The sequence below is a fragment of the Glycine soja genome, chromosome 8 (assembly GCF_004193775.1).
Source record: "Glycine soja cultivar W05 chromosome 8, ASM419377v2, whole genome shotgun sequence".
In the NCBI taxonomy this organism is placed as follows: Eukaryota; Viridiplantae; Streptophyta; class Magnoliopsida; order Fabales; family Fabaceae; genus Glycine; species Glycine soja.
The window spans coordinates 14156078-14727061 of NC_041009.1; the positions used below are offsets into that span (position 1 = coordinate 14156078).

Below are 570984 nucleotides of genomic sequence, written 5' to 3' on the forward strand. Positions count from 1 at the left end.
AACTGAAATTAGCTGGTTCAAATGTATATAAAAAGAGGAAATAAAATACTACTAAAGTTTAAGGTTTTACCTGTGTAGTAAAAAAAAAAGGGAGAGAATGCACTTGCACGCCCTCGCAAACACGTAGGTTTGTCAGTGCTGATAAATATATAGTCAAACCAAAGATTAAGGATTGCATCATGATAATGATTGAGTCTTTGTTGAATGCATGGAATCAACAAGGACATATTTGATGAATTTTTCAATAGAAGAAATAAAAAAAAATGAGTTTTTTTATGAGTGAAAATTAAATTTTAGAAAAATTAATGCGAGATTTCTATAAATTAATTTATTCATAAATTAATTTTTATTTCATTTTTGTTTTTATTTTATTTTTTAAAAGTATTGATGGAGACATTTATTCAGTCCACAACTCTTAACTAGCTACAGTGTTGTGGAATATGGGGTCTTGATTCCATTGATACATCAACATTTGGAAACCGTTGACCCACATTTTATATCAGTAAATTAAGTTTAAAACAAGTAAATAGTTATTTTGGTCTTCAAAACTGAGATGAGCTATCGGATTAGTCTATGAACTGACGTTTATTTTTAAAAAAATCATCAAACTACATTTCATCAGTCAATTTAATCCACCATTTAGGTGACATTTATATCAGTCAATTTACTTGCATGGCATGGCATATTGATTGGACCTTATCAAATTGAGATATTTTCAGTTCAATTCATACTCATCAATTAAGAGTGGCTTCTAGGTTAAAGGAATATGTCAGATAGTTCACTGGTGGTCCAATGAAATTACCGGCTACAGGAGTAAAATATACCTTTATCCGGTAGTACCCTTTCAATAGGTCAGTTGATTTTTTAAAAAATATTAAAATTGCAAGTAAATGATTAGAAAAGGAAGACCAGATATTAAATGATGAAGCTTAATTAGTTAACTTGATGCACGGCAAGAATATCCTATAAACTAAAATTATGTTCAAAGTTGTAATCCTTTATTTAATTATTTGTAGTAAGTACAATTTGAGTCAATATATTATATTCATAAAATAAAAATACAGCAAGTAAGTAAATTTTAGATTTGATTAATTTTAACATAATTTTTCAACAAATTTCAAAAATTACATTAATAAGATTTTAGTTTCTTTATTTAAAAATATATTTCATAAACAATAATAATTTAAAATAAGGATTTCTTAAATATATGTTTTAGTTTCATATAATTTATTTAAAATAAGAATTAAGGATAATAATTAATATATGAATTATGAGTACATGTATTTATAAATTTATATATTATATTAATATGAATTTAAATTTTTATATTTTGAAATATGTTTTATAAAATAATTTGTAATTATTAAACTGATGCATATTTTAATATATTTGAATATTAATGCATTAAATTTAACAATAGTTGTTTTCAATTCACAATGAATTCTTTTTTTAGGAGAATTCACAATGAATTCTGAATACGTATCATATTAAAAGGTTTTTATGTAAAGATTAAGAAATGTAATAATTTTTTTATTATAATACAATAGTTTTGTAATTTCTTGTTTTATCCCTTTTTCTTTTCACTTCACAATAAATACAAGTGTAAATTGATTAAATATTAGGGCATAAGTAAGGGTATAATTAATAAAAAAATAATTAATGTAATTTTGAGCTTTACAAAAAACATATAAACAGATTTTTTTTAAATTGACTGCTAAAAAGGAACACAAGGAGTATAATATTAAGAAATATCAAAGTAAATTGTACATGATAGTTAATAAATAAATAAATTAATACTATATATAGAATGATTTGTATTGTTATATAAATATTATATTAATACTTACGTTTGAGTATATATATTTTTAATTTGATCACTTTAAAATAAATTTCATGATCAATAATAATTAAAAATAAAAAATGTTTAATGTATAATTAAATTGAAAATAATTAATAATAAGATTAAAGTGTAAATTAGTATATATATTATTAACATACTCTTGAATTTTCTATTTTAAAAATGTGTTTTTATAAACTATTATTTTGAGAAAAAAAATAAAAATAAAAGATCAATGTATATCTTAACACACACATGCATTAAATTTTGTAAAAAATAAATTTTATTTAATAATAGAATATTTTATGTTAGGACTTCTCTCTCTTGCTCCTTCTTTCCTTCATGATGTTAGGATCGTGGGCCACCTGTCCTTGATCAATTTTCTCAACAACAAAATCTGTTATGAGGTCATTTTGGTCCATTTGAATATTCTCATTCAGAACATAACCGAATAAAGGGGGTCAGAGTAATAAGTTTCTTATCTTTGTGAGAATGAGAAATTGGGAATATGTTATGTATGGTGAAGCTGTACAAGAAATCATGGTCGCTAATGCTGAAACGAATACAAATGGAAGCCAATTTAGAAAAGCATATTTGAATATGTAAGCAAACCACCTAGGTGTGTGGGTTCAATGGTTCTTGATTTGAGCACTCATAAAAATTAGAACACTTTGAAATTGCAACAACACATGAATACAAAAACACATATTGGGCTATTGTTGAATTAAGAGATTCTTCTGGTTGTGCAAAGAAAGGATTGTTCTGATCTCTTGAAAAATTTCTGGAATGCGATCGACCTAAAGACAACTCCTAAATGAGGAATGTGAGTGCATTTTCTGGATAATTTCGGAATTTTATTAAAGAGAAGTGTATTAGTAATAAAAAAGTGTAAATAGCAAAAACATATTTCTTCTATGCAAGTTTAAAAGCCCATATGAAATTATGTCTATGGATACTTGCGAGTTAGAAGGGCAAGTTTGAGATCCAACTATTGTATATATTAGAAAAGAATAAAGTAAGGCCCAACTAGAAATTGCCTTAATTAGCATTTATTATCTTTTAATTTATAAGCTCAGATTCTTTTTAATTATAACTGTATGATGTTCTTTTTATCCTGGTCTTGCCAAAAGTGAAAAGTTAGACTTAATCGAATTTTTAGTTCTCATACTTTATTTCATGTATTTTTTTTACATCATTTCGTGTGTGTGATTTTAGTTGTTGGAAAGAGGGAATGCAGAAAAATATGAGAAGGAATAAATTGGGTTTTATATTCCTTTAAATATTTTCAAATGAAAATGATTAAGACAAAAGTCTTCTACCAAGTAGTATTAAGCATTATGTCTTGAAAAAAAGATTTTTGAAAAAGTTTTCTTTTAAAATAACATCTCAAATCAATTTCTTAAGGAGTTATTATAGAATACAAAAATTTATACCAGTTTACCCCACGGTTACGTCTAATGCTTAACCAAAACATCAATATTTTCATGATCTCTTCATACTATTTAACTTTATGTATTTTTTTTACCCATGTATTACTTTATCAGTCTCGAGGCTAATTCACAAATATACTTTTGACATTTCTCTTCAAGATAAGATACACTACCCAACAATTGAAATATAGAAACAAACAATAGTATTATCTTAAAGTATACAATTATCAATTCTTAATGATAGATACAAACTCATAAAAGTCCCCTGTTAAGAAAAATAAGAGCTTGAACGAATGCTTTGATATGAGGTAGTACCACACTTTTAAATTCTTATTCATTGACATTTATAATTCAGATATTTTCTTTTATCTATTGGAGATGAAGTTTATTGGTCTTCAGAGGTGTCAGGTGGTTAACGTTTGAACTTAACAGCATTGCTTCTGAATTCTGATCTTCTTGCAAAAAATGTTTTGATATCTCACTGTGCTACTAAATTTTTTTTTCCTGTAACTTTTTTCGACAGAAATAGAATATGTATTCAAGAACGTGCTCATATACTTTTGGAAAGCACTTTCTTAGAACATATTAATTGCGATTCAAACACAACCATTTAAATAGCTTAGACTTCAATTTGACGCTGAAAGGTTACTAGCTAGTTTTTTCTTCTTTAATTCTTTGAGATGTCTTCATATAAATCAATCTCTAAATTTATATCTTTTTTAGTATATTTAATTGAGGAATATAACAATATACTCTTTGACGTATTTTTTTTAATACACACTTTATTTTTAAGTTTTAACTAAAATTTATTAAAAAAATTTAAAATCACAAGAGATTTATTAAATGATAAATGAGACCAATCAAAATTTATAGTTTTCAATCATTTTCAACTAATATTAAATTTATTTTAAAAAATTGTATTAGAACATGTTAATATTTCTCATTTAATTTTTACCTTTCTAGTAATAAACACTAACACTTATTTGTCAAAAAAAAAAATCAACACTAACACTAATCAACTTTAAAGTTATTCAAGCACATTTATACTCCACCACCGCATATTCTTATTAGATGAACACTACCATACATTTGGCATTGCGTTATCATAATCTCTACTCCAAAACAACAAAACTTGTTGTCGAATATATTCGATAGAAAAAAAGCATTAAAATTGACAGAAAAATGTCGACAATATCAAGCTTCTGTGTAAAAGTGAAAGAACATGCATATTGAAGGCGCTTAAATGCATTTTATTTGTACGTAGTAAGTTGCAAGGATAATATTTTCAATGAACTTTATTAAAACATTATAACCTTTTTTTTGTTTCAATCAGACGGAGGATGATTGCGGCGTTCAATTACAAGTATTTAGAAATTAGAATATAGTGAAAATTACAAAATGTCTTTGATTACATGTCAATCATATGCAGCTTTGCACACGTGACACATTATGCTCATCATCAAAGTCTGGCATATTAGTATAGATATATATACCTTAATAAAATCGATCATCTAGCATTGCTTATGTATGCACGTCTACCCTACGAGACCAAAAATATATGTTCAATGTAATTAGCTTATGTTACATGCATCTTCTCCATTCTCCAAGTTTCTGTGCATTGTTTTGGAACCCAAACAGGCACCTATGACCTACCTTCTCCTCAGATATGTTAATCTATTATATACTAGTATTCTTCAAGCTTGTTCTGTTGTTCCCACGTCACTCATTTTTATTATATTCTCATAGTTTGGTACACTGAAGCACATATTCTCACATAGCGTGACACATGGTTCTTAAACAATAATTTAGAGAGAGGGTTTCCTGCAAGGAATTTTGGACGACTTATAGGACCACACCATCACTGTTGCCACACCCCCTTCTTTTTCTTTCTTTCTTTTTTCATCATCTAAGCTTATTTTATTTATTATTTTTGTTGTTTATTATCATTATTCTCCAATATATTCGGCGGAGTCCAACAATTACGGATCCAATAAATCAGGAAACCTTACCCCTTTGGAACTTTCCTAACTAACCTTTGAAGTGTTATGAGAGCCACTGATTAATTCACATAACCAACATTTTTGCAAGCTCCATATATAAAAAATGAGTTGTGCTTGGTATAGTATATGGTAAATTTAAATTGTTGTCTACAGCTATAATTGTGACTTCAATTCGTGATTACATAGTAAGTGTTGCGTCAGCTGATTTTTTTTTTTGTTGCAATTATCTTTAAATTTTGCAATTTTGAAGTGTCACTACAATTGTAGCCACAATTTCACACCTTATTGACATGTGTAACGTTGTGCATGCTACAGACACTACTAGCAAGAACTTAACATATCTAGTCCATGGGGTTGGTGTATTTTGATGACATTTGACCATAGGATATATAGATTTAGCTAACTTTGCTGATGTTGTTATTTAACTTTGCTAGCTGTAATACAAGGGAGGTTTGTGTTGTGTGTGGTCTTTTGTGTGCAATGTGTGTGACTCGGACTTAGTTGCTCATGCTTACCTATGCACTTCTGAGGCTAGAAAACCGCGTTTCATGTCTCACCAAAATTTGTATACCTATAATAATTATGCTTGTTCTTAAATTTTGATTGCAAATGTTGTCCTTCCAAATGAAATCAAGGGAAATGTTGGGCCATGAAAATTCGGCTTCTTAATTCGTGAAGGGCTATGCACAAAAATATTTAATAAAGGGAGCAAGGAGGGGCTGAGCCTGAATTTAGCTACTAGTGTGTGTGGACTAAGTGCAGAAGTTGCGAGGTGCATGAACTTCTCCTCTCCACAAGAGGGGACGTCAATATGTACAGTGACATCAGCAGTTATCTATTTATCCTTGGGAACGTCTTGTAATTAGCTTCTGAAAGCTGCAGCTTTTTGAGCTTAATTACAATGTGGTTGCAGTCAAATTTGTTGAATCGTGTAGTATTTCAACTTGACGGTTTAGTTTTTTTAGTCAAGAGAAAAGAAATTAATTACTTCATATAAAGTGATTTTGAATTGTATGATAATTTAGAATATTATTTTATATTGTCACATGATTAAACTCGTTAGTTAAATGGTACGTATCTTATGGAAATTTTAATGAATTATTTGGATTAAGACTTTGATTTGCAAACATGATCAAATAATCAAATTCAATTTAGTTAGTGAGTTATCTAATTTTATTTTAAGGTGTTTTTTACTATCATATTGATTAAAATATTCACTAATTATTTTAATAATTATTTTTCGTTGAAGAATCTGACTAATCAGTTTTGCAATTAATACTGGTAATCGATGATCTTTGAAGTGCATAAGAGAATTAAATTAATTATTTATGATGGATTGTTTAATGCCATTTTTATTTAGAATATGTTAGACAATTGTTATAAACTTGACTTTGTTACTTTGAACAAGTATAAATAATTGAAAATAAAGCATTTATTGGACTTAGTTGTATCTAAATCGAATCTCAAGATCCCCTGATTCAAATATTCACGATGATACTTTGATAGAATTATCAGTAATTTGTAAAGTTAAAAAATACTATTATGCATGATTTAGATAATTAATAATTTAGAAAAAAAAAAGAATTCAGATGATGAATTCAAAAACATGCTTAACAAAATAAAAACTTATTAGTAAAATGCAAAGATAAAAGAGATTGTTAAATGTAACAAGAACTGAGATTGTGAATGCAAAATTTTAAAAGAAAGCAATTAGATAGAAACGAATATAAATTGTGCAATAAAACCAAAAGAACTCACAATTTAGAGAACTGAGAAAGAGAAAGAGACAGAATGCAAGGTATTTACTATTTAGTAAAGTACTCAAAAAGATAAAAGTACTTGAAATGTAAATAAGTGAGAAACTTAAATTCAAAAAAAGAAATATAAAATTTATATAAAAAACAATGTAAAAGTTGCAGGAAAAGTAAATATATAAATTCAAAAACAATTGAAATTAAAGAAAGAAGCGAAGGAAGAAATGCATATTAAAAAGTAAAGAACTTGTCAAAGTTAAAATTGCAAGAATGTAAATCAAAATGTAAGTATGGATGGAAGTGTAAAAAGAGTAGTTAGAAATAGAGTTTAATACTTATGGAGTGTATAATAATTTTAAATTATTATACAATTACAGGTCATCTTATTGTAACAGGCATGATTATTGTTACGAAGTGTGTAATAATGTAACTGTTTTTATTTTATTTTTACAGGAAGTGTATAAGGTACTGTTTCAACAGCTATACATGAAATACAAGATTCTTATTTATAGATTTTTAATATTATAACGGTCAAATAATACTATACAAACACATGCAAATACACTACGAATTTTTGATATATTATATATCTCTATCCATGTGCTGATAATAACTCTTAACTTGAATCTACCTAAAAATTGTTTTATTTGACGTTTAAGAGGTGTATTTAATTAGGATTTTAAATAATATTTTTAAAAAATTATAAATTTTTTTGAGGTATTTAATCAAGATTTTTAAATAATAAAAATAAATTTTGTGGTATTCAATCAATTTTTTTTAAAAATTTAATAAAGTCCATTAGTATTCAATTAAGATTTTTTACAACTTAAAAAAATAATTGTAGTATTTAAAAATATACAAATTTCGATAGATTTCTCCTTAGGATAAATTTTAATGAATTTTATGAGACTTTTTATGAGAAAATATATATTAAACAATCTCACTCAAACCTTTGAAATTTCATGAGACTTTTTTTCTTTCTTTTTCTATAAATTGATATATTTTTTTTTTCATCACACATAATACTCTATCTTTTTGTTGAAAGTTGTATAAATTTTTTATTCTTTTTATCAATGGTCAATATGTCCTACAACGTGTGATATAAAAGATTTTTCCAATTCTTTGAATTTTGGGACATCTTGATTACATGCTTATACATATAAATAAACATGAATATACATGAGAAACATATAGTTTTAATGAATGTGAGAAGTTGACTCATGTATAAGCAGATAAATATATAAATGAGGTTCGGAATAATTAGATATATTTTTTATTTGATGGGATCCTTATTGTGGGAATGATTACAAATATCCATACTATTGGCAGACATTATGGTATATAATTGTTATATAATTAACATGATTGATGATTGAAAGAAAATGAACCTATTGTGTTTGTAAATATGTTAGGAAAAATTGATTTATTATGTAACAGGTTTAGAGTTTTTTGTATAAGATGAGTTTTATTTAAAGTGTTAGGTGGATAAAATTCATGAATTTTTTATCAATAATTTTAAATATTTTTTAAAATTCACAAAGTCTTTAAAAATCTTAAAAATTCAAAATGATCTTTCAAATCTTACGAATTCATATTTTGTAAATCCACTAAAGAAATACAAAATCTTAATCATAAAAATGTTTTTAAAAAATCTTAAAAATTATTATATTCTTATAAAGTCTTTTAAAACTCACATAATTTCTTTAGGCTAGACTTCTTTAAAATCCTTATCCAATATATCCCTTAACTACTTTTAGGACTTTCATTTTTTTTTTTCAATTTTGATCTTGAACTTCGACTTAAAATTTCGATTATTCAAACTTCAACTACAAATCATGGCTTTTGAAAATTTGAAATGAACCAATTGAAGTATATATTTTTATCACTTAAGAAATTTTGTACATTGACCCAAGTTATAACACAATGCTAATGATGCAAAATCGGAGGCTCTTTTAGTATAATGTTTCGTATTAATTAACTAAAGTCATTCAATTGTAAACCCCCCAAAAAATTGTAATTAGTGGTGTGAAAGAAAGGATCATGTATTGAACACGTTTTGGTGCTTATTTTGTAAATTATTTTTGTGGGTAAAATTGAATATACGTGGGAACCTATTGAAGATGTTGAATGTGGGAAGAAAAAGTTTCCTTTAATTTTTAGGCATACGTATGCGACCGGTTGATAACATAGTTTTTCCATTATATATAATAGTGCTTTTAACAATTCTAATCAAATCCTCAAGCTTCTATGGTGCAGTACGTGGGAATAAAAAAACTACCAGAAACTTGTGTTACGTGATCCGATGTGACTTCCTGGAGTTTATAAATCAAGTATAATTTAGTATAATTTATCTTGAAGCTATAATTTTATTGCCTAATAGCATTTCCAGATTAGCAAACGACACAAGTTAATTCGAGTCCTCGTGCTAATTGAGGAATGTTGGACACTTTCGGAGGCTTATGAAATTCAGTTGGTACTTTTTATATATATATATAAATTTTATACACCTAAATAATAATGCTTATTAGGTAATCCAATAGATCATGTTGCTCGTCACCCTCCATTTCAAAACAAGATGAAAAGTTTCCCATTTACGTGCAATTTTAAATTCTTTTGTTGCACTTCCATTCTCTTTATCCACTGGCCACTCTGATAGAAGTTGACATTTATCTGAACCAATTATCTCGTTGCTGCCTAACATATATGGAAATCATAAACTAAACAACCAATAGGCAAAATCAACATTACATTTCTTTATATTTGTATATTCAATCCTGGGACTGCTTTTCCCTCCTTTTCAACGGGTTTTCCACATAGCTCGAAATTTAAATTCTATCTATATATGCATGACATTATCAAGGTATCGAGGTTATAAACAAATACAAAACTTTAATCAATAAAAATATGGTATAATATGGTTGAAAGATAACCTTACTGTAAGCATGTGATTAGAAATTCAATTTACAAATATTTTTGTTTATTTAAAATAATGCTTATTAAAAGAAATTAATCTCTTAAATAGATTTTAGTATATCAAATGAGTAATCTTTGAATTGAGAGATTAATCTTTAGTTTATGACTAAGAATAATATGAGTGATTCAAAAAAATTTGAGTTAGTAATCAGTATATAATGTAACATAATTAAAACATAATCTTATTCCTTAAACATGAGATCTAAGGTTTAAGATTAAATATTTAGATTTATTTATATAGGAAAATATTTTTAAAAAATAAATAAATTTTTTAAATAAATTTTAGTACATTAAAAGATTAATTTTTAATTTTGGATGAAGAAGTTAATCTTTATGACCTAGGCCTAGATCATCTAAAAAAATTTGGATTATTCATTTTATTTATTTTTTTAAAGAAAATATTAGGATGTTGTGTTCACTGTTCACGTAGCAATCAGTGGGTCAATTCCAATATTCCCCTGTGCATGTGCAGGGGAGAGAGTTAAGCTTTGAGACGTTTCTACAGTTGAAAGCGGCGTTCTCGGTTTATATAAGAAATATTAGTCAATTTCTGTCAGTGCCTCTTAGGACTTTGGAATTCATGTAGAAAGGTGGATTTAGAGGCATCGTTGGTCACAACAGATTCTTCCCACTTGTGGCTGTGAGAGCTTCACAAACGCAACATTAATATCTCACTTTTGGGTGCACATAGAGGTTGACAATGAAATCTTGGTGAAATGCGGCTTCAGTTTTCACATTCTACCATGCCTGTAAATGACACTAAATTACAGGCATGGTTGCTTCAAACTAGGATCCAAGGAAAATGACAATTTGTAAAGGTTAAATAAAGTGGAGATTAATTAAAACCTTACATATATATACGCATGTCAACAAATTTTAACAATGTACGTGATATGTTGCACTTTCTCTATAGAATTCTGTGAGGGGTGTTGGAGAGTAAGTTTTTCATTAATGGATTAGAAATTAGTAGAAGGGTATACGGAGTAATCAATACAAATAGGTAGAACTCATTAATGGAGATTGCCAATTACTGTAATTATTGTAACTTTCTGCACTTGTACAGCTTATATCAATACAAATTTTACTGATCCAAAAATAAAATAAAATACGGAGTAATCAATAAGATCATGTATTCAAAGTGTTAAAGTAATTTTGAACAAATAGGTAACTTAAACCTAAAAAAGTTCATTAATCCTCTCTCACACTCTTCGATAATGGCTCACACAAATTTTATTTTTGGTAGTAGAACTCATTTATTTTATTTAAGGGTAAATAACTATTTTTGTCTTTAAATATATAGAATGCTGACAAATTCGTGCATAAAAAATAAAAATTCAAGTTTTAATTCTCGGAAATGAAAAAACTATGACAAATCCATCATTTATTAACTTTCGTTCATCATTGTTAATGAAAGAGAATCTACGTGACATATTTATGGACGAATTTGTCAGTCCTCTATACATTTAAAGATGAAAATGACTATTTATCCAAAATATAATTTAATCTTCATTTTCTTTCCCATTTTTAACCGTTACAAGCATATGATTACAACAAAACTTAAAAAATAGGAAAATAAATATAAGTTAGAACAAACATATGCATAATAATAAGCATAATATTGATTAGTATGCATAATCTATTTATTACTTTGAAATTTCTAATGTGATAGTACTTTATCCAAAATATGAGACTCAAACAAAAATGTATGGTCATTAAGTTAATAATCCTTTAAAAAAAATGAGACTCAACTTGATTTTGTTACTACCTAATGTTGTTACAATAAAATTTTTAGAACAACGGAAAAGTTATGCTTATTAATTAATATTATGCTTATTATTATTTTTGTTCTAAATTATGTTTATTTTTCTATTTTTTTAAATACTTATTGTAATGTTATGCTTGTGACGATTAAAAAAGAGGAAAAAAATGAAGATTAAATTATGTTATGTGTAAATAGTCATTTTCATCCTTAAATGTGTAAAGCATTCGTTCATAAATGTGTCACATAAGCTATTTTATTAATGGTAACGGACAAAAGTTAACGAATTAATGGATTTGTCGCACTTTTTTATTTTTGAGAACTAAAATTTAAATTTTCATCTTTCGGGAATGAATTTATCAGCATTCTATACATCTAGAGACAAAAGTGATTATTTATATTTTATTTAATTTAATAAAAACCTTGGAGTGCTAAGGCATCACTATAATCACAATTATTTCAACTATGTCAACATCAAAAGGAATAACAATTATATGCCAAGTAGAACTCATATTTAGTTGAAGTCAAATTAAAAAAAAAGACTAAAAAAATAAAATTGACCCAAAGTCTAAAATTAAAAGATAACTGACAAGTCACAAGTGAGGCAAGGTAGTTGGACTTTCACGTTGATGACTTGGAAATAAGTCGTTAAAAGATATATAAATTGAAAAGGTAATGAATGCAAAATGTCAAAACATTTTTTTTAATAAACAAGCTACTTAAATTAAAAACTCACTAATAACTCCCTCCGGACTAAGTCACACAAATTCAATTAACGGGATGTGAATTTAACTTTTCACATAAACTAACCAAAGAAGATAATTTGGGTGAAGATGGGGGGGGGGGGGGGGATGAATATCAACATCCCCAAAAAAGTATCTTATCTTATCTTAGAAAGGGCAAGGCATATATCTTATCTAATATAATACCAATGTCAAAATCTATTAAAAGTGACTCCAAATAATTATCCTTTTGACGTGAACAAAAAATGTCTAGTATGCATCAACAACAAAAAAAAAAGAAAAAAAATGTCTGATTGGTGTAGCTAGCCAATTACATGTGGCACCTTTTAATATCCTGAATGTTACATCCTGTTATATAAGATCACCTCTGGGAATCTTGGCCTTGTAGTGCATGAAATAATGGCTACAACCTACAAATTTACAGATCTTGTAGCATTGTAGTTTGTTGTAGCATATACTTTTGTGAATATTAAATGCAGTATTCTTATGCTTCCAGTTGTTTCGAAGTTATGTAACAATTTAATATAGAAATTAATATAATTGTTTTTCTTTTTATTGGAATTTTGAAGTATCCTTTTGGTTAATTGAGCTAAACTTTTGATGGAATCTTGGCCACAAAAATTGCTCGTAACACGGCGTGCTGTTGATTGTTTGATGTAAACGTAGCTGCATACCTTATCCTAACAGAAGGTTTAGTTTATGTGGGGTTGAAATTCATTGTAGTCCTATTGGTAGTTGTCATGTGCATCAGAACAGACGCAGTTTTATACTCTACTTCTCTTAGTAGTACTTAATGATATTATATGAATGACTCATGGAAGCCTCTAGAACAAAAATAAAATAAAATTGTGGAATCTAATTTAGTTGTTTGAGTAGTCTACCTAGTTCTCTAATTTTTTTTTGGGTACATGAGTCCGATTTTTATGAATAAAAAAATTATTAGAAAAAGGTAAATACTTTGTAGAAAAAAGAAATATATATATTTTAGTTGAAACTTGAAACATTCTTAAAATACTTTTAAGATTGTTTTCTCACCCATATATTCGTATGATATATTTTTAAGAATGCTGTTTTTATTGGTATGAAATATTATAATATTTTAAATTTATAATTTATAATGTAAATACTATAACATTATAATTTTAGAAACTTATTAAATATATTGTTAGGATCCATAGAATACATGTGACATTCTAAGTGACACCTTAAGACATGTATCAACCTTCCACGTCAATCCTAGAACATGAGTACAGATGTTCAACCCTTCACAACAAACCGTCTATCTCTAACATCTTTTCATTATTCTCAAGGCTACACATGATCTGTAAGTAACAATGATATGTTAGTAATCATTTTTAAGCTACGTGTTATCTCTAACTTTATCTATAAGTTATCGACCATTATCGATCAGTTAATAATTATCTGCAAAAGTTGTAACAGTCCCTACAAATAAGGACCTGCAGCTCCATTCCACTCCTATAAATATCAGGTTCCTTCCAACCCTCTCTACACACTAAAACACCACAAAAGCACACCTGCTGTCATACTGGTCTATATACTCTCTTATTCTCTTAACTCAAGTATTTACTTCGGAGTCAAAGTCTTTTGTTTTATAAATTTTTTTGGATTTTAGTAAGTACATTACATAACTATTATAGTATTAAAATAAATTATAGTATAAATTAGTAATGTGATAAATTTTTTTAAAAAAAAATAGGAAAAGAAAATATGAAAGATAAAAGTGATTGTATAAAAAAGTATTAAATAATAAACTATATGATTTATTTATTAAATATTTTTATTTTTATATTTACGGGATAAATTTATTATTTATAAACAAGATTTAATATTAAATACGTATTTTAAAAAATAATTAACTCTTATAGTAATGTATATCTAATACGACATTTTTAATAAAACTCAGGTAAATGAATTATTTTAGACTATGTTCAATAAAATTAGTTAAAAATTAAAAAATTATATGATAATTGAAAGTTAAAAGTTGATAGCTAACAAATTTTATGCTAATTTATTAAATCTTGAGCGATAGCTAAAATTATCTATTAAAATAATTGAAAATTTTGTTCCTTTGACTCATTCGATGCCAATAGATGTTTCTATCTTACACACTCCTCATATGGAATGATCTTTGCTTCTTTTAAAGTATCTTGTGGCTGAACCCAATTTTAGAAGGCTGCCATATTGTAGTTTGGGGGAATAGTCCCGCTTGGAATAAAAAAGAGTAGTTAAAAAAATTGTAAAATGATAAAAAAATATATTTTTTATATAAATTTCTGTTGTATATTTTGAGGTATTATAATTTTAATTTTTTTAAAATTTTAAACTCTTGCAATTTTTTATTTATATATAAATTATTTTAATTACATTTTTAGTTTTAATTGTTGAAATTTTTTCATATTCTACTATATTAATCTTATAATGTATTTTAAAATATTTTTCATCAACTTTAAAATAAATTAAAACATATACTTAATTAGATATTATGCCTTTATTATGTTAATTAGCATAATAGTTAAAATAAATAATTTAATATAAAATTATTTAAAAAATAATAAAAATAAAATTTAACATTTATCATTGACAATTTTGTGAAGTATGATATTGAAATAATAAATTTAATATTATAAAGAATATAATAGTTAAAATAAATAGTGTAATGTGAAAATTGTGTAGGAGGACTAAGTGAAAATAAATAAATAGATAACAAATTCATGTTTTATTTAAAAAGTGTAGTATGAAAATTTAATAAATATTTAAAAGATAAAAAATGAATAAAATATAAAAAATCATAAACTGGTGTTTTAAAAAATATTACTTTAAATAAATTTTAAAAAACTTTAGAAACTATTAAAAAAATTATTTATCAAATAATTAAACAATTTTTTTGAAATAATAAAAAAATTAAAAATTAAATAAAATGACTTATCAAATATAATCTAATGAGTGGTTTAAGTGTTGATGGAGATAAAAGAGGACTTGGGTTCTATTTTCATTAATTATTACTATTTTAACTATATTTTTAGAATTATAAACCACTTTATCATATCACTAGTCCATATAAACAACAATCATTTGTCAACATCAGTATATGAATACATCATCATCAATTAATGATTAACTAATGGTCAATAAATAGAAAAATTAAAATTACATATTTTTTAAAAAAATTAATGCATCAAAATTGTAAATTTAAAAATAGAAAAATTAAAAATTGAGAATATGAATGTTAGGAAGACTAAAATTATAATTTATTTTTTTTTTCTACTAAGAATATACTACATTCCTTCATTTTTAATTGTTGTGTTTTTTTTTAAAAAAAAATATTTGTTGTATCCTTAGTTTTCATCTAATCTTTACTATTTCTGGAGTAGAAATGAAAAATGATAAAAATATAAAAATCTATAATTATTTTATTAGAATCAAGAAATTTTTTATATTAATTGATTTTTTACGTAGAAATCTTATCTTAAAAAATAGATAAAAAATAATGAAAAAAGTAATTTCTTTCTAAGAACAAAAGTAATGGGAATAAGTTTTGTTTCTCTATGCACATTCTCAACAATCAAACTCATATTAAATAACATGTTTAAAGAACCCAATTTTAGTTTTTTTATCAACTGTGCTAAATCTCCTTAATTTCTTCTTAATTTTAGCAACACAAATACTACACAATATCGTATGTCATACAATAAAAACACGATACTGAATCACCGTTCCACGTAGCAATCGCAACATTAAATGCCGCACAATATCTCGTTGTTTATTTTTCCCATATGAAATGGCCATTGTTATCTCCCTCTCATTGTGTGGCCAAATAGAACTCTGAGTCTGAGGTATTCGATGAAGCTGCAGTTGAACCAGACATAGAAGTTCATGATATGGGCATTGCAAAAAAGTATTGGTACGAGAATATGTAGTAGTACTAGTAGCTTGCTTGTGTGGGTTAAAAGACACATGACAAATTTTGTTGCAATCTTCTACTAACTTGGAATTAATTTCTAGCTAGTTGGTCACTATTACTGCCATATGTTTATTTTTTTATTTTCACTTGTATATTTAAGGTTAAAATGTAATTTTAGTTTTTTCTTTTAATTTTTTTAAAATTTATTATTTTAGTTTATTTTTTAATAGATACATTTTATTTTTTATTTTTTAAAAAAATTATGATTTTAGTTCTATTATTTTTTAATTAACACATTTCGTCACTTACTTTTAAAAAAATTATGATTTTAATTTTTTTTATCAATTTCTGTTGTCTGTGTATATTTTTTAATAAGTTAAGTTTGTAAGTAGTTAAATAATTAAAAAAACATTTTATGTGCATAATAAATAATTAGTTGTTAGGTCATGTTTATAGAGTATATAGAATAACGTTTAAAATTGAAAAAAAAAAATTACTGATTTTTTTTTAAAATAAAATGTATCAATTACAAAATTAGAAACTAAAAACATACATTTAAGAAAATAAAAAACAAAACTTACATTTTAATCTATATTTAATTCGGATTTGTATTTTGTGGTTCCGTGTCAGAGTGATATTGCCAGCACTAATGTGAAATTAATTTTAATTTAGGAACAATAATTTAGACTAGGGATTTCCTATTTTCTCATGTAGGGTAGATAATATAACTGTATGAAGATGATATTTGTTGACTAGAATGTGAAGGAAATCACGTAAAAATTGTAAATTATTACAAAATGGTTACTTGCCAAATTGAAAGTGTGGAACCGGAACATTTCTGCCACCTTTTTACTGCATATCTGAAATTATGCAACTTGAAAGTATATTTAACTCTTCCTTCTACCATTCTTTCGGTGGGTTTAATAATTGTTAGTAGATACCAACTTATATTAGACCACGAAATGTCGTTACTGGTCAAAGTAAAATTGTAAATCTGGAGTTTTATTCTAATGCACTTCTATAATTAGCCATTCATTTATTATTGGTCCTTTTTTAATGATAATAATGTAACTCAATTGTTTTAGGACTCTCTTTGGGCTAATATATATATATATATATGTGTGTGTTCACTGCACTTGTCCATTTTCACTTTTCTCTATATTTATTTATATAAATAGAAATCACCCAATTCCATAACCTTTGGCAATTTTCATAACGTCATAAATAAAGTTTTAAATAAAGTTTAAAGAGAAAAAATCGCGTGTAACATGTCTAAAGGCCTTGGCAAACCTTATAGTACTATTGATAAATAAGAACAAAATTATGGTAAATAATATCGTACATTTTCTCTTTTTGCAAATCACAAGCCATTTTTGCTGACTATCTACTAGCAAGAAACACGCAGCATGTTTTAAAATGCATATCCAAATCAAACATTTATATGGGAAAATAATGCAAATTGAAATGGAACGAAGTGTAAAATAACAAATTCGCTCTCTCCTTTCTAGATATTAAATTTCGAAGGTTTATCTTATTAATGATTACAAATTCACCATTTATTCCCCTTAATTTATCTTCACATCTACACGAGGGTGGGGGAAATTATTAATTCTTTCCACGTAAACATAAAATGTACAAAGAAAAGGAACATCACATTTTGTTGACTAATAAAAAGGAAAACTTACTGTGTTGAAAAAACAGAAATTAAATCTGACGGATAACTAACTTCCACATAAACAAATTGGTGGTTGCGATGTGTTGGACAAGAAATAGAAGAAATCAACTTTAATATTTATATAATGTAATATAATATGCTTGTTGGTTCCCTTTCCTTCCACAGACATATTCCATTGTATGGACCCAACACCAAAAGATTCATCAACAACGATAAACCATAAATCAACTTTGTCCTAGCTATCCTTTCTTTATGGGGGTTAGTTAGGTGACTGTGATCGAGATTTAATCATACAATTTTCTTAGAATTGAGTTCTGAGAAGAAACTAAGATCGACGATTTAATTATTCATTTGCTTCTTATATATATTTATATAATTTTTACATTTTAGTTTCTAGTTCCTGTATTCATACTTTTTAAATCTGTTTTAGTATCCATAAAGACTAAAACAGATTAAATAGTGTACGTGTAGGAAGTAAATCATAAGATAATATGTAACTATAAGATGAAATGAGAAATTAAATCAATTATGTTTTGTACATAGCCATTGTATTTTGTAGCACTCTAAGACCCTCGTGGACAGTGGACATGATGATGTTGAAGCCATGACAGGGTCTGACTGAATGCTCAAGTTGGCTTCAATTCAACATCACTGTGGGAAGCACAAATGGGCACTCCCTAATTCTCAAGATAAAAACAAAAAAAGACCATGACAAAAGCTGCACTATGAGTGAAGGAATGAAACCCCATTGCAAATTGCAGGAGCACTGAACAAACTACAAAAGACATGCGTTACATGCCGAATCACATTGGTACAAAACAACTAAGGGGAGGAATTGCCAATAATCTTATAATTACTAATTAGAGGGACTTTCATGTTACAAGTTGCTTCTTGGCATGATGAAAAGTTTCATTTTAAGATGAAAATTTTGCACCGGTTGGACCCTCCAAGCACAGCACTTTGACATGTGGAGAGCCCCTCCACAATAATGATTGAAGCTAACGAATAAAAGCATAATAATACTACTATATCGTTTGTTTTGTTTTGTCAGACCCTTTCTTTGGGCTCTATAGTTGTGTCAACTTATTTTCTCCACAATCTACCAATAAAAACCCCTCCAATTCCCTTGACTTTTTTGAAAGCTCTATTTTTCCTCTCTTTCATTTCACCAATCCAACGAGGCGATTTAACATCATAGAAATATCAAAGCTTCCTCTTAATTTTTTTTCTCTCGTTAACAATCTGCCCCGCAAGTTCCAAATTGCAAGGCTTGATGCAAAGTTGACTTGCTACCAAATATACCTGAAGATAGATAGATATTCTGGCCACGATTTGACAGTTATTTATATTGCCATGTACGTGTATCTTACTCATCGTTTCAGCTTATGGCGGGCACTAGATGCTCTCGCCCAATTGTTTGGTTCTGATTGGGTACTCACTACTACTACTACTCACGATTTTAACATGTGCTACCCAACCACCAATCTTCCCTTAGTGTGCTAGCTAGCTACCATCTTTTGCAATATCTACAAAAACTTTGAACTGATCAAGACCTATTCATGTTCCATGTATGAAATTTCCTCATTTTAATGCGATTTAACAAAAAAAGTGTAACACTAAAATTTTAGGACATGCACACATAAACAAATATTTTTACTACCGAAAGCACGTGAAAATTAAATTTTATCGTTTATAATAATCTTACTTATTTTAAGCATAATTATCCTAAAAAAATATAGATAATTTCGGAAGAAAATGAAAAACAAAATTTCAAAAGTATTTAACAGTAGTATATTAATATATTTTTCCTTTAACTGAGGCTAAATCAATTAAGTAAAAAGGCAGCTGAGCTAGTCAATGAAATGAATTCAGAGGCCACCTTTTGATATTTATTTGTTCTCTTCTCCAACAGCAGCATCATACAAATCATTAGAAAGACAATGATTTGAAGGAAACTATAGAGACAAATTATTAAAAATAGTGAAAATAAGTATCATTAATTATTCCTGATATTTACAACAACAGAAGTCTGATCGTAGTAATGATGAACAGAAGTAGTTTATAGTAAACCGTAACCACATAATATCATAGTATATCACATTCTATACTGTGATATATTATATATGTACCTTTTTTTTCATCTAATATACTTTACATGCACATCAAGCGAAAGAAAAAACAGAGACCAGCTGAGCTTCATTGCTAACTACACCCAAAAGCTACACGCTGGTCCCCAAAACCTCTCACTCAAAAGTAATTAACCCCAAATTTTAAAAAAAAAATGAAGAAAAAGTAAAAATAAAAATCTGCAACAGAAAAGAAGAGGAGTAGATTCCGGGGGCGTATCTGCAAGCATCCCGCAGTTAAATCTCTCCTCCCAAAGTGAAAAAAAAATCACATTTTTTTTTTTTTACCGTCGTCACCCAATAATTGAATTCAAGCTTGTTTCCTCAAATCCTTGGAATGAATAAAAGTACCGTGAAACCCATAAGGAACTCTGGAAGGAAGCTTAACTGAAGCCTCAAGCTTCAAAGTTTTGGCATTGACAATCTGCAGCTCCGATTTCCACTCCTTCTCATCATGCACGAATGCGAGAATATGGCCATCGTCTTCATCACCGTCGACACCATTTGGAAGAAACAGAGGCTCCCCTCCGAACCTCTCTTCGCCATACATGTACTTCTTAACCTCCCCACTGAACAAATCAACCTTGGCAAAACCCGAAACCTTAGGCCACGGCTCCGCAAGTGCTAAGTACCCGAACTTCGTCTTTCTCCCGAGCTTGTTTCTGTTGACCATCCCGGCTTCCAAGTTGACTTGTTCGGATTCCGAGATAATGGGTTTTCTCGTGGACTTGCCTGTCTTCAAATTCAGCCTTATCTCCGACAAGATGCTCTTCAAACTCTCCTCGCATTCGTTGAAAATGGAGTCCGCGGGGGTCATGCAGGAACCGATGACAACGATCTCATCATTTTCCGGCTCCTCCCAGGCGTTCCAGAGATGGAAACAGAAGCACTCGGGAGCATCGATCCATTTCATATCATTTGCATCTTTAGCATTCTTGTCGAGAATCCCGAATCTGGAAACCTTGTTCTTGTCGTAGACAACGGGGGAGCCTCCGGTGATCATTTCTGATAACTTGAAGACCACCTGCTGGTCGGGGACGACGACGAAGTTCTCGGTGATGGCGAAATCGTGCATCATGGTGGGTTCTTTCAAGGGAATTTCGACGTCGGGGGATTTGACGCCGTCTGGGGAGAAGCGGAAGTACTTGAGATATGGCTTCTGGACGACGTCGTAGGAGAGGGCGTGGAGGTTGTTGGTCACGGGGTCGAGTTTGGGGTGAGCGATCATTGTGGATTTTAACTGGCCGTTAAAGTTGTAACGGCCGACGGTGGTTAAGTCGCCGTTGGGTGTTATGCGGAGATGGTAGGGTAAGTCATCTTCGGACATGGCTAAGAGATGGTTGTTGAAGTAGACGAGGCCGGCGTTGGCGACACCCATGCCGTGGGACCCATCGACGAGGCCGAAGAGGGAGCGGGCGTAGAAGAGGAGGAGGCGGGCGATGCCGGAGTGGCCGTGGAGTTCACCGATGGCTTTGGGGAACACGTGGCGGCCGAGGCTTTTTTCTTGGGAGAGGCGTTGGGTTTCGGTGAAGCGGCAGGCGTAGCTGGCGGCGCCCGAGTGGAACTTCACGGCGTGGACCATGCCGTCGCCGTCGAAGAAGTGGTGCCCAGCGACGGGCTCGTAGAGTGGGTTCGCGCCGTTGCGGACGTAGACGCCCTCAATGCATTTGGGGATTTTTCCGGTCACCGGGAGGGACTGATGCGCCGGGTGCTCCGGCACGGGGGCGAAGTTGCCAGCGATTTGGACACGCGGGTCGGCGGTTTTGGGGAGTGGGTGTTGCCGCTCGTGGGAGACCAAGGCTGTTTCGACCATGTCTAAGGCTGAAGCTGCTGCTTTCTGGAGAAAGTTCCATTTTTGAGGTAATGGGTGTTTTGTTTCGGAGGGAGAAGTGATTACTGGTTTGGTTTCTCTTGCTGGGCTGGTGGTGGTGGTGGTGGTGGTTGTTGTTTTTGTTGTTGTGGTTGTGGAGGTTGGTTGGTACTTTTTGGGGAAGTGGAGTGTTTGAAGGGAACATGTGATGGTGTTGGAATTGGAATTGGAATTAGGATAGGAAGGAAACCTTTTATTTAAGGTTGTCGGAGAAGATGTCGGAAGAGAAGGGAGTGTGGTTTTAATCCAAGTGTTTGTTGCTGATGATGCCATGGTGAATGGTCGGTTGAAGCAATAAGTTGAAAGCTTTGTGATGAAAATTTGAAGGTATTTTGTTGTGGTAAAAGGAAGTAAGTAGTAGAAAATGGTTTGTATGGAGGTGTGTGTATTGAATTTTGAAAATGGTAAGAGAGGTGGTGGAGGTGTGTAAGGGAGTGAGTTGGGGAGAGTGGGGAGTGAGATATGGGAGTATATATAGTGGGGGGGGAGGGGGGAAGAGATGAAGGGTGAACAGAGACATGTAGGAGGAGACCACGTGTAGGATTAAGAAAATGGGGGGAGGGGACTCATAAAAGGGAGGATTGCCAATAAGTGAATGGGACAAGGTGGGACATAGCGGCGTGAAACTATGCCACGACCCCCCCTTTCTCTCTCTAGTATAGAGAGTGCTTATAATATTAAAATATGGGGGAAAGTTCCTTAAATTGAGAGCAATCACACATGACAATTGATACAAGAAAAACGGTAGAGAGAGAGAAGAATAGTGTTTTTGACTATAGTTGTTCTCTATTGGCCCATTAGTGTAGGAGGGTAATGGGCTTTTGATTCATGGATTGGGTGAGAGTAGTGGGGAAGGCATTTGTTGTTCTTTTGCACACGTCGAACCCCGCGTTGCTCCCTCAACGAGAGTGTGACTCCCCCCCTACACGTGGCCAATTTTCTCTTCTCCTTCAAATCTTTGGTCACTCCACATCCCATTTCCCCACACGCTTGCCCCACCTCACTCCCTTCTTCTTTCTTTTTTTCTTCATCTCTTGCACGTTTATGGATTACCAAGTCTAACTTCAACTTCATATCTAAACTTTGTTTCTTTCATTAGGATATCTTCAACAGAAAAACAAATACTAGTACGTACTAATAGCACTAAACAAACAGCTATACTTATTTAAACTAATTTTATTATTTTTATAGAAATTAATTTCACAATTTTGTCGATAATTTTTTAATCAATTAATATATAAAAAAATTTATATGTTAATTAACGGTATATAAAAATTAAACTTATCTTGAATTTTAATCAGCTAATTATTCGTTGTTCTTTTCTAATAAAATTAAAATATTTTAAATATTGTTTATATGCTCCCTCTCGAATTATGCATGCATCTACGTGTATAACACCATATTACTTGTTGATCATATCATATTTTAGAATATAAATATTAAAATATCATAAATTATAAAGTTGATTCGGTAACTCAGAAAAAAGTTTAAGGATCGACGAAAGAAGTAGTTTTAAGAGTATAAAATTATATATATACTCAAGACACTAATTAAGGAATAAAAATATATTTGTTAAAAATATTATTAATTTTTTTTATATTTCTAATACACCTTTTTCATTAAAAAAATATATTTATTAATTTTGTAATCAATAATGCATCTGTGCGCGTGACTTCACCAAACTTATGCTCTTTTAGTTATAATATAAATGTACACAAATTTGTAAAGAATACAATAGTTTTCATTGTATTGAAAGCTTATCCAAAAATAGTGATAAATAAAAAATTAATAATAATAGGTGTCAAGCTTTGATGAAAAAACAAAAATTATGACCATCTTTCCTTCTCCTTAACTTTTTCAAAGTCTTGGAGCTAACTATGCAAACAATATTCCTGTCCTTTGGCAGGATTAATATGTTGACAAAAATTGACTCTGTGCTACGTGTAAGGCCATATTTTGATTGAACATAGGTTACGTTGGCTAGTTCAATGGCTAGACTTCATGTAAGGAGTAACAGAAGCGATTAGATGGCATGTGATATTTTTCATCTCCATTTCAATACACAGAAATTTGCAAAAGTATATAAAACCCTTGGTAATTAATAAAAGGAATGAACAAAATGATGTAATGCATGATGCAACTAAACAATGAACCATTAGAAGAGATATTTCTTGTTTCTTTATGTCTAATGGCCAATGGGTAAATACATCATAATCACAACATACGGAACCTTGGTAGCATCTACTAGAGTGGACCAGGTTGTAATGGACGCGCGTTTTGTGTTGTCATAACTCCATTTGCAAAGAAATTAATTAGGAAGTAACTAAATGTATAGATAAATAGGCTAGAATATGAATTCAAGGGACTCAACCTTCAAAGTTATTATGGTTAATCTTCTTTTCACGTTCCACTGTTGAATGCTTAGTTTTTTTCTTTGTAAAGTTTTTTGGTTTTCTTTTAGTTTATTTTAGTACTACATAACCTTTGATTGCTACGACCTATATAGTTAGCCCTAAGCCGAACACATATATAACAAAGAAAAAAAATATTATAATAATTCACCTTGTAGAGGTTTATTTAAATGATCGATAGCAAGCTCATTAAAATGAATTAAAGTGTGGAATATATATTAATTTATTTTAGATTTAATTACTCATTTTATTCCTTTTCATCATTTGTACATTTTAGACCTTCTAGTTTTAAAGTAATTTTTTTAATTCCTATAGTTTATATTTTGATTTTCTTTTAGTCCGTGTAGTTTGAATTTTGCTTTTTTTAGTCCTTATAATTTTTATTTTTATTTTCTTTTAGTCCCTATAATTTGAAAGTGATTTTTTTAGTCTCTATACTTTATATTTTAATTTCCTTTTAGCCCTTATCATCAAAATATGAGTAATATTATCAATTACAATTAAGTATAAAAATATTATCAAGTAATTCATAACTAATTTATCATAAGATAATTTGTAATAAAAAAATAGTTGATAATTTATAAATAATTTATGGCTAATTATTTTTATATATATATATTGTTATAATAAGGACTAAAAGGTAATTAAAATATAAATTATAAGGACTAAAAAGATCATTTTCAAATTATAAGAACTAAAAGATAATTAAAATATAAACTATAAGGACTAAAAAAACTATTTTCAAACTATAAAGACCAAAAAATGCGAATCATGAAATTATAGGAATCAAATGAATAATTTAACAAATAAAAAGAGAATAATGTAATTTTTTTAATAAAAAGGGGAAGAGAATAATGTAATTCAAACATTTTTAAGGAATGAAATTGAAGTATACTTTAAAACTAAAAAATTATATATCATAGGTATAAAAACTCTTGGGTTCTTAATATTGTTTAAAATCGTGTGATCTTACAATGATTTTAGTATCAAGAATTATTATATTATCCATATAACATTTTTAATTTATATAATACTATTTTTTTTATCTTCTTTCATTATAACAATTATTTTATGTTACACTTCTCTCTTTTTTGGTTTTTTGTTTTAATTTTATCTCTGTTGTGTATATTTTTTTTTCTCTTCCTTCATGTATGATATTTTTTTAATCACCATAATATTAATATTGAGTATTTATTATTTTTATTAATAATTAATTTTTATCGAATAATCTGACTTATCACTTTTAATATAATAATTTTTCCACTCAATCATATTTTTTTATTCTCCAAGTTGAAAGATTTTATTTAAACGAACGGAGTCAAATACCATATAGGCCAACAACTTTGTTTTCTTAAATATAACCTTTGGGATGTAGTTTTACAATTGTTTATTTTCCTTTGTTCTCTCTCTCCTCTTGCTTCTTAATTTTAGAACTGATCTGTTAACATCAATTGTTGAAAACTAACGGACTGCAAGTTTGAAGATTGAAAAATTAGGTGAGAGATATAGGTAAAAAAATAGGATTCATTTGAATCGAAGATTGAAAAGTTAGTTATAGATATAGCTAGCCTAGCATGCATATATTTACTTCTGACCAGGTGAGAGATTAAGTATTAGCCACGATATACCTGCGATAAGTTTTGTAGTTTATACCTTATTTAGGAGACAAACTTTGGCTAGGTCTCCTTGTTTGGTTTTTTTAATGCGAGCGTATCTGCAGCAGAAAGATTTTCTTCTTGTCGAGTACAATATATTATTCACATTAATTATATTATTAATTAATTTGTTGTGAGAAGAGAGAGATTCTATGCATTTTTTTTCGTTCAAAGGCCTGACTGAGTTCACATTTTTTTTAGTAGTAACTTGCTTTCGGCTTATCATGGTCATGGGTGCTAAGTGCTAACAACCATATCCTCTCTATGTTTTGCCGAATAAGTTAAATATTTAAAAATAGTTTAATATATAATCTTGAATATTTGAATATAATACTCTCTTTAATGTCATGGATGACTCTAATTTTTTTAAAAAAGTTGAAATAAGATAATTTAATGCATTACAATATAGATTAAAGACTGGTTTTGATAAAGATCAAAATTTTGTATGATTTAATAATGTATAAATTAATGCAACATTCTTATGCGATTAACGTGTCGGCTGCAGCATATGTTACGCAGTCCATGATCTAATCTCCAATTTTCCAAATGATTAATGAGATTGTTGGGGCTTTCCCCCCCGAGGTTTAAAACATTTTTTTGGGTTAATGGACAAGGATCGGAAGTTTTTAGTTTAACTAACATGCGCACCATTGCAATTTCTCCACAATTTTATATTACTTTTTTATATTACAATAATATCTTTGAATTAATAGTTCGAAACTAAACTCTTTTAAGATATAAACATCATCCAAGTGAGTCTTATTCTTATATCCCTCCATAAAAGTTCTTTTTATATGTACTAGTTCAGTATAATAGCTTTAATTAACTTTATTTCACTTGCTTTCGAGCTATAGTAAACAATATCCTATAAATTAAATCTTAACCTGCATTTTCAATCAGAATTTCCTAATTAAGTTATTTTTTATTCTTATGTGTCATGTCGAAGTTTATATATAATTTTATTCTAATAATAAGAAATTCTAAAAAATTTCAAAAAAATTATATTTTTTTATTTTCATTTAATTATGATATTATTACATGTGAGATAAATATTATTTTTTATTGTTAAGAAATAATTTTTTACACGATGCAAATTTTATTTTTAAGAAATTCGTTTTGCCATATAAATTTGTTTAAATGAAGAAAAAAAATAATTTCTTCACTTAACAAAATCTTTCAATAAATAACATTGAAGATGCTCTTAGTATTATCAAATTAACTAGATATATAGTCGGCACGTTTGTTAATGATTTCAACAGAAATCCATAAATATAGATTGTCAGACATGTCATAATTAAATTTAATTAGGATTAAGTACTGTAATATCGAAAGATTAACACACTATCTCCGATCAAATCGATACACAGACTTTCATGTTTCCCTCTCTTCACGGGTTTTTATTGTTTAATTAGATAAATAAGGATATATATGTATATTTTTAAATTTTACTGACAAACTAATTAGAACCACAGTACATTTTTAAATAATTCACCCACTGGAAACTGAATATAACGTGAGTATATACGATTATTGTTGTTAATGTTACTTGTTATAGTATTATTACATAGTGATTCTTAACGGTTCTAACGCGTATGCGGCTTTCTCAAATGCTCTTCTTACGTACTCATCAAACAAACCGACCCACTTAATTCATGCATAATGCATTTTATGATCAGAATTCCACAAGAAGCGGCTCAGATATAATGAAAAACACAAAGTGGACTTCATATATTTGGGAGACATATACATATACAATCACAGTCACATCTTACAGTGCAAAATGACATGTTATACAAAGTTTTTATGTACAACAGTACAAGTACTACCACATCTAGTTGAATATGCATGAGTTATATGGATATCTTTTCTTGGAAATGAATATATATATAAAAAAAAACTAATGAGATATACCGTGCTTGCTATGTATTTATACTTTTTTTTTTAAAAATTAACTTTGTATGACTTTAGTGTAATTATTTCTTATGATTTAAATATTATTAAATAAATACTTATTTAACATACGCTGGACAAAACAATAACTTAATCAGGTGAAAAAAATAAAAAAGAATTACCTCATTTTAAAATATTTTTTTGTCATTCGGGGAATTAAAAATTTTATATTTTGGAAATATAATTGTATTTAACTAAATATATAGTTTTTTTTATATGAGTCCGAGTATTTATTTCTATCATTCCAATACATATATTTTTCTTTCATATTTATATTTAATCAAAATATTATTTTGCAATGCTTATTTTCTTATTTTATTTGTATATAAATTAAGGAAGCTTTTGTGTAGAATTAAATTAAAAAATGAGAAGCGTCACATATAATGGTATAAATCTCAATGCAACTTGCCTAAATTAAAAATAACATAATTAATATTTGGTAATTTTTAATCAAAATAAATAGTAATTTCAAAGGGTAAAAATATAAAATTTTAGAAAAAAAATTCATATGGATGGATTCGATACTACACTTATAAGCATTTAGTTAGAAGCAGATAAGACACAGAAGTTTAGCAGAAAAGAAAGAAAATGACAAAACTCCCTAAAAAAAATTCCTAATATTCATTGCTTGACTTGATTTGCAAGTTTTCCTTAGTCTCATTTTGTTTGACCTTTTGGGGGAAAAAATTGTTCCATTTTTAATGTCATTCTACAATAATCAGTGAAGCATTATATATATTTTTTATTATATACTAGTACTTAGCCATATATTATGGAGTTAAAAAATAATAAAGAAGTATAAATGAGAAATAAAATATATATTAAAAATCGCATAATAGCTATTATAAAATAAAATACCAATTACATTTATTAATTGTTGTAACAAAACCTTAAACATCAAATAAAATAGGATGGAAGAAATATGTATATTATATCTTTTTAAAAAGAATCTATTCCCTTACAAAAATTCCACGCCGATATCATTTAATTTGAGCATAATATATGCCAAGAGACACAACAGAACACATGTATGGCATTTGATTAGGAAGAAAACGAATAGGTTTAGACCCACGAGAAGGGCAATACACGTGATTGGTAACCTACATATGCCTTTGAGATATGAGTAAACCAAGCAAATTAATAAACAGATACATATTTTACTAAGTGCAAGTGTAGCATGCAATAATAATAAGGAAGAAAGAATTATAACTTATAAGTATTATTTGGTGTTGCAGCCTGCACATGAAATGCGCAGCCATTGTTTATGGAAATTAAAATTAGGGCAACAAAATAAATGCTTTCGTTGAAGAATCAAATCCATGTTTGGAAGAACTGGTGCAAACGGAAAGAGAAATCACAATGATTGATATTGAACTTCAAACGCAATTAATGTTATTATTGTATATGTCATACTAGGCATTGAATTAATAGATGGGTCAAGTGGAGTTCAACAATTAATTGTCTGATATCAGATCACATAAATTGATCGAACCCTTGTGCTGGGATTGACTTACACATGGGAGGGACCATGCATCATGAATCATTTGCCCTTAATTTATCACTATTCATAGCAGTGATCTTCCATGTGTGCACATGGTTGAACATGCTAAACACTAATTAATATAATCTTTTTTCCTTTCTTTTCGTTACGATTCATCTTTAATCATAGTCATATGGAACACGAGGAATGATAGGAAGAAAGAACAAATCAGTTTGGGCGGTAGCACTAATTGAGTAACATGTCATTTTAGTTTGACCTTGACACATTTTAGTTTGAGGTAATTCAATAATATATATATATATATATATATATATATATATATATGGGAAGTAATTTTAAACGCCAACTAATCCCAATTTAGTCAAATAAACAAAACTTTATCAGCATTTTTTTTAATTTACTGATATTTACACAAGTTAAATTTCTATTCACTTACACTAACAAACATCATTGGATGTACTTAAATGGAATTTCATCAAAATATAATTTGTGAATGAGAGAGTTAAGGTTTGATTCACGTGCATGGTTGCATTATTTACTTGTATGACAACAACCCGTCTTACTCCTTTAAGGACAATAACCGAAAATAACTAATGCAACTGGAAAGTCCCAAGTTTAAATCCTTTGATTTATGATGGAGACAGGAAAAAAAAATATCTCTGGTTCATGTAGAAGATTAAATTATTAAGAACATGTTTGATTCACTTTTGTTTTTAAATTTAAAAACTGGTTTCTAAAATTATTTGTGATACTATTCATCAATAACTTTTATTTTATCCAAAATTTTCAAGTTTTGAAAATTATTTTTAAATAAGTTTTTTAAGAAAAAGAACATATAAACAACTTTAAAATGCTTACTAACATGTGGTTAGTTCAAGTAAAACATGATTTGATAAAATTTTAAATTAAAGTTTTCTAAATTAAAAGGATGTGATCCAGAAATTTTTTTTTACTAAAGATAATCAATCAATTTTTTTTAGGAGAAATTAGTCATCAACATAATTCATTGATATTTTACACTAATATCCTAAATTATAAAATCTATTTTTCTCAAAAGAATCTTATATAATGATTTTGTCAAAATTAGTGAAATTAACTATTTTGAAATACATAATTTTTTTAATGCAGATTTTATTTTTCTTATCCCCAAGAAACACTGAAGATATTTCAAGACTTACTTATCTCTCTCCCCCTCTCTCTCTCTCTGCACCTTTCTAGAAAAAGACACATCATTATATCAATCCCTCTATTTTTTTAAAATAAAACTACAACAACGCAACCCGCACTTCATCATCCTCAAATTATGTAGAAAACAAGTATTCTTTAATTGGGTGTGGCTATGATAATTTAATTCAAAAGTAACAACTGCTTAATCCTCTCCAATTAATAATTCCATTGCGCCCTTGATGGCAAGATTAGTCTAATCCAAACATGGGTAACTGCAACGCCCCCAACCAATGTATGGCAGTTGGGATCCGCATCATGAAATATTCTTCGAACTTTGTTTTCTCCAAATTTTAAATAATTATGTCTATCTTACCTTGTTCAATCCACTGCTGCCCAACAATCATGTTACTAATTTAAAAATTAAAAAAAGATGAAGGATGCAAATGCTAGGATTACATGCATGACCACATACATATCCATGCAATTGCCTTAAAATGCTAATCCAAAATGCCTTATAACGTTAGATATCGTGGCTTCAACTTGCCATTTATTTATATTTACATGCTTAAAAGTGGATCGATAGTATGAAAGTTTTGTGTTTCCACTTGTGACGAAAATGTAACCCAAAGAAAAATAATTGGTGGATTCCTGGTCCTAGCAACGGACTACCAGAAAAAACTACTTAACTGTCCTTACCAACTAACATACTTGTGTAACACCCACTTATATTACTATAAATTCAACCAATCATGTTTGTTTCTTACACTGCATTCACATGGAAGGCTACAATCTTCAAGAAAGCAAAGCAAAGCACTTTTGCTTGATTTCGTTCATGCATTTGCACAAACTGGAATTCGGTAGTTCAGAACATCAGAAGGAATGACACGCGACCCCATTAATTAAGAGTTTAATTTTACAAAAAAAAAAGGATAATGAAACAAAAAGATAGGCTTCTTAATTAGTGAAGAAAGAAAAAGGTAGTTTCATGTAAGTTTCTATGGTTTTAGAAGAGTGTCCTAGCATCCATGGGCCATTAGATCTCGAAGGGAAGCTAGTGTTGAAGGCACATGGAGGGCACAATCAGCAGAGTTAAAAACTTAAGTGTGGGGTATACCATTTTCAAATTAGACAACCTTTAGATTATAAAATGGAATACCTAACATATCATGAAAGAAATTAGCAACAACCTTTTTGTTTATATTTGTGAAACAAATCATACCAAAACATTCTTTAATACACCGTTTTAAACATTTTTATTGTTATTTATTAAAATTTATTAAAAATTATAAAATTTTATGAATCTTATTTTTTGTTTAATGAATCTCACTTACAATATTGTAATTCTTTTTTAAAAAACTATAGTAATAATAGAAAAGAATATATTAAAAAAAGTGTGATAAAATGTATATTACTATCACTCCTCTATTTGTAAATACACATTAATTATTTATTAAGACGTGATATATATATAATTTATATAACATTAATTTTTGTGTCTTTGTGTATTCTGATAACATAATAAATGATGTGTGAAAAGAGATAAATACAAAAAAAATTATTATTATACAAACTTGTATATAAATTATTGTATAAATAATATTTCACTTATTTATTTATGATTTAATTAATCATTTGGTACATACACTTGATCCATTTTTGTCTTAGTCATTATACACAAAAGTTGTATATTTTTTTAGTCATTATACGAATATGTTTGTTATGTTATAATCCTCATACCAAGTAACTTTGTTTGCTCTAGATTCTCTAAAACCGACACAAAATTGAAATTGGAAATGTGAAATCATTATAAAATTTCTAACCGTTATGAAATTGTTTAAAAAAATTCTGACAGCTGTGAAACAACCAGAAGTATGTCTAAAACCTCCACAAAACAATGAATTTTTTAAAGTTATTTACTGTTCCAATTTCGTGAGTAAATTTGCAACAACTTTGCACCGCTTGTTTAATTTTATTATAGATTTAATTCTTTAGTTATAATTTTGTAGCCATTTTAGAGAATATAGAACTAACAGAGTTAATTGGTAACTATAATGACATATATAGACTAAAAATTATATAAAAATATTGCTTTGTAGAGACAAACATGAGTACTTTTTATCTATAAAAACTAAAAATGAAAAATTGGCATGGGTAAATGGAGGTAATGATTAATTAAACCTTTACTTATCTTTAGGATTCTTCAATTTCCAGAGTATTAGTGTAACTATGGTAGGAATTAAAAGTATGTTAGAGGAAGAAAATCAAAATGAATTTAGCCTGTGATTGATTACATGTGATGCATAGACAAAATCCTAATTAGTTTCATTCATTATTACAAAAGAAAAAATTATAACATTTATTAGTCTTTTAATTGCAAATTTGTAGTATATTTAGATCATCACATTTAAGATATTATTCATTTTAACTTACATGATATGATATGAGTTTTATAAATTTATCTTAAAAGATACATCAAATGATATGATATGAGTTTCACGAATTTATCTTAAAAGATGTTTCAATAGATTAATGAAAGATTTTGTTTATAAATTATTTTTGTCTAAGCAAAATTCCAACATATAAATTCAAGACAATATATAAATATAAATAAAAACATTTTTTTATAATTATACAAAACAAAAAAAAAGGTAAACAAAATAAAATTGGCCACCTACCAACAAGGAGCAGATTTCCTGTCAAAAAAAAAAGGAGCAGATTTTGCTGCATTTGCCTGTGGGCTAGTGATGGGTACTAGACATTAGGAATTTTTATTTTGATTCAAACTTTTTGTATATAAACTGTGGAAATGAAATGCGTAGGATTCTAGCACAAGAACATCGTGCCTATGTTTGGAAAGATTCATAGGCCCTAAGTGTATGACACGTGTCCGGTTTGAATCAGTCAGTTAAAAGGAAAAGATTGAATAATTTATCAAAGCCTGCATGATTTGAATGTGATATGAAAAAGAGATTGATTAGCAATACCAATCAGTGTATACTTTAGATACGTCATTCAAAATTCACTCTACCTAGATTGGCACTGCTATAGAATTTGGCTTAGATTGAGTTTTAGATATTAGAAGCAATATATATTTTAAGTTATGTTTAGGTTATGATTTAATTATAATCAATTTAATAAAATACTATAAACGTACTTTTTTAATTTAAATTAATATAATTTATACATTAATTTTAAAATAATTTAGTTTAAAATACCTTTTTAAAAAAATATATTTTTAAATTGATGAAATAATGATTTAATTATTATACAAAAGCTTACAGTTCAAGTTCTTAGAGTGCTAAACTGCAAAACGTATAATAATATGTAATAAAATTTATAATTGAAATTAATATATTTTATAAATCACATTGTTAACATACTATAATAAATATAATTTATTTTAAAATATATTTTACAAAGCATTTATTTTTATTTAATACTAATATTTTAGCCTACATATTATACTGGACATATATTTACTTTTATATAATAAAAAATTATATTAAATAAGTTTTTGAAACGTACATATATTTCGTAATTTAAATTCATAATAAATTCGTTTGAATATATAAATAATATTTTAGAATTATAATGAATAATTTATAGTGTGATATAAAATTATTTTAAATGTTTAATTTTTAAAATATTAAAATTTAAGTTAATGATAGCAATAGAAAATATTAGATTAAAAGACAAACGATTAAAAAAATTAAGCAAAGAGATAAAGATAAAAGGGGTAGTTCAACTTTAAGATAACTAAGATTTTTTTTTACAACTTGCAAAAATATGTGTAAAATGTACTTCAAAAGAGAGAAGAAAAGAATATTAACAATTAAATTTTAATTGAGAGAATAGACAAGATAATTAATAGTAGGTTGTTACCTTATGTTTTCTAATTTATAATACATGATAGGTTTTTTTAGTAAATTCTTATAAAAAAACACTTAACTTTTATTTCTTTTCTTATTATATTTTTTCTATTGTATCATTGATCTTTTTTTTTCTTTTAATCTCTTATCGACACCCTTTTAAAATACAACATAATTTATCATTATTCTATTTAACCCACGTTTTTTTGGATATAAGGGTGTTGTTATTTTTTCTTTTTGTGCACTGAAACGTGCAAACAGACGATTGTTGCCTCACAAAAATAACTTTGTTTAATATTCAAAGCAAAAGTTGTGTTGTTTATAATAATGACTTAAATATATTTTTTGTCTTTAATATATATTTGTTTTTGACAGTTGATTTCTAATAAAAAGAATTTAAATTAGGTCTTAATATTTTGAAAGTTTTGTTTGAAGTTTTTATCATTATTTAGGATCCATTAACTGTTTACGTGACGATTAATCAAACACGTTGATATATGATGGTGCTGCCACGTGTATTCGTTAGCTGAGTAGAATTACATGTAGGAATATTTTTTTAAAAAAATTTAAAAAGTAGAAATGACATTGTTTTTTGTTCCTCTTTTTTATTTGTTTCTCTTTTCCTCTCTCGAGTGCCTCTAACACCAGTCGCTCCGGGTCCATCGCCTCCATCGTCGCCGTTATCTTCGCCCACAGCTATGCTGACTCCTTCCGCTTCAACACCACGAACCACAACAATGTTGTTGCGTCCATCTTCCTCCACAGGGGTTTGAGCATGGCGAAGAGGTCATGGTCCGACAAAGGAGCTCTACGAGCGCGGTTTTTTATTTTGGTTTAAGAGAATCTTAGCACTCTCCAATGGCGACGGGGGTCCACCAATTCTTCGATGAACTCGAAGCGAAGAAAACCATTCTCTCCAAATGCACCAACCTCTTCACCACCCTCTCCACCCACTTTTCCTCCCTCCAACACTCTGTCACTGAGAAATCTCAATCTTTCAATTCTCTTTCCAAAGAAACCCTCAAATTTGTCCACCTCCACAAGACCTTCATCCTGAAGTGTGAATCCTCTGCTGCTGCCCACATTGAGGAGCAAAGGGAGGCCACGCTCGCATTGCAACTCACAACCCCCATCTCCATATCCTTCTTCAGATCTGGTTCACCATCACCATCTCGAAACGTTGTCGTTTTTTATTCATTTTTTTTGTTCGCGCACGTGAACAAGGGTATGGTGGCGATGTTTGCACACTATGTTTGTGCCATGGTGGTGTGTTGGCGTTGCGATTTGTGATTTGGTGGTGTGGGTCATTGTTCGATGGTGGCACTAGTGCGTGGAGAGCTTGCAGAAAAGAGGAAGAATGACATCATTTTTAATTCAAAAATAAATTTCCTACATGTGATCCCACTCGGCCAATGAGTATACGTGACAACACACGTCGCATGTCAATATATTTGACTAACGATCATGTAAGTAGTTAATAGATCCTGATTAACGACATGGACTTCGGACAAAATGTTAAAAATATTAAGAACCTCATTCGAAAGAAAAATTTATTAGAAATAGAATGACAAAAATGAATATATATATATATATATATATATATATATATAAAGAACCAAAAATATATTTAATTAAACCTATAATAATTTTATCTTACTGAAATAAAATTGTATGTCGTGAAGTCCATCGTGAAGATATTCGTGGTGGTGTAAATAAAAAGAAAAATTATCCTACTTTAATTTAGATAAAAGAAAATATAAATAAAATGATGAGATAAGTCTAACTAATCATTTGTCGGACAAACCAAACGTAACGCGTGAGGCGCATAGGGGAGCATCTGGAATGAAGCAGAGAGAGGTCAACGTGGAAACATAGCTGCAGGTGGCAATTTCTTAAAGGCCACCAAGTTCCCCTGTGCACTCCACTGAAACTCAACAACACTTCTGCCACATGCTCAAGATTCCTTCCATATGGAGATTAATGGACAAACACCATTCAACTTCAGCACCATACGTACTCTTTTTCCCTTTTGGGCACCAACCCACTTCCATATACTAGACTATATACGCATGTATGGCTTCTACATGTGAATTTAATTAGGTCATAATAATTGCTTCTTCTTTTTTCCAAGTGTTGTTTAATTAACACATACAGATGAGTTTTGATTACTATACATGCACCAGCTAGCAGAGAACATATTTTTGAATATGATCTAAACAACAGATAAATGTTAAGCGATTATTGCTTCATCTCTTCATGATTAATCTAGAGATCAATTAGTGATGTTTTGATATTATTATATTAACTTCTGAATTAAAAAAATAGTTGATGAAATGGATTAATTTGGAACAATTCACCATAATTGTTAATATATATGTTAGGGGTAGAAATTTGTTGATTATGCGATCATCCAATAGTTTCTTAAATTTAAGGTTTATTTCGCTTAGTAAGACTTATGGTATAAGTATTTTCAGCTTTAAAGAAAAGAGAGTCAATATTATGCTTGGTAGAGTAAAATGGAATGAAAAGAAATAAAATAAAATGAAATGAAAAAAAAAATACTTGAATTAAAGTAGGGTAGATGGGAAATGTATGCAATCCATTGAAATTTTTAAAATTTTCTCTTTCCTTTCCTTTATTCTCTACCAAAATCAGCATTAAGTAATTAAAATTAACTTAATTTAGTAAACTTTTTGTTAACATCCTAGGGTATCCTTTAATAAAAAATAGAGATTAATCTATCCATTAAGATATAAAGATTCAGTTAAAAGATCAACTTCTCTCGACATTTTTCCCATTTTTACAAATTATATGTATTTTTTACTAAAACCAATCATACTCAAAAGATCATTAATTATAAGCAACAAAACTATCTTTTAAAACCCTAATCAGATATTGCTAATTGTTTGTGCAACAGTTGTGGGTTGTTTACAACAATAATGCATAAATTAACGATTCTTTTTCCATACACAAATATGGGAACCCCTTGATTACATTATTAAGAGATATTATATATCTACCAATTACATCAACCACATTGGTCAATCTAGTAAATTTGATCATTAATTAAATATTTGAACTTGAATTGTATAAACTACTTAGAATGAGAATTGGGATGAAACAAATTCCAACATTTTTTTTGTTTGGCTTTTCATCATGTTTTGTTTTATAATATATTTTTTTTTACTTTGTTTTCAATAGCAATAATTATCATTTCAAACTGAAGTAAACTAGAAATAAATTAGCGAGCTGATAGTTGATGTAATTCTAATGGGAACCTTACTCACTGTTTATTGTTTCACATTTCATCATATTGCCAATTTAGCATCATATGAATGTCATTTAAAATTAATATTGAAAATCCAAATAAATAAATATGAATCGAATTGAAAAACAACTAAGAATTATAATAGCGGAATAATTATCATTTTTAAACTTCACAAACTCTATCTTCTTCAAAATCCTTCTCTCCAATAATTTTTTATTTTTATGAGAAAGTAATTCAACATAACTCTACTTGAGAGTGATTTTCTTTTTAAAAAATAATTTCAAAAATTTTAAATACAGAAATACTAGTTAAAAAAAACAAGTGTTTAATGAAAAAATAATTATTTTGTTGAAAACATAAAAATATTTAATTAATGTTTACTTTTTTAAGTAATTGAAAAACATTACTAGAATATATTAAATATTTATATTTTATTTTATTAGGGTATATTTTAGAATGACCTATAAAATATCATTAGTATATTCACAATTCCCAAACATTACAAAAAATATTTTAAATAAAATTATATATCATGATATTTTAACGTATAGAAATGATAATTTTTTATTTGTAAAAGTCATATATAATATTTCCTTATTAAATTTAAACTACAAATATTCATTGTCCTTTTAGGCCCATTCAGAATAAGAAAAACCCAACAAATATTCATTTTAATTCTTTATGAAACACAAACATAAAATTCAAATTTATAATTCAATGTTAATTGTTATTGTGTATTTAAAATGAAAATAAAATCCTGTGTTTAATTTTATTTCCAAAACTCATATGAACCCAAAAATAATTATAAACCTAAAAAAACTCCAATTAAAATAATTTACAAAGTCTTTACAAATTAAATAATATATATCACTAATTAGACTGCAATTCAATTACGATTATGTTAATTAATTATGAATAATAGCACCGATTTATTTTTTAGAATATTTTATTTACAAATTCTCAAATCTAGTATGCATCATTATTTATAAAATAATCGCAGTTAAGGTAATCTTAATCTAAACAAGTGTATTATATGAAGCACTTTTCTTTTACTCCAAAAACCTAGCATAGGTCTTATAGACGTTCCCCGCTTAGATAGAGATGACATTAGATATTAATCTTTAAATTTTAGTGCCCACTTTTTGACAGATATTTTATAGTCCAGTAAAATTTGTCCGCAACTAAGTATGACAAACGCAGACAAATGGTCTCGCCAATTAAGGAAATAAAAATACTAAAACAACTAGTAAAAATAATTAATACTTTAAGCAATTAAAGATTATTATAATGAATTTCCAATACTGCCAAACCACTTGTTTAGAAGGCCATTAAAAATTTACAATTCAGGAGTAGAGTTGAGAAGTTGACCTTACCATAGCATAATAAAAAAAACCAAAAAAAAGTTCAAAGTAAAGGGGAATTTCAATGATTTTGCTCCCACATAATTGGGGCAATATGTTTAGTATAATGGAATATTGATGAACCCAGACGGGTATATTGGAGAGGAGTAAGCACTGACGCTAGTAGTACCCAACGAAAAATAAAGGCCAAGTGGGCTTAGCTTGGGTTGGGTGGGCCCATTATCATGTTCCCTTTTTGTCTAGGGGCCCAGACTTCCTTTTACCCTGACAACAAGTTTGGCTCTTTGGGTGACCATGGTATACTTGACTTTTTTGGCTTTGGATAATTCCCATAAAGTACTCTATCGAACCAAAATTATAAGCCTTTGTCTCTCAATCAGGTTGGCTAGGAGAAAGTATTTTAGGGATTGGAAATGTTATGGTGTGGGCATAATTAAACTTTGGAAGCATGAAATTGTGAACATGTGGCTAGGTTCAACCATTGGATCCAATTTGCCTTATAATGGTTCAGTTCTGTTCATGTGTTAATGGATTGAAAGTCTAATTATAAGAGCTTCTCAAAGGGGAAAGCTTCCATTGACCCACTCCATATGCTATATTAATGCTGTCTATCTTCATGTTAAAGAGCGAAGACTTTTTTTAAAAAAAATCATTCTAGTAAAGGTGGCCAGGTATATAGACAATTAATTACATTTATCTTCTTAGGTTGGTTGTGTGCATAGACCTAAACCTAATGGGTCATTTCATCCACTTTATCGTTGTTGTGTATGTTTTTGGTTGGGGGTTCCTTTTATCTAGAAGACTAGGACTATGCTAGCTCCAGGCAGAAAAAAATCTTGCGAAGCTACAGTTTTGTATACAAAAATGTTTCTGACAGAGCAATTATTATATTTGTATAATGTTTATAAATTTAATTGATGAATATTTCAAGATATATCAAAGAATAAAAAAACAATAACAAAATTTACATCGAAGTTTGTATTATTTTAATGTTGTTTTGAATTTTTTATTAGTATATATATGTAGTACATATACGCAACCACTACACTAATAATGCAAGATTGTTCAATGGTATGAGTATTTCAGAAATATTTTTTAAAAGTCAAATTAATTACGTACGGATCATGTTTGATTATCTTTTAAAAACATGTTTGGCAGTTATTGGGAATGTCGTGGACTTCAAGAACCACCCAAACCGGGAAATTTATTAGTAAGCTTCTCTTGTGTTGGATTTAAGACTGTCACTAGACTTGGACTGGATTCAAGATTGTTGTTTTTATGTATTTGAATTATGTATTTTCTTATTTGAATCCTACATTTTTATTGTATTTTGAAAAGTTCATTTCAAAATATAATGAAAGGTACAAAATTTAAATAAGGGAGTGCAGGGAACAAACTTATTATTATTGTAATTTGATGGTTTTTTAGGGGGTTGGTTTTTCAGATCAAGAAGATAGGGGATTCACTCATTCCATGATAACTCGTTGGTGAAGATATTGGAGATCAGAAAAGAGGGTGCAACAATGAATATGCAAATGTTGTGTTGTTCGGAGATGAAAGAAAAAAAAATGAAACACTTTGCTGAAAATTGTCTCTGGCAGCGGCACATGGTGGTCCAAATTTATTATTAGATCTTATCATCAATTGTTACAATTGAAACAGATAAGTCATCTGAATTGTTTTGTTATATGGTTTACATTAAATATTATGAGAAGAAATATGTTATACGAGAGTTGGAATTATATATCAAGAAAGTTGAGATTTAATTTTAAAAGGTCATAAAAAGGTTAAATTGTAATTTTGATCTCTCAATGATTTTAAATTTGTGATTTTGATTCTCTTATCTCTAAATCAAAATATTTAATTTCCTTATTTTAAAAAATAAAATAATTTGATCCTTCCATCAGTTGATTATTAGTTTATTATCTAAAATCAAACGTTGACTTTAATGTAGTATATGGATGCTAATGTGAAACTTATGTAGGTAATTGACATGAAGTTCATGTGAAAAAAGATTAAATAAAGTAAAAAAAAAAGTATCTTAATATGAATTAAACTCATAATTCTTTATTCATAAACAAATCAATAAACCACTAAGATACTTACTTTATTTAGTTACTAACATTAACATTATTTTCTATGTATTATTAATCAAGAGTTATAAATTTTTGTTTTCAAATTATCAATATTTAATTTTACGATAATAATTATGTTAATGTGTTTGACAAAAGAAAGGAAGTATGTTAATGGTTTATTGCTTTGTCTACAAAATAAGGGTCATGAATTCAATTCCTATTAAAATATTTGTTATTTTTCATTTTATTTAATCTTTTTTCAGGTAAGTATCATGTAAGCTGTCTACATAAGTTCCACATCATCATCAATATGCTACATCGAAGTCAACATTTGACTTTGGATGGTCAACTTATGAAAATACAAAAAAAAAATATTTTTTAAAATAGGGAAATAAATGTTTTGATTTAGAAATAAGAGAACCAAATTGTGAATTTGAAATTATAGAGGGACCAAAATTGTAATTTAGATTTTAAAACTCACCTAACTTTTTAAGTGGTCTCATGATATTAAATCTTGATCGTTCATGTTTGATTATACGATCCAGATTTAATCCTCTTATCCTTATATAAAATATTTTCCTCATATGATATGTCCTCTAAAAAAGTATATGACTTCTTTAAGTGATTACATGATACTAAATCTTAACCATTTATTTATATGGTTGTATGGCACATATTTACTTCTTTTACTCTCATGTAATAAATGTCTTTTCACAATTGTGTGTGTGTGAGTGCACTTGAATCCCAATGAAAGGATTTTTTTAAGTGAGAGTGAAAAGAATGAATATTCATCAAGAGGAAAGCTTGAACCCAATTCATTCGGTAATGAATAAAAATCCAGTTAAAATTTTTGAGGTTTTTTTAAAATGAAGGGACCTTTAAAAATCAATTCCTAGGAAATCGATTTCTTATAACTCAGACAAAAAAAAAAAAAAGAATTCGATTTGAGGGAAATCGATTTCTCATCTTAAATAATATTTTGTATCATCCATATAAATAATATTTTGGATGTATTATTTAGATAAATAATTTATTTATTTATATTTTTTGGATAAAAAACTAGACTATCCTACTGTAACACTATTCGTACACCTGCATGCCCCACTTCGAGAAGTTTTTTTTAATCACAGAATTTGCTGTAATTTACAATCATTTGCACTTTCAAATAACTACTGAACCCTCTCCTCAAATAAAGTTTTCGTCCTCTCCTTGAACTCATCCCTAATATGCAGATTTCGTCCAAACTCAAACACCCAACACTATGGGAAGAAAGTTGCAAGAAAGGAGCAACAAAGAAATGGCACACGCTACCCTTTTTTCTATATAATTAATTAATATCCACAAACAGCGCACATATAGTTAATTATCCACTGCAAAAAAAGCTATCGTACCATCAACTTTCAGACATTTAGGTACAAAACTTTTGTCTCAAAGTAAAATCAAAACATGGCATGTGCATGCTTCATCTTCAAGGCCTTAGGCCTACCATTGATTAAAAAAAAAAACATTTCATTTATCATACCATGTTTAGCTAGGATACTTTAGGTTAGTCATCTATCAAGATAAAATTGTACACATGCAATTGACCCCCGATATTTTCATGTTTCTAGGGTTTAATTCCATGAACATGAAACAAGGTAGTAGGATAAGGGTTAGGAAAATAAAGAGTAGTGTACGTATGTTGGTTCCATCATGATTTCACTTCATCATCTTTCAATTCTAGGGGTCTCCAATAACCGAAAGGGGGAAGTGAGAAAGAGACAAAGTTTTGTAGCTACCCCACAGAGCTTTCAGCAAATAAGAGATGATAAAAAGAACCAAAGAATAGGAATAGGTCAATAGGAGCATATTATTGAGTGGATGTCGAAGAATATACTGTGGATGCCAATCCAATCAAGCCACAGAAGGACCCTGCAAGGCAGACGCTTGTGATTTGTGTCTTCTAGTGGCAACTTTTAGTGCAGACACACCCCAACACACACACATCTTTTCTATCCTCTGCTTTTGTGGGGACAAACCCAATGGGTCAAGGCCGTTTTATCACATCTTATTACTCTCAATCAACCGTCCTTCTCTTTTTTTTAACCTTTCTTGTTTAGCCTCGATAACAATGGCTAATCTAGTAGGTAATCTTCTTTTTGGATAGGTAATATTGTATGAGCAGAATAAGATTAGAGAAAAAGATATATTGTTGTTAATGATTTGGCAAGGGCATCAAATGTTTAAGTAATAAAACTAAAAAATTCGACAAAAATTTTGTTTTGTACTTTTATTATATAATTTTAAATTTGTAAGGGAAGGAATAAAGAATGATATAAAAGAGTAAAAGAATAAAAAAAGATAGCAGATAATGGTAGAGAAAATAATCGAAAGTAAAATAATTAGAGAATTCACTAGAATGCAAATGTTAGGACCTAACATGCCTTATTTGTTTATGATGTACAATTTTTGGATTTTTCTGTTCAATTACTTGTCCCTCATGTCTCACGATGACAAGCCTATCGTACCTACCTATCTCCCAAATGCCTTTGCAAAGATTCAATAGATAAAATGCATGAAGCCTTAATTCTAGATGTGTGCTTGAATGCATGGGCATAAAGTTATCATCCTATGTCTAGCAATGATTTCCTTATGATATCTTTTCTTTTTGTTCTATTAGAAGTTAACCTCTGTCGAGGCGTCTAACTCCTAAAACTGATACATGCATATCTTCTTTATATTTTTATAAAGAGTTACCTTCTGTCGAGCATATAACCCCTAATACAATGTAAAGATAATAATGCATGAAATATAAATAGAAAAGATAATAGGATAGAAAACACCTATTGCATTGATAAATTTGGAGTACATCATATATCTCTTTGACTTTTTAGGCTTGTCAAGTCCTAACTAGGGATTTAGTCTCTCATGGCCATTGAGGGCCTTAAACTGAAATAGGAGTATAAGAATTGGTGGAGGAGAAGGGACGGAAGAAAGGAATAGAAAAAATGATGAGAGAGAGAAGAGAATTCGTAAGGAAGAGTTCTCAGGCTTTAGGTATGTATGAGAGTGTTCTAAGATTCGGTGTGTCTTTTTCCTTTGGCTTGACTCCCTTTTTATAGTTGCTAGAGTGGACTTGGGTCTGCGTACTCGCGCTTAGCGCGCTCTGCTCGCTTAGCGCAGGTGCCTGTTTTCATGCTTAGCACAGGTACCTGCTTTTGCGTTTAGCGTACGCTGTGCGCTGAGCGCGTCTTGAGCTGGGCCTAATGCTAAAATCTTCATCTTTTTTCGTATTTTCTGCATTTTTTTGCTTTTAATCCCTCTATTTTTTATATCTGTAAGCCATAAACAAAAAAAAAACATCAATTCCTAATAATTAAGCATGGATAACTACTAAATAATTATTTTTAAAAATATTTTAACTCTACTTTTATAAAAAAAAAATCTCATTTAGCAGTTATCAATAGTTCACCAAAAAGAGAAAAAAAAATATAAGTATTAAGTGTGTAAAATAATTTTATGATATAATTTAATAAAAAATTATTATTTATATTAAGTTTATTAACTTTTATATAATTATCAAAGCTTAAGTATGTTTTTGGTCCCTGAAATATATTTGATTTTTGCATTTGATTCCTGATAAATTTTTCCTTCGAATCGGGTCTCTAATATTTTAAAATTTTTGTCCGAGATATCTGTCGTTAATCGAGATCCGTTAACTGCTTACTGACCATTAACCGAACATGTAGGCATGTCACGTATGGTATCAATTGTAATCTTTGTCTGAGTGGGATTACACGTAAGAATTTCAAAAAAAAAATTAAAAACGACGTCATTTTGGATTTAGGTACGACACCATCTTCTTCACATCTATTGTTCCATTCATCGTTACCAAGTCCTTGCTTCTGTCAAGGCTCACCATTGAACACCTGCTTCTGTCAAGGCTTAATAAATTCATTCAATTAGGGGAAATGAAGATTAATTACTAATTAATTACCTCTTTAGGTTTTTCTTATGGTTTTTTCTCCTTGGGTTTCTTCTCTTCAACCTTCTTCTTTGGTGATTTTTTCATGGCTACAACTTCTTTTTTCCCCGGAGTTGAGATGATGTCGGGTTTCTTTATTTTGTTCGACGATAAATCTGCCTTAACGGTTTCCACACCTGCATCATGTTTTTTCCATTACCTCAATTTCGAATCTCATGAACAAAAATTACTGCAATATAACCTCAACCAATGTTGAGGAAGAAGATGATGTTTGTTAAGGCTTGGAGAGAAGGAAGAGATAAAGTGCGCGGAGGCGACAGAAGTCACCGAGTGCGAGGACCACGGATCATAGTTGTTGCTCCCCGCAACCAATGTTTGCCCACTGCTTTGTGCAGATCAATTCCTAGAGCCTCACATCCTACGCCATTTTGTGCCACTGCTTATTCACGCACCTCGACATTGCCAGCGTCCATACGTCCATGTGCTTCAACACCTTAAATAGAAGGTTGTCGTTGAAATGCACCAGCCCCTCCATGTGCTCCACGTCGTCATCGTTTTCCACCGTATTTGCCTTCTTCTTCATCTTTTTGTCCTCTACATCATCATCGCTTGCTATTGGTGGTAATGGACTCTTCATCGTTGAAATCACCAAACGCGAACGCAAACACCCTTTTGTCATTTGGGTTTGGCGGTGGCAGAAAGTTAGGTGTTTGGTTTGTGACGACGTTGGTTGTTCCTATTATGGAGAAGAAGGAGAAGAACGATGTCATTTTTACTTTTTTTTTAAAAAATCCTATGTATAACTTCACTCAGATAAAGATCACACATGACACCACACGTCACATTCCGACTAACAACAGAAATCTTGGACAAAACTTTTAAAATACTAGGGACCAGATTTGAAGGAAAAAAAATTATTAGGGACCAGATACAAAAAAAAATGAATATATATCAGAGATAAAAAACATATTTAAGTCAATTATAGGTGAACTGAAGATTCTATCTCAAATGATTGAGTATGATACATAAGTTATTGTAAATTCCATTAGTATTGTTTTTTATTCCTACGGATAAAAATAATAAGTATTTATAGAAGAAAAAAAATGAAATAAACTTTTTTATAAGCTAAAATTAGCTTATGCATGAGTTAAAAATAAGATTTTGAAGAAAGTAATTTAAGAGAGTTGTTATAAATTAGTTTATGTATAAGTTAATTTTAACCAATGGATTAGATTATTTCATTTTTTCTTCTTAATTATTTTCTTCTAAAAATGTTTTAAAAAATATATTAAAAAAATGCCCGTAAGCATCTTACTTTACCGGCTCACCCTTACAATACACATGTGTTTTCTATATTTTAAAAAATCTTGGTTGAATTAACTAAAATCATTATTCATTGATTATGTTTGATAAAATTAACTAAAAAGTTAATTAATAGCTAAAAGTCAACTGAAATCTGGAAAACTGTTTTATTGAATCATAACTGTTTGATAAAATTATATGTTGAGGTAGCTGCAAAATGTAAAATTACATAAAGGATAAAAATAATTTTACCTTAAATATAAAAGATTAAAAAATCTAACAAATATTTAAAGACAAAAGGGAGTAAACATAAAAAAGTTAAAACTTAAAAGTTACAGACTAACATTTTAAAAAATATTAATTTAACTAGACATTAATTAAAAAAACTCATTTGCCTGTAAATGTATGTTTGTTTGTAAGTATTTTTTGACTTTGAAAGTTTTATCCTCCCTGAACTAATGTGTCATTTTCTCTTCCTAAATTCCTTATACCTATGTTCCTTTTTAAGTGTCCTTTCTTAAGCTTTAATTGACAAACTAAAAAAAGTATAAAATAGTTTTGAAGTTTCCTATTATTCACTTTTTCATTTTCACTTCATAATAAATATATACTAGTTATAAATTTGAGAATTAATTGAAAATTAAGTGGGAAGTAAAAGTATATAATTAACATAATTGTAAATAATATTATTATTTTTAAACTTTGAAAACTAGATATAAATAAGAACATTTTTTTTTCCAAAAAGTCGATAATTAAAAAGAAACTGAGTATTAAATTTTAAAAAATGGTTAACATACAAATTTAAATGAGAAAGAGATAAAGGCTATATTTTGGACTTGATATTGTTCTCTTGTCAAATTTCGTTCCAATTGGTGTAGAATATCATGTAGGCGAGAGAGGATGAGAGAAAACTAAAACTACTATAAAATGTTACTGTATTAATGAATTAGTTAGTTACAACAGAACTGCACAATGGTTTATATAGAGCACTCTAGCTGCAGAAGCAGTTAGATAAACTGACTTTTATGCCGAGTCAATAATGACTCAGTTGTATCTACTATATACTATTATTTCCTCCTCAAATGCAAAGTGCTCTGAAACTCAGTGAAAGAAAACGCTATGAGTTTGGACTATAAATCTAGAAAAGACTGTTTAACAAGGGACTTTGTCAACACATCAGCAAGTTGAGCATGGGCAGGAACATGACACACTAGCAAGGACTTATCCAATACTTTCTCTCTCACAAAAAAGATGTCTAACTCCATGTGTTTTGTCCTTGAGTGAAGAACTAGATTACAACTCAAATCCACAGTGCTGAGATTATCACAATAGATAATTGGAGTAGAAATTTTAATTTTGAGTTCTCTTAGTAAGGAATCGAAGTCCAAACAACCAAATGCATAATCAGTGTGTGCTTGCGGAAACGAAAAAAATTAGGATTGAATGCCATTAAAGGCTTCAGGAAGCTCTGAATACCATGTAAAATATCATGTAGGTGAGAGAGAATGAGAGAAAACTAAAACTATTATAAAAATCTGTTATTGTATTAATGGATCAGTTATTTACAACAGAATTACACAATGGTTTATATAGAGCATTCTAACTGAAGAATTAGTTAGACAAACTAAGTAATTCTTATGTTGAGTTAGCAATGACTCAGTTGTATCTATTATATACTATTAATTGGAAGCTTGATTGGTAGTAACAATATAGCCAAAATTGATGAGTAAGAGTTTAGTTTAGGAGGATACTTGTTAATATTATGTGTCTTGTTAACTAGTGTTTGATATCTTAAGGATCTTAAGGACAATGATGAATTAAAAGAAAAAAATTAATATAAAAAATTATAGAAGATCAAGTCAAAAAAAAATTATGAAAAATATAATTTTATGTATTCTAATAAAATACTTTTTTCTTTTAATTTCTTAATCTTAGGATCCTGGTTTGTATTTGTATAATTTATTTATTTTTTTCTTGGATGCATACATTACAATAGTTATAAAATAATCCTCATCGTGTCACTTTCCTTTATAGTGTAATCCTTGTTTAGAAGCATAATCAACCTGCTATAAATCACCAAACAAAACTGAACGAACATTTATGATCGTCGATCAATGTCCGTCTGATTTAGGGATGACGATAAATGCTTTGGTCATTAATCTCCCTAGATCGATCTTACACCTCGAAATCATTGTTTTCCAGGTATATAAGATCTTTGACATGCAGAAACGTAGATCATATAAAGTGCAAATCAAACGTGTATAAAATATACATAATATACCTACCATATCTAAAAAATTGGCATCTTCATCTAAAAGAAATTAGAGAAGAGAAAGAATGTTGGTTCAAATATCTACAATCGAATAACTTTTGAAGTGTTTATTATTTGTTTCATAGATGTAGACCCTATGTTTTTTTTTTACCTAACCCTCTACAATTACTTCGTCTAGAAATTTATACCGTGCCTAACACTTATATCGTCATGTGGATATAGTTTACTTAAAAACTCATCACGTAATCTGGTTTGATTCTCTTGAACATACTTTATATTATATATAAATATATAAATAAAAGAAGTTTGATGTGCTGACAAAATTTTAGAACATGTCATAATTTGGAGAAGATTAATTGAGGGAAAGAAGCATTTAACTATTATGAAATTAAGATGATAGGAACGATGCTATCATTGGACCCCGCCAAAAGATAAGTAGTGATTGTAGCACGATTGATGTTTTTTTCTTCTATATCAAACGTTCGGAAGCGAGACAATCCAATGCATTATCTTCACGCACGTGAATCTTGATTTTTAATTGGATTTCATTATTGGAGGGTATAAAGAAACAAATGGAAACAAAACTGTACATCACAAGAAGACATGCTTAAGTGCTTAACTAAATAATGTGAACATATATCATATGATCATAGACCCACGAAAAAATTTTAGGCACACTAAAAAAATCGTCATTTAACCGAAGAAAATATTAGGTATTAAGAAGCCTTCATTTGGATAATTTTTTCATAAAATTTAAATTATTAGAATAGAGATTATGGATCTATATTAACCATATGATAATCAATTGATGATAATGTTAATATAGATTAGTAATATCTATTTCACAGTTTAAATTTTATTATATTAGAGACAGAGCAGCATATTCAATACTTATAGAAGCAAATTCAGTACCCAACTATTAGTGTGTAACATTTAATTATTGAGTTAGATTAGGTAAGATGTTAGCTCAGAAACAATTATTGAGCAAAAATACCCAATATGAGGTACATTAAATAAGGTAAACCCTTTTTACCCAAAAAGAAAGAAAGGTAAACAAAGCTGTTGAACCCAAAATAAACTTAAGAGTTGATATTGATATATGGATTTGAATCAGGAAACTAGTAATTTAAATGGTGAAGCCTCTGGTTGATAAACTTGATAGCTGACAACTAATACACACATCAGTCGACAAGCTTGGTCACTGATAGTCAATCAACATATCTGTTGAGAAGTGTTTTTTTTTTTTTTTGGAGTACAATCTGTAGAGAAGTATGCATGATAAGCTGACATATATACGTTGTGATGGTTGTTAGCTAATTACTGAACATATTAATCAGTAGAGAAGCATTAATAGGATAATTAACTAATATTTGAATGATCAGATTATGATTTTAAGGATATGTACGTTTCCAAATAATCGAGCTAGACTATGAATAGGCCTTGAGGATATCATGTTGGGTTTTCAAAACTTAGTTTGCACAGTAGAAAAATGATGAAGATGGGGAACTTTTGACTAAATCAAAGAACAAGAGGCAATTATGTAATTGCCCTTAAATTTTAGGGATATCATTTGTTTGTTGTTGGATGTTGCTAGTTTCGACCCGATCGAGGACGACTTAAGGCTTGAGAATTTAAACTCCAAGCCAACAAATCACTCGGTAGGAATAGCAACTAGAACTAAATTAGGTATAGTTAGGAAAACTATTTAAAGAAAAGGTTGAATGATCATTTTCTTAAAAATAGGAGTATATGGTTAGATAGATGTACGACTTTATATGAAGTTTGGACAAAACCATGCATTTCAAAAGAGAAACAAAACAAATTTATGTATGGATAAACCATGGTTCAAAAACTATTTGATTTATAACTGGAAGAGTTTATATATATACAGAATACATGCTTACTATCTCAATCAGGGTGGTCCTAGGTTTGTTTGGAGGGGCGATAGGCTAGGACTCATGACTAGAAGGGGCTAATTTTAAAATAAATAAATATAAATATATAGTAAAAAAATTATATTATTTTCATAAATGAATTGTATTCTATGATTCATCTCCAAATAATAAGCAGGTAGTTCGATCCTTTTGATTCTTTTCTTCTCAAGAAACAGATGGGGGATGAGGAGTAATAGGTCAAATTACTATATAAAGAAGAGTCGTAAAGTATAGAACTTCTTGTTCGAATAGAAAGATCTATATATTTACTTTTTTGTTTTATATATGTATCTATTTATTTAAATTATAATATGATATGTGATTAAAAATATCATTCTTTTTGTTTTTTTTTTCTTCTTTCTTAGGGTTATATTCATAAATCATTATTAAATGAATTTTTAATTAATTGTGACACATCAACATGTAAATATGTAATAAATCTGCAATAACTGTTTACTTTTTTCTTTCTTATTAAAATCAAAATAATAACAAAAACTAAAACTCAAATTATAAAGGAATTAAAAAAATTATAATGATTAAAATGATTTCAAGCAACTCTTGTGTCTCTAATTAACTTTAAGTTCTAAGAATAATTGCGTCAAAAAAAAATCTAACTATAATAAAAAAAATTAAATTAAGTTATAATTCTTATGTTATTCCTTAGTCCCATATGACTCATCTTTTGGATGATACTAATATTTGATAGTCCTCTCTCTTTGGTACTTATTTCAAATCTACACCGTTAACGAACATAGGTTAATCTTACAGTTTATAATATCTTAATAAATATGGTAATTTTAACATATTTTATCACTATCAATTAATTAATTATAATCAATCAATTAGATTATTTGATTGATTTTTTAAACTATTTATAAAAATTATTAACAAAATAATGTTTTCTACAAATGTTTCACGTAATAAAATCTATACATTTTTTGTGCTAATTATGTACATTTTTTTTATTGTTAATACAGGTTAAAAAATACTACATAATATTTTTTCAATAAAATGCATAAAATAAAGAATAATAAAATTTATAAATATGTTTAAATTGTAATTACATTATACATTAATTTTTTTTCTACAAGTATATTTTTTTAACCAGTCAAAAATAAACTGTTGTCATGAAAATAATAAATAAAGAAAAATAAATATATACTTTATTGCAAGAAAAAAAATTATAAAAATATACTACTGTTAATAATTTTGATAAATAATTAATTTGAAAAATTAAATCAATCAAATAATCTAATTTATTAATTAAAGATAAGTAATTGGTTATCATTAAATTATATTAAAGTTTTCATATTATAAGCCATAGGATTAACATATACTAACAGTGTATATTTGGTGTAATTAGACTTATTGTAAACAAATCATATCCCACACATACATATATAGAGGAAATCATGTTGGTGACATGGTGGTCATGACGATGATCACACTGGTGATGGAAATACTGGTGACAACTATCATAGTAATGGTTGCAGTTGATGGTGATTGCGATAACAATCATGATAGTTGTGGCAAAAACGATCATGACAATTATGATAGTCATAGTGGTGATAGATTTGAGATATTTTAAGATAATATAAATTAAATCTTTAAAATATTTGATTTTCTATTTAGTATATTTTTTTGAGATTTTATAGTTAAATAAAATTTTAATTTGAATTTAAAATATTTTAATCTTAACCTTTCATTTTAATCTAATGGTTTTTCTTACATAAAATAATCACTCTCGTATGATATGTCTGATAACTGCGAAATTTGAGTTAATTTGATAGTTAACTTTGGCTAAGAATGATTACAATTTCTTCACTTCACTATTATTTTTAATGAAATAGTGAAGAAATTAATATCTTTGCAATTTTTTATCAGCAGAAGTTAAAAGAATAAAATTTCAAGTGCTTTGGAGGAGAATTGATGTAAAAATTGGAGAGAAAAAAAGCCTTAAAGAAAAATTGAAGATTGGGATAGCTCGCTTAGCGCACAAGACATGCCCAATATGTCTCATCGCTTAGCGGTCAGCTCACGCTTAGCGCGAATAAGGCCCACAAATAAGCCAAAAGGCACGCTTAGCGCGAAAGCCCACGTTAAGCACGAGGTTACATGAAAATTAAGCTACCTTAGACCTATAAGGAGTAGGAAACAAAGGAGAAAGACACACCGATACACCCAGACTCATAATTCTCTAATGAATACATCCTAAGCCTACGTATCTCAAATAGGAGAAACCCTTCTTCTATGTCCATTATCCCCTTCTCTTTCTTTATTCATTCATTCCCTTCTTTTATCCACATCAGTCTTTAAAGTGCAAAGTCTCTCATGGTAACAAGAGGCTAACCCCCATTGTTGGGAGTCTGGCAAGCCCCAATTCTTGTAATGTAACTCTTTCTTATTATCTATTTAATGCAATTCTATTTCTATTGCTCTTTTATGTGCTTATTTGTTTATTATGGTCTGATCACCCATATAGTGTTTAAGGGGTAATGCATTGAAAAATGATTATTTTCTAGAGAACTAAGAAAGGACATCTAAATGAAATTATTGCTAGAAATAGATTGATATTCGTTAATCCTATTTTCATGCATCTCTAATCTTAAGGTGATTTACTATTTTTATCTTTGCAAAGATATTTGAGAGGGAAAAATAGATAAATTAGGTTCTTCATGCAAGAAACCAAGTATAGAGTGTCATAGTAGATGTGGGTGAAAACTGAGATAACATTAGATAGAGAAAATCATTCACATTGCATTACAAGTAATTTTGACATGCTAGACCCCAATATATTTAAATTATGAATTTTTCTTTAGGCATCATTATCTTTATCTTTTACATTTCTTATCTTCTACCTTATCTATTTTATCTTCTATTTTTTTTATCTTTAAATCTTTTATCTCTTTACATTTTTATCTTATCTCCTAATCTTTTATTTTAAATTTCTTATCCTTCTTGTCTCTTACTTCCTTTAAATTTTACATTTAAATTTCTTATCTCTTACTTGTAAATTGAGTTTACATCAATTTAAGTACAAACAAAGGAGTGGTTTGGCTTCATAGACTTCCTAAGTGAGATTGAGAGAAAACTTCTACCATTATTAGATAGTCCACTTTTAAATTAATTTTATTATGATAGAAGTCAGTTTTGATTTAAATATCATAAATATGAATTATAATTTTTTATTAGCTTTCCAACAACATCAATAACACATAATTTAAATAAATATAATTAAAGAAATCACTTCATTTTTCCATATTCCTTGCATAAAAAATGGACTCATTAACCTTATTTCTCTTCAAAAGTTCTTCCTTTTTTCTCCACTTTATATTTCAAATAAGCTTACTTGTATTTGTTGCCCCCAAAATTTGACTTTGCCGTGCATTTTGCTTCTATTTATTTATTTACATATTTTGTTCCCAAAGTTTAGATGATTGCACGAGTCTAGTTGATGAGAGATTTAAAAACACCATTTATGGTCTAAAAGTGTTCAATCATACTTTGTATGTCCTCATTTTCATCCATAGTAAACATCTCATACTTATGAGTAAAGAGACTCAATTTGTTTCTTTTTACTTTAGTGGAACTCTCATATGTTATAATAAGAATGTCTCACATTTCTTTAGTGCTTTCAAAGCAGAGGACTTTTGTGTTCTTTTTCAGATAGGACACACATTATGGAGTTTCTTACTTTGGAGTTCAACATGAATATTTATTTTTGTTCATCAGTCCATCTTTCACTTGGAAGCTCATTAAGGTTGTCATCATAGGGAATGTAGTTTCCAACCTCTACTACATCTAGCATGTCAATATGATAGGATTCAAAAAAATGCAATCATTCTTTATTTTAAATAGTCATATCTTTACACCCTTGAAGAGTGGTGGTATGTTGAATGCTTGTCCTTCATTTTCCATCTTTCACGGGATCTTTGTTCTTTTGCCCTATCAGGAGCTCAACCTAAGAGGTCAAGCTCTGATACCAATTGAAATAACAAATATCACACTAGAATGGGAGGTTAAATAGTGTGTTAGGTAAACTTAAAAACTCTTTTGAAAGATATAAGGTTTTATAAAAGAATTTTATCACAAGTTTGAAGAGAATGCTCTTAATAAGAGCATCCAATTGTTAAAAACATATTTTCATAAAGAGATTTTATATAAAAACTTGTGCGTCCAAAGATAAGACTGAACCAATTGAAAATAAACAAGTTATGATAGAAGTTAGAATAAAAACATAATGTTTATATTTGTTCACTTAACCCAAGTTACATTTAGTTCTACTTTACAAAACTATAAAGAATTCCACTAATCACAACTGATTACAAATGAGTTTTTACTTTGTCACTCTTGTTTAAAACAAACATTCTTTATGCCACTTTTGGCTTACCCTTAATCTTCCCCTGAGATTAAAAATGTCCAAGTATTATTTGATCACTAAGTCACTTCTAATTTTTTAAACAATAGTTTGATTGAATATAATATTCAAATCTCTCAAGGAGAGAATATACAATTAAGTTTGAAAACACTAAATAGCTTTGCTAAGCAAATGATAAGACTTTTTGAGTTCTATTTGTGAGCGTCCAAAGCTTTTGACAGAGTTTCAGCACTTAAATTATTAAAACAAATCTCTTGCTTGTGTTGATCTTTGAGGTTGCTTTTATAGGCTTCAATAAACTATCCATTGTGGGATATTTGTCTTCCTCAAATAATTATGTTATCAACAACAACTTGTTAGAGAGAGAGAAGATAAAAGTACAATGCTTTTGTGGTTCTTTGCTCCATTACTTGTACGATTGATTATGTCGCTGATTCATTTGTCTTTGCCTTTGTAGACTTGAAATTCAAATGTTAGAATAATTTCACAACATATATCAAGAGGGAAAATACAAATTTAAGAATGTTCTATTGAGTGAATCATCCTCGAGATGTTTTCATGTGTAGGCAAAACAATTTGGATGTTAACCAACTGAATATAAATCATTGTGAAGTTAGTTATGTCCTTTTGGACGCGTAAAGACACTTAGTACATAAGTATTTGTTTTCACATGCAAATCATTGGACACTTCTATAATAACAATGCATTGAACGTTGAATAACACTGTTAACCAAACAAGTTTCATTAGCCTTTCCACGATAACTTATAAAAGCATAAATATGGGGATTTTTATCGTATGAGCTTATATCAAATATGTCATGTTTCACTTTATATAAACCATTAGTCCATCAATAATTTGCATCTTTATTATCATCAAAATTATCGGTATTTTGAAGTGTCCGGATATAGTATATTGGACTATCAAGATCTAACAACGAGTATTCTTTGAAAAAACCTCTAAGACTCTTCATACTTCTTTCATGTATTCTTTCTAAAAGACTCTTTAGGTTTCATTCTCATTAGTCTCTACAGGCTCTACTCAAGTATTCTTTCAAAAAATCTCTTGAGGCTTTACTCCTTTTGTAGTTATTACTACTAGACTCATACAACACTTTTTGTGTTCACACTTAACTTCAAAAGCAATAATCCTAATGATTTTTATGAGTATTTTCCCTCGAACCTACTCTGCTGAGTATTTTTTGTGGTTGGGTGCCCCCCTCTCATCCCAGTCTAGGTCCATCGTGTAGGTATCTCATGCAAGACATTGATTATTCCAGATAAAAATAAAATTAATATTTTGTTAACATATTCATATTATCTTGATAATAAAAAAAATGAAATCCTTCATCATATTGTATAAAATACAGGAAAAAATTATATTTTTGGTCGGGTAACAAGAAGATATTTGCTCCAACTCATGTCTTGATCGAAGCCAATTACCCGAACTGTACAACAGTTAAATATCCACTACACGAACCATCGAAGAAGAAACATGATAAAGACCAATCCCTTTCAACTTTTTTTTCTTCTTCATTGGATTTTGTCACTCATTACGTGTCGTAGGTGTAATTATAGCTGAATCAAAAAAAAAAAAAAAAGACATGTGGAGGCATTATAGGAAAATTGCACGTCAAGAAATGTCATCGTACATGTGTCTAAAGTATATATAATTTGGGGCAATGCAGACACAAAACAGGTTTTTGAGTCAAAACAATTCGTTGCAAACCGACGGCTTCGCAATGTTAGAAAGTGAAAACTGCCGTCAAAGACCGTGAAAGCCGTTATGTTCACGACACGTTGCCACACCAAAATTATCCTTGTTAAACCGTGTCGTGAGATTTTGTCACCACCCATTTGGCAAGCACCACGTGTCCCCCAACAACATTGTCACCGACAACATGACCTGCCGTCAAAAGGTTGAGTAACCCGACTTTTAGTTCTCTCTTGACGAAGCGACAGCTCAGGTTTCAGGAACTATGAGAAAGATACGTGAATGTTATATTCATTTTCATCATGTGATTTAATATTTTGTTTGTTACCAATTAATAAATTTTAGTTTAGTTGATAAAATTCAGATTCATATATCTTATAAAAATATGAGTTTGAATTTTATGTTTAATGTAATAATTTTATTGATGGATAAGATATAAATATTTTGATATTTTAAGATATGTCTTAATTTAAGTGAATTCTTATTATTCAATTCACTTATAATTTTTTAGTATAAAAAGTTTTTTTTTTGGGCTATGGCTTTTACCTACCAAATTTGACTCATCTTTTCAATGCCACCACCACAGAAAGACGTTCATTCCCGCATGCTTAACGACTGTGGAAATTTGCAAGACACGACACATAAAATCCGAATTAAAATTGTAATTATAAATTTTCTTAATTAAGGAAAATTCACGACTTGACATTTGTTCCTTGGTTGCTATTATAAATTAGAAGTGGTATCTTGTAAAGTTCAATGGATGTTGACACACTAGTCATTTCATATGCACCATTGCATGCACCTATATGTTTCAACTAATATTGCTTTCTGAAAGTAACTCCTAACCCGATTTTTTTTATAACATGGTTGACTTGACATGTACATAATAATATTTCATGGGTGCAATGTAACTTAATCATGACAGCTTTTACTTTTAACTCCTAATTTGTTAGGCAGTAAATTATTCAAAATTGTAATTATTTAATCAAAAGTTTATAATTGTACTGTAGTTTTTTTTCTTTATTGTCAGAATAGTTGCTTAATATTTCATGGAGAAGAGAATAAATTAAGATACAAATATATTTTTAAAAAACTAATGTTAGGTTAATTACTTTTGAAAAGGTTAGAATGTTTGGTTGTTTGTATTGGATGCAGCATTGGCAGAAAGAGATGTTTGCCCAAATCGATCACTGCTTCAAAATATCATGATCTTTTTATATATAGGTCAAGATTTCTTATGATTAGTTCTATGCATGCTCTAGTTTGACCCTAGAATCTCTATGCACAAATTAAAGGTGGCATTTTCCCCTCATTAGTAAAATATTATGTTTGATTATATAACATACATATATAAAAATATATAAAAAATGGAATCTAATCGCTCTATAGACATATGTGACATTTAATTTGCTCTGCCTGGTAAAATGTTTTTTGGTTTGTGTGGTGGTAAGATATTATGTTTGATATAGTCTACGTATATACAATAATAATAATAATTTGCAGACAAAGTTAGCTAAAAGCTTATAAGCTAATTGATTTAATAATTGAAATGTTTGATAAAACTAACCAACCATCACGTTTCCTTCACATCCCTCCACATTGAGGCCTTTTTCTTTGCCACCGGCAGCGCCAACCTTGATCCCATGACCCTTGTCTCCAGCTTCTTCAGCTTCGACAACCCCAACCCCATGACCCTCCACCAAGGCCTTCTTCTCCGTTGATTTTTGTTTGCACTACCTTCATTTTCATATCTATTTTGTAATTTCTTCAAAAAAGCCTCTTGGATCTGATTTTCGTATTTAGTTTTAAATTTCTTCAATTTTTGGTTTTTCAATTTCTATGATTTTGTTGTTCTTGATTTCTTAGATATGTTTTGTAATTTGTTCTAAGAAAACTCTTGGATTTAATTGTTGTTGATGTTTGAATGTGGGAAGAGTGGTGGTTATTGGGAGGTGTGGAGGGGATCGGAGAGGAGAAGTAGAAAGAGAGAGAGGAGCAAATTGGGAAAAAAAGAAAAAAAAAAAAGGATATTTGATTTCTGAATCTATAGACATGTGGTTGCTTTCATAGTCAGCGCCTCCACTGTTGTTGTTCGCGATGAAGAAAAAAGGGAAGAACAAGAGCAAAAGAGAAGGAGGAAGTTGAAGAAAGAAAAATAAATCCTTATATTTTGTGATGATTTTTAGCTGTGAATATTTTTATTTTATTGATAGTGTTAACTTTAATTTAGATGGAAGATAAGATCATTTTAAACTAATTTAAACAGATAAAGGATGAAAATAAATTTTTTAAAAGATAAAATCAAATTGAATAAAAAAATAACATAAATGATCAAATATATCATTTGGCCTATTTCTAATATTTGAATTTATTTGTAATAACTTATCATTTTAAAAAATAGGACACTAATTTTATATTATAAAAGAATAGTAAAGATTTGATGATTTTATTCATATTGTTTTAAATCATTCTTTTAATAAACTAATATTGTTTTAAATCAATTTTTCCTTTTTTAAAAGTATAATTAAATTAAATAAACTTATATTGATTAAAATTAATTTTTTAATATTTAATTTTTATTAATAGCATTATTTTAAAAAAAATATTTTTCCTTTTATAATTTTTATTTTTATTAACTTTTTTTAGTGATCAAATATTTTAAATAAAAAAATGTATTAATTCATTACAATCAATAGTTGAACATTAAAAATAATAATAAGAAAGTAAATTTCCAAGTTTGATTCCTTGTATAAAAATAATCTAATATATATATAATCTACATATAAGAATTTATATACAACAAATGGTATGAAAATAAGATTTGTCACAACTAAAAAAAACAACTGCCTTGGTCTAGTGGTAAAGTGCATGTAGGTAAACGAGGGAGTAAGGGTTTTATTCCTTGCTGCAGTCCATATTTCACTTTTATGTTTGCATTTTCACCTTTTAATGTCAAATGTTAAAGTTAACCTGCACTAAAAATAGATTAGTTCTGAAAGTGAAAATTTTCATGATTATATACACTAATGTAACTTTATTTTGGTGTTGGATGTTTTTTTTTTAAATTTTTTATATATTTTCTATGCAAGATCTTTTTGTCTTGTACATTGTCAAGTTCAAGTACTCAAACACTCTTCATCATGCATATGAGCTTTAAAGATCTTCAGAGACTTTTACCCTTGACAATAATTCTGAGATAACATTTTTAAACTTCATCCTGAGCAGATCAAAAAGCATGCACATAACTAATTCTTAAGAATGTTTAACATTGGAGCATTTAAGCAACATATTAGTCATCGTCTAATCTCATCATCCTTACAATTTAAATTATTAATGATTTGTTATAATTAAAATCAAATTATTAATGGTTTGTTATTATTAAAATCAGGATGTAGTTTCAACAAAAGTAACATTAATTCTTTGGTAAGAGAAGAAAGTAGACAAATCACTCATACTAAAGTGGACTATACATATCAGGTCAAAGAACCCCTTTGATAATGAAACCTATAACATTAAATGAGAATGTGTGAAAGTTATGCGCTATCCGAAGGGGTATGGAAATGGGACTTTGGCTTATAGAAATGTTATTTAAGCCCTAGTTGGGTAAGTATAAAAAGATACTACAAAATCGATTATGTATTGATTATAACTATAATTCATATGCAAAAATTTTAGAAAATGATTTTTTAGATCATTTTGTTACTAACGTAATGGTGAAATGAACAAAAAAAAAATTAAAAGTTAAATGATAAAATTTGTGAAAAAAAACTTGAGTAATAAAATTCGTGAAATTATGAATATTTGGTAGTAAAATGTGTGAAAAATAAAATTTATATGATAAAATTTACAAAATAATAAAAGTTTGATGATAACATTTGCAATTAAATCTAAATAAATATAACTTAATTTAGAACCTTAGATTCTGCTCAGGTTTGGTTGTGTCCTTCGTCAAACACGTTTTTCTTTTAAACTTATTACATGGGCAAAAAAAAAATAGCTTGAATTGGCCGAGTAGAATTTGTCCTGCAAAAAGTAGGGATCCTTCTTAAGTCTTTTTCGTTTTAGGCCCCACTTCTACCGTCTTTGTCAAGTGAATTTTCCGTGTGGTATATAATTTTTATGGAACATTAATTATATGTAGAAATTTCAAAACAAAACTAAAAATAAGGAATCAATATATATTAGAGGTGGGTATATGGGTCCGATCCGTTTAAAGTCCCACTCACATAAGATTTTTTAAAGATTTATATCTAATTCATAAAAGCTTTCAAATAAGTCACTCCCTGAGCTCAAATAGTAATCTAAAAAAAGTATATTAGAGTTTTTTTATAGAAAAAGATGAAATGTATAAAATTAGAAGAAGAAAAATTGATTTCATTTTTTAAACTAAAATATATGACACGGTGAAGTTTAATATACTAATACAAATTAAAGAAAACAATAAAATTATGTAAGAGAATATTTTAAACTTAACTACATTTTAAACATAATAATCTATCTCACTAAAATTTCATTTTATGGCTTTCAAACAAACAAAAAAGAATATTCATTTCATGACACAAAACAGAGAATGGAATTGATCGTTTCGCAAATTATTCTTTAGATCAAATCACAAATCAAATTTTACAGTTGCTTTTTGGGTCCAAAGATTTTTTTTTCCTTTAATCAGAGCAGACAAAAATTCTAAACGACACCAGGCCCATGACCAGTAAACAACAATGCCAAGAAATAAGAGAGTTTCTATTTGCACCTCCTTGCTTTACTTTTCACATCACCTTTCCCATTCTCTTAATAAATTTAATATAAATACCCTTATTAACATTGATCACGTAATAACTTGAGAATTTCTTAGTGCGTGTTTAGTTTAACGTTACAGAATTGATTTTGAGTTCATAATTGATTTTGAATAGTTTTTCACACTTTTGGTTTCACAGGATAAAAATTCAGAATTGATTGTAGGTTTGTAATTGTTTACGAGCTGAAGCAACTTTAAGTAGTTTTTGTGATGGATTAAAAAAATTTAGCTTAAATATGTTTATAGTCCTTCAAATTTAGATAATTGTTTTTTGTCCTTGAAAAAATAATTTTTGTTAGTCCCTCCAATTTTTGAAAAATTACTTTTAGTCGCTCTTTGTTCGTTGTGTTTTAAGTTTTACACTTTGTGGTGATTTTCAACCACCAAAATTTATTTAAAAAATTATTTTTGATGTTTTTAAACCGCCAAAATATTTTACTTATAGTTTGATGACCGGTTTTTACATATTCTATCAATTTTAAAAAAGGAAAATAAAAACATGAGTGTGTTATGATTTTTTATATATTATGGTAGTTTTAAAATATCACAAATCATTTTAAAGAAATTAAATTAAAAAATATTTTTGATGGTGTAAAACCATCATAAATTATGATACATTAATGCAAAAAGACTAAAAGTAGTTTTTCAAAAATGTGAGGTATTAATAAAAAAGAATTTTTTAAGAAATAAAAAAATAATTATCCAAATTTAAATGACTAAAATCGTATTAAGTAAAAAAAATTATATTAAACTTTACTTCAAAATCAATTCTGATTAAAATCACCATAAATCACAACTTTAAAATCAATTCAAACCAAAATCAATTCTATTAACACACATTTAACCAACCTTCCATCCTTTTTCTAGAAATAATTGCTTCAACATGTTGAGTATTACACTAAGTACTATTTAATACCTCTCAAAATGTGAATACTCTGAATTTTTTCAGGACATAAGCATATATCCACATGTAAATTCAACTACGTGTTACGGGAAGTGTATGTTTATTTTGTTTACAGTTTTTATTCAGCGATCACAATTGTATAGTTTTTATCTTCACAAGCTCTTCGTAGTCTCTCAAGCAAGTTCCCAAATAATACTTTCACATCACTATTTTTTTTTAATGGTTCAAGTGATATTGATTCGACCTTTAGTCTACATATTCAAGTATCATCGGTGAATCTTTTCAAGAAAAAATATTTACGAGAATTATTATGAACAGCAATGGCTTTTTCAGCAGCAAATGTTTCGGTGAAGAAACTAATATATTTCGAACGTGGTGGACTGAAAATTCAGGGGAAAATATTAGACAAGCCCAAAATTTAAGGAACAAAATTATGGGCCATGTTAAACGCACCCCTCCCCTATTGCACTCCCCCCATCTGCACCCATCCACTCTCCTCTCATTTTTATCTTTTTTTTTTTTTTCCTTTCTACAAAACCATCTTTGGTCATCTCTATCTTACATTCTCACTTTTCGACTGTGTTCGTCATCTTTGATGAGCATCAATTCTTTTTTGCTTTTTCTGAACCTTGTGAAAACTAATTTTTGTAATATATTCTAATATTTCAGAAACTAGATTTTGTAATATATTTTTACATACTTGCGGAAATTAGTTTCCAAAGGCCTCAAGTAGATTCCTTAAAATTATAGAAACTAGCTTCCCTGATATTATTCTTATCATTACGGAATTAGTTTCCATAAAAAACAACTACACTACAAAAACCAATTTTCAAAATGTATAAAAAAGTAAAATTATGTATTTTTTTTTTATCATAGTATTGGTACGAAAAAGCTCCCACTTTGAGTATTGATACGAAGTAGCCCGCACTAGAAGCGATAATTAATCTTTGTCGGGAACTGTGAGCGCACACAAGGTGAATATTTCTCTCCTAACACGATTTATTCCATATTTAAAGATCAATCAAGATTCGAATCCTAAACCACTTAGTTAAGGGATAAAAGCCAATACCACTTATGTCAACTATTGTTGATTAAAAAAACAATTATATTACAAAAAAAGTTTCTAGAATGTTTTAATGTATAACAAAAATCTATTTTTGGAGTGTCAATGTATTGCATGGTCACAACTTTTCAAAAATATGTTTCAAAAATTAATTTTTCAGAAAAGATATTTTTTGTTGAAAAAAAAAATACAAAACAAATGGACAGATAGTACAGATATAAAAAGTCAAGGATATAGTTCAGTTGATTGAGCAAAATGTGTAAATTATTGTAATTTTCTAATACTATCTTTGATCCCCACAAATAAAAAAAGAGTACAAAGAAAAAAAAAAGGTAATATAAATAGAATCCCGCAAACATATTATCCAAGTTAAACCAAAAGACTATCCAACGAATTATGATGACCAAGTCCACAATAAACTCGGATGAAACCAACAACAACAAATGTAACCCTTTTGGGGAACATGTTTGGTCCATATTTCATGAACCTCACAAGCTATGGGTTCATATTTTTATTGATAAATGTTTGTCAAGGGGTAACTTACTCTAGGCCACTATTGAAAAGGGTTGTTCGTATAATTCGAGCTCTCTCAAGCCAACTTTTAGATATCGTGAGGACAAAGGTGACATTTTGTTATTTTATGCACATTGGCTTGATGATGGACCTATTTGTGAACAATTAGATTATGTTCACAATAATGACACATGATTGTGTGTTAAAGATGTTTTGTTGGAGTTGGAATTAGGATCTTATTTACTCAAATATTACCAACTACATCAAACAACAAAATGACGAGTTTGGTTCTTCATGAACAGATCAAGGATTTGATTATTTGGGCCTCATCTCATTCAGGAACTTACATGATAAAAAATTTCTATCACAGGTTAATTCTCTAGCATGCCATTCACTTAGCCTTTATAATGAGCTACAACTGGGTCTGAAAGCTTAATCTTCCAAAAAGTATAAAGCACTTCCTATGGCTTATTCTTTAAAAGAGTCATCTTGCTAATGTTTTCTGCTTCAAGCGGCATACTTCTTTTGACCCTTTTTGTTGCAGGTATGGCTTGGAGGAGGAGAATGTCATTCTTTTGCTCAAAGATTCTCCCCATGCCAAACAAATTTAGTCATCTCTCGGCATAGACAATTCACCAGATTTCTATACAATGGTAACAGATAAATGGTTCTACAATCAACGTCAATAGCAACTTGGTGTTCTATTTGTGTGTGCTTGCTGACACATTTGGAAAGCAAGAAATGTGGAATTTTTTTAGGGCAAAATTTGGACAATATTGTAGTATTCTACTATCCAAATCAAGTTAACGCATGAAATTTTGTGTTCTACCCATACATCAAGTGCAGGTCCAGTTCAGAGATTTATTGTTTGGAATCCATCGAATGAAGATCATGTGAAGCTAAATGTAGACAACAATAGTATTGGAAACCAAGTATATTTGGTTTTGGTGGACTTATACGAGATGCTTTGTGGAAAATGGTTATTGTACTATTTCTGGAAATTATGCCTTTACCACCTATATGCAAGTTGAGTTCTTGACAATCCTCAATGGGTTATGTATAGCTTAGGACAACGATTTTAGGAAAATTATTTGTAAAACTAACATGTTAATGTCTTATAGTCTTCTCATAAATGGTTGTCCTCCTTAGCATACACATAGTATAGTCATCAACAAATATCAAGTCGCTTGCGTATTGCTCAACCATGGCAGGTTACGTTTCATCATATTTTAAAGGAAGCAAATCAACCTACATATTGGCTAGCAAACCAATGATCGTCTTCTTTTGCTACTTTTAATATGGGAGGCTTGTCTCCCTCAGTTAAGTCCACTTATTCTGGTTGATGCCATGGGTGTGACTGTTGTTAGATCTTAGTTTGCTTTGTATCTTTTTCACTGATAAAAAAATCGATAACAACAATTAAATTTAGCTAATACAATGGATCATAATTTTTAAAATCGAATCAACCAATTCGACTAAATTACAAGGAATCAATCTAATAAGTGGTTGATTAAGTAAAAAAAGTTAATTGTTTTAATTAGAACCGGTGTGAACCAGTAAAAAAATAGTGTAGTCAAGTGGTTTCTATTTATATATTTAGAAAATTTTATAAGATTTTATTTTCAATTTTAAATTTAATCAAAAATATTTTTTAAATAAATAAAAATACGCATTTAATAAGGATTTCAAACAGGTATAAATTATTTTATCAATTGTTATTAATTTTTCTTATAAAATATATAATTTCAATTTTTATGTTGGATCTAACTTTGTTCAATCAAAATCACGTAAGGAAAATCCCCTTCAATGGAACTAGAATTGAGGTTTCTCAAGGACGCAATATTTGGAGAAAGAATCACTTCTTTCACCAAACCCAAACCCTTTTTTGGTTATTGCTCTATTACTACTCATTTAGAAGGTTAAGACATAATTATTTTTTGTAATTTGATGAAAAAAGGAGTCCCGGTGGACCATATGTTTGGTTTTAACGGGGTTAAACTTAGTTGGTCATTTCATCGGTATAGATTATTCTAAGCACAAGTGGTTGGCTTATTTGCATCAGTTGGTAGAATAACTTATTTGTACATTTAAATTATAGAATATTGTATGTTTTTTGGAGTGTTTTTTTTTTTTTGTTAAAAAGCCAACTTGGATGTACATAGTATGATTTTTTGTATAATTTATATAAAATGGTCACAATATCATATAAAAAAGAATGTGCATATAAAACTTGAATGTTGGATTATACTTTATTCGATGATTATAAGTTGGAGTAGCTGAAAAGATACCATGTTGGGTTAATGTATTCTTAATTTTTTATTCTAAAATAAACATGAAAAATTAAAATAAGTGACCATACATAAAGATAAAAACCACCAAATACGTGAATCAACTAGCGTAAGGTTATTTCAGCTTAACTTGAGGTTTTAAGTTGAAGTCTTGAATATACATTTATGTTGAATACTTGAAAAATACTTGTGATCTAGACAAAAAAAATAAAATACATAAAGGTAAAAAATATTAAAAATCAATATATATACATCAAGCTATATACTTGAGATCCTTTGTTTAGAGCTTTTTTTGTTCTATTGAATTGAAGCTCAACTTAACCTTTTATTCATTTATGTCTCCTTAAACCAATTTTATGTTTGAATCCCTTTGGTTGTTTAACACCATCACTCACAAATGCGGGATTACCATTGTCAGTTTGGCTTAATTGGTGTGCATTAGTCTTTAACACAAAAAAATGGACTAAAAAACTATTTTTTTTAAATTGTTTTGCATTATCAATATATAAACATTAAATTCATAAAATTTATATAATTGTCCTTTAATTTTTGTACTGGACTAAATAAAAGATGAATGATTTCATTGAAATATTGAGGGAGTTGCTCTACCTTGAATCCGTCCTTATTTATAAACTACCACTGCCCTTGAATCTTAAATAAAGTGAGATATTTTGGTATAACTAAATAATATTGTTAGATATGAACTTGAAATTGTTTGGTTCGAACTATAATTAAGTGGATGTAGTGATGAATTCAAACTTAATAGGTTAAACATTTTAAGTGGTTGTTGACTTGACCAAAGTAAAAATTGGCTTGTTTGAATTCTTTAATTTTGAACGAGCTTCAATATATTTGCCACACTTAAGTAAAAGAGATGATTGCAACACTTAAGTAAGAGAGATAAATACATGTAAAAGATACTTTAACAGTTATAAATATTTCATTAAAATAATATTATGCAATAAAGACGTACTTTATTTAATGGTGTTAGTTGCATTTAAAGAAGTATAAAATGAACTGGGTATCAATGTGGAATTTTTGGTGGGGTAGAACAAATCAGTTACAAACAAGAAAAAATTATAAATTTTAAAAATAATAAATATGATAAACACGTGAGTTGCTTTTTTCTTTTAGAACTTCAATATGTACACATGCTGACTTACATATATTATCACGAATAACTGCATTTGATGTAATTTTTGTATATAAGTATTGAAAAAATTAAAAGGTTATGTAATTAATTTAAAAAATAATATATAAATTTATAGTATTGAAATTTGGAAAACTTATATAAAATTAACTAGAAAAATAACTTGGTTATGTCGCGAATATATATATATATATATTTAAAAAGTATTTGTAATGTTAAGGAGAAAAAAATAATGATTGACCTTGTGAGCAAACCAAAAGTACACGGGTTTTAATTTAAATTAAATATATTGATGGTGACGAAATAAACATGTGCACTTAAAACTACACATAAAGACGACAAACCCTTACCCCACGTAGCCCCACAATTGCCATGTTTATATGCCTCGCATAAAAAAGGAAAGGGTGCAAAACCTTTTTTTTTCAACCATGCTAATTAAGATATTTAGTTTTTTTTGGGAGTCTAAAATATTTTATAAATTTTGATTCATTAGATTGATTATGGGATTTAAACTTTTTTTAAAAATATATTCTATGAGATCAAATTTAAGAATTCTTTCTCACAAACGGTGTATTACTAATGGAACTAAACTCATTAGATAGGGTGTTAAACTTTTATACACCTGCATTTAATTAAAATAAAGTTATATTATGGGATTTACAAAATAAAAAAAGTAAAAGTGCAACAATTATGGAAGTGAAAATTAAAAAACCTTCTCTTAAATCGGGTACAAAAGATAGGGGAGAAAATTGAATACTAATAAAGAGAGGAAAAAAAAGAAAAAGAGGATAAACTGAAATTGAGAATCCCAATAAACTAAAAGCCATTATGCTCAAGGTGTAGTTAGGGGTGACGTATCCAATCAATGGAACACAAAATCAGAGAAGGAACAATGAGCCCTCGGTTGTTTTTTTAATTAATTAAACATTAGCTTCCTCTCTTTTCACACACACCTTCCCTCTCGATTTTCTCTCACAGACACACACACAGATATATATACTCTCACTTTTTTCTTTCACTTATATTCTACCCCTAATTCCCTCAGTTTTTTTTTTTTTTTTTTTGTAAATTGTGTGAGACGAAAAATAATAATAATGTAATATGAAAATATTTTTTTTATCTCTTTCTCTAATACTTTTATTATTTCCATTTATTATACGAAACAGTAAATATTATTTTGTTTTTTATTTAAGTTATAAATATAATTTTTTTAGTATTATTTTGATAAAATATTAAAAGAACTAATAAACATTGCTAACGTGTAACGAATATGTAAAAAAAAGTAAAGTATACATTATTAATTTAAAAAACTAATTTAAATTGTAAGATATTTTAATTTAAAAGTTTGACCAGTATAACTTTTTTGGTGATCTATAAAAATTTTACATTGTGAATTAATAAAAAATATCTTAAATATGCCTTTATGTAATTATTAAAAAATTATTAATTTTAGGATACAAGTTTTTTTTAATGAATCCAAAGTATCTCCTAACCAAAATTTAAAGATGAATTTCTTTAAAAAAATCTAATCACATATTTAAAAGATATAATTATTGCCAAATCATATCAGATAATTAATCTTACATATATGGTAATTTACAATTAAATCATAAGTATTTTTTTTACAATATATATGTATATTCTGATTAATTTTTTAATTTAATTTAATAAAATTAACTAATAAGATAGCTGAAAGTTTATAAATTGTATGTTAAGAACTAAAAAACTAAAAACTTATAAGTTAGTTAATTTAATTGAAAGTATTTGATAAAAGTAACTAATGAACTGGTTGATAAGTGTTAGATAAGAATAATAAATACTTGATGATTTTTTTTGAATAATTATGATATTGGTTTGTAATATCAACAACTTTGTTGATGATTAATTTTTTTTCAAAAAATCTAATTGATCACTTTTAGGGAGATCTATCATTCTAATTAGAATTTTTTTACCAAGTCTCCAATTTGAGATCTATCATTCTAATTAGAGTTTTTTTACCAAGTTTCGAATTTGAGATCTCAGTTATGAAGATGGAGTCAAATATCACTCAAATCAATGATTTATTGATAAAAATTTGATGATTTTACTCATTGATAAATGTATTCTTACTTTTTTACTTTATATATTTTCTATTACTAACTTTAGAATAACCAAAAGTTTATTTTTATTTTCTTATAAAAAAAATAGTAGAACAAACACGGACTCCTAACAGTGTTTTACTTGTTAAGATTATTACCAAAAACCCACTCATAATTTCCACACCTATCTAAGAATTTAATTTTAATATTAATTGTTTTATATAATTAACAAATTAGAAATAACTATATAACTTTTAGATTTTAAAGTGTGTTTGAGAAGACATTTTAATTAATTTTTAGTAATTGAAAAATTTGTTTCATTGTAATTATATGCATCTTATACAAATGAATGTTGTTTACTTATTGAAGTATCTTTTTAATTAATAACTTTTGATGTTTTTTTAAACACTAATTAAAGTATCTCTTTAAAAATACTGATTATAGTTTTTTATATTTATTCCCCTTTTATTCTTAAATATTATTAGATTTCTTTTTTAATTTTTTATATTTAAAGTAAAACAAAGATAACTTTAGCAAAAATTTGATTTATTAACATAACTTTTTGTTTTCAAGCTCTGTGAGCCAGTTTTTCAACTATAGTTATAGTGAAGAATCTTATCTTAGCATTTATAACAATCAAATATAAAGTTCAAGAAATAAAAAAAAATATTAAAAATATTTATACAATTTATACACTCTAATTAAATTTAATAACGAAATCCAAAGACTTGTACTTTCAAAATTACAAAAAAGAATAGAAAGAAAAAAACCACACAACGCAGGCAAAGGCCAAGACAGTAGTAGCTAAAGCCAAAGCCTATGCTATTCCAAACACCACCTCTCTCTCTCTCCGCAGCTGTGTCATGATTCATTTCTAAACCCTAATTCTCCTTGTTTCCATTTTGCTTCATTGTTTTTTAAGCAATTCCCGAGCATTGATCAAATGGGTTTTTGTTCATTTCCAATTTTCTGAAATAGCGTGCCCTCAAAAAAATATTATCTGATCACATTTTCTGCTTCTGCAAATTCTGCATTTTTTTCTTTCTTTCTTTCTTTCTTTCTGGGGTCTCTGCAGAACAAGGGAATCTCGCAGATTCCTTGTGTTTCTCTTCGGTTTTCGGTCTCAAAATTTAAGCTTTTGGACTTTTAGTGTTGCAAATTGTTGAGGGTTTTTGTGGGGTGGTGGCTTTGATTTTCCATGGCTGCGGTTGCTGAGATTCCCGCTGATGCCAACAAAATGGACTCAAAACCTAAGGCTGAATCTGAATTCAGTGTGCAGAAGCTGGTTGACATGTTCACAAAGTTGAATCCTTTGGCGAAGGAGTTTTTCCCTTCATCATATTCTCCCAATCATGATCATGGCTTTCAGGGCTTTAATCAGCTCTCACCAACCCAATTTCTGGTCAGCACTAAGCCCTCTGCTAATGAGAATTTCCTGAACAGTCGAAGGGTAGGATTGTTCTGCTTTTGATCTCGCATTTTTCGGTTTTAGTGAGGGTTTTCGCAGGGCTGTGCCATGAATTTTGTGTATGCAAATTTGTTACTTAATCAAAATTTTCCTGTGACAGTGTTTTTGGCTGCTAAAGACAGAATTTAATCAATTTAGTGAAAGATAGTGTGAGGTAAACCCAGAAAGGAAAAATTAAAAAAATCACAAAGGAAATTCCAATTGCACCACCTAAGAGAAAGGGCACCATTGTATAATGTCAATATTGCTTTGAAACAGAAAATCAAGTATTCGAAGAAGTGACAATTTTTTTGTGTGGCTATAATTTCTAAATTGGGATGAATTGAATTGAGTCTCGGGTATTTGATTGTAGTTATATGCATCCTATACAAATGGATGTTGTTTTTTCCTTGTTATATTTGCACGTTTTGTGTGTATTATAGTCATGGTTGTAAATTATGGTTGGCAACTACAATTGTGACTGCAATATGGCAGTTTGGAAGGTTTTACAAACTGCATTGTGACAACAATTGTGGCTGCATTTGCCTGCAACCTTCTACAATTTCTGTAATCACAACACAGCTGGACAAATGTGTGTTTTTCTCTTCAATTTACATCTTAGTTTCGGATGTTTTTCAGATTTGTGTTGCTACCTACAAATTTTGTCATGTCTGTTATCTGTCCTCTTGTTGTACGATTAACTCCAAGTTGATTATATGACATGTATCATACTATGATGGGCATATAACATTTTATTTATGTGAAGATTCCAGTTTCTGTTGAAATGATTTGGATGATATCATTGATATGGCATTTTCTGTGCAAATTAATCCCGATGACAATCAAGTTTAATGAAATTTACACTTTTGTCATCTCTTGCAGAGAAGAAATAGTTTTAACCAAGGAAGGAGAAGGGTGAGTGGAAGATCTCTAAAGGCTCAGAGAGAAGATAGCATTAGAAGAACAGTATATGTTTCTGAGATTGATCAGCATGTAAGTGAACTGAGAATGGCATGAATAAAATTTTATCTTGATTTGATTTGTTTAGTATTCCATTTCCATATAAGGTATATCAATGAGTTTTACGTTGTCTGTTGAGGGTCTAACACAACCCTCCTCCTTTATCTGTGCTTGGGACTTACTATGATTTGGTCTTTAACCAAGTTGAATGGCATCATGTGAATTGTAATCCATATAGCCGATCTCACCTTGTGTGATTTGGTCTTTTGTTGTTGTTGTAGTTTGTTTAGTGTTCTGTTCCAATCATGGATAACAGAATTATTTGAACAGTCTTTTTTCCTGGTGTAGGTTACTGATGAGCGGCTTGCTGCCTTATTCAGCAGCTGTGGACAAGTAAGTTATGAGCCTTGATTGATAGCTTGATTACTCTTTCTTAGTTTACAATTAGGTGCAAATATTACATAGGTTAATAAATTTAAAGTAGGGTATTTGTTTGCAGTATTTTAACTTTTTCTGTGCAATTATGTTTTGTGATTGTCATTTGTTAGCTTTATTTTTTCTCTGTTTCTCACCTAGCTTTATTTGTCATTTATTTTCAGACTCTGCAAATCCTAGGTTGCTGGAATTTCTTTTTCCCTTACATTGTGCCATATGCTAAGCATTGCAAACATTTCCCTATTCATCTTGATACTTTCTTTTGTGAGATTTTAGCTCTGTCTACTTTCCACACAGTTGGCTGAACTATGCTTCCTAATGCAGCATGGATCAGACCTGTTACATGAATGAACTCTTCACTCCATTTAATGCATGATTTTTGCTGTCATTTTCTTCGGTCAGCTATCCAAAGCATTTCTTTCTCTTTCTCTTGTTTCAATTTACAGCTACGGTTATTCTTAACTATGCTAATCTGGGTTAGTTATGAGGTTTTGGATGCTGTTATTTTTTTCATTTAAACCCATTCAATTTGTTTGGACCTGATATAACAAGATCATAGAACTGATATGAATTTTTTGCCTTTAAAAAAAAGCCTCTGGCTTGTTTGGGAATAATTTCATTGGGTGAAATTGTAATCTAGAAATAAATCTCTTTTGCAAAATCAGCTGTTGTAAATGGTACATATATACATTCGCTGAAAATTTATATAACTAGGTTATGATATTAGTTACAATTCTCAAATCCTTACAAAAAAGGAAGTTGGTAATCTGTTCATCTGAAAGGAATCTTAATTATTTCTTGCTTTCTTTGACCTTCTCAATCTGAACATGCTTCCTTATTTCCTTTTGAGTTTGTGTTCATATATTTATCTTTATTTAGTTGTGTAGAATTAAGAATTTCAGCACATGGAGGGTAGTTTTATTAAAATAGGTAGAGGAAGACAGAAGAAAACTTTGGTCTTTGATAGAGCCCAATGGTTTTGTTAATCCATGACAGAGTAGTTAATAGTGCACTATAGCAGTGCTATTGTTGCATCACCTGGCTTGGGCTTGATGAAAAGTAGCATTGCATTCCATTTTTTGCGCAGTGGCAATATTAGCCGGAATGGCGAGCAGGTAGTGGACTAATTGCGACCGTCACTACTGTTAGCAGACCATTAAATCCCTGTTTTAATATCATTTGTTCAACTACCCCTGATTGTTAAGGTGAATTTTGAATCATCACATGTTTCCCCCCAACAGAATTAATATTGGGTTCAACACTCTAAAATCTTTGAAGCTCTGTTCCTTTTCACTACCCATCTCTGGAAGTTGCTACATTTTCTGGCAAATCCCTTGCTTCGCCAGTGTTGCCCTAACATGCTTTCTGGATGCCATTTAACCTCTGTTGAGTCTTCTCCTTCTTGACCCTAGCCATAATAGTTCATGCTCACATCCTTTGTTTTTGGCTGCAACTTCTTCCATGTTTCCAACCTGTGTTTCTTTTTCGCTGAGACAAATTCTCTGTCTATCATCTATTTTGTTTCTTTTTGCTGTCGACTGTCAATTCTGTCCTCTGGTGCAGCCATGGCATTGCTAGTCACAACTAGTCCAACAGAGCACCTCAGCCTCAGCTTTAGTTTCTTCCCTTCCCCATTGTTATTGACTTCTTAATTATGACTCTAGTTTGATGATCATTGTTTCTACACTATGACTGTTGGTTATTAAATTATTAATGATGACATGTCTTTAAAATTTTTTGGACCATTCATATAAGTTGTATAAATTTCACACTTTTTCCCATTGTCTTCAGTATAGCTTCCATCCTACAATCCGCTATCCCAACAGTGTTATTGGGTTGGCCATTCCATGCTGCAATCCGGGATTGACTATGTATTACCCCACCCCATGGGATAAGGCTTGGTTACTGTTGTAATTAGGTAGATTTCACTTTAGTCACCAGTGAAATGGCTTCCATCTTTCGTGTATATTGACTAGCACACAGCCTGCTAATTTTTAATTTTAAATGGTCCTTTTTATTTGACATATCAAGATCTTCCTGACCTTTCTATCTGATGCATGTTGTGGTACAGTAATATCTCTCCTCTAGCTGAATATCTAGGATTTAAATTTGTAAGATAAGTCTTTCATTATGACTATTACCCTACTTAGGTAGTAATGATATTTACTGATTTGAATTGAAGGTAATTGATTGCCGAATTTGTGGTGATCCACATTCAGTTCTCCGTTTTGCTTTTGTTGAGTTTGCAGATGAGTGTAAGTCTTGTCCTGCAAATCCTACTCACTTCAAATTCTCCTTAACACACACACAGAGACTTAATTTTTTTTCAACCCATTTCATGCAATTTTCATGGAGTTTGTGTTTACAGATGGTGCAAGGACTGCTCTAAATCTTGGGGGTACCGTGCTTGGATACTATCCGGTCAGGGTTCTTCCTTCAAAAACTGCCATTCTTCCGGTGAATCCTACATTCCTCCCTAGGGTATGAATACTTTCGGATCCTTTTTATACAGTGTTTAGATGTAGTTTTGCCCTTTTGCTGTGTGATAATAGAGAGTTATTTGACTGATTTAGACATAGATATGATGCATACAGTTGTTCAGTATTGTAGAAAGATTTCATGTTTACCATCGATTTTTGTTTTGGGGCATGATTTCTATTTTCTCCTAGTCTCTCCTTTATGTTTTATTTTCCTCTTTCCAATGGAAGTTTTCTTAAAATTTGAAACAGGTTGTAATCTACTGATAACTATAGTTTCATTGTGTATTGTATGTGCTACTTTGATAAGTAAGTGATGGTTCAAAATCTCTGGTCTATTAAATTGTTCTTTCTTTTGTAACATGCAGTCGGATGATGAGCGTGAAATGTGTGCCCGGACTATCTATTGTACAAATATTGATAAAAAGGTATATTTACTTCTTGAGAAATTACAGAACAAATATTTTTGGTAAAACTATTTTTAATTTAGGAATGGTATTGAGTATTGACTTAATTTGCTGTCTTTAATATGTTTACTAGGATAATTATAATACATGCATCTATGATTTTATTGATTTGCAATGATGAATTATCGGAGTTAACTCTAATGATGCTTTATCACATTTCTCTCAAATATGAGTGCAGGTTTCTCAAGCTGAAGTGAAGAATTTTTTTGAATCAGCTTGTGGCGAGGTTAGACCAGAAAATAATTGTTTCATGCTATATGCTGGAACATATTTATGTCAGAAATTTTCATTGACATTTCCATTCTATTTTACAGGTTATGCGCCTTAGGCTTTTAGGGGACCAAGTGCATTCAACTCGAATTGCTTTTGTGGAATTTGCAATGGTAAGTCTTGACTATACTAGTTGCCATTAATTGGCTGCACTACACTTTCATAGTTTATGAGAATAACTGCATCATGAACAACTTATTCAACCTATGGTGATTATTTTATGGATTCTATGTGGTTCCATTTACTTTTGTTCTTGGTAACTGTAACTCTTCTATAATTTTTATCTTATGCATTTTGAGCCCCATGTCTTTCCCAATGGATAATTTCTTCCAAGCTATGCACTAGTATTTGTGTTAGGGAGAGAGGGAGACCTAGGAGGACATTAAAGGAAACTTTTATGAGAGATCTCATGGTGAATAATATCCTTGAGAATTTGGTCTTTAACTGAGCCCAATTGCATCGTGTTATCCTTGTAACCAACCTCACCAAGTGGGATAAAGTTTTATGTATATCTGTATTATTTGTTGTATAGACATTAACTGATTCAGTGATTTGTTAATTTATCGCTCACTCCCCCCTGCACAGGTAAAAGGGTAGTTTATATTCAACAAACATGTGGTCATGAATCTACCAAACTTTCATTTTCATGTTTATGATTTGTAATATGTGAAAGAGTAAAATATTCAAGGAATTAGTCTCTTTTAAAAGAATCAGCTATTACTAAGAATTTAGTTTTTACCTTACAAAATATTGTTTATTGTTTTACTTTTATAATACCTCATGGGTATGAGTGAGTTAGATTTCATTGAGCTCCTGACATGTTCTTGTCTTCTTGAAGCATAGTTGTTAACTAGTTGGGGACTTCACAAAAATGGTCTTCCTTGGTATAAGTATGCATGAATTAATTTTTTTCTAAATAGATGAAAATTTTGGTGATCTACTAAATCATCAAAATTTTCTCCCCTATTTTGTAAAACATGTCACATGAACGTTTACAAATGCATCATTAAAGAATTTAATGATTTCTTTTGTGATGTGCTGTTAGTGGCATTTACCATGTTAACTTGCACAAGAGGAACCATTCATTATCTTGACTTTTTTTTTTTTTTTTGAGCAGGCTGAAAGTGCCATTATTGCACTAAACTGTAGTGGGATGCTCTTGGGGACCCAGCCTATAAGGTTTGGTGCCTTTACTGAAGCATAGTTTTTGTTATGCAAGTTTCAACTAAAGTTAGTTGATTCATATTTGATTTTCATTCTCATTCTGTAGGGTGAGTCCTTCAAAGACTCCAGTGAGGCCAAGGGTCCCTCGTCCGGCATCTCATTAACCGATCAACATCATCCAACAAGACTTGAGAGAGAGGATATTTGGTCAACTTTCCAGTTGAGACTTGTGTAGAAAGGGTGGTGAAACTTCCCTTTGTTTCAGTATTTCCATCTTTTTTTCTGTTAACAGCAGTTACTTTTTTTGTTGCCAGAGCTTATAACTATTATGCACTAGTTAAACTTTCTAGCATCCAGTCCTTGATCGTGAAGTATTATACCGTATCTACATTGAAATGGTCTAGTTTCAGTTTTTTTTTGTTACTTGGAGCTAGTACTAATCGTACTTTAATTTAGCCTGAATCTTTTGCACTATTTACAGTCGTAAATATTTGTGAGTTCTGTATGTTTAGCATCTAATTAGGGCAAACGTTCAAATAATAAAGATTTGTAACTGTGAAGATGTGATTTTGAGTTCCCTCGAATTGTAAAGCTAGATGCACATTAAAACATGAAAAGTATAATATGACAATGGTTTGTAATTATAGAATGAGTTAAATTTTTATACACCATCAATATAAAGATTTTTACATGGGTCAATTAATTAGAAATATGACTTTTAAAGTAGTCATTACAATTTTTTTTATGGTAATCTATGATCTGATAATACTGTTGTAAGTGTATTTTCTTTATACACAATCAATATAAAGATTTTTTCATGGGTCAATCAATTAAAAATTATGACTTTTATAGTAGCCATTTTTTTTATTATGGTAATCTATCTGATAATACTGTCAAAAAATACTTATTTTAAGTGTATTTTTTATACACCATCCAATATATAGATTTTTACATAGCTTACTCAATTAGAAGTTATGACTTTTAAAGTAATCATTACACTTCTTCTTATTATGGTAATCCATATGATCTGATAATACTGTAAAAAAATACTTATAATTGTAAGTGTATATTTCATACACCATCAATATAAAGATTTTTGCATGGGCCAATCAATTAGAAATTATAATTTTTAAAGTAGTCATTACAATATTTTTTTTTATTATGGTAATTTATGATCTGATAATACTTTAAATAATACTTATATTGCAAGTGTATTTTAAATAAATTAAATTCTAATAGATCATGATTGTGGTGCCGCGTATGTAGTACGCCACTTTATAGAATTAGTTTACTTGCTTTTAGCTTTTCTTTCATAAATTATTTCAACTAGTTTATAAAACTAAATAAATTACTGTATTTTGTCTCTTTCAATAAAATCTTTTTCATATACAAGAGCAGGAAATCAAACCCCTTTCAATATGCTTAATGAACGTAATCATCTATCAATTGTGTTGGATTTTGTTGGTTAAATACTTTTAATTTAATCAATTAGCTTATAACTTTTTAACTTTTATTTTTTTTACTAAATATATCCTTTTAGCTTTACAACTCTTTCCTTTTCCTTGGGCTTATAATATTAAATTCTGTGGCATTGGTTCATGCGGTTGTTCTTTGTTCTGAAACAAATTGGAATTATCATTGCTTAATGTACTTTATTTGGGGAAACCTGTACCTCAACATTAATCATGATTAGGCAGGATCTCCACTTATTTTTTGAGAATATAGGTACATATGCAGGTTTGGTTGGACCAGTGAAAACACTTGTTATAAGAACTATAATGTTTGTGAGCAGAAAGGAAAGGTCCCCTACAGAACATGCATAAATATCTGATTCTGAACATAACACCTTTTTATCAATTTTTTTAATGTAAGATGCATAGCATCAATCCCTGTGTGATATCTGCAGTGCTGTGTTGTTCCTTTTGGCAGGGTCCTCCATCTTTGATTCCCACTAAAGCTGGAATTGATTCTAATATCTAAATGCTTTTTGGGAAGCGTCACTATGCTAATGGATAAATGAGCAGTATCAATTAAAAATTGTAAATATAGAAAACATGCTATGATAAAAGTTGTTATAGGGACACTATTTGATTATTGTCGAATGTATTCAATTAATTTGCTGGGCAAAGTCAAAATGCAAATTTTTTAACGATGTTGTTAGAGGGTAAACATGAAGTCCTTTTATACTTTACTTATTATTTTTGTTAATAATTAATATTTGTCCAAGACTTTGACATATTATTTTAGTGAGATTTTCTTTTTTAAGGATTTTTTTTATTCACAAAATTCAGACTTTAGACCTTAATAAATTTGAACTTAATGTTACTTGGATCAACAATATAGTGCACGTTTTGATTTGTAGTTAAAAATGTTGGGATTCACATTCTAATGTAAATCCAATGAATAATAGAAAAAATGAAAGCAAAAGTAAATAGCTTGATTCACTGATAAAATTATTTTTGTTTTAAACATAATTTTGCAATGGATTCTCGAATATGTTCATATTGGTTGTGTAATAGTTGGTATTGATTTACTTAAGAGTTGACTGTAAGAACAATTGTGGGTTTATATAACGTGATAAAACCGTGGTAATCGTTAATGAAAAAAGAAAAATTAAGAAATGTACTTATTAAGCTCGTGATGAATATTTGTATTTAATACAATATTTCTATTGTACGGTTACTGTTTGCATTACTTGCTGCCAGTTTTACTTTACTTGAATATTTAATGATGGATATGGTTTATACGATAGTCGATTAGTTTATTTCGCAAAAAATAAGTTGTAAGAAGTATATTTGGTTAGTTGAGAACTCTTATTCAATAAGTTAGTAGGAGCGCGCACACACACACACAAAAAAAAAAAGTTAACAGGAACAACATGCAACTTATAATTTTTTTATTATGTAAGAGTCAATCTTAAAGAAATTTTCAATAACTTATAATATTGTTCAATTAATTGAATTAGATATTATTGACTTAAATTATATGTTGAAAAAAATTCTTCCACACACAACAATAAAGATAAAAAATAAACAATAAAGATAAGGAAAAATAAAACACACATAGATAATTTTAAATAAAAATTGTGAAAAACAAAAGTGTGGAATGTCAAAATGAATTGAAACCAATGGATCACCCACTTAATCTATCAAAATGGGTTGGGTTGTGGAAAACTGATTCAACCTTGAACCCGCCAACCAAATAGGTCAAGGGGCAAGTTGGGTTAGGTTTATCCATTGAGTTGTTGTTCTTTTAGATTTTATTGGATTATTGTTTTATGAAGTAGAAGAAAGCTAGGATGGACAACTATGCACCACGATTATTAGCCCTTAGATAAATCTATCTAAGGTGCACATTTTTATCAGAGACCCTCTCCATCAGAACATCCCTCCTACCATTGTTCATTGCTTCCAGAAGCGATTTCTCAGTTTATGTCTAATGTTTCTCAACCTCTTCTCCGTGTTAAATTGTTGAATTGATGGGATTCTTTTGGGTTTTGTGTTGTTGGGATTGGGATAAAGAAACATTATGTTTGATGAGAAGCTAAATTTATGATTATAGAGGGTGGTGGTGGATTTCTAAGTGAGAATTTATCTGGTAGCTTTGAAAGTGGATTATATGCTGGTGTCAGCAAAGGCTTGGGTGAAGCTGGTGACGAAAGAAGAAAAACAATTGTAAGGGGATTGGAGGATTAGAACGGAATGACACCAGTGTGGTTGCCCAAAAATGAAGATTCTATGCTATTTTGAGAAGAAGAAAAAAACAAAACAAACATCCTTTCAAAACTAAACCAACATTTTAATTGTGAAATTGGAAAGGATTTTTTTTTCTTTCTAAAATCAAGTAGCTATTTATATTAAAGAGATAAAGGTTATTTTAAATTAAATCTTTATTTTCAAAAAACTTGAATTCATATTTCTTAATCATTATAAATATGAACTTTTACTTAAGAGAAAAGTGCATTAAACACAAACTAGAATATTCAAATAGAGTTGAGAGTCTAAGTCTATAATAATTAGAGAAGTTAGGTGCCTACACAACATGGATCATTGATGTGTGTGTAAGTTGAGAAAGATAGAATAATAGAGTTTTAATTGATTTGTTATTCCCACTATTGAGAGTCATTGTTAGCAAAGATATTGTTGAAGGCTTGTAGCCTTAAGGTTTATATATGAGAAAAATGGAGTGTCTTTGTTAGGTTGTCATAGGTGATGGCATAACTAGCTCAGTGTTTCTTTGTCAGATTAAGTAAAATGTGTGATCTCTTAGGACTAATAAGTTTAGGGAGGGAAAAATTTTAGGACTACTTAATATTATTTATATGTATACATATGCACGAACTTCAATCCTAGGGATGACAACTGGGTAGAGCCAACACGAATAGTATATCCTCGCTGCCCGCTATATACCCGCTTAGAAAATTACTACATGTATTCATGGATATTTTGTAAAAAAATAAAATATTTTTTTAACTATTTTATAATTATTCCATCATTTTAATATCCAGTGCAAGAGTGATGAGTCTTTAGAATCAAAATGAAATTAACCTATTTAATATTCAGCTGTAGGAATTACAAGTTAAAGTCCAAAATTGATTCAGATAACATGATGAGTCTATAGTATTAGAAAACACAGACGTGATATGATGACATATAAAAAAAGAAGACTTAAATGCAACTTTAAAATTAGTCAATTAATGAACTTTTGATGCATCAGTATAATCCTAGAAATTTGTATAAATTCATTGTTATGGGAAAACAAATTTTTGCCCAAATTTCTACTAACTATGCAATCAAAGTTGATATGATATTACAAATTAAGTTCAAAATAGAGTTGAGAGCCTAATACTATTTTAAAAAAAATTGAACAAATTTACTCATTTGCAGGTAATGGATATTTACGGATATGGATAGTGTGATATCCGTTAATTAACAATCTGGTAAAAAAAAACCATTTAAATTATTCACAAATACCCATTTAACTACCTGTTTGGGATTCATATATGACATATTTTACCTGCAGGTATCCATATATACGGATTTTTGCCATTCTTATTCAATCCCCTATCCTAGATAGGTTTCCATTACCTCTTCACCTTTTAACCTAGCATTGTTGACATAATCTAACACAAAAATACCGAAAGGGATAAGAAAATGATTCACGTGACACGTATATTTGAAAGTCTGATTTTTTAAATATAATTTTAAAACATTGGTTTTATGGATCATACAAAAAAGTATTTAATAAAATATATAATATTTAATACATTAAAATTTTTGAAAACTTCAATTTTTTTAAATATAATCTAACACATTACTTTTAAATTCTCAATTTCCTTAAGAAAAAATAATCTCAATGTATCAGTAAAAGTACTCGAAAGTGTTTGTCTTTAATACTTGTAATATTAGTTGCATCTAACTTTTGTTTCGTTTCTCTTACATCAATATGAAGTGACATAATCATTATAATATATATATATATATATATATATATATATATATAAATCATGCATAATAAAAAAGTTTAATTTTAATTTATTATTAATGTAAATATTTTTATACTAACAATCAATTAAAAATTATGTGGATATTATTTTTAAATTAGTTATTACAAAAATCAATAAATTTCAATTATGTGACAATTTACAATTGAATGAAATTGTGCCCTTGTAAAGTCTTTATAATGTTAGTATGTTTCAATTAAATTTATATAAAATCTATATAAATGAACAGTAATATACGTATAAATAGTGTTATTCATCTAAAATAAGAGGTTATTTCAGTACTTTCTATAAAAAAATATCGTATTGATTTTTTTAAAGTTATATATTGAGTAATTAAATAATACAAAGTCTGTAACTTTAATTATTTAATTTGTAATGTTTATTACTTAATTTATACTAGCATTTAACAAAATTTATAACTGCTTATGAATTTAACACGATACTAGCTAGTTAAGAAGAGTGTCCTAGGGTAACCCTAAGAGAAAGAGATCGAGTGTCATATATCTCATTAAGCTAATGACATGAACTTGCTGAGAAGGAGTATTACTTGTCACGCAGGCCATAATGTTCCAAACCTTACGCGTCATTGGTTCCAAAGAGTTTTTTTTTTCTTTTGTATTGTTTTTCTTCTTATTATTATTATCATTTATTGGGTATGTATCTCATTTAACATTTTTTTTTCTTTCCTCTCTTTAATTTCTCTCTTTCTTCCGGTTGTCATTAAAGGGACGTGAGAAACATTATTGATATCGACTTTACTTATGGTTAGTAAAAATTTTTATAGCGTTTAAGGTCTTTATGGAATTTTATATTTTATATATTTCTTACGAAATTTGTCAAACACGTGTATACGCCTGAACATCCCTTTCTGTTAGTTATTGCAAAAAGACAGACAGATCAACTTGAACCTCCTGTTGACAAAATCGAAATAAATCGCATTACCTGCATCTTTTAGGTCACTAAATACTCTTATTTTATTAAAGGTATTCTGGAATTCAGCTTCTGGATACTCTTACCAAATATTATTTGTTGATTAAGATTTTATGGTGGTAAAGGAAAACTAATTAAAATTTCAAGACTTGTTTCTGGAAGACTTTATGATCCTGTCTCATACGCATGTTTTTCTTTAAAGCGCTAGAATACATGCATGCAAAATAGTCGTCTTCTTTGTTTAAAAAAGCGCACTTACATTCAACTACTGCATCGTTTAAATAATTATGGAAAACCCATGACTCATAATCTCTGCCTTTTATCATGAATTAATTAACCACTGTGATGTCATGCAAAAGAAATTAAATACTGAAATCAGTGTGTCAGCAACAACTTGTCTTCTTGTGTGTTCTAGATTAATTGACTGCTCCCATGAAGAATGAAAAGACAGATCCAGAAAATTATCAGCGTGATAAGCATAGTATTTCTTTTAGTATTTTTCCTAGCCTTCTTCCTCTTTCATGCCATTAATTATACGTAATTTTGTAAAAATGAGTAACCTTATCACATGCGGTACTTAATGCATAAGTTTAAATTTTTCTGTCTCGTAAGTATAGAGCAAGTATGTTTTTTATCTCCTAAATTAAAATATAAATATAATTTTCATTCTTGAAAAATTTAGAAACAAATTCTTTTAGTCACTCGTCGTCTAGACAGTGGCGGATCCAGGTATGTAGTTAGTGAGGGTAAATTATTATTTTTAAATAATATTTACCATCAAACATATGAATAAAATATAAAATAAAATCAAATGTCCAACCAATTATAATATAAAAGGAACAAAATATAAAATAAAAAATTAATCATTAAAAGATAAAAATTAGCAATAAGTAAAAAAACTGAAAGTAGTGAGGTCAAATTATAAAAACAAGGGTGAAAAAATAACAACACATGTACACTAGTATACTCCACCACGTGGACAATGCTAATTCTTTGGATAAATCCATAAATCTATTAAAGAGGCTAATTTTTTTTTCCTCCTTTATCATTTTTTAAATGCCTAACTTCTAATAAATAATAAAATTTAAAATTTATTTACTATTTTTACACATAGAATTAAAACTAATTTTTATCTAAAATGATAATAGCATGAACTGAACTGTTATCATAACAACAAACACAACTAATTATACATTAACTAACTTAATAATATACATGAAAAATTTCAAGGGAAGGGGGCAGGGGGCTAGGTCCGCTCTAGACACACACATCTTAAGAAAGAAAGAGGATGATGAGTAAATTGATCAATTTATTAAAAAAATAATTTTTGTAGAATTATTTTTCATTCTGACCATTTATTTTCTTAAAATTTAATATAATTAATATTAAATTTTAAGAAAATAAATGATAAAGACAACAATCTCATATAATTTTCAAATTTTCAATAGCCCTTGGCTATAATTTATAACATTCAATTATAAGCTAGTTTTGGCAAAGACCCTAAGCATGAATTATATTACATGCCATATATATGCCTTTTGTTAAGGCCTAATCTCATATTTTTATAAGTTTGATTAAAGTGAAATATTATTTAAAAAATTGTTTTTGAATAAACTAATAAATCTAAACGATCTATTAGGGTCAGTCTAACAGTAGTAAATTTAAATAGTTTAAATGAGGTTTTATATTCAAATATCATTTTTTGTCATAATACAACAAAAAAAAACTAATAAATCTAAGCATTTTTATAGTATAATGAATATATAATAATTTCAAGGTACTATAATAAAAAATTATAACTTACGTATAACCATATTTCACTATATTATACTATTCATATTTAGTTAAATAAGATGGATGGCATATTAAGTATAAAAGACTAAGAATTATTCAAAACACGACCCTTTTAATTGAATAATTTTTAAAATTTATTAATCTAATTTATTTAATAAATAAATATTATAACTTCGGCCGGTTGAAACCAAATCAATGTTCTTAGTGAGTGCCAATAATTTCAATATTAAGTCAAAATCACTTCACCTTAATAATACTATAGTATATATTTTTTATTTTTGTTGCTGAAAGAATGAGGGAACACCCCAAACCAACTAGATTAAAAGGGAATGCGGTTGAAGAAACATCGGCAAATTTACGCAAATGGGTCATATTTAAAAACTATTTACGCAAAGAGGTCTGTTTTGTAAATATTTACGCAGGGGGTTACTTTTTGCATGGAACCCACGGTAATGGTGAGAAAGCATGAACCGCCATTACCAACAACGATACAGTGCTGACGTGGGATCCTGGCTGGAGGGTATCGCCAGTCGTACTAGCGATACTGGCTACATGGAGGGAGCCGCTTTTTCCATTGGCGACATATAGGGTCTCGCCTCTCCCATTGGCGAGACACCTTCAATTCCAAATTAAAAAAAAGTGGACCACACGCGTGAGATTATTTTGTGGCGGGGAAGCAGCAACACAAAGAAAGTGAAGAAAAAAAAATCACAGAATTTGGACAGTGACAACATCGATCGGATTCAGGAGTGCACGTGCGTGTAACATGAAATTAAAAAAAAATCATTCTAAGACATCGTTTCACTGTTAATTTCTTTTTTTAAAAAATTCACTTGTAAGACATTCTTTTATTTAAATTTATTATCGTTCGGGTTCTATTAAAAAAATTAAGTATTCTGTTTACATTAATTAAAAAAAAACAATAACAAATAATAATTGACAATATTAGGAAAAAAAACAATTCACCACTTTTTAAAATAAATTAAAAATAGCATTATAATTTTTTTAAAACAAAATATATTTTAAAAATATTTTAAAAAAATGAAACCACCCTACAATAAAAATACGTGAACAAAAATAATTAAAAAAAAAAAACAAAGAAGTCATGGATGAAGTCACAACTTCCTTTTACAATTAATAAAAAAAACTGAAATCGCAAGAGTTTTATGACTTTGTTGTTGTCATATAAAAAAACTTAAGTAATAAATGTTTAAAAGACTTCTTAAAAAAATAGTTGACATTAGATAAAAGCTATAAAGATATTTGTGATATCTTTAAACACAAATTATTTGGCATCATCAGGATTCAGGAGTGCACGTGCGCTTTGGACGCGTGTCGTAATCTAGTAGCCACTAAGGTCAACCATTTCAGCGGATCAACGGCCAAGATTCGTTTAGAAAATTACGTATGTTTAGCCATCACCATTAACCACCGGATACAAGAGTCTCGCTCATTCTCCCAGGCTTTCCATGCATTCTTCCCACTCCAACCCCCCGGAGATTCTCGTCGGAGCGCGACGGCGAGAATTTCGGCGTTCGCCGGGATCTGAACCGAACCGGATCACGCTCGTTCCCGCCGATCGTGCCTCACGAAGAAGAATTCCTCTCCGACGCCGCTCCGCGCAAGCTCGGAATCCGGCCGGAGGATCTACGATTCGGAGGTGGAGACGGCGGCGATAACGGTGGAAGGAATCTCACCGGCGGAAATGGCCGCGAATGGATTAAAATCGGCGCATACCGCCAGTCATCATCAATGGTAAGACCATAACCAGCAAGACAATCTGCTACTTGATTGTCTACCCTCAAAGTATGGGACCAAATGAATACTAGTATATTAATAGTTCATCTTCTGGAGACTATGGCCCAGTTGCTTCGCTGTTTTATTCTCTCTTAACTTGTCATTAAAATTTGGTAAACATAAAATTTTAAATCAACTATCTTTTACACAATGTTCCTTAGCCTAAACTAGTTATATTAATTTTGTAAGCATAGCTATCATAGTATAAAAGTACCATTAATGAACACCAATTAATATTGTAAATATACTGAATCACAATTCAAATTATTAAAGCAATGAATACAGGGTCACAATCTCAGTTTGCGTATATACACCCCCTCCAACAATAACCAAAAATATTGAATCAAATCAATTAATCGGATACAACAAAGAATACATACACCATACGCGCGCGCGCGCTGGCGGTGGTTAAAGTCGTTTAATCAGCCCAAAGGTCGTTTAGCGGTGGCATCTCGCTGAGCAACCTATCGAACTCCTTAAACGACACGTCTCTCATTAAAAACGACCTCCCCTCAACCCCACTTTTATGATCATGCCTCTTCCTCTGAACCTTTGCATCTAAATTGTCAGAATCTTTACCCGTAAGCTTCTGCACCACGGATTTGAAGCTCGTGGCATCGGTTTCGACGTATTGGGTATTGATGATCACAATCTTCACGGGTGCCCTGCTGCATCCACCACTAGACATCATGTCGATTTTGTTGAATTGAGTTAGATTCAAATTCAAATTCTATGATTAAGCGAATGACTATAAGAAGTTGATTTTGTTAGAAAAGGGCTTAATTTGGCAATAGGAAAAAAGATGTTGCTATTTGGGTCTAAGAAGGGGTCTAGTGGGTTAATTTATATGTATTGTGTGGTTTAATGGGTTAGCCTATGCCATTATTTATATGTATATGATATATAATATGGGTGGGTTGGGTTTGACGACTGAGAAAGGTGAACGTTTTGTGTAGATGAAATGAGTTGACCGTTGCTGCTTGGGCGAAATGAGGGGGAAGGAGTGTACAGTTGAAGTGGGAGATATGGTCAATTTACGCAATTTGATTTTGATAGCTAATAAGGAAGGAAGCTAGCAAGGTCATGTACCTTATAATGTCCTATGTTGAGGATGGATAAAGTCAGAATGGGTGGCACGGGTTGCTTTTGTTTGTTTTGATTATTAAGCCTGAAAAAAGTTACACATGTGGTAATTGTTGAAGAAATTCTTGGTAATGAAATTGCCTGTCGATTATGGGTTGTAGAAAGTGTTGAAGTAAATAATTGTTGTCTGGTTAAGCTTTCAAATTAAAGTAAAAGGGCCTGTCGGCTATGGATGGTACTAGTTGTTAATTAAAGATGGTAATATAGTAAAAACTCTAAGGTTCGTAGAAAGTATTGAAGTAAATAATACTAGTAGTTGTTTGATTAAGCTTTCAAAGTGAAAGGGCATGTCAGTAATGGGTGGTAATAATTGTTAATTAAAGACAGTAATAGTGAAAACTTTAAGGTTAATATGCATGCGGGAATAAATCCATATGTAGGCAGGAATTTACCATCAAGAACTTGGTCAAATTCTGAATGTCAACAGCAATGAACATTCACTTGCTTTTTTTGTGCATTATTCTGTGTGATGTGTTTATCTTTGATAAATCAGATTTGTAATTCTACGTATAGGTAGCTAGAGTATAATATAATTCACTGTAAAAGAAAGAGTAAAATATAATCAGTTAATTATGAATTCATGAAATAAAATAGAGTTGTGGGACTGTCCAATTATGAATGTTGGACTGAAGCATGAAGCATGTTGCGTTCCATTCCATCAATCGTTCCTCTCTTAAACGGAAGAAGAGTTGTTTCAACCATTTTCTTAAGTTAATGCATTTAAAATGTTTAATTTAATGCAGATGAAACGAAAGAGTCAAAATCTTGATTGCACTCCGTATACGAACGTTGATGAATAAATTAAATAATCAGACAGTCATATTGTTAGTTAATCGAATATGACGTTCCCTTTATGGGAACTATATTAAAACTATATAATACAACAACAATCGTAAGTTGTAAATTGTAAATTTAAGGTTCTCGATCAAAATTTGCTTCTAGATATGAAAACAGGATTAGGATAAGCACCGGAATAATTAAACTTGTGGCATAAGACATCATCGAAAGAAATGTCATATGTCAAAGTTTCCGTCTACTCTAACTAAGAACCGAACAAAAGAAATTAAAAAGGGAATAAGTGAAGAGAGAAGCAGTCTCTTCACTCTTCATAGTTCATATTGATCGATTCCGAATACAAAAAAGATTTGTTCATATATACACTTACCACCGAAAGAAAAACTTGCGGGTGCCTTGACTTCATCACTTGGCATATTTTGTATTTATTGAAACATAACGTTATTTTTAGATCTTGGCCCCGGGCAACATTGACTTATAATTTAATTATTTGTGGTGTAGTGACTTGCAACGTTAGCCTTGGAACATTACGTGCTTCTCAATCTTTATTTAGTTAAGATTAAAGAATACAAATTAAGAGAAAGTGTCAATTATAACAATTAAGTCTAACAAATAATATATTAAAAAGTGAGAAGTTGTTGATCATTAAACAATATAATTGTAGAATAAAGACTAAAGAGTAATTAAAACTAAGTTAAATACATGGGGAGAGAGAAAGAGAGATTTATCTGTCATTGTAATCCTATTCCGCTGGAATATGATCGTTTTCATTAAAAAAGACCCGTAATGTATATAAAAAAAGAGTAATTAAAAATATATATTTTGCTAAATATTTTCTTAAATAATGCCCTGTTTTGAGTTTCAAACTGGTATTGATGTAAAAAGAACTACCTAGACCCTTTGGTGGTACTATAGATTTCAAAGGGAACTTGTCCCACTCCATTTAAAGTTATCTACAGTTTTTAGTAATTTTCCTACCCAAATAGGTTCGATGAGACAAAGTGGGGGACAATTTTGATGTTTTCAACTTTATGTATGTAACTATAACTCGGAACGCATGAGATTCTTACGTGTTTCCTCTCTCCTATAATGGCTTAGAAGTGTTTAGTTACATATGGAAATGGGTACCAAGTCATGCTTTCTTTTTTTGGTCGGCGGTACCAAGTCATGCTTAAGTGTGTGTAAAGTGAATGAGCAAAGTTTATAGATACATGTTGTGATTATTTACCTTCTAAGCTTATGCCCTATGTTACTTATAATGCCTGGAACCAACTGTGTTGAATTAGCTCAGACTTGTTGGTGGGCTGGAACTATCTGTATTAAAGGAAAAAACTTAATAATTGAATCATGCATCATATCATTGGCTTAAGGCATATTTATTTGGTATAAGGCTCATTTTCTTGGAACAATGCCCGTTAATTTGACGTAAGTCATGTTTAACTGGTATAAGGCCTGTTTACTTGGCTTAAGGCCCATTTCCATGGCGCCATATAGATTGGGTACTCACATGCATCATGCATTAAGTGAATTATGTATGCATGACATGTTGATCTATAAATTCTTAGCCTAGAAAGAATGTAAGTTATCCTAGGATGAGCAATATATTATTGTTGATTTGTGATTTGTGGTTCTAAGATTGTAATGGCACATGTGGCCATGCTTGTCACTAAGCAAAGGATGGTCAGAGAATGCCACTTGAGGCTTGGAGAGCAAGAAGACAGAGCTAACTACTGAAGCATCTTTTCTGGTAGAGTTACCTTTTGGTATAGGACTATAGTTAGCGACGATCCTAGGTTCTCTTCATCAAACACTCCCCCTTATGTCTACATTTTCTTAGGTTGTTGGTTCCTTGAGGACACCATTGAGTTTGCAGTCTAGATGGTAGTGATAGTCATGAGAAATCTTCTAGTGACTCCCCCTGACAAGAGTGATCCTATCCTAGTATATCTTATCATCTATGTTCAGGTCCATATATATACCTCCTAGCTAACAGGGGTTAGTGATAGAGGATATCAACGATGTAGCTTGTTGAGTATGTATTGTTAGTTTGTTGGATGAATTTAACTAAGGCTTAGCGGGTACTTATTTACTAGTTTTGTAAACCTTGGATCTTTATTTATTATTTTAAATTATGTATGGAACCTTTTATGTTTTGATGAATGTACAATTATTCTTCCCATATACAACTATTACTTATCAAGTTATGGCAAACAAAAGGTTTTAATTATATTTTTTACTGATTTACATTGGGAAGCTTCATTTATTCTTAATTGTATAATATGAACTGTTTATTAGGTACTTACAAACGAAGCCATTTATATTGCCATTTCTTTTATGATTTCATATTTCTAATGAAATCATATATACAGATTGATAATGTAACATGTTCCAAATTATTTTAGAAGTACTTCCTTAATCATGAAATGCACATACTCCTATTTTATTTCAAAAATTTGCAAATACAGCATCCAAAAGTTTACATAATTGCAAAAAATTTACTCATATTTTTATCAACTACAAACTATAGTTATAAAAAACGAACTAAATCAGCTGATCACCCAATTCAATAAGGCTATAAAACCACCTTTCGATTAAACCGGTATTCAACTATTGGAATTGGTGATGAACCGCTACATCCAGTGTTTCATAGGCTGATTAGCTTGTTCCCAAAAAAGTTGAAAAACTAATTGTACAGGTATCATGTTTGACATGTCAGTAGAATTAGTTTTTACGTAAATAACTAGGGTAAAGATAATTTGTATATTAAAATCAATTTTAAAAAATAATATATATACGTGATAATTTATAAAATTTAATTATAAATTGATAAAATAAAAATAAAAATATGTAAATTATTTAAAATAAAATTAAAATATTTATATATTAAATATTTTTTAATTTATATATTTTGATAATTTGAAGAAAAAAATTAATAACTCTTGGCCAATAACACCTAAAAAATAATATTTTTAATGTAGTTATCTAAATAAATTAAGTGTGATAATGATTTATTGTCTTTTTTATAAATAAAAGATCATAAGTTTAATGCTTATGAATATATTTTTTATTTTCTGTGAACACAAGGACCAAAATTATTTATTTAAGACTAAAGTGATTTTTAATAGTTAAAGATAAAATTGATCAAAAGAAAGATAACACCAAATAAAATTATTTTCTTTATAATAGTTATATATATTGACAATTTCCATCAATCATTCCTATTTATTTTAGTCTTTAGGGAGGGGGTCACACCAAGAACCAGTCACGCACGTTTATACGGGGAGATTGAGAGATAAGATGCCTATTTTTGAACGTAGAACATGATTTTAAATTTGGATGCCTATTTATTTGATCTTCCTCCAACTGTTTTAATTATTTAAAATAAAATTAAAATATTTTAACATTAGGTGATTTGTCACATTCTTTACTCGGGAGGAGAATAACTGATTTTTAGGATCCAACGTTTAACATTAGGTGACCGCGGATTTGTTGTATCTTTGAAACAAGGTTAAAATCACTGCTAAACGTAATGCGTGTTTAAATGTGTATTTGTTGAATAATCAACGTGTATAAAAATGATTTTTGGGCCAGTTTGTAACCTATTAAAAAATATTCTGATGTAACATAATCTAGTGACTTCTAACCTATTAAGAAAAGCAGAAGCTAATTTATCATTGTTTTACGATTATAAAAATCATTGTTTTTTTTCTTCTAAAAATAGCAGTTGATTTTTATCAGAAGTTATATTATATTCACAATAGTTTCTGACTTCAATCGAGTTTTAGATTTTTTTTTTCAACTTCTAAGATCTAATTTTATTCCCAACTCAAAATAAAAATAAATTGTTATTGCTGTCAACTAGTACTTGCACTTCCTCTAAAAAAAAAAAAGCACTTCTACTACACCAGGACCACCACAATCAAAACAGCAACAAATTAAGCAATCACGGATTTTCCTCGCATTTGTAGAGTTGTAACTAAAATACAATTCACTGTTGAATTGAGTGGCATCTGCATCCCAATTGAAGCATTTCCTTGTGTTAAGGAATATATACAAGGGTAAAACATGGGAAATTTCGAACAACAGGTCATTCACAAATAACATAACTAATAATAATTATTAATAATTTTTTAAGTGGTTGATGAATTAGAAAAAAAAAATGCTTAAGTTACAAAAATTAAAAACGAGCTAGTGGTGTATAATGATGAGAGATACTTGTTAAGATGCGTAAAATGTTGCATAAAAATAAAATAAAAAAGTGTAAAAAACTTAGATGGAAATGCTCTGAGTAGGCAGACAATTTTTATTGGGTCTATAAAAGGAACGATATAATCAACACAAGAAATTACTCCCCCCTCTCAGGTATTGAATCACAATTGCATTAACTTGATACTAGCTATTGAATATATTGATATAACACCTACATCACAGGTTCAATAAATTAAACCTTGTGCGATATATTCTTTTTACTTTATTGTTATTATTTTTGTCTCTATTGAGTCTGGGACTGTGACTGACAACATATTATAACTCCCACTTATTGAAATAAAAAAAATGATAATATAACATCTGAGAACTAGTATATATGTATGAATAACGCTCATACAATACATTTGCAACCTTAGTGATCCTTTGGTGGACGGCTATTAAAAGCCGCAAATATGCATCCCAACTGAAGCAATTCCTTGCTTGTATCATCTTTGTGTACAATCACTTCAATGAAGCATAGGCTATTCTTTTTGCTTTCCATTGCTGTCTCTATTGCCTCGGTTAACTCCTCCTCACAATGCACCTTCAAGTACATGGGATTAACTTAACTCTATTAGTTTATAAATGTGACCACATTATTAAAATCTTAACTTTGTACTCAGTTGATTGAAATCTAATTAATTTCTGTTGAGCTAGAATTTTATACAAGTTTCTGAATTCCAAGTGTTTAAAATTGCTGTCTCACCTTGGCAGTCCAGCATTTGCCTTCACCATTATCTATTCTTTCCACAAGTCCAGCATAGTCCCAATTTTTTATGACATTGTAAGGTCCATCATGAATTTCTACCTCTGTAGTGTATCCACCATTGTTAATTAGAAAGATGATGCCATTCTGCTCACACCGTAACATTGTTGACACTTCCTGTACTGTCATCTGCAAGACAGAATTTGAAACGTAGCAGTGTGTTAATCACGTGTATATATATATATATATATATATATATATATATATATATATATATATTAACAATTTGAAACGTAGTTATTCATCAGTCTCACAACATCAAAGAGTGTTGGTAGTTGATTAGATGATAGTTGATAGTTTTAGAAAAAAAGCTATGTCATTAATTTCTTGAATGATCAATTACAACATACCAATTGCCTATTTATAGGCTCAAGTCACCAACCTCTCAATATTAGTGAATGTTTCTACATTACTTTAGGTTTTTCTAGAGTTTTCATGATAGATTAGTATCATGATAGTTCTAAATTTTTTTATCTTATACATACACTTATAGTTTTAGATTGTTCTACCATATTCATACACATTATAGTTCTAGATTATTCTACCATATTCATACACACTATAGTTCTAGGATATTCTACTATTTTCATACATATTATATTTAAGAATATTCTAGAAATTTGTAGTAATTTCAACACTCCTCCTTGATGCAAATTTCTGTGACTCCGAGCATAGCTCGTAATTCTTTAAATCTTGATCTCGGCTACGTCTTTGTGAATATGTCTGCAATTTGATCTTCTATTCCGCAGTAGTCGAGTTTGATCCCTTTAGTTGCTTCAGCTTCTCTGATAAAGCGATACTTGATTGCTATGTGTTTTGTTTTGTTGTGATGAACTGGATTCTTCGTCATTGCAATTGTTGATTTGTTGTCGCAATTGATTTTAGTAGGCTCATCTTGTTTTTCTCCCATGTCTTCAAGTATCCTACGAAGTCATATAGCTTGACTCGTTGCTTCAGCGACTGCCACATACTCTGCTTCTGTTGTTGATTGTGCTACTGTAGCTTGCTTCTTCGACGCCCAAGAGAACATTCCTGATCCTAGTGAGAAAGCATAGCCAGAGATACTCTTCATGTCATCTGTCGAACCTACCCAATCACTGTGGGTGTAGCCAAGAAATTCTGAGTTGGTTTCAATAGTATACCATATTCTGAACTCTTTTGTTCCTTGTAGATACCTCAAAATTCTTTTTCCTGCTCTAGAGTGTATTTGACTTGGGCTTTGCATGAATCTTGATAGAAGACTTGTAGCATACATTATGTCAGGCCGTGTAGCTGTCAAATATAGGAGGCTTCCAATTAGACTTCGGTATTTGGATGCATCAGCTTCTAGTGCTCCATCATTCTTCTGTAGTTTCTCATTTGTTATGAGTGGAGTAGCAACAGGTTTGCAACCATACATCTTGAATTTCTTAAGTAAGTCTTCTATGTATTTCTTTTGCGAGATGAATATCCTTTCATTTCTCTAACTTACCTCTATGCCGAGGAAGTAACTCATCAAACCAAGGTCGATCATCTCAAAGGTCTTCATCATGTCTTCTTTAAACTCCATCATCATCTTAGTATTATTTCCCGTGTAGATAAGATCATCTACATATAGAGTGAGTAAGAGAGTGTTCTGACCTTGAGACTTGATGTAAAGTGTAGGCTCACTCTTGCTCCTCTTGAATCCTCGATTCATGAAATACTGATCGATTCTGCTATACCATGCTCGAGGTGCTTGCTTTAAATCGTAGAGTGCTTTTCTTAGTCTTAACACTTTGCTTTCTTTGCCTTCAGACACGAATCCTTGTGGCTACTCCACATAGATCTCTTCTTCAAGTACGTCGTTAAGGAAGGCGGATTTGACATCTAGTTGATGGATACTCCATCCTTTTTGTGATGCAAGAGCTATTAGAGCTCTTATGGTATCAAGACGAGCTACTGGTGCAAATGTCTCATTGTAGTCAATTCCGGGTTGCTGTGAGTAACCCTTAGCTACTAGCCTCGCCTTGTGTTTTTGTATGGTGCCATCAGGGTTGAACTTTGTCTTATAGACCCACTTAACCCCAATAATATCTTTTAACACGCCAGAAATCATAATTTTCACCATTGAAGATAAGGACAAAATAGTTGACGATTGAGTAGTGTTATCCATAGCTTAGAAAAAAATATTATTGGAGTGAGTTAATAGTACAAAGGAAATTTTTGAAGTAGTTGGGAGGATTTTGGAATGGTAGGTAGGTAATATAATTACGCCCAATGTATGACCGAACGTAGCTCTGATACCATTGTTGATAGTTTTAGAAAATTGTTTTAGAAAGAAGACTATGTCATTGATTTCTTGGATGATCAATTACAACATACCAATTGCCTATTTATAGACTCAAGTCACCGACCTCTCAATGGTGGTGAATGTTTCTACATTACTTTAGGTCTTTCTAGAGTTTTCATGATAGATTAGTATCATGATAGTTCTAGATTCTTCTATCTTATAAATACACTTATAATTTTAGATTGTTCTACCAAATTCATACACATTATAGTTCTAGATTGTTCTATCATATTCATACACATAATAGTTCTAGGATATTCTACTATTTTCATACATATTATATTTAAGAAAATTCTAGAAATTTATAGCAATTTCAATAAAGAGGTTAGAGTAGATAATATGAATTTCTAAGGTCTTTATTCTTCAGGAAAAGAATGAGGTAATGTCATGAGTTATACGCAATAAATTTATATGATAAATGCAAGCAGTGAATTTGAATGAATGACCTGGAAGCTACCATCGCCAATACAAGCAATCACTCTCTTATGGGGAGCAGCCTGTGCATAACCAAGAGTTGCACCAACCGACCAACCTATTGATCCATACTGCATTTGAAATTCATACCTGTAAACCCAATATATTTAGTTAGTCTCACTCTTGATTAAGTTATTAACTTGATATACAAATAGCTATTTAAACACCTCACAGTGTAAAGAGATTTAACTCAATTGATTAAATAGTTACATGAGTTAGTGTAAACTTCTAATATTATCTTTGATTCCTATATAAAAAAATACAAATAACTAATTAATTACCCGCAGCCTTGTGGCAATTTGAGCTTCTGGCAAGTAAACCAAGTGTCTCCAGTTTCAGCAATCACAGTGGTGTGACTGGACAACATGTTCTGTATGTGTCTGAATAAAACATTGACCCTTAACGCCTCATTTGGATTAGGGTGAATGGGAAGCCCATCAGGGACGTGTATCCTTTGGTAGTTGTCAAAAGCAGTTGTGTTGCGTTTAAGGCGTTTTGCAAGTGCTTCAAAGAAGCTCTTCATTGAAACACACCCAATGTTGGGTCCATTTCCAATCATTACTCGATTAGGCAGCACCATAATTGCCTTGTCCTTTTTAATGGGTAGTGTGAACCCGAAAGAGACAATATCGTTAAATATTGGACCGGCAAAGAGGTAGGCATCAGCAGACTCCACAATTTCTGCACAAAAGGGAGTGCTTGCTGGTCCCCAGTAAGTGCCAAGGAAGTTGGGGTGGCTTTCTTCCACCATCCCTTTTGCTGTAGGTAACATTGCAAAGGCATAACCTGAAGCATCTACCATCTCCATGAAAGCATCACTAGCCTTTGCCATTCGCAACCTTGGCCCACCCACCATCACTGGTTTCACTGCCTTATTTAAAAACTCTGATGTTATTTCCACCGCAATTTCCAAACACCTTTCACTAGTTAACCTGTCCAAGAAATAATAATTTTTTTTATAAAAAGAAAGAAAAAAAAAAAAAAGAATCAACAAGAAACACATACACGACATGAATTAAATGAGTTAATTAATTTGGTAAGAAAATCAGATATTAATAATTACTTGGGAGTCAAATAAAATGGGAGAGGCTGATCAATGAAGGAATGGTGAGGGATGGCAGACAAGTTACAGGCTATGCTGATATAGACAGGCTTGCTTTCTCTCAAAGCAGTTGCAATGGCCGTGTCAATCCGTTCGTGTGCATCATCTAAGTTGTTAACCACAACCTGATGAAATTACAGTAACACATAACCCGTATTAGAATCTTAATAACTTTTGATTTCTGCATTAAAGTTTCGTGCTTTTATTTGAACAAGCAAGTATATAATAATTTGAGTAAAATAAATAAATAAAACATAAAGAAAAATTTCAAAGTTATAGGATAACTGTGATAAATAATGATAATAATAATAATTAGAAAATGAAGAGGTGTAATTTAATGTTAAAAGATGAGGGAGTATGAGTTAATAAGCATATTAAGAGAAAATATTCGTACGTAACAAATAAGAATTAGAAAGATTATTATCATTTTGTTTATTAAATGTTTTTTTTTTACTTGCTCAGTAAGTGTGTTAATGAAAAAGGTATGTAATGAACAGGGATTGCTCTACTATAATCCATGTAACTTATGTGTCAAGTGTGCCAAATTGAGTAAAATCTCTTCTGTTCTCTCTAGTTTCCTCTTCTTTATTTTTCTAATTAACAAACTGTGCATATATAATTAATTTAAATAGATAAGTAAAAATATATAAATAGTTTAGATTTACGGAGAAAATAATACATTTTAAAAGAAATTAATAAGATTGAAGAGTTTAATTTGATGGAAACAAAATATAAAAATGCTGTGATGGAAGATGTATAGTCTTTGGCAAAAGGCTACCTGGTGACAAGTTACAGGCTGAAAGCAACAAAGTTCTTGGGTATAATCGGGTAAGCCAATGGAGTGGTGGAGAATCTTGTTGCTGCCATAATCATTTGAATTGGGTCCCCCAACAATGCAAATGATAGGAAGATCCTCACAGTAAGCACCCGCAATGGCGTTGAGAATGCTAAGGCCACCAACATTGTAGGTAACAACACAAGCACCAACACCTTTATATCTAGCATACCCATCAGCAGCATAACCAGCATTCAACTCATTGCAGCAACCTATGAGGTTAAGCTCAGGTTCCGCTACTAAGTAATCAAGAAGGATAAGGTTGAAATCTCCAGGGACGGTGAATACGTCTTTGATACCGATTTCAACTAGACGCCGTGCAACGTGGTGGCCAAGGGTGGTCTTATTGGCACCCAACAAAGAAGGTTTATGGATACCGTTATTAGCTGCATCAGTTGGAAAACCAACATTATTGTTGGCAACAAGTTCGCATGTGTCGTCCATGTTTATCATGTTGCAATTGGCTTCCATGGAGGAGAACAAAAAAGTGGAGAATGTTTTCTAAGGAATACAATATGTTACCAGCAGTAACAATGAATAATGAGGGTTGCCTACAAATACTTGATTGATTAAAGTGGCAATGGTTCATTAATTGTCTTCCACATGCTAAGAGTACATATAGACTTTTTTTTTCCAGAAAAGGGTGGTCTTAATAATTGCACCCAACAAACAAATTAGCTCCATCAACGTGGTTGGCATTGGCAACAAGGTCTAAGAATTAATAATTTATATATGAACTAATAAATAAATAATTAAAAACTAAAAATTAAATTATAATTAAATTAAATTCAAAAAATTTATAGAAATAATTATTATTTGATAGAAGTATTGATTTAAAAGGGAATTAATTTTATTAACATAAAACAAAATCTCCTTCATGATAAAAAATGTTCTCTCAAAATTTATAATCATCACGAATCAGAAGAGATGAAAAATAGTAAAGAAAAAAAATCTTGTTTTCTTTATCTTTTTAAGAAAATCAAGATACATCACAAATTTGATAAAAATCTCAGGATAAACAAATATATGTCTTACTCTATTGATTGTGTGAGAATCATAAATGTTAAGATTTTATTAATTTTTTATAATAATTAATATCAACAACCAGATTTAAGATTCATTATGAAAGTGTAACTTTGAGCTACAACAATCGTTTGATGAGATACTAGATTTATGATTACATGTAAATAGCCCGTGCTAATATTGTTGCATTGTCTTTGAAGTGCTCATGAAATATTTACTAAATAGGATAAATTATTACATAATATAGAATTAAATGGTTCTGACTAATCTACATGCAATACTAATAATTTATAAGAAAAAAACATTAGTTAATGTTAATTAAGGAAAGTAATTAATATTGCTTAATTTTAAAAAATTTAATTTAATTCCGAGTAATTATTAGATAGAGACGTAACTAACCCATCAAATTTAGTCGCATCCAATTAAAAGTTTACACGTCATTAAAAATAATAATAAAATTCACTCAAACAATAATAATATTAATAAAAATTATTTCTAGCTCTCCAATTTATCCCGTTCCTCTTGGCTTTTTCAGTTTGGTACCCACACATCCAATTCCAACACCAACGACGGATTACTGATTCAATTGAGAAGATAGCTAAAAGCAATTGATCTTTCCCATATAATTTGTTCTGATGTTTTGTATTGTTCTTATGGCTCCTTTGACAAATTATATTTCTTCGTTCTCCTGTATTTATGCACTTATGTTTGGTGGGGATATATATAATTCAAATGTTAAAAAGAGTTTGTGATTGGAGATCAGAATTGAAGACACTACGAGCATGTTGTGGCTTGTTCTAAACGAGAAAATACCAGAGGAAGAAAGAGGTGAGCCGAGAATATGTGCGAGAGAGACAAGATGAACAGAAGAGAAAAATAAATTCTGTTTTTATGTTATTTTTATTTTTTAATTTTAATAATGTGTAAATTTTTAATTAAATGTGTTTAAATTTAACATGTATTCTTTGGTAGCTGTCAAAAACAGATGTGTTGCGTTTAATTTTTAAAATGTTTTCTAAGGAATACAATATGTTACCAGCAATAACAATGAATAATGAGAAACTTGATCGATTACAAGTGGCAATGGTGCACTATCTACCCACGCTTGCCACGTTTAAGGCTGCCCTAAGGTGGAAGTAGGGCTGTGTGTTAATCGAGAAATTATTGTACCATCACCTTTGAATGGTCTTAGTCAATTTCTATATTACATGTAGCTGAGTTTTAGTAATTTTTCCAAAAATAGAAAAATTTGGATGCACATTAATTATATAAAATTGGCTGAGACGTGTTCATGCTAATTCGTTACGTTTACACTTTACAATTCTGTGAATGTCATTTCAAAAGATGAAACCTTATCTCACAAAATAAACATTTTCTTTAGTGATTGACAATTTGGTTTTTCATCTTTCAATTCATCTCTTTTGACATCCAACGATAAACACACTTATGACTTTTATCATTTGCTTTAACTTTGACCAGAATCGATTATATTGAATAAAGATAAGAGGCATATTGAGTCCTGCGAGCGTGAGGCCCGTGCATCTCGCGCGTGTGCCTCGTGTTCTTATTCCGCACCCAGCAAAAACTGAATCGTTTAATCTTTCGCCGGTAAAATCGGTTCTAATTAGCTCCGTACAATTTGGTAGAGACTAGAGAGAGAAGACGCAAGCTATAGCTAAGGTGGATGGTGGTCCAGTATAAGATGTAGTGCCTTTTTAAGAAAAAAAAATATTTGAACAAGTAGATATGTGGAGGGAGATAAGAAAAAAAATAATTAATAAAATTGATGAAATGATGTGAAAAAAATTTTAAAAAAAAATTAAATTTTTAATGTTTAAATATCATCAATTTTCTTTCAAGGATGCATAATTATTATTCATTTGCTAAAGAATAGATCATAAGCAACAGATAATTTTAAATTTTAAAAATTAGCTAAAACATCTAAGTATGCAGCTATTGTAGGCTATGTTTCAACAGATCTCCTCTTTGCCTCAATGGTTGCACATACCTAGTTTATTTCTTAAAGCTTCAAATCTAGCTTTTGGAAGAGCTTTTGTTAAGACGTCTGCACTTTGATCTTCAGTTCTACAGTAAATTAGTTTGACTTCACCTTCTCTCTGTGCTCCCCTTAAAAAAAAAAAAACTTGATCTTGAAATGCTTAGTCCTGCCATGAAAAACAGGATTGTTTGAAATGGAAATAGTTGTTTGATTATCAACAAGAATTTGTGTAGGCTCCTTTTGTTCCATATGTAAATCAGCAAGTATACGCCTTAGCCAAATAGCTTGATTCACACTTGCCACATATTCTGCCTCAGTTGTGCTTTGAGCCCGTATATCTTGTTTGTTTGAACTCCAAGAAAACATACCCGAACCAAAGTTGAAACAATAACTTGTTGTATTTTTTATATCATCAATGAAATCACCCCAATCACTGTCAGAATAACCATGCACTACAAGAAATATGCCCATTTGCCAGGGATTTTTGACAGGGACATTAACCCCTGGCAAATTTCCCAGGGACTAAGCCAAGGAAACCCCTGGCAAAATGACATTTGAGAAGGCTGGGACCACTTACATTTACACAGGGGTTTGTCCCTCGCAAAAATACAAAAGCCTTGGCAAAAAAAAGAGCGGGAAATGAATTTTAAAACAGCATGTTGTTTTCACACGGCCAAACACACGGGTATGCCCTCGTTTTCTGTAAAGCTGACGGAATCTTCCCATAAGTCAACACGACATGACCATGCACTGCAAAAAGCTGTGCGGCCCAGACGTGACAGGGGTGTTACCCCTCGGAAATGGCTTGCAGCCCCTGGCAAAAAGGAATCCCTGCTTTCCTAGCTGCACCGTTCTACTCATATAGCTGAAGCTAGGAGGTTAGCCTTTGACTCTGTTGTTTTGCGAGGGGCATTCCGTGAGTTATTCCCTGGGTTTTTTTACACTATATAGCCAAACCGCGTGTTTATCCTCATGCTCAGTGTTGTGTTTTTGAAACTTAGAAAAAATTTCGGTTTCCATTTCCATCCTCACCAGTTCATTTTCAGTCCATTATCATTCAGTTCATACACTTGTTCTATAATTTGGTAACACTCTTTTCACTTATTATATTTTTCTGTTTTTATTTGTTACTACTTATTAACATAAATATTTTTTATTGTATCAGTGTCCAAATTTGCCTCCTCCTGCTGCTCCTTGCTCTCTGAATTTGTTCTCTCAAGCTTCAACAAGTTAGTAATTTTTCTACTTATAATTTTAGATATATGATGTTATAATTTTGCATGATCTGTCAAAGAAAATATGATGTTTCTACTTGCATGATGTGTTATAATATATGATGTTTATATATATTTCGAATTTTGTTGTTAATAAAACTGTTTAATTAGAAACTGTATAATTTTTTTGTTTAATAAAACTGTTTAATTTTGCATGATCCGTTTCACAGGGGTTTGCCCCTGGCAAAACCCCTGGCACTGTATGATTTGACTTGTGTCAGTACAGCAGCGCGTCAGAAAAGTGTGCAGATGCGTCAGTGAGAAGACAAGGGCTAAGACAGGGATTTTGACAGGGATTTTGCCAGGGCCAGCCCCTCGTTTTTTTGCCAGGGGTGAAATCCCTGGCAAACTGATTTGCGATGGGCGTTTTTCCCAGGGATTCAGCCCCTAGCAAAATCCCTGGCAAACGTCCATTTCCCAGGGCTTTTTGTTCTTTTCCCAGGGAATCCGCCCCTGGCAAACGAGCTTGTTTCTTGTAGTGATGTAACTGAAAATTCTGAGAGTGAGTGTACTTGACACCATAGTCTATAATCCCCTTGACATATCTTACAATCCGTTTGACAGCTTGAAGGTGCACTTCACTAGCACAATGCATAAATCTTGAAAGCACACTTATTGCAAACATGATGTTGGGCCTGGTTGTAGTAAGATACATCAAACAACCAAAAATTTTCAGATTCTGCAAATCTGGTTTGTAACCAAACTAGCCTTCAGATGGGGTTTTTTTATTCAGCACTCTGGATGGAAACCTATTAAGCAAAAATACTACAATGCTTGCAGCCTCTGCCCACAACTTCTTTGGCAACTCCTTTTCATAAAACATACACTTTGTCATCTCTATGATATTTCTATTTTTTCTCTCACTTACACCATTCGTGGGGTGTACAATATAGTGAGTTGGTGCTTTATGTCAACTTTTTCACAAAATTTATGAAAAGTGTCATTTGCATATTCCTTCTCATTATCTGATCTTATTGTGCGTAACCTGTAACCACTTTGATTCTCTACCAATGCTTTATGTTTCCAGAATATGTTAGTTACCTCAGTCTTGGATTTAAAGAAATAAATCCAACAAAATCTAGAATAATCATTAATAAATGTAATATAACAACTATTACCATTCAAAGACGTTGTTCTCTAAGGTCCTCCGACATTTGTATGTACTAACTACAATTTTTGTGTTGCTCTCCACGCTATTTGGAAAAATGGTAATCTAATTTGCTTGCCAATTTTTGTTAGATTTTTTATTTAAAAAATTGTAATATTATCGCACTCCGTTCCATTCATTCCTATCTATCCATGATGATGAAAAATTAAGCATATCATATCTATCATATCTGAGATAAGAAGTTTCAATAAGCATAATGAAAATGAATTTTAAACATATTTTTTATACCAAAACCAATTATTTGATCCTAAAAGTTAAGGATGCATTAATATTTACTCGATTCAGGTCAATCAATTTATGTAATTAATGATCAACCGTATTTGATTTTTTAAAATTTAAAAATATATTATATATTACATATAATAATAATAATAATTTAATATAAATTAACATGTTAACATGTTGAATCAACAAGTTTAAATATTAAAATTAGTGATCCAACTCAAATTATTTCAATTAATTTTAATCAATTAAGATTCACGCAGGACCCAAACTCTGGTTCATATGCTTGAGTAAAACACAAAAAAAAAAACATATTTTCCTTAAATAAAAAATTTAATGTTAATTTTGATTTATTATACTTTCCCATTATTTCACTAAGTTTAAAAATTTCACTCTGGATCTTTTAAGTTTTTAAAATATCTCATTTTGATATTATTTTTTATCATTTGCGTAAGCAATTTTAGTGATTTTGTTACCTTCATAATTTTAAATTAATTAATTTAAAATAATCATGACTAAAAATCTGGTAGTGGTGGTTGTTCTTTGTAGTTTGTCAGATCTGTTGTAAAATTTTCTCTGTAGGTATTCAGATCTGGTAGTGGCGGTTGAGGGGAAGTGGCATGGACGGACTGAGCCAGATCTGGGTTTGCGACAGAGGATCCACTACTTGCGATATTGGTGGCGAAATTGTTCTTCCTATGCAGATTGCTGAACGACTCCAGGGTCTGAAGCTTGGTTGATTAGAAAAATGGCTCTATGTTGGTGTTTGGGGGAAGGAGAAAGGTGAGAGACTACGATGTTGTATAATTTTTAGGTTTAATTATTCAATTAGTTTTATAATTTGAAAGTCATTTTTTTATAATTTTAATTTTAATTTTTTTATAGGCAATATAATTTAAAGATAATTTTTTTAATTTTTATGATTTATATTTTTAATAATATTATTAATCATAATTAACTATAAAATAATTATGAATAATTTTTAAAAATTTATTTATTTTAAGATAATTTGTAATAAAAAAATAATTGGTATTTTATAATTAATTTGTAAATTATATATATATATATATATATATATATATTAACAAGAACTAAAAATAATTAAAATACAAATTATAAAAATTAAAATACAACTAAAAAAATTATTTTTAAATTATAAAAATTAAAATATAAATTATAAAAAAAATTCTTTCAAATTATAAAGATAAAAAAATACAAATCATAAAATTATAGAAACTAAATTAATAATTAAATTTAATTTTTAAAATTTAAATTAATCATTTCAAATTTTAAAATGAACAAGATACTAATGATTCTGATGGAAATCGAAAAAAATATCAAAATAACACTTTAAAAACTTAAAGAATAAGAATAAAATTTTTAAAATTTAATATATCAAAATAAAATAACTCTAAAACAGAGAATTAAAAAGTGACATTAAATCTAAATAAAAATAATAATTGAGGAATAAAAGTTCCGGCAAAAAGATAACAGTAAAAGTTGGAAAATATTCAATTTAACAACTAGTTCTAGAAGAATGAAAATGCAAAACACATCCAAATTTTTAGGAAGAAATATAAAAATACCAGCAGCAATATAACTACAAAATCAGAAAAAGGCGAAATTAAAGGTTCTCACAACATCAAAGATGCTGCTAGCCAAGGGCACCATAAAAATGAAAAAGCTAGAAGCAATGATGAAATCTTGTACATCCACAAAAGCATTGCATGACATCCATTCGCTCAGCATATTTATTCATTCCAGGTGAATTAGCAAATTGCGAGTAAAATATATTTTCCCTTCCGAAGGTTGCAAAATTGATCTCAAATCTATATATATTCTATATTACATTCATGCTCGGAGAACTCCTAGTTAATCACTTCCAAGACTGAGGTTCTTCTCAATGAGAATCATATTCAAGTTGTTGGCTATTTCAGCCAAGCCCATGTCCCTAAAAGCAACCATAATCTTTTTACAGGCAAGCATATCAAAATCCGTGGTCGTTGATTGCTTCCATTGATCAATAACTTCACCCACTTCTTTGGTATGACCAAGCATCAGATAGGAAGAAATGATGCAGATGTAATTCCTGCTAATCATTTTCTGTTTGGTCATTCTTAAGGAATTCCATATCTGATCAAGTTTATCCTTACTTCCCAACCCACCGTATAGAATGATTAAGAAGTCATAAGTTATCCATTGCCTTTGGGTGATCCTTTTCTCAGTCTCAACAAGTGTGTTGGAACTTGCGTTATCAAGATGACCTACACTAATATATATATTGGCCAGGTTCAAATATCTTATCCAACTTTCATTAGAACCAGCACCATGACTCATTTCATCAAGAATCCTCCTAACTTCATCAATATTAAGAATGGCGGCACAGGAACTTATCCATAGATTGTAAGTAAAGATATCAGGGGAAACCTTTTGTTGTTTCAGTTCTTCAACAACCGATGGGACCTTTTCAAACTGCCCCACTGACATGTAAAGAGTCATCATTTCGTTGTAAGTAACGGCATCAAAGGAAAGGTTTGAATCCTTTATCCTTTGATAAAGTTCCTCAGCCTTTTTAGTCAATTTTGCTCCTGCGTAAGAATGGAGGAGTGCTGTGTATGTTTCAGCAGTCTTTGTAGCAAGAGGTAGACCCTCAAAGTAGCGCTCTGCAGCATCAATGCCAAAAACTTTGGTAGTCAAATCTATGCGGGCTGCATAATCAGAGTCTGATAACTCGTATTCCTCATGGCTAACCATCCACTCAGATATCTGCAATTATCAATAATCACAAATTGCAAAAGCTATAGATCCAACTGAAAAAGAGAGCAGTATTCATAAATCATAATAAATTGTTCCAAGTTAGATGCAATCTTATCACTAGAAAATAAACAAAACTTTTATATAGACGAGGAGCCATTGGAAGTATTTCAGATTGATATAAACCATACAGAATATATTCAAATATCCGAATAACATTATTCAAATATATTCACTTCGGGAAACTTCTGTAGTGTTGTGTGATGGCCTCATTTGCCAAAGGCCTAACTCAGTACTGAACAACATCAAAGAACCCTCATTCCAACAGTTATAGGCGCTACAAAAATAAGTAAACCGAACTACCTTAAGATCTTTCTTTCTTCTTCTGAACCTTAAAAAAACTACTAATAACAAAGCAAATTTCACTCACATCCCTTGCAATTTCTTCGAAAGTCACACGAAACCTTTTCCTTTTTAAGTTTTAACTCAACAAAAAAAAAAAAACTTAACATGAGAACACAGTGTAATGTGTTTCTGAAGTAACAGGGATATCAAGGTAATGTATTTCAATTTTCAAACAATTAAGAGGGTTATTGTCCAAAAAAATACAACGGTATCAGTGTGAATTTCGAAGAATCCACAGGGATGTCAGTATAATTTACTCTTAATCAGGATAATAACCAATCGTGGAAATTCAGTAACATGCTCTAATTTGCTAAAACAGAAAAAAGATTCAAAAGCTTGCATTTGCATGATCTGCTGGGTGGCCTTCAACAGATTTTTTCTTTCTTCTACTTTATCTTAACCATTTGCGAAAATTATCCCCTTTCAAGGTTTTAAAAACTGTGATTTTGGCCACTTCAAGGTTTTTTAAACTGTACCGTGACCGCAATTGGGACCGCATAGGTTGCAATTGTCTGCAATTTGACACGATATCAACAATTGTCCGCAATTTGATGCGATATCAACAAACGAACCACAGCTGATATTTAAAACCTTGACTATCCCAAATCCAGCATCACAGAACTAAAATAAACTTTGCAGAAGTCGTGGAGCAAAAAAGTTGTTTAAACTCCAATCATGTGTTATACTCTAATTCAGCAATGGAAAGAAGGTATGAATGAGAAAGGAAAGGGTGAAAGTGAAACCTCCAAAGCGTGTTTGTAACGTTGAGATCTTCGAAGCTCTTTGGATATATCCCGAAGCTGAGAGAGCGTAACAGGATTCCCTTGGAGGACCCATTTCTGAAGAACGTTGGTGGCGCTTCGCTTGGGGAGCCTAAGCCTGAAGATTCTGCTCCTTAGGTCATCATCAACACCTTCCACACTCTCTTCCACCAAATCACTGCTCACAGCACCCGAAGACACGAATCTTGTTCGGTTCAGGAGACAAGCCAAACCGCTATTCCTGCAGAATGAGAAGATGCAATTTTGAGATCAACTAGCGATACCCAAAAATTCAAATATGATTGGTTGCCGAGAAAGTGTGGAACTTGGTTATGATCCGATTGTGGGGGGGTTTGAAAGCTCGATTAAGATGCGGAATCATCAAAATTGCAATTTTTGTGTTGTATTTTTCTCGGCAACCAAACAGAGAATATGAAAAAGTGAGCTTACCGTCTGAGAGAGAGGAAAAGTGAGCGATGCGCCATTGGCGGCGTTTCTCAGAAGTTCTCACTTACTCCCTTCACCTTCTAAGTACTGGATCATTTCATACAATATGCTTAGACAACACCAATTAACTAAATATTTGTTTTATTGTTGTAAACAAATTTTTTGGGATAAACTGAAATTTGTTGTTTCTTTTTTTACAAAATGAAGTTTGTGAATCATTATATTTATCTTAAAATTTGTGTATCGCATCTTAAACGTCTCTAATTTATAAAAAAAAATTAAGAAATATAATTTATATATATATATATATATATATATATATATAAATTCTTCCTCTAAAGAAAACTATAAATTCAATTTCTATTATAAAATATAAAATATACATTATAATTGTTATAAGACTCGCGATTTTAAATAGAATTATAGAGATTCCATAAACTCAATCTATAGAATCGAATAATAAACTCGTAAGAATTTACTCAAATAAAAATATATATATTAATATTTCTATATATGAAATCATAAGTAAATATTTCAACTCTAAAATAAATAAAAATAATAAACTTTAACAATAATTCAATAAACTGATATAGTCCACGATCTATACTCAGTCTAACATAAATTCATACAATACAAGACATAAATTCTTAAAATAAAATATTTAAAAAACATAGAAATAATCAATTCTCTAATAAAATCATCTCCAATATCATCATTGGTGTCAACCAATTCACGGACTAAATAGATGTTTTCCTTCTAGTTCCACATTTAAGTAATAAATGTCATCACTGACCCACCTTCTTATCTTTGGAAATGTTGCCTGTTAAATTAGAATCCCAATTTTTTCCTAGAAGTTTATTCCCCACCCCACCCATATTCCCATATACAAGCCAATTACAATGAGCATTTTTAATTTAGATTCTCGGTTTAGTTTAACCTACACAAGAGGTAATGGAAGCTAGCTAATACAGTTTTCAAATGACATTGGATACATATAGAATTGATCTGTGTCGATGTCATATTAAGCTACAACAGTCAATGGTTGTGTTGTATTTCATCTTCTAGATCATATCTAAAACACCAAATAAATATCTAAACCAAAAGGCAATATTGCATGCTTGATCTAGTCGACATTTAACCATTTCGCAGTAATAATAGTGATGTATACCATAAACATCATTATGGAATATGGACACCATAAAAAATATCTAAGTAAACAAAATAAACCTTCCAGTAGTCGACAATAGCACCCATGTATGCTATCCTCAATTGTCGGAATGTACTCTTTTTTTCTGAAATTTTGAGCTAAAAGAGCATTACTGCAAATCCAACGCAAAAGAAAAAAGGTTAAATTAAAAGAATTGGGTCCCCACACTTTACATCATTTCTTGTTTGCATCCCTACATGAATAAACTTCACATTCTGGTCACTATATTGAAAAATCTCACTAAATGTGTCTAGTGTAACTATGCAAGCCGTAAGGACCAAAAAATATTTTTTTCCATGTAAAGACCAAAATCTGCACATTACAGAGGACAAATTTTAATCGTTACTTGTGGTTCATGAGCAGAGTCTCAACAATACTGCCATTGGAGTGAGCTTTATCAATGGAAAGGGAAAAGCACTTGACATTTGACCAAAATCAAAAAGGGGGGAAAAATGAAAAACACTTCACCCACCGTGTCGCACAATCATACTCTGGCACCAAACGTTTCCCTTCACCGTCGCACCCCACCATCGCACTTTGGCACCGACCACGTTGTAGCAAGAATCCAAGAAGCACGAATCAAATAAGTAGCTACAGTCTGCAGAACTCGAACAAGGCAGACAGAGAAAATGAAACGCGAGTCTATCGAATAAGCAGCACGACGCCGTTTCGGAATTTTTGTAAACTCGCAGACTCTGACAGACTCGCAAGTCTACCCAAATTTGTCCAAGTTTGTGTTAACTCATACGAGTCTACTCCATTTTCAACTTTGCTTCTGATTTAACTCACTCAGGTTTAGTGGAATAGTAAAATCATGCGACTCTACAATATAAAACATGAGTTTGACAACCATGATCATTGCTTATAGATTTCTGATACCAATTGAATTTAAAAAAACACGAATCATTAGACCTTCAATGTCTTTTGGATGTTAATTTAGCTTTTACCTGATGATTGTTTTATATTATAAAATATAAATAAATTATAAGTTAATAGATTAATATCCGAAGTATTAGAGGAATAGTTTGAGTATTTGTTTATAAATAAAAATAAGGAATTTGATTTTCATATAAGATTAATCATGAAAACAATTATATTTTATGAAATAAATATAAAACTATAAAAAAAAATATTTTTTTAATGTAAATTAACCCATATACGAATTAGTTATATGTATATGTTATTATATCTTTAACCCTAATTTCATTGTCTTAACCCTCATGCTTAATATAATAGTACAATTCACATCTACTTTGAGGTTGATTTTTAAGCTTTATTTTAAAGATTCTCTTAACTCAAGTGACATCTATATTAAGGCATGTTATTATAATTAGGGGTGTTTGTTGTGCCGTTTTGTGTAATTTTGACTTAAAATTAGTTTAAACCAAACAAAAAAATTAAGTGCAGTGCAATTTGGTTCAATTTAGATTACTTATGAAATACAAATCAAACCAATCTTTTGGAGTTTTTGGTTTGATTTTTGCTATTTGAAAATTCTATTAGTGAGTATTATAAAAATGCTTAAAAAGTTTGTTATAATTGAACAAAACTTAATGTTTCAACTTTAATATACTTGAATAATAATCATTCAACTTAAATAATAAACCATTAAACTTAAAAGTAAAAATAATTCGTAATACTTGCTTTCAAGTTCTAACAACTAATTTTTTTTTAAAAAAAAGTAAGTGTTGTCGTCAGAGGGAGTCACTGTCACTGTCACAAACACAGAGAGAGCCGCGTGGAGTGAAAGATTGAGTGTTAAGTGTTTTGGCCTTAAATATAGACGGAATGTAAGTGTTGTCATTTCATATAAGCTTAAAGTTACACTTTTGTATACGTATATGACTAATATGAGCCCTATATTAAACTAATGAGTGTGGTTCGATTCAGTTTGATTTGGTTCAATTTTCGTGTGTCAAACCGAAAATTGAATCGAAAAGCATGGTTTTAAAAAAAAAAAAAAACCAAACCAATGCCTTTCTTTTGCAGTTTGCATTTTTTTTTTTTTGTCAATTTTCAGTTTAACGCTCAATTTGGTTTGGTTCTGAATACCCCTAATTATAGTATACACAAAAAATATATTATATTTTAAAGAATAACATTCCAAAGAATAATACAAACATGAATGTTGTTCATGCATAATTTTTAAAATATATTTTTGTTTGATTTTAATATTTTAGGAAATATAATTTCAATATTCAAATAACATTGTTAATAGTATAAAGTACTTTTATATTTCCGTCCAATGATAAATCACTGTTAATATGAATTTTAAAGTAATTATGATAAAAGTAAAAAAATTTACCATACATAATGAATTGCGATTGGATGATGGTGTAAAACTTTTTAATTGATAAAAGTATTTTTCAAAGCAAGTAACAAATATGTAAATCTCATCTTTATAAGTTTTTGGGTAAATAACCATTTTCATCATTGAAAGTGTATAGTGCTAACAAATTCATCTCTGAAAGATGAAAAAAATAAAATTTAGTCCTCAGAAGTGTAAAAAGTCAAACAAATTTGTTTCGTCGTTAACTTTCATCTCTTAACATTAGAGAACTCGTGTACATGACATGTAGGGACAAAAAGGTCATAAAATTGATGCTCACGTGGACATAATGACTAAAGTTATTGATGAATACATCCCTAAATTCAGCAACTTATTGATATTTTCATCTTTAAAAAATACAATTTAGTGACAAATATATCAACGAAATATATAAACCTAATTAGTTGATATCAGCAACAAGATAGATGCATCAACAACACATTAGACTTAGAAATTTCTAATTTTGTTATTGCAAATATTTTATTATAATGTATTAAAATTATAATTATATTTATAATATCAACTGATCACAGAGAAATTAAGACTCGAGAAGAGACAAGGTAAAGATAAGTCTCAAATAAAAATCAACTTGTCAAACTTAAATGATTCCACAAGTAAAAAAAAAAAAACATAAGAGGTTTAATAACCAAAACTACAATATTTTTATAGATTTTTCAAGTTCATTTAATGACCACTTATATAATTATAATGCATTATAACTATAATTATAATATATTATAGTTTCTCTAAGCTCAATTTGTAAATATTTATTATAATTATAATGTATTATAACTTCCCAAACTCGTTAGTCACCACCCATATAATACATTATAATTATATAAATGACCATTACTGAAAAACTATAAAAGTACTGAAATTCTGATTGTTAGACTTCTCATGTTTATTTTTTTTTTCTACTTGTAGATGATCCATTAAAGATTTGACAAACTATTTTTTTATTTGAAAGCCTACCTCTGCCTTACATCCTCTTGAGTTTTGATTTTTCTATGATAAATTGACATTATAAATATAATTTTAATATATTATAATAAATATTTACAATAACAAAATTAGAAATTTCAAAATCTAATGTATTGTTGATAAATATATCTTGTCATTGATGGCAACTAATTATTTTTATATATTTTGTGAATATATTTGTCAGTTAGTTATGTTTTTTTAAGGATGAAAATGTTAACAAGGTGTTAAATTTAGGGATGTATATGTCAATAGCTTTAATCACTATGTCCACCTAAACATCAATGACAAATTTTCTAATGCTAACAGATGAAAGTTAACATGAAATAGATATGTTTCATTTTTTTATATTTTTTGGGACTAAATTTTATTTTTTTTTCTCTTTCACAGACAAATTTGTTAATGTCACATATTTTCAAAAATAAAAATGAGTATTTACCGTAAGTATTTTTTTCCTCCGTCAAAAAATAAAAATAAAAATAAATGAAGTCAACAAGTTTAGCCCATCCCATGGCAAGTCAGTCTGTCTCGGGCTACTAAAAATTCAGGCTGAACTGGATCAGACTAAAATAAGTTAAAGCTTAAATTTTATGTTTTTAACAACCGAACATAAGTCATACATTCGGCTAATCGAGCCAAGTCACTGACCCCATTTTGAGAACCCTACAAATACTATGCAGACCTTTGAAATAAAACACACTGTTGGTTGTCCAGCCTTGCCTTCATAGCATAGCGTGTTTAGAAACATGTAATTTATTGCCATAAAAATTCTGTTTTAACTTTTACGGCAAGCGTGAAAAAATCACAGGTTAAGAGTAGTATAATATTGCATTGTATTGAAAATTTGTAATGTCTCAAATAACAAAGGCAAACCATTGAAGCCGTTAAAGCAAAGTAAAGAGGAACAGATGACCAAAAATGAGAAAGAACAACATTTTTCAGTCACTTCTGCCCTTTTTCTTTTCTCATTTTACAGGGCAAGAATATGAGAGTTCTAGTTTCTAGGCTTACGGAGAAGGACATGAGCTTTTTGTCATAATTATTCAACAATTTTTTTGTAAAAAATAAATAAAATAAGAACAGTGTGTATTTTCAATTTACTAAATCACAAATTTAGAAATCACCACTTCATCATTGAGGCCCCTTTCCGCTTTTGTTCTCATGCTTCAAAGAGGTGAACATAAAATTCCCTGAATATAGTGCTTCTTTATCTGCCAATTCAATAAAACCAGGAATTAAAAAAAATGAAAAATAATATTTCCATGAGATCTGCTAGAATTCCATCATTAACATAGCTTTCAAAGTTTCATGTATTCTACGGGTAAAACAACTAAGATGCATCATGGATTATTCAAGTTCAAAATAACTTTTCATTTTTCTTAGGGAAGTCATAACTGATAAGTGAAATGATCATTGGAGAGCGTTATGTAAATATTTAATGACTTAGTAGAAATTCTATGTTTTCAAACTAGATGATCATCAGAGACACCAATGAAATAACAGTTCGTGTTGAAAATGGTCTGGTTAAAAGAGGGATTGCAGTCCGAGATAGTAGTAAAGCAGGAAATTCAGAAATATTGAGATAAGTAGCATATGGCTATCAACTACAGAAAAACTAAAAAAAACACATGTATGAAACTTGACAAATTGATCAAAATATTCTATTGGAATTAAAGCTGAGTTCCTTGCAGATAATACTGTCCTACTATCTATAGCCTTGAAACCCTTTTTCAGGGCAAGTTTTCAAATGAAACGCTTGTGGTGTGATAAGGAGCTCACCAGCTCACTTTACCACCAAGGATAAAGCAACAGGGCAACAGGCATTGACCCATCGATTTTCATCCAGTTCATGATCAATAATGTAATACACGTACAAACAATTCTCTCAGACAAGTACAAAACAGACAGTGTTTACCTGTTAAGGTCATGCAACTTACTTCACGGCGAGCATATCTGGCCATCGCCTATATAAAATATTAGTTCAGTATGAATGTGTGGGTACTAAATATAAATGAGGAAAATAATGAAGGATTGTGGAAACAACTTAAAGCATTGGGCATTTAACTAAAATGAGAATGGCAAAGCATAGGAAACAAAGAAACAAAATGATGATGGCTATCCTCATTGGAAACAATTCTAGGCAAAGTTGTAAATTGGTAATCAATACAGATTCAGGATAGAAGGCCCCTCACTCAGTTGTATCTACTTCAATAAAGGTGATCACTATCCTCCCCTAGTTTGGCAAAGAAACTCCAGTATAATGGTAATATGTCAAAAAAATTGATCAACTATAAAAGGATGAATAATTGAAAAGTTAAGTCATGCCAAAATATTAACCCAGAGTGGAGGCAACTGGTGAATGACGGCAGGTTACGAAGTAACTTCAATGGTGAATGGTTAACAACTTAATATGAATAAGTTGTATCACTTAATTTACAAGTTGCCCCTGCATGTTTTGGCTTAGCTTGAATTACCAGGGAATAGTCCCATCCCAAAAGTCTACAATAGAAAAATCACACTATATTTTCCACAGATATAATGAAAAATGTTACATCATATAGACATACCTTTACTGATTGAGATGCAGCAGAATCTGGTGTTGAAGAACCATCTTCAGAGAATATATTCCTGAAACCCCGAAAATGAAAAGCAAAACAGATGAGAATAAGCTACGGATATAAAGAAAGTAGGTACTACTAGACTACTAGGTGGGAGGACTGAGTCTTCACTGATTCAATATCCAAAACAGAGAGAAGCGGAGAAAGAATTGATCTAAAGTTTCCTACTTTCAACAGGTGCAGGGTTAAATTCAGATTAGTACCTACCTCCATATAACATTAGAAAAATCACCCGGTTTAGCTTCTGGAAGTATGGCAGTATCATAAGCAACAATGTTCCCATAAAAAATCTTCTCGAGCTCTTTCATCCACTTAGTCAGTAGTAGGTTAACCTGCCATTTCAAATTGAATGATCACAATTTCACCAATATAGAGGTCAGTCCCCAAACTAGTTTGGAAAAATTGCAAAGAAGGAATTTATGGTAAAATATTTCCAGTTAACTATTAATGGATAATGATGTCAAAATAGATAATTACTTAATTGTTTCTAATATATTATGGAAAATTTCCACAATGTACATTGCTGGTGAAAATATATCTACTTATAAATGAGTACTTACTCCAGCTTTAGAGACTCTTAGCTCCACATCATGATTGTAAATCTCATAAAGGTACTGGCCAAATTCAACACCCTCATTTCCCTCTTGCTTCAAGCGACGCAAACATAACCACATATGAAGTACAAGTAAAGAGAATGTTGTTTTGAATGTTTTCTCCAAGTTAAACACTGCAAGCAGCAGGAAGAAGTTTAGAATGCTAAAAGATCAAACACTAGTTTGATGAGCACTAATACAAATTAAACTCCTCCCACGCCATGATTACTCAATTCTAATTGTGGAAGTGTATATCTAATCACTGAGACACAGTGGCATTAACAAAGTGAAACTTTCCCTATCAAGCATAAAACAGCTACCTTTCTTTAAATTCAAAAGCAGATAAAAAGTGTCAACACGAGGAAATATCATCTTTATAATTCAATCATAAAATAGCCACAAAAATATAGTTTTTAGTTTATTAAAATTCTTCCATCGGAAAATATGTTGTCTAAAACCCCACAAGAAAATATAGAACAAAAAGAAAAAGAAACATTACAACCAAAGTACTACAAAAATAGACACTCTGACAACATAGTTTTTAAATCTCTATATATTCACAAGGGAACTTAAAATAAACATAAGCTAAAGAAAGAGCAGAGGGAAGTGAAGTGAACAGTTTTGTCCCATAACACACACAGAGGATGAATTTATCTTTAAAGTTCCATTCACAAATCCAGGAAACCTTGTCTTCATCTTCTACCAAGTACAAGTCAGCAAGAATTTAAAACATAGTAAAAATGGCTACAAGTCTCCAATATACCAGAGACTCACAACACACATATGTCTGATACATGGTTTTGAATTGCAGTCCGCAACGTCAAGGTATTTTGACTCTCCGCAACCAGATGGCAACTGCAATTGTGACCAAATCAGCTGCATTTTCCCGCAATTGCTGGCAATATAAAGGTTTTTTGGTTCACCGCAATGCAACCGCAACAGCAGATGCAATTTAAAACCATGGTCTGGTGTTTTATATTGTGCAAAGATCATCGTTTGTTAAATTATGCAACCTAAAAACCAGCCTAGAAGACTGAAATGGTGAGATATAGGAGAATAGGCACGCAAGTAAGCCGTGGTGTGTGCATAAATGCATCTGGGCTACACTACAACCATAATTTATATTGCTATGAGGAGAATGGACCTTCATAAATGGGAGGTTTATCAATTTGAGAAACAATTCTTCGGTACACAACATTAGCGCCTCGAATTGACTTGCTCTGCTTACTATAAAACAGCATGAGCTTGAGCATGAAACGCTTGATGCCCTGATAATCAGGTTCTTCAGCTTTGAGGGGTGAGTCCCGGGGCAGGGCCAGCGAACAGGGCTTAGACCAAAACATTTTGTCAAGTTTAACCTGCAAAGTAGAGATTTTTCTGTTAGCAACACCGAATCAAGAGTAGTTCATTTCCATTTTTGTTTTGCGTAGTTCAAGTTACTGTTGAAAATATAAGGTTGGTTGAGGGATTAAGAAAGAAGGAAAGGAAACTAACAATATTAACAAGTAATATTTGTCATAAAAAAAAAAATGGTTGAAAAGCGTAGGAAAGTAAAGTTTGCATACCACGGGGGGTTGAGGTTTATCCTCTATCGTTGTTGGCGCGGGTGCAACCCCGGCGTAGCTTTGGCGCGTGACGTCCTTCACGAAATTCAAATGACTCTGCTGCGATCCAAATTTGGAGATTGGAGTAACTGCTTTGCTCCATCTTCGCAACATTCTGATTCTGAATCAGAATCACAGCTTCTTAATTGATTGTGTTATGCACACAACCTACAGAACACAACGAATATAGTGATATACGCAAGTGAAAAACTACTGAAAAAAAAGGTTTCAATTTGAAACCTTACTCTCAAGTCTCAACACAGACTAAGGCAACACCAGCGGCGAACAGAAACCCAACTTAAATGGACTTGGTATTAACTGGGACTATGATGGACCAGGTGGACGTGACCCACTGGCCTGTTAATAGGTAAGGTTAGTTTTTTTTTTAACATTAAATGGTCAAATTCGTAAGGTAAGAAATACAAATTTAGAATTTGAGTATACAGAAAGTACAATAAATTAATTTTGTTGTTAAACTTATGAGATTATTTTATCATTAAATTATAATATTTAAAGACTAATTTAATAATAAAATATATTTATCGAGAATTAATTTAACTTTAAATTACAGGATTTAAAGATTTAATTGTTATTAAATTATCTGCCGGGTTAATTTATCGTGTTTTTGTCTATTCACTAATTAAATTTAAATTTTTCATCTTTCAAGAACTAATTTATTAATATTTCACACTTTTAATAATGGATTTGACTATTTTTTTTTTAATTATGATCTAGTCCCTTTGCTATGATTTGGTTGTGTGGAATCAAATAAAAGAGAAAAGAATTAGAGAAAAATGAATTAAAGTACTGTAATAAAAGTATGGGATTCATATGAAATTTTAAAACCAAATGCTAATTCTTCTCTATTTGAACACAACCAAATCATAGCTTTATTTTTTTTATTTGCATGTGTCAAATATTATGAAAATTTTGCCATATAGTACTATCACACCTTTTTTATTTGTTAAAAAAAAATTGAATATTTATTGGGTGTTTACACCTTGGGAGAAATAAAAAATAAAAGACAAAAAAATAAGTGATTAATTTAATTGATGATCTAATGTAATTAGAAAAGTGGTCCAAACATGTTATCAAGTAAATATTTAAACTAGCACTAATAATCAGAGACAAATGTTTCTGTTTTTGAAGAAGATTTTAAGTGACTATATGAAATAGGTGCAGGCTATGGTTGGAAAGTGAATTTCTTTGTGTTTGGTGGACCGGTTGTATAGTGTTAGATTCATTTAGGTTTCACAGGTAAATTTTGCATCCACCTTATTCGATTATTCCTCCCCCAACCCACTTCTTTATGAATTTCACAAGCCAATCAGCAACTTTAATCGATCCAAAAATCAATTTTGCGAATCGAAATTTGTAAATAAAAAGGTAGATGAGGTTGAGATGGCAAGGAGGGTTGTCTCTTCTCCCTCTCACTCCAACTCTCTTCTTCTCCGATTCACAACCTTAACTTCCTACTGCATTCCGGGAAAGATGATGAATTTTCTTCTACTTCTACCATTTCCAATTATCTCGTGAACTCTCAAAATCACCATTTTTCTTCTTAATGCACCCATGTTTGGTTAGTTGCACTTGTTCAGCTAGTGGGTATGAGTTTGTTTTCTTGCTTGTGCTTAGTACAACTAGTTACGGAAAATCTGCATCCCTGAATGATTAGTTTTCTTTGCTTTTTTTTTTTTATGATTTTACTTTTTGGTTTTTACTTTTTTGGTTTTAGGTTCTGTCTTTTGGCTGAGTTTTTAACAACACAGACGATGGGGGTAGCAGGTAGCGACGGTAGAGAAAAGGAAGGGAAGGAAGTGGTTTCGAGGAAAGTAATCCAATGTGGTGGACTTCGAATATAGTTGTAGAACCTAGATGAATCAAACGTTCGATAAAACTTGTCCAACAAACACAAAGAAATTTACTTCCCCACTATAGCTTGGGCCATGAAAATACATATGTTGTTACTCGTCAACAACTAAAACTACTTTTCTGTACATAACTAAAACTTCTCTAGAAAATGTGATATATATATTCGAAAATATTCAAACAATGTCTAAGTAAAGTAATTAATAAAAGAAGTATATTTATATATAAAAAACAGAAAACAACGCGACCCCATCCCCATTCACCACCGTGCTTCCATTGAGAAGGGTAATTTTGGAATAACATCAAAAGATAGCATGTGGGTAGTGTGAATAGCAAGTAGCTCTGGTTGGATTGGACTATGAGTGGACACGTGGCATGTTGCAACAAGGCAGCCCAGCCCATGGAGTGCGTGCGTCCCTTAATTAAAACCCTTGTTCGGTTTGATAGGCTCCAATTGCCTCAGCCCTAAAACCCAAGGCTGCTGAGTGTTGCAGAGGCATGTCTGAGTCGGACACGAAGAAGAAGAAGCAGCAGCAGCGCAGCGGCGGAAAGCATGAAGGAGAAGAAGGGTTGATGATCAAGCCCCAGAGCTTCACTCCCCCCATCGACACCTCCCAATGGCCCATTCTCCTCAAAAACTACGAGCGCCTCAACGTCCGCACCGGCCACTACACCCCCATTCCCTCCGGCTACTCCCCCCTGAAGCGCCCCCTCTCCGAGTACCTCAAATACGGCGTTCTCAACCTCGACAAGCCCGCCAACCCTTCCTCCCACGAGGTCGTGGCCTGGATCAAGCGCCTCCTCCGCGTCGAAAAAACCGGCCACTCCGGTACCCTCGACCCCAAGGTCACCGGTAACCTCATCGTCTGCATCGACCGCGCCACCCGCCTCGTCAAGTCCCAGCAGGGCGCCGGTAAAGAATACGTCTGCATCGCCCGCCTCCACTCCGCCGTCCCCGACATCTCCAAGGTCTCCCGCGCCCTCGAAACCCTTACCGGCGCCGTCTTCCAGCGTCCCCCCTTGATCTCCGCCGTCAAGCGCCAGCTCCGGATTCGGACCATCTACGAAAGTAAGCTCCTTGAGTATGACCCTGATAGGCACTTGGTTGTTTTCTGGATTTCCTGTGAGGCTGGTACCTATGTTAGGACCATGTGTGTTCACTTAGGGTTGCTTCTTGGTGTGGGTAGCCACATGCAGGAGCTTAGGAGGGTTAGGTCCGGGATCATGGGGGAGAAGGATAACATGGTCAGCATGCATGATGTCATGGATGCTCAGTGGGTTTATGATAATTATAGGGATGAGACTTATTTGAGGAGGGTTGTTATGCCCTTGGAGATTCTCTTGACTAGCTATAAGAGGCTTGTTGTTAAGGACTCTGCTGTCAATGCTATTTGTTATGGTGCTAAGTTCATGATTCCTGGGTTGCTTAGGTTTGAGAATGATATTGATGTTGGGGAGGAGGTTGTACTTATGACTACTAAGGGTGAGGCTATTGCTCTTGGGATTGCTGAGATGACTACTGCTGTTATGGCCACTTGTGATCATGGGGTTGTGGCCAAGATCAAGAGGGTGGTCATGGATAGGGATACTTATCCAAGGAAGTGGGGTTTGGGACCCAGGGCTTCCATGAAGAAGAGGCTTATTAGTGAAGGGAAGCTCGATAAGCATGGGAAGCCCAATGAGAAGACTCCACAGGAGTGGCTTAGGAATCTGGTTTTGCCAACTGGTGGGGATAGCATGATTGCTGGCTTGGCTGCTGCACCGGAACCTGAGGACGACAAACTTCAGAAGAAGGAGGAGGGAGATGGGGAAGGGAAGAAGAGAAAGAAGCATGAAAGCACAGATAGCCTGGTTGCTGTTCCTGCTAAGAAGGCGAAAGTGGTAGATGAAGTGGAAGAGCTTGAAAAGCTAGAAAAGGTGAAGGTGAAGAAGGTAGATGAAGAGACTGTGGAGGTTGAAGTTGAGAAGAAAGAGAAGAAGAAGAAGAAGAAGAAGGATAAGGAGAACAGCGAGGTGGCCTCTTCGGATGAGGAGAAAACTGAGAAGAAGAAGAAGAATAAGGTTGAAGATGGTTCGCCGGAGTTAGACAAGTCTGAGAAGAAAAAGAAAAAGAAGAAAGACAAAGCTGCTGCCGCTGCTGCTGAAATTAGCAATGGAAAGGTGGATGACAGTAAAGCTGATAAGAGTGAAAAGAAGAAGAATTAAGAAAAAGAAAAACAAAGATGCTGAGGAAGAATAGAGGAAGGCATATGTTTGTGTTTGTTGGTTAAGTGGACTCGTTATGTATTATGCCTATTTCTTGATCATTTAATGTTTCGCTTTGTTTACTTTGTTGTTGTTATTTTTTTTTAACATTTTGGTAGTTTTTCTGATGCTTTTTTGTCTTTAGTTTCCCCCCAACAACTATGCTTCTGAAAACGTGTAGCATCTTTTTGGCGTTTAATAGATCTCCTACAAATGACATGTCTCTAGCACCTGTAATGGCATTGCTTCATGACATGTCTCCGGCCCCTTGTATTTTTATTGCTTCATTGTGTTTGTCTCTGCTCAGATGCGTAACTTTTCCGCTTACATATGCTGAGACGAATTTGTTTAGGATTGCCCTGTTTCTCAGCTGGAACATGGCAACAGTATGGATGAGCATTTTAGGTTCTTTTTGTAAAACCTCTTCTGTGCTTCTGCTACTTCAAAGATATTTTTGGAATTGGGGGTTGCAATTTGTCTCAAATCATTGCCCACAGCTGCATGTTAAGGCATCGAGTTGCATTGTTTTGAATGTTTTTCTCCTAGTTAAGCACGGCAAGCACACAAGGAACAAAACGAGTTTGAATGCTACAAGATCTAACACTTGTTTGACGAGCACTAATACAAGTCAAACTCAAGGATAGAATGCTACAAGATCTAACGCCATGATTACTCAATTATAAATGCAAACGATTAATTTGTGGAATTGTATATCTAATCACCGAGACATTGGCAATATCAAAGTGAAACTTTAAAAGTATAAAGTAGTTGCTTTTCCTTAAATGGCGGGAACTTTAAAAGCACAGAGTAAAGTGTCAACAGGAGGAAATATCATCTTTATAAATTATAATTCAATCATAAAATGTCCACAAATTAAGAAATTAAGAGATGCACTGACTTAAGATTTTAAAAGATTATTTTGACATATAAAATTTTGTAGATTTTAAAAGATTTTTATTATTAAAATTTTATAGTTTTAGTTTCAGTGAATTTATAAAATATGAATTTAAAAGATTTAAAAGAATATTATAAATTTTTAAGATGTTAAAGGAGTTCGTGAATTTTTAAAAATTATTTAAAATTATCAATAAAGATCCATTTAAATAAAATTCATCATCCAATATAAAAAATTTTAAACCTAGTACATAATAAATTAATTTTTTCTAATATATTTACAATAATCATACCAAACAAAAAACATGTTCAACAATTATTTCAAACCTCATTTATATATTTATTCATTTATATATGAGTGACTTCTCACATTCATTAAAATTATATATTTCTCATGTTCATATATATTTACTTTCATTTATATGTATAAGCATATAATCAAGATACATCAATTGTAAATTCAAAGAATTAGAAAGATATTTTATATCACATGCTCTAGGGCATGTTGTCCATTAATCGAAAGAGTAAAAAAAATATGAATGTTTATTGTTTTCAACAAAGAGACAAGAGATTATATTTGATGGAAAAGAAAAATATGTCAATTGATAAGAAAAGAAAAGAAGAAAATCTCATGAAATCTCAATAGTTGTGTGAAATTCTTTGATATATATCTTCTATTAAAAAGTTTCATGAATTATATTAAAATTCATCATAGGAAATAATTCATCGAAATTTATATATTTTTTAATATTGAAGATTTTTTTAAGTTGTAAAAAATTTTAATTGAACACCAACAAACTTTATTGAATTTTTTTTAAAATCTTAATAGTCTTGATTGAATTCTACATGACTCATTTCTATCATTTTAAATCTTGAATGAATACTTCAAGTTTTTTTTTTTTACAGAAAAAAATCTTTTTATTTTTTTTAAATCCTAATTAAATACGACCACTAAAATTTCTTTCATAAAAAAATATATTCTCTAAAACCGCACAAGAAAACATAAAACAAAAACAAAAAGAAACATTTCTGATGTTTTGCATTGTGAGAAAATCATTGATTGCCAAATTACACAACCCCAAGCCCCTGGAATACTGAAATGCTGGGATACAGGAGCATAGGCAGTATGTAATCCTTTGTGTGTGCATAGTCATAAGTGCTTAAATGCCCTTTCAAAAAAAAAAAAGTGCATAAAGCATCAGAACTATAGTCTTACTTTATACTTTATATTGCTATGAGGAGTACGGAGCTTCATAAATGGGAGGTTTATCAACTTGAGAAATGACAATATGGATGAGCATTTTAGGTTATTTGGTAAAATCTCCTCTCTTCTTTTGTTACTTAAAGAGCCTTAGGAATTGGCTGGTTGCAATTTGTCAAAATGAATGTTTAGATGAGCACTCATAAAAGTGAAAGTAATGTGATTTATATTTTAATGTTTTTATTATAAAATTAACTTAAAAGTAAAATTTAATATAAATTTTTTTATTCAACACAAAAAATTATTCAAAATTACTTCAAATCAAAATCAATTCTATAATCTTTTTCAATATAAAATCAAACATGTAAAAAAATTAGCTAATATCAATTCTGAACTTGAAATTAATTTTTTGATATAAAACCAAATACGCATTACAAATCATTGTCCAGATCTATGTTGTCAAAACATCAATTAGGATTTATTGCGGAATAAGCTCGATTATTGGTTCACTTTTGTCTTTCACCTTATGAAATTCACTTACAGAATATTCTTAGTTGTCTGATAGAAAGATGTTGAGTCAGAAGTTACTAATGATCTGTTTAGTAGAAGCAAAAACAAGGTGGAAAATGAGTGAAAGTAAAATTTCATGGGACTCATGCTTTTACTTTCTACTTTAATTCAAAAAATTTATTGTTTTCCACTTTTATCTCTTTTCTTTCCATTCTACCAAACATACACTTAAGTGTCCGTTTTGACTTTTGATTATGTAATTAGAACGTGAGACCATAAATTTTATATTAGAACAAATGGCACGTTATGAAGTACGAAATTAACTTGGGTTGTTTTCCAAACACACTCTTAATTTGCACCTAGGCAGTCATCTTTTGTAATGCACATCTTCTGATTCCGTAAAACTGTTATCAGCTGCAACACCTCCTATGAGTTGTGGAGTGCCATTTGCCAGTTATATTCATCCTTTTGTAACGATTTGAGGCTGGATTCCATTGTTCTGTTATCTTTTTTATTCTATTTTTCTGGTTGATTATGGACTCTAGAAAACCACAATTTCATGTAAAGACATCATACATGGAACTATCTGAGCAAAAGTTCAACAATATTTTGCAACTTACAGATTTACTATTATACACTTGAGCATCATCACATAAGTTGCTTCATGCAGAAATTAAAATTTGAAGCTATCACCTTGTTGAGAGTTACATATACATTTTAGCATGCAAGTTAGCATAAGCTAGTAGGAAAACATTATCAAAAGCTTCTCAGAGGAGCATTTGGCTTCTTCTGACTGCGGCCATACCGGGATAGAAGGTATTTCCCATTGAAGGACTGTGACCGTTTCACTGAAGAACTAGGAATACCCTGCTGCAGATATCTTGTTAACCTGAAAGAGGAGCTACCTTTGGAAGAAGTTGCCAAATCGTTTCCAATAACCCCCTTTGAAGCAGTAGGATCATCAATATCATCCACACCTCCCTGCACTCTTTTTGAGTTGCCATAAGATTCTGCTGTTGCAAGAGCAAGATTGAAATTTGCAACAGAAAAAGAATCCAGAGAAAAAGATCTTCTAGGACGAATGCTTGCGGCCACATCTTCAACCGGGGTTTCAGTTTCACAAACCCTCACTCCATCATCATCAACAACTTCTTCCAATTGGCCTACTTCCTCTACCCTATTATTATTCATCAATTCAGAACCACCAGGAGCACTATTCTCCAAAACTTCCATATGGCTATTTTCCAAGGAATTTGAATCAACAAAACTAGAAGACTCAATCTCAGCAACAATTGGAGCCCGGCACATGGGACAATTGGTATGAGACCTAAGCCAGGTATCAATACAAGGAAGATGAAAAGCATGCTGACATTTTGGCAAAAGTCTGAGATTCTCATCCTCTTGGAACTCACTCAAGCAAACAGCACAATCCGTTCCTTCAATCAAACCTTCTCCTTTCTTATACTTACAAACTGTGATGGCATTGATAATTGATTGCTGAAGGCCAAGGGTGCGGATATACCATATGGGGTGGTCAACCATACGGCCATGATGCTCTTCATCATCAACAAAATCATCATCATCATGGTGTGTTTGGGTTTGGCGCCTTGATGTTGATGGTGATGATACCCTCCTCCTTGAGCTAAACCTGGTATAGATGGCACGACAAGAAACGACAAAGAAAGCAGCAGTTAGAAGAGCAAGTGCAAGGAACAAATAGGTGGAGATTTTGTGGTTGTATGCTTGATCTGCGCCATCAACAACATCATCATATGATTGAAAAGGAGGAACTTGTGGTGGTGGAGGAGAATAATAAAAAGAAGGATATTGGGGATTGGTTAGACAGATCTTAAGGCAAACTTTGCAATCTGAGGAACAAGGCTCGGACTTCTTCACATGACAAATTAACCCGCAGATTTTTTCTGGCAATGGCATCAACTTTCTGTGATGATGATGATGCAGACCCATTTCAGAGAAGGGGTGAAGGGGAAGAGAGAAAGACCTCAAATCAACATCACAATTCAGAGCGAGTCATGGGTGAAGGTAGATAGATGATGACGACAACAACGACGACTTGAGGTCTCAAACTATGACTTCCAACGATAGCTCCGAATTTTGTTGTCTTTAAATATGTTCACATCGTACTGGTAGTAGTTGTATAAAATTATCATTTTTTTAACTTCTTTTAAAAGCTATTTTGACTCGAGGTAAGTGTGTGCTTAGTTTTTTTCCTTAATTAGAATTTTAACCTCCTCAATGATACTCCAAAACAAATTTAATTATACTTAAGTTAATAATTCCTTATCAAAAGTATATTATGCAAATTAAACATAAATTCTTCTTTTTTCAATTAAACTAAATTTATTGGGGGTACATTTAGATTTTAGTTAGAACTTATAACAGCTCAAAAATATTTTTTTATTATTTTGGTAATAATAACTTCTTTTTTCTTTATTTTGTGTATTAAAAATTAGAACTATGCGTTGAAATTTGTAAGAAATACTATTTAAACTTCTATTTAAACATAACTTAATTCATTAAAGGGTTAAAATGGTTTAGTCAATTGGTACCCAAAGTCATGATGTTAGTTAACAAAATTAAATAATTCACTTTACCACCCATAGAACCAATTAACATTGGTAAACTATATTAAATCTTATAGCCTAATTTAATAATTTTTGTTCTTAAGGTCATTTAATTTTGTACTAGTAAATAATTCATTTAATAAAATTGAATATATTAAATATTAGGGTGACGCATATAGTGTTCGAACTTCGAATGCCCACCACTCGTGGGTGAGTCGGCAAAAATTTAACTTTCAAAGGATGGATTGCTTTTATAAATACTAAAATGGAAACCAGAAGTCAAACTTTAACTTTTTAAAGCAAAATATTAAATGCTAAAGCTTATGGTTGAATGTAGTCCTCTAAATTTACCTCTTTGAAAAGAAAAAAAATTTAAACAAAAACCACCATACTTCATTGATGGTCTTGAATCCGAATTCTAAATGCCTAACTACATTACTAAATACTAAGAAAATTAAATTCATCGTGATACAAATCTTATACTATTGAAACAAAATTATTTCCATTAGAATGTCATTTTTGGTGAATACAAATTTATTTTGGGTAAGATATTTCACTTAATTTTTAATTATTTTTGTTAACTAAAAAATTTGTTTGACAGTTGAATAATTTATCACTTCTAGTGTTCTCAAAATGTTATTTAAAACAGTTTTTTTAAAACACTAAAACTTTTTTAATTATTTTTTACTTTTATCCTTAATATATTTATTTATTTTCCTCATTATTTAAATTTATTATTTTTATGCCATTTTATACTTTTCAGTTACTTTAGTAATTTTTTTCTTTAAATACTTATAATTTAATAAACTAATTTTTCAACAAATTTTATTAAACATAACCTAAAAAAGGTAGCAAACAAAAATATTTTCGGAAGAAGATCCTGTCTAGGTAATGTATACCAAAAACAAAATCACGGCTATGCTTGTGCATGTTTGATTTTCAAGGCAAAATAAACTTTTGAAACAAAATTAATTTTACCATAAAATGAGAATCTTTACTTTTATTTTTATTTTACTTTTATCTATTGTATTTATATCTCCCAACATTTACAATTTCAAAATATAAACATGTACTTAGTTCATTTTTCAGTTTTTCGGGACACAGTTGGATTTCATTTTCATGTATGTCGATTGGTGTCAGTTGTCTTGGGCTTTCTTTATCCCATCCCAATCTAGTTTATTAGAACCACCAAATTGGTTACACGCTTCGTTATTGAAAACAACATTTTGAAGTTTTTAGAACACCTATGGTATAATGTTAGTATTTGTACACGTGTGAGATGTATGAAATAAATCATATTCTTCAATTTAATATTTTAATACAATCAAATTTAAATAAATATATATAATTGTTTTTTTAATTTTAAAACCAATAATATAATAGATTAATGATATTATGTTAATGTATATATTTTCTCCTATTTATAAATATGTAATCAAATTCGTTTTTATGATTCATTAAAAATTAATTTACTTTACATTAATATTTATCTTACTGGTATAAAAACTATATAAAAAATCTGAAAATGTTAAAAGTATTTGGTAATGTATATTTGTTGAAAATATTATTAATTAACACACACACACACATTATTTTTCTCCATTTATGATCAATATAAGTAATGATATATTTTTTAAAAAAAATATAAATGAATGTTCTTTTAGTTTCTATTTATTTTTTAAATCTATAAAAAATATTTGAAAATTTAAAATTAAAAGATAATGAATGTTTTTTCTATATTTGGGATTAGCATATGTAATAAAAATGTGTTTATTTTATAATTTACTAGGAATAATATGACTTTTTCTTCTTGTTTAAAATGATTATAAAAATTTGAAAGGTCAACAAAAAAGAAAGTTAAAAAATTATATTAATATTTTTAATAGAATCAAAATAAATAAGCAATAATTTTAAAACTAAAAATTTATTGAACGAATAATATTTTTCTTAATAAAATAAATTAAAAGTAATAAAATTTGAGTGTAAAAATCTTTACCTACAATGCTTGCACTCTCGAAAATATGTTAAATTTTTTTATGTTAATACTGATTAGATATATACATCAATTTTTAAATCAAAACAATACATCAATTATATATAATAATTATTGTAATATCTTCATTTTAAGAAAAATGACAACTTAAATAATGTACAGGTACAAAGGATTCAGTAATAAAATACTCATATATACTTGTATTTGTTCCTATAAGTTTTTAGAACTAAATACTATATCCATATCCATTTTGATGACTTTGGTAACTGACTTCTCGGTTTTCATGGCCACTATGGTGTGACAAGAAGATCCTGATGTTCTTACAAAATCAGGATCTGCATCTTCTACACCGTGCCTTGTTCTCCAAAACTTATTGCTTCCACTGCAACAGTTATTAGGAGATTGTTTCTTTTTCTGGTTTTGTTGAGGAACTAGAACATGTAAAGAGGTGACTTTTCTTTCTCTCCCTATTAATAAGCGGTGAATTTTCTAAGGAGGAAAAGAAAGACATGGTCATTGTCTCTTTGATTGGTGGAATTGGAAGAAGCATTCAAGTAACAGTCTTTCCCTGTCATTAAATTTTTCGGCTGAGAATTCCTGTTAGTCTCATTTGGAGTGGAAATAATATGAATTATTGAATTCTTTTATTGATGGTCATTTAAGTACATATATTGTGATGGTCCAACCATCCAAATACTACACATATTTGAATTTAGGCCTACTTGATGTCCAAAAAAAAATGATTTATGCCTATCAGAAACAATTCTGCTTTGAAATAGTTTAAATATATAATAGGCTTTATGCACACACCAATAATATTGTAGTTAAATGGTCCATATTTTATTCAAAATTTAGGTTAGACACTTTCACATTTTAATTCCCTTGCTATGTAGCTAGTTAATTATGTTCATTGTTCAATAACACATTGTTGAATAAGATTGGTTAATTTACCCGATTTAATTAGAATTCGTTATTTAACTCGCTAGTCTAGAAAACTTAAAAAATTAATTGAGTAAATAATCAGTTAAAAACTAGTCAAGTCAGAAAAAATAGTTAAAAATTGGAAAAGAAAATCTATTTAACCCGAATTTTAAAGAAAAAAATATATTTTTTCCTGTAAAAAAATATGTTTTTTTAAAAATAAATGAGGACTTTTTCTTCAAAAAAATAAAATAAAGATTCATACATAAGTTTTATATATGGATGCTGTTATTTAGCTATTTATTACGGTGTTTTTATGTTCTAAAACGTGTATTATGATTATTTTATCTTATTTCGAAATTTTGTTTCACTTTATTTTCTTATATAATTTTATATTAATTCATTATTTAATATATGTATTTAATTATTACTGTTAGAATTCCTGGATTTTTTCACATTTTTTTAATAGAAAAAACATCTTAAAGGATATTCTTAAAATGGTTTTGATTAGCCAAAGGAATAATTTCCATTCCATAGAATTGGTTGAGTTGTCTCCCTAAAAAGTATAGAGGTATTATAGGGAAATCAACGAATTCTTATAATAATAATAAAAAACTAACAAACTATTAAATAATTTACTGCATAACGAAAATTGAAAAATAATTTTGTGATCCCTACAGCTAAATGCCTAAATGATTAACAATATGACAAATTAAAATAAAATTGAGAGTTTAAAAGCATTGAGTTTTGAATTAATTGATATTAAATCCTATTAAAGCCCGATTTAGGTTTAGCTCATAAAAATTCTTAAAAGCCAAAAAAAAAAGTAATTTTCTTGGACCTAGGACTTTTTTTCTTTCTCTTTTACGGTCACTTGGACTTTATTTTGAAATCTCTAATTCAACTAAAACTTTCATCCATTATTGTTTTTTGTTATGCCCCTATTGCATTTCAGATTGAGTTTTCTGAAATGCAATGGGATCTAGGCATCTAGCAGCAAGCAATAGTGATACACTAATTTTTTACACTTTCACTATTACAAGCTTTACTTTTTATTACATTATGAACAACTCATTCTAAAACATAAATTGCTTTTTGAAATGTAATAGAAAATACAAGATAACAATAAAAGTGCATGATATAATAGCCCAATAAATAATAAGATCGAGTGCAGGAATCAACATCCTAATTGAATTAAGACTTTTATTTTTGTCAGGCTTGCTTTTAGTCCACAATCTGTATTGGGTCGGCTTGCATCAACTTGGGTAGCACATTTTGGCACCACTAAATTAACTATTAATATAATTAAATTTATTAAATTAAAGAATTTTGTATTATTTTAACCGTGCATAATGGTAAAGTCCTTTTTTTCCTTTTGGTGAAGAAATTTGTGGCAATTGTTTGACTATAACGAGATACTAAAAAAAACGAACTTTTGCATGAATGAAGGGGTAAAGGTTAATTAGCTAGTAAAGGTTTTGCTGTGGCATTAACCATGGAGTATAAGAAAATGAGATTTGAATGAAAAGAAAATCTTAATGTAAAAAATAAAATGTTAAAGTTAATTGAATTGATATTTTGGAGGTAGAAAAAATAAATCTCAACATAAAAGGAAAAAATTGAAAATAATTGATAATTTAAGAATTTAAGGAAATACAAAAGTATTTAATAAACGATGAGAAAAGTATTTGTTAAAAGAACGTATAGAATGAGAAAAAGAGAAGAAAGATGGTGCACTAAAAATTGTAAATTTTTTTACATATTTATCCATCACAACCTATTATACATTATAGGATAAATTTATTTAAATCATTAGTACATAAATATTAATTTTTTTTTAAAAAAAAACCTCTCTCATCCAAGAATGAAAATTCACTTGTACACGCACGTTCAATTATATTTAGGTAGCAAAACAATTTTAAAAAATAAAAAATTATGGGAACAATTCTGTCACATTCAGGTTAATCAATCGTGTGTCTTCTTCCCTAAAACCTATCATGGTTTGCTCTGCTCTTCTTCTTCTTCCATATAAACTCACTTTAGAATGGTATCAATTAGCTTATGATGGCCTTTCCAGCAAAATATTATTTGTGGACCAATATTCTATAATCTAGATGGCATTTACCATGCGTAGTCCACAATATATGCATTCAACAAAAATAAAAATGCTGTCAAACAATATTAATTGAAATTGAAATAAAATGAAGAAAACTTGGGAGCCATACCAATAAACACATTTGGCACCTGTTATAATTCCTTCACTGTATTCCTGAAATTGAAATAAGCCATTTGTAACGAGTTTATGACAATGTGGAAATGTGATTTGTACCTATGGAAAGTTTGGGATGGTCGTAGAATACAACAAATGTGATGCAGCGCAACAAAACTTTAAATTGAAATTAAATTTCAATTCACAGTGTATGAAAGTGTGGAAAATACAATTTTTACCAAATCAATCATTAAGGAGTTTATGGAGGAAGAAGAGTAGAGCAAACCGTATTAAATTTAGGGAACAAGACACACGCACGATTGATTGTCTTGAATGTGACGAAATTATTCCTGTAATTTTAGATTTTTTGCTTAAATTATTTTGCTAATATGACTAATAGCCTAAATATAATTGGATGTATGTGTAAAGTGAATTTACAACTGATAGTGTATACTAATTAATCTCAAACTTAAATTTATAAATATAAAATTAATTTCATCTAATAAAAATATCCCCGCACAAGTTAAATGCAAGTGTATCTGAAGTGGTGTATGATGTCATACCAAAACAAGGTAGTGTATGACTTGATTTTTTTGTAATTTTTCTTTAAAAATAGAATTATAAGTTTTGTTTAATAAAAGATTTTTTTCATTACTATTTTTGTAAATTATGTTTAAATTGATTTTTTAAACAAAAAATGAAGTAAATACCAATTTAATATATTGTGAGTGATCTCATGATTCATGAAAATAGATATCAGTATTTTCTTCCAGCAAATAAAAAATGATATTAGTATCATCTTTCAATTAGTTGTTGATAAAATCAATGATATTAATTATTTTTTTTTAGTTTAGGATATTTTTTGAATTTAAGATATTTCTGATTAGAATTTTTTGAGATAATGAGGTACTGAAATTCATTTAAGGAATTAAGCTCTCTCATAAATATTTTTTTATATTGACAAATTTAGGATTGAACCCCTAATAAATAAAATAATATATTAAAAAAAGAATAACATTAATATGTTATTTAATATCTTGTTTTCAACACTTATTTTCATGTTGATCATATTAAATAACCTAAACTTAGTCATTACTTTTTTTGTTTGTTAAATTAACCTTTAATCCTCTAATTTATCTAATTTATTTTCAATGTTTAATTAGATCCTCTAATTATTAAGTAGTTCATTAAGTCCTTTAATTATTTAAAATGATTCATGACAAAAAGATCCAATTGAATCATTTTAAATAATTAAAGAATTAAATTGAATCATTTAATAATTAAAGGACTTAATTAAACATTAAAAATAAATTAGAGGACTAAAAAATAATTTAACCCTTTTTTTTCTGGATAACATAGTCATCACAAGTGAAACTAACAAAAAAATGCTTTAAAAAATAAAATAGGTTCAATTTTAGCGCGCTAATTGATTTAACAGTTTAACTTATTAATTTAATCCCTAAATCCTAATACAACAAATTCAATAACTTTATGTGAAATATAAATTTTATTAAATCTTTTTTTTAATTGTCTTGGCAAAGAGCCTAAGACACCAATGAATAAACTCATAAAGGGATTTTACATCTTCCAAAATAAAGTTTACAGCCAACTCAGAAATAATACTAAAAAAAATAAGAATCATAAGTTAAAAATAAACCATATTTTAGAAAGGAATAAGCCAAAACATCATCCACGATCGGATTCAACAATAAAATTTATTAAAGCTGATAAATCATGTCATATTATTCTAATGATTCCACATATCAAATTTTAAATTATTTAACAATAAAAAAATACTTGTACTTTCGGAAAAACACAAGGTGTGAAATTTTTCAATACTTTTAACAAAAACTATAATATTACAAACGAAATTAAGAGAAAAAGGGATCATATTATTTTGAAGACACGGCAAGACCATGTGCACGTGTTTAAGAAAGAAGATATTTGTATAGTATAGCATACTCCTCAATCCATATTGTATTCTCCGTATTTAAAACATAAAAGCTACTTGAACCCACACACATGATTCTCATGTTATTACAAACAAATTGAAAACAATTTTTCCACAATAAAGAAATGCATTGTTGCCATTTTACAATTTTTCTTTTAAAAAACAATTCCATGAACGATTTTCCTTCTCTATTCTCAAACTCAATATATTTTCGTTCTCTATTTTTAATCGTTAAAGTCCTTTTCCTATCTATCATTTTAGCTCAGAGCAGTAGCGTAGGAATCTTCAATCAAACAACAACAATAACAACAAAAAATAAGGAACAAATAATCACAAATCTCTCTCACAAATAATAATAATAATAAATAACGAAAGATTACACGGAGATTGTTTTCACTGAACAAACAGGCAAATAGCGAATACCATTACGAATTCAATGTAAAAGTAATAAGGTGAATTAAATAATAAATTTATTAGGCGAATAAAAGTAGAGCTAAAATGATATACTACTAAGCGTCTTATACAAACTTTAAATGAAAAAATAAATAATAACTATAACAAACTCAAAAGTAAGGAGAATAATTTATTAGGAGATAATAAATTTTCTATATAAGCCTATGCGGCGGTTCACATGATCAATGAGGCGGCGGCGACGAGACCGACTACGACAGATCCGGCGGCGGCGAATCCATTCGAGACGGCGGCATTCTCGGACGGTGCGGGAGCATCGGACGGAGGGGAAGAGATCGATGACGGAGAAGACGCCGGTACTGAAGAAGGAGGAGATGGCGGAGAGATTCCGCCGGAAGGTGAAGGTGTCGGAGAAACAGCGGGTGGAGACTTGGACGAAGAAGGCGAGGGAGTGGCGGCTTTCGGTGGAGTAGCAGGGGACTCAGGAGACGAAGCCGGAGATTGTGCGACGGCGGAGAAGACGAAAATCGCCGCGAGCAGAAGAACGAGTGCGGAAGAGGAAGAAGTCATTCTCAGAGGTTCAGAAAGTATACTACAGTGAAAGTGCTGAAAAGGAAGCTATTGAGTACGAATTAGTGTGTGAGAAGAATGAGGTGACAGAGAGACACTGAAATTTATAGAAATAGAAACGCGCTTTTGGTTTAATCCAGAGCGTACACGTGGAACCAGGAATTGAGAGAAGAGGGACGAGTGCCGTTGATGAAATGGGTGCCTGAATTGTAACGGTCAAAGAAATTGGAAAGTGTTAACTTTGTGGGGATCCACAACGGTATGCATGCGGGGTACGAGAGGGAACTCTCTACTCTGGTCTTCCTTCGACAATTTTATTATTATTAGGATAAATAGTTAAATTTAGGGATTATTTTTTTTATTAGATTGTTTGTATAATTAATTTATCGTATTTTTTTGTATATTTTAACATTAAATTTATTTTTTTTATTATTTTTATTAACTAATTTATTAGTATTTCATACTTTCATATATGAATTTAACAATTTATTCTTATTGTTATTATTATTTATTCATTTCTTTTTTTTAAGAAAATATCCTAAACTCTCATTTAAATTTAATATTTTTTTTCTAAATTTTAATTATTTTTAAATTTCAACGTAAATAGTAGAATAATTAAGGTTGATTTTCATAAAATATTTATAGTCAAAACTAATATTATTTCTTATTGATATTTGTATAAAAAAGGAATACTATCTTGTGAAAAGGACTAAATTACTTGACGTGGTAGGCACAATTATAAATTGGAATAAGATTATGTTTGAATAAGTTTTCTATAAATAATTATAGAAGAAAATGAGATCGTGATTGTTGATTGACGCGCTAATTACGGTACAGCTATGTGATTGTTAACCCGCGTTTTTTTTATTAAAGCTACATAGTACATACATTAGACAACTTTCTCTTTTTTACCATTCTTATTTTGGGGAGTATGACTACTATTTTGGAAAATCCAAAAAGGAAGATGGAAATGAGAATATTGAGGAAGATTTGATTCATCTTCCATGGTGGCCCTCATGTTCATCAAGAGATCTTGTCCATCTCAAGACAAATTACACTCTGACGGTTCTGTTTATTAGTAATAATTCATTGTATTCTATTCTCTGTTTTCTATATATAGTGGTAACTGGTAAGGCATTTTTATTTCTCCCAATGATCCTATCCTTTTTATAAAAAAAGGGAAAATATCAGTTTTTTAACATAAAAGTAATTAAAATTATAAATGGTTGAAATTTTTTATCTAGTGTGGGTTAATATTATAAGACAATTATATTAGTTATTTGACAATTAAATTTAATGATAAGGACTTAAATTAAGAGAAGTTAGTGTTGATTTATTAGGGGATAAGGAAAATCCTATTAGGTTAAAAAAGACTATATTCTCAATTTACTTATTTGTCACACGTGATTTTTCTTCTCCCATCTAAAGAATTATTGATATGCTATTGAGGAATAAAGATGTTTCGGTCAAAGGAAAAATCATGAAATCATCCGTTAGGTTGTTAGTGGGTTATTCATTGTCTCTATAATATTTTGTAACAGATCATAAGAATAATACATAAATTAGAAATCACGTACAAATTTAGATATTTCTATTGCGTTTATTTGATCAATCACTATGAATCTAGATATTTTTAAAACTTTTCTTGATAATCCAACGTAACGTGTTCTTGATGATTATATCGATATTTTATAAGAATCTCCTAAAATTTTAACATAAATATGATTAGAGACCATGATAATGGTATTCATCATTTCATCTTAGATAGATTGGAATAGAAATACGAAAAACATAGAAAAAAAGAAGATAAAAGATTAAGAAAGTAATAAATATAAATGATACACTAAAAAAAGAGAGATAGTTTAAAAGAAATTAATATGATATAAAATTGAAAGTAGGGAATTATTTGTAATTTTTCATATTATGTTATTTTAGATTTCAATTTTCAACCTTTGTCATGTTTTGAAATTAAAGTTGACTTATTATCATGAATGATTCTTTTGATACTGCAGTATGTACTATTATTTAGCTGAAAAATTATTATATCATTAATAAAAAAATTACTAGAAAATATTTTTATCAATTCATTCAAAACAAGATGTTCAATATAATCAATGGCATGATAACAGGTATAGAAACAAGGTAAAGATGGTGTCATCCTTACAAACTTATGGGCAACACACTTGCCTCTTAATATATCCAATGGTATAAGACGGATTGCTAACTAACAAATTCCTGCACTTTTGAATCAAATGAATAAATTCAGAATTATCAATAACTTTGCTCTTGATCTTGTCCACGTACTATAGTCTTTCAGTCAACTTCAAAAGAAAATTTTTGATGCCCCAAATTAGCTACGAACATCATAGCTACCTCAAGCGCCCAAGTTTTATTGTTATTGATGGATTTTTAAACGATTTAAATCTTATATATAAAAGTTTTTAGGTGATTACTGAAATTCTATTCATAGGATACTTTTGAAATAAATGAGTTGCGCTAAAACTAAAATTGGGGAACAGTTTAATTGGTTATATTAAATTGTAAATAGTCGTGAAATTTAAAAGTTGTTTTTTTACGGATGAAATGAAACTGAAAAGTTATAAAGGTTAAACGTTGTTTAGTCCATTTTATTCTTAGGGTAATAGGGAGAGACATAATGTTGAGTTGGTAAGTTGAGAAGAGGGGTTGAAGGAAAAAGGAAAGAGAGATTGGTAGTTTGAATTGAATAAATACAAAAAATGTTCTCTATTAATTTTAAACAACACATAAGGTTCTCATTTGTCTAATAACAACTAAGCATATTACAAGTTAAAATAAAAATTGGGGTGAAGTTTAAGAAAAATTCTTGGGTGACACAAACGCAACACCTCATCCTTACGCACAACCAATCAAACATTTACAACTAATAAATAAATAAATAAATCCAACCTATAAAATAAATAAACTAACATTTAAAAAAACAAATAAAATCCACATTTTCTCTCCACTATTTTAGTGTAATCCGTCCTCCTTCCATCTGTTTTTATATCAAAATCTTTGTCACATAATAAATTTGAAGTTTGTCCAATCAAATTTGACATTTAAAACAAATAGATAAACAGAATGTGACATTTAAAATTTAGGTGACTTTGCCATGTTAAAAATGTTAACCATTTTTTTTTAGATCAGCTTATGAGTTATGATGGCAAATGAAATATCTATGCTATAAGCTATTTTTTTAATTACAAAGTTATTTTGTAAAAAAAAATATTATCTTAATATGACAAAAAATATTTAGTCCTCGAAATTATGAATAAATACTAAATAGATGAATATATATATATATATATATATATATATATATATATCTTTTAAGATATAATAATCATATGTATTGCTTTTATTTTTATTATAATATTCATGTGTTTTTTTTATTTTATTTTATATGTGTGTTAGTGCGTATTGTACCAAAAAGTAAAAGAGAAAAAAATAGTCTCCATTGAAGGTAAAATATTACGGTGTTAGTCTTTAGAAAATAAAGAAATACATGACATGACAGAGGTTTTGATATATAGAGAAATAAAAGGAAAGAGATAGGATTAATGAAAAATATTAGAGAGAAAATTGGGGATTTGAATATTTGTTTTAAATATTTGTTTTTTATTTTACATGTTGGATTTATTTGATTTTATTTATTAGTTGTCAACTTTTTATTGATTGTGTGTGAGGATGTTTTAAATATTAGTTTTTGACTTTGTAACGAAAGGCCAAAATCAGCAATTAATTAATCAAATAACAAATGCTAATGAATTGATAATTGAATCAAGAGATTATTATTATATATGTGTATGCATCAATCATATGAATAATAATTGAATATACAAAATAATCAAATAAATGAATCCTCCTCAACGACACCAGACCAACCAGGAAGAAAAAAGTACTGGAGTTCAAAACAATAGAATGAATAAAGATGATAATGTAAGAAAAAATGTTTTATATGAGTATAGCCGCAGCGAAAATGAGAAGCAGAGCAGATCCGGAAACTCTGTTGAAAACGGCACCGTTTGCAGCTGGTCCTTCAGATGGCGGAGTCGAGATGGTCGAGGGAGAGATGTTGGGAGTAGCAGCTGATGGAAGTGGCGATTCCGAAGGAGAAGAAGTAGGTGGTGCCGGAGGAGAATTTCCGGTGGCGGGTGAAGCCGCTGGTGACACAGACGACGGAGACGGCGACAACGCCCTCCTAGGTGGAGTGGCCACCGGCGTGTGGGTGGGGGACAAAGCCGGCGACGAAGCTGGAGATTGAGCCATGGTGGAGCTCAACAACAATGCAGCAACCATCATAAGAACATAGGTACGACCCATTTTTGAGAAAGAAAACACAGCAAAGGAGAGAAGGAAGTAGTTTTTGTCTTTGTTGTTGTTGTTGTTGTTGTTGTGATGTGTTAGAAGAAAGAGGGAGAGTAAGAGGGTATTTATAGAGGAGAAAAAAGAAGAAGGGTGGTGTGGTAAGTAAAGTAACCGCGTGAAGAAGGAGACGAGGTTGGGTTAAATGGATCTGGGCCGAGTGAAGGTCACGCGGCACAGCTGTCTCCGAATCTGAAACGTACGCGTGGTCATCAAAATAAATGTTACCGTTGGATATAGGGAATCTTCTGGTAGCGGTCGAAAACGGAAACTAATAGATAACTGAGTTGACTGCGTAAACATCTTGTTTGTTTCTTTTGACTACTACAGTTGTTGTTGTACAGGAGAAGAACTAGCCGTTGTTGAACCCAACAAGTAACAACTCGTTTAAGAAAAGAAGAAACAAATTCTGAGTTGTTCACCAACTCATGTTGTTGCTCTTGTACGTGTTCCACACTTGAATAGGGCATCAATGTTCAATGACAATAAGCGCGTTTAACCCATAATTTACGCAAATTAATGCATATACATTAATTAATGGCTTAGTCACGGAGAAAAAAGTTACGTGAGTTACTAAAGTTTGTGTACCTGCACTAGATATTTTTTTTAGACTTAATTATTTATTTGGTCATTACATTATTTTAAAAAATTTAATTTGATTCTTAAGTTTCTAAAAAGTTAAATTTAGTCACTAAATTTTTAAAAATCCTCCAATTTGGTCTTGTAGAGAGGAGACCTAGCCTAAAAACATTCAAATATGAAAGTGTAATTTATTTCACTTTTTAGGTCTAGTATGAGTTATATAGTAATGTTGTATTTGGATCGGATAATCCAACATTTGACTAGAGAGGTACACAACCTCTTAATCTCGAGTGCATGAGCATGAAGAGACTTGAAGTAGTAAAGTTGATCGACATTCAACCAAAGAGATAAACAATTCTTCAGCTTCAATTGTATAAGTGCATAAACACAAAGAGACTTAAAATAATATACACAAATATAATATAAAATTGGCTAAGTTAAGATAACAATTGTTTACTTGTAGGTATGTCCATCCAACATGGATAGAATATAAAATTGGCTAAGTTAAAATCATAGGTAATAACTCCTCTGATTATTCGTCAAAAGGAATGTAAAAATTGATTAAGTTAAAATCATATACAATCACTCGTCACAAAGGTATGAAACTTACTAGACAAATGAATTCTTGAATGAACATTCTATTAATTTCCAAGCTTAGACAAATATGATAAGCTTCGACAAATATAAGTTAAGTCTGATCAAATCAAATTATACTTTCATACATTCCCTATTGGAAGAAACACAATTTGTTTAAAATTCCCCAAGTTGTAAGTTCATTGTTAATTCAATAACCGATCATTGCTCAAAAGTAATATTTGTATCATGGATGAATTTAATTGTGTCAAGATCGACTATGTGTACTTTCAGCATCGTGTTGACCATATCGATTTCGACTATATGTACTCTCCGTGCCATGGAGAGTTTTAGTCTCTCAATCATGTTGATAATGTAAATTCTAACTATGTGTAGTCTTGGTACCATGGGTAGTTTTAGTTGTGTTGATTGTGTCAATTCCAATCATGTGTACTCTCGATATCATGAACAATTTTATTCGTGTTGATATCGACTGTGTCTATGTCGATCATGTGTAATCTGAGTACCATGAATAATTTTAATCATGATAATTGTGTGGATGTTGACCATATGTACTCTCGGTAGCATGAAGAAACTCTAAATCGTGTTGCTTTTAAGTTGGAACCAATAAGTCTTCTGTCTCAGTGCTTGTTATTATCTGTTACAAAAATGAAGCAAATAAAGATATAACACAATAATAGGCTTGATTGATCATTGTTTAACCATATTTTAGTTCACAATCCATAAAATATTATATAATTTGTTGATAAACAAGAGTAAAAGGATGACAAAGAAATGTATATATATTTTTGGTCTAGTAGATAAATAACTAACAAATAGAATGAAAAAGTACAATAATAATGGTAACCACCGAACAAATTGATTAAAATTTTGAAAATGCTAATATGAAAGAAGATGTTAAAAATATTCAAAAACTTATTTTAAAGTTGAAAATACCAGTTTAGTTTAATTTGAATTATTTTAAGATAATTATTTTAAAAGTCAATAAATTTATCATACATGATGGTATAATTTACACTGTTTTTTTTTAATACATAGTTATATTTTCAAGTTTTTGATTAATATTTATTTTTAAAAAACAATAACCGCTCATATATGCATTCGTGTGTTTCGTGCAAAATAGCATTGTTCTTAAAAAAAATCTATCGATTAAATATTTATTTTATTTCGAACGAAAATCTAAATTGCAACAGATTTTGATAGTTAGGAAAAAAAGTAAAATATTTTAAAACTTATCCAATATTTCATTATGAGAAAAAACTAATCAATAAAGGTTAAGAAAATAAAAAGAAATCATTAAAAATCAACCGTTTAATATTAATTGATTCGATTACAAATTTTATCATTCTAGCATCAAATACATAAATAAAGAATAGAATAAATGATTAAAATTATAATAAGAAATCACTAATTACAATAAGGAAACTGAAACAATTAATTAAAGAAATTTCAATCAAATAATATATCCTTTTAAAAATGTAAATTATAAAATTACCCAGTACAATAATCAATAAATTGATAAAAACCTACAATTTAATCAATGATAACCGATATCAGAGGTGCCACAATGAGTCATACAGTCTTTTTGTGATCAAACATAAACATCCCCACAAATCAGCCCACAATTCAAGATTGCAAAGAGAAAAAAAAATGGTTATAACTTATTTACGAGAACAAAAGCACATAAATTGCCTGATATTATCTTTAATTCCTATTAATCAAAATAATATATATATATATATATATATATATATTATTTTATGTTATTTTATGTTGTATAACAATATAGTATTATATATCATCTGATAACAAAAACTTGAATTTCATTGCAAGATAAAAAGTTACACCGCAAACAAGAAAAGGATAATTATTTGATTGATAATATTCATTGGTTGAATTTCTACTCAAAATAACATTGTTATTGAAAAGAAAAGAAAATAAGTATTGTTACAAGGACAAAAGCAAAATATTTCTACTCATTTTTTTAATGGAATTTCTACTCATTTATCATTTTTTTTACCTATCAAAGAACTTTAATTCAAATATTTTTTTTTCTATTTTCACTATATTTCTCTTCAACAAAACATTTATTTTCATCATATTTCTCCTTTTATTTTCTTATCTACCCTACTTTTCCTCACTCTACTTCTTCTCCTTTTTTTATCAAACAGAGCGTAAAGAAAATGACACATACTCCAAGACTACTAAAAAAAATTGGCCCGTAGTGATCATTAACTACATGAGAAAAAATAACCGTCAAGCCACCAATATTCACCATTAGCTATGACAAGGTACAAAAGGAATTTATTTATTATAAATTGTGGAGCTACAAATCATATAACTTTTCTATCATGCATTATTGAGGCAACTGTGATGCATGGGTAATTGGATAAAAAAGAATGAAGAAACTAGGTTTAAATCGGCTAATGATTTCCAGAGTCTAGAAATGATGAACCTCTAAAAGGCACCAAAGAAAAAATAACCCTGAAATAGCAATGCCCTTGTCATGGCACTATGTTTCAATAATCAAGATGAATGGTGTTCGGTAGAGCCTATAGTTTAGTAGAGCTGAAGTTTATCAGACAAATGAATAAGAAAAATGGTTTCTATAACTTTATAACTTTATGTATTCATCTGCACCATGGAAATCTAGTTCTTCCATATTATCTAGTTAAAAAAAGGATGTTTATAAGCCAGTAACAGCATTAGAGTCCTCAATCCTGGTGGCATTACCATTACCACTGTCATGAGTGCTCAATCGGCCGTTAAATTCCGTGCCATATATGTGACCCATTTTCACACGTTTGGTCTCTAAATATCTCTTGTTCTCCGAAGTGATAAGAGTTAACAATGGGATCCTACCCGAAACTGTCAAACCATAACCTTTGAGCCCAATATATTTTGCCGGATTGTTTGTCATCAGCTTCATAGATCGTACACCCAAGTCCCTCAACATCTGCGAGTAGAGAATTCAAATACAAAAATCATTCCAGTTAACTTCCATAACCATAGTGGAGATATAAGGTGAGTATGATGGTTAAGGGAGAAGTAAAGGAAAAAGGTAGTGGGTTCAACCCCCCTACTAACAAAAAACTAACAATTAACAACTAACATTTACCGATAAAAAAAAACTTCCATAAGCATAGTAAATCACCATCTATTAATGAAAAGCCAAATACTATGTGAGCACCAGTGATATAATTAATACCTGTGCACCAATGCCATACTCCCTGGAGTCAACTGGCAATCCCAATTCCTCATTGGCTTCAACAGTATCTCGTCCATCATCCTGTAGGTTATAAGCACGAAGCTTGTGGCCCAATCCAATACCCCTTCCTTCGTGTCCACGGAGATATACCAGCACACCCCTACCAGCAGCCTCAATCTGTTGCATTGCAAGTGCAAGCTGATTTCCGCAGTCACATCTGGCAGATCCAAATATGTCTCCTGTCAGACACTCTGAGTGTACTCTCACAAGAACATCTTGTCCATCTCCAATGTCACCCTGTTGAATAAAAAAAATGTCAGAACCACAAAATGGTTTGAAGTTTACAATTGTACCAATCAATCAAAATAAGAAAGCTTCAAGACAATTGGAAAAGCTTGCCAAGGCCCAATTTTGAAAGCCTATTGTCAGGTTTACTCACTTACTATTTACTAATGAACCCATTCTTGAAGGTAAACTAAGAAACAGATAAGGGATTGAGGAATGGATGCAAGGTTTAAAAAACACACATTACATCCTGTCTCTTATATAACAGCCTTAAAGAAAATGGATAATATCAGCCTCCCCTTCTAAACAGAAAAAGTAGTGAGATGCAAGAATAGTGAAATAGGTTATGATGCTAGTTGTATATGATAATGCAGAAGAAATTGCCCGTCAACAAAAATGTTAAATCATATTGATCTACCACATTAACATATCATGCTCAAGCATTTCTTGTCTGCTTAGTTAAAAGCATTCATCCAGCAACAATTTAGTGTTTGTTTGTTTTACTTAAGCCACACTTTCCAATGTACGTTCAACTGAATCCTACACTCACAATGGATTGATGTTCAACTTAATATAATGCTGATTCATGCACACCTTTAGCAGTTAATTCCCTCATTGATTAATCAATAGGAAAAACCAGGCTTCTTGACAATAACTCGGATAATTATAAGGAACTGGTACTTTATGATGTTTCAAATTGGTGAGGCCAAATGGCCATCTATGTCAATGCTAATTAAAACAACACTTGATGTGAAACAATATGGAAACAGGCCATCCTAAAGCAAGTAGAGAAATGGAACCTCAACTTTTTAAAAGCAAACAGAATAGTGTATTAAATGTCAGATAACAGCATTTTTTTTAAATAAGGTAAATTGTTTTCAACTTCCCAAAGCCTTGCCTGCTTTCTCAATTATTTTCTAACAGAGTAGATAAACTGACATTTATATACTCAGGTTACTATCTTCCTCCCTCCCTCTCTGTCTTTTTCACATACAACTTCTAGCTCTTCATCAGATTTGTGACAGTGAGAAAGATTAAGTGTATTCAACTCTTAACAAATTGGCTTTTGTCAAATCATTCAAAATTAGATTTTAATTCTAAGAAGAGTGGCATGGAACTATATTAATGTGAATTACATCTGCTATGAGTTTTCTATGCTGTTCTTTAAAAGCAGAAGCATAAATGTTAGCCGTGCTTTGGTCTGACAGTGGCACTTTCATGAAGCCAAGATTTGTCTATAAATAATAGACTAAACAGTGTAACCCAGGAGAGATGATATGATATTGAACCATGCCCATTTTGCCAGTACCACATTGCAGAAATCAAATGTAAGCTAAAACCTAGGTAAATAAGGTGTGATTTACTCTAAATGTAGCATATTTTACGTATTTCCACTATAACAAATGTTCACAAGTGTTGACAGTGTTGTAACATATATAACCACAAGCACTGCTCACCTTAACCATTGCAATATGCTCAATCCCGTCTAAAAGTGATCTGTAACAGTAAGCTGTGAATGGTCCCCACATTGTAGGTATCTGTGCAGCAGAAGAGCGATCCACTAACTTATCCCTTTTTCTTCTATATCTGCAATAACAATAAGTGTTAATCTCCTTGCTACATATAATTAAATAAGCAACAAGTTACCTAAGTAACCATGAGAAAAATAATGCATCAGAATTAAATAAGCACTTAGAATTTAACTTATCAAATGGAAGAATTTTCAAAATAAAAAAGCTTTCCATTTTAATAATGTACAAATTTATATAATCAGTAAAAGGTTCAGCAAAAAAATACTTAAAACAAAAAATCATTATGTCTGACTGATTCAAACGACAAAAAGCACAGCACCACAGAATCCAAGTTAGTTCTATAATGTATTAAGGATTCAGGCTTATAAATTACTCCAATATCAGACTCATTTGATATATTTAACATTACTTAAACAGAAAAAAAGTATAGTATCTGCACTACAAAGCGGAATCTAAACATAAATATGCATGCAATGAATTTTATTACATGGTTCATGAATTGTAACTACATACCTTATTAAGTCAGCAATAGATACAATTTTCAAATTTTCATGCTCTGCAAACTGGCGAAGCTTTGGCAGTCTAGCCATGGAACCATCATCATCTACAATCTCACACAGAACTGCCACTGGATCCAAACCAGCAAGTACAGCAAGATCAACAGAAGCTTCTGTATGTCCGGCTCTCTTCAAGACACCACCTTCCCTGTATTTTAGTGGGAAAATATGGCCCGGGCGATTGAAATCGCCTGGAGTAGAATCTCTAGACGCAAGGGCCAAGACTGTTGTTGCCCTATCGTGAGCTGACACCCCAGTGGTTGTACCATGTTTAGCATCCTACACATGTATCAAGTTGTTGGCAACACAGGTCTATCTGAGTATACAGATGCTTTAAGATGATAAAAAAAGTGGAACTAAAAGTGTTCCTCCCTTGTGTGACTTCAAATAGACGCTAAATGAAGATGAAAACCAAGAAATAAAAGAGATAACAGGGTGGAATTTTCACAAGGAAAACACCTAAATAGGAGAAGGAAAAACTGCAATACTTAATCCAAAAAAATATTCTCCACTATTTAGTTGGATAACAGAACAAAGTTGTCTTTCAAACGATGTTTATCATCGGAGGTATCTCTTTTTCTTTTCTCTCTTTTGAGAATTACAATTATTTGATCTTTATAAAACTGCGTTTGCACCTTTCCAGGGGACAGTCAGTTCCCTTTGATTTTAGCAAAAGTTGGTCTAGACCTAGAGAACCCCAATTATACAAATGCATATTGATAACAATGGAAGACCTTCAGAAGGATATTGCACTAACTCCACATGTAATGATTCATGGAAGAAAAGTAGTACATACCACTGTCACAGTGAATGCCGTACAAAGTTTCTCATCATTGTCCTTACTGTTCACCATCAAAGGAAGTTCCAATCTATCCAGATCTTCCTCTTTCATGCTTACACAAACTATACCAGTTCCATGCTTTACAATAAAAGCCATTGCCTCGGGTGTTGCCAACTGTGCTGCCATTATCAAGTCTCCTTCATTTTCTCGATCTTCATCGTCCACAACCACTACCATCTGCATCATTAATATTAATATCAGTTAATAGCAGTAATATACCATGTAATCATGATACTGAAAAACAAAAGAAGAACTTTCAGCACTACACACATCTCAAATGCTAATTAAAAAATAGGGGGAAAAACAATTTTACTGAGAGAGTAGCTACCTTTCCCTGGCGAATGTCTTCAATTGCCTCAGGAATGGAAGCAAAACCTGCTGAGGGGCTGTCCGAATCAAATTCATTGTTGTCCATAGAGAAAACATTGCTTGTTAGCCCTGTGTCATCTGCCAGTGTTCCATTAGGCTGTACCTCAATTTGAACAGATTCATCTCCAACCAGATTTGTACCTATCACAATGTCATTGCCATTTGGATGGGAAAGTAGTTCACCCCCTCCAGAGATCAACATAGCTTTGATTCTCCCAAAAGCATTATCACTTGAGGGAAATTTAGAATTCATTCGGACAAAAGGCACATCATTGAAGAATTTGAAGTGTTTGCTTGCCCTGCATTGTATATAAGAACAGAACAGAGGTTAACTTAACAATAGTGACATGACACCCAAAGACAAATACCAAAGAGGGAGAATAAACTGAATTCCAAAGTTTAGCATTGGGACATTAAGAGCAGCTCTATGGTCTATGCAGCTAACATGTTTTTTTTAGGCAAATGTAAATTGTTAGTTTTTTGTTAGCAGGAGGGATTGAATCCACGACCTTTCTCTCCTTCTCTTTTTTTTTAATCATCCAACCAATCTTATATCTCCGGCCAAACATGTTTCAGCATAAAAGTTAGAATGATATGAAAGATAAAAAAACACTTTGATACAAGAATGCAAGACAAAATGCACAAGCAAATTAAAGTGGTAGTCCAGAATTTGACTGGGACTGAATCAGAATCAAACAAGAAAAGAGCTGAGAAACAATCCCTAACATATTTTACAGTGAAAATAAATTCAAAGCATCATTTCAAACAAGAAGAAAATATCCATTAATTTTGAGAATCACGGAAAAAGGTTCTGTCAGCTGCACGGTTTCATGAAGGGACCCACGTGTCCCATATAAAAATGAACGGGAAAAAAGAGGGATCTTGCATCAAATCGTGGATCAGTAAAACATCGTACATCCAAAAGAAAGAAAGAAAAAAAAAAAAAGAGCAACAAGAAGAAGGTGTGAGGAAAAGAGACTGACCGGGGACGTGAGAGGGCTGGTGAGGAAGAATAAGAGAGATTGAAAGAAGCCATTGTTTTGTTTTGTCAATGAATGAATGGTTTTCAGCTAAGAATAAGATGGTGTCTTGAATTGAATTCAACTTATTTATTGAGAAAGAAATGCAGCAAGGAACCAACGTCGAAGTTGACTCTGAACAACACACCCTTATGCCTCCCATTCTTCTCGTATTTATTTATCTTACATGCCCATGCTCTCTTCTATTTTCCATAACATAATAATAATAATATAACCTTTTTTTTTTTATTTTATTCTCAATCAATTATTTCATTTATCTTTTTACATTTTTTAATAACGATTATGATATTATTTACTAATCTACTACAAAAAATTATTTTTTAATATTTTTTTACTTAACAATATATTTTTTATATAATATATATTAAGTTATATCAATTTTTTACAGAATAAGAATAAATTTATCTTTTATATCATGTAATTAAAAATTATGAAAATAAAATATAAAAAAATTAACTTCGTGAATCATATTTAAACATTGATAAAAATATGTTAAAAAAATATTTGAAGTTTCAATAATAATATTCATCATTTAAAATAAGTTCTTACATCAAAATAATTTTTCCTTGTTTATTTAGAGAAGATTTTATATTTTAAATTAACTTATTTAATTAAGGTGAAACTTCTTCCATTACCAATATATAAATTTATTAATATAAAATAAAATTTACGGGAATACATTCTTGTATGAAGTATGAAATTTTATAAAAAAAAAAAAACACAATTAGAGAAGATTTTAGTATGATTTTTATAATATTTAACATTTTATTCTGTATTGATGTCGTTAATTATTATACATATATAATTACGTTTGGAAATGTAATGAGTTGACATTGGCAAGTAGCAAAGAACAAAATGAAAATGATGTGCAGCAAGACAAGTAATATTGTAGGAAGGAATATTATATTAAAAAGTCAGAGACGGGAATTGATTCTGTCTTTATACATTGAATAAAGGCGGCGGTACTTTATTTATGCACCTAATCTTACTTTGACAACAAATAATTAGATGTTCTGGAATTACCGTATTATTCACAATTTTAATTAATAATTATATAATAAGTGAACAATTAAAAACATATTCATTGATTATTCCTTGTATAATTCTTTAATTTAAGAAATTCACATGTTAAATAATTATTAGTCAAAATCATAAATAAGATGTATTCATTAAATTAAAGATACTGTAATATTACCCAACAAAAATGATTTGTGCTATTGTTTTGCTTAAGGAATTTTAATTAAGTTAAAAAACTAAATTATTTATCTATCAGATGATTATTAATCAAAATCATAAATGATATGATCTTAACCATCTAATATTCTTCTCAACTTTGACCGTTTGATCCATTACTATTCCTCTGATCAACGGCTTATCTGTCACCTTTTTTATTTTTTAACTAACGGATTAACGGTTAAGGAGAGAGAAGAAAATGGATACAAGAAAAGAAAAAAGTGATGGATTATTTTAGCGATCTTATGAATACGACTGCAGATAATAGTGGTGGCTAATAAGTTGATGAATTGAATGTTATCTTTAGTAAAAGTAAATATATAAACTAGCGAAAAGCTTAAAAGTTAAAAAATTAAAAATTAATTAATTAAAATGAAAGTATTTATAAGATAAATTAATAAATGTTAAATGATATAGAAATATATATTTAATATTTTTTATATTTGAATTTATTTATGATAACTTATATTCTTGAAAAGTAGGATAATATTTTTAAAATTTTATATATGTTTAAATTCAAAATTTTCAATTTTCTGAAAAAGTAAAATTAAATGAAAATAAATTTATTAAAATTATATTGTTTAAAATATTTTCTTGATATTTAAATAATTTATTAATAATATTACTTTAAAACCAAAAATAAAAAGTATTTTTGCTCTAAAATTTTCTTAAACATTTAAATTATGCATATAATTAAAAATAAAAATAATTCAATAAATAATTATAAAGTTTATAATTCAAATAATTTCTAACCTTAAAGAATAATATGATGATAACAATTGACAAGTTGAGGATCATGTACATGTAAAAAATGATAAATGATAAATTAGATAAGATGGATGTTCCAAATAGTAAAAAAAAAAAGAGAATTTTAAATTGAATAAAATGGTAAAACAAACTTTTATTAAGGATCAAATTGAGAAAAAAAAATTAATAACTTTTAAGCTGCTAATTTATTTTTCATATACTTAAGATAATTTATGAAAAAATAAGTTTGAAACAAACTTATTTTAATCAAAATAGCTTAGTCAAAAGAATTTATAAACTCCTTAAAAGTCTTATCAAATATTTCCTTAAGTTGACTTAAATAATAATTTGGTCCCTATAAAATATTTTACATTTATTTATTTATTTATTTTATTCCTTTAAAACAACTCCTTTTATTGGTATTAGTCTCTGAGATTTTTTTTTGTTTTAATCCATATTATCCCGTAACAATAATATTAACTTATCACATTATTAAAGAGTCTAATAGGTAATTATGTGTATTTTTTTCCTAAATTATATTCTTAAAATCTTATTTGTTGAACTAATGGTGTGTCAAACTAGTTAATTATGAATTAAAATATAATTTACTACAAAACTATCCGTCATACTCCTTCATTATGTGACAAAGTAATGAATCATTAATGTCATTCTTACATTATCTATTAATACTATTACTTCACAATAGAAATTAAAAAAAAATCTAAATTTCCCATAATTAAAATAAAAAATAAGGTATTTTACTATTTTATATAGTATACCAAATTGTTATTAAAGTCTTTTAAATTCTTGATTTTGAATGATAAAATACTCTATGATCATATTGTTGATTTTTTTAAAACGACTTCGCTGAGATCCAAACAAAGACAGATTCTAAATTCTTTCTTAAATACATATAAAAAAACACATTAAACATATTGTACTGTACGCATAAAAGGAATACAATGCTTTTTACGCATAAAAGGAGGATTTACTTTTATTTATTAAAAGTTCCATTGGAAGGAATCAATATCTTATAAAGTAATTAATCACAATTCAAATTTCTAATAAGCAAGACTCACATTTGATACTTAACTGTGTCTCGAGTGCAATTATTCTTACTAGAGTTTTGAATCTCGATATCTATCTCAATTAAATTTATTTATTACGGGAGATATATGTTAAAAAAATTAATTAACATGAATGGTATTTATAAGCTTATATCTTTGGTTATACAAACACTATAGAGAGTCAACCAAGCAGTAACGTTAATTAATACATCCTTGGTTTTGATGAAACTATCATCGCTGAACAACATAAACCCACAGATTGCATCAACAATACTCAATTCTCCTGTTTTTTTTATAATATACAAGGATGAACAACAAAAACAGTAGTACATGACACTAGAGATGAGAAACAGATTCACTCATCTGATGAAATTGACAGTTTACCAAATTTCAGCTAGGTAAAACGAGGGGCAGAAAGATTAAAGAAAGTGATCCCCAAACGATTTATAAAATAAGCAAAAAAGGACATTGTATAAAAGGGAAGACGAGAGTCCCACAGAATACAAATACAATAATAAGAGGTAAAAGGTTAACGAGTGGGAGTGTCCTTCCTACGATTTCCCACCTCACATATAACAAATTAATTCATATATGACTTATAAAGTTTTCTTATTTCCAAAGTTGACATATAAGACATTGGTCCTTCTCACTCCACAGTCCACTAAATCTCTAGGCGACAGGAGTCACACAGAAACACAAACCTGAGCATCGCTCGTTGGTTGAGATTGGTGTGGCTTCCAATGGAGAGCTATGCACTCCACTCTCTCTCAACCTCTTTCTCTCGCTTTTCTCAACTCCATCACCCTCCTCCCCCTGTCATCTCCAGATCCCAATTCAACCAATCTCAATCTCTCTCTCTCCGATCACCCATCACAATCTCCCAACGTTTCTCCTTCCCCTCCTCCACCTTCAAATTCAACCCTTTCTCAAAACCCCATTACCCTATTCAAGCTTCTCCTTCATCACCACCACCACCACCACCACCAACACCTATACAGGGTGCAAAGCCCATTCCTTTTATCATCTCCATATCCATCGGCCTCATTGTTCGCTTTTTGGTTCCCAAACCCGTCCAAGTCACCCCCGAGGCCTGGCAGCTCCTCTCCATATTCCTCTCCACCATCGCGGGCCTTGTGCTGAGCCCGTTGCCGGTCGGGGCGTGGGCCTTTCTGGGCCTCACGGCCTCCGTTGTGACCAAAACTCTCACCTTTACAGAGGCCTTCGGCGCCTTCACGAACGAGGTGATTTGGCTGATTGTGATTTCGTTCTTCTTTGCTCGCGGATTCGTGAAGACCGGGCTCGGGGATAGAATCGCTACTTTCTTCGTGAAGTGGATGGGAAAGAGCACTCTGGGTCTGTCTTATGGGCTCACGTTCAGTGAAGTGCTGATTGCGCCGGCAATGCCTAGCACCACCGCGAGGGCTGGTGGTGTGTTCTTGCCGATTATTAAGTCACTCTCACTCTCTGCTGGCAGTGAACCCGCCAGTCCCACTTCTAAGAAACTCGGGGCTTACCTCATTCAGAACCAATTTCAGGTTTTTCTTTTTTTTTTAATCACCACCATCCATCTTTTTTTCTTTTGAAAGGTTAACTACGATCCTTAGAATATTGAATAAAGAACTATATTTTTTTATTTATTGAGATGTGTTACAGGTGAATTTTTTTTACACTTTTCTATGATTTCTACATTTAGTTTCTTAATTAATATCACATGCTAGCAAGACTTTTTTTATGCACTTGTAATAATTACAAATGCTAACCGGTGCTCTTATTCCATTAATTAAAAAAACTAAAAAGGAAAAAAATTTATTGGGATACATAAATTACGTTGTCTTTTTTTTTTTTTTTTTTTTTACATTCTCCTATAATTTTCACAATAAATATTTTTTTAGTTACATAACTAATGCCTTAAGGCCACCGGTTAGAGACCCCTCCTTGTAACTATTACAAGTCCGAAGAAAGGCATGATGGTGTGATAAGTATGGTCTTGTATTTATTGCTTTCCCTGTTTAAAGGAATTTTGGCCTCAAAGCTAGTGTTATGTAAATTAGAAGGAAAAAAAAATGCATAGAGAGGTGCTTAAAGAGGTAGCAGCATTTGATTTTCCTAGATGAGTGTATCAATTGTATTCTGGGAGGTTCTATGATAGGAAAAAAAAGGGATAATAATTGATTACTTATGGCCTGCAGAGACAATTTTAGATTTAATCAATTAATCATAGATTTTATAAGATTTACAGGGTATTTTCAAATTTATGTTTTGTGAAGCAATAGCAACTTGAAATCTATCTTGGATATTGCCAGCTTGGTCTATCTTTCTTGGTTTTGTTTTGTTTTTATGAGACATGGTGGCACTATTATGATTGTGTGCGTATATTCTGATGTTGCTGAATTTTCTTCTATGTGTTCTGTTCTCTTGTTTGCAAATTACTATATCATATAATAATGAAGTGACTTGTGCATTGCCTCTGTGACCTATGACAGTCTGCTGGTAACTCTAGTGCTCTTTTCCTAACTGCTGCAGCTCAAAATCTGCTGTGTCTCAAATTAGCAGAGGAGCTTGGGGTGATAGTTCCAAACCCATGGGTTACTTGGTTTAAAGCAGCTAGTTTACCTGCCATTGTTTGTCTTCTTCTTACGCCATTGATTTTGTACAAGCTCTATCCCCCTGTAATCAAAGACACACCAGAGGCTCCTGCCCTGGCTGCCAAGAAACTGGAAAGTATGGGCCCTGTCACTAAAAATGAATGGATTATGGTCGGCACAATGCTTCTTGCAGTGTCTTTGTGGATCTTTGGGTATGTCTTCTGCCGTCTATTATATCTACATCTATGGATGAATGTTTTTTTGGACTGATTTCTAAGTTTGTTGACTTTTTGGGTGGAGAACTTGATCCTTGTGGAGATGCTGAAAATATAGAATTTTGAAGGAAGAATGTTTATTTAATTAATACTTTCTAATTTTTATCTATGTTCTGTCCGCCTACTTCATGCTCTTTGGTTTATTATGGATGCTATTTTAGGAACTCTTCCATATGTATATGAACTTATGAAAATAAAGTAATGTCATTAGTGATAAATAGTAAATTTAATTTCATGTCTTCCAACGGACCCAAACTATTCTTATGCAAGTCGTTTCACCTTCTGTTGATGACTATGGAGAATTATACCTGTCTGTTGAGCAGTGTAGATTGTTGTTTTTTCTTACAATTTCTCTTGGTTGAATTCTGTACTATCTGTGTTTTTTGGTTCTGCAGAGACACTATTGGCATAGCAAGTGCTGTAGCTGCAATGATTGGTTTATCAATACTACTCCTATTAGGAGTCCTTGACTGGAATGACTGTTTGAATGAAAAATCAGCATGGGATACCTTAGCTTGGTTTGCCATTCTGGTAGGCATGGCAAGCCAGTTGACAAACCTTGGAATTGTGAGCTGGATGTCTGATTGTGTGGCCGACAACCTTCGGTCATTCTCTTTGAGCTGGCCGGCCTCATTGGCTGTTCTTCAGGCAGCTTATTTCTTCATCCACTACCTTTTTGCAAGTCAGACTGGACACGTGGGGGCTTTATACTCTGCATTTCTTGCCATGCATAGGGCAGCTGGTGTTCCTGGTATTCTGGCAGCCCTTGCTTTAGGTTATAATACAAATCTTTTTGGTGCAATAACACACTATAGTAGCGGCCAGGCTGCTGTATACTATGGAGGTTTGTCCCTCTCTATAACGTCAGTCATTCAATTTGTGTTATTTCTCTTTCCAGCTTAGCTACCTAATTTATTTGGCATGTGTTTGTTCAGTAACTTTGTTCAATTGCCTAAGTTTGCAATGGATAAACATATATCCTTCTCTTAAACTATAGTACATGTCAATTGTATTTGGTTCTAACACTTCATTTCTGTCTTCTCAATCTTGAGATTTCTGTTTGTTTTTATTCTTGTTCTGCTAATTCTAGTTGCAATTTCTGATAAAAAAAATAATTCAAAATGCTTATTTCTGTTAAGTCAAACCTATTCTTTATTCTTGTCCCTTTTTCTTATGAATTTAAGCTATGTTCAAGCTTAACATGGTGGCTGATATGATTTCGATTCTTGTGTTTCAACAGCTGGTTATGTAGACCTTCCGGATATCTTCAAAATGGGCTTCATCATGGCTTTTATTAATGCTATCATCTGGGGAGGTGTTGGTTCTGTCTGGTGGAAATTTTTGGGATTGTATTGACATCTCATTTCCTTGTAAGTAAATAGCACATTTCCCAGTTTCAGTAGGCCTTTCTTTTTCCCGGCCGAAAGAAAAAGGTCCTTCAATTGAGGACAGTTGAGCTCAGTCATCATTTTGAGATGAAAATTTTCTTTCTGCTTCTGGCTTTGTAGTTTTAGACTTTTAGCAATATTGTTGCCCTTTTTATTTCTCTCTTTAGTTTACATACACTCATTAATAATATATATTTATAAAGGTTTCTGAGGAAACCTTTTTTATTTGATACATGCATGATCTTCTTCTGTGAAGGTTTAGTTTAGCATGGTTGATTCCATTATATTTATGACCTCTCAATTTCGGATCTACCTTGGTGTGCATTGGTGTAATGTATCTATTCTATTCTGTTGTCACTCCTATTTAAATAATTTTTATTAAAAATGTCCTTGTTTATTAATCAAACCAATGATATAAGGTCTTATTGTATTTACATGAGTGAGAACTTTAGGAGGAGAATCATATTTGATTTTTATCATATGTAAAATTTTTTTTAGACTAATGACATACATACATTACAAGCTGGATTAATCTCTAATCTAGGATAAAAAAAATTAATAATTTAAGAAAAATATAAGTAAAATTTATATATAAAAAGGAGTGGAAATAGACACTCCCACATGCCATAGGGGTGTGGTTTGTTTTTAACATGCATGCTTCATTGAATAGCTAGTTAGCTTTATAATTAATTAATCTTTAATTAAATAAACAAATAGGGGTGGATAAGCGGGCCGGCCCGTCTCGCGTAAGGCCTGTCTGCATTGGCAGCAAGCCGGGTCAGTCCGTCCCGCATTCTTACACGGATCAAATAAATTGGTCCGCCTCCGCCCCGCGGACCACGTGGGTCAAAGGGGCCGGTCCGCGGGCCTAGTTTTAAAAGAATTTTAATTTCAATAAAAATACAACACAATCAAATTAAGTTCAATATAAATGCAAATAAAATTTTAACAATTAATCAATTACATCAATAAAATAAATAATGTCTTAACAAAAGAAAATTCAAGCAATAAATTTAAAATATGAAACTTAAACATTTTCAACAACAAATGATTTCATATTTAAAATAATAAAATCCTAATGCGGGCAACCCACGGACCAAACACCCATAGTCTGCGGATTAAGCGAAACGGACTAAAAAATATATCATAATCATGAACTGTTTAAAAAAATTGATTCATTATACCACGGGTTAGTCCATCAACTTAGGTCGATTTACCCACCCCTAACCACAAACGTCGTGTTGCGCATGTCCTTGCTCTTGCTGATGCGGATCTGATCAGAAAAATCACAATGTACTTTCCAAATGTGTGGTACATGTTAATATTAGTATATGAAAGAGAGAATAAGTAACAACTACTTTTGGCTTGAGTTGGGTTCTGCATAATGTCAGTGTTGATGAGAGACCCACTCGTTACGCAACTTCACAATAAATAAATGAAGACTAATTTATGCATAGAATTTTAAAATAAAAATTGAAAAGGTTAAATTTAAGTTTTAATTTTAATCCATTTTTGTTGTATATTGTTGAATTATTAAAATAAAATATTTTAATATGCATATTAATTATTAGGCTATTTTAATAATGGGCACTTACAGTTAATATCTAATTTAATTGTATCGGTAATTAATGAGTATTGTAATATTATTCTTCTCACAAGCAGATCATAGGATGAAAATTTGATTCATATTTAATGGATACTTGAAAAAGTAATATTAATGGTGGGAAGAAAAAATTAACGTGGGTATAAATTTTAGTATCCAACACATCATCTTAATTTATAAGACACTATTTTAAAATAAAATAAAAAATTGAAGAATTTTTTTAAAATAAGTATTTTTCCTAAAGTAAGTAAATAATAATGAATAGCAAATAAAACCTTGGTATATATGAATGTCCGTTATGCAGAAAGCAGAAGAGAAAAAAAATTGTTAAAAAAAAGAAAAAAATTAATATAAAAGTGACACATACCATACATTAGCTTGACAAGTTAATTATTTTGCATAGAATAGCCATCATATTTCCCCTAAAAAAAAATTTTGACAGAATATTTCCCCTAAACTTAGACAATATCATATTCTAATTTGCACAAACTTATAAAAGAAGGAAAACAGTAAGTGAACAACCGCATTTTTTTGTCCTACTTTTACTCTAGTCACAAGACATAATATCCGCAAACAAGTTAATTATGTCGATCCCCTCCATGATCCTGAGATATTTTGGGTACCAAAGTATAAGACTATCTCCAACCAACAAACTCCTAAAAAAATTTCTTCTATTTTTTAAATAATATTTCAGATTTCTCTATAATATTACATCACATTTCTTACTTTAAACAATCCAATCAAATTTTTACTCCAACCAAAAAACTCACTAGAATTTTTCAAATGGACCACAAATATTGAGTGAAAAATATACTGCACTGATTTTTTTTTTTTTTTAAAGCCATGTCTCTTCATTTATTTAATAAAATATAATACAAAAACTCTCTTTTGAAATAAAACTTATCAAGTTACTCTCCAATGGAAAGAGAAACTTCACCAATTCTATTACTTTACCCGTCAGAAAGAGAACTTCTTCTATTTGAGTTGCTCTAATTAAACATCCAACCACCCTCTAATTATATGTTGAAAAAGTATAGGTAATAAACACCTTAATTTGTACACAGTCACAACTTCATACTCCTAGCCTCTGCATTTGTCCATGAAACGAAAGGAGGTAATTCTACGCTTAAGATGTACAAAAAGATATAGCTTGGAAGAAAAGAACTTCCTGACCTTTAGAGTTATCAAAATGATTTATTCTGCAATAGTCTTCAACCATGACAGGAACCAAGAAATAAGAAAAAGAAAATTTATGATGCTATATATGGTTATAACTTTTAACTTTTACGATAGGCACTCCTTGATTTTCAAACCAATGGCATGCTATTAAAGCATGGATCTATGGCTTATAAAATATGTATGTAGATGACAAGTTCAATTGAAACCTGAACAGCAGCTCCCATAATCTGAATGTGCTACATACTGTAGTGTACAGTATCTTATTAAAGCTACTATGTCTTTTTCTCTAACAGATTTAGACAGTAACGAATGTACATTACATGAGTGGAAAAGGTAACACGAATCATACCTATTATCTATTGTAATATACATATGATATGATGTACATATATCACTTTATTTAAACAAAAAACTGGATTAGCACACGTCTTTGTCACCCCGCTAGCTCCTTAAAATGTTGAACTTTGACCAAAGGATATCAGAAACTTTTTAAGTGTTGGATTTGGCTCTCTCCACTGGGGCTTGGAGGTAATTTAGATAAAAGACATCCTTTTTTGTCAATTCCGTCAGACAGGTAACTAAAGGGTGGCATTTTAATATATCTCCCAGTACCATGAGCAACCTTCAGTTCATTATTTTCCCAAACAACTCTTCCTCCTGCAATAGTCACTTCGACTTTCCCCTGAAAAAAAATTTGAATATTGATATTACACGACAAGGCTTCAATTATTGATTTTTTCTTTTTTTATCAGCAAAATGTTAATTGTTAGTTTCTGTTAGCAAGTGGGATCAAACCCATGACCTTTCCCTCAATAATTGAATTATATACAAACATGAACATGTTGAATGGACTCTTAAGGCATTAACAAGGCAAAAATAACACAGCATGGTCTAATGCTATCCATTAACTGAACTGTTGTACCACATGCAAAACCAAAGTGCCTTGCCTAATTCAAACTCAAACTCAAACTCAATAGAGCAACATAAATAAAGTGCCTTTAATTGAATAAAACTATACCTCCCAAATCTTACTTTTTTTATACACTACTTGTAACTAACTATCTATATAAACATTCAGTCTTGATACTGGGGAAAAATTAATTCCAAAAAAATAATAAACAAACACCTTAAGCAAAAGATTGTGTCAAAAGTCTAGAGAAATTAAGAGATATGGGTGAAAAATCCATATTAAACCAAAACGTGCAGTACTCATGCTGTAACTAAGCAGTTAATCAATTTAAATCCTTAGATGGACCAGATTATAGTTAAATCAGTACCTTTCCTCTCCTTCCCTCCTAGACATTTGTGTCCAGTTTGGAGTGGTGGGACTTTGCAGTTATCTCAAAGCTTGAATTTGGGTTGAGGATGATAATATCTGCATCAGATCCTGGAAGAATAGCTCCTTTCCTTGGACATATATTGAAGATTCTAGCACTAAAATGATTGTAGAAATAAAAATAAAAAAATCAGTAATACTTTTGGCATCCTTACCGAAGAGCTTCATCAAATAAAAATAATTAAATACTCTGAATTCTCTTTATTGGCATAAGAACTGGATGCTAATTTTTACTTTGATTAACAGAAAATATACCATTAGTGCTTGTCAACCGGACATAATCAGTGACAGATATTTGGACAGATTCCTGTGAGATATATAGAAATAGATTCTAGTTAAAATGTTGGAAAAGCCGCTTTAATTGCGGACACCCCTTGCCCACCTTAGTTGCGGCCTCTTTGGGGGTTCCCTGAAGTGCAACCTCGAGTTCATCCCAATCTTAAAAGAAATGAAAAGCTAAGCTGATAATTGATTATCTTACCACCATGATATCCCATACCAAATGCATCCTTTCTTCAATACCTATAGATATCAGGTCGCAAAGCACATTAGTAAGGAAATATTTCAAAATCAACTAGAATGCATTTAGGCTGGAAATATCTAGGACCATCCATCATGTGATTACCATTGACACCATTAGGAATTTTCTGGAAGTCATCAATTCCAAGAGCTTTCTGGGTGGAATTAAAGGCACACCGATCAGTTCCTACCAGCTGCAAAGTTGTAAAAGGTACCCTTGGTCAAATAATCAGTCTTAGTAAAAAGAATTAATTGAGCACAGGGCATTAGTCATTACTCATTAGATAATACATAGTTCAGAAATAATGAAGAGTGCTAGGAATAGGATGCATTTCATGCCTGAGACTATCCTAATTACTTCCTCAAACTCGAACCCTTAATGATTATTGAACCTAAGCCTAAATCATAGTGAAACCTACAAAACTCCTGTTGAAAGGGAAGCTTGAAGGGCCTTATCATGTCCTCGTTTCCTAATAGGGGGACTCATGACTTGCCTGAAACATGAGAATGAACATGGCTTATATTCTTAAAACTGAAGAAAATAAAAGAATAACAACAAAAAACAATGACACAAGTGAGGGCACTAACTTTGCAGCAGTCTCAAAGTCAGGATGCCAAAGCCAAGATTCATCAAGGGCTAACCCAGAGGCAACTGGCTCTCCAATTACCCTTTGTCCTGCAGCATGAAAGCAATTAGTTATTAGTGGAACATTTGATATATTTGTGCAAAATTTTTGGTTTTTCTGCAGAAGAATCTTTTAATTTTGTGTTGTAACTGTCTACTCTCTCTTGAATGAATGCATGCACTGTTACTGTGGAACACATTAATGAAAATCAATAAAAACTCTAAAAGGATTAAAATTGAGAACCTGATTTCCTGGCCTTTGCAATTTCTTCCATTGCATCAATGCTCATTACATGAACCACATATAAAGGAGTGTTCACAAAATCAGCTAAATGAATAGCACGAGCAGTTGCCTCTCCTTCCAACTACATAGGTATACATAACCAAAGTCAAATAGGGAAATCTTCTATAAATCAGAGACAGATTTTTCATATTTAGACTTTACAAGAATCACACAACATAAGAAATCATAACAAGTGTTTAATATGATAACATACCTACTTGGTGTGGTTCATAAAAACAGATGAAACTGAACACAACAAATTTCAAACTAGGGTGGTCACAAGTAAGCAAATTTTGACAATAGCAGATAAAAACAGTTAATTTGGCTCAAGAACACGTGCTATGCAGGAAGCCTACTAAGATGAAAAGGGAAATTTTAAGTATGAGTGAAAATCACGTTTACATATTGAATACTTGTTAAGAAGATGAAACAAAACTGGAAGTGTCCAATATTTTCATTCCATTATTCTGTAAATTCTTTATGAAAGAACAAATATGAGAATTTACCACTGCAGGCCATGAAAGAGCTTGCCCCTCAGGACCAGTTATTCCAAGTTCTATAATTTTTTTTCTGACCTTCGTCCACAGCATCTCCATTTTCTGCATGGACCATAGCTAAGGCACCAAGAGACTTGCACTTTTTAAATCCTTCCAGAAGAAACTCATCATTGATCATAAGAGCTCCTTTATATGCCATGAAAAACTTAAAAGAGTTGGTACCTGCAATTACAAAAACATAGATGCACTAGATGAAATAAATTCCCCATAAACTCAACCAAAGGGTTATTTCCACATAATTAGCTAAATTATCAAGGAAATAAATTATGACCTTTCTCCTTGACCATGAGCTCCATTTCTCTCGACATGGTTTCATCCCATTTGGTAATAGCAATATGGAAACCATAATCCATGCAAGACTTCCTTGCCTTCTTTTCATAGGCTTCAATACCAGCCGTTAAACTTCCTTTACGTGGTATAACAAAGTCAATGTGCATTGTTGTCCCACCAGCTAATGCTGCAGCCTGACCACCGAAGAAGCCATCTACAGTTTCTGTACCCATAAATTCAAACTCTAGGTGGGTGTGAGGATCGGTGCCCCCTGTCAGTTAACAAAAAGATGCATTCCAGGAATCTGTCAGGTAAAAGATAATAATAATAACAACCACAACAATAGTGAATGACATGAGTAGGAATTCCACCAGTTTGGAATACATTATAGAAGGTTATTTGTTTGGGGGGTAATAGAGGTCACTAGCATGCACTCAATTCCCACTTCCTATTGTGTAGGGGTGTATCAGAACCATCCAATGGTGCATCAGGTGCCTAACTAAGGACGATTTTTTGTGGTTTTATACAAGACTTTGAAGATGTTAAAATATTTGTTGTGGACTAGTATTAATCAATAATTATTATATTATCTTTTAGTATCATCAATCGACAATATGAGATAGTATAATTATCATATGTATATTATGGATATTTTGGATGGAATTAAGAAAAGATTGACCCTGTGATGGGTTGGATCAATCATTAGTATATAACCCATTTGAGAGGTTCCTACCTGCTGCTAGGGGATTATAAATTTGTTATTCCATTAAGCAAATTTTCACTCTAGGACAGTCTCTTTGACACTCAGGTTCTCTTAAACAGTCCCCTAGAAAATGGGCAGAAATCCTCTCATGAGTAATTAAGGTTTTCTATCGGTCATATCGTCAAGTCACGCTCATGGAGATGAATGAAAATTGAGGCTAGTGTTTTATAACTTTTTAAGTTTTATCGCTATACTAACATACTATAATTTGTACCTATATGCTTGATTTTATAATTTTCCATGAGAAGATGCAAGAAGAAAGATGTGCACAGATCCGTCATCTACGACATTCATTCTAGCAGGACCTGATTCATCTTCTTTAATTTAGTGTAGACATTAACTTGTGGTGAATGTTAGATTGAAAAGATTAAGGGGTAACCTGGCATGACAAACTTGCCAGTGGCATCTATGACAGTCACCTCATCTCCAACCTGCCAAATGCGATGAAAATGAATTACAAATTAGAAAGCAGAAAGTAACAGAAAGAGAAGGTGGTAGCAGAGGAGAAAACATACCATAATAGTGGATTTGATGGAAACAATGATACCATCTTCGACATAAACATCGGCAACCTGTTGGTGGTGAGCATTGACAACGGTGCCTCCCTTGATCAACAGCTTGGATGAAGTTCCAGCGTCACAAAACTGAATCCAATGAAAATCTTGATCGGTTAAGTACTATAGTACTAATAATGACGATTGCGTAAGTAATTGAGTTTGTATATGTTGGAAAAAGGAGAAGGAGAAGAGTGAATGAAAGTCAACTGAGAGAGAGACCTGGTTAGATCGTGAAAGTGAAGAGGCAAGAAGAAGGAGTTGTGACATCAATCCCATGGCCATAGCTCAGCTCAATATTCAATTCAGCGCTGAAATGAAATGCTTTTGGGTCCCTCATGACTGTAATAAACGGATAAATCGGTTATGAAATTTAATTTTTTTAGTGTGTAATACAAATAAATTAGTTTTGATAATTTAACTAAAAATTAATTTTTAAATTTTATAATTTATTTATTTTTCACTAATTTGGTTTCTAAATTAGTTATTATATTAAATTTATTAATTATTAATATTATTATTCTAAAATTATTCTTATTTTTTTATGTTTATTTATTTATTTTTTATTAATGTTTAGAGAAAAAATAATTAAATAATATATATATAATTAATATATCTATAAATTAAAAAAATCTCATAAAAAACCATAACCAAATTTAAAAAAAAATATTATAATTAGGGACGGATTTTTCATTACATTATATTGTCAAGAAGGAATTTGGTTATTTATAGCCCATGCTCTTCTTCATTCGACAACTCAACTGCGGCTTTGCCTGTGTCAGCCAGCAAACCGCAACGTGGGTTACTGCTTAACTGCCGCGTGGTTAAAATTGAATTCGATAACCTCGTACTCGTAGAACCGTCAAAATGGTTCCACCCGTCTCATGTGTCACGTGAGCCAGGGCCAAAAGGATGAAATGAAATAAAGGACAGAATATTTTTTATTTTATTTATTTATTTATTTTTTACAGAAAGGAGAGCACAAGCTTGTAAAATGGCAGAGTACTATTTAACTAATTTTAATTTGATTTGATGATGATGTTTGGTAAAAATGTCAGAACTATTACCGATATTTCTGTAAGAAATTTCTACAGTCTAATTAGTGTTAGAATATTCAATATATAATCAAGGAAAGAAGCTATTCTTCTAGGATCTGGATCTGATTGGACCATCTAAGGATTGAAGTTGATTAATTCATTTAATTGCTTACTGACATGTACAACACAAATCTCCTTGTTTTGGTTTAGTATGTATTTTTCACCCATATCTCGTAAGTTCTCTTTGGACTTTTGACACGTTATAAGTGTTTTTCACTTCAAGTGTTTTATTTTTTTGGTCTTAGTATCAAGCTCGAATATTATAAAGTAAGATTTGGGAGATATAACTCTATTCAATTAAAGGTACCTCTTTATTTTGTTATGTTGAGTTTTAATTAGGTAAGGCACTTTGATTTTGCATGTGGTACAACCATTCAGTTAATGGGTGACATTAGGCAGATAGAACTCATTACTTGATTTGTTCATGTGTTCTTTTTGCCTTGTTAGTGTCCTACGGGTCCATTCAACATATTCTTGTTTGTATCTAGATCAATTGTCATGTAATATCAATACTCAGTATTTTTTCTGGGAGAAAGTTCAAGTGAATGTCGCAAGAGGAAAAGTTGTTTGGGAAATTAATGAACTGAAGGTTGCTGTTGATACTATAGAGTTATAAAAATGTCACCCTTTAGTTATCTGTTTGATGGAATGGACAAAAAGGATTTTTTTTTAATCTAAATTCCCTTCAATCCACATTGGAGAGAGTCAAATCCAGCATTTGAAAGTTTTCTGATACCCTTTTAATCAAATTTCAAAGTTTTACTAGGGAGAGGAATACAGAGCATGTTAATCTAGTTTTTTTTTTTTTTTTTATCAAATAAAGTGACATGTATATAAACATCATATTATATCATATGTACATTACAATAGACAATAGATATGCTTCATGTTAACTTTTTCCACTCATGTAATGCACATTGCTTATTGTCTAAAGCTCTTAGCGAAAAAGAGACAATAATAAGATACTGTACAATATGTAGCACACTTAGATTACAGAAGTTGTTGGTCAGGTAGCTATTGAACTTGTCTCGTCTGCATACATATTTTACAAGTCATAAATCCCCCGAGCTTTAACAGCATGCCATTGATTTGAAAATCAATGAGTGACTGTGGTAGTATCAATGTTTATTAACACATCACGGCCTAATACAACAATTTACGTAGGTTAGGATATTCTTTTTCCCCTGCATGATGATAACCAATAAATGAAATAGAAATTGTATTCCCTAATAACACGCTCGTGTAATTTTTCTTGTCCCTCTCTGTGCGAAATGCGAGTTATATAATAGAAACACTATAGGGAGTGTAGCCTATGTATGCCAAGCATAAATTGGAAAATGCACATTTAAAAACAGAATGATATAAAAGTCGAAATAAACTTGTATTAATAGTTTGTACATCTCTCCCCTTCTAATCATTCTCTAGGTTGCACGTTGCATTTGACAATACTCTACCTAGTCATTGATCCATGTGTGAGTGATCAGGGGTGCATGGACCAAAGCTGGGGGAAAGTGGTTGGTTGAAAGGGAAAAAAAAGTAAACTTTTGTGGGAACTTGAAACTCCTACCATGAAAAAATTTGATGACTTCTTCTTTTCCTCTCTTCTCCCTTCTTCCTTCCTTTTTTAATAAACAGAGCCTAAAAGCCTTTTTGGTCCCACCCTCCAAACTGAGGCACAGACATCATAGCAGGTCTTTGCTGCACAAGGACAACAAATTAGTTAGTACTTAGTATCTTCATTCATATTAATATATGTTTGGATTGAAGTTAAAAATGTTAGGCACATTTCAATGTTAATTCAACGGATAAAAATAAAATAAAAACAAAAATAAGGATCTAGTTTTTTTCATAAAATTATTTTTATCTCAAAAATATTTTTTTACTTGATTTTCAAACATGCTTGCTCATTCTTCGACTTGTAAAATGCTGGTTTAAAGGGAGAATTTAGAACTTCCATCCCGAACATATATTGGTTAATACACCATGACTAACGCACATTAACAATTTCAAAATATGAATTATAAATAATCATTACGATTTCATTAAATTGACAAACGCCCAAATGGGCATTAAACAATTTGGAGGAACCTTTGAATTGTCAACTTGAAAAAATGTTGTTTATTGACAAGCATCATGATTTTTCTCTTCTTATTCCATATGCTTCGTTCGTTCTTGGTTCCTCCCATGGTTGAAGATTATTGCAGAATAAATCGTTTTTATAGCTCTTAAGGATAGGAAGATCTTTTCTTTCCTAACTGTATCTTTTATGAAGATTTCAAACTTATAATTATCTGCTTTTGTTCCATGGCAAAATGGAGAAGCGAAGGACCTTGGGAATTGAGCTACGACTATGATACAAATTAAGGTTTTTACACTACTACTTTTTCAAGATATAATTAGAGGGTGTCTAGATGTTGTAATGATGGGATATTTTAACTATGAGAACAAGGATAAAATTAAACATTCTGTTTTGCTTAGTATTCAGAATATCTTAGCTTCAAGGAGGGGATCAATGGAATTAACGTGTTTGTAGACACCGAGTCTATGTGATTAGAGTAAAAGCAGGACACAAAATTATGGATGTCCACCTGCTTCTTTCCTTCTGTTACGAGTTTGTGAAAATTAAAACACGATATTGTCTAATTTTAGGAGAAATATATGATGGTTATTCTATGCCAGATAAAAAAAAATATTTACTAAGTTTTTCACCAAAGAAAAGTTCACAACAAATAAAATGCAAAAAAGCTAACTTGCCAATCTAATTTCTGGTATGTGCCACTTTTAAGTATGCCAATATTTTTCTCTGGCTTTTTACATAATGGACGTTCATATATACCAAGGTTCTGTTTACTATTTATTCTAACTTATTTACTTAAGAAAAGATATGTTTTTAAGATGTTGTTTATTATTTTATTTTTATTTTAAAATATTGTGTCCCATAAGTTACATTGATTTGTGTTGGATTCTCAATTGATTGGTTGTGGTTTGTGATTGAGTTAGATGGTAAAACTATTTAAAAATATTGTGTCCCATAATCTGTTTTTTCTAAAAAAAAATATTTCTCCCAAACTTTCCTCTCTCCCAATTTTCCTCTGTTTTTGTTGTGGCTCTCCCCAAACACAAATTTCCCTCTTCTCTGTTTTTAGATTTTTTTTTTTATAGCATGACTTTTGCAGTTTTGCATGCTTAGTTTCTTCATTATTGTTCTCATACCATTTTTGAAAAAAAAATGGTAAATAACCCAAGTATTAGGATTTCACACTGGAGGTCAGAGTTTCAAGAAAGTCATTATCTTTCTTCTTTGTCTGCATGGCTTGTTGGAATTCTCAGTAAAGTTCCTTCTGTGGCAGCAAATATGCCAAAAAGAGTTTTGCTTGAACTTCTTTGTAGATGCCTTCTAACATCACAACTCTGCAACAAGCAGCTTGTGGATTCAACACTTCAGCTTGCAGAACTGATAGATGAAAGATACTTGGTGGACAAAGTTCAAAAGTTCTTTATTGACTTCAAAGAACATTTTCCAAGTTGAGGAATCCATACTTGAAGCAGCTAAAAAGCTAGAGTTTAGTTATACAACAGATAAGGAAAAATAAAAAACCAATGGCAATGGATTGTGACACTAAAAAAATCACAGACATGGATGGACTTTGGCAAAATCATGGACTTTGTTGTAATTGTTTTAAGGTATGGTACCTATTAGATACAGGTGCCTGGCCTGAAAATATGCAATTCCATAAACATAAGGCAATCATGTAGCTTAATTACCTGGAGATACAGGGTGTGTTTGATAGAGTGAATGGAAATGGAATAAAATAGAAATCAGAAAAAATATCTAAATTAAAGTAGTGTGGTGAAGGTGTGTAACCCACACTAAATTTTGAAACTTTCCCTTCATTTCCACTCCATTTCAATATTAACAAACACAGGGAATAAGGTTAGCTTGGTGGGTGGGAATGGGGGCTAAAGGATGAAGGGAGAAGGAGGGAGGAAGAGGGAGTTCAAATCTTTCTATGGACATTTTTAATAAAACTAACAAACTAATATTTGTTAATTTTAAAAAAAAATGTAGCTTAATTACCGAATCACATTCATGCAATTGGAATCACACTCCTTGCTCCATTTTCATTTGTGGCGAGTGCATCCCCAATCAGTTGGTAGAGAATAGTCCAGCAGGGGCGACCTGAGAACACATGAGCTGAGAACACGAGACAAGAAGCAAATATGGCTGCTTATATTCTACTTCATGTGATCTCAGGACGACCCTGTAGAATCCCTCTACCTACACATGTCTTTGCCTGAAGTGGAACATTGAACCTTTGAATTGTGTTTCATCAATGTAATGATTTTATCCAGCTTGATTCAGTGCATAATATATAGCCTCAAGCGAACTTGGTACTTGCTAGGTTTAGATGTACATGTAGTACACCGCAGTACTCATCATAGAAATGATGGGGTCTGTTTGTTCCGTTAAGAGTACAACTTTGTACTACTGATAACCCAAATCTAAGACGCTAAGCTATCTACTAGTACTACAACTTCCCGTTGCCAGCACGTCAATGCAAACTACAAACATTGTTGGACTTCGTCAATATTCAATATATAAAAAGTATAACTTTAAAAGAAAAAATAATAATTTTGTTGCCTTTATTTTTCAAAATTCATAATTTTGATCCATTATTTTAAAATATAAATATTTAATCCCCTATTTTTTTAAAAAAATCTATGATTTTAATCTTTTATTTTTTAATAGAGATTTTAGTCTCTTATTTCTGTATAATTTGTAATATTGATCATTTTTCCAACTTAAAAGTATTCAGGGTTAAGATGTTAACATTAATTATGATAGAGATATTTAGTCTCATATTTAATCCCCTACTTTTGTACAATATGTAATTTTGGCAATTTTTCCAAATTGAAAGTATTATATGACATAGATTAAACAAACTATCTCATATCACAACACTAAATTTAGGCGCATCAAGTTAATTTCTTACCTATTAACCTTTTTTGAATTTGATGGAAGGATCAAAATTACGGATTTACAAATTGAATGACTAAATGTTTCTATTTTAAAATAAGGGAATTAAAATTATGGAATTTAAAAATAGAAGAACTAAATGTCTCTATTTTAAAATTAAGGAACCAAAATTGTATATATTTAAAAATAGGAAGATTAAAATTGTATTTAATAAGCCAAAAAAATATTTAAAATTGTAAACAATGGCTATGCTTGACAAAACTGGTTGAGAGTTGAAAATATAACTTATTAAATTACAAGTATTTTGTAAAATTAACTGTTGAAGTAGGTGAACAATGTAAAATGACAGAAAAATAATAAAATCATTATTTATTTTAAAAAGGTAATAAGAAAAATGAACAAATATATTGAGAATAAAAATAGAAGAAAATATAAAAAATTAGAAGTTAGTATTTTTAAAAATGATACTTCAAGTAACATTTCAAAAAAATACTAGAAATTACTTAAAAAAATTTGTTTACCGAACAATCAAACAAACTTTTGAAATAATAAAAAGAATTAGAAGTTAACTGAAATATCTTGTTGAATATAGTCTCTACATATACATAATTAATTTAGGTAGAATATAAAAAAAATTAAACTTATAATGAGACATGTATAATTAATTTGATAAAAGAATAGTTTTATCGTGTCTTTTTAATTTAAGAGTGGAGCAGCTTAGATTTGAGAAAGTAAATTTTAATGTAAAAAAATATAAAAAATTAATTTGAGAATATAAGTAGTTAAAATTCGGGGAAAGAAAAAGAAGTTTAATGTAAAATTCTTCTCTCGTGAAGTTATGCAGCTCTGAAAATTGAAATATGTACCTTATCTACTCAAATGACAAAAGGTTCACTTATAATAATTATAATTATGCAGTATATAAAATACATTATTCCCATATGATTAATGAAAAGAAGGAGCTACGACTTCTATATGTCTAGGTCACGGATGTGCTTTGGATTGTACAAAAATGAATAAAGGTCAGAATGTTCTACCGGGAAAACTATATACGTACAAAAATGCATGAAAATTAATCTCTTAAAACATTAAATGCTATATTTTTAATTACAAACACAATAATTAATAAAAAATAAATAAGTATCGTTATATATTCTTCACATGAACATGGAAAGGAACATTTTCTTCTTGGAATCGACCTGAAATTCTCAAGTTCATTCCACATGGTCTTCAGTTGGGTAAAATATTCAAAGATTCCAAGACTAATTTTGGAATCTTAGTTATCCTGAAGATGTGTCTCCCTGAGAAGCAACCTTGCAGGTTCATTCATGCCTCTGATGCACGGAGGATGGACTTAACTATGGATTCTGAAATTGAATGCATGAAAGAACCATGGTGTTGCATTGAACCTAGGCTTTGAATAAATTATTCTTCTTGAAAGTGAATATACGTTAGCAAACCCATTAATTTGATTTAATTTATTTCATTTGTAAACTTTTTAAATACAGTAAAGCAGCATTTTGAATTACGATATTGTAGGTACTATTTCTTTTAATTAAATTATAAAAAAAATGTAATAAATTATATAAGGTGGTGGAAAACGCTCGGCCCACTATTACCATTTGGTACAAAAAATGAAATGAGTCGAATTAAACCAAAATATGGACATACATCAATGTTATTCATAGGCAATACACAAACATAGCATTGGAATCATTCATATAACTTGTACAACAATAGGAAGAGTATATATAGCTTCGTTTGTTTTTATTTTATTTTTAATTTTCCTATACTAGTAGTGCAGCCAAACAAAGATAACAACTGCCCCATATAGATAACTAGTGATGGAAGCGATTTCTGTTCATCATCGTGATGAACTCCTCTGCACTAACTTCTCGATCATCTGCACATTTTAAGGCCAAAAAACAGAAATAACATCTCACAATCATGGGAAGCAGTTACAGTAAAAAATGGAAAAGCAAATGATAATGAACTTTTAAGCCTTTTATAATTGAACTATCATCCCACTGTTAATGATTAAACATCTATTCTAGCAAGCATTAAACTGCATTCCACAAGAGGTGTAATGTTTTATTCCTTTTGCATTCAATACCTCAGGCTGTGTTATTTTCAATTCTTTCCTTCTTTGGTGGTATGAATCCTAAACCAACAGGTGATACATAAAATGTCTAACAAATAAACAAGTCAGGATCGATCACTAGATCTACAGTTAAAAAATAATGGCAAATATCGTGTTCCTTTACCATTTATTTAATACATTTCTCATCCAACGGACAAGAGAGTAAAATAAATCGACAACCTCCTCTCCCTGGATCTATGAATCCAATGCAAATACCCCACCTACTTACAGAAACTATGTTGGAAAACATTAAATTTTCATTGCATGATATTCCCAATTAGCTTTTCCGAAGATATATATATATATATATATATATATATATATATATATATATATATATATATATATATATATATATCTCACTTTGTATCATTTTTGGTAAACCTTGAGGAGATTAGTGTATGAGGTAAATGACAAACTACTACTCATTTTTTCAGTAAATCTTGTATACGAGTTAGAGACCACTTATCATCAGGAATTTGTTATGCCTCTGTATTTCCAAAGTGATGATAATATTTTTTCATATACACATAATGTTATGTTAGCATAATCTAAAGCTCATGTATTCATGCCCAGTTAACCATATAATACAATCCACAATATGAGAAGTAAAAGTTTTCTTGTAATTAGAAAGTTCACAAGGAAATGGTTGGAATAACTTACTATCTTGGTCTGCTTCATCAACCATCTCCTGAATCTCTCTGTCGGTGAAATTTTGTCCTAGCTCTTTTGCAATGCGCTTGATGTCTAATGCAGATATCTTTCCCTGAATAGGCCACAAGTAATGAGAAACAAGAAGTATAAATGATGTATAGCAGTGAAGAACTTTACATTTTTATCATGATCAATAATATTGAAAGCTTTCATGAGCTCCTCTTTAGTGTCCCTTTCTCCTATTTTGGCTGTCATCATGTACTCAAATTCATCATAATCAATTGCTCCACTTCCATCCTTGTCCACATCTTCTATCATTTTATTAATTTGCTGAAATGACACGGCAGGTTATCTATCTATTAGAAATGCAACAGAACTCTAACAAAAGGCACAACAAACATAAGCCACCAATGCAACGCTAAATTTTATTTTGGATTTCATGACAAGAAATTGACTCCCTAAAGCTGAATAAGAAGAAGAATAACCACACGCCACAGGTAAATGTAAAATAAAACAATAAAAGAGGAGGGCCAGGGGAAAGTTAGCTTTAGCTATCATGGACATGGAGAGACACGGATGGCTCCCTTCCTCACAACAACGATCGGAAATCATCGTCGGAAATTGTAAGTTGCAAAATTCAATTAAGTCAGAAGAAAACTGAATGCATGTACTGGTATATGGATAATACCTCTTCTGTCATCTCAAATCCAAGGGCCCTGTCAAGATAAGATGGCTGTAAAAAAAAAAAACAACACAGCCAAACAATATGACAAACATTTTAAGACTATGAACAACAATACCTCATGGCAACATTCAGCTCTTTGGCATCAATAGTTCCTAGAAATCATCAAAGGCAATAACATTAATAAATAAAAATAGAAAACTATACGACCAGAGTAGTGTTAGTTTGATGCTAAAGTGTATATACAAAACCTGAGCCATCAGTATCAAATAACTCAAAGGCTTCCTTAATCTCCTGCTTCTTCTGCGTTGTCAAATTATGACGTCCTCTTGGTTTATTGTTGTACCTCCTGGATTCTCCTCTATATAAAGATGACTGATATGGGAATAGCACAAGTTAATTCTTTTATTTTTTTTGTTCTAAACCCTAGATTTGATTTGATACATAAAATAAAGGGAAACCAAACCACTAGATTAGGCATATGATGATTATACATCTGAAAAGAAGAAGTAAATAATAGCAAACAAAATGATCTGTTGGTTCCATTGAGTGACTGTAAAGAGGGGGATCGTACCATCGTCGTTTGAGATCGGGCACCGACACGACCACAATTGAAACAACGTCAAAGTCCCAGAATCCAATCTTCCTTTCCCCGCTTTTGAGGATTTTAAATACACACGCGGTTAGGGTCCGAAATTTCTTTCCGTTTAAAATGAAATGGAATGGGTTTTGGTGTTCTTCGCTTATCTTTCAGAAATTATTCGGTGATTCAATATTATTATATTTTCTATTAATTTTTATATAATATGCAATTAATTTTTTTTTTATAAATTGAAAAATATGAGTATGTGTCACTGATTGGTCAGAAGTATTAACACATAATAATCTCACACAACCTAATAATTTTATCAAATATTTTCTTTAAAGATGCTTCCTCAATGAGTTTTCAAAAATCATTATTTATTTGTCTTTTTCAAGTAAATGGCATAATGGTCACCCTCGAGTTAAGTTGTATCATTAAAAGAAGGTTAAGACTTTACTAAAATTGTTGTTTTGTAAAATGTTAAATATTATATGTTTGTTGTTTAACTTTGTAACATAACTTTATATTACTATTTTCAATGTATTGTTTTCTTTACATCTGTGGATTTTCTTTTCAAACTTAAAGAATGTCATAGGCGTTGTGATCAAAGCTAGAAGATCCTTTTCAGTATTTTTTCTTCATTTCTTCCATTATTATAGTTTTGATGAAACAAATGAAATGAAATGAAAATGTATCACATATAATGGAAAGTATCATTTATTTTTTCAAAAGCATGATATGAAAGAAATGGAGAGAATCTTTTTCCTTCAAAAGGACTTGTATTTAGGTGAGCATTAGCATCAATTTTAAATAAAATTAATTTGATTAAAATTAATTTTAAAATGATGTAATTTATGTTTAAATGTTTTTTTTTTCTTTTCTGGGTTGGGCAAAAGGCCCATGTTTAATTTCTTTTCCTGCAGGATTCTTTTCACTATTGTAAGTATCCAAGAATTTCTTACAAAGCCATCAATATTAAACTTAAAAGACGTTCAGAAATAAACCAGATCTATCTAATTTTGAACCATATTCCTACAGGCCAAAAGAAACTCAATGGAGATTGAATTTTGCACAGAACTAAGGTCACGACATCCCATTGCAGGCCAAGGCCGCTCACCGCAATAGTGCACTATTAACTACTATGCCTAAAATTATGAGCAGTTTCAAAATGCCAACATAATCATGGAGCAATGGGGTCCATAATCAAGTTAGAGAAGATAAAGTAAATTTAGATTCTAGATTCTTAATTTGCTGTCAGCTTAAGATGATCAAGAGAAAGGCATCTAAAAGAGTATAACACTGAAGCAAGACAGACTCAAACATCCTTTCCTTTTCTAAACTTTATGATCTGCAAACAGTGTTATTCATGGCCATTAGCCTCATACCTTACCTCTTGAGTGTAGGAAGTGGCCATCTGTTTAACAGATCTTCATCATTGGTGGTTCTATCCAGTTCTTCCTGGATATTAGTTTTTATACAAATATTATAATCTTAACCACAGGAAGCTGTATGCATTGTACAGGGATAAAGATTACCCCAAAAAGAATATGAGATAAAACTACTGCATCCCAATCAGGATTTTTTGTATCCAAGAGAACAAGGACAATATCAAACCTGCTTAATAAAGGACCAGAGACTGTTGTATTGACGGACAGTGCTACCTTGGGTTAAGTCTGACAAGTATAGGACTGAAGCAATAGTAATTGAACTGAAGTCATAGTAAACTACTTCAGACATAATCTAGAAGCGAGAGGAAAGAGCTCAATGCCCTTGAAATTGAACATCAAGAATAACAGGAACTGTAGTTCGACAACAATCTTAAATAGTATAAACTAATACATATTGACGTAAGTGATACGTTGATCAGGATCATACTGTCCTTTGGGATTTGTGGCGCCAAATACAGTTCTAGTGCTTAGTGTTGTTACAAGACCAGCCTGAATAAAGCAAGAAAGTAAATCAGTAGCCACACTTTTTTGCCACAAACCTATCAGCACCAGTTTTTACTTGTGTTCCAAAGAAAGCTGAAGTAAATTCAAATTTTGCATAATGTATTCAAACATTCTACCTTGGCAACACTTATTTTCTGCTGCTCCCCATGGCTTCATGTATTGTTGCTCTATCATGTTTCCTCATGCTGCCAAAATAATGTTTAGTTATATACTCAATGCCAGGATGCAAAATAAAAATATGAAGTACTGCCAGAATTTCCACTAAATATGAACTGTCAAGTTTCATGAAAGCATCTAGTGAAACTTCCACAACCAACTTAAGGGTATCCAAGCTGTCAGGTATTGCAAAAGTATAAACAATCAAATGTAGAACTAATCCAGGTCTTCCAAGTTACAAATGGAAGAAACTTGGCTTAGTGCAGTTAAAAGTTAAAGCTCAATTCCGATACTGGATAAAGTACTCGGTTAGGCCGAGAGAACACCATACACATCCAAACCGAGTATCCTCTTCGGTCACGTATTCACATGTTTCATATAAAACGTCTCGACCCTCAACATATACTGACAACAGAAATCACTCGATTGTGACTATCACCAATAAACCTACTTAAGAGTAATTACTTGATTAGAAGTGTCTAAACATGATTAGAAGGTGTATTACACATCTAATAATCATGACGTATAGACCCATAGACCCTAGGTCCAATAAGATCAATATAAAAAGGGATGAACCCCTAGGTAAGAGAACTGATTCATTCTCAAATATTCACTATATATCATTAACAGCTCTGAGCCGAACTCTTACTTGAGCATTGGAGTGTCTTTTGCAGGTACTCCCTCACTCTTTCGAACACTTGCGCACCCAAGACTTCGACAAGGAACTACAAGCAGAAGACCTTTCGGCGGAAGGACATGTAACCGGTCCATTTGTGATAGGAACATTTTGACGGCCTCCGTAAGACTGTGTAAGATATATCCCGACCCCAAGAGTTCATGGCAATAACAAAAACAGGTACAAGCACAGTAGCGATGGAGCAACCAGCTAATCACCATAACAAAGACACTTATGTAGAAGATCAAACCGATCTGTCTTTAGTAGTTAGGAGACTACAGGCTCAAGTCTCCAAGATGTAGAAAAATCATGTTTAGAAAATCGTTGCCCTTTGATGCGAGAACGCTCACCTCCTGGAGGCACATAGGTTGCGGCAACCCAAGGCTAACCCAAAAAAATATTCATGTTCATAAGCGGGAACACAACTTACATTATGACAAGAAAGGGTAGGTCATAATGTAAGTGTTTAAATTAACCTTTTATTGTGTCTCGCAATCACATACTTTTGAGTCTTCTCTCTACTCCGAAAAACCTCTAACTTGCTCCCATGGTCGTTTGATTCATGCCAATTAAAAGACTCCACACCCAAGTTTGCAAGAATCATCCTTGACCCCTTGTTCTTTCATTCTTTATTTCCCCTTTTCCTTTTTTTTCCTTTATCTCATGATCGATCCATGTTTTCCTTCTCCTATCTAATAATCAATCCTCTTTGTTGTGATGGTTATCTTTTATTTAATAATCAATACTCTTTACTCTACTAATCAAATCTCTTTCCATAAGTAAGAACCATTTTTAAGGTTGGAATATTGATTATGTGTGTAATAGGAATAATACAATCTTGTTATCTTTAGGTGAAAATGACATATTTGATCTTTTATTTTATTTTTTTTAGTTTAATCATTTTTTTTTAAAGTTTATTTTAATTTCTTATCTTTTTAAATTAATTCAAAATAATATTTCCGTTTGTTTGAAGTTAACAATGTTATTAATGTTCAAGTACCAGCATCTAAGAAATGTCACAAAAGGGAAAAAAACACACTTTGCTAATTCAAGTTAACAAAAACCTTCTCAGCACTATCCATGCCCCCAATTTTCGCATACATATATCAAGCAACGAGTTACATTCTTTTGGTTGATAAAAAAACAAAAAACCATCCCTTTCCCCTTTAACACAGACACCCAATATGCTGGACAAGGACACAAAATCAACATGAATCCCTTTTCTCTACGAGTCTAAACAATTCTGTAGCTAACTTGACTTGATTTGTCTATGCTAATCCACCCATCGTGATAGCAAAAGTAACCTCATCAGGCCCAGGAATGTCCCCACACTTAGCATACATGAACAAAAGACCAACCTTCACCACAACCCCATGATTTCTCCTGCCACGGTCCGCATCCAACAAAGTAGGTTATGTGAGAGGGTTTAACTCCATCCAGCATCATTGAATCGTAGGTATAATTTCGCTTTGCGACAAGAAATTAGATGTTGTGATTTACAATTTGGGAAAAAGGAGATTAGGGTTCACGAAGGATGAAACATTGTGTCAGGAGCAACATTGATATTGCACTGCTGTTTTTTTTTTTTTTTTCTATATTTGATTTTGTGTCAGCTTTTAACCGTTCCTATTTGAATATTATTAATACTATAATAACCAAAGGATCATTTTAAATCAATTAAAAAAGATAAAAATTAAAATAATTTTTTAATAAATAAAAGATTAAATTAAATAAAATAAATAAGATAAAAGATTAAATAAATTATTTAACTTTATCTTTAATGTCATTTCTCTCATTAGTCATCTCTTCCCATAATAAATCAAACAATGTCAAGAAAAATTCCAATAATTTTTTTTATTTTTAATTTTATATCTTCACATTTTTCCTCCCTAATTCTATTTATCGTATTTCTTTCCCTTATACAAAACAAAGAATACGAGTTTCTCCTTTAAGTCTTTTTCATTATTTTGAGACATAAACACTTCATGAACAAAACAAATGAGAAACTATATGGGATACAATTACAAATACTTGTTTCTTTTTCGAGGAATACAAAGATTCAATTATAAATTTAAAAATTAAAAGATTACTTGAAAAAACTATAATATTTAGAGAGAAAAATAAAATGTTTGATTGCAAGGGGGAATTAGGCCAACCGGTACATGAATTACCCAATATCGTTTGTTATATGATTCGGAAACAACCTTAAAAAAGTATGAAGCAGCAATATCAAGTGCATACTATTGTCGTGAGAAAGAAACTACGCATTATCAACTATCAGCAATTCAGCACACACTTAAATTTGACTGCATATTTTCTCAAATGTGTTTACATTCAAATTTGATCCAAGATCCAATCATTTCTTCAACAGGATGCCTGACATGTACATTTTGAATCTCTTCCATATTTCAGTTACATTTTTCGCCCCAACATATTAGACAATTTTTGAAAGAATGGTCACAGAACTCTACATTAGAAATATTAGTTCTGAAGTAAAAATGGTCAAACTCATGTACGAGTTGGATCATCATGATTGAAACAAGAAATCACATTCTGTTACATGATCTCACTATGACAGCAAAATTATAGGAGATAGACCTAGGAAATTTCTGCTTCTGTTGAATGGATGTCGCGATTGAAAAATCATTCAAGGTTCAGTGAAAAGATACAGAAGTAAGGGAGCAACAACTGCTATGCTTAAACTGTTTCCTAGTAACGCATATCTGTATAGGAAAGAAGATTAGTAGTATAATAAAACACAAGCAATAAATGCACGAAAGCATATAACTCAAAAATCTCATATTCAGAATTAACAAGAAGTCAACAATTAAACACCACTAACAATTAAAATAAGGTGTTCCTATGTAGGAATGCAAAAAATATTGTTTAAACCAATAAAATGCCATACCGTTGCTTGAGACTAATGTGCTCTGGAAATTCAAATTCTTCAGGAGAAGAATGTAGGTTTGCAACCTAGGTACATGATGACAAATACCATATAGATTAGTAATTAGTAATATGCACTGAAATCAAGACAAGAGAATTTTACAGACACAGAGACACACATTCATTTGCAAGCAGTCTTGCATACATAACATTGACTCAAAAGAATTTGACATTCTTGAGAATAAAGAAAATCCACCAAACTCTCTTGGTGTAAAATATCTAAGGCATTGTTCCTTCAGTGATGTTTTGTCCCTCTTCACTGGCTGCACATTCAAATGTTGAGTTCAGGAGGAAAGCAAAGAGCGAAACCAGTTTCAAGGACAAGGGAATTGCTACCATATAGTTACCCAACAACACCCCCCCGCCCCAAAAAAAAGTGCTGGGTTTGTTAAGTTTATGTTCTCATTTGTTTCAAGATCAATTTTGAGAAAATAGCTTTATACTCTTTATCTGGATATAGTTTTCTTGAAAAGAAAAAAAAAATGAATGTCAAGAAACATAGACAATATAATATTGTTATCTCAATTAATATTCAAAACTAACAGGATATGTTATGTCAATCAGCAAGAAACTATTCACACCCACAAGGATGGCCATTCTAAGTTTGTCATTAATTTAGCCCTTCAAAGTCACAACAACAAAAAGCTACCACCAAACATAAGATGGCAGGGGTGATCATAAAGTATAGTGTAGCATCAGAGTGCTTCAGAAAGAAGAAACATATTTTAGTGTTACGTAAATACATTAAACAATATGGCCAAGAAAGACTTGTACTAAATAGAATTCCTACCTGGACAGTTTTGCCAAAAGGGAACCAGTTCCCTTCACATATCTGTAATAACTTTTTGTAAAACAGCAGCAGCGCTTTGAATCACGATAGACCATATCTGTCAGACCCCAAAAGTGGGATAGCGGATGGTGGGATGACCCGTTATTCTAATGTTTTTTTTATATATGTTAAATAATTAATAATGTATGTATTTTTGAAAATAAAAATATAAATATATATATATATATGTTTTTAATATTATAAAATTATGATATTATTATATTTATTTAATATTATTTCTATATTATTTAATTATAAACATTATTATTATATATTAATATTGTTTGGCTACCATTTAACTAGATATGTTAAACTTTAAAACAAAAATATAAATATATATATACATAAGTTTTTAATATTATAAAATTATGATATTATTATATTTATTTAATATTATTTCTATATTATTTAATTATTAACATTATTATTATATATTAATATTGTTTGGCTACAATTTAATAAGATATGTTAAACTTTAAAACAAATATATATATATATATATAAGTTTTTAATATTATAAAATTATGATATTATTATATTTATTTAATATTATTTCTATATTATTTAATTATTAACATTATTATTATATATTAATATTGTTTGCCTCTACGTAAGCCAACCCTAGTGGTATATATGTTTTTTTCCTGAATTAAAACTGCGCACTCCCTCTCTCTTCCCTCCTCTTTCTCTATGGAAGAACAAAGCAGTCGAAGCAACACAGAACAGAACCTCTAGTGCTTCGAAGTAACGGCGCGAAAAACAGCTCCGCAACCGCGCTCCACACGTGTCCGTCGCGGATGGGTGCCGCTCCGCTCCGCCCCGCCGCTATAGCAGCAACTACGGTCGCTATTGACAACTATGGGATAGACAACATCTAAGCTCTTTTAAGGAATGGGAAGGGAAATACATAGTGGACACATTGGAACATGGTGAATTGAATATGCTGTAACCAATTACTAAGGCAAGGATACCCATTGCACTTCCCCACCGCTCTATCAAGCTTGGGTGAACGTAATACTGGTCCAAAGATTCATATTCATGACCATTATTTTCCCCCAAAGTTCTAGGGGCATCATTAGATAAATCAGTCCTTAAAGCTTCAGATTCAACAGCTATATCATTGCTAAGGTTCTTCAATTCAATAAATTTCTCAATAGGCTGACATGACTGCAACAAGTTTTGCCTGTCCTCTTTTGATGAATTGTCATCATCAGCCACTGTATCAAAATGCCCAAATAATGGCGGTGAAGATTGAATCAGCAGGTTGTTCAGACATTCATTAACAAAAGATGAAGGTTTTCTCTTAGCCTGAAAAAATTAAACACATGCCAGTCAAGTCAACAATTGCAAAAATGTTTAAGCTAGAAGTTTACACTTCAAATAGTAAGAATCCTAGTTGAAGATATTAGTATAACTAAATTTATTTCTGCCCCCACCATCTGTGAAATGTGAAATAGCCCACACATTTGCAAATCAAGTTATTAACAAGAATTTTCAGTGAGGTCGAAGTGCAATAGAAACACCAGCAGTAACGTTATCAGCACTGACAAACTCAATATGACTACCTTTACTAGAAATTTTACTCCAATAATCTCTTGGAAGTATTCAATCCAATTCAAAATGAATGGAAAAAATGTTTTTAACCAATATTTATCTTTATTTAATATTCTCACATGGCTATAAATTAATATATGATCTGAATAAACACCCAAATACCAACGGCTATGCTGCCCAAAAAATCTATCAGACTACTTTATAAACAAGTGTCTTCTTTTTTCTGTTTTTCAAGTTGCAACTCTAAATATGATATTTCATTTGAAAAAAAAAAAAGTTACAGTAGGTTGATGACACATTGAAGACATCACTAAATCATAGAGGTCCATACTCCCAACTCCCAAGTAATTCAAAAAGTTATATTAGATATTTGGATGACAAACTTAAATACATAGGTGAACTTAATTTAAGTCAACAAGACTTTCATTAGAAACCCTCGCAATAGTTGTGTTAAAGGCCACAACAATGTTTCATTTCCTTTTGGATAAACAGAGGCTATAAAACTTCAATTTCAATTTCTAAAACATTAAAAAAGTAAGCACAATTGTAAAAGATTACAGATGATCATACCCCAAAGCATATTTGCCTATTGCCAGTTGATTCCTCAATGATATAAAGTGCATCCAAAAATCTTTTGAAACACCCATTTACATTTCAGATGAAAAGAATACACCAAGGATAAAGAAAACCTACCAGGCAAAAATAACGAGGCCTGGAATATGGGATTCCAAACTGTAAAGGGGTCAGAATGAACTCCTGTGTGATAAAATTTGTTTTTTCCAATATTTCAATCAGTTTTGCATGTGTATCAGATGTCTGCAACCAAGGAAGTAATCAGGAAAAAAGAAGGAATGAATAGAAGAAATCATTAATGAAATTACTTTGGAGTCATAACCAATGAGTTGAATCAAACAAGACAAACCTCAAATCCAACAACATTTTCCACAAATAACATACTTGGAGGCCGCAATAAAAATGGCATGAGCTCAAGAATCTGAAGAAAAGAAAATGCTCGAGCATCACCAGTGTCCTTCTGGAGACCTAGCACAAGATTATTGAGTAACTTTTTGCCGAAGAAAAAGAAAAACTCACCTTGTCGCGTGTAAGGTTGGCAAGGAGGAGAAAGAAGCCATGCATCCGCACCATACTTGTCCAGATCAGCAGCAGTCAGACATTTAATATTTTCCTAAGTCAACCAACACATGTAAATCACGCTAAGCCTGATCATCTCATACTTTATCTGTATGTCTCAGTAACCTAAAGCCCAGATTCATCTAGTTTGATTTTGACAGTGATGGCAAAGCCAAAGTGCCAAGCTCGAAAAAAAACCTAGACTTCCTTTTTGTGTACAACAATGGCTGAAACAAGGCTTGATCCTAAAGACCTTTTGCAAACTACTCAAACCTCTCACCACTAGGCCAACCCTAGCGGGTTCAAAAAGAACCTAGGCTCACAAGAAGATAAAATGAAAAATAGGGTTTGTTTTAGCATAGCTGATCAGCTCCAAGTTTATGAGTAAAGCTCATTTGTTCTAAAGAAAAAAGAATGAAATACCCTTAATCCGCAAGCCTTTTAAGTTGATCAATAGAAGACTTACGGATCAAGTTGATTCGCAAGTCTTTTACATATCAACTTGATCTGTATAAGTCTTATGGATCAACTTGATCTATAAGCTTAATATCAACATACGGATCCGTAATCCGTACGATTTACGTATCACCCGTACGCACACCCAGCATAAATGCGAAGAAAGCATAGGGACAGTTTTAACATTTTTTAAAAATGCTGGGTGCACCAACAATAATGCTGGGTGCACCTAACATTAGCCCCATAATTAGTACTTTAGCTTCCAATTCGAGAGCTCGAGGTATCCCCTAGACTTCGGTCCTTTGAGACCACTATTAGACTAATCCTCCTTGTAAAACTTAGTCACACTTAAAAAACTCATTTGATTTAAGTCTCTATATTTTTAAGTTGTTGAAATTAGATTTGAAGTTTTTGAAAGTATGTGATTTTACTTCTTTCCCTCTCAAACTCAAGATTAGTCAAAGTCCTTTTATTTGATAAACTAGACTTGTTAAGAAAAAAAATCATCTAATATATGATTTTTTGTCATTAACAAATTAGTGGAGAGAAACAAAATCACATATTTTCAAAAGTTAAATAATTATTTTCATTAATTCAAAAGTAGGTTAAATTAGTTTTTTTATCTTCCAGTTTATTTTTTAATTTATTTTGATCCCTTAATTTATAAAATCGATTCAATTTGATATTATAGTCTAAATTAAATTGATGTTATTAAAAATATATATTTTATAACAGTTTAAAACCACTTAAAGAACCAACTTAAAAAAAAAATGACTATATTGAATCTAAATACTAACTTAAAGGGAAAAAAACTAAAATCTTAAAATTGTGTATGGACATATACTAAAACCACTTTTTATATATATATTATCAACTAATTAAAAACTAATTTTAGATATAATTTTTGGAAGTAGTTTTTTTATCATAAAAGAAAACAAGATAAGAAAATGATGAATAATAAAGGGGAAATGAAAAATTAGAAGGTTGAGTGGTCTAGGGCCCAAGTAGCTTAACCCAACCAACCCCTCACAGGTTGAAGGGAGGGACCAGCCAAGCCAAGGGAAAGGAAAGGGATAGACATCATTCATACACTCAACGAACGCTCAGCTCAGTCCGGTGCCGCCGGCATTCCTCTTTCACGGACTCATGGAAAACGACGACGTCGACATGCACGCTGCCGACACCAACGAGGTACTAATGCTTTCCCTTTTTTTTTCTCTCTCTTAATTTTTAATTTCAAAATTCTCTGCATTCGCCTTATTTCGTTGGATCAAACTTGTTTGGCGCTGCTGCCGTTCAATCCCTAACCCTAATTTGTGTTCCTTTAACAATGTCTATTGAATTGGGTGCAGGAATTGGATGACATGAAGAAGCGCTTGAAGGAGATGGAAGATGAAGCTGCTGCTTTGCGAGAGATGCAGGCCAAGGTCGAGAAGGAAATGGGATCCGTGCAAGGTGACTACTTTTTCTTCTCTCTCTAAAATATGTATTTTTAAAACCACTTTTCTTTTTGGAATTTGGAAAATTACCTTTTTGGGGAGAAAAAAATACTTGAGTTTGCAGTGAGTTGGGTTGGATTGGACATCTTCAAAATTGGAATTAGCTCTTTTTTTTTGTAGTTTGGGGTTCTACATTATGATATGAGTCCATTAGTGAACTAGTTTTAGATTCTTACCTGGTGGTAATTAATGGGAAAGACTTTCTAATTTTGTTATAACTTATAAATCATAAACTGCATCCTTGTACTCATTTGAGATCAATGTTTTAAATCCCGAATTAGGCTATATATGAATATTTTGAAATTTATTATATAGTCTATTAAATATAATTTCTCAAAAATGATAAAAAAAAAAACTCATAGTTGATGATGTTCATAATTAACAATAAAAAGTTGTAGGTGTCATGAACAAAACATACAAGTAAATACCTACAAAATTTAAATACGTTTCCTAGATAGAATCATCAGTCATCAATCATCGTCTTTTAATTTCAAGTCTTTGTCATTTTCACTACTATTACTGCTGTAGATTTCAATTTTGGAAATTGAAATCAGAAATCCCAAAATCATCCCCCCCCCCCCCCCCCCTTCCCCACAATAACAACATAAAAAAAAAACAGCCCTAGTGTCTTTGTTGATTAAAAAGGCTCTTTTTTGGAATCAGCTCATAGCACCGATCCGACCGCTATTTGGTTCACTACACTAAACTGCTCTGCTATAGCAGCCCCTGTAGGCTGTAGCAGGCAGGGGCCACTCAACAACTATAGTGCCTTTTCAAAACCCTGTTTGAGATGTTCATGTTATGAACTGATTCAAGCTAATTTGGTTAACTGTTGTTTGAAAATTCGGAAGAGCTCTTGCTTTAAAGCTTAAGTTACAAATTTTATTTCTGTTATTTCCTACTTGTGTGTTTTTCTTTTAATTGTTCTTTTCCTTGTTCTTCTGTGTGGTGTGGCCACTGTTTTTTTTAATGCTTAACATATTAGTAATGTATAATTGGACTCCAATCTCTGTTATTGATTCTTATTTCCAAATAGATCCTGCAAATGCTTCTGCGAGTCAGGCCAATAAAGAGGAAATAGATTCTCGATCAGTCTTTGTAGGCAATGTGAGCTCTCTCTTACCCTGCTTATATGAGAACATTCTATCGCGGTTGTTTGTCTTTTGTCATCATTCATGGTATGGGCCAAGGGTCTGTAGTGTCTGATTGAATTATGAGCCAAAGTGTATTGGACAATAAATAAGTTGGACTTCATCATATCTTGAAAGTTGATGAATGTGCTTTCTGCTGTTTTGAAGTTTCAGTATATTTCCAAGCAGTGACATCCTGCTTTGACGTAATGTTTTGACTACAATTGCAGGTCATGCTTCCATCTACAAGTTTTCTGGTTTTGTAATGCTGCAGTTGAAAGTATATAACATATAATTGAAGGAGAAAAAATATTAGTAATGTATGAAATTAATAAAAGGAGTGGAGAAACAAAATATACAACACCGAAGAAACATTGAGGGATAGAGAGGACAAAAGTTTTAAAGAATTACTTGTTGAGGAAAGTGATGTTCATGAGTGAATTTGCATATTTTTCTTGTGGAATGAGGAAAGGAAATAAACAGATAATAAAGAAAAGAAAATAGAATATGAAGCTGTCTACTATCAAAGGTGAAAAGGAAAAGTCTTTAACTAGAATTTTTTTTCTTTTTTTATTAGTATACATTGCAAGTTTTTGCAGTGGGGTGGGATTGACAGGAAATCAATTATGGGTTAGATTGGAGATCAAGAATCTGTATTCCTACTGGTGAGAAGAGGATACGCTTTATCGGTACAAGTACAATACTATGCATGAATATCTGTCATTTGATTTAAAATCCAAAGGAAACTTTCTGTGGTGCTTAGTGCACAAGTAATATGTAGGCTTTTTTTCTCATGGTGAGAGATTGTTGTCATTTGCTTTTTCTACTTTGGGATATCTTTTAGAATATTGACTTTTTTCGTTTTCTGACCACAAAAACTAAAGGAAAATTGAAAAAATAAACAGTGATGAAAAAGGGAGGTGGTGCACTTCAGTGAGTAGGGTTCTCAAAATCCTAGGTCCTCCCTAGGATTGGACAAGGGAGGTAGAAATGTAAAAATTATATTGCTTTTACATAACTTAAGACGTAAAACTATTAAGGAATAATAACAATAATAATAATAAAATTACAATCACAAGTAGCATTTAAATATCTTCAAATCCAAAATACATTATAGATTTGAGTTTGTAAGGTTATTTACTAGCCTTATTGAAAAACTGACTTCTTTATGACATTTTTAATGAGAAAAAAACTGAACCTAAGTGGTAGAAGCAGGGAATGCATAGGCATCACCCATAGACCAGCAAAGCTCTGAAACTTTGCACATGCACTAAAATATTACCCACAAATCAGTTGAGAATGGAAATGGAGGATAGTTGCAGGTGCAGAAGCCAGCCCATATACCATTCACTCAGAAACAGTGGCTTCCAAATCACGCAAGGCAGCACATCCCAGTACCCATCTAGTTGCTCAAGATTGCAGCAAAGCTTCAAATGACACAGCAGCAGCAACGGGTTGAAGAACCCACTGAATAATATTTGGATTTACAAAATTCCACTTCCTAGATTTAGTTTTCTTTTTTCATTTGTCTGCTGGCTCTCTATTCTGTGACCTACCTTGCATTTTAGAGGATGAATCATGCAACCACATGGGCAAAACCTATATTGGCATAGTTGTTTGCATTTTGCAAGAAGGGTGTTGTAGTGCCTGTTTGTGTGCTGCATGAGACCGAGTTTGGAGGGTATATCATGATATCTGAGACGCTTAACAGAGTTTTATAATAGCAAAAGTAATTTGCTTTCAGCCAAAGAAGGTTGCAAACGTAGAAACAATCAGAGCCTAGTTGTTCTGCCAAAGAAGGTTGCAAACGTAGAAACAATCAGAGCCTAGTTGTTCTGCCAAAGAAGGTTGATCTTCATTTTGGTCCTGAGTTAGTGATTTGACAGCCATCACAGAAAAGTTCTATTGTATGCATATATTACTATATTACTATTACTACTAGTATATCTACTTCGGATGGTTTTGTTGACAAGGCTTGTTGAATTATTGAACACCTACTTTTTCCATTAAATGTTGCGTTGATATTTTAGAGACAGTAACTATATATGGTTGTACTAGTAGGCTAGGAACTGGTAAGTTTCATCTATTAACCTTAAAATTTGTTGTTAACAGATACTTGAAAACATAGTATCATGTGGTGAATGCTTTGGCTTTACTTGTTGCATTGCTCTCACATAATCTTGTGGATTTGATATTCTCCACAGGTGGACTATTCATGCACTCCTGAGGAAGTGCAACAGCATTTTCAGTCTTGTGGAACAGTAAACAGAATCACCATTCGAACTGATAAGTTTGGCCAACCCAAGGGTTATGCGTATGTTGAGTTCCTTGAGGTGGAGGCTGTTCAGGAGGCCCTTTTGCTGAATGAATCTGAACTTCATGGGCGCCAATTAAAGGTTAGAGCTAGAGGCTCCTGCTGTTGAAAAATAGTGTGCTTCCTCTTTTCTTAATTATCTCTGCTTATTTGGACATTTTCCAGGTAACGGCTAAAAGGACCAACATACCAGGGATGAAACAGTATCGTCCCCGACGGTCCACCAATCCTTACATGGGGGGGTTGCGAGGCAGAACCCCATATGCAGCTCCTTTTATCTACTCTCCATATGGATATGGGTACATTACACTCTATTCTTCACTTTCTAATGTGTTTTCTATTTACCCTTTGACAGCAAATTAATAGCATCTGTCTGTTAATTGCAGAAAGGTTCCAAGGTTCAGAATGGCAATGCGCCACAGCCCCTACTATTGACAGTCCAATTCTGGTAGGATGGACTGAATGACACCTTTCTCCCCCCTAGTAGTAAGTATATCATGGTCGGAGTTGCGACCATTGAATATGAGGGAGGGAAAATCCAACCAGTTCTGTGAGGATTAAGCATTGACTTATCAGCAAACCTTGTAAAATTGTGGTGTTTGCCCCTGCTTTGCTTAAGTATCGGTATATTAAATTAAGTTGTACAAGTATCCTTCGTAAGTGTGGTTAATACATGGGTTTTGGTTTTATCTATTTTTTGTTATTCTTGCTCACTTTATAAACCCTGAACAGCTGAGCCGAGCACTATGCATAGGACTGTCTTCCACAGTTCCACCTATCATTATCAAACCTACTACAGTATGAATTGGATACTAGCATGTGTGTGATGTAATTTCGTTATAAAAACATTAATTGATTCGTTGGATTAAAGGCGCATAAGGGCACAACCATAGAATGTGATTACAAATCTGAATTCTGGGTTCCAGGCCAAGGCCATGATATTGATAGATACCAAGTAGTTCAGCTTTAAGATTGGTGGTTATGCCAAAAGAATTCATTGACCATGATGGATGCCAGGAATTCGGCAAATTTGTTGGCAAAGGTCGATTTCTTGGCAGATGATTTGCAGTCACCAGAATTGGAGAATCAAAATAACACAATTTATGAAAGATCCAAGATAAAATTCAATCAAAAGGTAAATATTTAAGCATTTTTTTTTTATTTAAATCGAGTATGGTACGTACATATTAAATGTCAAATCCTACGGGATGCATATCGCAGATCATTCCGCGACAGATTCTGTGTAGGATACTTTTTATTTTTTTATTTTTTTATTTTTTATTTTTTTATCTTCATAATAAATATTATAAAAAAGGAATAAATATTTTATTAAAAATATAGAAGAGATAAATAAAACTTAAATGTCATTATCTCTATCATTAGTTTTATAAAATAATTATTAAAGTTATTTTAACATTAACAATACATATATAAACTTCAAAAATTTAGGGGAGGCCAAGGCTCCATGCCCCCACTACTCTCTCTCTCTCTCTATATATATATATAAGAAGAAGAAGTATTAAGACTATTTTAGAGAAAAAATGTATTTTGGATTCTTGAATATTTTTTATGTTTTATGATGTCACTATAAAATATAAATTTGTTGTTATTTTTTATTTTAGGGGTAACATCTAATTTGCAATTTTGGATTTTTAGATTTTATTCAAAAATAATAAATTTTTCTTTTTTTTCAAATGACATTAAAAATAATATTTTAAAAAAATAATTCTTAAAAATGATTATTTAAACCCTCAAAACGAACAACTCTTAATCAAAAATAATAATACATGTACAGGTCAAACATTCTTGTTCTCAAAAGTTATAAATAAAAGTAATAATATTCTATTTCCACAATTTATTGATATCAATATGCTAAAACATTGACTATGTAGAAAACAAGAATTTACACGTTGACCCAAGTCTTTTGTTTACACCTGCGTCTTGCATGCGGAGGTCTGTGGGTCCCACATGGCCGGCAAGAGGTACTTCCTTCCGTTCCCGGCGCCGTACGAATTGTAGCTCGCCCCCGTCGTCTTGTCCACCAGAACCCGACCCGGATAACCTGGATATGCCCCGCTCCCGAAAATCCCCGTGCAGGCCGAAACAGCCTCCAACGGCGCCGTGGGAGGACCCTGATAGAACCCCTCGTTGAACGGGTTCGTCACGGTTCCCGCCAAAAGCGTGGCTACGTTTATAACCATCCCGTCAAGCCCGACGTCGCCGTTAGGCGCAATTAACGGCGGTGCCTGTGGGCCGTAAGCGGGCTGGTGGAAGGGCCACGCGCATTGCCCCGGACACTGGGCCTCGGAGTTCCCAACCCAAACATACGGTATACGGGCCTTCTGCCCGTTAGTAATGGACCCGTGGGTCCCACATCGGCTCCTGCAGAAGCCGTCGACCCCTACGTCGCTAGATGTGAGAACGACGTTGATGGCGTTGAGGTGGTCGAAGCGTGAGGAGAGAGAGACTAGTTGTGTTCCGTTGAGGTAGTTTCCGAGGGAATAAGTTTGTTCTAGGATTTGTTTCCCTAGGACGATTGTAGTGGATCCCCCCCTGTACTTGTACGTGGTCTTCCACCACGATGCTACGGAGGGAAGTGGGGCCCCCGCGGTGGAACTTAACGAGTTAATGAAGTCGAGGATTATGGAGCGTTGGATTGGGGTGAAGCTGCCGTACCATAAGAGGTTAACGGTAATGGTTCCTTTGAGGAGGGCGCCGTTATGGTAGGGTAGCATGAGGTTCTGCGCTCCCAGGGTGGTGTGTGGGTTGAGCAGCAGTAGCAGAAGAAGAGAGGCAAGATAGTAATGAGAAACCATTGTGAGATGAGGGAGAATTGTGACTTGTGAGCGTATTTATAGTGGAAGAGGAGGACAAGTGATTCTGATTCTCTCATGCAACAACTTGTATTCTTTATTGGATGTGCTATTCCTGTCAGAGTTCAGTAGTGGATCATGACGTCACTTCCATGCTTCTTTTTAATTTAATATTATAATTAATTCATCAAAAATTATAATTATAAGTTTAGTTATTAAATGTTTTTAAAATGTAATAAATTATTTTTCGTTTTAATTTATTAAATTATGATATTTAACAACTATATTTTTTATAATCAAGTTGATATTAAATTCTAAAATTTAAGAATTAATTTATTATTAAATTATTTATATAATTAATTTATCATACTTTTTATTATTCAAAGGTTAAATTTTAACTTTTCATTTTTTGGATCTATTTTTCTGCCTCTCGTTTTCAGGAATGAATATTTATTCTTTAATACTAATATGATGGTGCTAGTCCTAGAGTAGACTCAGGAGTCAGAATAGAGTAAATTAAACGCACGCAGCTAGCTAGTGCCTGGGTTTCTGAGGCTATTCTGTGGAAGGAACCAGGTTCCTTAACTTAATCCTAAATAATTCAGCCTATTAGTAACATTTTACTGCTAAAATAATTAAGAGAACTTATTAAACAAACATAAAAAGGTGGCAAACTCCAAACCAGATGATGGGCATGTCAATTGCCATGTCCACGGGTCCTCCCAATGTGCAGATTGATCCGAATTCAATTTTTTATCTTATGCACTCCATCAGAGATTAACTTATTTTGCTTTTCGCCTTTTCTTTTCTTTTCTTTTCTTTTCTTTTCTTCATTCGCTTTTTTTTTTTTTTGTGTCCAATTCCAATATTTTGAATTTCTCGAATAACATATTATTTTGATGCCGACTCTATGGATTGATGCCTACTAAAATCACATTATTATTTTGATGGAGCAACCCGTGAATGTGTTTTGGTGGTGGCTACGTACAATTTGTTTTATATATGTTCTCAACCTGCACCTCCATAACACGGCTTACTCTGGTCACACTTATTCTTTATTAACATATACTACTAAGTGATCATTAGCTTTCACTTAATTTATCTGCTCTACTTCCAGGTCATTATATATTATAACTGTTAGGTATGTTCTCTTCTGTTTAAGCTTAACGTAGGAATATTTAAATACAGTCACCCATCTCCATGACAAAGTTGCTGATGAACTTCCATTGACACCTGTAAGTTTGATTCTCTACGTTCTTGAAGAATATATACACATAGTTCTATGTGGGCCTTTGGTCATGAATTGATTTGCTTTCCAGAATTATTCATACATAATTATACTTTGTTTGCCGCAATAAAAAGGCGCTAGAGCTTACATAATCGTATTGTTAATTAATATCAGTGAAATGAAGATAGTTTCAGATTCTTTTTTTTTTTGGGGGGTGGGAGGGGGCATGAAATAGTTTCAGATTAATTAGAAATAGATTAAGAAATAACACTAATTTAAAGTTAACACCATGAAAGCTCGGTTAAATAATTGGAAAAAAAGGAGAAGAATTCGTTTGACACTTTGACCCGCTATCCCGAAATAGCCACGTTTTTTTTATTCGGTTTTGGCCTAAAGAGCAAAAGGTTAATAAGAATGTAATGTAATGTAAAATTGTTCAAATGAAGCTTTCTTCATCCCATCCTTGATTTAATTGTGTCTTTTCATGCAGTAAAGAAATGAAAATAAACTTTTTTCCAAAAAGGGATTGTTGTATATATAAAAAGGAGGGGACAAGCTAGGCTAGTGATGAGTGAGATAAAAGGGTCACGTGTGAGAAACAAACGAGAGTGGGTGGAGTTGGGGTAGGGAGGACTGCATGAAGCAGCAATTATTTTAATTTGATAAGAAGTTTTGAATTTAAGTTTTAAATATATAATTATATTTAATATTTAGAAGGAAAATTTTATTATTTATAATTATCCTATTATGTTTGATAAAAAATACAAGTGGTCTAAACCTAAATTATTATTAAAATTTACATAATTATGAATGAGAATTGTTTATTAAAAAGTTAAATTTACACGATTTCATGAATTTAACAAATTTTAGAATACTAATAAAATGTGTGTTAAACAAATTGTGTTAGATTTTTTTTTCATTCGCTCAAATTGTGTCAGATAAAATGTTAATAACGTTTATTTTGAGAAAGTGCAAACAATATTTGGTAGTCAAATTTTAACCCGATAGGCCAGCCTTTTAAGCTAAAAAGCACATGTGAGTTGTTTTTTATTTTGAATGAAATAAGGAAAGAATTATGAAGAAAATTGATAGAAAAAAAAAAAGACAGAGGTGAAAAATTTTCCTCGTATTTGTTCGGAAGGAAAACACAGAGAAAATAAACAAATTATGCAAACAAATATTTTCATACCAATTACGCAGAAATTATTGTTTTACCCTATTATTTTTTAACAAAAATGTATTTATTATTTATTTTAAATTATAAAAAATAATTTATTTTGTAAATATATTTTTCCTCTTTTTACTGTTCAGATACCCAGTAGGGTTTAAAAGCAAAGCTAGCTAGACCAGTCTATGTCCGACCATTTATGACCCTTGTCTAGATTTGATTCAGTCCACTTTTTACGATTGACGATACACGACACGAGTCTCGCATTGCAGTACTGTGTGTGGATAATGTTCAACCAAAAGACGTTTCAGATTTTTTGGAGTAATAATTTTCATAACATTGAATAAAAAAAGAGAAGAGAGAAAAATATTAAATAAAATAAACGACGTGACAGAGAATTAAAATAATTGTGAAAAACTGTTATAAAAAAGTTATATGGAAAATTAATACTGTTCGATTTATTTTTTCATCGTTATATATCATAAAGCAAATATGATTGATTATTTTGGATTAAGCACTTTGGTGTGTGTGCGTGTACGAAAAATTAATAATATTCTATTTTTTCATCGTTATATATCATAAAGAAAATAGGATTGATTATTTTGGATTAAGCACTTTTGTGTCGGGGCATGAATACATATATAATTAGTTTTTTCTTTCTTTCTTAAACCATAATTTTATGTAGAAAAAGTGACAATAAAAAAAAATTTGAAGGTATGAAAAAGGAAAAACACTTGTAAGAAGTAAGAACCCTATCAACAAAAAGAAAGAAGAAAGAAAGAAGTAATAGCAACAAAAGTTACTTCTATTCCTCTAAGGTTGTGAGTTGGAATCTTACTATTAATATGATTAAAATTTTATTAGTGAGCGATTTGTAACTTGTAAAGTTTGAAGTATCTTAGTGAGGCCTTTGTATCAAATTCATACAAACTTTTTAATAAAAAAAATAAATAGAGTAAGAAGAGAAGAAAATATAGGTGATGTTTTAGGTTATTTGAATTATAAAAGAAAAAAAAAGTTAAGTTTATCTTCACGTACTTGGTTAAATAAAACACTTGAATTAAAAATATAATCGTTTTAAATAATATTTAAATATAATAAAATGATATTAAATGAAATAAGGTAAATGCGTGATTGTATATTTGTTTTCTACACGCTCAACTAATTTTTTTAAGAGATATGTATACAGTTTTTTTGTCTTCTCATTTTCCCTTAATCCAAACGCGTGAAAAATTATCAGAATTTGTGTTTTTCCTCTGATCATATTCTATTGCTGAATCTTTGTGCAGACCAAATGTATCCTCGGTGAAAATCTCTTTTTGAAGGAGCTTCTCCATCCTACTAGAAAAATGAGGTTTAATCTTATCACATAATTAACAAGTTTAAATTGGTGGACTCAAAGACAGTGAGATAAATACTAGTATTTTTTTAGTATATTTATATCTATATTTAATTATTTATTATAAGAAAGAAATAAAGCTATTATACTATCTATACATGTCAAACATTGGTAGGAGGTGACCCAGGTGGGAACATTAAAGAAACCAAACCCCACTAGGATACAATTTAAAATCTTTTTAAAATACTATTCAAGATATTAATAATAACTTTATTAAAAGTAACAGTACTGTAATATTTCTTATGAAAAATATCTAAGTTAATTTTTAGTTTTTTTTTAAACTGGCTCATTAATTTGATTGTTTAGTACATATTTTTTTTAAAACACTAGTTAAAGTAATATTTTTAAAAATGATAGTTTCTAATTTTTTATATTTTTTATTTTTATCATTAATATATTTTTTAAATTTACTGTTTATCCTTTTTAAATAAATTATGAGTTATTATTTTTTAATCATTTTATATTTTTTTAGCTACTTCAATGACTAGTTTTAGTAAATATTTATAATTTAATAATTTAGTTTTTTTAATTTTGAGCTACTTTTCAGTTTTAGTGAATATTTATAATTTAATAAATTAGTTTTTTAACTTTGAGCTATTTTTCAGTTTCAGGTAGCTTTTCGGTTAATTTTTTCAAACATAAGAAAAAAAATAATAATGCTATAATATTTTTAATGAAAAAATTCACTGCTAGTTTTGATAGATTAACTTGAAGGCATTGGTTATTGGTTAATAGTTGCTAAAAGAAATGGAGTGAAACGACAAAGCAAAGCTCATTAATGCAGTGTAGAATGAGGCATCTACACAGACTACAACAGCTGTCTTAGAATTTGGTGCATTTTGGTGTACATTTTTTCTTCCCTTTCGGTGGTTATAGATTCACATTTGACCCGTGTTATAAATGTAACTTGGGTCTTTGGGACAGTGGCATTGCCACTTCTTTGGAAAAAAAAGAAGGTGGATGAAACCAAAATGTTTGGACGACACCTGCCTAAATCATTTCAATGTGTTGCTTTCTTCATTTGTCCACTCTTCAAAGTTGTTTGGATGGTAGCATTAGTACGTAGGAGGCCAAAACAGCTTGCAAAATGGGGGGAAAACAAAAAGTACGTGGTCTTCATGATTTTAAAGACTTGTTCTCCGTTAATTACTAGCTATATTTTCCTGGTCTTGCTCTTTTTTGTTTTTGCCTTCCTTTTTCTTTTTTTCCCCATAAAATAACCCATTAATCCCTTATATAAACAGAAATAGAACAATCAAGACATTGCCATTATATACTGATTTATTGAAGTTTTTAATACAAACTAGTAGACTTTATCAAACATTCTAGCTAGCTTGAAAAAAGTGGGACTACTATTTAACCTTAACTAATTCCTCCATAAACTTTAGTATATCACCAATTTGAGTGAATTGAAATTCAAATGACAAATTTATTGTTCCCTATAACTTCGTCATTCACTTCTATGGTTTGATAAATTACAGTTCAGTTGTTGATCGGATTAATTTCAGCTGTAATTAGCTGGAGTTGATTCATTTAGATTTTAGTTGAAGAAAAATGGGAAGGGGAATTAATATTGTTGTCTTACATTTGTTTGAGAAGTTTTAATGCGCTTCTGGCTTTTGTTTAAGAAAATAATAATAATGTGTTCCAGACTTTAAGCACACCTCTGGATATACCACTATGTCAAGTTGTATTGGGCATTTTTTGTCAAGTTTTTTTTTCTAGGATAATATTTATCATCAATATGAAATTCTTTTTCTCTCACTTTTTAACAATTTGAAAGCAACTTTTTCTTCAATATTTGTTGGTCGCTATTATTGTAAAAAATAATTTGGTTACTAATATAATTTATTCTAACTTGGTATTTTTTTAAAAAAATACAAGTAATGGGATATTTGGAAATTTAGGTCTTAAAAAGTAATATTAGTTTTATTTTTGTAAATATATTTTTAGTTGAATATTTTTGCAGCCACACTAAAGAATTTATTTAATTTCTTTCGGATTTAATTCTTTTGAAATATAGAATGCAATTTAAATGATAAAAAATAATTATTAGAATAACAAGATTTTCCAAAAAAAAAACAAGAATAATAAGTTGTTGATTTAAATGATACTAAATTTGATTCTTTAAATAAGATATTGAATTTGAATTTTATAAATAAAAAAAATATAATTTAAAATTTAAATTTTTAAAAAAAATAAATGATCAATAAAATTCATGGATCCTACACACCTATGTTATAGGAACAAATGCTATATATATTACCTTCTCTCTCTAATCATTCTATTTAAATAGAGTAATAAGCTTAATTAATTATAACTATTTATTCAAGAACTAAGATTATGAAGTATGAACCGAACATACATGTACTGGATAAGGAATATGAAAGGTACTTCATATTTGATTACCTAATAACATCATAATAAATTTCTCTTGGACCCTCACCCTTTTAGGATAATAAAATTTAGGAGAGAAATCGAACCGCATATAATATATATGCCACGATTATTTCTCAACTAATATTCCAATGCATTATTAATTGTGGCTTAAGATTCTTGAACAATGATGTATGCATTTGCACATTAAAACCTTTCCTTTTTATCTAAACTGTAGGATAGCCAGTAGCTGTCTGTCCAAGTTCGTCCTAGTGCATGTATTAGGAGAAAGTCAGCATGTAATACCTAAATTAAGTATATAATGTATATTTTCTATCAATGTCTTTCTCAATGAACTGGTGATTAGTAGTGAATATTGTGTAGACGTTGAAACATATACATTGTATTCAATGGATATGGATCCTCTAGGGTTAAAAAATAAACCTTACCCGGAGTACTTTTGATTACATGGTACTCCCGGAGTACTGATTAATAACACATAGTTATTTGTAACTTTTTTATAATACACATTTATTGTCTTAATGTAAAGATCTCACTGTTTAGAAAAACTATAAAAGATGATAGACATCCAATGTTATTTCACATCTTAAGAGAAAGAGAGAAAAATACAAGGTATCATAAGTCTTGTAATTTAATAAGAAAAAAGAGATAAAAAAGAATAAAAACCAATCAGATATTTGTAATATATAGGTGCTTATATATTATTATCTTTTAAAAAGTAATCGTTGAGAATTTAAATTCGTATCCGTGTGGGATGTACGATTTTTTTTTACATGTATCTTTTTTTTAAGTGTTTGACATGTATCTATATTTATGTTATAAGGGCATATATCTGGTAAGAATACCTTGTTTACATAAAATTATAAATATATTATTTTATATATGATCATATAATTATAAATTTATTTAATAATATTGATTGTTTAGTATATATTATTTTTACATAATTCATGTGACTTGACCGTTGATGAAAAATACATGAAAGAAACTAAATCTATACTAATAATAAACAAAATAGTCATGTAATTATATGACCATTGTTTAATAAATTGTGTTTACTATTCATTTCGAACATTGCTTGTGGTGAAGGACATGTAATCTTTACATAAATAATGATTCTAATTTATAATGTAAAACATAAAGTAGAAATACGTACAATTTCTTTTTTAAATGTGGCTGTGGCGAAGTATTCATTGATAATTTGCATAGAAAAAATTAATTATTTTTTTGTGACATCTCTTTTGATCAATTTTTTCTATCCATGATGTGGTTTAATATTATGTACTAATGTTTTTTTCATATAGTTTTATATGTTTTGTTTATATTTGAGAACAAACTAAAATAAAAATAAATTAAAGTGATATATTACTAATAATAATGCATATTTAATTTTAGATAAAATAAGTTAAAAATTAAAACTTTTAAAATTAAGGATAACACTAAAAACATATCAACAGATCGTTGTTGATACAAGTAAAATTAATTAAGCTCAATTCCCTAAACATTATGCAATGCATCATGCATGCCACGGTGATCATAATCCAAAAATTATAAAAATATATTATTTAAACAAGACATCATAAATTGCATGGAAATAGATTAAATAAATTGTTAGTATGAATTGCTAAAATTTAAAATATATTAAATAAATTATATTACTCTTAAAATCCACTCTTGCTTTTTAAAAATATATTTTCAATTTAATAAAGTACACCAAAGCTCAAACTTAAATTGAAATTGAATTTAAGTAATAATGTTTGAAATAGAAAATATTATATAAATAAAATAATACTCATTATAAAAATATACTCTTGTTAATAAATGAAAAATTCAAATTATAAAATATAAGTGAGTGCTTATAAAAATCCACTAGATTTCTAGGCAGATATTACACTTCTTTTCAACTTTCTTAATTACATGGCATAGGTGAGAATGATATTTTAGATGACTTTGCCTCAATCAAAATCAGGAATATTATAATTAGTAGATGTGGGTATTCCATCATGTAATCATGTTGATGTATGTAATTATGCAATGAAAGCCACAGAACAAAACATTTGAAAGGCCATGGAGATGCTGCCACTGTACGTAAACAGTACTGATCAGTACGTGGAGATGGTTTAGGATAAGTTTATGTTTGTTTCAAATTGATATGAATTTTTTATAGGATTATTCATTTAAATCGGAATTCAACTTCATTAAAATCCAACCAGACAAGATTTTAATTAATTTTATTTATTAACGTAATATATCAATTTTCCAATTATGTATAGTTAAATAATTAATTAATAGAATAAAAATAGAGTAAAATAATTATAAAACACAGATTAAAGGCATATTTTATTATATTTTTTTAAAAAATGCATCAATTATATTAATATAAATATATGTTATCGTTAGTTTCTTTACTAGCTAAAATAATTATTTGTTTGTTGGATAAACAAACTTTTTTAAATAATTTTTAATATTTTTTTAAATTATACTTAAAGTAAAGATTTTTAAAATGTTAACTTATAATTTTTTATATTTTATTATCTTTTCATTCTTAAAATATTTATTTAATTTTCTTATTATTCTTTTTAAATATATTATTTTATATTTTTTTAATTATTTAAACGATTAATTTTATCAAATATTTATGATTTAATAAACTAGTATAAAAACTTTCAACAACCAACTAATTTTTCAATTTTCAATTAATTTTTTTCAAACATAACCATAAGATCATATTTAATAAAATATTATTTACTTAATAAAAAATTATTATTAATATATAAATATTAAAGAATTACACTTTTAAAAATATAACATTAAGCTAGGTTAAAACATCTCAAAATATAACCCAAGTCTATTATAAAATTAATACTTAAATACATCAGGTTCAAGGTTCAATTACTATATATGTAACCAAAAAAAGTTACTATATGTCTATAACCAAATCCATCAAAACTTTAGCGAATCAAACCAAACTAATGAGACGAGAGAAATTATATGCACTCCGAAATACTAGTGTATATGTATACAATATGCTAAAAAAGTCACTTATATTTTGACACGATGTTAAGTTCTCAACAATCAGCAATTCAACGTACATTGACGACCGACAATATAATTGTGAGCTTCTTGAAAAAGAAAAATTCGTCCACGCAACTCCAAATTATGAAATAGAGCACTCCAATTAATGTCATTTCTGGCCTATCCATTTGTTTGGACAGAGAATTTCCAAAAAAATACCAAAAATTTGAAATGTAAGTAATTCAATTGAAAATAATTAAATTTCATTTAATTATAAAATAACTTGTTTGAATTATTAGTTTTGAGTCTATTTTTACATAAATTCAAAATTATTATTAATTAGAGATTTTAAATAAGTTTTTTTTCTCTCTTCTCATTTTCTGTCTGACCCACAGTACATTCAAATATTGTTGTAATGTGGTACCAACATCACTATATTACAAAAAAAATCCATCATGGTAATTTCTGGTCAGTGGTGGTGTTTAAGCTCAAGAAGATGATAAAGGAATTTTTATTGGTAATCTTCTCTCTTTGTTGGTCATTTGGTTCAATTCTTTTTGTGGATGATTTGACTTCCATGGAGAAGAGTGTGAAAATAATTATTGACGGACTGGTACTACAGCGGAAATGATCATTGGTAGGTTGGAATTACAATGAGAAAGGTTCTTCGGACAAAAATAATAATGGATGAACGATTGAATAAAATAGGAAAGAAAATACACATATAAGAGAAAAACATCAATAAATTTCAAACACTCATGTTTACAAATGAGAAATTTTAGAAATTCCACCTCTTCTGATGAAATTTCAAATTCCCAAGTTAAAATTAAAATTCTAGAAAATTCTTTAAATTCTTAATTTGAGTATCAGAGCATTTCATTGAACTATAATTAAAAATAGCTTGTATAATGACTTTACCCGCTTGAAATGCCATATCCAAATACACGGTTAATCTTTTTCTTTTACTGGAATTTCTGGCCTACATCTATGACTAGTTTTATTGCGTATGAATTTGGTTGAGTAGGAAAAAATTTGATGTATTCATAACGATACATCATTTGTTCATTTTTTTTTTCTTTTTGAAGGAATCATTTGTTCATTAATAGCGTGAAAATTTTCATACTTAAAAGGTGAAAATTTTAAGAAGTCAAATGGACCTATATTTTCTCTTGCAACCCCCTCTTTTTAGCCTCTATGGAGTAACATATTATAAATACATTATTGGTTTTTATAACCCTTAGATGTAAATCATACTGTGAATACCTCACTTCTTAATTTCCATTCTGTCATTTTAATTATAGATTAATATATATTGTAAAAGTTATATCTAAAGTGATTTTTAAATAACTGAATGTAAAAAAATTATATTGATAACGTATTAAAAAATTCAAATTATTTGATTGAAATGTATTGATATTTTTACGGTCGTAAAATAAAAAAATTCAAATTATATTAATAATGTATTATTAATTTTCTTTATAAGCACTTATTAAAATTAGAAAATAAGAAGAAAAATTAAATATGCTTATCTCATAAATTAAAAGCTTAATTGTATATTTTACCATCCAATTTTTATTATTATTTTTTTAATTTTATCCCTCAAATTTTTAATTTTTGTGCAATTTTGATTTGTCGACAAAATTAAATCAAGATTGAGATTGAAACTTAAAAGGAAAAGTTTCGGGACAAAAATAATAAATTCAACCAACTTTTTGTTGTGTATTTTGTGATTCGATAATTTGAAATAATCCGCTGTAGTTTTGACGGAAAAAAAAAAAAAAGACTAATTGAGTTTGAATTGCTCAACTTCAATCAGTGTCAAACATGAAACACGTCTTAGTTAAGCTGCATAACAGCAAGAAAATATTGATTATACATCAACAACAAGAAGCTGCAATTGAAAGGGGTCAAGTTTAATTAATTAAGCAAATATTGAAATGATAGTGCAGTGTAAACCACCAATTAGCTTGATCATTATCCACTCGCCTTCCCTCAAATCCATTGTACTGTATCAATGAAATTATTTATTAATTAAACCTTTGTCTTGATAATTAATGTTGAAGAAGCCAAATTTGACGTACCACCAGCTTCCATTATATAAACCATAAACCATCGATCACTCCGATTCTGATTTGATGGCAACTAGAAATTCCCCTGCACGGTCCAAAGCAAACATTAGCACTAATTAATCATACTATTTAATTAAATTTTATTTTTAATCTAAATTATGATTTTTTTTTAATTGACAAATGTTAATTGTTACGATAATTTATTATTTTTTATTAAAAAAAATGATTTGTAATTTTTTTAATGACTTAATCAACCTTATATTTCTTTAATCTGAATCATAATGGTCTTTCAACAACAAAATTCCCAAGTTAGATATTCATTACGAGACAATATCCGAAGACCGTGAATAAGAGCAATAGATACTTTCTAGGAAGCAGGTTTCAGAATCTGGCCGTAACCAAAAAGAAATTTGAACATTAGAAAATTGAGGATAAGTTCAAACTGAACTCAATTATTCAGGACCCCATTTGACTTCGAATTTGGCTTCTTCTCGCCACAATTTAAACCAAAGTCTTCAAAAGAAGGCACTTTTATCTGATTGCAGAAAAAAGCCATAGACATTTCGTTCGAAGATCATTCTCAGGAGGACAAGAAGTGAAGGATTAACATCCAACGTAGACTATGTAATATCTCAGTTGCACGCATCACATCAGCAATGTCTGAAATTTTAAGCACCACAATACTGTACAAGTATGTATCGAATAGTAGTGTACAAGTACAAACAAAACTAGTTTTTTTTTTTTCAATAAGAACTTTTTTTTAGGGTAAGCTTAACTGAATTATTTAAAATTGCATGCATGATAGTCCGTGATTCACTTCGTAGTTCGAACAATATTCTAAGTTTAATGTCAAATTGGATAATGATTTATTTAAAATATGGCAAGGAGCTAGTGGTGGATCTACCCCCTGACTTCTTAATTTATTTATTTTAATTATTTTTTGTTATAGCTACTTCTTCATCTGTTCGTTTCTTTCCTCCTAAACTTTGATTCCCTAGTATATATTTAGTATTTACCTTTTTGTTCTTCAATTTCTTTAACCTCTTGGCTCATACCTAAAACTATCCTTTAGTATTCTCCATACTCACTTTTATCGTTTAACTATAAACTATCCATTACCCTTTTATCTGTTATAAATAATTACACACTCCTTCCCATTTTTATTTATATTTGTTTAATCTGCACTGTTTAATTTGTTTTATTTTATTTTATTTTTATTTTTAAAAATTATAGAGACACGAATTGAGGAGTGATCGAGTGAGAAAGGGAATGAACCCACCACTGTGCGTAAGAGCCCTAAATGGTTAAATACTTTTTAACAATTAATGTTAACTTACTATTGGTAATTTAAAATGTCTACTGAAAAATCATTCAAATTATGAATGAGCCATAGGCTCAGTTTAGAGTAAGACTATAATATGAGTAAGAGAAATAGTTTGTTTTCTTCATTCGATTTTTAAGAACACATTGAATTATTGATCATGTTATCAAATCCTTTGTTTACTCAAACTAAAATTTCAAGGGTTGATTGATCCTTCCTTCCGTCGAATAGTATTATCCAAACTGATTAGAGGACTGGGCCAACTCTCAATTAAGAAATTAGGGCCCAACCGAAAAAGATAGGGCCTTGGCCCAGAGTAATGATTCATTTGGAATATGTGGGAAAAAAAAATTCTAAAACTTTTCAATACATGAAAAAAATACTTTCGGACAACTTTCAACTTACCTCGGTTTATTTTTTAAGATTGAATCTTGGTAAGCAAGAACGAAAAAGACAGCAATATGCCTCTTCAGAAGTACCATTGACTAGTACTGCATACAGATGCAAACTGTTGTTGTTGGCAACTGAAATTAGAGGCACTGGTTGTACTTAAGCTCATAATTTGAAGACCAAGAAGCAACATATTGTGTGCTTAGGATCCTCTATAAAAAATTGAGTATCATTCCATGGCTACTATCATGCGGGAGCTTAAGTGGGTGAAGGATATTATTTCAAAGATTTGGTATCATTCATTCCATGCCCATGTAATTTTATTGTGATAGTTAGGTTACTTTTCATATTTCGAAGAATCCTAGATTTAATGAACTTGAAGAACCCTAAATTCAATGAACATACTAAGCACAATGAAGTAGACTACCCACTTGTTTGAAATGAAATCAATCAAGGCAATCTTCAACTTTCTTACGCTTTTACTGATACACAGCTCTCAAAACTTTTTATCAAGTCGTTGGAATGTGCTATTTCCATATTTTACATGGCAAGTTAGGCATTCAACATCTTCATGCACCAAGAAAGACTCTGCTTGTATCTTAATTTAATTGTATATTTATTATTTTGTTCTCGAGATGGCTAACCATATTTAGGGATGCTCATTGGTTTGGTTCAACCCTTTGTTCTTTTATCAATCCTCTATTAAATATTTAACAGATTTTACTAAAATAAATCTTGTTGAAAAACTTTAGTGAGTTTTTGGATTGGAGTAAAAATTTTGATTGAATTTTTTAAAATAAGAAATGTGATGTCACATTATAAAAAAATATGAAATATTATTAAAAAGTAAAAAAAGAAATTTTGATAAAGAACTTAGTTGGAGGTGCTCTTAAATCACGTTAAATCAAATTAGCATATGTGTTATGTAAAATGTTAGCTGCCACATCATTAACATGAGATTATCTAATCCTATGTCAGCAAAATATTAAATATTTAACGAAAGATTAACATCTACTAAAATTGGATAATTAACCAGAAATCAAAATCACATCATTACAATGCTTGAAGGAGCAAAAGTGCATTTCAGTTTTTTTTTTTTTTAAATCAGGAAGAAATGTTCCAACCTCTATTCTTCATTACCTACAAAAGTTCCAAATAATGAGTTGGGCCTTTTGCACAACTCAACCTTGTTATTGACTGCAATATTCCATTCGTCTAAACTTAGTATAGGATGTGATTGAGTTTCATTTGACTTACGCTTCTTTAAGATAAGATTTCTTCTATTTTTTCTTCTTCAAAGAAGTGTCAATTAGAGGACGTTATTATAATCATTTTGGTCTTTATTCTACGAGAAATAAAAAAATAATTAGTTTATATGAATTTAATTTCAATCTAATTTTTGTATAAAATAAAATTAAATTAAAAGTTAAAATTGGCCACAATCAGAATTGAATACACGACATAAAATTACCACTAAACCAAAGTCAATTATTTAATATACCTATAACAAATGTATTATATATACTACGCTTCCAATAGAAATTTAAAAAATTGATATATAACGGTTCATGTGGTTTGATAAACAATTCACTAATTCAACTACTATGATTGGAACACAGCTTCAACCACTTTTCTTCATTACCTGTATAAGTTCCAAATAATAATGAGTGGGCCTTTTGACCACTCGACTTTGTCATTGACTACCATATTTCATTTCTCTATACGTAGTATTGAATGTGATTGAGTTTCATTTGATTCTCTTCTTTAAGGTAAGATTTCCTTTTTCTTTTTGATAAATACTTCAAAGAAATGTCAATTAGAGGGAGTTATTAGAATCATTTTGGTCTATTGTATGAGGAATAAAAGGAATAATTAATTTTAACGAAATAAAAATTCCAATCTAATTTATTGTGTAAAACGAAACAAAATTATAATATAAACTTGTTAGAATGAAATAAAATTAGTTTAAATCTCACATATTTAAAATTTAAATATTTGAATGGAAGCAATTACACAGGCTAACTGAGTTTGTTGCTGTAAATTTTTAAAGAAATTATGACACTCCTACATCATATGCTCTTTTGTTTAAGTGCGGTATCATATGCTTGATAAAATAAAAACTTAAATATGTTTTCTTTTTTCTTTTGGAAGATTGTAATTTTTTTAAATTTTAGTCTATAAGTTTTTTTTTTAATTTTCATCTTTAGAAAATATTTTATTTACAAGTTTATGTTTTTTTAAATTTTGATCCATGTGTGAACTTACGATGATTATAATATAGAGATTAAAATTAAAAAAAATAAACTCATAGAATAATAATAAAAAACACTAACTTAAGTAGAAAAAATATTTAAACTTAAAAATAAATTAATTTGAACAATGCCAAGTCAAAAAAGTTCAACTATGATACTTGTCACGGGCTTCTACAGAACAACAACGTACGACGTGTTCGCTTACGTTTGAGTTGATGGAGACTAGCGAAGATGCATAGAGAAGGCACGTGTTTTTGTTGTTGGTGTTGTAGTGTATAAAGCCTCACGCAAGCAGGGTCCCTTGTCAGATCCACCACTAATTAATTGTTAAAGGAAGCGGAAGAAAGATTGATCAAATTATCGCAGAGGAATTGAAGATGGGTTGGAGAGGGATACTGGGTTTTGAATATGGTATAGTTCAGGCCCCATTAGGCCCTGATATCTCTGCTCCCCCACTTGTTGCTGCAGTTGCCAATGCTGGTGCTCTTGGACTTCTTAGGGCCCCTGATTGGGTAATGCTAATGCTTCACTATTACATTTTATTTTTTTTATCAATGGTTAGTTTGCTAGTTTTTGTTAGGAGGGATTGAATCCGTCACCTTTTCTTTCTTAACCAACCCTATGAATCTTATATCTCCTAATGTTTCACTACTTATGTTGCTTATCATTGCCTTTGCCTGCCTTGTGTTCTTCATTTCATTTTCTTCTGACAGGAATCGCCGGATTACTTGAGGGAACTCATAAAGACGACTAGGACCTTAACTGATAAACCCTTCGGGGTTGGCGTCGTTCTAGCTTTTCCTTTTGAGGAGAATTTGAATGTCATTTTGGAAGAAAAAGTTGCAGTCTTGCAAGTTTATTGGGGTGATTGTACAAGGGAATTGGTGAATAAGGCTCATTCCGCTGGGATCAAAGTTGTTCCTCAAGTGAGTTTTCTGCCCATTTATTTATTTTATTAATAGTTCTAGGTTACTAACTATACGCAAATTCAACAACCGAGGGATTTAACTCAATTGGTTGAGTATGTTGCGTGAGTATTGTAAACTTCCCGGTAGTGTCTTCGATTCTTACAGATAAAAAAAATACACAAATTCAACGAGACATTAATATTTGAATTTTGGTGTTCCTTTTGTTTGCTCTGCATATTAATGATTCCGTTTTCATATTAGTCTGATGTATAGTCAAAACTAGATTTAGCCTGTCTTACTTTCAAATTAATGATTATTAAAGACGAAATTTGTTCCAAGATACTCTTTTTTCTTGATATACTAAGTTCAGATCAAAAGTCTATCATTGCAGACTTCGGAATTCATGGTCCTTCTTCCTTATTAAAGTTGCTTTCAAAATAGCAGTTGGATGATTCTAGTGGGTAGGTAGTTTGACTTAAGTGTGATACGCTGGCCCTTTGATGATGCATCTTGAAAGCTAATTGTAGGTTACTGTTGCATACGGATATGTTATTTTCATTTTACTGTGTCATTGGTATCTAACCTGTTACTTGTATTTGTAATCCTATTACAGGTTGGGAATATTGAAGGTGCGAAGCAGGCAATTGAAGCAGGTGCCGATGGAATAATTGTACAAGGACTTGAAGCCGGTGGTCATGTCATTGGTCAGGTGTGCATGTTTCTCATAATTTTGATGTGTATGTATATATGTAGCGTGTGTGTCTTGGTGTGATAAGTAAGAATAATTGTTAATTTTCTGTTCAGGCATAAGATGGTAGAAAAGAAAGCTGATAAAGTTTATTACTTTCCAACTGCTCTTACAATTTTTAGCGTGAGTAAAGTGGCTAATGCCATACACATGGCCTACAGTCACAATTGACTACAAAATTGGTGTCTCAGTGTCTGCCATATCTGTGTTTGATATGCAAAATTCAAGTGGGACAAGTTTTACATAGTATATGTTTGGATTGAAGTTAGAAATGTTGTACGTGCCTTCCAATGCAAATCCAATGGATAAAAGCAAAAGCAAGGGTCCTTATCCTTTTGTAAAATTACTTTTATCTCAAAAGTACTTTTTCTCCTAAAAACCAAACATGCACTTAAATATAGGGCATGTTTGGATTTCAGTTCAAAATGCGGTGCACAAATTCCGAAGTAAATCTAATGGTATACAAATTCAATTTTGTAAAACAAAGGGTCCGGATGCTTTTGCAAATTTCATTTTGCTCCAAATGTTTGTTTGCAACTGAAAAACAAACATGCGCATAGTCATATAGAGCCTATGCAGTTGTAGGTGTTAAATAAGAAGGCAATACATTGTTTTTTCCCTGAGACACTTTTCCACAAAACCTTCACAATCTGTTTAGTATCCTGCCTCTTAGGTTCAATCTTATTATACCTGGCGATTTTTGGGTCATTATGCTTGTGTTTTGTACTGTATAAAAATCAGGAAAGGCCTTAATCTGAGAAAGTGATGATTAAAAAGCAAAATTTCACCATTAATGCTTTTCTCTGAGAAATTATGAGTGTATAATTCCAAATATTTTTGAAATGAGGCTGGTTCGGTCTTTTCAGTATTTACTGCTTCATGTCCTTGGTTGTTGTCAGGGGAAGACCGTCACTTATATATGTAATGTTCTCACAACCTTTGAAGAAGATCATCTTTTTATTATTTATCATTGCTTTGTTGATCTTTAGCAGTTGATGCGAATGATAGCTAATCATATTTTTTTCGATTGTGCATTACAGACTACTTTCCATTTTGCCACTCAGATATTGCTTTCCCTGCATTTATTTGCAGGATGGTCTAATTACATTGGTGCCCAGAGTGGTTGATCTTGTTGGTGACCGAGAGATACCAGTTATTGCAGCTGGAGGAATTGTGGATGCTCGGGGTTATGTTGCTGCTCTAGCACTTGGTGCTCAAGGCGTCTGTCTAGGCACTAGGTTTTGAAATATTACTTTTACATTAATCATATTTGAGGAAATTGTTCTCATATTGTTGCAGTAATTTCTTAGCATATGCAGTTTTTGTGTTCAACTTAAGAATAGTTGTTGCCTCCGTAGAAGCCTCTCATCAGGCTAATAAATTGCACAGTTTATTCCTCACGAGACTATAATTGTATTCACTTGGTTGTGAACAGATGTACACAGTTCCCCCAACATCATCACCATGTCCAACCTAATAATCTCAATTTATATTCGACATTTTTTCTGGAACTATTACACCTTTTCGTATATGTTTTTCATGCCAAGATTCTTGTTTGCAGGTTTTTGGCTACTGAGGAAAGCAATGCTCATCCTACATACAAAAGGAAGTTACTTGAACTTGATGAAACTGCGTACACGGATGTATTTGGGAGGGCAAGATGGCCTGGCGCCCCTCAACGTGTCTTGCAGACACCTTTCTATAAGGAATGGAGATCCCTTCCGCCACATGAAAGTGAAGCCAACAAGCCTGTCATTGGCCATTCAACAATTAATGGCGTGGTATGGTTTCAGTAACAATGTCTAGCATCCTTATATATATATATATATGCAAATGTAATGTACTCTACAACCTTTGAGTTTAACTATACTTTTGGCATGCAACAGGATAAAGAGATACGGCGTTTTGCAGGTACCGTCCCAAACAAGACAACTACTGGAGATCTTGAGAGCATGGTGATGTATGCTGGCCAAGGTGTTGGTCTCATCAAGGAAATTCTGCCTGCTGGTGAAGTGGTAAAGAGGCTAGTTGAAGGGGCACAGCTTATAATGCAGCAAAACTTTAAATAGATTGTCAAATCTCAATAGCAGGCTTACATTCACTAGATTTCTAGTGGCCTGAAATAACAAGAGTGCCAGCTTCAAATCAAAATTCATTTGGAGAAATATGTAATATTCACAGTGCTACAGGAAAAAAATAATCAAATCTTCTTGAAACATTGCTTCACCAATCACCATTATACATAATTGAAAATAAAATAAACCAAGTTAATATATTTTTAGCAGCCCCTCCTTAATCACTTAGTCCAAGTTGATGCATGAAGAACTACGAAGTCTTCTTTTTTCATTGCAATGATTGTTTGTCTCATGTTATTTTCTCTCTCCCCCATCATCAATTCATGGACTTGCTTGTCCACCTCGATGCTCTCTGCACATCAGTATCAATGCCCCATTCAATGGACAAATGACGTGAATAATATTAGTTTCATTATTTACCCATGGTTTGATTGCCAAGAAAATATTAGTACTATTCAAGGAGAAATTTTTTGTTTCCATACCTCCACAACACTACTTTAACTTAATATTTTCCTTCAATTCTCTTTCATTCTTTTCTCTTCCACACATCCAAACTTACCCTTAAACATAAAAACATTAACGCCATATTTGATATTGAAATGTCCAAATTCAAGTCATACTTTAAATCAAAGTAAAGTAAGTTACTTCTTAAGTTGAGCTAGAAGCATCTACAGCTAAAATTATCTATATCAATCGATATTATTTTCTCTCCCTCTCACGTATGAAATTATATTCTGTCTCTCCCTTTCACTAATGATGATCTCGTTTTTTCTATTTTCTTATGACAGTGAGGGGCCTATACCCCAACACAATTTTTTTTTAATAACCACAAGGGTCGAAAACAGAAGATACATCACCCAAAAGGACAAACTAATAAAAGGAGAGACTGATCTAAAAATAGAATTACTAGAGCCAGAGGACACAACAAATTTAGCTAAGCCATCGACCACTTGATTAGCTTCACAAAGAATGTGGACAATCTTCACATAATTAAACTATAATAACCATGCCTTACATATATCAGTTTATACTAGTTGATTCTAATAAAATAATCTGTACCTCATGAATCATGTCAATAAAATAGCACAGTCCCAGCACATGGGCGAGGAAGAGAAGTCAAATCATTTAAATTTGTAATTTCAAATTTTTAGGATATTTTTAGATTTAAAAGAAAATATTTTTTTATTTTTAAGATATTCTTTAAAATAAAAGATATCTTTAATAAATTAAAATTTATTTTTTCTTTTAAGATTTTAATATTAGGTCTATATATAGATTATTAAGATGAAAATAATTATAAGTCTCAAAAGGAATTTATTACCTTAGGTAAGAGAAGAGTGATGTTGAGAAAAAATTTATAAATTTATTGAATTTCTAAGATGGTTTGGGATGTAAGAATAATAATCCAAATCACATTAAATAAATTAAAGTTAAAATTGTAAATATAAGAATAAAAATTTATGTTAAATAAATTTGTGATATTTTTTATTTTATTTATGATATTACCTTTTATTCTTGATGTAATTTTTGAATAATAAACACATGCATGTTTTTTTCTCGACCTTAATTTATTTTGAATCTCCAATCTACCATCTACATTTCTATTTATTATTGTTCAACCAGGCTTCAGATCCAAAGTTGCCTTATTTGGAAAATGAGTCAACCCGATTTTCAAATTTTCTATATCTGTACAGTAACTCAATCTCCGATTTGACTTTTGGAAAGATGACGGTGAGAGACTTTTATTTGACAATAATAATATTAAAAAAAGCTATTTACCAAAAGAGTGTAAATTCAAAATAATTTATATGCAGGGGTTATTTTCTATATAACCAATGTAGAAGATATTTTTTTACATTGATTATATTTAAAAAATTGTTGGGATAGGCACAAAATATTTGTAGATGTGTCTCGATACAAGAAGGCAATGACAATTTTGTCTTTCTCTCTCACTTATGATGATCTAATCCTCACCCAAATAAAGAAACCTTAATAGTATGTTTGGATAGAGAATTTTAAATGAGGAAAGTAATTTATCAAGAGAATTTGAATTTCTGTAATTTATAATTCATTATTTGGATGCTTTTTATGAAAAATTTAAAATTTTAGAATTTTAAAACAGAATTTTAAACAACTAAAAATCTGGAATTTCAATATCCTTCTAAAAAATGAAAAATTGAAATTATTTTTTTACCGTCTTCTTCAAGAAATACCGTCTAAACTCCTAGAATATCGATCGAGTGTGAGCATAGAAGAACACGTATAACTAACATACCAATTATATCTTCTCTTTTTTTTTCATTCATTTTTTTCATCCTCATAATTTTAATTTTTTTTATTCAAACACAAAATTTTAAAAATAAAAGAATTTCAATTGAAACAAAATTCTTAGAATTTAAAATTTCTCATAATTTTAAATTTCTCAATCTAAACACACTCTAAGGGAGATTATAGATGCTTACTTTTTCACCCAGATTCCCAAGCTGCAATGGTTAGTGAATTTTGCGGGTTTTTTTTTTCAAATTTGTGACTTCTAAATTTAAACTTAATTGTACTTTTTGAACCCTAAGTTTCACAATATCATGAAACCCTAAGTGTTTTGAACCCTTCTTCTTATCATCTCATTTATGATATTTCTTTAGGTGTCTTCTGGCTTAACATCATGCACTAATTTTTGTGATATGACAAATAATATGGTCCAGGGTAGGTGTCTTTTGGCTTAATATCACGCAATAAATTTTGTGATATGACAAATAATATGGTCCAGGGTCGATCTACACGTTTCTGGCCAGATGCCTAATTGTTTCTTGGACATAGCAGCAACTTGTCTTAGCCTATATGGTCCAGGTTCTAAACATTTTTGTTCTTGCTTTATGCTTATTAGTATGCTTGCAGAGCATATAGCATTGTAGGCCATTGTTACGGTGGACCAAGGTGGTCCATTATGCACTATTATTTTCAGCCCTCAGATCAATCAAGGTGTAAAGTTTTATTATACACTCTCTCCCTTCTTCTCTGTAACCCCCTCCCTCTCCTGTAACTTTCATGGTCCTTACACCCCATTACGGTGCATAATATTTTTTTCTTTCCTCTTTTAATTTCTTTTCATCTCCTTCAGATTCTTCACTTCACTTCACATTTCTGGCTCAAGATCACTTTAGATTCATTTACAAAACATGCATGAAATTAGGCTCTTAGCCTTCAACCACTCGAAACTGCTCTGTTGACAATGATATTAGCGACAGCATCGACACCATCATCTTCACAGCTTGCAACGAGATCCCAATAATAGCCGCTCTTGGCCACCGGCGTTTCCGAAACGGCACCACCAGCGACAGTGGTGACGACGACAAGTGAGTTATTGGCAACAACACCGGCATGTAAAAAATCAAAACGTTTTCAACAATTTTTTTTGTGTGCTCATAAAAATAAAACCTTTTTGTTTGGGTGGAAGTTTTTTTGTGTGCTCTTACTGGAAAAAGCGCGTTGCCATGTCCGCCTGCCGCTCCTCCCCCTCCAGCCTCTCCGTCCTCGGCCTCGATAAGGATATAACGGAAAAGAAGAAAGAAAAATCAAAAACAAGAAAAAAAAATGGCAAACCAATCTCATCCATACATTTTTTAATTCATAAATCTCTCACACGGACAAAAAAAGTTTGTCTTTCGCACCATAGATTCCGTTCACCTATGAAGATAAAGGTGGTTCATCTTAGCAACAACCAACATTGTAGCATCATGGTTACTTTGTAGTGACATTTGGGCACAACTTGTGCTTGAGTTGTTCATTAATAACTATATATTGATCCCTTAGCTTTTTAAAAAAAATGTTTCTTTCATTTGAAACTTTATTATTAAGATGATTCTACTTATATTTTGAGATGGCAATTTAACTACATTAAAATAAAAGTAGAAAGTCTTAAATAATTATGCTTCTTATTCTATTAATCTTTATCTGACAAATAATTAAATATTATTAACTAAATATTAATTATTTATATTAACCTTGTACCGGTGACAAATTCATGAGCTGGGCTTTGTGTTGCTTTCCGTCTTAGTTGCTGCTGTTTCTATTGTTTCTTTCTTTTTTATAATGCGCACCGTTGCCTTCCAAGTTAATGACGGGAAATAATCAAAGTTTGAAATATCAAGACTAAGATATTACATACCACAATAAACAAAACACAAAGTGGCACTTCCAGGGCACCATTTCTACAATGCAGAAAATTCTAGAGAAGATCAATGAACTATCATGATAAATTAAAGCATTAAGAAAAAGAAAAAAAGAAAACCCTTCAATCCAACAGTGTCTAATTAAGCAACACCTCCTTAATTACTTTGTCCAAGTTCATGTATGAACAACCACCAGGCTTGGTGACCTCCTCTGCCTTCCTCTTTAACTCCATGACCTTTTCTCTCATCTTCTTTCCCTTCTCTCCCACCATCAATTCATTCACTAGCTTCTCCACCTCCTCTCTCTTCGCACTGGTATCAATTTCCATCCCAATTTCCCACTCATTGCAAATGTATCTACAGTTTGTTGGCTGTTCTGCAAAAAATGGCCAACACAACATTGGCACTCCAGCACAAACACTTTCAGTAGTTGAGTTCCATCCACAATGAGTCAAGAATACACCAATTGAAGGATGGTTTAGCACTTGTTCCTGTGGACACCAACTTGCTATTAGGCTTCTGTCTCTTGTTTCACTGACAAACTCAGACGACAAAATCACGGATCCACCAATGACAAGGTCAGGCCTAATGATCCACAAAAAGGGTTTCTTGCTATTGGCCAAACCCCAAGCAAACTCCAAGAGTTGTTCTGCAGACATAACAGTGATGCTGCCAAAATTCACATAAACAACGGATCGAGATTCCTTAGATTCTAGCCATTCAAGACACTCTAGATCTTCATTCCAAAGATTGGAACCTAAAGATGTCAAGTGGCTTTGTGGACTTTGATTTAAAAGTAAAGGGAAAGGACCAATGGGATAAAGAGAAGGGAACATAGAGGATAGAGCATTCATTACATCACTCTCAAGTCCATCAAAAGTGTTGAAAAGAATAGTAGTGTTTCTTTGAATTCTATTTGCAACTTCAATGAAAAATTGCAACATCACATCATTTAGATCCGTTGTCCTTATGAAGTCAGGTATGTCCTTCAGCCGGAAGTTCTTCATTCCAGGAATCCAGTCCACTTTGGAGTCCAAATACCCATTTGTCAGATAACTCTCATCTGCATATATATCATAAACACAAAAGCCAAATAGCTTATATTAAAGTTCCATGTATGAATTAATGTTAATACATAAATATACGCATAAATATCTAACTTCTCTAAAAGTTTAACTGTATAAGTTGATTTTATCTTATAGGAAAAACTCAGCTTGTTTGGTTCCCTTCTCAGTTTTTTATTTTAAAAACAATTCTACTTTACTTATCAATCAGTTTGTCATCCAAAGTCTATTAAATTTTAAAAACTGTTTTAGAAAACGTGTTTTATAAAACTAAAAAAGAGAGACAGCTAGAAGATGTTTTCCTTTGACTTTTCAATGGCACCACAGTTAAAATATATACTAGATTTGAGTGAGGCTCCATTCTACAGCAGCAAGCAAGGCTCACTGATATCATATGAGAGGAACAAATATCTACGTACAAAATGAAAGTCTTAGATTCCTTTTAACTTGTTATTTTTTTTTTCTCCTATAAATGTCTATGGATTATTATGGAACTTAAACTTTTACAAAGAAAGAACGTGATTAGGTTGATACCTTTGAGTGGTGTAAGACCTTTCTCAACCAGAGTGGGAAAGTTGATGATAGACAAGAAAGCACAGGCACTAGCAGGCCAAAAGATAAAGTTAGGGAGTCCAAGCTCTTGAGCAGCTTGTATAGTAAAAGGCATGCAACCGTCAGAGACCAAACAAGTAACTGGGGGTATGAGACCCTCAGTGGCAGAAGAGTGGTTAAGTCTATGAACAAGTTTGCAAAAGGGTTTGAGGAAGTTTTTTCTGATAGAGTCACAGAGAGAGGGAACGTGCTGAGTAACATTATCATCATCCAATGGAGGAAGACCATCTGGGATGCTCTCAAATCTAAAATCTGGTAGGCCATCAAGGGCATTAGGACCCCTTGACTTGAGCAAACGCTTGTAGTTGTACTCAGTGTGAACAAAGGTTATGTGAAAGCCTCTGAGATGAAGCAGCTTCGCTAGTTTTAACAAAGGGTTCACATGTCCTTGAGCTGGATATGGAGTAACCACAGCGTGCGGTTTTCTCTCCTCATTCAACAAGCTCATCTTCGGTTTTTCTTTTCTACAGTTAAGAGTGAAGATGAAGAGGAGAGACACCAGATAAGCCTCTGCTTCACGTCAATAAATACTTTTTTTTTCTGACCATGGTACAAACTTGTCCGTTCAAAAACACCGAAAAATCCTCATCTCTGTAAGCGCAGTATAAAGTACATATTTCCATCCTAATATGATTAGTTAACAAACAATTATTGTGGGTGCTAATCATTGGTAAATATATTTTATGGATAATTTTTTAGTCTCGCAAATGTTATTCCTAAAAATAAATTACAAGACTGTTATTTTTGGATATTTAATAATAAAAAAATATGTTTGTTTAATTATAAAATTAGTTGAGAATATTTTTTATATTCTTAGAAATAATTGAGATATATGTTTGGTTAAATTATTTTTTTCTAGGAATATATATTATAATTACTAAAATATCTTTATTATTATGTTAAAGATTTATCAAACAAACAACTTTATTATAAGAATAAGACCAACAAATTACAAGTAAATTATATTCAAAGTATTATATATCTCATGTTCTCGTGATAAAAAAAAATTCATTATTCCTCTAAAATTCATGAAATTTGTAAATAAAATTAAACAAATGAAAGAAAATTTTAAAAATGAAAAAAATTAAAGAACATAAATAAATGGATCATTAGGGAAGTGTGATAGTAGATGGAAAGAAAATATATGTGTATTTTTTCTCACGAATTTTTTTATCACATGAAAATAAATATTAATTAGAAATGAGATTATCACTTATCAAATAAAAAATATATCTAAAATTAATTAATTTATTATTTCATAATAAATACATAATTAATATTTTTTTCTCCTATATTTTCGGAACTGAAAAAGTTCTCATAAAACAAAGGCATCCATCCATAGAGAATGAAAAATTTATTCTCAAAAGTAATTTTCTCACATCACAGTCACTCAGTCTAACACGGACCCGGATATAAGAGAGGACAAGAATTGACCCGTCTGGAGATCTTAAATTCTTCTCAAAAGTGACGATTGAGAAAAAATAATTACTATTCATTTTGTTTCCTGTTTAGTCCTCCTCTTCATCATGAGTGTTTTTCATTTGCAAGGGTAGAATGTTATTTTTATAAAAAAAAATTACTTTTATTTTTTTCTTACAAACTTATTTTAATTTAAATAATTTTCTTTTTTCTATTTTATTTCATCTTAATTAAATAATGTTAACTTTCATTCTATTTTTACTCATTTGTTCTCACCTATTATCTTTTATTTTTTTCATTTTTTCTCTTTACAACCAAACACAACTAAATGCTTGGTGTACTGAGAAAAAAAAAAAAAGGTGAAAGAAGTGAGATCACAAACTATTCCATTATTTGGAATTATGTTTATGGAGTATGGTTCCATCAATCTCTACGTATATAAAGAATCTCTATTTTTTAAAAATTAAAAAAATTATTTACATATTTTATATAAGGATAGATCAAAATCATATATATATATATATATATATATATATATATATATATATATATATATATATATTACAAAATAAATATAAAGAAATAATATTAATATATAATGATTACATTGTGTGGGTGTAAAAAAAAGGATTTAAAATATTTTTAAGAAAAAATATTAATAGTTAGATGTCAAAAAGTATAAAGATGTCATTATTTATTTCTTTTGGAACTTTATTATTATGATACTTCTACTTAAATTTTATTACATTAAAATAAAAAGTAAATGATTTATGTGTTTAACAAAATAAAATTTTGGATTAGTATAACGCACTCTCTTTAAAATAAGGTCAGTTTCTTAATTTCTGTAGAGTAAAACTAATGTTAAAATATAAAGTGTGTTTGGTTGGGTGAAAAGAAAATGAAGAGATAAAAAAACATAGATAACAATATTGTTTTCTTATATTTTGTTGAAGATAAAAAAATAAAAAAATAAAAAATTTGACTTTTGAAAACAAAAAAAAAATTGTTTGTTTTTGTTTTTACTTTTTCTTCAATTTTTTCTCTCTCGTTTTCTTTCCACCCATTATAAATTTATGATGCACAATGCAATTGATGTGAGGTAAATATTTAGAAAAACTAAATAAATAGTTTAATATTTTTTTAAAAAATACATAACAGTATGAATAATATAAACTTAATTATTGTCATAATTAAAATCATTAAATAAATAAAAAGGCAATTCTTTTAATAATATTAACTTAAATAATGTGTAATAATTGATATAATTAAAATAATCAATATTAAATAAATAAAAAATCATAATGCTACATTGCACGTATCCATTTTCTCGTGTACTAAAGGTTTACTTAAAAAATGATAGGTTTTAAGTGATTTAAAAAAAGTAAGTTTAATAGATCGATCAACCTATATATTTAATTAAATATAATAGCAATAATAATACCAATATATATATTTATAATTATATTATTATTATTATTATTATTATTATTTTATACAGTAATATTTAAAATTATATGAATTTTCTATCTAAATACTTAAACTCATTCACCCCATATATGTTTAAAGTCACATATATAAATTACAAAGACTTTTTGAACCTGTTTATATAATATTATAAACTTTTAAGTCAAGCCAGTGTTTTTGAAAAGTTCGAGTTAAGTGTTGTAAAATGACATATATCAAGGATCTTAAAATTTAGGAGCTGTGTCAAAATAAAACTTTGCCATGCTTATCCAATTCAAACTATTTTCACCCACATTTAAATGATTGAATTTAACGTACCTTGAACTTGTTTAATTATATAATATTATAAAATTTTAAGACAAGTCATTACTTTTAAAAAGTTCGAGTTAAGCGTTGTAAAATGACCTATATTAAAGATCTTAAAATCCAGGAATCTGTCAAAATGAAGATTTATCATTCTTATCTAACTCAATCTATTTTCACCCATAGTTAAATGATTAAATTTAACCTTTTACTATCTTGTAAACTTATATACAACTAGAACACAAATTTAACAAAAAAAATGTTAAAAAATACACCGACAAGCACAACTGTTAATTATTTTAAATTATTTTTTAATTAACATAAATTAGTTATTTAAAAATATTTATACTTGATTAATAAAATAAATTACGAAAATTATTTTAATTATAATAATACTTATCCAAATTATAAAATTGTGATGAGTTTTTAAATAAACAATACACAATGGATAATTAAGTATTCACTTTTAACCCTTAATTCATGTTATATATACGATCTTTACAAACAAATTAATATGTATTTTGTGTGGAGTGTGGTATAGCGCAATTAGGTTATTCTCTTGCAAAAGTTCCAATAAAAAATTGTAATTAAACCTAATTCAATTGATGCTTCCTTTGAATATACGAAAAGAAAATTGGAGAAAAATATGAAAAAATATATAAATAGAGATATATCGTCTTTTTTTCTTGTATAGGAAGAAAAAAAAAAGAAAATATAATTATATAAAATAACATATAGAAGGCTGGGAGAGAGACGAAGAATGAAGTAACTCTGAGTTTTTTTTAGTAAAGTTTTTCTTAAGAGAATTTTTTTAGTAAAGTGACTTTTAAATATATATATATATATATATATATATATATATATATATATATATATATATATATATATATATATATATATATATATATATATAACACTAAAACTAATTATGAACTTGGTTTGTAAGAAAAAAACTATTTATAATCTTAATTGTTACTGATATTTTAATCAATGATTGTAAGTGTATTACATTTAATCTAAAGTATATTTTTATTTTATTTTAAAGGAGCCAAATTATTTTAAAGGTGTCTATATTTAATACTAACTGAAATTTTTTTTAAATAGGATTGTATTCAGAAAAGGATATTAAATATATAATAATAGATTATGGAAAAAGTACTCTATTAATTGTTTTTAGGGATTATTAGTTGCATTGAATAATAACGCTACAATCAATTAGTATTCAATATGAACATTCACTAAAAACATGCAGAGTGTTTTTAAAATTTTGATAAAATTAATTTTAAACAATCAAGTATATATGATTAAAATGAATGTTTAAATTAATTTTAATGTAAAATATATGCCACAATATAAACAAAATATATAATTTTAATAAATCAACAGTCGATCTCTAATTGTTTAACTTACATAATCGGTTGTCATATTTGTAGTACAATTTGAAGTGATTGATTATTGTCATATTTTCCTATGGGTGTAAATGTTGAGCGTTACGTGTTTCTTTGTTATTTGACTTGGATTTATGCTAAAAAATCAACAAATTCTTGAGGCGAAGTTATGAACAGCGCATCACTCGAAAATGCTGAGTAAACGTAACTCATAATCACTTTATATTGTTTCCACAGATTGACACTGACTAATTTGAATATTGGGAGAGATATGCATGATGTAAACTTTCAATTAAGTTTCAAGCTACCGAACTTTGCTGGAAAAAAATAAAGGTTCAAGCTTGCTACCTAGCTTCCTGACCTCAGTAAAGTATATTATATGTGCATATGTGATATAGGTAAACTGAATTGACCTTGTAATAATTTGTAACAGTATGGTAGTTGTTCGGATCTGAAGAATAATGAATGGGTGTGTCAGTGAAGTGAAGTGATGTGATAATGGGCCTTGCAGTCTTGCCTGTCATTAATTTTGGTTGTTGCTGCTTTTATTGTTTCTTTAACTATCACAACTGCACTCATGGATCAGTTCCAGTAGCAACTGGCAACATTGACAACACCTTACCAGCGTAGCTATATGAATTAGAAAGTAAAAACATTTTATGCATGTTGGAGCTACACTCCCACATACCCTTGCCATTAAAAGTTTTATATATTGACAAACTTTCTCACATTCACATAAAGCTCAACCTCTTCTTACACCATAGAAGAAGGTATTACCATATATGTCAAAACTAACTCATTAAAACAATATTGATACATATATTGTAATAGAAGAGACTAAAAAATTTATAATTAATTAAAATTATATTTAATGTTAGCAAAACTCACAAGTGTGTTCTTACCCACATTAATCTTTTTTATGAGATCTCTAATTATAAAGATTAAATTACCATCACTTGTTTATTTTTTGGTGGCTTAATAAAATCTCACATCTCTCGATGTTTTAAATAATAATTTTTACTGTAGGGGTTCTAGTCATTGGATCAGTTGAATTTATTATTGATCCCACGTAATAAATATCTATCTTTTAATCTATTGTTTTATTATATTATTTTTTGATTTATATTCCAAAGAAATATTTACTTAAAGTGATATTTCAACGGATAAGCATCATAACCAACCATCTCGTGAGTAATAAATTTTAACTTAATACTTATTTGGTTGATCTCTAAGTAACACATCACAACTAAATGTAATAACATAACTTATAGTAAATTTTATCTCATAAGAATAAGAGATTCATTTAACATACACCATGTAAATACCATGATCTATGGTATTTTTTTCTTAAGGAAATCAACTGTGCCTCTTAAGTATCTCATTATGCAAATTTTGTAATAAAAAAGACCAACACTTGTCACTACAACCAAGTAAAATTAATTACTCGATTGCTTACTGTTCACAAAGTCTCCCATGTCTAATTATGTCACAAAAGATAGTTAATTTCAAGAGAAGAAAATAGATAACTCACATATCAAATATAAAATCACTATTTAATTTTATTTATTAATATTTAAATTTATTATTAATTAAAAACTAAAATATGTTTTTTCCTATAAATATGTCAAAGTCAATTTTTTTTGTAAACTTTTCATCCCAATAAAATTAGAATATACTATTTTTTTTTTGGACGAGTCTAAATCGTCTAATGACCCAGCATACAAAAACTTTAGTATATTCATAACAACTGAAACCATATTTTTAGCTTCTATTTAAATTACGAGTTGAGTATTGTGCTGCATGCGTTTTTCTACTACTCGAGAAACAAAATTGACTACGCTGCCTGTGTTAGATGTAGCACTATTAAGTGGAGGGTGCTACTTTTATAGCAGTTGTAAAAAAAAATCCAGGCAATAGAGGAACCAACACAATGTCACGTGTGAGCATGTTGTTCGCTGATTGGCATTTGTTTCGGCTGTATTACCATATTCTTTTCGGGGGCGTTACAACGTTCAATTACCCGGAATGCTATGCCTAAGAATATTATTCTAGGATAGATAATTATTTTTATTGTTAAACGTAGAGTCCTCATAAATTTTAAAACATCAAAATTTAAATTTAAAATTTTAAAAGTAAAAAGAATATGATAAATTTATTCCTCCTTAACTTTCTCTTGTTAATAAAAGGATATGTGACACATCTAAAAATGAATTTATTAGTATTTTACATGTTCAGAAAATAATTATTTATCTAAAATATATTTTAATATTTATTTTTTCTTATTTTTAGTTGTTTCAAGCATAACATTACAATAAATACTCTAAAAAAATAAAAAAATAAACATAAGTTAAAACAAATATAATAATAAGTATAAGCATAATATTAATTAATAAGTATTGCTATAAAATTTCTAATGTGATAGTACTTTATCCAAAATATAAGACTCAAATAAAAATGCATAATTATTAAGTGTGTAAAGAAGTGACGAATTCATCCATGAATATGTCATGTAAACTTTCATTAACTGTAATAGATGAAAGTTAACGAATAAATAAATTTGTCAAACTTTTTTCACATTTAAAAACTAAAATTTAAATTTTCATCTTATGAAGAAGAATTTATCAGCACTTTACTACTTACCCTATTATTCTATGGACACATTAAATTTTAATTAGATAATTTCAGAATAAAATAAAATTTATTTAATTAAAAACAATAAAAAATAAAAAGAATTAAAGAAGAAATGTGGAAGAACTAAGAAGAGTGTGAATACCTTCCCATAAAAAATGACTGTGACTAAATAATTATTTTAGAGAGTAACTTTTATTTTTACGAGAATATAAACAATTAACTAGTTATTATTTTTCCCCCTTCTTTTATTATAACTAGGAGAAGACAGACCTTCCGTTTTTCTCTAAAATTTTAAAATAATAATAAAAGAAAAAAAGAAGATAGTCAGAAGTTAAATATAATTAATAAAAAAAGTGATAGAATACAAAAATTAATAATATAAAATTAGTGAAAATTAAGTTACTATAAGTTAAAAGAAAAATTTTAAAAATTTAAAAATAAAATTGTCTAATAAAATATCAATACCAAATAAAAATATTTTCTTTATTATTAATACATATATAGCATGTAGTCACAGGAAATTAATGTATATTTTAAATTATTACATATTTATGATCATAATTAATTTCTACGTATTACATGATTAAATATTTTAATTTTTTTGGTGGGAGAATATTTTAATTTATAAAAGAAAAATATAAAATTTGATTATGTCTTTTATAAAAATTAATCAAAACCATAAACAAACTATAATTTTACACCATAGAATAATCTCTTGTAAGATTTGACTCTTCTAAAGTGAGAATTATATACTATAAAAAGTAAAATATAATAATAATAATAATAATAATAATTAAAAATTAAATATTGCAATAATAATTAATTTTAGGTTTTACTAAATATGTATTTAATTTTATCACAATTTTAACGATTAATTCTTTGATAAAAAAAATTATATGTGCATTTTATCTTCTAAAAAAGGAGCTATATAAATCCATTTCTAGTCACTTGTTTCTGTTTCTCTCAGTACTCTCGGGATGGTTTCCACCAAACATTTTAGGGTGTTGCTTTGGACACCCAATAGTTTTGTTGGGCACCCAACAACGTGGGTGAAAGGACTAAAATGTCCTTCACCTCTTTCTTATAAAAGACAATAGTGACTCATCCGTACAAATCACTATTCATTCTCCTCTCCTGTGCCCTTTCTTCTTCTTAGGAACTACTTCTTCTTCCTCTTTTCTTTGGTGCTTCTTCTTCCTTTGTTCTCTAGCGTTAGTGGCTGTTGTTCCTCTTTTCTTCGGCAGTGCTTCTTGTTCCTGTTTTCGTGGTGGTCCGTGGTTGCTGTTGTGGTGCTTTTGTCTTATTTGGCCGTTGTTCCTTTGGTCTTCTTGATCGCCTTCGAGGTTACTGAATCCTTCTCCACATGTTTTTGTATTGTATTGTTGTATTTTGGTTTGCATTGGTTGTGCGCCTTTGTGGTTGTTGATTCTCCTATGCCCCTACTTCTTTGTTTTTGTTCTCCGTTGTCCATGGTTTTTTTTAAAAACCTATACGGATTGGTAATTCATATGGTTCATACGGATTTGCAATCATGAGTTGTTACATTTAGGTGTTACTTTTTCTTATGGAAGAACAGTAAGTATGTCTGATATTGTAAATTTGTTTGATTGTTGTATAACTATTGTCATTGTGCTCCTTCAACGTCAACAAAATTTTTCTTGGCTTCACCATGGATTTCGTCATATCAGTAACAACAATCTTCTCATCCTTTGTAAGTCGACTCGCATATGGATGCCCAACTAATGACTTTACCATTTTTGTGATTATGAACCCCACAAATTAACTTCATCATCCATCTTTCTCCTTCCAAAACTGGTTTCGCACGCAACTTAAATGGACATCCACATTTTCTATTGCCAGTGCATGTTCGTACCAAATTATGTTTCTTAGGCCTATACTCACCACTCATTTCACAAGCTATCAACAAAAATGAGGCTCTTCCTCGAATACTAGTATTGGTGTTTGACCTCATTATAATGACAACAAATCCAATGTCATGAGCCAACAATCGAACCCATTGTAAAACTTTATCACGACTAGCAAACAACTATGTCATATAATTATTGTACTAACAACAACAATAAACATCAATAAACATCTATGTCATATAATTATTGTACTAACAACAACAAATTACACAAATACCTGAGAAGTATTAAAGGCATCGGAGCAATCAACGTGTTTTACTTTAACGCCAACATCTTTCTCATTTTCAACATTTATATCAACTTCTCCAGACATCATACTATCATACATCCACTGTTCTTCGTCCATCTTAATAAAACATTTAACAAATTCAATTCAATAACAAAAAATTATACAATCACTTCATTTGTTATCGACACAAATATAGTTGTTTACAAAAAAAATTTGTAAACATTTTCATTAAAATGCCATATAAATCTAATAAATATATCATTCAATAAAATACATAATTAAGTTAAACATGTAAATACACAATCATTGTCATATAGAATTGTTTAATTATTAATCATTGGTATATTAATTTTTAAGCAATATAATGTTAGTTAATTATTAATCATTAACATTTTTTTTACCATTCTAATTACTGAGTACATTTTTTTGTATCACTATAAAATAATATCACGAAATCAAATTTTCTAAAATTACTAATAATATTTAAATTAACAATATTTAAATTGTAATTTAATAAATAAATAAAAAACAAAGCAATCTGTATGAATCATACGGATTGATAATCCGTAGGTTCGTAAAATTTTTTTCGCTTACCTCTTCTTCTCCAACGATGAAAACCGACCAAACTTCACCGTATACTCCTGAACAACGCTCGTACACCACCAGAGATCAAATACGCTTCGAAACCGACCTTAAAGAAAACAACTTACACTAAGTGACCGAGATTTTGCGGAAAAAATGGCACTGCAAAAATGAAAAATTGTTCCTGCTATTTATAAACAAAAATACACATAAGGATATTTTTGACATTTATGAAAATTGTTCTAGAAAAAATGATGAGTGCCCCAAATAAGTCCCAACATTTTAAGATAGACGGGTCACAATTTCTAGTACTCTAAGTACTAAGTACTAGTCGTCACCCTCCATTTAATTTCTTGTAAATTTAGTTTTTTTATTTATTTTAGATTTTGAATTTAGTTTTTTTTTTATAATTTAATTTATGAATGAGTTTCCAATTTTTTTTACAATTTGTTAATTTTAATCCTTAATCTTAAATTTAAACGTTGACCGTTAATTATATTTATGTTGATTATTACGTGTCGTGAATTAATTTTGTGTACTTAGATGTCAACATTAGGAAACAACCATAAATTAAACTATGGAGAAACCAAATTCAAAATCTGAAATAAATAGGAATAATAAATTTACAATTAAGCCTAATTTTAACAAAATATGTCTTGGCGTGAGACAGAGGCTTATTACTGTCTCTTCACAGAAAAGAAGAAGAAAATCGAAGATGAGTTACATGGCCAACAGAAAGTCGCACGCTGTGTTGACTCCATATCCACTTCAAGGACATATTAATCCATTGTTCAAACTAGCAAAGCTGCTTCACCTGAGAGGCTTTCTCATAACCTTTGTCCACACTGAGTACAACCACAAACGCTTCCTCAAATCAAGGGGTTTCAATGCCCTTCATGGCTCACCAGATTTTCGCTTTGAAACCATCCCAGATGGCCTTCCACCACCCTTGGATGCTGATGCTGATGGTGATGTTAGTCAAGACGTACCCTCTCTTTGTGACTCTATCAGAAAAAACTTCCTCCAACCTTTTCGTGACCTTCTTGCTAGACTTAACCACTCTGCCACTGATGGTCTCATTCCCTCAGTTACTTGCTTAGTTTCTGACGGTAGCATGGCCTCCTTTACTGTACGAGCTGCTCAAGAACTTGCAGTCCCTAATGTTATCTGTTGGCCTGCCAGTGCCTGTTCATTCTTGTCTCTCATCAACATTCCCGCTCTCGTTGAAAAAGGTCTCATACCACTCAAAGGTACAGTATACTATATCAACTATCGACTTAATTGGAGATATACAAGGCTGACCAAGTGATTAATGATTTGAGAAAGAGAGACATATCACCAGTTCAAATCTTTCAATTGATATTTATAATAAAATTAACAAATTATTAATATTGTTCTTTCTTCATGATGTTTAGTACTAATATATATATATATATATATATATATATATATATATATATATATATATATTTCAGTTGGAGTGCATTAACAAAGAATACCAAAAATATTATACCAAAACAGTGGTGTTCATTTTTAATGCATTCCCGCTGAAAATAGAGTGAGTGTGCATTAGCAATCCCCATTTATATATGGATTTATGGAGCTTCAAGCTTTTGTGTTTATGATATATATGCAGATGAGAGTTATCTGACAAATGGGTATTTGGACTCAAAAGTGGAGTGGATTCCTGGAATGCAGAACTTCCGGCTGAAGGACATACCTGACTCAAAAGTGGAAGGAAGATCAAAAGTGTCTTGAGTGGCTTGAATCCCAGGAACTCGGATCTGTTGTTTATGTGAATTTTGGCAGCTTTACTGTTATGTCTGCAGAGTAAATGATGGAGTTTGCTTGGGGTTTGGCCAACAGCAAGAAACCCTTTTTGTGGATCATTAGGCCTGATCTAGTCATTGGAGGTTCAATGATTTTGTCATCTGAGTTTGTGAATGAAACAAGAGATAGAAGCTTAATAGCAAGTTGGGTTTGGCCAAACTATTATATAAGGAAATTTGACACTACACTTTAATCCAAAATCTTAAGGCTCAAATTTATGATTCTTCTCCTCACTTATATGGTGTTTAACTTTTTCAGTTTTATCTAATATAGAATTTCACCTCAAACTTGTAATCCAACAAAGAGGAGATCCAACAAAGAGGAGATGTGGAGAAGCTGGAGAATGAGTTGATGGTGGGACAGAAGATGAGACAAACAAAAGACCATGGAGTTGAAGAAGAAGGCGGAAGAGGAAACCAGGCCCGGTGGTGGTTCATACATGAACTTGGACAAATTAATTAAGGAGGTGTTGCTCAAACAAAATTAAATTGTGTTTTTCTTTCTGTTGATATTCTTTTCTTGAATATCTAGCATTGCTAAGGACAAAGGATATGAAATGTATTGTATAGGTTCCAAGTTACTACTTACAAGTGTGGTAGTATATGTGATCGATCTCCTCGTCGTCGTGGCATCTGAGACTTGAGTTTGAAAGGACAAATATTGGATGAATTGAATTACATCTCCGCGACTTATATACTTAATTAAGGGTCCTTCTCGCATAACTTGTTTAAGAACGAGGAAGTTGATTTCATTGCTTATAAGAACGATAATATCCTCTAATATTTCTCTCTCTTTCTTATTAGTAATTTTTTAATATATTTTTCTACAGCTAGACCTGAAGGAATTCGAGTTTGTTGTTCACATATATTTTATTTCAAAAACAAAAAGACTAAAATGATAAATTTAAAAAATTATGAAAATGAAAATTTAGTCTCATATAAAAAAAAACATTTACATTATAAGTGCATGCAATTTTTATAGTTTATATTGTATTTATTAAACTTAATAAATGCATAATATTTAATACTATTTTACCAATTTATTTATATTTAACATAAATACTAGTACATACTACATTAATAACATTAAATACTATCTTAATATTTATGTTAATTTTATTTTATATAAATAGATAGATTGATACATTAATTTTTTTATTTACAAATCTTAAAAAATTTATAATAACTTATTTATTATGTTTAATCAATTGAATCAGATCTGATGGATACTTATGTTGTATATTTTATTTTTACTTTATTATAATTATAATAAAAATAAAAAAATTTACAAATCTAATTGTGAAATAAGAAGTACAACAAGTATATATAACGAATGAGGTAGAAAGTAGGTAATTACTACTCAGTAAACTCAATACTAATAAAATGCATTTATAAGTTCCTTTTACTATATATATATATATATATTGTTAAGGTCATTAAACAAGTGTAGTGTAATAAAACCCGTGGAGTGTGAAAAATAGAAGACGCAGAGAGAGAAGACCATTGACAAAAATAGAAAAATTTTGCAGACAGCAGTGAAACCGAAAGGAAGAAAAGAGAGAGGTAGGTTGTTCTTGATTGTGCAAAAATGGAAGCAGAAGCAGCACCGTTGAAGTTGGAGTCCCTTGTGTGCATAGACTCCACCACTCTCTCTCATTCCGAGCTCCTCGCTCTTTCTCTCTCATCTCTCTCCACATTCGACCTCCGCTCCACCCATGACCTCGTCACTCCCAAGATCGACCCTTCCCTCTTCAACGAGAGCACCGGCTCCCACCGCCAAACCTACTCCCGCCCCCAGCAGTCCTCCCCCACCGGCCGCCGCCGCCGCCTCGCCGGCCTCCTCCCCAACAACCTCCCTCCCCTCCCCGAAAACCGCCTCATCATCGACTACCTCAAACAACTCATCAGAGACGACCCCAAGTTCGACCAAGTCCAACTCACTCCCCCTTCCCCTTCTCCTTCTCCTTCTCTCCCCCAACTCAAGAGGAAGCGTGGCAGAAAGCCCAAAGTCAAACTCCACTTGGACCCCTGCTACCGCGGTATCGACATAATTGTCAATCCAAACGGCGTCGCTGTGGATCTCCACCAACTCGCCAACTCCCAAGACCCCTTCGCTGAGGAACTCAAGAGACGCACCGAGGGTTTGCACAACGAAGAGGAGCTGCTAGGGTTTCTGAGAGACTTGCCCGGACAGTGGGGGAGCCGGAGGAAGAAGCGGAGGATCGTCGACGCCGCGGATTTCGGCGGCGACGTCTTGCCTCTTAGCTGGAAGATTCTTCTCGGTTTGAAGAGAAAGGATGGCCGTGCATGGATCTATTGCCGCAGATACATTAGGTTTCTTCTTCCTCTATCACTCTGTGCTTTTTCTTTTCTTGCTGTTTTTGTTCCTTAATTAGGGCTATTGTGTATTCCGCAGCCCCAGTGGACAGCATTTTGTGTCTTGCAAAGAGGTTTCTTCCTATCTGCAGTCTCTTTTGGATAATAATGGTGATGCACAGTTGCAAATTATGAGGACTGAAAATGTAGTGCAGGAACACAATGTGCCTGCTGAAAATGTAAGTACACGTTTTGTCTATTTGTAAAGGATTTGCAAACTATGAAGCACTGACAGTGACATGGACACCAGACACTTCGACACTGCTAATGTATATAGGACATGAGGACATCGTATATACACATAAAGAGAGAGATTCTAATTTAATGAAATATGAGTAACATATAACAAAATATCTAAATTGATGGTATATTCATCTTTTTAAACTAACCTTTTATGTTTTTTCATGTGTACTAGTTGTGTAAAGGTGACAACTTAAGTGTTGAAGCCAACTAAAAGTAATTTTTGAATTAGACACCTAATAAGAAATGTCAGACAAGTGTAGACAAGTGTCAAACAAGTGTGTTGGTGTCGAAAAAATATCCGACATGGTGACACTTCGAACAAGAGAGGTGTTTGTGCTTCATAGTTTGCAAATCTTAACCGTTGATTTTCTAATTAATGATTGTTATTATTGCATTTTATCCTCTCTGAAGTGTGTATCCTCACTTTAGAGGAGGCAAATCTGTTTGTTAAATGTTATTGTGGAGATTTATGGGCTATGTGTGTGCTTGTGCTGCAGTCTGCAGGTGTTGCCCAGGAGCATCAAGATGAGAGGCAGATTGTTGCTGTGAACTCGGATGTGTCTGCTGCTAATGAACGAGAGAAGGAGGTTGCCTTGTTGGGGATTGAAAATCTCGCGGATGTGCAGATTCACGACCTGTTTGAATGTCGCAAGTGCAACATGAGTTTTGATGCGAAGGATTTGTACTTGCAGCACCTGTTGTCATTTCACCAGAGGACGACGAGGCGGTATCGACTTGGTTCATCAGTTGGAGATGGAGTTATAATTAAGGATGGGAAGTTTGAGTGCCAGTTCTGCCATAAGGTGTTTCTTGAAAGGCGTCGCTACAATGGTCATGTGGGGATCCATGTTAGGAATTATGTGAGGAAAGTTGAAGATTTGCCGGGTCAGGCAAATGTCCAGGGGACAGATGACAAGTCTCCTGTCAGGGGGCAGGATGTGCCTTTAAGGATATCAAAGATGGATGCCCTCATTGAAATTGCTCAAAACTCTATTATGGAGGATTCTGTCACTGAACCCCATAGTTCAGCTAAACTGAATAGGATTCCTGCTTCAGATATTGCTGTTGGTTACATAGATCAAGACAGAAACTCCGAGTCTCCTATCAGTGAACAGAAAATGGAAGATAGCATGACTGGAAATAATGTGGATCATGATTTGGATGAAGAATTAGTAGAGGAAATTGATGATGATAACCATGTGATTAATGTAAAGATGGTTACTTTTCTGGATAACGTGGGTTTGTTATCTGTAAATAAGCAGGATGTTAATGTACCTGAGACTTCTAAGGTAAAAGATGATGTGCCATTGACTATTGAGGAACTGGATCAGTCTGGGATGGATTTGGATGAGGATTCTCACAACTGTTTACTTCCTTTATCTGAACATCACATAATACCAGAATCTGAAAAGAGTGAAAATTCAGGATGTGCTAATACTAAGGGTCTATTTATACTTGATGAAGACATCAGTAACAAGACTGAGTTGGAATTTGGTTTAAATGGCTTGAAGGATGTGCCTGTTACTGTGAGCACTAATGTCCAAGAGATGGTAAGGCCAGCTTCTCAAGAAAATGTGGCACACTCTAGGGTTTTTAACTCCTCCATATCCACAGAACAATCTTTGGATTGTTTACCTGCATTCAGCTCTGATAAGGTATAAGGCATAACCTATGGATGCCTTTATTTTCAGGGTTCCATATATGTTGAAAAACTGAGGGAATAGCCTACACATATTATATCAAGGTCCTCTTAGAAAGTGATTAATTTGAGGTCTTCTGTATGTGCATGCACATGCATGGGATGTGGACTACTGTGCTTATTTTCATCTGTGTCTCTGAATGTATTCTGGTTTTATTTTGTATTCAACCATTGCTGTAATTTTTCATTATTTACAAAGCTCTTGGCACACATTCCTGATTTCAACAACACATGTGGTTTTGTAAACCAGTTTTGTTGTCTGAGCAGTTATTGTTCCATAGTGATCCTTTAGTGTGGTATTCACTCAATTGTTATTGCTTCTGTGCTACACTGAGTATATATTTTTTTTCATCCATAACTATCTCACTTGAACCTGCTATATTGCTACTCAATACAACTGCCTTAGTCATTTGCTCTTTCAGCATCTGTGTCCTCTAAATGAATACATGAACTACAGAAGCACACTTCCTTTGTTTATTAATTGTAGGTTGAGTAACAAGTCCATTGTTTCTGAATCTGATGCTGGCTTTCCGTGTGGTTTTTAATATATTATTCTTTCTCATCATATCGTAGCATATCATGTATCTTGGAAAGAGAAAAATAACAAATTTCTTTATTTGGGTAGTTGAAGGAATTGTAGGTCTAACCTGCCTTTTATTCTTGCTGAGATTAAAATGCCTGCATATCTTACATGCCCTGTTAATTAACAACCCTGCCATGTCTTGTGCTTTTCTTAAATTTGATGTGTACGGGAGATTTGAGGAGTTCTAATTGCTAGGTGATAACCATGTGCTTGTGCACTTGAAACAACCTTTGTCTAGTACATTTCTTGTTTTTTGCTCTTTCTTTAGTTGAACTCTTGCTAAAAGCTAATTATTGGAATCTAGCATCATTAAATTCAAATTCTCTTGTGAGAAATTAGCTACTACCCAGCCATGATGCGTCTCAACTGGTTGGTAGTGCTGAACTTTACCTTGAAAAATTGTTGTTGTTGCTCATTGACAGGGAGAAGAACAGTTTTGTAGTGTTGACCATGAACATGATAATGTGAAGGGGTTCCAGGAATTGAGATTTGATGAAATAGATACTGCTGAGTGTGATTTTGCAAGGGTTCAAGTTTCTCCTTCTCTTCCTGATGTACCAACTGAATTGACAAATAACACAGTGGTGGAAGGGACGTGTGCATCCCCAGTTCAGTTTGAATCACAAGAAGTTATGCTAAATATTGGTGGCAGAAATCAGCTTACAACTGTGTGTGTATGGTGTGGAATAGAGTTTAACCATGATGCTGTTAATTCTGAAATACAACCAGATTCTGTTGGATTCATGTGTCCAGCTTGTAAGGCAAAAATCTCTGGTCAAGTCAATGTGTTATTGGACTGTGGATCGCCAAATGCTGGCTGTCTATAGACTGGTAATTGCTGATTCTCCGTAGATAAATGGTTTGATTAGAATGGTTTCTGTTATTTTGTCTCCTAATTATGATCTTCTCTTACCAACTGAGGGGAGAGCAGTATTCTAATATTTCAAACTTCCTAATTTGGTTTTATATTGTTACTCAAGAACCAAGTGATAAGAAAAAAAAAGCAGTCATACTTCATAGACCAAAAGAGTTTAATGTTTATGCACTGATAGTTTTACCTTTTACGTTGTCATCCAATTACAAATTACTGTTCGAATTACCTTAATATAATTATTTACACTTGTTATCCTCGTACTTGTCAGAACTGCAGTGGCAGGCAACCCCATATCATATTTCGTGTGAACTTCAAGCAGAGATTTTAGCTTTGGCAGCTGCATGATATTCCAAAGACAGTAGAAGGAGATGATCTAGAAGAAAAAAGCCAGGATTTGGAGGTTGATGGAATACTCAATTATAGATTGTATATTGGTTTTTATTAATTTCACCTCGTATGTTGTTTTGTCGTACATTGCCCCGTTCATTCGTATAGAAACCAATATTTAGTACTTTATTCTGCTGTAATAGTGTGCATAGGGCTTTCAATTTGAACTCCGTACATAACTAATGAGTGTATTCACAATTACACCAAATAAAATATGAATAACATACAGAAATGAGTTCTATGGAATTGTTATATTGTATTTCTTTGTGGTCAGTTTGTATAACATTTGAACTCTAATGTATTTATATAAATTAAACTCTATAATGAAAATTTACGAAGATTGAGAAAATAGTTAGAAATTAACGAGTCTAAACGTTATGGAAATTGGTAGGAATAAAAGGAAACGTTATGGAAATTGGTAGTTATTAAGATCGATGAAAATAAAGAGAAAAGTGTATAAAAAATTGTCTTTGTAAACCCGTAATCTAGTGTAGAATATGAAAGTAATAATTAATTAATTAATGCAAAAAATTAGAGTATCTAACTAAGTTATGCTTTATTAATTATACTTAACAAATAGTACAAATAATAACCTAGTATTGAATGAATGAAATATCATAAATAAGTCAAATGTTTAATCTTTTGCATGCATGCGTAAAAAAAAAACTTTTGCATGCCAAACAGTATTGGGTGTATGCAAAACGTGAGTTTTTGTTTTTCAGGTACATACAAAATGTGAGTTGATAATTGAAATATTAAAGGACAACTGATTTCTTCTTCATCGGAGTGATAGAAAAAGGGAATTACTAATTATACTTGCATTGAAGGTTTGTGCAAAACAAAACCTTGAATCAAAGTATAAAAAGAATATGGACAGACAGGAAAGTAGATACAGATTTGGGCAGCTTAAAAAACAGTTAGGAGAATCTGGTTCTTGACTATGTAGCGATACTGTAGAATAATGGGTAAAAGTTTATGTTGGACGCAAAAGAGACGTGCCACTAATAAAAGGTAGAGGGATAATTTTTCTATGATACTTTCATCTAAAACACTAATTTTTCTGTCTTTCTTAAGAACACCATTAGGATTTAATAGTCAAATTCGTTTTTAAAAGTGTGATGCAGTAACACATTGATTCTTGAAAGATGAAAAATATAAATTTAATCCAAAATGTGTAAAATCTAAAAAGTGAAATAAATTAGTCTTGTTCTTAAATTTGTGAAACCATTTTGTCCATGAAAGATGAATAATATTAAATTGTTGCACTTTTTACATATTCATAGACTAAATTTAAATTTTTTATTTCTTATGAATTAATTTGTTAATGTCTCACTTTTTCAAGGACCAATTTGATTATTTTTCAAGGACCAATTTGACTATTTACTCATACTAGTAATGTCTCATTTCCAAAAGATCATTTTCAACTTTTGGATTTGCAAGAGTTGTCTTGGCTTCAACTGAGACCAGAGAAGAAAAGGTCAGCATTTTCCACAGACACAGGGAATGAATTCCTCATTTAATTTGGTTTTTCTTATCAATCGTCAACACATCAATGGAAACGCATGCACATAGGTGAAAACTAGTCTCCTTTATATATCCTTCTTGAGTTGTTGTTGGTTACAGGTTTTGGCCTATAGAGAAAAAAAAGAAAAAACTAATTTTCAAACAGTGAACGGTGAACATAAAACTTGAACATGGAGAAAGAGTGTTCCTTTTCCGGCAAACACTGGTACAACTCGTTGCCTTGTTTCATCAAAGATGAATAGTTCAAAGCGTGCCGGGGAAGCAAGACTCACCTGCAGCGGTTGCCAATTCAAGTTTCTAGTACCTACAATCACAAATCCATACCGTTGCTATAAATGTAACAGTCTCACCAATTCAATTTCAGGTTCTGAGGAGCAATCAAGGAAAGACAGTGGAGTCTTCAAACATGATCATCAACTGAATAATAATCCTAATACCAATGGAGCTTTGCTGCCAAGATTATCATCTCCTTCAGCAAGTTCTTCCTTGTGATTATCCATGATGGGTAACAAGCGTGCAGTTATATGTGGAGTTACATAATGATGTTAATAACATGAAAAATCTACTTCTTGATAACTTTAAATTCCCAATTGGGTGCATATGTGTCCTCACAGGTATCTCCTTCTGTCCTTTTCTAATTGGTATGTGGATTTTATATGATTCATTTCAATTTCATTTATTTATTTTTATGTTTTCTGTTTGTTTGAATGAATAACAAAATAAAATCCAAAGCTCCATATGAACAACAATTTGATACTTCTTATTATCACTAGAATGCATATGTACCTGACTATCTTCGACTATATCATCGCAGATGATAAATATCTGTATTGAAAGTCTTTAGTATTATGCTATTGCTTAAGATTTTGGTTGAACCAATTTTGCCAAAAATATAGGCAGGTCCTTTTTTTTCCTTGACTAGTAATATCTCATAGTCATATATACTTTCATCAGATCTTGAACGGCTGTTTTACAAAACAGGTGTATTTTGCTTTTAAGTTTCGAAAATTGTATGTCTAATTTTTTTTTTACATGAAAGGTATAAATCCATGTTGTGAAAGTTGAATCTATTACTGTGAAACCAATTTCTAGCAGTTTTGCCGGTTTTAGAAGGCCACATATTTTCTAGCAGCCAAAATTGGTTTCACAAAATCAAAAACAACTTTTACAATGTTGACTTACACCATGCAAGTAAATTTTTTGTTAAACTATGATATTTTGGAAATTTTAAAAGCAAAATACACCTGCTTTGTAAAAAAGTGGATTGCTCTGAACTTTCCCAATGTATGAATGTTAAGCATGCATAGAAATTGCAAACTTTAGTAGTGATAATGAAAGATACAGATTAATTTCATTCCAAAACTTGTAAATTGCAGAAGAACAGAAGGACCCCAATTTAATTCCAACAAGGAAGAACATACTGGAATCATCAAATTGACTTGTGAAGGACTGCAAGTCAGAGGACTCATCAGTCTTCTACTTCTCAGGACATGGTTTGCAACAACCAGAAGATCACAAAAGAGATGAAATTGACGGACTTGATGAAACTATTTGCCCTGTTGATTTTTCGAGAGAATGAATGATCACTGACAATGAAATAAACTCTTTCATTGTTCAACCACTCAAGCAAGGTGTCACACTTCATGCTATTATTGATGCTTGTCATAGTGGAACAACACTTGATTTATGTATCTTTGCAAAAAGGAAAAGTAAGTACATATGTAATGCTCTGTTTCATTTGGTTTTATGCTTCTATTCCAAACTCACTCTTGCCACTTTAAAGCCAACTAATTAGTCTCTTTTGCATGCTTGCAGATGCAGTTGGAGTTGGAAGGATAACAAACTTTTATAAATTATTTCAATTGGTCTCTTTCACAGGTATCTCCTTGAGTCCTTTTTTCTAATTGGTGTGTGAATTTTATAAATTATTACAATTTTATTGATTTTTTGTGTTTCCTGTTTGTTGGAGTGCATAGCAAAATAAAATTGAAAGCTCCTTCTGGACAATAATTTGATACTTCTTATGACTAGAGTGTGTATATATATGTATATGACTATCTCCGACTATATATTATAGTAGATGATCAATATCTGTATTGAAAGTATATACAGTATTGTGCTGTTGCTTGCGATTTTAGTTGAACCTAGTTTTCCAATAAATCAACAGGTCTCAGTCATCTCCTTTCATCAGATGTTGAAGTTTCCCTGTGTATGAGTGTTAAGAATGCATAGAAAGTTCAACTGCCAGGTTTAGTAGTTTTATTATGTGTTTTATGCAGATTAATTTTATTATGTGTTTTATGCCTGTGTAAATTACAGAAGAAGAGAAGGATCCCAATTTAATGCAGATTAATTTTATTATGTGTTTTATGCCTAAAATTACATCATCTATGACTATGATATATTAAAGGATCTAAATATTATCTCTTTGAAGCAGCATCAATAATTTGTATCAACTTTTCTTTTATCCGACACATCCAAAATCCATTGTAAATCATAATTGAGCAGTTCCTGAATGTATTTTAACGATCAAATTGGATTCTTTGCTTCGCTGCATTGCAGGACCCTCATTTATCATCGTCAGAGAAATTTGATATTGCTACAAGAATATTTAAATTGTGAGCATGTACGTTGTAAAAGACAATTCTCTCATTTGTTAATTGGTTGGTAAGGTCAGGACAAAATATTATTGGTTATTCATCATAGCTATCTCATGACAGAAGTAATTCATGATTAAATTGGATTTTTCTGATCATAAAAGCGCAGGACTTTAGGCTTGTGTATAGTAAGCTTTAGATATGTTTCACTCTACCAATTTCTAAGTAAATTGAATTGAAGGTGTAACAGTGAATCCTTTATAGGAAATAAGAGAGTTTTACTTTTTTTTTTGTGAAGAAATAGAGTAATACTTCTAATATATAAATAGATAGATAGAGATTCGAGAGATACACAGTTACACACGAGCAGAAAAATTAAAATTAATGATGCAACTCAGTGATGAAACATATTCTCTCATCGATAGTGATGACCTTTGTGACGGACTGTAGGATTTTGTGTCCAACGATTTTATACTTTGTAACGGAAATAGAGATGGACTGTCTCCGCCTCAAAATCCGTAACTAAATAAATAAATGTGACGGTTTGTGATAAATTTGTCCTTCTCAAAGTTATCCGTCACAAATTCGGTAACTGAATAAATAAAAAAAGTTGTGAAGATTTTCGTGAAGGAGTTCTTTCCCTCTCAAAGTTATCCGTCTCAAAATTCATCACAAAATAAATATTAAACGTTTAGATAGTGATTTTGTGACAGATTCCTATGCTCTCAGTTTCCCTCGCAAATCCATCACAGAAAATCCAAATTACGTTATTTATGGATTTTGTGTTGAATTATTTTTTTTTCTCATATGTATCATCTTTTAGAAGCACAATTTTACACTACATATAGACACATCTTCAAACAAGGATCCAAACCTTGGTTCATATCTTTCCAATTGTGGAGGACTAACTCTTGCCAATTGACCCAATTGGGATGAATGAGTTTGTTTAAAATTTTGTCCCAATTTTAATTAAATCATCGACAAATTAATATCTTTGAATAATTGTTTTAGAAAATCATTTTAAAATTAATAAGAAAGTATGAAATTTCTAAGTTACCAATTTTCATATTTCTATATCAAAATATAAAATTTACATTTTAGCATAACTCAACCTCAAGAATTTTCTTGAAAAAAAATCCAAAATTTAATTCGATGAGGATTATCTTTTACTTATATATTTTATTTTGATTGTATTTCTAATGGGTGTGGAATTTAATTTTTCTCGATAAACTTTTATATTTAATGACATTAATGTCATATTTCAACCATCCTCATTACTCCTTTCAAGTTGTATTAAGGTTGTTTTAAATGATTTTATCACCTGTTTTAAATATATTAATTAATGATTGTTTCGAGTCAACTAACATTAGTATACCAATTTTATTTTCAAATTATAAAAGTGGTGCTCTTTCTCTAGTCAGTGCATATTTACTTTTTTCAAAATAATAAAACTTTTTAATATGCTTTTGGGAATTGGGATTGTGAAGTTTTTAACGAAATTTGAAACGGAACATGTTCGGATTCCAATCACAACATGGAGAGCATCCCTAGGATCACCACTACATCCTTTGAAGCATTGATTATGGCATCATATATGCTATATCAAGTGGTATTTATACACACTGACCGTTGCTTGTATACATGCATCCACAGATTTGTTTTAATAAAGGGTGCGTTTTGATATTTAGATAGATAGATTCGCCGTCCCATAATAGAAAAGGCAAATAGAATGTGATTCCATAAACCACATTGACACGTCCCAAAAGTATCCACCACAAACCATTATGGACACCTCAAATTCAAGTTCATCAATCAACTAATCATTCATTCCTAACCTCCGAAGCATGGCAACTCGAAGAGTAAGATGCATGCAGTGCGGAAGGCCCCTGCTAGTGCCAATTGAAGTTGCCTATAGCATTCCTTTGATGTGTTATGGATGCCAAGCTAGCAGACCCAATTATCATTTTGCAAACAATGTTACACCTCCATTTGTTAATTATCACCCTGCTCCTGGCTATGCACATAGGATACGACGTAACCAATTCAATTATCCTCGGCCATTGCCACTGACGCCGCCACCAACTCCATTGAACCCTCCTTCTTCCTATGGCAACAAGAGGGCTGTCTTAGTTGGCATTAGTTATTGCAATCAGATTAACAACCTTAAAGGTTCTGTCAATGACGCTCAGAGCATGAAATACTTTCTCATTAACAAGATGGGTTTCCCTAGTGACTCCATTCGCGTCCTCACAGGTACTAGTACTACCTCTTTAACTATATAATATCATGCCATGATTACTTGTGTCACAAACTTTTTATTATGATAGAAAAAATAAAATGAATTAATCAACTTATCTATTTCAACTTTTGAAGAAATCCGACGAGAGAGATTTTATAAAAATTAGAATGTATAAATTGATTTTAATTTATTAGAAAAGTTTAATTAAGGTTGAACTTGTTTGATAAAGAGCTTAATTAAGTTCTTCGTTGAATAAGAGTACTTATTATATAAACGTTTATGCATAACTTGTTTTTACCGTTAAAGGGGAAAATAGGGTCAAACTGTTTTTGCATAGATTATAAACTGTTTTTTATAATTGATAACAAAATAATTGAAGTCCACAAATTAATTTTTATGAAAAGTTTAATTAAGGCTGAAACTTGTTTGGACAAAGAGCTTAATTAAGATGTATCTGAATAAATACTTACTCCTCCATCTCAAAATAATAATCATTTAAGGTAGATTTACACGTATAAAAAAAAGTAATAAGTTGGTAAAAAAAATTACTAATTTTATAAAATTAATCTTATATTATTATTAATTTATTTTTAGATTTTGTAGTTCATCATTAATATATAAGGAATAAGAGTGAAAAAAGATAATTAATGTTATATTGAAAAGTTAAAATGATAATTATATTGAAAAGTTAAGATGATAATTATATTGAAAAAAAAATTCTTACACAACAATGATAATGAACGAAAGAAGTATTATATAAACATTTATGTATAAGTTGTTTTTACAATTAAAGGGTCAAACTGTTTTTGTATAAACTAACTGTTTTTATAGGTTATCCGAGAGAGTTTATTGAAATAAGTAAAGAACATTTTATAGACATACCATAAGTTATTTTCAGGGGTTCTGCCAAACATGTATAAGTTTAAATCGTTGTACATAAGCTTTTCCAGACTATTTTCTTATTTATATATATATATATATGATAGACGTTTCATATTTTATAGACTTGCGTATCTTGTTATAATTTAGACGCTAATGTCCTACGCAATGATAATTAAGGCTTAACTATCAAATATTAGAAGGCCACAACCAGTAGCCACCAACGATCTGATTTCTTTCATTCTTGATCTGTCTATATTATAACACTCATAAACGATGTGCAGATGATCCAGAGGAGAAAAACCCAATGAGAATTCCAACAAAATATAACATGCGAATGGCAATGAGGTGGTTGGTCGAGGGTTGTCGATCAGGGGACTCGTTGGTGTTTCACTTCTCTGGACATGGTTCACAGGAAGAAGACACCAACATGGATGAGGTTGATGGATATGATGAAGCAATATGCCCCGTTGATTATGAGCATGAGGGGAAGATACTTGACGATGAAATCAACGCCACAATTGTTAGGCCTCTCCCTCGTGGTGCCAAACTTCATGCCCTTGTTGATACTTGCTTTAGTGGGACAATTCTTGATTTACCATTTATGTGCAGGATGAACCGGTAAGTTAAACAAGTGATTTTGCAGTTTTTGATAAATTTTAACCAGTAATCAAAAGTATGTTTAAAAAGAATGTGTCAAAGGAAGTATTACTGGTGTTAATAATTAGTTTCTTTTTTCTTGAGTTCAAACAGAAAAGGTTATTATGGATGGGAAGATCAGAGAAACCCAAGAGCTGGTTACAAAGGCACAAGAGGAGGGTTAGCAGTTTGCATTTCAGCTTGTGATGACGATGGAAATGCAGCAGACACATCGGTTAGTTATGCATGCATGCATCTTTTTGTCACTTTCTCTGACACCCCCTCAAAAATTCTCTCCATGATTGGTTAGAATTAATAGGATATCATCAATTTTGATAGGTTTTTTCTCATTTAACATTTCTCAAAAATTATTTATAGAACAGACTTTATCATAATCTCCGTGGCTTTGTTTGGTTGGTTAGGCCTTGAGCGGTGAGGAAAGCTCTGGTGCCTTGACTTTCAGTTTCATCCAAGCCATGCAAAATGAATCTAATTTGACTTATGGCCACTTGCTTAATTCCATGCGCTCCACAATTCGTGGGGCTAAAGAAAAAGCCTTTGGCCAAAACGATCAAGACTTTACCATGAACACTCGCCAGCAGTATACTCATGTATTACATCAATTGCTCTACATCTTTCTTTCCTTTCTCTGATATTATTGATAATAACATATCATAGTCAATATGAAGTTGATTCTAATTGGGTTTTTTGTTTGCAGGAGCCACAACTGTCTTCTTCTGAGAAGTTTGATATTTATTCAAAGTCGATTGAAATGTGATACATAACTGATATTACACTGAAAAAAGAAAAAAGAAACCAAGAGGAAAGGTGAGGTTATGTTATGGTGTTTAGTTACGCATTATTTGATATGGTTTCTTGTGATACATGTAAAGCTATCAGGTATAGTTTCCAAACACACACAGTTAGTGTTGTTGGCAGAAAATGAATAATGTCAAGTTAGACCGAGACAAATAAAGGGATACAGAAGAAGATTGGCTCCAAACAGGGGAAGTACTGCTTCACTCATAAAAATAAGAAGAAAAGTGCTGAAAAACAATTTGCAATTAGAAAAAATAATCGCCTCTCTCTCACTCTGCGCCTTATAATGAAAATGTTTGATGTGGTTACTTGTTATTTTGTTTTATTTACTAAATTAATGAATATGTATAGGTTTAATTAGTCTATTTTATCTTCTAATCTATTTTTTTAAATTCAATTTGATCTTTATTTTTTACTTTGATTCTCTAATTTTTAAAGTAGAATTAATTTGATTCTACCATCTCAATTGGATCAATTGTTTTAAAAACATACTTTGTGACGATATAGTGTGGCTAACTAATTTCAAATTATCACAAAATGTACATTTTCTCACATTGTTTGTTTAATTTATAAACGACATGATCAAATTCAATCAGTCTTAATAATTAGAGGGCTAAATTGAAGAAAAAAAATAGAACACCAAATCAAACCTAAATAATAAATTAGAGAAAAAAAACTAACTTAAGAAGGAGAGAGGACCTATCATATGAGATCTTACCTCAGAATGAGAATGATCAATCTCAACTGTTGGATTAAAATAAAAGGTTGAGATTAAAACATTTTAAATTCAAATTAAAATTTTATTTAATTGTAAAATTTCTAAAAATTTACCAAACAAGAAATCAAATATCTTAAAGATTTAATTTGTCTTTTATATATAAAAAAATAATTTATGTCAAGATCATCATCATAACAACCACCACCACCGTGATTGTTGTCACGACTACCATCAGCGACAATCACGATTGTGGTGGTGGAAGTAACAATGACAACAACCATGGTGGTGGTGACGGTTAACGATAGTTGCGATGATGACCATAGTAGTTGTGGCAAAAACGATCATGACGGTGGTGGTGATAATTTTGAGATATCTTAGAATGATATAAATTAAATCTTTAAGATATTTAATTTTTTATTTAGTAAATATTTTAAAAATTTTAATAAAACTTTAATTTGAATTTAAAATGTTTTAATCTTAACCTTTTATTTTAATCTAACAGTTGAAATTAATCATCCTCATTTTCACGTAAAATTATTATTGTCATGTGATTATTGTCATTCTATACCTTTCAATTGAATAATATTTTCTTAAAATTCACCGTTGGATCAAAAGTTTCTTTCACATATACAAAATTTCATATTAATTCAAATTCAAAATCATTTGTTACCTCATTCATATAATAATATAAACATTTTAAAATATTGATCATTTGATTATCTTCTTATTGTTGTTTAATTTTGACAAAATTTAACATAAATGATCTTGTTAATATATAGATATAATTCAACGGTCAGATCAATAAAAATAACATTTTATATAAAGTTATAAAATAATGTAATAATCAAGTTGCACCCGTAAAATTTGATTTTTCTTCTACACACAAGCAGTCCTGCTATCTGTGCAGCAGCATTTGATGAGCAATGGTTAATAATTGACCACCACACCATGCCAAAACAACCCAGGCTGACCAATTCTCAAACGCAGAGCAAAATAAAGTAATATATGTATATGTATATATTGAGATTTCTTGAGTCAATTGTACATGTTCTGAAAAACAAAAGTACATAAACAACAGAGAACCTCCTCCTGCTCGTCCAACTGGGACAAAATATGGAAGAAACTAGCACACTAAGCCTTTGTTTGCATTAAATCAACAAAATAAAAAATAATAATCCCCCCTTCCCCCCACCATAAAAAAGGAAAAAGAGTAAATTCCCCCAGAATATGTCGAAAATTGGATCTGCAGGAAGCTGAAATCACCCCAGCAGAATGTCAAAAACGAAAGTTCTGCCTAGAAGAAAGTGGTGAGGTTGGACATGACTTTGTAGTATTAGAATCTATAAGGAATGCTTTCAAGTGCTTGCCAAACTCTTTGGCCTTTTCTAGGTTCACTGCATGCCCTGCATTCTTGATGACTGCCATTTGAGCATTTTCCCCTATATGCCTGCTCCAAAGAGACATCCAGACTTATCCAGTTTCAGATTATGTTTGAATGCAACGACACGAACTTCCACTGAATTGAAATCTCACCTTTTTAATCTGTGTCCTAACTCCAGAGGGAATATCTGATCTTGCTCTCCCCATAAAATTAGAGTGGGCTGCTCCAATGTAAACCCACAATAGTGTGAATATTCAAAAGAATGTGAGGCAAATAAGCTAATTGCTTGGTATTTTTCTATGAGAGATAATTACAAATCAATGCATCGGAAAATTAGAAGATGACAATTATTTGGGAAGTAGTGAGGTTTGTTTAATAACTCTTGTTGTAACAGGTGGATAGGCATTTTCAGTGTTGAAAGATATCCCCCTCCTCCTTCCTCTCTTTTATTTGTACAGAGTTGGATGGATTCTAGTACTCAAAAATAGATGATAAAAAAAAAAAAAACATTAACAAGCTGCAAAACCCTTGTTGTGTTTGATCAAGGAAAAAAGGTTAAAAACACACCACAGTACACTGTAATACTGTATTATAAAATCTAAAAGTATTAACAACAATGACAACCGAGCCAAATCTCACTAGGTTTGGAAAACTAAAGTCATAATTTAGAGACTATATAAGATTGACTTGGTGGTAAAGAGTGAAGAGATGGAGGAATAGATGGTGGGTTCGAATTCTCTCACTAACAAACTAATGACTAACATTTGTCAATAAAAAAATAAGTCATAATTTAGAAATAAATAAAGAATGACTATACCTGTTGGATTTTAGGAAGATCGGAAAGATGCCGACCTTTTAGTATTGCCTCAAGCAATTCTCTCTTCTGTTCAATGTAGTCTGTACACATCACCTGTACAAAGTAATAAACACGAACATGATAAAAATTAGAGGTGTAACGTTCAAAATTAGTGAATCTTGATACCCAGATGAGCCTTGAATAAAAACTGATTGCTTCAAATGACAAAGAGAGAGTACAGTATTAAGGTCATGCCATAAGGACTAGTACAAGACAATCAATCAAACTTCATAGCCAAGGCCAATTTTCAAGCAAATTTCGATATACATAAAACTGATAAAAGAATGTAAGCTACAAATTAAAAGAGATTGTATACAACAACCCAGAGTTGAATGCTAATGCAGGATTCACATTTTTATGGTGTCCATAGATCAACACTTGTGTCAAAATGTCTCCAGCTTTGTAGGCAACGAAGCATTAATTAACAAAAATCAAATATTCTAAATCTTTAATCCTCTCTAATCTCTTTTCTAGCATATATCTTTAATCCTTGATGTTGTAAGAAATTGCAAACAAATGCATTTGATGCAGCCACAATACATTATTGCAGTCAGCATCACGGTAACAAAGACATCAAGAATCGGTCACAAACACATAAAAAAACTTGGCATTGCGGTCATAATCATGATCGGTAGACCGTTTTTAAAACGGTGGATATATCAAATCAAAAGCCTTCATCTCAAATGTCCTAATTAGTGATAATCTATTTTCCATTGAACACAACGCAAACATCTGGAAATATAAAATTAACTTGGTGATAAAAAAAGAAATCGTAGGTTCGAATCCTATCATTTGCCCATAAAACAAAAAAAACAAAGCAAACATCTCGAATATGGCAACCCTGAAGCCAAAAATCTTGACGTTGCAGTCAAAATCAAAATCATGATCCGCAGACCATTTTTTAAAACGGTAAAACAATATGATCTCAAATAGTGTCCTAACTAGTGATCATCTATTTTCCATTGAACACAAAGCAAACATCTGGAGATACAAGGAAGAAGAGAAGGAAAGAGAGGTAGCGGGTTCTAACAAAAACTAATTGGCGATTAAAAAAATAAAAGAAAAGAAAAAACAAAGCAAACATGTCCAATATTATGACAACCCAAAAGAGAAAAATAAATTAAATGACATATATACTTGAATGAAATCTTGAAGGAACCAAGTAGGAACACCCCTGGCAGGCCTGACAAAGGACAACTTCATCAATTCCCTGAGCTTGTCCGGTGTCTGTGGCAACAAAATGCTGGAAGCCTCATCCAAATTTGAAACCCTAAACAACCCATTTTCCATGTCAACCTCCTCCAAGCAAACCCCAGCACAACAAAGAACAATCTTCTCCACCACGTCAGGGAAGTGAGCAGCCACACGGTACCCTACAAACCCACCATAGCTGATCCCCACCAAGCTCATTTTGTGAACCCCATGAGCCTCCATCATCTTCACCATGCACTCAGCCTGAAAGTACTCGCTCCTCTCAGCCCTTAACGTGAAGGACTCGCCGAAGAACACGAGGTCCGGCACGTACACGTTGAAGTGCCCCATGAAGAGACGAATGTGTTCCCCGTATTGCCACATGGCGTTGGCGCCGAAACCGTGAATGAGTACGAGGCTTGGCTTGCATGGCTTGTGCATTTTGGGTACCCAGCAATGCACGATGGTTCCTTCGCCGAGGTCGGTGGCCACCGAGCGGAGCCCCGCGGCGGCGAACAAATGACGGTACAGCCAGTCCCGCGAAGCGGTGAAGCTGATGCATTTTGAGAGTTTCGGCAACATGACGTTGATTAATTAATTAATTAATTAATTAATGATAAAAATGGAAACTTGGTGAAGAAAAGCATGCATGTACATGTTTTGTTATTTCTGGGGCGTGGTTGATTTGCATTAATCATGGGAAAGTGAAGAAGATGAGTTGAGTGCGGAGAAAACGAGGTAAGGCCAGGCCAACACGACACGAACTGAAACTACGATGCAAGAAACGCGGACTGCCATTTCATATGACACACACATGCGACAGAAGCAAAAGAAAAAAATGACACGGCCCTATCTTTTGTATTTTAAAATTGAATTAAACAATTCACAAGAAAACAATGCTAAATAGTGAATATTATGGTGGGTATGCGTACTTGTGTTAAACAGGTGGAGAGAGACTTTTACCATGCATGATGGTTGTTACTCTCAAATAAGATTGTCTCTAATAAATAATAGTTGCAAAAATTGAAATTGGAATTACCTGTAAAAAAAAAGTTTGTTACCCTTTTCTCAATTGCTTGGATAATTTTTAAAGAGTAAATTTTAAAACAAGATGTCTTTTGATTTTGATTTTTATTAGTACTTGAACAATTAAGATAACTATAATATTTATCTTAATAGTTTTGGACTTGATTTTTGTGATTCTTAATAATTTTGATAAGAATTAAAAAAAAATGGGTTTCTACGATGATAGTTTACTACAACAAATCTGAGTTTAGTGCTCACACCCTATAGTTACTGTTTATTGGAACAAAGAGATAATACAGTCTATCACTGAAATTTAGTCTTATAGTTACTGAATGCTAAAATCAAGAAATAATGTGTTGTATGTATACATAATAAAATGAAGGTTCATGAAATTTTTTCTATTTTTATTACAATTTAGTTTTATTCCTAATGAGATCTCAAGGGATTAAATCTTAGTTTTCAATTTAAATATTTCATTTTTTTACACTTTTTTTATTTCAACCAAACAACTTTATTTTATCTCTTTTTATTCATCACATTTTTATTCCTTTTCTTACCTTTCTACCAAACGCAATATTAAGTTTTTTTTATTATAAAATTTCATGCTATGTTTTCTTTTTACTTCTTGTCCACTTTTTTTATTATGCTCACACTATTTCTGTGACTAACCCTATCTTTTCCTTTTCCCCTCAGTTTTACTACCCAGGAATTTGTTCATCAATTTGATAAACCTCCATTGCATACGATGGAAAGTATTTTGAAATTCCAGTAATGCACCTATAAGAATAAAGATGGAGATAGGAAAAACCTCTTTATTTTGAGTTGTAGGTGATCCTGGTATATGAATATGATAGCTATACAATTATGATGTTTTGAAAAGTTACAATAATTACTATGTATAATCTACATAATTTCTGGTTGAAGTATTTTGGATGTATTTATGTTAAGGGCCTATGTTATGATTCATGGTTCTGACACTTGAGAATGAAAAAGAAACTAATTTCCTTTCTGCACAATCAAATTTTAGAGGAAAACTTCAAATATACACGAGGCTGTTAGACCAAACTCTTATGCAGACAAAACTTTAACACGCACGCACAATTGTGTGTGTGGGGTGGGGGGTGGTTTGACAGCATATACCTTGGGTCCAATCTTATATGCATTATTGAATAATAGTATTTTTAACAACATAATTCCCTAACATACCAAAATAATGGAGCATCCCACCAACACAGATTAGTTTGCCCCTTGTCTTCGACTTACCTTCACAATCACATCCAAGGTATAAAGTGCAAGAAAGGAGCCGAAATCATATTTCCACAGCCATTAACATTCTCCAGGAGGAGAAGGAAGGTCAGTAGTGTTGAAAGAACAGCTTGTATCAACTCGTTGATTTTCTGAGTCTTTTCTCTGCAAGACTAGCAGTCTTGTTCTGTGGTTCAAGAACGAGAGCATGCTGGAAATCTGCATAGCATGAGAAAATGACAGGAAAGGGAACAGCATTAAGAATAAAAGAGGTAGACAGTCCAGAAAAACTATTAAATAAACCCAGTTAAATCTGATATAAGTGGATGGTAACGGTCAGACAACAAGCCAAGAATCGGCAGTTAAAATACAGCAAAAAAGGGCTAATAGGAAACACAACAAACAACTCGTCCTACACAGTTGCAAAATTCGAGTACAACTAAGATGTTCCAATATCCTTGTAATGGCTGTTCTATGATACATGTTCTTGTCAAGAATAATTGAATTCAAATGACATGCAAGACCATTTTTTTAAAATTGCCACACCTTTTAGAGCCTCCTTATAACAAAGTAGTACTTCTCTAGCAGTTCCACGTCTCAGATATGCCTTCACATTCTGCAGTAAAATAACAATAACAAATTAGCAATACACAACAATCCTGAATAACATCCATATGTGCTGTAAATATTTGTACAGATTCAGATGTCAAAATCTAAAGGACTGCAAGATATAGAGATCTAGTAAACGTACATTGCTAAAATCAATGATAATTAGCACACTATTAAGCTTCTAGGACGTATAGCCATCAGATTAGATGATGCAACCAGCATTTTGAGGTATTAGAAGATAAACATTTAGCATAATATTAGGAATACCCTACCTATGACTTATAGTTATTAAAGTTCATTAATTATTATTATACATGGCAGGTTTAGAATACAAGTTTTCCATGATCTTGTCAGTCACATGCTGACATGCCCATCTTCTCACCTTCTTATCATGTAATATGGCCATATTGCAGTCCTCTTCAGCTTCCTGAAAGCTGCATAGTTGCACAGGGTATACACCAATTACACACAAACGAAAGTACCAATTGTAAAAACAGGAGAAACCTCATACCATCCTAACTCTAGGTAAGCAGCAGCCCGGTTGCTGTAGTAAGTCGCATTTGTCCCATTCAAGTTAATAGCCTCGGTGTAGTAATCAACTGCCTTATTCCACAGCCTTCCTTTAAAGGCCGTATTTCCCTGAAGAAATGCCTTTTAGTGATCCATGCCACATCCTGAAAACCTACCACCAATCCAACACTTCTCCCCATATATAAATATTGACCCTTCTTGAGAAGCTTTTATACATTTAGATTCAATTATCCACCCAAGGTTTTAAATAAAAGTTGTTCTTAAAATACACTAATGCAAGCACACATATACTGAAAAATAACAAAATAATTTATGGGTTCCTCAAGGAAGAAAATTTCAAAAAAGAAAATATTATGAATCCCTTCAAAATTCAAGAAAAAGTTTCATAAATAATAAAATTGATTTCCACATACAAATGACAGAATAATACCACCAACTTAAAAACCTTTAACTTTCACTAAAAAGTTAAAAAGAAACCTGACCATGATACTACTAATGAGCAGCAGAAAACTTACCCTTGATAATATTTTCATATTACTACACGACAGATTGTATGCATAAAACATCTTGAAACACGGTAAGGATTTGTTATGTAGTTTTTAGTTTAATTAATTCAAATAATTTATAAATGTTTTAAAACTTTTAAATATAAAATTTACAAAAGTAAATTTTGGTTTAATATGTTTTTAGTTCATATAAAATCTTATTATTTTGGTTTCAATCCTTCAAAAAGATGCTGGTTTTAATCCTTTTAAGTTTTAAGAGTTTTGAATAAGGTCCCTGTCGCCATTTATTGATGATGTAGCATGCATCTACACATAACACATGTCGCATCACATGTCATCGCTCACGAGGCATATCTAGATAAATGTCACATCACTAAATGGTTATATGGACCATTTTGGAAAGAAATAAAATGAGGACCAAAAGCAATGTAATATTTTTCGAAAGACTAAAAACAGAAGTCATAAATCATAATTTATAGGAACTACAAACATATTTAACAATTTAGTTATTTATTACAATTATAGGTTAGTAGAAATATAACAAAAAGTAAATATTTATTATTTAATTGAGCAGCCCATAAACAAGGTATCATTGAGCTCTAGCTTGGCTTTAATAGTTGTAGAACCCAACATTCAAGTTCACACTCATTATTAAACAAGTGATCAAGTCTTGTGGTGTTTTGCAAGATGACTTTATTTACAAAAGAATTTTTATAAGGAATCCTAACAAACAAAATGCTGAAATAGAACTAACCTTCTCCTTCAAAAGCTCAGAAGTTTCCATACTACCATTTGTATCCAGCAGTGGCAAAGCATAAGCAACACTAACTTGCTCCTGAAGAGTTGAATACATATCCAAAACCGTATTAAGAAGAAATTTATCAACTCCATGTGCTGAGATGAGTGAAATAGAAGCACAACAATCATTGTGGCATCCTAATGGAATTGCAACCTGTAAATGATGCATCAGAAAATATATAAATCAACCAAAGTTTCAGCAAAATAAATAAAAATTGAGAAGAGGCAAAATATATTCATTCTTCAGAGCCTTAAAGATATCAAGTTACCTGACAACATCCAGAAATACTAGCAATGCTAGATAATGCAAAAGCTCTGTCATGAAACTCAGAAGAAAACCCCTTCTCTGTATTAAGCTTTAATGGATAATCTGCAACAGTGGGAATAACTAGTATTCCATCATCCTGTGGGAGAATCAAAACAGAGGTAATCACTGGTAAGTGCATAGCATGGACAGATACAGTAAACTTAACAAAAATTATGTCATTTCATAATACGAATCAGATATCTTGATTGTCTTCTGAGGTAACGAAATTCTATGATAAAAGTTTTAAGACATACCACTTTTTTCAAACATTATATGAAAATGCTATATTGGACTATTAATTTGTTCTCCATTTTTCATTATCATACAATATATTCTGCTTCATACATTAATATTTTATTTATTTAATTACTTTTTAATTTATATTTAACATGAATAGTTTTTAAAAAAAAAAAAAACTTCACTTATAAATAAAATAATTTGATGATAAATTAAATCATGGATATTTAAATTTTTTTTTAGATTTACAGTTTTTTAATAAAAAAAATATACTTGTTTTTTATGTTTAAATTATACGTAATTTGACTCTATGCATTGCACAGGTCACCATGCTAGTTTTAACATCATTTGAAACTTGATAACATTACACTAGAGCATTAGTGACAAAATTACTGCAGTTATTACAGTACCTTTAACAAATGTTGAAACGCACCCCGCATTTCAGTTCTTACTTTATACAAGGTTTTTATATTATCATGTGTAGCATTCATGGCTGCATTAACACGCTCAGACACACCCCGCCCTAACCTGGGTTTGACAGATTTAACCCATTCTTCATGATTGGTTTTGAATTCATATCTGAAGAGCAGATGCAAAATTGCAATTACAGGGTTATATAAACAAAATCTAAAATGCAACATATATATATATATATATATATATATATATATATATTAAAAAAGGATATGATAATTCATCAACCATATGAAAACATAAAGTATAACATAGCATAAATCCAATGATAAAATATAAAAGGATATATTAGAATACCCTTGTAAAGAAAACATAACCGAAGTGAGAGCTTTCAATATAGATAATCCATTTTGTTGCTGTGTTAATTTCTCATGAAACCCCTTTAGACTGGGCACATTAGAAGCAATATACTGGCAAAGATTCATATGCTGCAGAGACTGATCTGCAAAACCAATAGGACCAAAAGACTTCATTGTTCATAAAACACAAATTTCCTTTTCATCTGATCAAGACATTCAGAGTCTTTTCACCCACTGTATCAACAACCAACCTTACAACAACAACAAAAGCCTTATTCCTCTAGGTATTAACAATCAAGTTAATCAACCATAAAAAATAAATTAATAAAGGAATCACAAATTGGTCTTCAAAGTTCTGGAAACTTACAACCAGACAAATTTTCAATAGCTTTGCCAATAATATATGCTGTCTTCTGTGAAGGAGCTTTAGATAATTGAAAAAGATCATCAGCAAAAATAATACGCCTTGTTCTTTTGAGCTCCACCGAAGTCAATGGAAGTAAAACAAGTCCTACTCGATGTAGGACAGAAGGATCCCGAGCAAACCATCCTACAATGCAATTATGCAATGAGGGATGGACAATTAAAGAAGAGAATATTAAAATATTTTGCAAACAAAAAAAAAAGCAACAGTGGAGTCCCAATTCAACACACTGAGCAGTAATTTCTAATTAAGGTAGTCATACATTACACTGGGATGGGAGACCAAGACTTTGAGCATATGTACAAGACACATCACTGTAGAAACTAGAAAGCACTGCCAAGTGCCAACCATATTTTGTTATATAGGATTCTTCTGTAAATTTATTGACCTATTTACCTATGTATCTAATTTCTCAATTTTCTCCACATAATACTAGTCACATGGAAAAATGATACAGAATTCAATTATTTGAAAGAGATTAAAGGTATATGTGGATAGTTCTATGAAATAAAACTTCATAATACATGACAATATTTAAAGCATAGTCACAAAGTCCCATAATTCTGTATCATACCAACAGTGTCCAAGCTTTGTGCATTTGGAAGAACTCCAATGGTGGATATAACCCCATGAGATGGTCGAAAGCCAAGAATACCACAGAATGCTGCTGGAATTCTCACACATCCCGTAGTATCAGTACCTACAGAAAATCTCTCCACATTTACATACTTGAGAGAGAAAATTCTAGCAAATGATTTTTATAAGCACAATACAATTGCAATTTGTAAGTGTCCATTAACCCTAATATGGATCAGAAAGAGACAGACTATGCATGGCAAGCCATGCTGCAATAATACACAAACAAGATCACAATAATAAACAAAAAGCTGCAATAATACACAAACAAGATCACAATAATAAACAAAAAGCTGCAATCCTGAAATTTATGCATGCAACCATCAAAATAAAATGGGTAGATCACCACAAGTCACAACCATGGAGCTGAAGTTTCAGCAAATTAAAACTGATTTTACCCCTGAAGAAGACCAAATAATACACACACACAAACAAACAAAAACAAAAAGACACTTTCCACTTTCCAGGTTTAAACACAAGCAATCTCAATGCCCCAAACAAAATAGAGGAGTTGATTGTTGATTACATTGAATAGGCAGGCTAATATGTGAGAATATATATCGAGAAAATTAGCATTTTTGAATGAATGATAACTTGGTAAGCAAGTAAACTAAACTCACCAATAGCAAAGTCGACCAGTCGAGCAGCAACAGCAACAGCTGAACCACTGGAGGAACCTCCAGGGATAGAAGATGGCATTTGAGGATTGGTTGGTGTTCCATAAAACTTGTTCTCACCAGAAATCCTGCAATACAACCACCCACAATGAGTAAAGTAAATGAGTTCAGAATCAAAAGGCTAAAATCTTAATGAAAATGAAGATGATTAAACACTTAGAGCATGTTTGGATTTTCCTTGCAAAAGCAATTTTGCCAATGGATCATGATCCTTACTTTTGTTTTTATTTTGTTTTTATCTATTGGATTAGCATTGGAAGATGTGTCACAATATTTCCAACTGCAAATCAAACATGCACTTTTAGGATGTGTTTGGTAAGAAGGAGAGAAATAATATACCAAATAAAATTTTGTAATTTATGCTGTGGAACCCACACCTCCTATACTATACACTAATTCAAAAAAAAAAAAATCTTCTATTTTTCTCCTATAAATCAAACACGTTACACGTATTGCATACCCAAAAGAGAATTCATCCATAACAGTCTTGCCAACACAAGTGGCACCGTCGCTGAGGAGAGCGGTGATGACAATCGCAGTCTTCCCGGCCTCGCCGTGCGTCTTCTTCCACTGAGGGTTTCCGAACCCCGTCACATACCCTTTCACATCGAATCTGCCGCAAACAAATAGAATATTACAACTCATCTAAAATTTGAAGCAGAGGGAAATAGAATAAGGAAATGAAGGGAGGAAGAAACGAACATGTCTTTGATGGCGAAGGTAAGAGCAGAGAGCGTTTGCGTTTGGTTGGGCTGAGGAATGGGGAGAAGTTCGATACGCTCAACGAATGCACCGAAGTCCTCTTTGGGGAGGTTCCGGTGTCGCCGCCGCCGGGTCTCGGCCACAACAACGACCGCGCCAGCGAGTCCTATTCCGATGAGGAGCCAGAGTTTAGGGTTGGAGGCATTGACCTTCTTCAACATTTTAGACATGATCGTGATTGTGAATGTGATCCAACACAACAGAGGAAAACAAAAACAAAAAAAAGAAAGGGTTTTGGAGCAAACGACGGAGGGAATGTCACTGCTATCATGCGCTGCTCCAAAATGAATGAATTTTCAACTAGTTTAAGCTCAAGTAAACGTAGATTCTCTTGTTTTTCTTTTTCTTTAACTCCCTCAATCTCATAATAATTCTCAAAAAAATTGTTACAAAATAATTATCATTCATATTAGTTTAAATTAATTTTTTTCATTATAACTATTAATGATATAGGTTATAAAAATAAAAATAAATTAATAATGATAAAATCAATTTTGTAAAACTACAATTTATATATGTAACGAAGGAAATTCTAAATAAGTTAAGATGATAGTTATAATAAGAAGGAGAAAATAAATAGTAAAACTACAATTATTACATATCAGTATGTTAATTAATTAGTTACATATCAGTTTGTTAGTAATATATAAAATCTCAGTATTTATATTAACTTTTTTTTGTATAAAATTTTATTCATTTCAATTATACCATTTTCATATTTCTCACAAATTCCATTGTCCGGTAATATTTACGGATTTTCTGGTATATAATGTCGCAACTCTTTCGATTTTTTTTTAATATTTAAATGGCCGAATGTGTCTTTTTGTTTCACTGTTCTTTCACGGCATCTTGAGCCTTGAGGCGTGATTATTTAATGTTTAGTCAGACACTTTGATATTCTCATTTTAGGCTAATTAAATTATATTTTACTAGTATTATTTAACCGTAGACTTTGATATATGATAAGATTGTAATTTTTGAAAATATTATTGATTTTTTTAATAAAGAGACGTAGCAAGTAAGAAGTGTATTTAAATAAAAAATTAAAACTTACAGCTAAAAAATACCTAAAATTGGCTCTTGGTAATTAAATTGTTGTTGTAGTTGTCCATCAGTAAGAACCAGTGAACTACCAATCCATCACAAACTCAAATATTCACAAATAAAATTAGCCTAAAACATGATTTTACACTACCATCGAGTACTTATCCGTGTTATATATAAATTCTTCAAGATTTAGCATGTTCATCCAAACAATAGTTGAAGCAAAACTATCAAGATTTATTTTAATGTGAACCCAAAATCTCACATACGAAATTGGAGGAAGAGAAAAATATGGGAGTCAATCTTAGAAAAATCTTTGAAGTTTGAAGTATAAATATTTATAATGAAAATAGTGTTAAGTATGTTTACAGATATGTTGAGACCAAGTCAAAGATGACAAAGTCAAATATTTATATTTTGGATCAACACTTAATTAATTTAATTATTTAAAAATATTTTCTAAATTAATTAATTAGAAATGTTAACCTTTTAAAATATCAAATAAAATATTCAACATTCCCAACATATTTCCGAAGGTTAAAAAAATGTTTTAAAAATAATAAAATCTTGTGTTCTTATTTGAATAAACTCAATGTAACAAGTTATATAATAAGACATGACACACAATATAAGTATAGCAAGTTAAATAAATCAAAAATATTTTGCATATGTTAGAGGTTTATTGATTACATTATATCCTAACATTTTTTTATTGTTATCGGTTATATGCGCATTTAATATTCATTAATCATTAGTATTCTAGAGATTTTAATAAGATCTCATGCAAGAGACCTTCGACTTATTTATCAAAAGGGGTACAATGTTTCAAGTAATTATCAAAATTGATAGATTTTGAATAAATTATCGAAATGGGTAACTCATCTTTTAAAAACCTACCCATTTCAGTAATTATTACTTAAAAAATAGCATTCATCGATATATACATTATTAAAATTGTCCAACAAATTACCACGCAAAGCTCAGGTTTCTTAGCTAGTTTGATAAATAAGTCAAGAGATCTCACTTGACACTCAAAGGTGCATGTGTCAAATCATATATCACCCATAAATAGGACCTATGACGATTTTCAGAGACAAATTAACATTTTAATGACTTTTAAGTGTAGGAGTCATGGATTGACTTAATTGTATAATTTCCAAAGAAGTTTTAAATTTAAAATCCTAAACAAAAGAATGCATGTTCAGATTTTATTTACATTATAAAAAAAAATACACCAAATAAAACTTCATTTGCATTCAGTTCAAGTAGCTAAATGATTTTTTTTTACTCATAAGCAGTTAAATATAAACGGAAAACAAGATAAAAATAAATTTCAAATATACACCATCCAAAATAATAATAATCAAAGACTATGTTACAAGATATGAAAGTCAATGACTAAAACTAATATTCAACAAAAGTATATAATAATTTATGATTGAATAACGATGTAAAATTAAACTCATAATAATAACTCGGACAGTTGCTCACTGTGTCACTTGAATTGTAGCAGTGGAAAATTAGGCATTCGGGGTAGGACATTTCAAGTAATTCGTAAATTGTGTTTGTAACAAACGCATAACTCATTCAAATGTAAAAGCTATGTCTATGTCCATCTTCACACTGCTCCATGTAATAATGCAAATTACAAAGAAAAATGATGGTAATAATCTACACAAAACAAATCTTGAGATACTAAAATGGCACCATCTAATTTGAAGAACTTCAATTTTACAGAGGAATGAGCAAAACCTATGTTGTAGAAAATGGATTTCACGAGATCTCCAAACAAATGGGAGGGCATATTGATAAAATATATACCAAGAAAATGTAGGGAGTAGTTGTGTTGTGTTGGTTTCCCTTGTTCATCCCTTGAAACGAACTACAATGCACGAAATATCATCCTTACTCTCTCTGTTCAATGACTCGGCAACTAGTTGTTTAGCTGCCTTTTGTGGATCTTTTATCCTTCGTGCAATATCAACTGCCTCTTGGTTTGCCATTACCTGCAATGAATAATCATAATTTAGACTTTAATTTTTATGCAATAAATTCAATCAGAAAAGTTCTATACACTGCAATTGTTTTTTTGATAATTATGTTATTGGTCTAGAGTATTCATCGACTTTGTCGATAACTAATCTTTGTTAGAAAACTCAACTGATCATCTTTAGTAGGATTCTTCCCTCTTAACTACGTTTTTTCCATCCACAAGACTCGAACCCGAAACCTTACTTAAGGAAACCGAGTCCAGTACCACGAGAACTAACGACTTGTTGGTTTTACATTACAATTGTAAAATGCAATAAACTAACCTTACATGATAGTTTGTAATTAGATGACAATATAAAAATTCTTTACATTATCGGTGTCTAGATTATTTAATCAATATTTTAAGAGCACGCATAAATAATTTTAAGAAATAATGGACAAAGAGGATATTAGATTGGTGGATAACCTTCCAAAGACCATCACTGGCAAGTATCAAAAGCTCAGCATCTGGGTCAATATCAACATGTCGTATATCAGGATCAGATCGTAAGTGTGATTTTAAATTTTTGTCTCCAAATGCTCGAGAAACTGCAAGCTGCCCATTTACTCTTGCAACGTCTCCTGAAATAACCCCCCCAAAAATGAGCAAATTAGTCCAAATTACACAACACAAACAAAAAGGACTCATTAATGTTGCAAATAATATACTTCTATACTAACATGCCAAAACTTTGGTTTGATTGATGCCTGGTCTTTAACAACTATAAACCCTCCTAAGGGTAGAGTTTCAGTTAGTGAAATTGTTACTTCTAAAACTATCCTAATCTTACTATAAACCTAGAAGTATTTAACACTTTAATTCTTCACATGTAGATGATCTCAAGCAAGGTTTTACAGTCAAGTAGCCTGAAGTTTTAGTGCTAAACTAGATATCACACAACTTATTAAACTTGTGAATTTAAGTTCAGCATTCTGATCGAGCATAGGACACAAAAGTGGGAAGAAACTTGTTCTTGCAGAGAACAAGCAAAAAGCCTTTTGGAAGAGCACAAAGCGCAAGGCTTACAGTCTTGCTTAATCAAGTATCCTAGTCATCAGCACTTTCTTGCACTGAGGGGCAATCTCAACGTCATCAACCAAGTTTAGTTTTTTTTGGTTTCTCACAAGTATTCGAGACATGACACTAAACATAGGCACCTGTCTTAACGAGGATTCTAACATTGATTCACCAACATAGATATTAGCACTTGAAATTGCATTTGTATCTATTATTATGGGTGATGTAGGCATGTAGCTAACAGATATGAACAGTTGCAGTAAAGTCAAAGTCAATGACCTCATGGAAATACATTCATTGTGAAAATTCATAAAAGTGGGACTTTTTTAATCAGAAAAATATATATTATTTTACACCCAAAGTTATAACAGAGATTCAATAATTGACTAGTATTACAAGTTTCCATTAGTATGATTTTATATTTCAATAGTTGCCACTTACCAGAAAAAAGAATGAGATGTGACTAAAATCTTACAATTAGATGTCTAGAGTCTAAAATGTACATTGTTTGCAATTTAGACCATGATTTAAAATATATCACAAACAGTCATTAAATTATTATAACTCATTTCATGCCACTACTTTTGCTATCTATAGTGGGAAATTATTATAAGTCATTTCATGCCACTCATTTTGCTATCTATAGAGGGAAATAATTTAAGCGATATCTCACAGATATTAACTCATTAAGGTTTATTAAAGAACCTGGCATGTTTGAGACAAAGCCGCCTTTGTTCTCAATGATGCCCCTCTCAGTATTGGGCTCATGATCAATAGTCATCTGTTCGGCCACCCCTTTTCTCGACAAAACTGCTCGTGAGTCTCCAACATTTGCTACCCATAACTTCTGATTATCAATAAGAATTGCAGTCACTGCAGTTGATCCTCCTCGCCCCAAATCAGAACTATCAGAAAGAATGGCCTGATCTGTTGTCTCATAGGCTTTAATGATGGAACTGGCTGGATCAGTCCAGAAGTCCTCCTGGAATAACTCATCATATTTAAGAGTACAATTAGTAATTCAAAAATAAAATTATGCCAAGAGGCATTACAAAGATTCAAAAAGAAAATTAGGCCAAATTTCAAGTTTTTCTGACAAGAAAGAGGTTTTACAAATTTCATCAAGACATCAAGCTCAACCAGATTATATTTCATATTGTTAATATTGATCATAAAATAAGAGTATGGGAAGCCAGAAGAAAAAGGGGAAAACTTTGTCCCTTTGTCCAAGGAATCAAATGTGATTAAGGTAATAACCAATACACGATGCTTTCTAGTTTGGTTCAATAACTCACCTCCTTCAAGATATTAGAAAAGAGATGCTTTTGTAAATAGGCAGGCACACTGTCTCCCAAGTGTCCGTCATATATAGCAAAAAGTCCTAACTCTTGCCCTCCAAGCTTGACAATTTTTGCTACATGATAGTCCTCCATTGGGTGGTTTGCTTTCCCTTTAACTAGGCTAAAGCCATACTTAACTGAGCCCTGATGGCTCTTGCCCTTGCCAGAGCCACATGAAGTGCGTCCTCCAACCACCTAAAACTATTAGAGTTAAAATACAATAACAAAAGAATCTACTGTTTAACATAACATAAATGCAATGCAATGCAAGGAACATGGTTGAAATTAAAAAGAAATTTACAAGGACAAAGGCACATGGCTGATTATCAAAGGGAACATAGCATGAATGGCTAAAATGCAAAGCAAGGAAATAGGAAGTTGACAATAAACACAACATTCAGAAATATAACAGAGAAACACACTCTGTACTAGATAATTCCATCTTGTTAAGAAGTGTCAAACTTAAAATGGCACAACCCCAGAATATTAACTACAGTATTTATCAGCACTAACAACCAAAGAAGATAGAAATAAAACATAGTCGATGCTCAAGGTTTTAAAGAATGGTCCACAACTGCAGTTTCAGCTGCATCGTCAAGGTTTTTTTGCTCTCCATGACCCCAATTGTGGCTGTAACAGTTGCATTTCTCTGCAATTCCCCCACAAGATCAAGAATTGTGATGAAAACTGCAACCGTGAGTCCATGACTGTGACATCAATTTAAAACCTTGCTCATAAGTAGACCAAAAACCACTCATGAAGCAACCAAGGGTCAAAAGCAGATTAATCAGACAGCTTTGGTGTTTACAGCAACCATTTGAAATGAACCTTATCTCACAAAATTAGCTTACTGCAAAGTCCAATGCTGAATGCTCAAACAACCTCCAGCACAGTTAAGTACCAAACTCACGATAAGACTCAAGAAACAAGCCAGTATTAGGTTTGTCATTTATATATTTCAGGCCACAGATGAAGTAAAGAACCCCATAGAATAGATGATCATATTAATAAAGCTTCCTTGAAACACCAAACGTATATCATATGCTAAAATCTAGTTATTATCCACGTATGCTCATATCCATGTTACCCCCTATCAGTGTCTGCTACTTTTCTGAGGTTACAGATAAACTTAAAAGTACAGAAACAATCCTTATGTTTCAATTTTCATTATCAATTAAGAAACTGTATATGAAGGTTGATTTCCAAAGACAAAAGTTATATATATATATATATATATATATATATATATATATATATATATAAAGAGGCCAGAAATCCTCACCTGATTGTTGAAGCAGCAGAAACAATCCATGTAAACAATTCAGCCACACGTCAGTCACTTTCCCCCTCTATCACTCAGCATGTAACTCTTGGGCAAATCTTTTCAAAACCGAAAATTTCCACAAAAAACTTGACGTCAGAGAAACCCCAAAACTCTCTTTAAGAACTGTGAATTTATCTGCAAAACATTCCGATCACGGAAGCAAGCAATTCTAACAACCCTCCCCGAAAAGGTGGGGGGCAAAAAAAGGAAATTTCCACCACCCAGATGATCAACAGGCTCAAAAAATTGACAAGCAATCCAAAAATAAGAACTTTTTGGAGGAAAAAGAGAGAAGAGATCGGTATGAAGTGGGTGAATGAAGAGAAGACTAAAAAGGTTATAGCAAAAGCGTCCCTTGTGATAAAGAAAGAGGTTATTAATAAGAAGAGAAGATGGATTTTGTTGAGAAAGTCAGGTCTGCAATGGGTGGCAAAAGGCAGAGGTTGTTGCCCTTATTGACTTTGTAGTTTTGTATTTGTTAGTTTAATTGCATTGCTATGCTGACAGACACGCTTTGTTTGATTTGATTATTACATACAGCTGTTTTGAGGTTTCATAGTTCTTATAAACTCGGGTGGGGTGGGGACTTGTCAGAGACTTCAAAAGTCAGCAAAACTTTATAGCCTCATAAACTCTCTCTCGTGAAGCCCTCTTAGCGGTTAGTGCTAAGGATGCCAATCAAACGGGTCGGATTCCTACAAAAACACACTCTGGGTACGGGTTTGGATATTAATAGGCTGAGTTTTAAATTTTAATATTTTTTTTTATCTTTACATTTTTATCAACTATACTCATACACTCTTTTCTATTATTTTAATTTACTTATATATTTTTAAATAAATTATATATTAGGTTTTAATTTAAATAATATATAAAAATCACAAAAAAACTAAAAATTCAATTATATTTTTAGTTAAATATTTTTCTTTTGAGTTTATTATTTAGTTATTTAACTATTAAGCTAATTGATTCATATTTTAAAAGTTATATCACATGAAACTATAACCTGGTCAATTAATATTATTACAGGCATCTAAATCATCTTGGATATCATTGAGAAGTGGCTCACATGATGATGATAGGTGAAGGAAGATTTTTCCTATCATCAAAAGTTATCGATTAGTTGTAAAAATTTTAAAACTATGTATTGTTAGCAAGTTACTTGGTGAAAAAAATGATATTTCATCTTTTTGTAATTTTATCGTTTAACCTTATCAATTACTGCTTTGTATGTCATTACTTTTTCCCTTCCTGGTTCTAATTCCTTTTGTTTGGTAAAGATGCAAAAAGATGAGGAAATTTAATAAGAAGTTTGATCAGAAAAGCAACTAAGGACATCAATTATTCAGAAAGATGAAGGGATTTGATGACTTTAATTTGAGTTCCATTCACAAAAGGTATTAAAAGTTAAGGGTACAAACAATGTTTAGAGGACATATATTAGCACAAGCTCTCAAATGTTCTAAACAAAAATTAAAAGTGAACATAAAGTGTGATGATAATGAATCCCTTGATAAAATAATTGATTTGAAACTATTTCACGTGCAAAAAATAAAGAATAAATTAAACAAGATTGATATAAGTAGTGCATAATTTTCATTTTAATATTTTTTAAGTGTATCCTTGTAAAAAATTTCAATTTTGATTTTTCATTTTTATTAAATCATTAATTAAAATATTAAATTTTACCTCAAATTAAAAAAAATCATAATCTTCATTTGGGTGTTTGCGGGTATGTAGCACTTGATTTGTTTAATATTAGGAAAATTTAAACAATGAATTTGATTTATAAATGACAATTTGTGACTTTTTAAAAATTTTGAATGGGATCAAAGCACAAAAAAGGTCAAGTGCTGAAAAAGAAACTATCAAACAATTGTTTTTGGAGGGTGAAACTAGTATCTCATGTCTATAAATAATTGAAAAAGAACAAAAGAAAATTTTAAAATAAAACAAAAATTATCATTAAAAATTCAGCATGATGAAATAAAGAAAAAAATTAATAGAATAGTGGTATAATAGTTATTTTTTTACTATCTCGGACCATAATGTACTAAATATTCATTCTGTATAATAAATATAAAATATCTATAAAGTATGCAATAATAAAATAATTAGGATTTTTAATAATATTGTCTTCTTTAAGTTAATAAAAAAATAATAAAAATAATAATATATGAAAAAAAACATGTAATAATATATTTATATTAAAAAAGGGTAACACTTATCAATAATGTTTTATGGATAACTAATATTTATATTAATTAAATGATAAAATATAAAATTTGGATCATATAATAATATTTTTAGAATAAAAATTATTTATAAATCAATTATAGACTAATAAATTTCAAATATAACAAGTAATGAAATAAAAATTAAAAATAATTATATTAATAATTAATAAAAGAATCCCATAACATTGATAGATAATATTCAATTTAAGTCATAATAAGGTTAACTAATTCAAAACTTCAACAATATCACATAATTTAAATTAATATTTTTAAAATTATTAAATATCATTTAAAAATAAAATTTTAATTTCTGCATTAAATCATTTTAAATATATTAATTATCAACACACAAAATTCAATTACATATAAACATAGTATTCATGATAACAAAATGGATACTTAAATTTAAATATTTATAAATTTATATTTGTTATATTTGTTTAGTTATACATTTCATATAAATATTACATCACTACTATTAATTGGAAAAAAAATTAATTTCATTAGGCTTAAAAAATTTTAGACAACAACTCCTCAATTAAAAATATAATTAGTTATCTTTCTCAATTTTAGTATAATTATATTTAATATGGTATTAAATATTTTTAAAAAATGAATTTTATTAATGTACATATTTTATATAAATATTATATACGAACTTAAAAATATATAATTTAATCAAATTCGCATCGTAAAAGTTTAAAATCTAGTTTTTTGTATGTCCCAATTGTTATTTAATGACTCTCTTTTGATGTCTTAGTTTTCAATAAATTTTAATTAATGAAAGAATATGTGTTAGGAGGAGTGTAATAGAGTATATTGTTAGAATTTTTCTTAAAACAAAGACATTTAGTCATCTAGTTTAGTAAAATCCATAATTTTGATCATTTCATCAAATTCAAAAAAATTATGTGTTGATCGATAATAAATTAACTTAATATGACTCAAATTTAATGATATGACACAATATAATCTATTTTAAAATGGATGACTAAAATTACAATTTTTTTAAAATAAGGGAACTAAATATCTCTAGTTTAAAATAGGAGATTAAAATTATGAATTTTTTAAAAATAGAGAAACAAAAATTACATTTAAAACAAAAAATATAATGGTAGCGAATACAAGTATGGATGATATTCATCCTCATTTCCATCCCCGCTTAAAAAACTTGAGTAATATCTATACATGTATCCATATCCGATCAAAGCGGATATTTTTCATCAAAGTCGAGACGGGTTTGGGATGATACCCGTGAGTACGTGATTGTTTGTCATGCCTAATTGGTTTTCATTCTAAAAAAAATCTCTTTTTCTATCTTCCTATTCATTCTCTCAATTTTTCCTTTAAGGATAAAGAGCTATTATACCAAAAGATTAACAAACATAAATTTATTTTATAAAACCCTTTAATTTTTTAAACTCGATTAAGCAAGCAATATAAGATTAGTAATATGATTATGTTCGAAAAATTAACTAAAAAGCTAGCAAGAAGCTGAAAACTGAAAAGATAGTTGATAACTGAAAGTCAAAAAGCTATCTTATTAAATTATAAGTGTTCGGTGAGACTAGATGTTGAAAAGTGTAAAATAACAGAAAAATAATAAAATCATAATTTTTTAAAAAAAGATAACAAGGAAAATGAATAAATATAATGAGGATAAAAGTGAAAGAAAAATATAAAAGCCAAATGAAATATCTTATCGAACATGATCTATATCTATTGATTCGGTAAGCTACTTAACTTTGATGAGATTTAATTTTTATGCAATGTAAAGAGTTTGTAAACTACCAAACAAATGTTGGCACAAGTAATAGCGACTTATTTCTCTTAACCAAGTGGTTTAAAGTTTTAATTTTGGTTGGTCCTTTGAGTATGAAATAAATCACATTGAAAGAAAAATATTTATCTTAGCTTCTAGTGAAAGTTACTTCGTACCAATATCATTTTTAGAAAAAAAAAGTTTGTAAATTGTCGATCTATTAAAAAAATATAATAAATATGATTTTTGAAGTGATTTTAATAAATGTAAAAAAATTTATTGTATTTGACGATTTTTTTGAATAAATGTCAAAAAAATTTATATTATTAGTATATGTAGATTATTTTCTATTTTTATAATAATTAACTTAAAAACTATATTAATGATAATTTTTTATTAGTTAAAAGTGTAAAATATTTTTTACTGAAAATTAACGTACACAAAATTTAAATTCACATGAAATAGCGTGATTTTGATACTTAAATTTGTTAGTATTTTCTTATATGGTAAGTATATAATGTACTAGCCGAAAAAAAAATATGGTAAGTACAGTAATATAATAAGACTTTTTTCGTTTGGAGAGAAAGAGAAGGAAAATGAAATGAAATGAATAATAAAATGAGGTTGAACTCATACTTTTACATTTTACTTTAATTTAAAATTTTTATTTTCTTTATTTTTTATTGATAAATATTAATTATCAATTTGTTAATTTTTATTGGGAAAAAAATCAAACTCATCACCTATTTCTTTTTTCCTTTAACTTTTTACCACCCAGCCAATTTTATTTTTTCTACCAATAAAGGAGAATTGGATCTGCATTAAATAAGTCAACCCCGCAGGTTAGATTTTTCAGCCAAGACATAAACTTAGAGCATAGAAACGTACAATGAGCAATTGAAGACAAAAAAGGGTCATGGGTTTAATCTTAAGAAATTTTTTGAAACAAGACATTAAATGCCAAATGTAAGAGTGAAGAACTCAGAAGTTGCTACTATACTAATACACTACTTTGAAGACAAGGAATCTCGTGGGACTGAGCTCAGGTTTAATTTTAGATCAAGTTAAGAAAGTTAGGGCGGATCATAGCATAATAGACAAATAAATGTCTCAGAAAGTCAGAAACAATCCTGCTCAATTTTTTTTGTTTTTTGTTCTAAAATTACACTGCTGGTCCACCCGTAGTAAAAGCTGAATGGTCAAATTACAATAGCAGAGTTGTTTGTTTGGTCTATCATGTGGCCCTGCTGCAGCAGCATGTCCTCCTAGGTCACTCTCACCCAAAATTGTGGGATTTCACTTTGAATTTAAACTTCAAACCAGAAAAAAAATAAATTAAAATCAGTTCAAGAGAAAAAATTGAAAAAAATAATATTTGAATTAAAGTAGAGAAAAAAGTACGAAATTTACATTATTTTTTAAAAATTATTCAAGAATAGTAATTCCTTCCCCACGATCAAATAAGCACTTAATTGCTTTACTAAATTCATTGTTAAAATTTGAGTTATTCTGTGTTTGCAATAAAAAAAAATAGTGTACAATAGTCACATAGAAAATAAAACTTATGACTTGATATAGAATATTCAAGTTTTCTATTACAAAGTAGACATTAGTGGGTTTTTTCTCTCACACATATTTTTTTTAAAGGAAACTTTATTTGAAATACAATGGAACACTAGTCCATCATGTTATAATAAGAAATAAAAATAATTTTATGCAATAATACAATAAGAATTGTGATAAAATTGTTGATTTAGCAATTGCCTTGAAAGTAATATATAATAAGTTTGTTAAAATTTTTTTAACTAAATTAATTAAGTAGAGTGCATAAAAAATTATAAATCTTTTGATATTTGTCTTTCATTTCTACATATAAAAAAATTTATTAACTATAATCATAATTAACTTAAAAAGTCATATTTACATAATATTTTATCAGTTGGCAATATAAAAAGTTTTATGTGTATAAAAATTAAATTTTATTCTTTTCTTGTTAACATAATGTTTGATATTTTTTCTTTTTATTTCATTTAAGTAGTAATAGATTTTGTCCCTTTAAATTATATATATATATATATATATATATATATATATATATATATATATATATATATATATATATGAAGAAAATCTTGTTAGAAGAAAACAATTCATCTTCGAGTATCTTTTAATCTATCAAAAGAGATTAGTATCAATAAAATGTTTGGAAGTTTCTTTGTAATCTTATATTAAGGATATAGTTTCTTAATAAATTGTGCGGTCCATTAGATTAAAGAGTTAATCTATAACTATTGACAAACCAAATAATCTTATGGTGTCATTTTTCTTTCGGATATTTTTATCCCTAATTATTATAAACAACTATAACATTTTATTTTAACTTCCAATAATAATAATATTTTTTTGAACAAATTACATTTAACTACATATATAAATAACTTTAAGTCTAAACACGGATTACACTTTATAATATATATATATATTTAACAAGCATGCACGGGACACACAAAATTTGCCAATAAAAAAGGATATTCAACATCTCACCAGAGACACTGTTGTAAACTTGAAATTACTTGATGAAGGTTAACAATAAACAATTGAAAAATGGATAAGGAAAAAGACCTTCAGTTGGAAAAGAAAAAAGAAAAAGCAAGTAGTATATGATAGTGGATGTGCTTATTATTACAAACTTGAAAGGGTCAACTCCCCTGAAGTGCCACTGCATGCATTCGTCTGTGCAGTGTTTGGTGGAAGGAATAGCATAAATCCAGCCAAGTCAAATCCCATTCCATTCAGATTTGATAGCACAAAAGAAAAGGAAAAAGAAAAGCTGTCCTTACTAATTTTTTTTTAACGTTGGCATCGTCACCATCTATGAAGCACGGACACCCCAGTCCTTTATCATGTCTGGTGTTCGACACGTGCCCGTGTCAGCGTACGACACCGACACGATACCCGCACTACGTTCTATATTTTGGACATTACATGTATCCATGTGTCCGTATTCGTATCGTATCCGATGTTCGTGTCGGTGTCGGTACTTTATAGGTCACCATGAGAACCAACATCCCACGAATTCACAGCGTGCTAACAAACAGTCACCTAGGTGTACGAGGTGGGTTTTTGCCACGTGTACACCCCTGTGCTAATGTCCCCTTAGTCCTTCTTCCTCCCCTGTTTCTGTTGCTCTGTTACTCAAGAACAGAGCAACTTCCCCTGCTTCTGCATGAATGAGTGGACAACGGTAAAAATCTTCCACTTGATGGATTTTGTTGTCAATTAGCCTAAGCCTCACATGGATGCTGAAACCACATTAGAAGTGAAGCTTCTTTGTTACGATCATGATCTTTGATATTATGGACACCTTCTAATACATTCCTTCGAAACACATGCTACTTTGGAATTGGTTTAAATTTATGAAAAATTATAAAGTCAAAAGAAAAAAAAACAATAAATATGATATAAGATTTACTAAATTTTATCATTTTTGATAAATTTCAACCGATAAAAAAATGTTGTAGAATATATATTAAAAAGTGTGTTCTTAATATTTCTTATATTATAATTAAAATTACAGAAAAGACTCTTTTCTTAATTTATAACTATTATAAAGAAAATAATTTTATTTGATGTTATTTTTCTTTTTGACATTGTTATTCTATATTATTATAATTCACCACAACAATTTATTTTTAACTTTCAAAACAAGTTACATCTAATTACATGTATGGATAACTTTCAAGCCCAAGAGTAAAGTGTCTTTTTTTTTTTTCCAGTTAAAATAAAGTCGATTATGTATTTAATCAAAATACACTCATAGAATAGCATCATAAAACGGCTTCGTTTTTCCTTTTTATCCGAAGACTTCTTTCTTCTTTTTTGCATTTTCAGCACATCTCTCCCATGCAGATGGTTATAGAGAACTAAGTCTCAATTCAATCTAAGAAGTAAAGTTATACTTATGATTCAACTTTTCAATTCGTGCTATAAATTCTCCATCGATAACTATAATTTTTTTAATACCTAATTTGTCCCTGGCAAATTAGTTTGCCCATGAAACAAGTCGTCCAAGAAGTACTCGTATGTTTTAATTGGATTTGAATTATACCCAATTTGTAACGGTATGTCAAGCATGGGCTGCTTAACCACTTTAGGCTTCTTTTGTAAACTATTTAATAAAAGGAGGTTATTTTCAAACTATTTACTAAGGGATTAAATATACCTTCTTCATCTTAGATATATCATCGATATCTTTCTCCTCATCCTACGAGTTCTCAACATATGAATTAAATATCATATAATCATCATGATCAAAATCTTCATCTAAATTTGTTGTAAATCTTTGAACTTTTGATTCATTGACAGCTATATTATTCCCACATGATAATAGCGAATTTGTCACATTCAATGCAGGAGCACTGGTAACTACAAGTGTAGCAACCCATTGCGTAAAGTTGGTTAAGTACACACGTTGGCAAAAATCTGATCAAAAGTGGTTACGCCATTGTAAGTGTAGCAACCCATTGCACAAAGCTATGCCACATGTCATCTTTCCGTTGAATTGCGCTTTGGTGCAATGTAAATAAAAATAGACCTCCCGGTAAATAATTTGAAAACAACCCCTTTTAGTAAATAGTTTGCAAAAGAAGCCTCCAGTGATGCGTTTGCCGTCAAGCATGTGCATTAATCAAATAGCCTCAATCTGACTTCAAGGCTGAATTTCACCATTGAAATGTACAAATTGACCCTCTTTAGATTTCACAATAATTCTCTCTCACGACCATTAATTTGCTATAGATTACGTGTCTTATATTTTAAGCAACAAGTGCATTGGCACGTAAAGTTAGACTCGCTTGCTTTAATCACGAATGGATTTATTTACTTCATTTAGACAAGGATACAAATAAATCACAAAAAAAAAAAAATACTTTTTTAAAAAAATTATCAAGTAAAAAGTACTTCTTGTTTTCAAAATGTGCAAACAAATGTGCCTTCTCACATGAATTCCAAACTGGAGAAAAATAAATTCACTGGTCAAGCAACATAAAATGCCGTTTTCTCTTGTGTTTTCCTTCTAGAGTCGCATCAGCAGTCGGGAACAATGCATGTTGCATGTGTTAAGAACACTTGACGAATATATAAGATTGACTCTATAATTTAAGAAAGGATAAAGGAAGAGAAAAGAGATACCAGGTTACCGATAAAAAAAAAACTTTGACAAGACTCAATCAAGTCATTGGATCAAATTTGGATGCTTTGTATTTGGCTGACTAGAAAAAACTGCATCGTTCCTAAATCCAAATTCAACTGGTCACTGTTAAAACTATATTGAATTAGTAGTTTATTTTTTTTTTTTTAAAAATTACACCATTTCAAAAACGTTTTGCAAAAACATTTTAAAAGCTTTATTATTTTTCATAATTATTAATCGGTTACCAAACAGCAACTAAATATGCTGAAATCTAAACTGGTTATTATCATTCATTCATTACGATTCACTTCATTTCAAAATCAAGCAAAGAAAAATAACCAAACAAAATTACATTAAGTGAAAACTTTTAAATCTTCCGTCTTCCTATTAATCCTTTTATTTATTAAATAAATAAAATGTTTATATTTTTAAAAAATATTAAATATATTTTTTACTTTTTATGTTTTATTTATAAAATATTGAGAAGATTAATCATCAACTTTTATAGCATTGCTCTTAGTTAAACTTATAAAATTTATTTCAAGATGTTACGCAGCATCAAATATAGCAGTATTCATTTGTAAGCTCATGATTTCACATCCACTTCTTGAACAGCCCTAACACACGATTGATTTATAGAAGTTGAAGCAAAAATGGTTTCTTTTAGGAATTGTTTGGGTAAGCTTCTTTGAACAACATCTACATAGGCTAAAATAAGAAACATGAATTTCTCATTAGCTAACTTATAAAAACTCTCTTATAATTTTTCTAAAATATAAGAGAACATCTACAAAATAACTAATAGTTAGTGAAGAATTCATTATAATTTATGAAAAAACTCATCTCATTAATTCTTCTTATTTTCTTCTCCTAGAAGAGCTTCTAAAGAAGCTTAGCTTACCCAAACAGATCCTAATTCTTTTGAGTTGAAGCTGTGCTGCTAAACTCTCCAATTTATATGATGATAACATACATGAGATAATGAAATATAATGTTGGTTGCGGGATTAAGGACCCAGAGGAGGAAAAGATCACAAATTTGATCTCTCTCATTAACAAAAACTAACGATTAACATTTGTCAAGAAAAAAAAAATGTGATGATAACAAACAAAAACTCAATACATTTCAAACCATGAAGTGATAAGAATGAAGAAGATAACCAGAAGCAAACCACACCTATATCATCTACAATGCAGAGTGGAAATCCTTTTAAGAAAAATGGGGATGCTATAACTAAAAAGACAAGTTGCAGAAGTAGAACTAACTGATAAAAAAAGGAATTTAAATGCAAACGATAAAACAAGCTTGATATCATAATTAGCACTTAGTATATAGTTTCTCTCGCCACAGTCGACTTTTGTACAACTTGCAGTTTAATACTTTAGCAAGTTACATCATTATGTTATAACCCCCAACCGTCTGCCTATCAAAACAAAAAAAACAATCATCTATAAACAGTCATACTAAAATAATCATAAATAAAATCAAACCATGTTGCATTAGACTACAATACCTGAACTGTCAAATCAGAGTGCATTCTAGCTATCATAATCTATTTATATGCAGCCTTGGATCCAAGTAATTTTGATTAGAAATATATACTACATCAAGATGATGTTAGGACTCCCCAATACCAAATAAAGCCAAAAACAGGCCATGTATTTACAGTGGGGACGATGAGAGTAGCCATTGCAGGATCAATCAAATGCTATAGGAATGAAATTATCATCGTCTAAAAGCATATCAATATCAATCAAATCCTCCATACCATCAACTGTCTCTTCAGAATTGATCAAACCCTCGTTAGATGCCTGCCAGATATCAAACAACTATGAGCATATCATTAAGCCAAACATTAAAGTGTTTAGACACCTGCCAGATGTTAACAAATACCTTGGTTTGACGGAAGTCCTCAACAACATTTAGCAGACGCCGGTATTGAGCACGTGCCTCTGGATACTGAGCCATGGACTTCACCCTTGATAGGGCCTTTTGGATCTTTTCTTCCTTTTGTTTCCGTCCCTCCTTGAGATAATCATAATCATCCTCTTTCAGAGAATTATTTTGTTGATCGGGGACTTCATTAATGACATTTGGTCGAAATCCACGTAAACCACTACCCTTGCGCCTCCAACGTAATATGATCTTCTCCAGGATTCCCACAGACCAGATGATTGGTTTATACTGTTTCCTTACTTGGTGACCTCTTACATGGGCCTTGACACCACAGATTTCAACAGTCAGTGGAAGCATGTGCCAAGTGCATAGGGACACAAAAAAAAAATGAAAGATAGGAAAAAAAACCAAAAAAAAAAGCAGGAAAATCTCTGAAGTAGTCATATTTTCTTTTTGGGAAAGGGAGCCAGGTGGAGGTTACATTGGAGGTACAAGTAGCAAAGTAGGGGAAGGGTAAAGTTGCTTGGCAAACATCAACTTCACACTTAAGTCTTAAAAGACTCAGGCCAGAGATAATTGAACTTAAAGCTTTGGGAAGTCACTGTATCTTTTCTGGTAGCTTCCTAAATCTTTTTTTCTTAATTTTTTGTGAATATAAGTTGTGTCCTCAAATTGAATTTTCTACTTTACAGGTCGTGGCAGGAGGATAAGGAAGGACTTTTAGGCAACAAGTGCTATATATGATATCTTTTGGTGTACTTTCTTGGGAGTTAAATGCTTTTAAGGCCCACTAGGTGCGCAAGCTCATGATATGATGAATGTTAACACAACACCAAATCACTAAGTAAATGCATGGAATGATGGAAGGAAGAACCCAATATAAAGAACATTTTACTGCATGCTTTCCTCACATTCTGGATTGTTTTCTCCAGTTTTTGTTTTTGACAATCCCAATGTGTGATCCACATGTATACACTAGTTATAGTAGGAGCAAAGAGATGCAAAAGTTTAAGAAGCATTTTTCCATTCTTATCCAGAGTTTTTATCAATCAAAATCTTCAATGCAATCAATTCTCCACCTTTAATTTCCAAAATAGCAGAATAATTAGTAAGATGATTTGATGAAAAATTAAGACCATCTAACAATATACATGTTTACTTAAAAAAAAGTCCAGAATAATAAAAATGAAAAATCAAGTAAAAAGAACAGATCAATGAACCTGGATTTTAACAACTCTTTGACGAATCATCAAGAATTCTTTTCTCTTCTTCCAACCACGAAACTTTTTCTGTATCTGTACTGCAGCAGCATTGGCTAAACCATCTCCTTGTCCAGATTTGCATGCTCTGGAAGCTAGAAGGGAAAGTGCTTGCTGATCTGACAATCCAAGCTCATCACTTTCATACTGAGTTAACTGCTTCCTCTGGAATGACTGCATTCTGTATACTTGATGTATACGATCAGCAGCTTGTGTTGCATTACGCACAGCAGTAAGCGAATCCTTGAGGCAGAGATCTGGCATATCACCAAAGTGCACGGGTGTTGCAGATCGTTCTGAAACTGTCTGCACCGCTTTCATTCCTGAAATTTCTTGCCGACCACCTTTTTGATCATCCATTGTGAGGGTTTCGAGGTGGTGAGTTAATGAAGACTCGGCAAGAAAACCAGAAATTCCTTTGTGCCCATAGCTAGAGGCAAGATCTGCAGCTGTTCTACCTGCTGGAGATGAGGGAGATGGATCTGTCAATGCTCCACAATCTGCACCCATGGAGACAAGGACAGCAACTGTGCGCTCTCTGATAAAAGGACAAAGAATAACAAGAAAAAAAATCATGTTATGCTGAACATAATATATTTGAGAAAGTCAATGCTGAAAGCAGATTGTGATTTGCCTTTGACTAACCAAAGCAATTGCTCTAGGGATAACTCTAAGTTAGCTAATTTACTATTTTACACACACAATAAAAACTGAAGCAACGTTTAGAACTAAAACAATCTAAATATTAGGGGAGGGAGAGGAGGGGAACAAGTCCATTCATCTAAAACACTGGATATTTCTTAACCACACTTTAAAGAAAGAAACTTAGATTTGTTTCATATGTTGCGGTAAATGAAGGTTCAACAAGATTAACAGACATAACTTATGTTCAACAAACTGTACTCAATAAAGAGGAAAAAAATCTCAAGGAACCTTACCTGCCACAGGATGCAGCCCAATGAAGAGCTGTCCATCCATTCACATCTCGGAAGTTGATATTAACTCCAGCAGATATAATTGGATTTATGGCCCAATCATAGCCAAGAAAAGCTGCTAAATGTAGCACACCTTGCCCATCCTCATCTAATACATTTGGCCCTTTACCACTCTCAGTTACTTTGTGAAGAAGCCATGAGTACAGCTTCTCTTTAAACTGCTTGTGAAACAGATGCTCCTTCACCATGTGTTGGGATATATCCAATTCTGTAGTCACTTCATCCTTAATTGAATATTCCTCCACCTCTCTCAGTGAAATGAGCTGAAAAATCAAGTTTCTTTTCTCCATATCACCCTCAAAAGAATGATTTGAAGGGTCCACTGGCTTTAAAGAAAGAAAATCCTCTAGTCGCAAATGAAGCAGAATTTCAGAACTGTTATAAAAATCTGCAAAATCTACATTTCTGGCAAAGCCCTCTCTGAAATCGAATTCCCGCACTTCACTACAAGCTAACCTATTGGAACATGTCACATAGAAAGGGACCCGTCCAACCTTATGACGCGGAGCTTGACAGCACAAAATTCCATCAGCTAAGACCTTGGCGGGAATCTCAACTTCCCCAAACATACAGGACCAGTTGCAGGTTGTCACCTCTGGTTGACTCTTCAAAAATGATCCAATAATCAACACCTGTATAGTTTTGAACAGGATAAGATGTCAATCAAACTACATCCTATTCTTCTTCATTTTATCTTGCAATAGACTCAATCTCAACTAGAAAAAGAAGTAAAACCATTAATCATATATAACATACAAAAGGAGAGGGGGAAAAGAAGGAAGAGTGTCAGATGTGTTATGAAATACCAAGATGCAGAAGAAATACAAAAATAAATACAAAATGGAGGGCATTACAAATTAAAAAATTAAGAGCAAAAACTGCAAATATCTGACTAGGACAAGCATTTGATATTTGAGGAGAAAAGAAAAAGTTCTTATGGTCAATGAAAATGACATGTATACATATTAAGTACTTATTCATATAATAACTAATAGGAAGGGAGAAAAGGAGACCACAGAACCAGTAAACAGTTGGCAGAAAAAAATTATTTTTTCGATTGTAATGGAATCTGACATTTTTTAACAACAACAATAATAATAATATAGATTTTCCACAAGATCAGTACCTCAATTTCGGACTCAGCATAAGCCCATTTAGGTGAAAAATCATTTATACTAAACAGTTGATCTTGAGAGAGAGATGGGCTCAATGAGGTATCATCTATCACATGCTGGCATTCATCTGTACTCCATGAAATACCAGGTGAGGACTGCATATTCAAATCAGCCACCTCTCCAAGTTCCTTAGTAATCCACCGAGAGAAGCTATCAACCTTCTTCAGGCTCTCGTCTTTGTCCAATAATGTGCGCTTCACTGTTAAGCCATAGTTGATAGTTTCTTCATCAGGAACTTTATTTGCAGAATTGGATTTTAGTGCATGTTGAGATTGTCCATCTTCAAGCTCTTGTAGATAGTTTTGCTGCATAGGCTGCTCTTTTGGTTCACCATTAAAACTGTACAGGATCGCAGCACTTTCAGAACATGCATTACGAGTTTCATTCCCTAGTAAACCGGTGCCATAATCAGATCTAAATTGCAGACCAAATGTCTGGGTTTGGGTTAACATTGGCATGCCTCCTGAATTGTCTTCAAAAGGAATCTGAGTCAAATTAAATAAAAAAATAAATAGTTATATTTTTCAGCAAAATCTCATTAGTAGTAGTAGTTTGAAATTACATATAAGAGAAACCAAAGTTAAAAGTATCAGTTTCAAATTAAGCAATCAAAAAATACAATTGACACCAAGCCAACCCCCAGTCATTTTTTTAAAGCCAACAAATTAAAATATATTATGAAAACCAACACCCAGTCATGGTTACCCAACAAGTTATTTACGAAGAGTTCAAGCAAATAAATACCTATCTCAACAAAAAGATTGGATACGGATACATCTGGAGAAAGTTCGAGTTACTAAAAAAATTGTAATCTGGAATTATGGCTCTTAGAATTTGGGTTTGGTTTTAACTCAACCCTACAAAATCGGCTTATAAGGTGAGAGTTACCCCCCACTTATATACTCTATCTTGACACTATCTCTATGCCGGACTTGGGTTTTTCCCAACAATAGCATTTCTAGACTTTCAGAAACAATTCAAAACCTTTTAATATGACAAATGCAGCCCGACACCAGATAGTTAATATATTCATCATTAAGTTAAACTAAAATTATTAATGAAAATAGCAGTTCAAGTGTGCACAAGCTTTAGTCCCATAAAACTGTCAAATTATGTCTTTTCCATCCTCAAAAATAATAGCCGTATATGTGAGATAATTCTACTGATAGATATACTATGCGGTAACAGTATGTACCTGCCAATTTGATTGGAGAGACTGAGAGCTCTCTGCTACCTCAGTGAGACCACTTTTGCTCATTAAAAGGTCACTAAAAATGGTATGTTCTTGTTCAAGGACATCTCCCATTGAACTAGATGGAATGGAAGGAGATGATGCAAGAGAAGGATCATTATGCAATTTGGCAGTGCTTTGCAAGACAGTGCTCCATGTTGCCACGTCATGTGTTTTCTGACCATCAATATAAGCAGTATCATTTCCTCTAAATTTATCCCCATGAACAACAGGGATATAATCCGTTCCAGAAATTGATGACTGTTCATAATCACCTAAAAATATTTTAAGATATATATATATATATATATATATATATATATATGGGGGAAACACATGTCAAAGGTTGCCTAATAGAAGTTATAATATACATGTGAGACAACAAAATTGAAGAAAAAGGAGGGAAGGTAACCTGAAAAGGGATGAATAAGATATGAACTGTTCGAACCAGCACCAATCTTTTCCGTCAATGGACCATTCCCACTATGTTGTGACTCATATAATGGGCGCAACCCAGAACTTGCTTGGTGGATATCCTCTGGAAAGAATTATGATTAAATCATTTAAGAGTGATCAAATGGGCCAAATGCCAAACTATTACACAAATATTTGTTGTAACAGTACACCAAGATAGTTAAAGACTTGGGGCATGTTCCAATAAACTTCTCCATAAACACTTATAGGAGAAGAAAAATGAAATAAGTTTCTCCATAAGCTTAAATTAGCTTATGCATAAGTTAAAAATCATCTTTTAGAGAAACTAATATGAGAGAGCTTCTACAAATTAACTTATACATAATCTAATTTTAGCTTATGGAAAAGCTCGTTTCATTTTTCCTTCTTATTTTCTTCTCCTAAAATTGTTTATGGAGAAACTAATCCAAACAGGCCCTTAGCATATAATTCACTTCACAGACCATAAAAATTTTGAACCCTTGTGAAATAAATTTAAGCAGAATTACCAGAATCAGCATCTTCACGTAAAGACATCAAACTGGTTGTTGGGCTCACGGAATCTGTACTCAGAGAAGGAACACTGCTATGATGTGTGGGAAGGCTAGACGATGAAGAAGTTACCTTTTGGGAATCTGATGGGATCTCATCACCTTCAGTATTTACTACAATATTTTTGTTACCCTGAGAAATAAAAAGCCAGAAGAAATATATGAATAAGTCACCCATGCACTCAAGTCAATCAAGATCAGAACTACAAAACACATATTCTTCTACATTGAACAGCTTCAAATTCTTTATGCTTGATCGCAACAAGAATATGATAGAAATAGATTTCAAGATCTTTTAAAAAAGGATGGTATGATATGACCAAGAGTGCTTTTATCACCATGCCAAAAGCTTAAGATGTTGGCAGAGGTGCAACTCTTGACTCATAACACTGCAGAAATAAAGTTATAACTTGTAATTGATAAAAACACAACCATTGGTAATAACAAGAAAGTGTAATAACAGCAAAAATATAAACAAATGAGCAAAATACCTTAACTTCCAAGTAATGGACAAATACTATGTGCATCATATCCCTGCAATAAAAGAAAACCATATTCTGATTAATTGTAAGAAGACAAAAAATATTTAAGTAGATGTACATTGAAAACTCAAATTAGCTAAGATGCAGCAAAATATTTGCAACCCAATAACATTAAAAACTGTTATAACTTATTAGATAAAAAGGAAATTATATTAGGGAGAAATAAGTGGATTAGTGGGTAACAACTACGGATAGGATAAGAAATCTTTCAAAAACATTAAAAACAAAGGAGAACAGGGAAGAAGAATGCAGTAGAGCTTCTCAATCGACATGCAAACACCAAAGAAAAGCCAAAAATGTAGCTCTATTCACTAAGTTTGAGGGTAAAGAACAACCTTAAAAACTTGTATATGTACATTTACATGAGATATGACAGCAAATGCACCAATGCAGTACTTGCTAAGAAACTTACAAAGCAACAAACACATGAAATATGAATGTACTTTAATTTCCAAGGCATATTACACAATCTTGTATGTAAATTCATACTCACGGTTCAAGCATCCAGTAGCTTCGCCTTTGAAAATTTTCATTTTCTTCTCCATGGGCATAGTAGCAGTGCAACACATCAACACTTCCAATCTAAATTTGCTTAAATGATGTTACAACTCCAGTGAATAATTGCATAATGGTATAAAGACTTGCTTTCCAATTGGAAAAAAAATATCCAATCATCCTATATATATGCTAGTCTTACAAAAATTTGATTAACTACAAACTCAAAACTGAAGCAAATTATAAGCTTACCTTCAACTTTTCATGAGCTTCTTTCACAGTTTTTCCATCCTTTTTCTTTCTCCAATTATGCCCATCCTTTCTAAAGTATCTCAAAACTTTTCGATCAAAAAGAAAAAGTGAACCACCTGAAATCATGAAATACAAGTCATTAAGTGAGGTCTTAGTAAGCATGAAGTAATGATAGGAATACAATTAGGAGCTAAAAGATGGATTGAAGTTAACAACAACACAAGATTTTAGCAAAACAACAAAATACTATTAATAATATCATTAAAACTACTGAATTGCAAAGTTAATTCAATAGGCATATCAGGAGCTTTTTTGCTACCAAACTTCATGAAAAAATATTTACTGAATTACCCAATGTGCATGTATTCCTTGAACTGAATATATAGGATCTATTGGAACATGAATACCTTAAGTTCAGATAAAGCAAAATTAAAATGCTTGATACATCTTTAAAAGGAATTAAATTCAGCTAAGTGAACCCAAGGAGGGCAATACTCCCATGTTGAAACACATTGTTAGGCACCTAGAAAGATGTTAATAGTTTCGGCCAAAAAGTTCATTTATACCAAGTTGCAACAAACACATCATTGAAAATCAGTATTGGTGTAAGCTTCTTGAACAATTCATCCAATGCATACATGTAAAAAATTATATAATAGTATATACAGGTGCCAATTAATTTATCAGTAACATGCAGTAACCATACTTGGTGGCCTGTTATGAGGCTCTGATGTGATATGAAACATCCGATAATTACGAAGAATTTCACAAATTTCTGCAGGTCGCAACCATCGATGCTGGGCTTCAAATTGTAATTGCTGAATATCTGCACATTGATATAAGGCATTCAGTTAAATATTTGATTTTTGAATTATATCACATACACAAATACGCAATTATTCAAGCAAGCTTAAATAATCAAATCATGGCCACAAAAGTCACATGCATCAATAAGAATATTTTTGTTATAGAATCAAAAAGAGAAAGATAAACTGACATGAAAAGAACACCCACATTGTCAATCATGAGTCCAATATTGAGGTCAAAGTATCCAGTACATAAACTTAGCAGCCTATTAGTCCCCTCAAAAATCAATTTATCTACTAAATATACTCCTTTCAACAGAATCAGTTTGATTTTAGTCTTTTTATGTGATTATGTGGAAGAGCTTGTGTTAAAATTAGTTTAAAATCAAAATGTTGTGGAGTTTTTGTCTGAAAAGTTGTTTTGAGCAATGTTGTCAAAATCAAGATCTTACACGAGATCAGGAGGGGGATGAAAGATCATAAATCGAAAGATCCTACCAAAAGAGGCAAAATTATATATGAAGATATACATGTGATAAAAAGGATGGATAAGGAAAATATCTTGTAAATGATATCTTTGAACTAAACTTAAACTGAAAATATATATTCATAGATTTATATAGATAGCTTCCCTTATGTTCATATTAACCTACATAATGTACGTGTTATGTACACAGGATAACTTGACAAATACTGATTTTGTTAAGGGTGATCTATAGATACCCTGTTATTATAAGTTAAAATAAATACTGCACAGTCAAAGTGACTACAATTTTAGGGATTCTTGATAACTATATTAATTGTATACAGAGAATGAGAGAGGCAGAACCGCAGAAGAATATGCTTGTAATCAACACAGAGGTAAGACACAAGACGCAAGGCACAGCAGAAGAAGGCAAGAAGAAGAAGAACACCAGCGTAATATGGCAGTGACAAAGCAAACAAGAGCAAGACTGAGATGAGGTGAAGCAAGCAAGAGTCTGAGAGTGTGAGAGACTGAAAATCAGAGAGCAATAAGAGAGGGCATCTGAAATGCGTCAGGTCCAGTAAATGGGATTCATTTCAAAACCTGATCCAGAGGAAGATGGAGATGCCACAGATTGTGGAATCTTGGACCAGGAAAATTGCAATTCAAAAGTATCTTGCAGTAAAACAACCCTGCAACCAATCATGCACGCATGAAAATCATAGGATCATGCAATCCTGCAATCTTTAACGCAATTTTGACAAATTTGGTTTTGAGTAAAACTAATGAAATACAAGCAGACACTACATGATAAGCATCCAAACACTTAGAGAACCCACGCTTCAAAGCTAGCAACCAAGGGGGGGGGGGGGGGGAGAACCAAGGCACTTAAGTCCTTCACTGAGCATCTTATACTACTCAATGTAGAAATTAGGCGCCCCATAATACCCAAATCACTACATCCTCTTCTCTGATCCAGCTAATGATTGTTTGCAGGTATGGCCAGAACCCGCCAACCATTTTCTATCTAACTCAAAAAAATAATATGTCAATCATCTGTATGATAAATATGTACAACCTCAAGAAAACACCAACAAGTTAAGGTGTAACATCATATCCTGAAAGGAGGTATTGGCTTGCTTCAAAAAATTAAATCACATGTCAGCTACAAACCTTCAGTTTAACTTTCACTTTTGATGGCTATGTGTAAGTTTGAAGTAAATACAAGGCTAGAGGTTCATGATAGCAACTCACCATTTAAGAGAGAACAAATGAAAATCTACTCCACTATTTTTGTCTGAATGAAAATTGTTGATTCCACTGGGCTCTTCTTTTAGCCATCAGATCTCTTTATTTATAGAACTAATTTACCGACATGGCCACTATCTATGTTATAATTTGAAGCAATGTATCCTTAAATTCATTTTTTCTTTCCCCAATGAATCTTCATTTAAAGTTCAAACTTCTTTGCATACCATAAAAGGAAGCAAGAACAGTTGAAACAGCAGCCTTACCTTACCATACCAGGGCTCAACATACATTCATGTCAGACATTATCAAATACCACTTATCTGAATCAAACTTTTTCTTTTACATTTTGCACCAATAAGAATAGGATTCATAAAAAATTTGAAAAATGATATCCTTTAATTTTGTCTCCATGAATAAATCTAACTTTCTAAAAATTGATGCTTCTTTCAGTTTTTCTCTGCAAGGAAAATCCCTCAAATGCATGGTGCTTTCTACATCCAACTAAATCGTTTTGAAATTGTTACAAATTTGACAATACTAGCTTTAGTTCCTTTGGGGGGATTGGAGCTGCATCTTAGTTAGTTTCACCACAAAGAGGAAGTTATAAGGTTGGTTTGGTGGTAAAAGGAGAAGGGAGGGAAAGGTTGTGGGTTTGATTCCCTCAACTAACAAAAAACCAACAATTAACAATTTTGCCGATAAAAAAAAAAAAGTTTCACCACTCAGAACCCGAACAAGTGGAAAACTGATGCAGTGAAGCAGTACCTATCAATGGTTCATGTCGTTCAAACCTAGTGCCAAAGACACTTTAAACATAATTGGACTAAAAAATATCCCTAAATAGTTATTTCCCCCAAATCAATTGGGCACAATTTTTGTCAACCTCAGTAAGGACCGAACGTTAGGTCCATTCATTAGCGAAGTCATCATTAGTAACTGAAACTAAGTCCCAACAGCAGGAACCCACTAAACGAAGGAAACAGAATTCAATAGCTGAAGCACCATGACAAGAAATCGCGTCGAAAAAAAACAATTAAATTCGCAGGATCGAAGCATTGAATGAGAAATTATGAAGCAAAAGAAAAAAAATAATTAGAAAATGACCTAATGAACGACGCAATCCGTAAGAAGCACCCTCCGCCATGGCGAAGACTGAATCTGAGATCAACGCGAACGACGAAGGACGACAGAGACTTTTCTTTTTATCCTTTTTTTTCTCTCCTGGACTGTTTCTCAAGTCTCAACTGACGCGATAAAGTGAAAAACTGATAGAATGAACTTTTTTCTTTTTGTTTAAATGTTGAAGCTTTTGTTATTATAACTTTATATCATTATTTAAATTATTTATTATAAATTTAAAATATAATTAGAGAGCTTAACTAGCTTAATCCAACATATAAAAAAAAGTTTAAAGATTATTTTAACTTAATTAATGATTTTAGATATATTTTTTTACCTGTAAAAATAAAAAATAATATTAAATTTATAATAATTTATGTATGATATGATGTTCAACTAATTAAGTTAAATTTTTTTATCTTAAATTTAATCTTAACTATCTAATTGCATCAAATATTCATAAATTTTTATCATTTATATTTTTTTTTCCTAACTCGTGTAAATTTACTTTTTTTTAAGATACTTTTTTGGGTGTTAATGAGACAACTGTGTCATAGAGAAAATTTATTTAAAGATATTTATAATATGTAAAAAACTAAAATATAAATTATATATTCAATATTATAATAACATTTATTATAATTTAATTATGTTTAAAATTATTTCTTTATTATAAATTTAATTATAAAAAATAAATATTTCTATTGAATAAATATATATTAGTTAATATTCCACTTTAAACCTATGAAATTTATTCATGAATAAGTAACCCCAAATAACAAAAATAACAGATGGATTTTCAGATCAAGGTCATCAGAAAATCCGATCCGATTATTTATTTGTCTATTAAAAAACGTCACTTAACCGGATTTAAATTCTCTCTATTTTTTTCCTTGCATTTTTTCATTACTAAACTTTTGACAAAATAAATGTTACTCTTCATAAAATAAAATGTGTGTCATCTTCAATTAATTTATATTCCAAAAAGTTTATAAAACGAAAGAAACAGAGGAAATGAAAGAAAAAGAAAATGAAGAGGTTCATTTTCCATTCAACTATTGGTCTCAAAAGTCAAAGTCAAACTACATCTAACAATCTTTTTAATATTTTTTTTCTTCTTTTACTTTTTCTTCGCATAATTTATTTTACTAAACAGTCTTTTTCTGCTCGCTTTTTATATCTCTCCGTTAATAATTGTAAAATATTTATGGAGAAGTATTTTTACTCTTTGGAAAATAACAAAGCGTTCACCATTTTTAAAAAAACGTTGTTTCTCCTCACTTTATTTCAATAACTTTATATTCTGGAAAATTTATAAGAATGAACGTCTAAATAATATATATATATATATATATATATATATATATATATATATATTATAAAAAGTTATTGAAATTTAATTTAAAGAAAAATAAAAAAAGCATATTGAAAAAATATAATGAAACTTTTTAGACGATTAAATATATAGATAATAAAAAAATGGTTTGACATTGAGTGATAAATTATTTAATAGGTCTATATTCATTTTATTAGTTGCTTCCTCTCATTAACGTAGTCTGGTGTGGAGTGCACGATTTTCATTCCAGGATTGGATCCATTGGGATGATCACGGGTTAGGTTAATTCAGGGCTTGGAAGACATTTTAATCTAAACTAATTAATAATTAATATTAATTGGATGGGATTGATTTGTTTTTATCAACAAAAAAAAAAAAACGATAACTCGAACCCAACCAGCTTGATTATATTCGGGTTGGTTTGGACAGAAACATTAAAAATAATATATATAAATTAAAGAAAATCACAATATTATTTTTATATGTGGCAATAAAAAAACATTTATCAATTAAGTTAAATCTTTTGGTAAAAATCATAATAAAATAAAAGAAAACTAATAAATAATATTAAAAGTAAGAATTATAAAATTACACAATCTAAAGAATTATGAGATTAAAAAAAAATTATATATATATATATATATATATATATATATATGGGATGTTTATGAGTTAGATTGACTTGAGTTGCATTAATTAAATTTAAATATTTAAAATTTATTTTACATTTTGTAAAAATTAAATTTTTAATAATAATTTGTTTTTACTTATACTTTTTGTAAGTATATAATGACTAAATACACTCAAAAGAAATTAAATTGTAATAATATGTTACTAATATAATTAATAATTTGAATGCTTATACGATATTTTTATTTTAGATTGAAATAAAAGTATTGTATTAGCATGAGAAAACATAAACAAATTCAATATAGAAATATAAACAACTTTAAAAAGAAAAAAAAATCATGGATGGTTTAATTTAATAATTTAATGAACTATGTGAGCTAAAAATTAATATGTTTTGTATTTAATAATTAACTTATATATAAAAAAAATAATTGTATGATTTGAGTTTGATCGGATTGAAAAAAAATAGAACTCATTATCCAACTCATATATGATTGGATCTTAATCAGGTTGGGTTGGATTCAACCTAAACACGTAGAAGACCCAACCTAATATAATTGGGTTATGTTGGGCCACCAAGTTGACTTGAACTTGTGAACACCTCATATATACATATATATATATATAAGTTTGAGTTAGCTCGAATTTTGCAGGACTCAAATATTATATTTGAACAGAAGTCACCGAGTTTGTAATTTTTAAATCCAAACTAAACTGATAGTTCAAACCAATCGAATATTTTGTCTTTGATTTTTTTTTTCGGATTTATCTTGTCATTAGTTTGGATTGGACTTATAGTCATGACCCATACAACTGACACAAGATCTAAAATATATGTCTATGACCAAAATAATCTAACCGTATTAATTGTTTGGCTGAAGGTCTACAAGACACAAATAATTTAACATCAACAAATTTATAACTTTTTTTCTTTGGTTTAGTTTGGATTTATTGAATCATTGGTTTGGATTGGATCCATAGTCACTCCTAAGATCCATACAACTAACACAAGACCTAAAAGTATATCTATGTCCAAAATAATCTAACCCTATTAATTGTTTGGCCCAAGATTTACAAGAACTAAATAATTTAGCATCAACAAATTTATATTATTTTTTAAAAAAAATGATAGTGGAATTTTAAGTTATTTTGTCTAAATATATGTTAAGTAACAATGGAGTATCTTTATTTATTTTTAAAGGTTAGATGACTTATTTGATCATTTATTTTATTTATTTGGTTTAGTTTGATTTTTTTATCTCTTAGAAAGTTTAATTTGGTCATATATATTTTTGAAAATGACCAAAATGATTATTCCGTCAGTGGAAACTTAACATCATTAATGAAATTAAGATATTAGCGATTTTTAGTCGTCATTATTATACCATTTACAAATTTGAAAAACACAACCATCTTCCCACATTCAAGATTGTTCTCCTCTCATCTATGCCTTTCAACAACTTTCTCACACTATAAATCATAAACGAAGATCTCAAAAACCTAGGTCAAAGTAATAATCCTTCTTAATGTTGGCCTCCAAGTCAACCCAAGCTCAAACGCATGACTTCATCGAATTGAAATTGTCGAATGTGCCTCTTTCAACAAATGATTCGTGCTTTCCCTTCTTCCTCTTATTCTTCTCTCTTTCTTCCATCTCTCATTCGATTTGAAAGATTCTAGAATCTCATTCTAAGAAGGGAGGAGATTCTCTTGAGTGCGATTTTCCTCTTTCTTATTGTCGTTTGGTGGCGACAACTATGTCGTTTTATGGTTGAGTTGGGAATTGACGACGTCATTTATGATGGAGATGCTAGTGGTGAAGCTGGTGGTGCTGAGCCATTGAGAGGTGATGGTAGTTTGGAGAGAGGAAGAGCCTTTACGATTACTGTTGTGTCACGAAGGAGGTTTGCAACAACAAACTCGAATGCAAGATCATGTGCTTGAGGTACTCCTTGCAAATGTCGAGGAGTGCGAGGATGTCGTGCTGCATAGGGAGTTGGCCCTTGTTGACAATGGAGGTAGGAGCAGAGAATGAGGTAAAAAATTAGATTGAACCCTGATTGAGAAATTAAGGAGTTGTTTTGAGTTAACTTTCCATCATTTTGAGACCATTCATTCTTGTTTTTGGAACTATACATTCTTGTTTTGGATTGTGAGTATGGTTGGTATTCTTGATTTGAAGATTTTTCTTGTACGTTGTTGAGTTGGAGATGAATGGCGAAAGATGAAGGAGGAGGAAGGAAAAAGAAGAATAAGAATAAGATGAATGGAAGAAAAAAACTTATATTTTCTGGTGGTTTTTAACTGTTATTATCTTATTTTCAATAATGGTGTTAAGTTTACATTGACAAAGGATCATTTTGTTTTTTTTTTTAACATAGAAGACCAAATTGAAAAAAATAAGATGTATGACCAAATAGGTCATTTGGCTTTTTTATAATCACAATATTATCTTTTATATGAAATTATTCATTTAAAACATCATATTATGTATTAATAATATAAAGTAATTTTACATTATCATCCAATCATAATCCATAATATATGATAAATTTGTTGTCTTTTATAATATTTTAAAATTTATAATAACAATAATTTATTATTAGATAATAATATAAAATTACTTTAGACGGTCAATTCATGAGCATTAAACTCTTTAAACATTATGTTAGGATTATTTTTTTCAATTAAAATTTGTGTTTGTTACAACAATTAAAATGTTTTATAAATAAGTCTCGAAATATTATTTTTTATCCGCATAAGACCTAAAATTATAATATTACTTTCATCGAGTCACATACAATTACTATTTGATGAGGAAAGAAAAAAAAATGAAAGACTTGACAAATATTTTTACTAACAAAATTTAACAACTAACATGTTTATAAGAAAAAATATAATTACTTAAATAAATTAAAAACTAAGAGTGAGTTTTAATAATGAATTTTCCAGCGTGCATTTTTATTATACGTATTAAAAATTTATTATTCATTTGAATTATTTTGATAAACGATAAATTTTTAAACTAGTAATAACTATTGTAGCTTTTTATTCAGTTTGTTCAACCTTATTTATTAAAAAAATGCTTATTTTAATTAAATATTTTTTTTTAAAATTTTAATATATTTCATTTAAATTATTTTTGCTTAAAAAAATAACTTTCTATTTATTTTAATAAGTAAATTCTATTTACTTATTAAAAAAAACACTTATTTTAAACTGACTTTTATTTCTATATTTTACGGATGTATCATAGACGATAACAAAAGAGTTGAGTAATTGGTCTTCCCTGGTTGAGGTTGTGAGAGGTGCTTCGTGTCCGTGCTAATAATGTCTTCTTCTCTTTCAATTCCGATTCCATTTCCGATCGCAATGGATTCTGCGTCGTCTTTGACGGTGACACAGATAGCGCTTTTCAAACCTCTGAAGCAGAAGCATCATTTCGTCAGAGGCAGAGTCAGTGTTATTAGACCACTTCATCGCCGCCTCAACTCCGTTTCGCCTCCGCGGTGCTCTTCCGCCGGTGACGACGCCGTCATTACTCTCCATGTTGGGGTTTGTTTCACCTCTTCTATTTCCATTTTTCTGGAACGGAATCAAATCAAATTATAGAAATTAAAATTCACTTCTCACTCTTTCTAGGGAATGATGTGCGAGGGATGTACAAATAGCGTCAAAAAAATTCTAGAAAGCCGAGTAAGTAATAGATATAGTTACAGTTTTATTTATCTAGTTTCAATTTCAATCCATTACAGTTTCTTATGCTATACTCCCTCCTTATGCTATACTCCTTCGCGTATAAAAGAAATATTTCACACTTATTAAGGAATTTGTTATCTTTATTAAAAGTAAAAGTATGTGAGTCTCATTTAAAAAATAAACATTTTTACTAAAGTCTTTTAACTTATTAGATGAATGATATTTTGATTTTTGAAAATAGTCTCATTAAATAAGACATGAGTAGTTGAGATTAATTTATATTTGAAAAAAAAAAATACTTTTGTTGCTTATATTCGAGAGGGAGTATCTTTGAATATAACCTAAGTTTATGTTTGATGATTAATGGAGTGGACTGTGGACAGCCGCAAGTGTTATCTGCTCATGTAAATTTGACATCCGAGACAGCAACCGTTTCCCTTGTGCCTGAACAAAAAACTGCACCAGATGGTCTAAAGCAATTGGGGGAGGAACTTGCACAGCATTTAACTACATGTGGTTTTACTTCTACCCTTCGAGGTATGGTATTTTTTTTTTTTTTTTTTGTGGTTGTCCAATGTTGCAAATGTCACTGTATTTGGTTTTTATGAAGTTTTATGCAATATAGAGAGAAGTGCCAAATGGGTGTTTTTGTAAAAATAGGATATCCATATATCTGTTTTTCTCCTCAACAAAACAAATGAAGGATGTTGGAAAAGGTGCGTGAATATTGAGGGGATTTTGTAGTCATTTGATTCCTTTTCATGTGCAATGTTTGCATTATTTTCTCCTCAATCTGCCACTTAATAATCTCCTTTATTGATACTTGGAACATTAATAAATGAGAATTTGAAAATCCTTCTATGTTTTGTGGCTGGTCTAATTTTCATAAAATTGCGTGCTTCATTGGTTTTTCTTCGTTTCAATATTTTACTCCTCAGACCATCCCATTTTAACAGAACTGATAGTAAGGATTCATTATAACGTCGTTGCAATATCCGTTACCTCTTAATATTACTAATTAAAATGTTAGAGAACAGTTTGAGACTTTGAGTTTCTATATATCTGTCTTAAAACTCAACTTTTCATCACTAGTAGAATTGCTAACTAAATGCTATGTTGTTGCTCATAGTTATACCTTTGAACTGCTAGATACATGCACTTAAAATACATAAACATGAAATGTACCAAAAGAAAAGAACTTAAATATGATGATGGACATTTTCTTCCCTTAGTATGCTTGTTGTTCACTTAGCAATCATTATGCATTTTCGATACTATTATTTGATTTACATGACCCTTGGTGGGTTAAGTGACAGATCAAGAAGATAGCAGCTGAAGGAGTTCTTATTACATCATATAAAGGCAAAAGAGTGGTTATCTGGAGTCCATGGTATGTCCTTTAACGGATTAAACTGTTATAAAATCTTATATACTCGTATATAAGATAGGTTTTAAAACAATTATTGATGTTATAAGTTATCCCTTCTCGTCAATAGGTGAGTTTCTGCAGCCCCTTAGGCCTTAATGGTGAATATTGGAGAGCCATGTCTGTGCGTGCCTGGTGGCCCTGCATGTTGTAGAATTTGCCCATAAACTAATGTAATACTATTAGCGATCTCTATTCATAAGAGAGCACTGTTTTTGTCAAGAATTTCGCGGACTCAATTCATGCGGAGTTTTGTTGGGATTTATGTCTATGATGCGTATGACATTTTGTGGGTGATTTCCATTTTTCATGACAAATGATTTCTTCTAGATGTCGATAATAAACGAGTCAATATGAAGATGTTCACAGCATACTTGAGAATTAAAATCAAAGTATCAATGCCCTGGATGAATGATACATTCTTTGGCTAACTTAAAGTGAGAATGATGATTTGAATAGAGCATTGCTATCCTTAAACAAAACTTGTATAACAAATTGATACTTTTTAAAATTTGAGTCAATTTATAATAACTATAATTATATTAAGGACTAAGGTCAGTTTATTAATACTAACAACTAATGTGATTATAATATTGAAGGTTGTTGTATATTATTTTATAAATGTGTTGTTAAACAGAGATACTCGATTATTTTGTTGTAAAATTAATATTTAGTTTTTTTTCAAATTTTTATGTAACCAAAATATTAAAAAATAAATAAAACTGGCAGTGGAAGCAAGTGAAAAATGGTTATTAAAAAAAACAAGAAATTAATATGATTTCTATGAATCAAAAACAGTAGAGTAATATTGTGAATTAATCTAATGCCTAATAAGAGCATTGTTTTTCTTTTAAAAAAAAGTAGAAAATTTTCACAGAAAAATCTTTGAATGACTTTTATGTCCTTTATAATTTGGTTGAGAGAAATGAAGATAGAGAGATAAAAAAATGTAGATAATGATGCATTTTCTTTCATTTGATTGTAAAGAAAGTAGGAGAGGAAAAAGAGAGAGAAGTTTACTTCTAGAGATATTTTTTCATTCTATTTTTCTAACTATTTAAATTTCAATTTTTTTCACCCATTTCTGTTTCCACTATTTCAATGCAAGTCTACATAAAGTTGTGATCACTTCTGCAGTGCTTTCTCAAAAAGGTGTAAAAATACTAAAATAGTTTATAATTAGCTTCGTAAACCCTGAGTCCTTCCTTGGCCTTATACCTTTTTTTTTTTTTTTGACAAATCCTTGGCCTTATGCCTGTTGACAAAAATAAAACAAAAAGACGTTTTTATTAAGAGGGTAAAATACATTACTATTTCACTAAATTATCCCCTTAATGAGGTGCTAAGTAGTCAATTCCTCTAAATTATTTCGCTTAAAAAAAGTAGTCAATTGCAAGTTTGCGACGGCACGTTAATATATATATATATATACACTGTAACAAAAAAAACGTAAAAAACCTCATTTTTTTTTTCACATAAAAAGGACCTCTTTTTCCTAATCCAATGCAATTTCCACACAACATAATTCTTTTGGTACAGCTTGAGATCTTCGAATCGGTTCTGTTTAATATTTTTTTGACACATCACGTGCCTTCACCAACAGTATGACCTAGACACACGGTGATTCACGTGTCATAACCACTTTAAGTACATTCACACAAACCCAACTTTGGTAGGGTTATTAACCTTTTTCTTATGGTCATGTAACACAACATCTAAACCTAGCTACAAACTGCAAACCTTTCACTTCGCCGCCGCACCAAATAGAAACAATTCCTATCTCTCAATGTAGCCATAAACTTCTTCAACAGACGTATCCTTCATCCTTTTGTCCCATTTTAATTTCTTCTTCGTCCATTCATCTATCATCGTACACTCCACTTTTTTTTTTTTTACCTAATTTCTGTTGGTTACCATCTTTCAATCTCCTGTCCAAGCTTGTCATGCGGTCTCCTCCACCTGTATCCTTCACCCAACAAACAGGTGCACAGTTTAGCTGTAAATTGTTGAAGATCTCATCTTATGAGGATCATTGAATAGATTGTCTGTGTTTCTTTTTCCATTGTCGTCGTCGGCCATGTGCATCAATCTCTTCCCAAAGTGGATCATGCTGATGAATCTTTCAACAACCATGATTTCCTTGATTAATTATATAATAAAGTCTCTGTCTTAATGGTGACATGACTTTATTTTATTTTATATTTTTTATATTATATTTATCTTAATTAGAAAAAAAATTTGTAAAAAAAATATTTATAAGAATGATGAATGTATATTCAAAAATTTATTTTTATGATTTTTTTATGATTGAAGTATATGTTTTTGTGAAAATTTTATTTTCATAATTAAAATTATGTGCTTTTATTATTGTACAAACATGGTATCATAATGTATACAAGAATTTCTCTTATACCTGTCTATAAAATTTGTATGTATAGATCAATGCAATGCATGTCAAGAATTTATTTTCATGATTTTTTATGATTGAAGTATGTGTTTTATACAAATTTTATTAGATTTTAATTATATGGATTCAGGCGTGTGAAAAATATTATATTTGGGATGTGGATCAAATTAATGTTTTTTTAAAAAATAAAAAACAGATATAAAAAAAGCAAAAATGCTAATTAGTATTCTAAGATCACTAATTAGGGAATAAAAAAATGAATTGATTATTTTTGGAATTAATTAGACTTAATTGTATATTTTATTTTAATTTTTGGTGAATTTTATCTTAATATTTTTTAATTGATACATTTTTTTCAACTTTTAATAAATTTGTAAATTTTACCCCGATTTTTTTCATTAATAAGTATAAAAGTTGGGATAAAATTTGCAAAAAATGAAAAATTGAATGTAAAATTTGTCAAAAAAGTAATATATTTGAGATAAAAGTATAATTATGTTAGGAAAAAAATAATAGAAAGTAAAACTTGTAAATTTCTTATAAATTAGAGGTGAAGTACACTAGATTAATTTGTTGGGTTAAATTTTTTTTAAAATTAAAAAATTGAGAGTAAAAAACAATGAAGCCGATTAATTAATATGTTCAGGTATAGGTATTGTTAATTGATAGAAGGTATTGTTAATTTTTTAAACATATATAAATTTAATAAGAAAATAGACAATTATTAAGAGGCCAAGCTCTCTAATTAGCCCACCGTAAACTCCATTATAAACAATCCTACTTTATAACAGATGGCTTTTCTTTTTAGATAAGCTTATTATTGATGGCTTTTATCTCACCATAAATTTAAAATTGCGCTATTTTTACTCACAGATTATTGAGGGCCTTTCCCTCAATATTATTGTTGAGGTCAAAATTATCAATGAAAAAGTCCATTGTCAATTGTATAAAAAAATTAATACTTTCACCCACTTATTACTGGTTAATTGTAGAGCATTTAGCGCACTAACCCGACCCGGTCGTACAATAGTAAAAAATAAAAAATATTAATATTATTAATAATAATATAATAAAATTTAAAAAATAAAAATCTTAACTCTTTTTATGCAACAAATTTACATACTCAAATGTAATTATATTGGACATTTTAAAGAAAATCATTTTAAAAAATCTGTTATAAAAATTTTAATTTTTAAATTTCATAACTCAATTAAGCTAACTCAATCCAATCGATCGAATTAGATTAGGTTGAGTTTGGCAATAAAATTATTAGAACCCGACTTAATGTAATTTGATATTTTTTAATTAGACTGAGTCTGACAGCAAAATTATTATAACCTGATTTAATTCAATCTGAGATTTTTTAATTTGGTTGAATTTGATAGTAAAATCACTATACTTCGATTGTTTTCGTGTGACTTTCAACATTCATGATGAGATCATCTTTGTTTCATGGTGGCTTCGAACATTTCATCCTTAAAGATTCGTAAATTTGTATAGTACTCTACACGCGTTCTCTTGAGGCAAAAGCGTTTGTTATTTTTCATATTACATCTCTTAGCAGGTCCGATGGTTAATTCGAAAACTTCGATGCATTTGAATTCTGATTCCTTTTTTTAACTATAATATGTGAATCAGAGAAAGGACACAATTCACGAATCGGTGAAAGCTTCAGACCTACCAGTTAGTGTTTTTATCCCAACTCGTGAATTTAGTGCTATATTAAAGACCAAAAAGGGTAACATACATATACATAATGAAAATTTTCAAATAAAAAAAAAGATATGATCTCATTTGTGTTTCAATCAAGAAAATGCCTAGTCAGAGTTGGGAAGGTAAACAACAAATAAAGGTGATAGAATAAGAAAACTAAGGGCAATGGCATGCCACTGTACAATACTCGATGTCCATGGTTCTTGCGTTTAAGTTGAATTTGACACATTCGCAAATGTGCATTGTATGCATAGGGAGGGATGTTAGTTTTTAACATTTTCTCTTTGTTATCAGCCTTTTTCTAATCCCATATATGCAGATGGTGAATCCACAACGACAACAAACATCAGGACTACTTCCGGATTCTCGCGCTGGAAGGACAATAAACAATTTGGAGATCCAAAATGGCTAGAAAGGATCGAACATTTCAGATTGAGCAATCCAAAATAAGACCTTTCCAGGGACCCTTCATTGCTATCAAACTGTAGCTTTCAAGAGAATTGCCACTCGTTTTATTTGGGCTGCAAAATTGATTGATTTTCAAACCATGTATGTCATGCTAACTTGCATCAAATGTGAGTGTGGTACACTTAAAGTTGTGATCCCCCTTCTGCAGTTCTTTCTCAAAAAGGCATAAAAATAGTTTATAACTAACTTCTTGATAAACCACGACTCCTTCCTTGCTCTTATATCCCCATGACCAAGAAGATACACAACACCAGATTCTTTAGCCTTATGAATAAAAGATAACTCACTCTCAAGGCTCTGCTCAGCATCAAACACCAGGGGATCAGTGGATACCGGGCTTATCACGTCTAATGTGCTTTCTTCTAAAACGGGGTTGCTTGTATCCTTAAAACCAGCAAGAAGAGGAACACCAAGTGAGTAAACGCTCCCATTGGGAGCTATGAGAACCCTAGAATTAGGGTACTCATCCTCTGAACCAGTATCACCATCCCCATCACTCTCCAGTGACCTCTCCTGAGCCTCACGACGTATAAACTTCTCTAGGCTCTCAATCAGCAGCTGCTCAAAAGTCTGGTGATTTTCTTTCCGAACATCTTTGTAACCATACCTGTTGATATAAAAATTCAGACAAAAAGACATTTTTATTAAGAGGATAAAATACATATTCACTAAATTATCCCTTAATGAGATGCTCAGTTTCACATGAACCTATTGCACTAGCACATTTTTATTAAGAGGATACAATACATCATTCACTAAAGTAATATATAGGACCTCATTTTCACAATCCATTCAACTTTTCCTTAGACCACTTAGAACGAATGTAAAGGTTTGAATCACCACTGATCTAATACTACACACATAGCAGGTGTGAAGAAACACATGTGAGAATACCTGGCAATACAACGAAATATATGGTAGCTTTTGGGGCAGACTCGCCGAAAAAGGAACCTTTCACTTTGTGGCACCATAGGAACAGGAACATACTTGATACTCACAAATATAATCATGGAGTGTATTGCAGGAAGTGTGGTCAGAAAATGGCCAAAAATTGCCGGTATTCCTTTGACCAACTCATTATAAAGCAAACCAATCCCAGGAGCCCGGATTGTCCCTAGATTACAACCTAATTCTTGCATCAAATCCGTCGACAGCCTTTGCTTGACTTCAGTTTCGTACTTGAGATTGCTTCCATAATTCCATACATACATTATAAGAAACATTATTATAGCAAAGACCAATATAATCCAACTTCCATCAGTCACACTCCACAGGACAGATGAAAAAAAAGTTAATTCCAATCCCAAGAAGACTACCACAAAACTCAGCACAATGATGATGTGTATCTGCCATATAAGAAGCATGACAAGGGTTGCTAAAATAGTGGTCATCATCATCACCCCAAGCTCAGCAATGCCTGAAAGGGGATAAGGAACAAGCCGAATATGAATACATTATCATAAGTGCCTAAAAGCTAAAGAAAGGTAAACTATCCACCTGTCTACATCCCCCTATCTAGCTTGCCAAATCAAGTTATTATCAATCAGGATCAATTCAATTTTTATAAACTTGAATAAGTTTCCTCAATGTGACATTGTGAGCCACAGCCATTCGTAATAAAATGACAATCACCACTTCTTACAAGTCTTGATGATGGAAACATATATACACAAAATGTTATCATTCAAAGTTTACAGCCAGCATATAAAAAGCAGTGCAATGATGGGGTTTTAGGTCTCAGTGTGCATGGATTCTTCTAACTTCTATGCAAATTGGGTCCTCTTATACAAGGCTCCAGTTGTATTATTATTTCTCAACTATAACTGAGGACATGCAAAGGAAATATTAAGATTACAAATAAAAAGGAAATACTAGGAGAGCAGTTTAATGCCTTTCCAAATAATTACAGTAATACAAGCTACTGATGCAAACTGTTTTATTGTGATAGTATATAATAAAAATGTGATATTAACATTATCACCAAGTTTCAATTTGACTATCTTACGTAAACATGGCTGATAAGTTTTATGCAGGAATAAAAATAAATTGATATGTTCATTACCATAGGCATTTCCAATCTCGTCAATGCTAGATATAGTGCAGACAAGCACCAGGGAAAGAGCCAAGAGGAACCAGTTTATCACAGGGATATAGATCTGGCCCATAAATTTCCGAGAAGTATGAATGATTTTAAGACGAGGGAAACAACCAAGTGCAGTTGATTGCTTTATACATGAAAATGTTGCTGTTGTCATAGCCCGACTCGCAATAAGTGCCGCAATGTTAGCAATAAGGAAAGTTGGCCAGAATGCACCACCTGCAGACAGAGAATATCATTACTTGAAGATCCTGTAAATTGCAAAAACCAGCACACTGTAAAGAGTGATAATATTGACACTCACTTGGAACAGAAGAAAAAAAGGCTTGACCAGCATCAGCATGGTTTTCCATAAGGTATGCAGCTTGACCCAAATAACCCAATAGTAGGCACGGCAAAACAAGAAAGACAAATGAAAGCTGCAAATTAGCATCATCAGTTTCACCAGCATATTTGTTCACGAGCACACAGGAAATAAAAGAAATGAAAGCATGACAGTCAAATAAATATGACAAACACAAAATCTACTACCTGAACTGAACGTACAGAAAAGTAGCAAAGATCTGCAAACATGGCCTCAGAACCTGCAATATGAAACAGTCAGTATTTATGTCAATTAATAGTTGAATAGGTTGTGCATATTCCATCAATAGTTACATTTGTATTGCAATTTTATCACATTAAAATATCAACTATCAAGTTATCGCGATTCGCAAGCTGATAAGGATTACAGTGACAGAATAGTTTATCAATAAACCTCAAAAATATTCTGACTATTTCTCCTCAGATAGCATCAAACACTAAATGAAAACCTGTACAATGATATTTATAATTGCTTGCAATGCATTGTTTTTAAAACAAATAAAAACAGACTAGTAGAACCAAATTTACATAAATGATAGGACAAAATGGATAGTATTATTGCATTCTCAGTATCAAGATCTTGCATGTATGTGTTTACCAGTTGCACTCAGAAGGCAACCACCTAGAGAATACCATGCTTTAGTTGAGTTCCTCTTGAAGAAATAGTAGATGTGAATCGGATTAAATGCCCTCAAGACACTACTGTCATATTTGACAAGATTATATATCCCGATGCCCGCAAGAGAACAAAACCATAAGAACAAAGCAGGTCCTACTGCAAGTCCCATTTTACTTGTTCCATACTTTTGTACACTGAACAAAATGATAAGGCAGGCAACTGAAATCATCACCACTTCATCTGCAGAGTCAAAAAGCGAAGAAAAGATTCAAGCAACCATACAAATGATCACAACATAAGGATATAAATCAGCTTAATAATATACCCACCTCACAACCCATCTAAAAAAACCCAGATTTTTTATTGAAAAAAGGCTTTTTATTCTCTCGAACCAAGTCAATAGATAGAAGCAGTGATATTACATTAAGCTTAGATGATTTATTTTAGCCAAAGAAGACAGAAAAAATAAAGGGTCTAAACTGAAATTCTTTGGATGTGTCCGTGGATATCTGACATTCAATCTAGGTATTAATAACTATTACAGATAATAGAGTTCATTAATAGGTTACATAATACCTTTCTTGATTGCATCTACCCCAACTTTTAAACCACCAACAGATGACAGTACTGCAGCAAAGCAACAATAGAAAGAAAATTATTGTAAAGAACTAAACAGAAGAAAGAGTTAATGAAAACAATAGCTGGTCATCAATACAAGCAACAACATATCATTATATCAATATGCAAATGGTATTAACATCATCCTGAACACAGTGACCAAAGCAAGTCTGAAGAAATTACAGGTATACATGAAGTAGCATCAGTATATAACCTGACATCGCTGGTGTAACAACACCATTAGCAATAACCATAGAAGTACCAGCAAGAACGAAAAATAGTAGAGTCTTCTTCAGAGTCAGAGAATTCTCAAGTCTTTCCTTGATTTTTAATGACCTTTCAAGCTCAGGGGATGGCACCTTCAGCCTAAAGCTTGATATACGGGCATCGGATGGTAACTGATTGGGGAGAAGACTCACCTTAGCATGACGACAGATCAAGGAGTACAAGGCAAAAGTACCACCTGCAGTGGTTTTAGAACAAGTATGATTTTGAGGACATAACTGAGAGAAGCTTTATTCAAGAACAATTTAATTTAATATACCTTCACCGTCATCATTGGCCCACAGAACCACCAGGACGTACTTCACTAAAGGAATCAAGATTAAAGTGTACAAGACAAGTGATAAAGCTCCAAGAATGTCTTCATTTCCATTAATAGGGGCCTTTCTAAACATAACACTGAACGTATATAATGGACTTGTTCCCACATCACCAAAGACAACACCAAGTGTCTGAAAAGCCAATACAATTTTCTTACCCACACTGATGTCCTGCGATGAAATATAATGAAGACAACAAGCAGATAATAGTATTAATACATTAGATGTTGATGTTCCACTACAGTAACAAGCTATATAATCTCATGATGACCAGTAAGACACTTTACGGGGTGGACAGCAGACACAAGACCACGAACAATTAGAAAATACATCAGTGATTTACAGACTAAAATTCATATAATCCAGAAACTCAACAAAAGTAACAACACTAAATTGTTGCAAAATAGCTTGAATTGTAAGATCATCATTAAGGTTGCAATGCTGCTTGGTTTAATTTTGACTGTCAACAGTAAACTTTCACTCTGTTTTGGCCGCCGCGAACGTAGACTGCAGGTTGAACCATGTTAAATTCCATACCTAATTTTCTTCACCTTATTTTCCATTTGTAGACCATGTCATAAAACTAAACTAACAATCACAATTCACAAGGCCCCACATATAGAAAAAACTTTTAGATTGATTTAAATATTCTTTCATCAGAAATTTCAACCTAACCGAATCTGAAAGAGAAAAAGGAAAGAGAGACCTCATAGTCAGTTCTATGAGCAGCACCGGGAACTTCAAGAGCCTCGACGTCGAAGGAATCGATGCGAGGACCAGTGCGAATGAGTCTCTGTTCCGCGTTATCATCTTCGTCCTCGGAATCCACCACGCCAGCGTGGCGTCTAAATCTCAAATCAGCGTCGAAGTTCTCCAAATCCGACGCGTCCTCGTCCTCGTCCTGGATAACCCACCGCGATTCGGTGGAGTCCATGGACGTTCCGCCATTGATCTCCTCGGCCATGTGTTACGCTCGCTAGATGCGGAAAATCGTGGTCTTTAGTTAGGCTTTCACATAGAGAAATCGCTGAATCTCAGGAATTGGCGTTTGCCATGGATTGGATTGGACAGTGCTTGCATTCCACAAGGTGGTGATCACGTTGGTTCACGCGACACCAACGCCAAACGGTATCTGTTTATCACATAAAAACTTTGGAAATAAGGTTCATTTTATTTTTTTTATTTCCTCTCGAACGAACCTACCTTAGCGTGCCTAACAGGGTGGTGCTTGAATTTCTCAAAACATGTTAATTAATGCATTTATTTTTTTAAAACTTATAAACAAATTATAAGTTTAGTTGAATCTATAATTATTAAAAAGTTTAATAAGATTTTTCAATTATTTAATAATATTTTAATTGAAAACCTTAATTATTAAATTTTTTACCTAATTACTCTAATGGTTTAAAAATATTATAATCGTATCATTTTGTTAATATTTATTAGTTTAATTAGGTCATTTAATTCTTTAACAATATTATTATCAAACTAAAGAAGTTGACGGATATAATATTTTTAAATAATCAAAGGATGTGATCGAATTTTTAATAATAATAAAATTTAAATGTTTTTAAATAATTATTAGAAAATTTGATTGAATTTTTTATTAAGTGAAAGATTATAATTAAGAAATTAATTCTATAATTAAATATTCATAGATGACAAAACAAAATTTTATTTCTTTTGTCTCTAATAATAATGTGATAAGATAATTTTAATTTTCTCGATCCTACGAAGCCAGCCATAATTCAGAGCATCTGGCGCAAAATTAGTTTCGTTGCTTCGGTCGCATTCTCTGTAACGCTTTAAGACGGCGCAATCCGAAAAATGTGGTGCTTTTTAATGTGAACATGGGACACAGTGGCATGGCTTTTATTTTGAACATTATCAAGCATTCTTTTTACACTTCTGTTTCAATAAATAAAAGAAGAAAAAATGGAATATAAATGAAAAGGAATAAAATAACATTTATCTATTCTATATAATATTCCTTTTTTTTTTATAATTTTGAGGTATGAGATGAAATTATTTTTCATTCATAAAATAAAATATTCATACAATGGCATAAACATCCTTAAGGTTTATATCTAACCAATCAATATAAAGGTGATTTTCACTCAAGATAGCCTTGGATCTTCGTAAAGACAAGTGTATAAAACTAATAAAAGTAGAGAATATTGAATAATTGCAGTAAAAAATATTTTATAATTGTAGTGAAATTATTTTGGTACGATGACTATAATTGGTGGTTCATGCTAGTAATAATTGAAAGATTGAGAATTACGTTTATCTTTATTTATAAGCTATAATATAATGGTGGAATCATGAATAACATTTTTATTTTACATTGGGGGAATGCATATAGTTGCTTTAATGTGTTTTTGATCAATTTTATTTAATTCAAATTTATAATTTTTTCTAATTTATTACTTTAATCAATAAAATAATAAGTTTTGAAATAAAACTACCTATATTGGGTTGAAGGGGAACTTTTTATATGGGCTAAAAAGTTAAGTTGCCTATTATATTAGTGACCTATATGGCAAAAAAACTCTTTGGAGATCATCATCGGATCTTCTAAGCTATGGTGAAATACTGTTCATATATAGCCAGATGATTATCTTCTGATGGATATTGGCATGTTTTATAATGATCTGTTACTCATTCTTGAAGTTTTTTATTTTTTTAATTTTGTTTAGCATATATAATTTTTTTTGTCAGCTCATTAATAGTATTAGCTTGATGAGAGAAGCTGTGCCTATATCAAGAAGGTTCCTATTTTGACATTATTCTGTTTATTAGTAATGATAAATTCAAAAGAATCTTGTCTGTTAATAAAATTTAATTTAATTGACGCGACACGACTGAATGAAAATCCAACTTTGCGATTAAAGAAATTGACGGTTAACTACCACTACTTATTGCTGCAAATGTATGTAAAGTATGCATATTGCGAAAGGCTTTTGAAGTGTGAAATTGTGAGGATTAAGTAACGCAAAATTAGGTAAAAAAAGTTAGTTTAAGGTTGTAAACATTGTATAGCTCCTAACTTCAAGGGATCATTCTAAGTAATTTTTACACGCGAAAAATTTAAGCTACTATAAAATAGGAACCTTGAAGAGATAAAAGCATAACTATTTGCAGTAGCACCTAAGAAGAAAGTCCCTCATAACGTACAAAAAGATCAAGAGTGCTTCGGTCTGTACATGATGAGCCACTGATAGACAGTGATTGTGGCTATGCTAAATAGCCTATTCTCCCCCTTAAATCAGTCACTCAGCTCACATTGGATGCAACCTCGTGAACTTCTTCATATGTGCTAGTCTCCTCATTAAAGGAGTACCTGTGTTTAAACAGAAAGAAACATCCCCAGTGAGCTATGAACATGATTTGCAATAAGGCAAACAACGAACAGTGATTGTGAACTATATGGCTACTATTGCAAGGTCCATCCCACATGGCATCCCCCACAAATTGTAAGAAATTTATAGATAGACAAAAACCGACCCCCTCTTTCTTTTTAGGTTCTTTTTGTTCCTTGAATAATAGAAGTGTACCGATCACCAAGCATGTTTTTTTGCTCCAAGATCAAGATTAAGTACAAGTATCACGTCTCTTGATATAGTTGCCAACAAGAATTGTCTATTAGTCAAGAATAAAATTTAAACAAAAGAGCAAAGAAGCCATATCCAAAGCCATGTAGTTTGGGACACTTGCAAATAAATAGAGGCCAAAAGCAATCAAAATGAAAATTCACACCACACAAACTAAAATGAATCATGAATCATGAATGTGCTATACCATTGCCCCGATGCTGCTGAGTAATAGAGCCTTGTATTTGGATCATAATAATAGCCCAAATTGCTGCTGTAATAGTACCTGGACCATCAAATAAATTGATGTCAGATCAAGCTTATAACAACTTTTTTGACAAAAGAATTCATTAACTAATGTCACATATCTATCAGATTATTTCCAAAATGTTAGATGGAAGAGAAGAGTCATACCCAGAAGATTCATCATACACGTAATCGCTTTGAGATGCTCCACCTGGAAAGGGAAGTAGAACCATGTTAAGTAAAATTCTTATCAGTAACAAAAAAATCCATTTCAGAAGCCAATTTTAGAGAGGCAATGTATTTACCCTCAGGACCAGAATTTATGGCATCTGAAGAAGATTGACTAACTGCATTATTTTCATCCGTAGATGGCTTACTGGTATCATGCTCGTCATCATCAGCAAACATATCATAATTTGCCTGGGCTAACTTCTCATATCCTTCTGAAAAAGGGAGATTACAGAAGGCATAAGCATTGAGCAATTAGTAGTAGTACTATGAAACAGGTATCCTTCATTGCTTCTTATCATCATTGAAAGAAGAGCCAAGAAAAAATGGAGATTAAATATACTGCCCCAAAATCTAAAGCTTAATATGGATGTCCAAAAACTAGTTTTCTCAAACACCAAGAATTAACCAACACTATGTATGATATTGATAATTGGGCAGTAAGTTCTATGTCATATCACATCATGACCATCATAAAAACATAGTTGAACAGAAACATATTAGTAAAAAACAAATAATTAAATCCAACTAAGTTAGAAAATCAAACAGCATATAATGTAACTCTAATGACAAACCATGAACTAAAAGATGTGAACAAAACAATAAAATATAATATAAATAGAATAAAGCATTGTGTATAACACTGACCTGCTTCACGATCAAAAACCTCTTGCTTTTCATGATAAACATCTGGAAAAAAATGTAAAAGAACCAAAATTAAGCATCATGTAGAAATATGCAACTTTAAAAAAAATGAAGCAAAACAAGTTGCAATACATAAAGGGTCTCATCAGGCTATCTAAATGATTACGTGTTTGAACCATGCCTAATATCTACAAAGCCCAGTGAGAATAACTTAACTGTATTCACCATTCTCCATCAGCTTCATAGCATCCTCAGTTAGCTGGTCAAATACAATCTTAGTCTCAGCAGACATTTTTGCTTTTCTGTCACTGTTACCTTTTAACCTTCTCAAGGCTTGCAAGACCTATTGGAAGAATTATCTGTTAGTAAAGCCCAGCAAATGATCCTCAAACACCCCTTAACAAAGTAGATGATGCATTATATATAGATAAATTGCATCCTACTAAAGTATAATGACTTAGAATTACAAAGATATAAAGAGATCAAGTAATTGAACATGATATAAAATTAATAATGGCAGTTAGTTACATGCCAAATATAATTTTTTATAACAATAAATTTCATTTTTATTTTTACGAACACCATTATCCCTTTAGTTTAGTAAATTGAGAATCATCAGGTTTTTCTCTGCTAACAATGAGAGAGAGAGAGAGAGAGGGAGAGTACCAAATCAAGTTAAAGTAAAATAGCATAGGTAACTAAGGAGTTAGCGGCAAATTTTACTTCTCTTATTTTCTGCATTAACTTGTTCCAACTTAAAAATCACAACATCAAAATTACTTATTCTTTACACATAAAGAGTATAAACTTTTAACAACTATATATTATAAGGATATAAAGTTCCTCAGCAAGAAATGTCCCAACTGCTAAGCCATAAAGAAAATAAATGTTTGCCTCAATAAATAGATGATCTACTGCTTCTACTCTGGAGTGAGCTGGCAAATACATATATTGTATTTTACAATGATGCTTCAGTAGAACAAAGACATCAAAATCAGAAAATTAAGAATGACAAAATATAGGCTTACTGTTTCCCCAGGTTCAAGAACATTTGCAATGCGCCTCTTCATGATTCCAATATCTTTAGAGGAAAGGTCTGGGGGCCCCTCATCTTCGTCATCTGTTGCTACAGAGCTTAATGCAGCATATTTTGGATCAACTTCAACATTATCAAGCCATGCATCCTGTAAGGCTCCTTAATTTATTAATAGAACTTAAATGAAATAGTCACAAATAAAAAATGAAAAACAATATAAATCCCTCACCTTAATCTCGTTCTCTCTTATATATTCAACAAAATTTCCTGCAGCATCAAAATAACCTTCTTCCCTTTCTTTCTCTAGGTTGAAAGGCTCAATTTGAATCCCATCATCAACAAAATTCTCATTATCCTGCCACAAGATATCACCTATCACTGCCTGCCTATCCTTTATGTAGACCCAATAACAGATCACTGCGCCAATACCTTTACTATAAAAATTGCTGCCGATTTAGGAATGAATCACGCTACAAAAATACATTCGAACAACAGCCAACATACGACAAGATTTACCAGGCATACAATTGACGCTACTAGAATCCATAAAAAAAAAAAAAAAAGCATTCAACAGAAATGGTAAAGATTAATTCAGATAAAAAGTTCATCCGGGTCCATAAGTTAAGGAAAAACTTCAAAACAAACCTCATATGTCACTTCAGCAGCCGATAAATCGTTTGTGATACCTCCAGCACTCTCCCTAAGGAGTTCAGCAGTAATTTGATTTCTGAGTTTTGCCCGCTCTTTGGCAGCCGCAATTTTAGGATTCATCAAGTCAACTTCACCCTCCTCAACATTTGCTTTGTCCACCACTACTTCATCTCCTGGCTTCACTTTCTTTCCCTTTAGAAACCTTCTGAGTTTTTCCCGCTCTTTGGCAGCATTGGTAGCAGTTTTAGCATTCACCAAGTCAACTTCTTCACCCTCCTCAACATTTGCTTTGTCCACCACCACTTCATCTCCTGGCTTCACTTTCTTTCCCTTTGGAAACCTAACCCTTTTTGCTCTGTATGAATTTATAAATTCAATGCAAGCATATCAAAATTTAGTTCCACAAACTCATCAGAACAATAATCTCAAAAAGCTAAAACGAGCAAAAGGGGACACACACAAACGCAACATATTACCGCTAGTGGGATGAATTAATAAAAAAACACAAAACATATTACAAAGCATTCAGTATTCATACACAAGCATAATGAATTTAAAGTAAACTAGCTTCGAAGAAGGCCAAATTTTGGGGCCAGAAATTTGAACTTGATAGGCGTTGGAGGTGATCCACAAGATAATAATCCCCGAATAAAAATAACACAGAAGCAAATATGCAATAACCTAAGTCTGAAAATCAATTCTAGCGATTACCGGAATTTTCTCAATAAGAATGAATGAAATTAGGGCTTGTGAGCGGGAAGAAGGGGAAAAGAAATTACGGTGGCTTTTTGGAGAATTCGTCGTCGTCTTCTTCCATAAAGGGGCGTTTAGCGCTACTGCGAGATGATTCTGCCGCCATTGAAGAAGAAGAAGCAGTTTAACGCTTTGAGCTTCTTCACAGAGACATAGAACAAAAGAGATTTCCCCCTTCTCTTTCAACCTCTTCTTGGCTTTATTCACTTTAGATAATTGATTAATTAATTAAAAACATTATATTACAATTTTAATTATAAATCCATAATATAATCTTAATATTAAAAAATATTTATTTATTATTAATTTTAATTATATAAAAAAAACAACTAGTTTATATTGTACTCAAACTAAAATACTAATTTTCTAATATAGAAAAAAAAACAATATTTTTTTGAAGGTTGATAAAAAATATTTAACATTTTTTTTATTTAAAAATAAACTACATTGAACTTTTTCATAAAATAGAAAACTGATTAAATACGATTGTCAATATTTATGAGTATGTTTGATAAATCATTTTAATTAATCTACAACTTATTCGATAAGGTTATAAACTTGTTTAATTAAAATTGAGATGCTTAATATGCAAATTTATTATACAGTGTTTTTCAAATGCTAATTAAGATAATATTTTTTTATCAATAAATATTGAAGACATTATCGGAATTTATAACGTACACACACTAAAAAATTAAGAACTGCACCTGTTTGGTACTTAAAATAATATTTGAACTTGCAACTTAAATTTTATTATTATTTTTTGCTTTTGTACTCTTAATACTTTAATAAATTCCCTTGTTACCACTTCATTTACAATTACAATATTTATGAAAATTATCTAATAATAAAAAATAATGTAAATCATTTTTTTTATTTTTTGCGTTATCCGAGCTTTACTAGTTCGGATGAATGCAATTAACTAAAGATTTGTCTGGATAATGCAAGACTTTTTTTTTCCAATAAATTGTCTGTTAGATAATGTGAAGTTGGAAGCTATCCACGTTCCAAATTGACATGAGATTCCATAAAACAACTTTCTTTTGGCGATCAGAAACTCCATAGATGCGTGATGTCATTTGGGATTGGTGTGAAGAAAACATAGCCCTACAAGTTTATCTTTCTAAGTTATCTTTAAATATAAAAAGAAAAAACAACGCAAAAAATACAGATACTATTATAGTCTAGGATCACCATATGTCTATAATTTAAATTAATTTCCATGTGACACTTATTAGATTTTCAATCTACAAGAAAAAAAATTAATAAAACTCAATTTAAAGCCATTTTTTTTCCTTATGAGTATTCTATGTAGGTAGCAATGGTATTCAAGACAATATCGGACGGACATTAAATGTAAACGCTCTATGGTGTTAAATGTAGACATATCTCATGTTGGGGGAGACTAACTCTTTCAAGATACTCAACCCATGATGACATTTTTTTTTTTAACTAATTCATTTGTGTTGATTGAGTATACATTCTTTCATCCTTAATTCTATAAACTAAAATACACCCCATTTTTCATAATTGCCAAAAGATGCAGAAAATTGAGACAATGACTGTAAACTGCTCTATAAAACCTAAAGAAACAACACCTCCATGGAAAATGCACAGAGGAAATGATGCCACAAAGATATGTTTGAGAGGGAAGACAGGGTAGCAGAAATGAACAAAGAGAGACAAAATGATCGAGAAGCAACAATTGAAATGAGAGTAAATCCAATGAGACAGAGAGACTTACAGTGTATTATACATATAGCAGTTGGAAGATACATCAAAATGAAGAATGTCTTGGGTTTTGGGTTTGGAGGTCATTTGAGTTGAGCATCTTGTTAAGCACTGTTTTAAGAATACTGATTAAAGACTTAAATATAAAAAAGTATTTATTGCGAAAATTTTAAGCAAACACAAAAAATATTATAAATAGCATTATTTTTATCTTTCAATAAAAATATTTATACTTTAAATTCTTTAATTATACCTTACATTTACAAGACAACAATTAACATTTGTGTTGAGTTAATAATATAGTAAGTACCAAGGCATATGGTTTGAGGGGGCAGAAGCACATTGAGCTTTAGAATATGCGGCTCAAGAGACTAGGCTTTAGAATTAGATCTACTCAAAGCAATGAGCACATGAGAATTTGAAATGATTGACTTTGACTGGTCTAACTCGGCTTTTGATTGAGGCCCCCTTTGACCGAGATTTTATCCACATTGAGGAAATGAATGAAATGGATAAAGAGAAGTCATCTTGGTTTTGATGCCATATGATCTTGAACATCTAACACACATAATCTATGTTTAATTTATTAATTAATACATTAAACTTAATGAATTTTTATTCATGAGAATTTAAAATAATATAAGAAGATTTATAATAAATCATCCATCTTACTCAACCAATTAAATTAAATCCTTAAACGATTGACCAAGCTTTAACAACACATTTAGATATCTTATTTAATCAATTAAATTAGATCTTTAAACTGTTGACCAACCTTTAACAACACATTTAGATGATGAAAAATTAAGTTAAATGAAACATAATACCTTCTAGAAGTTACTAACAAGTTGTTTAAAGAGTGAAGATTGAGGAGCAATTCAACACCGTATGCATTGCATTTACATGAAGAGGCTAGCTAGGCTAAAAGCAAAGTAAAGTTGAGGATCTTGAATCTCTTACTTTTTTGGTGAATTGGATTGGATCAATCCTTTACTCTTTGATCTCAATTTCTTTAAAGAAATCAAGTTTACGTTTTGTCCAGTTACTGTCAATTTTTGAAGTCTTTAATATATTCAGAGTTGGATCTCTTCGGAGTTATAGGAATTGTGATGTCAACATAATTGGGATGTAAATCTCTACTTCCCTTGGATCCATCTCCCCTTTTTGCTGAAAACAAAAGGTACTATCACTTTTACAAAATTATTGTGCTTCAAATATATATCCTTCCTGCTATGAGGATAAAAATCCCAACATTGCTATGTTATGGCAAGATATGTAATTAGTGTATACCTATATTTTGCATGCTACACTATTTTCGGTGTTATTTTATAACTATTGCATTATTTTTTTCCTCTTACGGTTAGAAAATTAACAATGAAGTGCATATGTAGAGTATGGACACGACACTACTACTCTTTACGTGTGATCTAGCATATGCTACTTTGCATTTTTGTTGTGGAGCAAACTTAATAGAACAGGAAGAAAAAAAAAAGAGAAACAGAAAGAAAGAGAATAGAAGAGGGTAATATGTAGAAAACAAGAAGAATAACAGCATGAAATAGAGCAAGCAAAAAACATGGCATAATTGGTTATACACCTTTGCCTAGCTCATACAGATGCATCCTCTCTCACACAACTTCATTCGTTGGTCCAAACACGTCACATTAGATGATCTTAAGCTATGTAATTGAATAAGACATATCACACATGCCATCCCATCTGTTACCATTCAAAATAAAAAAAGAAAATGATGCTTCCAATTGAAGTCAGAGAATGGGATGGAAAATGTCACAACTCACAACCCAACCCAATCCAACATCAACGTCTACATTGTGGCCCATCATAAATGATTATGGGCAATTGTTTCCTGCACCTTTAAATTTGCTTCTTGCATTCTACATTGCGGCCCATCTCTCGAATGTAAAAATTTGCATTCTGGATTACATTCGAGAGAGAGAAGCTAATCCATAATATAAAATTACATTCTGGATAAGATTTTTTCAGAAGGTTAAAAGGGTGCAAGAAGCAATTATGGAGGTGCAAGAAGGTTAAAATTGGCCTTCCCTCCAACATAAATAGATTATCCCGAGAAGGAAGCGAATGTCGTCATCTCCATCTCGCCGCCTTCGTCGCCATAGTACCACGCCATGGCAGAGCTGAGGAGAATCTGAACCAGCATGTCGCTGAACTTCTCAAGAATCAAACTCATTAAATTCATAGATATTGTGTCCATTCTTCAAGTGCTCCTCGCACCCTCCCTTCCTCACAAAAACCAACTTTTCTTTGTGAGAGTTTTTTTGCACTTTCGTAAAAAGATATTAATCAACTATGCGCCAATGAGCAATGAGAGAGTGTCACATATGTTAGGAAATCAACCCAGCCAAAAAAATAATAAATCTTAATTTTATGAGAAAAAAATTACTCAATTTTACTAGGACTAAATCTAAATATTTTGATGAGAAATATTAATGATATTCTCTTTCACCCTTTCTTTCGAATATTATTTTCATATTAAAAGAAAAACATATTTAAACATAAAATATAATAGTATTTGTTATGCAAATACAAATAATTGCTTTAAAGACATAGTAAAAAGTTATCGAAAAGGAGATCCATTTGATTAGACCACAAAATTAAAACCCTAGTCCTAGAGTAGAGCTATAAACCTAGGCAGAACTAGAGATGATCGCTTTCATCTGGTACATAATATGACACGTGTCATTTTTTCATAGGAGGAGCTCCACAACATATGTGGACCAATTCTGAAAATAAGGTGCAGGCAGCACATGTGGGTCCAAACGGTTTCTCGCTTTCCCACTGGGGAACCGAATCAAACCATCTTTGCCACTTTCTCATGCAATGCCTATTAAACTTTCATTTCCTCAAAATTTTGGCCTTTGGAAATCCCAAAATGCCAACAATGTCCTTTCCTTTGAGACAAAGCCACCTCCTCCCTGGATGGTACCATGTCGACAATTGTCCACGTTTAGCCTCCACCATTTTCCATCTAAATAATAAATAGGCAAATGGTTTGGTTTTTTGAATTTAATTGTTCGCTTCTCTTTTTCTTTTTGGTCACTAATCACTTTAGTTTATGGTTGAAGCAATGAAGAGGTTGAGTATGGTGAAAACTCTGCAAGAGGAAGCCTCCTCTCAAATCAACAATTAGAACTATTAGAATATGCATTAAGGTGTAGGTCTCATTCCAACATCACCAAAATTAAAAGTTAAAACTTAGAAACGTGTTTTAGTACCAATCCCTCGTGCAATTTTCCAAAAATAGCATGTCCATTTTGTTTTGTATCCTGCCCCTTCGTAACAAATTCTACCAAAATAAACCCCTTTTAAAAGGTTGGTTTTATTCGTGTGACCCTCTTTTATGATCAAACGTACACTTGAATGACCAATACTTGATTCTCACCGCGCTTGTATTCACGTTCTTATTGAAAATAATTTATATTTATATGAATAATAACTAAATTGTTTTTCCTTTTAAGAAAACTAAATTATTTTTCTCGTTTAAAAAATTAAATTTCTAATTAAAAATATAATAAGCATATGATTCAAACATGAATAAGGTGAAGTACTACAATATCTATAATATTTTTCACCAACCAATCAACCAAACATATTTAAGCCAATGAATAATCCTATCTTTCTAATATAAGATCAATTTGGCAAACTTCTTTGAGAAGAAAATTACAAACTTTCTCATATAACTTTTTTAAAAGATAAGAAAATATATACAAATAAAATTAATGAAAAAATCATTTTAATTTATAAAAAAAATATTTTATTTTTTTTTATTTTTTTCTCCTAAAATTACTTGTAGAGAATCTTTGCAAACAAACTCATAGATTTTGCTCCTGGACTTTAGTTTTTTTTTTTTTTTAATGTGCCCTTTTTAGTTCTAAGGCTGATTCTGGGTTAGAGCCTAAGAAAAATGCTATATTTCAGCATACATCTATTATTATTTTACAAACAATTTGCCTTAGTTAATTTGTCGCCGTTTAAACTTGTATTTTTATGTTGATCTAACAAACCAAATTACCATTCAAATGTTTTCTTTTCAGCCATTGTTTTCTATACTTGTCTCTTTCAATAAATTTATATTGTTTTTTTTTATAAAAAAAAAAACAGTGTTCGATCGTATTGCATTATCCAAATACCATATAAGATTTAACTAAGCTAAATTTTATCTGAAAACTTATAATATAAAAACAAATGCATCTTTCTCCATTCCTTTTGCAGACGTGTATTTGGAATTGATCTCGCAAGAAATTAAAAATAAAGAAGATAGGGGGGTTTATAATGTAAAATTAATAACTATTACAAATTACATCTCCTCTTTTTAAGGTAGCTCTTTCTTTTTTATTTGGGGATAAAAATGATAAAAACAAAGGTTACAAACCCAAAATGTTGCAACAATATATATATATATATATATATATATATATGCATATATATTCAATTAAACTAGCACAAAATAAATTATATTTCAGTTGTATACGATTGAGGCTTTTTTTTTTCTTTTAAAACAATAAAGTTTTGAAGACTTATTTTCTTAATAAACGAATTTTTTTTAATAAAAAATTCTTTAGCTTATGTAATGTACATATGTTTCATTTTATAAGAGGTACACATATAAATCATTATTTTCATTTATAAAATATTTTTACTTAAATTTACACAATCTAATTTAAAGTTTAAAATTTTGATAGTTGACGCATTTTTTTTGAATGGGTAGTGGACACATTATATCAATCAAATTAATAAACATAAAAAATAAAAACAATATGCTGTAATTCAAACGACATATTTTTATAATATTATTTTCAATTTTAAAAGTATATATTTTTTAATTTATTATTGTATAATAAAAAAATAGAAATCTCATTATTAATAATTTAAAATATCTTTTATATAGTACTTTGTTCTTAAGATATGTAAATTTGTCGCTATCTAAGTATTTATAATATTTTCACAACGAACTTAATTATTAAACTTATTGGTTGCACTACCATACTAGTTAGGTGGAGTATGATGGGTATGAGATTACGAAAAACAAATATAGACATGCAACGGAGAAAACAAATATAGAAAGGGGTAATATAGACATTACATGCAACGGAGAAAACAAATATAGAAAAGGGTAATATAGACATTTCGCAAAAATCCTACTTAACAAATCTTGTAGGCGAGAGAATTTGGAGAATTGTCTTGTTGCAATCCGTGCACAGAAAATTCTTCTAAAGATTTTATTTTAAATTTTCTCATTATCTTTTATCACTAACAAACCACAGCAATCTATTTCCACGCGCCGCACCCGCATCAAAACTCCACGATAAAGTACTCATTATGCCACTGGACCCATTCTCACAGAAGAGCGTGCATAACACGCATCACAAAGGACTATCACCTTCACACCAGAAAATATTATTATTTTCATTCCAGAAAATAGTAATTAATAATTAATAATGGTGAGCCAAACTCATTCCCAAAATGTGATGGGTGATAAATTATTCTGAAAGAAGAAAAATTACAAAATTTAGAGAATAATTGATTATTAAGTTGGTTGTATGACTAATTTATCCTATTTTTTAATATTAAGAGAATAAATTTATATTTTTTCATTTTTTAAAATTAATTTATTAATATCTCACACTTTTGAGAATAAAATTAATTATTTATCTTAATAAAAAAAGAACAAGTAAAAAACTAAAAATTAAAAAATAAAATCCAGTGGCAGAAAGACTTGCACAGCACAGTAGTAGTATTTTGTTTTTGTTCATAATATATAAATAGTGAGAGAGAGAAATTTGAAGGGAAAATAGAAAGTTTAGAGCGACTCTTCTTGTTCTGCAAGTTTAATGGCGTGAGAGAGTGTGTAGAGTACACCTACGGTTCGGTTCGGTTCGGTTCCCAGAAACCGTATGAGAATGTTGAATCTTTGCATGCTTCACCAACTCCTCTCAAATTAAAACCCAATAACCCAGATAGATAGATAGATGTATGTGATCTTGTTGTTTTTTCTTTTTCAAATGCTAATGCGATTGTGAGTCCCTTCATTTGATTGTTCAACAAAGTCCTCCACTACCCTACCCACACGACGTCGTCTCGTTCTTAATGGGTTAATTTTCTTTTTCCGTTCTGATTCTTCTGGGGCTCCACTGAGTGAGTGTGTTAGTTTTGTTTTTGTTTTGAAAAAATGGCGAGAGAGACGATAGACAAAGTGAGAGACCATGGGGAACTGGAGGAGGAGCTAGAATTGTTGCTGGATGAGATCCCTCACGCCACATCACACAATCTCCTTCGCCACCATCATCATCATCATCATCATCATCATGGTGATGACGACGATGCCGTTTTCGTAACGAAACAGACACACCATGGTCACGCTCATGCTCATGGTATGTATTACGATGATGACTTCAAATCCCCTATGAGTGGGTTTTCTCTGCAATCTGACGGTTCTTCTTCGAGTTTGTTCTCGTCATCGCCTCCGCCTTTCGAGGACCTCAAATCCACCGTGGCTTCTAGAAGCTTCGATTCTAAGATCCCTGATTTCACTGTGAAGAAGCTCAATGAGTCTGAGAGGTTGGTTCATGAACTAGGCCTCTGCGCCGATTTCACTAAAATGCACATTGCTGATAATAACAATAATAATAATAATAATAGACGCCATAATCAGAATGTGCTTCCGTTTCGTGATTTTGTCAATCATGTTGGCGGTGGCGGCGGTGGTGGGGACTGTAACGGTTTTGAGAAAGGGTTTAGTGATTCTGTGGGGTTTCATTCCCCTTTAACTACTAGGACAAGGAGTTCTATCACTCATGCTGCTGAAATTAACACAGCATTGCCAGGATTGACTCAGGACTATAAAATGCCTAATTTATTTGGATCGTCGCAGCAGCCGTGTGCCAGATGGTGTGAACGTGACGGTATGGTGGTCTCTCGATTGAATGGATTCAGTGCTGGTTCAGTGGTTTCTCCTAGGCACCGCCTGATGAACGACTACCATTGTAGGGGAGGAACCATGGTGCCGGAGCTTGTTGGTTCCTTGAGCTGGAATCCAGCGTTTGATGCTTCGCTTTATGCGCAGAAATATGGAATGAGTTTATTCGAAGAAAGGGGGGTGTCAAGATTGCCTAGCAATTCTTCTTTTTGTACTAATTTTAAGCCTTGTATGAGTGTTCAGGAGTTGCTGCAGTATGGCCTTTCTCAGCCTAATAATCCTAATGCAAGAAGTGTGCCACTTTCGAATGCTAGGACTAGGATCCCCCAAGGAAATCTAGATGCTATTACAAGTGAGGGGAGTTTCATTATACAAGGGGAAGGTTTAAATTATTTAGGGGTTAGTAGGGGTTCGGATCCTCTAAGGTGTCAGCGTGATGTGCAGCACAAAAGTGGCTTTGCTAAGCAGCAGCTACACAGGTCAGAGCTAGACATCCGACACCAGGTTTTAGGATATGAAAATCCTAGGAGTCCAAGGAACGCTTGCTCATTCCCTTTGCTACCCAAGTATAATTCCCTAGCAGAAGCTCGAGGGTTGATATATTTAATAGCCAAAGATCAGCATGGCTGTAGATTCCTGCAAAGAATATTTGACGAGGGTACACCGGAGGATGTTCAAGTGATATTTAATGAGATAATTGATCATGTTGCGGAACTTATGATGAATCCTTTTGGCAATTACCTAATGCAGAAGTTGTTGGATGTCTGTGATGAAAAACAGAGAATGCAGATCATACTCATGGTGACCGAGGAGCCAGGGCAGCTTGTCAGAATTTCGTTAAACATTCACGGGTAATCATGCGACTTATGCTAGTCTTGAAATATTATATCGAGTGTCTGAAGTTGAATTTGACATCATTGTTTTTATTTTCTGTCAGCACTCGTGTGGTACAGAAGCTGATTGAGACTCTCAAAACTAGGCAGCAAATTTCATTAGTTGTAGCAGCTCTTGAACCAGGATTCTTGGCCCTCATCAAAGATCTTAATGGAAATCATGTGGTTCAGCACTGTTTACAATGCCTAAGCAATGAAGATAACAAAGTATGACTTTTATTTTTAAGTATTTATTGGTTTGGATAAATCTTGTACATGATGTAGTAATAAGTGAACAGAAATTGATCTGGTTAAATCATTGGTAGCTATGTGTTTTTGAGCTTTTGGATCAGTCCATGATAACTGATCATCTAGTGTGAAAAAACACTTTATTGTTTCCCCCGTTTCATTCTGTTCTCAAAAGTTTATCTTGCGTATTGCTTGATATGCAATGCTATATAATGATGTTCTTATGATTGAAATTTCAATTTTATCGCTCCTATGGTTAAATTGAATAAAATTCCAAAGTGTTTTTTTTCTTCTTCTTTGGGTATGTTACAAACTTCTTAGTCCTTTTTGAAAGGAAAGGCATCACAGGAAGCATTATGGTCATATGCTGTTCTGCTTGACTGGTAAATAGAACAGCTTGGCCATATTGTTCAAACTTTTTTTTTTCGTTTGCCTGATCACTAGCTTGTTTTTATTTTTCCTAAACATCTCTAATTATTCGATGAAACTTTTTTTATTCATCTTTCAATTATGGTCTTGTATGTAGACTATTATGTTTTTAACAGAAGGACTTTGACTTTATAGCCACATAGTAATACCAACTTCATTGTCACAGGTGGCTATTTTTGATAATTGATATTGTGAATAGACATCATGTTATCAAAGCATTTGAAATGATTTATTTATGATCACATAGTTTACGCTCTCCTCTTGGGCACAGAAAAGCCCGAGCTTATAAAATTAAATAATACATTGTACATTACCATGTCATGTAGACCGAATATTTTCTAGACTAATAGAGTAATGGTTAGTTTCATCAATTTGTATTTTGTGGTGATAAAATGTTAATGCTTGTTAGTTATGTCTGTCTATATTTTATTCTTGCAGAATCCAAATGCAGTGATGTAATTGCTCTTTCCGTGGTTTGCTCTTATTGTTCTATTTTCTACATAGCTTTTTTAACCTTTCTTATAGCTGGAAATTCAATGTAGTGGCAGGGTTATATTATTATTATTATTATCTTCCAAAATATTGAATCATTATTCATTGATGAATAAACCGTAGGATACTTTCAAGAGCTTATTTAAAATAATGATTTTGTGAAACTGCTCCCAACTACTAATGGCTATGTCATCTGAAATATAGTTTGTTATAGGCTAAAATTCAATACTTTAAGAATCCTAATACAATTTTCTATTGCTTTGTTTAAAAACTTGATCCATGCAACCTTTACTTGCATTGTAAAATTAATGCATTTAGGATTATTAAACTGCATCAACATTCTCAAGAGAGTCTTGAGACCATTAAACCAATAAATAATTAATCTGTGATGGTCTATATTGTGTAGGGTAAAGGGCTTATGAACTATGGTTGAAGTGGAGTTTGTTCTGGTGTGTATTGCTAAGTTTAAGGCTACGTATATTTTGAAGAATGAAAATGTTGCATGAAATAAATGACAAAGATCTGATTTACTAATAGAAATGTTATTATAGGACATCTCTTTTGCTTGTCTAAAACACTCTTTTAGTATACTGTATGGATATAAGTTTTTTACATGCCCTTAGTTTAGTTGTTAACCATGCTAATTGATTCAGGCAGATCACTTTGTCGCAGATGTAATTTCTTCACTGATAAAGATAGGAATTTGATGAAATTACATAAAAATATGTGTGCAAATATTGATATTTTGTTGCAGAAAAGTTACATTTCCCATTCTTTGTGTTGAGCAGTTCATATTTGTTGCTGCTGCAAAGTATTGTGTTGACATTGCAACTCATCAACATGGATGTTGTGTTCTGCAAAGATGCATTGGTCATTCTAGAGGGGAGCACAGAGAAAAACTGGTTGAAGAAATATCTGCTAATGCACTTCTGCTAGCTCAAGATCAATTTGGGTAATTATTTGAAGCATACTACTTGAAGTATTAAGTACACTAAACCTTGCACTGATATTTTTTGCATTAAGCATGTATACCTTTTTGTTTATAGATATGTTTTTTTTTCCTGGGACAAAGAATCTTAGCTGTAGCAAGTTTTCTCTTGTAATTGGTAAAGGCATTCTTAACTCATGCCACTGGACAACCGGACTTTGTGGGGATTAGGTGTGGCAATCATGAAACATTATTTTGTTGACACCTTTTGCATAAGACCATTCCAATGATTCCACCTACTAGATTGATGATGGCAAGGTGTGGTGCAATTATGGAAGAACGAATGCCAAATAATGTGGCCAAGGGGACAAAATTTTAACAACTATCATATTGAGATTCGAAACAGAAATCCGTATATAGTTATCACCTTTTTTAATTCAGCTATTTTTGTTCCTGTACTTTTTTCTTTTTTCCATTTCTCTGCTTTCTCCTATGCTTGGGATTTGTTGTTAACAAATCAATCTTTAATGGAGGGTTATCTACATATACGTTTTTGGTCATATTTAGAAGTAATATTGTATTTCGAAACTGAGATAAATTTGCTTCTCTCTTGATTTTTTCACTCTACAATCTATTCATTCTATTTGTCTTCTGCAGAAATTATGTTGTTCAATTTATCTTGGACTTGAGGATTCCTTCGGCCACTGCAACTTTAAGCTTGCAATTTGAGCGTAAATATGTGCACCTGTCAATGCAGAAGTTCGGCAGCCATGTTGTTGAAAAATGTCTTGCAGTATTCAATGATGAGAATCAATCTAGAGTCATTCATGAACTGCTCTCTGCTCCTCACTTCGAACAGTTGCTTCAAGATCCACATGCAAATTATGTTATTCAATCAGCTCTTCGACATTCTGAGGTCTGTAACATGACCACTTTATACTCCTTTCACTTTGGTTGCTGCTTCCTCCTATATTCATAAAAACTGCTTAAAATTTTCATAGTCGTGTCTAAGCTTTTTGGGGCTTTGTCAATGAACATCTTGATTCCTCTGATCTGCTTGCTTGGTATTTCTTTTCTCACGTTCTGCTTTTTCCTTCTAAACTAGGGCCATGTGCATAATTTACTAGTCGAAGCCATTGAGTCCCACAAAGCAATTTCACGGAATAGCCCATATTCCAAGAAGATTTTCTCGCAGAAGCTTTTGAAGAAATGATGTATAATATTCGCTCCTTAGCAAGAACTGTTATTGTTCTGCATTAAAAATCATTTTGGAGTTTACTACTGAACAAATGCGTTGCGTGGTTATTTAACTGTAAGTTGGGATGCTAATAACCATACAAAGGAGTCAATCTGTTTAGACTTGTTTATCCTTCTGCTCAGCTAATATTTAAAAAAAAAAAAAAAGAAAAGTAGGGAAAAAGAAAGAGCAGACAATTTTGCTCACATTTAAAATTTACTTTTGAATGTACTATTATGTTGTCTTGTATCTCAACTTCATGATATTATTATCATCCTGTTAATTATGGCATTCTCACTGGCTGAGAATGTACAGTGTATATTGTTTAGGACGATTTGGTGTTACTGTAAAATACTACGAGGAATCTCTCAGAATAAGTTTCCTTTGTCTTGTGCAAGGGAATGAATGACGCCAGTTGTTTAATTGTATTTACAATTATTATATTATAAATTCCCTGTTATTAATTTTAGAACCTCATTTCCTGTTATTCTTCTTCCTCCACTATGGAAGTGTAGATTTTCTACAACTTTCTTAGCTACTGGATAAGTTGGGTTTTCCTAGGGAAAACAAAGATGAAGCAGAAAATACCTGGTTTGCTTAATTTTTTGTTTTTAGTTGGGGTGATCATGGTTTGGATTGGTTTAATTTTTCATAAAAAAAAATCACTCGAGAACCAAACTCATAAAACATATATGTGATTTGATTTAATTTTTATTTAAAATAAAATCTAAATTTAACCAAACTAATATTTTGTGATTGGATTCTCTTATTTTTTTTATTTTTACTAAAATATTATTTCATTGAAATTATATATTTTCTTTGCATTTTTTAAATTAAATTATATTAAAAAAAATACTAATAACAATCGAAGATATTTATTAATATGTTAAACTTTTTACAATAAAAACTTTTGTTCGATTTTTGGTTTTTTTAGTGATTTTTAATTTTTATTTTGATCGGTTTGAATTTTAACATTCCTAATTTCTAGTATTAAAAAAAAACAATTATGTGATACTCGACTTACTCTTTGGTTGAAAAAGAATGGACTTTTTGGCTGTAGGGAAGAAAAACAGAGGGGTTAAGATCATTTTCTTCCACTACTTGCCTTTTCTCCCAATATTCTTTTTGGGGGTAACAAACCCTTATTCCTTAAAATTGTTGGTCACTTGGTACTTAATTTTACAAAATGTTTATTTTAGTTTCTAACTTTAGAAAACGTTATTCTCCTTTTTTATGCAAAACAATAGAGAAAAAGGATTAAAAGGAGTTTTTTTGGGCAAAATAAAAAACCAAAGTAAGTTTTGTAAAATAATATACTAAAATAAGAAACTTTTATAACGTAACTATTTTCTTTCCTTTTATCCTTTTGAACGAAATATAACATAAAATACGGATTTTTCACAGGATTTTTAATAATAATGCTTCTTGAATCGTAAGAAAAAAATACACTAAAATGGGATGTTTCGAAACATAATTTTAAAATGAAAAAAATGTTTTAGTCTCACACAGATGACAAAAAAATTCTACGGTGGAGGTTCCAAAGTGGGGGAAGGAAAGACAAGTGGCGATTATTATATATATATTTTTGATGCGTTGGCGATTATTATATTCACGAAAAACAAGCCAAAAATATTGAATCAGAATTGTTTCGTTTTGGAGGATGGGCACGTGCCTATGCCACTCTGAGTGGGTACCCGGCACGTGTCGCGGTGGTGGCGAAACCGTCGTGGACCAATAGAAACGCAGTAACTGATCGGATCTTAAGCAGCCACCTTCCATCCACGAACCTTATTTCATATCCCATCTCATTGCCACGTGTCGGTTTTTCCGTGATACCTTTTTCCCAAATTATAAAATAATTTATTTTTTTAAAGAAGAAAATTCTGCGGGCAAGTTCAAGTTGGAGGATAGTAAAGAAGAGAAGGGTCTGGAAAGGAATCCCCACACAACGAAACCAACGCTTCCCACACTCCAATTTCCTATTCTCAATCTCTGTGATTTCACTCCAAATTTCACCCTCAGGTCAGTTTCAATTTTGTGTTTGCTTAGTTACTTAGTTTGTTTCTTCACGCTGATTTCTCGTTTAGGTAACTTTTCCCCCCTTTCTTCTTTGGTCTTTGCATGGTGTAGTATATTTTTAGTTTTTTTTCTTCTTCTTAATCCTCCACTTCATTAGGGGAAGCACCCTAACTAATCCCGAGTTTGGTCGAATGGAAAGCTAAGTAAAGTCTAAGTCTGGCAAAAAATTGTTTTCGCCTCTGTAAATGATTCAATCTTAATTTTAGTATATTAATCACTTGTGCTCAGTAGACTTTTAGTTGATTGACGAATAAGAAAACTAAGCCTGAAAAAGAAAGACCTTCTTCACGTTTTTCTTCTCTTCTAGAAGGTTTAGTTTATGACTTAAATTAGGCTGAAGAGCTTCTAAATCATTCTTTTATATCCTAATTTTGAATTCCTTATGATTATAATAATAATAATAATTATTATTATCGTTATTTTTCCGCAACAAGCTACTTGCTATCATCAGTGCATGACTTATAATTGCTGTGATTTTTTAATTAATTTAATTTAATTTTAATTGTGATTTTTGGTCGTTAGGCGTTTTTGATTTTAGCATAACATAGCAATCCGGTTGGTGCGTGCGATGTTTAGGAAGTAAGAAAATGGCGAAAATGATTTTTCGATTTTCTGGATCTTAAAATTTTGCTCCTTTTTTTTTTCTTTTCAGAAAGCAAATTTATTCTGGTGTATTTTACTGTATAAATTTTGTAGTAAGGTACTTAGTATGATGGAAGTTTTGGCCATGCTCTGCTCTACTTTAACATAAAAAAAGAAAAATGTTCGTAGAGCTGTTAAAACTTGAAACAGGAACTGTTGGGATCCTGTTTTATAATTTTAAGAACAAGTACGTACAGTTGTAGCTGTAGTGCCCGCTTTGTATTTCTTGAACCAAAGACAATAGTAGATTTATCTAAACTATTTTACAAATTATTTCTATATTCGAAATTTCCAAATTTGGTATGATTATACACGTAGTCAACAGAGATAAGGGGGTTGGTATTGGCAATTTTGCCGGATATAGACGTTCATGTACTGCTTATAATATGATGTTGGTGATACTAGTGCCAGTTAGCTATCTTAAGACTCACAACATGCTTGCTATTGTGTTATGCTTTCTTGAGTTACCTATTGATTCTGCTCTTATATAGTTGTCAATCTTCTCCCTGAGTTCAAGCATGAAAACATTTATCCCTAACTTGTTAAGATAGTTAAAAACTGTCTCTAACCCAAAAACGGTGTAGCCCTATTAATCTCACAGTATAAGATAGAAGCTAACTTCTCTTATCATTTACCATGTTATTACTTTGTTTCACCGTTTAAGTTTCCCATTTAGGTATTCATTTCTCATTTAAAAATGATGGTGCAATGTCTTTACTGAGCATGAGTTCCTTTTTTTGCATGGACCAAAAGATTATTTCTGATGATATCTCTATTTGGACTCTCCATTAGATGCTTTCATTGCAGTACTAATGTTATTTCTGATTGAATGTCACTTTTATACGCACATGAACTTTTGGTCTGTAGCATAATCTTATTAGCAGGCTGTTGTGCAATCCGATCTCAAAAGAGCTAGAGGTGAAGAAGTAGTGGCTTGGTAGTTATTAATAAGACTCCTGAAACACTACCCTTGAAAAGCTAATTGTGGATTGGTGGTGGGGGTAGCTGATGTTACAGTTAATTTGAAGTGTACAGTACTTGTTAATGGTAAATTTGAAACCTATATTTGTGTAACTTTCCTTCTACTCTTTGCCTGCATCAGCTCCACTTTTTTCCATATTTGCATAGCCTGGTTCTTAAAATACCCCCATGTTAACTGATCAGGCCTGAGTTAAGCTTCCTTGAGTTTCAGTTTGAATCTTGGATGACATGGTTCATATTTTGTAAGGTGATTTTTTTATCGTATGGTTATTCCAAAACTCTTCTTGCAGGGTAAAGTCCTTTTTATAAATAATGGAAAAACTATTGGGATGTATGGTTGTTTCTTGTTTCCTTTTTCCTGCTAATACCAGCAGAGTGGTAGGGCTTGTATTTGTATGAGCTTTAATAAAATTATGAGTCTGATGCTTGCTATTTCTCTCTTTGTCAGGTTTGACACCATATGTTTATCAGTTTGTTACACTATGTGATGCCAGGTTATTCAAGTTATATTCTTATTATGTGCCTTTGTGCTACAGCTTGAAGATAACGTGTGAGATGGATTTGGTGAAAATGATGATCATATAGTGCCCCATGCCAGTGACAAACATAATAATCAGTTTGTAATACAAGAAGATAGCTGTAAGAAATCACGTCATGAATTACATGGTATCAGAAATAGTGATTATGTGAATAGCTATGGTACTCAGGGTAAAGAGGAATTGTACTTAGAAAATATGACCCAAAAAGAAAGAATGCAGGAAAAGGATTCATGGCCTCACACACCTGAAGATGTGTTTTCTTCATGTGGTAGTGACTCAAGCAAAGAAGCCAAAAGGCTAACATCAGACAACACAGGCATGTCTGATCACTGCTTCAAGAGCAGCAATTTCGATTCTGGTGGTTGTGAACTCTGTGAAGATGATACTATCTTGGGAGACAAGTGTGTGGTGGAAAATGATAGTGCCTGTCAATATCCAACCAATCACATATCCCAAGCTGACAATGAACTCAGTTTTCTTGATAATGATGGTTGGCTGGATATAGGAGACTTTGAAGATGTTGACAGGATGTTGTAAGAATTTCTCCTATTTGACAGAAATTTCCTTATCTTTCCCTTTGTTTGAAATGCTAATCAATTCATTGCAATCATCATATAAATATCTGAATATCACTTTTCACATTGCAGAAGTTGCGATTTAACGTTTGGAACGGGAAGTCTCAATAATGAAGAGGAGTTTTGCTGGCTCTCATCTTGTCATGGTGCTGAAGGTTCTGATGATGCATTTAAGTCTGACTTCAAGTTTTCATATGCAGAAATGAGTCCATTGAAAAATATATCAGATTATAATATGGATTCCAAGGAAAGTATTGTAGGTCTTCCAATCAATGATTCCAACAAAAGATCATCTCCTGTTGATGAAAAAATCAGGTCTCAAATGGATGTTATTGATGATTGTGTCCCTGCTCCATTATCAATGTTCAGTGAGAGTGATTCAGACATGAAATCCGTTAATATAGATGACTTGCTGCCCAAAGAAAAGGTTGTTTACCCTTTCATTTTATTTCATTATATTTTTTTCTGTTTTACAACTTGGTAAAAAAATTTAATTAGCTGGTAAAAATTATTGATTGAAATATGTCTTTGACCTGGTAAAAATTGTTAATGCCACTGAATTGAGTTATTTAATATGGCAATACAAGTATGTCATGAGCTGCTATAGAACTGATTATGTTTGACATTTCAAGGATAATAATGTTGGAATTCATATATTTTAGATAAGATTCAGTTGATTTATGAATATAATCATACATTCACCCATTTAAAAGAGTTTTATAATTTATGAAATCAAGCAAAATTCTATCATTATTGATTCTTAAATCTTTTAAGATATAGAACTGATTATGTTTGACATTTCAAGGATAATAATGTTGGAATTCATATATTTTAGATAAGATTCAGATGATTTCTGAATATAATCACACAATCAGCCATTTAAAAGAGTTTTATAATTTATTTTATCAAGCAAAATTCTATCCTTATTCATTCCTAAAATATTTATGATATAGAACTTGAAACCTTTTTAGTATACAGTTTTCATAAGATGATTTTATGGCATATTCATGACCTATAAACTTTTATCTTAATTAGAATAGTATCTAATGAGAATGCATTAAGGGCAATCTAGTAATTACCTCTATTTGATATAAATTATGTTTTTCCATGTTTCACTAGTTTTGTTTTGTTGATGGACATTTGGGCTTAAGTCCTTTATGTAATACTCAAAAAGTCAAGATCTATTGTTTCATTTTCGCTTTCAGGGTAATTTGTTAGATTTACTTGGTTTCCAATGTAGGTTTAATAGCAAGGTTGGACTATTCTGAATTCGTTATATTAGGGTGAACTTATAAACGTAACTAAATTGACTCTTAATTAGTACATAACCAACAATTTCTGATTTACAGCTGCAGAGGAAGCTACCAAAGCCATCAGTGGGAAGGCGAAAAAACGGTTACCTACAAAATGGTGGTTCTGTTCATCCTTATGCTGCTCCAGAGCAATATGCAGATACAAAGCAATCCTTTGGATCCTCTTCCAGTGGGGTTACTTCTCTTGATAGCATCCAGAAACATAAGCTGAACATAGATTCTGATTCTTTAGTCTGTATACAGACACAAATTCCTATGACACGCCCAGACTATAGTCATGCTCCAAATCACACTCCCCTCTTTCCGACTTTGTCTGGATCAAGATCTGAGCATGATGGACATCTGTCTCCTCTTAAAGAATCATCTTATGCATCAAACATGGAGAGTTCTAATGGTCATTCTTTGGAGCCTGCGGCCTTGAAAACAAATGAGAATAGAGAAAAGTTGTATCATTGCTGTGATGGAACCCTGTTAAGTAGTAATTTCAAAAATGAAAATATGCCAAATCAAATGCCATTTCACAGTCTGGGCTCAGCTCAGCAAGTAGGTCATCAGTTTGAAAATGAAAATGAAGGTCATAGTGAAGTTCAAGGAGTTGGCCTAGGCTTTTCACCAGAAATAGATTCATCAACAGTGCAGGAAAGCTCATCCATGGGCTCTGCTTTGGACCAAGCCTCACCTGAAGCAAATAGCTTTTGCCACCTGCAACAGATCATGGATCAGGTATTGGAATCCCGAATGATGTTCAAGTTTGATTCTGGTTGTTCTTATATATTTTTATCTTAAGAGGAAAGAATATATTATATTTTATCACCTCAATATTGCACTCTAAACCTGTTACTTTAAGGTTAGCTTTGATTTTGATCACTTATGCTTAGTTCTGTAGAGGAAATAACATGTAAATTTATAGCTAATCAGTTGGTAGTGTTTTATGTGAAAATCAAGAAGTAAAAGTTTCTCCTCCCTGGTGGATCCCTCCTTTTCCTGGGTGGAGTTATTTTCCAAGTCTAGTGACTGTTAAAGTTTTGCTTTGCCATCCAATTCTTTAAAACAATCTTGTACGTAAAATTTGTTATTTACCTGCATGTGACTTATTGCTGAAAATCTTTACCTCATTGATTATAATTTACTTTGTCACACCAAAAATTTTCTTGACTGCAGTTGGATATTAAAACCAAAATGTGCATTAGGGACAGTCTATACCGCTTGGCTAAGAGTGCTGAGCAAAGACATAATAATTCAAATGCAAATGGTTGCATTGGAGATGATGAAACATGCAAAGCAATGATGGCGCAGGATGCAAACAGGTATTGCTTACTTTCTTCGCTTCAGATTTATATTTTTCTTGACTACAAGGTAGCCAATATAAAAACCCATCAGAATAGTGTATAGCATGATTTTGAGTGTTAGTAGTTCTGCGTTCTACTTATATGGCATTTGTGGTGTTTCCAAAGATGTAATATTCTTTTATTTATATTCTCATGCTGACACATAACAATGCTCTTTGGATTTATCTCGTGTTTATGAATTAATCTTTTTGATAACACTTAGTTTCATTCAGGTGTGCCGGATTAATGGATATGGAAACTGACACAAACCCCATTGATCGGTCTGTAGCACACTTACTGTTTCACAGGCCCTCAGATCCATCGGTGTTGCTTCCTAACGAAACTTTACCTTTCAAATCCAGTGCCACGGTATGCTTTCATGAATTTTTGACATTTTTTCGATGAAGTAGAATTGTAGAAAGAGTACTCATTGGTTTAATTGACAGATGCATAATGGATCAGTGATCAATCCACCAGTAAAGACTGAGAAACAGGTCTGTCAGGAAGATTCTACTGGAGTGGAAAAAAAGGTTTTACAGGGTAACACCTCATGAAAGTGAAACCAGCGTTGGCGCATTTCGTCGTACAATTTATACTTTTTCGGTCATCGTCGTATATGATGATATATAATTATTTCGGGCTTACTCGGATGCCTTTGTTAATTTGTGAATCATTTTTGCATCGGATGCCATGAAACTAATGTAAATTTGTGCTAATCAAATCATCATAAGGTAATGATTTAGTGTAATGCTACTACGCTCGCAACTATTTTCACAAGAAAGATCACAATTATCCCGCGCAGCCCATGATCACTCATCAAATTAATATTTTTTTGGTACCAACTCATCAAGTTATTTGTTTTTTTGGTACAAACTTATCAGATTAATTTGAAACTAGCGTCACTTGATTGTACCATTTGTTTTCTGGAATGAATCCTTTCTCATGAAGTGATAAGATTATGAGAAGAGAGGTAGATGCAAAGCCCTTAAATAGTAACTTGAAACTTTTGTTTATAAGGTCAACTTATTTAAGATTGCCTTAGTTGGATGTTTCTTTATTCCCTTGAAAAATATGATGTAAAAATTCACGAAAATCAATGCACTGTACCTTAATGTTAAAACAATAATCCAAGGTCTCATAATCTATCTTTCACCTCCAATGATAGAAGTACTGGTTGAAAGGGAATCAACAGTACCTATCGACAGATGCATCATCTTGAGAGATCAAGTTGGGTGCCTGGTGTATTTTCTCCACTTCCCTCATCACCTCTCAATGCAACGCATTGCAATCTGCAACAGCATCAGCATCCCAGCAAGTGCACTCTTTTGGCCACAAATCTCTTTGTCAAATATCTCAGCAGTCCATTCTTCCCTCACTGCTCCCTTGTGGAGCTGAGCACACAGACACTTTCCCAGTTAGAAGCTCTATCAGAAGCGAACCGTAGCTCCAAACATTCGGGTGACTTGTAAACAACCATGTGCTGAGCTGCAATCGGTTGTGCTATCAAGGAGGCTAGGCCGAAGTCTGAAACAAGAACTGTGTCGTCTTCGTTGGAAGACCGCAAGTTGCCGTGTGGGACGATGTTGTTGTGGTTGAGCTGCAGGTACACCAATGCTCGTGCCACTCCTCTTGCAACTCACAATCTTGAGTTCCAACTGAATGGAACTCGGTTTCCACCTCTACCATCTGAAATTATTAATGTTCACTTTTCGGGGCTGCATAGTTTGGTTAATTGCTTGCCAATTCATTATTATGAAGTCGTGATCAGACAAAATCACTTTATAACTGTATATATATTTTGCTAAATACATTTTTCTTTCTTACAATTTATTTTTTTTTCATTTTTTTATAATATTTTTTTCGTTTTAGTTCTTTCAAAAAAAGTTATTTACTGTTTAAAGCAATATCTAAATATTTTAAGGACAAAAAATAAAATAAAACACATTTTATAAAGACTGAAATAATTTTTTTTACAAGAACGAAAATAAAAATAAATTAAATTACAGAAAAAAATGTATTTAAGTTTTTTTATAAACAAATGTTAATTTTTGTTTGATTCTTCTTCTTCCATTCTCTTTTCACCCTTTTCCATGTCATTGGAAAAAAAAATTAACAGAACATTTTTTTGTCATTTAATTTTCACTTAAAAATAAAAATAGATACACGGGAGTTGGAGGTTTTGTAAAACTTGATTTTTTTTGTCATTTAATCCCTTTCCCAAGTTGTGATTGTCAACAATTGTCTTTTCAGCTATGTATGACATTTTTGTATGTACATGTCAAAGGTTTGGTCAGTGGATTAATTTCCAGAACTAATTAAAGCCATAAAAAATATTTGTCAAAAGGTTTAAGACGAAACCTTGAAGGTGATTATTTATATTTTAACCAAACGGGGACCAGAGTTAGAAAACATTCTGCACCCATCATTCAATTTTGGAATCCTTACCCTTAACCTTTTTTCCTTTTGTTCTTTTTTTAAAATAGGAATAATGATTTGCACTGTTTAATTATGAAGGAAAATTATATAGTATAAAATGTTTCTAATGCAGTAATGCTGACTAAGTTGTTGTATTCATTATCTGTTTTCTAATTAAAGTTCACTAATGTACACAAGAATAACAACAAAATCTTATCGCACCAGATCGGTTACATAGATAACATGATTCTTAGTATGATAAAAAGGAAAAGAGAAAAACTGAAAGTCTCATTGGAGGAGATTATTAAAAAAGATCTTTAGATTCAATGATATTGCTGAAATTTTAATTTTTATTCGTGCCGAATGGAATGATAAATTACAAAAACGTAGCAATTAAGTTGATGTAAATTACCATGAAGCCGGGAGAAAAGATTTCCATTCTCTGCATATCTGTAGAGCATGAGCTTCTCGTCTCTAGAATGATAATAAGCAAGCAATGACAACAAATTTGGGTGCTTCATATCAGCAATCACGTTTAGTATCTTTGCAAATTCCTCCTTAGAGAGTGGTTTTAAGTCCCTTAGCCTCTTTACTACAATGGTAGATCCATCATTCAGCATAGCCTTATAACTATTTCCCAAGATTCCATGACCCAGTGCCTCCGCAGAAGCTCTAAGAAGTTCACCCATTTGAAACTTTGCCTTATCATCAAAGAATACGAGTTCCTTTCTCTATTCATCTGTCACCATCTTTGTCCCCTCTCCTATTTCCATCTTCTTGTCAACACTGATCTCAACATCATCACTCTCTTTTTCTTGGACCGTGGTGGGAATCTGCCCTAGCTAGCTTCACTATTTTGTTGAGCTTTTTGGTTGTGTTGTAGTAAAGCAGCAATAACAATATAATTGCAGGTAGAAGAAACACATTGAGAAAAATTGAAATATTCATTTGCTGAATTAAGGTGTATGAGAGGGGAAGCTATAGATGCAATGCTTATTGAGATTGAAAGAAGTGTAGTTGCAGCTATGGCATGAGGATTTTATAGACACATTACATTTCTCCAATGGATGAAACTAGGAATTGTAAAGGTGAAGTACCTAAACAATTCCTTGTTGTTGCAGACAATAACAAGGGCATCTAATTATTGAAATTGTCCTTGAGAATTCTAAGATTCTGATTTAGATAGTTTAACTCCATATATCTGATGTTTTCAGTTAGCGCAAACGAAGTGATGATTTGTGAGAGAAAAAAGTTGTGAGTAATTTCATCTGTTAACAAAATAGTAACAATTAATAACTAATATTTTTCTATGATAAAAAAATGATGATTTGTGTGCATATGAAGTTTATAACTTAGGACCTATATATCAAGTAAATTGGAATGTTGTATATGACCAAGGCCTTGAAAAAAGGTAGTTCTTCTTGTAACTCTCAAAGTCAGGACGGCCAACATTGTCCCTAGTGTGAGGTAAATTGTGAGCTGGTGCAAATTAACGTGAGAGCTACGCAAATTTCTAGCTATGTGTGGGGAATTATGTATATTGATAGTATCATCATATTAGCTTAAAAAAATTGGAGCTATGGTACTGAAATATCGTGTTGTGGTTACAATTGACCACAATTGGCACACATGATATATGATGTTAGAAGTCTCTTGAGAAAGAAGATAATAATGTTGTGGCGTTACATAAATTTAAATGATAGCCGTGTATGATAATTATATTCATTGTGAGTGCACTTGTCACAAATTCTAGCCATGCATGTACTAATATTTAGTATTTGATTATCTTTGGATATAATTCTATGCTAACCCCACTGATGAAAAGTAAACCCAAATTATTTAAGTGTGTTTTTGGAAAATTTTATTTGATAATGATCAATAATAAAATAATGCGGTGATAACATTCTCTAGGAAAATGGAGTATTCTTTTTTAAAAAGAAAAGGGAAATGGAGTATTCATATTAGTGGAACATTTAATTAAACTTGATTTATTATTTAGTTTATATATTTTGAAATTCGTAGTTATTTTTTCTATGCATATATTTTACATTTAATATCTTATAAATTTTAAGAGTTGTATTTTTCAAAGTATGTCTATATTATTGTACCAAGATATACATGCCCTACTCCTATGCATCTATATATAAATATCTATGTATCTATACTAGTCCATGCTTTATAATAAATCTAAAATATAATTCATATATTTAAAAATATTTGTTTCTTATTATTTTCATTATTATATAGTTTGTATATTTTAAAATATTTATTAAACATTATTAGCGAAACCATTACAACATTGCCAATTGTCAAGCAAGGAAAGCAAAGCAAAAAGTGAGTCATGCGTGCAAACATGATTAGTTTTCCCATTAAATACGTCTTGTTATTTTCGTTTAGACTTTTGGGTTAGCTGTCCCATATATGTCGTTATGAAATACAGTGAAATACTATATCCCTAAGAGTTCAATAAACTTGTAATGTATGTAGATGTAGCTAGATAAGATCAAACGAAAAGGGATCACCGACTCACTATTTGCACGTTAATATATCTTGTCAAGTGCCAATCCGGATATCCGTTTTAATTAATAGCCGAAAACCGAAAAGTATTGTTAATTTGGTTTCTCATGCACACAGCCATTTGGAGACTTAATTAATTACACTCGTGTAAATAACTATTTTTTTTTCTCAAAAAGAATCGTCGAAATCTCAAAAATTAATTTGTCTTAGACTTGCTCTTAGAAGTGATCAATGTTATCACAATATTTTTTAAATAAATATTTTAATTTTTCGTAATGAATTTTTATTATATTAAATAAGGATAAACTAAATTAAGAAATAAAATTTTGAAACTAAGAAATAAGTTATGTAAATAAATCATTATAATCAAGCATGTTTATTTATATATGAAGTGTCAAAATTTAAAAATTGAATTTAAACCAAAATTAAGATTATACTACTATTATTAAAATTCAGGATAACTAAAATCTAGAAAGACATGCTTAGAATTTAAATAAAATGGGATGAACTGATTTGCCAAACCGTATATATTTTTGCCTAAACCATGAAATTGAAGGAGAACATTGCAAGTTGCCTTTGATGACCAGTCTCTGAGCATATCCTTATTAGTCATTAATATGGGAAGGTGGATACACTGAATTCGTTCTGAAATCTTTGATAATCTTCATTAATTTGTATTCAGGCATAAAAAAAAAAGAAGAGGGTGTGCTAGTTTTCAACATCATTGTGACATCATGCATGCAGCAGTTTATGGAAAAATAGTTTCATAGCAGCGCCAGAGAAAATGTTTGTATATTTTGAGGGAAGCATGTGCCATATCTTCCCATTCAATTCTCTACTTCGTTGATCGTGTCATGCACAACCGCAATTAATTATGGTTGCAACATAAAGAAAATTTGATTCACCGCAACTCTGTATCATAACCACAGTTACATCTTCTCACAATTGCCCAAACTAGTAAAAAATCGCGACAAAATTAACTACAATCGCAATTAACTATGATTTAGAGTATCGGCCATAACTCTGAGGCTCTAGAGGAATGCTGTAAAATTAATTAGGCTATATATACGACTAATAATGCAATCAATACGTGCAAATAACCATTGTGAAGTACACCAAGAGAATTGCATCATCAATCATCTACAATGAGGTTTTAACCCTAATTTTACTTGGGATAGATTAGACAACTCTAAGAATTAAATACAAGATTTCTGTTATCATATTTTTTTTATTGGTAAATGTTTGTTTGCTAGTTTTTATTACAAATGTCAGTTGAAAAATTTAAACCTGTGATTTCTCTCTCTCTCTTCTCTTTTTCTCAATCAATATATTAACTTTATATCTTCTTGTACCATACTATGGAATGTATTGTCATTTGATCTGTCCAGGTATAAATAAATTGCACACTGGTGCCAATGCTAGATTTAGATGGTCCTTGAACTGTCTGTGCTGACCAAATCCAATATAGTCCTTTTCATTTTCGCAAAGATGAACTTCACCAAAGAAGATTCGACTGCTGCTAAAAAATATCTTGCTTCCCAGGAGAACATTTCTCTGCGCCATTTCCACGCCCAATTATCAAACTACTAAAACCAAACATCTAAGTTAATTAATAACTTTGACTACTTCAAACAAGATAATAATTAATTGAAAGTCAGATCAATCACCATAACTTAATTAATTCGTATATATAATATCTTTTGATAAACAATGAACTGAGATTAATAATTTTTTCCTTTACTAGCTAAATCCAACTCCCCTTACACATGGAACAATTCTCACCTATATATATGCCCCGCAGAAAACTCAAGAAGACTTATGGTCAAAAGATTCGTATAATTAAGAGAATAACACTAGTGATCCCAACGCTCATAGGCCCTAGCTTGCGCTTGCGCCCTATATATTATCCATAATAATGACGCAAGTCATACTTTTCAATTCATGTATGCATGGCAATTAATATGTAGCAGTTGGCTTTGCTTACTCATTCTCCCAATAATGACGAAACCCCTATAAATACATACACTCTTGAAACTCTCAGCCACACCCTCCCCTTTCAAAAGCAAAGTGAAAGCACTTTTTCAGAAAACTTGCACTTCAATTCAATCTAGTATTCTATACTGCTGCTACTGTATAATTAGCAGCTAGTATCTATATATAATTAAATAAGTTTATACTAATTCCCTTATTATTATAAAATGGAGGGTGGTTTGTGGAAGAAAGAGTTGGTTCTAAGGTTTGTTGTGCTTGCTGTGGCTGTTGTGAACACAGTGCAATGGAATGGAGAAGGCACGCGTGTAGGGTTCTATTCGAGCACATGTCCACGTGCCGAGTCCATTGTCAGGTCCACAGTGGAATCCCACCTTAGGTCAGACCCTACTTTAGCTGGTCCAATACTTAGGATGCACTTCCATGATTGCTTTGTGCGAGGTTGTGACGCTTCTGTTCTCATAGCCGGTGCTGGCACTGAGAGAACAGCGGGGCCAAACCTTAGTTTGAGAGGATTTGATGTCATTGACGATGCTAAGGCTAAGATCGAGGCTCTGTGCCCTGGTGTTGTCTCTTGTGCTGATATCCTTAGCCTTGCTGCTCGTGATTCTGTAGTTCTGGTAATTTTGCTCTTGATATTTATTGAGAAATTTATATATAGATGATAAGGAATAATATTGTACTAGTTAGTGATCGAGTTATACATATGGGTTGCATGCATGCAGAGTGGTGGACTAAGTTGGCAAGTGCCCACAGGACGCAAAGATGGAAGGGTTTCAATTGGATCAGAAGCCTTAACTTTGCCTGGTCCTAATGATACCGTCGCAACCCAGAAGGATAAGTTTTCAAACAAGGGCCTTAACACCGAAGACCTCGTCATTCTTGCTGGTACTCATACTATTCAATTAAACTCCAATAATTTGTTACAATTTTCTATTTTTTTATAATTAATTATCAATAATTAGTTTTAAAATAAATTAATCTAAAACACGCAGAAAATCGCTTTCTTGTGTAGGAGCTGGTTAGGTTAGGTGCAAATCGACATCCTCATTTATGTTGCACGATTTGAGGCGTTTATAACAAAATATAATACTTCATTATTTCATTATAATTATTGTCCTACATTATTTTATACAAATAAATAAAATTTAATAATTAAATAAATAATAATAATTTTATAAAATTAATCTTATTATTATTAATTTATTTTTTAATTTTTTGTTATTTTTATTATTAATATTATAAGAGATATAAGTAAAAAAGCTAATTAATATTATACTGAAAAGTTTAAATTATAATTATTTTGAGATAAATTTTTTATTCTTATACAAAGATTATTATGAAACGTCTATATATTGAGGGAGTAAAAAATTTGAAGCGCACACACAAAAGAATTAAACGATGCTGCCTATTGACCACAACTTCCTACAAAATTCAGTAGAAATTTTGTATTTATAATACAATAAACGAAAAGAAATTCGCCACAACTTGACCTTATAATTAATTAATGAATAATGACATGTACATATGACTCATGAGAAACCCTAGTAACACACTTTTTTAGTAACACGTGTTTTTAAATATATTAGTATTTTTTTATTAAATGCTACTACAAAATTATGAGAAAAAAGCCATTAAATAAATAATAAGACTTACAAAATTTTGTTATTTTCATCAAGTACGTGTTACATGACTGATACATTAATTTCTGTAATGTGAATACATACATATAGGTGGGCATACGATAGGTACAAGTGCTTGCCGATCTTTCGCAGACAGAATATACAACCCCAATGGCACTGATCCTTCCATCGACCCTTCATTTCTTCCATTTCTGCGACAAATTTGCCCACAAACACAACCAACGAAGCGAGTGGCACTAGACACAGGAAGCCAATTCAAATTCGACACGTCCTACTTCGCTCACCTAGTTAGAGGCCGTGGAATTCTCCGTTCTGATCAGGTTCTTTGGACTGATGCTTCCACAAGAGGCTTTGTTCAGAAATACTTAGCCACAGGTCCCTTCAAGGTCCAATTCGGAAAGTCTATGATCAAGATGAGCAACATTGGTGTCAAGACCGGTTCTCAGGGTGAAATTCGCAAGATATGTTCTGCTATTAATTAATTAAGGCAAATATTAATCAGTATCCTTATAATATTGATTAAGGAATTAAAAAAATATTTAAAATTATATTAATCATCACTTAAGGATACTGGTTAATAAGACTAATTAATTAATTGCATACTTTTCTGAGAGGTGCCAAGATTAAACTTCTATACACCTCCTTAATTAAATCTATGCCAGAAAAACTTTGCTTTATAAGTGAATAAAGCAATAATTAAAAATATTGTGGACAATGATATAAAAAGAAATAAAAATCATTTAAGATCTGTTAATCGCAGAATTCGACTATGACCGCAGAAAAGCTTGTGAAATAAAATTATTATATTTTTGTTAGCTATCCATCATTTTTTTTTTTAAATTCCCCGGCCTCTCCAAAGGTATTTGGTAGTAGTTAGACATTTCATGATATATAACTTCAAATTTCTTACTAAATACGATTTCTAATGTTCTTATTAACCTACTTTTTTTAGTTTTTTTAGTTAAACATGCTATATGTGGTAATATATTTTGGTGAAGCCGAAACCAATGATCAGTGCTCCAGAAAATATATACACACGGGCAGCGTGGATTTAAAGCAATTATATTAGGCTGATTATATATATAAAATATAATATATATAATAAAACAGCGGAGGTTTCTTCACTTGTGCCCACTTATATCTTATTGTTTAATGGCTGCTATAAAAAAAAAACGCACAAAGAAATGACTTTGCTTTTTTTTTTTTGAGTGGTATGCTATACATATACGTCTATTTGTTGGTGGATTATTTTGGTTCCCTTTCTAAGTGGATTAAAAGTTTAAATGATAAGATCTACATGTCTCACTTATTTAAGTGCAGAAAGATCAGATTAAAGAGTGAGATATAGTTATAAGGACTCATTTGAGAGGGAAAAATAATTGCAAATCATTGAGAAAGAAAGAGATAGAAAATCATTGTGATTTTGCATATCCACTGGAGAGTGTTTTTCAAATTGCAACTGCAGATTCATTCACTATTGGATCGGACTGATTTTCGGACAGTAGATTTTATACGCATGATACTTCAAATTGTTTGATTGGATCGAGAAAAAGATATATGGAGAGAGATAAGTGTTTCGCATTATCTACTCTATATTTTGAGATTTTATCTTCTTGTCTCTATTGTACCAATTGTGGATTTGTTTTGGTTTGACTGTTTGTAGCACGTTTTAGTACACTTGTTGGAAGTTTTCTTGTATCTTCATTGATTATAGTGAAGTTATTTCTTTGGTCTGGACGACCTGTGTTTTTTTACCCTTACATTGAGGGGTTTTCTATGTTAAATAAATTGTGTCTCTATTTTCTTTAATTTCTATTTTGCTCTCTATACTTTATTGGTGTTCCTCACAGATTCTTGCAAGTTTAGAGGAATTTATTTCCGCTGTCTATTATTCTGTTATAGAGTTTGTTATTGTGTTGACCTATTTCCCCATCAGAGTGGTATCAGAGCTCTTTGGTTAAGAGACTTTTTTCTACTTGCTTGAATGATGGAGGCACATATGAAGGATGATAGAGACAAGAGCAGAAGCAAGTCCAGGTCTCGGTACAAAAATGTTGATTGTCATTATTGTCACAGAACGGGGCATATCCAGAGAAATTATTTTCTATGGAAGAAGGAGAATAAAGACAAGAAGGGTAAGCAAAAACAGAAGGATAATGATGATGATTGTGTGACTATTGTTACCAGTGATGATCTTGTATTCTCCATGACCCTGATTCACTTAATCTTGTATTTGATGAGAGCATGTGGATAATTGATAATAGTGTTACACTGCATGTTACAGTCAGGAATGAGTTCTTCACATCTTACACTCTAGGTGGTTTTGGAGTCTTAAAGATGGGTAATGATGGCATGTCCAGGGTAATTGGTGTTGGCGATGTTTGTTTGCAAACCAACATGGGAAAGCAGTTGCTACTTAGAGGAGTGAAACATGCTCCAGATGTCCACTTTAATTTGATCTCTGTGCAGGTACTTGATGATGCTGGTTATGATTAACCACTTTGGTTCTGGAAAGTGGAAACTCACCAAGGGTAACCTGGTTGTGACCAAGGGAAAGAAAATTTTTTCAAAGTTGTATTGGACAAAAGCTTTGGTTGTTAGAGACAATGTGAATGCTATGGATATGGAGACATCTTTGTGGCACTGAAGGCTTAATCATATCAGTGAGAAGGGATTAAATTGTTTAGTCAAGAAGGATATGCTTCTAGGATTGAAGAATGCAAGTTTGGAGAAATGTTCTCATTGCATAGTTGGTAAGCAAACCAGAGTATCCTTTAAGAAGCATCCTCCCTCCAAAAAAGCTAAGTTGCTTGAATTGGTGCATTTAGATGTTTGTGGCCCTTTGAAGGTGAAATCCTTTAATGGTGCTGATACGATGACTAAGACATCACTAAGAGGGAAGTTTGAAGTTTGTTGTGACATCGCTGGTTTGGCGGTCACTTCCACATAATTGTGAGGATGAGATTTGTTGGATTTTTTGGGCTCCCTTCCTATGTGAAGTAATGACCAAAATGAGAAGATCCGTATGTCTCACTTATTATTTAAGTGGAAAGGGTTCAGATTAGAGAGTGAGATACAGTGAGAGAAACTCATTTGAAAGGAAAAAATAGTTACAAATCATTGAGAGCAAGGTTATCAATATCGAGAGTCTACGCAGACTCGTGAGAGTTTCTACGAGTGAACTCGTAGAGTCGACTCATAGACTCGTAAGAGTCTACTTCGTAAAAAAAAATATAGATAATAAGTAAATATATTCAAAATGCACCAATTTGTAAACAAATGACAATAAGCTCATAGTTCATACTTCATATTAGTCTATTACAAAACACTACAACTAACTATACAATGTTGGAGTTGGATCAATCTTGTTACTGAAATTCAACAGAATTATACTTTTCATATGTGAGGAGATGGAAAATGAAAAAGAGAAGATAAAATGAAACTTTAATAACACCAAGAAAAGGTATAATTTCTTAACTTTCTCAGATTTAAAATTTGCTTGTGTATTATTTTAAGTTTTAACTATTTCTAATATAGTATATTTGATATCTATTTTAAGCTTTTGATCTAGATAATTTAATTTTCGTGGAACCTAATGATGATGCACAATCTAAGGAAGACCTTGATGATGATGATGGAGATGGAGATGGTGATGATATTCATGGAGATGATCCTATTAGAGGATTGGACATGCTTCTTTGAAAACATTTGTGCTTTTTTTAATTATTTAAATGCTTTAATTTTGAACACTTATACATGGTTGTCAAACTCTAGAGTCAACTCGTAGACTCTTACGAGTTTACACGAGTCCACTCCGAGTCCACAAGTCTGCTAAAAAACGAGTTTGCTTCCGAGTCAACTCGCGGGACTAAAGTAAACTCTTAAACTCATAAGAGTCTACGAGTTGACTCTAGAGTTTGGCAACCATAATTGAGAGAGAAAGAAAAGAGGGAAAATCATTGTAATTTTCGCATACCCACTAGAGAGCGTTTTTCAAATTGTAACTGCAGATTTGTTCATCGTTGGATCAGACTAATTTTTGGACAATAGATTTTATGCTCGTGATATTTCAAATTATCTAGTTGGATTAGGAAAAAGATATTTAGAGAGAGAAATAAGTGTTTCACATTATCTTCAGGAAATTTATTTCTGCTGCCTATTACTAATTTGTTATTATGTTGGCCTATTTCCCCGAGAGAGTCTATTAACATTGAGTCTTTGTTTTGTATTTTATTGATTATTATTTATATTTATTTGAATATCTAATCTCTTCAGCTTGGACCTTCTTGCCGACGTTTACCTGCGTTAGGCTTTTGGGCTGTGTCTTAACTTCCATTGCACTTTAATTAATTCGATTGGGAGATTGACAGGTATATATCTCGCATCATAAATTCAATCACAGCTGCTCATATTGACAGATATGCATCTTCAAATTATATATCAGGACCATCACAGTTCAACGTCACTTCATGCACCACACTAGCTAGGAACCCATCTCATGGTCTGGTTCCGCGAGTTCAACGAGTTAAAGACAGACACACGATCTTGGATATTGGAGACCACTTTGTACGCACCCTCCAATTTCTTCATTCTCAGCAAAACTTCCTTCGTGTTCCAGGCATATACATATGGTTGCGGAACCCACGAGCATTCCGACGCTGCCACAATAAGTCTAGCACCGATATCCAAACTTCCGTTAGAGGTTATCACATATATATACTCAGCTTAGTATACGAGAGATACATAGTTTTTAGTGGTACATAGCATTAAGGTTATAGGTTTGCGTTTCTATTATTTTCCTAAATACATATCAAAACATGATATTAATTATAATATATGACTTACAAGAAATAAGATCTAATTAAAAATTAAAACTAATTGACCGCAGTTAGGCATATATTAGAACTTACAGAAGAAACTAGTATTCTGCAACTTGAAAAATTAAAGTTCAAATATTTGATATCTTTGTTCGCATTTACAGTCTCACTATCTTCAACACAGTGATTATTATCTCGTATTATTAAAGCGAAAAAGTTTTACAAATAATTTTTTTCATCCTTTTTATATGCAAATTATTCTAATAAATTCATGTAACATATTGATATTATTATTAAAACAATCTGTATTTATTATTAAAAAGTGTACATACTAGTATTTATAACTTAATGTACATATAAATATGATTAATGCCATAATTAACTCAATAGATTTTAATATAACAAGTTAGTAACCATTAATTACTTATACATTCAAGTATTTATTTAAAGTTATATTGCACTTTTAATTCTTAATATTTGTAGTTTATTATATATCCTGAGGGTAAAAAAAATGTACCAATATAATTTAGGAATAAAAAATATACAAATTCATAAATTTCAATTCTTTAGACATCATAATTTGAGAAGAATGGACAGTGATTTTAAAAAATGGTCACACGGATAACCCGGCTAATTACTACTAAAAGAGAATACTTGAGAAAAACAATAGAACCTAAAATAGTATAATATATTAATCTACGACCAAAATATATTTAAGGAGTGAAGATGTTAACGTGTCATATATACCATGGATGGAAGGTTGATGAAAATGGATAACTTTACGATTTGCCAAACGGGACCCACCTGTTACCCCTACCTAATTAGTAATAATTACAAGGGGAAAATCCATAGTCGGTCACACATATGCAAATTAATTTCACGTGCATGTATCATGTAATGATGCATGTGGAGATATAACATGGCACACTTATTTCCAAAATAATTGTCGTTTCTGATATAATATTAAATTACTTGTATTTTCTTAGTATCCCATTTTATGTACTAAAAAAAATTACACTTTTAACTATTTTATTATGAATTTAATGTTTTATAAAATTATTTTACATTATTATTCAATTATAAATTACTGTTTAAATTATTTTAAAATAATTATTTAAAAAGTTAACAAATTTATTATATATAATGAATTATAATTAAATAAGTATATAAAACTTTTTACAATTTCGACACAACGATGGATCATGAAACTTGGTATAGGGGGACTAAATTTTTTTTAATAATAAATATTAAATAAGCATTGAATTATAATAATTAAATACATATCTAAGTGTTGGTGTCATTCTTTTTTATCATCAAATTTATCTATCATAAAATATGTATCAAATTCAATTATATATATATATATATATATATTTATTTATTTTAAAGAATATTTTAATTAAATATAACTCCAGTCTCAAATATAAAAAAAATCATTGTATTTTAGTCTCAAATATAAATAAATCTTAATTATTTTTAAAATATCTTTTATTTAATAGAGTATTTATGTTTGATATCAAATTCTAATAAAAATTAATTTTAAAAAATTATTTTTAATTGAGATTCATATAATTTAATAAGCATAACTAATTTTCTCAATAAAAGTAAAATTATTATTATTTTTCCTTATAAATGTGATCGAAGAAAATATGCATTTTATAGTAATTTTCATAATTATTAATTATCTCAACATATTGCATTGGTTGTATATTGTGCCAATATAATGTGGTTTAACTATAAATTAATGTTTATGTATTAAATAATTTTACATTATTATTTAATTATAAATAATTATTTGAATTATTTTAATATAATTATTTTAAAAGTAAACATAGGTTGTGATTGAATGATTCTGTGAAACATCTTTTACTATTAGTGTATAATCATTTTACTTTTAAATATATTTAAATATTCTTCTAATAAAAAATCTATATTTAAATATTTTTGCTAATTTCTTCCGTTTTGGGTAGCATTGTTTGCTTACGTAAGGGATAAAAAAGCATGAGAGGATATGATTTTTTTTTCCTTTTTACCATGTATTAAAGATGAAAACTTTTTGAGAATTTGAAGGAAATTTTTCGAGAGCTTATTACTTTTATAAACTCTATCAATTAAATAAATTATTATATTAATACTTTGTAAAAGTTTTTTTAATTAAAATAATTGTTAATTATTGAAAGTAATAATTAAAGAATTGATAAATATTTTTTTATTAGAAATAAAAAATTTAATTTTATCAGTACACACTAGTTACTTTAATTTTATTTTATTAATTTTTCAACCGTTGCCCTGTTGGTTAGCAAAACTATAGCTACAGAGAATAAAGTATAATAATAAATGTCTTCGTTATTAATAATTAAAATTTTATTTTATTCGCTTGAAATATATTAAAAAGATAAAGTTTTCAGAGTTAAAGAGGAACATAGAAACATGATTTATTTATTAATTAATTTAATATAGCAAGAAAAAATTAAAAATCAAATTCAAATTGAAATTAACTAAAATTACAATAATTCTAAAATATGGTTTATTTAATATATAGAATCAACATCTTTATGGTGTTTCAAGAATTAAAATTTAAATTTTGTGAATATCCATTAACTTTATTGATTTTGATTGGTGAATTTTGTTGACTATCATTTTTGTGGTCTCTTCTTTGGATAATATTTTCATCCATAAAACTTGAACATAAAATAATATAATTAAAAATTTTGAGTTGAGTTTTACTTAGACTAACGACGTATGTTCGGTTTAAATTAGGTTAACTAAATTAAGTTATAAAAAGCGTTTCAGAGAAAGAATAAATAAATAAGTTAAAAACAATTCTTAAAAGTAAAAAAAAAAAGTCTTGGGCATTAATGAAAATAAAAATAATTTTGTTTATGCATATTGAATAAAAACACTCCTCTCCCCCCAATTATAGGTGAAAAAGTTATACTTCAAAATTTTAATGTAAACGGATTCCCAAAGGACCCATTTATTAATTTTTAATCATATATATATATATATATATATATATATATATATATATATATATATTAAGGTTCTTTTACTTTGTTGGATCCATGAATATTATTAAGAAACTTGAATATTATTAATCAAATATACATTTTTAAAATTTTTAAATCATTATTTTATAATAAAAATATATTATTATATTCCAAATGTTTAATATTATATCATAAACATATGTTTAATGTGACAATATCATAACTAATTAATCATTTTGTCTTAGGTTTAACTTTCTGAGACTACTCACTTTAAATCCAACTATTATATATGAGTCAAAATCGAATCATCTCGACCACTTAAAGCAATAAATCTAGCTCACTTTAGTACTTTTTTGTTTTTGCTTCACAATACTCAAACCAGCAATGTTATTTAAAGAGAAAGAAAGCCCTTACCTCTTACCTCAATAGAAACTGATCATAATTGATTTTCAAATTCTACATCTAATTTGAACCAAAATAATTAATATTCTATATTTATTCCATTCAGACCACAAATTCGGAATTAAATTTAGAATTCTAATTTTATGAAACATAATTCCTAAAAAAGAACATAATATTTATGATAACGAATCATCTTTATTTCTGATAAAACTAAATTAAAATCTTAATATATAATTTTAACCTCATCACAATCGAAAAGTGCCATCCACAAAAATAAAAATATTTTTTAAAAAAGAAATTAAGTGCGGTAGGCCAGAAACATGACTCACGTTGAGATTCGTTCCCACCCGAAAAGAGAGAGTGAGACAGGAAAAATGATAATATAGAAACATTCATTATCTTATTCAAAATCTAAAAATAGGAAAAAAATTATTAAAAATAATAAAATATTTGTGTATTATTATTTATGATTTGTGAGTGTGAGGGAGAAACTTTCTCATGATAGAGAAGTTCTTTGGTACTGTGTGTTCGCGGCAACATCCAACTTCGTCGCCAACGAACGTGACAAGCCAAGCGCAATAGCATTTCTTAGAAAGATTGGCCACTTATTGCAAGTGGAAGTGGAATAATGAAAAAGTAAACACCACCCGTTTGACAAAAGGCACCCATTACGCGTAATCATTTGCATTATCACTGCATCCCAGCAGACAAAAGACGTGACCTCTTCATTTACCCTTATTATTATATATTTCTACAAGCCGATTTTGCTTACTCATTCTCCAATAGTTTACCAAACCACCCTTATAAATACCTCCTCCTCATCACATTATATTCATATTCAGCACTAATTAAATCATCTATTTCATATAACATTGCATTTCACTTCATCACTTGGCTAGGGTGGTGCATTTGCAGCTCTTAATTTCCTCACAAATATGGAGGCGCGTAGTTTGTACTCACTAGTGTTTCTTGTGCTTGCTTTGGCTATTGTGAACACAGTGCATGGCCAAGGGACGCGTGTAGGGTTCTATTCGAGTGCATGTCCACTTGCTGAGTCCATTGTTAAGTCCACAGTTACAACCCACGTTAACTCTGATAGTACTTTGGCTGCTGGGTTGCTTCGGATGCACTTCCATGATTGCTTTGTGCAAGGTTGTGACGCTTCTGTTCTCATTGCTGGTTCTGGCACTGAGAGAACAGCATTTGCAAACCTTGGTTTACGAGGATTTGAGGTTATTGATGATGCTAAGACGCAGCTCGAGGCTACATGCCCCGGTGTTGTGTCTTGTGCTGATATCCTTGCTCTTGCTGCTCGTGATTCCGTTGTTCACGTAATTAATCAACTCAAATTCTATCCATTTTTTATTTATGTAGCTAGTGCAAATAATTAATGTTAAAATCATACTTGGAGAATTTTATTAATTAGTTGAATCAATTTGCAGGTTGGCGAGTTTAATATATATGTATATATAGAGATAGGGGGATTAGTGTCTATGCACTAATAATTTAAAATAATTTTATCATGTCATTCAAATAACTCAAATTTTGAATTATTTTAGTATAATTTATAATCATTTTAAATATTAATAAATTTATTATATATAATAAGATTATGATTAAATAATTGTGTAAAAAAATTTACACGGTGATATATAGTTTTTTCTCATATGTATATTTATTTATATTTGTATGTCATGCTTATAATATATAATGAGTTTATAATTAATTAAAATTTGGCATTTTTGCATGGCAGAGTGGTGGACTGAGTTATCAAGTGCCTACTGGACGCAGAGATGGACGCATATCACAGGCTTCAGATGTCAGTAACTTGCCTGCTCCTTTTGACTCTGTTGAAGTTCAAACACAAAAGTTCACAGCAAAGGGACTCAACACTCAAGACCTCGTCACCCTTGTTGGTAATTACGCTTACACACATATAAGTTTGTTTACACACTTCAAGTCAATGAATTGATCATATATAATTACAATATCACATCGAACTTATACTGTCACATACTAGTACTATATATCACGGTTGCTTTGTGACAGCTCAGTTCTAACTATAGGTAGTGGCAAAATGCAAATAGAATGACTTCACGTTAACTTTAATTTGTTGACTTTTTCAGTTTTTTTATTACACTTTCTTATGTAACGCGCATTAGAAAAACATCTTTTTCCTGCTTATTTTTCTATCATTGTCTAGTGATATGGCATTTTTTAAAAGGGTGTTTGATAAAAATTGAACGCTGCTTTTCAATGGATATTAAAAAGAAAGTACAAACAAAAGTGCCAAGGAAAAATCAACAATCAAATTAACTGTATTCAACAGTATCTTTTATATATGAAAACAAAAGTATATACTATATGAAATTAAGATACAAGTTGACAATACAAATTTGAATTAATGGATTTTATTTTTGTGAATGTATATATAGGTGCACATACCATTGGTACTACAGCTTGCCAGTTCTTCAGTAACAGATTGTACAACTTCACCGCAAATGGTCCTGACCCTTCCATCGACCCTTCATTTCTTCCTCAACTACAATCACTATGCCCTCAAAACGGTGACGGTTCAAAACGAGTAGCGCTAGATACGGGTAGTCAAACTAAATTTGATTTATCTTACTATAGTAATTTGAGGAATTCGCGTGGAATTCTGCAATCTGATCAAGCACTTTGGAGTGATGCTTCCACAAAGACAACTGTTCAGAGGTATTTGGGCTTGATAAAAGGCTTGCTTGGATTAACATTTAACGTGGAATTTGGAAAGTCTATGATAAAGATGGGCAACATTGAGTTGAAGACTGGTACTGATGGTGAAATTCGCAAGATATGTTCTGCCATCAACTAGATTGCCACTTCAAACAATGAATAATTAAATTGCTTGTAGAATTGGCTTTATTTGTATCTGTTGGCATTTGCCATTGAAGTGTATCATGTACATTTTGCTTCTTTTTTGTGGCCAGACGAAATATTTTCATCTTGAAAGTGTATAAGTTACAGAAAATGTAATAGAATTAATTAATAAATATATTTTTCTTGTTTTCGGCAATGATCGGCTCACTTGTGGGTTTAGAGTCTATTCAACATAATTAATAACCCTTATCTAAATAACATCAAATCAATTTAATTATTGATTAAATTAAATATTAATCATTTTTAGAGAAATAAATAAGTTTTAATTATTAATTGAATTACCCATATATTTTTTTTTCAGGTTACAGAAAATGAATAGATGATCAAATAATCTGCAAAATATGGTGAAAAAAAAAGATAATTTATTTTGATATTGTGATTGACAATTTTGTAAATTTAAAATATTTACTAATGCTGTGGATCGGAGGATGTATAATATGAGTAGTGTATATTGCATCTGCATAATCGAGTTTTAATATTTTTGTAAACTACCGGGTTCAAATCCTAATCCGTAAAAATGTGGGGGATGAGAATTCAGATTAGCGAAAACTAATAAATATCAAGGATCGGAATTGCTGATAAAATCATGTTAAAACAAATTCACTGCATACGTTGAAACCTTAATATATTGATATCTAAATTAATGAAACATGTTTTTACTGCTTTTTAAATAATCACTTTTTTCAATAGTATTTACAAAAAAAAGTGTTTAATTAAAAAAAAACTTCAAAAGATACTAATTATTCGAACACATTGAGCGCCTTCATTTTATTTTTCTCATTTTAAAAGTCTTTTCCCTGCTAATCTTCAATATAGATATTTTGGCTTTTATTAAGATGGAAGTTATCTGTTGGCTGTAACCATTGATGTTATATTATATTCGATGAGCCAATTCCACTAACGATAGCAGATTCTGTCATTGAATTTGTCTACAATATAAATTGAAAGCTAGCTGTAATATGTGTGATGTCGATATTAAAGCTACAGAATTACACAACTTGTCCATAGTTTTCTTTGGCGGTTTTCTCAAACAACATTTGCATTAATTACAATTTTTTTTTTTTATCTGTAGGAAAGCATTAATTATAACTAATAGTATTATAGAATGAGAAATTTCCATATTGACCCATCTAAAATATAACGAGTTTGATATTTTCATCGTGGGGCAATAAATACAAGTTGTTGATATGATAATTACCTGATTGATGAGAATAAGCACGAAACGGAAATAATAGATGAAAAACGACAACTGCTTAGAAGTTTCAATCTTAGGCAATGTCATATGTGTATATGGGAATGCAATACTAATTATATTATTTTATGTTATTTTTATAAATATATTGAACTTATTATATATCATTTATCATGACTCATTATAAGATAATTACTTATAACATAAACTATTATCTATTATTTAATTCAAAAAAATATTTTCCTTTTTAATATTACACGCAATTTGTTAATTATCATTGTTATATAACTCATATGATTTTGCTTGTATGACTTGTATTCAATCATATGATTTTGCTTGTATGACTTGTATTCAATCATATGATTTACATTGCATGCTTGTATCCAATTATTAATAAAACATTTAAATATTAAAAATTGATTTTAAAGAATATAAATTTATTTAATTTAATCCTACTTTAAAAAAAATTAATTTATTGAAAAAATATTTTAAATAATGTGAGTAAAATTATCAATTTTTATAATGCAAAATTTTAAAATTTTGTCCTTTACTTTCAATCACATTTCACCACAAATTTAGGCAAATTACATGTTTAAATGCTTTTAATAGTTTGGGAACTCATTCCTTAAAAATAATTTTTTTATTGATAGGAATAAAAAATTATACAAAAAATTTATAACAGTTAGACTTCTTGTTTAAAAAATAGTTTGGAAACTCATATCTAGTCAATGAAATAAACCCCATTTCTTAGTGTAACTATATTATCAGTTATAAGTAAAGAAATTTTGGGCAGGCCCATAGAAATTCTAAAGGTTGCAAACAAATTATTTTATTATATTATATATATTTTTCTTCTTTTCTTTATCTCTTTGAGTCTACTAGAGTTTATCGTGGACAAATTATGTTCAGCAAAGGATTGAGCTTTCCCCCCATAAGGCTTCCACTTTTTGGAAGTGGTGTGCAGTGGTGTGGCGGTCACCAAAATGGGAAACTTTGACTAAATGCATTCTCAAGCCGTATCATTTGTATTTGCACTGCATCACAGTCACAATAGACCGTGCTCGGCACAAGACAAAACCCGTGAACCCAGTTTCATACACCCTTAGCCATATCATTTCAATTCACTTGCATTATTGCATTTTCCAAAAGTTGACTTTTGTTTTGTTTTGTTGAGATATCGAAAAGTTTACTAAACCCCACTTATATAAGTTATAAATACCTATTCCTCATCACATTATTCCAGACACTGTCCTACTGAATAACTAAACAAATATTATTCATTTGCAACTTTAATTTAATTTCCTAACGAAAATGGAGGGACGTAGTTCACTGGTGTTTATTTTACTTGCTTTGGCCATTGTGAACACAGTACATGGGACGCGTGTAGGGTTCTATTCGAGTGCATGCCCACGCGCAGAGTTCATTGTTAGGTCCACAGTTCAATCCCACGTTAGGTCTCTGATCCTACCATGGCTGCCGGGTTGCTTCGTATTCACTTCGATGATTGCTTTGTGCAAGGTTGCGACGCTTCTGTTCTCATTGCCGGTGATGCCACTGAGAGAACAGCATTTGCAAACCTTGGTTTGAGAGGATACGAGGTTATTGATGATGCAAAGACACAGCTCGAGGCTGCGTGCCCCGGTGTTGTGTCATGTGCTGATATTCTTGCTCTTGCAGCTCGTGATTCCGTTTCTCTGGTAGTACATAACTCCAAACTATCAAATATCAATGTTTGAATTTATTATCTATTAACTCTGCCCGCAAAACAGTGGCGGTTCAAATCGGGTGGTCAAAACAGATTTGACATATCTTACTTGGCTAATTTGAGGATTGGCCATGGAATTCTGCAGTCTGATCAAGCGCTTTGGAATGATCCTTCCACAAAGTCATTTGTACAAAGGTACCTGCAGGACGGCTTCAAAGGTTTGCTTTTCAACGTGGAATTTGCAAAGTCTATGTTCTGCCATCAACTAGCTATAGTGCATGTTAAAATAAATTTGTACATGGCTTAGAAAAGTGGTTTTATTTGTTTTTGTTGAAGTGTATGATATGCATTTGTAGCTAGTCTGGTTTTTCTTTTTCTTCCTTTTTGCTGGTGAGACTAAATGTTTCCCAAGTATAAAAGTTTACAGAAAATGTTATAGAATAAATAGTATCCTTTTTTTTCTTAAATGTATCTGTGGCCTTCTTATTTTAAACTTTGTGTAACTTTACATAGTCCTCATATTTTTAATTGAGCAATTATATTCTTTGAATTTGATCAAATATTGTTAAATTAAAATTGAATATCTTTTGTTAATTAGTGAAACATCTAAATTATAATAAATTTGATATTAACTATCTCTTACTTAATTATATTGATAAGTGACACAAGAAAAAAAAACATTTCTTTCTCCACGAAACTATTCTGATAATTATGGGCGGACAAATATTCAAAAAATTCTCACTCCATATAATTTTAAACTACTCTCATTTTATTTTTATCTATGCACTAAATCTTCATTATTGTCCATTTCTTTCAATCTACCCTTGTTAATCTCTATATCTAAATTGAATTTAAATAGATTTTTTAAAAGAAAATTTAATAGTTAACTTTATATCATAATTTGTTTTTTACAGGATATATAATAAATTTTTTTATTCATTATAGATCTAAAATATATTTTATATATTCAAAGACATTTGTTTATTATGAAATTTAATTATATATAAATAAATATTTATAATATAGAATTTCAATCTAAAATACCAATATTTTATTGAATTTTTTTTTTCTGTCCTCTGATTTCTCTTAATATTTGTATAAAGAAGGAAAAAGTGAGGATAAAGATACTCCAATTCTGTCCATTTTCTTTTTAAATATTTTCAAATTTTTTCTCTTCGATACCCTTCCATTTAAACACTATCTAAACCCTGATTACTGACATATATTATAGGTTATTATAATTATAAAGTTTTTTTTAAAAGAATCGCGGGAGGCATATACATATTAGATATCATGAATTCCATAATATTTAACTTGGTTCAACCCGCAAGAAAAGAGGGTTTAAATCAAGCCTCAGCTATATACTTGGGTTAATAGTTTTTTTCCCTGGTAATCTTCTACAGATATTTGGGCTAATTCATTTACTGAGCTGTAAGCTAGCTAGCTATTGGTTGTAATCATTGGTGTTATATTTTCGATACATTGTTTAATTAGAAAATTGACAAGTGACAACTACAGTATATATAGCAGCTTCTTCCGTTGAATTTGTCCACAATAAAATGAAAGCTAGCTGTGTAATATTTACATGTATGATGTGGAGAAGCTAAGAATCAATATCAATACACAACTTGTCCGTAGTTATTTTTTTGGAAGCTTTCTCAATCAACAATATTTTTTTTAATTATAACTTATATTATAGAACGAGATATTTCCAATTGGACCGCCTAATTAAATATGATGAGTTTGATCCTTTCATTGTTAGACAATGTCCCTTATCAGCAGGTTGGTGAGAATAAGTACGAAGCCTAAATTATGGATGAAAATAGACAATTGCTTAGAGGTTCAATCTAAGACAATAATGTCATGTGTGTGTGCCATGCCATATGGGAATGCAATACTAATTATTCATTCGCTGATAGGTGATTTTCAAAAGGGAGACAACATGATGTTGACTTTTGTAACAAACATATCAAGGCTAAAATCTTTTCGTTGTATTTATTCATGGATTTTTTTTAGAATGAACAATATGTGTATTCATAGTCATTTTATCCAAATTAGTATGCATAATAATTTTTTAATTTTTTTTATAAATTTGATTCATAAATCAAATAAGTTGAACTTAAGTTAAAAGTTGAACTCATTAAATAAATGAGTCAAATTTAAGCAATATATAGTTTGATTTGATTGATTCGTTCGATTTATATTTATCTATCTATATATTAAATATTTTATATTATTAAATTTGTATAATTATTTTTATTTATTTTTATTTTTGCATAAAATAAATAAATAAAATATGTAAAATTATTATAATTTTTAATTGAGTCAAGTTAATGAATTGAACCGAGTTGTTATGAGCTTGAATTGTGTCGAGTTTGAGTTAAACATAAATGTTCACATCAAACTCGAGTTGAGCTTCTGAGATAAGCCAATTATTATTGAGTTGAGTTGAGCTGAACCGAGCTTGACTTATTTTCAACCCTAATTATAGGGGTGAGAACAATATTCAAAGGGTGGGGATATAAATAAGGGTAATATTGTCATTTCAGAAATTATAAAAAAAATGGGGTATGAACTTGGAGAAAAAAGGGGTTGAGAATAACATAGGGACAAAGAAAGGCGTAACATATTGAGTGGTGGGCCTAGAACAGATCCAATAGAGATTGGGTTAAGAAGATGGTGGACTGGACTGGACCAATTGCAATAGTAACTAACTAACATTGACAGGCACAGTGAGTGTGTTGTACCTTTTATGGTCCAACAATGGAACAGACAACAACATGGGAGGCTCCGCCCTAACTGAAACTCAAAAGGTAGCATAAGCGTTAGCATTGCTTTCCAACTTGCACTTTTGCAGCCTTTATTAACTTCAACTTCATTGTTTCTGTCGCCTTCCTTCGCTTTGCTTTTAACGTTAACTTGCAATTGCATAAACTTTCGATAACTACGTGCTCACGCTTCAATTCCAAGCTGTGGTGTGGTTTTTCACTTCACGCTTCAAACCCAATGGCAGCCTCAGCTCTCTCCAACAGATTGGTTTCACCCATTTCTCTTCCATCCAAACCCAAACCCAAAGCCATTTCCTTGCAACCCAAATTTTCACTTGTCAAATTCCCCAACACCAGATTCCATCCCTTGTCGAGGAAAACGACGTCGCTCACCACGTTTTGTTCCTCCGATGCTCCTCAGCATGACACCCCAATTGAATTAAGTATGAATTTCATTTTTGTTTCTCCCTTTTTGGTTCCAATTTCTTTCTTCTTCTTCTTCTTTTTTTTTTTTTTTTTTGTGAAGCAATAGCGCGCATTTTGCAGGGTATCCAGCATTCCCAACCGTCATGGACATCAACCAGATTCGTGACATTTTGCCTCACAGGTACTATCAACGTTTCTCATTTTCTAAATTGTTTTGTCAACATTGGTGAGATTCACATTCACCTTTCTTTTTTTGTCAGGTTTCCTTTTCTTCTGGTGGATAGAGTGATTGAATACAATCCTGGAGTTTCTGCAGTGGCTATAAAGAATGTGACAATAAATGACAACTTCTTTCCTGGACATTTTCCAGAAAGGCCCATCATGCCTGGTGTTCTAATGGTTGAGGTACTAAAATATGCACTATGCTCCTACCTTTGTTGTATCTCTTATTTATTTTGTCCTTGCCTTGTCTCTAAACATGTCATGATAAAATGGAATCAATTTGTTACAATGTCTATACTTGAATTTAATTGTGACTCGTTTGAAACTATAAGAAGGAACAACCTCTTCTAAACTTAACTTTGCATCTGCAAAAGGATGTATCCATTTGTTTGAACTATGAAGTGTAGTGGTTGCAATTATCCTAGAGTCTTTGTGTTTGTGAAATTTTTTTATTTGCAGCTAGAGTGGAACTTCTTTAATATAAATTTTAAAAGATTCTAGTCATAATTGTATCAGGCAACTGAATAGATTACCTTTGTTCTTACTTCTTAGTAAACCTCTCTTAAATTGATATATGCTGGTGTGATTGCTTGCATTGACAATTTTCCACAATAAAAATGCACTGTCTGTTAAAGAGGTCTGACTGTATTAACAAGTGAGAAAACCTATGAATTTGACTAAGCATGACCAATAAAAATAATTAATGTAGATGCTTGTCAACATTGAATACATTCTTGCTTGCTGTATGAAGAAGTAAATCTGACTGTTTTCTTTTACAAAATGAATCAGTATTTTTATTGTAATCTCACTCTTTTCCGTGTATGTCTCCTTACTAGTGTACTCACGTATATAGTAGTGGATATGGTAAATGTAAAATTTTGCCTATATTTATCTATTTCCTTATTTTATATTTTGGATGGATTCTAAGGTAGACCACTATCATAGGTGGTCCATCATGCACCATTATTAAGAGTCGTTAGATTAATCTAAGGTATACAATCTTATTATATATCCTCCACATCAGAACGTTACCCTCCCGACTCTCCCTCCCTCTTTGCCGCCTCCAGCGAATCCTTCACTGCCTTTGACTGCCCTGTCACCACCCACTACTGCCACAAACATCAACATTACCAACCAACCCTCATCCACACTCCCATTGTCACCTCACACAATGAGCACTCCACTGCTTACAAGCAGGCCCTCCACCTTGGTGTTGTCCACAAATTCTTGAGCAATAAACAAAAACACACTATCAAAACAAATTAACAAGCACACGAGAGAACAAACAAACAAACAAGGGAAGGGGTGAAACAATTTTGAGTGCGTTCATCTGCTTCTTTCTGGAGTCAGGGAAGACAGTAATGTTTCTTGGCGAGAGTTTCAATGGAAGAAGCTGGAGCATGGGTGAGACCTAGGCTCAACACAATGTTGTCATTGGGTGAATACTTTCTTCGCCAAGGATGCCATCACGCACGTGCTGTTGATAGTGGTGTTGTCGTTCAGATGCTCGGGAAGAGGAGGGTTGCTGTTGTTGAAATGGAATTGGGTAGTACTTGTGGCCATAGATGGGCCTCATACCCTTCAACAACAACTCTTCAATGATGGCCCTCACCACCTATCGATTCTCTTTCTAGAACGACAACTCTCTTTGTTCTGAGCCTTTCAACAACAACAATGACAATGGCACATGCAAGCCAGTATCCTCGGAGTCCTCAAAGAAAAAGAAGGGTTGGCCCAGAAAGTACTTGCCCGATGGCAACATTGTGTTGGTCCTAGCCTTAGAATCTATCTAATATCTTGTCATAAATTAAAAATGCACTAAAAGAATGAATTAGTCTATTATAGGATAATAAAAAAGGGCTTGAATTAGAGGACAAATATTTTTAGTCACATGAATTGTGGATAGGCATTTATGTAAAAAAGTAACACATTCTCATATTCTTTACTTTGTTTGGACACTCATTTTAAGCATTGAAATTAATTTGGTTTTTGGCAGTCCTGCAAAAAGAGAGTGGCACTGTGGGTGAGACATTTTCAGGACTTTGAAAAAGTTTTTAGAAGTATGTTAACAAGCGACACCTTTGGGTTTGGTAATATTTTAACAAATTTAAGTTTTAGCTTGCTAGAACTAAAAAATAAATATTAGTATATTTTTTAGAAGGAGTATTTTTTCAAAACAACCTCTGGGAGTATTTGATAAGCACCCAAGCACTTGGGAAACTCACCCTTAAAAGCTAGTTGTTAAGGGGAGAGAATCAATTACTTAAATACTCCACCTAGTATCCCATTCCCATATCAGTATTTTAACAATGTTATGGTATAGCTTGCTAAGACATTCCTTCTAAAAAACGAGAGTGTATTAACAAATCCTATGTGTGTGTATTGGAAATATACAAGGTTGTTGGTCTTGGCATCTTCTTGAGTTCCCTTACTTTTGCAGGTCTGTGTTTCATAAAATGAATGACATAAATTTTACTAATTAATTAATTTTCAAATTAAGTTTCTTGAAACCAATGTAAAATTTGAAGATCGAAATTTGAGATTGCCTAACTATACAAGGTTGTTGGTCTTGGCATCTACTTGTGACTGACTAACGTCGTGTTCATATATTTCACCCATGATTTTGGATATGATATTTATGTAGGTGACGTTCTTTCTTTCTGTGTCAATTTTCTTTAATGTCTCATTTATGACATCTGTGGTTCATACTCATAGGAAATAAAATTTAACTTTAGTTTGCATTCATTTTTCTGGATGGAGTGCATTATACTCAAATGACAGGTTGGCCCTTTGTGTCTACTGTCTAGTTTATATTTGTTTACCTTTTAGCATTTTAAATGAGATAAGAACTTCAGCAAGAGCCCAATATCGAGTCTCTGAAACTGGTTTTTGTATCTTCATATTGATTGGACCATCATACAATAACTTACGACTACTTGTTAGATGGTAAAATTTATTTATATTCAATGTATTATACTTCTTAGGCTCCAACTTCTGAAAGACTTTGAGATGATCAACTAGTCTTTGTGAGTTTCTAAATTCGCTGTAAGTTTTAGAATTGCATGCAAAAAAACGATGTAAAAATTCCATTTGATCAGGAACTATCTCAACCTGGAATGCATGAAAGTAGGGGCGGGATCTTGTATGATTTCTCTGTTGTAATAATCTGCTTTAAAAGCGGACATGAACAAGAGGTCTTTTGCTGCAGGCAATGGCACAAGTTGGTGGTTTGGTCATGTTGCAACCTGAAGTGGGAGGCTCTCGTGAAAACTTCTTCTTTGCTGGAATAGACAAAGTGCGGTTTCGTAAGCCTGTGATTGCTGGGGACACCTTAGTTATGAGAATGACACTTACTAAGCTGCAAAAGCGATTTGGAATAGCAAAGATGGAAGGGAAGGCATATGTTGGAGGCGAAGTTGTGTGTGAGGGTGAATTTTTGATGGCGATGGGGAGCGAATAAGTAGACATGCTCCTTCCAATTGGAAGAGTTTATTTTCTTACATCTTTAATTAAATTATTCTGCTTTTTAATGCAGAACATTGTGAACATTTAATTTAATGTATGCATTTTCAATGAAATTTATCTGAACATTCTGTTCTATTTCTTTATGGCTTTGCTTTGGCTATTTAGTGCGAAATTATCTTTGATGGATGAACACTTTGGCTTTTGACCTTGTGTTGTTGTATTCCCATTTGTTTTCAAAGTATTTTGTTTATGGCAATCCAATCCATGTATACATTTTTTTTTACCCTATTGCCTATGACTGAGATACTTAAAACTCCACGAATTGGCACACAGATAATAATATTTTTCAAGTCTACCATATGACTTCAACTACTCCTGGTTTGGGAAAGAAAAGTAAAAATGCAAGTATTTATACGATGGCTACATTAGAGTACAGACATAAAGTGAATGCATCCAATAATAGAGCATAGAATTTGAATTTGTCATGAAGTAACACAAACGGGACAAAGGTTGATTTGCAACTGTCTAGCCTCTCAATTCAATTATCTACATGAAATGTTTAGTTTACAAGCCGAGAGCACCAAGGGGGGTCTTCCCTTGACCAGCCTCAAAGTAGAAAATCAGCATGGCCAACATAGCAATCCTGGCATGCTTTATCTCAGCCAATTTCAATCTTTCGAGCTTCTCGGTATCCGGAATGTAAACTCCATCCTTGATAGTGCCGGCCAAGCTCAAAGGGTCAAAGAATTTGCCTCCTGGGTAGCCTTGCTCACCAGTGGCATTGGCAAAGTTCTCAGATGTTCTTGACCATGGAGTGGCCCATTCCACTGACTGTGAGTCTGGGTTGAAGAAGTCCACCCATCTCTTGCTTTCAACCCACCCCATGAGAATCAACTGGGTTCCCAGAAGAGTACCAAAGGAGAAAGGAGCAATTGCATTTGGGTCAGCTCCAGCTTCAAACCATGGAACTCCACTCCATGCCTGGCCCACAAAGATTCCTAGAACTGCAGCCATTGCCCATCTCCCATGAATCAGCTCAGCTTCTCTGTACCATTTGAGGAATGCTGGGTCCTTCCCAAGGCCTAGTGGGTCAAAGCCATAGTCACCTGGTAGCCTGCAATTCAGAAACATAATAAATCAAATTCTGAAGAGAAATGTGGTGGGCGGGTTCGAATATCTCCCACTAATATTCTAACGAAAAATAACAACTAATATTTGCCTGCAGAGAAACTTAGATGGAAAAGTGAAGAGGGGAGAAAATTAGGAAAATTGTTTAGTTTTCAAAATATACAAAATACACCAATTTCATGCCTCAATTCACCACAATCAACATCACTTCAAATGATTCACACCCTAAAGTTGGGACCACATTCAACACCATTTCAGATGACTCACCCTTAAGCTAAAGACCACAAAACAGAAGAAGAGAATGCCAAAACATCTCTCAACCGTTTCTATTCTAAAACACTTAGTTCAGAAACAATCTTCAGAGGATGAAAAACTGATTGCTGAATAGGCATGGAGAGTAATGCTAGGGACACTCTACACTCTCCCTCAAAGATTATCTCTATGATTTGTTAGAATTTATTGAAAATTATTAATTTTGATAGGTTTTGCTTCTCATTTAATATAAATGAGAAGAAGAATCATTAAATGAGAAACAAAATCTACCAAAAATGATAATTTTCAATAAATTCTAACTAATCATAGAGAGAGTTTTTGGAAAGAAAATGTCGGAGAGTGTCCCTAGCTAGCGTTCCTCTTGGCATGAAATTATTATAGAAAACACATTTTGAAACCAAAGAGTGGGAAGGAGGAATAAGGGTGGACTCACGATCCATCAAGCCATTCTGGGTCGACGAGGTTGCCACCACCTCTGACACCAGGGAGCCATGACTTCTTTGGTGCAGCAGCAGCTACCACAATGAGTCTTCTAGGACTAACAGTAACAGCAGCAGCACCAACTTTGCCTCCAATAGCAGTGGCCAGAAGGGTTTGGCTCCTGTTTCCTCCACTCAAGAAGGAAGATCCCAACCCATTTAACACAGCACCAGATGTTGCAGCTGCCATCTCTCTCTATACAGTTCTCTGGAGAGACAAGACAGTGAGAAAAATATTAGAGACTGATTTTGAGGTTCAATTCGCAAATGCAGCACTTGGAGAGATTTTATGTGTGAGTGGCTGTGAAGTGGGAGATAATCTAAGAGGCTCTGATAGAAGGCCAAGTAGGACAATGAAATCTGTAGAAGAAATCTTAAGCTATCGTGGATAGATTTCGGACCAATAGAAACTAGATGTCCATCCTCATCCCATGTTGCTTCCTGCCACGTGGAAAACTCAACCACCTATTCCACCCCACTTACTTACGTTGTTCTTTGATTTTGATTCTATCTTTTCCTGTTGTCCATGTTTAGGAAGATAATTTGCAAAAGGAGAAGCACTTCCCAACAAAACCATTTTAATTAATGAAGCTAGACTAGATGTGGATGAGCATAGACGCGCTTCTTCACCTCACAAAATAGATGGTATCAAAGTTCACGGGCAATATCAAACGTTAGCAAAGAAATGAATATGATTTTGTTTGAATAAGATATTGATGAGAGTACTTACTAATTTTATTAATTGTTAATACTTGTCTAGAGTTTAATTAAATATTTTTAGTAGGATTTTTTTAATCATATTTTTTTATTTATAAAACTCAAATTCAAAATTTAACTTAAAAAAATCGAAATCAACAATTTATTAGTAATATAATTCATAAGACAAGAAAAAATTTAAAAATTTAGAATATAAGGAGTGAGAATAGAGAGAAATTTTAACAACCAAACATTTTTTTTTATTAAATGAGTTATTACAAGGAAGATGAATGATACATACTAAACTCCTTTTAACACATTTTCTATTATTATTAGGTATATTATTACAAGTTACAAAATCTTTAGTGTATTTATTAAAATTTTATATTTTTTTTAATAAATTTCAGTTAATAACAAAAAAAAATATTTAAAAGAGAGTGTTAAATAATACTAGATTTGTTAGTGTTTCTCTTGGAAGGAATATCAACTAGATTTATACTCAGTTCATGATAAGAGGAAATATATCTACTTTTTTTTTTCTTCTAAATAACACCCAGCTAAACCAAACGCTCACAATGATCTGTTCCTCTCACCCTCACAAGTCAATGACACAACCCCTAGCATCCTCTCTCATTCACAACAAACAATCACACGCTAATTATTCACTCTTCCATTCTCTCAAATTTTTACCCACTTAGAAACAATGAATCAACTCCCCTTTGAGCCACCATGAGCAGTTAAAAAGAGGTGGAGGCCTGGCCAGTTTCTTTCCCTTTTGATAGTAAAAACGATTTTATCATATTATATATCTTTCTTACTCTACTTTTCGTTTACATCCATTATTTCTATTTATTTAACTCTTATTTCTTTTCTCACTATTTCAGCTCAATTTTACGTAGTAATAAAATCTAGATTTAATTAATTTTTTTCTTCTAATTTATTCTTAAATTCAATTTGATCATTTCATTATCTGAAGGTTTTATGAAGTCCTCTGTTTTTTTTAAAAAAAAGTTATTTAATTAGGTCTTTTATTTTTAAAGGTTTAATTGATTTCCTTTTTTTTTTACAAAAAATGAGTTCAATTTGGTTCAATTTAAAATCAATTTTGGACTTTATTATATAAAAAAATTCAGAGTAGATGGAAGAAAATGGGATAAGTTGAATCCATTTTTTAAAAAAACCTAATTGAACCTTTAAATAATAAGAGGACTAAATTAAACTTAAAAAATAAATTAATGGATAAAAAAAGTAATTAAACCTAAAATATATTAAGAATGTTTTCTAATTTATGTATCGGTAGTATAATTTTTTTTATTAACCAATAAAATGTCAGTGAGGTATAAAAAGTAGTTATTATAAATGATAGAGAAATATTGAAAAACCACTATTTAAAACACATTTTTTATTGACTGAAATTTAATCACAAAATTGTGTGGTTATTATTTCTTATTTATTTAATAAATTTTAACTAATAAAAAAATACACTAACAAATACATATAACTAATAATAAAAAACACACAAACAAATATATTATTATTATTATTATTATTATTATTATTATCATTATTATTATTATTATTATTATTATTATTATTATTATTATTATTATTCAAACCGTAATCGTTTTTACTATCTTATTCATCTACATATTGATTTTTGAGGTATCAATCTAACGTGTCCAAACATAAAAAAGTGTTGGTGTAATATTTTTAAATTTAAAATTTAAAAAGGGAGATTAATGTAAAAAAAAAATAAAAAATGGTGTGATTATCTATAATTTAATAAGAGCTCATGAGTATTGTTATAATTTGAGAGAATATTCTTGTTTGCATTCTTTTATTATTATTATTATATAAAAAGAATACATTCTAATTAAACTGGTTATACTTTAATACATTAGCAAGCACGTGGTTGTTTTATCTTATAGTTAGTTGTTCTACTTCATAAATTTAAGGGAGGGATGGAATTGAGAACCTTTCTCTCATTTTCTTGTCTCCTAATCATCAAAATCATCTATGTATCCGGATAAAAACAAAGTAATGTAAAATGATTCATCATTTCTCTACGAGACCACCACGTACCTGTTAATTAGGTGTGTAAGAACTAGACCAAATACCAATAGTTGAAATGTTGTACGGGCCGTTTGCTCTCCCATGGTCATGAACCACATGGATTTAAGTAGAGTAATATAGCAGCAAATTTATAAATATACATTTACTTTTCTCTTTTGTCTCATTTCTATCATTTTTCTTGAGAAATTTAAAGAACATATTTGATTAGATGATTGACTAACATACTTCTCAACTAGTAATTAAACTTGAAAAATAAACTTGCATCAATGTGATCCAGATTTCAGTCACAAAGATAAAGATGTTAGAGAAAAACAGTATGAATATATAGGCCTCTTGTTTTTAACACGAAAAGATTAAGTTATTAAAGTGAAATTTGTGACTTGGGATAATAAATTTAAGCACATGTAAGTTAATTAGTTCGTACTCATCTCTATAATTTTTTTATTGATAAATAACTAATTCTGAATCTAAATCCATTTAGTGGATGATTATTCTTCTCATCAATAGTGATTTTTTTAACAAATAACAACTAAATTCGTGTCTACTTTTCATCCTATGGTCTCCTTCCCTTGTCGTCCTGCTTCGTGGGGTCGCAAAATATAAAAGACCATTCTTTCATTTGAAAACAAAAAGGATTTTCTTAAATGTATAACTTTCTAGCTTTTAATTAACTTTGTCGTGGTTTGCCGCTTGCAATGGATTGGAAGTTCAACATATAAATGATTGGATGCCCCCGTTGGGTTCATTGCCTTTGATCGTGCGTGTTTGAGGTGACGGTATAGTGGATCATAATCATGGTCAAAACTACGGTGATGCTTCTGATTCTTTGGTATTTCATCTATCATGATTTTGAACTTCCACCGTGTACCCTACATGCTCTAAATAAAATGAACCATTTGACTCTGCCGGCGGACTATATAACAAACACATCAGTTGTATCAATCAAAACTCAAAAAGTGTAGCCATATGCCATTTAGAGTTTATTTATTGCTTCTTTTTCCTTTTCTTGTTTAAAGAGAGGACAAGGGTGATAAAATAATGGGTTAATTGGTTTCGTTCTGTTATTGACCCGCAAACAAATAGAATGAGATGCATTGACTTGCACACAAGAGAGGTCGCGGCTGCAAAGAAATTAAGTGGGTTAGGGACCCTAACGCACCTAAAAATTATGTTAAAATAGGTTAGTCTGACATATGAAACACGTTTTGTCACCGATTAATTTATCCGTTTTTTTATACTTAAGTATGTGACTTAAAAAGAATATTCATTAAATTTAGGTTGAAGATCATTTCTCCTTCCATTTGGAGTAGTTCATGATAATTATGGCCAAGATGTTCAATTAACTGTCAATATCAATATCATTGTGTGTGAAAGTTGTTAAAAATCGCTGCTAGCTAGAGAGATAAGGATGAGAACACACAAAAAAAGATAAGGTTATTTTTTTCCAAACATGGCGGGTTTTTTTTCTTAAAAAATATGATCTCTAATTCTCTGCAGGAAGAATACATAGGATGAGTTGGAATAAGCTTATCTTTTTTATTCCTGAATGGAATAAGCTTATCTTAATCTTTAGTGAAGTGAAATTTTGAATCAGTCATTTATTTGAATCTAAATGCAAATTGATTAACACATCCAATAAGGTCAAGTCTAAATTTGTTGAAATAATATATCAAATGATAATTTTATGCATAAATAAACTATAAAGTATAAATTAAAAAATATAAAGCTGAATTTGTGGTGTATTTTATAGTACATATTTTAAAAAATAATATTAATTATAAATATAATACTATGCTATGTAAAATGTTATTCATTAAAATTCATTATTAATATATCATAAATGTTCAAAAAGTACCGACATTGAGTCAAAATTTATTGATATTTTGATGAGATAAATAATGCATGTTTGTCTGCCTGTCGCTTACGTGTTTTCTGTTATCTTTTTTTTTCCATGATCAATCTAAAATTTACGCTCAAGTTAGAAAGAGTTGCTTCCATCAGACACGACTAATGACATCATAAAATTTAATCCAAACTTGCAGTTATATAGAAAGATTTCAATTTTTATTGTGTGGTTACACTTAGTCTAATCCAAAAAACCACAACGAAAACGTGTAAGTGGATAATGATTAAAAAAACCGTGTTGGTGGATTTCGATGCGACGTAATCATTTTGTTGAAAATTTTACCGTTCTTTCCCTTCATTATTAAAATTATTAGAATAACATTTCAGTAATAGATTCCTAGAAATGTCCGAGCACCTTGTTATATATATATATATATATAGATCCCACATGCATTCTAAAATGTAGATAGACAAAAAACAAACAATTAGATTTGGAGCAATAATGGATGCTTTAACCTTAAGCTCAAGTGTGAACATTTCCAAACCATTTCATATCCTTGCACTCTCAAAGAAGCAGCAAAGAGAAAGACATCCTCGTACGCAGTTTGGTGTTTCATGCAGAGGCAGAAAAGAGCTTGGAGGTGGTGTGGAGGACAACTTGTACAAGGTACTAAGCTTGAGTCCCAAAAGTGCAACCACGGATGACATAAAGAAAGCATACAGATCAATGGCGCTTCGGTACCACCCTGATGTGTGCCAGGATTGTTCCAAGAAGGAGGAATCAACGAGGATGTTTGTGCAACTCAACGCAGCTTACCAGACCTTATCGAATCCTAGGCTTCGAGCAGAGTATGACTGTGAATTGGGTTTGAGAAGTGAAAAGATCAGTGTTGGTGATGAGACTTGGAGATATATATGGCAGAATCAACTTGCTGAGTTGAAGAGAAGGTCTCACATACGTATGGCACAAAACCAAGGATCATGGGGCAGTAGAATCAGACCGCAAAACATCAATTGAAATCAAACACTGCTGGAAAATTGTGGAGTGACCGAAATAAATATCACAACTTTTATTTCTCTCCTAATGATTCTATGGAATATTAATTGTTTTATTTTTTATCACTAATGATGCAAACACCTCATCATTTTAAACATCATTTCAATATTTTTCATTTTTTTATCTTTCTTTTATCATAACTTTATTATATTTATATTTTTTTTCTCATTTTTATTCTTTCGTCTAAGTGTTAAATAACACAATAGATATTCATCTAGCATTTTTCATTTTCATGCAACATTCTTGATTGAATGATGGGTGAAGAATCAGAATAAACCGAACTTGTATTGTAGCACCGCCTTTTTTCAAAAAATAATTATTTAATTAAAATATAATTTTTTTTTATTAAATTGAGTTAGAATTTTAAAATTCTGACGGCATAGTTGTGTCTGGAACGTTAAAAAACCTAGAAAAAATAATTTTAGGGAACTAGGAAAAATAATTATAAAAATGACAACTTTATCCTTAACTGAAATAAGTAAAACTATAATAAATTAAAAATAATAATTTTAAGCTTAAAATATCTTTAGAATGATAAAACTAATATCAGGAACTTTTATAGATTTTTTCAAAATTTTAGTATTGAAAGACGAAAATAGTCCTAAAAGACTGTAAATACTTACAGTTACTAAATGACCAACCCAAATTCTAGAAAAATTATCTAAATAATAATTTAAGATAAGTAATAATAAAATTTATTTATTTAATAATTTTATAATAAATTAAATAATCAATATATTATTTCAATAAAATAACAAATAAATAAAAATGAGTTAATAAAGTTTAAAGATTTGTTTTGGAGAACACAACTATATGGGCTGGACGCAGGTAGTTGCTATTGGCAGTAGCATAATTTCTATTGGCACTACCAAGGTGAGTTCCTTTTAGTAGTGTTCTGAAATTGCGCTTTTGGCAGAAACACAATCAAATCACATTTCCGCTTACCCTCCCTTCAACAAACTCCCTCTCCTTCACAACCATGAAGAACCGATCCCCAGTGGCATCACCACACCTACGCGAACTGCCTCCGCGACCCAAACAACACTGACAGATTTGCGCTTTGCGCCGCCACCACCACACCAACAGATATTCGACCCAAACAACACCCCACTCCAACAGATTTGCGCGAAAGCTCTGCAGCATCACCCCATCACCGGCACGCCTCCACTAGCACCACCGCCCCACTGTGCGCAAGCCATCCCACTGAGACCACACCCAGATTCGCCCCCATATCCCGTCTTCAACCACAACAACCAGGTCAGATATGCACGACCCCAACCACGTCACCATGGCACGCGCGCGACGCCGACACCACCCCATCTTCACAATTTGGCGATGAGGGCTGATGGTTGAAGGAGAGGGGTTGGTGCATTTTCGATGTGGGGAAGGAGAGGGAGTGAGAACAATCAAGTCACATAATCTAGTGTCGATAGCAAAGTTGGTAGTGGGAATAACAACTCCCCTCGACTTATGATTGTAGCCCAAAAACACTAACATAAAGCCAAGTCCTATTAAGTGAACAAAAAAATCAAAATCAAAGAGATAAAATTATAAGACTTTTTTTTAAGGGCGTAAGTGGGCGTGAGTCTCTCCTGAACCTGGCATAATCCAAATCATCTAAAACAATTTTGGTTGGATAATTTTTGTATTTGAGTCGAAGTCGAATCAAATTAATCAAACTCGTTGAGTTTTAGGTTAGATCACGAGTTTTAATATCTAAACTCGTTTACCCGTTAATTTGTATTGAATCATTATTATTATATGTCATATATAATATATTTTTAAACTTTTAAAAAATCAAATACTATTAACTATTGACTATATAAATTTATTGACCTAAATTGAGTAAGTTGTAAGCATCAACACATCTTTAACCTTCAGAATCAAAGTAACATGGATTTTATTAATTGAAGTCACTTCAGATGGACTTCTAAAAATATTTCAAATTTATTTACAAATAATAGACCTTGTAATGTCCCATTGGTTTTGGTAGAAAAGAAGTGTTTGAAACTCATCATCACTATACTTATTGAAACTCCTTATCTCGAATATGATATGTTTAATTTTTCATCCATCATGGATAGATAGATAGAAGTCAAGGAAATGGAGTGGGGTGTGGTGACATCCCAAAATTTTATTTTTAATAAAAAAAAATCTAACAAGAAACAGTTATGTCTAATTTATTTAATAAAATTTTTAACTTATAAAAAATATCACATTTTAAAAAAGAATAGACAAAATTAAATATTTTGACTTATTAACTCAATCCAACCCAAACCGTTTACAACCCTACTTATTTTTACCATAGCATTTACCACGTGGTCATAATAAGACTTTCTACCTAACTTCCTAATTTTTCTACTATTTATTAAAATTTATTGTAAATCATTAATTTTGATGGATTTCAGTTCAAAATAAAAAAAATAGTTAAATAAAAAGTGACAATGTTCATAAAAGATTTAAAATGTCTCCCTTTCTCTTTGCCTTTAATGCCTTATAAAATTAAGGATAAATCATATTTTTTTCTTTTATAATTTTACATCTCTGTAGGTTATTTTCTTCCTTTTTTCCCACCAATTTTCCTTACACTTTCTTTTATTATATTTCGATTCAGATGAGAAATAAGGATGATTGGTCAACACTTAGGTGTAGTTGATAACAATTTGGACTTTGGAGCGATGAGCTTGGTGAGTTGTTTCTGTGGTAGATGATGGAGAAGAGTGTCACAATCTATAGTGTATGGTTTTGTGAAAGGATGGCCAAAGTTCAGTTTAGTTTAGTTTTTGTTTCAAATTAAATTGAACTCTATAAACAGTTCTAAATAACTAAACTGAACTATTCATCGTAGGAAAATAGTTTAATTCAGTTTTTAAAAACAGTTTAGTTACAACTTTTAATTTTTTTTTAAAAAAGTTTGAACTGAATTGTAAACAGTTTCATGTAAACACCAAAAATGCAAGTTATAAAATTCCATAGGTTTAGTAGAAATGCAAGTAAAATTCCATAATCTTACTTGGACAGAAGCTGAACTAAAAAAACTAACAAGACACAAAAAGTTTGAAACAAATTTGATCTTATCGATTAGCAAATTAGGTCCTAAAATTGTTGGTGATAAGGCAATGCTTCTGGAATTACAGTCTTTAACTTCCTTAAACTTTTTCTGCTTCAAAATCTTATTATCGTGAAATATACATGGGTTGCAATCAACTTCACAATACAAGACAACAACATTACCAATCTGATAAACAAGGTACATACAAAATGGTAATTACACTCAATTAATGTTCCTTCACCTAATGTTCATTCAATCATCAAGATTAATAGTGGTGGTCAATGAAGTTCCTTCATGTGGAGACAACATATCTTCAAATAGAAAAATACTTCATTAATTTCTAAAATTTATTATAAAAGCATAACAAAAAATATGTAGAACATTGATATTAACTTACCTTGCTCAAATTTCTCGAGCTCTTTAAAGTTCTCATCAGCAAACATTGAAAAAGATGTTCCTTTCAACCAATCTTGCATGCAAATCAATACTTCCACCATTCTAGGAGTAAGGGAACTTCGATAAGGATAAAAAATTCTTCCTCCAACACCGAATGAAGATTCTGATACTACATTAGAAATGGGAATCGCTAACACCTCTTGAGCCATACTTCCCAGGATAGGAAATCTGGTTGAGTTTACATTCCACCAATTTAAAATATCAAAATTAACTAACTTAAGGAAGGCTCACAATCTTCATTCAGATATTTATCCAACTCAATTTTTGTATCAATTTTATGCCGCTTGTTTGTAGATAGACACTCATAGCATGAATATCATTATCATCTTCTTCATCCAACTATACTACTTCTTGATTAATTTGAGAGCCCTCCTTAACACCTTAGTACTGCTGACAAAGGGGTTTTAAATTAGAATACAACTTCAACTTCAATTCATCTGCCTAGTCTTCATTAAATAAGTACTTAACAAAGTGGTTAACATATTTCACCTTACACTTAGGATCAGGGACAACGACAATCAATGGCAAAATGTTGATTATGTTAGGCGTTCCCCAATTTTTGTCATATTTAATTCTCATTTGAGTAACCATTGAACTTATGCAAACACCATTATGATTTTCACACTTGCAGATCTTTTTACCAATTACAAATACTTCCTATATATATATATATATATATATATATATATATATATATATATATATATATATATATATATATATATATATATATATATATATATATAGTGACATAGTAAGAACCAGAAAGTCATAGTGTTGCATTATAAAAAAATCTTCAAAAAATGAGAGAGTGAACGAGCTTCATTCTAATCAAATTCTGAAGGTACACCATGCCTCCTTTATAGATCATCAACATACTTTCTATCTTTCATTTCAAGCCTGTCAAATGCTTTTTGATACTTGATAGCTGCCTTCAACATTAAGTAAGTTGAATTTCACCTAGTTTTCACATCTAAGCAAATGAGACCCTTGTAGAGAATTTGCTCCTGTTCAGCATAACCCTTGAATTGAGCCAATCTAGATGGTGAGAATTTGATATACTTGACTGCAAGACAAATTCTTAAAACAAACTCTTTTACTTGTTTCAGGCCATGCTTCACAATCAAGCATAAAAATATGTGCACAAAACCGCATATGGATATAATCCCCCTTCAAAAGTACATTGTACTGAAACAGGAACCTCTTTTTTAAGTGTTGAATCCTGATGTCATTAGATGAAACATTGTCCATAGTTACACTAAAGATCTAATTCAACTCCCATTCATTCAAGCATATTTCAACATTTTTTGCCATATTCTCTCCAAAATGTCATGTGATTTGACGAAAGTTCAAAATTTTCTTTTGTAACTTCCAATTATTATCAATGAAGTGAGGAGTCAAACTCATGTAAGTGAAATTCTGGATTGATTTCCATGTATTTGTGGTAAGACAAACCCTCTCTCCCACAATGCTTGGAAATAAATTTCTTCAACTTTTATTTCTCCTCATCAAAGAGTATAAAAATGTCATGTGTTAATGTAGCACATGATGGGGCACTAAATCGTGGTTGCAAGACAAATAGAAACTTGATGAATGCTTTATTCTTCATAAACCAAAAATGGCAGCTCGACAATCACAAACATCTTCACAAGTTCCTTTCGACACAACTCTTAGTCAAATTTAAAACAACTTGGTGAAAAGCGAACACCAGCACCCACTTGTCCCTATACAATTTGTGAAGAGAAAGCATTTGATCTTTGCACTTTTTGTCCTTTATCTGGATTATCAGGGCATCTCAATAAATGATTCTTCATAGTAGTTGGTCCACCCTTAAACTTAATTAAGGTACCATAATGATTGCATGCTGCCTTATAGTCTTCATTGAATCTTCTTTAAATGGTCCCACGCTAATGATTGAGTTTTATGTTGTGATGATGTTTTTGAATGATGTGGTAATGGAACTTTAGTGGTATAGGCATCTGAGGTATTAACAATTGAATGTCCTGCTGTCTCTGATAATGAAGAATTCATTTGATTTTAGCTATAAGAAAAGCAAGAATAAGGACAAAGAGAAACCAACAATAGCAAACTATGCTTTTCTAAATTCCACAACATCTATCACTCAATAAAAAGTGAAGTTTATACTTGACTACATAGTAAGCTTGCATGTCATCATTTAAATCAAACTCAAAGACTAATCCTAGTAGTATTGAACAACAAAAGAGTCTTCTACACAGAGACCAAAAAGGGTCAAGGAAAAATCACTACACTGGGAAAAAGAAGGAAGAACAAGTTAAAAGAAATAATTAGACAAATGGTATAGGGATGGGTATAAAAAAATTCACACATCACACACAACAATATCTAAAACATTAGGAAAAATCATGTTTTAGCCACAACTCTTAAATCATATATATAATATAGAAAAATATATAATATGCAATCTAATTAGCAATATATTGGTATAAATCACAAACCGATATATGATAACTCTCCAAAGTAATAAGTTTCTGGTTTTCCATGCTTGTCCAAAAGTGTCAGTAGTAATTGTTCCAATGACTAAGGTACGTAAATAACAAAATTATATCTAAGCAACCAATGACTAGCCAAGTAAACATCCAATCTAAAAAAGAAACAATTAAAATCCAAAGAGTAATATAACCAAAGTTTCTAGGACAAATACATTGTATCTCTACCATTATGATAAACATCAGAGATTAGAAGTAAGATATTGAATCCGACTACAAGTAATAACAATATAATAGCAATAACATAGATAGTATTAGTAACTACTCACTTTTAAATATAATAGCAATAACATATATAGTATTAGTAAATAATAAAAAAGAAATATAAATGGATGGAGCTTGAAGAACATAAGCACAAAGCAACAACACAACCATGGAAGTCTCATCAGGTCAACCCACAACCCCACATCCTAAAAAAATATCCAATCCCATCACTCATCGAAAGACTCTCAACACAAGCAGTCATAATCGAATTCCAAGAAACAACAATTCTCTCAAGCATTTCATGGAACACCTTCCTCGCATCCATAACTTCTTACAACACCCGTAAAAATGAATCAAATTATTAACCCATAAACTAAGTGGATGTTTGTATAAGCGCAATGGTTCAATCAAAATCAAATAACCCATAAATGAATTTGGGATTTAGGGTCTTACCTCCATGAGAGTGAGAACTAAAACTTGAGCCAAAGTGCGAGACGCGGGTAAGTGTAAACCTTGAGCTGCAAAGGTTGAGTCGGAGTGAATGACTAGCATGCCTTACTGCATCGTTGAGTTGAGTGAGAGTACGTCATTGTGTCGTTGAGTGAGAGTGTGTCATTGCGTCGTGCCTTCCTGTCTCGTGTAGTCATGTAAATGCTTGAGTTAGAGTATTAAGTTAACAATTAACTGTTAAATTTTTTAAAAAATAAAATGCACTAAAATTATTTTTAATAATAGTTCATTTTTTTTTAAAATAGAATAAAAAATTACGTGTACCTAAAGGTAAAACGCACATAGTGTAGCATAATAGGAGAAAAGAAACACAGATTAAAATTTATTTATATCAACAACAGTTTGCTCATAAATAAACTCTAACCTCCAAGGAAAATTACCCTTCCCTTCCTTGTACCTTTTAAGTATAGGCTATTAGATCAATCTTCACTTAAGTGTTTTTTAATAGGTATCTTTATATTTTACTGTATTTAAAAGGCACTCTATATTTTTTTTGGTGAATTCTAAAGGCACTCTATATGAAATACGTATTTCTTTTATATAGATATATTTTCTTATAAATTATAATTTTATCTAAAATTAAAAATATAAATATAATGCTCGGATTACATGTTAATTTTTAATATACTTAAGTATATGTTTAATTTCTAAAATTTAGGATGTGTGATTTTGATGATCCTCCAAATTAAATTTAAAAGATCGCCCCTTCTATAAACAATAATATAAGTAATTTAGTTACAATAACAATTCCAATCCTTATTATATATTTAAATGAATTTAGCTAAAAGTAGAAATATGATTACTAATATTATGTTGGTTTGAATAAAATTAGGCCCACTCATGTTTGGGACATACAGATGAATTTTGATAAATAAGAGTTTGTTTGAAACAGTTGCAAAAAATCTTATGAACAGAATGTGAAAAATCTAATCTTTTTGTTTTCTTCTAATTATTTCAAAAGCCTCTGCCCTCTAGAAACCTTATATAGTTTATATTAAATAAAAGTTTCAAAAATAGTCGTCGACAAAAACTTACACGAGAATTGAGAAAAATGCTACGGACAAAGACAATCCCTATTCTCTTTACCATCATGCATTACGCAAACGAATGGTCAAATGAACTAGAAACAATTAGGTATGGCAAAAAAATCCGATATCTACGGATAAAATTTTCTATGGGTAAATGATGAATATTTTAAATGGGTATTTGTTACTTATGGATATGAATAACTTTTTACTAATTCTTTAATGGATAAAGTATAGATATTATAGTGCATGTATACGTACCTGGGAATACCCACTATCTATAAAATTATAAAAAAAAAATCCATATATATATATATATATATATATATATATATATATATATATATATTACGTATTTTTAATTTATTGGGATTTTATGTTTTTCTTTAAACTTAGGCTTTCAGATATTATAACTTTATTTGTAATTTAGATTTATGTTTATTTATATTTATGAGATATTTATTTCATGTTTAATTTTATTATATTAATATTTTTTATTCTTAATTTTTAATTAATTGGTTTTACTTGATGTTAAAAATTACCTATTTTTAATATTTATTTTTTATAGTTTGAAGTATCCATGGATACCACGGATATTAGAAAATCTGTAAATAATAATTAGTCTCTGTAGATACCCAACCCTAATCATTGTCATTCACAGAAACAATGACTCATTTCATTTTTCTTTTTATATTTCAACATAAAAAATGAATTATTAAAGTAAAATTAGTAACTTGTAATGATAAAGTTTTGTACATACAGGTTAGTATATTAAAGATTTAAATATATTTTTATTCCTTAATAAATTTTTTTAATTTTATTCTAGATCCTAATGATTTTTTCTTAACTCTTCATCCCTAATGAAAAAATTACACTGTTTTTAGTCTCAAATCACTTTGCTTTACTTTATAAAATGTACGTTGTTTATACAAATTTAAGAACAACTAAATGAAAAAAAAAAAAAGAGTGAGAACTTTTATTGCAAACATTAACATGGATGAATCGCCTGCTTTTCTTATATCTCTTTGATTTTTAATATAAGATATCGTCTAAAAAATTAATAATCCTTTTTATAAGATATTTTTTTATCATTTTTACGAAGATTTTTTTCATTATTTCTCTTTACTAAATATTCTAAATATTTATACTTTTTATTAATATTAATAGTGGTACATAATATTCTTAAAATTTGATATTTTTATATCACGTATAACAAGTTAATAATTATTAACAAGAATATAGTTGATATATTAACAATATTTTTTAATAAAATTAATTAATTTATCGATTTGTAGTGATTATCTGACAAGTACTTTAAAAAGAGAAAGTAGGACAAAGAAGAAGAAAAAACTAAGAGAAGAGTGAGAACTTTTTTGCAAACATTGACGCGTGCCTACTAGAACCTTTCTCTTTCTCGTAGACAGAATTCTGACGTGTAAGAAGCAGTATTTGACTCTACTGACGACTGCTTGACTAATGACAACTGCACCTGCACGCGGGGAAGAAAAAATGAAGTAAAAAATATGTACCTGAATGACTTGTTCATGTTAACAATCCACACAAGTCGAAGACGTGCACCAACTGCTTTACAAAATAATTAATGTCACACTAGTATTTTAATTTTTTATTTCTAAATCATTTTCTTATTTTTCATAATACATAATTTTAATTTAAAGATATTTAAATAGGAATTAAACTAATAATTTTTTATTTATAGAGAAAACAATAAATTATTAATTAAGATACTTGTTTTTATTTATTTGATTATATTAGTATTATTTTTTATGTTTCATTAGTCAAATATTATTATTTTTTTTTTCAAATTATCAAAATTTATAAATTAAAAATATTTTTTTTTAATTTTACTTAAATAATTAGATTAAAAATAATCTATATATTAAAATTATTTATAAAAAATTATGTAAATTATTTATATGTTAATTTATGAAATTTAATTATAAATTGATATGATAAAAATAAAAATATGTAAATTATTCAAGATAAAAACATATAAATTTTTAATTTATAAATTTGAATAATTTGAAGAAAAAAATAATTCTTGACTAATGATACTAAAAAAATAATATTAATATTATTAATTAAATAAATAAGTATTATAGTAATTTATTATTTTATTTATTAATAAAGAATCATGATTTTAATTTTTATTAATGTATTTTTTTCACTTAATTTAATATCTATCATTGTTTCTGTTGTGTAGTTTTTCTTTTTTTTGGGTTTGCTTTTATTTTGTACGCACTGCGTAGTTTAGTTCAGTTCTAGATTGATTCGGTGTTGTATCAGTCAAAAAAGGCTGCCCATTCCCTCTAGATTAATTTTATGACGCTTGTTTGGTTTATGCACTACTAAACATATGGTTGTCCCAAAACATCTTCTCATATTTTGAAATAATTACATGATTAATTACTGTCTTGATTTTGCGTTTATTTTCTTGCTTTAAGAGAGGAAAATCGGTTTTTTTCTTCATACTTATGTAACCAAAATAGAAGATTCGACTTAGATTGAAGACCATGTCTATTTGAAGTTCTCGATAATTTTGCCCAAGAATTTTCAACTTTGAAGCAATGACACAATACACGTATTCGATGTGATACTCATCTAATACGTTGACATCATTATTCTGGAAATATATAGGACAATACGTGTAATATATTTATATAATTATGCATAAATATTCCTAAAACATAATAAATATAGAATTACAATTTTGAAATCTTAAATTAAGAATATACTTCTTGGATATTACTAAAAACAAAAAAATTATAAATCATTTTCTATTGTCCACAAAATAGGAATGATGTTAATCTTTTTCCTTTCTTGAAATCATATCTATAGAGGAAATTTTCTATTTTTTGTTCATCAACATATAATGCTTTTTTTTGTTTCTATATCATACATGATTATATGTTTCTATTGTAATTGTATTGGACATTCATAATTTGTTTTTTCAAAAGCTTATATATGTATCGGTGAATTGTATGAGAATATCAGTAATAAATATGAATATGTGAAACAAATTAAAGTATCAGTATTTTGTAGTTTTGAATAGTCAATATCATCAATACTATTGTGGCCTAAAACTTGTTAAAAATTGTTGGTACAAAGATAAGGAAAAGAACATGTAAAATACTATTGTTACAATTTAATTAGTAGTATATAGTTCAAGATTTGTTGCATTAAATATTCATAACAAATTTTTTGTCGATTTGTTATAAATTTATCTAACTTGAGTAAGATTGTATTTCATAGAGAATATACTTGTGATTTCATATCAGAGTATGTTTTAATTATAAAAAAAAACTTATTTAAAATCGAAATCTACCAAATTGAGTTAGTCGAAGGTTAAATATCTCCTTACTATATTACTAGATTGCTTTAGTTTTTTTTTTTAAAAAAAAAATTGTTCCTGGCTAAACACAACGAAAACGCGGAGAAGGCTTTGAAAAATTTAATAAGAAATCATTTTCTTTTCCTTAATTAAGATTATTAAGTGTAAGATTTCAATGGAAGTTCTAGAAATGTCTATGCTCTTTCTTCGCATATATATACCCCACTTGCTAAAAAGTAGAGACACAATGATTTGGAGCAATGGATGCATTAACCTTAAGCTCAAGTGTGAACATTTCCAAACCATTTCATTTCCTTACACTCTCAAAGAAACAGCAAAGAGAAAGACATCCTCGTACGCAGTTTGGTGTTTCATGCAGAGGCAGAAAAGAGCTTGGAGGAGGTGTGGAGGACAACTTGTACAAGGTACTAAGTTTGAGTCCCAAAAGTGCAACCACGGATGACATAAAGAAAGCATACAGATCAATGGCGCTTCGGTACCACCCTGATGTGTGCCAGGATTGTTCCAAGAAGGAGGAATCAACGAGGATGTTTGTGCAACTCAACGCAGCTTACCAGACCTTATCGAATCCTAGGCTTCGAGCAGAGTATGACTGTGAATTGGGTTTGAGAAGTGAAAAGATCGGTGTTGGTGATGAGACTTGGAGATATATATGGCAGAATCAACTTGCTGAGTTGAAGAGAAGGTCTCACATACGTATGGCACAAAACCAAGGATCATGGGGCAGTAGAATCAGACCGCAAAACATCAATTGAAATTAGATATTTATCCCAATTACTTTTCTTTCCGTATCGGATCATTACCTGTTAATATGTTATGTAATATATATGTTGTTGAGTTTTTTAATTTACAAAAAAAAATGATATGAGATGCTGGTGATATTTTATTTTTTGGGGTCAGCCAATGAAATGAAGGGTACCAGTGGTACCAAATCAGTAAAAAGAAATCAAGTTACAGATAAAGGAAGGACCCTAAGCACAATCCTTTCTGAAGATAACTCGATACTGGTACTGGCGTACTGCTAAGTAGTATCAGTTTACATAGCCCTTTGATCCCACACACCACACCACATTTCCCTTTCTTTCTATTAAGACACAGAACCCATGAGCCAACAACATGTAAAAGTTTTACTGGGATACAAGTGTAAATGTAAACGTAAGGTAAAGTTTCCCAATGAATAAAAGTTAGAAAGTTAAATCTCATATTTTATTTTTTTGTCAACAATTAAGTATCATATAAATGAAAAAAATTTATAAATTTAAATTTTAAAATTTTGGATTAAAAATATGATATATATTTAATTATGTGATTGTTTATGATATATTAATAAATATTTCTAGTGTTTATCGGTTTAGTATGCTCGACAAGTGCTCACGTGATAGTATCAATGTGCCAAAAATATACAAGTGCCCACTGCCCACGTTATTGTAACCTTCCAAAACCAACTGATATAGAGAGGCAGAGAGTGACGGTTATAACGCCATAAACTCAGCAACAAAAAACAGGAGACTTTGAGACAATTAATTCCCATACCTTGCCTGCGTCCAGCCCAAATAATTCTACTCGAGTGATGTCATACAATTTGTTAGTTGTATTAAAAATATTTGATCTCTCATACTTCTTTTCATCTTTCCAACCATCAAACTGGATCAATGTGCTGAATCCTCTCTAGACCCAACCATTTGTAACATCTATTCCACATATCAATAGCAAAAGGACAGGTAAAGAACAAATGAGATGCTTATCACTCTTCACAAAAAGAGCACAAAGAAAGAATCACTATCCCGCAGCTGAACTCCTATTCTAGTAAGGTCGCCTTTTGCTTGCAATCCATCAATCATAAGGCCCCAAACAAATGGCTAAACTCCTCATGGTGATCTCTTGATCATGCAATAATTATTTTTGCAAGTTACATTCTTGAAATTCGTCAACTTTTTAGAAGAAATTGTAAGATTTTGAAATTCGTCAACTTCCACCCCTATTCTTAGTTAAACCCATTCTCCACCTTTCAGTGCGTCTCAACAAAATCTTATTGAGATCCACAGTAGAAATAGGAATACATTTTCATTTTTATCTTGAATAATTTTTTTGAAATACACAATAAAAATGTATTTTCGTCAAGAGTACTTTTGTTAATTTTTTTCTTATTTTGAAATTTTTGGGTGAACTTAACAAAATTTGAAGTTAAAATAACAATTCCAACTCGTTAAACTTTCGAGCCCAATACACATCAAACCTAAACGGACCAAGCTGTCCATATTTCTAACTCTTAGCTTTTGTTTTATTAGGCTAATACATTCGTATTATAAAACTTACGATGTGAATGGTGACGGATTTGATATGGCTTGACAAGGAATTACTTATATAAGAATACTTAATTACTATGAAGAATGAAAATAATCAATATTAACGATTGAATTTTATTTAGAGGATTACATGCTTAAATACAAATATATATATTAAAATAATTGTATGATCAATAATTAAATTTTAAATTTAATCATTCATTATATAATTAAGATTTATTTTTCTTATATATTTAAAATAAAAATTGTTTTCATTATTATATACATACGTCCCCTGATTAACTTAAATATACTATTAAAATACCTTTCGTAAACAATTATTTGCGACAAAATCACTAGATGAGGTCATTTGTTAAGGAGAAAGTGAAGGAAACAACATGGTTGTGAAGACCGGTTTTTTCTTCAATCTTCATAAACTGGAATCTAACAGAACTGCTGATGACAAATCTATGAGACTCTGCTCTTCAGCTTTCAAATTTCTAATTAATGAGCTCCTTGAACAGCTTCCCACCTTATACAGTTATACAGCATCTTTGTCTTAACGGTTGAATTGAAACAGTTACTTTCTTAATATACTACTCCTTTATACTTTGGAACAAAAGTTGAAACAACATCTAGAAGCAGAATATTGCTATGATACCATATTAAATTTTGTAGTGTAACAAAGGCATCTGAAAGATCCCCTTAAAAATCGGTTCATGGGAGTGGTCTACCCAGCTATATAAGCATTTATTATGTTCATAAATTACCGGACGTGAGACTATTCTTAACAGCATCAGCCATTGAATGTCATTATAATTATTTATTACACCTTCTTTTGCACAATCACCACCACTACCACCAATACCACTACCACCAATAATAATATTAATGATATTGCTACCAAGTCATTTGATAAACTAATTGACTTAATTAAACTATATATTTGCCCAGCCATTACAATACAGGTCATGGATTTAGGAATTCCTTAACATTTGTGGCAAATTTTCCAGTAGTTTGATCTGTAACTAGAGATTTTCCAGTAGAATTCCTATAGTAATTAGAAATGACTAATGATGTAAAAAAAAATCTGTGATTATTTGTTTATTTCGCAGATAAAGAAAAAGGTATAATCAAACCAGAACACATTTTTCTTTCCCTTTTTGTTTTTGTACATCAACTGGGACTATATAAACCGAAGAGAATGAACCAACAAACATACATAACTACTGATGCCAAAGTTACATAAAGCAATGCTCAAATAAGCTTTCTAATGAGCTCCTTGAACAGCCTCTCACTCTTTCCTGCATCTTTGACTTCAACGGTTGAAATTGAAGCAGTTATTTAATTAATAATTAAATTTCTTCATACTACTGCTTCACCCTTTGGACCAAAAGTAGAAACTGCATCAGCCACTGTTAGAAATATTTTATCTTCCCCAATTAAGTCTGCTAACTTTGATGCGTGGAGCTTCTCCATTACAATTGGCCCGGGGTTTGCCAAGATAAGCTGTCAAAAGACCAAAGAGATGAACATCATCACAATTATTTAGTACATGTTGTTTTCTACTGCATAATAATAATACTATCATTATTGATGATATTGTTTGCACGCAAGCAAGTCATTTAATTAATTAATTAATTAACTTAAACTATATATCTTTACCAAGCAAATATAATATAAGAGATGAATTGAGGAATTCCTTAACATTTTTGGCAAAATTTAAGATCATAGGACAAATTACAAAATTTGAGAAGATATAAGTTTGATTTGGTAGTAAAAAGAGAAGGAAAAGAAGAAGACATTGCACATTCAAATCTTCTGCTAACAAAAATTTACAATACTAATAATTAATGTTTATCGGAAATTTTTTTACAAAACTTGATCTGTAACTAGAGACTTTTTGCAGAAGAATTTTTACAGTAATTAGAAGTGACTAATGACTTAGAAAAAGTAAAAATTTTATGATTGTTTATCAATTTATTACCTGTATTTTTCTTTTCTGAAGGGTCTTGTATAACTCTTCAAAAGCATGGATGCCACTAGTGTCAATATCAGTAACAGCTGCAAGAATATGGTTGGGTGAATAACTTTATTCATCAAAATTAATCATGAAAAACAGAATGAAAAGGATTTCGTAGAAAGCCTTACGTGACATTTCAACAATGGCATACTCTATTCTTGACGATCCATTTGTCCTTTGGGCGGCTTCATCGGCCAGCCATCTCAAAATTCTGCAAATTGTGATGGAATTATTCATCAAGCTAAATTTAATCAAGAGAACCAAATATCTAGACTTTCTTAACCTTCAACCGGGAGTGTCCACAAAACTTAAAATAATGTTATACCTCAACGGTCATGGTTTAATTTTCGATACAATTTTTACTAATTAACAGTAAGACTTAGTTCCAGTAGACAACACAAGGTTCTTAAATTGTCATATTAGCCACTTGTACGTAGTACCATTTTAAATTATGGAGTGTACAATTAATTCACCATGCAAGAGCACATTTATTAGGAATAATAGTTAAGTTATATGATTGACTTGAATAAGCCGCAAACAAAAAAAAACTAATAATTGACAATTAATATATACCAATAAAAAAAAATAGGAATAACAGTTATAATTACCTCTCCTTGATATAGTTGGAGTTTGAGAAGTAGATTGCAGAGTCAACCCTTATAATCAGCATGCCATTAATTTGGGTTGCTTTGGGGTATTGCAGGATGTTCCTATAAACAGTAGTCCCTGGAAGTTTTCCTAGTACTGCAGTTCTTGGCCTTGTCACTTGTAAGAGGATTTTGGCAAAAGATATAGCCACCTACATAAAGAAGGTTAAGTAAGTACTATTAAATACTGTGGGTTGGCCAAATTGAATAAACAAAAAAAAATGACAGATATGTATCTTTTCTGTAATTGGTTTTCTCATTACCGCGATTAGAAGGCCAATCTCAACACTTATGAAGATCACGCCAAAGAAGGCTCCCATGCAAGCAACAAAATCGAATTTGTCAATCTTCCACAGCAGAATAACTGCTTCAATGTTCACAAGGCCAAGCACCGCTGCTATTATAATAGATGCAAGAACCGCATTTGGAGTGTACTTAAAGAGTGGAGTAATGAGTAGCAGTGTTAATAACACAACAATGGACATAACTATGTTTGATACAGCAGTTTTACAACCAGCCATGTAGTTCACTGCTGAGCGAGAAAAAGATCCTACATAAAGATCAGAAACAAAACAACGCTTATTAATATGACAGTGATATGATAATAGGTAAAAGATATTTGTATAAGTTAAGAGCTGAATCCACTTTTGTAATTGTACCTGTAGCCACATAACAAGATGTTAGTGAACCAATAATGTTCATTGTTCCCATTGCCATCATTTCTTTGTTACCATCCAGTGAATAGTCTTTCATGGCAGCAAATGTTCTCCCAATTGCTACAGCTTCCTGAAAGTTTAACGAATTTGGTCATCTCAGAAAAAGGAAAGAAAATGGAATTTGGCTCCTCTAAAGTGGGTAAGGATAACGTGAGTACTCATCGTTTGGTTATTTAAATAACTACGATCATAACTAATGAGAAAATCAACAATTGATATTGCAACACATCCATGATTTGTTATGTATGTGCATGTAATATCAACTAAAATTGCTCACTTTATCCAGGAAAAGAAATGAGGAATCATCTGCGAAATTTGCTTACCGTGAGTGCTACCATACCAGCTACCACACCAACCCGAATACCAGGGCCTAGATATTTTCCACTGAAAAAAATCTCACTAGCAGATGATGGATTCACACCCTTCTTAACATGTCTCACCTGAAACACCATACTTTTTAAGTTTCACAGTGCTTAATTTTGCTTCAACTTTCAATCAATTTCATGCTACTTACAATTGCCACGCCTTTCTTGTCTGCCCTGGTAATGTAGACAAAAAAGGTAGACACTATAACAGAGATCATAGGAGAAATTGCAGCCACCCAAAAGAGTTTCTTATTCTTTTTAGCCTGTCCATTACAACAGAAAAAAGTTATGATAATGAAAGTTCCAAGGAAAGGGGCAGAAAAGAAGGAAAGTTGTTGTTGGCATTCTTACAATATACTTGGTTATAAGAAGGAAAACCAAGAATGCTACTCCAATGACTATTGTTTCCCAATTCCACTGCAAGCCAAGATTAAAGCAAATGAATATGATCCCCATTTCAAAGTGAGTTTCTAAACAAAAATGAAACCTTACCCCGTGGTGTGCTTCATTGAAAACCGAGCGCAGGACAGAAACAATATCAGTTTTCTTGGTGAACGCTTTTATGCCAAGAAAACCCTTAAGCTGTTGCAGTGCAATAGTAATCGCAGCTCCAGCCATGAATCCCACAATGGCAGCATGAGACAAAAAGTCAATCAAGAAACCAAGCCTGCAAAAGTTCACGTTTAGATTGTAACACAAGAAGAATTTGGGCAAATCTAAAATAATAATGCATGAAAAGAGTATCATTGCCAACAGTAGTGTATTTTTATTTTTTTTGGTCTGGGTCAGAGGTTACTGGTGTCCTTCAACCCTCTGGTCAGAGGTTAATTCCGCTCATGGTGCATGATTGTTGTTCGCGCATGGAAATTTTACATATGATAAAAATTAAATACGGATTCTCTCACTAAATTAATTGTTCTTACTTATGTGAACACATTGGGGCTTAAACCACTGCACTAGCCTTTTGGTTTGCCAAAAGTTGTATATATACTATACCTGAGAACACCAAGTGCCATTTGAGTGACTCCTGCGAAGAAGGTAGCAGTAAATGCAAGACGCAGGTATTCATGACTTTTGAAGTCACTGATCTCATCGGTTAGCATAGTCCCAAGCAAGAGGGACACCACAGCTACGGGCCCGATGGCAATATCTCTTGAGCTTCCCATGAAAGCATACACAAGAGGACACACAAAGCTGGTGTCTGCACAGAGTGAAGGAAAGCCAAGTCAAAACACAACTGAAGAACTAATATATCCAAGTTTTGCTTTCTTAAAATAAATTAAGATGCTCACATAGTGCATATTGGGGTTCCAAATTTGCAAGCTTTGCGTATGCAATGTCCTGCCATGCATTCATATGTTAGAAGGTGATCTTCCAAAAACACATAACAAATAATCTGCAGAATCAGCACATTTTCTAATACACTATTTTTAACATATTATTATTATTTTTAGTTGAAATTCATGTAGGTCTCACTAGTTTGGAATGACACCCCAGATGAGAAATATGATCTACATATTTAATGTGGTACTGGTACACATGAATTTCATTGATAAGAAAATGTCGAAAAAGAGTGCTATAGAGTATATTCTAAAATTTTTTTCATTTCAATATTTTTGCTAAAAATACATGTTTGATTCCTCATCTTATTTTTTCTCTTTTTAGTTTCAGTTTAATTCTTAAGTCTAAAACATTTTACTTTATTCCCTTAGAAGTATCTTTGTAAAACCAAAGTTATTTGGTGCTGAATATTCGTCATTTTTGCTGAGAATTAATTTTCATGGACGAATTAATTGATTATTTTTAGTGATATTTTTCTTTTTCAATTATGTATTTTTCATCCAAGGGACACCCGAACTCAAAATCTTACTTAAGAGAATCAATCACGGTATCACTCCCACTAACAATTTATATAAGATGATCTATGAAAAATATATTTAGTCCAGATAAATAAATATCCTAATAATATATCATCGAGAAGTGACTACTTACCTGAGGGATACATAGACTTGCAATGGTGAGTCCAGAAATGAAATCACCTCTGAATTTTTTAAGATTGTAATCTCTTCCCCATTCAAAAAGGGGGAAGAGAGATTGCAGGCCTAAGAGAAACTTTCTACCGCCGGTTTGGTCCTTAAATTGTTCAAAGGGTTTGTCTGGGAAGAAAGTGTCTACCACAGAATGTTTGATCTCTTGGAAAAGTGTCTGCTTTGGAGGAGTTCCCACCTTGTGAATATGTGGCAAAGTATCTCCATGCCTACGTGAAGAAGGCCCACTTCTTATTTCCCCCATGTCCTTTGCCACAACCTCGTCACTAACATGCTGACTCATTTAGTATATCACCTGCAAAGTAAAGTAGCTAATTGTGTTAGTAGAGCATTCTATTTCTGAGAGTCAAGTGCTTGAAATGCTTCACGCATGGTCACATTTTGTCATGTGAAGTTTCTTATATATATGACTATAATGATTAATAGACGACATGATATATGAGTTACTAACCAAATGATGTTACAAGATCTGATGATACCCCACGAAACTTGATGTCTTTGTGATGAGGCCAATGTTATATTTATAGAATCAGAAATGAGAAATTATGGGAAATGTCAACTGTATCTGATGTAATGTGTGAGGCTCAACTTTCAATTAAACAAAATATAATTTTATTTATTAATGCAAGTCAACCACACCAATTTGGTACTTAGGATTTCGTAGACAAACGGTTCTTCAATTTCTATATAGTTTGAGTGGGAGGGCGAAAAGGTTGAATGACAACATAAATTAAAAGGGGTTATGAATTTATGATAGAACACTTCAAAACGAATTCTCGTATGAACTAAAGTTTTTTTTTTTTTTTATTCTGACAAATGACACCTAGATAAGCTTAATTATTACCATTGACCATGATTATCGATTAATTAGTTTACACAATGGGTGGGAGTGTGCTCGTTTCCTTTCTCCTAGAATGTTACATGTTGGCCATTCTATCATTCATTGAATGTTGTAGACCTACGGTTCTACAGGAAACAAGTCACAAAGCAACGTGCAAGAAAATGACTGAACCAAAGAACAAATTAAGAAGAGTTTCATCACTTGGTTTTCCTTAATAATTCTAACTAGATGTATATATAGACCTACCAGTTCTACAGGAAATTAAATCAAATTATTATAAATTTCAATTCATTAGAAAGAAAACTTGATTTTTATACATTTTAGATTTTATAACATACATTTTAGATTGTTAAAGAATATATAAAATGAATGATTTTATGCCTAATTCTGGTTAATTAATTAAGGTAATTATATTTATATTATATATTTAGAGTTTAATAGTCATATATTATTAGTGTTGATAAGAATTTTGAAATATTTATCTTAAAAGTTAATAATCTTATCATACATAATGAATTATAATGAAATAATAATATAAAATTTTTATATTTTCATTGTATAATCCTTTTTCTCATATATTTGTATATAAATTATTTGATAATTTTTCACAATAAAGTATATTATTAATTTTTACAGTTCAATAGATGAATCACTTATTATATTTTACTTTTTGCTTACTTGCTTTTAACATTTTTCAATATTCTTTTAATGATTTTGTAGTGGATGCAAAAGCTTCTTACATCAATCACATGTCACTTTGCAATTAAAAGGCCCAGGAACATGTTATAATAATTCATTGTATTTATCATATTAAAATATTTTTTAAAATCATTCTTTCAAAAAAAAAACATTGACTTGATTACACTTATAATTTTGTTTAGAACAACAACTTACATATATAATTGATCACACCATGATTTTTACAAATTAAAAAAAAATAAAATTAAATCCTAAGCATATTTTTCCGTCTATATATGCAAAATAAACATCTCATTCTCAACAGGAAAAAGAAATTAGGCATTAATAAACATATATCAATGTAATTTTTTTTTACAGGATTCTGTTGTAATTCATTTTTTCCCCTTGAGTAAACGAAACTAAATTCTTCCCATCCTCTCACATATCACATCAAATTTTACGATAATGAATACATATAAATCATGAATAAACAAATTACATAATTCAAAGTTGAAACATATTAAAATACCAAGAGCTATATTTCAAACATAACCTCGAACAAATTGGAAAACACACAACACCAGTAAAGGATGAGTTAGTAAGTGGAAAATATTTATTGTGATAGTTGATAGTGTTACACTAGTTCATTATTTTAGCTAGTTACACACAAAAAGATGTAATTAAATTAATCTCACAAACAATCAGATAACTTAAATAAAGTATAACTAAATAATGAAACTTTTAAAAATCTCTATCAAATACACGAAATATTTGGTAAGGTGACAGGAAAAAAAAGAAGAAATTTAAAGAGAAGCTAATAAAATAGCAATATTTATGATACGAGGGAAAAAAATTGATGTTACTACATATTTCAATCACACAACCAGTACTTCAGTTTGTAAATGTAAATAAGTGAATATATGTCTGAAAGCAGAAAGGAGGATTGTAATAAGTAGTAATAATTAAGATAAAAAGAGAAATATTTTCAGTTCTTGGAAATTTACATAAATTGCAAATTCGGATTTTATTTGGTTAATGTAATTAACTACATACTATATATTTTTATTTGGTTAGTGTAGTTAACTACGTACAATTTTTATCTGGTGAACAAGGTAATCCATATACTCTCTGATTACCTTATTAAATATTTGAAATAAGTTGTTATTAAATTTTTATTTAGAGAATTTATAATACGCAAAGGCGCTGTATGAATGGGGCCTATATTGGGTCCAAGTTCATGAAAAATTGAATGGAGTGTATAGCCGTTGCTGCTAATATTTAATTAATAATGGGATTGCAGCACACATGAAAGGGAAACAGGGCTACTTGCCTACTTGCTGTCTGATTATGCTACAGAAAATAACGTTGACTCTTAAGAGAGTTGGGTCATGCGTGTAGCTTTAGAGGGAGGGAGATACTAATATATATATATATATATATATATATATATATATATATATATATATATATATATATATATATATATATATATATATATATATGACATTTTTTAGGACGAGAACCAATATAATTAAATATGATACTACAGCAAATATTATTTAGATAACAACTCAAACACTAATTTATACTACTATAATAGTATTTTTTTTGTCTTTTTTATTATATTATTAATTACCACATGTTTTTTTAAAATCTTTTATATAAATGACATTTCTCATTAAATATTAATTTGTACCAACAAAAAATTCTTTAATGCATTTTTTAATATCGTAGTAATAAGTTTATTGAAATTTATTAAACTATGAATGAAACTCGTTAAATAAAAAATGAGTTGACTTATAAAAAAACATTTTTAATATTTTTTAATCAATAATACAGAATATGTTCAAAAAATATTATAAGCAATTCAATACTAGTATTTTTCTTCAATATGTATGGCTTTTATTATAAAATAAATATTAAAAAAAATTAATTATATCGAATGAATGAATAAATAATAAAATATTTAACCACGCACACTCATGATTTCAAATGGCCATTAAAAATTCTGTACCAAAAAATAGTCATTAAAAATTGGGTAACAGAATCTCCAACTCCAATTATGAAAAGGGTAAAGTTAGAGAAAATTATTGCTTATTCATATGTTATTATGCTTGATTATTGCACATCTTGTCATCATCTTAGAATATCTAATGATGTAAGAACTCCTTAACTCAAAGGTTATGGTTAGTTCTTTTAAGAAAAAGCTTAAATTATAAAGCTGAAATTGTTTCTTTAAAAAATTCGTTCAGCTGAATTATTATTCACGCTGTCATACGTTCGATGTTTCCTAGGCAAAAGTCTGACAAAAAAAATAAAACAAGTAGATTTATTTTATGATTTCATTACTTCGTAAGCTAAGCATATAATCTTCGAAAGACTTTATTATCAATCTTGTATCTTGTGAAGTAATAAAACTAAGGTCACCGAATCGCATATAGTTTATATTACTCCATATATGCTGGTTACTTATGGATAATGACTGTCTTCCATTTTTATAATTTGCATTTTACTTACATCCTGCAAATTAAATAAAATACAAACTAATAATAAGATATTTGATGAATAAAAGGGGGGAATAGAAATAGGAGTGTGTAACAATCACTCCCTTTTTATTTAGTAAATTATCATTTTGATAGACTAAATTGTAATGCCATGTCAATTAAGTTAGTACCTAGAGTTAAAAAAACTAAAAACAAAAATCCTTGAATATAATTCTTCCTAATCGAGTTAGCCTCTAACATCTGCCTCGTAACTTAGTGTTGTTGCAATGCTAATTTAACAGATTAAATAATGCGCATGCATCCGCATGTTTTCCTATGGTATGCGTAGTCAAGCACTATATATAGTGAAATCAACAAGGAACTTTTATATATATATATATATATATATATCACTCTTTTAAACATAATATTTATTCTTGGTTAAAATTGATTGAAAATCATAAAAAATTATGATTCTCATATGAATCACACCTGTAATTTTTAATAAATTTTAAATAATAAAAACTATGTGTTCAAAGAAGCCTGTATTATTAGCATTTCTCAATAATAATAAAAAATATTCAATGATTCTTGTCCTTACCCTTGTCACCCCTCTTTCTCCGCCTTCCCCTGATTCTTAACGGTGTGTGTTGCAGTGCGAAAAGTGAACACCTATAATTAGGTTTGTTGGTGCCTAAGCCTTTCAATATGGCAATGGAAGAAAGAAATGGCGGAAAAAACGTTGATTATATAAGTACTTTTTAATTCATCATGCAATTCGAGTAGATTATAGAAGTGTTTTTTATTCCTTTGTGTGTTATTTGATTTATTTATTTTTATTCATGCTGCATAGTTCGTCTTTTTAATTATGGAGAAGAACAAGAGTAATTTAAAAGAGTATTTTTATTTTAATTATTGAGTTTTCAAAATTTAATGGTTAAAATTAATTAATTAATAATTATTATATTTTAAGAAAATGAATGATAAGGATGAACAATAATTTTTAAGATGAGTTGATCTCTCATTTTTTAATTATTTCACAATGTCTTATACATTTTTTCTTTTCTTTATTTTTGATGTTAATATTTATTTCATTATTGTTCAATTCTTATTTTAATGGATTATATATATATATATATATTAAACTGTTGTATTTTATGATCCATATTATTTAGAAAAATTACATTTTAAGGAAGATGCAAGGGAAACAATTTCTACAATACAAAGACTAATAAAAGAAAAAAGAAAGGATAGGCCAACCCTATATTTGATAATATATATAGATCAATCATTCACCGAGTCCATTCATTATGATATCTACCAACACTTTTGATGTTTAGCATTCATAGTTGCATAATATATGAGCTTCATTCTCAACCTAGCTAACTTTGTCTTGATACGACAAATGCAGATCCAACGAAAGTGTTAAATTAAAGAATATTGAAATGTATTCACGTGCGTTTGATTCAATTTTATTTTATAAATAATTATTTCTTACCAATATTTGAGATTTCACAAAAATAAATAAGTAACTATTTTTTTAAAGAAAAAGTTAAGTTAAACTAAACAAGTTAGAAAATAGTTTAGTTTTATTTTTTACGGACTTCTGTAATTTTAGGAACAAAGTTCAAAGCAAATTCAAAAGAAAAATGGGATACTTCAACTATAACTTTAAAAGTACGTGTTTCTCCTCTGTTTTTTTTTTCTCGATTTAATCATTTTTATTTTATTTTATGGATTTAAATGTATTTCATTTCTAAATTGAAGCAAGGGAGCGTTTTACAAATTTTCATAATTTTTTGGTTAGTTATATATAGTCGTAGGTAAGCTAATCATCAAGTCCCTCGTTATCTTATAAGAGAGTCTAAATTTTATACCCGTCAATATGTTTATGATTTGATTCCAAATATTCATCATCTTTTTTTTTTGGGAATTGTATTCATCATCTTATTATTAGTGAAATGATATGAGTATTTTGCACTAAGAAAGAATAGATATGTAAAGATTTTTTAAAATTAGATAACTAACCTTAACTTGTTGAGTGAGCTAATAAATAGAATGTTATTTATTAAGAAAAAAAAGAACATTTTTTATCTTAATTATAAGAAACATAAGACCACTCTTAGAGACTTACACTTGTTTTCCATAAAAGTTGATTCATTTTATTGAGCTTTTACCAAAATAAAATATACTCATTGGTTGAAAAAAAAAATCCTTTGAAATCACTTAAACCATTTAATGTTATAGATAATTCTGAAATAAAAGTATGATATTAGTAATTAAAATTAACCAATTTCATTATTTTTATTGATCTTAATCAATTAGATATATTTTTTCTTAAATATATATATATATATATATATATATATATATATATATATAATTATATATATATATATATAATTATAAGTAATACTTTTATAAAATTTTACGATGATTGAGAAAATTGATTGAAATTATTTAATTTTATTAATTTCAAGTAAAATTTAAAATTATTTCTAAAATATTATTCATTAAAAATTTGATATCATAAATAAAATAAAATTCTTAAAAATAAAATTAGAATTAAATAAAAGATATTTTAGGATATATATCAACTTTTTAGTTATATATGAGTTTAGAGAAATAGTATTTAAGATTTGAATTTGATATATCATTGATTAAATTGAAATAATTTTATTTCAGTTAATCTATACACTTGATAATTAACTCATTTCTTTAGATATATAAAAATTGTATAACTTTTTAACTTATATTTTCTCTTTTCCTTTTAAAAATATATAAAATATATAATATAATTCATATAGTACGTATTACATTTTGAAATCTTTTAACATATAACGTATTTAAAAGATGTAATGATTATTTAAAAAAATTATGGATCCTTCTTTTGACAGAATAATAATAATAATTATGGATTTTTTTTTTTACAGTATGGATCCTACTATCCCTAAATCAGAGATATTCAAATGATAATATGGACCGTATATTCGTCACCATTTCTCAAATAGTCAAATCTCAACAACCCACTACTTCTTCTTTTGTTTTAAACTTATTATAGTCCCTAGACAATGCAACTTCAGCGCAAAGAAAAAGCTAGCCCATCATCAACATTAAAACTCAGGATTTTACTTCAAAGATTTATTTTAATACAACATAACTATAGAAATTTTTATATTATTATCAAAAATATATATTATTAGATTAATAAAAATAATTCACTATCAGGTTATTTAAGAAACCTTGTTTCTTAATTGATGTGTTAACATATCATTAAATAATAAGTTTAAAAACTTCATACTGTAACAATGCGTAGTTATATCATTAAACTTAGTTAGCATCAATAAAAAATGTTTGTTTTCACAGTTAGCATCAATAAAAATCTTTTTAATGTACTAACACAGTAATACGTATGTAGTTATATCATTAAACTTACCAACATTTACACGCTGATATAGCAAGATGTAAAAAGTAACCTCGTGTCATAAAGTTATGGTTTTCTTTATATCAAGCATTTCACCTGATTTTTGGTTTGGCTTCACTTTCTGTGTTTCTGATTGTCACCGTTCGTTGAACTTTACAATAGTTGCATCGTGCGTGATTTCTCCGGCCGATACAGAATAGGTGTAAAACTATAAATTTTATGAGTTTAATTTTAATAGTATTTTACTACAAGTGAAAAGTATTTATTAATTATTTATTTCCGCTAATACGTTTGATAAACTTGACTATCATAGTCTGTTTAAGGTTTGTAAAATAATTTTATATGGAAAAAAATCTTAAATTATTGTTTCATTCACGCCACAATTTTATTTTATTTTATTTTTTTAATTAAATCTTGCATATGTTTGGGATTCTTGATAGTAGTAAAGTTCAAAGGTTTGGAAGCTTTCTTTTAAAATCGTAATAATACAATTTTCATTGGTCTGTAATAATAATTAGTTTACACTGATTTCAAATTAAAATAAAATAACTCAAATTATCTGAATATAATTCACTAGTATATTATAAATTTAAGTTGCTATGCTATTTTTGAGAGTGAGATAATCTCTGCCGATCCACTGCTCACATTCATATTATCATTATGTGACACGTTGCTGAGCTTTCACATGAATCAGTATTTCTCTCTCTTCTTTATTCAGTTATTATTCTATTGAAATTTGTGAATTAGATAAAATTTAATTTAGAATTTTTTTTAAATTATAATATTTTGAATGCATGTTTTTTTTTAAAAAAAATTGTATAAAAAATAATAATATTTTGTTAAGTAAATTAACATTATTTTAATTTTTTATTTATATTTTAAGCATTATATATATTTAAATAACCGTGTAATTCACAGAATATTTGCTAATTATTATATACTAATTTTAAGGATTGAAAAATTATTTTAACCTTCATTTTAAGGGTGAATAATATGTATGTCTACATCCATTATTTTTTAATGAAAACAATGTCTACATTCACTGGCAACTACTAGTTCGTTGCGCATGCACTTTGTCTCTCTTCGTCTATGATTAATTGACATTTGGAGTATTTTATTTATAAATCACTGAGTTTTTTTAATGATCCACTTCCGCGTGTCATTTTATATGAAATTTGCGTAAGCACATACTCCAAATGTTCATTTTAGTAGTAGTAATATTTTATGCTAATGGTGCCTTTGACAAATTAAAAGAGAGCAAAAAGATAAAACAATAAATTGAGTTTAGGACTTTTAAGTTTTACCTTGTGAAAATGAAGAAAAAAAGAGGATAAAATGGAGTTAAAAAAAGTGCTATTCAGTAGACAAACAAAAATATTCATTTACTAGTCTCGATTTGGACGAGGAGAGAAAATTGACGGAAAAATAATAAAATAAATACAATATTTCATTTTCTCCTTATATTGGACAGAGAAAAATATATAGAGTAATTAACATTAATATTTTGTTTGATTAATTAAATAAAAAAGTAAAATGAATTAACCGCGCATAATCCTCATGATATGGTGTGTACATTTGATGAAGGTGCACACGAAATAATATGAATTAAATGATATAGACTTAAAAGAAGGGGAAAAAAAAAAGAAATTCCGAAAAGCAGAAGTAAATTTCAATCTTACCGTCAAGTTTGGAGCTTCGTTTAATTCCTCCCATCCTAATGACCTCAACAATATGAATTATTTTGCTGAATTTGGAGCTAGAGAAGTTTCAATCTTCAGCTTCGTTTTGGCATATCTCTCTCTATTACAAAACGGCAGAACATAAATTGAAGTTTGGAGATGAGGATATAGGGTTCAAGATATATATGCGTGCTCACTTATGGACTTCGAAACCTCCTATAACAACAAAAACAGTATTGATAGAAAATTATCAAAATTATCATTTTCAGTTGAAAGAAAACAAAAGTAAAACCTCTGTCAATTGGAAGCGGAATACAAATATATCTAGTGTAAATTCCATATACTACGGAATATTTAAAACTCTAATGTGGGTGCTTTCTGGTGAGAATTAGTTAATAAAATATGACGTTGCCTTGTTACAAATGAACTAGCTAGCTGGGTGCCAATATAGCAAACTTCATCAGATTCTGATTCTTAATTTAGACATGAATGGAATATTAAAAGTAGGCTTTTGGAAATATGTTGTTGATTATTTCTGCAAGGTCTCTTTTAATTCATTCATAATGTAATAATAATAATAATAATAATAATAATAATAATAATAATAATAATAATAATAAGATGCAATTTTAAATGTTGGATTCTACAATATTGATGGAAAGAGGCAAAGAAAATATTAGGGAATGGTGTCAATAGGAATCTTGTATTGTGTCTCTCAGCTTATTCCTATGCCATACCGGCCAGTTTCTGACTTCTGCATGTGAGCTGAGAGACTTGTACACAATCACAATGCCCCCCTTTTTTTTTTCTTCATGCGCCCTCTTTTTTGCTTACTGTACTTCCAGAAAAATGGACAAAAGTATCCCTCACTAGGCATCCCCTATTCTGGGATGAACACCCCAAGAGTATCCTATTCTAGAATATACAAATTATATTCTGAATGTATTACAAAATAAGTTTCCAAATTATTTATTCCTATTCCAGAATAGGTATTCTAGAATATATAGTTTAAGTTTTCATTGTGTTTTATGTTACTTTTGTTGGAAGACAAACAAAGTTTTAAGCCTTGGAGAGTTTAATAACTGCTTAAAATACTTATTTATTGAGTGATTTTTTTCGGCGATTATCTTGCTTTTCTCTTTATTTGGGGTATTGTTAATTTGACTCATTTAGTTGTAGATTTTTAAGAATTTAGTTTTCAGTCTAATTAACTTACTTTGTTGGTTACATCTTAACATTTTGCCTACATTTTTTTTACTAGAAAGGGAGATTGGAGATGTAAGGGGTATTTGGATTAGGATTTTAAAGGATTTTTTTTATAAAAAAAAGTCTTGTGATATTCAATTAGAATTTTTAAATAGTATAAATAAGTCTCATGATATTTAATTAAGATTTTTTAAGGAAAGTAACAAAATCCAATGACATTCAATTATGATTTCTTATAACTTATAAAAAATCTTTTGATATTAAAAATATACAAATTTTAATGGATTTGATCAGATTTTTTAGTATAAAATATTTATCAAACAATCTTACTCAAATCCTTAAGTTTTGTTGGACTTTTTATTGCTTTTTTTGATTGGTCATCGGATTTTCTTTCCTCTCATTACACATACACTCTTCTCTATTTAATATTTTTCAAGATAAATATGTCATATATATTTCTCATATTCTCTTGGAATAAAAAAAAATTTAAATATATTTCTCCCCTTTGTAGTTTTTCTTTTGTGTTCTAAATTAAATTAATATTTGTCTTATGTGTTAAGATTAATCATGTTTTTCTTATATTGATTATGTCCATTACCTATTCGATGCAATGTTTTCATAATTATTACCCTTAATTTCGTCATCCACATAACTCAGTAATTCTCCTACCAATTTTTCACTCTCATCCCGTCTAGTGTATATGCTTATTATTACATCTCATTTAAACATGTTATTAGATTTATTATGAAATAATTGTAGTAATTAAAAAAAATCAAAAAATCAATATATAATTTTAAATATATTATTCAAATCCAAAAGTGAGAATGAGAAGATGTTATTGTAAGAAAGATTAATATAGGAGAACATAAAACTAGAATCAATGTAGCTATCAAAAGATTAAAAAAATTATATTAGTTTTACTTTTTTTTTATTGAAACCTTATAATTTCTTATTACTTTTTTCACCAATTCTTGTAATTTTGAATGTGTTTTTAAAAATTCATAGAATTTTTTCAAATCTTATAAATCTATAAAATCAATTCAAATCCTTTAAATTCTTATGATATAAATTCATTAAAAATCAAATGATAAAAAAAGTCTTGTAAATAAATATGATAAGTAATAATATTTCTATGTAATTGTAAAATTCACAAAATTTTTTTATGTTAAAATAATCTTTTAAAATTCTAATCCAATAGACTTCCTAAATCACATTTTGTAAAAAATGAGACTTTGATAATAATCATCCTAGAAGTCAATTCATAATTAATTTTTAATTGGATATGATAGTATAAAAAAATTTATATTAATGATTTATATCTATTAAACCTTATTATTATTATTTTAAGAAAAACAGTGTTCACTTTATTTAAAAGAAAGGGATATAAATTAAAAGCATGCACACTCAATTTTTTTTCTTTCAAAATTTATATGTAAATCAATTTTAGATATACATGCCTTGGTGCATGTTAATGACATAATTAAACTTAAAACTATATCATATTCATCCAATAAACAAAATTAATTGTCGTGGTGAATCAATATAACATACGTTTACTTTTAGATATTTTTCCGTTGATAATTACTTTCAATGGAAAAGAAAATTAAAAGACAATATGCGATGATCTTACAAGTTAAGAAATGACATAAAAAGAAATTGCGAAATAGAAATGAGAGGCTAGATATCGTTAAATTGTCTATGAATTCAATAATCACATGTTTTTGAATCACCTAATTAACATGAATGCAAACACACACATCATAATATAAAGTTCTAGAGGAGGCAAAGGCAAAGACAAATTTCCAACATGTTTAGTCTAGCTGTGCATCTCCACTGCTGCTAACAATCAAGGTACTATTAGGTGCTTTAACAATTCCAGAACTCAGCCCTCTTCACCTTTGAAATGCTCTCAAGGACTCCCACCGGAGAAATGTGTCCCTTTACTGTCACCCTCTTGGACTCTACATCTACACTGAATGATGTAACTCCTGAGATTGTATGTTAGAAAAACATGTTAATTACGAGTTGATCAGATTATCATTTGATCCTATACAGAAATTATTTTATCTCAGATTATGAAAATATATAATATGTTACACGAATGTATGGTATTGAATTATTGATGCTGAGATTACCTTCCATCTTAGACAGATGCCTTTTCACTTTACTCGCGCATCCTTGACAATGAATAGCAACCCGCATCACAACCACCTTCAAAATTAGAAAATTGAAATGCAAAAATAAGATAGAGTTATTAACAAATAGTGGTGTCCTAACTCCTAACCAATGTATTTGATCTTACAACGGGTAATCAGTGAAGCGAAAGAGGGAAAGTCTTTTTTATTTTTTACCATACTGGCCAAACAACTCTGACATGTAAACATAAACAATGACCAAAGTCAAAAGCCATTTGCATTTCGACATTTCGTATATAGAGGCTTTACTTCATAGTCTTCTATCTTTTAATTTGGACTCGTAATTTAAAAAACAATATTTTTAGAAAAGAAAAAATCATACCATATTTTTTTTTCAAATTTAATGCTAAAAGACTCAATTTGTGTAGTGAAGTGAAAAATAAAAACAGAACAGGAATAGAAAAGGATGGTTTATAAAATGTGTAAGAGAAACGGTATACAAAAACAAAAATGATAAATGGACACTAGCAAGCTATTTGATATCTAGTGAGAAAAAAAGAAAGAGAATGATATATATGATGAGAAAGAAAAAGAGACTGGAAAATTATAAGTATTAATTTGGTGTAGAAAGATGTCTACAAATCATTATTTTATATATATATATATATATATATAACAATGTCCTTTGTATTGCATCTTACTTAGTGTATGAGAAAGTGCAAGTAATCTAACCTGGAAGACATAATCTGTTGGCTTTTTCTGAAGTTCCCTTGATTCATTCTCTTGATGCTTGATGTTTGGTACAGAGACAGAGTCACCTTTCTTGTGAGCTGAATTGAACAACCTGCTGCTAGTGCTAGAGTCAACAAGTTTGGAGTACTTGGCATATTTGATCAACCTTGTATCATCAAGAGAAACACTTCTTTGATGCCTCCTACTCCTAGTCCTAGGCACAACCACAGACCCAGTAATAGTATCGCAGCTTCTCATGCACACTGTTGTTGATGCCTCAGAGTGGCACATGAAACCATTCCTCATTCTCCTCCTCTTGCTGCTTTTCAGTGAAAGAATTTTGAGGGGGATAGAAGGGGGTTAATATGATTTTAAATAGCGTTCCACAACCGCAATTGCAGTCACATTAGCCGTATTTTCCCCGTGACCACAATTTAATTAAAACCATCATTACAATATTTATCAACCAAGATGTTTTGAAGATCCAATGTTCTAATGCTAATGCTGGTTTTGGAAGTGGGAGACAGTGACTGTAGAATAAAAGAGACGTACTGCCATTATCACTTGGCTAACAAAATAACAATGAGTTCACTGGCAGTATGGAATCTTTTTGGCATTTTATCTATTATGCATGTGTCTATGATATTAAAACAGTAACACTCCAAAACCCTGTCCTTTTCAGCTCTTAATGCTGAGAAATTGACATTAGCCCTTTTTGCTATTATGAATTAAAATGGCATGTTCGAGAAAATCATATTAAAACAAGAAGAACATGGAGTATCTTGTTTTATTTTATTTTTTTCTCTTACCAAAATATTTATTTTATTTTTATTTCTGGGGTCCTTGGATGAGGGTTGGGCTGTGTGTGGATATTAAAACTAGAAATTAAGGCTTTTCTTAACCACTATTTAAGCATGGGCGTTTGGCAGCACATAGTGGGGAAAAGGCTGAAAATGTAGTTGGACAGCTATGCATGATGCATCAAAAATCAAAAGTATTTGGTTGATGTACAAAAGGGGCTAAATTCAATGAGGAGATGCAGAGCAGTGTTACAAGTGTCTGAGTCTTACGTTACAGTTTTAGTAGAAACTAATGCTCTTACAACGTTCAGCAAAGAATCAAAGTTATATAATATACTCTCTAAAATATTCCTTATAATAAATATACTTTTTAATGTTTGCTAATAAATTATTGGAATCTACCAGATCATGGATGAGTTTATTAAATTAAAAGTAAAACTCACGAAATTTAATGATTTCTAATAAATTTGAGCTAATATTAATAAAAAGTATGTTAAAAAATTGTGTTGCTTATATTTTTCATAAACTATAGATAGTGGAGAAGAACTACGTCTTGCTAGCAATAATAGCATTGTATTTTGATTTGGCAGGATGGCATTAGTATGTAGCATTGCATGTAGTTTACAGTTAGGAGATAATTAATTACCAAGGCATGTAGTTTCCAGTGTCATGCATAGCACCAAACTATAGAAGAATCAAATTACTAAATCTACTCTAGACTATGAATCCATGATTATGAAATAAAATGAAAAATGAAGCTATATTCTTATGTACTCTTAACAGTTTTTCCATGATCGAACAGCTAGCAACCGATCTTCACTCACAATATAGATTCATTCAAGAAAATATGGAAGGATTAATGTGCTTCATGAAGTAGTGGGTAGAAATTAAATTAAATGTAACGATTAGAATGTCAGCGAAGCAGGCAGACATGACTCATGGAAACTTAGCAAATGATGATTGCATGCACCCACACTGCTTTGACTGAGGGATGCCATGTGACATTATTTAAGTGGGTTCACAGTCTTTTAATTCGTTCCTCTGTTCCATCCTGCTTTCAGCAACAAAATATTGACATCCAAGGACCACCACTAAGTAGTAAGTGTAGCGCTTCTGCAAGTTCTACAAAACCTTAGCAATTGGCTGTAACTGATGAGTTTAACCCTTCAATTCAAACTAGTTTTTTTTTTCTTCCAACCAAAACACGTTTCATTTATGGATTGAGTTTGCACCCCATTTAAACAATGAAAATGCATTTTCATTGTGTAAATAAAAAAACATAAATATATTTCCATTTTGTAATTAATTCTAGATGCAAATTACTTTTATAACATAATCAAATCAATAGTGATATAGATTATATTTTTTTAAAAATTTAAATTAAATTAATTAAAATATAATTTACCCTTTTTTTTAATAGTATTAGTTGAATTAAGTATCATATAGATTACCTTTTTAATTGAATTGGAATAAATTACCACAGAAGTTATCATTTATAATAGTAACCAAATTAATTAGTAGTATAGAAATCACCCTTTTTAATAGCTCTTGAATTGATTATGATACAGATTTGTCTTATAATAGTAATCAAATTAATTATAAATTTGTCTTGAATTGATTATAATAGTAATCAAATTAATTAGTCTTATATTTTTTAATTGAAACCTGTTTCCGTTTTACTTGTGATATAAATTATATTTTTCGAATTGAAATTAAACTAGTTATGATATAATTTACCTTTTTTAGTTTTAGCAGAATTAAGTATATTACGAATTACATTTTTTAAATTGAATTTGGATTAATTAAGATAGAAGTTACCATCTATAATAGTAACCAAATTAATTTTTTAATATTAAATGAAAACCTCAAATCAAATAATTAAAATAAAAAAAAAATAAAAAGATGTATAAGGAAATCGCAATTGCATTAGGTATCTGGATTTACTTTAGACACATAATAACATAATCATAATTATGTTGTGTGGGAATATATAACAAACACAATTTTTGTTGAATCTAAAAGTTATAAATATTAAATAAATAAATAAAAAGAGAAAAAAAAAACTCAGTGAGAAAGGGAGGGAAGGGGTGTAGGAAATTGGTATAGAAATAAGGGTGACTTTTCACTCTTTTTTATATAAAAAAAAGTATGAAAAAAGAAAAGAAAAGAAAGTAGATGGGAATAGCAAGGCCCAGAAAAGAAAAGTGTAAGAGACTGAGCCCAAAGGACACTAGCTCCACTAAATAATAGGAAAATGAAGGCTGTGGTTAGGGGCCATGCCTAGAACTTGTCGGGTGTTGCTAGGTGCACCCTGCATTATTGCTGGTGTACCCAATACTTAAGATGAAATAACGAAAATATCCTTAATTCGTAAGCCTTTTAACTTGATCTATAAAAGGCTTACGGATCAAGTTGATCCGTATACTTAATATCAACATACGGATCAACTTGATCCATATCAACCTTATGGATCAACTTGATCCGTACGATTTACGGACCACCCTCACGCACACCCATCACAAATGTGAAAAAAACGCAGGGACAATTTTAGTATTTTAAGAAAATGTTGGGTGTACCAGCAATAATGCTAGGTGCACCTAGCAACACCCGAAGTTGTCGATTTCAGGCTTGGGGAGAAGTCAACAGACTTATGTCCAACAATATAAATTCGAAAAAGTGTTTACTATTCACACAACCCACCTCCTGTTTTACTCTACACACCCCTGTCAGTTTTAGTAATTTTTTTGACAAAATTTCTTTATACGAAAAATCTATATTCACTTGATTGGGAAAGCAGTTGCAAGTTGTAACAGAAATATGTAACTATCCATGATTTCACCGATCCAAAATCTCCTTATTTTTTAGCTAAACTTGGAAAGATTCAAGTAATTACTAAATTCAAGTAATTATGAGATAGTTAGCCTCTAAAGCCTAAGTTTCTTATGGTTCTGATTTCAGATCATTATGTCTATGTGGAATATCATGTGCAAGATTGAGTTCCAGATATTAATTGCACTACGAAGATGTAATACATTACAAGTATAGTTCGCACGGGAATCCTCTTATAACTAGATAGAAGACTCAGATTTGCCATTAATTTTGCTTTATTTTATCTATGCATAGATTTATAAAACTGACGGAAGTAGAGAGCATTAGTTTTGCTCCTGATAGATAAGGTATTTGAGTCTTTTTGAGGCTTCAATGATGGAATCTCTCTGGCCAAAAGCACTAATTCTTATATATTCTTCACCACCTGGTCCAAAACCACTACCCGGGACTGTAATTATGTGAGTCTTCTCAAGAATTTCAGCAAAAACATTCCAAGATTTTGAGCCAGGAAAATGGACCCAAACATAGGGTGCATTTTTACCACCATACACTGTCAGACCAAGAGAAGTCAAAGCATCAACCAGTATCCTTGCATTCTCCATATAGTAGTCAACAAGGGTCTGCATGGCCTGAAATTTTCCACAACATTATTTGCCATAGTCACACCAATTGCACAAGAGTTTCATAATAAAAGTCATAGTATGCAATATTTTCTTTTGTCCTAGGTCAGAGACACAAGTGTTTTCCAACTCACTAGGTCAAAGATTAATTCTACTTGCGTTGTATAACTGTCATTAGTCCAAAGGAATTTGGCACATGGTGAAAATTGTTAAATAAATCATTTTTACTCATGTGAACACAACTAAGCCTTACACTACTGGTCAACACTTTGGATTATTTTGATTTAAATTTAGGAACAACTAGAGTTTAAATGAAACATAATAGCAAGAATTTTGACTAGTTATACACATTCTTAGGAACTAGAATTTTACCCTTAAACCCTCTGGGGAAAGGCATGCTAGTCCACCAGCTTGAGCTATGTTGGATGCTCCATTAAAACATGTGCACATTATACGGTTGAAATCATGCACAACAGGAAAGCCATTTGAATACAAGAGTTCTTCAGGGACCACTGTCCAACCAAGGCGGACACCTGTGAAGCCAGCAAATTTCGAGAAGGATGACACTTCAATTGCAACCTGAAAGAATAACAAGGAAAAAAAGAGAGGTTAAGCCTGCCATTATGGAAAATAGTACATGCTAGATACGAAAAAAGATGTCATACAAAAATAATGTTGCATTTGTCACTTGGAAAAAGATTTTCAACTTTCCCATTATTTAGAACAGCTATGAAAAATTGAAAAACTGTTTAGTGTGCTACGGGTTTAAATTGTAAGTGACAAATAAGAAATAAATATGGGATTGGAAGGTGAAACTAAATTATTTATATAACATTTTGATGGACCAATCATGTGTCGAGATTGAAAGAACAGGTTTACAAGATGCTAGTGAAAACAACACAAAACAGAATGGGACTTGACTAGATCAATGAACATGCATGGCAATACCTCTCTGGCTCCAGGAATTTCGTAGATTGATTTAGGACTATCATCAGTGATATATGCTGAATATGCAGAGTCAAAGATAATGATTGATCCATTCACTTTGGCAAAATCCACAAGTTGTTCTAATTGCTTCCTTGTTGCTGCATGACCAGTGGGATTGTTTGGAGAATTGAAGAAAATAAGTTCAGTCCTTGAAATGGTAGGAAGATCAGGAAAGAAGTCACTTTGAGGTCCACATGTCATGTATTCTATGTTTTTGTACTTCCCAGCTTTATCTACAAACTTGCCAGCCTGACCAATTATGACACTCGAATCTATGTAGGCCTGCCTTAGAAGAATTTGCCATGATTAAAAACACTTTCTGATTGGTGACATGATGCATGCATTCAGTCTAAGAGGACATTTCAACAAGTTGCTCATTATAGTGAAACGATAGAATAAGCAAGATGGAAGACTTTATAGTTTATACAATTCAAATGCAATCAAGCAATTAATTGGAACAATATTATCAACAAATACTAAAATCTAGGCCTTGTTTGTTTACTGTTTTGAAAAACAGTTTTCTGTTTTCTAAAACTTGTTTGTCCTTTGAGCACATTTGGAAGTTGCTGATTGCTAACATCTAGATAATATTAGACCATATTCATTAGATAGTAATTACAATACCGGAAAGGATGGATCCTGCACAGCTATCTTCAGATTGGGACCCATAAGCAGCTACACACGTTGAGACAAATCAAATTCAGTACTTCATAGTATTAAATTCATTTGAGATAGTAGACTATGTGTAGTGGGTAGGTAAAAAGTTACCAATACAAGGGAAGAAAAATAAATTAGAACACAACAAACAAATATAAAGGAATACCTGAAGACGAGTAATATCACACTGTGCACCATCTGAAACAAAAACCTCAGAAGGTTTTATCCCCAGATCTTTGTAGAATGTAACAGAAATTGCTTTCCTCAAGGCCTGCAATGTTGTTTTCGCAGGATATATACATTTTATTACTTGAATGGCATATATTATATATAGTGATCTATAATAATAACACAAAAAAATGTAGATAAAGATAAGTTGCTAGACTCAAATGTTAATAGAATGTACTTCTAAAACAGAAGCACTTTAAACTCCAGCACAAAAAGAAAGTATAGTTTCTATTTTATATGAGAATTTCATTTTGTGGTCTGTACGAATGAGAAAAAAATGATATAATTGCTCAAACAAACTCCAAGATACCTTTTCACCTTGCTCTGGTCCATATCCTTTATAGCCTGTTGCTGTTGAAAGGCCATGCACAAACTGCAAAACACCATATGAGTGCAACCAGATCAGGGGATATTTCTCTTCCAGACCAATATTCCTTCTGGTTATTAATTAGCTATCTCAATTCAAGAATATATAACCGCAATCGTTTCTCTTCAAATCTTAGGCGAAAGAGAATGGTTCAAATAGCATATCAGATACTTTATTGTTGATATATCATATAATTAGCATATGACTTGCATGGCTTATAGATTATATAACATATAACTATTAGCAAGAAAAGTCAGCACACATACTTAGAGTCACAGATGCGGTCACGTGCTCATTAATCAGTGGATTATTTTAACCAAGACTTTGAATTTTCCTAACAAATACTGGTAGATGCATTTTATAAATATGCAACCTGCTTATAATAAATTGTTCTGATTGATGAACGAAATATTCATAATTATCCTCCCTTGTTAATCAACTTTACATGAGACACTAGCAGGTTTCGTGATGAATCAAATATTCAACTTCAAGTTATCTTTTTCCTTCGACTTTGCATGCTTGAGACACTAGCCGGTTAACTCATGATGGATGAAATATTCATGGGCCTCATTTATACACACTCTCATTCATTGAGTTTATACATGGGGTTTGATGGGGCTTAATTTCCCTACCAGGTAACATATTTATTCTCAAAGTCACTTATTACATATATATACATGCATTATCTTCTGCCAATTCAGCATAAATAACTTAATAATAACCTTCAAAACTTACATCAACCATGCTAGATGTTACAATTGTTGGTAAGGGTTGTGTCGTATCACCAATTCCGAGGTCTATTACATTTGCATGTGGATACATCTCTAAGTGCATAAGCTCGTGTCTTTCAATCTGATACAATCAGGATAGTTATGACTTATAAGTCTTTAGCACATGAATCATAAGATTTTACATGTCATATGACAGTGAATATCCGAGTAAAAAATCTTGGACTAGTAATCTATATATATTGTTATTGTTTTTTTTTTTTTTATCACGTTCTTTCTTATATCTACCAAGTTCTCTCTCTTCCTTTATTTTTCTCTCTTATCTTTCTTTTTCTTTTCCCCACTTGTACACTCCAAAAATGAGATATACAAGTACAATTAAAATTTTCGTATGTAAAACTGTTTTGCTCTAGGTTTTGCCACATCAATACAACAATATTTTTTTAAAAAATAGAACAATATTAATATAACATTATCGGTAGTACAAATATAAATAAGACTAATATCACACTTTTTTGAGGAGATATCACACTTTAATATAATAAAATAATTATTATAATTACAATAGTTTAAAATGATAAAAAAAATAATTAGCTGATGTTATAATTGGATAAAATCAGAAAGAATAAATAAAATAATACTATAAAAATAGTATAGAAATGAAATAATATAAAATAAATTAATTTTACAATATATAGTTAAAAAATATAACTCTAAAATAATATTAGAAAATAACTAATATAAATTTCAACCATATAAGTTGTTAAAAACATTATAAATGATAGCATATAATAAATAAATTATAAAACAACGAGAAGTAGCATTATATTAATGAAAACCCTAAAACATAATCATATAATAAAATTTAAATTGAAATTTAAAATATTCAATTTTCGGTACAAATATATATTTTCTAAAATTTAAAAAACATAATACGAATAAATTCTTTTAAGGAATAGACAAATGCATTTTCTTTTGTTAATTTTATATATTTTGTATTATGTAATTATTATCATGCTTTATTATTTGTAGTTATTATTATTATCATGTTTTATTATCATAAAAATAAACATATGCATATGTGTACAAATGACAATCTAATTCAAAATTTAAATTCCCTAAGTCCACCTAGGGGACTCTTAATAGGAATTTATATGTGTTAATTGGCTTCAGAAAGTCCAACTATGTTTGATTAATAGGAAAAAATGGAGGAAATAGAGAGACATAACAAAATTAAATTTCCATTCTATTATTTGGATATATTATTATGACAAATTATTCATCTTAATTAAATTGAGAAAAAAGAAGAAAAAATGAATGTCAATGAAATAGGTTGGAATATATTCCATCAGTTTTCTTGATATTTTACCATTCCAGACAATAGAATAAAATACCAATTATATTATATTCCCCTTCATTTTCACCATTTTCCACAATCCAAATATATTTTCAATGTCATTTGACCAAGCAAGATTAAATTTTAATATTATTGCAAAAAAAAAAAAGCTCTCAGATTTTATTTTCCCTCTTAGCTTTGTAAATGGTTAAAAAGAAAGTAAATGCACAATATGTTCATACTGGAGGGTAAAAATAAATTTGAAACCAGTATTTGGACGAAAATATAGCAAGATTAATTCAGGTGAACAATAATCATGATGAAAACGGAAAATTGTGGAAAAGCACCTCAGGAAATAAATAACCATGTTGCAGTTTCTCCATGTTTACATTCCTGGGCACCTTTGTGCAGTGTCCTGCGCATGATAGTCATGATGATACGTACGTCTAAATAATTAATTAAGGAAAACAAAGATAACAAATAAATAAAAAATTGAACCAAACAAACATGAATTTATATGCATACCGATTCTCACGTTTTGATGAGTCTTCAATGTGCATGACAGCCTGTGAATTATCATTTGGATACATTAACTATTTGGTAGAGAGGGGACCTAATGTTGAAATGCAAGAGAAATTAAACACAAAATGAAAAGATGACTAAAGGTTGTTGGTATATAAGTTAACATTTTCCAGTTCTTTTTTTACCTCGCAATTACCATCCTAGGCTGCAAAATATTAGTACTAAACATAAAACTGCAAATTGATGAGTTGTACATTTAGGCCTGATTTTCTCCTCTGCTATTCTCCAACCAGAAACTCCTCCTCTAAGGCTCTGGTTTATTTCAGACGACTAGTTCTAGCACTTATGCCAGTTATATCCATAATGACATATTTATAAATAATAACCGGGTCAATCAACACAAACTGTGCTGTCTATTAAAGAATATATGGCCGTCTATACTTTCTCAAGCCGACACAAGCGAGAAACTGAGTTCCCCTATGTCAATTTCATCAATTTCATTTTCCACACACCTAATTTTATATTAATTAACCACCGAGCAAACCAAATAAGTGATACCGATACTTGTGCTCCAACGTATGACAATATGCAACGATTTTTTTTGTTGTTGTTGCTTATGGCAATGGTAAAAAACGGTTGCATAAAATTATCAAAGAAGGCATGAAGTCATTGACTTTAGAGAATGGTTTTGATACTTCAAATTGTTCTATATGATTATTCTTTTTAGAAAAATTTAAAATCAATTAAATATTATTTATCAATTATTCTATTAATTACTATGGCAATTTTTTTATCTGACATTAAGATAATTAATTTACTCACTTAAATCTAACAATTTTTTCAATTACAAAATAATATGGTATGACCAACTTTATATCATCAAAACCAAAAGGCATTTCATTAATCATCCATAACCACCAAAGTTACATTGTGACTCAATACGAAAACTGATGATGCTAATAAAATATCAAAGTTTGGTTTCATATTCTTCTTCTTCTTCAAGTTTGGCTTAATAAAATATCCTCATCTATCTGATCATGAAATATCTACAAAATTAAAATACCAAAAACAAAGTGGTCGCCATTTACTGAAGACACCAAGAAAGTGTGGCAAGGTCATTGATTAACATAAATGGAGGAAACAAAATACGTTGCCTGGCTATGATCCAACAATGAGTGATTGTTAAGAGATACAACCAACATGCTTAAGAATTAGGATGTGTTCATATTTTTTTACTGTAAACTTGAAAATAAGCTGGAGGAAGGACTTGTAAAGGTGTGGACTAATGAGGGGAAAAATGGAAATTGCAAGGCCTCCAATGAGGATTTGTATGAGAAGATGGTGATATGTTGCCCTTGCAACACACAAGACAAAGGGAGTATTTTTACAGCCTAAGGTGATGGTTTGAGTGTTTTTTATGATAGTGTTGTCTTAGATGAGAGTTCAAAAGATGATGAAAAACCTATGTCAAGTTAAGTTGAGGTTAATGAGGATATTCCTTAGGATATTGTATTTAGGCTTACAACTCAGGTTGCAAATAAGGGGTGAGAGGGATGACTTGATTTACACACTTAAAGATGGTGGTGAGATGTCATTTGAGATAGTTTCCATTTTGGAGTTTGAGACACAAATTGATTTGGTTGATAACTATGAGGTGTCAAGCAAAAAGTTACAAAAAAGTCAGCCTTAACAAATGGGAAAAGACTTCAAATTTTAACTTAGAATGGAGTTTGATTCAATTGGATAGTTCAAGCTAGGATACTATAAAGGAATGTGCTTTACTTAATTGTTGGGGTTGAAATTCAAGAAGAATGACTTCGTTAGATATAGGGTGTTTTGTCAAGAAGAGTATGAGATAAGCAAGTATATAATATGAAGAAGTATTACGGTGGTGTTATCCTAAGAGACTTAAAGTTGTATCATGTAAAGCCACATACGAAGTAAATAATAAGAAAAAATGGTTACATTCAAACATATGTCTAATTTGCTTAATCTTCCTACCAATATGACTTGATGTGATATGCTAATTTGGTTAAGTAATGATTAGTATGCGCCTACTAATTGATTGATGCAGGCATGTAAGGAAACACATGATTGGTTAATACAAAAGGACTCAAGATTTTGGCCAAAGGCACACATGACAGAGTATGTTAGGTGTGACAAGATTTTGAACAACATATCAGAGGCTTTCAATGGAAGAATTTGGGAAGCTAAGGACTAATAAATAATATCAGTGTTTGAATGTACAAGAATTTACAAAATGAACATATTTGCAAAAAAAAAAGATTGATTGAGAAACAAAAGGCAAGGGGTGATAAAGAATGTCTAAGGCCAATGGGGAGGCTACAAAAAGAAGTCATGAAGTATTCAAAGTGGGTTGTGGTTAAGGGTAGAGGTAATTAACAAATATGAGATTCAAAACTACCCTTTTGCCTTCAATGTTTATTTGGATGGGAGGAGTTGTTAGCTCATGCAGGTTTTGGGGTTTGATTGGTCTTCCTTGTAGTATGATTTATAATCTATACAATTGAGTTATCTAATAACTTATTTGTAGTGATATTGTGATATGTGGTAATGAGTTTATAGTGTGATAATCTGATGTGCTAATTTGATATTTGTTATTGATGAGTTTAATGTGCCTGATATTGCATGATTCTAATATTATTTTTTATGTGTGTACAATTCTTTTTTACTATATAATATGATATATGCATACTTTTTATATATGGCTAATCTACTTGACTTATGTGATATGCTCATGTTCTAACAATGGTTTGGTATGTGTCTAGTATGACTAATCTACATATGTGTACTTATACAAGTTATAGCTAATATAATTCATAATTCAATGATGTATTTGAGCATGGTTCTAAGTTGTACATAATTTGTTTAATTAAGCATGTACATAAGCATAGTTCTAAGTTATACCTAATCTGATTTAAGCTTGCACCTAATCTAATATGTGCATATGTACCTAAATTATACCTAATATGATTTAAGCATATAATTAAGTTGTTCCTAATTTGATTTAAGCATGTACTTGATCTGGTATGTACCTAATATACTAATATAGGAAAGGTTGTAAGCATGTCTCATCTTATATGTGCATTGTGAAATGTATTGATATAAGTAGGTGTTAAAAGCTAGAGCAAGTGATGTGAAATGTGCCTAATATGCATATGAGCATGTATTTATCTAGGTCACTGTTGGGATTTTGGCAAAGAGAACCAAATTGCTCAAGTAATAAAGTGATAATTGATAAGTAAAGTATTGTCTCCACTAGGACTTTGCAATATTTGGGTACTTGCAATAAATTAACTAGACTATGATGATTAAAGTGTTGAATGTAAAAACAAGTGTGGAAATTAAAAGAGCTTAAGGTAAGAAAACTAGTTGAGTAAATTCGTCAATCACTTGACAGACACAAAAAATAGGTTGTCACAGTTGGATGAGATCATCAGGGTTTAACTTCATTAGACTAATCTAACATGCATTACCAATTATCCTTATTCAATCGAAACTATGTTTATCAACTCACAATTTTGTTGAATCCACATATCTAGTTTTAATTATGACAAATCATTAGATAAGAAAATCGATAGGATGATGGGTTTGTGTGATTACTAATATTATGTTCAAGTGTTTCAATGATATATTTATTAAGGAACATATATGTGTTCATTATGAGGTACCCAAAATGATGCTAAAAAAGGTTTGCTCATATATAACAATTATCAGTAAGTTGTGAACTTGAAATTTCTTGAAGTTCATCAACATGATGAGGAAAAATTTTCTCTGAGTACTCATTCATGACACTATATAGAACAACAAAGTCTTGAAATAAGAAGATTACATGTAGAGCATCAAGCATCAAAATGAAGCTATCATAGAGTCTTCGTAAGAATAATGAATAGCATGACTCTAAAGACTGGACTTCAAAATGGAGTTCAAAATTACCATCTAATAATGGTTTTCAAGGAACAACATCAAGTCTTTCAAATGATGACACACATGTAGAGGGCACTTCAAAAGATTGAGGTTGACCAAAACTTCACTTTCCACATGTTGCCACACACACAGAGGGCACATCAGAAAGTGAATGTTAACTACATTAGAAAATGCAAACTTGTTGAAAGTTGAATCTGTCTATGAGAAGCATCAAAATATCTGACCTTGGACAAAACATTAGCACACTAGCAACTAAACCTTCACTTAGTGTTTATGAAGTAATCTACTTCAAAATACTTGGAGTTGTGAACAAGTGTTAAGTTTGATGAAGTTATGTTAATTCAGAAAGACATATCAGTTTGAACTTCATCAACAAAATCTATTACAAATATGCATTCTGACTCAACAAACATCAAAATGGTTATTATGATGATACTTAAGAATTCTTATTAGAAAGATTCCTGAGAATGATTCTGCATGCAATCATTTCATGATACTTGCTTCAAAAGCCCATCAATTGAGTGGAGCCTACCTTAATGGTCTTCTTATGAGCTTTATGAGGTCTTTTCGAAGAGCATCTTGAACCAAGTTGAAGCATTCCAAACAAGAACAACTTAAGCAAAATCCTTGTGTGAAAAATCTGCATTTTTCTTTTTTAACCATCTTTGTTTAAAGTGACTCACTTCTGTATTGTGATTATAATCTGTAATAAATACTAGATAGGAGTGAAAGATTATATTCTATAGTGGAATCCCTCTCTGAGAAGAAAGGTTTGTGTCTATGCAGTGAAAAATGCAGAAACTCTTTACTATTATAAGCTCAAAAGTGGTTGGAAAAGTTGAAATCCGATGGTGTTGCTAGTCTAGTTGATAGTAGGTTTGAAATACAGTGAGAGTACTAACAAGTTGTTGAAATCCAGTGGTTGGTTGTGTTAGTGAAATCTCATCTTGAAGGATGAGGACTAGACATAACTCAATGTTGGAGTGAACCAATATAAAAATCATTATGCACTCTTCTTCTTCCCTCACTTGGCTTTATTTTTAACAAGATTTGTTAATTTTTGTTTCCAGATTTAAAATAAATAATCTTTTCAAAAGTACAATTAAAACCATACTTGTTTTTATCAAAGTCTTGTCAGATGAATAATTCTCTTTTAAACCATAACTCATATATGTGCAAGAATCTTTTTCCAGAACTGTTTGTAGTTTCATTTTCTATTTTCACCCACATTTACTAAGACACTCTATCTTTGGTTTCCCACATGAAAAACCTAATTTATTTATTCTTTTCTCTCAAATTTCTTTGTAAAGATAAAAACAATAAATCACATTAAGATTAGAGATGCATGAAATAGGCTAAACAAATATCAATCTATTTCTAGCAATGATTTTATTTAGATACCTTTCCCCTGTTCTTTAGAAAATAAATATTTTTCAATGCATTATTCCCTACACACTATATGGATGGCCAGATCATAATAAATAATTAAGCACAAAAAAGAGCAATACATACAAGATTGTATTAAATAGATAATGAGAAAGAGTTACATTAAAAGAGTTGGCATGCGAGGCTTTCAACAATGGGATTTTAGTCTTTCATTGTCGTGAGAGGCTTTAAACTTTAGAGGTTGATGTAGATAGAAGAAGAGGGATGAATAGAGGAGGAAAATGGGATAATGGACATAGAAAGAGAGTTTCCCCTATTAGAGATACTCAGGCTTAGGATGTATTCATTATAGAGCTCTGAGTCTCGGGGGTGGTGTCTTTTCCTTTTGCTTCCTACTCCTTTTATATGCCTAAGGTAGCTTACTTTCCACGCTGATTTCGTGTTGAGCGTGGGCTTTCACGCTAAGTGCACCTTTGGGCTTTCTCGTGGGCCTTCTTCGCGTTAAGCCTGAGTTTTCCCGCTTAGCGAGGGTGCACGCTAAGCTTGGATTACGTGCTAAGCGAGCTATCTAATTCTTCCAATTTTTCTTCAAGGTTTTTTCTTTCAATTTTTGTATTAATTTTCCTCAAAAACACTTGAAATTTTTTCTTTTAATTTCTGCTAATAAAAAACTGTAAATATATTAATTTCTTTATCATTTCATTAAAAATAACAGTAAAGTAAAGAAATTACAATCATTCTTAGCCAAAATTGACTATTAAATTAATTCAAATTTCACAGATATCAGTGTGTAGCCAAACGACTTGTATTAAGAAAATGAGTTTGAGCAATGACCAATCATCTATACTCTATCCCTAGGTATAAAGATTAATGGTTGCCTTCTTCAATTTACAATATAAAATAGATTTTTCCAAATACAATTGAACGTAATGGAACAAATAATTAAGTGATCAATCTAAAAATAAACAATAAGTATAGAAGAAGAACAATAACAATTGATTTATTGAATAAAAAAATGATAATTACATAAAGGTAATCTAACTACATTAAACTCCAAAGAATGATGAATTAGCTACTCAGCCATGAAAACCATAGAAGAAGCAATCAGTTGAGTAGAGCCCTTAACCATAGACCACATTGCGAGAGGCTTTCTCTTACCTTTGAAATGCTCCTTTTGTATCTTGGAATTTGTGCCCTCTCCCTGTGTCATGGGCATTTTATATCAACAACAACAACAAATGAGTATGTTTGGTAAGCTCACTTAAGTCCGCACAACAAACATTCTAGACTTTTAAGAGTTAGCTTGCTTAAGCTAGCCAACATGGCTTGCATAGCACAACAAGGTTCTAGGGCTTCAATAATCAGCTTGATTAAGCTAGTCAATTGTGGCTTGCTTAAGCTATCTTAATGGCTTAAAAAAATCTTCAAAATTCATATGCTCTAGTGATAGCTCTTCAACAAAGTGCCCTTCAAAGTGATTCTTTCAAAACAAAACAAAAATAAGCAAAGATCAAATGGAACAAGCATAAAAACCAAATTTTTAACTTACAAATAAAGTATTGATTCTTAAATAAACCAAATTAAGAACAAACAAGTTCAAAAGCATAAGAGATACTATAATTGTATTAAAACACGGCTAAAAAGCGAGTGTGAGTGACAAATATCAGTCACTTTAGTAATTGCCTAATTTGTAAGTACTCATATAAGTTCATGCTAATTTGATATTTATTGATATAAAATTATTTGGAACTGAAACGTGTAATTTCTATGCACGTGGACCAAATCGTAAAAATAGATCGAATAAGTGTAGAAACTAAATGAATGCAGCTTAACTCTTCATTTTTATCCATTATGTCTATTACATTATGACCATCCTAGTAACATTTAAAATGTTCGAAAATTGGATTGGGGGGTTTTCATTTTTACCTTTTTATAGTATCCTCCAAATTCAAAATATGCAGTTCCATTGTAGCCTCATTATTCTACATGTGGCACATTAATTTCCAGCGGAGAGGAATTTTCCATGCATTCAGAGATACATCACCATCTATATTTGTAACATGTGCATTCTAGATATATAAGAAAAATTATGCTTTAGGACTTATGTCATGCTATATATCTCACTCCATAAGATTCAAATTCCACAATGCATCGCCATCCAAAAATGTGTATCAAAGTCGATCGGTATCCAAAGTCTAAACAATTAAATGCCACAATTAATGGACTTCAAAGGAATTGCAGATGAAAAGAATGATAATAACTATATATGTACTAGATTTGTTTAAATTCGAATCTTCTTCGAAGTACACGACGTACCCGCGCCAGACATTAGATTAAGCAATCCTATATATATATATATATATATATATATATATATATATATTATTACTTGAATATTCTCATTATTCCTTTGAAAAGTCAAGCTTTCTTGTGTCAAAAAGAATAGGTCATTATGTAATATCTATACTATAAAGGACGGGATGAGTGGAGTTTAGATTAGGCTAGGCAATCAGAATCACTATATGGAAAAGGAAGAAAATATGCAAACAAGCATGCATTAAAAAAATGTCAGTCAATGTAAAACACTGAATCTTGCCAGACATTTTTGCATGCAATATCTACACATAAACCATTCCAAACATCAGTGGAAAATCTTAACCTACTTTTGACTATTGATATTAGTGTACAAACTCTACATGGAAAATAAGAGATACTAGAAACTACATGGAAAATGACTTCCTAGCTTCCACATAAAAAGCAGTGATACAAAGCTACGTGGAAAATTTCAACTAATAAAGTGACATTTCAATTGAAAGAACCATATTGTGTAATTAAACAGAAGAAGATGACTGGAGAGGTTGTTTACTTCAGCAATTAAATTCCCTACAATGTTCCATAATTTGAACTGATTGAAACTGAGTTTCCATATAAAAAAATAAACCTCCCTACCACTTGGGTACCTCTAAAAGCCATTAAATAAATAAATACGGGTGGACTATATATTGGAAGTCAAAAGCAAAACCAGAGAATATGAGTCCAGAATTCTCTTAGTTTTATTTTCTTCAATGGTTTTAATTTGTTTAAGATATAACTTTTTATGAAACAAAACCAGTCTACAGAAATATAGCGGTCAACTGAAAAATACAAAAACAATATCAAGTTATTAACCTCATTATTTATTTGCAAGAATGTGAACTAATCAAATGATCGATGGCAATGGCCAAAGGACCTGTATGCAGTCCATAAATTCTTTGAATAATAATAGTCAAATATGTTTAGATTCTGCAATTAATTCCTTAAATTGTTTGGTACAGAGGCCAGTGATGAATGAAGAAAAAATATGCGCGGGAGCATCAAAGCCATCTCAATAATTCACAAAAAACGACAAAGGTGGGGGTTAAGTTCTCACTTCCTATTTCCTACGCAAATACTCATTTGCAGGCCTTTCAAAAGAGAGAAAATAATATAAAACAAAAAGAGGCGTTCTTGACTTTAACAAATATGGCTGTAATCTTTGCTAATTTTTAAAAGAATTTTTTATAATTTATATTGGCATTGATATTCATAATTTATTCATGTCCATATTGTTAATATTAATATTGGTATTGATATTCATAATTTATATTGGCAATCGTTTGGAATTCAAAATTCAAGATGAAAATAAGGTTCTGTTTTGTATTTTGAATTAATAGTTTAATAAACAAGTACATATTTTTCTTATGAATTGATCTCATCGTCAGGGGTATTTTTTGGGTGTGATAGCAATTTGAATTTCCCATATTTAGGGCCGCATTAAAGAGAAGCCCAATTGTAGGGAGGCGTGCTAACAAGCTATGTGGTAGTAGGGGTGGGTAAGCAGGCCGGCCGGTCCGCCCCACATAATGTCCGTCCACATAAGTCCATATTGATAATGGACCAGGCTAATTTGTCCCACTTTTTATACGGACCAAATAAATTGGTCTGTCCCCGCCCCACATGTCAAACGGACCGGTTCGCGTGTCTAATTTTAAAAGAATTTTAATTTTAATAAAAATATAATACAATCAAATTAAATTCAATATAAATGTAAATAAAATCTCAATAATTAGTCAATTACATCAATAAAATAAATAATGTCTTAACAAAAGAAAATCCAAGCAATAAATCTAAAATATGAAATTTAAATATCTCCAACAACAAATGATTTTGTATTTGAAGTAGTTTGAGTCTTCTTCATCTTCATATCTTCATCTTCTTTTCCTAAAACTCGAAATAATAATAAATATTTGAATAAAGTCAAGTTAAGTGATTAAAAGACAATAATTATTATATATTTTTTAGTATATATCAAGGCTTGTATGTTGTCAACAAGAACTCTAGTTGAATATTTGTTAAGCACACGTGAAGAGAAAAAATGTTCTTAGCCTATTACAACTTCTAAATATGATACGAGAGAAAAAGATCGAGAAAATATCAAAAAAAGAAGATTTTTAGCATGTTATCACTTATCTTTTTTATCTTAATCTTTTATTTTTCTTATCTTATCTTTTTATCTTTATCATCTTTTAATTTAAATATTTTATTTTTATCTTCATATCTTTATCTTATCTTATCTAATGTATTTTGTTATTTTAAAATAAAAGTTTAAAGTGAAAAAGAGAAAATCAAACCTAATATATAATTGGGTCAGAATCACACAAATTAAATCTAATGCAGACTGTGAGGGTTATGTCATATTTTTGGGTCCGCCCCGAACTCCGCAGGCCAAACCCGCATAGTCTGTGGGTTAAACGGGACGGACTCAAAAATGACATAAGTATGTAACGTTCAAAAAAATTGGTTTGCGGGATCAGTCCATGGACTTGAGCTCGTTTGGCCCCTACATGATAGAAATATTTAATACCTACACCTCCCCCTCACCCGCGCAATACCCTTTACTTTCTCACTCAAGTGAAGGCCCAAACCAACTCCCTCCAAACTACAAACAGTGTCCGTGCGTCTCTCTTTATTTTCTCTGAGAAAATTCAGCAAGAAAAATTTGCAAATGTCGAATTTCCTGAGCAACACTAATCCGAACCCTAACAAGTCCTTTGAGGTACCTGAATCTCAATCTCAATGTTCCTTTTTATGAGGGTTTTTGTTTTGATGCTTCAATTTTTGCTTTTGCAGGTGAATCAGCCTCCCACTGATTCCGTGTCCAGTCTCAGCTTCAGTCCCAAAGCCAACTTCCTCGTCGCCACTTCTTGGGACAATCAGGTGTGTCTTTCTTTCTTTCTTTCACTCTTTACTTCGATAGATAGATAGGCTTGTGAGCAACTTTTCCTTTTCCAGGTTCGTTGTTGGGAGGTAGCACAGAATGGAGTTAATGTTGCCACTGTTCCCAAGGCTTCTATAACGCACGATCATCCGGTAAACTCTTTTATTTTACTTTCATTTTTATCACCACTTCATTACTACTATCTATGTATTATCAATGCATGCATTTTCATCCGTTACTATTCTAGTATATGCAATGCAAGGTGGTTTAAATTGGGATTCATAACTCCTAAGTAGAAGAATCAGGGTGTTTTCTGTGGCAAAGACATAGATGAATGACAATGATTCTGTTTAAAATGAAGTAGATAGTTGCATGTGCAATTTTTGTTTGGTTACGATGTAGGGCGGTTGTCATGTGATTCCTCACATTTAATTGCCCTTGTGCTGTTTATTTTTTTGGGATATTAAGATGTGGTTCTTGCTAACCACTGCAGCTCTAAGGGTAATAGTCTAGGAATCAATAAGTGGAAAGTATTTGTTGGAAATCACATTGGAGGTGCACTGGGAATCAATGTGGGAGTGCATTAATTAGTAATAACAGTTTTTAATAAGAACTTTCCATTTTTATATTTCTTAACCAGGGTCCTAAGTGCACCAATTAGCATTTTCCTTAAGGATATTCATATGTCGTTATGCGTGAGATTTATGAGCCTCAAGGGAGGATTTTAGAGGTGGACATTTTAGTTTTAGTGTTCTTTGTACTCGAAGTTTTCGGCGGGTCAATGGCCTGATGCAGCCAATGAATAATGTTATGCATTGACCATTGAGCTGATTATTAGGTTGATAAATCAATAGTACTATTGAATCTTAGACTGTTGGATTTCGTGATCTTGCCAATCTACCTTGTACCAAAACAGTGAACTTTTAATAGTTTATATGCCATAAATTCATAAATGTATATTTCTTTGCATAGGTTTTGTGCTCTACATGGAAGGATGATGGCACAACTGTCTTCTCTGGTGGATGTGACAAGCAAGTGAAGATGTGGCCTCTGTTATCTGGAGGCCAACCAATGACTGTTGCCATGCATGACGCACCCATCAAAGAAGTTGCTTGGATTCCTGAAATGAACCTTTTAGTCACAGGGAGCTGGGACAAGACTTTGAAGTACTGCGCTAGCATTTTGCTGCCTTTACAGCAATTTGTTTTTAAATTATACCTTTAGAAATTAGAATATAAGAAAAATATCTAAATATCAATATTATATCTTTTAGAATATCTTCGGTGATATTGGAGGATTAGTTTCCACAGCTCGTTATAGTTTCATGAATTGTTTTATTTAATTTGAATTTAGAATTTACTGTGAGTATAGATAGGGATTTGTGTTTTGTCTTTTATATCACTTTCATCATGTCATTTAACCGAAGGAAATATTATTAAGAGTCTGTATTTTCTCTTTTCTTCTTTCCATACCTAAATCCCTATAATTTGAACACAGTACCAGAGTGTTGACTTTGTGGTCTGTCTTGCCACTATTCTGCTGCCGAGTTCCTTTTCCTTGGCAGTATCATACACCAACCTTACTTTCAAATTATTTTGGTTCTCCTAAGTTCTTTTGTAGCTTGAAGCAGATATGATTCTTGATTAATTTGGAGAAGAAGTTGTAGTTCTTTCTGAATATATTTTGCTTGCCCGGAAATTTCCACTAATGATCATTACAATGTAATCTCTTCTTCCTTGTTTATGTGACAGTCCAATAAGCCCTTCAGTTTAGGCTGATTTTTGTTCCATGCATCAAGTGTTTCCTATTACCTTTGCACATTATAGGATTAGTATTTTCTGATGCTGATATGCAATTGTATCCTTCTGGTTAAATATGGTATGAAGCTTACAATTTTGCCTGATGTGATACTTCTGTCCTCTCCGCATGACTCTTTCTGGCTGCTTTTAGATACTGGGACACAAGGCAGTCAAATCCAGTGCACACACAGCAACTCCCAGAGCGCTGCTATGCTATGACAGTGAGACATCCTCTGATGGTTGTTGGCACTGCTGATAGAAATCTTATTGTTTACAACTTGCAAAATCCTCAGGTAATACTTTTATTCTAATTTAGTTAATCTCAAATTAATTGTATTTTCCATTATTTGTATTACCTTTCGGTCATGTATTCACTTATGATATCATGGCTATTTTAAACCAAGTTTGTTGGCCATTTGCCTTTTATCTCATATTCCGCTGTGTTCATTTTATATTATGAGTAATTAGATCTATGTGTTCATACATTAATAAACAATATTCATTCTGTTGATTTTTCTTTTCTTTTCATTTCTGTATTTGCTAGTGTCTCCTACCTTTGACCATTGTTCATTTGCTACAGGTTGAATTCAAGAGAATTGTTTCACCATTAAAGTATCAAACAAGGTGCCTTGCTGCATTCCCTGATCAACAAGGTTTCTTGGTATGCATCTTTCCTATCTTTATTTTATCAGTGAAAAGTAATATTCAATTGTTTCCCAACAGTGGGTTCCTATTTTGTATCTAGAAGGACTTATTTTCTGTAACCAATTTTTCAGTTGATTTTATTTATCTATTTTTCATCAAAACATAAGTCCAACGGTAATCATGAAAAGACAAAAAAATGTTTTTCTCTATATTTATCCAGCTAAGAAGGGGAAGTATGCTCTACTTTCTGTCCTTTTTCTTTAACTTTTGACACCAACTAATGTTTGTTTCCCTAACTTATCCTACATTTATGATTTATAGGAATAATATACAAAATATCTGTCTTCCAGATTCTTATTTCAGTGTAATTATCAAATTGTAAGTTGTAAGTCTAGATTGATTAATTTTGAGCTGTTGAAACTGATGATATACTTTTTGTAGGTCGGATCAATAGAAGGAAGGGTTGGGGTGCATCATTTGGATGATAGTCAGCAGGGTAAAAACTTCACTTTTAAATGCCATAGAGAGGGCAATGAAATATACTCAGTCAACTCTTTAAACTTCCATCCTGTAAGATTTATGTCCCATCTGTGCCTTAATATTCTGATTTAATTTGGTTTACTTAAAATTGTTGAAGTTGCACCACTACCTTTGAATTTTAGTAGGATCATTTCACTTTTTTGTTTTTTGAATGAATGGTTACTGTTAAAATTTAAATTACTCCTGGTTGGAACTTGCTTATTTTGGTTGTTTATTGTTCTTGTTCTTGTTTGAATTTAACAGATACTTGTATGCTCAATTCTATTTTTACAAATGCACTGCTGACTTCTGTTTATCTATTATTTATCAGTCTCCCTAAAATTTTGTAGTTAGTACGGAAATTCTTTTTGGTGCTATTTTTCACATTTTTATCCACAATTGTTTACCTATAAATCCAAGGGACATCAGAAATCATTGACAAAGTATTTCCACTTTATAATCTATTATTGTTTCTCAGATTTTTTTTTCTACGATTTTTAGGTACACCACACATTTGCAACTTCTGGTTCTGATGGTGCTTTCAATTTTTGGGATAAGGATAGTAAACAGCGGCTCAAGGTTATTCCATTTTTATTAAACACTTCCATTCAATTCCTAACCAACACATATTGTAGTGATATTTTTGGCATAATCACATGCTTATCTAATGCAAACGTGTCTTGTTTCAGGCCATGTTGAGATGCAGCCTACCTATTCCTTGCAGTACCTTCAACAATGATGGTTCAATATTTGCTTACTCAGTATGCTCACCTTACTATTATGCTTTTTCAGTCTTGCACATATAGCTTTTTCCATTTTGTCCTGGTGTAAATTCACCTTGCAATGCTTCTTTTGTCACACAAATGCATAGAATGTTTGTTAAGTTTCTTCACTTTTGTGATATCCTGTATTGGAAATTTATGTATTATATTACTTTCTATTGGCCAATTCCTTTCTCGATATAAAGGATTTGGAATTCAAAAAATTAGGTATTCAAGCTGGTCTTGTATTGGTTACCTCGATGGAATTATTTCTGTTATTTTTATGATTCAAACATGTCGAATTGATATATTGACATCCTGCTCGTAGGTCTGCTATGACTGGAGTAAAGGGGCAGAAAATTCTAATCCTGCAACAGCAAAGACCTACATTTTCCTGCACTTGCCTCAGGTATTGGTTTGGCTGTTCACCTCTAAAAAGAATATCCTTTAATCATCTGATAATGATATGCAAAACTATATTCCTATGAAATGTAGGAATCTGAGGTCAGGGGCAAACCACGCATTGGTGCTACTGGGAGAAAGTAGAGATGATCCTGCTCTGGGAAACTGTTCTATTATGTATATAGTTGGCTAGTACTTGTATAAAGGTATAAGTTGATATCAAAATATAGAGGTTGAATGGGCTGGTCGTTCTTGAAAGATTTTTGTTTTTTGTACGCTGTACTTGAAAGAAATTATCAACTGATTCTTGGTGAAAAATTCTATGTCCAATGTATATATGTATATAAAGCATATGGTGTACTATTATAAAAAATAAAAAGTATATGATGTATGTACGCATGGTTTGTATTTTCCTGTTATAAGATTGACGATGGTTGGCTTATACAGTGAAGCATCTGAAAGTAGGTTCCATCATGGCTCTGCAAGACATTGGAGGGTTGTAGGCTGGTAGCATATGACTTTAGCCTTTAGGGATAAATCTCGGTTTTAGATGTCAGATAATGAAGTGTAGGATTTAGAAAATAGCTATTAAAACAATGTTTTTGGCCGTTTTCAGTAAAATTTCATTTGAACCTTTGATAATAGTCGAATAAAGATTTTAATTTTAGAATGGTCAGTTGATTTAATTTAGTTATATAAGCTTTACTTAAATATTTTGAGTCAAAATCTTTAATTTTACATTAATAACTAATTTTCTTAAATAAATAAAAAAAAGTAACCCATGATATGATTCAATGTGATTTTAACATTAAAGGAGAATTATTAATTTTTAAAAGTTAATCTTTTGTATATATATATATATATATTATAAAAGATAATAACGATCGAATGTCTTTTCATTTATTATTTTTATTTAATAGGAGAAAATATAACTGCTTCAATATAGTATTTGTTTTCACTTTTTGATTGGAAATGTTTTATCACTCATTTCTTTGGACGACAATAATAATAATAATATGTGATTTTAATTGTACTAAAAGTGTTCAATTTATGGTGCAATTGAAATCTTTAATAATATAGCATAATTAAAATTCATATCTTTAAAATCATTATAAATTATTTTAAGATAATTAATAACTATATTTATTTAATAAAAATTATACTATTTCAATAAATTTAAAATAAATTTTAATTTTGATAATAAATGCATTTCAAAATTACTAACACATCAACATTATATCAACAATAAATAAAATAAACAAGCCTTAATAATTATATAGTATTATATATTTATATTTATTATTTTTATATTCATTTTTAATTTATATTTTCCATATAAGAAAAATAAACTTGAAAATGAAAAATAAATGTTTGATCATATTCTATTTTCTTCTTCACATTGACATATTGGTGATGTGAGTGAGAAATTATAAAAGTATGAAATTATTCACATTGTTATTGTGATTTTTTTCATGATCACTTAACATAATTATATGTTATAAGATTAGACGCGTATCTTTAACGATTTTAGAGTTAAGTTAATCATTTTATATTATTCTTTTTCATCTTATTTAAATGTTAATCAATATAGACTATATAGTTTATAAGTAAATATTTGATAAGTTATTCTAATCAATTATAACATCTTGTATTAAGATTTAGTTAAGCTATGGTTGAACAATCATTGACTAGATATGGAAGGCGATGACGTGACAATGAGATGTTCATGATCCGACATATACTTCGTTGGAAAAAAATTAATGTTAAATAGTAATCGAAAAACAACCTATGTTCCACTTATGAAAAACTTAATTAAGTGTTTATTTCATAGTGATAACCTTATGAAAATTTGACTATGCTTAATTAAAAAATACACATAATACTTACCATTTTCATTTACAATTTACAAATAAGATTGTTATCAATTTATAACTTATATTTTAAATATTCTATGATGCAGATGTTGAGTAAATTTATATTTATTATTTTTCGTTTGAACTTATATATTTCATAAAGGTATTACGTATTACATTACTATTATTATTTGGAACAGTGACAAATTTAGGACACTAGGTCACAAGGATAATTTATTAAAAAAAATTACTATATAATATCAAGAAAGAAGTAAAAGAGCATGGATTAACATTCAACCGGCAGACTAGATTTGCTTTTTTTTAAGATATTTCAATTAGCTAAAAATACATTTTTTTTATGTAATTAGCTAAAATAACTTAGATACCAACTTCAAACACAATTTAAACTAGATAGTCAAATTTATCGAATCAACTAGAAAACTTAAATATCGAATTGATACACAATTAGATACTAAAAAATGCCCCAGTATAAAAGAATTGCTTAAAATTCGTTTTAAGTTAGAATTTATTTTCATTGCAACCAACTAGTGTGTTTTGTAGATAACTTAGAAACTAAAAATGAAAAAAAGAAAATAATTAGATAGGGTTGTTCATTTTCTTTGGTAGCCTTCAATAAATAATAAAATAAACATTCAAAGTTGATTTATTGATATGGAGATGTGTTAATCTACATTTACTTGTATTAAAAAAAATACCAAACTATACTTAAGAGCATTAAAAAAAATCAAAGTTATGATCGATTAAAATTCTCTTCCTTAAAAACGAGTTATTTTGTTAGTGTCAACTCACCTTTAAGACCATTTTTTAGTAGAAATATTTTAGAAATGTACAATCAAACCTGCTAAATCATTCTTCTAAAAGCAAAAATGAATGTAAGTTAATAAATTTCGTTTACAAATACTTAATCACCAACTATTATTTGCAAGGAAATTATTGGACATCATGCTATAAGGGTAGGTTCTAGCATTCCAGCTTGATGGAATAATGTACACTTAACATGATTTGCACTTCCAGACTCTAAACCAAGCAGACTATTAGTAGTTGGAGCAACATCCATAATTGGCTAATAACAGATTCCAAGATTGAAAAAAATCGATTGCATGATCATTTAGACATATTTCCACAAGTAATAAATTCGATGCCTACCATTGCATGACTCAAATAGTATTGATTTCCAAACCTCCAGAAATAACTACAAAAGTCAATATAATACAATCGACAATAGAATTGTATTTATTTCCATAAAGCTCTATTCTAATTTTTCATACCTACAATGACAAAAGTTGCTAGTAAGTTGTAACATACACTTGATCCTGCAACTTGACAACCCAAAAGAAATTACAATTTTCTTTCTTTAATAATCACAACTGACCAATGGGCATGGAATCTGCGCACAAGGATGAAAACAAGAGAAAAGGTAGAGGGGGCGAAAATCATATGCACAAATCAGAAGTATATCTCTTTCCAACAGAAAGCCGGCAGTATTGTGTATTCACCTGTCCTTAGAATGTTATCATCTAGGACCTGATAGTTCATCTGCCTGAATATGGGAAGTTGAATCTACTATCCAATTTGCATTAGGGTGATGTATGTTGCTGTTAAAGTCTTGCCGGAACGTCTCGTCTTTCTGCCATTGCTCCCATTTCTCAGCCAAACCATCACCTTCTAGCATTCTTACCACCTCAGACATCTTAGGTCTTTCCACAGGAGATCCTTGTGTGCATAGTAAGGCCACTTGGATTAACTGCTCTACCTCCTCATCATTGTAGTTACCATGTAAATCTGCATCTACTAGTGTTTCCAATTTCCTGTCTTTGAGAAGTCCTTTAACCTGGACTCAAAAACAATGTCAATTGCCAGCAATGATTAGTGATTCATTGGTGGTAATGTTAAATATAACATTAAAACACACTGACCCTAAGGACGGTCAGGAAAAAGAGATTCAAAGAATTTGTGACAGAAAATAGAAATACCAAAATCAATTTATTGCACTATATAACTTTAAAGGAATGTTACAAGAACTCCCTAAGCTGAAATGAAATGAGATTATCAGTTACACCTTTAACAGAATAATACTGTCTCCTTTAAGAATATAATTTTCTCCCTTCGTTCTTCTTCAACTTTTGTAAATCTTACCAGAAAGAAAAGTAAGACTGTTAATTGAATTTGAATTCTTAACTTAGCATAAGGCAAAGTTTCCAGGGTTGAAGAAGGGACTTCAGAAAACATGAATTAAAACAAATCAGCAAGGGATACTATAAGCTAAAATAACTTCTTAGGCATAAGGAACCATGTGAAGAGATTAATAAATAGCGTAAGTTATTCACGGTTCACGTATTAATGACATTTAGAGTAAACTGAATACCTACCCAATCAAGCAACATGACATCATCATCATTGGCAAGTCGAGCTAGATCAAAAGCCCTTTGTCCAGTTATTAGTTCAAGAAGCATCACACCATATCCAAAAACATCAGTCTTCTCTGAAGACTTTCCAGTTGAGAGGTATTCTGGTGCTATATGTCCAATTGTTCCACGTACAGCAGTAGTAACATGAGTATCTTTATAATCCATAAGTTTAGCTAAACCAAAATCTCCAACAACTGCTTCAAATTCCTCGTCCAACAATATATTAGCTGCTTTGACATCACGGTGAATAATCTTAGGGTCACAATGATCATGCAAATAAGCAAGCCCCCTTGCAGATCCCAATGCAATACGCTTCCGTTCTGGCCAGCCAAGTGGCGGTTGGGATTCTTGACGTTCTACAACAACACAATCAATATACATAAAAACAGTTTTTGTATAAAGTCGAAATTCCACGGAAAGAGCATTTATCTGTATTTAAAATTTTGAACTATTAAGAAATTTTCTTATTTATTGTGTTTAAGTTGCTGTCAGAGAACATCTGGAAAATCCATAATTCTTATTTTTTCAATAATAGATCAAAATACACCAGAAATAACTTTTACATTGAACACTAACACTAACATTTCTACTAGGAAAGGATACATGAGAAAAGTTTTATATATGAGAAAGACAAGTATATTACGAAAAAAAGCAATCCAAATACAGCATTAATAGGGATACCTCGTAAACATGATGCTACACTTCCGTTAGCCATGTAAGGATACACAAGCAACCGTTCAGTAGGTGTCATACAAAAACCACGAAGCCGAAGCAAATTACGATGTACAGCCATGCTGATCATTTCCACTTCGGTTTGAAACTGCAGCTCCCCACCCTGCGTGCGTTCCTCTTTAAGTCTTTTTACTGCTACAAGAGATCCATCAGCTAAGCGTCCTTTATAAACCTTTCCAAATCCACCTCTACCCAGAATGTGTTTGTTACTAAAGTTATCTGTTGCAACTTGCAGCTCACGCAAAGAAAACCTTTTAAGCTGACCAAGGTGAACTTCAGGATCCTCCTCAGCTGTCAGTAAGACAGAAAAAATTTCAGTAAATCAGTTATAGCTATCATATACAGCATTTATCAGCATGTATGTCTTGTTTTCTGTTATTCAACTAACCAGGAACATCAAAGAAATGATCCTGAGGTTTCCTTCTTCGCCAATAAGCAAGTGCAATTGCAGGGGCTGCAAACAACAGAGCAGCACCAGCAGCAACTCCTCCAGCAATAGCTCCAGTATTACTGTTACCTGAAAAAAGGATAAATGGTTTAAAGAAGAAATTATAACAAAACTCCTATAAGAATTCCACAATTAGATTCAACCATGAGACACCAACCTCAAGAAGCGACACATTTAAACATGACACATAAAGCAACTGACCTAAAGAAGCTAAAAGCTTAAGCTAAATTTGTCTTCAGGAGATCACTGTTAAAAAAATATTCCATCCTTTTCCATAACTACAGAATAAACATCTAGAAAAAAGCTTCTTAGCATGTACCAATCAATTATCAACTCTTACATTTCTCCTCATCCTTTAGAGGGAAAATGGTAAATGTAATATCAGTAGGTAAGGGAAAGATTGGAGGCAGTTTATAAAAGAAACAAAGGTAAAGTACAAGAAAAATAGCTGCTCTCCATAGCATTAATGGAGTTATTAAATTAAAATTCTTGGCGTTTGCTTAGAAGCATAAAATTTTAGGCCAAGTTGTTATTTAACAGTGTATCAAGATGTAGTTGACCTAATAGTTTGGATTTGGAGTTTGGTTTCTTCATCCCCAGGTCTTAAAACAAAGTTGAGTTCGGTTTCAATTCAAGATAGCTGTGAGCATGCTAGAGTTATATTTTGAATTGAAGCTGTCACCTCAAGTTATTATCAAACAATTTTTAATGTGAATGATAAACAAACATTAACAAACCTGAAGAAGCTGCTGGTGGTGTTGGAGAAACAGGAGATGGAGTGTTTTTTGGTTGTATCAAGTCAGGATTGTTTTGATAACTGTAAAGTGGAACATGGGATTCGCAAAATTTTCAGGTCGTCCCTCAGCAGTAACTATAGATAAGAACTTTATTATTTGTACTAACCTGATGGGGGTAAATAAAGAAAATGAACCATTCACTGGGACTTCCCCTTTTAGCTTGTTATTTGAGAGATCACTATATTCCAAAATGACAGTTATGTCAGATTACACTTATGAAAATACATGACACTGGTATAAATAGGAATGTATTCTGGCATTAACTCATGGAAAATGTACATATATGAGTAACACTCACAGAACTTGCAGTGAAGAAACATTTGTCAAAGACATGGGTATGCCTCCTGTCAAGCTATTGTTGTTGAGACGCCTATTTTGGAGAGCAAAATTAATCAGTTTGCAGTAATAAGTTACCGATAGAGTAGAGTAATAAGACATGGCAGCAAACAATTTTCAAATACTCAAATAGAGAATGAGTTATTGGCACCATGGTATATAACAAAAATCTACTTTGTAAAGTGAATTGATGAAAACCGAAGAGTATGTCTAACTCCTGGAACAACTGATATATCATAATTTAACTCCTAATTCCAAGTACATGAGTGAATTAGATGATCATGATAAGATATTTTACAGACAAGGTAGTACAAAATTTCCTCATCCCACCATCAACAGACATACACAGTAAAATTCCCTTTTGCATAAATAAATTTGCAGGGAAAAGACCGTGAGAATAATGGGGCTTTAACCTTCAAAATACTGTCAGGTTCATAGCCTTGATTGTTTAAAATATGGGATGAGAGAACATGCATAAAAGAAAAGCAATTTCAGTTGTGGTTATAGTAAATAAAGCTACATTAATCATGGTCGAACTCTGACAACCTGTTCAATAGCCTTAGCCCTTAAGTCTTTACTTTCAAGGTTTAATTGCGTTTTTCTCTCTTGTTTCGACTGTACGATTCTGGTCCCCAAGTTTCTTTTTTGAGTTAATTGAATCCCTTTTTGAAAAAAATTAAGTAAATTTGATTCCCCACCAGTATCATGTAATAATAACAATAGCAATAGCTGAAACAGTAAAAATAGGATTGGTACTTATCTATAGGCATCTGTGCATGTCTATAAAAGGCATTATTGAAAATTAAATGGGCATGTAGTAGGCTACAAAATCTACCACCATTGCATGGGAAAGTGAAAAAAAAAGGATGGAAAGCTGAAGGAAGAAACAAAATGGAACCAAGTTAAATAAATTTAGCACATCAAAGACATGAGAATAAGGAAAGTATGCCGTACAGGAAACGTAGTTTTGCAAGGTTGCCCAAAGTAGTCGGTATGGGACCATCCAAAGTGTTCAAGTAAAGATCCAAGCTCACCAAATTTGTTAAGTTCCCAAGCTCTTCTGGAATTTTTCCAGTTATATTATTGCTATAAAGTTCCCTGTCATTAAAAGGGGAAATAAAATTAGATTTGTGCAGGTAAAATCATCCAACAACTAATTAAAACAAAATGTTAACATAATTTGAGAGTTGAACCGAACAAACAGATATTGGTGGTTATGTAAAATATAACTTTCCTAATCTTGGATTCAGCAATGTATACAACTATCTATGAAACCAAATTGATGTAAAGTTGGTCATATGAAAATGCCAGAAGTTAATAAAAGGTATGGGAGTAGGACAGGCATTACTTATAAGGCCTTTGAATTTTTATACTGAGATTGAGAAAGCAAACAAAAGCAAAATCCGATTATGAAAAGTTTTGTCTCAATACCATAAATAAATAATGTATAACATAGGTATATTAAGGTTTCAATTGCAATATGCCACCCTGATTTATCAATTGCTTTCTCTTATTCCTATAATTTACAAAATTAAGTGCATGTCCCTCTGATTCAAATAACTTTCTGTCATGTCCAGCTGGTCTTCCAAATGAGGGTTTAATTCTCACAATTTTGAGAAGCAGGTACACAATAGGTATTTTTTATGTTTGGGAAATAAAAAGTTATCCAAATACATTTCTTAGATCCTATAAACCCCTTTCCTATACAATGATTAACGAATAACAGCCCAAATTTTTTGCCATGAACAAGAGCTTAGTCTAAAAATAAAAGAACAAAATGTTGCACTAATCTACCACATTTTGGGGAATAGGGGAATGAGGAAGAATGTGCACGCTCTAAAAGAAGTGCAACTTATCTATTTTGGGGCATATTGGAATGAGGAAGGGTGTGCACGCTCTAAAAGAAGAGCAACTTATCTATTTTGGGGGATAGGGATGAGGAAGGGTGTGTTTGCACACGCACAAGGGTGTGGCAATTAACAAAAAAATGGATTTGATGCCTGGCCATTCAATGTAGAGATACTGCTTATAAGAACATTTAATAAAGAAACAACAAAGGAAATACAAGAGTATCAATCAAGAAATAAGGCTAAGCATGATCGACAAGAAAGAGTCAAGTTTACTCAACAATATCATATATGATTCATAACTTACAAGTACTGTAAATTTGTAAGTTGACCAAGTTCTGGAACCAGTTGACCAGAAAGATCTGCATTTCCAAGATCACTGACCAAACACAAATAAATAATTCACCATGTAGACAAACAGTTGTAAAACTATAGGTAAAAAAATCACATATGAACTTACACACGGGTCACACTGTTATCACTGTTGCATGTAACATGAAACCACGTGCAGGGATTGACAAGGGTAGCATCCCAGCTTTGAAGAACATTGTTAGGATCTTGCAAGTTGCTCTTTAATGCATTCAGGGCATCGCCTGTTATAGAAAGAAGCAATATTCAGGTGCAATCATCCCCAACATTAAATTGTAAGGAGAAGGAGATCAAATACATGTTTGACATATCAAGGGCACAATGTTAAGATTCAGGAATCAGAAACATGAAGCCCAACTTCCACTAGTCGGCCTTAGTAGCATACTCCTTAAATACTATGCCAACTATGGAAAATGGAAAAAACATTTTGACAAGCCATTCTAAGATAATGAAGTCCTATAAACTGTCTCACCCAAGCCATTGTCGTTAGATTTCAGCTTAAAAACAATTAACAATAAGTGAAGTCATCCGACAGATATATAAACTGCACCCCGAGAATTGAAGCAAGCGATGTGGTATTTCCTAACACCCCCTACATAGATGCCTGTTAGAACAGGCAAACCTACTACAATAGGCGAGAACCAAGATGGGCTATAGGCTTTGATATCATATTAGATTTGAACTTAAAGCCAAATGGGATCAAGTGAAGTTGTCCAACAAACATATAAGTTGCATCCTGAAAGTTGAGCAAGGTGATGTGGAACTTTCTAACAATTGTTATCTCGCAAAGTATTACAGTAAAAATTCCGGTGAACTCCCTAAGCTTAGGATTAAATAATTATATGATCATATTCTGCTTGCTAACATTACAGCTACGGAAGATTAGAAACTGAAATATCACAAAAAACTATTCCAACTCTAACATTAACTTCTTCTGCAGTTCTATCTGGCAATTAAACACACGAACTAGTAATAATTAAGCTGAAGGGCAACCTTAATCTATTCCAGATCAAAAAGGGGTGAAATAATAAAAACACAATTGAGCGAATTTTCCGAATCCTGGTCATTTAAGGAACCTGTTTATCGGGAAGAGACGTTTACGGAACAACTAAAACCTCAAAGAGTTAGGTAAGCACCCACCTTCCTGATTGCCAGAAGCCTTAAGTACCAAATCAAGCACCAAAATTGCCCAAACAAAAAAGGAACCCATAAAAGACGAAGTCACTCTATCCATGCTTCTTCAACTTCATAAACAAATTGCTTCCCCAATCCACACACGCACCCCTCTTGATCTACATGATACCCATCAAGCTCAGAAACATCTTGACCTTGTTGACCAACCCAAAAATCGAACTCTGGGTAGCACTTAGTTCTCTTCTTTCTCCTCTTACCTCGGAATCTGAAGCTAAAATCTCAGTTGGGTGTGCTCAGGTTTAGCTGAAAATGCAGAGAAACGATTTTGAGAGAGAAGAGAAGAGAAGAGAGAGCCCAAGTCAACGAATGCTGCATCCTTTGTTGATAAATCTCTCCCTCTATTCTGATTATTCTTTTCTTCTTTTTGTAATTTTTAAAAAATTATTATACTCCACTACTGTTCTGGTTTTATTTGGTTTATTTATATATGAATATGAATAGTATGAATTATGAAACTGTGATTAGAAAGTAAAATTCAGACGAAAATGATAAGAAGAGAGAGAGAGTGTGTTTGGTATTTGGAACGGTAATAAATAAGAAAGTTGGGTCAAACACACACGCTTGCACGCCTGTGACTGTCCCCACACCGTTCCCCAAGAAGCTTTCAATGTTCAAACTTCAAACTTAGAACGAACAAACAAAACACGTTTTTGTCAAAACTAGTAATGAATAATTTGTGAAAACTATCGAATAAACTGCGTTTGTTACGCAATATGATACAAGAAAAAAAAAAACAATACAGGATAAATATATTTAAGTTATAAGATAATTTTTTTATCATGTGTATCATTTGATTAATAATTGAGAATACAAGCATAATAATATAAATTTATTAAAATACAATTTTTAATATTAATTATCTTCATATAATTTTCAATATTATTATATTTTATGAGAATAATATGAAATATATATAAATAAGTTAAATAATGTAAATTCAAAATAAATAATGTGATAAGATTATTAATAGATAATCTAAATTTGAAACATATTATATGATAAGATTACTTTTGTAACTAGTAGATAACATGTAAGGAATTGTTGTAACTAATACATAATGTGTGATTTCAAAATACATTACTAATAACGTAATAAGTTATTATAACTAAAGGATAATGGATGAGACATAAGAAAAATGTGAAAATATATATCTCTTTAAATTTTGTATCTGAAACAAAAGTTATTCGATTTTTAAATAACAAGAAAGTAAGCTTTTGCCATGTTCTACTATGATTAATTTATGTTGTCTCATAAAATTTTTCAAATCAAATATAAAATAAAATTATTTATCCTATCTTTAGCAAATCAAAGAGTCCAAAGGAGTAAATAGTAATAATGTAAGTAGATAACTTGATTTTTTAAAAATGAAAAAATAATCAAATTTAATTTCTAACTATATAAAATGTGACAAAAATAATTTTACATACAATTTTAATAATAAGTTGATCATTAAATTTGTAACTTAATGACAAATTAATCCTAAAAAATATAATTTAATGATAAATTAATTCTTTAACATTTTTAACTTAACAATAAAATTTAACAAACTATTTTGTCAACGCACTCTTTTAAAGATGAATATAATTTTTTACCTAAAAACACAATTACTACCCAGTAATTTATCCTGTGAAAATTTTCTATGGGAGTTTTAGAATTCGGCTTAATCATTTTTAATTAAATATTTTAGTTAACTAATTTTTGTTATTTTTTCCTGCTCTTTTTTCTTTCTTTCCTGGTTTACATAGCTAACTGTTTCAAGCTAGTCTCTCAAATCTTAACTTTGAATAATATTCATCAGCATGTGACAAGCATGTTATTTTTCAGATTTCCTTTCTTATATATTTTCTCTAAGAAGATATAAAATTGATTTAGTAATTAAAAAAGAAAAAATTTCACAATCATTTTACTTGCTAATAAAAAAATTAATAAATTAGCAATTAACACTTTCATTAAAAAAATCCCTTCTCTCGATTAGTTCACCACATCAATTAGTTAGTAAATTTGTAAATTTGTCTTAGGTCTATAAATGTTAAGTGTGTCGAGTTTTCTTTTACTCGTGAGATTTCTTTTGTTAGTAACTCTCGTAAATTTCTATTCGATACCTTGTGATATCGATGCCTTATATTTCTTTCATGTACTTATGAATTTATGTAAGACATGGGATATCAATATGATTCATTGTGTTGTAAAAGATAAGCTTTTTTTTTTCTTGATTTAAGATACTAGTAGCAAGCAAAGATAGATACTATTATAGTAGTACATTGTTATAGTATTCTTTTATCCTAAAAAGTATGTTGACATTCACAAATCTTATATCAAAACCCTTTGAAGTTACCATTTTTAATGTTACCTAACGATACATATTTTATAATATTAAATACAGTTTAATTCGTATTTTTAAAATTGTTATCCAAAATCGAAGGTACCCCTAAGCGTAATGGTTTCTTAGTACAAATTAACAATCAATGGTTAAATTATATATAATAAATTCGAGTAAGTTTATCTATAGTGGCAGGCATTAGCTAGTTGAAATACTAAATAATTAAATAATGTTTCACGGACTATTTTTTTATTGAGGAAAGTACAAAATAATTAAATATCAAAATTTGAGTATAAGAGTAACACTAATAGAGGGTTTTTAGTTATCACCTAAAACTCATCAGTGCTGCCGCAACCTGACCTCCCAGATAAGCAATATCGTTTCTTCTATATTGCACCATATCTTGTTTTTTATTTTTATATAAAAAAAAGGAGCTCAACTGTATTGTAAATTTACGAAATACAGCAACCAACAATTTTAAAAAATAGTTCAAATGTTAAGTTAAAATAAAATTGATAATTAAAGATTTTATATAACATATAAGGTTTATTTAGTATTTTTTTTAGAATTATACATTTATATTGTTAGAAAGGAAAATTACTTTAATTGTATATAGTAAAAAGAAATAATATATCATGGCGAGATCCTTAAAAAAATAGAAAAAAAAAAACTAAAAATATATGCAGGATTGTACCAAAATCCACTCTAAAATGGAGTAATAAACCATTAGAGCAAGTAATTAATTTATACGTAGATTAATCTTCTAGAGGATTATTAAACTGACCAAATCATTCGTGTGCGTAATACATTGTTGACCGACAGCATGAGTCAGCAAAGCATACAGAAAGTCAGAAACCAACTACTCCATTTATGTCATATACTATATATACTAGCTTGAAGCTTGAAATATATACACTAGTAATCGAACATTAACACAAAATCTAGCTTTCTGTTTTGAGTCCAAACTTGCATGCCCTAAACGAACCCATGATGCTACATTTTCCCCTGCTTCTAGAATTCAAACCTACATATATACTAGCATCTTTTCCAAAATCTGTTTTCCTCTTAAGCATTATTATTCAATACGTACCACCTCTCTCACTATGAATGTCACCGCAAGTACACATTATTTTCATTTGTCTCGTTTGGTCATTTACACCATCGTAAAAGGGAAATATTCCAACCCACAAACACCTTGGTATGACTTATGAGACTGAATCTCCATACGTGCATCTTGGACAAAGGTTTTAGAGCACAATAATATGTATCCAATTATAAATAAATGATAAAAATTAAGGTGTTATACCATATCCGCGTATCCTTAAGCCTCTAGATCTATTAAAGAGTATTAAATATACTTTTAAATTATCTTGCATTAAAAATAATTATACTTTTATATCTTTAATGCATACTCTAAAAATACTCATCTACATGCATTATCATAGAAGTTATAGAAAGGTATGTAAAATAATCTTATTTAAATGACAAAAAATAGTTAATATACTATATTTAACATTAATTATACTTTATTGTCGCTATTAATTATTTATGTTTAACACTATATGATATATATAATACTTTTTTAATCAAAAGAAAGAACAAAAGCTGTTACATTTTTATTGTAAAGCAATAATTTCCAACGTAAAGTTATAAGTTATAAATGTTTGTGAATAACATTATTCAACTCATATACGGTTTGTATTGCTCGATCAACAATGAATTTATGAAGTCCGGAGATAAAAAAATAAAATAAAATAGGTTGGATGGTTAAAGAATTAGGAAAGGGTAAAAGATCTCAATTTTGTTTCCTTTGTTATAAAAAATAATAAACTAACAACTAACCTTTGATAAAAAAAAAAAAATTATCAAACCTAAGTTTGCTTAAAATTTACTTAATGTCCTCTTGTAATTTGACTGGATGGCTAAAGAAAGTGTTGAGAGAGGTTACTAATTTTGTAATTTGTAGTCCTAGACACTGGCCCAATCGAATTTTCCAACAAAATAGAAGAATTTTTTAAACAAAATACCATTTTGGGTGGGTCTCAAAACAATTTTTCTATCATGGATGATTTTGATCACTTAGGATTTGGGTGGTGCCAAACAAAAAAAATACTTTCGCGCTAACTTTTGTCCTCTTGTGGGAAATGTCACTTTGAAGGTTTTCATCTTCTCAGGTGGACCTGTTAGACAAACACTGTGGATTATCTCATGTGTTTTGTTGTCCAAGATAACAAAACATGAGACGTCATTTTGTTCTTTGACATCATGCATAAGTGAATTTTTTATTAAAAAATTATTTTTTAATATATTTACCGTTAGATATAATAATTGTCTAAATTTTTTTAGGTTGAAACAATCATAGCTTTAGTTAATTTTTTAGTTAGATATTTTTTTATATAATTTTTTTCACTACCAACTTTTACTATTTTTCAATAATTTGTTCTATTTCCATGTTTTTTAATATATTTAAAATTAGATATTTAAATATCTAAAAAGAAAAAATGTTAAAAAAACAGGGAAATAGAATAAATTATTGAAAAATAGTAAAAATTAGTAGTAAAAAAGTTATATAAAAAGTTAACTAAAAAACATCTAACCAAAAAATTAACTAAATAAAGACTATGACTGTTAAAAAAATTATTAAAAAATTCAGAAAACTATATCTAACTGTAAATATATAAAAAAAAAATCATTTGTTAATATCTAAGAACAAGATTGGACCTCCTGTTTTGTTATCTTGGAGAATAAAACACAAGACAAACCACAAGGTGACGCCTCTTGAAGGAGCTAGGCAGGGTAACACCACCTTGTCTAATAGATCCACTTGAGAAGGTGGAAGCCTTTTGACTTTTGAGTGTTGTCTTCCACAAAAGTTGACCTGAAAGTGTTTTTTTGACTGGTGTCACCCAAATCCTATACGACCAGAATCACCTATGACAGGTAAACTGTTTTGAAATCCACCCAAAATGGTATTTTTTTATGAAAAAACCCTGACCCAGCTAGTCTTAAACCTAAGGAGTTTTGTTCGATTCCCAAGGCACTGATTGTTTTTTCTGTTTTCTGAGTTGGTAAGCATCAACAATCCTACTTACTGCTAGATGGAATGAGTGTTTTTTCTGCATTTCCAGAATTACTTTTTGCACTTTCGAAATTGCTTCCTGAATGATTATTCCGGGAGTAATATTAGAAGTGCAAGGAAGCAATTGCATGCTTCAATTGCACAGCTTGAGCAATTTTTATGGCCTGGCCTGTGGGCCGAGCTACATTTGGGTCATAATTCATCCGAAATATTTTGGAAAAATACTTTTTCTACCTTATTCTTTTTCTAAATACACTTCCTGTAGTTTTTTCTTTTAAAATCACCATTGTAGGCATGGGGATTCAGCATTCTAGAAGTATGCAAAAATGTTAATACTTCTGAATTTAATTCCCTGAAATATGTAAGTATGTTTAAAAAGTTAAATTCTTGAAGTATTAACATTTATTTTCTGAAATGTAAGTTCAATTTGGAGAGATGTCCTTAAATAGAAAGATGTTCTGAAAATATCTCTATTCTTTGTGGGTTGCATATACCATCTAACATACGCCAATTTATGAATCCTCCTGTCTCCAACAATATTTCTCTATTTTCAAGTCACATTCCATCTTTAATGGTGCTTTTCAAGCAGTTATTTATTTATTTATGTTTTTAATCTCTATAAACATGTCCTTATTTGATTTATGTATGTAATGTTAACTGATAACATTGAATTATTTTTAAAATATTTAAATTTTATGAAAATAAAAAATATTTAGCTTCTTTTTTTTTCATAGCTCAAACAGAGTTGTCAATAGTTAACACAGTAAATGACCCAAACTACAGAAGATAGGCTTTCAGATCTTGGGCCTACAAATTTTGGTGGAAAAGTTGGATTGTACGGATAGTATTGTGCTTCGCCCTTTCCCTGTTATTACCATTGAAAGATGTATTATAAGAATTATTTTTTTAAAAAAATATAACTAATATTCTAATTTTATGAAAAATGTTATCGAAGTAACTAAGTTATCTTAAAATGTACCTTATTCATTATTAAGGATGAAAATGAATGAAATATTTAATTGTCCATCGATATTAGTGTAAAAGAACAATAAAAATTACTGGAAAAATAAAACGAAATTACTGAAACGTCAATAAAAAAAGGAAATAAAAGGAGTAAATAATAATAATCTGTTAGCTTACACACATTGCTTTATTGCTGGGAATGGCATGTGATCCCTTTTGTTACCGACTACCGGCATTTTTTTGCTCGCTGTTTCGAAGTGCAGTGAGTTGTACCATGGATCTGAGAGAGAAAGAAACCTCTGCTGTTAGACCAAAAAAAAAAACAAGAGGCTTATGTTTGATCCAAAGTTAACAATGTAAAAATATTAATAAATAAAAAAGTTTAATGGTGTCAGTGTGTACAAAAAATCTAAATTATCAAATAATCATAAATCATTAGTAATACAACTTTATGATAATAATTATATATTATAATAAAGGATTGTAAAGTTTATTTAATGTGAAGAGAGGAAAAAAACATATTGAGTTCTAATCTCTCACTATGATACAAATGAGTTAATGTAAGCTAAAATTTTAAGTAGAAGTGAAACTAAAGTAAGGATTTTATATAACATTTAATAAAAGAAAGGTTTTAATATTATTAAAAAGATAACATGAAATAAAAAAATTAAATTTCATAGAAGAAAATAAAATGAATAAATAAATAAAAAAAATATGTTTTCATATTTTACGTGTCCACGTCCATTTAAGAGGATGTGGCATTTGGAGATGATTAAGAAGAGTCAACCTCTATGGAATATTTGACAAGAACTATGCACAACTTTACAAACATTAAACCTTTTGACATAAATGTTAATAAGTAGGTTATTTTTTGGGAAAAGTCTCTCAGTACATGCACAATTCTCGAAACATTAAACCTTGTGAACTAAATATTTATGTCAATTGATCATTAAAATGTACAATTAAAAAAAATATTTTTTAAATTTATTTAAGAGTATGTTTGGATAGATAATTTTAACTGAGAAAAATAATTTATCAGAGAATTTGAATTTTTGTAATCTAAAATTCATTGTTTGGATGTTTTTTTTGTGAAAAATTTAAAATTTTGAAATTTTAAAATAAAATTTTAAACAACTAAAAATCTGAAATTTTAATTTTCTTTTAAAATGTGAGAAATTGAAATTCTCTTCTTGCAGTCTTCTTCAAAAAATACCAGATGAGATTGTGGAATATCGATCAGGTCTAAGTGTAGAGGAACATGTATAACTAGCAAACCAATCATATTTTTTCTTTTTTTTTATTCATTTTATTTTTCACCCTCATAATTTTAACTTTTTTTATCCAAACACAAAATTTTGAAAATAAAAGAATTTTAATTAAAATATTTAAAATTCTTAAAAATTAAAATTTTTCAAAATTTTAAATTCTTTCATCCAAACATACTCTAAAGTTGTGTTTTGAAAAGGTAATTTAAGGAATAAATAAAGTATTGTAAACTAAAGGTTCACCACCCGGCCATGTGCCCAAGTCAGGCAGGCAACCACGACCCCGTCTTATCTTCCAAGCCAAAAATAACCAATTATTGTCTCGCCTAACTAAATCAATATCATTATCATTCTTTGATCTTTCCACATTTTCATCCTTTGGGTTGGGTTCTTCGCATGCCACGGTTCTCTCTATTTGAACCCTCTGCAGTAGAACCTTGTAAAATCGACTCCCCTTACCTGCCTCATAAAGTTAATCAATAATGTTAACCCTCACCCTTCTAAATATATTTAATCGAAATGTATTTTTTTACATGATTAATTGAATTGCTGTCAAAATTCAGGAAAAAATTGAAGAGAAGAAATTCATGAAATTGAAAAAAATAGGGGACAAAAAGTGTAACTAAGTATCATTTAAAATAATCTAATATTTTTTTACTTGAAACATATATTAATTAAATTTTTTACTGACATCTTACCTAAATGTTAATTATATTTTATTACTCAGTTTATTTTTATTAACAAGTGTGCTGATAGAAAAAGAAGACTACGTTGTCATAATAAATATTGCCATTAATGATTTTCTTAAAAGGTATAAATGATAAATATATTTTTTTAGTACAACAAATGATAATGATAATATTAACATGTTGTTGTTCCCAGTGAGTGATACTGGATTAGGTTCTTTTAAATAAGGTTTTAGTTTTGAATATTGCGCATAAAAAAACAGTGATTAAAAAAGAATAACTCAATCAAGTTTTCCAAACGAATGTTAATAATTAATAAAATCGATTAATTCTTTGTATTAATCTCATGATTAAAAAATTGATAATGATAAATAATTTTAAAGAAATGAAGTAATTAATTAATGCATGCAGACGTGCAGTTATCTTGAGTTTCGGATAGAATTTCTATAGGGTCAAACATGAAGGTGACTCTCCAACTTACAACAGCACCATCTTGCTGCAATGATGTTTTGGTCTCTGTTTCTGTCTATACGGTTAGAGAATAATATGGAGAAAGGGAAGCAAGTAAACCCCTGTGACGAGTCTTCTGCCTTCTTGTCACAAACATCGTTAATCTTTAGGTTACGAGTCAATTAGTGAAAAGTGATACAATGAGATTTTAATTTGTTTTACTTTTTAATTAGTATTTTAAAATCAGAAAGGAATGAAATATATATTCTATATTTAAGCAATAAAAGAGTACTTTTATTTCAATTCATTTCATTCAATTGGTATTATGTGTTCAAACATATTCCAAATCATGTGTAAAAAATTATTAGTTTAATACACTTTTGTGGTTTAGAAGGTTAGTTCAATTAAATTTCCTTCACTGTTATTATATAATATATTCTTCTACTATTCTTCGCCTTATTCATTGTGATCCTAGTATTTTCTTGTTACCTATTTTCCCTTTACTAACTTGTTCTAGACGCACTTACTATATTTCTTGTCCTTCTTTATCTATAAAAAAAAAAAAATCTTGTCTTCTATTTTGGCAAAATAAACACACACACACACAGATATCGAATTCAACGAGTCATCGAGAAATGGTGTTTTTGTAAGGAAAATCTGGGAGAGATATGTTATTTACCAAATAGCCGCTTTATTCTTTGGAGGTATAATTTGCTGATAAATATATTTAAAAGATAAAAATATAAAATTTAGTCTCTAAAAGTATGAAAAGTATAACAAATATATTTCGTCGTTAACTTCTGTCCATCACGTAAATAAAATAATCTACGTGACACAAATAGATGAATTTTTCATTGAAATTATTGTCAATATGATCATCTCTAGTTGTTAACATAGAAACATATTTGTCATATAATATTTTTTTGACTTTTTGTCTTCCCACTCTTTCAGAATATGAATGGATAAATAATTATGTTTGTAATGTGTAATTCATTGACAAATGAGTCTTTGAAAGATGAAAATATAAAATTTAATCCATGAAAATATAAAATGTGCAACAAATATATCCGACCGATAATTTTTATCCTTCACCGTTAATAAAATAGTCAAGTTTCAAAGAAGTGAAATATAGAATATATTTATCTTTTAAGGTGATTTGGAAAAAATTGTAATGATTGATACATTGTTACAATATTTTATTTTAGTAAACTGATACAATGTTTATTTTAGATAATTTTCGTTGTGACAAATAAATTATGGTTGATAATCAATATATTATCATTATTATTATGTTTGTTTTAAATTATGTTTGTCAACATATTTTCTTAAGTAATTATTGTAATGTTATGCTTGTAATGATAAAAAATGACAAAAAATTATCATAAAATTATATTTTAATGAAAGAAATTTTGGGTCTAACAAATTAATCCAATAGAAACATACTAACATTTAGGTCTAATAAAAAAATTAACATTTTTGTCCAATAATGACAACTTGTTAACATTTTTTGTCCAACGGAACGTACTAATATTTAGGTAAAAAAAATTACTCATATTTTTATTCAATAAAAATATTAACATTTTTGTTCAACAGAAAATTACTGACATTTACATCTGAAAATTGTATCTTACTAACATTTTTGTCTAATTCAGCCAGTATGGCTATATTGACAATCATTTTAGTGATAAATTTATCTTTTTATACTATGTAAATTATTTTATTAACAGTAACGGATGAAAGTTAACGGTCGAATATATTTGACACACTTTTTATACTTTTGTGGACTAAATTTTATATTTTTATCTTTCAGAAACGTATTTGTCAACGAATTACATAATCATGGACAAAAATAATTATTTGTCCTTTTTTTCTATCATATTACACGTTTAAATACAATTTGATTTTAGGAAAGTATGCTATTTAATACTAACTTTAGTCTTATATATAAGCAATGATATTTTTTTTTTCTAATTATAAGTAATAATGACTAGTTTTTAAACTTATTTAAAATTAAATATATTGTATACCTTTAATTTATTATTAACTCTATTTACTAGACATTAACATTAAATGAGACCATTATTCATAATATTTAAAGTTACTTTTAAAATAAATTTAAATTTATGATAATATTAAATATGATATTTATCTTGATAATTTGTATTATATTATTTATATATAATACGGAAGGTAATAGTAACTAAGTTAGGCTACCGAAAAAAATAATCGGCATTCCCCCAGTTTTTGAGTATTCATACTAATAAATCAAAGCTCAAGTATTGTGATACCTAACCTACAGTATATTTGATTTCTCGGTGTAAAATAATGGATGAAATATGTGTTGAATCATTATTTATTAAAAAATATATTTGATAAACATTTAATATGCTATTCAATACCTAAAAAGAGTAAAAAAAGAAGAAAAGAAAATCATATATATGATAGAAAGAAAAAAAATATAAAAAAACGAGAAATATTAATGGAATGTTTAAAATTAAAGATAATTTCTATATCATTGTTGTAAAAAAAAAGGTGTTATTATCATCTAAGATATAGCTCATTCTTTTTCTTATTCCTTTATTAGATTTTGTATGATTTGAAAGTGATTCCATTAGTTAAAAATCTCACTCATGCATTTAGTTTGAATGAAAATTTCCATGATTATAAAACAAAGAAAAAAAGGATAAAAATGAGATGAAAAAAAGTGTATGTATAATAAATAATATAAACAGGTTCCTTTACTTAACAATGGTCGTTTCAGCAAAATGATTACATTACTTGAATTATATATATATATATATATATATATATTACATTACCTCTATCAATACCGTGCAAGAACCTTTGGATATTTGGATGAAATTTAGTCCATCAAATGCATTAATTCTATACTAAAGAGAAAATTCCCATAATATAAGAATAAAACAGAGCTTAGCTTTTATAAGGTGTTATGTTAGTGTAACCTTTTTATTTCAATTTTGATATTTTGACTGTAAAAAAACATATTATCATTCAATAATGTATTTTTAATTAATGAACTTGGTTAGTCATGAAATGATGAAACAATTAACATATTGACAATGTTTTCTTTAACTTCTCATAATAAGTGTTATGTTAAAAAAAAAGTTTAGTTCATTCTATCTGAACTATCCATTGTCAAATGATAAGTCTAAAAAAGTGAGTTTAATTTTTAATGAATATTAATTACTTTTTTCTGTTTATACTTCTAATAATATTAATTGTGGATATTAGAGACTATAAATGAATTGATGATTTAATAATTTTAAGTTTACTTTTGTAAATTTGTTTCACTCTTTCATTTATTTTTTATTTTTTATAAGTCACACTTTCATCTATTTACTGGTTTTTCTTTGTTTGAGTAAACAAAAGCTAGGACAATATTTTGGCATATAATATAAAGGAATAAAAATTAAAAATAGTAGTAAATTATGAACTCTTTTTTAGCTGCTTCTAGACAAGAAAACATTTTCCATCAGTGTAATCTATATTGTGAACCAATAAATTTTAAAAAAAAGTTATAGTAGTTATTCAATTAAATTTTAATTTTAATATCTCATGTACTTAACGAATTTAATTACATTAAAAATTACATAAATGTAAATCGTGCATTGATAATAGAAGTAAATAGAATGGGCAAAAGAGAGAAATATTTAGAAACTTGTTATTTTCTGAATCTTACATCCTATTTAACATGTTTTACTTATAATTTGATAATTTTTAACTAATTTTTGTCAATAGTAATGTTCTGGTAGCCATGAAATTCTACATGGTTTAAAAATCAAAACATCAAATTGTTTATAAACATTCGTTTTCCTCAATCCATTAAGATAATTTTTACAAAAATAAAATTGTGATAATTGATCAAGTATTTAAACAAATAATACGTACGAATTTGAGGTCGAAATAAGTAGTATATAATATTATAGGACGAGTGTATTGAGAAGTAAGGTGGGAGCTATCATTGTTGGTAAATAAACATGGAGTCGTGATACATTATTGCGTCAAAGTTTCCTACCAGGTACCAACACATTCACAGCCTCAGAAGGTGTCGTATCAGGAAAAGTGAAACCTTTCCTATTTTTAGTACTTAACGTTGTGTGACAAAAAGGAATTTGATGCCTTGCATTGAAAAACATCTCTTCTTCCTTGTCCCATTAGGCCACTCCCACCACACAAAGAATGAACCATTCATTCAATATTAATATTCCCCATTCTAGAAGTGCATTGAACTATATATCAAAGTAAAATCTTATTGGCCTAAGTTTTATGAGAATATTGATTATACTACTATATATAATTAAGCACCACAACCACCCGACAGGTTAGACTCCTTTCTATAGATATGTCACCCTGCCGTCCACGCTCAAATAATGGAAAATTAAGGCATTTACATACCTTCTTAGTGGTCACGACCAAATTACATGCCTCATTATCAATCATAGTCCTCCTTTTAATTAGCACCTTAGTGATTGGAAGAATCAGATACAATAGTTCCATAACTTGTAGGTTAAACCAAAAAAGCCATAATCATGCTTGATTCCCTTTCACGGTATGTAATTGTGAGACATCATGCCAAACTCTATATAATTGAATCCACATTAAAATAAGATTAATCCAAATTTTGAGACCAATGACAAGCTTAAAAAATAGGATATGGTAGTTTCACCAACACTTTATTGAGAATTGGTAGTTATCATCTTATTATTGAATCTAAGAACCAATCAAACACAGCCAATGGTGCTTTGCCAAAGAAATGATGGGATGAAATTGAAGGGTACGTACCATATGTGAAGTCCATTTCTACATTAAAGGCCCAACATGTATTTAATGTTGGTTGAACCATGATCATGCAACACACTATAGAAGCTTTTCTGGTATGTCTGTTGTCGCTTGTGATAAGGTCAAGGGTACTTACTATTCACGGCAGTTAAAGGGAACTTGTAAAGAATTAAAAAAAAAAGTATTTAATAAGATAATAATTTTTAAGGCAAGATTAAAACTTGGTTTTCTACTTCTTTTTGTTTTTGTTTTTCATTTTAATATATTTTTTTAAAATCGATCCTGTTTGTCAAATGTGACGATAAAAAAATGTTATAATTGAAACAAAAGAGATAAAATTCAAAACAAACAAAAGTTAAATTACCAAACTGAAATAAAATGAAATTAAAGGACAACGTAGATCACAAAAAAATTCAACTTTTAGTATATTAAAAACTCAAAAGTTTTATTTCATTTTGGATTTTTTAAAATGCTTAACAGATTATATTAAAGATTTTCATTAGCTTTCGCATCATGTATTCATAAATTATAACTTATTGGTTCACATAATAGATTACATTGTGAAAAGTTTAAACCTCTTTAGAATCATTATACAAATAATAAAAAGTTTAATTATACAAAAATAAATATTTATTTTTTCCAAATGCACAAATTAACTAAAGTAGTATAATTTATTAATCGGTAAGAATCAAGGACAATAATTAAATAATTAAAGAATAGCCGTATTCGGTAGTATCCGCGTGATACTTTCCATTTCAATGTCCCGCTCTTATGTTTATACGATGGGTCTTAGACCTTAAATTAAAACACTCGAATCATATTACCTCATCAACTAAGAATAAAGATAAACAAAAGGGAAAGTGCGTGGAAGGATATAGTTACAAATTTATAGTCAGGCATACTCTTTGAAGAATATTTCATTGAATATTATTGAGAAATCTTGCAGCAAATATCACCAAATTAACCTGAATTATTGTATTAAAACGAAAATTAATGCAATAAAGGATACAACGTGCTTTATTTCTACGATATTATTATTATTATTATTATTATTATCATTATTATTATATCATCGTCGTCCTCTAAATTTAAAGAAATCGAAGAAATCGAGGTGGGTGAAAGGGAAATACACAATGGGAGAAATTAAAAGACACAACTTTTGTTAGAAAGATGTCCATTCACTTATTCATCCCCATTGTGAACGATAACCATTCGCTTCCCCTTTATTTAAAAGTCAAAAGTATGCCCTTTACATTTTTTTTTTCTTCTCTTCGAATTATAATTTGGCAGACTCACTAATTAAACATGGGAGAAAACTGTGTTTGCCAATTGATGAAAGAGACAATAACTTCACAGTCAAGTCACATGCATTTCGAGGAATTAAGTTGTAGGAAAAGCAAACTATAACATATATTTGCACAATACTTTCACTCTTTTCACCTAATTTTTTTCCCTCTAATTTTTTCTTCTTACTTAACATCAATTAAAACATTTTTTATTTTCTTTCTTTTATTTTTATTTTTTCTTTCCACTGACATCCCACAAATAAGGTGTGCAAATTGACATAATGAATTTTCTAATCAATATAAAGAAAAAGACTTGAAAGAATGTTTATCTGTGAACTTGGGTGTGTTAGATATTATAAAGTGGTGTTTTAGAAGTCACACGATAAAAACAAGTATTGTTGTAATAAATCTAAATCATCTATCGTATTCCTTGTTAGCACCTTTTCTTTTATATAGATAAATTGATAGGCATATGTTTAGTGAAAGATAGAAAGAAAAAAGAAAGAAATGAAAGATATCATAAGTAATGTGATAAGAAAAAATAGATGAAAAAAAGTTAATTTCTAGATTTTCTGTTGTCACAAAAGTGACTGCATGAAATTTTGATCATACAAAATAATCATTATATATGAAATAATAAATATAAATTTGAATGGTACAGTTGGATGAAAATTGTAGGGTTTTGCTGCATTTGAAATGTTGAAAAATTTGGTCCCTATAGATGAGAAAAACATGTAAAATGCAAATATTTTTCTGGTTAAGGCTACATCTATATCTTTCACAAGAAATAATTTTATTCAAATAGGATAAAATTATTATGAATAATAATTTTTTTTCTAATATGTAATGCAAAGCATACTTAATTAATACTAAAATTTAATATCACTAGTTAGCATAGAACAATTGTATACCATTGATTTATGTATCAATGGTATAGTGTGCAAGTATATTGTTAACTCATTGATAAGTGCATCAAATTGTATCAAGTAATAAAGTTAAAATGGAAGTCCGAGTATCAATCCACATAAACTTTATTTGTACTTAAGTAGGTAAATATATAATTTTTAAGCAATAATTAATTTGGTGTGAAAGGTTGTGAAGAAAACAATAAATTTAATTGGTAGAGAATTATATTAAAATAAATAAGGGAAAAAATTAAACATGCATTTAAATTAATTAATTAAAAACATAAAAGATGAGAAAAACCAATATTATAGAAGTTAAATTCAAAAGATGAGAATGTTTGAAACTTAACCTATCAAAACTGCTTTTTGATGTAATATTAATGAATTTTCTCTATTTATAATTATTCTAATTTACATTTGCATCTACTTATATACTCTAACCAATATCCCTCAAGTGAAAGAAGCTAATTTATCTATTTTCTTTCCCAAATCCCTTTGTAGAGATAAAACAAAATAGAAATGTATAACAGACTAAACAAAATCAACTTATCCCTAGCGATAACTTTATTTAGATATCATTTCCCAATTCTATTAAAAAATAATATTTCCCAACGATATCCCTAAAACTTACTATGCAAGTGGGTGATCAAGTCATAAACAATAACATTAAGTACAAGAAAGGATAATGCAAAAGGTAATAATATTAAATAGATAAGAAGAGAAATTACATAAAAAAATAATTGACTATCAAGTTTCCAACAAAGGGAGTTTGGGCTCTCATTGTCATATGAGGCCTTATAATTGCAAAATGATTATGATTATAAAAAGGAATAAATAAGAAAGGGAATAAAGGAAAGAAATGACTCATAATAATTGTTTCTTCTTCTTCTAACCTTTGTCTTCTATAAGAAAATATTCTCTTCAAATCTCTGTGTGTTTTTTCCTTCTTCCCTCTCATTCTTTTATAGGTGCACTTCAGCTTAATTTTCACGCAACCTTCGCACTAAGTGCATTGCCATGGTTAGTGAGTATGGTGGTAATCTCACACTTAGCGCGTGACTGGCGCTAAGTGCACCTCTTTTCTGAATTAGTCCAGTGTGACCCACGTTAAGCGCACCTCTTTCTTAAATTAGTATGTTTTTCTGAATTAGTCTTGCTTCCTGCCACTAAGCGTGTTGTGCCCGCTAAGTGTTTTATTCACGCTAAGCGCCTAGGACAAGCTTAGCATGTATCTTTAGATCACCAATTTGTTCTTTTGGGCTTTACTTTATTTGTCTGCTTCAATTATTCATTAAGCATCATAAATTTATCAACTTTTAATATTTAATCCCAAAATAAGATAAAAAAATTATTATTTCTTATATAATTTAATCCCAAAATATACTTATACATAATAATTATCTCACACACACATATCGATGATGTGACACAACCAAAGAGGATAATGAATGCAACAAAAATTCAATTTTAAGTCCTTACAATTGAATATCCAAAGAATTTAGGCTTAAACATATTTTTATGTCTAATAATTAATGCTTAATTTTTTCATTTATTCTCTAATCAAATTTTATTTTACTTTGAGTTCCTAATAAAATAATAATTTATTTATAGTCCTTTTAATATTTTATTTTAGTTCCTGATAAATTGACAAATTTTGTGTTTATTTTTTCATAAATTAGCAAATTTTGTTTTAATTTCCATTAATTATAGATGAAATATTTTTATCAGGAAATAAATAGAAAATTCATTAATTTATCAGAAAATTAAAAAAACATCAAAGATGAAAACAAAATTGTTATTTTATTAAGGACTCTACCAAAAGAATATATTAGAGAATAAACACAAAAATAAAAAATTTATTAGGAATTAAAAACATATTTAAGTCAAGAATTTATCCATGTTTTGAGTTATTTATTTATTTTAGAAAAAAATGAATAACATTGTAATGTAGACCTTTCCCAAGTAAACTACTTCATTTGAATGATTTGGTTAAGAGTATTTTACTAACATGTTTTCTTAAAAAAAAGGACACAAGTCTCAGTTTCCTGATGCCTTTGGCTACATTGCCTATATGCACTAGCAATAGAAGAGTTTGACTTTAGCTAGCTGGTCGAACTTTCAATTTATTGCCATGGGTAGGTTTCTATAAGATTGACAGCACCAGCTGGTGCAGATCTAATTTAGGGTTTCTATAAGTTGGAGTATATCACTACTTTGACAAATTTAGGTAATGCTCCCCCTTTAAACTATTGACAATCATCCCGCAAGACAATCCGTATAGGTTGCAGAGTTTTCATCTAGAAATCATAAATCAAACATGGAAGCATCCTTGATGTTCACAAGGGTATCTACTTACTGGCAGGCAGAATAAGATCGGGTAGCTTTCGGAATCACCGAAAAAAAATAGTCTTTGATTTGTTTTGGTTCATTTGACTTGTGTAGCATCTAGCATGGAATTATCACATCACTGATCACACGTAAGGAGAGAGAAATGGACGAAGCTGTATTAAAGTAATCAATTAACCAGCTAATTATAAAGAGTTGGTTCACCTAATAAATAGAACTCCAAATGGGATACTTCTAAGTCTACAGTAGAGGTCTCATAAGTACAAGTACAATTTCCTAAGTTGTAATGATACTTATTTACTCCCTGTGAAACTTTTAATAAGAGGTAATATGTTAATAGATTGAAAAGTAAATTAATTTTGTGATAACTAATAAAATATTTGAAAGTTCAAGTGTCAAATTTACACAAATTTTGATTGTATTTAGATTGATGCAAATTCAATTTAAAAGTAAGAGATAAGAAAATAATAGATAAGAGATAAGGTAAAGATTTAAAAGAAAAGATAAATATTTAAAGATAAAAATCAAATATAGAAAAGATAAAATATTTGAATTAAAAGATGATAAAGACAAAAAAAGATAGAAGATAAAGAAAGATAAAATAAGAAAAGTAAAAGATAAGATGAATTCTAAGAATGTGAAAATGTTGGGACCTAGTCTGCCTTATTTATCTAAGATGTATTATTTTAGATTTTTCTTTATTAATTTAGTGAATTTTTTCTATCCACATCTATTAATATGCTCAACTCGCATGCTCACGATGAAGAGTTTAATTTATGTATTCTGTCTCCCAACTTCCTTCCCTTTATTGCAAAGATGAAATCATAAACAACACTAAGTATAAAGATGTATGCAGAGACATAATAAAGTAACTTTATCCCTAGAAAATGCAATGTTGAGAGATCATTTCCCACTTCTATTAAGGATTATCGTCTCCCAAGCGACTAACCTCTAAAACTAATGCATGTAAGACATTTCTTGTATTTTTATTAAAGATTACCATCTCCCGAGCAATTAACCCCTAAAGATGATACAATAATGAATGATACATGAAATTAAAATAATAAAGGATAATAAGAAAGAAAACACCTGATTGCATTGATAGATATGAAACATTACAATACATCTGTTGGTTTTTTAGGTCTGTCAAGCCCTAACTAATGAGGGTTTTAACCTCTCATTGTCATGGAAAACTTTTACACTCTAGGGGGTTGAGGTGGATGGAAGAAAATGATGGATGAATAAAGAGAGAGGATTTCTCTTAAGGGATAGACTCGATGTGTGGGTTTCTGAGACTTCGTGTCTTTCTTCCTTGACTTTGACTCCCTTTTTATCGCTGTTGGAGTGGACTTGAGCTTGATGTAAAAAATCTTTCTCATTTGTATTTTTTGATATTTTCTAGATTTTTTTTATTTTAATCCTTCATTTTCATTTCATATCTACAAGCCATAAATAAAAAAAATATCAATTCATATCATTTAAGTCAAAAATAACTATTAAATAAATATTTTTAATATATTTTTATTATCAAAATAACTTATATTTAATAGTTATCAATGATTACATGACCATTGATCAGTATGCCTAGTGATAACCCTTTCCCCCTTATAAATAAGAACTAGTATATATATACACTTAAGAGTATGGCTTAAGCAGTTTGATTTGTCTTGTCTAGTAAGGTAAATATAAATAATATTGATTTATCCTTTTAAAGGAAATACCACACATATGGATGGATGGGTCCAATTTTCAGTCACATAGTAGTTCCTTCACAAGTGTTTAGCGGGAAAGTAGGGGCATGAATAATTTTGTCAAGAATTGCTGGCATACCATTGGGCCATTTTACACCAAAGAAAAAGCAAGGGGTATATGCAGAGCGTACAACTTATAGTTCTCCACTACTTTTGCAATTTTACAGTTTCAATAAAAGTTTACCTTACAAATCCTCAAATAATTCTCATTCTGAAATACTATTATTTATGATAGAGAGATATAAAATTGGTTTAATAAAAAAAAATAATGAAAGTAAAACGAATGAGAAATTATGAGTTTGAATCCCCAATTAATGATATTTCTAACAATTTTTTTATCAAACTATTTATCAATAAAAAACAACAACTATTATTCATGACAGTAAATTCTTTGGTGCACAACACAATATTGCTTTTTTCATGAACTTAAAATTCAATTTTGATGCAACTTGTGTTGTGGGTGCTTTACGGTGAGGATCTATCTTAGCAATGCTACCGGTTAATGAGTCAAATTGGACCCCCACACACTCTCGTCCTTGAAGATTGTTGTGCATGTGAGTGGGTCCCACTGATCCAAACTTTAAGTTAGTTTTATGATTGGACCCTGAGACTGGTTTACCTGTGCTCGGGTCCACCGTAGAGGAGAGTAATTCCACCAATCGCTGTCCTACTTCGTTTCATCACCTCTACTTTAGTTGACCAGCTTCATCGGCTTCAATTCATTCTTCACCCACATCGTTCTGACGCAATGTGCGTACGTTTAAACAAGTGACAGCATTTCTTGTTACTAGTAAATGAAAATGCAAGCATTTAGTATATTTAACTTTAAACAATACTACAATTCCCATATATATCTTTTTCAATTTGAACATATACATTTTTTTTATAGAAAAATGTTGTAAATTTTATTTTTATTCTAATTTAGGGTAGGGTCTATAAAAGTAGCTTGTTGATTCGATTTGAATTTTGAAATTAAAGAAAAATAAAATCAAGTAGGAATATCATAAACCTTCCCTTTTATCCAATTAAATGTTGCAACCCACATTTTGATTAGATGTAGCTTTTGCCAAAAGTCTTAACTAACACAATGTCAATTAAATGTGCCAAAACATATACATAAAATGTTGTAAATTTTATTTTTCATTCTAATTTGTGGTAGGATCTTTATAAACATAGCTTGTTGATTCGATTTGAATTTTGAAATTAAAAAAAATAAAATAAAGTGGGAATATTATAAACCTTCCCTTTTATCCAATTAAATGTTACAACCCACATTTTGATTGTGCAGCTTTTGTCAAAAGTGTTAACTAATACAATGGCAATTAAATGTAAACACCCAGTTTGGTTTATATAAAAAATTATTGCACTGAATATAATTTTTTGAAAATAATCATTAAATAATTCCTTAATATTACAGACATGATATGTTTTAATACTTTAACTATTTTTTATATTGTTAATTCCTATAAAAGCAAATACGTACTAATTTAGTCTTTTAAAAATCATTAATAATTCAAATTGAGTCTTTAAAATAAATGCCAAAAGGATCTAGTTTGTTAAGTTGGTTAAGTAGGTTGAATGAGTTATTATAAATTTTTGACATTGTATTTGATTTTTACAGATAAAAAGTGATTTTTTAGTAATGAAATTAGGTATTATTACTAAAAAAGATCGATCCTGAGATGCATTGAAACTTTGAGAACACTCTCTCATGCATGATACATGAGCAAACAATGCATCTTATGACTAACTAAACATAGAGCACAAAAAATCTCAAACGATTCACCCATAACCTCATACTGTATAATTATTTGCTTCATTATCATATCCATGGCAATTGGCTTCGCCCACGAAAATGACAAGCCAAATCATTTATTTTGATCCAGCCTAAAACCCTCGCAGGTCCAAGTTGGGAGCTACACAGGAATTGGATCCCATCGCAGCTAAGTTTCACAAGATTCACTTCCCTCCATCGCAATTAATTCGTATATAATATATAGTGTATTATATTAATAGAGGACAACCCTTTCCCTTGCAATTATTAGTATCAATATCAGTAATGTTACGTATCAAAATTTCCGTAACTTTAGATTCGCTGTCTTTAGTGCAAATTGGCAAATTGCAGTCTCATCTTCTAAATACTATATTTAATATGATAAGTATATTTTTTTATCCATAAATATTAATTATTAATTTCTATTAGTAAGAAAGATTGAATATGTAATTTTTTAAATCTTTTTTAATTATTTAACCAATCTTATATCTTCAATATAAGAAGTATATATGTTTTTGATCTTTATAAATACATTAACGTTTATTTTTTTCTATAAAAACAACAAATTGTTTTAGTTCTTTATTTATGAAAATGTATCATATGTAGTTTGTAATTATTTTATTTAACTGGGAAATATAATGAGCCATTTTTATGTGATTAATTAATGTGTCCTAGTCATCTTTTTCAATTCTCATAAGAAAATAATGAAGTTATCTTGCATTTACTGTAAAATAATTAAAATCATATTAGTCAAAAAAATAATTCATACAAGAGAGTTTTATAAAAAAATATTTTTTTTAAAATGTATTATAAATAAAAAAGAAGGGAGTATGAATTAAACAAATACCTCTGGTCCTTTTTAAGACCCAATTAACTAAGTTGTTAAGATTTAAAAAATTAATTAATTTTTTAATAACAGTAAATTTATCCTAAATTCATAAGTTTTTTCTAAAATTACGCTGGACACTAATAAAGTATACTTTCAGTCTTTTGTAAATATTTTTATTAATTTTAATTCTTTAATTCTCTTTCACCATTAAAATATTTATTTGTTTTAATTTTTTTTTGCTATGTATGTGAATAGTGAAAATAAATTCTCAAAATCTGTTTGTATGATAAAATTAACCGATCCCTCCAAACAGAGCCAAATAAGTATACTTTCACTCCGTACAATTTGGTTTAACCGATCCCTCCAAACAGAGCCAAATGCCAAAGGCATCATCTAGCCGCCAAAGGCCATACACCGCCTCACGTGATTTTACCGTAGCAGGCAATGCTGCTTTTTTGTTTTTTGGTAATTATGGTATATTATTATTTTAATTTTTATTCAATTCAATTTATATTTTTTATTTTTTTTAAAAAAAGAAAAGAAAGTGTACCCACCACGGCACTATGCAGTAGAGGCGCCAATATATACACCCATGCCAAGTTGTGCTTCCAAACAAATCTCTTTAACTGGGATGAGTTATTGATCATTTTTGTATATACACATTTTATTCTCTCAGTTGTTCCTTTGGCTCTCCGCCAAAAGCAACAACTGCATTCAAAGGGAGAGGGCTAAAAAACAATGTGCCATCATTAACATGGTTTCACTTCCATTTTCAATCTTCTCCATACTCAGAAATCATAGTACATAGATTAGATAGCTCCTTTTATTCTTCATAAACTCACTGTCACCCTTTCGGTTTGTTTATCCCTTTGTTTTGAGTTTCGGAGGTCACAATAACATGGCCTGCACCGAAAACAGACAACCGAAGGTTCCTGTTTTCCTCTGTTTCTTCTCATTTATGTTTGTTGCCACCGTTTTGTTGAATTGCGACCGGGTTTCGGGGCAGACATCCTCTGTTTTTGCCTGCGATGTTGCGAAGAACCCGGCTTTGGCAGGTTATGGATTCTGTGACAAGTCACTCTCGCTGGAGGACAGGGTCGCTGACCTGGTGAAGAGGCTCACATTGCAAGAGAAAATCGGAAGCTTGGTGAATTCCGCGACCAGTGTGAGTAGACTCGGCATTCCCAAGTACGAATGGTGGTCTGAGGCACTTCATGGAGTCTCCAACGTTGGACCTGGGACCCACTTCTCAAGTCTGGTTCCTGGAGCCACTAGTTTTCCTATGCCCATTCTCACTGCGGCATCATTCAACGCTTCTCTCTTTGAGGCCATTGGAAGGGTGAGTCAGATTTTAACTCTTTAAGTTCATTAATTTCTCTCTGTCATGTCTTAAAGTCAGTCTTTGCCTTTTTCTTTCTTGGGGGTGGATCACAACACAAGAGGTTCCTCGCAAAATTGGAAAAGCTGGTTTCTTTCCCTTTTTAATGAACCAGGAGGAAATGAGAGAAATAAGGTTGGTTAGATACTTAAGAAAGAAAAGAAAGAAAGATAAATTGGAATGATTTCTAGTATTAACAAAAATTAATAAATTAATATTTGCCGATAAAAAATATAAATGAGGAAGACCTCAGAAGTCGTTAATTTTAGTCACTCAAGTTGATGGTTTTTTCTCAAAATTTTAGGGAGTTTGGTGAGGTTCTGATTTCTGAATGTGAAATTGATATGCCATTGTACGGGTACTTTTCTTTAAAATTAAGTCATTGTGGGGGACTTTCCTACTATTTCTTTCGCAAATAATGGTGTATGATCTACATTACTGATTCAACGAATTAGAGGGAAGAGAAAATTAAAGCACTAGAAAAAAAAATATCGGGTGTTCTTAAATTAGTAGGTTTGAATATGGACTTATTTACAGGTGGTTTTAGCAGTGAGGTTGAAGATATTCTTTTGTTGAATAAAAGAAGTAAATGGGTGGGTGGGGTAGTTACAAAGTTTTTTTTTTTTCACTCTCTCGACTTTTAGGTAAAAATGCCTGATTAAGCAATACAATAATAAATGAGACAAAAGTTTAGGGTGAGTTCTCAGGTGTGAACCTGCAGAATTTGGATTTAGATATTTATGGGGTTTTCCCCATTTCTTTTCCAGCTTTCATATTGAAACTAAGGTGAATGACAGAGAGGGTTTGATGCCGATTGCTTGCCAGTGATGTAGTTTCAAAATGGATCAGTCTCTCTGTTATCAATTTTTGATAGTAGATTTAAATGGGAAATAACCAAATTGCTTTAAATAATCAAAATGAATAGTTAGTGATATTTTGCTGCAGAGTCATCTATTTTTGTGATTTATCACAATTCAGACAGTTACTGTCTGCACTGAACTTAAAAAAAATGAGTTTCAAGTGGTGTTTAGGATTAATTTGTGGTCATTTCAGGTGGTTTCAACAGAAGCCCGAGCAATGTACAATGTGGGGTTGGCTGGTTTGACATATTGGTCACCAAACATAAACATATTCAGAGATCCCAGATGGGGAAGAGGACAAGAGACACCAGGGGAAGACCCTTTGCTAAGTAGCAAATACGCAACGGGATACGTGAAAGGTCTTCAACAAACTGATGATGGAGACTCCAACAAGCTCAAGGTTGCTGCTTGTTGCAAACACTATACAGCCTATGATTTGGATAACTGGAAAGGCATTCAGCGTTACACCTTCAATGCTGTGGTAATCTAATCTACCACATACATTGATTGAAAACTCAACAAGTTTTTATGTGATGTGAATGCAGAAAAATAATTTTGTCAGCCCTTCTTATCTCTGGTTGAATTTGTTAGGTGACACAACAAGATATGGATGATACATTCCAACCACCGTTTAAGAGCTGCGTGATTGACGGGAATGTTGCCAGTGTCATGTGTTCCTACAACCAGGTTAATGGTAAACCAACCTGCGCAGATCCTGACCTCCTTAAGGGGGTTATCCGAGGCGAATGGAAATTAAATGGGTATCTTAGAACTCTCCTTGAATCCTAAATCTTGTAAACTTAGGTAGGGATAATTAGATCATGTTTGTTAATGTACTGGTTTTTACAATGATATGAATGTGTGGGATATGCAGATATATAGTTTCTGACTGTGACTCAGTAGAAGTGCTTTTCAAAGATCAGCACTACACCAAGACTCCTGAAGAAGCTGCAGCCGAAACCATTCTGGCAGGTAAGAAAATATGAAAAGACTATATACTTCCATATTCATTTGGTAATTTCTGGATTCTCAATAAATTGCAATCCTCATTTGCACAAGCCTTGGTTGGCACAAATTATGCAAGATAGCTGTTTACTTATCTTCTTTATATGTAATGTTTGATTGCACAGGGTTGGATTTGAACTGTGGAAATTATCTTGGCCAATACACAGAAGGGGCAGTGAAGCAAGGGCTATTGGATGAAGCATCCATTAACAATGCTGTCTCAAACAATTTTGCCACATTGATGCGTCTTGGTTTCTTTGATGGCGATCCAAGCAAGCAAACTTATGGTAACCTTGGTCCAAATGATGTATGCACTTCAGAGAACCGGGAGCTCGCCCGTGAAGCAGCAAGACAAGGGATTGTGTTGCTTAAAAATAGTCTGGGATCATTGCCTCTCAATGCCAAAGCCATTAAATCATTGGCAGTTATAGGGCCCAATGCTAATGCTACCAGGGTCATGATTGGAAACTACGAAGGTATCAAATTTTCCTACTCCTGTACTAGGCCTCATAGATATAAAGTTGGGAACTATATCGAATTTGATAAATGATTGAACGTATCAATTATTTCTCTGGGGAAGCACCAAACTTTTATAACTGCAGGGAAAATTTATCAAATGGTTTGTTACTATAGTTAAACACTTTATTATCTCTACCTTGTGCTTAACATCACATATTTGACCAGTTCCTAAAATTTTGCAGGCATTCCTTGCAACTATATATCACCCTTGCAAGCACTAACAGCCTTAGTTCCTACGAGCTATGCTGCCGGCTGCCCCAATGTGCAATGTGCGAATGCAGAGTTAGATGATGCCACACAGATAGCAGCATCTGCAGATGCAACAGTGATTGTAGTTGGTGCAAGTCTAGCTATAGAGGCAGAAAGTCTTGACAGAATTAACATTCTTCTTCCAGGACAACAGCAACTTCTAGTGAGTGAAGTTGCTAATGCATCCAAGGGACCTGTGATTCTTGTCATAATGTCTGGTGGGGGCATGGATGTGTCCTTTGCTAAATCTAATGATAAAATCACAAGCATCCTATGGGTTGGCTACCCTGGCGAAGCTGGTGGAGCTGCCATAGCTGATGTGATTTTTGGGTTTTATAATCCAAGTAAGTCCTTCACAGTCTCCCTTATATATAAAAGAAAATTCAATCCTATAATGATACAAATTTGACACTGATGGATGATTTCCTGATGCAGGTGGAAGGCTACCCATGACATGGTATCCACAATCATATGTAAACAAGGTGCCAATGACAAACATGAACATGAGGGCAGATCCTGCGACAGGTTACCCTGGTAGAACATACAGATTTTATAAAGGGGAAACTGTTTTCTCTTTTGGAGATGGAATAAGCTTCTCAAATATTGAGCACAAAATAGTTAAAGCACCTCAATTGGTGTCTGTTCCTCTAGCAGAAGATCATGAATGCCGTTCCTCAGAATGCATGTCACTTGATGTTGCTGATGAGCATTGCCAAAACTTGGCCTTCGATATTCACCTTGGGGTTAAGAACATGGGGAAAATGAGCAGTAGCCATGTAGTGTTATTGTTCTTTACTCCTCCTGACGTGCATAATGCTCCTCAGAAACACTTGTTGGGTTTTGAGAAAGTGCACTTGCCAGGAAAATCAGAAGCACAGGTTAGGTTCAAGGTAGATATTTGCAAGGATTTGAGTGTGGTTGATGAACTTGGCAATAGGAAAGTTCCACTGGGACAACATCTGCTTCATGTCGGAAACTTGAAGCATCAATTAAGTGTGAGTGTTTGAAACAAGTCTTCAAATCATCTTCACTATTTTTTTTTTCCTTTTTTCCTCCCTGGTTTCCTTAAAAGAATTCTTCTAGGGAACCAGAAATAAGTCGGAGGAAACTGTAACAAAATTCTCTGATTTGTATTATCATATTCAAATCACAAATTTGGAAACAAAATCAAATTTTGATTAGAGCCCACATTATATGATTTGACAACGTAAAACTGAGTTTTTGTTCTATAATTCGTCGGCATTAAGTATATCTATTTAAAAGTTCTATTTTGTAAAATAAATAATCGTGCAGAAGAGAATTACAGGCCATGCTTGTCTCCGTGAAGAGCTTCAAAATAGGACCAATTATAAGAACAATATATTCAAGGAATGCAATCCCAAAGGCCAAAATCTATAAATTGAACTATTCCGCTATATAATTGAGCAATTTATTAGTAATATCTTTGTAAAACGTGAGTCACTTTCCAATTCCTAATACACATATTGGAGTCCAATCAAGAATACATGCAAAAATGTAATACACTTAAAACTCTATAAATTAATAATTTCAAGACCGGATAAATTTATTAATTTAGAGAGTTATTAATTTATCAATAAATTAATAATTATTAATTTAAAGAGTTTTTAAGTAATTATATTATACATACCAAACAAAAAGACAAATTAGTCTATGACTCTTAGAATTACGTTGCAGCGAATCTTGAGACTCAACGTAAATTACTAACTATTGTGTTCATATGCATTGGAAATCAATAATGACTTTTGAAGTACAGTAAATGTAAACAAGAGGAACAAATGTGATCAATATATTTTTAAGTAAGTTTGACATATATAAATTACATGAATGTGTTAGAGTATTCAAACCATATCTCACAAGATGACTTTTCTTCTAAAATGTGTTGCAAAATTAACTATGTCAGATCAAATATGTAAGGAGTTGTGTAAGTACAAGAGAGATAATCCTGCAAGCACACAAAAAGACTTGTAGAGATGACTTGAGGGAAAATTTGAGTTGAAAGTTAGTCAAGGAACAATATCAAATACACTTAAGCGGTCAGATGACTATCTATTTGCTGAAATAGAAAAGGGAAGAGCAGAGATCAAAAGACACAAACCAACAAAATATCCTGACATGGAGAAGGTTGTTTATGAGTGGTTTCTCCAGCATCAAGAACGTGTGAATATCACAAGAGAATTAATTTTGCAGAAGGCAAGAGATACAATGAAACTCGTATACCCTCGTGATGATTCAGATTTTAACTTCTTTATAGGATGGCTTGGGAAATTCAAGCACCGACATGACATAAAGTCATTTCGTCGTTTTGGCGAGAGTGGGTCTGTTGATGTATAAGACATGGAGCAGAAATTGGTATCGATTCAAGAGAAAATTGATCAGTTCCCTATGAAAAATGTTTTCAATATGGATGAAACTGGGTTGTTTTATAGGCTACAAGCTTATCATTCACTGGCAACAAAACAACTTGAAGAAAGAAAACAAGATAAAGAAAGGTTGATGGTAGTTATTTGTTGCAATGAAGATGGCTCTGAAAAAATCCCTCTATGGATTATTGGAAAATATGCAAAGCCCCGTTGCTTCAAGAATGTCAACATGAATAGCTTGGATTGTCAGTATCGAGCTAACAAAAAAACATGGATGACTAGTGTGTTTTTTGATGAATATGTTCGTTCATTTGACCAAATGATGCATGGTAGAAGAGTTCTACTTGTGGTAGATAATTGTCCAGCACATCCAAGAAATATTGAAGGGCTAAGAAACGTTGAGTTGTTCTTCTTGCCACCCAACATGACATCAAAGATTCAATCTTGCGATGTTGGGATAATAAGAGCTTTCAAGATGCATTACCGTAGAAGGTTTTACCGTAAAATATTGGAAGGTTATGAGGTGGGACAATCTGATCTAGGGAAGATAAATGTCCTTGATGCTATCAATTTGGCAATCCCAGCTTAGACGATAGATGTTCGAAAAGAAACAATAACGAATTGTTTTTTACACTATAAAATTCGTTTAGCTAGTGACGTTGTAAGAAATTTGGATGAATCCACTTTTGATGAAGAAACTCAAGACCTTGAGACTATGATCAATCAATGTGGCTATCGTAATAAGATGAATATCGACAATCTAATGAACTACCCAGGTGAAAATGAAGCATGTTCGGAGGTTCAGAGTTTAGAAGATATTGTGGGTACTATCATTGAGAACAATGCAGAGGATGACGCCAAAGATGATACAGTGTCTTCGGAGCCTGTTATGCGAAAGGAAACACTTATGGCGTCAAACATTCTTCACAACTTTATGATACAATACAAAAATACAACACCTGAGTTATTAGATGCAATAAGAAAAGTTAGAGATGGGCTCCAAATAGACTTGAACTTTAAAGAAAAACAGACAACTATTGAATCATATTTCAATAGAGTGTAATATATTTTTTTCAATTTTTATGAATTATTAATTTATGATTTTCTTAGGACCGAAAATTATAAAGGGATCTCACGAAAAATTATTATCTTATTATTTTATCGAGTTTTTTAATTTTTTACATTGATTCAAGTCGGGACCGGATAAATTTATTATTTTAGAGAGTTTATTAATTTAAATAGTTTATAGTGTAGTGTTAAACCAAAGTAAAAACAAAATTATATATAAGAATTATTCCAAAAATATTTAAAGAGTAAAAACTAAAATACAGAGAGAAACAAGAACAAACCTTAACTTGACATTCCAACTAAAATCGCGGTTGCTAATTATTTTTTAAAATCAGGGTTGAAATAACCTTGTTTATTACAGGATAAAAAAGCACGCTAATGAAGAAGGGGAAAAATGGAAAGCATGAATCCTGCTTAGCTAGCGGAAGGAATCCTATACTTCTGAAGCGCATCAATGAAATCTTGAATATACTTATTATGAAGTTCTTCGGAACTGAAAACCTTGCCCATCTCCTTGGCATTCTCTCTTAGAGCACTCCCTTCCTCATCCACAATCGCAAATCTCAATGTCTTAGCCACATCGACCCTAGTAAAAGACCCATCTTTCTCGCTCCTTGGAACCTCAACAGCCACTTGCTTTTCCTCCAGCACCCTCGAAAACAGACATTGGTCAAGCAAATAAGGCAGAGTCACAAGCACGTGCCCAAAATGAACCTTCTCAATCACAGAGCCAGAGCCACAGTGACTCATGCACCCTCCAATTGCTCCATGAGCCAAGATCTTAAGCTGGGGTGCCCAAGTCTTCCAAACAATGCCACGTTCCTTGGTTCTTTCTTCAAACCCTTCTGGCAACTCAAGCACACCTTCTTTCAGGTTCTTCAATGCCCAAAAGAAAGGCAAATTTGAAAGCTCAATGCCATGTGCCAACTCAGTGAGGTCCTCCTGACTCAGCTTCAACTCGCTCCCAAACCCAATATAAACCACGGATGACGACTCTTGTGTGTCTAACCAATCCTTGATTCTGACCCAATCAGGGTTATTGTCTTCCTCTTCAACGTCCCTTATCTGCATGGATGGTGGAAGCAACCCAACTGGAACCACAGGAACCTTGTAATTACCAGCAAGATAATCCAACCAGTCTCCTTCAAGCTCTCTGGAGGTTCTTAGAAGAAAAAGGTCACAGCTTGAATATGCCTTGTTGAGATCAAAAGAAGCCCTTTCACCTGTCTCCTCGTCTTTGGTACCTTCGTATGCTCTCAAAAACTCGTAAGGCCTGATATGGATCGTTGTGGTGAAAGGAAGCCACGTGGGAGGACCACATATGCTTGCGAGCGAGTAATCCTTCATTTTGTCCTTTGGTGGATCGAAAAAGACTTTGTTGAAAGCTGGGGTAATGTTGTAGTGAGCACAAGGAATGTTGTAGCTCTTGGCTATTGGTATGACCCAAGCAGCTGCGAAGTCATACAAAACCCAGTCAGGGTTTGACGTTTTCAGCAACTTGGAAACGGCGTATTGTAGGCCCTCGTAAGCTTTCTTGAGGAAACAGTTTTTTTTGGACGGAATGTCCATTGTGCTCTCTGCGCCTTCTGGGAGATGCTCTATTTTTGGCAAGGGTAGCTTCACGAGTTTGATGAATGGTTCTAAGTGTTTCGGGGTTTTGGGCATGCGGTCAATGTTTTTGGGGCTGTTTATGAAGGTAACAAAGTGACCCTTTTGAGCAAGAATCTTGGCGACTTCGAAGTAAGGGTATATGTGACCCATGGCCAGCCATGGGAGCATGGCAACGTGAAGAGGCTTATCATTGCTTTTGCCATTTAATGCAACTGAATCCATGATGATGAGTGTTTTTCGTTTCACTTGGATTCGGGTGTTATGTCAATCGACCTGCCTAGGTTCTGACTTATTTCTTCTCCTCGGTCACAGGCTCACAGCTATATATAGATACTCTGTGGGCACTAGAAAGAGCCCAGTGATACTGCAATTTTTTTTAAGGTTAAATTAATTTTTTAAATTTATTATTTAAGTTGAATTTGTTCTTTTATTTTTTTTTTACTTTAATATTCTAATTTTTAAAATCAATAAAATTTTTAAGAGAAAATGCATATTGTGGTGGTTTAAATTTTTTTTAGTGACGGTGGTGTTGAATTGTTAATTTTGATCATTTAGATGGAATGATCAAATTAGAGGATCAAATTAAAAAATAAAAATAAAAAATCAAATTAAATTTAAAAATTAAAAAATTAATTTTTTTTATTTAGTATGATGTATTTAGTAACTTAGGTTCTACTTGGTATCCAAAGTATTTCACAAGATTCGATAAAATTGCGGATATGAAACTAATTTTTTCTTGGCATTCGGTAACATTTAAATTTCTTTCGTCTTCAAATGTGTATTCTGTATGTAAGTAATCCTCTCACCTCAGCACCATTCTCCTCGTGCACCTCGCACCTATTATTTTATATGAAATAAGAAGCGTGCCACCTAATCAAACCACGCGGCTATTATTTTATATGCCATCGTTGATCTTTTTATTAACAGCTATGAGTACTTTGTTTTTATTGCACAACGAACAAAACAAAATTTGAACTTAAAATTACATATAAAACGATTGTTCTTTCGACAACTAGGTTATGTTAAGTATTCAGAAAATTTAATTGAATATCAAATAACATAATTGAAAAATAACGAAAATGTGCTAAAGGTGTTAGCACAATCCAACTATTGAAAACGATTCTCCACAACAGAAATTTTGGCTACTTTTAACAAACTAGTAATCAAAATAGAAGAAGACATGTATCATGCATAACATATTTCAGATCATCATTAGTTTTGTCATATTTGCGTTGTAATTGTATTTTTTTAATATGTTTCATTATTTTTTACTATCATCTCAGTTATTGCACTTTAAAATTTTATGTCTATTGCGTAAGATTGATGTATCAATTATTTTTTCACTGTGTTTTTTAATTCATTTTAATACTACTAACTAATTTTCTTATCTTTTAATTAACGAACATAACAAAAAAATATCAACAGTACATAAATTTAACTACAAAATTACATACAACGTAACTAAAAAATTGTACTATAGTTTTATCCAATTTTTTTATTTTTCTTTAAAAAAATAAAATTATAAAATTTAATTTAATAAATAAGTAATTTTAAAATCAATTAAAATAATTATATAATATAATTTTATAATATTTTAAATTAAAAAAAACAAAAAAGAAAAAGAGTGTATTCACGTTTATTTGAGTTTGCAACTATCGGATCTCTTTAGTCACGTTCATTTGCAAAGTGTGAATCAAAGCACAAAGTATAAAATAGTGTAGATTGAGAATTAAATTACAAAAGTGGTGTATATTAGGAAAAAAACAAGAGAGAGGGTGTATTCAAGAAAGAAAAAAAACCACGTGAGAATGGGTAAGTGGTCGTTTTTTTTTTAATATTACATACTTTCTCTTTTTAAAATCCTTAAACTACACATCTTTCATGACTAATTCTCAAAATATACCTGATTTTTAAGGCTATGAGAATCAATGATCATTTTTTTAATTATGGTATTTTTAAAAATAAATTTTAAATATTTTTAGTTAATATTTAAATTATTTATTAATAATATTTTTACATTAATAAAAAAAATTGGTTAACATTTTAATTATTTTAAAATATTTTTTAATATTATTTTTGCATTAATAAAAAAATTAAATATTTTAATAGTATTAATTTAATGAATATGATTTTTTAATAATGACATTTAATTTTAAAGAAAATGATGTTGTTCTTAAATATAATTTTTTTGCATATATTATTTAAGTTTTAAATGTTGATAATATGTTTGGATTGATAATAATTAATTTATACAAGACTTTCGATCTTTTTAATTTTTTTAAATATGTATTATAAAGAACACAATGAATATATAGTTATGACATGCTAGTTATATTTTATGAAAAAATTAAAATTCTCAACTAACAAAAAATAATAGCAATAATAATTGAAAATAGTAAAATAAAATTGAAACATAATAAAACGAAAATAACGGAATATACTAACAATAATAATTCAAACATGAAAATGACAAAACTAATCACAGTTTGGAAGGTGTTGCACAACATAAATGTCTTATTCCAATAGTTAGATTATTGGATTGTCAAAAATAGGTAAAAATTTCTATTGGACAAAAATGCTTCAGTAGTTGGGTCCTATTAATACATTTAACACGTTTTCATTGGTTTTTAACTCTATTATTTGATACTCGATTAATTTTTTTAAATATTTTGTATGGTCTGTCTGTCGAAAGAACAATTGTCTGATCAATTGTGATTCGTGAATTTCATCGGAGGGAACCCCTATAGGCGCAACTTGTTTGATGATATCCTTGATTTTTTTCGATGCTACATCCCAAAGGAATTTGAAATCTTATTGGGTTTGTTCCAGTGAAGAAGTAACCCAAAAAATCGTCTTGTCGTGGTATCTTTCACTTGTCGTTGTAATACAACATTGCATCATGAGTAGAGTGATGGTGAATCGATGTAGGTTGAGTATACCATCAGTTGTTTTGCTGATGGTACATAATAATTCTATAAAATCAACACATGAGTATTGCTCATTACACATTAACGTTGTGCAAACATCATCATCATTTTTTCAATTGCAGATAATGAAAAAAAGATTGTTGAGCTTCATTTATGGATGGTTCCAATAGTAGATTTCATCCACAAATTGGTCATTGGTTAGCCGAACGGTGTTGTGAATTGTATTGTTAAGTGGCTCAAAAGAACAATTTTCAGGAACTCACATTGGTATTGGAGTAAGACATTGAAAATAAACACCAATTTGGTTGTGAATGATTGATCCATTTAGGAAAATGAATGTTAATCTCAAGTTAGGAATGGTCTGATGTTTGTTTCTCTTAAAAATGTCATAGTATTGAGATTGAATATGGTTTGTGAAAGTATGTTGTGTGGAAGTGTGTGGCTATATTAAGGGTGTTTGATGTTATTCATAGTTGTTTGAAGTTTCACCCCGTTGATGTTTATTGACACATGTCATTATTGTAAGTTTGCTTTTATCGATATAGTGCATAGTGTTTGTGAATTTTCGACTGTGATTTTACCTTACTACTTGGTGCACCAAAGCATCCATTATTTCTTTGAGACTTGAATGCAAAATGTCAGTTGTCGAATCAATGTCAGTTTTGTTAGTGAATCATCTATTATTTTTTTAGAAACTTTGGTAAATTGCAAAGTGTTGTTAATTTCGACTACGATTTTACCCTACTACTTGGCGCACCAGATTGTCCATTATCACTTTGAGACTTGAATGTAAACTGTGAACTGTCAAATCAATGTCAATTTTGTTGGTGAAACATCTATTGTTTTTTCATAGACTTGGATAAATTGTAAAGTGTTGTCAATTTTGACTTTGATTTTACCTTACAATTTGGTGGACCAGACCGTCCATTATCACTTTGAGACTTGAATGTAAATTGAGTTATCAAATCAATGTCAATTTTGTTGGTAAAACATCTATTATTTTTTCAAAGACTTGGGTAAATTATAAAGTGTTGTCAATTTCGACTGGGTTTTACCCTACTACCTGGTGAATCAAACGTTCATTATCATTACTTTCATACTTAAATTTAAACTCTAAGTTGATAATTCAATGTCAGTTGTGCTAGTGAAGCATATATTATTTTTTTAGAGACTTGAATAAATTGTAAAGTGTTGTCAATTTTGATTGTGATTTTACCTTGTTGCTTGGTGCACGAGACATTTATTATTATTAATTTCATACTTAAATTTAAATTGTGAGTTGACAATTCAATGTCAATTTTGCTGGTGAAACATATATTATTTTTTCAGAGACGTGTGTAAATTTTAAAGTTGTCAATTTTGAATTTGATTTTACTCTGCTAAGTTGTGCACCAAACGTCTATTATTATTATTTCAAACTTAAATTTAAATTTTGAGTTGTCAATTCAATGTCAGTTTTTTGTAAATAATAGAGAGTTGATTAATTTGTACAGACTTATAAAAAACAAGTGTATGGGTTTTAGTGAGTTGTAATTTTTTTTACCAAATTGTCAACATAAATTGAAACAAATGATTTATTTCATTACTTAAATTAAGAACTACAAATAACAAATACGAAACGAAGTAGGCAATGCAAACTTACAATGACTTAATGTTAAAGCACTGAACACCAACATGACACACCACTAGATAACCTGAAAGCAGAAACAACACACGTATCATCCCTAAATTACCAACTTCGTTTGAATATTGGTTCATGGGAAGGAGATAAGTTGCATCCTTCCGGCCCGGAAGAGGAGTCACTATCACTACCATGATCTTTGACCCAACAACTCTTGTATTGAAATAATAGGTTATTAACATTGGAGGTTGAGTCATATTGGTTGTTTGATAGGTTATTGTTGTCACAAATTATGGCAAATAACTCCATTAATGGTAGTGTTGGGTTGTTGTAAAAAATGTTGAACATTTGTTGAACGTCAACATCATCTCCCAGAATAAAACATGTGTACATATATGATTGTCCTGGCTCAAATATAGGGCATCGAAAACAAAGTTCTTGGATAAGTTGGTGTGATTCAATGTTTATTTTTTGGAGAACAAGTTCAAGCAATTGCGTAAGGGTTATGACCTTGTTGATCATGAAATTTTTTGTGTTGTTACTAATGAAGGTGGTGCCCTCATTAGTGATGCAGATTTCACCGTTGTAGTAAACACAAATATATGCAATTAGGGGACACATTGTTGTAGGGGTTGAGATAAATATTTGAAAGTTCCACGAATGTCTTCAACTCATAGTGATATTTATAGAAATTTTTTATTGCAAGCAAGTGCTCACTGTTTAGTCACATTTACTGGTAAATGGCATGTGAGTATGTCCAACACATACTTTTTATTTTTATTTTTTACTCTTAATTTGAGGTATTTTTTATAAAACTGTTACATGATATTTTTTTATTTATTCTTTGACGTGAGGACTATGAAATAAACTTCCGAGTGATACTTTTAATGTATTAGACATAAATTTTGAAAATTGCATAAGATGACTACTTAAAAATTGTTTTAAAAGTGGGAAACATACTTTTTTTATTTTTTACTCTTAATTTAAGATTTTTTTATGAAACCGTTACGCAATATTTTTTTTTTATTCTTTGACGTGAGAACTATGACAAATTTCCCACGGATATTTTTAATACATTGGACATAAATTTTAAAAATTGCATAAGATGACCAGTTAAATAATGTTTTAAGGGTGATAAACATATTTTTTTTTAATTTTTTACTCTTAATTTGAGGTCTTTTTTTATGAAACTGTTACACGATATATTTTTTTGGACTCTTTGACATGAGGACTATGAAATAAACTTTCCACAAATATTTTTAATGTATTGGACATAAATTTAAAAAATCGAATAAGATAATCACTTAAACATTGTTTTTAAGGGTGGGAAACATAGTTGATCCCATTATGACAACATTTTATACTTCAACGATAAAGACGATAACCAGTCCCACTAGGTGGTGAACATCGATTACATATCAGATTTCTTCTCTCTTGTATGACTGGTTCTCCCTTATGATGATGTTGTTGGTCTGTGTCAATGTATTTAGTATGGGCCGATCCATGGACCTGAGCCCATTTACCTACCCTTAAAATGACAAATACACCCTCATTTGTTATTGAATTATTTTCATTCGCAAATATCGTTAAAATGGCAAAATCTTGATAAAGATTTTAGAAGTTTTTTTTTATTTTTATTTTATGAGAAATAAGAATATTCATTTAACTTAGAGAAGCGGCTTGAGGCCTTACATCACAAGAAACACCAATCAAAAGTTGGAGAGAGACATCCTCTATCCAATATCTTTCTATACAATCAAAACCTAAATGAGCTAATATGTCAGCCGCTCTATTTGCATATCTATATATGAGTATTTAAATAAAAAAGAGTCTATTATCTTCACAGAGAGTATTAGGAAGTTTGAAAAGCTCATGACATATATATATATATATATATATATATATATATATATATATATATATATATATATATGTTGAAATCGCCCGAACCACTGATTTGAAAAGCATTTTGGCTTCCAGACCCTATCTCTAGACTTGCAACTTGGACCTCCCCACAAGGGCTATGATCACTCACTGCCTTTATGTTGAACAGCCTTGCTAGCTCATCAGCTCTGAGAGTGGCCACATTTCTGCTGAAAGTGATCTCAGTCTTGGAGAGCTTCATTCTCTCTCATAGAGATTAATGATATTGAGAAGTTCGTTTCCCAATATTTAGAATCTTTGGCGTTTGAGGGAAATCATGGTGGATGGGTGATATCGAGATTCGTCTATTCATGCTAGGAGGGAGAATGAAGATTTCAAAAAGTGTGACACTGTTATGTCTCAAAATGAATAATTAATTTTTGGTTTAATTGCATTTTTATACTAATTTTATTAATTTTTATATAAATTTTACCTTTTAATTTTACAAATTAATTTAACACATTTTATTTTTAACTTTTACAAAAACTTGCAAATTTATCTCCTATTATTAAACTGATGTAACATGCTAACACAAATATAAAATTTGAGGGTAAAATTTATAATAAAATTAAAAAGTTGATGGTAAATTTTATTTAAAAAATTGAGACAAAATTTAAGGTATAATTATATCATCATGCCATTTTAGCTCATAAACAGAAGGTAAAGTTTTCAACTTTTTTTAAAAAAAATTGGGATAAATAAGATCAAATTAACTTGTTAGAGCTAAAAATTTCAAAAAAAATAAAAAATCAAGAGTAAAAATTACGATTAAGTCTTAATCTTTATGTGACAAATAGTTTAATATTTTTAATTATTACAAAGAATTAATACATTCCAGTATAGACGGTCTAAAAATTAGTCAAAATTATGATAATTCAAGATTATATAATAATTTCTGTAATACTTAACGAAACAAAGAGAACTCTATCATAAGTGCGCCGCCCCCCCTCCCCAATATTTTTTGTTAATATGTGCTAATATGCATTCCAGCCCAAGACCAAAAGCAAAAAAGCTCACTTATGGTTTAAGGGCACTCATTCGTAATATTATTCGATTTCATTAGTTTACCCCCATATCGATTTGAATAATCCGTAAGTTTTTTTAATTTTTTTTTTCAAAAAATATGTGTTACAAATTAGTGGTGTAAACAAGAATTAAACTTATAACTTTTAAGTTATTAGCATAACACTCTAACCAACTGAACTAATAAGTTAATTATATTATAAAATAAATAATGTTACTATACATAACACTAAAATTTCTAATGTATATTTAATGACCATGTAAATTTAAATAATAAATTTTATGGTAATTAATTTTGATATAACTCATACAAATTATTTAATTTGTATATTTTTTTAAAAAAATATTTACTATTTAAAAAATTAATTTATTATTAAATTAGAAAAACATATTTTTGAATTTTTTTTAAAAAAATACTTACAGATCACATAATCTGTATGAGTCATACGAATTAACTCATACAAATTATGTAATCTGTATGACTCATACAGATTATGTAATTCATATGACTCGTACGGATTACTTGATCTCTATGAATTAATTCGTATGATTCATACGGATCACATAATCCGTATGAGTTTTACGTGATCCGTAAGTGTTTTTTTAATTTTTTAAAATGTTTTTTTTAATTTATTAATATATTAAATTTTTTGATAATAAATATTTTTTATTTATAAAAAATATACGGATTAAATAATTCGTATGAGTTATATCAAAATTAATTGTCAACAAATTTATTATTTGAATTTACATGCGCATTAAATATATATTAAAAATTTTAATGCTATATATAACAATATTATTTATTTTATAATATAATTGATCTATTAGCTCACTTGATTATAACATTGAAGCTACTAATTAACAACTGGCTAATAGCAATTGGAGCGTGCTCTATGAGGGAAAATCTTTCATTGTTGTTAGCTCATGTCTTGGGCTCTTGGCCATGAAGTCCGCCACAGGCCACTTTATTGACCTCTCTGAAAGAATACATTAAAAAGGTCTGTCAGGTTGTTGAGAAAACCTCTCATTAACAATATGATTTTTTATATATAAGATGAATTGGAGGATAAAAATCTTGAATTTAATTTTTTTTATTAATAAAAATTAACATTTCACTAATTAATATTTGTCGATAAAAAATAATAAAAAAAGAATGTAACTTTATTTTCTATTGATGTGCCAACAAACATGTTGAGGGGCTTTATGCATGTTGTTGTTAGCCCAAAAATCTTCCAAGAAAAAAAAGATAAAGTGATAATTAATCTTGGTTAGGATGGTGTGATAATGAAAATTGAGAAGTTGGTCATTGAAAATGTGAGAAATCATAAGCTTCCAAATTTTCCAAATGGACGCAAGAAAAAAAGAGGAGCTCCATACTTGGATATATATACTATCTTTTATCCATTGAATTGGATCAGTACTAAAAAAGAATACGCGATCACTGATTCCCAGCTTAGTCCAAATGATGCTAGACTTCGGACAATCTCTCAAGCAATGTAGGTTACTTTCAATGTCCAAATTACACCTTTGGAATATATCAGATGGGCCAATATTCCTATGATGCAGAAGTGCCCTTGTAGGAATGGAACTGTGAGCAATGAGCCATATAAAATGCTTCATTTTAATCCTTTTAGTTCCTACAATCAAATTTTAAAAAAATAAAAAATAATATGTATAAAATCTAAAATGGGATATTTTTAATATAAAAACTAAAAGAAAAAGTTTTTTTAATTATAAGGAACTAATTAAACTTTTTTTTTAATTCTAATAGTTATATTGTATACTCATTTTTATATTAATTAGAAGAAGTATCCGTGTGATGGAAGCAATAATTGTTCTTTAAAAGACGGGACAATCTTAAAAATTATTAGAGAACTTTTTAATGTAATAATTTATGAAATAAGAATGAAATAATTATATAATTAATTAAATATGAAAATTACTATAGGGTTTATGTTCTAAAAAACTTGTATTTGATACTATTTTTGGTGTTTATTATAAGATTCAATTAAATAATTCATCATAATTAAAATAATTAATTTAGTTAAGAACATTAAAATAACTAAAGTTCAAACTTTAGAGATCACCAAGAAAAAAATATTTGTTATTAATTTTTATAAAACAAAAAAAATCACATTTTAAAAAACAATATATATTAGTGAACATGTTAAATATATAACTCGTTTATTTAAAGAATTTTTTTCTGTTAAAATTTCTTTTTTGTCTCATTTATAGTTAGATTGGTCCCGAGCTTAGTTTATTTAAGATGGAAGGCGTTAGAAAAACATTTTTCTTGTTAGTTAAAATTTATTGAAAATTCTAAAATTCAAAGAGAGGAACGTTAAATAAGATGAAAATTTATTTTATAATTTTCAATAAATTTTAACAAAAATGATATAGTATAAATTGTTGTGTATTTGTATCACTTCTCATAAAAATGAATAAATAAAAGAAATGGAGAAAAAGTTTGTTTGTTTATTTAGTTGCGTGATAGAGAGAATGAGAAACAATTGTATGAAAAATTGCCTCCCTTATATCTCTCATCAAAGAGATTATAAACTTTTATTATTTTTTTTATCGTATCTTCTTTTTCTCCATTTGTTTCTTCTATTTATACTCTCACAAATTCAGGATAAATGATAGTTCTTCTTACTTGAAAGAATGATATAAATTTGTTTTAAAATTTTAATTATATGATTTTTAGTTGTTATTTAAGGATTTTATCAAATTTTAAATTATTTTATTATTTTTTTGTTACAAGAGAAAAAATAATTTTTATTCTAGTACAAAATATAACCATCTTATTAAAATATTTTATCAAACTGAGTCTATAAATGTGGATTTTATTAAGATTAAGCTTTAGATTGATTTTAATCAATTAAAAGTAAAAAATAGTAAAAAGAAAGCAAAAAATTTAATATTTCATTTTTTTTATAGAGAAATATAAGTAATATAAGTATATATAATATAAAGTACAAACACTACTGCCATAGTGTATACACCAGATTTTACAAGAAAAAAAAATTCTTAAAGAAAAGTTAAAGATTGGGACATGTTAGAATACAAGATAGATTTATAGTGTTTTCTTGTTTAGATGTCATGCTAAATTCCCACATATTTTAAATTTTAAATTTATCTTTTTATCACGATTTTCATCTTTTACTTTTCTTATCTTATTTATTTTATCTTCTATTTTTTATTTTTATCATCTTTTATTTTAAATTTTTATCTTATCTCCTATCTCTCTTTATCTTCTATTTTAAATTTTTATCCTTCTTATTTCTTACTTCTTTAAATTTTACATTTAAATTTCTTATGTTTTACTTATAAATTGAGTGTTTGTATTAGTTTAAATATAAATAAAGTCTTTATGATTTTGATACTCAGACTTCTAAATATTTTACTACTTAAAACAATTTAGTGCAGTTATCAATGAATTATCATCTATCAACACTCTAGAATCTTGTTATATACAAGATTATTACTTTGCATATAAAAAGATACGAGAGAAATTAATTTTTTTAGAAGATGTTGTCCGGGAATAAGGATTAACTAATTAACTAACTATTGTGCTGTCTTGTCCAATGTTAGTGAAGTACTCCACGATCAATTTCTCAATGCAACAAGCTAGCAGCTACTAGCCACAGTAAATAATTGGTAGATAACATTCCTTATATTTCTTTCTTCTCCTATCCTCTGCTGTCGACCAAGGCCAACAAAAAGAAAAAGGATAAAGGGATAAAATCGTCAGAAAGCCAAATTTGCCTAACTTAGACCCACCACTCAATTATCATAAACCATCCTCATAGTCAGCTAAAACTAGCATACTCATACCATTTGGACCATTATAATGCTCTTTTGATATACTTTGGATTCTAATTGAAACTGAACATATATTATTATATCAGATAAAGGGAGACAAGAGATGAAATGAAAAGTTTACTATAATTGAGATTATTTAGATGCTTAAATTATCTTCGAAGTCACCAAATAATTATTTCAAGATATGGCAGGTACATGGAAATATACCAAACTGTGCGTACAACATGGGTCTGAAGTGAAACTTGTGAGTGCTCCAACAATGTGTGTGTCATTAAAAATAAGTCATCTCATGTTTCTATATAATACACTTTTGTGTGTGTGTGTGTGTGTGTGTGATAGGTGGTAGAACATAATTACATGACAATTGGAGCTGAGCATCTAAGATTTTCTCAATGAGTCTAGCAAGTAGCAACCAATCTGTAGTTTTCTTTACAAAGGGCACCATTGCAGAAGAGGCAGAGGAATGGTATTTGTTTTCCATTCCCTGTTCTTGTTTAATTGTACAAGTCTTTTCCTCACTATAACCCCACCACAGAAAATGCAGTCTATATATGATAATTTCCTCTTGAAATTAACTTGAGATATTTCCCCTAAAGAAAAAGATAATAACCCCACAACTTTTTTGTCAATGGCATGTTAGATAGTACAAAATTAGAATTGTGACACATTGTGACTTCAAAGTCATTTCACTAGTACTTCTTTTCTCTGTCCCCGTAGAAGGAAAAGTTAAAACAACAATTAAGGGTGTGCATGAGCAATTTCTTTGTGGAACAAGCACTGATCAACAACCAATAAGATGGACTAGGGTGAATGTCAAGGAAATGAGGATGAAGAAAGAACTATGTTTATAATTATAGGAATGTTGCTCGCTGGGCCTTATATGGATGGAATTCAATTCACCTTTTAAGTGGAAAGATTTTCCTCAACTCTTGGTCCACTACAGCCCAGAAATGGGGCATAGCTAGCAGAAAAGATGCAGTATGATAGTGCTTCCACTTCCACATATGTGTAATATGTTCTTCCCAACACACTGATCTTTTTTGTGTGTGTGTGTCATAAACCTTATCCAAAATTGGTACAAGTACTGTTTGAATCTAAAATACCAAAGCCTTGAGAATAATATTAATGGTATCATGATATGGTACACGAATTTGAAGCGAGAAATAGTAAAAGAATTTGAATGGTGACTAAATTGTTTTGGTTGTTGATGACTAGTTTGGTTAAGTTTCTGTTGGCACCAACCTTATAGGGCATATGTCTACTTCGGTGCCAGTGCAGGAAGAAAGGTACTTAGGTAACCTTCCATGGCTTTCATCATCATCATCATCTCTTCCTATCTAATGAAGCACAATTGTGCAGTTAACAGTGAGATAACGACTTGTAAGAAAGACACCGTACAATCTTGTACTATAAATAGTAAATCTCTTTCGGATTTAACTCTCAATAAATATGGTTTTTATTGGACTAGGATGGTACTATAAAAAAGTTAAAAAAGATTAGTCCTCAACAACAAAATAATGATGTCTACTTTAAGGGAATAAATATTACTGCCGAGTGCCGACCTTCTAAATCAGAAAAAATATCAATATCAATAAACAGCAAAATATAATTAATGTTTGGATAAGTTATAAGTAAGGTGGTTCATGGTTAGTGTAGTTTACGTACTCTGTTTCTTTTTTTAATAATTGATTGATCATCATATAAATAATATGGAAGTTTCCTTGGCTCCACCAATTGACTAAGTAAATAAATTATCAACGATTTTATCCTACATCTCTCTTTTTTCTCTTTCTATGTTTTTTCTTTGTTGTGTAAATAGAATTTCTGAGTTAGTTAAATTCCCCCTTCCAAAGAAATAATTGATTGCTTTGTTTCATGTGGGATGTATGTGCAGTTTCCACTGACGTGCTACTCCTACTAATAATTCATTGATTACAAAGCTACGCAGAAGCATATGGGTTGAGAGTGAAACAAAAAGTTCTTAGCTATATATATATATATAGATACACTCCAAAAGACTATAATTGCTGATAATAATGAATCATATATAGATACACTCCAAAAGGTGGGTCACCCTAGTTGAATGCCTGAGACCAAACCCATCTTAATGTGTGCCACATGGACAACCGCAGGTGGATGATGTCAGCATGAAGTGTGATGATGACCCATGCCATCAAAGTCTTTCATTTAATAAAAAAAGAATCTGTTGCCACGCAACACTCTGTCCCTCCAACACATGGATTTCATGCTATAGGAATTTGACGCAATCACGCAGTCCGTTAATGATGATCGTCTGATCTGATGAAGATTAAATGGATTATATTTTAACTTAAAAAATAAATAATCAAAATATGAATCATCTAATCTTCATTGATCCAAATTTACGACATGCAACAAATCCAATTCTTTCCTAACATAGTTGACGTAGATCCCGCTTCTTGAGCAAGTATTATATATTTATATGTTCCGTTATCTGCCGCCTTGTTTGCTTGGAGTTGAGTGCTGTCGTGCCAAAAATAAAATTATCAATTATTTGATGAAATGTATCTGCTTTGTACGTGATAAACGCCATCTTGAGTTTCACGTCAGACCCTGATCTCTATATATCAATTTATATTTATATATCTATTCATTAATTCCTACCTTCTCTCTTTGCACTTTAAATACCATCATCCTTTCCAAACCCACCTTCATCCTCCCCTGTCTCTTATTATTTGCTTCAATGGGTGATAACAATGTCAACCTTCCACCCGGGTTTCGATTTTATCCCACAGATGAAGAGCTTGTAGTCCATTTCCTTCACAGAAAGGCATCTCTTTTACCTTGCCACCCAGATGCCATCCCTGATCTTGAAGTCTACCCATATGATCCATGGGAACTTGATGGTACCATTCCTTGCTTTGGTTTCAACTTTCATTATATTACACCTTTTTGTTCCATGCCATTTTGAACTTTGGAGAAATTATTATATCGATTAATTTTTACTTGACACGTATCAAAGAGTTTATAAAACTCAGTTACGTGTCATGTGTCATGTAAAGATTAATTGAAATTATATGATCTCAAACCATACATTAATTTCTCATGCTTCAGAATATATGCATGTTAATTAATTTTCATCTGTGTACACTGTACAGGTAGAGCTTTGGCAGAGGGAAACCAATGGTACTACTACAGCAGAAGGACACAAAATAGGGTCACTGGCAATGGGTATTGGAAACCAACGGGAATGGAAGAACCAGTGGTTTCAAGCACAAGCAACAAAAGGGTTGGCATGAAGAAATATTTTGTGTTCCATGTGGGAGAAGCCCCTACTGCTGGTATCAAAACCAATTGGATAATGCAAGAATATCGTCTATCAGATTCTGCTTCCTCTACCAGATCATCCAAAAGAAAACCACAACCAAAAATAGTTAGTATATACATATTTTCATACACACATGTAGATATATAAATACATATATAGTCAGGAAGCACATCAAACATGTACTACTCTTATGGCAAGAAATAAGAAAGAAATATAAATATAAACTATTAGCTAATAATACATAATATATTGATTAAAATTAAAAAAATACATATAACTTTTTTTAAATAGTCGTGTGAACAGTTATCACTTACGTATATATGTTCAAGTTGAAAAACTATTGTGCAACACATTGATTTGATTGCTGATTTTTAATTTTTTTTTCCTGTTCTGTTTGATTCAGGAATACAATAAATGGGTGATATGTCGTGTTTATGAGCGCAATGGAGACGATGATAATGGAACAGAGCTCTCATGCTTGGATGAAGTATTCTTGTCATTGGATGATGATCTTGATGAAATAAGCTTACCAAATTAATTAGCTGATAATGCAAGTGATCTAGCTTGCTATATAGCCGCAGTATATCCATCTGGATAATTAATTAAAATAATTGTTGCTTGTTATCGCTTCATATGTTATTTACGGGCCATAGTTAAACTTAAATCCAGTGTAGATGGCATTGTAATGATCAATGAAATGGGTTTTCATAGCAGCCCTTCAAGTGGGGCACTAAGCAAAAAATTCATGGCCAAACAATATGTACGTAGTATGACGTTATGGTTTTATAGATCCCACTCACTAGTTATCCCCCTCAAATTTCTTTTCCCTTTCTTCGGTATATAAGGACACGTGGATAATTACCAGCATATTCATTCTCAGCCATTAATATGGCTCAATAAACCTGCAAATCCGGATAATAATGAGGAAAAAACAAAAGAGAGAGCGAGATTTTAACAAGAGAAAAAAATGCTAATAACATTCTTTTTTTATTAAAATTATTAGACAAAATTACTTATTAGTTTTACAAATTAAAAATCGAGTTATTAAACAAAAAATCACCTGAGATTTCCACTTAGTAACAAAAAAAATATGTATAAATTAATATTAAAGACACGAAAAAATATAAAGAGATAGTAGGCGAGAAGTGTAATTGTAATATGTGATAAGAGATGAATAGAGTCATAGAGAGGAGTAATGAATATCAATGAGATGTTTACATTGTTGAAGTGTCTAAAAAATATTACTCTAATTAAAAACATTCGAAATGTGGCATTCCTTCGGTATTAGGAGTCTCACGTGTAGGCATCGTTGAGAGAACAAGGAATATATTATTAATTCATGAAACGTGAGAAGAGGAAGAGGAGTGTGGAGCCCATTAAGCACTGTAAGGGACACTTGCAACTGAGCATTGAAAAATAAAGGAATTGAATTTGCTGCATTCACACATTCATGAATCTGGATTCATATTTTAATTGTTTATTTTAAATTTGATCTGAGTTAAAAATTGATCAGTCTAATTTTATCAAATTATGGTTACCATCAACTGATTTAGTGAATGTGTTCAAATTTCGACTTGAGAGAATTCGTATCCGGGCAATAAACTATTGAGTTTCGTAGCTTTTGTCTACTTTAATGGTATAATTGGTAGCTATTTGTCTTAATTGGGTCACAATGCTAAGGAACGATTTCCTTTTTGTTGTTGTTTTGCTTTTCTTGCATTTGCATATATGGGTGGCTGCTTAGGGAAGCATCAAGTCATGCGTGATGCAAGCACTCAAGTCATGCTTTCAGACCCCAAGCACGGGATATATATATATATATATTGGACAAAATTCAAGTTCTTTAAGAAAAAATCAATATAAAATATATAAGTTGAAACAATTTTTATCCAATAAGCTAATTTTTTAGATTAAATTAAGCTTAAACTAATATTTTAAAATAATGTCAGAGTTTTTTTACAATCTACTAAATAAGTCATCTATCATATTATCCATACATTAAATTTAAAAGTGTTGAAGATAAAGAGATATACAAATAAAAACTCAAATATTACATTTATTAGAAATAAGATTAATATTGAGTATACAAGATAAGAGATAATTCTCACTAATTTAACTTTTCATGTTGAATTAAGCTGAAATTCACCTTAATATATATATTGAGTGGCAGATTATTCATGAAGTGAATAGATAATTATGAGGAGATGCATGGTAATTTAATGACAAAGCTGCGCGTTAAGAATGGATAAAAAACAGATGAGTCCAAGAAATGGTTGGTTATCTTTATCATAAACGTCTAATCTAATATCTAATGCTGGTATATCAAATACAAAGGCATCAATCTAATATTATAATTGACATGATATGACACCATTATTTGAAGCTAGCAAAATTTTGGGCCAAACAAAATACTGTTTTATAAAATTGTACTAATTTTTTATTATCTAGAGATCGAAACTAAAGCATTATTTAATTGCTGGGATCATCCTTAAAACATTAATACATTTCAAACATAATAAATAAAAAGAAGGAATGGGAAGTAATTGAGTCTGAGTTCAGAATTTATATATATAGTTGCTTATATAAGTGGGAAGATGTACTTTAAGTATACTCATTCATAATTATTGATTAAAAATTTAAAGGTTTAAAATTGTAATATATATATATATATATATATATATATATATATATATATATATATATATATATATATTAATTATAATCTCAATTGTTGATTTTGTAATTAATAATCATTATTATATTTTATTCTTTAAAATGCACTTTCTTCACTTAAACTAAAGATGTCAATACTGAAAAAAAAAAAAAAAACCAAAGACGTCAAATCTCTTGCTATAACATTTTCTCTGCTTTCATGTATTTATATTTAATTAATATGCCATCAAAGTAAATAATTTAATTTACTTCACTGTTAAATGTTAATATGAAACTGTATATTTATATTTAATGATATATTGCTAAGTTATTTAAAAAGTTTGGTATTTCATATATTTTTTAACATAATTACAGATAACATAAAATACAAATTTTGCTAATAATGTAAAAATAATTACATTAATGATGCATCAAACTGAACTCTAATAAGCTCTATATTAAGAATTACTCTCATAATTAATCCAAAGGATCAAAATTGGTAAAAATATTTGAGGTTCTCATGAAAAAGTCAAATATCTTAATTATATATATAAAAAAAAAAACACTATAGTGGTATTGTCTCATCCAATAAGCAGCATGCTGCGTTTCGACGTTTGTGTTGTTTCCACGAGTCCATGTCTATCACAATTCACGAAAGAACTCGCTCCCACCCTTGTTTCTTTTAATTTATAATAGCGTATAACTATTTCATTGCTTAATCAGATCATAACCACTGAGCCTCCTAATCATCTCACCCGTGCTTGCATGTTAGCTTGCCCATGCAACTTTTAGAGAGAGAAAAAGAAGTGCATGTGGTTTTGGCTACTTCAAAGAGCCGAAACAAACACCATTACTCAAACTACATATATAATTAGACTCGCATTATATTCTCAATATCCCACATAAACTATATGCTCCCGACTGTACGTGGAAAGTTGAAAATGCCAAATCAAAATTGGACGTTATAATGATTGCCCAAGTCACGAAACCTTCCCAATGGGCCTAATTTTCAACTTGTTCATAAAGCTTTGGTTGATCGCAACAAAATTTATGTATATTATATAAAGCCATAAAGGGGAAGGCAGGTGTTTGACATGTACCCATCTAGCCATCCCGATCTTGGCATTTGGCTTGCTTGTTTTCTTGGTATGATGATGATGATGATGATTTTTTTTTAAAAAAAAAACATTGGCATGAGAGGGCAACTAGTGAGAATGATTGTAAGGCCAATACCTATGTAGCTTTCGAATGAAGTTAAATTACAACAATCGATCCATGCAACCATCAAAAGTCAACAAAAAGGTAAAATAAGTCAACCCCACACAAAATGAATCGAAAGGGAAAAGGCAAACAAAATTGAAAATGCTCTCGGTCTGGCTGTGCCAAAGGAAGAGAACTTGTCGCCTAAGATATCAAATCTCAGCACATGAGGAAAATAATAAGAGGAAAAAACTGTCTTGTGCTATGTGAGTTCAGGAACTAACCCACCCAATTGAGGGCCATAGAAAAAGGATTAATATATGATAAAATGTATGAAGTTCCCAACGTTAAAATATTACTTTATTTGTTTCTGGCCATACTGCACCGGAGTAATCATACATGCACCATAAAAAATTTGGTTGATATAAAAATTTCTTCGAGGGTAGCAAAAGCTCAACTATCATTATAACTTTTTTAAGCGCAATATGACAATATGAAGACTAGTGGATGGCGTAAGAGTGACCACACAATTCACAAAAACCAATTGCTTTTTTACATTTAAAATCAATACAAGATAAATGGGATAGTATGTATCTGAGTTGGGAATAAAAGAGTAAAATCAATGCAGGGAGGAATAAAGAAACTGAATCTGTTCTGAATCTTCTGACTATGAGTTTAGGTTAAATTTATATTTGTTTAAAATGATTACAATTTGAAATCCCCTTGATAAAGTGATTATTTCCTTTTTTTAATGGTTAATTTAGAGCAGATACAAATTATCTTTTTAAATTATCCCTCTCTTTTTTTTTTTTTATCTCGCTTACCATTTCTATATAATTGGACTAGTTATGTTTTTTCTATGAAAATATCTATATTTATATCTTTATTCATCTATTAATTACGTTTCTAGGAATTATTATTACTCCCTTATATTTATTATTATTTTATTTTCTAAATTGAATTTTAATTAATATTTTTTTAAAGAAAATCTCAAATGGGTAAATATAATCTTGTATTACAATATAGTTATTTATTATGAATTTAAAATATAATTTATATATTGATAACCTTGTATTATAATATAATTTATATGGTTACATATAATTTTTTATATAAATGAGAATAATTTTCTCAGCTGTGAAAAGCTACTCTCCCTTTTCCCTCATTGTGAAAGTATTTATCAGTCTTTTTTCTTGGCAGTTTTAGCTCTTTGTTACCCCCACTCTGATTTTTTAGAAGAATAACTCTTGGTGATCTATTCAAACAAAACTCTCAATGAGGACCTTTGGAATCATTGTTTTTCTCTTTCGTTGTTCCGACTATAGATAACTCTCTAATCTCTAAATCTACAAAGATCATATTATTATCTTTATCTTTTCTCTTACCCGAGGATAACTCTCCAATTTCTTCTGTTTCAAAACTCGGAGATTCCAAACGGTGGGATAACAAACTTTTGTGATAATGGTTTATCATTATCTTTCACTTGCCGTGGGGATAATATATAAATGAGTATTCCTCTATTTAAGGTCTTTTCTTAATTTCTTTTTTTAAAAAGCATTTTAATTTTCAAAAACTAATTAAAAATCCTATTTGTTTGGTTATTTTTGTAAAACTGTTTTCTAATTTTAATTTTTAAAACTAAAAAATAAAAATAATTTTGAGATATTTTCCTTTTTTAATTTCTCATTTCTCTTTTAAAGGGAGGTGAAAATAGCATTTTCCTAACAATTACTAAAATATTAAACTTTTTAAGCCTATGTTTGATTAAAATAGTGAGAAAAGGATTTAGTCTCTAAAATTATACTACATTCGTTCTAAAATAAGTGTAATATTTGAGAAAAAATGTCCCAAAATAAATATAAAATTTATTTTTTTAATATAATATTAATTATTTTTTCCATTAATATCTCTAATAAATATTATTTTAATTTTTTAATATAATTGGAATATTACCTATTGCTCTTTTTCAGTCATACTCCTTATTGGTCATTTAGGTTTTCGACAGTCATAGTTTAGTTCCCTGGAAGCCACAAAATAGATGGATCAATGGCATAACTAAAATTAGTTCCTTTAGATTCAAAGCTACCCACATTTATAGGAAAGAAACCATTGTCCAAATTTACTTGTTAACTTTGCGATTTCTAATTGCAACTCTTTTAGGTGGGACGCAGCCACCTCTTTTTGTTCTCATTACTATGCCCGAGAATTTAATGGGTTGCCTCAGTGTATGTTTTGTTGACACGGGTCTTGTCTTTGTCTCTCCATGATGTTTTGTTCATCTTTCTCTTTATTCAATCAAATTTGGCTTGACTTGTTGGATGTGCGATTTGTGGGGTGGAGGGTTGGGTGTGAACATAATTGAAATCTTTCCCTTACTCCAATGCCTAGTTTGTTTTTTTTTTTTTTTTTTTATAAACTTCTATTTATTTAATAAGGTTAATTTTGTAAAAAAAATTATAAAAATTAATAATTTGAAATTCAATTTTAATTGAGATTTAAACTAAACATTGATTGATGTTTTTTCAAAAATTAGAATAATTAAATTATTATTTTCTTTTATTTATTTACTATTATTTTTGTTTGTATAAAATAATCTAGATCGACATATATTTTAAGACGGAGGAATATCTCATTTTTTCATATATTAGTTGATTTCTGCGATTAAAGAAAACTTAAATAATACATCATTCAATTTTTTTAAGATTCCATTTAAATCCCTAAAATCAACCCATTTTTTTGTCCTTATGTTAATATTATTACTTAAATAGCTGAATTAGGGACAAAATGAAAAAAAAAAGTTCAGACAATCGGAATTACCATTATAAAGTTTAAACACTTCAAAACATCAGACAATTAAGGAGTAGAAATTAGACAAACTGCTTGTTTGGAGTATGGGCTAACACATATAATGACGAGTAAGGTAAAAAAAATTTCGAAAGAACTATTAAAGGTCAGACTTTTAAGTTATTAAAAAAAATCTTTTAGCCTTAATAAATCGATTATTCAAGTAAATATATTTAATAATAATATCCTATTTGACCAGAGGCAAAAAAGTATATAGAATGGAGTGAATAAAGGTTCAAGAAATACAGGAAGGAACAGATTTGTGGTCACGAATGTTTTGAAGTTAAGATACACTAGAAGATGAGAGGTCATTATCGGGGTGGAACTTATCCAAATTTTTTCTTCAGATATGTCCTGTTCTTTATCATGGTTGAGAAATAAGAAGGAAATGCTCACTATTATCAATTATTGATTTAAGAATATCATCATTCGGTATTATTTGGATTCTTTGCATGGTTAAAAGATCGAGGTCAACCTTCCATCAAGGATATATTGAAATAGTAGGTGTTTGTTGTTTTATGTACGTAATTTTTTTTGGTGAATTTATTTATGTTGTAATAATATTGAAAGTACTTACTTATACCGGCTTTATTCCATTATTGGTGAAAGCTTTGCAATTTTATCATGGTACCAGAGAAGCAAGGCTGTCGAAATCCAAATTAAATATAATGAATTGGACATAGGTATATGTTTATGAAAGCTTCGAATTAATAATTATTAAAATATATGGTTTATAGATAATATTTTTCTTTAAGCATGAGATAAAAAATTTGATCTTTGATCTATGCGTATGAAAAATAATATATTGAAAAAAATCAATCTTTTAAATAAATTTTCAGGTTTAAATTTTCATACCTGAATGGATTACTCATTATTCTTGTCGACAGATACTCTCTGAATTAAAAAAAGAACTTTAAATAATTAATTAATTACAAAAATGTATCATTAATTTAATAAATTTTATTCTTTTTTATAGCATCCTCCAAACTAACAAAATAAATTATGGCTACCATGCCATGAGATTCATAAAAAAAAAATTATTTTACAAAACCTAAATAAGATTCTAATAGGGTGTATGTAATAATATATTACCATTGAGTCGTGATTTTGAAATTTCAATGTTACGTACTCAACTCTGAGTTGATTTATTTTTTATGTTTTACGTCTTGATACTTCTCTGGCTACAAATGCATTGCTTGTTAATATTTCTTATGTTTTAATTATTTTTTACATTTTCCAAATTTAATAGTAATATTTAATTTTTTAAAAAGAGAAGTTTTTATAAAAAATATATTATGCATTCTCCTTATTAAAATCATATACTATTCTTTTTTTTAATCGCTTCTTTTAAATTAAAAATGTTAATTTTTATGAGAACCTATGTCAAAACCTTCAATGCAACTAATTTTCCTTGGTTGCAACATCAACCTAAATATTTATGAATATAATTAAAGTAGTTATTAGATTGGTAAGAAATAAAAGTTACAACTCAGAAAAAAAAAGAAATAAAAGTTACAGAACAAATACAAAACTATCCATATATTCTTTTTTTAATATAAAATTTTCTTTAGTATTAAAATGTTTTTAAGAAAACATTATATATAATTATATGATTCTTAAATCAAAATAAAATAATATGTATTACAAAATTTCATCTTATGCAAACATTTTCTTCTAGCTCTGAACATACATGCATATCAAACTTGAATAACCAAATAGCCTATGCATTTGTTACAAAAAAAAAAAAATATAGCCTATGCATCAAATGAAGAAAAATTAATTCGGCAAGATCGGTTTCAAATATACAGAGTAATGTCATGGAAATGACTGTATTTTCAAAAATACAAAAAAATAAATGTTTACTCAAATAATACATGTGAAAAGATGTTTACATGGATTATAAAAACAATATGTACAAGATGAGAAATCGGTTTCTCTAAGTCGATTTTTCACTTACACAATTTTATTTTAGTTAAAAATACACTTTTGAAATCAAATTTTCAAGAATCGATTCCTAAAGTGTGTGTGTGTTTTTTTCTTAGTTTAAAAGTTGGTTTTCCATAAAGCAATTTCTAAACTAGATTTTAAAAAAATCAGTTCATAAAACAAATTGAGTTTTTTTATGGTTTTTTTATTTTTTTTATTTCTTTTAGTTTTTTTAAATTGTTTTTTCTTTTTGATTATCAATATGCTGGTATAGAAAAAAAAAACTCTAAATAAGTTATTAAATGAAATTTTGTATAAACTTTTTTGTTAACATTACATTGTTATTTTATTACCTTGAATAATTTAAATCACTTTTTTTTTATTTTACTACATTGTAATTATTCATTATATATGAAATTTAATTAGTTCTCTTTTTGTTTGATTTATTTTGATCTTTTTATTACTTTTAGATTTGCTTAATTTTAATATGATATATATATATATATAGAGGCACACAAGATCAATAGAAATAAAAATAAAAGTTAAAATAATATGGTTCACTAAGTTTCTTTAAGGAAAAAAGCGCAAGATTTATGAATTAAAAATATTAATTTTATTGTTATATTTATTCTATATAAAATAATGTGACTAAAGTTATAATGTACCCATTATACTAACAAAATATTTTTATATAATTAATTAAATATAAAATAAAATCCACACACAATCTTTTTATATATAATTAAATATAAATAAATTATGATTATTTATTTTAAATATTAATTAAGGAGATAAAACAACAGATAAATTATTAGGAATATTCACGTACATTTCTGTTGAACACATCCTCTTATATATTTTATTTTAAAATATTTTATTAAAATAGAATAAAGTTGATTTAAAAATTATTTAGTTAAAAATAACAATATTTAGTATTCAATTAATTTTATTTTTTAAAAAATAAAAATGATTAGACAACAACTCACCCTAATATACATTTCAATTCCTTTGTATTTTTATTTTATTTGATTATTAAAATACATATTTAAATTATTTTAGAAAAAAAACATATGCAACCAACAAGTTAAATTAAACATGTTTTATTTATTTAATTTGTTTAGGAAAAATAGTTAGATGACTTAAATCTCTCTCTCTCTCTGTATATATATATTATAAATATTTTACTAAATTATATTTATATTGAGTATTTAAATATATGTATTTTCTTAAATGCTATTCTAGATAAGATATGCATTTTTTTTATAAATACTTAACTAAATTATATTTATATTGAATATTTAAATATATGCATTTTTCTTAAATAATATTCTAGATAAGTTATATTTTTATAAACTAATATATATATAATAGTTAAATAAAAATTAAAATAAAAAGTAAGTTAATTTTTTTAAAAAATTATAAGAAAAAAATAGAAAACAATTTTTAAGAAACTAAAAGAAATAAAAAAAAACTCAATTTGTTTTTCAACTCGGTTTTTTTTAACTAGCTTATAAATCAGTTTTCCAGAAACCGATTCTTAACTTAGAAAAAAAAACACTTTAAAAATTGATTCTTAGAGAATTGATATTTGAAGTGTGAAAAATCAATTTAGGGGAATTGTTTTCTCACTTTGCACAGTATTTTTTATTATTTATATAAATATTTTTTCATATGTATTATTTGGATAAATATTTTTATTTTTTATTTTTGAGGCAAGAAATTCAGAAATTACTTCGCCATCGGACAATGGAACAACTTGCTTGTGGGTGTGTGTTTGTTTTTTTATTTTTTTATTTATTTTACAGATTGCTGGTGTTAATAAACTTTCATATGTATTATTTGGATAAATATTTTTATTTTTTATTTTTGAGGCGAGAAATTCAGAAATTACTTCGCCATCGGGCAATGGAACAACTTGCTTGTGGTGTGTGTTTGTTTTTTTTATTTTCTTACAGATTGCTGGTGTTAATAAACCATAAATATAAAAATATGTAGAATTAATTGAATTCTGCATCACACGATTTCAAAATCTAATTTATAAAAAAAATACTCATTTTGAACTTTTTTTTTAAAAAAATCAAATAAATTTTATTAAAATAAATTACAAAAAGTATGATTTTTTTCTTTCATAATCACAAGTATGATATGAAGCACAAGTTATGCCCAATCCTATACCATCAAAATTACAAGAATATGCGCATGACCACAACGACAATAATGTGCAGTAAGTAGCCTCCTATTAACATCTGACGAAAGACCACCTTTTGAACTCAATTATAAGAAGAAATAAAAAACAGTTTTGTTGACTTAAATATATATATTTTTAACTACTTTTATCCATCAATGGTATCATCTCAACAATTATCATTTAATTAATTGATATTTTTATTCTTCACATCAAATGCCATATGAGACTTTAAGAAAATAATTATTTTTAAATGCAACTAATAAAATTATATGACATTAACTAAATATTTTAACAACACAAAGATCAATTAATTTTTGTTTATATATATATATATATATATATATATATATATATATATATATATATATATATATATATATATTAAAGTTATTCTTCATTTTCAATGTTCATTCTCTTATAATTCTACGAATAAGATTAGTAATTTATTATAACCTTTGAATTTTAGAAAAATAATGATAAAAATGAAAAATAATTTTAAAAATCTAAAAGAGTTAATCTTAATATAAGTTGATTATCTTGTATGTATATTTGAGAAATGCTAAAAATACATTTTTTTAACACACTTTTCACATGCTTACTTTTTCATTGACTAGAATTTATTAAAAATAATAAAAATTAATAGATTTTATATTATATTTAATGATTATCTTTTTAATTTTACCACTTTTAATAAATTTTAATGAATTAAAAAATATATATATTTAAAGGAATATACTAAAGAATATATTGTTACCGTTTCTAAAAACAACCCACAGCCAAGATCAATTAACTGAAAAAGAAGACATACAACTCAAGTCTCCCATAAAGGGCGCAGACACAAAGTGAGGAAAAAGCATAAAAACTTTACAAGGATCAAACATTCCTAGCCCGAATTTTGCAAAGCATCAGCCAGCCAACTCTATTTGGGTGGCATGTATGAAAACCTGAATTTTGTGGAGAGAGAAAAAAAATGTCTATTGAGAAAACCTAAAATTTTGTTTATATTTAAAGTCCACGGTAGTAATTAATATCTTATGAAAAATTTGAAACATTAAGGAATAAAAACTAAATAGAAGAGAAAGTAGAAAGGAACATTATATGAAAATAATATCTGAAACGATTGAATTGGGTTTGCTTACGTGGAGTGCACTGAGGGAAAAGGCGACTTTCAATCGTGTATTGAGTTGATGGTTGAATAGTTGTGAATCCCTGAATGGTGATGCTGACCAAGCAAGCCTCAAGCCTTAACCTTACTATACTCTACACTGCAATTAATTAATCAACCATTTTATCATCCAATTCGCCATCGCCATCGCCATCGCCATCGCCATCGCCATGGGTCACGAACACTCCAAGTTGTCAGAAGGAAAAGGATCGCGTCGTGCCCGCTTCAAAGAGCGTCTGCGTCTTCACTTTCGCCGCCGCAGAAGCGGCAATGGCTCTTCCGATCACAAGCTCCTCCACGCCGATAACTTCGCCGGAATCGCTCTCCTCGCCCTCCTTCGCGTAAACACGCACATTACTATTTTTTTTTTCCATTTTTTTTAAATTAGCTGATTCTTCTACTTCTCTTTGTTGTAGGCGGAGATGAAGTTCAAGGATAAATGGATTGCGTGCCTTTCCCTCGGAGAACAGACTTTCCGTACCAACACCTCTGACCAGTTAAGCTCTTCTTCATCTTACCTCTGCAATACGCTTCATTCATTCTGTTGTGCTGATTTTGTGTTATTGATGATGGTGCAGCACAGACAAACCTCTTTGGAACTCTGTGAGTACTACTTTTAACCGTCACTATGTTTTCCTTTCATTGTTAGTTATTAAGTGACTCAAGGGGAGGTTTGGAAGACGTGCACCGTACGAACTTGAGTAATTATAACTAGAACAGTGTTTCTTCTATGCAACTCATACTTTCTTCTACAGGAAAAGAAACTTCTTTTGGAACAGAATGGGGCTCATGTTGCAAGAATTTCTGTCTTCGAGGTATGCTATAACAATTAGTCTTCTCTTTCAATACGAGGGAAATGGATTCTCTGCATTCACGCATTCGTGAATTTGAACCTTTGTATGAATATTGATAGTTTGAATTAAATTTACGGAGATAAATTATGAGTGGTATGATCTATATTTAACAGTTGCGATCAACTGAATGTGGGAATTTTCCGACTGCAGGGAATCCAATATGACTTACCCTCAAACATTTTTTTTTTGGGGGGGTGTCATGTCACTTTAAATGAATGTTGCTTGTTTTGGATATTTTTCTGCTGCATTTCAAGAGCATTTTTTTTTTTCAATCTCTATGTACTAGAAGGAAAAAAATATGATCACGGTTGAATCCTGATTCTTATGTATAGAGAAAATCAGGTTGAGAGGGGCAACCCGCCTTTGAGTACCTTCAGATCCCCGAAGGTGATTAGTCACCCCTCCCCCCCTCCCCACCAAAAAGAAAGAAGGAAAAATAAATTTTTAAACTGTCTTCATTCTGCATCCCCTGTCCCCTATTTTTTGTGCAATTGGTTTTAACTTTAATACTGCATCTGAGTTTAATATTTTCTCTCTTGTAGACCAACCGAATGTCCAGCAATACTCTTGTTGGATACTGTGAGGTTGATCTACTTGAATTTCTGACCAAGGTGAGGGAATTAGAAAACATCAGTGCATCACTGATTTTAGAATTGTTCATTTATTGGTTTGTTCCGTGCTGTTTCAGCATTATTATTTTTACACACTTTTTTTGTGAATGATATGATTATGCAGGATTCTGATTCTGACGTCGAGGTATTCAACCTTTTAGATCCATCAGTGCCTGGAAAAGTGGTTGGCAACATTTCCATTTCATGCACTGTAGAGGTAAATGCCCTATGATATAAATTCTATTGCTGTTTATGATAGGGATTTCTAACAATAATAAGTACGAACTATCAGGATCCGATTGAAACGGAGAAAGGCTTCGTTAGACGCATTTTATCTATAGTGGTAAGTTTGATCTTCCTCTGTTTTCTAATAGCCCGCGCCTATTGTGGGCTTAAATAAAAGACATGAGGGTAACACATGAAGTGATGATGTATAATTTCATTCCTTTACATGAGGGTACTGATATAGTGGTATGAAACCATTTTGGTGGCAATGATTGTTACTGAGTCCTTGTTCCAATATTAGCACACATTTTTAACATGTTGTACAAATTGCTATTGCTGGTTGAATACATATAATTCATTGTTATCTAGATAATTTAACTATACTAAGCTCATGTAGCATCCTCTAATATTTAATATCAACCCGAGAAGTGATGTTTTATGCAGGACTACAATGAAGATGGGATGCTTTCACTTTCTGAATTTTCTGACCTGATTGATGCTTTTGGCAATCAAGTTGCAACCAGCAAGGTTCCTACCTAATTAGCTATTTTGCACTTCATGTGTTTCGATTACTTTTTATTTTTGAATTATTTGCTTTCTAAAATATCTTTAATTTGTTTGTGTACCTGGATTTGGACTTTGATTCATATTGTCAGATTTTATGGTTTATACTTTCTATAAACTAACATCATCTTGAATGTTAGAACTTAGAACCTTGAATTTGGTTATATCAAAGTCCAAATATTCACTAGAATCTGTTGTGGGATTCATGGTTGAAATAGTGAATCTTTACCCTGTGAATCTTGAAATGAAGTTACAATATAATATCTAGTTTTATATATATACATGTTTTACTCTGTCGTCAATACATTATTTTTCAACAGAAAGAAGAGCTGTTCAAAGCAGCTGACAAAAATGGAGATGGTGTTGTGAGCATGGACGAGTTGGCTTCCCTTCTTACTTTTCATCAAGAACGGTAATGACCCATCTACATTACAAGATATAAAAGTTTTAATTTTGTATGCCTATTGTTGTCTTTTGCTCGAAGTGCTACTGTGTTTAGTAATTTAACTGGTATCTCTATATAATTTTTTATGATTTGATGATTTATAATTATAATGTTTGACTTACTGTGAAGTTTGTTCTATTCTTATTTGCTTAGCTTCTGGTGTTGCAGGGAACCATTATTGAATTGCTGTCCTGTGTGTGGTGAGGTTCTTCAGATTTCTGACCAGTTGAACAGCATGATCCACTTAACTCTTTGTTTTGATGAAGGGACTGGTAACCAGGTGATGGCTGGAGGATTCTTGACAGATAAGCAGGCTTCATACGGGTAAATTTCTGCTAATTTAGGCATTGAGAGACTGGGCATGAGAGAGAGTATAAGCTTTATTGACCTAATGGATTATACCCCCGTTTTATGAACTATAGTTATGTAATTTGTATCATAAGAGAAAATAAAAATAACTTTTTTTTTTGTTTGTATAGGTGGTTTTTCAAACTGAGCGAATGGGCACATTTCTCATCTTACGATGTTGGTATTCGATCTGGATCAAGTGCATCCCATATTCTGGTATAGGATATTTTCCACCAATTTCCATTTCTTTTATTTAACAATCCAATGATATTTATACATCAGACATGAATGTATGTTTCAAGTTATTTCAGGATGTACAGGACCTCTTGAAATTCCTTCTTTTTGTTGCTAATTACTGAGTTTGCCCATTCACATCCATCATAATTAGAAGAAAGGCTTCCAGGCTTATTTACTAACATCTATCCATCCTGGCAGCCTTTTCATGCTATTACCAAATATCAAAATTTGTCTTGCATAACATTTTTAAAGTCTTGAGAATTTGAATTGTATCGACTTAACATCTCATCAAGGCAGAGAAATAGAGATATCCGTAGGGTATGCTTGGATGTGGAATTGGAGTTATAGTATAGAATTTTAATTTCAATAGCAATGGAAGTAAGGGCAGTGGTTGGGATATTGTCAGTGAGGGCAGCAGTAGCAGAAATAGGGAGGATCATCGCTCATTGTGGGAGTGAGGAATTGACAATTTTTAGGGTGTTGGTTTATTGGAAATGACTCAAGGTAGTTACTATGTAATTCCACGGAATTGTAATGCAATTAGGATTTAAGCTTCTAATTCTAAAAGAAATTCCAACATAGAAATTAGAAAATACGATCAAATTCCAATTCCAATCTCCAATTCTGTGGCTCAATTCTGGTAGCTTTAATCCTGTATTTGTACCTCCTCACCCTTTCAATTTGTTATTTAATATTTATTTATTTGACATTAGGTATATGATCGGAAGTCTCAAAGGCTTGTTGAAGAAATAATTGACAAAAAAATTGTATTGTCCATGAGAGCCATTTATCAGTCAAAAATAGGTCTTGGCCTAATGGACATAGGTATGTTTTTTTTATTAATATTTGTTCTTTTTTTGTTATTATTATTATTATCATTGAAATAAGCTCTTGGCTACTGTTATATTTAGCTTTACCAGTCACCACTCCCTATTGTGGGCCTTGTGGCAATTGCTGAGGTGTTGTTGTTAGTAGAATTAATGCTATAAAAATATTGCTTGCTAAAAAATGCTGTACAGATATGTTAGATCTAGCTGACATTTCTTTAAGCTCATTTGGTGCATTATAAGTAGATTACAAATGATGAAAAGTCCAATTAGTTATTAGAAAAATATTTATCAAAACGCACCCTTCTGGCATTTGGATCACACTTGAAACCTGGGTTTTGTAGCCAATATGAGATTCAAAATGGATTTGAAATTTTTTTTCCTTCTTTATTGAGTTTGTTTATGTGTTTACATTAGTAAATCTATCTTATGCAGGGGTGAAGGAGCTCTTGCAAAGCATTTCTGAAAAGCAAGGAGCACGAATGGATTCACCTGAATCGTCTGCAGATATACCAAAATTTATTGAATCTTTTAAGGTGTAACAATGCTTATTTTATTTCTTTGTGAATTACATACTTTGATTTTGACATATGTAAGTTTGTAGTTCTGTAGTGTGTCTTGATTCTATGTTTCAACCACAGCATTGTTTTTTTTTTTGGGATTTACTCTTTCTGTTTTTTACTTTAGTTCTTGGTGCTGCACTTGCACCCTTCTTATAAAAGATGTAACTATTGTGTTGTAGGATCAAATCAATTTGGCTGAAGTCAAGTATCCACTGGAACACTTTAAGGTTGGTCAAACTTTGTAATGAGTTTAAGTTGATATGTTATTGATGCATAATTGCTCCTGAACACACTTTGACCCTGTTAGTTATGTAGGATGCTTTGCCTGTTCATTTTGATTATGCTGAACCTAATGGTTATTCATCATATGCATACAGTCTTATGTCTTAATTTTAATAAAATTAAACATTATATGCTGCCAATTTTTTTCAACAAACATTATTGTTTCTCCTTTGTTTGCTTAAGCTATAGCCATGCCTTGCATCTTGCATCATATCACTCAGTGTCTATTTTTTAAAATAACCTGATGATTTTCATCTCTGTGACCTCCAAACATTTTTGTGGTTAATTTTTTTTTTGGAAAGCATTACTGTGGTTAATGGCTTTTATTCCGGATATAATGTTTGACAATTACACTGAATATAACATTGTGTATTATCTTCTTATTTCTTTAGTTATTTTTGAAATCTTCTGTTTACCATTATCCATATGCTTTTGTGGGTTGCATTTTTCATTGATTGCTTATGTGTATTAACTTGTTTAATTTTGGATTTTCCCTGCCAGTCATGAAACCAACAATTTGAATACTTTTTTTAGTTTTCATACATATGCATGCATTTTATTATATGTATATCAAACTTCCCTCCACCCTGACCATTGAAGTTACTTCTTGGTTTCAGTTAGATTGTTGTAGAATCCCTACTGCTTTCTAGTTGAATATATCTTCTCTATTGATCCCAGCATAACTTGGTCTAAGGGGGAACTGAAAGAATTTGTTTTCCATTTAACTAACAACTTGCATTTTTGGTTGTACAATCAATTGGAGTGAACAGTGGAGAATGAAATTTCAGGGCAATGCCTGTGTCGAAAAGAATGTATGACTTTATGATGGTAGTGATTATCTTGTTACATAACACCTATCTTTATGTTCTGGGCAGACGTTCAACGAATTTTTCATACGTGAGTTAAAGCCTGGTTCAAGACCAATTGCTTCTGCTGAACGTGATGATGTTGCTGTATGTGCTGCAGATTGCCGTCTTACGGCATTTAAATCAGTTGATGATAGTACAAGATTCTGGATCAAGGTATTTTTTTTCTTTCTTACAATTCAATTGAATATGGAAGGCTTCTAATCTAAAAAAAACAGTTTTTTAAAATATTTTATAATCAAATTTTGAAATCTGCATTTAAGACATCAATCAGTCAGAAGCTGGAAACTGTTTCTGATTTTCAGGTTGGACTTGAATAAAAATGATACAATTATAACTTTACTCATTGAACTTGGGCCTGTTTGACTCACCGTACTTTAGGACAGAGGTGTGGGGGGAGGAAATGGTTTTGCAATTATGAGAGTACGATCTGGGGTTTGTTTTTGTGATGTTGCTGTTTTGCATGAGATCAAGCTTGATTGGTAACATATGAAACAATTTAGATGCTTAAACAATTTCTTTTTTGGGCAAGCCGGTTGAACAATTCATAATGATGAAATGATCATACTGTTTGTGGTAACTAGTAGCTACTACAATGTTCACTGCTTTTTTTTATGATCTTTTTCTGTTTAATGTTTTTTTTATTTCCAAGAGGTTATAAATTATAACTTACAATATAATATTAAGCTAAGCCCATTGACAGAATTATTGCCAAGCTAGAGGCAAGGAAAATTAGATTCCCTAAAATATGGGATATATCTCATTCTCTTCTCCTTTAATCTTTTCAACTTTATGTATGCCAACTGAAGTGCTTTTGGGATTATTTGTTGTTACTTTTAGGGTCGAAAGTTTTCAGTTCAAGGTCTTTTGGGGAAAGAAATGTGTTCCAGTGCTTTTGTTGATGGACCAATGGTGATTTTCCGTTTGGCACCACAGGTGAATGGTGCTTTCTTTAATTGTCATTTTAATTTTGTATATAATTTGATTTCAATTTTTCATTTTAACATATATTTGTTGCAGGATTATCACCGTTTCCATTTTCCAGTATCAGGAATTATTGAGCAATCTGTAGATATCCCTGGATGCTTGTATACTGTATGTGTAATAATAACTTGAGAAAAATGATAAGTCATATATATATATATATATATATTTGTCTATTTTCTTTCTGTTAATTCTCATTTGTGTTTTCCCCCTATTGTGTTCTACTCCTCAGGTCAATCCCATTGCTGTAAATAGCAAGTACTGCAATGTCTTCACGGAGAACAAGAGAGTTGTTTCAATAGTTTCAACTGTAGATTTTGGAAAGGTTGGTCATTGCAATTAATTTCTTTGTCTGAATTGTTGAGTTCATGACTATATCCTGCTGAAATTTATACCATAAGTTTGTGAATTATTATCTGAGTTACCTATAATCTACTGCCTCTACTTTCATTTTTGCTTATAGTTGCAGACCTTTATTGACCAGTATCTTATAATTTTATTCAGGTGGCATTTGTTGCAATTGGAGCTACAATGGTTGGTAGCATTACTTTTACAAAGAAAAAGGGCGACTATGTTAAGAAGGGAGATGAGGTTTGGCAAGTTACCGTTGATTACCGTTTTTCCTATCTTATATGTTGTCTTTGTTTCTAAGTGACGTTTATTTGTTTAATTTACAGTTTGGATATTTCTCATTCGGTGGAAGCACTGTAATTTGCGTTTTTGAAGAGGTTGGTATTTTAATTGGTTATACTGCTTATCTTTATTTTTTAAAATTAATTATTTAGTCTTATTGTTAGAATGTTCGAAATTTAATTAGTTGGATATTGTCCTGGTTCCTGATATTGCTGACCTTGATTCATATGTTTGGTATGATCTTTCTACGGGGCATCTTTAACTGATGTCAAAATGCCAAATCACAAAACTAATACCTTTTAAAATCGTAAAAAATATCTCTTCTTTAAATCATTGTATATACTTTTAAGTAAAATAGTTCTATTTATTTCCATTTTAAAAACTTCATCTTTAGTGAGGTTTTAGCTTTCAATTGAGATTTTGGAATATATGAACGCCGTGACATCTTTTTTCTTTCTTTCTTTCTTTTTTTTTGCTATGCAGAATTCAATTGCAATTGATGAAGACCTTTTAGCAAATAGCGCCAGATCACTGGAGACCTTGGTTTCTGTAGGGATGAGATTGGGTGTCTCCACGAGGAAATTGTCTTGATATATAGGAAATGTTGAAATTGAACTCTGATTTCTTTTAATCATGACATCATAGGATAATCATGGGAGATGTTTTCCCAACTTGTAAAGTGAACCTTTTTCAACATTATTGTATGGTATTTACTCTTGCTGACTCTATGTTAGAACTTGGAATTCTCCGGTTTGATCTATTTAAAAAAATCTTGGATATGTTTAAGCTCTATAGAAATCCAATCTTCATATAAGGAGTAATGATGCCTGAGCAAACTTACAACCTCCCCACCCCCCTCGCATATTTCCACCAAGTAGTGTAGTGATGCATGAACATATGTACATGTCATTGCATAACCTCATTATAACTTGTTTAATGATTTATATAAAAAAAAAATACTTGTTTAATGATATATAATTTTAGATTGAATATATCATCCACATGGGTGACATAAATAGGAGTAATTTGCATCTTGGCATTTTTGCTTAGTTTTTGGTGATTATTCTGTAGGTCATACCATTTCTTTTACTTCCTAAAGTAGTTGAGAATCTGAAATCTTCAAAGAAACGACTTGTGTTTGTCAATTATACTAGTCCGTGAGGTCAACATATCATTGCAGTGTAAATTTAACCATTTTCAAATTTAATTTGCTTATCCATTTCAAACTTTCTCTTAATTTCTATTTTTTCCCCTTCTAAAACCATTTTTATTTGTCATTTTTATTGGACCTAAATTTATTGGACATTACATTATATAGTCTCAATTAATTTAGTTAACCTAATTTATCTGTACTTGTGTTATTTCATTTTGTTTTTCATGCAAATTCTGAAAGTAATTATTTATGAACTCATGCAAAAATTATTAAAAAAACACTTGAACAGAAAATAAGCATTCTCCCAATGAAAAAAACATTAAGAATGTTAATGTGTATTATTAATGAGATAAAATCAAATATAAATCAGATAAAGCATATTTGGATTTATGAAAAATAACTTTATAGTAGGAAATTATGTATGAATTTAAGTAGAATGCATAGACAGTATAAAATTTATACTGTCATTCAATAAAAATTATGTATGTTACTTTTGTTGTTTTTTATAAAAAAAAATGTTAGATTAAATTTTTAGTCCTTTAACTTTTTTAGATTTTAATTTTTAGTTCTTCAAAAGTTTTTAAACAAATGTTAGTCCTCCCTTAATTTTTTGTCAATATTTTTGGTCCTCAAATTCTTTTCCAATTTTAAGTCTCATTTATTTTTATTGCTCAAATTTAGTCTTTGTTCTATTCATTTTTAGTCCCTCATTTTTTTTTATATATTTTGAACAACAAAATAAATGAAGACTAAAAATAGGTAAAAATAAAAAAGAGGGACTAAAAATGTTCACCAAAAACTAATGGAGGACTAAAAGTTGTCAAATAAAATTTGAGATATTAAAAATTAGAATCCAAAGAAGTTAAAAGATTAAAAACTTAATTAACTCTAAAAAAATATTTGTCATGATTTTTTATTAGTTGATGGTGTAAAAAAAAGATCCTAACAATGGATAATATTAAACTCAGGAAAAAATATATACAAGGTCTACAATAACATTTCATAGAAAAGCTAATACATCTATTTAATATGAACTTTTTTAGGATTTAAAAGAAAATTAGCAAGGTTCTATTGTTAACTAGAGTGGATAATAAGGGCGTTGGATAAATTTGGGCCCTTTTTTGGAATAAAAGAAAGCCCAGTCCAGCCCAGCCTCGTTTGCCTCCGTGTAACCCTAATTCCCAAAGCCATTAAAACGCGTTGCTTGTCTTTCATTGCCTCATTTTCGCGGCGCAAAGCTGAAGTGTCTGCTTCTTCCGATTCCGGCACGCCCCCATCACCATGGTAACATTCTCTTCCACTGTTATTCATCAGCAATCGAAAACACTGCTATCACCATTTCATCTACCCTAGGCTTTGTGTTTTTGGAGTTCAATTGAATTTTGCTGAAGCCCTAGTTAGCTAGCTAAGTGAATTAGATTTGAAATTGCGGAATTGGTTATTAGGTCGTGTTTGGTAGTACGCTGCAAAAATGTTAAAATGCTTTTCCTTTTGTTTGTTGTGAACAGGTGAACGTTCCGAAAACAAAGAAGACATACTGCAAGAGTAAGGAGTGCAGGAAGCACACCCTGCACAAGGTTACCCAATACAAGAAGGGTAAAGATAGCATTGCTGCCCAAGGAAAACGCCGTTACGATCGCAAACAATCTGGTTATGGCGGACAAACTAAGCCCGTCTTCCACAAGAAGGTAACCTCTCGTTAACCTAAGTGCATAGGAATTAGGAGTTTTTTTCCTGACAAAAACATTTTTATTTTTAATTGATTAGGCTAAGACCACCAAGAAGATTGTTCTGAGGTTGCAATGCCAGGGTTGCAAGCATGTCTCCCAACACGCTATTAAGGTTAGTATATGGTAAACAAAACAATGGTTTAAAGTGGTTGTTTGGCATGTGCTGTGTGGCTAATGGTTTGTTCCTGTCTATGTTGTTGTGCAGAGGTGCAAGCACTTTGAGATTGGTGGTGACAAGAAGGGCAAGGGAACATCTCTGTTCTAGTTTGCGAATTAGGATTCGCAGCTTTTTATGTTTCAGCAATGTTGGAATCTTTTAGTTTCTCTCTGGATTTTTCTGCCCAGTTATATTTTATTATTTTGCAATACCCTCGTGATTGAGAAATTAAAACTATTTTTGCTAATTTCAACGATTGCAATCTTAATCTATTTTTATGCTTTGATACTATTCTATTGCTTGGGGCAGTATCAGCTGCCACATAAAAATTCCTTTCGTGTGTAGATTTTTATAATGGCTAATAATGTTATACTACAATTAAATAGAAATATTTATCATTTTAGGATATAAGTGTTATCCGTTTGGTGTAGTTTGAACTTGTGAAGAAAACATTTTAAGTATACTTCTCCTCATTTGATGTTGCAATTCTCATGGATATGGAGATTGCCATTTTTCCTCTTTGCTTTCATATAAAGATGTTTTCTTTACTTGCAAATTTAGGGACACTCGTGGATTGTTAGTATTTTCTTTTTCTGTTTCACTCTAGTGAATATTGTAAAACAATTCTCCTCATTACCTCAATTCTTATCATAAATAATCGAAAGGTTCTTATTTTTAACTCGTAATAGTTATTCCTTCATATTCTAAAGTATTAACAATTCTAAAATATTGTTATTTTAATAAATTTTGTTAATGTGTCTCACAATTTTCATAGCTCCTGCAACTGTCGTCTGTAGAACAGATCTTAGCAAGGAACCGAAGAAGGTCCTTATTAAATGTAATATACATGTTAAATTAATGCGGTGAAGATTTTTTTAGAATAACTAAAATGTTGACATTATTAAATTAGATACATGGATCAATTCTTGTATTTAGAGAAATTTTCTAAAATTAAACTAATCTAATTGAAATTTGGTTTCATTAAGGCAAATCAATCAAAAGAATATCCTTATTATTTTGATAAAAAAAGGAGCTCTCATTAGTATTTTCTTTCTTAGGAAGTAATAGTAATTTAGTTTTAGTATAGAGGGAAAAGTAAAGATGTAGTTTCTTTCGATTTGTGCACACGGGAAGATACTGCGAATAAATCATTAGCGACTACTTGCTTTCTGAAGTGGGCAAAGAAAGACAACAATACCATTAGTTTAGACTTTAATGTCATTTTTCCCTCATACTCATACTCTAATAATAAAGATTGAAAACAAGTGTTTCTAATGGGGCGGGTAAGCCCCTCAAAATAAGGAAAAATAGTGAGACGCTAGTTAACGATAATAGTTGCCGTAGTTTTGTGGATACCCTCCAGTGTAAGAATTGTTATTGTTGTTGTTAGAGTGTAATTTTGCTAGTGCTGCTTGTCCTTGCATGCCTTCCTTTGCATATTGCTGCCACATCATCTGTTCTTCAAGCAAAAGCCTTTGCTTCTTCTCCATCTCTGACATTTGCACGTAAGAAGGAGGTGCCACAGCCAATGAAGCTGCAAATGGGTCAGAATTGTTAGAATCACTCCCACTCCATGATGTTGGTGGTGCTGGCAATGCAAGCATTGCAGGCCTTCCAGCTGAACCAAGTGCCACACTACTAGCACTTCCACTCACCCCGTACCCTTGCCCTTGCATGGCTGCATTCATTTCTCCTTGTTTATACATGCCATCCAACAACAATGTATCAAATCCACCACCATATGTTGGCTTTTGGTTTCCCAAGTTGGTTGCTGATTGCACCAGTGCTGTTTCCCAATCTCCCCCTTCATCAAATGCATGCCATGGAAGTGCTTGTGTGGCACCTCCTGCAGCTGCTGGTGCTGCTCCATCAAACAAAGCCAAGGCTAGTTTCTCTCCATGTGCTTCACTTGTCATCATGTCATCTCCTAAATTCAACAAATCTCCCTCTGTCTGCACAACTTTTTCTTCCTTCGGCTCTTCCTTCACTTCTTCAACCGGTTCCTCGATGATTTCCTCTGGTGGTGGTGGTAGCGCCTTCGTTGCATTAACATCCTCTTCCGGTTCCGATTCGTAAGCTTCTTTTTCTTCTTCTTGGTGCTTATATTCTATTGCTTCAGGTATGTTGCTTTGTGCTAAGGCAGACTTGTCCTTGATAAACTCTTCCATGACCTCTAGCTTCTTGAGTGTGACCCTTTCAATCTCAGGGTACTCAGAAGAGCGTGCAATTCCAATGCTCTTGGACCATCCAAAAAAGAGGTCTAGCTCATCAAACTGCTTTCCAACGCGGCAAAAAATGTCATATACCTTAACACAGTCTGACACATCCATGTCAGGGAAGCGATCGATTAAGATACCAAGTATTTCTGATATATCATAATATATCTGAAAACTCTCCTTCACAATCGGGTAGAGAGCCACTATCACAATTCGATGGTTCTTTGCACCTCCTGTTGCATTGAAATAAATAACCATGAGATTGACTTTTATATTATGCATGTAAAACAATAATTGGAAAAATTGTGATTATTCATCATAGTGAAACAAGGATGTGAGCTGATTGATTTACATATACATGAATGAAGATATTCGATTAAATAAACATGTTTAATCAAGATGAAAGATAATAAATGATGCATTTTGACTGATGATTAAGATAGGACAAACTAAAATATTAATGCAATTCCTTAGATGCTTTCAGTGGTGTTCTCTGATCAAAATTAGAGTTTCATTTCAGTAATACGTGTAGTAAAAGTTTGTATTAAAGATAACATAGATTAGTTAGATGAAATTCAAAGAATCTAAAGAATTGCATGTAAGTTTTGTCCTATAAATATTTTGGGGAGAACATTTTGTTGTCTAATAATAATTACAAATACAAACCTGTGGGACGGCAAGCTAAAAAGCGCTCAAGCAGCAACTGCAAATGCTGCATTTTGGAAAAGATTTGCTCTAACTTCATGTCACGCACCGGTGTGGACCTTACAATGATTTCCTTTTCTTTTTCTCTTTCCCTTTCCTCCTCATCTTCATCAAAACTATACATGCTGCGTTTTCCACGCCGGCTTTGCATCTTGTACTCAAGCCTTTCGTCTAGATACAACGCATAAGTGCGAACAAATGCAGAGAAGTCCCACGAACCAGATTTTAAGCTGTCACGAAAATCAGACATGTTGAGAAGCCGAGTCCCTCGACGAGTTGAAAAGAAAATTTCCTGCTCGTAGGCAGGATCACCTTCTAATAGCAGCCTTTGAATCAAAATGAGTGTTTTCAATGCCACTGTCCAGCTCTTTGTCTTGTTGAGACGCCTTGCCAGGGTATTAACACATGCACTGATGAATGCTCGAGAGTAACATGTTAGGCTCAAAATTTCCCTTATGTGCTTCTCTTCTGCAGGGTATTCATCATGCCTTGTTGCCTTCACAATGGCCACATCAAGGTCAGCAAGTGAGGTGCTGCTTCCCACCTTGGCTAGGCTTATGCTTGTTTGATCCTTCACTGCCCCAAGGGCTCTTCTGAATTTAGAGCTTGGAGGCATGCTTTTATTTTAGCTCCTAGATTTTTGTTTTTATTTTCCTCAGGATTTAGAGGACCTAAATGTTCTCAACTTGGTTCAATATAATGACCTGATCAAATATGTTCAAAATTACTAGACCTGCAAATTTATTAAATTAGTTTGTCAAGTGTCATAGCATTAACATAGTATTTCAAACATGATAAGTTTTGATTCCTGGATATGAAAATATTTATGAGAAGAAAAATGTTAACCTGTATCTTTGGGGCATTGATTAAAAGATTAGAAGAAGAATCATTTTATTGAATGCACAAAATTGTGACTTTTTTATATTTTCATGTGATTTTCATAATAAATATTTTCTTCTTTTAATTTTTTAATTAATATCCTTAAGAAAACTGGTTATCAACAACTTATTAGAAACATAAAATAATTATGAATGGTAAAGTGTTATATAAGGGTGATGGGAAATTGGGGGACCCTACCTGCTTGAAGAGGACCAGAGGGCAGTAATTAAGATTTCTGAACTTATAATTATTGTGGCAGAATCACAAATGCATTTTATGTTTAGAAGGAAATGAGAAAAAAGAAGGACGAGGAAGGAAAAGAGAGATAGTTGATTCTATCTGTCCTTTGATTCCTCTCCCCTTTCTTCTGTTCCTGTCTCGGGCAAGCATTACAACCTTAGGTCAAATTGGCTATGCACTACCCGTTTTCGTCGCCTAAAAATGTGGGAACCAAAGGAGATTAAATGATAGTAATGCATGCATTACCCATTAGAAAGCATTTTGGCTCTAATGATGACAATCTTGGTTTTGCCATATTTGGTAGGAGAAATGTTTAGATTGGATTTTCTCATCACCCTTTGACTTTGACCTTTTCAAAGGCAACGTGACCAGCAAAACTTTTCTAACCACGAGTGAATGCTAAAACTTCCCACTTTTTAATTAAGATTTTTCACAATCCAATTGTTTAATCACGTTAAAATATCAACGTGATCAACATAATTAAGTTTTTTAATCACGAGTGCAAAAGGCAATTTCTCACATCATATATTCATATTCAACCGACTTTGGCCAGCTTAATTTGTCACTATTGCGAGGGAGATCAACCAAAAGAAATGAGCAAGTCAGAAAAGTTATCGTCGCACCCAAATGTGGTCGAACTTTCTAATGATACAATCTTTAATTCCACAATTATCTCAATTTTTTAAAAATTCTTTAGAAAATTACTTATACAAAGATGCTCCAAAAATAAAATTGCATAACTAATTCTTGAATTTAAGAATTTCATAAATAATTTCCATGGAACATGCTCTAACAGACTCAAAACCGAACATATAATGAGAATTGACGACATTTTGCCCAAACCAAACAAGCGAGAGGTGTGGGACTTTGCACATATGAAGTGCACATTACCGAGTTGAATTACACAATAACAATAGATATAATGAAGTGCAGAAGCCTTCCACTCAAAAAATAACTTAGCTAGAAGCCATACATTATTTTTATTATGACCAATTGATCATTAATTGCATGCGTATTTACTTCAATTAAAAGCTGAACACACGCGCCTAACCTCTCCAAGGAAACCTGTCTTGACACCAATTTGGCCCATTTTCACAATTGACTCAACAAAATCAGCTTCAAAAGAAGGTCCAAACATTGGACTGAAGGGAGAAAAATAGGAGTCAATGATATTCTTGGTGGCTATGTCATCATTGAGTCTGGCATCAGATTCTAGCACAGCAAAACCTTCCCTTATGTTCTTCAAAATGTTTATGTCAAACTTCTGCTCACTCCATGCATCAATAGCTAGACGAACATTAACATCTCCATTCTTAGGGCACCTTGCCTTTAGCTGAGGGAGGAAGTTTTGGCTAATTGCTGGGTCTGACCCCTCACCACTTGGGAAAAAGTTGTACAGTCTTCTGGTCATAAAGAAACACGCTGTGGTTCCAATTGTATGCGCACCTAAAATTATTTTAAAAATGAATAAAATATTACCATATTACAAACAAGTAAATAATCCTAAACTTTCATAATCATCATCACCACTTTAGTCTAATAGTATACTTCACGTGACACATTAAGTGGGTTGTCACGTAGATCATGATATAATTGACAAGTCATGTGAGACATTGCTAACAAAAAATAAAATTAACTCTATAGTTATTTAAAGTTGATGAATAATTTTTTCCTTCTTATAATATTAAGTAAAGACTAATTTATTAGTATTGTCAATTTGAGAAACCAAATTATTGTTTCTCGGTTTTTTTTTAATAGTACTTGTATCCTTTGTTAGAGATATCATATTTAAATGATATAAAATTATTATGATTAATATAATTATATTTCTAAGACTTGAATTTAAAATATTTAATTAAATTTAAATAATCTCACGTTAATTGATTTCATGTTTTGGAGTTTGTCTCACTCTATGTGTTAATAACATTAACTATATTTTCTTTGCTTACCAGAAAAAGAGTCCGTTTTCTTTACTTGCTCATATTACTCTAGCTTATATTTGCCACTGTCGTGAGCATCACCCAGCTATTTCCCCAGAAATCCAGTAAATAGGTTCTCAAGTAATCAGAAAGTATAAAATAGTAAATATAAGAGAAAAAGACAACAAGCAAAGATCTCTATCAATATCAATTAATATGGATTACAACTGTAACGTTGCATGTGCACCATGTGTAATATTAGAACTGCCATCTGCCACGATTTTGCGTTCGGTTTGATACGAAACTTTAGGCAGATGAATTAGGTAAAACCAAACCAATGAAACGAAAGCTAGCTCTAGCTAGCACACAGAGAAATACAGCTCAAAGGGCAGCCTATTGTTACAATTACAATATTTTATTAGTAAAATTAAATGCTCCACTTATTTTTTTAGCAACCGTATTCTTTCATTATTAGTAAACAACATACAACTAATCGAATTTGATAGAAAGACATGAATTAAATCAAAGTTCTCTCACACGCATCATTAAATTAATAATTAATATACACATCTATGAGATGGATCCTTTTAGCTAACATTATCCTAAATGGATAAATGGAACATACGGCACAGTTCAGAATCCTAGGTACTAAGACCCCTATTGCTTTATAATTTTATTAATAAAAAAAAAGGTAGTTGTTATGTCAACGTTTATTGAATCCGGAAATATTGTCAAAAGCGGAAGAGATATTGTTAAAGTTTGATGATCTCATTCATATATCATATCATATATTTAAACAAAAGATATCGATCATATTCATAAAACAAATTCATACAATAATTTATTTATTTATTTTTCTGTCTTTTTCAATACACTTATCCTATCTACACGTTATCTTTCTTCTTTTCTTACTTCTGTCTTATTTGTATAAAAAGTAATATAAATTTATTGTATAATCAGAATTTCTCGAATAATTCTCAGGACTTCACCATCAATTTCCCAAATTGGGTACAGAACTCCTTCACTTGCTTTCATTGTATTTTAAAGCGGAGTGTAGAAGTTATATGCATATGTTTGGTAATTTAGCTATTGCATGTCTAAAGTCAAATAATATTCTTTGCTTTTGGCCAAGGTTCATATTACCTTTCCTTCTCAACAACCATGATCTCACCTATTCAGCATGACAAAGATGTATGTGCTTTTGTTTGTGTACGGTGTGTGTGAGAGAGAGAGAGAGTACCACTAAGAAGAACAAGGTCTTTCACGGAGAGACCCTTGTTGAGAAACTTGGTCTTGAGTAGCTCAATTGAATCACTAACATCTGGCATGTCATCTGCAAGCGAAAGATTGGAAACCAACCCATCTCTCCTCCCTGTTGGAACTTGATATGCCGGCCCATTTGCCTGCATGCATGTACATAAAATAAAATATATCATCCAACCATGGTTTTAAAAGGCAGTTCGCATGCAATCATAATTATGATCACAACATCAAGATATTTTGATATTTTCTGATGCACATATTTTGATATTTAAAACCATGCATTCAACACTTTTTCAAACATATAAACATATATATATTTGTGTAGGCATCTTACATAACTCTTTTTTTGTTTTAAAGATGTATAGAAATATGAGCAAGAAGAGAAAAAGCATGAATTAACTAATAATGAAGTTAGTTAGGTAAGGACCATGACTACAGCGTCTCTGGCTGCCAAAGCCACTATGTCTGCACAAGAAACCAAGCCGGGGCAAGAGCCTTCCAATTTTGTCTTGGCTCTTTCTATCACTTCAAACCCTCTAACCCCTTGATGTCCAAATGCATGTCTCTCCGATTGTGGACCATTCTCAATCAGAATTGAACCATCACATCCCTGAAATGAAATAATATTGATCCAATACATATACATCATATCACCGAATAAAAACCAAAATTAAGGATGAAAAGGAAACATCAACGTATACACATACCCATGTATATATATAAAAACACAATAAATATTATTAAAATATATAGAGAGAGAGAGAGATAGACCTCAATTACCTGAACAAAGCAATCGTGAAAATGAAGTCTGAGTAAGACAGCAGCCATGTTGGGGTCAGAGAGAACAGCGTCTCTAACAACGGCACCGACAATTGAGTCTACTTGAGGACATGTGTTGGAGTAGAAACCTACTTCAAGCTGACCCTCGGAACTCATCCCCATTAAGAATGAGAAGAATAAGAGAGACAAAACAAAGAGCGCCATTACTACCAGGCCACTAAGCAAGTGCAACGGTGCTATATATGAAATAACTCTACAAGCTAGGACACCACACCATTGAGCACAATATAACACACACACAAACACACACACACACACATATATATATATATATACACACATATATATATTTTGTTAATCGGTGTTCAGTGTTCTTAAATAAAGAATAAAAAAATATTTACCTTTTGAAAGTTTTAGAAAAATGTAAAAAAAAAAAATTATAAATGGTATAATTTTATATTTTTCAATATTTTTTTAATTATTTTCTTAACTAATATACTAAAGAGATAAAAAAAATCTATAATATACTAATACTAAAGAGATAATTTAAAAATGATGCTAGTGTGAGAGGAAGAAAAGGTGGATGAATAATACTTATCAAGTTGGTGGGGGTAAAAATTAGAAATGACAACGAGATAGAACGGGATAGGTTTAGTCTTTTGGCCCCCGACTCCCAAGTCTTTCCCTGATTCTTGTTGGGATCTTAGACTCATCTTTGCTGCTGTTTTGGGGATCGAGTTTTCCTATCTCGTCCCCGATTCTATTTTGTTTTTTATTCATAAAAATAGAAAAAATATGACAATTTTTTTTAATTTGATTGAATCTATCATTCTAAATTGAAATTTCAAATAAAAATTATTCGATTTCATTTATTTTTGGATAATTTAAAAAAATAGTGATCATGACATCTTGTTTATCAAGATTAAAATTCCAAGTGTTTAACAACAAATTAACTAAAAGTTATTTATTCTGATTTATTTTTTGATTTTAATATGAAATTAAGTAAAAATTATACATAATTATAAGTAAAACAATAATTTCATACATAAAACAAGTATTAATTTATTAAAATTATAAAGTTATAATAATAATTTAAAATATTTATTATATCAAAATAATAGTGAAATGAAGGCGAGAACCATCATACCCGACCTATCCCGGAACTGACTTTCTCAATTAAAAAAAAAATTAAATTCAATCTCGATTAAATTGATTTTTCTCCATCAAAATCGAAAAGAATGCATATCATTAATCCCCACTTAAACCAATACTTCATGCCTAATTGAAATAAATACACATAGTACTAATTCAGATTGCATACGGCAACTGGCCAATTTAGTTGCCACCTGTCAATCATGAGTGCATGACACTACTTGTGATTTTCTTCTTTTCCTTTTCATCTCTTTCTTAAGTCAATTATGCATCTTCTTCTTTACTCTTTTTTTAGAATAAATTATAATTTTGCTTCCACTAAATTTTTTTAATATCCTTTAATTTTTAGTTATAACATTTAATTCATCTAGTTTTATAATTTGATGATTTTAGTCTACTAATAGATGGTTAATTAATGATTGTAATTAATAGAATTATGAAGTTAAATATAAATAATTAAAAATTATTAATTATTAAAAACTTTAATAAAATATTGTTAATAATTAAATTTTTTAATAAAATCTATGAATTATTAAAAACTTTATTAAATTGTGATTAAAGATTATTAATTTTTATTTAAGTTTTTAATAATTTTATTAATCACATTATTAATTAATATTCTAAGGAGCCAAAATCGTCAATTTTTAAAATTAAGAGAATTAAATGTTAGAATTAATCATTAATTTATAAAATTATGAATTTAAGAAAATAAAAAAATCAAAATTATAATTTAACCTTTTTTATTTAGAATTGCATGAGTCAGCTGCACGCACTTCAACCTCTATAAACCAATTACAATATTTTTTTGGGGAAATTAGGTGTAATAATTTAGATATTTTTAAATTAAAATTAGTAAAGTTTTTCTTCAACAATCAGCGTAATAAAAGTCAAAATTAAACTTTAATAAGTATTAGTTTACTACTTTCTATTTTATTTTCTTAAAATACATGTAAGCAGAGTTTCTAATTTATGACATGTAAATTAATGTCATTTATGAGAAGTGGAAAATATTACGAGGAGGATAAGTGTCAATATATATAACAAACGTTAACCAATGTTATTAGAGCATTTGTGTTAAAGAACTAAAAGAAAAAATATATTTCTACTGAAATATATAAAATTGTGTTGTTTGTAATTTTTTCTTACGTTCTTTTATAATATTTACAATAAATGTTATATAATTTTAATTTCTTAATCAATATCCTAAAAACAGTTATTAACAACATCCTATATGCATAGACACCCATCTTTATGCCCCTTCAATTAATGTCATGGAGTCTTGGTAAGTGCCACTTTCCTCTAAAATTTGAATAGTACGTCTTAGTTGCTCGATTCTAATTACTGGATATAGAGAAGAGTGCATGATATATTGATACAGCCATCCTTGTCCCTTTAATCACACCAAGATCAGGGAATGAGTATTTTTATCTTAGACTTTCTGGTGGCCAAGTAGTTTTGTCCAGCACTTGCATGCGCGTTATTTTGTGGCCTATCTTATACCCTCGATTGGTTTTGTATCATGGTTAAGAACTTGCATGTGTTAGAGTTGCCTCTTCAAAGTATTATTTCCTCACACACGACATAACGGTACAGGCTACATAAATCATAATATTATGGGTTTAATTAAGTACTAGTCTTTTGGCAATTACAATTACAATTTTTTTGGAAAAAATAGGTCTAATAATTTAGATATTTTTAATATTATTTTTTAATTGAAATTAATCAAGTTTTTCTTCAACAATCCGCCTAATAAGAGTCAAAATAAAATTTCAATAAACATAGTAATTAGTACTAGTACATGGAAGCATAGTTTCTAATTTAAGACATGTAAATTAATGTCATTTATGAGAAGCTGAAAATATTTCACTCACACGTGGTTGAAGTCATTTGTTGTGTCATAATTTCTATAATGCTAACAAAATTGTGATTTTTTTGTGTTATAAACATTGTAGGTGAGGAAGAGTAAGTGTTAATATGGAAGAAAAGGAGACACGATATTTTGATATTTGTGCATTGATGTTAGGAGACAAAAGCAATTTTAGAGGGACTAATATCAATTCTTTTAGGAGGCGTTTGGTAGACAAATTTTTTTATATACATGAGAATTATGATTCAATTTTTTTATATACATGAGATATTTTCTTGAAAATAAAGACTTCACATTTGGTTATATTATAACTTTCTTGAGTATATAAGAATTTTTACAAATATAGCCTTCATTAAAAAAAATGCATCCTAATTATGGGAATCATCTCCTCAACAACTTTGATATCTTTTTTGGCTTTGTATTCATAGAATCACATTATGGATTGACCGGTATCATCAAAATTGGTATGACAATAGAAAAATAAATACAAGTAATCTATATCACATAATGCCTAATAAGAACAATGTTAAATATAAAAACTTTAGATAAATAAGAAACATCTGAAAATGTAGAAATATAAAAATTAAAATATATCATAAATACTACTTTAATGAATAAATCTTAATTAATGATAAAAGCCAACATAATAATCATAAACATTATATCCTAAAAAATACACAAAAAAAGAATGTATGTTGAAGATATGAATCTTAACAACTTTGCAAGCAAAAATAATGTTCTCATAAAGAATTTTCAGCTATTGTATTGGTGGTTTCTAATTTGTAATTATAAAAAAAAGATAATATAATTATTTTGAGTAATTAAAATTTTCTTTGAAGAAACTTGGATTCTCGTCCTCTTTTTTGGGAAAATGAGTTAAAATTAATTCCCATGATTCCTTTCAAATCTTATTTTATTAATTACATCATAATTTTTCAATATAAAATTTATGAGAAAGTAAAAAAAATTCAGCTTGCAAACGCCACCACAGAGAAATCTCCCTCGCTCATCCACTCCACTTTCAGGGATTTGCTTGCTGGATGGTTCACCATGTCATGCACTTATGCTTTTATCAAACTAGCATACACTCCTGTGCATTTCTTACTTTACCAACTACATCAGATGACTCGGCTCACTGCTTTATTATGCTTTTTAATCTTCTTTTCTTTATTTCCTTCCCTAAAATTGTCATACATTCACCATGGTTGTTTTGTTGTTGTATCAAGTATGGTGGTGTTGGAGGTTGAAAAAAATTGTGAATTAATAATTCATATTTATCGATTAAAAAAAAGTATGATATTGGAGGGTATGACAGAAAAACGTTAACGTTTCTCACTGCTTTCTTTATTTTGCTTTTATCCTTCGTCTCTAATAACAATCAATCTTAGCTTATCTTTTTTTTTCGATAAACATTAATCTTACTTATTAACCTAGAATTTGTCAATCCTCTGAAAATGAATTTTACTTTCTACTTAATCAGTTCTAAGTAAATTTAAATGAACAACTATTTTTCTGTTATTGAATTAAAGGGGCAAAACCCAATGAAATACGATATGATATTATAATTCTTAAATCATGTTGACTTGAATGGAAACAAGATAATAAATAATGTTCAATAAATGAATTAGAATGAAATTAAATGTTTAAAATGATTATTTTATTTTACTTTTACACTAAGTATGTTATAAGTCACCATACCGTGAGGAAGAACCAACATATGCGACAACCGACCAATACAGGATAGATAAGAGAAGCATTCCGTTGCAATCAGAATGAAAACTTTCTCAAATTTAAAACTGAAGCATTCCCATCTAGCGTAAAGCTACTCAATCAAAATGATATAATTTTTAGAATATTGCATTCATCTTAAGTCTTATCCATCTAAAATCCTACCTGAACATCTTATAAGGTTGCCCAGAATGCAATTACAGGGTAAAGTCTGCAATATATCCCAAAGCATTAAAACAAGTAAAAAGATGAGTAAACGACTAGACAGATCATACAACCAAACTTCAATAGGACAGATAAAATCAAGAGAAATATCTGTAATGCCTGTAAAACTGTGAACAGGTGAACATGAAATAATACCTCCAGGCTTCCAGCAATATAGAAAGCACTGTATAGCTTATCATTTCTATATTTCATCAATGAAATTAGTAGCAACACTTTCTTATTAATATTCCTTTTTCCACTCTACAGAACTGAAGTTTAATTTTCTTAAACAAAATCTTTATTCATTTTTCCAAAGTTCAAACTGGACAGCAGAAAAGCGAATACAATGTCAGAAATGATAATGGGCATACCAAATAACAAAGGCCTTCAGTTTTAAGTTTTAACCAAAACAAGAATCAGAAACCTGTTTATACCCGTTCTTTTCTAGGATGGCTTCCAAAATATCCACTTTCACAAACAAGCATTAAATGATTGATATGGGACCCCAACATTCGATTCCTAAATCCTAACTCATTCTAACAGATAACTATCTAAATTTGATTTAAACTACGACTTCTCCTACTATACTTGAAGAAATAGTGATCTGGTTGGCCATTGCATCTCCTACTATACTTGAAGAAATAGCGATCTGGTTGCCCATTGCATCGTTCTTCTGTATGCAATGCAGAATCTGGTTGGCCATTGCATCTCCTACTATACTTGAACAAATAGCGATCTGGTTGCCCATTGCATTGTTCTTCCCCATGCAATGCAGAATCTGCTTGCTTGTGATCAAGTTCCATGCCACTATCTTCACTGAAGTTTATCAGCCGATCAGAACAGCTTCCCTCCCCTTCCTTCAACAGCTCTTCTTCCCCTATCCCTTCACTGTCAAATTCAGCTGTGCCTAAACCAGTTTCCATGCCACTTGTGCCCATGTAGAGAAGATTGAGATCAGTTAAGGAACCACTATCCAAGGCTGCTCCTACAGAATTGTTGGATACTACTTCATGCTTATCACGATCACTAGCATTCCTAGATTTTGATATCTTGCACGACAAATCAACACTAGAGGTCCACCGCTTTGAAGTATCAAAGTAACTTGCATTCAATAAGCAGCAACTCTTTGAAATCCTGGGCAAGCCCCTATCGAAACATGGATGCAACTCAAAAGTAAACTCAGAACCATCAAGAACTTTAACAGCATCATCCACCTTGGGAGGCAGATTCAGACAACTACTCTCCTCCCTATTTTTTGCTACTAAACTCAAAGCATTGTTAGCAATCTCGACAGAACTTCTAGCCACCAAAGCCTTCTTCATTGCCTCCTCTCTAGCCCTTGAAGCAGCCTCAACCTTCACCTCCACCGTGCGTTTTGCATCCTCAACCAAATCCTCCATTGACCTCACCAAATTCCCACCCCCAAAAACCCTAGAACTGCCCTTATCAGGTATAACCCTAACATGTTTCCCATTCTTAACTCCTATTTTATTCCTTCTTCTAGAAATTGCCAAGTGTTTAGGAATCCAACAATCCACACATACAGAAAATTCAGAGCCCAAACAAGCATAGGACCAGGGAGCAGCGTTTCTGTACTTTAAGAAACAAGATTTGTGCACAGAATGCAGACATTGATTGCAACGAAATGATTCAGGAGACGCTCCGGAAAAACAATAGGAGCAAATTTGGGAAGATTCGACGGAAGAAAAACATTTCTTACAGAGAAGAACCACACGCCATTCGCTATAGAGGGTTCGGAGTCTGTTCTTACCTGTGCAGACGTCAACCTTGAAGCCACACACGTGGCATTCGGTCATGTTAAGCAAATCCCTAGTTTTCTTGTGCGGTGGACCGGTGTCTGAAGGGTTTTCCGATGACTCTGGCCATGCCTCGGCTCTTTTCTTCGATTCGAGGAGCTTCATCGCCGGATTTATTAAATTGAAGCTTTTAGGAGATGAAATGTTTAGGTTTAGGGTTTCCACATTTTAGGGATTTGGGCGTCGTCGTTGCATTGGGCATCAAAGTTTCGCTCGCATGATGAAATGCTCAATCAGATGGTACGCGCTATCAATGCGAGTAGCATATTTGAGTTTTTCCTTTCCCCTCTTCACTTTCGAAAAGATTAAAAAAAACCAAAAAAAAAAAAACTCTATATTAGTATATTGCTTCCATGTGGTAAAATAAGAAAACTAAAAATGCAGTAAATTAACCACCACTCAAGTTCTTAGATGTAATAAGTACTTTCAATTTAGTTACTGAATTAATTAAATGAAACAATAATTTCTATATGAGTAAAACGTCTTTTATATTAGTCTTTTTTATTAGGTTGTCTATTTCAAATTTATCAGTTAAGTCCTTTCAAAAAAAAAATCAATTAAGTCGTTATGTGTCAATGTGATGCTGATCTGGGTGTAACATTTGGAACAAGTGATCAGAGACCAAAATAACATAAACAAAGACTGAATTAAAAGTGTAAAATGTGATTATGGTTGTTATCTTTGCCCTTTAAACACTGAACACAAGGTGCAGATCCATTGCTTTGGTCAACTCTATTTTATCTTCTTCCATTTCTACTTTTTTCTTTCTGTTGTGAAAGAGGATAACAGTTTAGTAATTGAAAATCTATTGGACAATTGAGATGGGTGGTAGAGTGGAATGTTTGTGACACTCTTAAAGAAAAAAAAGAACGAGAGAATTAAAGTTTATGCAGATAGAAAATTACTGTTGTTGTGATGGTTGGTCTAACTTGAGTTTTAAATTCTAAAATAGTATTGTAGTGGTTGAATTATAAATAGGTAAATGCGTTCATGAGACATTGATTAAAAAATTAAAAAATATATTTTTATTAGAATATGTAAAATTTCATAATTTTTTCTGCTTTCTCTTATAATCTTTACATTAAATATTTTTTTCTTTTTAATTCTTTAACTAACTCTATAAGAATACTTAATTACCGAAGATTGTTATAAATAAACCACACTTTAAATTAAACAAAACCAATACAAAAATATAAGCTCAATATAACCAAATAAAAGGTCGAACAATAACATATTCAATCCAATTTATGGCCAAAATAGTCTATAACATAATTTATTCGTACTCTCATTACTCTGCGTGGTAATGGATAGTGATAATAGCTACAGTAACAAGTGTCATGGCTTGTTCAGGATACTCTATAAATTGCTTAATGATATGTCTCAGTGTGCTATTCTTTATTGCTCATTCAAAGAACATTTGTCAGAGTCGACTTTTTAAGGTATTTGTGTGTAAAATTCAATTTTATTACTCTTTTTATAACAGACAACAACACTGCGACAGTTATTAAAGGCCTTTAGAGTCTTTGGCAATAGTCCATTTAATAAATAAATTGTGCTACATAGAATCTAAGGTTGGCTTTTTCTGCTCAATGTAATTGTAAGTTTTCCTGAATGATTATTCCCACAAAATAATCTTAAAACCCAAGAGGTGACTCAGTCAAAAAAAATTCAAATCAAACACACTTAATCATAGAATTTTTAAGTGATAATTTATCAAAAAGTAAATATATTTGATTAATTGATATTAATAATTTAAAGTTATTTTCAATTGTACAATTGTACATTAATACAACTTTTAAATTCCTTTCATTTCAATATTAATTTAATTTATTTACCTGTCTCTCTAGTTAGAAACTTATTAATTAAGATGTTAAACAAAATGTAAAAGATGAGAATGAATATGAGTGGTTTTGGAGAAAGCCAAGGCATGTGTGTGCAACCTTTGGTGAAGAAGGAGCATGTCAAAACATTCACCTTTTAGGGATTAGATTAAGTGGCACAACAATTTTTTTTCAAATAAGTGACAACCACAAATGACAAACGAGATTAATCTCTAATCTAATAGGTTAAATGAGACCTTTGATTTATGATCCAGTAAGTTAAAAAATACCATTTATCAATTCTAGAATTTTTATACTATCCAACGATATTCAGTTGTTGATGAAATATATTTCAGTTTGTCAAAAAAAAGTGTGGATAGTTTGGAAAAAAAAATTTATTTTTTAAAAAACTAGGTGAAAAAGTAGTTGTAGATAACAATAACCAACTGTCAATCCTATTTTCTTCATGTTGGTTCAACCTGCCTTAACTTTTTTTTTTCTTTTTATCGATAGCCACGTTCATATGTTAATCTATGTTGTTATTCTTACTTACAGTCTCTTCACTTTCTCAATTATATCATTCTCAACATATTTCTTTTTCTCTTATTTAAATGTGTATTTCATACACTACTTTTCAACTCATAACTACCCAAAGCATTTCTCTCTCTCAATTATATCAAATTTTTTTCTTTTATCTTTACATGTATACTTAATATTATTTACTATTTATCACTTGCATTTTTTCAATTTTATCTATATATTTAAATTGAATTCAATACAACTATTGAATTATTCATTACTATGAATTCAAATCATAATTTAAATATTTAAAATATTTATGTGTTATAAATTTTCCTTATAATATAACTTATATATTAAACATTAATCATTATTAGGAACTTTAATAATATAAAAAAATATTTAAAAAATAATAATACAAAAATAAATATTTATTATATATAATCCACAAACTAAAATACTAATTTAAATTAAATCCAAAACCAAAATACATGTAAGTTTTTTTAATTTTTCATTATTTATAATGTTATTACTTTTTACATTCTCACATCTTCTTTCCTCACACCTCTAAAAATTAGTTATTCTTAAAAATAATATTATAAAATGATTTTTAAAATCTAAAAAGTAAAAAAAATACTTCATCTCCTCGGATCTCAAGTACAAGAAAAAAAACACATCATATTAACTAGGAAATTTTTTTTCTAGGGAACTAAGAAAGTTTATTAATGATATTTAACTATATCAATTTTGATTAAAAAATATTTTTTTCAACTAACATTTCAATTAAATGAAAAATATTTTAAAAATAATAATATTTAATAAATAAAATTAGTTATAATTTTTTTATATTTGAGATTTTTTTATATTTGACACCTATAAATGAACACTTTACCCTTATTTTATTGCAGTAGTATTATTTTTAAAAGAGAAAAAATAAAATAAAAAGACAAGAGATTCTAGCACACAATTTTATAGATTCTTGAAATCTTTGTGGGGACTGCGGCGGAGCATCGTTGGACCTCACATATTGACATGTGTCAGTTGAAGCGCGTTAGTGACGGAATCTGATGGACACACCTTTAAAAGGAGGCAAGTTGAGTCCCGTCACCCTCTTTGCCCCGCTTTATTGCATCTCAGAGGCCAATTCTTTCGCCGCTTCTTCTCTCTTTCCAACGCTTCCCCCTGTGGTTCGTTAGCCTCTCTTCTTCCTATTCTTTCAGATCTATCATCTTTTCGTAATTCGTGATTTTAATGCATCTCATTGCTTAGGTCGCAGTTCTCTGAATTTGTATATTTTATATGCATGTGATTGATATATGATGTAGTGATTCTGTGAATGCATAACATATTGCAAAAACGCGTTGATGTTTTTCAATGTGCTTGAGAAATACTCACTGCTCTGGTTTTGGTTTTAGAGATTATTGCTTTATCTTCTGGAAGTTGAGTATTTTAAGTTTGATCTTTCTTCTGTTTCCGGTGGCTGAGTTCCCTATAATGGCCTATATAATTTTTTTTCTTTTAAAATATGGATTTGAAGGAAAATTAAATAGATCTGTGTATGAAGTGTTGTTTCCGGTCAAGGCGCTGTTTCCTTTTGCGCAGTCTTTCTTGCACGCCAAGTATTTGATTTAAAGTGGAAAAGAATTTCTTATGCATTTTTATATGTTTTGCTCCTTAAATTTACCAGGAAAGGAATTGGTAGGGTGGCTGGGTTTCATTTCTTTTTTTTTATAATTTACTCTTGCTATCACATTTATGTCAGGTGTTCTCGTGTTGCTGGTAACAATATGGTTGTTGACGCTTTGAATGAGGATTTGAGAATCAACGGAGCAGTTGAACCGTTGCCTGAGGACTTTGATGCAACAGCTGTAATCATAGATCCCGTGCCTTTGGCAGTTGTAGACAATGGCATTGTCAAGGAGGAGGCGCAGATCATTAAAGGAAAAGAGAAAAGAGAAATAGTACTGGGAAGAAATATTCATACCTCGTGTCTAGAAGTCACAGAGCCCGAGGCAGATGATGAGGTCACTGGGGACCGGGAAGCTCATATGGCAAGTGTGTTGGCCAGATACAAAAGAGCTTTGACTGAAAGGACAAAGCATCATTTAGGTTTGACAATATTTGCCATTTTGATCTTATTCCTTTCTTCACTACATTTATGTTGCATTCTAGTATTTGGAAAATCAACAAAATTATTCAGAATAATTCTGCTTTTATTTTTTCCCCTTGGGATTTTGCTTAATTCATGAGAGGTTTGGCACTGTGATTTACGACTGGACAATTGATATACGGCAAAGTCAGTTAGCTCCATTGGTTGTGTCAACTTAACCCAGCACCAACATTCACCAATTGGCACTGCATTTGTACTTCATTGAGTTCATTCTTGCTCACCTAATTCCCTGTCATCCTCTGTTTGGCTTATGTTCCTCTTTTATCTCTAGTGGAAATCCCAGCAAGTTTTGCTCATAACTTTGTGGGATGCATTTAACCTACCTGTATGATTCAGGGTCTCAAATATTTCACAAATCTAATATAAAAAACATTAAAAATATCTATCTATCTATATATATATAATAAACAATACGGTATGGGATTCTGTTTTCACCCATTAAAATATGCTACAACTCACAGTATGCTAGTCCATAAAAAATAAATTTTGTACTACAATTTTAGTGGTAATTGGCATAACCATGAAAAGGACCACCTTAGAATTAGAATCATCTCTACCAAACGCCTAATGTGTGTCCTGAAATCTGGACTTACCTGATGATTCCTAACTTTGACATTCCAAAACCTCTGATGGTCGTCATGAACTTGCATCCCTTCAAATTTGAATTGAAATAAAATCTTAGGATAAATCAATGCAATGTAGGAGCTTTCTATGCATGGACTTAAATTCAAATCCTGGTTTTTCAAATTGTGAGATACATGGATATACGATTCTCAGTGTTTCAAGGTTCATGGATGCATATCAATTTAGTTGGATGGTCATTCACTCACATATTTTTATTTCCCACATCATTTTATACTGGGGAGGATAATCTATGATTTCCAAGTTTTAGGAAGGAAGCTTCATTGTGTCTGCATGAAATTGCAGTGTCTGATACTTTGACAATCTGTGCCTTCATTACTAACTAATCTAGGTTCTTCTGAAGCTGAATAGCACCTGATTTTGAAGTCTCCATGTTGACACCAAGAAAAGCATTCAACTCTTTTAATTGACTCTTTCCTTGTTTATTATTTCTTATCTTCTGCTCAGAATGAATTTATAACTTCCTCTATGATATTTCCAGATTGTCTTGGATATTGCCTTGGTGCACTGAGCACACAAAAGGATACGTTAATGAAATAATTTTGTCAGGATTTTGCATAACTTTTGATGCCAACATACTTCTTCAACTAACCTCGGGGATTAAGTCTACCTGGTACTTAATTTATGAAAAATTTATTCCAGGGTACCCCTATAATTTGGATTTCGATTATGGTGCGCTCACGCAACTTCAGCACTTTTCCATAAACAACCTTGGAGATCCATTTATTGAAAGCAACTATGGTGTCCACTCCCGGCAGTTTGAAGTTGGTGTTTTGGATTGGTTTGCCCGATTGTGGGAACTGGAGAAAAATGAGTACTGGGGCTATATAACAAACTGTGGTACAGAAGGCAATCTCCATGGCATCCTAGTTGGGTTAGTTTCAGCTAGTCCTATCTAGTTCAACTTCTAATTTTGTTAAGCTTGTAAAGAACATCTAATATGGTTTTGTGACTTGTGCAGGAGAGAGGTCTTTCCAGATGGGATTTTGTATGCTTCACGGGAGTCACATTATTCTGTGTTTAAAGCTGCTCGAATGTACAGAATGGAATGTGAGAAGGTTGATACTCTTTGGTCTGGGGAAATTGATTGTGATGATTTCAAGGCCAAGCTTCTTAGTCACCAGGATAAGCCAGCAATTATAAATGTGAACATAGGCAAGTTTCTTCATCATTGTTTCTCTCTCTCGCATCCCATGTCTCCCCTCCTCTTCATTTTGTTGATTCTAGCTCATCCAACTGAAACAATTGCAGGTACAACTGTGAAAGGGGCTGTGGATGATCTTGATCTGGTCATAAAAAAACTTGAAGAAGCTGGATTTTCGCATGACAGATTCTACATCCATTGTGATGGGGCTTTGTTTGGTCTCATGATGCCTTTCGTGAAACGAGTATGTGCAAATGTTACTATAAATTGTTTAACTTGTATAAGATATAATGATGAAATTTTCATCTGCTATCTTCATTTGTTCTATTAGAAAACTTTGATGTGCTATTAAATTATTTTACTTTTGTTCTGGTTGTGTAAATTTCGTATTAGCGAACATCATTTTGGTTCTTCCATGCATAACATGTCTATTTTATTGCGGATCATTTTGTCATATTTTTGCGCTCCTGGTATAAAGTCATAATTTTAAAATGATAGTAGAAACATGTATGTTTTAATGCTTGTTGATCAACCCACTTTAAATAAAGTATAAATGTGACTATCATTGATTATTTACAATTTTACATGCTCATGAAACTGCACTGTTTTTTTCTTCTTTCATTTTTGGTCTGGGAATGTTCATTTTGTTCTAAACTGGTTATATTTAAAAATGGACAAGATTAAAATTTCATGCTTTCTTGGCCAACCCATCTTATGTTGGACGATTTATAGGAGCAGTTGCTAAAACAAGAAATTGAGAGCTATTCCTGTAGTTATGTGAACCTCACCGTATTCTATATTATTTTGTATTTGCTTTCAGGCTCCAAAAGTTACTTTTAAGAAGCCTGTTGGCAGTGTTAGTGTTTCTGGCCACAAATTTGTAGGGTGTCCCATGCCTTGTGGTGTGCAGATAACAAGATTGGAATATGTAAATGCTCTTGCCAGGGATGTGGAATACCTTGCTTCTAGGGATGCCACAATCATGGGTAGTCGGAATGGCCATGCTCCCATATTCCTCTGGTATACCTTGAATCGGAAAGGATATAGAGGTTTTCAGAAAGAAGTACAGAAATGCTTGCGAAATGCACACTACTTCAAAGGCCGCCTTGTTGAGGCTGGGATTGGTGCAATGCTTAATGAACTGAGCAGCACGGTTGTGTTTGAGAGGCCACATGATGAGGAATTTATACGCAAGTGGCAGTTAGCATGCAAGGGGAATATCGCACATGTGGTGGTGATGCCAAACATCACTATTGAGAAGCTTGATGATTTTCTGAACGAGCTTCTGGAGAAGCGTGCTACCTGGTTTCAAGATGGCAAGGATCAACCCTACTGTATATCATCAGACGTAGGTGAAAAGAATTGCCTTTGTGCTTTGCACAAGTAATTGCAGCATCCCATCTAGTGTTTATTGCTGTAGTTGGTTTTTGGAGTGTTTATCCAGTGTACGTCACTATGTTCTATCAGGACTTTGATGCAATTAATAACATTTAGAATCTTCTTTGCTGTCAATATTCACTTGCCTTTATTGTTATTATTGTTTTTGTCCATTAATTGGCCTGTTATTAACATACTGTTTGGTTTTTCCCCCATTGAAAGTAATTGTAACCAAAGTAAAGCTAAAACAAAAGGATGAAAATTTGCAAAAAGAAGGCTTGCCTAGGAGATGCTCTGATTTATTTCGTTTTCTTAGTTTTAAGTCAAAGATAAGACCATTACTTTGGTGGATCAGTATTTTAAATGATCCAAAATAGACTCTAAGTCGTTAGATTAATCTTATTCGGTCAAATTCACATCTACATCAGATAATAACTCCCACAAATCTCTTTCTGACTTCCTAGCAACCACTATCGGCTGCCATCGGGAATTGACGACATTTCATAAACTTCATTCCTCTGCCAATATCTTTCTCTACTTCATATGGTTTCATCATTTTTTTTTTCTCGTTTTCCCTTTCACAACCGATTTTTTCTCTACCTCCAAATGAACTTTTATTTTGAAGCCATAACGAAAAGTGAATCACATAGATTGTGAAAAGGTTTCGGAAACCTGGAGTGGAACGCGAACTGGGGTGCGGTGTAGTAAGATAAAAGGGGGTTGGATGGATTTGTTGAGAATCTTATAACTTTTTTCACAATTTCTTCGCTACAGCAGGAATTGGATTTGAGTTAAATCAGAAAATAAGAAAGAAAAAAAAACATTTGATTGTGAATGGATTTGGAATTTAATTAGTGTGAAAATTTGTTAATTGTTCTGTGAGAAGCATTGAATTGAATTTTACTAGAGTTATGGAGAATGGGTGATGTTGATGTTCCTTTGCCTCCTTCGAAAGTATCTTATTGTTGGATTGAAGAAACAAATTTAAGATAGTGATGTTGCTGCATCTTTGGTTGTTGTGGTAGAGCAAAGGGGAAAAAAATCTGGCCCAGAAATTGCCATTGGCAGTGGTGAACGGTGGTTGGAGGTTGTGGGTAAGTAATTGGAAAGGGAAAGAGGAATGTTATGATGGAGAGGGTCTATGGTAAAATATACACCACAGATCAATCCGACGGCTGGTAATTGGGTTCAAAATGGACCATTTTTATAGGTGGTCCACTCTAGAATTGACCCAAAGATAAAGCAAATATAGAGATGAGAAAATCTTGATTAGAACTTGTGATCATATATTTGTCTCATAACCCAGAGGCACTTCATTCTACAACTTATATGTGCAGTGGTATTATTGAGATATTGAAACATTTTTACCACGGTTTTAAAATTCAACAAATGTTAATAAGCGTTCTCCAACCAAAGTTATTCTTATGAAGGCATCAGACTTATAAGAGTGCTTATTATTTCATAATTTTCTTTTGGAAAATACATTTTGAAATCAGAAGTATGCTGTTTTGGAAGGGGTCTTGTTGGGCTAACCATGAAAAATATTTTCGTGTTTTGTTTTAGTGAATTTTTTTCTCTGAAAAAAGGGAAATCGATAGAAAATTTTAATTGACAATTATATAATCTTTTATTTAAAATTAGGATGGAAATGTATTAGAAATCATGAGATCACTTCTTCGACCCGCAGCCCTCCAAATGTAGGTTGGGATATTTTTGGGAACTGTTATTCCCACATCAGAAAATTGATATCCCCACAATCCCAACCTAATTTATTTGAAATTTCATAAATACCCGACATCTGTGTAGCAAAATACCCAACATAAATGCATTTGCATTGTTTTAAGTGATTTGTTTGACGAAGACTAGACTGAGAAAGGTAAACTCTTTTCCCACATTGTTGGAAACAAAAATATGGTGTAATATAGTGTGTTAGATGCAATAACGGTTAAAATAAACATGAATTATGATGGACATGTTTACACTGAAGTAAAAAAACATAATGTGTTGATCCTCCCTCTCCATCATCGTTACATGTTGGATCTGGAAACGTACTCGGGCGTCAAATCTAGAAACACACTTCATGCTTTATATCTGAAAATGGACTCGCACCTCAGATCCATGGCCTCGCAGACAACAGATTTGGAATCTATGACCTTGTTTTCACCTTCTCCTCCCTCACGCACTCCTCCGTCACTGTCTTGCCACATGTCTGTTATGTCAATTCATCGTCAGCACATCAGAATCTGACCTTTTTAATCGTCATCTGGTGACGCAACAGTTGGAAATATAATGTTACAGGTTCGAAAGAAAGAGTAGAAAACGTGAGATAAAGAACAAAAAAATAATATTAGTTTAAAATTTAATCTAGTGTAGGCACTTCTACCATAATCCTTACTTATCTTAATTGTTGATTATATCTAACCACCATATTTCACTACATTTTCCTTTCCTATGGAAAACAGGTTTATCTTTCTCACCAAGTCTTTGTCTTAAAATGAATACACACTGTAGGATATAGATTTTTTTTTAGATATGTGTAAGACTACCGTAGACATTGGAAACACTAGAGTAAATTAAAAAAAAAATACTAAAAAAGTAGTCTGTGATAATCCTATTGTAGAGCACCACCGTTGAAAACTTGAAATAGTTGGTGTGAGTCCATATTTGATGCCTTCTAATTCCAGTAAACATTATTGTGATGAAAAAACTCTTCTACACCCATTTTAGTATCCAGAACCTTTTGTAATTTTTATGATTTATGAACAATTAAATTATGAGCAATTAAAATTATCATTTACATTGTCCTTTCACAAAAAAAAAAATCTAGAAGACAATATGAAGGTTGTTAATGTCAACACCGCGCGTGAAGGATGAAGAGGGAGCACGGCGGTGCAAGAGCTAAATGATCTGTGACTGACGGTGTTGTTGCATGGAGAGGGAGAGCACAAGAGATGAGAGAAAGAAGAGAAGAGAGAAGAAGGGATGGCGGTTTCCGCCGCCGAGCCACCACAGGTCGAGAGAGAAGGGGGAGAAAAGGACAGAAAAAAAGGATAATTGCTGGAAATCTCTCCAACGGCAAGACACGACGGAGTTCCACGGTCGACGGCGGTGGTGCTATATTTTTTTCTTTACTTCCATTAGTTATGTTCCTTTCCTTTTATGTTTTGATTTTTATTTTGACCTTTGATCTTCTGTTGCAAATGGTGGTTTGGTCCGGAAGAAGGAAGGAAGGGTCACCGAAAACTTTCAACGATGATAGTCTATAATAGCTACAGGCTACTTTTTTTACTATTTTTAATTTATTCTGGTGTGGGCAAGCCTATGTTAGTCTTATACATATCTCGAAAAAGGCTTATATCCTATGGACCAGTTTTGTTTCCCATTATGGAAGATATGAGAGGCTTTCCCATTCTAGCCTGTGCCCCTATTCATCTTGCCTTTTAGATGATCCCTTTGGAAGAACAAGATTATGATAATCTGTGTTTTTTTTAATTACTTCATTCTCCCTATCTATTTAATAGAATCTTTAGAAAAAGAATAAAATTTCTATGGAGCTAAAAAAATTAGATGTATTTAGGGGTGTCAATTTGAATCCCCACAGGAATTTATGTGGGGTCTCGTAAATAAAAATTACGCACATGTATGAATAAGAATGAATATAAATATTTTCGCGTGTGCACAATGGGGATCACACTCCATCCGGTAGGGTTTCCACCCAAAAAAATTACATAATTATCATTATATTAATTGTTATTTTATATTTTGTAAACATTATGTTTGTTTTATTTCAAATTGAACTTCTTGTCTATATTTGTTTAGTTGAGTTTGACCGGATATGAATTGTTTGAGTTTGAATATTATGTTTGGTGAGATTTTTTAAGTATTTTTAAAATTTACTTGTATTAAAATTTAAAATTCAGGTTTTTTTTATTTCTGACTCGACGGGGATCGAAACAACAAAAAAAATAAAATCTCCCACTACAAAACATGGACGGGTTGGTTGGGGGCAGATATGGAGAGTATCCCCATCCCTACTCTAGTCGACATCCCTATATGTGTCTAGTAAACTAAAATAATCATTTGTTTTCTTTCTATATTTTGCTCCTTGGATAATTCCTTAAATTTTTTAGGTTTCATTTTAGTTACTAAAATTAATCATTTTTTCTATTTTAGTCCATAAACATTTTATTATTACGACCAAGTCCCTCCTGGAATAGAGACCAAAATAAAAAATAAAAAATTATTTAGGAACTTCAATAAAATCGTAAAATATTTGATGTGATAACAAAATACAATTTCAATGACCAAATTGGCCATTTTCTGAAACAATAATAACAATTAATGGGGCACTTAAGAATCTCTGAAATGCCAACTACAGTTTGATTCGATTAGATGTAATCGGAGGACTATTTTTTGGTGCAGGGCTACGTTTTTAGCCAGCCAAGTAAACAGAAAATACAAAAATCCACACTTCAGAACTTATTTCAAAACTCAATAACAACGTTGGATCCATCCAAAATACATCCTTCCAAATCTCGGAAGTAAAAATTTGGCATAATGTTCTTATTAATCATACTCTAAGGTCTCCACAGGCTCAAAACTTCACGGTAAACACAAGAATAACCATATAGGGCATATAGTTTGGATATTATAACATCGAATGTTTAGACGAAGTTATTTGGGAATGAAAACAGAACAGAATGCAATGATAGCCATCAAATCCTTCCCGATTTACTTCAGTTTGGTGAATAGCTTCGGTGCAACCTGCGGTACAGGATTATGATGTTATAAGAGAATACACAAGCAAACCAAATGACTCAATGCTTATTTACTAACCAAACAATAATACTTACACATTTGTCAATACAAGACCAATAATCAAAATATTGTCCAGTGCAGTGTTTCTGCCCAGATTCATCACCATGTATCCTTTTAATGCACGCCTGTAGCAATTTAAACAATTACTTTTCTCGGCCAAGCAAGAACTTAATTTGAAGAAATAAAAATAAATAAGGCAGAACAAAAATTTGGCAATTTATCACTCACTCAGGACATCAACTATCTATTCAACTAACAAGTCATAATCTAAGGTGCCACAAATGATATATGAGCATAAGTTCTCTACTACAAAGAGGAAAGGGGGTGTAAGGAAGCCCACTCGTGTAATCTTTTTCTTTTTTCAATAAAAAATTGAGCCTAAAGATCTTCAACCAAACTCCAAGTCCTCAAAACTGTAACTTTGAGACCTTGCTTCTTATTAAGTTCCTTTTGTAGTTGTGTCAACTCTCCAAAATTATGTGACAAATACTTAAGGTTCGTTTAGAAGAAGCTTATTTACAGCTTATTTAGACTTATCTGGTGACAAGCTATTGTGCAAGAGATGACAAGAGGATTTAGGATGCATGCCAAAACCACGGCACCTATACCAGTTGCAATAGCAGGCAGAGTCATGATCACAGATCCAAGGAATTCTGCAATGCAATGGCGCTACAGTGGTTATTTATAGGGGTGTAAGCGGGTCGGTTTGAGTTGGGTTTGATCAAACCCATTACCCAATACAATCAAATTTGAATGGATTGGTTTGGATCGGTTTTATAAGAAAAAAAAAATTGAAACCCAACTCAAACCAACCCGTTTGTAAATGGTTTGGATTTGATTGGATCAACGAATCAACATTTAATTTTGTCCAATCTTTTTTAAAATGTAATATTTTTTATAAGCTTAAAATTTTATCAAAGGAATCGGACACAATTGTTTCTTGTTAGAATTCTTATTAAAAAGAAAATTTTGTGATGCTACCATACCCCATTCCACTCCTCTGACTCTTATCTATCTATCCATGAGGGATGGAAAATTAAGCATACCACATCCAAGATAAGAAGTTTCACTAAGCATAGTGAGAAAGGGTTTCAAACACTTTTTTTTACCAAAACTAATGGGATATTACGACGCCTGCTCTTTGTAAATAGATTTGAAATATTTTTAGAAGCCCATCTGAAGAGGCTTCAATCAATGAAACTCATGTCGCTTTGATCCTGAAGTTTAAGGATGCATTGATGCTTATTCAATTTAGGTTGATGAGTCTATGTAATCAATGATCAATAGTATTTGATTTTTTTTATATTTAAAAGTATATATTATATATTACATATATTAATAATAATAATTATTATTATATAAAAATAATGGGTCAATGGGCCAGGTCAACGGATTTAGATATTAAAACTTTTGACTCAACCCAAAATTCAACGAGTTTGATTGATTCGGTTTGGGTCTGACCCAAACACAAAAATTATCCAACCCAAACTGATTGGGTTAGTTTGGGTCAATTCGAATTCGCAGGTGACCCGCACCCGCTAACACCCCTACCTATTTAACAACATTGTTTGGGAGAGCTAATGAAAATAGATTATATTATGTCCATAAGCTGTTTTCAGCTAATTTGAATAAGCTCCCCAGCATAGATTATGAAAACAATATAACCCAATTTCCTCTTCAATTGTAGAAACAAGTTACACATAAGTACTTAAAAGATAAGCACTGATTCAATAAGCTCTTAATTAAGTTGTTTACCCAAACTGACCCTTACTCACATGCTAGTAATCCATCTACCAGAACTTCTGTACAAACTTTCTTTACTTGGAGCAGAAAATCCCCCCCCCCCCCCCCCTTCCCCACACGAACACTGAAGAACACAGCAAAGTGTTGCATTTGCCATAGAGTATGAGAGAATAGCAAAATGCATCAGAATAAGGCAAAATTAGCCGAGTTATCACTGTGTAGCTTAACATAATAATCCAGTTTCATCACTATCTGACCCATTCATTAGCTATAAAACATTCAGATAATAAGATCATATACCCTAAGCCAAAGACACCAGAAAACTCCAATATTCTCTTCACTACATTGTATTTCTTTGTTCTCTTCACTTCTTGACCCTTGGTAGTACTCTCTTCATTTTTTTTCTTTTACACACCCCACTATAGAATTCTTGAGTTATATATTTTAGTAGGCCTTGTCATAAATTTTACTAATCCAAAAGGGACAAATATAATTAACCAATAACTTTAAAATTCAATTACAGTGACAGTCTATTGTTGATTTTAAACAAGAAAATAAAAGAATCTTGTATTTAAATTAAGAATAAATCTCATCTTCAAATTATCCAGCTTATACTTCCACACTTCAAAAAAGCACACCTGGTATTCTAGTAATGGTTTTACACATTTTGGTTTGCAAGACTCTTCAAGATATCTCTTCTGATCAACAGGTTCCTCGTCGGCCCTAGAATCATGACAAAATCCAAACAAATGAAATGCAATAAATAGGAGAGAATGCCATAAAAAAGAAAAGTAAAATAACACAAGCAGAAGAACACAGCAGTCGGCGGAAGCTATTGATGGTGACACCACAATTACATTGAAGTACCAAAATTAAACCAACCAAATTCCAATAGATGCCAAACTTTTCATATGCAGACAAGCTAATTAGAGACACCTTAATTATTAATGTGGCAAATTTAAATAGGCACTAGCAAAACATGAATACAAAGGAAAAGAAAAAAACTCAAAGCTTTCGCAACCAAGTGAAGGGAACCAGATATATGAAACTGATAAAAGAAAACTTAAAAATGAGAAGGGGTCAAGTCAGACATATTTGTCTGGGTCCTAAGAGATTATGTTTATTAAATCGAGCACCCGACCATCAAAAAACTCATTCAAAGCATCATTTTCTAAGGAATTTATCACACACACAAAAACATATCATAAAGTAAATCAAAACACAAGCAATCATTTTCAACACAAACATCGATTTATCACTAACTAGGTAGCAACAAACAACATCAGTTAGTGGAAAACAGCTAACAAACACCCCTAAGAAAATTCTAGCATTGGATATGATCCCAATCTCCAAAGGGGTCACACCTAAAATGCTTGAAATCAACAAACCCCCAACTTGAATTCGCAGAATATCTATAAAAAAAATTAACTTTTCAATCAAATTCAAAGAGAACCCCCAAATGACGTTTCGATCCACACAAAATCTGTGGCAATCAAGCGTGCGCTAAACAGCCAATTATCGCAATCGGTTAAAAACAGAAAGGCCTAAATAAAAAAATTAAAAAAATTGCTGCGAAATTTGGAAACCCTAGATTTGAAAAGTGAGGACATATATAATGGAAGAAAAAGAATAGATCTAGCAGATGAGAAACGAAAGAAAGAGAGAAGCTTGGAGGCTTACATTGCACAGTGGTGGAGTTGTGCAGTACGGTTGTTGTTTGGGTTTTGAAGAGCTTTGTATTTCGTATCAAATAATAATACTCCCCTTCCCTGCTTGCTTGGATTCAATTAGGGTTGCATCCGATTTGCCAGTTTTGGTCAAATAACACAATTACATTTTTGTGCCTCTTTCATTTTTAATTTTACTTTTAATTCATTGCAATATCTTTTATGGTCATTAAATATAATATATATATATATATATATATATATATATATATAATTAAAATGTAAAGGGAAAAAAAGGGGGAATGCATCATTGTATTTATATATATCAAGGGGAAATGCGTCTCACTTATCTTTTCCTTAAAAAAAACACTATAATATTTGTCTAATTCAGATTTAAGGTGTGTGTTTTACATTATTTTTTTGTTAATTTAGTAAGGAGTTAAGTGGTGTGGATTAGGTTATAATTAGTCTAATTTTTTTATCAATGAATTAGGTTGGGTCATAGGATTGAGTAATTAATAAAAATATTGTCACCTTTTTAACTTTAAACAAAATAAAACTCCTCAAAATCAATAATTCAATATTGCTTTTTAATTCTTATAAACTATTCATTTTGGTTTTAAATATAAGATAAAAAAATATATTTTTGGTTTTAAATATATAAAAAATTTAACCGATATTATTATCTTTAAAATATCCTTAATTATTTGAAATTCTAGTTTTAATAACTTTTTTATTGATATTAAGTTTCAATCAATATTAAGTTGAAAAAAAATATTTTTTAATTAATGTGTCATATTTTTTTTTATATTTAACACCAAAGGAAGTAATAGTTAGTATTCATTGCTTGAATATTTTACAACACATTTAGTTGGTGTGGCTTGTGAGTGACGAGGGTGAGAACACAAGATTTTTATTTATTTATTTTACTATTCACATTCTTTCACATACAACATATAAAAATAATTAGACAAATATTATTTTTTATTTGTTATGCATTTCTTACCAAATATGAGTTAAACTTTACTTGATCAAGTCTAGATTTAAAAGTTATTAAGCATTATTTAGTCCAATTCTAATTGGATGGTCTAAGTAAAACACAATCAGTCAATCCAACTTACAAAAGTGTAATTGGGTTGAGTGGGATTGGGGTTTGTACGTTTATATGTGTGTGTCTTTTTTAAAAAACACTTTAGTCTTTTGTAAGTTTTTTTTTTCATTTTTAATTCTTATAAATTTATATTTTTTTAATTTTAGTTTTTTTTAGATTTCATTTTTTACTCATTGTAAGTTAGCATTATTGGAAATAAATTTGAAAAATACAAACTTATAACATTTAAAATGAAAAAAAAAACTTACGGATTTTTAGCTTATTTTTAATCCATGTTAATAACTAATGTGATTATATAGTATGTGTGTTTAGTTTTTAACTTCTCATAACTAGTGTAATTTTTTAGGGTATCATTCACTTAACATAATTTATTTCATATTTAAGAATTAATTAAGATTTAAATTCTGAATCACTTGATTAAAAAATAAAAATCTTTACCACTTGTGTAACCATTGTAATGCCAGCCAATACCACTTGCTTATAATTCACATTTAAGTTATGTGTATGTGAAATTGCTTCTAAGGTGGGAAAGTTGCATGGGTCTCCCACCGTGGGAATTTTTTGTGTCTTACGATATATGGGTTTGTTAATGAATGGCTGAGATTCTTTGCATTCCACTATGGGATAAGTTGTATGTGAGTGTGCAAATTTTAAAAAAATAATTCCATGTTTTTCATTTGTCTCATCGTTCCATCTTCCAAACCACCACAAAAATCTTTATTATAAGAATATTTATTAATATTTTCACTTTTAAATTTCTTTAAATAAAAAATACTCAGAATTTTTTTTATCCTCTAGGATTCTATTCAATTCAAGCAATAAAGATTTGTAACTTTATATATAAAAAATATATGATTTGTAACTTTTTATCTAGTTGGAAAAGAGTTGTTAAACTTATTTTAAAGTATTTATAATGAAAATAATTTATAATTTATATTTTTTATGCATAGTATTTTCATCTTTTTTCATTAGTAAATATATAGTATTCTCATCTTAAATAAACATAAATATTTTCACAAATTATTATATTGTTTTAAAGTTAACACTATCTCATAAATTAAATACTAACTCCATGTCTCATAATATTCATTCTCTTAGATTTTTTTACACATAAAAAGTTAATAAATAAATGAAAAAGATTATCATGTTTACAAGATTTATAACCTTATTACCATTAATACATTTAAAGATTTTGCTGTTTATTATTAATATTATAAGAGATATAAGTGAAAATAATATTTAATCCTACATTTAAGTTGAAATGATAATTATTTTTTTCACATGATAATTATTTGGGATAAAGATTTAGTTTGACAAAGCATTTTAGTTAAATTCTAGATTTTTTTATTAGTTAAAAATGTTTTTGGTTATTCAATAAACAAATTTTTTAATAACTTCTCAATAGCTTCTAATATTTTTTTAAAAAAGTAATATTTTTTAAAAACTAGTTTATAGTTTTTTATATTTATTTTACTTTTATCCTTAATATATATATATATAGCTTGTTATCTTTTTTTAATAAATTATGATATTATTATTTTTTTGTCATTTTATATTTTTTAACTAATTTAACAATTTGTTTTACTGAATATTTCTAATTTGATAAGTTAATATTTCAATTTATTTTCAATTATATACCACCTAACTTTTTAACTTTCAACTATTTTTTAAGTTAATTTTACCTAACATACTCATGAATAATACTTTATCGAATCCTTTGTATAAGAACTATTTCGAACTGTTATTAAAATTGTTTAATATTTGTTAAATGTTTAAATCAATCAATTTTTATATTAGTAGTTCTGAAGTGTTAGAAAAAGAACGGTAAAATGTGATTCTCTTAAAAATATTGACCGAGAATAGTTTAGAGATTAAGATGAGTTAAAATTTTGATTAAGAAGAAAAAGTAAAAATTTAAAAAGTTTAAAGACAAAACATATTTAATCTAAAATAAATAAAAAAGTTATGCAAAGCGTACAATAAATTTATATAATCATTGGATCTCTGTTTAATAAGTTTGTTAATTTTTATAATAATTATTTTAAAATTTATTCAAATAATAATTTAATTAAATAATAATATAAAACTATTACTCACGTTAGATTAGATTCTCCAAATATACTTATATAATATATATATATATATATATATATATATATATGATTGTTGTTTATGCCACCATCCAATTGTATATATTCTGATGGACTTGGGTATGCAAATCAATATCTTATTTGCTATTTTGTATAATAAAATACACGATGACTTAAGGATTTCGTATGGAGAACATATTTTATTTTTTACTGGTAAATATTTATTTGTTAATTTTTGTTACTGATATCGATGGAGTATGCAACTCTACTATTTTTTTGTTAAGCTCCTCTTATTATTTATTAACTACTACTCTTATTATTTATTAACTACTAGATCGATTTTATATTTCTATTTCATTTTGTTATTGAAATAACATTCTTTTGTTGTAGTTTCTATTATTTTCAAATTCCTCATTATCTTAGTCTGAAACCACAATTTAATACTGGTATTTACCATTTGAATTTTTACATATACATATAGTTGGTCATACTTATAGAACAGGACATGCGATTAATCTCCATTATTAGCCTGGATCAAAAAGAAATATCCGTTACTAGACGTGGACTTATGCCTGAAGTCCTAAACTCAACCATACTTGTTGGATTCTTTTTTCAACGTCAGTTACTAAAATTAAAGCCGTAGGTTTGAGTTCATTCAATTTAGGTTATAGTATTTGTATTAAAAATTGGAAAGTATTTTTTATGAATTTTAATATACAATAAGAATTTCAATTATGTAAACGAAGAAGAAAATATTGTTACGTTCTAGAATAAAAAACATTTTTAAACTCCTCTAACTTTATTCAAACATATACTTAATTAATTGTAAAGACCGATTAATCTGCTATTTATGCCGCGTTTATTATCAATTATGGATATTAGGAAATAGAAACAAAATTTAAGACTCTTTTTTTGATAATTAATATATCATTCCACTACGACAGTTTAATTAAGATCGAGTTGAAACAAGTTTTATTAATATAAACGTGTACGTGTATAGCCTATACAGGTTGTAGCCGAATGATGAAGAAAAAAAGCGATTGTTCAGCAGTTTTATAAGTAGTAGCTACCTTTAAAGTTAGCACTACTTTTCAAAAAAATGAGGAAAAAAAGAAAAAACACTAAAAATGACTTTATTGTGGGCTCCCATGTTATTTAATTATTTTTTGAAAGGCATTACTTATCCTTCGGGCATGCTCCATCTCCAAAGAAGAATTAACATGTTTACAAGGCAATTATAGAAAACTTTATAGTATTAGCTTTTCAATATTTTTTCATTAATTTTACCCTATTCCTTGATAAAAACAAGAAATCACTTATCAGTTCACTTATATATAACCTCTTTTTTTTTGGAGTACATAACAATTGAGAAGTAAAGAGCTTATGAAACTAATCAACCATACATAAATGAAAAAAAAAACAGTGAAAAGTTTCACTGGTTATTGAAATAACACTATTAATTTTCTCTAAAGATCAATTGGTTTACCTAAAGTTAAAGTAAATAATATGATATTTAAATAACTTCCGTAATATTAAAAATGGAAATATTAAAGGGGTTAACTTAACTTCACTTCCGTGTTGGGACAGAATATGTAATATTAAGAAAAACTTTTTACTAATAAGAAAAACTTTTTACTAAAATGTTGAGGATAAATTAAAAATAGAAACATAATAAATCATAAGCTGGTTAGGTATTATTTCTAGTAGTATTCGGAAAGACATTATAATATAAGTTTTTTTTGGTGAATACATTATAATATAAGTTGTTACTTAAAATCACACACAAAGTATTGAAATGAGAACAAACAAAAAACACTACACTATGGAATAAAAAAGTATAGAATTTAGATGATGTGACATCACTTGTCAATGCACACAGTAACACTTGAACAAAAAATATTCTTCATTTTTTCAAAATAAATTAAAAGTTTTTTATAGACAAAATTAAAAAATCTTCCTCAAATTCATTGATATATCACCTTATTACAAACCCATGCCTAAATTACTCAAGACTCAAGAATTACCACAAATGATAACATTTTTCTTTCATAAGACATGCTCTTAGCCTCTTACATCTCTTCTACCTGGACACATCATTGTCTTCATCATGGTGTCTCTTGGTTTTATAATGGCATATATCTATTTTATAGTGGTGGTGACTGGTGAATGACTTTTAACAAACTTAGCTTTTTTGGATAAGCAGGAGTTTAGACCCAATTCTTTACCTTGACTTAAGAATGTGCATGCACGAAGTACATTATATATATTTGTAAATTCTGGATTTAAGGTATTTAGCTACGCAACATTTTTTAAACTATAACCTTATTTCATTTGTATGACTGAATATATTTTTTATTTTTTGATCTCTCTCTCATCCCAAAAAAAAAAAAGTTATATATTTCTTTTAATCGATGATGTACGTATATACCTTATATATTTTATAACAAAGGAATGAGTAAAGATATCAATCTATTAATTTCGAGATTCGTCTTAGAATATATATTAGGTGTATATTTAGTAAAAAAAAATTAAAAAATAATTACTTACTTTTTAATTTTGTAATAAATTAAAAATATTTATTTTAAAATAAGTGAAATCAAATAATTATAAATGCAGTAATAAAAGAATACAGATCGAGCAATTTTTTTATAAAAGTTTGACTGGGACAGTAATAATTAATGTTTTTCAAAAGTATTTTGTAATCCAATGATATTATTTTACATAAATCAACAGCACCGAGAAAATTATGTATAAAATCAGTCGTGTGAGTTATTTATTATTGTCAAGAGATATATTGGGATCACACCCGTCACACTAGGAGATTATTCTATGGGTGATTCGGTTTTAATTGACGGTTCTCGAAACTAATATCATATTTCTTTTTTGTGCCACTAACCTTTCTCTTTATCCAATCATGTCTAACTTTAAAGTGTGCTTCTCTGTTTGAAAAAATAAAATAAAAAGTGTTTGGAATCAATTTTGTGACTTCATATCAAATACAAGAGTGAAATTTTTTTATCTAGCTAGAAATAACTTCCTAAAGAAAAATTTCGTATTATACGTGTGTTTCTCCAACAGGAATGGACTGCCTGCCATTGCTTATTATCGCACTCATATTTTCATCCATCTTCTTCTCTATTTTATTTTTCTTTTCATCTCTCCCTTTCTTTCTCATTACCTGATATAATACATCTTTTACTTTCTTATCTCTCTCTTTTCTATCTACCCCAAAATTAATTAGGGTGGATGTTCAACTCTTTGCAGTAATTCCATATATATCTTTTAATCTTTATCACTTCTTGTATGCTTGAAATCATTATCATATTTACGTACTCATTTCGAATCCTGCTGTTTAGTGCCAAAAAACACCACACGAATAAAGTGCATACATTTCCTTCATATTATCGAAAAGAAAATTCATTATATTATCCTTATATTATAGTGAGCTAAGCTTTCTATATTACAAAGGACTTTTTCAAGACTATCGATAAAATTTCCTGACAGAGGTTTTACAAAAAAAAACTTTTAGTTCAATGTAAGTCATCGGTTTACCACCGTAGGTTTTCGAAGCCCACTATTATAATAGCGAATATTCTTATAGTTAAGAAAAATAAAAAATTAGTCTGTTTGGCAGTAAATCACAATAAATATATAATTCGTATATTTTTCATACCAAACAGTATTATTCATTTCATAAAACATACATATGTAACAAAAGAAAGTAAAAAAAAAAAAAAAAAAACATCTAACAAATGAAACCAGATCTATCTAGCTAGGCAGAGGCATATAGAAAAGAAAAAAGGTAAATGGAAATCAGCATATATATATATATGTGTGTGTGTGTGTGTGGATCAAGCTACTCCAAGTCCAAGATGATCTACAAGCTTTGTTAAACCAAAAGTAATAGCCATGGCCAACCACCCCCCAATCAAAACCCTGAGAGTGGACTTAACCCTGGGTGCTTTCCCTAAAAAGGCCCCCAAATCTCCAAAGACGATCAAAGCAAGGGTGACAACAGCCGCCACCACCCCTAACCTTGCCTTATAGCTATTGACAAAGGCAGCACCAAGTAGTGGCACCCCTGCCCCAATAGCAAACGCAAGGGCAGAGGCAAAAGCAGCATAATAGGGGTTCGGCAACTTATCCTTCTTCTCATCCATGTTTCCCTCTCTTTTCATCTGAGCCAACTCAATATCATACTGTGAGTATACAGAAACAAACTCTCCAATGGCCATGCTGCATGCTCCAGCCACCAGCCCTGCAACCCCAGTCAGCATCATACTCTTAACATCTTTCCTCACAGCTCCAACTCCCATCATGAGGGATGCTGTTGAGAGCAAACCATCATTGGCACCCAAAACAGCAGCTCTAAGCCACTGTGCCCTCTTTGCATAGTCAAAACCCTCTCTCTGTCCTTCCACGTCCAAGTTTAACATCTTTGAAGGGTTGTTGGCTTCTCTAGGATCAAGGTCGTCATGGCATGGTTGAATATTGTTGTTTGCCATGGCTAGCTGCTGCAAGAGAAATATATGATAAACAATGTACAGTTGTATGAGATGGGAAATGGAGTGTGGAGGACACACGCCTTGGGATAAAGAAATTTATAGAAGGAGAGCCAAGTGGGAAATAGAATACGGTAGTGGAAGACAGGTAGGACACTGAGTAATTTTGGAATCTAATACGGTTCATACTTGGAAGGAAGGTATTATAATTTTAGAATGTGAGATTTAACTTAACCCTATAAATTAATTTAAGGGGTGAGAATTATTCCTCACTCATATATTATACACTCATATATTATAATTTGATTTTTTAATTAATATGAGATTTATATTTTTTCCAACAGAATAAATAATAAATCTTCTAGTAATATTATTTAAATAAGATTTTATCATAAATTTTACCAATTAAAAAAACATAATTAAGAGAATTTTTTTTACTAAAAATAATTAATTAGATGTGATAATCAAAATTAAGTCTCCATGCAAATAACCTAACAAAAAAACAAGAAAAATTTATAATCTCAATGCATTATATGATATAATAAAAAAATAAAGATGTCAGAGAGTCCAGATTCTCATGTTCTCTTCACTCATAGTTAGCTTTAGCATCTCACGGCTCTCACATTGTGTTGTCAAAAGTTTAAGGTGTTGGAATTGTTTAAACCGTGTGTTGTGCACCATGAATCATATAAAAAAAAATATTCACAATTTAAACCTCTATTATTGTCCTATATATAAAAACTTAAGTCTTTGTCAAAGCGTCATTTATAAAATATAATGTTAATATATCTTGCATGTAAAGGAAATGAAGGAAAATTTGATGTTGTTTCACAGTAGTCCACACTTTTTTTTTTGAATCACAATTCACACTTGTACTATTATTGTTTCGTGTAAGGTACGTGTGCGTTAACATTAAAAATTACAGTTGTTATTATAAAAATCTCAAATATACACTCATACTTTAGTAGAAGTCAGACAACTCAAAAAAAATATTCCGGTAGAAGTAACAACATCTGCCAAATTGCCAAAAATGGAATTATTATAAACATGAAACCCAAAAAATGGTAAAGTAAAATAAATATTCTTCTATAATTGCAAATGTTTAACAGATACATTAACCTTCCCATCAACAATTCAACAATCTAATTATCGAGCTAGACACTTAGCATCAAGGTTTAAATATATCTTCCATTTGCAACAGGATAAACAGTGCCATTAATATCAATATATCTTCCATTTTTAAATTCTGAAATAATTATTTCCTTTAAAAAACTTATAAAGGATTTAAATAATTTATATTTTATTCTTGAGGAATATTCACTACTAAAAAAATAACATTCTACTTAAATTTGATTGCAGTGATATTTTTGTAATATAAATGACTTCAACAAAGATAGTTTTACAAAAATCTGATTACAAACCTGTGTTCTGGATTTTAGTAAAACCGTCCTATTTTCATTTCTCTTCTGGCAATTAAAAATCTAAAGGTTCGCGCACGTCTAGTTCAGTTACACTCACTCATAGCAGAGAGGAACTCTAAAATCCTGCCGCCACGATGGACATGCATCCATGACGACGTCGATCTCGACTCGACCAAACGGACCAACGATCTATTCTTCTTCAGATCTGATCGAAGAAAGAAATGGAGGAAGCACTGGAACTATGACGCGCGAAGGACACCAAGAAGATGATGGCGGGCGTGGAGTGCCTCACCAACTTCTAGAAGCTTCCAGAAAGAGGCTATCCTCTTCTGAAACTTCCAGATGACTTTTGCCCTCTGCTGAAGCTGAAAATGGCGAGAAGCAGCAGATCCCATACAAGAGTGTTTGACGCTAATGTTACAAAAGAAAAGAAAAAGTCTAAAGAAGGTGATAATGTTGTTGAAGAAGCTCTTGCAGATATACCATCTCTACCAGAGTTGAAGCGGATCTACTATGAACTAATGATTCGGTAACTGATTCCCTACTTGTTGTCTTATTTTGCTTGTTCAATTTGCTGCCTGGTAGGGGGTGTTAAAATGTGGATGTTGTTCTGTTACATAGTTGTCAGTAGCAGCGAATAGCACCACTGCTGCAATAGAAACCCAATGAACCCACTAGTTCGTGCACTTTAAAAGACCAACTTACTTTAGAAGAACTTTTTCCATCTGGCTCGTTCAACTTTTCAGTTTTGCTTCCACATATTTGGAATAAGTGGTTTTTAATCTTTCTTTATCAATCTTTTTAACTAGATCTAGGGAACTTAATTCATTGGTTGATCTAGGGAATGGGGATCTGGATTCTGTATTATTTATAAAAAAACAAATTAGAATCTCAGGCTTTCTTTGCTTTTGCCAAGTGTTTATTTCTTTGTTGTACTTTGCTGAAGCGTTGAACAGTGCCTCTCTCTAGATATCCCACTGTGGACTTTGGAGGGTACAGAGTAGATTTAAAGCTTCTCACTTTCCAAGGACACTAAATGTTTGGACCAGTTTTGGGGCTTCTCTTTTCCTAAACGTTATGTTTGTTTGTGTGTAAATAGACTGGAAGGATATGGAGAAGAGGAAGATAGGATAGAAATACCAAATTTCCACTATTTGTTTGAGAGGAGAAATAAAAACGAAGGATTTTTTTTTGTGACTACCACGTATAAAATCTCTCATCAAATGAGCCAACTTACCAACCAATGTTTATGGAATGTTATCTGTCTGTCCTAACAGTCCTGTTATGATACAAACTGTGTCTTTCACTGGGAATTATATGAAAAAAGATGATCAAAATGTCATGAATTAATTGACCTTAAAAATATTAGGAATGATTTTTGAAGTCAACAACATGCTGGTTATACATTTCCTTTCCTTACAAACGTAAAGATGCCCTTTTTACTCTTGATTTTTGTTTTGAGAATAACTATCACTCTGTAAATATGTTATGTTGTGAACTCTGAAGTTGACACCCTTTTTTAAAACTCCATTATCAAATTTTCATTTAGTGAGTGTTATCAAATGACTTTTATTTTGTGTTTGTCATTATTCCGAATTGATACTTTGTTCAATTATTGTAAACAAAAAGATACCCTGTACCCACAGGTCACAGCCTTTTCAATTTGGTGCTATTCTTCAAAATCAATTTCAATAATCTGCTAAGATATTTATTAATGTTGTTTGATTTGCCTTGGTGCTGCATTCTTTTGATGCCTACTTCCTGATGATGTTTGTGTGCTGATCATAAATTTTTTGTTGTCTTATGATGGTTTCTGTTTGTCCTTGAAGGTATTATTCCCATAAAAATGATTATCTTGAAATATGTTGTTGCTACAAGGCAATATATGAGATTCCATCTGTCAAAAGAAAATCCTGCAGAGTGGATTTCAGTAGGCTTTCCCTACTCTTTATTTTATTTATCTGTTGTCAGATTGTGTTTCTTTTTCTCTGAATATTTTCTTTTCATGTAGATCCTGAGGAAAATATGTTGGTATTTGGTTCTATCACTGCGTATTCCAATGCAGTCAAGTCTTATCAATTCTACCTTGGAGGATAAGAATCTGTCTGAGATTCGAAACTTTAAGTATGTCTTCCTAATCTTGGAGTTGCGTGTCTTGCTAGATGTTTTACTTATTTTTCCCTTCTCATTAATTTGATGCACATGCTATATATCATTCCATAGGTTACTGTTGAAACAGTTGGTCACTATGGAGGTTATCCAGTGCACAACTCTTTGGGATTCATACAAGGATGAGTTTGAGAATGAGAGTGTAACTTAGGAAAGAATTTGGGTGAAAAAGTAGCTGAAGATATGAGGGAAAGAGTAATTGAACATGTAATTCCCTTACATTGTATATTTCTTTTGCCCTCTTCCTCCCTTCAATTTGCTTGGGAGGTATTTTGTTGATATCTTCTCTCTTTGTTTCTACTGCAGGTTGTCCACGATGATGGTGTTGTATCCTATTTAAAAATTCAGTTCTAATATAATTTATATGGTAACTGTTTCTTTAAGGTTATGATATTGTCTACCTTTACTGCAACCTTCCCTTTTATTTTGGCAATTCTTCAGTTTGTGACTTAGTCAGCTGAATAAAATCTGGTCTACATTTACCTTATTTGTATTTGTACTCTAAATGCCTTGTGGATACTAGTTGAAAAAAATCGTTTAAACTTTTGTTATCTCTGTTCAATTATTGCTGTCATGACAAGCCTTTCGTTATTGATGTCATGATGCTAACTCTTTTTTCTATTTTAGCTTTTCTTTGTTTTAATACAGTACATTATCCTCATTTGAGGTTTTATTAACTTAACTTCTCTTATTGTAACTTCAACAACCTTTTTTTACTTGGGCAAAAACCAATAATCCAGCTAGGTATGAGATGCTAACTATCTAGATTATGGACTAGTAACTAGTTATGCATCCAATAGTCAATGTGTTTTATCTTAGAAATGTTCATTCATATGTCAAGTTAATCATAAGGAAGTAACTTAAGTTAATCATAGTCATTGTCCAATTACAAAATGCTGGAAGTAGTAAAAGATAAAACTTAAATAGTTTATGACATTAATTGTTCATACATTTTAAGGTTGACGAGCAATGGGAATTAAGCAGAGGTCATTTTCCCTTCTTAAAGTAATTCCATTTGACTCCTTCATGTCAAGTTCTTCAATGTTCATTTTGTTGGGAAGCTTCCAATCAAAGTGGTAAAGCAACTGAGCAAGTGGCAACTCAATGTTGGGTATGGCAAATGTAATGCCTGGGCATATCCTCCTTCCAGCACCAAATGGGATAAATTCAAAGTCTGTGCCCCTAAAATCAATGGAGCTATTAAGAAACCTCTCGGGTTTAAAACTCTCAGCTTCAGCCCAATACTTAGGATTCCTTCCAATTGCCCAAGCATTGATAATGACCCTAGTCTTAGAGGGTATCTCATATCCATTGATTTGGCACCTTTCTCTACTTACTCTAGGAACCAACAATGGCACAGGCGGGTGTAACCTCAAGGTTTCTTTGATGATGGACTTTAAGTATACCAATTGGTGCAATTCTGTCTCATCTACATGTCCCTTCCTATCATATACTCTTCTGACCTCAGCTTGTGCTTGTTCCATCACCCTCGGGTTCCTTAACATTTCTGACATCCCCCATTCCACAACAGAAGATGATGTTTCGCCTCCACCAATGAATATGTCCTGCAAATATGCATATCAATATTGTTTATATATCTAAAGTTCGGATTAAGAACAATTCTGCAAATGTTTCGCCTCAATGAATATAAAGTCACACACACACACACACACACACACACACACACACACACACACACACACACACACACACACACACACACACACACACACACACACACACACACACACACACACACACACACACACACACACACACACACACACACACACACACACACACACACACACACACACACACACACACACACACACACACACACACACACACACACACACACACACACACCACACACACACACACACACACACACACACACACACACACACACACACACACACACACACACACACACACACAGCAAAATTTTATCTTTGCTGATACACACACAGCAAAATTTTATCTTTGCTGATTTGGGTAAATTTATCTAGAAAAAAAATAAAATAAAATAATTTTTATTAGTTAATTATTAATTAATTTATAGATATTATTTGATTTTTTTTAATGAAATTAATTTATAGATATTTTTTTACAAATTAAATAATAATTAACTTATTTTATTAAAAAATTCATCCATATTTTTTTCTTGTTTTAGAAATATTTATAAAGAAAGTTACCCAAACATACTCACCGAGTCTATAAATTAATAGATCGATTACTACTAACCTGGATGACGGCTTTAATGTTTTCATCAGTCAAGGGAAATTCCGACGATTCCTTTTGAAACTTGAGAAGAACATCAACTAGATCTTCCACTGCTTCACACTCCTCGTTGCTGCTGCTTCTGGTTCTATTTTTGTGTTCGTCGATGATGTCTTGCAATACCCTATCTGTCACTTTATGCACTTTTTCAAGTTTCCCCGAAGCCCCCATCATCTGAAGCACTCTACTAGAAGGGTAGAGATCAGCAACAGAAAACCCTCCCATAAGCTTCAACTGTTTATCAATGTTTGATATGAACACTTGTTGGTATCTGCTCTTCTTACCAAAAGCCGCTCGTGCCGCTATCCCAAAAGTCACCGAGTAAATGTTCTCGGTGAGATTAAAAATATTGGACCCTTCTGCTTCACTTGCAGTTGCAGCTATTTTTTTAACTAGTTCTGCCACCTCCTCTTCTCTTATGGACCGAAAAGACTGCACGCGCTTTGCAGTTAGTAGCTCCACTGTGCATATTTTTCGTAGTTGCCTCCAATACTCTCCATGTTGACTGAAGACAATGTTAGAGCCGTTGTAAGAAACTATTCTAGATGATACAAGGTTTGGCCTATCAGAGAAGTTGAGATCGCGTGTCTTCATAATCTCTTGTGCCATTTCTTGTGAAGTGACTATGATGTTAGATACCTCTCCTAGTTTTAGATGCATTAGCGGCCCATAATTATCTGCCAAATTTTTTAAGCAGTGATGAACCGGCAGTGAGCCAACAAACTGGTGCATGTTTCCTATGAGCGGTAGTGTCCTTGGTCCTGGGGGCAATTTGCAGCAGGTAGAGGAGGTTTTGGAATCCGATCTTTGAACTAATTTGAATAACGCGAAGACAATAATAGAGCTAATGAAGTAAATTAAGTAAGAGGTGTGGTCGTGAACCTCCATGACCATGATGATAGATCTAGGAGGAACCGTGCATATAAATATAAGATAATGAGGAACCTAGCTATACATATAAAAACAAAAAGGATTTGCATTTATGGAAGGATATATGTTACTGAAATATGTGGTGTTCGGTAGTCACGTAGAACGGACGAAACGGTGATTGCTGCATTCGCGGCCATTTGGGCATGATGACGTGCAAACTACAAACTGGCTTTTGGCTAGAAACGAGATACGTACGTGGCACCCCGTGAGAAAAAAAAACATGTGTAGTGCAATCACACTAAAATTAATGGGTACGGTCAACCAATATATTTATCAAACATCACCCCTTTTTATTTTGTCTTAATTATACTTTTTATTCTCATTTTTTTTATTTTTTAAAATTTTATCCCAACAAAATAATTTACTGTTAAATTTTTAATATTTGGAAAATTTTACCTCAGAATTTTATACTTATTAATGGATAAATGATTGGAGATAAAATTTGCTAGTTTCTTAAAAGTCAAAGTAAAATGTATCAAATTAAAAAGTTTGAGGTGAAATTAGTTAAAAATTAAAATGTTGGAGAAAAATACAATTAAGTCTTTTATTTTTGGAGGGATTGTCTGATTAATTCAAGATAAAAATGGGCCGGGTTAAACAACACATTTTTAATGACCAATAAAATTTAAATATTTATTTTATTTTAAATTCTATCATTGTAAGTACTACCATATTTAATGTTTTATTTTTTTCTCTCTCATGAAAGCTAAAATTTCATTTATAATACACATAGTACATTTCATACATTTTCCTTTTGATACACTTTTTTTATTATTTTTATTTTATTCATTTTGCAACATATACCTATAGTATTTTTTTAGCTTTTTTTATTATAATTGTTAAATAAAAATTATAATTGTTAAATTATAAATAATAAAAATTGAAAAAATTGAATTTATATAGAAGCAAATAACACAAGAAGAGGGATTTAATCATATTTTTGGAAATCTAAATCTTATCTTTGACTAAAAACATGTATATCATCTAATGTAAATGAACCTAAAATATACTATGACAAATGATGATAAAATTAATTTTCTTTATAAAGCAAAATAAGATATAAGATCTAAAAATAAATTCAAGTTCTTTGTCAATTAAGACAAAAGAGAGAAACACACAAATAATTATATTAGTTCTCTCAAACCCGAGACTATGTTCAAATCTTGACAATCACTAACTTTTCACTAATTTATGAGAATTACAAGTATTGTTTATTGCAACTTCTTACTCTTATATTTGCAAGTTGTACAACAAGCTTGACTTAAAATCAATATTTTTTATCCTACTAGGTAACTGCTGACTTTAAACAAATAAACAAGATTAATTTGTTGGAACATTGCATATGTGATCGTCTTACAAATGGATATATCACTCAATATTTTTAGTTTTTTCTCTCAAGGTATACAAAGTATCTTGAGAGTTTAGTATCTTTACAAGAATTTATAAAAAAAATTTACAAGAAAGAATGAAAGGATAAAATCATGTGGATGATTTGTGTATTGTAAAACTTCTTCTATATATAGTCTCATATAGTTAGACTCTTCATTTTATTTTTTGTCTGAAGTCTTAAGATCATGGGAACATTTAATATTTGCATTACATGTACATTCATTCTTCATGCAAATTCTATGTTGATAGACTAACATGTCTTGTAATCCAACATGAAAGTCACTTCTTTTATCATAATAAGTTTGTAACAACAGAATGCACTTTTGATTAGGGTCAATGCCTTTCAAATTATAAACTTCATATTTTTCATAGGACTTTGACAGATTTTAGAAGAAAATTTTTTTGCACGAAAGAATCTCAAACACATAATATTAAATAAATATCTTAAATGCATTACTTAACTATCATACAAGATCATCTTATAAGTGCACCTTTTGAAACTTCAGACGCACAAATGTATATCATGATTTGATTGCTTATTAGACATAACTTTTATAATTTATATTTATTTGCATCTAATAAAAATAATTAAGAGTCATGATTCGTCTTTAAAACATAAATATTTTTTTACTTAACAATTTATTACTTTAATAGATAAAAAACTAAATTATAATTTTTAATTAAAAGCTAATAATTAGAATTATACTAAAATGCATAAATTTATGTGATAAATTACAAAAATATTAAATCTCAATATTTTTATAATTAATTATAAAAAATATATACTCTTTATTCACTTTAGAAATTTATTCTAAAATTATAAAAATTAGTTTTAGTTTATTAATCTGAATTAACTATATAAAATTAAAATTTAAAAAAAATCAATGCATCACAATTTCAAGGATCAAAGTAATAGTTAACTCACAAATAATTCTTAAAAATATTCTTCTTTAAAAATAACTTATAAACACACATTCTGATTCAAAATGACTATTCAAATTTATATTATAATTAAGAGTAGATTTTATTGAAATAAAAATCAATTTCTTAGTGGTTTAAAAAATAGGAATTTGGTTCAAATTTAACAACTACATATAATAAGACGTTAAGTAATAAATTAAAATAAAAGTAAAATATTATTAAAAAACTATTTTTTTTATATATTTGAATCACATGAAAATATTTCTTTAAATCACATTAAAATATAAAAAAATAATTTGAATCACATTCAAATATAAATAACATCAGAAAGAAAGAGTGGTGCATTAAATATAGTAATAATCGAATTAATGATAAAATTAAAAATAAGACAAATGTCTAAATTCTATTCATCATTAAACATGAGATTATGTAACCCATTTTTTCATCTTGCGTGATTAATTAGACAAACCCATTTTTTAATGTACCTCTATATATATATATTATTAAAAAAAATAGTATAATATATTATTTTAACTTTCAAAAACATCACCTCATTTAGTGTCATCTTTTTTTCTAGTAATTTTTATCCTCAACTGTTACAAAATAGTATAATATTTTATTTTAACTTTCAACAACATCTACACATATTTCAAAACAAGTTATACCTAACTACAAATATAAGTAACTTTCAATTTGAGGTACAAAGTACTTTTTTTCACAAGTAATATATAAAACTAGCATAACATTAACATTAATGTAGAAATATTTTTTAATTTTAAAGATAGATAAAATAAATTTTAACTATTTTATTAAGAGATTGATAATTTCAAGGAATTGGTTAGCTGACTAAGTGGGAATTTGGAAAAGAAAATTTTTGAACTAGAATATGTCATCCTTTTTTATTTAAATTTCGTACACAACTTATGCTGGAATAATATCCTCCATAATACATGGATTAAAAAAAAAATTATGCATGTATAATGAAGGATTTCCTATAAAAAAATGAAGGATTATTTCAGCCTAGGTATCCAAACTTTAACAACACACGTTTCTTTTCCTTTAAAAGCGCTATTGTAATTAAACTCAGCCTTACATTGCCAGATTTGTCGTTGCTCATCCAATGATATTATATATATGGATCACTGTCTGGTCCAGTACAGGTGACTTCGATGTTACAATGTTTCTGTTTCAAATCGTGTATAATCATTTAAATAAGGAATAATGCAAACAAATGTCTTAGTATTAGACAAAGAATTAATTTTTTTTATCATAATTTTCAATCCACTTAATCAATATTCATAATACTAATTACCATCGAAATAAGTATAGTTCTTCCTTCTTTTTTATTTATTGCTCAAAATTATATTACATAAATTAAGAAAACTAAATAATTTCTTTGTTTTTATTAAGTTTACTTATAATTTATTACAATTTCATTTATTTATTGTTTTGCCATTTCATAGATTATTATTTTTCTCCTTTTAACAAGGATATAGTTTGTTTGTTTTTTTTTTTTGACAGAAACAAGGATATAATTTAAACACTTCATTATTGTGAAGGAGAGCTGGAAAATTGTTGGCATGTTATGGTAGGATGTTATAAAGCCCAGCAATGCTGGATAGATCTGGAGATATGGCATCTAATTAATATTGAATCTTTAATCCATGAGGTGGAAGGCTTTGTTGAATTGATGTTTAATTAGGCTCTTGGAGATTTTCAGGGACGATAAACTCAAGGAGTGTTGTATGGTGTTTTGTCGTGCTAGCAGGAACGAGAGGTTGTGGGAAGAGCTTGATGTTCCTACTGCTCAGATTATTCTTCGAGCAAAAATAAAAATAAAAACTCTTACCCAGTGGTTCAGTGCTCAAGGTCAACTAGCTAGCTGGTAGAGGAAATCAGTGTATCCAAACTCACGACACTTTGCATTGGATGGCTCTGTCTGAAGGTAAAGTGAAGTGTAATGTTGACGCGACTTTCTTTAAGGAAACTAATCCTATGTGCATTGGAGTTTGTTTGAGGGATCATCAAGGTCATCAGTTCTTACATATTCATAATCTCAGGCTTTGAACTTCTACCCCCACGTTCACCGGCAGGCTTTAGCATTGATGGAAGCTATTAGGTGGCCCATTAGTATGAATATGAACAATGTTATTTTTTAAGTGATCAGTTAGTGTCAAATGGTATTAATGTTAATAAATATTTATTTTATAATTTAAAATTTATAAAAATATATTACTTATATTAATTCTGTTTTTATGAAATAAAATATTTATCGTAGGATCTTTTATATAAAATTAGAATTCTTATCTTTTTATTATTTTATTTTTAGTGAGTTAATATAATTTGTTATGTGTTTGTTATGTTTATTTTGTTCAGCACATTAGTTTCTAACCATTAACTGATTTTAAGATTTTTTGTTGTTGGGTGTATAAGAGAGTCTAGGTCTATATATATATATATATCTCATCCTCTAGCAAAAACACACTAGCAAGTACATAATTTGTTTTCTTTTTCCTCTAAATTTTTTCTTTTCCCTTCTTATAATTTTTTTCGGATCCTTTGGTTACATATCATTGGAACCAACAAACAGGTATTTTCTGGGAGAGAAACACAATCATAATTTTCTACTCGTCCATTGGGGTCTTTTTTCTCCAAGGATAACATTTGCGTGTTTCAACTAGATTAATTAAAAATTTCTCCGTTAAATTATTTTCCTTTGTGTTTATTGTATGGTATATAACATTCTCTCCAAGGACATTTATGTTTTATTATTTTGTTTAAGATTTTACATTTTCTTCTTATCTATTTATTTTATTTTATTTTAATTTTCTAACAATTAAGCGTAGATGTAGACACATCAATTTGAGATTCAAATCACCTATCTTACTCATGTGTCTCACATTATGTCCCAACAATAAAAAAAATAACAATTTCACTTTTTATTTTAATATATGTGTCTAAATTTTTATTAGTGAGACATAATGTATGACACAGGGAGACTCGTGATTTGAATCCATGAATTTGACACTACTATTAGTTATTGTAAGAGTCTGTTTTGCTAGAAGATAAACTAATCTAGTAAGGCATATCTTGATCAGGCTTCCAGAGGATATGGTGGCCCTCTCAATATTTTCTTTATCCTCCGGATCATTGTATTATTGTTGTTTTTGCCAATGAAATCATATGAGTTTATGCATTTAAAAAAAAAATGCAACGCATTAAGTTTAGTCTTAATCAAATGTGAAGTAAACGTAAACAAATTGTTATGATCTTTTCATTTGAAAAATTTTCCATGTTGGACTTGGAATGCAATCCTTTTCATTCAATGCCTATACTCATTTTCCTTTATTTAATTCTTGCTTTCTTCTTCATCCCTGATGGCTTAATTTATTAATACTATGTTAATCCTTATTTTTCTCTGCGCAGTCTTATATTACCTTTTCTAATTTCAATTTTGATTTTGATTTGAATAATTCCATAGAAGGGTTGAATGATGATTTGATGATGAATTGAAAGAGGTGGTGGATCTGATGGGGCACAGCAAAACTTTCAAGAATTGGTCGGCACTAATAGGGTCCACGAGCCCATCGTAGCCACCAAGGGTGACGTGGCAGCAGACCAAACATACCGTCCAAATAAACATCACAATCAATGGACGGCTGAGAACTTAGTCGTATGGTAATATATGGTTCGGTTAGTTGAGTTTGAATATCTGGAGTTCTGAAATATTCAAATTATTTTAATATACGGTAAATTATACTAACATTAAATTTAAATTAAATTATTTTTTATAGTTTAGTTTAAAATATTTATTTATTTTTTAAAATTGTATACTATGACTTTTCTAATTTATTTTTAGTTTAACAATTAATCAAATAAATTAACATAATGTGGAATTTAATAATTACTTGAGTTTTGATTCACTCTTAAAATTTATATTTACTTAATCATAAACAATAAAAAGATTGCAAATACTAATAACAATAATATATATCATGGAAAATATCTATAACTGAATCCTTCACTTACATATATAATCAAGACATTAGTTCAGGTCGCTGATAAAAAAAAAATACATTATTTCAGTTTCAGGTCAAATTAGATGTCCAAGCTTTATTCTCATCACAATTCTCGAGGAATATATAACAATACGTTTATCAATTAATAAACATATTTATATACTATTTCATAAAATAATGCATAATCACTTGCTTGATAGCAATAAATTCATTACAATTTTTAATAAAAGAGTATACTCTATTATTAAATATTTATATGGAATTAGTCATATTAACGTGACAAACGGATATTTTAATATAATTTAAATGTCTATAACACATTTTTTTAATATAATTTAAATTATATACTATCGTTATTTAAAATACTATTACATTAGGATTCGATCAAGTTAAAGAAACGACATAGTTTATATCAGAACATAAGATAAAGAATAACATATAAATATATTAAAAGTGCAAAATAATAAAAAAAATTCAACTAAAATGAAAAAGTAGGATTTTATTTATTACTATTATTTTTAATTATGAATTTGATGAATTTTTTATTAAAATAAATTTAATAATTTAAAACAAACTATTTGAATTTTAAAAATACTTCATTTACTAGATTCTAAGTAAATCCAAGAACAATGATTCCGATTAAAAAAGTCACGGCTGTGTTTTTCCATTTGCTGCTTGATGTCCTAAAGAGACCACTTTTCTTTTCTTTCCAACATTCTCCACTACAGTCTCGTTACGGGATATAGATTTATCCGGAATCAAACGCACCCTAAACGGTGTTGTCTAAGTTGAAAGTTCATTTGCATTTGAGTTTCATTTCACTCTCATTTAGCTCTCCTCATCGAATATAAAAAGGCTTCCTTCTTCGCTGACGCTCTTTCGCGAAACACTCCCCTTGCTGCGGTTGCTCCATCACCTAATCACTTCCCCACTTCCCCTGTAAATCACGTTTAGTTCGCACAAGGTGTGTTTTGTTCACCGATTCTGCGATTTGCGTTTTCGTCTGATGAATTTTTGTGTTTACATGGCGTTTTTGGTTACTGGATCCGTAAACTTTTGTTGTGCTTTATGGATCGAAATTCTTTTGACTTCGTTTGGTCTTGCTGATGTGGATCTACTTCGTACCTGCATCTTGTGTGTGTAGGTTTTGGTTTTAGCTTAATTTTGTGATGAGATGTTTTCTGATGCATCGGTTTTTATTTTCGGCTTGTTTTTATCCGATCAAGTTGGAAGATGATATTCTTGCTTAGCTTATTAATTTTATGTGTGTGCCTTTTTTTTTACGAGTCTTGTGGATATGTTCTGCTATGCATGCTTTCAGGATCTTTCGAGTGTGTTAAAAGATTTTCATTGCAATTGCATGGAAATGATGGTATTACTTGTTTCTTTTCTTGATTGAACGAAAAGTGAAATCATTGTGAGTAGTAGTTGATGAATTTTTGCATAATTGAGTGATAGTGAAAAAAGGCCTCTCTAGTAGTTTCAAACTTTTGATCGTTGCTTCATCTTTTCTTTGGTTTTGTTTTTTATTTCCTTTCCTGAACAACTTATCTCCCGTTCTCTGCTACAGGTTTTAAAAAATGGCTGATGCTGAGGACATTCAACCTCTTGTTGTTGATAATGGAACTGGAATGGTCAAGGTTAGAACATGTTTTTTCCAATTGATGAGTGCTTCTTGTGCTATTGAAGTAGACAGTTCGCTCTGTGCTTGCTTAAATATGATATTAATATATATTTTTTCTCCAATGTTTGCAGGCGGGTTTTGCAGGTGATGACGCTCCTAGGGCCGTGTTCCCCAGTATTATTGGGCGACCACGCCATACCGGTGTAATGGTTGGGATGGGTCAGAAGGATGCTTACGTGGGTGATGAAGCTCAATCAAAAAGGGGTATACTCACCTTGAAGTATCCTATAGAGCATGGCATAGTCAGCAACTGGGATGATATGGAGAAGATTTGGCATCACACATTTTACAATGAGCTTCGTGTTGCCCCTGAAGAACACCCTGTACTTCTTACCGAGGCACCCCTCAATCCCAAGGCCAACAGAGAGAAGATGACCCAAATTATGTTTGAGACTTTCAATGTGCCTGCCATGTATGTTGCAATTCAGGCTGTCTTGTCTCTGTATGCCAGTGGAAGAACTACAGGTTTGTTTCTGTGATTGATCTTGGATTTACCAATTTTACTATACTGTGGTCATGTGATTTCAATTGGATTGGGCCAGTTATTTGAATAAATGCTGTATGTTGACTGAGTTCTGGTTTGATTTGAGGCAGTGTTCAAGGTTATATGTGGCACATATACATGAGTGGGATATACATGTATTTCCACATTAATTCCTCACGACCAGTATTATTTCCTTATTTTCTTGTCTTTGTTATGTTGGCATTAAACAGGTATTGTGCTTGATTCTGGTGATGGTGTGAGCCACACAGTTCCCATATATGAAGGGTATGCTCTTCCTCATGCAATTCTTCGGTTGGACCTTGCTGGCCGTGATTTAACGGAGTACTTGGTGAAAATCCTTACTGAGAGAGGATACTCCTTCAGCACCTCTGCTGAAAAGGAAATTGTCCGTGATGTGAAGGAGAAATTGGCATATGTGGCCCTTGATTTTGAACAAGAAATGGAGACTACTAAGAGTAGTTCTGCAGTGGAAAAGAGCTATGAATTGCCTGACGGACAGGTCATTACAATAGGTTCTGAGAGATTCCGTTGCCCAGAAGTACTGTTCCAGCCTTCTCTAATTGGTATGGAAGCTACTGGAATTCATGAAACGACGTACAACTCCATCATGAAATGTGATGTTGATATTAGAAAGGATCTGTATGGAAACATCGTGCTTAGTGGAGGGTCTACTATGTTTCCGGGAATTGCTGATCGTATGAGCAAGGAAATTGGTGCTCTTGCACCCAGCAGCATGAAAATCAAGGTGGTTGCACCTCCTGAGAGAAAGTACAGTGTCTGGATTGGTGGCTCTATCTTGGCATCACTTAGCACCTTCCAACAGGTTTGTACTGATGTTTTTTCCCCCTCCTATTCTCAACATCCCCCCTCCCACCTCCCCCCTTTATGTGTACTTACAAGTAAAATGTATTAGTTTATGGAAAGCATTGAGTGTTTACTTTGTTCTCTTATATGCAGATGTGGATCTCTAAGGGCGAATATGATGAATCTGGGCCAGCTATCGTTCATCGGAAGTGCTTCTAAGTTGGGTCAAGAGCTGGATGGTGATCAAGTTCTTCATGCACCCAGTCCTGTGCCATATTTCAGTCAAGTTTGGTTGACTTATTTGATATTTGAAGCTTTGGGTTTTTAATAGATATATCTAGTTTAATGAATGGATTTGTAAGTTGAGTATGTTATAAGTTTCTCCGTTAGGTCCCCTTGGAAGCCAGACTTTTTTATGCAATTGGCGGATGGTATTGGAACTTTGTAGGTTCTGATTGGTTTGATTTTTTTCCTTTTATTCGATTTTCTTGTTGTGGCCAAGAATTAGGTGCCTCGAGTTAGGAGAACGATAGTCTAGTATCTTTTCTCCCAGAGGGATTTTTGAGTCAGTTTCTGTTTATATTTATTATATGCTTAATTGGTTTTTATGTTTGCATTAAACTCAGAAATCAGAATGTTTTTGTTGTTTGAGGTGATTAATCGTTTATACACCATTTGGTTAAATTTATTTGTATGCGCCTTTGGCATGTATTTGACAAGGAATTGAGGTTAGTGTCAATACAATAGACATTAGACAATAGTGTGTGTATGCTCCTTGCCAACATTCAAGAATAAAGTTCAATATTATTATTATTATTAAAAATGGACCCTACCTTGATGCGGCTTAAACCCATACCATTTGACATGCGGCTTAAACCCATACCATTTGGCTTGCCTGGATTTTCCCCTTAGTATAGCTTTAATGAATCATTTATCACGTTGGTAATAATTAAATTAATGAAAAATGCTTGAGCTGAATTTGAAGTCAATTGTTAGGGTTTTACTACATTTTACTGGAAGTGTAAAAAAGCTTTTATGAAAATTAATAAAAATTAACATACATAATATAAAGTTAGTATCTTTAAAATTAAACTAAATTATTGAACAAGTCGAAGACATTAATTTATAATTTAGTCATAATTGATCGAACTAGTATTAATAGAAAAAAATATATAAAATAAAAAGAAATACAGTAAAATAATTTTATAATGAAGATAAAATGTTGACCTAATGGTAAAGGATGTAGAAGGTATATGTGGTGAGTTTGAATTTTGTGATAACAACAAATTAATAATTAATATTTATCAATAAAAATTATAATTTTATGACATTAAATAATAAATAATAGGACAAATTACATAAATTTTTCATGAGGTATGTATTATTTACACATGTCTCACCTCTTTTCTTTTTTTGACACTACATAAAATCTTTTAACTTTTGTGATTCCGTTACACTTCCACTCCCTTCATCGTGTTAACTTTGTTTTTTTTAGATCACATGGTAGTCATATGATTTTTATTAAAATTTTAATTTTAAAATTATCCTTATCTCCTTCCTTTGTTTAAAACTTCTAATTTTAACACATCACTATTGAATCTTTACGAGTCTGGGTTGTTGTTGAGTGCGGTGAAATTGGTGCTAGTTTGTTTTCGTAGGTTAATATTCACTGTGTTGATTTTTTTTTTTCATTTTTTTATGATATTCAACTATTACGCTGCATTTCTTTCACAATCCGACAAGTGAGAGGGAATAGGGATATCAGGTGTAATTTTTATAAAACAAGGGGGAGTCACATGTATTATTTATAAAAAATAGGGGGTGAATGTATAATATTTTTACAATCTAAGGAGGGTACATGTGTAACATTTTAAAAACATCAAGGGATACACATGTCTCCTACGAGATGTGAACAAAAGCATGGAGGGGAATAAGAGGTGAAGGAGAAACGCAAGGTACCTAGCACCACTGTGAGATGTAAACAGAAACACGAAGGATACAACACGACACGATGAAAACGAGGGAGAAGGGCTTACCTATCACCAATGCGAAGGAGAACACGCCTTGCCTCATGACTGCGGAGGAGGAAAGTGCCTAGCACCACCTGGAGTGTAGACGAGACACATGGAAAAGAAGCGCGGAGGAGACATATGGCGCGATGGCGACGAATGCAACTCCCTTTGACTGCATGTAGAAGAAGGAAGAAGAACTAGCACAATTTTATTTCTCTCTGTTAGAGTCACTTAAAAGTAGGGGTGAGAATAGGCTAGGCCAGACTTTAAAAGGCCTGAGCTTAGCCTACGATGAATTTTTGAGGTCTGAGCCTGACTTATAGCCTGTCAAAGGCTTTTATTTTGGTTCGGCCTGACTTTTCTAAAAGTCTGGGCTAGCCTGATAGTCTTTTTAAAAGTCTTCTTCACATTAATATTCTTTTGTTAAGAAGTAGTAGGAACTTAATAGGAAAGTTAAAGGAAAATGAAACATTAACAGGAATAAGAAAGACAATAAAAATAATGAGAAATATAAAGGGGTACATGACTCACACCTAAATTGTAATTAAAGTAAAGGACAATTTCAGATTTTCCTAAAAATGAATTAAAAATTAATGTAAATATCTTTTAATTTTCAAACAAAAATTTAACACCATTATAACAAGGGATGTTAATGTAATGATTTTAAAAGGAAAAGAGATATGTGTAAATTGAGGAAACTCCCAGGAGAGATTTTTGTAATTTGCTTTAAATAATAATTTTTTTTTATTTTTTTTTGAAAAATAAAAATTTAGTATTAAACAGTTTTTTTTGTTACTTAGTTGTGAATTGATTTTTTTGCCAGTTTTTTTGTTTTTTTTACCAATTTACAGGAGTAGTTTTGGGAAAAGTGTATCATGAATATTTATTAAAATAATATTTTTTAAAATATTTTTAAAATTATATATCAAACACGAGAAACTATTATTTTTTAACTTCAAATTCCTAAAAACTTAAAACCTTTCTTCCTATTAGACCTCTTCTTAGTGTTTTTCTTTTTTTGCTTTTGTCCGAATTTTAAAAATAATTTTGACTTTTCAATATAAACAAAAAATATTTTTAATAAGTGGCGTGAGGTATTCGTTATCAAATGCCTGAAAGGACGTTCTAAAAGATGACGTGGGATTTGGGAAATATATGTATTTTGTATTTGTCAAAAGGAAATATCAAACATTTCGTGAACAACACTCCACTGTCTCCACATATATGTTAGACAGTTAGAGGCTGTTTAAAAAAAAAAAACATACCATAGCTTAAAATTAAAGGAACAAATTATTTCATCTATTATGTCACTTGAAGTCTAAGCTTTTTTGAGCTATTGAGTATTTTTTTTCCAGTCTAATTTATGGTCACAAATTGCCCTTGCATATTATTGGAGTTAATTTCCCCGTTTGGACAATCATAAACAATTAATGGAAGTTGATTTGGGTGAAATGACAAGTGTGCTTATTTTACTTTTTCTTCAAATTCGAAGTACATGTTATTTGGTCATGAGTCCCTAATACGATGAGAGTCCTTAATATGATCACGTGATATAATTATTAATAATATTAGAAAAAATAATTTATAAGATAATATATTATTATTATTATTTAAATAAGTGATACATTATCACTTAATTAATGATAAAACAAAATTTTAATAAATAAGAGTCTCAAAATAATAAAAAAATTATTAAAAATCTCAAACAAAATTGAGTCATTTACTAAAATCTTAAACATATTTAATTCATATTATTTTATCGTATCACCCGGTCTTTCCGTACCAGGTTTGCTTAATTCAAATCACGCGTTTTCCTTTAATCTTTCATGAAAGTGGGGTGAATGGGTGAGTCAGACAAGGCGAGGAAGTTGTCATCCTCATCCTTAATATTAGGATTCAGAGGGAAAACAGTAAGTCTGATTCTTATATTGTTAAAAATGTGAATTCAATTACATATATTAACAGCATATTTTTTTTTTCAATGTTATCAATTAAGAAACTGTCACGTTTAATAAAATTATTGACTTTTATAAAAATTATACTAAAAGATTATTTATTTCTAATTTATTGATAATATAAAAAACATTACATTGTAATTAAATAAAAATTAAAGTATGACATAATTCATCAAAAAGATCCTTTAATCAAGCTGTCGATGATTAAAAAATTATTTGTATCTAAATCTCTTATTTCCTTTCCTTCATGCTAGTATTTTCTTTTCCTTCTCACTCAAAGCTATGCTATGAGAATAATTCATCCATAACATAACAGCTTGGTACCCATGTGTCATTCCTATCATTTCGTTGACAAAACTTTCATATCCCCGAAATTCTCTCTTTTTCCACTGTTCCCTAGGAAATATTTATTCTCATCTTCATCCTCTACACAACACCTGTAAGAATTTTTAATCCTGAAATATTGGAATAAGTCTTATACTCTTATCATCTTCTTTATTCATTTGCATATATTGCTGCTGGTATTCACAGAAGAAGGACAAGAGGGAACTCATAATTTATAAAAAGAACATTGAGAAAGAGAGAAGGGAAGAAGAATGGACCACCAAGCTGACACTAACAGAACTGATTTGATGACTATCACACGCTTTGTTCTGAATGAACAGTCAAAGTATCCCGAATCACGTGGCGATTTCACCATCCTTCTCAGTCACATTGTTCTTGGCTGCAAATTCGTTTGTTCTGCTGTTAACAAGGTATTTTTTTTTCACTACTATATCCCATCATAACATCATTGTATTAAACACTGGACTGGGTAGGGAAAACCATGTTAATATGTTTGGTCTCATGTTTTGACATTTTCTTCTCGGAACATATATTCATGACCACTTTTTAATTGGCAGGCGGGATTGGCGAAACTCATAGGACTTGCTGGAGAGACCAATGTTCAAGTGAGTTCTCTGTTTTTAATTTGGGAAGTAGTCATTGATATGACTAAAATAGTGTTTATAAGTAAGGCCAATTATCACTTTTGAGGCAGCTTTTGTTGTGGCTGAGTTAGGTCCAAACTCAAATTTTAATATGGTATCAAAGTCTTTCCTTAAGATTGTTATTAGGCTTATTGAGACATTCACTATTAGGTTGATATCTGCATATACTCGGTCCTACATACTTCACGCTTGAAATTTTACATTGACTAGTATTGTGACTAAAATAGTATATATAGGTTGGAAAATCCTCACTTTTTGAGTTAGATTTTTGGGATGATCTAAATACAAAATCCTCACTTTTTCAGTTAGATTTGTTTTCTCAATTACACTATTATATTTTAGCTTTGGTGTTTTCTCATATTCGAAGTACCTTTTCTAGGGTGAGGAGCAAAAGAAATTGGATGTGCTTTCAAATGAAGTATTTGTGAAAGCCTTAATCAGCAGTGGACGCACAGTAAGTCTGTTTCTAGTTGTTGCTTTCTATGTTCTCCTTTTCTTGATATAAATTTGAGTTTGATTCATATATGCAACCTTTTGGCATCTTTTCTTGACTGATTCGCGTGAAATGAAATTTATTGTCTTTCAGTGCCTTCTTGTTTCTGAAGAGGTTGAAGAGGCTATATTTGTGCCATCATCACATCGTGGCAAGTCAGTTTAAAGCTCTAGAACCAACTAACACTCCATCTTTTTAGTGGTATTGTTTAAATACATTATCTCATCAAAGTAACAAATTCATTTTGATTTTGCAGATACATTGTTGTGTTTGACCCTCTGGATGGATCCTCAAACATTGACTGCGGGGTTTCTATTGGAACTGTATGAATTTTTAATTTCAATTGCCAAACATAATTGCTGCATTTGAAAACTTCAAAACAGAAAATTATATAAGTAACCAACATTTTGCCCTGTTGCATATAGATCTTTGGTATTTACATGGTGAAGAATGAGGCTGAAGTAAGTCTTGAAGATGCATTGCAACCTGGGAACCAAATGTTAGCAGCTGGTTACTGCATGTATGGAAGCTCTTGCACGGTAAAACACACCAATCTATGCAACACGGCTTGTATTACTACTTTTTTTTTAATGGAAGTTGTTCTCTTTTTCTAGTCACAAATATCTGATGCTGATTAAACTAACTGTGGAATTGCAGTTCGTGCTTAGCACAGAAAATGGAGTGAATGGTTTTACACTTGATCCTAGCCTTGGGGAGTTCATATTGACTCACCCAAACATCAAGGTACATAAAAATATATTTTTTTGATCACCTTGAGATTGGTGTAGAGTATCCATCAGTTTTGTTAATGACTAATCTTTATCGGAGAACCTGATTAACTACCTTTAGTAAAATCTTCCCTTCCAATCACGTTTTTTTCATTCATAGGATTCGAACCTAAGACCTTGCTTAAGGGAGTGAATCCACTACAGACCAGCCACTTGTTGTATACATAGATATATATGTGGCAGTCGAATTGGCATATCTAGTTATTAGAATTTTTCACAGGAAATTCTAAATGTTCTTCCATGTAATGGGGCATAGTAGCGTCAAGATGTGTATATGTCACCCTAGAGTCCTTTAATCCTTGCTCTACAAACATTGCATATAATTTTTTTTGTGTGCGTGCCAGTGTTTCAAAGTTAGACTATTAAAGCGAGCTTTCAAATTTGTTTAATTACTATGTGTTACTTGCATAGATACCAAGTAAAGGAAAGATTTATTCGGTGAATGAAGGAAATGCCAGAAACTGGGATGAACCAACCACTAAGTAAGTTATGGGGATTCTCTTAGTCAGTGTTTGAAATCTAATTGAGCGTGAAATAATTGATTTAATTTATAAAGGATTCCTTTCATAAATGTCAAAATTCTTGACACTTTTCATTCTAGATATGTACAAATGTGCAAGTTTCCTCAGGATGGTTCACCACCAAAGTCTCTTAGGTACATAGGAAGGTATTTTTCTCTGAACTTTGTGTGGTTCTTGGCTTTCTTTCAAAATGTCTTCGTTCTAACTATGATGAGTAATGCAGTATGGTTGCTGATATCCATCGAACTTTGCTTTATGGTGGTATCTTCATGTACCCAGCTGATGCAAAGAGTCCAAACGGAAAGCTACGGTACGATGTACTTTGACTTTGCTTATAGGAAAGCCAACTCTGACTCACATGGTTGCACATGCTAACAAAAATTAACAAGATAAAGAAAAAGCACGGTTGCACATGCTACTTTCCAAGTCTAGAATTGTTTTCTGAATTATATGACTTATTTATGGAATTTCACTGTGAAATCAGGCTTCTCTATGAAGTCTTTCCAATGTCATACTTGATGGAGCAAGCAGGAGGTCAGGCTTTCACAGGAAAACAACGGGTATGACTTTTTATTCTTTCTTTGATTTAATAGTTTATTATTGTCAGTTAAAGACTCTAGCTGAAAAATGCAATGTATTAATCCAACGGTTTCTTCCAGATGGTAAAAACTAAATAACTTATAAATGGTTGCATTGGATGCATTTCTGCTTCTTGAATTTGACTTTACTTTGCCATAGGAAGTGGAGGATTTTAGTTACAGTTGATGGATCCCCATTTTGAATTCCTTTACTTTGCCATAGGATGTTTAGGGAACTACGACCGATTCTTATGAGTTGTTCAAACATATGTATATGCAATTATGCATACTTAATCTTGTTTCTGAATGTATTGGCAAATTGCAGGCTCTTGATTTGATTCCAAAAAAAATACATGAACGATCACCAGTATTCCTTGGCAGCTACGATGACATCGAGCAAATGAAAGAGCTTTATGCTGCATCCAAAGAAGATGATGCATGAATATTGTCTTTGAATCTCAGTATATACTATTTCTTGAGCTCTTGGCTGTTAATTGGGTAGGACAACTTTTGTTTAGGTGGAACATTGTGTTTATTTGAAAATAGTTATACAGAAAAGAAAAAGGTGAATGGGATTATTTTCTTTAATTTACAACATTATTAAGTTGCAATTATAGGTCGAAAATCATTCAATGTGCAAAAGAATAGAAAAAATCTTGCACGACGCAGCACAACATTAAAAATCCTTAGCCATAGTTATGACAATCCCTTTATTTAGGTTGAATTGGATTTGCTTTATTTTTTCTTAACAATTCGACCAAAATCAACTTAATAATCCAATGGCGATTATCATCACCGTCGCGGATCAGAGCACCGAAACCACTATAGCCTGTCATAGGATGTTCATTAATAAACAGCCGCGGAGCCGCCACAGTAGACGAGCTTTTTATTTTTATCGATAAATGTTACTTTGTTATTTGAAAGTATTCTTTTTTATTGTTTTGATTTTTTCTGCATCCAAAGAAGTAAAAGAAAATGAGAGATCTAATAAACAATGCATACATTTACTATTTTTAGAACAAAAGAATTAATTATAATTGATTTATCTTATATTTAAAATAAAATTTGTATTTTAGTTTTTAAAGTAAAAGCTATAATAAATAAATATGGTTGAATATATAAACTATATTTTATATTTACAATGATAAACTTTAATTGTAACATAAAATTATTTTTAACTATCGATAATTTCTTTAAAAAAATAATGAAACTTTTAAATAAAAGAAAAGAAAATATATTGATTTTAATACCTTAATCCTAATATATTGATTTTAATATTTAATGCTCCTTAATCACTTATTAAAATACGTACGTTATAAGTTTATTTTAATATTTAATGCTCCTTAATTATAATAATTTAAATTAAATCCAATTCAATAGATTTTAATTTGTAAATTTAAAAAAATTATAAAAAAATATTTTAAAGCAAATCAATTTAACCAATTAAAATCAATTTAATTGGATTTGATTTAATTATTAAAATTATCGAGTCAATCTATTCAAATGGGTTTTATAAGGTACGTATCACATTTCTTGCTACAGCAACAAGGGGTTACATCAGTTTTGCAAACCGCAAGGAGTTTTCCATACTTAAATAAATGAAATTTACCTTCGATCAAAATGAAAAACCAGTAGAGACTGTAAGGTGACCTTGCCATAGTTGCGGGTGGATTTATCATCATTGTAAATTTTGGAAAGACAATGCAGAAGCTAAAATAATACAGAATTACAGAATATCTATTTATGGAGCATGCATATTTAAAAGGAGAAGTTTTTTTACGCGTAAAAATAGAAATGTTAGTTAACAGGAAAGAAATAGAAGAAAAAAAAGTGCGTGACAACAAGTAATATAACGACAAAATTAGAAAAAAAGATAATGTCATAAACAAGTACAATATCATACTGACCGTAAGAAAAAAAATGCACACAAACCTTAAAACTTGTTTTCATTTATGTCATGAAAAACCATTGATTGGTTAATTAACTACAAAACCCAGCCTGTGATTGCCAATCACACAGCTGTTAGGTTCAAATTTGATTAAAAAAGAAGAGTTAATATTTGCAAAATATAAGGCACGAATTAAACTATGGGCATCCTTAAAATTTTCCATGCCACCCAAAACAATAACTCCACCAGCCAAAAATGTCCCAAAGGAGCCTTATAAAAGTGACGTAGCTAGGAATCAACATGCAAAAGCATTCCTTCTCGATCATCGAGGGAGAACGTACAATCAATCAAGAAGAGACCTTGCTTGGTTCGTTCTCCCACATCTAATCTAACAAATTAAAACATGGGCAACTGTGCTAGCTACCCCAAGACCAACGAAGGTGATGAGGCCCCAGTGCCTGGGCCTGTGCCTGTCCCCGCCGAGGAGGTCAAGGTTGAGCAGCAAGAGAACAAGGCTGAGGAAACCCCTGTCGCCTCTGCTGACAACTCTCTAGTCACCTTGCTCAATGAGGTATATACATTAGTTACAAAAATTAAAATTGAGCTTAATGTATATCAAATCATAAGTTATACACTAATATTGGATTGAGGAAGCATCTTAGCATCCGATCAACCTCATTCTCTTGTGAGACAAATCATCACTTATGATAATTTTATTAACTTTTATAGTTTAAAAGTTATACTAATATTAATTTTTAATTAACTGATAATATAAAATTTTTACATTGATAGTGCAATTATTGTGGTGTAAGTTAATCCTTCCTCTTTATATATACATACTTTTAAATTGATCATCATTTTGAGGGGTCGTATATTCATGCATGAGATTCTCAAATATATAATGCATGCAGAATGAAGAAAAGAAAGAAGAGCAAGTTGAGGCCGAAGAGGAAGCCAAGACCGAGGAGGTGAAGGCTGAAGCCCAGAAAGAAGAGAAAGCCCAGACAGAGGAGGCAAAGCCTGAAACCAATGAAGAGAAACCCGCAGCCAAGGCTGACAACTGAGAACGTGCAAACGTTGTTAGTTTAAACCTAAAAGGATTGTGATACTTCAAATATACAAATGTGTTTCATTTCCATTTTGTGCTCAAAGAGGATTCATTAAATTAAATTATTGTGGAAATTGATTACTGTTGATTCGTTATTTTATTTTAAAATTAAATATTTAAGTTTATTGATTTTACATTACCACATCTGGGTAACGTAAGATAATGAGAAATGGAAGTGAGACTATTTGTTAATTAATTATCACAACACAGAATGTGAAACAAAAGTAAAATAAAAATAAAGAGGGAATATGATAGTCACCAAAAGAAAGAAGTCGGGAGAGAACTTCAAAGGATCACCGTGTGCTCTTTTTTAAAGGTAGAAGATATCTTTAATGAAGGGGAAAAAGATAATATTGATTAATTTTTGTTTCATGTGATGCAATAAAAATTTTACTGTACGCATTTTAATTGCAAACAGAGAATAATAATGGAGACAAACAAATATATAGTCGAAATTCAAAATTGTTTGCTTGATTTTTATGGTAGAAGCTTGTCTTCTTTCCTTTTTTTTATTCATTTACATGTAGATGTTGGCAGTCACTTAGAAATTTTCTAAATTGACATTTATTAATGCCATTTAATTAGTAATATAATTTTTTTAAAAGAATTAGTAATATAATTATAAAATGATTTTTTTTATTTTTTTATTGTAGCACTAAATAAAGATATAATACAAAAATAATTAATGAGATACATGATAGATTGAATCCTATTATTGTCTGTGGACAAAAATCACTTATCCCCTTCCATTAGTCTAACTATTCTGTCATTTAAATGATTCTAAAATCACTTTTTTTTATCATTAGTTATTATCAAAAGTGGACAATCCAACATCGTTGGGTGAGTTTAGAGTAATCTCAATAGTGGGGGTTAATTTAAATTCAATATGTGAATGATACGTTGTTCTTTGGAGAGACTACCTTAATAATGTGGTTACAATGCTAAGGTGTTTTGAACTCATTTCAATCTTAAAAGAGAACTTCCACAAAAGCTTTTTTGGTGCATTGGGAGTGGAGGGAAGGGTGTTGGAGAGTTATGCTATAATGATTAATTGTCAAATCATAAAATTGTCTTTTGTTTACTGATAACTGCTAAATAATTGTATTTTGATAGTAGAAAATTAGTCAAATATTGGCCTGAAATTAATTATTTAGCAGTTATTTGTGATTAAAAGTTAGAAAATTAATTAAATTGAATTTTTGGGTGCAGATATAAAAATTGGAGGTGTAACAAGCAAAAAGGGTAAAAAAATTGAAGAAAAGAAGAAAATTTGAAGAAGGCCCAACCCAATATGTGCGCTCAGCGCGTGTCACGGGCTAAGCGGACCAGGAAGTACACGCGCTAAGCGCGGGGTGTCGTGCTAAGCGCGCCTACGAAGGCCCAAAGCTCACTTCAGCAACTATAAATAGAGGGTCAGTCCAAGGGACAGAACACACAACCACAGAACCCCCTTCTCCTAGGGGTTTCATTTACTCCCTTTCTTTCTTTAACCCCTCCTCTCATTGTAAAGCCCTCATGACCATGGGTGGCTAATCCCCTAGCTAGGGCCTGGCAGGCCTAAAAAGCCAATGATGTATAGAGCATTTCAAGAGTTATCAATAAAAAGAGGAATTTCCTCCAGGTTCTTTATTTATTTATCGTTCTTTCTTTTTACATCTTGTATCTCTGAACTTACTTTCTGTTAGGGTTTAGTCCACTCGGGAGAAGGTAAAGCCTAATTAGTGGTAAGGAATGAATACTTGAATCTGTTTTAAGGGTTAGGCCACTCGGGAGAGGGTAACGCTTAAGAGAACACTAAAAGGAAGAAATTATCGGATTATCTTTAGAGGGGTTTCCTTCCAGGTTCTTTTATCTGCTTTTCTTTCTTGCTTATTCTGCATCTCAGACTTTATTTTCTGTTAGTCTTTAGGTCACTCGGGATAGGGTAAAGCCTAATTAGGGATAAGGAATGAATGCGTGAATCGGTTTTAAGGGTTAGGCCACTTGGGAGAGGGTAACGCTTAATAGAACAATAAAAGAAAGAAATTATTGGGTTAGCACGACTTAATGCCCCAATGCCCATGCTTCAGCAAACATCTAGAATGTAATCATAATGCATCTTAGTTATTGAGTCTTCGCAAAGGGCATTTGGAAGATAGGTAATTAAGGTAGGCTTGTCATCGTGAGGCATCAGGGACAAGTAGATGAATAGATGTAGGGCATAATTAGTTAACTGGTATTGATAACAGACAAATCCTGAATCCATATATCTAGGCTGAATAGACTTGTTAGGTTTTAGCAATTTTATTATATAGATTTTATTTCTCCTTTATTTGAATTTCGTAGAAGTAGTTATCTTTATCATATCACAATTTAAATATTTTATCTTCTATTTTGATCTTTCAATCTTTTATCTTTTTTCTTTTATCTTCTAATTTTATCTTTAAATATCTTATCTTTTCTTTACCTTATCTTCTATCTTTCTTTATCTTTTATTTTAAATTATTACCTCTTGCTTTTAAATTGAGTTTGCATTAATCTAAGTACAAACAAAGTTCCCGTGGATTCGATACTCGGACTTCCGAGAACTTTACTACTTGTGATGATTTGATACACTTGCCAACGAGTTAACATCTACCTTGGTGTTCTTATTGATGCAAACCCAAGGAGGGAAGAGACATGGAAGCCCATAGTAGGCAAGATCACTAAAAGATTGCACTCTTGGAAGCACAAAACTTTATCCATTACGGGAAGGGTTTGCTTGCTTAATTTGATAACTTCTTCTTTCCCTCTTCTTTTATATGTCTTTTTATAAGATGCATATGGATGTGGTTAAAAATAATGAGAGATTGCAAAAGAATTTCTTATGGGGGCGAGAGAGATCAAATGAAAGGAAAATATCTTGGTCAAGCGGAGGAAGTTTTTTTGGCAAGAAAGTTATGGGGGCTTAGGGTTAGGGACTTGGTCTATTTCAATGAAGCTTTGTTAGGTAAGTGGAGATGGAATTTATTTTTCCAAAGTGAGACTTATTGGGTTAAAGTTCTTGAATTGAAATATGGGAGGAGGGGGTGGAAAGGTCTTGTGGATGCAAATTTTCCAAAAAAGATCCTTCCATTTAGTGGATAAATTTGTGCTTACTTGGTGGGGGACAAGATGTGTTGAATTGGTTTGATACAATGGTGGAATGGAAGATTGGGAATGGTGGGAAGGTGAGCTTTTTGTTTGATAATTGGTTGGGAAGGGAAAATTTGGTGTATATTTTTCCTAGACTATTTTTTTTTTTATCTCACTTCAACAAACATATACTATAGATAATATGGTTGAATGAAGAGGTGAAATGTGGCATTGTAATCTTACTTGGATGAGAAATTGTTTTATGTGGGAAGAGAATATGAGATTGGAATTACATGAAATATAGGACCAAGTGTCAATAAAGATGAATGAGGAGTACTCTTGGGTGTGGTTACAAGAATCTAATGGAGGGTACTTGATGAATTTGGCCTACTTGGCTATTAGTGAGTTGAAAGAAGGAAGGTAATTGTGTCATATGTTTAATGACATTTGCCAAATGCATGTGCTACCAAAGGTCCAAATTCTCATTTGTAGGACCTTGCTTCAGCGACTCCCTTCGAGATAAAATCTGGCTATGAGAAAAGTTCCATTAGAGTTTACCCTATGTCCTCTGTGCTTTGACTGAGGAGTCTAGCAATGATGTCTTTTTCAACTTTAGTCCTCCTTGGGATAGCCTCAATGCATTTTATGTAGCAGAGAAGATTGTTGAGGAGCCATGTTGAAGAGGTCAAAATGGTGGTGTGGGGAGTTGTGTTATGGTGTATAATGAGGCAGCATAATAGATGCATTTTTTGACCAAGAAGAGTTTGATTCCCAAAAGCTTGTGTAAGAAATAAAGTTTTTTCGTGTGGCTTAAAAACTTGAAATCCTATAAAAGTTCCATTTTTTATCTTTTATTTTTGTTTTTGGTTAATTTCTAAAGTTTCACTTTGGCTTCACCTTCACCTCTGAATCTCCATGGTAGATTTTGGTTTCCAGTGTTTGTATAATGTGCAATGATGGAGTTAGCTAAGGTTTGTTGATTTTGAAGGCATAGATGGACAGGTAGATACGAGGCTCCCCTGTGGGACAATAGTAGTAGAAGAGAATGACAAACTTGCAAAGGAAAGCAAGGTGAGATTAAATTAATTAATTTTCTCATACATTGCCAAGAGTTTTGGTTCAATCATCGTCTCTATATATTGCATTTTTTTTAAAAAAAGATCTAAGATTCATTAGTATTAACTTGAATTAATTTTTTTGTTGTCCCTGATCTCTTCAATGGGGTATCACCTTCGTCAACACTTTCGTTTTTGCAATTTACTTGGGTGAGTGCAAAAAAGTGGCATATTTTGTATGTTTAATTAATTAATATTAGTAATGTATAGTATAGTTCTTTTTGTTTTGATCTTCACAAATAGGCTTTTATATTTTTTTTTTGGGTCAACTTTTTTCCATACAAAAGAATATTAAAATTTATTTAGGGACTGGATAGTTAAATAAAAGAGAAAATATGATTCTACTATTTTCATTGACATTGTGAATGTACGTATAATAAAAAAATAGAAACATTTTTTTCCTCATAATATTGACATCATGTGATTTTTAGTTGATCTTCACAAATATAATTTCTTGTGTATCTGCAAGAAGTTATGACAAAGAAGAAAAAGTAGCTAGAGCGTATGATTTGGTGGCATTGAAATACTGGGGAATGACAACAACAAATTTTCTTGTATATTCTATGTTCTCTCTTATGCTTTATCTTTAGAGAATCAAGTATTGCATTACATAATTCCAATATATTGGCATTAATTGGAAATAACAAGCAACAATATGCCAAGAGAAGCCTATATCTAAGTAGTCTATTTGCAAGTCACATTGATTGTATACATTATGATTATGATTAGTTTTTACGAATTTCATTCTTTAAATTCATGTACTTGTGTTTCAATACAATCTAGTTCATTAAATTTTTAATAATTACTAGTACTTATTAACTCTGCAGTTTTCCACCTTAAATTCACACACCCATTTTTAGTCCATTGCATGTTTATTTCGATCCTGTGCTAAATAAAACTTTCCTCATTCATGAGTTGTGTCTGTTCACCAAAGAAACTAGTAAATTATTATTTTTCTTATAAATATACAAATTAAAATATGTCTGTGATTACTTAATATCTAGTGCTTTTAGCATTACGAATACTTTGTGTTTCATCAATAATCAATGAATTGTAGATTATCCACTATGAAAAAGAATTAGAAGAAATGAAGAACATGGCAAGGGTACAGTCGAAGTACCTCAACTTTCAGTTACTCATAACAATAGCAGTGTTGCTTCATACAGAACCTCCAAATCCTATATTTCCCACAAAAAAGCTTAGGATTGAAGTCCTAAATGATGATGATGATGATGAGTATTTTACTGTGTTTGATCTTAGCTAAGTATGATGCTTAATCTTAGAGTTTACAACCTGCAACTTCTACATGGCTTAAAAGATTTATCAGTGGAATAATTTACAAATCCAAAGTTCTTACGTTTGAAAAGATGTTGTTCCGTGCTACAAGTGGCAATACGCTTTTCAAAGCACCTGCTGATAAACAAATCATGGATCCTATTTCAATTGAGATGGTTTTCTTCCTTCTTATCAATTTAAAGAATATTGATAATTTGGTTGTAACTTTGTTAATGTTTATTTAATTTGTTATTACTTTGATGCCAAGATGCTCAATGAAGTATTTAACCTTATAGGTGAGACTATATTTGGATTGGTGTGATGAAATCACACATATATATATTTGATTCTAATATATTTTTGGTCACTCTAATTTTTTTCTATTATGATTTTGGTCCCTATATTTTTAAAGTTTAGGTTTTAGTATCATAGCTTTATTTATTTTAAACAATTATATACTACTAGATTAGAATTATGAGGTTCAAAACTTGGTATAATCTAGCATTAGACCTATCTATAAAACAAAATAAAAAAAAAACATCAATTTTTGAAAAAATCATCTTAGAAAGTCTTTTTTCTAAGACGGTTTCTGAAAAAATTGTCTTAGAATCCTTAAGTTTTTAACATTTAAAAAAAAAAATTCTAAGGTAATTTCTAAGAAAACTTATGTAGAATTTGAAATTCTAAGATGATTTAAAAATTGTTGTAGAAAGTGTTGACTTTTCATGATAACAGATTTAAAGGCAGTTAAAAATCTTCGTGGAAAGCCACAAACAATCATCTTTGGAAGCATTTTTTGTAGTTCAAGTAGCCAAATTTACCTTTCTTCGTGCAAGTGGTGAACAATATCCTAACTCAATCAGATTGAATCTTTTAAATATTATTCGAGTTTGATTCTTTGAAAAAATAATTTATGATCATGCTTTACTTACCTCTTAATCAAACTTTGGATTAGTTTGGGTTCATTTTTTTTATGAACCAAAGGATTAACAAAAAAAATCTTTATTACTATTATTATTATTTTTTTCACAAATATTTACAAGATTTAAAAATCGTACATAAATTAAGATATATTTATATATATATATATATATATATATATATATATATATATATATATATATATATATTAATAATTAATACTACTATTATCTTCAACTTTTGAAAAATTAAAGAATTCATTTAAAAATATAACGAAAATAATATTATATTAATTTATAACTTTCATTCAACAGAGAAGTGAGAAACCAGAAAGAGTGAGATGATTTTCCAGAAGGTTTGAATTCCATTGTTCTTTAAATTCTTCACAACCACCCACTCAGCTCATAGGTAAGCATGCATGAAAAGAAAAACATGTAAATTAGAATTAGAAAAATGCAACAGAAGAGAGAGGGAAACATGCTTGTACAATCAAAGTTGTCTTTGTTATTAACTTACTAGACTTCTATTTGCTACTTTATCTTGTCCGTAAGGCAATACATTAATCGAAATGGTAA

General features: G+C 30.8%; 55 protein-coding genes, 3 long non-coding RNA genes and 4 pseudogenes across 76 annotated transcripts; 28 read left to right on the top strand and 34 right to left on the bottom strand.

Moving 5' to 3' along the window:
* Nucleotides 1-20126: 20126 nt before the first annotated feature.
* Nucleotides 20127-22546, bottom strand: LOC114422164 (9-cis-epoxycarotenoid dioxygenase NCED1, chloroplastic-like). Its single transcript, XM_028388385.1, has one exon. It carries the CDS (start codon nt 22360-22362, stop codon nt 20530-20532), a length of 1833 nt encoding a protein of 610 aa, XP_028244186.1. The 5' UTR covers nt 22363-22546; the 3' UTR covers nt 20127-20529.
* A 47913-nt stretch (nt 22547-70459) lies between these two features.
* LOC114422165 (polyadenylate-binding protein-interacting protein 9-like) lies at nt 70460-77478 on the top strand. 2 transcript variants are annotated; one of them, XM_028388386.1, is made up of 10 exons: nt 70460-71148; nt 72028-72138; nt 72454-72498; nt 74723-74795; nt 74909-75021; nt 75386-75445; nt 75663-75710; nt 75799-75867; nt 76872-76933; nt 77025-77478. In XM_028388386.1, the coding sequence occupies exons 1-10, from the start codon at nt 70897-70899 to the stop codon at nt 77080-77082; spliced, it is 891 nt and encodes a 296-aa protein (XP_028244187.1). In that variant the 5' UTR covers nt 70460-70896; the 3' UTR covers nt 77083-77478. The 2 variants fall into 2 exon arrangements, with proteins under 2 accessions (XP_028244187.1, XP_028244188.1); XM_028388387.1 differs by having other exon boundaries at nt 70460-71100.
* A 9882-nt stretch (nt 77479-87360) lies between these two features.
* LOC114423932 (VQ motif-containing protein 1-like) lies at nt 87361-87630 on the bottom strand. The gene has a single exon (XM_028390838.1). It carries the CDS (start codon nt 87628-87630, stop codon nt 87361-87363), a length of 270 nt encoding a protein of 89 aa, XP_028246639.1.
* A 5524-nt stretch (nt 87631-93154) lies between these two features.
* LOC114423891 (pyruvate decarboxylase 1-like) lies at nt 93155-99186 on the bottom strand. The gene is made up of 6 exons (XM_028390801.1): nt 98560-99186; nt 97743-97906; nt 96961-97611; nt 96652-96769; nt 93835-94023; nt 93155-93672 (listed from the first exon to the last, which is right to left on the bottom strand). Exons 1-6 carry the CDS (start codon nt 99085-99087, stop codon nt 93502-93504), a joined length of 1821 nt encoding a protein of 606 aa, XP_028246602.1. The 5' UTR covers nt 99088-99186; the 3' UTR covers nt 93155-93501.
* A 6646-nt stretch (nt 99187-105832) lies between these two features.
* On the bottom strand, nt 105833-108786 carry LOC114422167 (pentatricopeptide repeat-containing protein At5g09450, mitochondrial-like). The gene is made up of 3 exons (XM_028388389.1): nt 108673-108786; nt 108205-108463; nt 105833-107068 (listed from the first exon to the last, which is right to left on the bottom strand). Exons 1-3 carry the CDS (start codon nt 108705-108707, stop codon nt 106175-106177), a joined length of 1188 nt encoding a protein of 395 aa, XP_028244190.1. The 5' UTR covers nt 108708-108786; the 3' UTR covers nt 105833-106174.
* A 5213-nt stretch (nt 108787-113999) lies between these two features.
* Nucleotides 114000-118324, bottom strand: LOC114422672 (ubiquinol-cytochrome-c reductase complex assembly factor 1-like). The gene is made up of 8 exons (XM_028389147.1): nt 118244-118324; nt 117960-118166; nt 117539-117752; nt 116362-116528; nt 116009-116133; nt 115751-115811; nt 115099-115147; nt 114000-114394 (listed from the first exon to the last, which is right to left on the bottom strand). The coding sequence occupies exons 2-8, from the start codon at nt 118110-118112 to the stop codon at nt 114315-114317; spliced, it is 849 nt and encodes a 282-aa protein (XP_028244948.1). The 5' UTR covers nt 118113-118166; nt 118244-118324; the 3' UTR covers nt 114000-114314.
* Nucleotides 118325-120304: 1980 nt separating this feature from the next.
* LOC114422168 (H/ACA ribonucleoprotein complex subunit 4-like) lies at nt 120305-122531 on the top strand. Its single transcript, XM_028388390.1, has one exon. It carries the CDS (start codon nt 120366-120368, stop codon nt 122070-122072), a length of 1707 nt encoding a protein of 568 aa, XP_028244191.1. The 5' UTR covers nt 120305-120365; the 3' UTR covers nt 122073-122531.
* A 2740-nt stretch (nt 122532-125271) lies between these two features.
* LOC114423098 (RING-H2 finger protein ATL54-like) lies at nt 125272-126828 on the bottom strand. Its single transcript, XM_028389719.1, has one exon. It carries the CDS (start codon nt 126682-126684, stop codon nt 125473-125475), a length of 1212 nt encoding a protein of 403 aa, XP_028245520.1. The 5' UTR covers nt 126685-126828; the 3' UTR covers nt 125272-125472.
* A 7944-nt stretch (nt 126829-134772) lies between these two features.
* LOC114423331 (classical arabinogalactan protein 1-like) lies at nt 134773-135448 on the bottom strand. Its single transcript, XM_028390055.1, has one exon. It carries the CDS (start codon nt 135354-135356, stop codon nt 135003-135005), a length of 354 nt encoding a protein of 117 aa, XP_028245856.1. The 5' UTR covers nt 135357-135448; the 3' UTR covers nt 134773-135002.
* A 3690-nt stretch (nt 135449-139138) lies between these two features.
* LOC114422169 (lysine-rich arabinogalactan protein 19-like) lies at nt 139139-139798 on the bottom strand. The gene has a single exon (XM_028388391.1). The coding sequence runs from the start codon at nt 139698-139700 to the stop codon at nt 139332-139334; it is 369 nt and encodes a 122-aa protein (XP_028244192.1). The 5' UTR covers nt 139701-139798; the 3' UTR covers nt 139139-139331.
* A 3402-nt stretch (nt 139799-143200) lies between these two features.
* Nucleotides 143201-148874, bottom strand: LOC114422171 (bifunctional riboflavin biosynthesis protein RIBA 1, chloroplastic-like). The gene is made up of 7 exons (XM_028388393.1): nt 148694-148874; nt 147670-148009; nt 147297-147518; nt 146457-146779; nt 145869-145998; nt 144127-144423; nt 143201-143874 (listed from the first exon to the last, which is right to left on the bottom strand). The coding sequence occupies exons 1-7, from the start codon at nt 148744-148746 to the stop codon at nt 143605-143607; spliced, it is 1635 nt and encodes a 544-aa protein (XP_028244194.1). The 5' UTR covers nt 148747-148874; the 3' UTR covers nt 143201-143604.
* Nucleotides 148875-152419: 3545 nt separating this feature from the next.
* LOC114422172 (dicarboxylate transporter 2.1, chloroplastic-like) lies at nt 152420-156357 on the top strand. The gene is made up of 4 exons (XM_028388394.1): nt 152420-153332; nt 154281-154594; nt 155053-155501; nt 155898-156357. Exons 1-4 carry the CDS (start codon nt 152538-152540, stop codon nt 156011-156013), a joined length of 1674 nt encoding a protein of 557 aa, XP_028244195.1. The 5' UTR covers nt 152420-152537; the 3' UTR covers nt 156014-156357.
* A 2591-nt stretch (nt 156358-158948) lies between these two features.
* Nucleotides 158949-164071, bottom strand: LOC114422695 (annotated as a pseudogene).
* Nucleotides 164072-166188: 2117 nt separating this feature from the next.
* On the bottom strand, nt 166189-169166 carry LOC114422173. Of its 2 annotated transcripts, none has more exons than XR_003668632.1 (2): nt 168910-169166; nt 166189-166529 (listed from the first exon to the last, which is right to left on the bottom strand). It is a non-coding gene; the product is annotated as an uncharacterized LOC114422173 (long non-coding RNA). The 2 variants fall into 2 exon arrangements; XR_003668633.1 differs by having other exon boundaries at nt 166920-169166.
* Nucleotides 169167-171430: 2264 nt separating this feature from the next.
* Nucleotides 171431-174032, bottom strand: LOC114422175 (probable calcium-binding protein CML20). Its single transcript, XM_028388395.1, has 7 exons — nt 173860-174032; nt 173537-173660; nt 173404-173440; nt 173292-173319; nt 172781-172933; nt 172613-172715; nt 171431-171712 (listed from the first exon to the last, which is right to left on the bottom strand). Exons 1-7 carry the CDS (start codon nt 173860-173862, stop codon nt 171648-171650), a joined length of 513 nt encoding a protein of 170 aa, XP_028244196.1. The 5' UTR covers nt 173863-174032; the 3' UTR covers nt 171431-171647.
* Nucleotides 174033-178936: 4904 nt separating this feature from the next.
* LOC114424617 lies at nt 178937-180559 on the bottom strand. Its single transcript, XR_003669041.1, has 3 exons — nt 180389-180559; nt 179561-179625; nt 178937-179375 (listed from the first exon to the last, which is right to left on the bottom strand). It is a non-coding gene; the product is annotated as an uncharacterized LOC114424617 (long non-coding RNA).
* A 475-nt stretch (nt 180560-181034) lies between these two features.
* LOC114424615 (tRNA (cytosine(38)-C(5))-methyltransferase 2-like) lies at nt 181035-183486 on the bottom strand. The gene is made up of 5 exons (XM_028391481.1): nt 183074-183486; nt 182904-182975; nt 182675-182797; nt 181399-181735; nt 181035-181301 (listed from the first exon to the last, which is right to left on the bottom strand). The coding sequence occupies exons 1-5, from the start codon at nt 183125-183127 to the stop codon at nt 181159-181161; spliced, it is 729 nt and encodes a 242-aa protein (XP_028247282.1). The 5' UTR covers nt 183128-183486; the 3' UTR covers nt 181035-181158.
* A 1055-nt stretch (nt 183487-184541) lies between these two features.
* Nucleotides 184542-189224, top strand: LOC114422176 (polyadenylate-binding protein 2-like). The gene is made up of 6 exons (XM_028388396.1): nt 184542-184759; nt 184921-185023; nt 186104-186174; nt 188402-188593; nt 188677-188810; nt 188898-189224. Exons 1-6 carry the CDS (start codon nt 184715-184717, stop codon nt 188944-188946), a joined length of 594 nt encoding a protein of 197 aa, XP_028244197.1. The 5' UTR covers nt 184542-184714; the 3' UTR covers nt 188947-189224.
* Nucleotides 189225-190267: 1043 nt separating this feature from the next.
* On the bottom strand, nt 190268-191356 carry LOC114422177 (protein EXORDIUM-like 2). Its single transcript, XM_028388397.1, has one exon. The coding sequence runs from the start codon at nt 191325-191327 to the stop codon at nt 190440-190442; it is 888 nt and encodes a 295-aa protein (XP_028244198.1). The 5' UTR covers nt 191328-191356; the 3' UTR covers nt 190268-190439.
* Nucleotides 191357-206853: 15497 nt separating this feature from the next.
* On the top strand, nt 206854-210494 carry LOC114422179 (probable nitronate monooxygenase). The gene is made up of 6 exons (XM_028388400.1): nt 206854-207075; nt 207277-207489; nt 208085-208180; nt 209312-209457; nt 209781-210000; nt 210106-210494. The coding sequence occupies exons 1-6, from the start codon at nt 206941-206943 to the stop codon at nt 210286-210288; spliced, it is 993 nt and encodes a 330-aa protein (XP_028244201.1). The 5' UTR covers nt 206854-206940; the 3' UTR covers nt 210289-210494.
* Nucleotides 210495-214409: 3915 nt separating this feature from the next.
* Nucleotides 214410-216644, bottom strand: LOC114422178 (7-deoxyloganetin glucosyltransferase-like). The gene is made up of 2 exons (XM_028388399.1): nt 216062-216644; nt 214410-215526 (listed from the first exon to the last, which is right to left on the bottom strand). The coding sequence occupies exons 1-2, from the start codon at nt 216585-216587 to the stop codon at nt 214601-214603; spliced, it is 1452 nt and encodes a 483-aa protein (XP_028244200.1). The 5' UTR covers nt 216588-216644; the 3' UTR covers nt 214410-214600.
* Nucleotides 216645-226708: 10064 nt separating this feature from the next.
* Nucleotides 226709-228614, top strand: LOC114422181 (7-deoxyloganetin glucosyltransferase-like). The gene is made up of 2 exons (XM_028388403.1): nt 226709-227333; nt 227720-228614. The coding sequence occupies exons 1-2, from the start codon at nt 226799-226801 to the stop codon at nt 227839-227841; spliced, it is 657 nt and encodes a 218-aa protein (XP_028244204.1). The 5' UTR covers nt 226709-226798; the 3' UTR covers nt 227842-228614.
* A 731-nt stretch (nt 228615-229345) lies between these two features.
* Nucleotides 229346-234333, top strand: LOC114422180. Of its 2 annotated transcripts, none has more exons than XM_028388402.1 (5): nt 229346-230246; nt 230329-230467; nt 231029-232186; nt 233236-233644; nt 233964-234333. In XM_028388402.1, the coding sequence occupies exons 1-4, from the start codon at nt 229501-229503 to the stop codon at nt 233638-233640; spliced, it is 2448 nt and encodes an 815-aa protein (XP_028244203.1). In that variant the 5' UTR covers nt 229346-229500; the 3' UTR covers nt 233641-233644; nt 233964-234333. The 2 variants fall into 2 exon arrangements, with proteins under 2 accessions (XP_028244203.1, XP_028244202.1); XM_028388401.1 differs by having other exon boundaries at nt 229361-230246; nt 233956-234333.
* Nucleotides 234334-235521: 1188 nt separating this feature from the next.
* LOC114422182 lies at nt 235522-238647 on the top strand. 4 transcript variants are annotated; one of them, XR_003668636.1, is made up of 5 exons: nt 235522-236212; nt 236975-237307; nt 237414-237476; nt 237766-237846; nt 238161-238647. It is a non-coding gene; the product is annotated as an uncharacterized LOC114422182 (long non-coding RNA). The 4 variants fall into 4 exon arrangements; XR_003668635.1 differs by having other exon boundaries at nt 235522-235878; nt 235963-236212; nt 237766-238647; XR_003668634.1 differs by having other exon boundaries at nt 237766-238647.
* Nucleotides 238648-239973: 1326 nt separating this feature from the next.
* LOC114422183 (metacaspase-3-like) lies at nt 239974-243136 on the top strand. The gene is made up of 5 exons (XM_028388405.1): nt 239974-240448; nt 241598-241934; nt 242067-242187; nt 242375-242563; nt 242671-243136. The coding sequence occupies exons 1-5, from the start codon at nt 240040-240042 to the stop codon at nt 242728-242730; spliced, it is 1116 nt and encodes a 371-aa protein (XP_028244206.1). The 5' UTR covers nt 239974-240039; the 3' UTR covers nt 242731-243136.
* Nucleotides 243137-244483: 1347 nt separating this feature from the next.
* Nucleotides 244484-247499, bottom strand: LOC114423933 (monoacylglycerol lipase ABHD6-like). The gene is made up of 4 exons (XM_028390839.1): nt 246864-247499; nt 245688-245780; nt 245023-245090; nt 244484-244936 (listed from the first exon to the last, which is right to left on the bottom strand). Exons 1-4 carry the CDS (start codon nt 247497-247499, stop codon nt 244765-244767), a joined length of 969 nt encoding a protein of 322 aa, XP_028246640.1. The 3' UTR covers nt 244484-244764.
* Nucleotides 245688-255800, bottom strand: LOC114422184 (outer envelope protein 64, mitochondrial-like). Of its 4 annotated transcripts, none has more exons than XR_003668638.1 (14): nt 255389-255797; nt 255147-255299; nt 254630-254754; nt 253948-254073; nt 253317-253499; nt 252948-253092; nt 252587-252755; nt 251902-252036; nt 251589-251786; nt 250309-250436; nt 250180-250231; nt 249735-249804; nt 249207-249407; nt 245688-245780 (listed from the first exon to the last, which is right to left on the bottom strand). XR_003668638.1 is itself a non-coding variant. In XM_028388406.1 (13 exons), the coding sequence occupies exons 1-13, from the start codon at nt 255616-255618 to the stop codon at nt 249325-249327; spliced, it is 1797 nt and encodes a 598-aa protein (XP_028244207.1). In that variant the 5' UTR covers nt 255619-255797; the 3' UTR covers nt 248929-249324. The 4 variants fall into 4 exon arrangements, 1 of the variants encoding a protein (XP_028244207.1); XR_003668639.1 differs by lacking the exon at nt 245688-245780 and adding an exon at nt 247334-247470; XM_028388406.1 differs by lacking the exon at nt 245688-245780 and having other exon boundaries at nt 248929-249407.
* A 2135-nt stretch (nt 255801-257935) lies between these two features.
* LOC114422185 (probable protein phosphatase 2C 9) lies at nt 257936-262748 on the bottom strand. The gene is made up of 5 exons (XM_028388407.1): nt 262164-262748; nt 260837-261076; nt 260247-260523; nt 258951-259105; nt 257936-258498 (listed from the first exon to the last, which is right to left on the bottom strand). Exons 1-5 carry the CDS (start codon nt 262191-262193, stop codon nt 258358-258360), a joined length of 843 nt encoding a protein of 280 aa, XP_028244208.1. The 5' UTR covers nt 262194-262748; the 3' UTR covers nt 257936-258357.
* A 9748-nt stretch (nt 262749-272496) lies between these two features.
* Nucleotides 272497-284038, bottom strand: LOC114422186 (calmodulin-binding transcription activator 2). 2 transcript variants are annotated; one of them, XR_003668641.1, is made up of 14 exons: nt 283872-284038; nt 280951-281070; nt 280245-280360; nt 279991-280079; nt 279447-279489; nt 278914-279088; nt 278364-278489; nt 277916-278226; nt 276672-277205; nt 275489-276177; nt 274512-275088; nt 273289-273612; nt 272909-273206; nt 272497-272818 (listed from the first exon to the last, which is right to left on the bottom strand). XR_003668641.1 is itself a non-coding variant. In XM_028388408.1 (13 exons), exons 1-13 carry the CDS (start codon nt 283909-283911, stop codon nt 273093-273095), a joined length of 3258 nt encoding a protein of 1085 aa, XP_028244209.1. In that variant the 5' UTR covers nt 283912-284038; the 3' UTR covers nt 272606-273092. The 2 variants fall into 2 exon arrangements, 1 of the variants encoding a protein (XP_028244209.1); XM_028388408.1 differs by having other exon boundaries at nt 272606-273206.
* Nucleotides 284039-289093: 5055 nt separating this feature from the next.
* On the top strand, nt 289094-291348 carry LOC114422187 (copper-transporting ATPase PAA1, chloroplastic-like). 2 transcript variants are annotated; one of them, XM_028388409.1, is made up of 5 exons: nt 289094-289407; nt 289495-289548; nt 289935-290088; nt 290862-290941; nt 291048-291348. In XM_028388409.1, exons 1-4 carry the CDS (start codon nt 289183-289185, stop codon nt 290885-290887), a joined length of 459 nt encoding a protein of 152 aa, XP_028244210.1. In that variant the 5' UTR covers nt 289094-289182; the 3' UTR covers nt 290888-290941; nt 291048-291348. The 2 variants fall into 2 exon arrangements, with proteins under 2 accessions (XP_028244210.1, XP_028244211.1); XM_028388410.1 differs by having other exon boundaries at nt 290868-290941.
* A 3786-nt stretch (nt 291349-295134) lies between these two features.
* Nucleotides 295135-301052, bottom strand: LOC114422190 (potassium transporter 7-like). The gene is made up of 10 exons (XM_028388412.1): nt 300572-301052; nt 299808-300036; nt 299478-299726; nt 299222-299272; nt 298625-298885; nt 298195-298247; nt 297968-298082; nt 297628-297882; nt 296460-296982; nt 295135-296172 (listed from the first exon to the last, which is right to left on the bottom strand). The coding sequence occupies exons 1-10, from the start codon at nt 300827-300829 to the stop codon at nt 295638-295640; spliced, it is 2529 nt and encodes an 842-aa protein (XP_028244213.1). The 5' UTR covers nt 300830-301052; the 3' UTR covers nt 295135-295637.
* A 1798-nt stretch (nt 301053-302850) lies between these two features.
* LOC114422191 (CD2 antigen cytoplasmic tail-binding protein 2-like) lies at nt 302851-307202 on the bottom strand. The gene is made up of 10 exons (XM_028388413.1): nt 307044-307202; nt 306259-306619; nt 305843-305968; nt 305606-305761; nt 304794-304920; nt 304581-304622; nt 304010-304147; nt 303873-303915; nt 303667-303744; nt 302851-303208 (listed from the first exon to the last, which is right to left on the bottom strand). Exons 1-10 carry the CDS (start codon nt 307121-307123, stop codon nt 303142-303144), a joined length of 1218 nt encoding a protein of 405 aa, XP_028244214.1. The 5' UTR covers nt 307124-307202; the 3' UTR covers nt 302851-303141.
* Nucleotides 307203-314564: 7362 nt separating this feature from the next.
* LOC114422192 (putative pumilio homolog 7, chloroplastic) lies at nt 314565-320385 on the top strand. Its single transcript, XM_028388415.1, has 5 exons — nt 314565-316554; nt 316641-316803; nt 318534-318697; nt 319331-319589; nt 319779-320385. The coding sequence occupies exons 1-5, from the start codon at nt 314957-314959 to the stop codon at nt 319884-319886; spliced, it is 2292 nt and encodes a 763-aa protein (XP_028244216.1). The 5' UTR covers nt 314565-314956; the 3' UTR covers nt 319887-320385.
* A 1388-nt stretch (nt 320386-321773) lies between these two features.
* Nucleotides 321774-328168, top strand: LOC114422193 (protein LNK1-like). Of its 5 annotated transcripts, none has more exons than XR_003668642.1 (8): nt 321774-321932; nt 323499-323678; nt 324149-324684; nt 324799-325153; nt 326076-326762; nt 327201-327346; nt 327591-327736; nt 327814-328168. XR_003668642.1 is itself a non-coding variant. In XM_028388416.1 (8 exons), the coding sequence occupies exons 3-8, from the start codon at nt 324347-324349 to the stop codon at nt 327919-327921; spliced, it is 1770 nt and encodes a 589-aa protein (XP_028244217.1). In that variant the 5' UTR covers nt 321776-321932; nt 323499-323678; nt 324149-324346; the 3' UTR covers nt 327922-328168. The 5 variants fall into 5 exon arrangements, 4 of the variants coding, with proteins under 4 accessions (XP_028244218.1, XP_028244217.1, XP_028244219.1 ...); XM_028388416.1 differs by having other exon boundaries at nt 321776-321932; nt 327601-327736; XM_028388417.1 differs by lacking the exon at nt 323499-323678 and having other exon boundaries at nt 327601-327736.
* Nucleotides 328169-328360: 192 nt separating this feature from the next.
* Nucleotides 328361-330730, bottom strand: LOC114423934 (annotated as a pseudogene).
* A 3501-nt stretch (nt 330731-334231) lies between these two features.
* LOC114422194 (cationic peroxidase 2-like) lies at nt 334232-336750 on the top strand. The gene is made up of 3 exons (XM_028388420.1): nt 334232-334908; nt 335014-335176; nt 336022-336750. Exons 1-3 carry the CDS (start codon nt 334498-334500, stop codon nt 336411-336413), a joined length of 966 nt encoding a protein of 321 aa, XP_028244221.1. The 5' UTR covers nt 334232-334497; the 3' UTR covers nt 336414-336750.
* Nucleotides 336751-344963: 8213 nt separating this feature from the next.
* LOC114422382 (cationic peroxidase 2-like) lies at nt 344964-347195 on the top strand. The gene is made up of 3 exons (XM_028388700.1): nt 344964-345471; nt 345894-346056; nt 346576-347195. The coding sequence occupies exons 1-3, from the start codon at nt 345076-345078 to the stop codon at nt 346992-346994; spliced, it is 978 nt and encodes a 325-aa protein (XP_028244501.1). The 5' UTR covers nt 344964-345075; the 3' UTR covers nt 346995-347195.
* Nucleotides 347196-349139: 1944 nt separating this feature from the next.
* Nucleotides 349140-350449, top strand: LOC114424677 (annotated as a pseudogene).
* A 2283-nt stretch (nt 350450-352732) lies between these two features.
* LOC114422199 (3-hydroxyacyl-[acyl-carrier-protein] dehydratase FabZ-like) lies at nt 352733-357044 on the top strand. Its single transcript, XM_028388423.1, has 4 exons — nt 352733-353167; nt 353271-353331; nt 353411-353555; nt 356581-357044. Exons 1-4 carry the CDS (start codon nt 352963-352965, stop codon nt 356830-356832), a joined length of 663 nt encoding a protein of 220 aa, XP_028244224.1. The 5' UTR covers nt 352733-352962; the 3' UTR covers nt 356833-357044.
* Nucleotides 357045-357216: 172 nt separating this feature from the next.
* Nucleotides 357217-359074, bottom strand: LOC114422196 (chlorophyll a-b binding protein CP24 10A, chloroplastic). The gene is made up of 2 exons (XM_028388422.1): nt 358672-359074; nt 357217-357951 (listed from the first exon to the last, which is right to left on the bottom strand). Exons 1-2 carry the CDS (start codon nt 358905-358907, stop codon nt 357402-357404), a joined length of 786 nt encoding a protein of 261 aa, XP_028244223.1. The 5' UTR covers nt 358908-359074; the 3' UTR covers nt 357217-357401.
* A 4713-nt stretch (nt 359075-363787) lies between these two features.
* On the top strand, nt 363788-376735 carry LOC114422201 (chaperone protein dnaJ 20, chloroplastic-like). Its single transcript, XM_028388425.1, has 2 exons — nt 363788-364340; nt 376280-376735. The coding sequence occupies exons 1-2, from the start codon at nt 363834-363836 to the stop codon at nt 376286-376288; spliced, it is 516 nt and encodes a 171-aa protein (XP_028244226.1). The 5' UTR covers nt 363788-363833; the 3' UTR covers nt 376289-376735.
* A 2211-nt stretch (nt 376736-378946) lies between these two features.
* LOC114422200 (high affinity sulfate transporter 2-like) lies at nt 378947-384154 on the bottom strand. Its single transcript, XM_028388424.1, has 14 exons — nt 384069-384154; nt 383562-383912; nt 382862-382910; nt 382566-382770; nt 382062-382236; nt 381921-381986; nt 381719-381832; nt 381528-381644; nt 381148-381274; nt 380752-381038; nt 380450-380640; nt 379970-380052; nt 379806-379882; nt 378947-379327 (listed from the first exon to the last, which is right to left on the bottom strand). Exons 2-14 carry the CDS (start codon nt 383898-383900, stop codon nt 379184-379186), a joined length of 1974 nt encoding a protein of 657 aa, XP_028244225.1. The 5' UTR covers nt 383901-383912; nt 384069-384154; the 3' UTR covers nt 378947-379183.
* An 11435-nt stretch (nt 384155-395589) lies between these two features.
* On the bottom strand, nt 395590-397289 carry LOC114424515 (protein SODIUM POTASSIUM ROOT DEFECTIVE 3-like). Its single transcript, XM_028391371.1, has 3 exons — nt 396796-397289; nt 396064-396139; nt 395590-395916 (listed from the first exon to the last, which is right to left on the bottom strand). Exons 1-3 carry the CDS (start codon nt 397099-397101, stop codon nt 395795-395797), a joined length of 504 nt encoding a protein of 167 aa, XP_028247172.1. The 5' UTR covers nt 397102-397289; the 3' UTR covers nt 395590-395794.
* A 3291-nt stretch (nt 397290-400580) lies between these two features.
* On the bottom strand, nt 400581-406357 carry LOC114423854 (aminotransferase ALD1, chloroplastic-like). The gene is made up of 10 exons (XM_028390758.1): nt 406055-406357; nt 405873-405913; nt 405695-405762; nt 404019-404135; nt 403227-403289; nt 402855-402959; nt 402656-402706; nt 401993-402313; nt 401417-401623; nt 400581-401053 (listed from the first exon to the last, which is right to left on the bottom strand). Exons 1-10 carry the CDS (start codon nt 406123-406125, stop codon nt 400748-400750), a joined length of 1350 nt encoding a protein of 449 aa, XP_028246559.1. The 5' UTR covers nt 406126-406357; the 3' UTR covers nt 400581-400747.
* Nucleotides 406358-416112: 9755 nt separating this feature from the next.
* On the top strand, nt 416113-420987 carry LOC114422204 (protein RAE1-like). Its single transcript, XM_028388428.1, has 11 exons — nt 416113-416277; nt 416352-416438; nt 416514-416591; nt 417412-417605; nt 418390-418531; nt 418819-418899; nt 419325-419453; nt 419904-419981; nt 420092-420163; nt 420492-420572; nt 420659-420987. The coding sequence occupies exons 1-11, from the start codon at nt 416227-416229 to the stop codon at nt 420707-420709; spliced, it is 1044 nt and encodes a 347-aa protein (XP_028244229.1). The 5' UTR covers nt 416113-416226; the 3' UTR covers nt 420710-420987.
* A 2534-nt stretch (nt 420988-423521) lies between these two features.
* LOC114422205 (BRASSINOSTEROID INSENSITIVE 1-associated receptor kinase 1-like) lies at nt 423522-430610 on the bottom strand. Its single transcript, XM_028388429.1, has 11 exons — nt 430517-430610; nt 429468-429600; nt 429315-429386; nt 428115-428258; nt 427123-427194; nt 426931-427002; nt 426765-426844; nt 425968-426096; nt 425529-425870; nt 424809-425203; nt 423522-424270 (listed from the first exon to the last, which is right to left on the bottom strand). The coding sequence occupies exons 1-11, from the start codon at nt 430608-430610 to the stop codon at nt 423953-423955; spliced, it is 1851 nt and encodes a 616-aa protein (XP_028244230.1). The 3' UTR covers nt 423522-423952.
* A 23040-nt stretch (nt 430611-453650) lies between these two features.
* On the top strand, nt 453651-458248 carry LOC114422207 (beta-xylosidase/alpha-L-arabinofuranosidase 1). 2 transcript variants are annotated; one of them, XM_028388432.1, is made up of 7 exons: nt 453651-454363; nt 455456-455743; nt 455854-456023; nt 456137-456234; nt 456393-456743; nt 456969-457379; nt 457471-458248. In XM_028388432.1, exons 1-7 carry the CDS (start codon nt 453923-453925, stop codon nt 458040-458042), a joined length of 2331 nt encoding a protein of 776 aa, XP_028244233.1. In that variant the 5' UTR covers nt 453651-453922; the 3' UTR covers nt 458043-458248. The 2 variants fall into 2 exon arrangements, with proteins under 2 accessions (XP_028244233.1, XP_028244235.1); XM_028388434.1 differs by lacking the exon at nt 453651-454363 and adding an exon at nt 455166-455188.
* Nucleotides 458249-458706: 458 nt separating this feature from the next.
* On the top strand, nt 458707-460479 carry LOC114423935 (annotated as a pseudogene).
* Nucleotides 460480-460742: 263 nt separating this feature from the next.
* On the bottom strand, nt 460743-462455 carry LOC114422208 (soyasaponin III rhamnosyltransferase). Its single transcript, XM_028388435.1, has one exon. The coding sequence runs from the start codon at nt 462315-462317 to the stop codon at nt 460899-460901; it is 1419 nt and encodes a 472-aa protein (XP_028244236.1). The 5' UTR covers nt 462318-462455; the 3' UTR covers nt 460743-460898.
* Nucleotides 462456-475950: 13495 nt separating this feature from the next.
* Nucleotides 475951-477518, top strand: LOC114424544 (NAC domain-containing protein 104-like). The gene is made up of 3 exons (XM_028391401.1): nt 475951-476299; nt 476552-476826; nt 477125-477518. The coding sequence occupies exons 1-3, from the start codon at nt 476137-476139 to the stop codon at nt 477257-477259; spliced, it is 573 nt and encodes a 190-aa protein (XP_028247202.1). The 5' UTR covers nt 475951-476136; the 3' UTR covers nt 477260-477518.
* An 11160-nt stretch (nt 477519-488678) lies between these two features.
* LOC114422209 (phosphatidylserine decarboxylase proenzyme 2-like) lies at nt 488679-496914 on the top strand. Its single transcript, XM_028388436.1, has 21 exons — nt 488679-489037; nt 489113-489192; nt 489275-489299; nt 489452-489511; nt 490093-490161; nt 490286-490378; nt 490454-490504; nt 490831-490914; nt 491271-491362; nt 491564-491719; nt 491875-491959; nt 492694-492805; nt 493243-493343; nt 493550-493597; nt 494528-494674; nt 495359-495454; nt 495539-495613; nt 495735-495827; nt 496007-496093; nt 496180-496230; nt 496619-496914. The coding sequence occupies exons 1-21, from the start codon at nt 488867-488869 to the stop codon at nt 496724-496726; spliced, it is 1884 nt and encodes a 627-aa protein (XP_028244237.1). The 5' UTR covers nt 488679-488866; the 3' UTR covers nt 496727-496914.
* A 1521-nt stretch (nt 496915-498435) lies between these two features.
* LOC114422212 (60S ribosomal protein L44) lies at nt 498436-499466 on the top strand. The gene is made up of 4 exons (XM_028388438.1): nt 498436-498572; nt 498797-498976; nt 499056-499130; nt 499224-499466. The coding sequence occupies exons 1-4, from the start codon at nt 498570-498572 to the stop codon at nt 499281-499283; spliced, it is 318 nt and encodes a 105-aa protein (XP_028244239.1). The 5' UTR covers nt 498436-498569; the 3' UTR covers nt 499284-499466.
* An 856-nt stretch (nt 499467-500322) lies between these two features.
* Nucleotides 500323-503335, bottom strand: LOC114422211 (putative clathrin assembly protein At1g03050). Its single transcript, XM_028388437.1, has 3 exons — nt 503174-503335; nt 502058-502829; nt 500323-501624 (listed from the first exon to the last, which is right to left on the bottom strand). The coding sequence occupies exons 2-3, from the start codon at nt 502710-502712 to the stop codon at nt 500498-500500; spliced, it is 1782 nt and encodes a 593-aa protein (XP_028244238.1). The 5' UTR covers nt 502713-502829; nt 503174-503335; the 3' UTR covers nt 500323-500497.
* Nucleotides 503336-503959: 624 nt separating this feature from the next.
* Nucleotides 503960-507490, bottom strand: LOC114423191 (peroxidase 43-like). Its single transcript, XM_028389846.1, has 4 exons — nt 507178-507490; nt 506825-507007; nt 506375-506537; nt 503960-504661 (listed from the first exon to the last, which is right to left on the bottom strand). The coding sequence occupies exons 1-4, from the start codon at nt 507379-507381 to the stop codon at nt 504237-504239; spliced, it is 975 nt and encodes a 324-aa protein (XP_028245647.1). The 5' UTR covers nt 507382-507490; the 3' UTR covers nt 503960-504236.
* A 9909-nt stretch (nt 507491-517399) lies between these two features.
* On the top strand, nt 517400-521774 carry LOC114422213 (serine decarboxylase 1-like). Its single transcript, XM_028388439.1, has 6 exons — nt 517400-517471; nt 518047-518393; nt 519739-519970; nt 520058-520251; nt 520348-520484; nt 521061-521774. The coding sequence occupies exons 2-6, from the start codon at nt 518072-518074 to the stop codon at nt 521625-521627; spliced, it is 1452 nt and encodes a 483-aa protein (XP_028244240.1). The 5' UTR covers nt 517400-517471; nt 518047-518071; the 3' UTR covers nt 521628-521774.
* A 4204-nt stretch (nt 521775-525978) lies between these two features.
* On the bottom strand, nt 525979-530014 carry LOC114422214 (cytochrome b-c1 complex subunit 6-like). Its single transcript, XM_028388441.1, has 4 exons — nt 529859-530014; nt 528817-528901; nt 526471-526560; nt 525979-526381 (listed from the first exon to the last, which is right to left on the bottom strand). Coding segments are annotated over exons 1-4 (210 nt in total). The 5' UTR covers nt 529861-530014; the 3' UTR covers nt 525979-526348.
* Nucleotides 530015-536792: 6778 nt separating this feature from the next.
* Nucleotides 536793-537612, bottom strand: LOC114424350 (vacuolar iron transporter homolog 4-like). The gene has a single exon (XM_028391194.1). It carries the CDS (start codon nt 537549-537551, stop codon nt 536898-536900), a length of 654 nt encoding a protein of 217 aa, XP_028246995.1. The 5' UTR covers nt 537552-537612; the 3' UTR covers nt 536793-536897.
* A 1330-nt stretch (nt 537613-538942) lies between these two features.
* Nucleotides 538943-541729, top strand: LOC114422216 (26S proteasome non-ATPase regulatory subunit 12 homolog B-like). 2 transcript variants are annotated; one of them, XR_003668645.1, is made up of 5 exons: nt 538943-539498; nt 540799-540899; nt 540981-541093; nt 541193-541345; nt 541445-541729. XR_003668645.1 is itself a non-coding variant. In XM_028388443.1 (4 exons), exons 1-3 carry the CDS (start codon nt 539341-539343, stop codon nt 541064-541066), a joined length of 345 nt encoding a protein of 114 aa, XP_028244244.1. In that variant the 5' UTR covers nt 538943-539340; the 3' UTR covers nt 541067-541093; nt 541193-541700. The 2 variants fall into 2 exon arrangements, 1 of the variants encoding a protein (XP_028244244.1); XM_028388443.1 differs by having other exon boundaries at nt 541193-541700.
* Nucleotides 541730-541974: 245 nt separating this feature from the next.
* On the bottom strand, nt 541975-544371 carry LOC114422215 (cytochrome P450 71D10-like). The gene is made up of 2 exons (XM_028388442.1): nt 543386-544371; nt 541975-542703 (listed from the first exon to the last, which is right to left on the bottom strand). Exons 1-2 carry the CDS (start codon nt 544313-544315, stop codon nt 542092-542094), a joined length of 1542 nt encoding a protein of 513 aa, XP_028244243.1. The 5' UTR covers nt 544316-544371; the 3' UTR covers nt 541975-542091.
* Nucleotides 544372-551431: 7060 nt separating this feature from the next.
* On the top strand, nt 551432-554342 carry LOC114422217 (actin-101-like). The gene is made up of 5 exons (XM_028388444.1): nt 551432-551644; nt 552251-552320; nt 552436-552829; nt 553079-553692; nt 553827-554342. The coding sequence occupies exons 2-5, from the start codon at nt 552261-552263 to the stop codon at nt 553890-553892; spliced, it is 1134 nt and encodes a 377-aa protein (XP_028244245.1). The 5' UTR covers nt 551432-551644; nt 552251-552260; the 3' UTR covers nt 553893-554342.
* Nucleotides 554343-557942: 3600 nt separating this feature from the next.
* Nucleotides 557943-561637, top strand: LOC114422989 (fructose-1,6-bisphosphatase, cytosolic-like). Of its 2 annotated transcripts, XM_028389571.1 has the most exons (13): nt 557943-558079; nt 558172-558395; nt 558543-558590; nt 559009-559083; nt 559216-559277; nt 559379-559445; nt 559548-559661; nt 559780-559866; nt 560322-560392; nt 560512-560577; nt 560655-560741; nt 560916-560991; nt 561335-561637. In XM_028389571.1, the coding sequence occupies exons 2-13, from the start codon at nt 558237-558239 to the stop codon at nt 561449-561451; spliced, it is 1029 nt and encodes a 342-aa protein (XP_028245372.1). In that variant the 5' UTR covers nt 557943-558079; nt 558172-558236; the 3' UTR covers nt 561452-561637. The 2 variants fall into 2 exon arrangements, with proteins under 2 accessions (XP_028245372.1, XP_028245373.1); XM_028389572.1 differs by lacking the exon at nt 557943-558079 and having other exon boundaries at nt 558086-558395.
* Nucleotides 561638-563189: 1552 nt separating this feature from the next.
* LOC114421757 (FK506-binding protein 4-like) lies at nt 563190-564100 on the top strand. Its single transcript, XM_028387825.1, has 2 exons — nt 563190-563468; nt 563809-564100. The coding sequence occupies exons 1-2, from the start codon at nt 563301-563303 to the stop codon at nt 563959-563961; spliced, it is 321 nt and encodes a 106-aa protein (XP_028243626.1). The 5' UTR covers nt 563190-563300; the 3' UTR covers nt 563962-564100.
* Nucleotides 564101-570984: the final 6884 nt, after the last annotated feature.

Coding starts and splice junctions, on each gene's coding strand:
- LOC114422164 (XM_028388385.1), bottom strand. CDS start 22,362: ATGGCATCATCAGCAACAAACACTTGGATTAAAACCACACTCCCTTCT.
- LOC114422165 (XM_028388386.1), top strand. CDS start 70,897: ATGGCTGCGGTTGCTGAGATTCCCGCTGATGCCAACAAAATGGACTCA. Junction 71,149..72,027: donor ATTTCCTGAACAGTCGAAGG/GTAGGATTGTTC, acceptor CATCTCTTGCAG/AGAAGAAATAGTTTTAACCA. Junction 75,446..75,662: donor GTACAAATATTGATAAAAAG/GTATATTTACTT, acceptor ATATGAGTGCAG/GTTTCTCAAGCTGAAGTGAA.
- LOC114423932 (XM_028390838.1), bottom strand. CDS start 87,630: ATGTCTAGTGGTGGATGCAGCAGGGCACCCGTGAAGATTGTGATCATC.
- LOC114423891 (XM_028390801.1), bottom strand. CDS start 99,087: ATGGAAGCCAATTGCAACATGATAAACATGGACGACACATGCGAACTT. Junction 97,612..97,742: donor CCATTTTATTTGACTCCCAA/GTAATTATTAAT, acceptor TTTCTTGGACAG/GTTAACTAGTGAAAGGTGTT. Junction 94,024..96,651: donor TTGGCGATGGTAGCTTCCAG/GTCATTCATTCA, acceptor TCTGTCTTGCAG/ATGACAGTACAGGAAGTGTC.
- LOC114422167 (XM_028388389.1), bottom strand. CDS start 108,707: ATGGCGCATCGCTCACTTTTCCTCTCTCTCAGACG. Junction 108,464..108,672: donor CTTTTCCTCTCTCTCAGACG/GTAAGCTCACTT, acceptor CTCATTCTGCAG/GAATAGCGGTTTGGCTTGTC. Junction 107,069..108,204: donor GTTACAAACACGCTTTGGAG/GTTTCACTTTCA, acceptor TGATAATTGCAG/ATATCTGAGTGGATGGTTAG.
- LOC114422672 (XM_028389147.1), bottom strand. CDS start 118,112: ATGTTGCGAAGATGGAGCAAAGCAGTTACTCCAATCTCCAAATTTGGA. Junction 115,148..115,750: donor CTGCATCTCAATCAGTAAAG/GTATGTCTATAT, acceptor TATTTTATATAG/GCGATGGCCAGATATGCTCG. Junction 114,395..115,098: donor AAGTTGCATGACCTTAACAG/GTAAACACTGTC, acceptor TTGAATTGGCAG/ATAAAGAAGCACTATATTCA.
- LOC114422168 (XM_028388390.1), top strand. CDS start 120,366: ATGTCTGAGTCGGACACGAAGAAGAAGAAGCAGCAGCAGCGCAGCGGC.
- LOC114423098 (XM_028389719.1), bottom strand. CDS start 126,684: ATGGGTCTGCATCATCATCATCACAGAAAGTTGATGCCATTGCCAGAA.
- LOC114423331 (XM_028390055.1), bottom strand. CDS start 135,356: ATGACTTCTTCCTCTTCCGCACTCGTTCTTCTGCTCGCGGCGATTTTC.
- LOC114422169 (XM_028388391.1), bottom strand. CDS start 139,700: ATGGGTCGTACCTATGTTCTTATGATGGTTGCTGCATTGTTGTTGAGC.
- LOC114422171 (XM_028388393.1), bottom strand. CDS start 148,746: ATGGCTTCTTTCAATCTCTCTTATTCTTCCTCACCAGCCCTCTCACGT. Junction 148,010..148,693: donor CCAGCCCTCTCACGTCCCCG/GTCAGTCTCTTT, acceptor TATACAATGCAG/GGCAAGCAAACACTTCAAAT. Junction 146,780..147,296: donor CGGCATTCACTGTGACAGTG/GTATGTACTACT, acceptor ATACATGTGTAG/GATGCTAAACATGGTACAAC.
- LOC114422172 (XM_028388394.1), top strand. CDS start 152,538: ATGGAGAGCTATGCACTCCACTCTCTCTCAACCTCTTTCTCTCGCTTT. Junction 154,595..155,052: donor GTGTCTTTGTGGATCTTTGG/GTATGTCTTCTG, acceptor TTGGTTCTGCAG/AGACACTATTGGCATAGCAA. Junction 155,502..155,897: donor GGCTGCTGTATACTATGGAG/GTTTGTCCCTCT, acceptor GTGTTTCAACAG/CTGGTTATGTAGACCTTCCG.
- LOC114422175 (XM_028388395.1), bottom strand. Junction 173,320..173,403: donor GAGCTGAATGTTGCCATGAG/GTATTGTTGTTC, acceptor TTATCTTGACAG/GGCCCTTGGATTTGAGATGA. Junction 171,713..172,612: donor TGATGAAGCAGACCAAGATA/GTAAGTTATTCC, acceptor TAAAATGTGCAG/ATGATCGAGAAGTTAGTGCA.
- LOC114424615 (XM_028391481.1), bottom strand. CDS start 183,127: ATGGTGCGGATGCATGGCTTCTTTCTCCTCCTTGCCAACCTTACACGC. Junction 182,798..182,903: donor AAAATGTTGTTGGATTTGAG/GTTTGTCTTGTT, acceptor CCTTGGTTGCAG/ACATCTGATACACATGCAAA. Junction 181,302..181,398: donor GCGGTGGGGAAGTGCAATGG/GTATCCTTGCCT, acceptor AAAAGAGCTTAG/ATGTTGTCTATCCCATAGTT.
- LOC114422176 (XM_028388396.1), top strand. CDS start 184,715: ATGGAAAACGACGACGTCGACATGCACGCTGCCGACACCAACGAG. Junction 185,024..186,103: donor GGAAATGGGATCCGTGCAAG/GTGACTACTTTT, acceptor ATTTCCAAATAG/ATCCTGCAAATGCTTCTGCG. Junction 188,594..188,676: donor TTCATGGGCGCCAATTAAAG/GTTAGAGCTAGA, acceptor GACATTTTCCAG/GTAACGGCTAAAAGGACCAA.
- LOC114422177 (XM_028388397.1), bottom strand. CDS start 191,327: ATGGTTTCTCATTACTATCTTGCCTCTCTTCTTCTGCTACTGCTGCTC.
- LOC114422179 (XM_028388400.1), top strand. CDS start 206,941: ATGGGTTGGAGAGGGATACTGGGTTTTGAATATGGTATAGTTCAGGCC. Junction 207,490..208,084: donor GGATCAAAGTTGTTCCTCAA/GTGAGTTTTCTG, acceptor ATCCTATTACAG/GTTGGGAATATTGAAGGTGC. Junction 209,458..209,780: donor GGCGTCTGTCTAGGCACTAG/GTTTTGAAATAT, acceptor TCTTGTTTGCAG/GTTTTTGGCTACTGAGGAAA.
- LOC114422178 (XM_028388399.1), bottom strand. CDS start 216,587: ATGAGCTTGTTGAATGAGGAGAGAAAACCGCACGCTGTGGTTACTCCA. Junction 215,527..216,061: donor AGGTCTTACACCACTCAAAG/GTATCAACCTAA, acceptor ATATATATGCAG/ATGAGAGTTATCTGACAAAT.
- LOC114422181 (XM_028388403.1), top strand. CDS start 226,799: ATGAGTTACATGGCCAACAGAAAGTCGCACGCTGTGTTGACTCCATAT. Junction 227,334..227,719: donor AGGTCTCATACCACTCAAAG/GTACAGTATACT, acceptor ATATATATGCAG/ATGAGAGTTATCTGACAAAT.
- LOC114422180 (XM_028388402.1), top strand. CDS start 229,501: ATGGAAGCAGAAGCAGCACCGTTGAAGTTGGAGTCCCTTGTGTGCATA. Junction 230,468..231,028: donor ACAATGTGCCTGCTGAAAAT/GTAAGTACACGT, acceptor CTTGTGCTGCAG/TCTGCAGGTGTTGCCCAGGA. Junction 232,187..233,235: donor CTGCATTCAGCTCTGATAAG/GTATAAGGCATA, acceptor GCTCATTGACAG/GGAGAAGAACAGTTTTGTAG.
- LOC114422183 (XM_028388405.1), top strand. CDS start 240,040: ATGGCAACTCGAAGAGTAAGATGCATGCAGTGCGGAAGGCCCCTGCTA. Junction 241,935..242,066: donor TTTATGTGCAGGATGAACCG/GTAAGTTAAACA, acceptor GAGTTCAAACAG/AAAAGGTTATTATGGATGGG. Junction 242,188..242,374: donor GAAATGCAGCAGACACATCG/GTTAGTTATGCA, acceptor TTGGTTGGTTAG/GCCTTGAGCGGTGAGGAAAG.
- LOC114423933 (XM_028390839.1), bottom strand. CDS start 247,499: ATGTTGCCGAAACTCTCAAAATGCATCAGCTTCACCGCTTCGCGGGAC. Junction 245,091..245,687: donor ATCTTCCTAAAATCCAACAG/GTATAGTCATTC, acceptor ACATTGGAGCAG/CCCACTCTAATTTTATGGGG. Junction 244,937..245,022: donor TTAGGACACAGATTAAAAAG/GTGAGATTTCAA, acceptor TCTTTGGAGCAG/GCATATAGGGGAAAATGCTC.
- LOC114422184 (XM_028388406.1), bottom strand. CDS start 255,618: ATGTCTAAAATGTTGAAGAAGGTCAATGCCTCCAACCCTAAACTCTGG. Junction 254,755..255,146: donor ATGGATGAATTCTCTTTTGG/GTATGCAATACG, acceptor GTTGTATTGCAG/GATTTCTGGTGAGAACAAGT. Junction 252,037..252,586: donor CGTTTCAACATTTGTTAAAG/GTACTGTAATAA, acceptor ATTCTCCCACAG/GATGATGGAATACTAGTTAT.
- LOC114422185 (XM_028388407.1), bottom strand. CDS start 262,193: ATGGATTGTTTCTGCTGCTTCAACAATCAG. Junction 260,524..260,836: donor TTTCTAATATCTTGAAGGAG/GTGAGTTATTGA, acceptor GAGTTATTCCAG/GAGGACTTCTGGACTGATCC. Junction 259,106..260,246: donor CTTTGTCTCAAACATGCCAG/GTTCTTTAATAA, acceptor GGGTTATTTCAG/GAGACGTTGCAAGAGTAAAT.
- LOC114422186 (XM_028388408.1), bottom strand. CDS start 283,911: ATGGCGGAGGGTGCTTCTTACGGATTGCGTCGTTCATTAG. Junction 279,089..279,446: donor TCCATTACTTGGAAGTTAAG/GTATTTTGCTCA, acceptor TTTATTTCTCAG/GGTAACAAAAATATTGTAGT. Junction 277,206..277,915: donor CTCTCCAATCAAATTGGCAG/GTACATACTGTT, acceptor AATTTGACTCAG/ATTCCTTTTGAAGACAATTC.
- LOC114422187 (XM_028388409.1), top strand. CDS start 289,183: ATGTCTTCTTCTCTTTCAATTCCGATTCCATTTCCGATCGCAATGGAT. Junction 289,408..289,494: donor TCATTACTCTCCATGTTGGG/GTTTGTTTCACC, acceptor CACTCTTTCTAG/GGAATGATGTGCGAGGGATG. Junction 289,549..289,934: donor AAAAAATTCTAGAAAGCCGA/GTAAGTAATAGA, acceptor GACTGTGGACAG/CCGCAAGTGTTATCTGCTCA.
- LOC114422190 (XM_028388412.1), bottom strand. CDS start 300,829: ATGGCCGAGGAGATCAATGGCGGAACGTCCATGGACTCCACCGAATCG. Junction 300,037..300,571: donor CTCATAGAACTGACTATGAG/GTCTCTCTTTCC, acceptor ATTTCATCGCAG/GACATCAGTGTGGGTAAGAA. Junction 298,083..298,194: donor TTTCTGTACGTTCAGTTCAG/GTAGTAGATTTT, acceptor GCTAATTTGCAG/CTTTCATTTGTCTTTCTTGT.
- LOC114422191 (XM_028388413.1), bottom strand. CDS start 307,123: ATGGCGGCAGAATCATCTCGCAGTAGCGCTAAACGCCCCTTTATGGAA. Junction 305,762..305,842: donor TAAGAGAGAACGAGATTAAG/GTGAGGGATTTA, acceptor GGAGCCTTACAG/GATGCATGGCTTGATAATGT. Junction 304,148..304,580: donor GGTTTTTGATCGTGAAGCAG/GTCAGTGTTATA, acceptor TCCCTTTTTCAG/AAGGATATGAGAAGTTAGCC.
- LOC114422192 (XM_028388415.1), top strand. CDS start 314,957: ATGGCGAGAGAGACGATAGACAAAGTGAGAGACCATGGGGAACTGGAG. Junction 316,555..316,640: donor ATTTCGTTAAACATTCACGG/GTAATCATGCGA, acceptor ATTTTCTGTCAG/CACTCGTGTGGTACAGAAGC. Junction 318,698..319,330: donor CTAGCTCAAGATCAATTTGG/GTAATTATTTGA, acceptor TGTCTTCTGCAG/AAATTATGTTGTTCAATTTA.
- LOC114422193 (XM_028388417.1), top strand. CDS start 324,347: ATGACCCAAAAAGAAAGAATGCAGGAAAAGGATTCATGGCCTCACACA. Junction 324,685..324,798: donor GAAGATGTTGACAGGATGTT/GTAAGAATTTCT, acceptor TTCACATTGCAG/AAGTTGCGATTTAACGTTTG. Junction 325,154..326,075: donor ACTTGCTGCCCAAAGAAAAG/GTTGTTTACCCT, acceptor TCTGATTTACAG/CTGCAGAGGAAGCTACCAAA.
- LOC114422194 (XM_028388420.1), top strand. CDS start 334,498: ATGGAGGGTGGTTTGTGGAAGAAAGAGTTGGTTCTAAGGTTTGTTGTG. Junction 334,909..335,013: donor CTCGTGATTCTGTAGTTCTG/GTAATTTTGCTC, acceptor GCATGCATGCAG/AGTGGTGGACTAAGTTGGCA. Junction 335,177..336,021: donor AGACCTCGTCATTCTTGCTG/GTACTCATACTA, acceptor ACATACATATAG/GTGGGCATACGATAGGTACA.
- LOC114422382 (XM_028388700.1), top strand. CDS start 345,076: ATGGAGGCGCGTAGTTTGTACTCACTAGTGTTTCTTGTGCTTGCTTTG. Junction 345,472..345,893: donor CTCGTGATTCCGTTGTTCAC/GTAATTAATCAA, acceptor TTTGCATGGCAG/AGTGGTGGACTGAGTTATCA. Junction 346,057..346,575: donor AGACCTCGTCACCCTTGTTG/GTAATTACGCTT, acceptor ATGTATATATAG/GTGCACATACCATTGGTACT.
- LOC114422199 (XM_028388423.1), top strand. CDS start 352,963: ATGGCAGCCTCAGCTCTCTCCAACAGATTGGTTTCACCCATTTCTCTT. Junction 353,168..353,270: donor TGACACCCCAATTGAATTAA/GTATGAATTTCA, acceptor CGCATTTTGCAG/GGTATCCAGCATTCCCAACC. Junction 353,556..356,580: donor CTGGTGTTCTAATGGTTGAG/GTACTAAAATAT, acceptor CTTTTGCTGCAG/GCAATGGCACAAGTTGGTGG.
- LOC114422196 (XM_028388422.1), bottom strand. CDS start 358,907: ATGGCAGCTGCAACATCTGGTGCTGTGTTAAATGGGTTGGGATCTTCC. Junction 357,952..358,671: donor CCAGAATGGCTTGATGGATC/GTGAGTCCACCC, acceptor TCTGAATTGCAG/GCTACCAGGTGACTATGGCT.
- LOC114422201 (XM_028388425.1), top strand. CDS start 363,834: ATGGATGCTTTAACCTTAAGCTCAAGTGTGAACATTTCCAAACCATTT.
- LOC114422200 (XM_028388424.1), bottom strand. CDS start 383,900: ATGAGTCAGCATGTTAGTGACGAGGTTGTGGCAAAGGACATGGGGGAA. Junction 382,771..382,861: donor GGAACCCCAATATGCACTAT/GTGAGCATCTTA, acceptor CACTCTGTGCAG/ACACCAGCTTTGTGTGTCCT. Junction 380,641..380,751: donor AGATTGGCCTTCTAATCGCG/GTAATGAGAAAA, acceptor TTCTTTATGTAG/GTGGCTATATCTTTTGCCAA.
- LOC114424515 (XM_028391371.1), bottom strand. CDS start 397,101: ATGAGGAATGGTTTCATGTGCCACTCTGAGGCATCAACAACAGTGTGC. Junction 396,140..396,795: donor CAACAGATTATGTCTTCCAG/GTTAGATTACTT, acceptor CTAATTTTGAAG/GTGGTTGTGATGCGGGTTGC. Junction 395,917..396,063: donor GCATCTGTCTAAGATGGAAG/GTAATCTCAGCA, acceptor ATACAATCTCAG/GAGTTACATCATTCAGTGTA.
- LOC114423854 (XM_028390758.1), bottom strand. CDS start 406,125: ATGTACAACTCATCAATTTGCAGTTTTATGTTTAGTACTAATATTTTG. Junction 403,290..404,018: donor TAACATCTAGCATGGTTGAT/GTAAGTTTTGAA, acceptor GGTGTTTTGCAG/TTTGTGCATGGCCTTTCAAC. Junction 402,314..402,655: donor TGCAGGATCCATCCTTTCCG/GTATTGTAATTA, acceptor CTTCTAAGGCAG/GCCTACATAGATTCGAGTGT.
- LOC114422204 (XM_028388428.1), top strand. CDS start 416,227: ATGTCGAATTTCCTGAGCAACACTAATCCGAACCCTAACAAGTCCTTT. Junction 418,532..418,818: donor ACAACTTGCAAAATCCTCAG/GTAATACTTTTA, acceptor CATTTGCTACAG/GTTGAATTCAAGAGAATTGT. Junction 418,900..419,324: donor CTGATCAACAAGGTTTCTTG/GTATGCATCTTT, acceptor TACTTTTTGTAG/GTCGGATCAATAGAAGGAAG.
- LOC114422205 (XM_028388429.1), bottom strand. CDS start 430,610: ATGGATAGAGTGACTTCGTCTTTTATGGGTTCCTTTTTTGTTTGGGCA. Junction 427,195..428,114: donor CTTGCAAAACTACGTTTCCT/GTACGGCATACT, acceptor TCTCCAAAATAG/GCGTCTCAACAACAATAGCT. Junction 426,845..426,930: donor TCTTTATTTACCCCCATCAG/GTTAGTACAAAT, acceptor TCCACTTTACAG/TTATCAAAACAATCCTGACT.
- LOC114422207 (XM_028388432.1), top strand. CDS start 453,923: ATGGCCTGCACCGAAAACAGACAACCGAAGGTTCCTGTTTTCCTCTGT. Junction 456,024..456,136: donor GGCGAATGGAAATTAAATGG/GTATCTTAGAAC, acceptor TGGGATATGCAG/ATATATAGTTTCTGACTGTG. Junction 456,235..456,392: donor AGCCGAAACCATTCTGGCAG/GTAAGAAAATAT, acceptor TTGATTGCACAG/GGTTGGATTTGAACTGTGGA.
- LOC114422208 (XM_028388435.1), bottom strand. CDS start 462,317: ATGGATTCAGTTGCATTAAATGGCAAAAGCAATGATAAGCCTCTTCAC.
- LOC114424544 (XM_028391401.1), top strand. CDS start 476,137: ATGGGTGATAACAATGTCAACCTTCCACCCGGGTTTCGATTTTATCCC. Junction 476,300..476,551: donor TGATCCATGGGAACTTGATG/GTACCATTCCTT, acceptor TACACTGTACAG/GTAGAGCTTTGGCAGAGGGA. Junction 476,827..477,124: donor GAAAACCACAACCAAAAATA/GTTAGTATATAC, acceptor TGTTTGATTCAG/GAATACAATAAATGGGTGAT.
- LOC114422209 (XM_028388436.1), top strand. CDS start 488,867: ATGGGTCACGAACACTCCAAGTTGTCAGAAGGAAAAGGATCGCGTCGT. Junction 491,720..491,874: donor GATAAGCAGGCTTCATACGG/GTAAATTTCTGC, acceptor TTGTTTGTATAG/GTGGTTTTTCAAACTGAGCG. Junction 493,344..493,549: donor AATTTATTGAATCTTTTAAG/GTGTAACAATGC, acceptor ATTGTGTTGTAG/GATCAAATCAATTTGGCTGA.
- LOC114422212 (XM_028388438.1), top strand. Junction 498,977..499,055: donor AGCCCGTCTTCCACAAGAAG/GTAACCTCTCGT, acceptor TTAATTGATTAG/GCTAAGACCACCAAGAAGAT. Junction 499,131..499,223: donor TCTCCCAACACGCTATTAAG/GTTAGTATATGG, acceptor GTTGTTGTGCAG/AGGTGCAAGCACTTTGAGAT.
- LOC114422211 (XM_028388437.1), bottom strand. CDS start 502,712: ATGCCTCCAAGCTCTAAATTCAGAAGAGCCCTTGGGGCAGTGAAGGAT. Junction 501,625..502,057: donor TTTAGCTTGCCGTCCCACAG/GTTTGTATTTGT, acceptor TCAATGCAACAG/GAGGTGCAAAGAACCATCGA.
- LOC114423191 (XM_028389846.1), bottom strand. CDS start 507,381: ATGGCGCTCTTTGTTTTGTCTCTCTTATTCTTCTCATTCTTAATGGGG. Junction 507,008..507,177: donor TTCACGATTGCTTTGTTCAG/GTAATTGAGGTC, acceptor ATTTCATTTCAG/GGATGTGATGGTTCAATTCT. Junction 506,538..506,824: donor CCAGAGACGCTGTAGTCATG/GTCCTTACCTAA, acceptor ACATGCATGCAG/GCAAATGGGCCGGCATATCA.
- LOC114422213 (XM_028388439.1), top strand. CDS start 518,072: ATGGTTGTTGACGCTTTGAATGAGGATTTGAGAATCAACGGAGCAGTT. Junction 519,971..520,057: donor CTCCATGGCATCCTAGTTGG/GTTAGTTTCAGC, acceptor TGACTTGTGCAG/GAGAGAGGTCTTTCCAGATG. Junction 520,252..520,347: donor AATTATAAATGTGAACATAG/GCAAGTTTCTTC, acceptor AAACAATTGCAG/GTACAACTGTGAAAGGGGCT.
- LOC114422214 (XM_028388441.1), bottom strand. Junction 526,561..528,816: donor AACCATTACTAGAATACCAG/GTGTGCTTTTTT, acceptor AAATTGCTACAG/GCGTGCATTAAAAGGATACA. Junction 526,382..526,470: donor GGTCTTGTATTGACAAATGT/GTAAGTATTATT, acceptor CCTGTACCGCAG/GTTGCACCGAAGCTATTCAC.
- LOC114424350 (XM_028391194.1), bottom strand. CDS start 537,551: ATGGCAAACAACAATATTCAACCATGCCATGACGACCTTGATCCTAGA.
- LOC114422216 (XM_028388443.1), top strand. CDS start 539,341: ATGGCGAGAAGCAGCAGATCCCATACAAGAGTGTTTGACGCTAATGTT. Junction 539,499..540,798: donor TACTATGAACTAATGATTCG/GTAACTGATTCC, acceptor TTGTCCTTGAAG/GTATTATTCCCATAAAAATG. Junction 540,900..540,980: donor ATCCTGCAGAGTGGATTTCA/GTAGGCTTTCCC, acceptor CTTTTCATGTAG/ATCCTGAGGAAAATATGTTG.
- LOC114422215 (XM_028388442.1), bottom strand. CDS start 544,315: ATGGTCATGGAGGTTCACGACCACACCTCTTACTTAATTTACTTCATT. Junction 542,704..543,385: donor ACATTAAAGCCGTCATCCAG/GTTAGTAGTAAT, acceptor GCATATTTGCAG/GACATATTCATTGGTGGAGG.
- LOC114422217 (XM_028388444.1), top strand. CDS start 552,261: ATGGCTGATGCTGAGGACATTCAACCTCTTGTTGTTGATAATGGAACT. Junction 552,321..552,435: donor ATGGAACTGGAATGGTCAAG/GTTAGAACATGT, acceptor CAATGTTTGCAG/GCGGGTTTTGCAGGTGATGA. Junction 553,693..553,826: donor CACTTAGCACCTTCCAACAG/GTTTGTACTGAT, acceptor TCTTATATGCAG/ATGTGGATCTCTAAGGGCGA.
- LOC114422989 (XM_028389571.1), top strand. CDS start 558,237: ATGGACCACCAAGCTGACACTAACAGAACTGATTTGATGACTATCACA. Junction 559,278..559,378: donor CCATCATCACATCGTGGCAA/GTCAGTTTAAAG, acceptor TTGATTTTGCAG/ATACATTGTTGTGTTTGACC. Junction 559,662..559,779: donor TGTATGGAAGCTCTTGCACG/GTAAAACACACC, acceptor GTGGAATTGCAG/TTCGTGCTTAGCACAGAAAA.
- LOC114421757 (XM_028387825.1), top strand. CDS start 563,301: ATGGGCAACTGTGCTAGCTACCCCAAGACCAACGAAGGTGATGAGGCC. Junction 563,469..563,808: donor TAGTCACCTTGCTCAATGAG/GTATATACATTA, acceptor TAATGCATGCAG/AATGAAGAAAAGAAAGAAGA.